The sequence below is a fragment of the Tamandua tetradactyla genome, chromosome 5 (assembly GCF_023851605.1).
Source record: "Tamandua tetradactyla isolate mTamTet1 chromosome 5, mTamTet1.pri, whole genome shotgun sequence".
Lineage (NCBI taxonomy): Eukaryota > Metazoa > Chordata > Mammalia > Pilosa > Myrmecophagidae > Tamandua > Tamandua tetradactyla.
In genome coordinates this window covers 1,354,086-1,876,257 of record NC_135331.1, presented here as the reverse complement: position 1 = coordinate 1,876,257, position 522,172 = coordinate 1,354,086, and the positions used below count along the sequence as shown (strand labels likewise).

Here is a 522,172-nt window from a genome sequence, read left to right as displayed (position 1 = left end):
TCCAGGCCACAGAAATAGTCATTTTGCAGTTCCCGGCGGCACAGGTCAAAAGAGAAGATGCCACCTCTGCACTGGTGGGTTTTACTTGAAACACCAAAATGAAGTCTTGCTGGCTCATTCCTGGTCCAAAGTTGAGATCAGTGCTTTCATCCTCATAGTAGAAAGTTCTTCTGTGTCTCTAACTTAAATCCCTATGCTGCTAACATCATATTTCATTTTAACTTCTGCCACGCCACCAAATCAAAAACTGAAATTTATCATTTGTTTTTCTTTTTTTAAAGTAATATCCTCCCCTGAGCCCACTTCTCTTGGTGGGAAACACAGGGCCTGGTGCTGGCAGCAGTTGCAGGTAACAGATGGGGTGGGAGGGCACCTGGGGGGCCTGGGGAGGAGGTGCCATGTACCCTCCCCACCCCACCCCCTGCAGGCAGCCCTCCCCAGGGAGGTCCCTGCTTGCTTTTCTGCTCCTCAGCCTATCGGCCCTCCCTCCGCCAGGGTCCTCCCAGCCCCAAGTGACCCCGCTGCCACGTGGTAGGGGGAATCTCCAGGCCTGGCACAGGGCCAGGAGGTACAGGTATTTTAAATTTGGAGAATAAAAAACTGCCTTCTAGAAGTAGCATACTTTCAGACATTTTTATTATGTTTGCCAGATCAGAAAACTGCGGGTTCTTCCATTTTAACTTAACATAGGGCAGGGTGGGACAGCGTCTCTTTATTAAGCACCTCAGGGTCCACCCCCCACCTTGGCCTGCTGAGAGCCGGCTTGGGGCTGCGTGAATGCTGAACTCTGAGCTCGCTGCAGGGTCAGGAACTTGGCCCTTCCTCTCTTGTTTCTTCTGTTGATACTTTTGTCCCAGCTTATCACTTCTCATTGACTTTGTTTATAGTTGTTTCTGACGTTGAAAATTTATTTCTGTGGCCGTCATTCGGTTTTATTGTGGATTTTGTATCCTGTTTAGGCTGGACTTGTGTATTGTGAAATAGATTAATTCCTTCTTTCTCCCTCATTTATTTTTATGCTTTTGCTACATGCAGTGCCACCACTTGCTGTCCCGTTCTTTCCATGTTGAGGAACTGGGGTTCCAAGCGGAAATAAGGGTCCAGATGAGGAACGATAAGTATTTGGGACCGATGCTGAGCAGAATGATACTTTGTTGCATGCCTGTCTATTCTTGGGCCTATCCACTGGCTCCTGCAACCAAAAGGCAGCAAGTGTTCCATGAGGAGGGCAGCCCAGCGGGTTACTTCACGGGGCCGCTCTCGGAATGACATGTGCAAAGTTCTTTGGGGAGTCCACTGGGTACTGTGTAGTGTGACGTTCTTGTTCAAAGCGAAAACGCCAGGATGCTGGTGATGTGGGCATTGTCCAGGAGGATGGCCGGGTGCTCTCCAGGCCGTCCAAAGCCCCTGCACCCTGAGAAAACCACGTTGTGGGTTTGTGTTTGGGGGTCACAAAGCCTTCATAACCAGCATGCTTGTGACAGGAGACGAGGACGCCCTAGGCCACTGCCTCTCAGGCTGCACTGAGCCCTAGCGCCCTACAGATGGGAGCAGGCTTGGGGGGCAGGGAGGTGCCTGGTGCTGGAAGGTGACCGTCTTCAGAACAGCCCTCTCCTGTACCGCCCCCACATCCCAGCAGCACCTGCTTCTCACAGCCCCTGTCGTATGCCGGCCTGACACCGCCACTGACCACCATGTGCCCACAGCTACCTGTGTCTGTTGGGGATGTGCGCAGGATACCCAGGGTGGTTTCCAGGGCGACGTGCCGCTCCCACCGTCTTGGCTGATGCTGCCTTGTAGGTTTTGTCCAAGATGCCCCATTCCCTGTAAAGATCCTTTCCACGTGATGAATGCGCAGTCGTTTGGGTCATTCCTAAAGCTCTTAAAATGTGCTCATAAAATTGTTCTCCAAAACCATGTTCACCAGTTTTAGCAATACTGGCTGCTTGTCAGAAATCATTAGCTTTGCTGTCATTTTGGTGCCTGTGAATGATGTGTGGCTCAGGCTGGCCTGGCCTGTGACCTGTGTCCAGACTGTCCAGCTCCCCATGGCCTGACGAGCTGAGGGGCCCCACTGCTTTTCAGGCCATGGTCAGGCCAGGTCTCTCCACGGCCTGCAGAGAGGCAGGGAGGGCAGGGTGGCATGCTGGTGCTGGGAGGTGCCACCCCAAACAAGGGGAGTGTCTGGAAATAAAGCATTGGGTGCTGTCCCCGTCTTGCTAAGAACAGATTGAAAACTCCAACCCAAGGGCCAACTCCAGTGGATACCCAGGACGAACTTTGGGTATTTACTTGATCCAAATAAGTAATTCATTCGCCTTTAAATATTTGTCTTCTGTAAATATCATGAATACTTTCAAGTCTCTTTTTCAAAAACAAGCAAATACAAAAATACATTCCTACCCCCAACACATGCACACTTTCTCTTACACACAGAGTGGCTGCTGTGGGCCTGCTTACACTGCTGATTCAGACACCGCTTGTCTCGGAGTTGTTTCCCCATCTGTCCATAGAGAGCTCCCTTATTTTTTTTTTTTCCTTTTTTTTAATTAATTTTAAATTTAAAAAATATGACAAAGAAACACAAACATTAATATATAATCATTCCGTTGTACATATATAATCAGTAATTCACAACATCATCACATAGTTGCATACCTTATTCTCTTTTTTATAGATCTTCTTATTTACAGAAAAATTACACGGGGTGCGGAGAACTCCTAGGTGTCCCACCCAGCCCCCCACGTGGATGTCCTGCGTTAGTGGGCCCAGCTTTACCCCAGTGCCCCTACCTGCCCTGCGTCCCCCTCCTGTCCTTGGGCCCTGTGCAGGATGCCCTGGGCTTGGCAGTGCCAGCCTCTCCTCGTCCCCTTGGCAGTTGGGACAAGGTGGGTCAGGATCTCTCAGCTGGGCCTGGCGGATGATTTTCTCATGGGTCCAGGGTCCCAGAGGTCAAGTTCAGGGGCTATGCAGGTGGCAGGGTGGGTGGCTGGGGGCGGGTGCCTGGCCAGTGTCAGGCTGCTCCAGTGCAGGTGCCTCTGCCCCTTGCCATGCCATCCTCTGTGGAGAAAGGCACTCTGCACGCACCCACGAGTGGGGAGTTATCTCCACCTCCTTTTGAGGGGCTTTGTATAATTTGGGGGGGATTCTCCTGCACAGGAAATTGGTCTCTTTGCCATTTATTTCTTTATTCAATCATGGAGACTCGTGGGCATTTATCTTGTACTTTGGGTTATACATCTGCGTCCCTTCGCCCTGTCCGTGTCACTGGGTTTTCAGAGAATTTCTTGACTTCCTGAAACTACAAGATGCTCCAGGCTTAGCTCATATATTTCTCGTCCCATTCTGAGAATCAACCATTTCTCCAAGTGGCCCTGGTTCCTTCCAGTGGATACTGGTGCTAGAAGCCAGTTTCGGGGTGCTCAGGGTGCTGGTGTCTGCTGGGGTACTCCTAGGCCCGCTGAGCAGACAGAGCCAGAGTTCAGGCTGCTCAGACCTGTGCGTCTGCACCGTCAGCAGATGCCCCCGTAGTGACCACCGGGTATAAGGTAAGTGAACTCGGCTGTGTTCACACTGGTGTCTTCAGCTCCAATCCATCGCTCAGGGCTGTCTTGGGGCTCACCCGCACTCACCTGCAACCCTGGGCATCAGTTTTTAGTTCGTTACTGCTGGACTTCACATCTGAGGTCTGTTCCTTAAGCTTGTGTCCAGCTAGTGTTGTGGCAGCTTTCCTTAAATGCCAGGAGCTCTTTGCAGTGTGACTGTGTGATTGTGAAAATCTTCTATGGTATGGACAGATAAATAAAAAATATGGATAAAAGATAAATAATAGGGGGAACAAATGTTAAAATGCAATGAGTAGATTGAAATACTAATGATCAATGAAAGGGAGTAGTAAGGGGTTATTGGGTAGATGGAAATAGTAGTGGTCAGTAAGAGGGAGGGGTAAGGGGTATGGTATGTGTGAGTTTTTTCTTTTTATTTCTTTTTCTGGGGTGCTGCAAATGTTCTAAGAAGAAATGTTCATGGTAATGAATATACAACTATGTGATGATATTGTGAGCCACTGATTATACACAAACTATGAAATGTTCCTATGTTAAGAATGTTTGTGTTTAAATATTGTTTTGTCAGTTAAAGAAAAAAAAATTGCCAGGAGCTCAATTTTTTTTTTAAGGAGAAAGTGAGGAAGAAAACACCTGTGCCTGTGTTGGCAAGTACTCTCGTTCAGGGCTGAGCCTTAGAATGAGTTTAGAGAAGCGTTCCAGGTCAGGGTAGGGGCCTCCTGGGTCTTTCCTCTTACCTTGTGCCTGCCCAGGTGGCCCTAGGAATTCCCCCATTTACGGGGGTAGCCATGGCCCCTCCCCCAGGAAGCAGTGTCCTCCTGTCCTGGCATGCACTGGTCCCACAGCCAGACCCCCCTTGGCCCAGGCAGCACGACCTGCCTCTCTCTCCCAGTGATGGGTAGAGAGCTCAGTGAGCCGCCTTGTACACGCAGGGCAGGTTCTGGGAGAGCGAGTCCCTCAGGCCACCCCAGAGAGGCTGGGCCAGATGTGGGAGCTCCCATGTGTGCAGCCCCTCTGCTGCCTCCGGACCGGGACCCACACTGGGGGTGCAGACTGGCTCCCGGCCAAGTGGGGGGTTGGGGGAGGGCACAGCGGGAGATTCCAGTCCTTTTTCTGGATTCAGTGCTTGTCCTGTTACTTGAGACCTTTCCCTGTTTCCTGGAGCTTTGGGAACGCCAGGTTGTTCAAAGCTGCGGTTGGGGGCAGAGCGTTGGGCACCTAACCCTGTGCTGGTTCCTCTCTTGTCCTCTAAGGCCCCTCGGCAGCCCTCTGCTTGGCCTCTGCCAGGTGCCCCCAGACTCCCCGGGTTGCTGGGAATGTCCCCTTCCTTGCCCGCCCCAAGCCCCCCAGTACACTGGGTGACGTGCGGAGGTGGGCGGGCTCGTGGGGAACTGGGCGGGGCGGTGGGGAGCTGGGCGGGGTCTTGCGGAGCGGGACAGGGCGGTGGAGAGCTGCCCACGCCCGCGCGGGCCCCCAGGCCCTCCCGCCAGGTGGCCCTGAGAGCAGAGCCCTGAGAGCAGAGCCGCCGCCCTTGGGGAGTGCGGTCCTGGGGGACCGAGGCGGACGAGCCCGCGATCGGAAGCGCGCTTCAGCATCTGCGCACTTCCCACGGCGCGCCCTGGACGCGCTGGCTCGCGGGCCCAAGGGGATGGCAGTGCTGGGCCGTCTGCGTGCACCCGGGGCGCCCCCAAAGCGCCGCCTAAAGCCTCCGCCCTCCGTCTGGCCGCGCAGCCCTAATGGCCCCGTTGAGTAATTACCGAGGCCAAATTAAAGCAGCTTCGCACGTGTCTGAAGCCAGTCGGGTCGTCTGGTGATGGTGATGGAAAGCCAGGGCCATCGGTGCAGTCCGGGGGGGCGCGGCCTTCTAGGAGGGGGCAGGGGTATGGGAGGGGCATGGCCCACCACCCCTTCGCGGGGAAACCCTACCTCCAGCCGCCCTGGGCCTCAGGCCACTATCCTGCCTTAAGCCCTGGCACGTGACCGAGAGCCCCCCTCAAATGGGGACCCCGGCCCCACAGGGCAAAGATGGAGGGGGTGGGGAGCGTCTACTCGCACGCTTGGCAGGTGTGCAGTGGTGATTCCTGCCTGGGGGTCCCACTTTCCCCAGCCCAGCTCCAGGCTTCCACCTAAGTCGGCCAGAGCAGGCGAGTTGCTGGCCAATGCCTTATTGACTCCAGTAGCAGAGGGAGCAGCAGCTAGGGCTGTGCGGTGCAGACCTGCATAATGCTCCAGTCAGCTCCTGACAAGTAGGGAAACTGAGGCCCAGAGGTGGGAAGAGGTTTGAGCCAGGTGAAAAGAGTTTTTGAGACCTCAACCTCAGGTAAGACTGTTCCCCTCCTGGCTCACTTCCCATTTGCAGGGACTTGAGTCCCATTCGCAGGGGGTAGGAGGTAGAGGATGGCTACGTTTCTGAAACCTAAACCACCCTAAGGACCACTCCAGGCAATGTGTGTGAGGTGCCTGGATGAAAGGGACATCACACAGAGCTGCTACCCCTAATATGTAAAAAGCTTCTAGAAATCAGTAAGAAAAAGACTGATAATTCAATAGAAGGATGAAAACAATGTATAGAATGTTTCTTAAAATTTCAGTTTTTTAAATAACAACTTTGGGGTGTAATTCATATACCATACAATTCAAAGTGCGCATTTCAAGTGTTCTTAGTATATTCATAGAATTGTGCAACCATCACTATAATCTATTTTAGGACATTTTCCTCACCCAAAGAGAAGCCCTGGGTGCATTAGCAGTCGCTCCTCATTTCCTCCCAGTTTCCCCAGCCCAAGGCAAACACTGGTCCTTCTGTCTCTGTGGATCAGCCTACACCAGACATTCTGTATAAATGGAGACCTACAATATGTGGTTCTGTTTCTGGCTTCTTTAAATTAGCATAATGTTTTTAGGGCCCCTCCATGTTGTAGCCTGTGTCATCACTGTATTCTTTCATTGCCTAATAATATTTCATTGTGTTCACATGGGTTATCGTGAATAACTTTGCTATGAACATTCATGCACCAGTCTTATTGTGGACATGTATTTCCATTTCTCTTGGGTTTATGCTGACGTGTGGAATTGCTGGGTCATGTAGTAATTAACTTTTGAGGAACTTGAAACTTTTTCCAAAGTGAGAGCACCATTTCCAGTGCCCCGTGTCCTCCCCCGCACTTGCTGTGAGCTGTCTCCTAGCCACCTGGGGGTGGGGGGCCCATGGGCCAGTGGCATTTCCCTAATGGCTAATGGTGTTGAGCGCCTTTCCGTGTGCTTATTGGTCCTTTGTGCATCTTCTTTGGAGAAGGGCCTGGCTGTGTCTTTGTCTACTTTAAACCAGGTGTTTATCTTTCTATTATTGAGCTGTTGGAGTTCTTTGTACATTCTGGGTATTAAATCCTTATCAGATAGACAGTTTCCAACTATTTCCTCCCATTTTGTGGTTGTCTTTTCACTTTCTCGATAACGTTCTCTTTTTTAAATATTTTTGTTAAAATCTTCATACACATACATTCCACGCATGGTGTACAGTCAGTGGCTCACAGTATCGCCGCCTGCAGGGATCCATCCCGGGCCCGGGCCTGGGACCTGGGTGACCTGCGGGCCTCAGCCGCCCACGCCCTGCACACGTCCCCCACCCCATTTCACTGCCTCCCCTCCTCCCGCCTCGACCCCTGGGAGCGCAGGATCCAGAGAGGTACTGTCTGTCTGTCTGTCTGTCTGTCCGTCCCCTGCTACACCGCAGTGCCCAGATCTGGACATCAACTTATACCAGGGAACGGAGACACGCTGAGGAGGGGAGGCCCGGACCCCTCCTGCCCGCCCTATCGGTCTTGGGCTGGGTCTGCAGGAGAGGGGGCAGGCTCCCAGGGAGATTCTCACCAGCCCCGGGACGGCGTCCTGGAGGAAGAGTGGGTCACCGCCCAGCAGGGCTCAGATGCGCCCCTCAGGTGGTATCTCGAGGCTGCCTAGGGGCAGAGGGAGCCAGTGTGTGCACGAGGGTCGAGGCCAGGCTCCTAAAGGTCAGGGGGTCCCAGAGGATGCTGCGAGTGTGGACCGGGGCCCCCACATGCTGCTACCCTGAGACCAGCCCCGCGTCAGTGAGGGGTGTTTCCTCCAGGCCTTCTCTGCCTCTACAGACACACACATGCACACTTGCACACCCATATGCATGTCCACACAATGCTCACACGCACACACACCCACAGGCACTCACACATGCATGCGCGTGGCCCTGCAAAGAAAGCTGCAAGCTGGAGAGAGCCTGTCTTCCTAACAGCTCAAGCCAAAGGCCCAAGGCTGCCTCTGAACAGGTGTGTGGGTCCTGTGTCTGTCCCTGAACCCATCTTGTGGCTGGGGATGGGGGGCGGGGGGGGGAATAAGCTGACTGGCCCAGTCAAGGGGGCAGGGGCAGCCTCCAAGTCCACCTGGGCTGACGGTAGGGAAGGGGGATCTTCTAAGGGAAATTGGATCTTCTAAGGGAAATTGGAGGAGCTGGCACCAGACTAGGGAGAGTGGATGGCAGGCAAGGCTGGATCAAGGAGCTCAGACAGCAGATGTTTATAGTGGAAATGGAACTACCTAGCGACTGTTTAGTGGGGTTCTTTTCTCCTGCCTTTTATTTCTCATAACTTTTTTTTTTCAGTCAACTTGTCTAAGCACCTCATTGGCAAGGGTGGGTCTAATGCATTCTGCCTTCTCTACAATGTTTCATCTTTAGGGCATATCCCAGTGGTCCAGAGCAGCTACCAGCTCACATGGCTCCTTTGCAGGTCTTTGAAAGGGGCCTGTCCTCCAGCACAAGGTGGCCCTGCTGTGGGGCACACAGCTCAGGCACATGCAGCTGGTGCGTCCAGCCCCCACTGCCCCGGCCGCATGTGCACCTGGCCGCACCGGCCTCTAGGAATTAGGTGGTTTCTGGCTTTTTGCTATTACAGATCCTGCTGCAACAAGCATCCTTGCACAGGGACCCTTCTTATTCCAGATAAGTGTTTCCTAGGGTCAACACCGAGAATACTGGACGATAGAAAATATACTTGAAAACTCCCAGATTAAAAAATAGGCAAAGCAAAGTCCCCTCGGACTAGTAAGAAAGGAGGAAAATTCAACTTCCCCAAGTGGAGGATTTGTGGCAGACAACCAAAGCAATAGGCTGATCCCCCAATCTTGGGGTTTGTTCATATGAAACTTAAACCCACAAAGGATAGGTCAAGCCTACTTAAAATTAGGCCTAAGAGTGGGCCACAGTGGCTCAGCAGGTAGGAATGCTTCCCTGCGATGCCAGAGGACCCGGGTTCGATTCCCAGTGCCTGCCCATGTTAAAAAAAAAAAATTAGGCCTAAGAGTCACCCCCAAGAGAACCTCTTTTGTTGCTCAGATGTGGCCTCTCTCTCCAGCCAACATGACAAGGAAACTCACTGCTCTCCCCCTCTCTATGTGGGACATGACTCCCAGGGGCGTGGACCTTCCTGGCAACATGGGACAGAAATCCTAGAATGAGCTGGGACTCAGCATCAAGGGATTGAGAAAGCCTTCTTGACCAAAAGGGGGAAGAGTGAAATGAGACAAAATAAAGTGTCAATGGCTGAGATTCCAAACAGAGTCGAGAGGTTATCCTGGAGGTTATTCTTACGCATTAAGTAGATGTCACCTTGTTAGTCAGTAATGGAGAGGCTGGACGGAACTGCCTGAAAATGTAGAGCTGTGTTCCAGCAGCCATGTTTCTTGAAGATGATTGTATAATGATACAGCTTTCACAATGTGACTGTGTGATTGTGAAAACCTTGTGTCTGATGCTCCTTTTATCTACCTTATCAACAGACGAGTAAAACATATGGAATAAGAATAAATAATAGGGGGAACAAATGTTAAAATAAATTTAGTACATTGAAATGCTAGTGATCAATGAAAGGGAGGGGTAAGGGGTATGGTATGTATGAATTTTTTTCTGTTGTCTTTTTATTTCTTTTTCTGAATTGATGCAAATGTTCTAAGAAATTATGATGATGAATATGCAACTATGTGATGATATTGTGAATTACTGATTGTATTTGTAGAATGGAATGATCATATGTTACGAATGACTGTGTTTGTTGTTATATATTTTTTTAATTAAAAAATTAATTTAAAAAAAATGGGCAAAGGACTTGAATAGACTTTTCAGCAAAGAAGACCAACAGATGGCCAGTATGTACGAGGAAACATGCCTCACATCATTAGCCATCAGGGAAATGCAAGTCAAAAGCGCAATGAGCTACCCCTTCACACCACACGGATGGCTGTTATCTTTTTAAAATGGAGAATAAAATGTTGGCAAGGATGCAGAGAAAAAGGAACCCTGCACATCGCTGCTGGGGAGGTAAATGGTGCAGCTGCAGTAGAAAATGGTCTGGGATGCTCGGGAAGCTGGAGACAGAATTCCCATGCAGCCCGGCAACCGCAATCTAGGTGTTTCCTCAGAAGAATGGAAACCGGGGGCTGGAGTAGACACTTGTGCAGCAGTGTTCATCGGGCTGATTCACAGGCTGATTTTCGCAAGAGAACATGGCCAAGTGCCATCGACAGCCGAGTGGGTAGCAACGTGCGATGTACGCGTACGACGGCTGTAAAAAAGAATGGGGTTTGGTCTGTGCTACAATGTGGATGACATGTTGAGGGAAGGATGCCAGGCAGGAAAGGACACATGTCCTGCGACCTCACTTACGTGAGCTGTCTAGAGTAAGCAGATTCCCAGGACAAAGTGGGTGGATACCCAGGGCTGGGTGGTGCCGTGGCTGCTCAGCGGGGCAGAGCTTGGGGTTTTGGTGACGGACAACTGTGATGGCACCACTTCGTGAAGCTTGTAAACACCACGGAATTACCCAGGTGCACATGGTTAAAATGGTAATGTCTCTGTTGTACATTCGTTACCACAATTTAAAAGATATCCAACAGTGTAATAATAGCCGCCACCCCGAGGCCATACAGGGGGCTGCACCAGGTGCTACCCACCAGCTGCGCCAGGTCCCCTGCACTCTTGCTGTCCTCCGGGCATGATGTCGCCACACTGGTAGATGCTGCCAATCTGATGGTGGGGGTGGGGATTGGGGTCTTGCTGCTGCTTGAATTTGGGGGGGGGGGGCAGGTGTGAAGGGAACATGGTGGCCGTGGCGCTCACAGCCCCCGCCATGGAGCCATGTGTCTCCTAACACTCCCTGCTAATGCAGCCCCCTTGCAGGTCCCTGCCCTGGCCACCTGCCTCAGCTAACCAGTTGGGTCATAATCGAGGCCTGTTCATAAGGCCCTTTCCTATGCACACCTGTGCGAGTTTGAAACTATTATGTACCTCCATGGAGATGTGACACACCCAGCTGTGGATGTGACCTTCTGACTAGATGGAGATGTGACACCATCCATTGTAGGTGAGTCTTGATTAGTTTACTGAAGTCCCATAAAAGGAAACATTTTTCGAGAGAGGAGAGCTAACAGGAACTTAAGAGCAGAGCTGACACAGAAGCCAACACTTGGAGAACAGAGACACAGATGTTTGAGATGCTTGGAGCCCAGCAGACATTGCCATGAGATGCTAAGCAAGCCAGAACCTGGAGAGAGCCAAGGGAAGCCAAGAGAGGAAAGCCAGCCCTGGAGAAGCAAATGAGGAACCCCCACAGGGACAGAGGCTGAAAGCAGTGGATCCCTGGAGCAAGGGACCAGCAGATGCCAGCCACGGGACTGGCCAGTTGACAGAGCATTCCTGACCCATCAGCCTTCCTTGAATTAAGGTATCTCTGCCTGGATGCTGTAGACTGGACATTTTTATAGGCTTAGGACTGTAAACTTGCAACTTATTAAATTCTCTTTAGAAAAGGTATTCCAATTCTGACATGCTGCATTCCGGCAGCTTGCAAGTTAACACAGCACCCTGCCACTGCAGCCAAGGCTTGGCAAACCATTCTCCCGGAAAGTCACTTGCCAGCCCCAGGCTGGTACTGGCTCCACAGCATCTGCTGCAGCCCTCAGTCAGTGTTCCTTTCTCCGTCCTCAAATGCAGTCAGGCTACACAAAGGGGGTGCCTGCCGCATCACACCTTCTGAGCCCCCTGATACAGCCTCGCCTGTCATCCACCCACTTGCCCTTACTCTGATGGCAACTCCTTTAACTTCCTTTAGAAAACCCGCCCCCTCTTCCACCATCAGCCCATGGAATTTGGCTTATGTCCACCCTCCTGGCCACATGACTGGCTCAAGGGTGACATGTGGCCCAGGACATCCAGAGGGAGACTCCGAGTCTCTGGGCCAGGTTTGCAATCTGGAAGGAGTCAGCTGTAACTGCACTGGGCTCCCTTTGCTGCCATTGGGAGAAATCCTGCCTGAGGATGAAGCCCTTGCTTCGTGGATGGACAGAGAGAATCTGCGTCCTGATCGTACTGTGTACGATAACTTAACCCAGCCTTGCCTGAAGCCAGTGAACTTGGGGACATTCTAGCCTAATTAGCTAAGATATTTCCTTTCCTGGGTTGTGACCAATTTGTCCCGCAGCACTTGATTGAGACGGGGTATGAGCCAGCCTTGGGTCTCTCTGTGCCAGGGTCCTCAGGGCGGGCCGTGTCCTTTGCTGCATACCTGATCCTAGGAAGCAGGAGCTATATTACTTTTCCTTTTTCTTTAAATGCAATTTCATTGAGATATATTCACATTCCAAATAATCCGTCCAAAGTACATGATCAGGGGCTCACAGTATCATCGTGTAGTTGTGTGCCCGTCACCACAATCAATTTTAGAACATTTTCATTACTCCAAGAATGTTCTATAAAAATTTAAAAGAAAGCAGGCAACGGTGGCTCAGTGGTAGAATTCTCACCTGCTGTGCCAGAGACCTGGGTTCGATGCCCGGTGCCTGGCCATGCAAAAAAAAAAAAACATTTAAAAGAACACCCAAAACATCCGATGCCCTTTAACCTCATTATTTATTTATTTTTGTCTTTACTTTCTTACTCATCTGTCCATACACTGGATAAAGGCAGTGTCAGCCACAAGGTTTTCACAATCACGTGGTCTCACACCTTAAAAGCTCTGTAGTTAGACAACCATCTTCAAGGATCCAGCCTACTGGATTACAGTTCAACAGTTTCAGATGTTTTCTTCTAACATTTCTAGTACACTAGAAGTAGAAAAGGGACATCTATGTAATGCATAAGAATAACCTCCAGGATAACATCTGGACTTCATTTGAAATCTCTCGGCCACTGAATCTTTATTTTGTCTCCTCTCTCTATTCCCCTTTTGGTCAAAAACAGGCTTTCTCAATCCCTTGGTGCCAAGTCACAGCAAATCCTGGAAGTCCTGCCCCACACTGCCAGGGAGATTTACACCCCTGGGAGTCATGTCCCACGTAGGGGCGAGGGCGCTGGGTTCACCTGCCAAGTTGGCTTAGAGAGAGGCCACATCTGAGCAACAAGAGAGGGTCTCTGGGGGTGACTCTCAGGCATCATTTTAAGTAGGCTTAGCCTGTGCTTTGCAGGAATAGGCTTCATAGGGGTGAACCCCAAGATCGAGGGCTCAGTGCAGTATTACTTGATGTTCCAGAAGCATCCACGGATGCCTGGAGAGTAACACGCCAGGACCGAAGGGGCCGCAGTTGGGGGTAGAAAGTGGGGAAGGGGCTCTGCACAGGGCCTCGTAGGCGCCTCAGGGTCATGCTCCCCTGGGAGGGCATGGAAGTGCTGGGCCCCCTTTACCCTGTCTATGCAGGGGGCCCCCAACCCTCTGAAAGCCACCGGGACCCCGGGAGTGAGGGGGCTGAGAAGAAGGGGCCCGACCCCAACAGAGAGAAATCACATAGGGGTGGGGGAGGTGGAGGGCTTGCCTTTGAAGCCTCTCCCCTGAGACGCTTCGACCCCGCCTCCAGCTGAATCCACCAGCACCTCAGGGCTAGAGTTCCGGAGGAGTTTCATTGCAACCTCAGTTTCCCCGTCCCAAAAGGCGCAAGAATTAGGTGAGATCAGGTACGCGACACGCTGAGCGCTCGCCGGGCGCTGCAGGCGTCCGCTGTTCACATCCCCCTCCCCAAACCTACAGCCCCGGCCCCTCGGACCCCCACTGCCTGCCCCGTGCTCGGCGCCCCACCACAGCCCCCAGTTCCCACAGGCCCTCCCCGGCCCTCCTTCTCCCTCCGCCGCCCTCCCCCGCCGGCCCCCGCCCGCCCCCACGCTCCCCCACCGCGGCCTTCGGGCTCCTCCTAGCGTCGGCCGGGCGCCCTGCAGGCTGCCAGGTCCAGGGGCCCCAGCAGCGACCGGGAATGCGGACCTCCGGCGCCAGGAGCCCGCCGATGGACGCGTGCGGCCGGGAGTCCGGCGTCCGCTCCCGCGGCCTGCCCGCCCCTTTGCCGCCCGCGCAGCCCGTCGGCCACGCGACAACCGCGCGGGCACTTTAAGAGGCGGGCCCGCCCGGGCTTCATTAGCATACATTAGCGTGGCCCCACCCCCGGCACTGGGAGGCGAGCGCGGCGCGCGCGGGGTTCAGTCCGCGGGGAGCGGCGGGGGCTGCGGGCCTGGCGGCGGTGCCCACCGTATCCTCCGGGGCTCGAGGCGCGTGGGGGGCTCGGGGCGTAGGGGGCGCGCGAACCCTGCGAGACAGCGCCGGGACGGGCCGGCGGGCGGGCGGCGCGGCAGCGGAGAGCGGGATGGGGCCGGGCCCGCCGCCCCCGCCGCCCCCGCCGCGCCCCGGGCCCCCGCTCCCGCCGCTGCTGCTCCTACTCGCACTGGCGGCCCGGGGAGGTTGCGCTGCGCCCACACCCCGCGCCGAGGACCTCAGCCTGGGAGTGGTGAGTGCGGAGCCGAGGCGCGCGAGGGGTCAAGAGCGAGCCCCCACCCGGGGAGGACCCGGGGGTGGGTGCCCGCGGGCCGAGCCGACCGTACCAGTGCGTGTCGGCGTCGTGCGCTCCGCGGTCGCGCGGGCCTAGTGAGCCCGGTGGTCCTGGCCCCATTTCCGCGGCAGGAAGACTGAGGCCGGGAAGGCGGGCCAAGTGGTGGGCGCCGGCGTCCCCGGGTCTGGGAATGGGGCGCCGGGGACCTCCCGGGTTCCGTGTGCTCGGAACGCGCCACAGCCGCGGGAGCCCGCGAGGCGGGTGGCAGGGAGAGAGGGCAGCTGGCGCCCGTCACCGGCCTGGAGCAGCCTGGAAGGAAGAACCGCTGGCGGCCGAGGACAGCCGTCGCCGCGAGCCCCTAGTGCGCTCCTGGTGGGAGTGGCGGGAGTCGCACCGGAACCTAGGACCGGGGTGCGGAGTGCAATGGGTCCCCAAAAGCCGGTGGCGCCCGAGTCTGCTCCGTTCACGGCGCTGGGGATCTAGCGTGCCGGGTCCCAGTCTCCCGTCGGGCGCGGGTCTCTGCCCAGATGTGAGCCAGCGGCGACCCCCGTCCAGGACTCGAGCGCGCCCCGCCGACTGCCCCCGCGCCCCCCAACCCGCGCGCTCCCACCCAGTGACCCGCTGTCCCACAGGCTTGGAAACCCTGGTAGGGGGCAGCGCAGTGGCCTCTCCACTCCCCTCCTCCCTGCAGCTCCCAGGCTTGGGACCCTCTCCTCTGGACCCGAGATTTAGATCTGACCGTATGAGAGGCCCGGCGGGGGTGCCGAGGGGCCGCTGGAGGAGGTCGCGTCCTTATGGGGCTCTGCCCCTCCTGCTTCCCCTCGCTCCAGGGGTCGGCCACGGGCCCCACATCCCGGGAAGCTCCAGGCACGCCCCCTCCCAGTGCCTTTGGCATTTGGAGGCCACCAGTCCTCCAGGTCCAAGTGAGTTGTGTGGCCGTGGAATTTCAGGCGGGGGAAGGGCAGGTATTGGGGGGAGGTCTCCCCGGGACACCCGCCACCGCCTGCCGAGGCTCGCAGCCTCCGGGAGGGGCGGACACGACCCGCCCGCCGCCCGCATCAGCTGGTGCCGCTCCCTGCCCCCCCTTTCTCCCAGCCACGCTGCCTCTGCGCCTCCGCCGCGCCCCCTGGGGGTGGGGTGTCCTGGGTCACGTGTTGGTGCGCACGCGCTGGGCATGGGGTGTGCCCACAGAAGGGTCCAGGCCCCTTTCCGCTCCAAGGGTGCCAGCCAAGGCGCCCAGGCTGGAAGCGCGAGTGGGAGTCCTGCAGGCAACCGGGAGATGGAGCCGTGGGCCTGGACCCCTCCCATCTCCAGCCCTGGCCGCTTTCGGGCGCTGAGTCCTTTCCAAGTTCCTCGCGCGCCGCGGGGGGTGGAGAGCGGGCAGCCCCCGGCGCACACCTGCGGACTCTCCCTCCCCCGGGGTACTGGGCGCCGGGGCACTGGGGGGCGCTGGGGGCACGCACCGAGTAGTGAACTTGGCCCGGCCGGGTCGGGTGGGCAGCGCCCGGGAACCTCCCGGTAGGGGGGTGGGCGGGGACCTCCGCTTGGTGGGGTCTGTCCGCGCGCTCCACTGGTGGGCGAAGGGCGGCCTCTGGTGGCCGCGGCGGGGAATGGCGCTTCAGGGCGGCCGGCCTAGAAGGACAAGAAGGGTCTGCGACAGTCTTGCATTTGGGAGGCATGGGGGAGCTCCTTCACCAGTCCCCCAAGCCACTCCTCTGGGGTCCCACTGGCCCTGTGCATACGTAGAAAGCCCACCCAGCGTCTTCCCGTGCCGCCTGTGGGGAGGGGGTGGGGGTGATAGTGACCGGTCGGGAGAAGGGCGCTTGTTCCCCCCGGGTTGGAGGCTGAGCCCTGGACGCACATCCTCCAGGGCCTGCATGTTCAGCGGTTGAACCCATGGCAGATGGCGGCCCGGAGGGCCAGGGTCCCCCCACCCTACCCCCCACTGCCCCCCCCAGCCCCACCCCTGTGCTACCGGAGGCCCCTCTAGAGCCCCTGTGGCCTGCAGGGGCCCCGCGTCCCTTAGGCTTACGAGGAAGCCGCCTTGGCACCCCACGCTGCACCCACGCCCCGTGTTGTGGGCGTCCCACGTCCGGACACCCGGCCCTCTTCAGCCCTGTCCCCTCGCTGTCCCCTCGCCCGTCTCTGGCCCGGGCCAGGCGGTAGGTCCCTGGGGTTCTGCTGCCCCAGCAGCACTGCCGGAGCCACCTAGGGGGGAGGGCACTGGGCAGGAGCGGGTGGCGCAGGTGGACGGCCACTGCCCAAGTGTCCTCTGAGGTTTCTGCTGCTGCCACAAAGTGCACTGCTCGCCCTCGCCTCCCCCCCAATGTGTGGCCGCCCTGCTGGCCCTGGCACCCTGTCCAGGGAAGGGCTGGGCCCTGGCACAGGGCCGGTGTCTTTTTGTGGGTGGCGGGGGCGGGCAGGGCTCAGGGGCTGACCAGGAGGCTCAGAGGAGCCGGGTGGTGCAGGGGAGTGTTCACGGGCAGCAGGGTGACATGCCCTCAGCTACAGGCTCGGGTCCACCCCACCATGTCCCACACCCAGTGTGGAGCTGGAAGTATCCCTCCACCCGAATGTCCTGGATACTCCACCCGAAACCAGAGCAGGGAGCCCAGTCCTGGGGCAGGGGCGCCCCAAGCGGGTTCCAGGAAGTGGCAGGGTCTGGGTGTCCTGGTCGTGGAGGGACGCCGGTCTCCTCAAACGAGGCCCCTTGACGCTAAGCAGGAGTCTGGGCCACCGTGTCTCAGCCCCTGTCCAACCTGACGCCCCTCGAGCCTCAGTCTCCTCGCCTGTAAGACGGGCACACAGGGCCGAGGCGCACATCTGCTGGTCCAGCAGACAGCAAGACAGACGGACGGTAAGCCAGATGTCCTGTAAGCTGCTGGCCTGGCCCCGTTCCGAGGTGGGATGGATCCTCGGACTCAGCAAGTGATCTCAGGGCGGTGCTTCCTCAGGAATTTCCAGGTGCTTCTTGAGCGTTGGTGATTTTTGCCTTTTCCTGACCCATGGGTTAAAGCTGGTGGTGAGACACTGCCGGCCCTGGGTGGGGTCCGTGCCGGCCAGATCAGCGCTCTGTCCGTTAGCCTGGCGCCTGCTGTGGGTCGAGCTGGTGTGTGTGTGGGGGGGGGGTGTCAGGGTTCCTGCAGCTCTTGGAAGGGTCAGGTTGTCTGCTCCAGGGGGGCAAGGGGCAGGGCTGGCCCGGGCACTCGCACCTCGAGTCCTGTCCCAGCCCTTAGCAGGGCGCAGGGGCTGCACACGCCCCCCCCCACCCACCCACCACCAACCCCATCGCTTCCTTTCTGCTTGCTACACACGTTTGTTCCTGCCCCAGGGCCTTTGCACTGCGGGACCCACAGCCAGGAGCGCTCTCCGCATGGGTTGTCACTTGCTGCTCCTTCTCATTGTTCAAGTCTCAGCCCAAACGTGACCCCCAAGGACGACTTCCCTGACCGTTTAAGGAGCTCCTCCCTCCCTCTGTGTCTGTCCACAGCAGGCGCAGGCTGGCCCTGCCCCTCATGGCTGAGAGGTGTCCCAGCCTCTCCGTGTTCTCCTGTGTAGAATTGTCGGCAGAGGGGGTGCTGCACTTGCCCCCTTCCCCAGGCCAGAGCCCCCAGCCCAAGGCCACGGGGGCCATGAGGATGGCAGGAGGGCGGAAGGGGCTCCACCGGCATGAGCTGCCGAGTCACTTAAGCCATCCCTGTGTGCACGCACCCTTCCCGATGCTTGTCCTCTGCCTCCCCCATGACGGCTGTCCCTCCCTGACAGGACTGGGGGGGCGGTGTCTCCCCGGGCTCGGGGTCTCCCCAGTGCACTCACGGAGATTTGTTGGATGGATTGACAGCAGGACAGACACATAGGCTGTCCGGGACCTGGGAGCCTCCCCTGGGGAAGATGCTGGAGTGTGGGGATCACCCAGCTGTGGGTGCACCCCGATAAAGACGGGCAGGAGGCCCCGCCCCAGCCCACTTCCCACTTCAGGGTGTCTGGGGGCCGTGGGGGAGCTGTCAAGGATGGACCTGGGTGGGTCCCAGAATGTCAGGGTCCAGCTGGGCTGACTGGGACCGACGAGGGGGTGGGGGCGGTAGCACCTGTGCAGAACCTCCCCTGGCCGGGGGCGGGAGCCCGGGAGCAGCACAGCCTGGACTCCGCGGGCCTCTGGCCCCGGGTACAAGCGCCGCAGCCTCCTCCGGGAACGGGGCGCCCGGGCCCTGCTCTCCAACCCCCAGGGCTGGCCGAGGGTCAGGACGCGGGTGGGAGCAGGGGCAGAGGGTGCCGCCGGGGGCCCCCCATCCCTTCAGCGCGTCCCACCCGGCCGCGCTGTGCAGCTGCCGGGGCGGCAGGAGGAGCCGCACAGTGAGTGCGCGCGGCCCGCCTTCTGGAAGGCTCCACACGGGGGCCGGGCACTGCGCTGCCCGGAGCGGCCCAAACGCCGCTGACTTGAACTTCCTGGTCTGTAAATGATACCTCGTTAGCGCCGCGACACAACAACTGTGCATCCCACGGGATGCTGCTGAAGTGTGCAGAGAACCAGCCGGGGCCAGGCTGGAGCGCGGGGCGCTGCGGGCGAGGGGCGAGAGGGGCCCCGCGGTCAGCACCCCGCCCTGGGCCTCGGTTTCCCCGGCGCTCCCGGCAGCATAAACGCGAGCGGCGCTGGCACCTGCTCGGCCTGGGGGGCGCCTCTCCCTCGCGCCCCCTCCCCAGTGGCCTTCTGGAAGGTTCGCCCGTCGCCGCGCTGCCGCAGCGCCCGCCCTCCGCGCCCGCCGCAGCCTCCGTTGCCCTGGAGACGGCGGTCGCCGTGACGACGCGGAGGGGCCGGGCTGCGGGGGGCGCAGGCGGATCAGGACCGGGGACGCAGCGAAAGATAAACTTGGGGGGCTCCGGGCGCCCACAGACCCCGAAGGGGAGCTCCCAGCAGCCCCCGGACCCGCCAGGGCTTTGCGCGGTGCCCGCACCGCACCCCGGATTTCTCCCTGGCAAGCCGGAGCGTCGCTCCCCTGCCCCAGGACCCCCCAGAAGCCCTCAGCCTCTGGCGGGGAAGCCCGGCCGGGAGGGGCGCCGGGGGTCACGGGAAGTGGCCCGGGAGGTGGGTCTGCCGCGCGGCTGGGAACCCCGGGCCAGGCAGGGGGCCCCCCCACCACCGAAGGGGTCCGCTGGGGGTCACGGGGCGGCGTGGCGGCCGCGGGTCCCCCTCAGTCCCGCCTCTGCAGCCTCCCGCGGGCGCTCGGCCTCGGCGGCGTGGAATGTCCCTTGGGGGTCCCGGGCACTGGTAGCAGAGGGGCTGCGGGGTGCCAGCACCTGTACAGACCCTCCCCTGGTGGGGGCGAGGGAGGGCAGCATCCTGCATCGTGCAGGGCCTGAGGTAACCCTGGCAGGCTTCCTGGAGGCAGGGACCCCGTGGTGCTGGACTCAAGGTTGTTGGATGCGGAAGCAGCAGGGCCATGTAGCGCAGCCAGCAACCTTAACCAAGGCCTGTCCTATGTGTGTGTTAGAAAAGAAAACAGGGAAATAAAAAATGTGAAGAGATTGCAAACTTTTCAAAACAGTGTGTGTGGCCAAAAAGACACGGATCTGGGGAGAGGGGGGAAAGTGGGGGGTGCCAGTGCTTGGGCTTAGGCAGTGCCTGGAACAGCCTTGGGAAGCGCTTGTCCAGTTCTTTTTTTTTTTTTTTTGCTTTTTTTTTTATTATTAATTAAAGAAAAAAAAAGAAATTAACCCAACATTAGAAATCATTCCATTCTACATATGCAATCAGTAATTCTTAACATCATCACATAGATGCATGATCATTGTTTCTTAATACCTTTGCATCGGTTTAGAAGAACTAGCAACACAACAGAAAAAGATATAGAATGTTAATATAGAGAAAAAAATAAAAGTAATAATAGTAAGGACAAAACAAAACAAAACAAAAACCTATAGCTCGGATGCAGCTTCATTCAGTGTTTTAACATGATTACTTTACAATTAGGTATTATTGTGCTGTCCATTTTTGAGTTTTTGTATCTCGTCCTGTTGCACAGTCTGTATCCCTTCAGGTCCAATTACCCATTGTCTTACCCTGTTTCTACCTCCTGCTGGACTCTGTTACCAATGACATATTCCAAGTTTATTCTCGAATGTCGGTTTGTCCAGTTCTTGTTGCAGATTGATGTGGGGGGTCCTTCGAAGGAGGGGGCCGGGGGCGGGGCCCAGAGGGGGGTGGAGCTGCCCAGTTGTGCCAGACCCCCTGGGAAGGAGCGGCCCCTGTCCTGCCTGGCCACTTGGGATGGGTCACAGCTGTGCACCCAGGAGCATATTTTCTCCAGCCCAGGAGGCACCCCTAGACCTGAGCAGCCGGCCAGGGCTCCCCAGTTCCACACACAGGCTCCTGGGGGACCCCTGTCTGGGCTGGTGGAGGGTCCAGGCCAGTAGGGGTGTGGGGGCAGTCTGAAGAAATAGGGGGGGAACCCCAGGAAGGACTCAGTGTTACTTGGGAAAGGGGGAGAGGTTTGGCTGTTTCTCCACAGGTTTATGTAAACCACCGCAGCCCTGGGGGGTTCTGGGACAGCAGGGCCCCTTCCCCTGCAGGGTGCCTGTGGGAGGTGCCCCCAGGTGGGAGGGGCTCACAGAAAATGCTCAGCAGGGGCTGCAAACTCAGCAGCTCATGGGGGGCAGGGCAGGGAATGTAAATGAATCCAGAGAGCTTATAAATGCCCACCAAAAAACTCGGTCTGTACGTTGGGCCCCGCAGGCACCCTGGGTAGAAGCCTCTCTTTGGAGCTGCTCTGGGATGGGGAGGGGACTCCAGCCCCAAGACGCTGCCCTCCACCACCCTTTGGGCTTCTGGGGCTGGCGAATGTGAGCCCTTGTGAGCTGACAGAGCTGTCCTAGTAGGGAGCTCGGGACTGACAGCAGGGATCCCCCTGGGACCAAGGGCCACCCCTGAGGATGGTTCAGGGACTGTGGCTTGGTGGCAGGGAACACCATCTATATCGAGGGTAAATTGTCACCCTCCATTCCTGCTTGCTGCTTGGGGCAGGGGAGGTGTGCCCCTGCCCCTGGGGTCCTTTTCCTCAGCTGTCCCGTGGAGATGCCACCTGGGCCCGCTCCCATCTTGCCAGCCACCCCATGAAGTAAGTGCATGTATTCATTTAGCCGCTGAGGACACAGCCCAGAGAGGTTGGGTGAGTTGCCCCAAGTTACACAGGAAGGAGGCGGCAGAGCAGGATTTGAACCCAGGTTGCCAAGCTCCAGAGTCTGTTCTGTGATTTACCACATGACACTGCCCTTCGGGAGCTGCTTGTGGCCCGAGTCCTAGAACTGGGGTCCGAGCCCACCACCCTCCTCGGTCCCTGAGACCCACGGGCTGTGCTTTCAAAGGGACACCCAAGTCTGCTCCTCCCACGGCAGCTCAGGAGCACTCAGCTCTGCCACGTTTCAGGACCTTTTTCATGTTTTCACTTCCTTCCTTCAGCGTCCCGTGGGCATTGCTGCCGTGGGGACAGTGAGAGGGGCAGGAGGGGGCAGTGGGGACGGGGCACACCCCCTGAGCGGTGGTGCAGGCTGTGCACTGCCCAAGCTCGGTCTGGCCAGGAGCCCCAGGTCCCTCTGCCAGCACTGGCTGTGGAGTGCCGTGGGCAACAGGGACGGGAGACCTGCTCCCCGTCGCAGGCCCCTCTGGCAGCCCAAGCACCCCACAGCCCCTCACTCTGCTCTCTGCCCCCAGGAGTGGCTGAGCAAGTTTGGCTACCTGCCCCCAGCAGACCCCGCGGCAGGGCAGCTGCAGACGCAAGAGGAGCTGGCCAAGGCCATCACTGCCATGCAGCGTTTCGGGGGCCTGGAGGCCACCGGGGTCCTGGGTCAGTTCTTAGGGGGACGGCGGGGAAAGGCTGCTGCCAGTCACCCAGCCCCGGCTCTGTTCCCCTCTCCAGGCTGGCAGGGAGGGTGGGTGGGCCAGCCGCCCCTGGGGTCCCATCAGCCCCTCCTCAGCTCTGGGCACAGCAGCTGGCCAGGCCCTCTGTGTCCCACTTGAGAGCAGGGTCTCAAATTCGGGTGTCCCCGGGGGCCAGTGGGGAGACGGCCCCTCTGAGGGGCGCCCTGCTGGGGCAGCCTCGTGCTTCCAGAGCCTTCACCTTTCGAGGGAAACCAGCAGCCTGGGCCTCACCTCACACTCCCTGCTGGTAAAATGCCGAACTCGGGCTGCAGTGTGGTAAAGACCCCTGCAGGGCTGGGCGCGCGGGGGGGTGCCGAGCCAGGTAAGGCTGGCCCGTGGGGGTGCTGCCCGCAGTGGGCCCCGCCCACCCCTCCGACCCGCCCCCTGACCCGCCCGGCCCCGCCCGCAGACGAGGCGACGCTGGCGCTCATGAAGACCCCGCGTTGCTCCCTCCCGGACCTCCCCGCGGCGGCTCGAAGGCGGCGCCAGGCCCCAGCCCCGGCCAAATGGACCAAGAGGAACTTGTCCTGGAGGTGAGTGGGCCGCGCCCAGTGGCCCCGCACCCTCCATCCCCGCGCCCGGTCGCAGGGGGTCCCCAGGGAGGCGCGCCATCCCAGCGGGAGGGGGAGCAGGTGGGGCCGGGTGCGCCCGCAGGCCAACGCGGCGTCACCCCCGGGGCCCGCATCGGTGTTCCCGGCCTGGAGCTGTCCCTGGTGACCGGGCCGGGTCCCGCCCCCTGCCACAGGGTCAGGACGTTCCCGCGGGACTCGCCGCTCGGCCGCGACACGGTGCGCGCGCTCATGCACTATGCCCTGCGCGTGTGGAGTGACATCGCCCCGCTGAACTTCCACGAGGTGGCAGCCAGCCCCGCCGACATCCAGATCGACTTCTCCAGGGCGCAGCACAACGACCGCTACCCCTTCGACGGCCCCGGTGGTACCGTGGCCCACGCCTTCTTCCCCGGGAACCACCACACTGCTGGGGACACCCACTTCGACGACGACGAGGCCTGGACCTTTCGCTCCTCGGGTATGTCTGGGGCCGACGCTGGGCCTGGGGGACTAGGGACGCCTGCAGACCCCGCGGTGTACAGGCAGCCACACCAACCCCTCAAGGACCAAGGCAGCCCCCTGCACCGCAGACCACAGCCACAGGCTTCCAGCCCCGCCACGTGGCCGGCTCACCACCTGAGGGTCACTCAGTGCCTCTCACTTAGGCTGTCCCCCTGCATCTGTGGTCAGCTGCGGTGCGCCCTGGCTGGGCTCTCTTGCTGTCCGTGACCAGCTGTGGCTGGCTGTGGCCCGTGGCCGGCTGTGGCCCGTGGCTGGCTGTGGCCCGTGGCCGGCTGTGGCCCGTGGCCGGCTGTGGTCTGTGTCAGTGTCTGGGACGACAGGGTGCTTCAACTCTGTACCACGTGTCATCGTCCAACAGGTCAGGACTTGCCCTTATCGTGGTCTTAGGGTCCAGAAGAGTGAGCGGAAGCTTTCCCGGCCTCCAGAGGCCTTGAGGCATCGTCATTTCTGATGCCCCTTGTTGACTAAAGCAGGGCACGGGCCCCCCTGGTCCAAGGGCCTGGGTGGGGGGAGTTACAAAGTCACAGGCACAGACCATGGGTACAGGGAAGGGACACAGACTCTTCTGGCTCCATCAAGGCTCTGCTGCCCAGGGCCCTGCAGCCCTCAGGGTGCCCATGTCACCCTGGACAGCCCACCCCAGGCCGTAGAGGTCACATGACGTCTAGGTGCCCCATAGTTCCCCACACTGAAGGGACCCCAGGCCTGTCCTACGGAAGTGTCTGAGGGTCCAGGCAAACACCCTGGGGTTGGGAATCCCGCATAGATCCTGTTGGGGTCCCCTATGCCAGTAGAGCCTCCATATTTACTAGCTGGGCCTGTAGCAAAAAAGCCATCATCCCCCTAAGTATTATCTGTGCCAGGGGAGCGTGCCAGGGCCGAGCACCCCTTCCAGATCCCAGACAGACTCCCAGGCACCTCCCAGCTCACTCAACCGCCTGGCCAGGACCGGCGCGTCTCTGGCCGCAGCCCAGAGGCACAGCACCGGCCACACCGTGTCCCCTGGCCTCACCACCTCCCTGCACACCCTGTCCACCCTCCCCCGGCTTATCCACACCCCTCACAGCCAGGACCCCAGAATGGGTGGGGTCACCAGCCAGGGCTCACACCGGCCCTTCTGCCCCCAGATGCCCAGGGAATGGACCTGTTCGCAGTGGCCGTCCATGAGTTTGGTCATGCCATCGGGCTGAGCCATGTCGCGGCCCCACAGTCCATCATGCAGCCGTACTACCAGGGCCCGGTGGATGACCCGCTGCGCTATGGGCTCCCCTACGAGGACAGGGTGCGCGTCTGGCAGCTGTACGGTGAGTCACGGATCCCCGAGGAAGGGCCCAGAGCCCCAGGTCCCCCAGGGCCGTCAGCCCCATGCACGACACACACGGCTCAGCCGACGGGCCCTGGTTCCAGTTGGGGGTTCCATGTGGGCCGGGCGGCGCCTTGGGGCTCGATGCCATGCTCTTCGCCCCCACAGGCGTGCGGGAGTCCGTGTCCCCCACCGCCCAGCCCGAGGACCCGCCTCTCCTGCCAGATCCCCCGGACAACCGATCCAGCATCCAGTAAGCCAAGTGCCCCATGTCCCCACACGGCCTGTCCAGGCAAACATTTGCCCCAGACAGTGGCTCTGTCCTGGGAGTTTCATTAAACTCCTCCAAACAGTAGGGCTGATAGCAGCCAGGCAGACAATGCAGAGACGAGCGGGCTGCTGGCTTGACCTTCTCTCACCCCTTGTCACAGTCACCTCTTGCTGCGTAACAAGCGCCCCAGCCCGGTGGCACAAAACCGCCACTGTTTGATTAAGCTCAAGGGTTCTGTGGGTCAGAAACTCAGACTGGGGCCCCCGGGGATGGCTGGCTGGCTCCATGGGGGTGGGGGTGTGTCTGCAAGGCATGGCCCAAAAGGCTGGGGCTGGATGGGCCACCAGAACCACTGCCCACAGCCTGTCCCTGGGGGCTCTGTGTTGTCCAGCACAGCTGCTGGACTCTGAGAGGAGTGTCCCAGGAGCTGGCATCTCCAGGACCGCTCGGTGCTGCCCAGCCCCTCTGGCCCTCCTCGGGAGCCCACACGCTACTGCAGCCGGCCCAGCTTCCAGGGAGGGACCCAGACCCTTCCCACTGGAGGAATTTGCAGCCCTAGTGTTTTTTGGGGGGGGGTTTCTGGCATGGGAAGGCTCTGGGAACTGAACCCCTGTCTCCAGCATGGCAGGCAAGAACTCTGCCACTGAGCCACCGTTGCCTGCCCTGCAGCCCTATTTTTAAACCGAGGTCCCCTGTCTGTTGCCCCACCCCCACACCTGGCATTGACGACCTGGGGCGTGTCCCTGCCACCTTTCGGGCACACGCAAACACACGTGCACATATTCAAGGCGAAGTTTTTGTTTGTTTCAGCAGTAGGTTGGATATGTGCTTTTTTGCTTTGCTATGTGCCTTATGAATTTATATTGAAGTCAAAAGATAGTGCTGTTAATTTTACTTCTTACCTGAACAGGTAACCCATGCCAGTGGCACAAAATTCAAAAGGTGCAAAAAGCACGTGCAGTAGCCTTTAGCTCTGGTCTGCACGGACCCAGCACCCAGCTCCCCATGGGTGGGGACCTGTGCCCGCCCTGTTTCCAGGGAGTGGCACCGCCGTAACCCGCCCTGACCCTGCTTCTGGCACTTACTTGGGCATTGGGACAGCGCCCTCTGGCCCTGTGTGAGAGCCCCGTGGCAGTGTCCTGTACTCTGGGAGGTCCCTACTGGCAGACATTTAGCTGTTGCAGACCATTTGCCGTGGCAGACCACATGGCGGTGGACGTGCCGTCTGCACGGTGGGCTTCTAGAATCGGAATCGGGGCCCCCAGCATGTGCTCTGAGCATTTGCAACAGACGGTGCCTGCTGGCCTTCTTAGCTGTTACCCCAGTTTCCGTTCTCACCAGCAGCCTACAGGGTCACCCCTGACGCTGGGCTTATACATCTGTGTCGTGGGGCGCCCGTTTTCATTTGCCTCCTCTTTGTGCGCCTCACACCGTGGCATCCCTGAATCCACCCCTCACTGCCTGTTGCACATCCCAGAGCCTGCAGCGGCGACGTGGGGGCCCACCGCAGAGGGGTGTTGCTGTGGCTTGGCCTCCGGCTCAGCTGCCGGCAGCAAGGGCGGGGTGGGGCCCTCCCTGCCTGCAGCCCCCACCCGGCTCTCTCCGCAGGGGCCCGGCCGTGCCTCATAGGTGCGATGCACACTTCGACGCCGTGGCCCAGATCCGCGGGGAAGCCTTCTTCTTCAAAGGTGAGGCCCAACTGCCCACGCTGGGGGCGCTGGGGGTGGGCTGGGGGCACCGGGGGCCCTGCCTGCAGCCCGGCCCGGCCCTCTGTCCCCCAGGCAAGTACTTCTGGCGGCTGACCCGGGACCGCCACCTGGTGTCGCTGCAGCCAGCGCACGTGCACCGCTTCTGGCGCGGCCTTCCACCGCACCTGGACAGCGTGGATGCCGTGTACGAGCGCCCCAGCGACCACAAGATCGTCTTCTTCAAAGGTGGGCGGTGCCACCCTGCCGGCCTCCACCCACCCGGCTCCCCGGGCCCGCTGATACTTGCTGCCCGTGCCAGCGCGGCCCCCTGGCGCACCCAGGCCTGTCCTACACAGCCGCTACCCGCTCATGCCTTGGCCACCCAGACCGGGTGCCTGCTCGGGGCTGGTGCCCCCATGGCTACGCGTTGGCACAGCCAAGGACAACCTGCCCTCGTCCTGGGGCGGGGGAAGGCGGCCTGCCCCCGGGCAACCGGGAGGCTGACTCCAGGCTGGTGGTGGGCTGCTGGGCGCACATGCCACCAGCGTGGGGGCTGAAGGCAGCAGGAGTGTCCCCCAGTGCCCGGCCAGACCCAAAGCCAGGGCGCCTCCTCCCGCCCCCAGCCCTGCCCCTTGCTGGAGTCCACACTGCCCACCCCATAGCGGGATGCTGGGCATCGGGCAGGAGCCCAGGCTCATCGAGATGGACCCAGCTCCCCAAATTCCCTCTGCAGTGCCTCTGTTCACATCCTCGGGCTCTGGGGGCACTCTTCACCCCAGTACTGCAGGTGTTTCCACAAAACCAGGCCATGCTCCCCTGAGTCGAGTATTCCCATCAGTCCATACGCGCCACTCCGCCCTCGGTCCCAATGTGACACCATCCGAGCCCTTGTGACCCAGGTAACGCCAGCAGGTGACTGCTCTGCTCTGAAGCTGCATATGCAGCCCGTGGAAGCTGCCACGCCGGCCCCGGCAGGTCCTCGTGCCTCAGTTTCCCCCTGCAGGCCCAGCTCCAGGAGAGGCATGGCTTGCATTCTTCCAGTGACTTAGCAGAAGGGGGGTGTGTAACCCCGCGGGGGAACTGCCCCCCGCCCCAGGCGTCTGTGCTGGGCGCCTGCTGCAGCTTCGCCCCAGCTGCAGCCCCGCGTGGGCCTTTTTGTGCTTGGTGGAGTCGTTTCCTGTCACTGCCAAGAGCCTCCTCGACTCCAGCCTGTCACCATGAAAACTGTCTCATTTGCTGAGAAATCCGGGGTGCCCTGGCCTCCTCCCCGCTGCGGGGACCCCCGTGCTGGCACCCCAGCGCAGCCGGGATGGCCCCCCTCGCCGGCCCTCCCTGGTCTCAGACGTTCACCAGCCTCGGGGCCGCCTTGGAGACCGCCCGGCGCTGCACACCACCCTCTGAAGTTTGTCAGGAGCGTCGCAGGCAGATGCCACACCCATCAGGGACCTGTGCCAATTAGGGGCTCCCGGGACGAGGGAGCTGGCTTGGCCCGCCGAAGTGCTCGCAGGCGCCCAGGACGAAAACCAAAGCGGGTCGCCGCGTCTGTCCCGGGATGGCCCCTGCCCACCTGGTGGCCTGCGCGCCCCTGTGCCGTGTCCCTGCCGCGCGTCTCAGTGGCCTCCGCCCCTGTCAACCACTGGCGGACGTGCCGACCCGCTTCCCCGCCGTCTTGAGTAGGGGACTTGCTCTTCCCTTACTTAGTGTTGCGGCAGCACCTCCACCTGTCCCCCGGGGCCGTGCGTCCTGAAGGCAGACGGGCTCCCCTGTCCCCGGCCCGTCCAGGGCCTCTGTTCACCAGGCCCCTCCCTAATGGGATCTTCTGGACGCCATGTCCCAGACGGTGCCTGCGGTCCACGTGTCTCTCTGAGGGTCACCCCTGAACCCCCAGCAGGGACCCGGCTCGGAAGCTGGCGGGTGCGCGGCGCCGTAACTGCGCGGTCGTCACCCTGTCACCCCAGACGGTGCCCTCGCTGCCCGATAATCTGTCGGGCTTAAGAGTCTGGGCTCACGTCAGAGTCTTGGTTCACGCAGCTCCGCCAGCAGCCCGGCGGGGGCGGGGCGGGCCGCGGGGATGGGGCGGGGACGGGGGAGCGGCCACAGGCGGCTGAGCGCAGCCCCCTCCCGCTCCCAGGGGACAGGTACTGGGTGTTCCGAGACAACAACGTGGAGGAGGGGTACCCGCGGCCCATCTCGGACTTCAGCCTCCCGCCGGGCGGGGTGGACGCCGCCTTCTCCTGGGCTCATGACGACAAGACGTACTTTTTCAAGGAGCGGCTGTACTGGCGCTACGACGACCGCACGCGGCGCATGGACCCCGGCTACCCTGCCCAGAGCCCCCTGTGGAGGGGCGTCCCCAGCACCCTGGACGACGCCATGTGCTGGGCCGACGGTGGGTGCCGGGCGGGCCTGGGTCTCCTCCGCGGGGGGGCGGCCCTCGGCGCGCACAGGTGGGGAAAATGCGGGCCACGCCCCTTCCCATCGCCCCACCCCCTTAGCGTGGCCCCGCCTCTCCCCTCCCCTCTCTGCCGTGGGCCCGGGCCTCAGCCCCTCCCCTCCCCTCCCCTCCCCCCAGGGGCCTCCTATTTCTTCCGCGGCGCCGAGTACTGGAAGGTGCTGGACAGCGAGCTGGAAGCGGCGCCCGGGTACCCGCAGCCCACGGCGCGGGACTGGCTGGTGTGCGGGGACGGCCCCGCGGGGACGGGCGCGGACACCGAGGACGGGGCTCAGGCCCAGGCGGGCGGGCGCGGCTACGAGGTGTGCTCCTGCACGGCGCTCGCCGCCCCTGCGCCCCGCGCCCCCGGCCCGCTGATGGCCGCCATGCGGCTGCTGCCGCCTGGCTTCCTGTGGATAGCGGCCCGGAGCCTGGCACCCTGACCGCCGGGGTCACGCAGGGCGAGGACACGGCCCCCAGCGCCCTCCGGGCCGCTCTGATACTCGCGGGGAGAAGCGCCGCCTGCGCCCGGGCAGCTGCACCCCGCGCCTCCCTCCCCACCGCGGGCGGCTCGGGTTGCGGGGATGCCCGGGCCGGGGCGCCTCGAGCCGTGTCCTGCGTGGCGGCGGCCGGGTCCCTGGGGCCCTCCGGAGGGGCAGAGGGCGCGGTGCGGTGCGGACATTAAAGACGGCCTTCATGCCCTCCCCGCGTCTCGCCTGCTGCCCCCCGCCCACCCGGGGCTGTGTCCTGTCCCCAGGGGTCCTGGCTGCCCGCCCGGGGCAGCCCCCACGCACTCGGGCCCCCCGAGGAGAGCCACAGCTGGCAGACCCGTGACGCCGGCCAGATCCACTGCACCTCCTCTTCTTCCTGCTCCTCTCCCCATCCCCTCGTCCCCTCCTCCTACGTCTCTGGAGGACTCCATCTCCGGGGCGCCCCTCGTGCCCCCCACACTGTCCTCGAACCTGCAGCGTGTCTCGGGTTGCCGTGGGGAGCCAGGTTGTGGGGGCGGCTCGCTGGAACCCCGCCTCCCTCACCCTGTGGAAGTCCTGCTGCCGTGGGCGGGTGGGGCCATGCCCTGGCAGGCCTCCATGTGCTGCTCCCCCTCCACCCGGGGAGGTAGGAAGTGGGGGTGTCCCTGCCGCCCTCCTCCCAGAAGCCCCTGAGCCGCCTCCCACCACCTGGTCGCCGATGAGAGAGGGACTCCTGTGTGCCCGGGGTCGTGGGGCAGAGGCCTTCCCCTGGAGGGTGACCCGGGCGTTGGGGTGTGCCCACAACTCCGGCCCTGCCCCCCCAAGTCGTAGGCATGTGCAGTCCACCTGGGTGGGCACCCTCACTTAGACCAGTCGGCAGCTCTCCCGGGAAATAGGGCTCAGGCCAAGGAGAGCGCCAGGCACCGAGTGAGGAAACTCTGGGCTTCCAGCAAATTCTGGATGCACTGTGAGGTGGGTGGGACGGGGCTGCCTGCGGACAGGGCTCTTGAAAGTTGTTGAGGGTCCTGCTGGCACCAGTCCCCCGAGACCCGTGTTGACCCCACTGCCACTTTCTGGGGCTGCTCCAGGAAGGCTTCTGGGGGGCGGCGGAAGGAGGGGTACAAAGGGAGAGGCCCCTGCCAGGGGCTCCTCAGGATTGGCCAGGGCTGGGCAGGGTCTGCAGGCTCTGGGGTGCTGGACGCCTGAGGGAAGGTGACCAGCTCACATGGTGGAGGGGTGAGTGCCCCTGAACCTCTAGAGCCACCAGGAAAAGTCAAGTGCAATGTGGAGGGCGGAGAACCTCACTGTGAGGACGTGAAGGGCAGTGTCAGGGAGTGGGCAGGGCTTGTGGCTCCATCCCTGTGGCCTCTTCCTGGGGTCCTGGGCTTGCAGATCCTCTCCGTCCCTGCCTCCGCCGCCCGCTGGCCCTGCCCTGCACATCTGTGTGAGCAGCTGGGCATTGGGTCAGGACCACTGTCCTGTCCTTTTAGCGTATCATATTTGCCAGGGCCCCATTTCCAAGGATGGTCCCAGTCTGAGGTCCCAGATGATTCTGGGGGATACCGCTCACCCTGATATTAGCTTTGTGAGGTCAACCTTTAAGCTCCCCTCTGACACCTGGGGGTAGCGCACAGAGGGGAGGAGGGGCTGTCTCGTGGCTTCCAAACGAGGACTGCCGTGGGGTGCACTCCAGCTGTGCCTTGGGCAGGGTCCCCTGCGGGCACGGAGGTGGAGCCACGGCTGCCCTCCTTGTGTGCAACGGAAGGGACTGAGGGGCGGGAGCCACTCCCCCAAGTTGGTGTCCCCAGGGCAGCGTGCACCGGGGCCCAGAAGCCCGGACAAGCCCATATGGTGTCCTGTGTGACCTGCCCTGGTTCCCGGCCACGTGAGCCTCTCAAGTGCGGACTAGCCTCGTGTCTGCAGCCAAGGCGCATTGGTAGAGAGCCTGGGGCCCGAGTGGACAGCAGGCAGGGACCTGGGCTGCCCACCGCATGCGGTCTGGGAGTGACCCCGCCCTCACCCCCAGCCCCAGCTGCCATCTTCTCTCCGGAACATCCCAGCAGCCTGGCATAGGTCTCCCGGCTCCCTCTCTCCCGATCATCTGCTCCCAGCACAGCAGCCGGAGCCCCCCTGCTCCGACCCCCGGACGGCCCCGGTAAGAACTTTCCTTCCCACAACGCCCCCTCGCACCCCCACTCCTGCCCCAGTGCCTTTGCACACACGGGTCCCCTCAGACCTGCCCTCTCGGTGGCACCGCCCTGACCCCCGCCTAAAATTACAGCCCCTCCCCAGGAGCATCCCGGCCGCCGGCCCTGCCTGGGCTCCCGGCTTGCGCTGCAGCCTGAACTTGCGGACGTTCAGCTTTCGCGTTGTGTTCTCTCCCCGCCCTGGGGCATCGCCCGGCAGGTGAGGGGCTTGTCGTGGCCTGTTTGGCGTCGTGGTCCTGGTCTCTGTCAGTTCTCGTCGAGTGAACAAACGCGTGACGGAGGGACACAGCCCTCAGCCGGGCTCAGGCAGAGGCCTTCTGCCCCGGGCCGTGTCTTCCACCTTACCCGAGAGCCAGCCACGGGGAGGCTGCCGTGTGGCGTGGGAAGAGCAGGGCGCTCTTGAGAAGGGAAGGAGGCATTCCTGCTCTGTTCCCCGAGCCTGCGGGTGTCGGGGGGGCCTCCCCACAGACCTGCTCAGATGGGCCCCCAGCTCCAGGCGGAATCAGCTGGACCCCCCACCTGTGTCTTCCTGTCTCCTGGGCACCTCTCAGGAGTCCCGGTGCCCGGGCCCCAGCCCAGAGATTCTGACCTGGTGCCTCTCGCTGGGCTTGGGCATCAACATTGAACTCTGGTCACAAGGCTGAGGGTGGATGTTGAGAACCCATGTGCTTGGCATGAGCAGCTGGGAGTGGCTGGGAGTAGCTAGGAGTAGCCAGGAGTGGACTGGAGCAGCTGAGAGCAGCCAGGCGTAGCTGGGGTGGCTGGGAGTAGCTGGGGTGGCTGGGAGTAGCTGGGATGGCTGGGAGCAGCTGGGCCTGAAGTTCCCAGGGCCAGGCCTAAAAGGCCCAGTTCGGAGGAGCGCGGTCGGGGCCAGCAGATTTTGTGATCCATCGGCTGCTTGCGCCAGGCCAGTCTGGCTCTGTGCTATGTACAGAGGCGCGACCAGGTGGCCGCGAAGGGAAGGTGCTTGCCATTGGGCCTGTGTAGATAGTGTTTGGGCCTGGGGTGGACACGGGTCCATCTGCTTATCATGGCACCCGTTCTGCAAACACTCGGAAACACAAAGGTATCCTCAGGGTGGGGAATGGCGTGGGGTGCCAGGAGCTACAGCAGGCGAGCAGGGGAGGCAAGCAGCTGGCACGGCCGTGGCCACTGCGCTGACCCACGCGTGAGGAGAGGGTGGTGAGCTCCAACCTCGGTCCGGCCGGCCATGGAGAGCAGGACCGAGCCCCGGGGTCCACGCTGAGCAGGTGGGTGGGAGCTGGCCGGGGACTGTCCAGGGCCCACGCCGCGGCCAGGAGCACGTGAGCTGCCCTTGGGCAGGTTGCATCAGCCCAGCAGGCCGGCAGGGAGCCCTGGGCCACCAGCGTGGACCTGACGCGATCCCCTTGGGCCTGCAGCACTGCTCCAGCTGCGCGGGCGTTGGAAGAGCCTCGAGGCAAAGGGCAGGAGGTGCCTCGGCAGCCAGAGCCCGCAATACGGGGCGCCTGGAACCCACCCAGCACAGGCCCTAGGTGCACCCTGGCACGGAGCCCCTGGGTCCCAGCTGCCCAGAAGCGGGGCTTGCCTGTGATGCGTGGGGGATGGGGGTGGAGGGCAGCAGCCTCCGTAGGGAGAAGTGTTTGGTGGCGAGTATTGTGGTGGGTGAGTACAAGGCAGGGTGGGGCTCTGGTGAGGCAGTCAGGTCAGGCTTCTAGGAGGAGGTGGCATTCCAGGTGAGACCTGCAGGATGCACGAGAAGGAAGGCTTGGGCAGAATGTTTCAGGCTGAGGGAACAGCCCGTGCAGAGGCGGTGCTGGGAGACAAGGAGGCTAGGGTCACAGGGCTGCAGGAGGCGGGGCTGCGGCTCCCCCCAGGTTCAGGGAAGGGGCTTCTCACTGGGCCTCGCTGCCTTACAGGCAGAGGTGATGGGGGGCCCGCAGGAGGACGATGGGAGAGTGCTGGGGGGCAGCTCTAGCTGGAGAAGGGTACGGGAGACACAGCCGCCCCTTAGACAGACCCTCAGCTGCCCTGGGGAGGCACTGGGACGGAGACCAAGCAGCGTCCGACTGTGGGGTGGGGGCGAGGGTGCTGCGGCCTGCGGCGGGGGCCCTCCCTGGGCATCTGCGGTCAGCGGGACATAACACCCATTGACACTATGGGGTGAGTGCCAATCCTGAGAGAGCTCAGGGACTGTTTCCCTTTTACTTTGTATTTCACCTCTTGGTTTTAAAAGATTTTCTTCCATCTTATGATTTTATTTTGTTTTTTTTTATTGTGGTGAAATATGCATAACACGAGATTTACCCTTCGGAATGTTGTACGGCCACCCCCTCTGCCTAGTTCCAGAACATTCTCTACGCTGCAGAAGAGGGCCCCGGCCTCCCCCCTCGGCCTGTGTGCTCACCTGTTGTGGGCGTGTATATAAACGGAGGTGTCGGCTTTGCGGGATGAGCCCCTCTGGCCATGGTGGCATCGGGCGCGCACTTGTGGCAGCAGGGCTCTGCACTGCCCTCCCGCTGCGTGCCTCGGTCCCCGGGAGTGGTACCGCTGGGGACCCGCCTCGGGGAGCGGCTGTGCGGCCCGTTTCGAGCCTTCGAGAACAGGCCTGGGGTGCGGCTGCAGGTTGGTGGCCCGTGTGTGTGAGGGGCCCCGTCACCTGCCCAGCCTTGGGGACACGGGGGTGGGGCTCCACTGTGGTGCGATGGCTGGGCGTGGGCTGTGGTGGAGTGACTGGCCTGCCGACGGGACCCCGTCTCACCCGGACTTGCCCAGCGTCCGTCAGGCCCACCTGCCCTGTGGGAGGTCTCGGGGCTGGGGACGTGTTTGGGTCGCCCAGGCTGCCGGAGCCAGTGCCCCAGAAATGGAGCGGACTTCATGCCTGGATTTATCCGGTTAGAGGTGACTGGCGTAAGGCACGACAGGGGATCCCTTCCCGGAGGAACAGCCACTGGCTCTGTGTTCGCGCCACGTGGGAAGTCACCGCGGCTGCCGCTCTCTGGGTCCAGCCGGGCCGCAGCCCCTGCAGTCACTGTGGGCACCCAGGGGCCCCAGCCCCGCCTCCTGCAGCCCTATGACCCTAGCCTCCTTGTCCCTCAGTGCCAGGGGTGCCAGTGTCCTCTCCAGATGCCTCCTCCGAAAGGACCCCGGGGGTGGATTAAAGCCCCCCTGAATGGGTGGGGTCACATCTCATGGAAACCAACCACCGCAATGGTTCCTGCGTGATGTTGGGTTAGGAGTGGCTTTTCCGGGTCCAGGACGGATTCGAACCAGCACAGGACTCCAGGCCCAAAGGACAGGGTGACAGGACGTGACGCGCAGCAAGGTGGGCCCCCGCGTCCATGGCCAGGCCCCCGGGGGCGAGGGGGTGGCCACGCCTGGCCCTGCCTGGCCCTGCCCTGTGAACAGGACGTGTGCCGACTCGCTTCCCCAAGGCCCCCTCCCCACACAGCCGCAGAGGAGCTGCCGGAGCACCCTGGACAGTGCCCGGCTCGTAGCAGCCGCTTCCCCGGCACCGCGGGCCGCTCCAGCGCAGGAGGCGGCAGAGGGTGGCACTGCCCAGCACGGCCGGGGCATCACTGGGAAAAGCCAGGCACAGAGACAGGAACGACCGCCCGGATTCTCAGCCCTGCAGAGGGGCCAGGGAGCAGCGTCAGGTGCTCATTCTGCCTGCTAATAGCGGGGGGCCCAGGCAGGCGGGACACGGCGTCCAGAAGCAAACGCCCGAAGTGACCGTGTAGAGGGACTCTGGGGTCCCGATGCCTGCCGCCTCTCCCGCAGCCTCCTTTCCTATGGAAACACGAGAACTGTCCCTACACAATCACCCCATTGTTTATAAAGCTCAGAAGCAAGCAGAACTGCAGAAGGTGATGTGTCGTAAGTGCGTGTTTGCTGAGAGTGTTTGACAAAAGCCCCGAGTGCACTGGTTACACATCGGTCACGAGCAATCGAGCCATACTTAAGATTAGCACACTTCACTGCGTGTAAGTTTAAAAGTTAAAAATAAAGAAAAAAAAAAGGATAAACAGGAATTCCAGGTGCCAGTGGCCTCCAACGAGGCAGGCAGGTGGCAGGCCGGGGAGGGGCGTGGGGGCTGGCGCTCGTGGGGCTCTCCCAGCTGTTCTGTGCTCCCTGGTGTTTCGAGGCTGGTCCTAATTTTATGAGGCTTCGGGTAGGCGCTGCACGTATTACTTTCTGTGTATCAAATACTTAATGGAGAAAAAGGGTCCAAAGATAATTACGCAGACATGTAAGAATTTCCAACAGTAGGTGCTCTTTTTCTTTTATTCTCTCATATGGCAGTTCTTTGACTATTTTCATGAGCTTTTTCAAGCGTAGCGAAGTAAAGAAAATGGCCTAATGAGCAGCCATAGATCTGATGGTTGCTGATGTTTTGCCATGCAGCTTCATTCATTTTTGTCTCCTCCAGAGTAAGTGTAAGGCAGCGCGCAGGCCCCGTGATGCTGTGACCCTACACTGCAGCCTCGGAGAGCGAGAGGGCAGTTCTCCGTGGTGGCAGCATGGCCACCACACTTAGCAAAGACAATAGCAGCTCCCTAACGGCATCTTGTACCCGATCTGTACTGAAACGTGTCCACTTGTCCTCCCTGGATGTCCTCACAGTGAATTGGCTGAAGCAAGGATCAACCAGAACCACGCATCCCTTTTAACCTACGGTGTTCCCTCTGCTTCTCCCGCAACTGTGGTTTAGTCCCATGCTTGGTACTTCTAAATGGAGTAAAGCAGGCCGAGACCACGGGGAGCTGGGGTGGTCACGGCGTGCCTCTCCAAGGGGGGGATCGGGGTGAGTCCTGCATGACAGATGGAGCCAGCCACGAGGGCTCTAGGTGGGGGAGTGTCCCCACCAGGCAGGTGTGTGTGGGAGGAGGGGTGGCGGGGCAGTGAGCAAGCGGAAGTGCTGCGGGGAGCTGAGGCAGGGCAGCGAGCCAGATGGTGAGTGAGCGAAGGAAGGAATGGGCAGATGCAGCCGCGCGTTCCAGCCGAGTGACTCCAGGTACCCGCATCTGTGAGTCATCCTTGGAGCGCTTGCTACGTGCCGCCTGCCATCCCGAGCACGCTCAGCTGTCAGCTCGTGGGAGGTGCACGGCAGCCCCTTGGTTTCCATCCCTCAGCGTGGGCCAGGGGATGCTGCAGTAACAAAGACCCCCAAGACCTCAGGCCTTGAACAGCCCAGGCTTCTTTCTTGCAGGTGCTACCTGCCTGTCTTGGGGTTGCTGGGGGCTCTGCTGAGTCTTCTCTTGGGGTCAGGTGTGACAGGCCAGGAGTCCAGGCGGGGCCTAGGGGGTCACCCGGGGCATCTGCAGGCACCTGCCGACACTCACTGCCCCAAATGCCCTGCGTAGCCCTCACCAGCGGGGACAGGAAGGCCAGCCCTTCCTGTCCTGTCCTGTTCCATGGCCCCATCTGCTGACCAGGAAGCCACTGAAACAGAAGGAGGGTCAGTTTCCCAACCCTCCCCCGGGGGCACCATGCTTTGAGGACAGAGGCCCTGGCCGGCTGTGGACAGGTGCGGTTGGGAAACTGTAGGGAAACAGGTGGGGTGGGTGGGGCTCCCCGGGCCAGGGGCTCAGGAGACGGGAGCCTGCAGGGGATGCTGGGCCCTGGCCTGGGGAGGGTATGCCCCACAACCCCATCTTCTTCCGGAGAGGTGGGCTGCCCCCTCCACCCCCTGGCCCCCATGCTCTTCCCACTGTAGCCTGGGGTGCGGGGGCCCTCAGAGGCTCTGCTGGGGCCGCCTGGGGCACTGGGCAGCCCCCTCCTGCGGGGCAGAGCCCCCTCCCAGGCTCCAGCCCCAACAGGCCCCTGTGCTGCCCGCAGCTCGGCCCCTCTCCCCTTCATTTCGGTCCTGTGGGGCCACCCTATAGCCTGGAATTGTGTTTCCCTGGTGGGCTGGCTGCCACGGGGGGGCGGGGTTTTGGGGGGTGGATAAAGCCAAGGGCGCAGGGAGCAGGCAGGTGGCCAGCGTGTCCTGAGCGTGTCCCGTGCCAGGGTCTGGGGACTTGGTGGGGAACAAAGCAGCAAAGCCCCAGGTGGGGCTCACATCCCAGTGCAGAGACACTGGCCCAAGCTCAAGGGGTGCAGATGGGGAGCCGTGCTCCCGAGAGAAGGCAGGCAGGCGGGGTCCCCAGGCACTAAGCGGACATGGCAGCAGCTCTGCCCCCAGCTCCCGGGAGGCAGCGTTGTCACCTCAGGGTCAGCCCCTCTCCCAGGGAGGCTGCTCTGATCATAAAGCACGCTGCCTTTCCTTATCACCACCCAACTTGTCTGACTCAGTTAAGTTTTTGAAGTTTTACCAAGGGACAATTTACGTGCCATACAATCTGACAAAGCGTGCCACTCGATGACACTTAGCAAATGTGTAAGGTTGTGCAACCGTGGCCGCAGCCAGTGTGGGGAGAGGCTCCGCGGTGACCTCCCGCCCGCCCCTGCTCCCTGCCTGGCAGCCACCGCCTGCCTCCTCCCCATGGGTCCTGCTGGAGGTCCCGGGAACGGGGGCCACAGCCTGGCGCCTTCTGCCCTTGTGCCTGGCTTCTTCTTTTCCTCTCAGGTCCGTTTTTAGGTAGCTCTAATCCACCGTAGGCGAAGTGGACTGTTCAGTCTCAGTTCACGGTCCGCTCTCCTCGTGGGCCCCTGCCTGGGTTACCCTATTACAATATGATGGAAATCTGCCCTCCAAGTTGAGAAGGAGAATATTCACCCTGCCTCAGCTCCCGGGCCCTGTGCCGCCAGGGTGACCGCTCTCCTGAGTTTTGTGTGTCGTCCCCTTGCCTTTGTCACACTATAGTTCTGTCACATGGAGAGAAAACCACGCATGTTTATCTGACATGCATCGTGTGTACCGTTTTCAGACTTTGTGCAAAGGGCATCACCATCTACACTGCCGTTGGGGTCCTTTTCTCCCCACTCGGTGTTGTGTTCCTCAGAATCGTCCTTGTCGTCTCAGGGAGTCGTGGGCCTTTCTTTTTCACTGCCGTCTAGAATTCCATGGTGGAAACTATTATGACTGAGCTTTGGGTTGTTCCCGCTTTTTTACTCTTATAAACTTGCTGTTGTGAACATCATAAATTATTCTCTGTGAGTGTAATGTGTGTGTACACACATTTTGATAATTCTGTCACTCTTTATATAGAAAATTGTGCAAAAGCTGCTTCTTTTTCTCTAATATCCATTTTCCAGTTCCCGCTTTCATCTGACTGTGTGACTACCCAGCATCAAAACTACATTTCCCAGCCTCTCTTGCATCTGGAACATGACTAAGTTCTAGTCAATGGGGTAAAAGCAAGTGACAGACGCAGCTTTGGGGAGGTGAGCTTAAAGGAAGGGGAGTGCCCTTTGCCGTCACATTCATCCTTCTCTTGGCTGGAATGCAGACATGATGGTCGGAACTGGGACAGCCACTGTGAGCACTGAGGTGGAAACCACATGTTATGGGTGGAGGAGCAACACCATACAAAGATCCTGGGTTCCTCATGACCCTGGAGCCTTTACCTGCCCTGCAGGGGTTGGGTAGCCGGGCCTCAGTCATCTGTAGGGTCTCTCCCAGTCCCTGAAACAGGGAGGCAGGGGCCTCCCAGGGGCTTCAACAGGAAATAGAGAATGAGTTCTCCAGAGCAAGAGGTTCCAAGGCACCTCAAGGTGGAAGGCGGGAGTCTAGACAGGCCAGCACAGACCTGCTGATTCATTCACTCATTCATTCATTCAGCTATGATGGATTGAGGCTCTGTTAAGCATCAGGTGCTATTTTAGGTAAATAATGATCTGAAATTCCCAGGCTCAGGAGGCTTACACAGTTGTGGAGAGAGCTGGAAAGGAAATCAGCAGACAAGGACAGCGTCAACAGTAAGTTGTGAAGAAGTGAGAACTAGGGCATGTGCTGCTGAGTGGCTCTTAACCTTTGGGGGTCACTGGAGAGGCTTAATTGAAGGAAATGGAAACGCCCGTTGGAGGTGGCTGAAAGGAAACATGCCATTGCTTCCTCATCCAAGGTCACAGAGCCTCTGGGTGCTTTCCTAGTCCGCGGACTCGTTGGAGAGCGGCTGGGAGAGGGAGGGTCTGCTTTAGGTGGGACATGGCAGGCGGGACGGAAGCCAGCGTGTCCACCTGGGCATAGTCGTGCGAGCACCTGTGGCTGCGGTGGGGACAACGGACAAGGAAGACACAGGTGGACCCTTTGTGACGGCACCACGGGCACAAGCAGTGAAGACACAAATAGACAAATCGCACTTTGTCAGAGTTAAAATCTTGTGCAAGCGGGGTGGGGGATGGGGTGTTGATGCTTAAGCGGCCCTGAGTTTCTGCTGGGGGGACTGGGCGGTCTAGTGAGGGGGGCACAGTGTGAATGTAATTAACACGCTGAGCCCCATGCTGGAAAGCAGTGAAAATAGGAAACTTCAGGTTGTATGTATAATCATTGCAATGAAAAATTTTTTAAAAATCTGGTGTGAGGGCACTCTCCAGATTGTGCAAAGGTGACGCGGTGCGCGGCGGGGGCAGCCCCTTGCACACCTGGCGACGCTGTGCCACGCAGCCTGGGGGCTGCTCCTGGCCTCCGCCCACAGGGATGGGACTCCCCGACCTCCGGGACAGGCTGAGGGTCCCCCAGGGGCCCCGCCGAAGCCCGTGGGGCCAGGGCAGCCACGTGCGCAGGATTGTTGCCCTTTGGAGAGCAGTGCCCAGGGCCTACAGGGTGGGCCTGGTGCTGGGTCCAAGAGCGCGGAGATCACATAGGCTCAGGAAGGAGTTAGGGCCACTGCCAGGGGCAGGCTGAGAGTAAAGAAGGAGCCAGGAGGAAGGGTGAGGAGTCCTCCCTTGTTTGGGGCCGTGGGGGCGCTGATACACTTATTTTCTTTTTTCAGTTTGGATTTTTGCGCACAGGCTGCCCAGGCCAGAGGGTGGGGGCGGGGTGGGGGAGGAGGAGGGAGCGGTGGGGGGACTCGCGGGGTGGGGGTGGGGCGGGGGCGCGGCGGGCAGGCACGGTCCCCCGCTGCAGGCTCCGCGCCCGGGACCAGCTCGTCCGTGCGCAGGCCCACCGTGAGTCACTTTAAAGTGGCGTCTGGTCACTCGCAAGGTTGCGCCACCGCCGCAGACGCTGTCGGCGCTCGGAGAGCCGCGCCCCGCGCTCGGGGCCTCTGGCGTCCCGCCCCCCCTGCCCGAGGTGTCGTGGCTGCGGCGTGTTGACGGCGACCCGGCAGCAGAACGCCGAGACGCCCGCAACCTCGCGTAGCCCCTGCGCGCGGCCCAGGCCGAGCCCCGCTTGCCCGTCCCCGTGCTGGGGTGCAGGCGCAGGGGCGCGGCCGGGGCCCCCAGGAGGACGGGCCCCGCGGGGCGAGGGAGGGTCCTGCCGCCTGGGAACGCCACCCCCGACCCCCGGGGTCCCGGGCCCTGCCCACCCCGCCCTCCTCCTGCGCCTCGGGACACCCCCCAGCCCGCGGCGTCCCCAGAGGGACGGGGACCCCTCCCTCCCGCCCCCGCCCGTTCTGTTCTAACAGATCCGGGAAGCTGCTGATCCCCGCCGAGAGGCTCTGCCCGGTCCCGGGAGCAGATGAGGGGCGGGGACAGCCGCAGCTGCCCCAACGGTGGGAGCGAGGGGTCGGCGCCTCGTGGGGGGAATTAGGCTGTTGTCCGGCCCCCGACAGGGCTGGGCGGGTGGGGGGTGCTCCCCTTCCCGGGAGGGGGGTCCTGGAAGCAGCCCCACCCTGACCCGGACTGAGGGGTCGCAGGGAGGAGCCACGACAGCACCCATGTCCATGGCCGCTGTTGGGAAAACTACCCAAAACGTGAATTTCTGGGTGTGCCTGATTCCATGGTGGGTGGACGCGAACGTGCCCCCCACCGATGACGTCATCCCCGGGGGCGGCGGGGGCAGACTTTGTGCAGACGGTGAGACGGTAGATATTGATGGTTCCCTGTCGCAGCCCCTCAGCTCTCTGGAGCTGGGCAAGCCCAGCAGCCGATGAGTATGGCTGGGTTCCCATAAAACCTTATTTACAGAAACAGGAGGAGGGTCGGACTCCCCCGGGCAAGGAGCTTGCTCCTTATCTTATCTTATCTCGGGTCCACACCTGTATTGGTCTCTCTGCTGACTATTGACCTATAGATCCTCCAAGCTAATGTCTAGAGTTTCTGTCTAATGTTTATGGTGGCAACACAGATGCAACCTAAAATTTCCCCCCTAGCCACTTTCAAACCTGCGTTTCAGTGAGGCTAGTTACATCTGCAGTATTGTGCCACCTTCTCCCGTCCACCAGCAAAACAGCAACTCTGTGCCAATTAACCATCCACCCCGGCCCCCGGCCCCTGGACACCTGTGTTCTAGTTTCTGCCCCTGAGGCTGCCTATCCCAGCTATTTCGCATCACTGGCCCCTTACACTGTATTCTGTGTCTCTCACTCGGCATGATGTCTTCAGGGTCAGTCCATGTGGCCACAAGCGTCAGAACTTTGTTCCTTTTCTCGGCTGAGTGACATTCCATTGTGTGTGTATACCTCACTCTGTCTGCTGTGGGCACCAGCGTCCACATGTCTGTGCAAGTCCCTGCTTTCCATTCTAGAAGTGGGGTGACTGGCACAAACGGCAAGGCGACGTCTAGCTTTCTGGGGAGCTGCCCTGCTGCTTCCCCAGCGGCTGCACAATTAGAGGTGCCCACCCAGACAACCTGGGTGCCGCCTGTAGGGCCCGGGTGCTGCCCGCACGGCCTGGGTGCCGCTTGCCCTGCCAAGCCCCCGCTGGCAGACCTGCCATTTCCTGGGGAACCATCGGGTTCCCTCGTGAGTGAGCCAGGTCAACCTCTGGCCATGTCCTTTCCATGCTCATGTGACAGCTCTGCTTTTAACCCCTCGGAAGTTAGGTGTTGACACATTTAGGTCCTGGAGTGTGAGAATGTGTGAGGCCCAGCAGGGTCCCTGTGGCGTCTACGGCAGGCAGAGTGGCAGAGTGCCAGGTCTCAGCCCAGGGCACCTGAGCGGCCCGGCCCCGTGGGACAGGTCACTGCCCCCCATGCTCCCTGGGGAGGGAGGAGCCTCAGGAAGGTGGGGGGACTTCTGTGCAAAGGGGAGGGCTGGGGGCAGGATGCTTCTCCTCACCCGACTCCTTCCAGCAGGGCCTTGGGCCAAGTGTGGGGGTTGGGGGTCCAGGAGGCGGGGTGTCCTGGAGACAGCAGGTGCTCAGGGCAGAGGCCAGGCCTGAACCCAGAGCTGCACTTCTCAGCTGCCAGAGGCCCTCGACAAGTCCCTCGTCTCTCGGGTCCCAGCATCTTCCTCTCAGAGGCCATCGGAGCCCAGCTCCTGGGTGGACGTGGGCAGAGGTGTCACTCCCCCCACCACCACATAGGAACAGGCCTGGGCACGCCCGGCCCCTGCCCCTTCCTCCCTCTGTGAGCAGTGGCCTGTCAGCCGACCCCGCCCATGGCCTCCTGTCTTCCCGAGCTGAGGAGGAACCGGGACCCAGTCCCTGCCGCCCTGCTCCCCTGGTGGCCCCTACTCTTCTCAGCACCTTCCTCAGTTGTGACGCCATGACTGATTAAGCAGTGAGTGTCCATCCAGCTGCCCCTGCCCCTGACCATAACCCCCGGGGCAGGCAGGGAGGGGCTGTCCCCTTTCTCATGGCGTGACTCCCGTCCCAGCTCTGGGGAGCAGGCACTCAGGGGGCCTTATCACATGCATGCTCAGGGAACACATGGGCAGGGGAGTGTGGTGGACATCTGTCCCTTGCGGTTGCTGTGCCCTCTTTCCCCAGTCCGGGGGAGGGGAGCCAGGGCAGGGCTGTGTGGGGTTCCCCTCAGGGCAGCCAAAGTTCCCCTGTGGACAGTGTGCAGGGCCTGCCCTGTGGGGTCAGAGCTGCGTATTCCCTGCAGGAGGGCACAATGCTCCAGGATGCCCGCTGAAGGCCGGGTGGGGAGGGCGAGGATGGTTTAGAATCAGGGGGTTGGAAAGCAATACTCACACGGTAAAAGCAACTCAGGCTGCCACACTGGGCTGTGCATGGAGCAGGGGCCAGTCCCATCCTTCCTCTCCCTGAGTAACCTTTGTGCATACTTTCTTGTCTCTGGTAATTTGCCACTTACGCTTGCTGCTGTGTGACTTTGGGCATGTTCCCTAACTTCTCTGAGCCTCAATGTTCCCATCTGCAGTATGGGAATACACAAGCACTTACTTCCTATGTAGGGAACACTGCGTGGCATATGGTGAGCAGTGGGTTAGCTGCTATTATGATTGTGAATTATCACTGATGCCTGCAGGTACCCTGTGCACGCAGACCCTTTGTAAAATTACAAGCAGTAGCACAGAACAAACACTCTCCTAAATCTTGCTTGCACTTAAATTATAAACCTTGGAGAACTTTACAGCTGAGCACGTCTGTATGTCACTCAGCATGAAATATGTGGTATAACAGCTGTGTATTATTGCTTGTGCACCATCACTGATTTAACTTTCCTGAGTAAAAGTTATGGGCTGTTTCTTGGGTTTTATCTTTAAGGCGGGCAACTTGGCATTAGGGATCGCGTTTCAAATGGACAGCCTGTCAGGCCACCTCCTTTTCCCAGGAATTAATTCCATATAGTCCCGGCCCTCGGGGCCTGCTTAGATGAGGACACAAGGCAGGTCTGCCGCGGGAGAAGGCCCCGGGGCTGGGGAGGGGTGTGCACGCGCTAGGGCTCACGCTCTGCCCGCGCCCCGGCCTGCGCCCGGGGGGTGTGCCCGCCTCTGTCCCCGCCCTTCGCGGCCCGCCCCGGAGGACTCCGCCCACCACGGCCCCGCCCCCCGCCAGGCCTCGTCGGCCTTATCCGCTCTCGCCAGGCGCGCCCCTATCAGGCCCCTCCCCGCCAGGCGCCGCAGGCCGCCTCCCCCCCTCGGGCCCCGCCCCTCAGGCCCCGCCCGCGGGGGTCGGGCGCGCAGTGCGGCTGCGCGGGCGTCTGGGGCTCCGAGGCCGTGGCGCCGCGGCTCTTTTGTTTCCCGGCCGTGGTCCGAGTCGGAGTCGGAGTTGCAGTCGCGTCCGCACCCGACCACGAGCTGAGTCGGGACCAGCCGCGCCGGGCCAAGGGCCCCGGAGCCGGACGCGACACCGCGAGCCCAGGCCAGGCCGCGCGGCCCCCTCCGCCGACCCCGGCGCGGTGGTCGCGGCCCCCGGTCCCCCGTCCCCGGGACCCCGCGGCTTCCGGACCCCACCGACGTCCCGCCGGGGCCCGACGCCCGGCCTGGGCCTGCCCCATGGGACGCGGCCCACCACGGCCGCCCCGCTAGCAGGCCCGGGCCGGGGCCCCGACGATGCGCGCGGCCCGCGCCTGAACCCCGCCGCCCCGGGCTCGGCCCGCGCCCCGGACCCCGACCGTGGCGGCATGGAGGCCGTGGGCAAGTTCGAGTTCTCCCGCAAGGACCTGATCGGGCACGGCGCCTTCGCCGTGGTCTTCAAGGGGCGCCACCGAGAGGTGAGGCCGGGCCGCTGCCCGGGGTGCGGTGCGGTGCGGGGCGCGCGGCGCGGCCCTGAGCGCCGTCCGCGTTTGGCTTTCAGAAGCACGACCTGGAGGTCGCAGTGAAGTGCATTAACAAGAAGAACCTCGCCAAGTCGCAGACGCTGCTGGGGAAGGAAATCAAAATCCTCAAGGTGAGCCGGGGTCGGCGGGGCGCGAGGCGAGGCCCGCGGAGCCCCGCACCCCGCACCGAGCCCTCACCGCGCGGCCCTCTGTGCAGGAGCTGAAGCACGAGAACATCGTGGCGCTCTACGACTTCCAGGTGAGGCCCCGGCGCGGGCTTGCTGTCCCAGAGCCCCGGGGGTGGTGGTCCTAGGCCGGCGGCCACCCCCGTGGGTGGTGGGCTGCCTGGGGGAGGAGGTCGGCGGCCCGGCATGTCGACGGGGCTGTCCGCGCCCGCTCGGTTCCCAGGCCCAACCCCCAAGACCCCATCCAAGAAGCACTTTTGTGCCAGGGTTTGGCTCCCACTTGTTTTCAGAGTTTTCCCTCCCCTGCTGGGTCCGGCTGGCGGGTCACCCGGCTGTGGTGATCGAGGCAGCCGCGGGCCTCCCCCCACAAAGGAGAGGGAGATGGTGACTGACCCAGTGGCCCTGACCGGCAGCCCGTGTCCTCAGCATAGGCCCTGAGCGGCCTGCCGGCCTGGCCCACCTGTCTGGGCAGGCCGTTTGTTTGTTGACAGGGCCGCTGCCGCCGGCATTGGCCACCGTCCCCCTGCGTCAGCCTGGGGGGAGGGGCCACCGGAGGTTCCTTCTGGCTTGAGCGGGGGCCAGGCCTGCCGCCCAGGCCAGGGTCAGGGGCTGCTGGGGAGGCCACCTCGACCGGGCTGGCCCCCTGCTGCTCCCCGGACCCTGAGCCCACCGGCATGGCTCCACCTGGCCAGGGCTTGGGGACCCCAGTTCCAGCTTGGGGACTGGCATCTGAGGTGGCAGATCTGCGGGCTGAAGTGCTGACTAATGGTTTTGCAACCTGTTTATTGAGGCCACGGGACCAACCCTGGCGGAGGGGAAGCTCCTGCCGGCCGGGCTGTCTGTGTTTTGGTGGCCTCTTGCCTCCTCCCCTTCTTCCTGCAACTCGCTCCCACAAGGGGCTTTGCGGGGGCCTTGGAGGCTGTGGCGTGGCATGGCAGAAGGTGATGTGCCGTGTCTGGAGGGTGTGGGGGCCCCAGGCCAGTGTGACAGCAGGTACCTGGAAACCCGGGCAGGGAGACAAGGTGTTCCTTCCGCTCCCGCTCTTCCTCTTCCCTCCCCCCTTGCCGTCCCCTGTTTTTCCTGATTTTGACACTTATTGCTGAGACTGCCCTGGGTACCCTGGTTCTGTCCTCAGCTTCCTGCAGCCTGCATGTCAGGCATGCACTGCGTTGTGGCCTCTCCCAGGTTGGGGACCAGGAACAAGCACACGGTGGGGCCGTCACACACCTCGGAGCTGTGGCCCCGTCTGCCCCCACAAAGGGGACATGCCTGGCCTCTCCCCCAGTCCCTCATCCCAGCCGGCCCTGGGTCGCGCGTCCTTGCCCACTTCCTCCAGCAGTGGCAGCTCTGTGGCTTCCTTCTCTTAGGGCTCCGCTTAGGAGTGGCGGCCGGGAGCTGGGCTCACCCCTCCCGTTTGTCCGAGACGCGGGCACGAGCTGGTGTGAAGTGACTTCCCCACAGCGAGGCGCGGGTGCGGTGGGGGTTGGCCTCTACCGGCTGCCCCTGTCCCCCTTCGTTCAGAGGCACCCAAGGTGGTGATTTCTGGATCTTTCCGGGTGTGTGTTTTTTACAAGACATGTATAGCCCCCGCCCTGTCGTTTGTGTGCACAGTCTACACATTTCGTTTTCATCACGGGGGCACACCTTGGAGAAGGCTCTGTGTTAGTACACCTCTGTCTCTCCATGGGAGGAGAACTGCAGCTCTTCCTTCCGGAAATACTGACTTTGCTGGCTCCTTAGAGGTGACCAACCCAGAGCCCCCCGTTCCGAGCCCAGGCCTGGTGCTGGTTACCTCAGGCCCAGCCCTGGCTCCCCCCGCCTGACTGGCTGAGTGTCCTTGGTGCCACCCGGGACTCCATGTCTACTGCCGCGGGCTGGTTGTGAGGACCGAGGAGGAGAAGCTCGGGGCCTGGGTGCAGAAAGCGCCATGAGCTGACTGTGGCCTGCCCGTGGCCTGCCCGTGGCCTGCCTGTGGCCTGCCTGTGGCCTGCCCGTGGCCTGCCCATGGCCTGCCCGTGGCCTGCTCGCGGACTGCTGCCCGGCGTTCCCAGGCCCGGAGGCCGGGAGCGGGCCTGGCGTGGGCTTGGGGAAGGCTGCCCTTGGATGTGGCTGCGCTGCGGGCCGGTGCGTGGCTGAGGGCTGCGGGCCTGCGCCTGGGCTAGCTGCCGTCACGGGGTCCCCGGGAGCACCGTCCTCACGGAGGTGCCAGCGGTGAGGGAGACGTGGCGTTGTGTGGGACTGGGAAGGGGTCTCCTGTTGTGGGCGCGCCTTCCTAGGGGGTGCTGGGCCTCGTCCCACTCAGCATGTGAGTGACCGGGTCCCACACGGCTCTGGCGTGTGACCGGGTCCCACACGCGTGTCACGGGGAAATGGCGGTCCTGGGCAGCCTGTGTCACGGGCTGCCAAGCCGACGGCTGAGTTGTAGGCGCAGGTGTGTCCCGTGGGCAGCCCTGGGCGGTGCCCTGCTCTCTGTGCAGAGCAGAGCAGCTCTGCTGGTCCTAGGTTTCTGAGGTTCCCCCCACATGCTGTCCTTTCTGCCCGGGTTGTCCCTGTGTGGGTGCCAGTGGGAAAGCCCGGGGGCTGGGCCTGTGGGTCCTCTTTTCTTAGCCCGTCAGGCCCGTGGGAAGGTCTCCCAGAGGGCACGGGGAAAGGCTCTGGTCTCCCTGTGTGTGCTGTGGGGTGCCTGGGCTTGTTGGCACCCTGGGAGGGCAGATTCCCAGGAGTCAGGTACCGGGCACCCTGGGAGGAGGGTGTGATGTCCCCAAGCCTTGGTGACGGACCCCTCCCGAGGCCAGCACGCCGTCCGGCCGGTTCCCTGGAGCTGGACACCTCTCTGGGCCCCGACGTGACCCCGCCCGAGGACTGCTGGCAGCCCCAGGTTCCCTGTGAGCTCAGGCTGGCGGAGACCCAGGGCGGGAGCGTTTCCTGCCCCAGCCCTTGGGAGCCACTGAAGACGCTGCCAGCCCGGCTTTGCCTGTACAGCCCCACGAGATGGGGAGACCTCACTGGCCTGGGACGGACTTATTGGGACTGCAGTAGAGTGGCCTGCGGCCAGCTCTGAAGCCCATGGGTACCAGGCTCTCTGTCCGGGTCCACAGTGGCTGCCTTGGTCTCAGGCATTGTGGAAGTTGCTGCCAAGTCCGTGGGTGTCTCCTTGGTTCTTATTTTCTTTACTTTTCAGTCTGGAATGTGATAATCATGCCCGAAGGGTAAAGCATAGGTTTCCAAATGCTTGTGACAGGGCCCTCTGGCTTTGATTGGCCCATCTCCCCTTTGCCCTTCTCTCAGGGGTCCCCAGCGAGGCTGGTCCCGAGGGCTGCAGTGTGGATACTTGTGTTCGAGCTGTGGGAAAGGGGCCTGTCCACGCCTGTGGCACTCGAATCAGTGCCTCTTGGTGGCAGTGTCGTGTCCTGTATGTGGGGGGGCGACGCCTTCCCATTGGTAGTTGCAGCGCACACAGCCCCTCGGGGCAGCCCTGCCAAGCGATGGGGGGTCTCAGTTGTGACCAGAGTTCTCAGTGTGCGTATCTGTCCATTTGTCCAAGTGTCCACCCACCATACTGTGGGGGTGTCCACGGTTTCACAGAATTATTGGGTCAGGCTCATCCCTCAGCTGGTTGGTGGTGCCGGGTTTGTGGCCTCATCCCCTTGCAGCCCCCAGACCAGGCCAGGCCCTGCTTTCCTGCTGTGGGCAGAGGGGACTGGAGAGGGCAGGCTGCTGAGGGAGGAGCGTGGGCCCTGGGTTCCCTTCCTGGATCTCTGGGGGCCTGCAGAAGAGCCCTGCCTCTGGGGCACGGTCAGTGCCTGCTCCTGTGGGTGGCCCATCCAGCAGGGTCGGCTAGGGCCGAGCCTAGGCCCAGGACCAGCAGCCTGGGCTGGTGGAGGGCGGGTGCGGGGAGGTGGCCTGGGCAGGGCGGGGCGGCCTCCTACGTGCCAGGGCACAGTGGCCCCTAACACCGCCAGCTGGGCGTGGGGGCTGACCCTGGTCACCCTGCTGCTGGTCCCCTGGGGCGTGCTGCTGAGGTCGTTGGGTTTTATTTTCCTTTTTTAGGTTCTTGTTCTGTCATCTGCATCTTCAGGGTCTGGGCTGGGTTAGAGCTGGGTTAGGCCCTGCTCTGTGGCGGCTAGCTCATGCTGCCCGTACGGGGTGCAACCCTGCGTCCAGAGCACACAGCTGTGGCAAATGGCTTTTGAAGTTACCCTGCCTTATGGAGTGGGGGCGCCCTGGGGTCTCTGCATGTATGGTCTGCCCCATGCACACTAGGGGTTCCTGCATGCCCCCTCTGCTACCTCACACAGCCTGGAGAGTCAGGACCCGTAGGCACAGAGGCTGTGGCTCCCGGTGTAGCAGGGGCTGCTGCGTGGGGGTGAGCCACACAGGGCCCTGCTCAGCAGCCTTCTTGTCCCCTACTCCTGGCTGCCCTGGGGCCAGCCTGCCACACCCAGCTTGTTTGTCCAGCTAAGTTCTGTAGGGGCCTAGCTAAGGGACAGACAGGTGGCATCCTGGGGCCTGTGTCCCAATAGATGGGTGGTAGGTGAGATTCTCAGGCTGCTGGGCAGTATTGTGGTGTGTGTCCATTCCTAGGAGGGAGCTGGGAACTGCTCCTGGTCCACCTGCTGCTGAGCTGGCATGAGAGCTGACACCCCTGTGGGCACGGGTGGGCCCTTCCCCCGATAGTGGGATGGGTGGTCTCCACTTCCCAGCAGGGCAGAGAGGGGAGCCCGCGGTAGGGCAGCAGGGCAGAGAGGGGAGCCCGCGGTAGGGCATCGGGAGGACCCTGGCAGCTGCATCGATGTCCCAGCAGGGCAGAGAGGGGAACCCGCGGTAGGGCATCGGGAGGACCCTGGCAGCTGCATTGATGTCCCAGCAGGGCAGAGAGGGGAGCCCGCGGTAGGGCATCGGGAGGACCCTGGCAGCCGCGTAGATGTCCCAGGCAGGGACGGTCGGGCAGGGTGCAGACGTCACTGCGTGGGATGGAGCCACCCTCTGGCCTCATTTTACTGAGAAAAAGCATTCAGTGGGGTGCTCAGGAGGCCTTACGTGTGTTCCGTGGCTGGAGTGTTGAGGTGGGGTAGGGGTGCCACAGGCCACCAGCTGTTCCCGTGTTACACGGGGATGGTAGTGGGGATGCAATGGGCTGAGCATGGGAGCAGGCCTGGCTGGGCGGGAGCAGGTGTTCGGAGGCCCTGGGACCTTCCACTCGCCCCACCTGTGGTCTGTCCACTACCGTCCCCTGGGACCATGCGCCTTCACTTGGGGACCGGCTCCTGGGGCCGTGTATCCAGCTTTCTTGGGGCTTGGACCGGGTGCTGCCACCTGCTGAATCACCCGCAGCTGGCTGACAGCTCAGCCCAGGCTGTGATGGAGACCTAGGCGGTGAGTTCCCCCGGGTCCCCTAGACCCAGCCATGCTCCCCCCAGGGGACCCTTCTGGCCTGTGGCTGCTGGTCCTTGGGCTGCAGCTTCCTGTCTGTCAGCTCACTGGCTCATCTGGAGGACAAAGGGACGTCGAGGTGGGGAGCCGGGTGGAAGCCCACCACTTCTCTGACCATCTCTCGTGTCTTTCAGGAAATGGCCAATTCCGTGTACCTGGTAATGGAGGTGAGTGCTGTGCGGGTGGGCAGGGCCAGGACCAGCACAGCAGGAGGCCTCTTGGGTGCCACCCAGCCCCGGGGCTTGTGTCTACCCACCGGGCGGCCTGGGCACTCATCTGCTGTACTTCGTACCCGCTGTCCGTCTGCTTGGGGTGAGGTGGGCCTGGGCCCGGGCCGGCTCTCCCTCACAGGCTTGTCTGTGCTCTCTTGCAGTACTGCAATGGGGGGGACCTGGCCGACTACCTGCACAGTGAGTGGACACGCCTGCCTGGGTGGGGCCTGCAGGAACTGGTACCTGTTCCCAGGGCTTCTGGGGAGCGTCCACCTACTCCCAGGACGCCCCCATCGCCTGCTCCCAGGGCTTCTGGCTTGGCCATGCTCCTTCGCGCCTGTTTGTGAACACTGGGTCTCTGCTGGCCCTGGTGCCTCTCAGGGTGGAGAGACGCGGGCTGTCGGGTGCTACGCGTCTGTCCCGCACCCACAGCTGTTCCTGAGTCTCTCTGTGCTGAGGCTGGAGCTGGCGTCAGGCCGGCTGGGCCTCTGCCCCATTGTGTATCTTCTGGTCAGCGAGGGGCCCCCCAGAAGGACAGGGGGCTGCAGATCCCCACAAACGGGGCTGGGCATGGGGGCACGGCTGCTTCTTGTAGTGGGGCAGGTGGGCTTTCTCGGGAAGGAGGCTGTGTGCCCCGCAGGCTGCCAACATGGGGATATGGCACCCCAGGCCAGGGCAGAGCTGGGAGGTCAGGGAGCCAGTGACATTAAAAGGTGGAGGGGAGAGACTGGAGGGCAGCGGGGAGGTGGAGAATCACGTGTTTGCCACATCCATGGGCCTCTCTCTGAGGGTTCTGGGCCCCCGACGTGTTCCAGTGCAGGGGCAGAGGCGTGGCTGGGGCTCTGGGGGTTCAGGGGTGACTGTCGGGCCATCAGGGAGAGCAGTCAGGACTTTCCCGGGGTGTTTGCGTGTCCACCTGTGTAGGGTCTCAGGCATTTTGTGGGGTTTTCCCTTGGGGTGTGGGGGGCAGTGTCCACCTGCCCCAGGATCTGTGACGGACCCTGCAGTGGGGGTGTCACCCATCTCTGAGGAGAACCTTGGCCCCCTGCCACCGTCTGGGGTCTGAGTGCGGGAAGCATCTCATCTTGCCTGTCCGTGAGCTGGTGGGGGTGGGGGTGGAGGTGCGAGCACTGCCCCTGGGGTTGGGGGCAACTGCCTCGGGTCTGGCTGGCCTCTGGTGGGCTCCGGGGTGACTCCAGGCTCCATGGGGAGTTGTGTGTCCCCTGCATGCATGTTGTGTGCACCTGTGTCTGCGTGGCTGGGGACCTTCCCTCCCAGGGCTCCCTTCACAGGGCCCTGGGCCCCCAGCAGGTCCTTCAGGGGTTGTCTCTTCTGTCCTTCCATTTTCCATTCGGTGGGCTCCCCATGGCCCGGGCCTCTCCCCAGGTGGGACCTGCCTTAGGGAAGAAACAGGTCATCTTGAGTTCACACACTCTTCTTTGGTCTTTCCATGGATCTGAGCATTGAGCTGCACTGCAGAGCAGACTTCTGCACCTGGGACTCTGACTGAGCACAGCTGTGGCATTGCCCTCGCCCTCGCCTTGAGGGACACAGTCTGGGGGCCGGAGAGGCCCCTGCCAGGGGTTGGAGGCTGCCTGAGCCAAGGCCCAAGGGGCAGCCCTGGGGGCCTGGGCACAGAGCTGCTGGTGGGCTCGTGGGTGCCATGCTCTGGGTAGAGGGCACCTGGGGGCCGCGCCCCGTGCTGAGCCCTGAGTGTGCTCCCCACGTCCCTGCAGCCATGCGCACACTGAGCGAAGACACCATCCGGCTCTTCCTGCGGCAGATGGCGGGGGCCATGCGGCTTCTGCACAGCAAGGGCGTCATCCACCGCGACCTCAAGCCCCAGAACATCCTGCTAACCAGCCCCGGTGGCCGCCGTGCCAGCCCCAACACCATCCGTGTCAAGATTGGTGAGGCGGGAGCCTGGGAGGCTGTGTGCAGTCCGGCCCCTTGGGGGTGCCAGGCCTCCCACTCCTGACAGCCCCTCTCCTCGCAGCCGACTTCGGATTCGCTCGCTACCTGCAGAGCAACACGATGGCAGCCACGCTGTGCGGCTCCCCCATGTACATGGTGCGTTTTGGGGACCCCGGTGGGCTGGGCCTGACCCCTCCAGGTGCAGGTGCCCCCTCCCCATCCTCAGCTTCCCAGAGCTCCCGAATATAGTCCCCTGTCCGTGGCCTGCCCTGGGTGGCTATTACCAGTGGCACAGTTGGGTGGTTGTGTGCTTTTCTCTGTGCCCATGTCAGTGGGTGGTGCCTGGCTGGCGTCTGCCCCCAATGGCTGGTGCTCAATGGGTCGCTGCGCCCAGTCGGTGCTGTGCTGTCCTGCTGTGCTGACGGGCTCCCCTGACCCTCAGGCCCCTGAGGTCATCATGTCGCAGCACTACGACGGGAAGGCGGACCTGTGGAGCGTCGGCACCATCGTGTACCAGTGCCTGACGGGGAAGGCTCCCTTCCAGGTGAGCTCCAGCAGCTGTCCTGGGTGGGAGCAGGTCTGGGTGACGGGACAGGGAGCCCCGATCAGGGTGCCCTGCAGCCAGTATGCACATGTGCTTCACTGAACAGGGCATGGAAGCTGGGCTAATGTTCTGGAGAGGGCGGGTGGGGGCCAGGCTCCACAGTGGGTGCAGGCTTGTCCAGTTGTCCCAGAGCAGCACAGGGACGCGGGCATGGCACTAGCTGTGGACACTGAGGCCGTTGTCCCCTCAGGCCAGCAGCCCCCAGGACCTCCGCCTGTACTACGAGAAGAACAAGACGCTGGTCCCCACGTAAGGCCCCCGTGCGCCTGGCTGCCCCCATCCCACCCCGTACCTGTTCGGGGCCAGGGGCAGACCTGGGAACTGCTTCTGCCAAGCTCTGTCCCCTGGGCCCTGGGGTCAGGCCAGGCCCCCCGTAAGCCTTGTCATGCTCACCCCCTTTCTCCCCAGCATTCCCCGGGAGACCTCGGCCCCGCTGAGGCAGCTGCTCCTTTCCCTGCTCCAGCGGAACCCCAAGGATCGCATGGACTTCGGTGAGCCTCCTGGCAGGGGGTTCGGAAGGGGCCCTTGTTTGAGTGGCGCCCCCTAGCTGTCTGCCCCGGAGGGTGTGGGCTCGCTCTGGGCCAAGTGCTCGCCATTGTCCCTGCCCCCGGCCTCCCCAGCTGGGAGCTGCTCACCCAGGTCACCTGCCAGCCCCATTGCTGCTGTCCCAGGCAGGGGGTGCCCCAGCAGCTCAGGTTGCAGAGCCCCAGCTGTGCACTGGGAACGCAGGCCTGCTCGGGACGGGCTCAGGACCACCGTCACCAGGGCCTGGGCGGGCCCAAGGGCATCACTCTTCCCTGGGGGCTCTGTCCCTGGCCTGACTGATGGGGGCTGAGAGAGATGCCCAAGCTGGAGCCCAGTCCCTGGGGAAATCTGGAGGAGCCTGTCCTTCACCCCAGAACCTCCTCATCTCCCCAACCTATGGGGTTGGACCCTCGGCTCTTCCTGACGCCCCCTCCTTCCCTTGCAGATGAGTTTTTCCGCCACCCATTCCTTGACGCCAGCTCCTCAGTCAAGAAGTGTGAGTTCTTGGGGTCAGGGACCAGGTCGGGCCCTTGTGTTGGGTGTTGCCGGAGGGCATTCTCTAGCCTCCGTCCCAGGAGGTGGTGGTGCTTGGTGCCACCCTGTGGCCAGGGGGTATCGGGGAATATGTGCTTCCCAGGGATAGAGGTGACCCTGGGGCAGGCAGGTGCTATCACCACGGTGACAGGTCTCGGTCCGGGACTCCCAGGGCTCTCCAGGCAGTGCTGGGCTGGTGTCTCCCTTCCTGCCCCTGGATTGGCTCGGTCTTGGACGAGTGTCCCAAGCCAGTTGGTCCCCAGCACACACTTTTGGGGACGGACAGAGTCTGGGAGGCGTGCAGACTAACCATGCCCCTCGTGCCAGCCCCCCCAGTGCCCGTGCCCTCCTACCCGAGCTCGGGATCCGGCAGCAGCTCCAGCAGCAGCTCCACGTCACACCTGGCCTCCCCGCCGGTGAGCTCCTGGGGGACCCGGGTCTGGAGCGCATGGGCTCAGCGCTGGGGACTCTGGGTGGGAGCGCGGCCGTGGCTGCAGATGCCCGGGTCCCCATGCCCTTTCCTTCTTCCTCTTTTACCACACAACCCACGTGCAGACACCTCCTGGGCACCAGGAGCAGACGAAAGCCCCTTCTGGCAGCTTTGTCCCCTGCTGCTCCGCCTCCCTGGAGCTTCTGGAACAGCGGCCAGAGTCCTGTCCACACCGTTGGGTCCCCAGTGCAGATTTAGGGGGTGTGGGGTGCAGGTGGCTGGCACTGCTGTCACCAGTGTCTGCCCCCTACTCAGGGGCACTTGTTGGGCGGTGATGCCTGGGGCCCTGCCCTAGACATGCCCTCTGCCCTTGGACCCCATTGGCAGACGTGCATGCAGCAGCTCCCCTCGCATGGGGTGGGGGACACAGCCTCTAGGTGCAGCCAGAGCACATGGCCACCCCGTGTGCACCTGCCAATCCTGGGTGCCAGGACATTCCGAAAAGTGAGATGGAGTGATTTGGGAGTGTGGAAGCAAACGGCTGCTCTCCCCAGTGGCTTTGGGTAGGATGTGCTAGACCACGTGCTCCCGGCCAGGCCGGGACCAGTGACTTTGGTTGTAGCGTTCTAGAGCGTAGAGAGGAAAGAGTGTTGCATGGGAAGTCACATACTGAGCTGCCTTTTTGTGCAATGCCTGCCAGACTTCCCTGGGCCTTGGGGGTTGCGTTTTATGGAGTGTCTGGGAAAAAGCTGACTGCCCTCCTGGTTGGGCCTGCAGTGGGGCCTGTGACCCGAGCACAGTTTAGCAGTGCCCTTGCCCTGGCTTACCTGCCAGTTCTTCCGCCCCCAGTCTCTGGGGGAGATGCCGCAGCAGCTACAGAAAACGCTGACCTGTCCGGCCGACACGGTGGGCTTCCTGCATGGCTCCAGGGACTCCGGCGGCAGCAGCAAGGACTCATCCTGTGACACTGATGATTTTGTCATGGTCCCGGCCCAGTTTCCAGGTGGGGGTCGAGGGGCAGTGGAGGGGCCTTGGTGGCGGGGCATGGTGGTCAGTTTGGGCTCCTGGGAGCTTCCGAGGCCAGCTCAGCTTGAGGCCACAGGACCTTCCGTGCCACCCCTCACTGGGCTCCCATCCTTGCCCAGGCTCAGCCAGCCCCCGGTGCTCTGGGCGGGTGCTGCGGGCACCTCTCCCTGCTGGGTTCCCTGGTGCTTATGGGTTGGCAGGGTGAAAGCTTCCTGACCTGATCAGTGCACCGAAGGCTCCCAGCGAAGTCCCCGTGGCCAGGGAGCGTGCAGGAGCCCCAGGCTGGCTCAGGGCCATGGCTTACTCCGTGTCTTTCTAGCAGAAGCTCCCATTTGGGGCAGGGTCATCCAGTCGGGGACCTCGGGGACTCGCCCGGACCTTGCTGTGTCCTGCCCCAGGCCTCTGGAAATGGCGAGGACTCATGTGCGACCCCTGGGAGTTTACAAGAGGCTCAGTCCTGGGTGTGGGGGAGGCCAGGCCATGTCACCTGGTGGTGGGGGAGCCTGGGGTCCCTGGAAAGCATTTGAGTCCCTCTTGAGCCATGCACACCTGAGCAAGCTACTTCTCCAGGGCCTTCAGTGGGGGTGCAGGGGGCGTTTGCCCAAGAAGAGTGCCTGAGAGAGACCTTGCAGTCTCTCTGGGGGGCTGGGGAAATGGGCCTGGCTCAGGGATGCCACAGCCTGGGCCCTTAGGTTACTCCCTGCCCTAGGGTGACAGCCAGGGCTGGGCGGGTGCTCCATGGACAACAGTGCCCGAGCTGTGGGGCCCTGTCCTGGCGCCAGGCCCTCTCCCCACTCTCACAAGGTGCCACTTGCTGCCGTGAGAGCCCTGCACGGAGCCCCCACCCTGCCCTTCTGAGGCAGGGGTCTGTGTGGAGGGGATTCCACAGCCCAGCCTCCCCTGTCTGCACTGCAGGTGACCTGGTGGCCGAGGCAGCCGGGGCCAAGCCCCCGCCCGACAGCCTAATGTGCAGTGGGTAAGGCCCTGCCCATGACGCGGGGGGAGGTTTGGTCTGCACGTCTTGGTCTCAGTTTCACTCCTGTGCCCACCTCAGGATGGGACTCTGGGCCTGGAGGTTTCGGGGGTTAGTGTCTGCCACACAAGACCTTAGCAGGGTGCCGTGCCTGTCCCCTTTCCTCCAGGAGCTCCCTGGTGGCCTCCATGGGTCTGGAGAGCCGCGGCCGAACCCCTTCTCCATCCCCGCCCTGTAGCAGCTCCCCCAGCCCCTCCAGGTGAGCTGGGGCCCACAGAGCAGGACGTGGGCTTCTCCCGCTTTTTTGCACGTACCTCCCACCCTCTGGGCAAGTTGGGCTCTGCAGGGAGTAGCTGTGGGCAGAGATCCCTGTGTTTGGGTGGACACCAAACTCCAGCTGGGGGTCTAGCAGGTGATGTTAAATAACTAACAGGTGGAAGTGGAGAAGAACTATGCCAAGGCTGCTCCCTATCTTGGGCCCCCACCCTGGCCTGTCTTCCAACCCAAAGGCCGCAGTGTGCAGGGCTGGACAGGCTGGGCCTGGTTGGGGGCCTGGCACCGTGCCAGTATGTGAGTGAGGGCTGGAGGGCCGCTTGGGCCCAGAGCTCTCTGCTGTGTGCCTGGGTACAGCGGTGCCAAGTGGACCCTGCCACTCTCCTCCCGCAGCAGGTACGGCGGGTCCGCCCCCATCCCCGTCCCCACACAGGTACACAACTACCAGCGCATTGAGCAGAATCTCCAGGCACCCAGCTCGTGCCAGGCCCCGCGGTGAGTGCAGCCCCGGGGGCGTCCTCGGGCCATGATGAGAGTGGGCTCCGCGCGGTGCTCTGGCTGCCCTGTCATATCACTGGGGCCCCATCTCTACTTCATCACTGCACAGGGCGGGTGAGGGTGCCAGGGCTGCCTGCCCCCGGTGCTTGGTTCTGCTCCCGTGAGGGCTGCCTGGGCCTCACTCCCGCACTCACTGTCCCCACAGGTCCACTGTCGTCCGCCGGTCGGGCAGCTGCAGCCCCTTGGGCCTGGCACGGGCCAGCATATCCCCCCCGTCCCCTGCCGATCACGGAACCCTGGCCAGGAAGTTCTCCCTGGGTGGGGGCCGGCCATACACACCGTGCCCACAAGGTGAGCCCGCACTCCGGGGGGCCAGGATTGGGCTCGGGGGCCAGTCTCCAGCCCTGCCTCTGACCTTGCTGGCCCCTTTGCTCCCCTAAGTTGGAACCATCCCTGAGAGGCCAGGCTGCAGCGGGTTGCCCTCCCCCCAAGGTGCCGAGATGCGGGGCGGCGGTGGTGGCAAGTTCCCTCGTCCAGGTAGGTGCTCCCTGGCCCCTCGGCGTGGCCTGCGTGCAGCGCAGGCAGTGAGTCCTCCTGTGTTCCATGCCACCGCCTCCATGAGGACGCAAAGCTCTGAGGTCCCACGGGATGGTTTTGTAAAGCTCAAGTCCAGGCCGCTTGGCCAGCTGCAGCACTCATCCTGCCTCAGTGCACCGGGTAGCTTTCCTCTCCCTCGTGGATGGCCGCTGGGGGCTAGGGGGGCAGTGTGGGGAAGAGGGCGGCCTGTGCACTGGGGGTTGCTGTCCTGGCTGCCGGCCGTGTTTGTGGGTGGGGGGACCTGTGCCCTCACGTGCTGCGGGCATGTGACGAGGCACCCCCGTCTCAGGCTCCTCTGTGCCCGAGCACTCGCCCCGCGCTGCTGCCCTGGGCTGCCGCCTGCACAGCGCCCCCAACCTCTCCGACCTGCACGTCGTCCACCCCCAGCTGCCCAAGCCCCCCACGGACCCCCTGGGAGCCACGTTTGGCCCCCTGCAGGCCACACCCCCGCAGCCGGCCGCGGGCCTGCCATCCTGCCGGCCCCTGCGCGGCTCGCCCAAGCTGCCTGACCTCCTCCAGCGCAAGCCCCTGCCCCCCATCCTGGGCTCCCCCACCAAGGTAAGGATCTATGGCCAGGGACCGCGGACCGTGGGTACCGTCCCACCCTGACGCGGTTTTGGGGGAGGCTTGGGGTTGGCTCAGCGGAGGTGAGGTGGGCAAGAAGGGTGCTGGCCGCTTCTGCTGTCGGGTTTCTGTGGGGCTGGCGCAGGCCAGGGTGGCCAGGGTGTCCACAGCACTGGCCCTGCTCTTTCCAGGCCATCCCCGCCTTCGACTTCCCCAAGACCCCCAGCTCCCAGAACCTGCTGGCCCTCTTGGCCCGGCAGGGCGTGGTGGTGACACCGCCTCGGAACCGGACACTGCCGGACCTCACGGAAATGGCACCCTTTCAGGCGCCACAGCTGAGGCCCAGCCTGAGGCCCACTGAGGAGGCCAAGGGGCCCTTCGGCAGGTGAGTGGGCCGATCAGGTGGTAGGGCCACTGCCTTGGGGCAGCTCAGCCCCTGCCCCATTCTCTGCCCCTTCACCCCACTTTGCCACCCCAGTCCTCCCTCCTTCCCTCCTATAGCTCTCCCGTCAGTTCTCTCCTGAATCCTGAATCCTGAATCCTGAATCCTGAATCCCTTTCCCCAGCCTGGCCCCCAGCTCTCCCTCCCCCAACTCTCCTCGCTACTTCACCCCCACTCCCCCCCCCAGGTCTGCTTCAAGCTCTTGCCTCACCCTGCTTTGTCTCCCCAGCTCCCCTTCCCCCAGCTCCCCCTCCCCTTCAGCTCTCCCTCCCCCAGCTCCTCCTCCCTTCAGCGCCCCCCCAGCTCCTCCTCCCCAGCTGTGCCCCTCTTCCCGCAGGTCCCTCAGCACTGGCCGCCTCACTGACCTACTCCTCAAGGCTGCATTTGGGCCCCAGGCCCCTGACTCCGGCAGCACGGACAGCCTGCAGGAGAGGCCCATGGAGATTGGTGCGGGGGCATTGGGGACACAGGGTGGACTGTCTGGGGCTGCTTGGGAAGGCCCTCAGAGCTCACTTAGCTCCACCTCTTGCCCCCAGCACCCTCTGCTGGCTTCGGAGGAACCCTGCACCCTGGAGCCCACGCTGGGGGGTCCGGCAGCCCCTCCCCCGTGGTGTTCACTGTGGGCTCCCCGCCCAGCGGGACCACACCTCCTCAGGGCCCCCGCACCAGGATGTTCTCAGGTGAGGCTGCCTCGTGCTCTCAGCTGCCAGCGCCGTCCCCGGGCAGAGCAAGTCTGTCCCACAACCCAGAGGTCACCAACAGCACCCGCCAGCCCCAGGGACCAGCCTGGGAGAGGAACTGGTGGCCCTTGGGAAGCAGTGCTGTCTTTCTCTGTGGCACAGGCGACTTGCATGTGCCCCTCCTGGGTGGCGTATGGCCATGGCCCCTGACCTCTTCCCTCCCGAAGGCCGTGCCACGTTGGGGCTGTGCCTGATGCTGGACCCTGGCCAGGACGCCAGCTCTGTGCACATCTGCCGGGGAAGGGCTTAGTGCCTGACTTGGGGGGCCCCAGTTTGGGGTCCCCAGGCCAGGCACCTGGTCCTCAGGACTGCTCCAGTGTAGGGAGGGGTAGGCTAGGAGGTCTCGAGGTACATGGTCCCCTTTGTGGGGGGCAGTATGAGGGTCCAGCCTGCCTGGGGTGGCTGCTGCCACACTTTCTCCCACCTTTGGCCCCTCCCCCTGCCCAGTGCCACCCCCCCTCTCCCTGTGTGCCCCTGGCCCCCATCCCACCCACCGTCCCGTTCCCTTGCTCCTCTGTCTTGGCTCCCTTGCCGCCTGTGAGAGCGCACTTTTGGGAGCAACTTGTCCTCACAGGCTCCTGCTACCTACCCGTCCTTCCCTTGTACCCCAGCACAGCCTGCGAGTGCCAGTGGCCAATCAGCCACCCCTACTCTGGCCTCAAGCCCTGCCATCAGGAGGGCAGATAGGGTGTTGTGTGTCCCAGAGGAACTTGTGCCCAGCGGCCATGCTCTGCCCACATCGGGCTGGAGGTGTGGGTGTGGAGGTGCTGCTGTCAGGGCCGAGTGGGGGTCCGGGGGATCTGAGCCCTGAGTGTGCGCTCGGGCTGAGGGTAGGGCCTGCTGTCCTTATGGAGTGCCATGTGGGGAGGAGGCCGCTCACCCTGACCCCCGCAAGGGCCTGGCTGGCCGCCTCTGACCAGCCTGTCTCCACAGTGGGCTCCGCCAGCTCCCTGGGCTCGGCCGGCTCCTCCTCCGGCCGCCACCTGATGCTTGGGACCTGCAGTGAGGGCACCCCTGCCGAGCTCTCGGCCCCAGGACACTGTTGCAGCTTGGCCGACCCCACAGTCGCCAATCTGGAGGGGGCTGTGACCTTCGAGGCCCCTGACCTCCCTGAGGAGACCCTCATGGAGGTGAGGAGGCAGCCGGCTGCTGAGGCTGGTCCTCGGCTGGTCCTTGCAGGGCTCTTGCCCAGCTGCAGTGGGCAGGGAGGGAGGGCAGAGGAGCCTCTAGGCGCACGGCAGACCCCTGCGCCCAGCCTGACCCCTCAACCTGCAGCAAGAGCACACGGACATCCTGCACAGCCTCCGCTTCACGCTGGTCTTCGTCCAGCACGTCCTGGAGATTGCAGCCCTGAAGGGCCGCGCCAGCGAGACAGCGAGCGCCGGCAGCCCCGAGTACCCGCTACAGGAGAGCGTGGTGGCTGATCAGATCAGCCAGCTGAGCCGCGAATGGAGGTGCTGGCCGGGGCGGGGCCTTGTTGGGGGGCAGGGTCCAGAGCGGGGAGAGTGAGAGGTGGGCAGAGGTGAAGAGCCTGGGTCCTTGGCTGGTCCTGCCAATGCTCTGCTGCCCCTGCTGTCTAGCTTCGCAGAGCAGCTGGTGCTGTACCTCAAGGTGGCGGAGCTGCTCTCCGCAGGCCTGCAGACGGCCATCGGCCAGATTCGTGCCGGCAAGCTCTGCTTGTCTTCCACTGTGAAGCAGGGTGAGTGCGTGCAGCTGCCCACGCACCTGCCGGGAGGACAGGGGCAGAGGCTGTGGGGCAGAGAGGGGCCAGTATGAGGCTGGCACAGAGGGGCCAGGCGAGAACAGCAGCTGGGGGCTGGGGAAGGGCCAGTGTGCTCCCCCCTGCCAGTGGGCCCTGGGAGATGAGGCTCTGAGCTGAGGGACCCTTAATGTGTCCGCCAGAGCCTCAGCACTCACTCCACTCTGAGCTCAGCATGTAGGAGTGCATCCCCACCCGCTGCAGCCAGGTCCTGGCACCCACTTCCCCACTCCCAACCTCTGTGGGCAGCAGGGCTCTGGCCCCTCGTGACCTCTCTCCCTTGCCCCCACCCCCGCTGCAGTGGTGCGGAAGCTGAATGAGCTGTACAAGGCGAGCGTGGTGTCCTGCCAGGGCCTGAGCGTGCGGCTGCAGAGGTTCTTCGTGGACAAGCAGCGGCTCATGGACCGCATCCACAGCGTCACGGCCGAGAAGCTCATCTTCAACCACGCAGTGCAGATGGTGCGCAGCGGGCGCGGGCCGGCTCCTGGGCGCGGACAAGAGGGTCCCTTCCCAGGCTGCTCCTGCAGATGTTGGGAGCTGGGTGGCGCCTGCCAGCACGGGCCGTAGCCTATGGCCTCCTTGGCCTCCCCCTCCCTGAGCCTCAGACTTTTGTACTGCTGAGCCAGGCATCTGGTTTCCAAGTTGCTTTATGAAGCGGGCCAGCCTCCACGTGAGCCCTTCTGAGGCGGGAAGCTAGCAGGGGGTTGGTGCCTGGAGCTCGATTCAGAGCCGGCTGCACACCCCAGAGCTGGGAGCTGGCAGTACAGGGTGGCCGTGGGCTTCCTGCTCGGTGATCTCTTTCCACTGCTTCATCGGCGGGGCAGGTGAAGATGCCCATGTCCCAAGAGTCCGGGGTGTTCAGGGAAGGGTCCCGGGCGCATGAGCCCAGCTCCGCCCTTGTGCAGGTGCAGTCGGCCGCCCTGGATGAGATGTTCCGCCACCGGGAGGACTGCGTGCAGCGCTACCACCGGGCCCTGCTGCTCCTGGAGGGCCTGCAGCAGGTCCTGGCGGACCAGGCGGACGTGGAGAACATCGCCAGATGTGAGGGTGGCCTCGCGGGCGGCGGGCGGGCAGGTGGCGGCTGCTGTCCAAGCTAGGGCACCTGGCTCATGGCTGACCCTGTCGCCTCCGCAGGCAGGCTGTGCATCGAGCGGAGACTCTCAGCCCTGCTGACGGGCATCTGTGCGTGACGCTCAGGCCCCTGGCATTGGGCCAGACCCTCCTGCCGCACCCGTTGGGTCGTGTCAGCTGGACCTGTCTGCAGGAGCCTGCATCCTTGGCGCTGGCCACTGGTGCTGAGTGCCCTCACCCGCCCAGGTGCCCGGCGGGGTGCAGACCCTCTTCTCTCCTCCGGGGATGGACATGGGGTGCACCGTTAGAGCCCGTGGCCACAGCGGGAGAACCTCTCTCCTGGCCTGTCCCTTCAGGCCTCGCTGACAGCCTCCTGGGACCTCTGAACACCTCCCCTCTGGCTGCCTCCTTGGCAGGTGCGGGGCTGCCCTGTGGGGCCTCCTGACCACGTTGCTCACTCAAAGCCAAAGGGTGTTTTCTCAGTGGCCAGCTCTGGGAAGCCCGCTTCCTCCTGGCACCCACCTTTCTCAAGGAGCCCTCCCTCGCTGCCAGCCCTGGCCCGGGCATTGGAGGGGCCCTTTATGCAGACAGACCACAGGGTCCTGGGCTGCTGGCCATGCTGCCTTCCCTCCTGGTCATTGCACTACGAGGTGTGTGTACATATCCCTGTCCAGGTGTGTATAGGCGCATATGTATGTATATACCAGCCCTGTGAGCGTGTGCGAGTGTGAGCTGGACGTGTCTTGCGCTGTGATGCTTGGAAGGAGAGCAGCCCCTGGGGCCAGCAGGGTCCCTGCCAGCTGGGCCCTCTCTCCAAGAGGAAGGACACAGCTATTATTTAAATGTTCCTTTCAGGATGGAGAGAAAGTGTAAAGCAGCTTGCTTTTAAATCCCACAGCAGACGTTGCTGGCTTTCACACCGAGTGCGATGCGTGTCTGGTTTTCTGTGGCCCTCTCTTGCTCCTTAGAGGAAGACATGCAGGGGTCCGGGAGCACTGGCTGGTGTGTGGCTGGGGGTGTATGGGCTGGCAGCTGCATGGGTTTCTGTCTGTCTGTCTCCCCCTCACCCCCGGTGGCGTCAGCAGGATGGGGAGGGCCAGCAGGTCTCCTGAACACAGGGTGAGTCTGTTCATTTTGGGCAACTGAAAAGAAAATAGGCAAAACCCTCCCCATCCAGCTTTTCAGTCCATTTGCTCTAAAGCTGCACCGGTGGAGGCCTCGGTGGGGGCGCGGGGAGTGCAGGGCCCGGGCAGGACAGTTTCTCCCGGCTCCAGTGCTGCCTGCGTCTCCCGGAGGGGGTACCCAGGGGCCCATGGGCAGCTCCGAAGCCCCCCAGCAGGCCCCATGCTTGTTCTTAATACTTGAAGCGTTGCCACTGGGCTTGGAACTGTCAGAAGCTGGAACCCACGACTGGTTTTTCCTGGTCGTCGTGCTGTTGACTGTTTTTACTTTACTGCATGTCACGTGTTAAAGGAAAAGCAGCTTCCGCAGACCCCTGTATTTATTGCTTCGCGGGGGGCGTCCCTCTGCTCCACATCAGGAATGCTGCCGCCCTCGTCCTCAACCTGGCTCACGGCCCTGGGCTCTTTTAAAACGGATTTTGTGTGATTTCCCCTATTTTGCTTTAAATTGTGTAATACCAATTTAAGGAAATAAACTTTTGGAATTGTTGAGCTGTTGTTCCTGGCAGTTGGGGCCCTCCCCCGGCGCCTGTGGCCCTCACCCTGGGCAGGGCCTTGGCGCCGCTTGCCTCACGCCAGCGAGTCCCTCCCTTTGGGGCACCTGCCTTGGGTTTCTCCGGGTGCACCTGGGAGTGGGGGCGCGGGCAGGTGATTCTGTTTCGCCCTCTGCCTTCTGTAGCTGCCGCACCCACAGGGCCATTTCCGTCCCGGCCCACCCCATCCTCCGGCCTGGTCGTGGCAGGTCAGCGCCAGGGTGGCCTCACGCTTCCCTCGTGCCAGCACTGCTGCCCCTCTGCGAAGAGGCGTCTTCCCGCCTCCTGGTCCCCTTTCAGTCTGGTGGTCCATGTTGTTGGGTTTGTGGGGCTTGCGTTATTTAAACTGTTGTTTTTAACTTCAAAAGTGAACAGCTCATTAAATTAAAAAGGAAAAAAAAAGGCACCAGACTCTGTTAATAAAGGAAAGTTCATAGAAAGTTGCCTTTTGCAGGAAGTGGAAGGGACCTTGAAAGTTTGAGTGCCAGAAGGGGCCCTTTCTAAATTTAGCCTTCTGCAGTTGGGGAGAGGTTGCTTCCCTCCGGACGGGAAGCACCCAGCTCGCTGCCATGGGGGGCTGGGCCATGGCGCCTGTGTCCCGCACTGAGTGGCCTGGCAGGGAGTGGGGACCTGTCTGCCCACCGCGGCCAGAGGGACAGTGCCAGCCCAGAGAGGCTCTGGCCCTTCTTTTGTGTGACTTTCCATGTATGAAAATAAGGGCCAAAATAGGGGTCCGACAGTTAGGGCGTTTCAGAGTGCAGGGTTGTAAGTATGCTGTAAACAGTGTGGTCAGCTTGGCAGGTAGAGAGAAGGCACTTCCATGAGGCCGGACGCCGTCTGCTCTGCCCACTGCCTGTCCCCCGAGCCGAGCAGGGGACAGTGCTGAGGCCCGGGACACAGCCGCCCAGCAGGTGGCACGCTGGGCAACGCTGGTAATTTTTAATAGTCTTTTAGAGCAGTTCTGGGTTTACCAGAAAGAATTGCACAGAAAGCAGAGTGTGCCCCCAGCCCCAGCCCCATGGTGACGTGTTGTGCAGCTGCTGAGTCGGCACTGCCCCCGGCAGCCTGCCTCGGGACCTGTGCCTTGTGCGGGGCTGCGGCTTTGACAGGTGCCTGTCGGGGTCTCTCGCCGTCCTGCAGGGCGTTGCTCTGCCTGAACGTGCCTTGGGCCCACGGGTGAGGCCCCGCGTGGCTGGTCTCCTCACAGGACATGGGTGTGTGACCCCCTGCACAGCTGCACGCCCTGCCCCCCCCACACACATACTCCCACCTGTGCCCGCAGCGTGTCTCTAGTCTGTCCTTGCAGAAGTGTTATTTCTCCAGCTGCTGCTGGGGCAGGGCTGCTGGAGGCGGGTTCTCCATGGGCCAGGTGCCTGCTGTCCAGCCCGTCACCTTCCCTGGTGGCTCCGGGTCCTAGCCGTTAAACACACGGCCGCTGCCTACATCTGGGTGCAGGGCTTGTGTGAACCTGGGTTCTCACTTCTCCCGGATAAGTACCAAAGAGGGTAATTGCAGGGTTGCGTGGTGGTCGCGGGTCTGGTTTTATAAGCAAGGGGGCATCTTCCGCGTGGCTGCTCTAGTTGACATTTGGTGTTTTCAGGGTTTATGTTAAGCAGTTCATCCTGCAATAAACGTCTTTATCCTTCAGTGCTGTCATTCATGCGTTCACGCACCGCACAAATGCACACTGAGCACTTCCTGTGCACTGGGGTTGCTCCAGGTACCCGGTGGAGCAACACACATGAGTCCTGTGGGGCTGGCATCCTGCGTCCGGCCAGGGCAAATGGCCTGGTGACCGTCCCCATAGAAGCCACCCCGGGGACGCTGTGCCAGCCTGTGCACACACGGGGAAAGAACGTGGGGAAGAGGACACGGGCCTGCTCAACTTGGGGGCATTTGCCCCCAGCGGCCTGCAGCGTTGGCCCACCCTGCGCCCTCCGCAGCTGCTCTCGGCCCGGTCAGAAGGGCGGCTTGTCCTGCCGCCACCGCCCGCCCGGCTGCCCCGCTGCCCTGGGAAGCTGAGACCCTTCTCCCCTTTACGCCTCCCACGCCCCTCCCCTCCCAGACCCCCAGGGCGTGCCGAGTGACTCATGCCTGTCTCGGGTTCAGCTCTTGGTGGTTGGCGTGTGTTCTCGTGGAGAGAGGTTGTGAGCCGTGTGCCACTCGCTCCGCGGCCACCCTGCACGCCCGGACCTGGCGACTCCAGACGCTTCTGCCGCCCCTGCCCCCGGTCGCCACGCCCGGGACCCTCCCCTCAGGATGGGCTGGGGGCTGCCAGGACTGGCACAGCGGGCAGGCCGCCCATCCCGACATGGCTAGACGCGCTGTGGCTTCTCCCGCGTCCTCGTCAGTTGTGCTCTGTCCCACTCAGACACCCGCGGGGCGGGGACTGGGGACTTCCCTGCCAGCAGCCAACTAGGAGCCGAGACCCTCAGTCCGCGCAGGGCAGGCGGGCAGGAGGCAGCCGGCCCGAGGCCCAGGTCCCGCGGCAGCCGGGTGGAGAAGCGTGGCTTCCAGGTGGAGGGACTCCGCCTGCACATGGACCTTTGGGGCCGCAGGAGCTGGGGGGGACCTCCCTGCGGGGTGTGGGGACCCCAGGAGGCCCTGCCCACTGTGGGGACCAGGGGCCACACGGCCGTTTCTCGGGGAGCAGAAGCCCGGGCCCTGTGCCATGGGCCAAGGCTGTGCCCGGGGGACGCCGTGTTCCTGGGACCCCACGGGGTGTGCGCCTGCCGCTCCTGCCCGCAGCCCTCTTCTTCCTCCTCCTCTTCCCCCTCCTCCTCCTCTTCCTCCTCCTCCCCTTCCTCCTCCTCCTCCTCCTCCCCTTCCACCTCCTCCTCTTCCTCCTCCTCCTCCCCCTCCTCCTCCTCTTCCACCTCCTCCTCCTCCTCCTCCCCCTCCCCTTCCACCTCCTCCTCCTCCTCCTCCCCCTCCTTCTCCTCTTCCTCCTCCCCCTCCTTCTCCTCTTCCTCCTCCTCCTCCTTCTCCCCTTCCACCTCCTCCTCCTCCTTCTCCCCTTCCACCTCCTCCTCCTCCCCCTCCTTCTCCTCTTCCTCCTCCTTCTCCCCTTCCACCTCCTCCTCCTCCTTCTCCCCTTCCACCTCCTCCTCCTCCTCCTCCCCCTCCTTCTCCTCTTCCTCCTCCTTCTCCCCTTCCACCTCCTCCTCTTCCTCCTCCTCCTCTTCCTCCTCCTCCTCCCCCTCCTTCTCCTCCTCCTCCTCCCCTGTGTCTTTTCCTGGGGCGGGACCATCCCCTTCTGCCCGCCTGGCCTGTGCGGCCCTGGCCTGCGCCCCTGCAGCCCGCCCTGATGCATGCATCCACTATGGGGCCTGGCTGGGGGGAGGGCCAGGCCACGGGGCTGCAGGGTCAGCAGCCAACGGCGGATGGCCCTGCTGGCCTCAGCACACAGCCGCGACTAGCCCAGGTGGTGGAACCTTCTGGACAGCACGGGGTCCCAGTCAGCCCAGCGTGTCGTCCGTGCTCAGGTACGGCCCAGGTGGTGGTGACGGGGCGGCCGGCCTCCAGGCCCTGGTCCCAGTGGGCAAGGGGGAGGCGGGGGCAGGGAGGGGAGAGCATGACAGAAGGCGGCGGGGAGACTGTCCCTAGGGCACAAACTGAGGTCCCGGAACCAGAGCTGGAAGCCAGCTGGGGGGTCCCTGCAAGTGCGGCCTGAGCCCCGGAAGGCCGCCTGCCCCACGTGGCCTTTCCTCACTCCCACAACTGGCGTCCCCGGGGTCCGTGCACCCCCTTCCTGCTCCACACCCTCCAGGGCACCGAACCCCTCAGTCCAGAAAAGGCCCTTTCTATACTGAGCTAGAAAGACAGAGGTGGATGGTGGATGGGTGATAGAAAGAGAAAAGAAAAACAATTATATGGCTATTGTAAGCTTAAAATTATGTCAAAATAAAGTTATTTTGTTAAAAAACAAAGAAAGTAAAAGCCCTTTCCATGCCCGCCAGGCCCATCTGACCCCTGGTCTCCTGCCATGGCCCCCCCTGGGGACACGGTGGGCAGCTCCCCCCACACCCTCAACCCAAACACGCACGCACTTGACGCCTGGAGCCCGGCAGTGTGCCCCTCACATGGCACAGCGACCTCGAGGGGGAGCCCGTCGGGGCTAGCTGGGAGCCCAGTGTCCTCACGGGGTCCGCAGAAGAGGGCGCGAGGCCAGGGAAGGAGGGGAAGTGGGGAGCAGAGCCCAGCAGGCGGCGAAGGCTCTCCCCAGGGCCCGCGGTCTCTGAGGGCGGGCGCAGGCCCACCCAGTCTGCAGGCCCCTTACAAACCGTCCTCGGGATCCACGGCACGGGAGGCCGGGCCCGCACACCCCAGCCGGCAGGCACCTCCAGGCTCGGCAGAGGCAAAAGTAGTAGCTGCTGGGGTGTGCAAGGGTGGCTCAGTGGTACAATTCTCGCTTGCCATGCAGGAGACCCAGGTTCGATCCCCTGCCTGCACTTCCCCACAAAACAAACAAGCAAACGAAGATTCAATAAATGCTGTTGCAGTAATAGGATACTCACATGGAAAAATAAGGAAATGTGACCCGACCATACAGCATACTAAAAAAGTATCGGCTGTTTGCGAGGGGCAGGGGCACAGCTTGGATGTGCGGGCTGTGTCCCTACCCGACCCTGTCTGTGGGGACACCTGCGGGCGTGGGATGGGGCCCTGTCAGGAGGAGGGGCCTCAGCTGCAAATTGGGCACCAGGTGCCACCTCTCCCCTCCTGCCACCTGTCTTGGATCTCCAAGGAGCCTGCGGATTCTAAAGGAATGCCTTTCCAACACTAATGAAAGTATATTCATCAAGGGAAGAGGACTGACTGTATTTTATTTACAGTTTGCTAGCGTGATTTATACCTTTAAGCATTTGGGTGCTGGGACATGGAGTTCGACTTGTACCCTCTCCCTGGCCTCACCAGGGCGAGGCAGACCTGGCCCCAGCCTGGTGGACGCCTGTCCCCCACCCCAGTTCCACTCCTCCGCCTGCTTTGTTTCATGTGTGGCAGTTCTTTCACCAATTTATTAACTGTCTCTTCTCCTTCAAAGTAAGCCCCTGAAAGGCAGGGGGCTTTGTCCATTTTGCTTTCTGCTCTACTCCAAGCTTTGGGAAGGAGATGGAATGTCCCCAGTGCTCAAGGAATCTCTGCTGCATGGGTGAAGCGTGTCTAGGGAGCCCACAGCTGGCGCCGGCCTGGCTTCCACAGGCCCCTTGCCACTCTCCCCTGGCTTCCAGAGCCTCCTGCCCACTGCCCTGCCAGGTCCTCGCCTGTGGCCTGTGGTGCCACCGCGCATGTGGCAGCCTTCCAGTGTGGCCCGCAGGCCTGGGGCCGGCCTTTGTAAATGGAACTGGCTCCCAGATAGGACATAACAGACAACGGGGCAGACACGTGCAGACTGGCAAATGCCACTCGAGCAGAGGGGATGCTGTCCTCAACCAACGGATGCTGTCCCTGTCCTGCAGAAAGCCCTGGGCAGCGATCAGGACCCGCCTGCAAGTCTGAGGCTGGGAAGCGGACAGACACCAGCCCCTGCTCCTTCCAACACCACTGTCTCCATGGACACACAATGCCCCAACCCAGGTGGGCACGGGCAAGTGATAGGGGTTGGACTCTGCCCCCCAGGAATACATATCCAGGTCCCGAGCCCAGTCCTGTGAACGTGCCACAGTCTGGAAATGGGGTCTTCGAGGGTGTGCTGAGCTGAGATGAGGCTGCGCTGAGCCCAGGTGATGGGTGTCCTGATGAGGAGTCCTCTGGAGGTCCTGACGCTGCCCAGGGAGCGAGGCCGCGTAAAGACGCAGGATGCAGGGGGTGTGGCTACAGGCCCCAGAGTGGGGACCCCACCAGGCACCCCCAAAGCTGGGAGAGGCAGGAAGGCTGCACACCTCAGCCCCGTACCTCCAGCTTGAGTTCGGCTTCTGGCTGCCAGAACTGGGAGAGACGAGGCCTGTGGTGTTTTTTTTTTTTTTTTTTTTTTTTACATGGGCAGGCACCAGGAAGCAAACCCGGGTCCTTGGGCATGGCAGGCAAGCATTCTTACCTGCTGAGCCACTATGGCCCGCCCCCTGTGGTGTTTTAAGCCCCCCTGCTTTGTGGTTCTTGGATATGACGGTCCCAGGAAATGAAGACACAGCGTCCCCGATCCGCGTGGGACCCCAAGTCAGGTTCTCTGGACGCGCCCTGCCGAGGAGCGGGCCGTGTGTGCTGTGTGCGGCTGGCCCACTGGGTTCCTTTTGTCTCTGTAACCAGTGCGAGTTAGAGCCGGGCTGCAGCCCGGGGGGCATGGGCTGAAGGTGGCGGTCAGAGAAAAAGGAGGGCCCACCAGAGAGGAGCAGCTGCCACGGGGGCTGGCCCGGGGGCATGGCCAGCAGTGAAAGGTTTTCCCTGGTCTTGGGCAAAATGAGAAAAACAACAACAATCTAATGACATTTTCATGAGATAAAAAGCAGTCAGCTTAAAGGCCTGTCTTTTGGTTTTGCAAGTAGGGGCAGGGTTTGCTGTCTGGTTTGTTTTTCATACTATCCTTGCTTGAACGAATAAGAAGTTGACCAGAGGAGGTGAGCTGTGGCTTTCCGAGGAAAGCCTGGAGGAGCTGGGCAGCCCACCTGGGTTTGGGCGCAGCCTCTTCTGTTCCCCCACTGTGCTACCCTGTGTTAGTCACTAAGCCTCTCTGTGCTGCAGCTTCATCACTTACAAGATAGGGACGCTAAAGGTACCTTATTGAAGGCCCAATGAGGAGCAAGTTAGTTAAAATGTGTCCAGCGATGACAGCAGCACCTGCACATAGCAAGGACATTGGAAGTGTTCCAGCCTTATGGCCACTAGTTGGTGAAATAAAGCCCGAGGAGGCACAGCGCTCCACGCTGCCAAGCCAGGCCCTGGGGAGCGCAGAGACAGGCTGTGCGTTCCAAATACCCAGGCTGCGCGTTCCAAATACCCAGGCTGCGTGCTGTGTGGCTTACAGCAAGTGCCTTCACCTCTCTGTTCCTGTTTTCTCTTCGGGTATCCGGGGAAATGACGGAACTCGCTTCTTGGAGTGGGTGAAGTAGCAGCCATATGAATCCTCCCGGTTAGTTACTATTTGCTGGAAGGTTTCGCATAGACTGCGCTCACAGCCTAAATGTTCTGCGCGAGGTCTCGCTTTCTAACACCGGGGTGCCGGAGCCCGCTCTCTGCCCCAGCCGAGGCGCCCAGCTGGGCCCCAAGGGGCGCCCCTCTCTCTCCACCCCTGCCCCCGCCCCTCCTGCGCCTCCCGAGGAGGTTTGTCCCCGCCGGGCCGCCGTCCCACCGTCGCTCCGCTTCCGCCTTGGCCCACGTGGTCGCCGGCTCCGTCCGCGGTGCCGTGAGTGGGGTCGAGCGGGGGCCGGGGGGGGGGAGCAGGGCGCGGGGTCAGAGGTCAGCCGAGGGAGGGCGCGGGCTCGGCCTGGTGCTGCGGGTCCCCGGGAGGTGGGGGTCGAGCGCCCCGCGCCGCGCCTCTGCCTCTTGGCGTCCGGCGTGCCCCGGCCGTGCATGGGCGTCCTGCGGCTGGCGGCCCGGGCCCTGTGGGGAGCCTGCGGACCCCGGAGCCTGCGCCTGGGACCGCGCGGCCTCTGGTAATGACCCGCCGCGGCGCGGCTGCAGGGGGCAGGGCCGGCGCGGCGAGCCCGAGGCCCAGGGGCCCGTCCGGCGCCGCCTCACGCGTGCCCCCGCCCTTTCAGCTCGGCCCCCATGGCGGAGAGCCTGCAGGGCCCCTCACCTGGGAGGGCCGACGAGGGGCCGGCCGGGAAGGCCCGGGCAGCCTGGCAGGGTCGGGCCAGGATCTGGGAGCAGAGCGAGCCTCAGGGGAAGAAGCTCAAGTGCAGTGAGGAGAAGGAGCAGAGCCCCAAGCTGCCCAAGAGGAAGATTGTGCTGCTGCTGGCCTACTCCGGGAAGGGCTACCACGGGATGCAGGTGAGCGAGGCCACGGCCTGCACCTGGTGCCCGGCCTGGCCCCCGGAAGCCGGTCTCTGGGTCGGCTCTGACTTCCCTGGTGGCAGCCGTGTGGCCTCGGGCAGAGACCTGAGAGCGCCGGGCTTTCACAGGCCACCGGGAAACAGCAGCTCGGAACCGCAGAAGCTAGAGGATTTGTTCTCCAAGCGCTCTGACGGCACCACTGCCACGGTTGGGGGACAGGGAGGGGCACCCCATCCCCAGAGCCCGCGGCTGCACCAGGGATTAATAAACGATCTGAGGGTGATCCCGCGACCCTGTCACTGTCCTGTTCCACCCAAAGATTCAAAGGTTTTAGCACCCATTGGCGAGACCTGACTGTAACTGTTTTGTCCGCCTACTAGGTGACTTTGTAATTGTGTCATTCCTCCTCCACTGATAAGTGTGAAGACGTCCCCTGCACCCCCCACCCACCCTTTGTTCCCTGACATCACTTATCTTTGAAGGTGGTTTTTATTCAGAGTGTGATAATTCAATCCCGTCATGATTTTTCAGAGCCTCACGCCCTGTATCTGCCTGGTGGCAGACCCTTGGCGTGTCCCTGGCCTTTGTGTGCTCTCTTGTGTTCTAGCAAAGCAAGGGGTCATCTCTGCCTTAGCCCTGGATCTGGCCACTCTCCAAGGCCCTTCCCTCCTGGTCTAGAGTGGCGTCGAGGAGTCCAGGTCCGCGTGCCAGCTGTGTTCTCGGGCGGTGGATGTTACCTTCCGTGTGAGGTTGCGTCCAGGTGGCACCCCCATTCCTCACTGCTGCTGCCCCAAGGCCTCTCAGTCCCACACCCTCCTCCTACTGTGGGGCCTCAACACCCAACTAGCTTGTTTAATTTTGGCATTCTAAACTACTTACGACTTTGGTCCGCTGTCAGCACCGTTGTTTGTATCGAACAGGGGCAGATTGAGAGCTGGGGTTTCATCCCAGTCAGCCTGAGGCCAAGGCCTGCACCCCTCACCCTGCGCTGTGGTGCCTGCGGTTTTCTTTTGTACAGTTAGAGATGGTTCTAGAACCTGACGATGACAGGTGACTTACCTTGGGGTGCATTCATCCTAAGAGGCTGTGCAGGCTGGCCCCTGGGACAGAAGGATCCACAGAAAGCCTGGGATGCTGCCCCCAGCCCAGCCTGTGTGGGGTGCGGGTTCCTCCTTGGTGGAACTGAGGGTGGTCTGATGCGGTGAGGAGCTGCCCTGGCAGCCTTGCAGCTATGGATGCAGCAGGGTCCCGAGCTGGCTGTGTTGTTCTGATCTCGTGGTCCAGACCATCTGCTGCGTCCTGGCGTGCAAGTGGGGCACCTCCGGGTGCTGTGGCCTTACCTCGGGCGACTCTAGCAGGCCCATGCCCCAGCTGGAAGGATCACAGACTACTGGGGTGACAGGGTGGTGCCGTGCAGCCCGGGGCCCTCCTTTGTGGGCGGTGACCGAGGGGAAAGAGCTCTTCTCTCTTTTCAGAGGAACGTGGGGTCCTCGCAATTCAAGACAATTGAAGATGATTTAGTGTCTGCCCTTGTTCGGTCTGGCTGTATTCCCGAAAACCACGGCGAAGACATGAAAAAGATGTCCTTCCAGCGGTGTGCACGGACAGACAAGGTAGGCAGGCGGCCTCAGCCCTCCTGTGGGTGCTGGCTGCTGCTCCCCCAGCAGGCGCCCTGCCCCATTGCCCACTGTCAGGACAGGTGGGTCCGTAGGCAGTGAAACAGGGGAGAACTTACGGCTTCGGGTAACTGAGAGGTCCTGTGCATGGCCAGCTCAGGCATGGTCCCCGTGCTGAGCCTCTGCGGACTCTGTGCTGCTTGGCCTTTTCCTTTCCCCTCTGGTGGCTCTGCCTTGGGCCAACTCTACCGTCCCTCGGTCGTCCTCAGGCTTTGCCAACAGAAACCCGACTGTGTGGTCTTGTGAGTTTGCACAGTATTCCAGTAGCCACATTAAAAAGGGGGACGGAAACCCGTCAAATCAGTTCTGTTAGCTTTGGCACCCCAAGGTAGTATTAGCTCAACACGTAGTCAGTATTGAAAATTTTTACAGTGAGCTGTAGTTTGCATTTCTTTTATTTCTTGGTGCCCAGTCTTTGAACTTCAGGGAACATGCCACACGGCCTGCCCCTGGGCAAGCGTGCCCCGTGTCCTGTGTGTGTGGGCTGTGTGGCAGGAGAGCATCCACCCCCAGTTGGTGCTGGGCCCTTGGCTTTGCCCCTTCCCCCTCGTCCTGTGGTGGTACCCGCTGGCTGACCACGTGCCGTGTCCTGGGCCAGGGTCCATTGGGCTGGGGCGCTGGGAGCTGGTGTCAACAGCGGCGGGTCGGGGTGTGGGGGTTCCAGAAGCATCCGCAGGTCCCAGGCCCAAAGCCCTGGGTCCTCAGCCCAGCTGCCCTCTGGGTGGCTCAGCCCCCGCATCCCAGGGTGCTGGATAAAGAGACAGTTCTGCTGCTGCTAGCTTACAGCTTCATCTGCTTTTACTTCACCCATTTACACTTCTGGCCCCTGGTTTTCTATGCCGTAAGAAAAGCTGAAGTTTGCCTGAGGTAGGGAAGAGAGCATTTCGAAATGTGGTTCTTGGATTGATTTTCTTTCTATTGCCACTGTTATTTTTTCTTTCTTTATTATAAAAAATAACATATATACAAAAAAAGCAATAAATTTCCAAGTACATTTTAACAAGTAGTTATAGAACAGATTTTGAAGTTTGGTATGAGTTACAGTCCCACAATTTTTCATTTTTTCTTCTAGCTGCTCCGAGACACTGGAGACCAAAAGGAGTACCAATATAATGACTCAGCAGTCATGCTCATTTGTTAAATCCTATCTTCTCTGTTATACTCCTTCTCTTTAAATAACATACACACATAAAAGCAATAAATTTCAACGTACTTTGCAACAATTACTTGCAGAACAGATTTCAGAGTTTGGTATGTGTTACTATTCCACAATTTTAGGTTTTTACTTCTAGCTGCTCTAAGGTACTTGAGACTAAAAGAAATAGCATAATGATTCAGCAATCATACTCATCTGTTAAATCCTACCTTCTCTGTATAACTCCACTGTCACCTTTGATCTTTCTCCCACTCTTTAGGGGTGTTTGGGCTATGCCCATTCTGACTTTTTCGTGTTGGAAGGGGCTGTCAATAATATGGGATGGGGGGATGGAACTGTCTGATGTTCTGGAGAGGCTGGGCCCTCTGCATTTCAGGACTTAATCTGGACAAGGGACCCATCTGGAGATTGTAGTTTCTGGAAAGTTACCCTAGTGCATGGAACCCTTGTGGAATCTTATACATTGCCCTAGGTGTTCTTTAGGATTGGCAGGAATGGTCTTGGTTGGGGGTTGGTAAGTTATGATAGTAGCAATGTTTAGCTGAAGCTTGTGTAACCGTGACCTCCAGTATGGCCTCTTGACTCTATTTGAACTTTCTCAGCCACTGATACCTTATTTGTTATACTTCTTTCCCCCCTTTTGGTTAAGATGGAATTGTTGATCTCATGGTGCCAGGTCTGGATTCATCCCTGGGAGTCCTCTCCCACGGTGCCAGGGAGACTTTCACCCCTGGATGTCATGTCCCACGTAGGGGGTAGGGCAGTGATTTCACTTGCAGAGTTGGGCTTGGAGAGACTGAGGCCACGTCTGCGCGACAACAGAGGTCCTCCAGAAGTAACTCTTAGGCATGCCTATAGGTAGGCTAAGCTTCTCCGCTACCTGCATAAGCTTCACCAGAGCAAGCCTCGAGATCAAGGGTTTGACCTGTTGACTTGGGTGTCCCTAATGTTGGACACAGTATCAGGGATTTCCCTGGTGATAAAGTTTAATAGCCCTGCATTTTTGCTACCATCCCTCAAGGAACTTTGCCAATTCTTTTTGATTATCTGCTTAATACACTCTGGGATATACCCAGGCATTACGTTAAGCTATATTAAAGGCCCTCATTCTTACTCTGGACTCCCTGTGTTTGGATTGTTTAAATGAGCTATCCAGACAGGTTGAGTTAGATTAAGTGCTACAGAAAATTTAGGTTCTGGACAAAATAAAACTTTTTTCCTTTGGTCTCAAAGAGCAGGTCAAGTTCTAAAATACAATGTCTTCTTTTACCCTGTATTGTGAATTACCTTAATCCCAATCTGATTGCTTCATTCTTATCTCTGGATACCAGGTTATACCTTTATCGAAAGCCTCTCAAAATCCTGGAAATAACAATTACTGCTCTGGACTAAATGTGATGGCTATAAGAGCTTACAATCTAGGTCCCAGCTTTCTTATATCCCAGTTTTCTTATGCTACTGTTATTTGAGATGTTCCATTCTACTCTGTTTTCTTTTTTACAATTTGGGAAATTTAAAGAATCAGAAAATACCTGAGACTGATGTCAGCATACCCGTGCAGCCAGCCCTTCAGGTGAACAGGCATCATGTTTTGTACTCCTCCCCCCCAGATTTTGTTGTAATCGTAAAAGATATCCTACATGCCTTGAAGTCCCATTTGCTGCGAGTGCAGTTGCCCTCTAGCCTGTCCCAGGGCTGGTGCCAGGAGCTGCGTCCTTGCGGCAGCCTCCAGGACTGCCCTGCGCGTTTTTTGTTTACTTACATTTAGATGTTTTTAATTAGAGAAGTTGTAGGTCTGCAGGAACAGAACTCAGAAGCTGGGGGCCCACAGGAGCCTCTGCTCCTGGGCCTGAGAACCGCCGGGCCTCGTGGCGGCTCCAGCTGCACGTGTGACGTTGGGCCTCGCTTTGCATCTACAGTCCCGTGTGCTTGTTGTTTTTAGATTTTTATTCTAGTAAGTACATCCAGCCTAAGGTTTCCCTTTTAACCACATTCACATGCATGCTTCGGTGCTGTCAGTTGTGTCCCAGTGTGTGGCTGTCACCCGCGACCAGGACCAAAACTGTGTGCCTTGACGGTTTTGACCATTGAGATAAAAGGTGTCTTAAGGACACATCTTCCCCAGTTCCTGCTTCAGGTAGAAATTGTTTTGACATTTTCCACGTTGGTTTCTGTCCACCTCAGTCTCTTTAACTCTGACAGCAGCACACCAGTTTGATTTTCCTGCACCTTGTCGATGGGTGTGCACCCGGGGGCTCCCGACTTTTTATCGTAACCACACTGCTGGCATGAAAGCCTTGTTCTGTCTCCGTGTGCAATCTGGAGGTTTGTCTGGACCAGCGCTTTGCTGGCATGAAGCTCTGTGCTGTCTCCCATGTGCAATTTGGAGGTTTGTCTAGACCAGCGCTTTCCAGGACAGATATACCTCCAGCCAGAGGTATAATTTTTAACTTTCCAGTAACCACGGTGAAGAAAAATAAACAGACGAAATTAATTTCAAGAGTATATTTTATTTAACTTGATATATCCAAGAGATTCTTATTTCAGTATGTGATCAATGTGAAGGACTTGGTAATGAGGTAGTTTTTACTTTCTCTTTGTACTGAGTCTTTGAACTTGGCGTGAATTTTCCACCACGGCCTCCCTCAGTTTCAGTCCCTCTGCCCTGTGTGCCATTGCCTTGTGGGTAGATGCAGGTCTGGGGAGTCAGTGGAATTAGCTTGTGGAATGGTTCACCAACTTATCGTTTGTATATATATATTTTAAACAAATCCCTCCAGTTTCTTATTTTGAAAAATTGCAGATCTTCAGAAAGTATCACATAATGCAGTGAACACACATAGACGCTCTGCGGGAGTCCCCAGGGCTAACTTTTTGCCATGTTTTCTTTCTCTTTATTTATTTACCTTTCTTTGGGGAACTACAGGAGAATAAGTTGCAGAGCTCATCCCCTTTCACCCCAAAACGTTTCAGAAGCGCCCCGAGAGGAAATTCAGCGCCATTGTGGCCTGTGCCAGTGTGCTGGCTACACCGTGAGGCTGTTCTCTGCAGTAACGCAGTGTCCGAGCCAGCATTACAGTGGCATTTAGTTCTCGTGCCTCTTGAGTTTCTTTAATCGGAAACAGTCTTGCCTCCTCCTCGCCTTCCATGACGTTGACATGTGGGGCGCCTGGGCAGCAGTTTTGTGTGAGACCCTCCGTCAGGGTTTGCCGGGTTCTCTTGCACGACTGGCTTCAGCAGAATGCTACGGGCCACACACCAGTCCCTTTTCTTTGAATATATTTCCTAAGCCTTTGTAAAGATCGTGAATGTGATATGCAGAAAGGTGCATGCCACATAACGGTGAGGCGGGACTGGTGATTCTCCAGCGAGCACCCAGGTCATCTCCACTCAACCCAGAAGCCCCCTCGCCTACTGCATGTCCTCTTCCTCCCCAGAAATTACTACCATCTTGACTGGTATTGAGCTTTGCTTTAAAGAAGGAAAGGTAGACGGTATGGACAGTGAAATGTGCTACTTATAAGTGTACAGCTGGGTACATGGTTACCTCAGGTGGACCTGTGCTGCCAGCTCCCCCATCCCAAAAGCTCCTTCCTGGCCCACCCATTTTGCTACCCCTCTCTCTCCCAAAAGGGAACCACCACTGGGACCAGGTGGCAGTCTCTGCCTCGCTCTGCAGGCGTCCTCTGTGAGTAGCACCTGTTTCCCGTGTGCGTGTGCCCTGTTATCTGTGGTCCCTGGCCGCTTTCAGTGCTGCTGCAGTCCCTCCTGCGTGAGAGATGGTGGCGTTGCAGGGGTTCCTTCTGTCGGCAGTGCAGCGTTCTCACGGAGAGCGAGGACCCCCTTGCACATCCCTCTGCCCCATGCTGCTTTCTTCACAGGGCGTGTCTGCGGCTGGCCAGGTAGTGTCCCTGAAGGTGTGGCTAATTGACGACATTCTAGAAAAGATCAACAGCCACCTCCCGTCTCACATTCGGATCTTAGGTAAGCCTCTAAGTGCCTGTGGCCTGGAACCTGGCTGCACTCAGTCTTGCAGAGAGAGGAAAGTTGCACAATGCCTCTACCTGCTTTTAAGATGTGTCTTTCCGAGGAGATTAAGAGAACACCTCAGCTGGTTGGCAGTAGGTGGGTGTGGCTCTGAACCACCCTCTCATAAATAGTCCAGCTGCCTTTGAAACCCAAACAGTTGCAGTTAATAGAATTTAAAAGCTGCTGCCCAGTTATAGTGCCTTTTGCTACTTTGCTGCTCTGTTTTAAGCAGTCATTGGATATGAAAACCAAATTTTGATCACATTAAAACAGGCAGTTAATCATTTTTACAAAAGGGCTGATAAATGACTTTTTTAAAAGATAGGTCTTTTTTTTTTTTAATCTGGTCCATCTCTGCCTTTTAACTGACATGTGTAGGCCATTTATATTTAATGAGAATACTGACAGGGGTGGATATTTGTTTTCTCTTTGTTCTGTCTTTGTTCCCTTTTCGCACCTTGTAGATGAACGGATTTTTTTTTTCTTAAAAGTTTTAATATTTAGTGCTAGGGTAGTTCAATTTTCTAAATACTCTTTATATTTAGTTTTGTTTTTCTTTTACTTTTTTAAATTAATTTTTAAAAAAAATTACAGGAAAGAAACACAAACATTCTTAATATGTGATCATTCCATTCTACATATATAATCAGTAATTCACAATATCATCACATAGTTGCATATTGGATTTTTTTTTTATGAAACCATTTTATCACCTGATTGCTTACCAGCTGTATTTGTTGCGTTTTTTTAGTGCTTGCTTTGGGATTTTAAGCAAAGTTCAACTGCAAAGGCCCTACTGGTAAACATTGTAGGCTTTGTGAGCCACATATGGTCTCTGTACCACATTCTTTTTTGGTGTTTTTTTTTGTGCCTCTATTTTTTTAGATTTTTATTTTTATTTTAAATAAAGCCCTTAAATATGTAAAAGCTCATCTTAGCTCACAGGCCGCACACCTAGTGACCGTGGTTTTTTACTCTAGTTTGCCAATCCCTGGTGAAAGTGTACACTTCTGGTGGGATGCCCCACCTGATGTGCAAGCGCTGTAGCACTGCACACCATTTCCCCCCGGCCTGCGCCGTTGTCCTCTAGTTCACTGGTGCACGTGCTATATCCTCATAGTACCTTGTTCCTATAGTTGCTTGAAGCATCCTGTTTTTTTAAAATTTTTTTTGCATGAGCAGGCACTGGGAATTGAACCCGGGTCTCCAGCATGGCAGGTGAGAACTCTGCCACTGAGCCACAGCCGGTTCTTTTTTAAAACACTTTTTTATTGATAATTGACATGCAGTAGCTGCCTGTTGAAGCAGACAGAAAGTTCTGGGCTTTGTATCTGCCTGTGAGTCTGTCATCATGGTGCAGCTAGTGGCCTGGGCTGGGCACCCCCACCACCTTCCTAGGCAGCCCCTGAGCTGCTCCCATCACTACAGACTTTACTTGCTGTTTTTAGAGTTTTATGTAAATGGAATTTAAACATGTCCTCTTTTTTGTCTGCCTTATTTCACTCAGTGTCATTTTAAGACCTGTCCGTGTCGTAGTGTCTGTGCCGACAGTTTGTCCCCTTCTCTTGGTTGGGCATCCCCCAAGGGCTGGGACCACTGTTTATCCAGTTCTCTGTGGATGGACCTTGGGTGGTATCTACTTTCGGGCCATTATGGCTAAAGCTGCTTTGAATGGTCACGTACAGTCATAAATGGGGGTCTCAATGCAAAGTCACTGATCCTTACTGAGTATTTCGCCCGTCATTAAATTTACTTTTAATTCAGGATATTTTTATTATACAATGGTCGTCTCCACCTTTTGAGGCTAATCCCCTCAAAGTAAATCTTCTACATGTCATTGGTTCCTCTTATCATTCATTTCCCCAGGAAAAATGTTCATTCATTCCGTAAATTAATCTCCAGTTATGCCAAAACAATGCCATATCCCAAATGAATGGCAGAGTCTCTGTTGTCATTCTTACTATACTGTGATGCAGTGAGGCAGTTTCCCTAATTCAGAGCCCCGTAACAGCCTCGTCTGCTAGCACTTCGCAGCCTTTTCATGGCTGGTATGTCCCCGATGGCTGGGATTACGGCCACAGAGCCTGCAGATGACGCTGAGTATTTGTGAGTGATCCGAGGCCTAAAACAAACCCAAACCACCCAGAAATGAAACAGGACAGTAGAGACAAAAGTACAGAGCGTGTGCAGGAGGCCCTTGCAGCTGTGGACTAGTGGGCAGGTGGGTGGGCAGGTGGGGTGGGAGTTTGGCCACACTGTGTTCTTCATCCTGGCGTTGCATCTCTTGGTCAGAGGGTCAGGGAATTGGGCTGGAGCCTGGTGACCGGAAAACAGGGCTGGTTTCAGTCCCCCGCCTTCCGAAGCCAAGTTGTTAGCGCACAGCCCCTCTCGCCTGCACGCCCTGCAGGGAACTCGCCCAGCCTGTGGTGTCTCCAGGGCGGGAAGCTCTCAGCCGGTGGGGTCGCAGCTGTTCATAGTTGCTTTTTCTTTGGGGCGTTTTCTAGGCAGGCAGACATGCACGCAGGTCCAGCTTTGTTCTCTGCAGATGGAATGCGTTTCCATATAGCGCTCCACGTGGCCTGTCTATTTCTAACTTGTTCCTGCCGCAGCGTGGTGCCCTGTGCCCCCAGCGCCCCGATGTGCTGTCCGGAGCAGCAGGCCTTCCCCCGCTGCTGCCCTTGGGGTGGTTTCTGGCACTATTGCAGTTACAACCAGCCCTGCCCTCGTGGCTGCCCGGCCTGACCCTGGGTGCCGGACAGTCTCCTCCCGCCCTGAGCCGTCTCAGCAAGTCCGTGAGCCTGGTTGCCTGGGAAGTGCTGAGTTGTGAGATTCAGGGCCTCCTGGATTCGGAGTTGGATGCACAGAAGTCAGATGGGCGGGGCTTGGCTTGCTTCGGGAGAGCTTCCCCGAGGCTTCTGCCCACCTGCCCCTCCCCCCAGGGCTGAAGAGGGTCACGGGCGGCTTCAACTCCAAGAACAAGTGCGACGCCAGGACGTACTCCTACATGCTGCCCACGTTCGCCTTCGCGCACAAGGACCGGGACGTGCAGGACGAGACCTACCGCCTGAGCGAGGAGACGCTGCAGCGCGTGAACCAGCTCCTGGCCTGCTACAGGGGCAGCCACAACTTCCACAACTTCACCTCGCAGAAGGGGCCGCAGGAGCCGAGCGCGCGGCGCTACGTGCTGGACGCGCACTGCGAGCGGCCCTTCGTGCGGGGCGGCCTGGAGTTCGCCCTGATCAAGGTCACGGGTCAGAGCTTCATGACGCACCAGATCCGGAAGATGGTGGGCCTAGTGGTGGCCATCGCCAAGGGCTACGCGCCCGAGAATGCGCTGCAGCGCAGCTGGGGCCTCGAGAAGCTGGACGTGCCCAAGGCGCCGGGGCTGGGGCTGGTCCTGGAGCGTGTGCACTTTGAGAAGTACAACCAGCGCTTCGGGGGCGACGGGCTGCATGAGCCGCTGGACTGGTCTGAGGAGGAGGGCAAGATCGCAGCGTTCAAGGAGCGGCACATCTACCCCACCATCGTCAGCACTGAGCGGGACGAGCGCTCCATGGCGCAATGGCTCAGCACCCTGCCCGTCCACGACTTCAGCGCCACGGCTGGCGCCGACAACACGGTAGGGCCCCCGGGGACGTGGAGGTGGGTGGGGTAGCCAGTGGGGACGGGTGGAGACGGGGCGGGCAGGAGCGCGGGCACCCCTTCCCTGTGGAGGTGGCTGGCTCCCAGAGCCCACGGCAGGCCAGGTGGCACTCACACTCAGGCCTGACCCCGCCCAGGTCTCCCCCAGCCTGGCGCCCACCCAGTTGGGGCTCTGCCTGCTCACCTCCCTTGGATAGTGCTGGGGGTATGCACGGTAAGCCACGGGTTTGCCCTCCGAACCCGGGGCTGCCTGTAGGGTGAGGAGGAACTCAGGTCATGCCCCACCTGCCTCCTGGCCTGGCCTCCCCCGCGGAGTCTCGTTCTCCTGCAGTCGAGGGAGGCAGGTGAGGCCGGGCCCCCATGTTGAGGTCCCGCTCCGAGCCTCTTGTGGCAGCTCCAGGCAGCACATGAACTGACGCCCCAGGAGCGGCCGCCTGGTCAGACTGCAGGCTAGGAAAGCCAGACATCCACAGCGGGGACCGCTCCCTAGGAAGGGGACTGCCAGGCCTGGGGAAGGCCCCGTCCCCAACCTCTGTTTTCCTGTTTGCTTCTGTCCTGCAGGTCCCCAGCCCCCCAGAAGGCCGTGAGGAGGGGGAGGAGACACCGTGAGAGGCCAGGAGGCTCCTGCCCCAGGGTGCCCTGGGGCCAGCCCCAGAGTTGGTAGAAGCTGGGGTGCTACGGCAGCTGGTCCGCCCCCTGTGATGCGAGAGCCCAGGGCGCTGGGGACCGGCAGCCCCACGTGGGCCGGCTTTGCAACCTCAGGGTCTCGAGACTTGGTGTTATTTTGGGTTTTACCCCAGGAGCAATCTGCCTTAGATCTGTTCAGCTCATGCATTGGGCCCATACACCTCAGCACGGAAAAACAACCCTATTTTTTTAAAGAAGTAATTTTCTTATTAAAGAAGTATAAATTTTGTTTGCTTGATCCTCCTTTAACCTTTTCCTTGGCCTTTAGGCTTTGTTGATCTCTCCAATTCAGGAAGTGGAGGCGTAGGCCCTGGAGAAGGACGCAGCGCTCTCCCTCCCCTGCGGGCCTGCATGCACCGCAAGCTGTCGGGGCCCAGGCAGAGCTGCGCGCAGCCCACGGGGCCCTTAGTGGCCGAGGGTGGAAGCTAGAACTATGGGCAGCGTGCAGGGCGGCTCCCCAAGGTAATGTACAAAGCTCACAAGTGGCACAGACGCAGGAAGTTCTTTTTTTTTTTAAACTTTTTTTATTAATTAAAAAAAAATTAACAAAGAAAACATTTAGATATTCCATTCTACAACTACAATCAGTAATTCTTAATATCATCACATAGTTGCATATTCAGCATTTCTTAGTATATTTGCATCGATTTTAGAAAAAGAAATAAAAGGACAACAGAAAAAGAAATAAAATGATAAGAGAAAAAAAAACTATACGTACCATACCCCTTACCCCTCGCTTTCATTTACCACTATTTCAAACTGAATTTATTTTAACATTTGTTCCCCCTATTATTTATTTTTATTCCATATGTTCTACTCTTCTGTTGATAAAGTAGCTAAAAGGAGCATAAGACACAAAGTTTTCACATTCACAGAGTCTCATTGTGAAAGCTATATCATTGTTCAATCATCATCAAGAAACATGACTACTGGAACACAGCACTACATTTTCAGGCAGTTCCCTCCAGCCTCTCCATTACATCTTGAACAACAAGGTGATATCTACTTAATGCGTAAGAATAACCTCCAGGATAACCTCTCGACTCTGTTTGGAATCTCTCAGCCATTGACACTTTGTCTCATTTTACTCTTCCCCCTTTTGGTCGAGAAGGTTTTCTCGATCCCTGGATGTTAATTCTCAGCTCATTCTAGGGTTTTTCTCAGTCCTTTGATGCTGAGTCTCAGCTCATTCCAGGATCTTTGTCCCACGTTGCCAGGAAGGTCCACACCCCTGGGAGTCATGTCCCACGCAGAGAGGGGGAAGGTGGTGAGACTGCTCGTCATGTTGGCTGGAGAGAGAGGCCACATCTGAGCAACAAAAGAGGCTCTCTTGGGGGTGACTCTTAGGCCTAAATTTTAAGTCAACTTGACCTATCCTCTGTGGGGTTAAGTTTCATGTGAACAAACCCCAAGACTGGGGGCTCAGCCTATAGCTTTGGTTGTCCACACTGCTTGTGAGAATATCAAGAATTCAACTTGGGGAAGTTGAGTTTCTCCCCACTGTCACCATTCCCTGAAGGGGGCTTGCAAATACTTTTCCACTCACTGATCAAATCACTCTGGGATTCATCAGGGCATCACTCTGGACAAACCAACAAAATCTCATGTCCTACCTGAGATTCCAAGTACTTATGACATTCAATCAAACTATCTACATGAGTTATATTAGGAAATGCTCTAGTCAAAATCTAAATTTTGTAACACATAAACATTTTTTGCTTTAGTCTCACACATAAGGTGACATTTTAAAGTATTATCATCTATTTTCAGCACCCTGCAATAATGACATTCCTTTGTTCTTCCTCATGCCAAAACATTTTTAAAATTTGTACATTATACATTTCACTATTATTATACACTCTAGGCATTCCTAGATTATACCATCTCGATCTTTAACATTTATCTTTCTTTCTGATTTCATTTATGTCCCCAAAGGAAGTTCTTTTTAAACCTAACAGCAGAGGGTGGCAGTTCAGGGCTGGAAGGGTGACCCTGTACCGAGCTAGGTTGTGGCCTCTCCCTCCACGCTGCCTTTTCATCCTGGGTTTTGGCACCCCATGGTTACAGGGTGGCAGCCTCACCTCCTGCATTGTACCCACATTCTGGGCGGGAAGAAGGAAGCATCTGAATAGGCCCCTTTAGCAAGCGTTCCTGGAAGCGCCACCCAGCAGCTGCCAGAGCTGTCACATGGCCACCTCCAACTGCAAGGCCCGCTGGGAAATGTCTTCTAAAGCCTCAGTGCCCAGTGTCTCCCCGTCCTGTTAGCAAGGAAGAGGGGGACTGGGTAGTGGGTCGGTGGTGGGCAGGAGCTGTGGGGGTTCAGTGTGTGTGTGCAGTGTGTGTGCCTGTGCAGTGTGTGTGCCTGTGCAGTGTGTGCGTGCAAGCCTATGCAGTGTGTGTGTGCCTGTGCAGTGTGTGTGTGCCTGTTCAGTGTGTGTGCAGTGTGTGCATGTGCAGTGTGTGTGTGCGTGCGTGTGCGCATGTGTCAGCACTGTGGTTCGGCTGTGTGGACAACAGAGTGGGAGGGAATAAGGAGAACCAGGGAGATCAGAGACTGCTGGGGTAGGGGGCACTGTGGGGCTGGGGGCAGCCGGGCTGGGGGGAGGCAGGAGGGAGGCCAGCCCCTCGGGCCTCCAGGAGAGGCTGAACTGGGTCTCCGTGCTGGGAGCTCAGCTCACGAGGAGAGCTGTCAAGGCTTAAGCGTGTTGATTTTACCTCTGGCAGACGTTGCTTTTCAAATCACTTCCGGGCAGAAAGCACCCTGGGCGGCTGCTGGGGTGGTAGCTTCTCCCTGTGAAAGGCCTCACGGAGGGCAGGATTGTCTCCCGGTCGTGGTGTGAGGGTGCCAGGCACCCCAACTACATGATCACCCTCATGCACCCGACGTCATTACTTAAAAATAAGTAACGTGTACTTGGAGAAAAATAAAGTTCAAAAAAAAAGCAGCTGCCTTCCCCCCTCGCAGTGTGTCCAGAGGCCTCCACTCCTGCCCCACTCTTGGTGCTTCTTACGGAGTTCTGTGTGTCCGGAAGCATAGCTGCTGCCCTCTCAGACGCAGCCCTCGGCATTCCAGCCCCAGGTGCGGGAGGGCGAACCGGCCTCGACGCCGAGCCTGGGGGGCCGCCCACTGTGTGCAGCCGGGACAGGGGCCTCGGCTTCCCGGGCCTCGGACTGTGTGGTGCAGTGACTGCCCCATATCCGGCCCTGTTCCTGCGTGTGAGTGCTCGTGGGGTGTGGGCCCGGTGGCTCTAACGGCCCCCCCGGTTTTGAAGGCTGTGGTCCTCTATGGAGGTGGTTTGGGGAGTTTTCCTGCTAGTGGTTAATAAAGGTGCCCACATCCCTGCTCAGGCCGGGTCCTCTGGGGTGCCCAGAGTGGGGCAGGCAGCGGTCGAGGTGGGGTCTTAGTGTAAGTGTCCGCCCTGACGGTGGCCGCTGGCACAGGGAAGGCGTGTGTGGGACGTGGGGTCCCGGCCCGGGAAGCGTGGCACCTGGCGCACGCCACCTGCGCAGCCCTCCTGCTGCCCGCTCGCCTGCCTGCTCCCAGCCACCCCTGCCCGCCTGGGTCCTGGGTTGGCCAGCTTGCAAGGTGTGCGCCCAGACAATGAAGGTTTAGGGAAAAATGAACGAGTTTGCAGCTGCGTGCGCTGGAACCAAAGGAAGCAGGTCTCAACGGAAAACCGGTTCTGGAAACCACCCCCCTGGGTCTGCAATCACTCTAGGGGGAATTGGGGGCTCATAATATGGGCGGAGGCTGAAGGGCTGGTTCTGGCCAGGCCTCCTGGAAGGACTCCCAAAAGGATCCAGAACTGGCCGTGCACAGCCACGGCGCTTCCGGTGGCACCCCCATTCCTGGAGCTGGGTGGCAGCTGTCCTGAGCGTGGTGCTGCCTCGGCTGCAGGAAGGGGTGCGGCACTCAGGCCGGCAGGGACGCAGGGCGCCCGCAGGTACCAGCTCACTGCAGGCAGGTGGGGGCTCCTGCTTCTCAGAGGAGGCAGAGGAGCCTGTCCTGGCCGAGGCATGTCAGCCGGGGAAGAAGGTTTTAACACTGATGGTGCAGCCGCCGGCTAGCTAATTCCAGATGGACCCTAGACCTTTGCATGGGAGCAGACACTATGAACCGCTTCATGCAATCCCAGGAGAATATGGTCACACCCCCAGGGTAGGCAAAGACTTCTGAGGACACAGACATTGCTAAGTTACCTTCCTTCAGGATGAAAAGAAATCTCATCCAAAGAATTGAATCAACCTGTTCCCTCAGCATGTAGACCTCTGTGCGAGAGTGAAACCAGACGCTACCATATTGCTGTCATCCCTCGTCAGGACCAGCTGGGATGAGAGATGCCCATCTGTGCCAGAGTGTCCTGCCCGAGGGGACAGTGCTGCAGCCGCGGCTTTGCCCTGCACCCAGGGTCACGGCCTCTCACCCACTGACCCTACTTCCTGTCTCCTGGCTGCTTCGCCCTTACCTCCAGCTTCCATCCCGCGGGCCAGCCCCGCAAGGTGCAGCCATTAATCCCCACTGGCCCCCCCCCCCAACACACACACCCACTGCCCAGCGTGTTCTTCCCACCATGACACCTCGGCTCCCTCCTGGGGCCAGGGACCCACTTTCCATGCTCTCGCAGATGGCTGGGCCCCTGCTTTAGGGGGCAGAGGATCCCCCTACCGGACTTCCTGTGCCCGGCCCCCAGCTGCTCCTCCAGCTCTGCCCCGTCCCAGCGCTGCCAGCCCACCTGCCTGCCCCTGGGGCATGCACTCACGGGGTCCCTCTCTCAACTCTGATCTCCCTCTGCGGCCTCCTTCCCAGGCTTAAACATGCGAAATACCACCGTCTTTTACCCCTCCCCCAGCTGCCCCCTCTCTCCCCACTTTGTAGCCAGATGTTGTCTTTCCTCCCTCCTCCCCTTCTTTCCTTTACACACATTCTCGCTGTGCCGAGTGTGAGGGTATTTGCACCAACACTGCTGAGGAGCTGAACACGGGACTTCACAGTCTGCATCTTTTTGCCTTCCTTTTCTTGATGGAATTTTTTATTGATATACTTTATATAAAATCGACCAGTTTAAAAGGGTAAAATTCAGAAAATTGTGCAGCCATCACCATCATCTAATTCCAGAACATTTTCATTACTTCTAAAAGACACCCCATACCCACTAGCAGCTGCTTCCCAAGCCCCTCACCCCAGCCCCTGCTGCTGATGTACTTTCCTCTCTCTCTATGGCTCTGCCTATTTCGGCATTTCTTATAAATGGAATCACACACTAGATGGTCTCTTGTTTCTTGTGCTTAGCAAGCACATGCTGTGGTGTGCATCACAGCTTCATTCCTTTTCTATGGCCGAACAGCGTCTGAGTGTTTGGGTGTGTCACATGGTGTTAACTGTTCACATATCGATGGGGACGTTTTCACCCCTTGGTTACTGGTGGTTAAATGCTGCGAAATTCATGTGCAAATATCTGAACATCTGTTTTCAGTTCTTTTGAGTATATACTTAGGAGTAGAATTGCTGGGTCATGTGGTAACTCTGTTTAGTTTTTTGAGGAACTGTCAAACTGTTTTCCAAAGTGTCGGCACCATTTAAAAGTCAATACCTGTTATCTAACTTTTTTATTATAGTGGTCCTAATGGTGGGAAGTGGTGTCTGTGGTTTTGATTGGCATTTCCCTTTTCCCTAATGACTAATGACACTGAGCATCTTTTCATGTGCTTCTTGGACATTCGTGTATCTTTGAAGAAATGCCCATTCAAATCCATTGCTCATTTTATAACTGAATTTTTTAAAAAAATTATTGAGTTGTGTCCTTTATGTACACTGGACACTGTCCCTTATCAGATATGTGATTTGAAAATATTTTCTCCCAGTCTGTGTTGTCTTTTAATTTTGGTGATGCTGTTCTGTGAAGTACAGTTTTAAATCTCCATGGTGTCCAGTGTACATAACTTTTCCTTTGTTGCTTGTACTTTTGGTTTCATAGCTGGGCAACACTGCCTAATCCAAAGTCGTGAAGACTGACCACTCACTGTGCTTTCTTCTGAGAGTTTTATGGTTTTGGTTCTTATATTTAGGTATCTGACCCATTTTGAGTTCGTTTCTGTATGTGGTGTGAGGTTAGGAACCAACTTCATTCTTTTACGTGAGCTATCCAGTTCTCAGCACCGTGTGTTGAAAAGCCAAGTTGCTTTTGAAAGGTGTGGCTGGGTCTGCTTGCCTCCCCACCTCTTCATCTCTTCTTTGTTCCTCAACCCTCAGCCGTGAGCATCAGCCCCGCCACTTTGCTCACATGGCTTTGCAGGTCTGAAGCTTCCCAGATCCCGCAGACACTGGAAGAATACGTGTGCCCTCCTTCACGAGCCCTCTTGTCCTTTGATGTCCGTGAGCATCTCACAGGCCGTGCCAACCTCTAAATGTTGTAACACTTCACACCTTCACCGTACGCCTTCTTTCCTCCAAACATTTTTCCTAAGCAGCCATGGCACCTGATCCCACCTGTATGTCAAGCCTCACACATTATGTCCAGTGCCTCAGACTCTTTCCAATGGCCTATTTGATATCCCTTCTGGAATTTCAAACAGGCATGTCTAGCTCACATTTCTGAGACTGAACCCATACTTCTTCTTCGAAACCTCTGTATTTTTCCAGTTTTCCTCATTGGCCTTGTTGCTCAAAGCTGGAAACCTTGGGAGTGTTTCCTAACATGTCCTGCTGTTTCTAATAAACTCTCTTTCAAGTCCTCTTCTTTCTCTCCAGATCCCCAGAGGGCATTCCCATCTAAGCTCCCCATTTTCGTGGGTGTTAATGTGTTTGCTTGTGTTTTGCTGTCTCCTCCCCCAGAAGGTAAGCTCCTTGGGCCAGGGAACTTGTCACCCTTGCTCCCTTCTGAATCCCCTGTGCCCTGTACACCTCCAGGCATTTATTTGGCGGTCAGTAAATGCTTGAGGAATGAATGAATGGCCATCGCCACCTGTCTCAGTCTCCCGGGGCTGCTGTAACAGGTTCACAAAACAGCAGAAGCTTAATGCCTCCCAGCCCCGGAGGCCGGTGCGGGCAAGGCGGTGCCCCCTGCGAGACCCCCGTCGCGGGGCCTGCTGCCCCTGCCAGCTCTGCTGGCCCCGCGCGCTGGCGCTCCGGGCTCGCCGCTGCCTGCCTCCACCTCTGCCTCCGCCTTCACCGGGCCGTCCCCCCTCTCGCAAGGACACAGGCCACAGTGGGTTAAAAGCTCACCCTCGTACAGTACGACCGCATCTCAACTAAGTCCACCTGCAAAGACCCTACTTCCAAGTGAGGTGGCGCTCTGAGTACTGGGGAACCACCCGCCCGCAACAGCACCCCTGTACCCCAAGCGCCTGCGGGGTCCCCAGCTCACCTCTGCTTCTCGGGCCGGCGGGTCAACCTCGTTCCCCGGCCGACCCTCTCTCCCCTCCCGGGCCTCTCTACTCCTCTCACCCCCCGGCGCCCCCGCGGGGCGAGGCGCGGCACTGCAGCCCCGGAGCGCCAGCCGGAAAGCGAAGCGCCCGGCCGGCGGCGCGCGTCCCTTCCGGCTTGCCGTAGCCGCGCCGCCGCTCCGTCCCCGCCCTTCGGTCCCTGAAGGCGCCGAGCGGCTGCGGCGGCCGCTGCCTCCCTCCCTCCAGCCGGACGCGGCGAGCGCGGCCCCGAGGCCCCGGTAAGTGCGGGAGGCGGCGCGGGCCGGGCGTGCGGGGGCGCGGGGCCGGCGGTGCGCGCGGAGACCCCGTCAACCGCCCGCGTCCCCGGCCTGGCCGCCGCCCGCCCGCCCGCCTCGCGCGTCGCGCCGAGACTAGGCCGCGGCCGCCGCTTTGTGCTGCGCGCCCGGCGCGGGGGGCGGAGGCCCCGGGGACGGCCCGGGCCGGGCGGGCCGCGGCTTCTGGGAGGTCGGGCCGCGGAGCGGCAGCCGCGCCGCCCCCGCGCGGGGGCTTGGCCGTGCGCTGCGCCGAGCTCCCCGGGCGGGCAGCGGTGTGCCTCCCCGGCCCAGCGGTGGGGCGAAGGAACACTGCGCTCGCGCCGTCAGCGGGCTTGGTTTTGAATCGTGGCAGCTCCCGAGACACGGAGAAACGACGTGCGAGTCGCTCTTGTAGGTGTTGTGGTGACACACATGCTGCGGACGTTGGTTTTGCCCTCCGGGGAGGGTGGCAGGACGGGGCCGCGCGGGGCCGGGGGCTCGTCCACTGGCCCGAGGCTCGTCCCCACCTCCGGGGCCGTTTAAACGGCGCGGCCGCCTCTCCGCGAGCACGGCGGGCGGATGACAGCTCGCGCGGCTCTCTCGGCCTCTGCCCCCCGCTTCCGTGTCTTTGCAGCCAGACACTAGTGTGAAAAAAGGGCATTTTTTCCTCATCTAGTGTAACTAAAGGCAGCTGATCATATGGTGCTTTATTTTGATTCTCTGGGATTTTCTCTTGATGCCTCGACCAACCATTTCACAAAATGGAAATCACCATCGCTCTTGATTCTCTGTCGGAGGCGCCTTGTGGTTTTCCTGCTTTTGCAGATGTGCACACTCAGGGGCAAGCGGTGCCCAAAGCCGTTGGCCTGATGAGTGACAGCTGGGATGAGTCCAGATCCACATCTGTTCGATTCACACCGACTGCTCTTCACAGCTCCCTGCAGCAGGGATTTGAATTTGTGACACAGTTAGAATCACTTTTCTGTCCTTCCGGACCTGCCTTAGGCCTGTCTAGCCTAAGCCTTCTCTCACCCCTCGCACCCCCTCCTCCCTTGGCGCATGTTCCCTCTGCCTGGAACACTTTGCCCCCAGACATCAGGTCTCTGTTCAGAAGTCACCATATCAGTGAGGAAAAAATAACATAAAAATATTAATAGTGCTAATTCCTGGGATTATGGAGGAGTCGTATCCTTTTTTGTTTGTTTGTTTTCTAAGATCATTACAAAATATGTCCTATAAAATGATTTTTGTAATTTTTTTAGTGCAACTCCCTCAAAATATATGCTCTCCAAAAAGCTGGAAAAACATAAAAAGTGTATTTAAAAATCCCAAATGATCCACAGTTGTACCACCTAGCGATAAGCACAATTAATAATTTCCCTATGGCCCCTTGTTCTAGCATGTAATTTTTTTTATAATGGGGATTAGATGATGTAATTTTATATATTTTAAAAATATATTAATTTGCCATTAAAACTTTGATAGTAATGTTTGTTGTAGTTGCTGTCTCTGAACAGTTAGCCACTTGTAGTGGATCCCAGCCCTTCATGCCTACTCAAGGCCAGAACTTTTTTTTTTAGACATAATTTTATTGAGATATAGTCATACACCATGCAATCCATCCAAAGTATACCATCAGGATTCCCAGTATTGTCACATGGTTTTGCATTCATCACCATGATCAATCAATTACTCCAGTAAAAGGAATAAAAAGAAAACCCCAAACATCCCATACCTCTTGTGTTGGTTTGTAAGCTGCTGAAATGGAATGGCTTTTAAAAAGCAGAATTTAATAAGTTACAAGTTTATAGCCCCAAGCCTATAAAAATGTCCAAACTAAGGCACCCAGGGAAAGACACCTTAATTCAAGAATGTTGATGGGTCAGGAATACCTCTATGTGTCATATATGCGGACGCATGGCCGGCATCTGCTGGTCCCTTGCTCCTGGACTCCTTTGCTTTCAGCCTCTTTTCCTGTGGAGATTCCTGACTTTGCTTCTCCAGGGAGGGCTTTCATCTTTTGGCTTCCCTTGGCTCTCTCCAGGTTCTGGCTTGCATAACAACTCATGGTGACATCTGGGCTCAGAGCATTTCCACACACCCATGTCTCTGTTCTCTGAAGCATCTGTGTCAACTAGCTCTGCTCTGAAATTTCTGTTGGCTCTGTTGTTTTCTGACTTTGTCCGAAATGTTTCCACTTTTAAAGCACTCTGGTAAACTAATCAAAACCCACCTTGAATGGGCAGTCACATCTCCATCTAATCTAAAGGTCATTCCCACAATTGTGCTGCCACATCTCCGTGGAGATAATATAATCACAAGTTTCTGCCCTACAGTATTGGATCAGGATTAAAAGAAAAGGTTGTGCTCATAAGATTGGATCAGGGTTAAAACATAGCTTTTCTGGGGTACATAATACTTCCCAATCAGCACACACCCTTATCTCCTACCCTCCCCCTTATTGACCCATAGTATTGCATTCTACCTGATTTAAAGACAAATGATACATGTAAGTTAACTAAGACAGGGTGACTCTTCGGTATAGTTATAAGTAGGTTTAGCTTCACCATTGCAGAAATATTTCATAAGGGCAAGCCTCAAGATAGAGGAGCCTCAGAAGTCTTTTTCCTCCTTCAGTTTATCTTTGCTTGAATTGTTCTCATCAACAGGCAAACCCTCCCTTGACCTTGTGTTCTCCTCCAGCCACCCTCTCTAGGCGTTAACTTCCCTTTGTACTAGAACTGGACAGTGTTGTCTGTACTCCCTGCCACCATTACCTCTCTTCCATTTGTCTTGAACCAACTTCACTTAAGTTTTTGGGACCTACCAACTCCATTGATAAACCTCCCCTGGGGGTCACTAGGACTTCTAATCGCCAGAACCCCATCAGCAGCCATTGGCATGGCAGTGACTGCTTCCTTAGAACGCATTCTTCTCATGTCACTGAGATACCTTCTCATGTACTCTCTTGGTTTTCCTTTAATTTATATATTTACTTAGCCTTACTGGCAGGGCCCTCAGTCTCCTTGCTGTCTCTCACCTCCCTTACCCACAAATACCAGAGTGGCTCAGGGTGGGCTGCAGACCTTTCTTCTGGTCTATAGGCCATAGGTGATCTCCCCTCCTCAGGGTTGAACTCGTGTTCGTACATGTTGATGTGCAGCCTCCATTTGGGTCACCATCGGCCCTTTAACTGCTCTCCCTACTTCAGTCCTGATTCCTCTACACCGCAGCCGGGGTGAGACTTTTAAAACAAATCCCATCATGCCCGTCTCTGCTCAAAACCTTCCGTAATTTCTCATCATTCTCAGGAAAAAAGCCCAAGGCCTTCATGCAATTTATGAAGCCCGTTGTTGGCCAATTTCTGCCTGCCTCTCTCGTACCTGATATACATTTCAGTCTGAGGACTCATGACTTTTTTCCCTTCTTTTCAGTTCACATCTACTTTTTCTATTCGCTGCGTCCTTTCCTCTGAAATCACTTTTGAATGTCTCTCAGAGCTTCTTAGTTTTTCTCCACATCTATTAATTTTTTCTGTTGTATTTGCCATTTCTCTCTCTACAGTGAGCTGAGTAATTTACTCAGGTCTTTCTTCTCTCTTCACTAATTGTCTCTAACTGTGTCCCATTTAATTTAAAAAGAAAAACGTTTTTACCTTTTAAACATTTCTCATTGGTTGTTTCATAGTCCACGAGTCTTGATTTATTACCACATGTACTTCTTTCCTTTATCACTTTAAGAATTTTACTAATGTTTGTTTCAAAAATCCTTTCAGTATTTCTGTTTCCTTCATGTAAATTTTCCTGGTTTATAGCCATCTCCTCACAAGCTATGTTTCAGGATAGATAGATGATGTAAGTATTGTGAGATTTATTATGGGAATTGGCTCACGTGACTGTGGGGATAGGCAGGTCTGGTTTCTGTAGAGCAGGCCACAAGCTGGGAACTCCAATAAAGGTTTTCTATGAATTTCTCAGGAGAAGCTGGCTGACTGAAATAGACAGGGCAGTTCTTCCTTTTGACTGCTGAAATCGTCAGTTCTCGCCATAAGAGCTTCAACTGATTGGATGAGACTTCGCTCATTGTTAAAGGCGATCCTCATAGTTGATTGTAGATGTAATTAGGTGTAGATGCAATCAACTGATGTGATTTAAAACCACAAAATATCTTCACAGTAATAATCAAACCATAACCTAGCCAAATTGATACAAGAACTTAGCCATCACAGTACTACCCCTTGCCAACTTGGCACCCATACACAGCTCCTTAAATCATACTTAATATCTAGATAAAGCCAGTCACACCCATATTTTGCCTAACAGTGTTCTCTTCATTTCCTTTTCCCTAATGCAGAGTCACTCAGATAAAAGGCCCTAGAACCCTTTGGGGAAGGCTGGGAGGAAGATTAACTGTGCATTTTTGGCAGTGTAGCAGGGGCCTTCCCTTCATTCATAGGACTCTGGGTCTGTAGACTGTCTCAGGTATGGGAATTGATTGGATGGCCTTGATTCCCTGTGTTCGTGACATAGGTTAGTCTTCTGTTCACTGGGCTTATACAGATGGTAAGAATTTCGTAGACTGTCCATCTGTTTCACTCATAGGTACCCTAGGATCAACTAGCCTTGCCTTAGATCTCTGGTAGAGTGTTTTCATTACTGCTTGAAGAAATTTCAGTCTGTCATGGTGGCCATGCTCACCCTGTCTGTGGTGATTAAGTGCTGCCATTTGGTTCCTGCTAACCCAGCGTCTGATCATCCCTGTTGTATTTAAGGATCGGAGTTCAGTGGCAGCAGTTCCTACAGTAATACCTACAGGGAGAAGGGACCACAGAGCTCTTCAGGGATGAGAGAACTGCTCTCCCAGATATGTTCCTCACACTCCTGGTGAAAGGTGTGTGCTCTGGGGGCTCGTGGGCCGCATGAGCAGTTCTTATCTGAGGAATCCACTCTGACATACCAAGCTCTCTGAGATCTCGGATCTCCTCATCCCCATTATAGCAGGGCAGGTCTGGCATTTTGACCTCAGGCAGTGTTGGCCACCTTTTGAACCATGTTTCACCCAATCACCCAAAACAAGTTAAAGCTCTCCTAACCCCTCAAGCCATGTCCTAGGCTCCAGAATCTCTGCGTAGTGGGCTGATGTCAATAAATTGAACCTGATCCAACCTTATGTCCCTTCCACACCCTTAGTATCCATTCCCACACATATGCCCCTGATTTCTGTCTATAAATTGGAAAAATCTTTCATTTCTCTTGCAGTATAGCATATCTCCTCGTGATCACACTTTGTGCCTCACCTTTTGGGGCCTGTTGGGGCTTCATTCTAGTTATAATCCTGGAAGAACAGAGGGTGGTGGTGCGGGTTATCAGAAGAATTAGCAGGTCTTGCAAGCCATCTACCTCAGGGTTTCTATTGCAGTTTCATCTGTTGAAACAGAATTAATCTCCTCAGACAGAGCTTTTTTTTTTTTTTTTTAATTTTTTAACTTTTTTAATACCAAAAAACACCAAACACAAACATTCTTAACTTTTGATCATTCCATTCTACATATATAATCAGTAATTCACGATATCATCACATAGTTGCATATTTATTGTCATGATCATTTCAGACAGATTTGAGGGCTATTTCTTTAAAGGAGGCAGTTACAGGTTTATACGACATAGCAAGGTTAATTTCTTCAGTTCAAGGGAGGATGACTGGTTCCTCAAAGCAGGCTGGAGGTGTGGTGGCAGATTCCTCAGGGCAAACTGTTGCAGGTTTATCTGGCAAAGAAGACTCAGCAGAATCTAGGGTTTTAATGTCCCCACCATCATTATCAGACCGTATGCCCTTGTTCCAATTTTCAGTATCCTTTTCCTTTCACTCAGCACCCTTACTTTAACTGCAGACACCCTGAAAGGTTGGGAATTCAATTTAAATAATAATTTTGAACTGCTAGCCTGATAAAACTCTGTGTCTGGTTTTCAGAAATTTCACGTCTGCGGCTGCAGGAAATAAGAGGATTTTTTTTTTTTTTTTTTTTTAGGGCACATATAGAACTTTCATGTGGTGCTTAAACTGTGAGTTTGGAGGTCTTGAGCTCATCCCTTTAATGACTGTGTCCAGCCAACATCCTTATGCTTTTTAAATCCGCAAAACCCTTGAGGTATCAAATACACCCTCACCCAGAGTTCTGCCTCTTATAAGCATTTGAACAGTGGTATCCAGCAGTGATGTTTTGCTTATCTGTATCTCTGTTGCCTATCAGTGCCATCTTGATCATTGGAAACAGAGCTATTAATGACTTTGAATCTAATTGGATTAGAGAATCAATTCCCAAAATCCCAGAATCAACTTGAAAATCTCATCCTTAAGATTCTGTTTCTCGGGAACTACTCCCTTTACCAAAGCTGTATTAGTCAGGGTTGTCCAGGGAAACAGAACCAACAGGTTGCATACATCATGAAGTTTGTTATAAGAATTGGCTCATACAGCTGTGGGGATGGGCACATTGGAAGTCCATCGGCAGGTTTGCAAGCTGGGAACTCAGATGAAGGTTTTTGTTTTTTTTTTATTTAATTTTTTTAAATACCAAAAAAACACCAAGCAAATGGAAACATTACTATTTTGATGATTCCATTCTACATATATAATGAGTAATTTACAATATCATTACATAGTTGCATATTCATCATCATGATCATTTCTTGGAACATTTGCATCAGATGAAGGTTTTTGATGAATTCCCAAGGAGAAGCTGGCTGGCCAAAGTAGAGATGGAGCTTCTTCTTTCTGACTGCTGAAATGATCGCTTCTCTTTTTGAGGCCTTCGTCTGAGTGGTTGAGACTTTTCTGATTGTTGATGGCAATCTTCTTAGTTGATTGTAGAAGTAACCAGTGATAGGTGCAGGCCTCAGACTGATGATTTGTCACTAAATATCCTCATAGTAACAATCAGGCCAGTGCTTACTTGACCAAACAGCTGGATGGCATGACTAGCCAAGTTGACACATGAACCTAACCGTCACATAGTACCTGGTAGTGAGTCTTTTCTTTCTCTGCCAGGGAGTTTATGGTTGACCCAGCTCATCCTCCCAGGGCCCACAACTGGAAACAGATGTTGTTATTCCTCCTGGGTTTCACAATCCAATCCAGTGTCAGTGATACTGTCCATTTGGTTCTCAGTTGCATAGGGTATGTTTGCTTCCTCCCTCCGCAACGTAAGGAGACAAGTGGCTAACTGCTGGCTGCAACCTGTGGTAGGCAGGTGACACTTTTTCAGCCTTTGTACAGGTGAGGGGTCAAGTCCCAGCCCTTGACTTTATGCTGGGTGCCTGACTCTGGCTGTAGCTTTGAGGAATTGAAATTCCGATCGTTACTTTTTTCTTCTGTACCTTTTTGCCTGTAATCTTCACTCCTCCTCCTCTACTGCTGCAAGTTTCCACTTTGTTTCTAGTTAATGCAACGTTATTATGTTGTAAAAATGAAATTTTAAAGTCATTTATGTTCAGAGTAAAAGAGAAAGTCTTTACATATCTTCACTTTCCCATCTCATTTATCTATTTTCTTTCTTTTTGTTTTTGTTTTTTTTGATAATATATATGCACTTCTGTGAATTTTGAAAAAAATGCCTAGAGGCAATTTCTACTATGATCTAAACAGTCCTTGATCCCCCAAATTCCCCCAAGCTGTCACTCTGTATTCGTATCTTCCCCCCACCACTCCAAAACTGATCTGTCCTCTGTCTCTATAGTTCTGCCTTTTCTAGAATGTCATATAAAGAAAGGCAGAGGGAATGGAGCCTTTTTTTTTTTTGGAATGGAGCCTTTTGAGACTGACTTCTTTCACTTAGCAAAATGCATTTGAAATTCATCCATGTTGTTGAGTGTATCAGTACTTGGTTCTTTTTATGGCTGAGCAGTAAGCCCACTGTGTGGATAGACCACAGTTTGTTTATTCATTCACCTGTTGAAGAACATTTGGGTTGTTTCCACTTTTTTCTTTGTTTCTTTCCCAATTTTTTTCATTCATAGGTAGTGCATGAATAATTCACCCTGAATGATACCCAGATGACATAGAAGTTCCTCTTTGTCCTCTCTCTCTGTTTGTGACACTCCCCCCCCCCTTGCTGAACTCACCAATTTGATATTCTTTTTTCCATATGTTCTCAATAAGGATCATATCTCCTTTCCATTAGGGGGTGAAAATTGGATCTTGTTAGCGGGGTTAAAAAAAATCTCACATATTGCAATGGTTTATGGTCTCCCAAAGGGTCGCAGCGCACAAACGTATATACAGAGTGTTTGTGGTATTACTCGGTAGGGCACGATTATGAGAAGAATATCTGAAAAGATTCCATTGAGGGGGCAATGAAAAAAAAAGGTTGAAGAACAGCAATAGAGTACTGAATTGGGTTTTTTTTTTTTTTTTTTTATTAATTAAAAAAAGAATTAACAAAACAATTAGAAATCATTCCAATCTACATGTACAATCAGTAATTCTTAATAACATCACATAGTTGCATATTCATCATTTCTTAGTACATTTGCATCAATTTAGAAAAAGAAATAAAAAGACAACAGAATAAGAATTAAAACAATAATAGAAAGAAAAAAAAACAAAAAAAACAAAAACAAAAAACCTATACCTCACATGCAGCTTCATTCAGTGTTTTAACATAATTGCATTACAATTGGGTAGTATTGTGCTGTCCATTTCTGAGTTTTTATATCCAGTCCCGTTGTACAGTCTGTATCCCTTCATCTCCAATTATCCCTTCTCTTTTTTTTTTTTTTTTAATTAACGGAAAAAAAGAAATTAACCCAACATTTAGAGATCATACCATTCTACACATGCAATCATTAATTCTTAACATCATCACATAGATGCATGATCATCATTTCTTAGTACATTTACATTGGTTTAGAAGAACTAGCAACATAACCGAAAAAGATATAGAATGTTAATATAGAAAAAAAAATAAAAGTAATAATAGTAAAATCAAAACAAAACAAAACAAAACAAAAACCTATAGCTCAGATGCAGCTTCATTCAGTGTTTTAACATGATTACTTTACAATTAGGTATTATTGTGCTGTCCATTTTTGAGTTTTTGTATCTAGTCCTGTTGCACAGTCTGTATCCCTTCAGCTTCAATTACCCATTGTCTTACCCTGTTTCTAACTCCTGTTGAACTCTGTTACCAATGACATATTTCAAGTTTATTCTCGAATGTCCGTTCACATCAGTGGGACCATACAGTATTTGTCCTTTAGTTTTTGGCTGGATTCACTCAGCATAATATTCTCTGAATTGGGGTTTTGTAACTTTATTACTTGCTGTTTGATGAAGAACTTCCTTCTGTTTGTCTTAAACATCTCTTTCAAGCTGAAGTAGATCCCAGTGGTGTACTTGAGGGGACTTGGTTACAGAGGTTAAAGATGCTGTCAGTGCCGTGAGCCCGAGACACGTGAGCTTTAGAGACATGAGCAGTTTACTGGGCGAGTAGAATTACCTGTGTACCCACCACAGCGCCCGGCAGGTCAGTTGTCTGTAATAACACATGGTGCGTGCATTAAATCCTAGACTGTTCTAAAACTCTTGTCAGCCAAGTTTGTATGATTTGGAATTATATATTTCAGGAACTGGTATGGAACCTTAATAATGTGCCCTGAGGTGGGACAATAATTGAATTAAGTTTTATTAGCATATAGGATTTTTGTTAGACCTCTTTGTTAACGTGGTGTTTGATGTTATCTTATATAGAATATGTTTTTCCCTTAACATTTTATGATGAAAATTTTATAAATATAGACAATTTGAAAGAGTTTTACAGTGAACACCCATGTAGCCTCTACCTAGAGTCTATTATTGACATTTTACTGGTCCTACTTATCACACTTGTATTCCTACATCCATCTAATTTTTGTAATGAATTTTAAGGTAAATGACAACATTGTTTTCCATATGTTTGCAGTGCTTTTTTGACTTCCTTAGGCAGAGTGGGTTTTTCCATTGTTGGGGGGCTTTTAGCAGCTTATTTAGGGGAGTGCAAAGAAGGCTTGTGAGGCCCAGGAATGCAGTTTGCTGGGCGAGTAGACTGCAGAGAGCCAACGGAGGGAACTGTCGGTGTTCTAAGGGATGGTGGCTCTTTTTGGGAAAAGGGCAGAGGGTTTGTGCTGATAGACACGGGGTGCTTATGGGTGACAGAGTGGGTGCGTGGGACCAGCTCATGCAGGTCCTCATGGTCTGCCTGGCACCTCCACACTCCTGGTGCTCTGTGCCAGTTCCAGACGAGGCTTTCCTGGTCTGCAGTTTCATAAAACCAAACACATCTGCGGCACACATGTTTCTCAGACATCTCATGCCCCAGTGGCTAGAGCTGAGTGCCTCATCTCAGTGACGCCCAGGCTCCACTGCATGGATTGGTGGAGCATGGTTCACACAGTCACCTAAGCTGGGAACATGCGTGTCCTCCTCGTTCCTACCATCTTAACCCACAGATAGCCGTTTTCTGGCCCTTTTTTTAAAACCTCTTTTCTACTTTAGAAGTGTGTGAATGTGTGTGTGTGTATATGCGTTTGTGTGTGCATAGCTGTAGAGTGTGGAAGGCTGAAGTTACGATTTTAGTTTGAAATTCAAATAATGTTAAATGAAGGCATGACTTTTTATTTTTTCAAAGGTGGAGAAGGTTAAAATGTCTTGTGCCACTGTTGTAAATATTTCTTAAAATGTTTTCTTTCTTTCCATCTTTCCTCACTGTCCCTTTTAAGGCCAGTTTCATTGCTCACTTGTACTCTGTAGCTCTTGCTCACTGCTTTATCTTTAGTTTTGCTGTGCCACAAGTCTGTCTTTTGGTTATTATAGGATGATCTTCTAAAAAAAATTCTGGCCATTTATCTTAAGTCGTTCTTGCTGTAAACAGTTTTCCACACTTGCCCGCAGCTGTGATTGCAAACTCAAAATGCCTACAGTGACAAAATATTAGCAAATCAAATCCAGGAGCATATTGAAAGGATTATATACCGTGATGAAGTGGGATTTAAAATCCCAGGAATGCAGGTGTAGTTAAGAAAATCAATCCATAAAATCAGTCATTGTAATATTTCACACTAATGGAATGAACGAAAAAAAAGTGAACATCTCAGTTGACACAGTAAAGGCATGTGACAAAATCCAGCTCCCTTTCTTGTTAAAAACGCTGATAAATCTAGGAATAGAAGGAAACTTCCTCAACATCATTTCTTCTTTGACTTGTTGATTGCTTACGAGTATGTTGTTTACCTTCAGTCTATTTGTGGATATTCTGTTTCTCTGTCTTTTATTAATTTCTAGCTTTATTTCATTGTGGAATCACAGAAAATGAGTTGTATAATATCAGTCATTTTAAATTTATTGAGACTTGTTTCATGATTTAACATGCAGTCTGTTCTGGAGAGTGATCCAGGTGTACTTGAGAGGAATGTGTATCCTGCAGTTTTGGGGTGCAATGTTCCGTATGTGTCTGTTAGGTCCAGTTCACTTGTCATATTGTTCACGTTCCTTTATTTCCTTATTGTTGTTTGTCTAGATGTTCTGTCCCTTGATGAAAGTGGCATAATGAAGTCTCCCACTATTATTTTAGAGATGTCTATTTCTGCCTTCATTGCTTCATGTATTTTGGGGTACTGTGTTTAGGTGCATAGATATTTATGATTATTTCTTCTTGGTGGTTGACCCTTTTATTAATATATTGTAATCTTCTTTGTCTCTTGTAATAACTTTTGACATAAAGCCTATTTTGTCTGATATTAGTATAACTTCCCCAGCTTTTTGGGATACTGCTTGTGTTGGATTATCTTTTTCCAGCCCTTCACTTTCAACGTATTTGTGATTTTGGGTCTAAGGTGAGTCTCTTGTAAACAACATACAGTTGGGTTTTGCTTTTTTTTTACCCATCCTGCCAACCATGTCTTTTGACTGGGGAGTTTAATCTATTAACATTCAGTGTTATTACTCATAAAGCAGGTCTTCAACCATTTTGTCCTTTGCTTTTTGTGTCATATCTTTTTTGCAGCCTTCTTTTGTGTTTAGTTGATTTTTGTGATGTAACTGATGGAGAGCCCTTTCCCATTTGTGTTTCTGTATATTCTATACATACTTTCTTTGTGATTACCCTGGCATTGTGCTTAACAACCTAAGTCCATAACCTACTAGTTTTGACATATACCAGTGTGACTTCAACAGCATACATGTTCTCTGTTCCCATATCCCTCCGTTTCTCCTCTTTATGTTGTTTCTTGTCACACATCACATCTTTCTATTTTGCACATCTGTTACAAGGAAATAGGATTATTTCTCACTGAATTGCATTCTAGCTCTTATAGGAGATAAAGAGTAGAGTTGTATACTGAGGACACAGGGCTATTGGGTTTTGCTTTTACTCATTAAGTTACTTCACTAAGGATCTTCACTTCTTTTGACTGCCAAGCCACTCTTCTCTCTTTTCCTTTTGACCTGAAGAACTCCCTTTTGTGTTTCTTTTTTTAAAATTTATTAATTAAAAATTAAGAACAAACAAAAACATTAATGTATCATTCCGTTCTATATATATAATCAATGATTCTCAATATCATCACATAGTTGCATATTCATCATTTCTTAGAACATTTGCATCAATTCAGAAAAAGAAATAAAAAGACAACTGAAAAAGAAATAAAACGATAACAGAAAAAAAAAAGATTATACATACCATACCCCTTACCCTTTCACGTTTCTTGTAGGACAGGTCTGTTTTTGACAAACTCTCTGTTTCTGTTTGTCTATGAATGTTTTAAATTCTCCTTCATTTTTGAATGATGATTTTTCCAGATAAAGAAATTTGGCCGACAGGTTTTCTCCTTCAGTACCTTAACTGGATCATGCCACTGCCTTCTTGCCTCCGTGGTCTTAGTCTTATCAAAGATCCCTTGTTGTGAGATGAATCAATTTTCTCTTACCGCTTTCAGAATTTTCTCTTTATCTTTGACATTTGATATTCTGATTAATATGTGTCTCAGAGTAAGTCTGTTAGGGTTTATTCTGTTTGGAGTATATTGTGCTTCTTGGACATGTATATTTATGTCTTTCTTAAGAGTTGGGAAATTTGGGTCATTATTTCCTCCCATACTCTTTCCTCCCCTTTTCCCTTCTCTTTCTCAGACCCCATGACGTGTATATGGGTATGCTCCATGCTGTCCTGGACTTTGTTCAGCTTTTTTTATGTTTTGATTCTTTACTCTGTGTGTTCTTCCAACTGTATGATTTTGAGTGTCCTGTTTTCTAGTTGCTGATTCTTTTTTTCTGCCTGTTTAAATATGCTGTTTGCCTCTAGTGGGTTTTTAATCTCCATTGTTTTTCACCCCCATAATTTCTGTAATGTTCCCTTTTTTTTTGAATTTATAAATTGATCTTTTTATAATTACAAAATTTTTTACACCTTTATGATACTCCTTGACTTGAAGTCTGTATTGTCTGATTATAATAAAGACAGTTCATGTAAAACAGTTGACCATTCCATGTGATAAAGGCAGTCTCAGCAATTTCCAAGTAATCAACATCCTTTAACTATGATCCCTAAATTCAGAGCATAAATAAAGTAATGAGAGAACTAGCTACATACCTTTTTCACTCATGTCAAATTCTGGAAAATAAACAATCTCTTATGACTAGCTATAAAACCGTATTTTAAATTAAATGACAGGGTTAGCAGTGCATGAATTTTTGTTCACATATTGTTTTAATATCCTTTAGCTTTAGATTCACATTTAGTTTGTTTCTACCCGTTTTCCTTCAACTCCTTGATGTGATTTAGAAGATCTGCTTGAACTTCTTTAATTACTTGTTTCTATATCTGTGTTTCCTTTAAAGTTTTAATTTGTTCCATTGAATGAGTTGTACCTTCCTGTTTCTTAGTATGGCTTGTCATTTTTTGCTGATGTCTGGGCATTTGATTATTTTAATGTGCTAATCCTGAAAGTCAGTTTCTCCTTCTTGCCTAGGGTTTTAGCAAATATTGACTCTTGGTCCAGCTTTTAACTGCCCATGTTTAACAGTCAGGATTTTATCAGGTCTTCTGTAGTTGTCTCTGCCATGGACATGGAGTGCAACTTTTAATTTTGCTCTTTTATGTGTAATTGTTTCACCTCCTTGTGAAGATTATTTCTCCTTGGTGCCTTTTCTAGGACCCGTGTTTGTTTTTGTGCAATTTTTTCTCCTTGCTGCCTATGATTTGTTCAGCTGCTCTCCAACACTCATTACCATTTTTTCCCTAAGGCTTTCAGTCCTGGGATGTGCCCAGACTTACAGCAGTTCCATTTTCCCTTTTCTCCTTGTGGCTTTTCTGCCTCTGGTAACTTCTGTGTTAGGGTAACCTACCCCAAGGAGCCAGAAGCAGTCAATGGTCAAAAATGGTGCTTTTTTTCATAGGGTGCGCCAGCAATTAGAGACTGGGTTCGGTGTGCGCACTACTTGCCAACAATTCCACTGTGGGAATTTCTTGTTTCCTACAGCTTCTTTGTACGTGCCTGCTCACTGACTGCTAGGGCTGCTCCCTATGTCTGTGTGCTCTTGGGCCTTTGCCTGGATGTGTGTGGGGTTCTAAGGCACTGCTGCGAGTGGCTCAGTGGTCCAAAACCTTGGTAGGAGGTGTCCAAGCCAGAAGGTTGCTGTTGAGTGACTCTTAAGCCATGCAGAACCAAGCAGGGGGAGGGACGCTCCAGAATGGCAGGTTCAAGTTGCAGATCTACCTCATTTTTGTGGTTTTAAATTTTCTTTGATCCAGGATTTGTGGAGTCTTTTTCCAGTCTCTGTCATCCTCCAGAGTTCCAAGCAAGTGAGGTTAACCTTTTGTTTGTTTCTGAGGGAACATCTTGATGACATCACTTCTTCAGCATGATAAAAAGCATATATGGAAAATCTGCATTTTTATGTGAAATATCCCAATTTAAATATATTGATTAAAATAGACCCGAACGACAAAAATAAAGATCAAACAAAATATGTCTGCAGTCCGGTTATAGTGGTGTTAGGGAGACCTTTGGCCTGCAGGGTGGCAGGTAAAGACTTGCATGGGTGCAGTGAGCCCTCTGTGCCTTGCCTTTGTGCACCCCGATCCTCTAGTAGTGTACTCCTCTCCTGCTTTCCTCTCGTTCATTTATTTCACAAAGAGTTACTGGCTCTCTCACAGGCCCTGCTCTGGACCCAACTGCTGTAGCAGTGGACACAACAGTTAGAAACTCCTGCCTTTGGGCTGCTGACATCCAGTTTTTGTTTGGCCAAAGCCTTTTCTTTTTCCTTCTGATATATAGAGAGACTTGCATGTACACGGTTGTACTGAGTTTTTGAGAACATTAATTGTAACATACTATGCATATGTTCCTATATATGTGTACATATACATGCTATACATATGTTTAACTTTATTAAGATACGTAGTTTTAGTACATACACATTTTCTCATTCCTTTCAGTGGCTGCCTAATGTTTTATGGAGTGGCTATACCAAAGTTTAATTAAACAGCTCCCTGTGGGTAAGCATTTGTATGGTTACCAGTTTTTATGTTGTAATATTGTAATGAATGCCCTTGGGAAGATGTATATTTCCATAGGCTAAATTCCTAGAAGTGAAATTACTTGATCAATATACATTGACATTTTGATAAGTAATGCCAAATTGCCCTCGGTAAAGTCTAAAGCTGGCTTTACCTCCTTCTCCCCTTTATGGGATTGCCCATTTTCTAACGGCCTTGCCAATTCTAAAGTATATTGGTCTCTTTGATTTTGCCTAATCTGCTAAACAACATTTAGTTGCCTTGCTTTATTTTTTATTTCTTTATTAATGAGATTTTGAGCATTTTTTGATGTTTAGCTGTCATGTTTCATCTTGGGTTGTTTGGCTCTTTCTAATTTGTGAGAATTCTTGATATATTAGGGTTGGCTGTGAGAATCCTTGGTATATTAGGGATGGCTAACCTTTTCTCTTATATGCTATAAATAAATATATATATATGTAAATTTTATTGTGTGTTTATATATCCATAAAAAACACAAAGCAAGGTCTGCATCAGGTGGGTTAGCTCAGGGCCATTTACTTTAGCCAATCCTTCACATCAGGAGTTTAATAAGTTGTAACTTTTTCTAATAAACATTCAAATTAGAAACACAACTATTGAAAGTTTTAAGGAGTAGTTCTGCCATTGGTTGTAGCTTTGCTCTCCTGTACCATCCATTTGGGAAACACTATTTTAGATTAATAATTTCATTCATTGTGATTGATTGTGTTTAATATCTATCACTTGACTCACTGAGGTCAGAAATCTTTTTTTTTTAATGGATATAATTTATAGGTAGAAAAATTCATGCTTTGAACTGTACAGTTCTGTGAATTTTGACAAACATCTTCCATTCTAGAATACCTGTCACAAATCAAGATAGGAAACATTTCCGTAGACTGCCAAATTCCCCCATTTCCCACCCTCCGCCCTCCTCAAGTGTGTTCTGTTTTCTGTCCTGTAGTTTTGCTCATTTCTGAAGGTCATATGAGCAGATCACTTGCCAGTACTGCATTTGAGATTCGTCACTTGGGACTAGTGTATCAGGGTTTCTTCCTTGTGTTGCGGGGAGTGTTCCATTGTTTGACTATACCACAGTTTGTTGATCTATTTATTCACCAGCAGTTGATCATTATTATTATTATGTTGGTATGTTTCAGTGATTAGTTTTTTACAGATTTATTTAGCATAGTACTGATTATGCTATACAGTTGTGTCGTGCTTTTTCTACTTAATATGGCTAAGCATTTTTATTACGTATTCCCCATCTAGAGCTTGAGCTCTGGATGTTTCTGATTATACTTCATTTTGCTTTTAGTGTATTAATCTGCACTGAGTATTTTAATGCACAGAGATTTTTTATTTTTAATTTGTAGGTTAATTTCTTTAAGGCAGATTTTCGGAAGTAGAATTACTGTGTCAAATGGGTTTCTCCCCACTTCCCCAGTACTTTCTGTAGTCAGTTGCGCTAAGCATCTTGGGGTCTGTGAGCCTGTTGGAAATCTTTGCTGTGTCTTCACATCTTGCTTCCCAAATTCCTTTTTGTCTTGTTTAATATCTTGGGTAAGTGGGTGTTTTAGTTTGCTAGCTGCTAGAATGCAATATACCAGAAACTCAACAGCTTTTAAAAAGGAGAATTTAAGAAGTTGCTAGATAACAGTTTTTAGGCTGTGGAAATGTCCCAGTTAAAGAAAGTCTATAGAAATGTTCAATCTAAGGCATCCAGGTTAAGATACCTTGATTCAAGAAGGCTAATGAAGTTCAGGGTCTCTGTCTCAGCTGGAAGGGTGCATGATGAACACTGTCATCTACTGGCTTTCTCTCCACCTCCCTGGAAGACAAGAAACACAGTTCTACATTTTCAGGCAGTTTCCTCCAGCCTCTCCATTACATCTTGCCTAACAAGGTGATTATCTATTTAATGCGTAAAAATAACCTCCAGGATAACCTCTTGACTATGAAATCTCTTAGCCGTTTACACTTTATTTTGTCTCATTTCGGTTTTCCCCCTTTTGGTCAAGAAGGTTTTCTCAATCTCTTGATGCGGAGTCCCAGCTCATTCTAGGGTTTCTGTCCCACGTTGCCAGGAAGGTCTGCACCCCTGGGAGTCATGTCCCACGTAGACGGGGGAGGGCGGTGAGTTTGCTTGTTGTGTTGGTTGGAGAGAGAAGACCCAGTGTTTTTGAACTGAATTCATGGAGAGTGTTTTTTGCAATGAATATAGCCTACAAGTTTAGCAGAACTTGCTGGCTAGTGAGGGATTTAAGTATTGTGTTTTGTTGATGCAGTAATTGTGCCATATGACCCATTCCTGCATGCATTCATTCAGTTGTAGTATCTGCTGAATACTTACTGGGCACCATATGCTGGTGCAGAGAGCTTGCCTGTCTGCGAGGGGAGACAGGTAGGTGAGCATCTGTCCTGCTGATTAGAAATCTAAGGTGGGTACTGAAGGAACTTGTACCCAGGAAGTAACCTTTGACCCACCTCAGGAAGGTTAGAGAAAAGCTTCTAGGGAGAATTGATTGGGAGCGTGAGTGTTGTCTGGTTGCCGAGTTCCAATTCTTGCTCTTCTGCTTACCAGCTGCTTGGCTTTGAGCAACTTAAGGAGTTTATTTCTCCTTTAGGGGATTGATAATAGGAACCTCATGGGTCATTGTGGGTGCATGGTAGCCCATGCCAAGGGCTTCACGAGAAGTTTTTGGTGCAAGGGATGTTAGTGGCACACATCAGGGCCTGCTAGGGCACCGAAATGCTCCTGTGCGCCACATCCTGCCTGTGGGAAGAAGTGGAGGACGAGGGCCCACTCCTGCCCTGTCTTGAGGCAGAGGCTTAGCGTGTCATCTCAGGGCAGTTATTCAGATATGGATTGATAATGTGCCATGACTTTTTGACCATATGCCAGTAGAAATACACTTTCCAAGTATCTTTTCAGTGCTGGTAGATGGTAATCTTAGCAACGGTGATCAAACGATATTTGCCTTTAAATAACTTGACTTTAATTTTGATTTTTTAGGATAACATTAAATTGGATAAAAAAGGGGGGCGATAATGCACCATGGCAGCGGCTCTCAGAATGTCCAGCATCAGCTGCAGCGGTCCAGGTCCTTCACGGGCAGCGAAGGCGAGGAGCCGCCACAGTCCCACTCAAATCTGCCCCAGTCCCCCGCCACGCCCTTCGCCGCATCCGCAAGCCCATCGGCGCCCCAGTCCCCCGGGTACCAGATCCAGCAGCTGATGAACAGGAGCCCCGCGGCGGGGCCGAACGTGAGCATCACGCTGCAGAACGTTGGCCCCGTGGTCGCAGGAAACCAGCAGATCACGCTGGCCCCTTTGCCGCTCCCCAGTCCAACCTCGCCAGGCTTTCCCTTCGGCGCTCAGCAGAGGCGCTTTGAGCACGGCTCACCATCCTACATTCAAGTCACTTCTCCGCTGTCCCAGCAGGTCCAGACACAAAGCCCCACGCAGCCTGGCCCTGGGCCGGGACAGGCCCTGCAGAACGTGCGGGCGGGCGCCTCGGGCCCCGGACTGGGCCTCTGCAGCACGAGTCCCAGTGGGGGGTTTGTGGATGCCAGCGTGCTGGTGAGGCAGATCAGCTTGAGCCCGTCCAGTGGCGGGCACTTTGTGTTTCAGGAGGGGTCGGGAATTGCCCAGATTGCTCCGGGGGCTCAGGTGCAACTTCAGCATGCAGGAGCTCCCCTCCCGGCCAGAGAACGGAGGCTCTCTCAGCCCCACACGCCGTCAGGAGGGACCATCCACCACCTGGGACCCCAGAGCCCCGCGGCGGGCGGTGCGAGCGTGCAGCCTCTGGCCAGCCCCGGCCACATCACCACGGCCAGCTTGCCCCCCCAGATCAGTAGCATCATCCAGGGACAGTTGATCCAGCAGCAGCAAGTGCTTCAGGGACAGCCGCTGAACAGGCCCCTGGGCTTTGAGAGAGCCTCGGGCGTGCTCCTCCCAGGGGTCGGCGGGTCGGCAACCTTTGGTCTGACCACCCCACCCCCACCCACGAGCCCTTCCAGGACCACGATGCCCCCAGGTCTCTCCAGTCTCCCTCTGGCTTCTGCAGCGAGTCCAGGTGTGAAGAAGGCACCCAGGAAGTTAGAGGAGATTCCCCCGGCGACCCAAGAAATGGCTCAAATGAGGAAGCAGTGCTTAGAATATCACTACAAAGAAATGGAAGCTCTAAAGGAAATCTTTAAGGAATATCTGATTGAACTCTTTTTCTTGCAACATTTTCAAGGGAATATGATGGATTTCTTAGCTTTTAAGAAGAAGCATTATGCCCCGTTACAAGCATATCTTCGGCAGAATGATTTGGACATTGAAGAGGAAGAGGAAGAGGAGGAAGAGGAAGAGAAATCTGAGGTTATCAATGATGAGGTAAGAAATCAGTAGTTTCATAACCTAAAGGACTTGTGCTAAGCAAACGAGAGTCTGTGTAATAGTAAATGAAAACATAACTTACATATGCCTGGCTTTTTTGGTGTCATAAAGATTTAATGTGTTAGTAGATTGCCGAGTATATTTTGCTTCTCCATGGGAAGGAAGAGTTCTTTTTAGTGCTGTAGCGTGTTAGGGGTAGGGTGGGCAGATAAATAATGGGGCTGTCGTTAACAGTTATTCAAAACTCAGAAAATTGGGGTGGGGGTAGCAAAGAAAAAAAAAAACAGAAAATTTTCATCTGGAGCCAAGGGTTCACTTAGGTTCAAACAGCTGATCTGGTGTGATCCAGTATTTTTCCCCTTCAGCCTAGATATTTGGTTATCGGCTGAAATGGTTTGACAGCTGTTGCAAGGCCTGCTACAGTCGGCCTGTGTAAGGGGATGCGGTGCAGAGAAGGTTTTCTGGAAACCAGGTGCTTGAAGCTTCAGTGCCTTCTGACTGATTTTCCCAGTTTTACCTTTCATTTCTCTAGGTCCACCCATAAAAAAATAGTCAACATTATTTTTAAACAAGGGCTTTAATCACCAGCTTTTTGTAGTATACTATCTATAATTACAAGTCAATAGATATATTAATATCTTATTAAAATAGTTATGTAACTTAAATTTAGCAAAAATTATGTTTGAGAATTTTTTCAATTTTTACATATAGCCTTAGGTTTTAGGTCATATTTTAAGACCACACTTTTGCAAGTACTATTTAAGAAAATCTTTTTTGATACTATAACTTTTGGTTGCTTGAGATAGATACTTAATAAATTCCCTAATTGAGATTTTTCAATACCATAGTGACTTGAAAAGACCCAACTCACTGCAGCAGGTCAGGGATGAGTTGTGCTGTGACACATGGTGGCATGTGCCCAGTTTCCTGTGTTGGGCACTGGTCTGGGGGACCTTAGGTAGTTCAATGAGATAAAAGCTTAAAAGGGTTTGAATCGCTGTCATCTGTTACCCAGCAAAGAAATCAGCCTTTGGTGAACAAAAGCTCATCTCTTTGCTTAAGCCGTCTTCCCTGGTATTTATGAATGTGTCTGTGTGGGTTTGCCATTTTGTGTTTTCCTTAACACCCTTTTCAGGAAGGACCATTTTATTTCCAGAGATTTATGATTTTTGAGGATTTCACCCATGAAAGAGTAAAATCCGAGTCTCTTTGTGTTTGTACACCATGTTGTCTGTAAACCCAGTCCTCTTTTACTCGTGCCTATAGTGAAGAAGAAAGCCCCTTTCTGTAACTTCCGCTGAAACAGGCCTTTGCCGTGCTGACCCTACACAGAGAAGACGGCAGAGGGACTTGTATACGAATTCCTGTGAAGCTGTTAGGGCTTTTGTTCCTTGAAGTCGACATAAAGTCGACTAGAACGGCCGTTCCAGTTTTTAAAATTTGAAGTTACAGAATTTAAGGATATTTTTCTTGTGACTTAAATTGGAGTTGCTGCAAGGTTTGCTGTTGAATTAGGTGGTTATGACTGTGTCATTTCTGTGTCCTTTTACAGGATTTGATGCAAAAATCTTTCAGTTATAAGCACAAACATCAGTGAGCTGTCAGCAATAAAATTCTAACAAAATTTTGAGCAGTCTTAAAAATTATGTTGCCTTTTTTTCTCAAAATATTTCCTCCCAGGTAAAGGTTGTGACAGGAAAGGATGGGCAGACTGGTACTCCCGTTGCTATAGCAACCCAGCTTCCTCCAAATGTTTCTGCTGCTTTTTCATCCCAGCAGCAACCACTTCAGGTACTTTTTGATGGTTCTAAGAATGTAGTCTCATCCCAAACTTTTCCTTCATCCAGATATTTTAACCGTCAATTTACTATTTGCTCTTCAGCATTTTTTTTTCCAGAGCCCATTCCTTATTTTTAAAAAATTAAAAAAAAACCTTCCTGCTTATAAAATAATAAAATTAAATTGCATGAATAAATGCGAACACAGACCTTAATGCATTATTTTTTCTTTGTTGACCTGTAATGCAATAGTAGCTTCTAGCATGCATGTCATCTAATACTTTTAAGTCCTTTCACTGTTTGCTCAGGATGCCTTGTGTGCTGTGTTTTAAATGTTGGTTCTTTCCTATATCTTTTACCTATATTTTCGAGAACAGCGTAAAACAGAACAAGAGAAAAGATGTAACTGGATAATAATGTGGTATTTTCTGTAGATAGAAGAAATGCGGAAGTGAAACCCACCCAAAATTCTCAGGACTATAGGCATCTGAGTGGATGGTAGTTGAGAGCAAACTGATTATTTTTAATTTTTAGAAAACCATCCAGTATTTCATAGTAATGTCAAGAACTTAAAAGTGAAGGTCAAATTCTAATACTTCTGGCATAGAGTGTGCTGGGTTCTGAAAGTAGTTTCATCTTTGTGGTGACATATTTTTTTTTAATTTATTTATTAAAAAAATAAAGAAACAAACAAAATAAAACAACATACATAATCAGTAATTCACAATATCATCACTTAGTTGCATATTCATCATTTCTTAGAACATTTACATCGATTTAGAAAAAGAAATGAAAAGATAACAGAAAAAGAAATAAAACGATAACAGAGAAAAAAAAGTTATACATACCATACCCCTTACCCCTCGCTGTCATTGATCACTAGCATTTAAACTAAATTTATTTTAGCATTTGTTCCCCCTATTATTTATTTTTATTCCATATGTTCTACTCCTTTGTTGACAAGGTAGATAAAAGGAGCATCAGAACCAAGGTTTTCACAATCACACAGTCACATTGTGACAGCTGTATCATTATTCAATCATCCTCAAGAAACATGGCTGCTGGAACACAGCTCTACATTTTCAGGCAGTTCCCTCCAGCCTCTCCATAACATCTTGAATAACAAGTTGATATCTACTTGATGCATAAGAGTAACCTCCAGGATAACCTCTCAATTCTGTTTGAAATCTCTCGGCCGTTGACACTTTGTCTCATTTCCCTCTTCCCCCTTTTGGTCGAGAAGGTTTTCTCAATCCCTTGATGCTAAGTCTCAGCTCATACTAGGGTTTTCCTCAAGCCCTTGATGCTGAGTCTCCGTTCATTCCAAGATCTCTGTCCCACGTTGCCAGGAAGGTCCACACCCCTGGGAATCATGTGTGGTGACATGTTTTATGTAAATATTTTGATATAATTTCGGACTTCTGCAAGTTTGCAAGAATGGTACAGAGAAACTCCCCTTATTCCTTTTACCCAAGTTTTCTACTTGTTAACTTTTTACCCCATTTGCATTATTCTCATTCAGTCCCCCTCTCACTCATAGACAGTTCTATATATGTATGCTGCCCCCTTCCCCAAACCACTAAGAGGAGGTGCAGACATCTTCTCATGCAGTTATCCCTAAATATCAGCCTGTGTTAGGTAAGGACATTCTTTTACCTAACTGGAGTACGATGATCAAAATTAGGAAAACTTATGCTAATAAAGACTTTTATCTACTCTACAGTTCATATCCAAATTTCATCTGTTGTCCCAGTTATGTTCTCCATGGCTGTTTTCCCCTGTCTAGGATCACCCATTGTGTTTAGTTGTCTTGCCTCTTTGTCCTTTTATCTGTCTGTCATGATATTTTTTAAGAGTACAGAGCAGTTATTTGTAGCACTTCTTTCAATATGGGTCGTCTGGTTTTCCCCATGTTAGATTTTTGTTGTGTATTTTTGAGAAGAATACCCCAGAAATGGTGATGTATCCAGCTCAGTAGAGGCCATGGTGTCCATTTGTTCTCACCCTACTGTTGTTAAATTTGACTGCGTGGTTAAGGTGGTGTGCACCAGGCTTTTCACTGTGTTGTTGTGATTTTTCTATTTATAAATGGTAAGTAATTTTAGGAGATAATCTTGAGACTATAAATACCCTGTATCTCAGTAAACTTTCACCCTCTAATTTTGATATCTGTGGAGTCTTACCTGAATCAATACTTAAAAAACTGCAAAATAGATTTTCTAACCCCATTGTTCCTTCTATTATTAGTTTGCATCTACTATAATGAAGAACTTTCCCTTTGACTCTATTTATGTCTTCATTCGTATATGAATTCTTACTTTAATTAGTGGGTTATATAGCATATCACTATTGGGATTTAATTTCATTTATTTACATTTATTTAATTTACAGTCAATAAAATTCACTCTGGTAGCTTTGCATCCTCCCTGGCACTTGGTATCATCAGTTATTTTTTAGCCGTACTAGTAGGTACGCGCTTGTTTTAATTTGTGTATTCCTGAAGACTGATGATGTTGAACATCTTTTCATGTGTTTATTTTTCATTTGTGTATCTTCTTTGGTGACATATTTGTTCATGTCTTTTGTCTATTTTTTCATTAGGTTGTTTGTTTATTTCTTGCATTTTAAGAATTATTTATATAATCTGCATGCAAGCCCTTTATCAGATATGTGCTTTGCAAGTATTTTCTCCCAGTGTGTGGCTTATCTTACTCTAATAACACACTCTCAGAGCAAAAGTTTTAAATATTGATGAAGTCCATTTTATTAGTTTTTTTCTTTTATGGATTGTAGTTTTGATTTCATATCTTAACTCTTTTCTTTAACTTGAGGCCACAAAGATTTTCTCTCATGTTTTCTTCTAGCAGTTTTATAGTTCCATGTTTTACATTTAGATCTATGATCTGTTTTGAGTAAATTTTTATGTAATGGGAGAGATATAAGTAGAGTTTCATTTCTTTGCATATAGGTATCCATTTGTTCCAGCACTATTTCTTGAAAAGGCTAATCTTTTTCTGTTGAATTGACATTGCATCTTTGTGAAAAATCAGTTGATCATGTTTGTGTAGGTCTAATTCTAAGTTATTTATTCTCTTCCATTGATTCATGTATCTTTTTGCCAATTCCACACTGTCTTGTTTATAGTAGCTTAATAATAAGTCTTGAAGTTAGGTGATGTGAGTTCACCAACTTTGTTCTTTTTCAAAATTGCTTTGGTCATTCTAGTTCCTTTATCTTTTCATAAAATTTTAGAATCAACTTGCTGATATCTATAAAACATCCTACTGGGATTTTGATTGGGATTGCATCAAATATATCGACCAGTTTGGGAGAATTAACATAGTGAAAATATTGCTTTTTAGACCATGAATATAGTACATCTTTCCATTTATTTAGGTCTTCTTTGATTTCTTTCGTAAGTGTTTAATAGTTTTTAGCATAACATTCCTGTATGTATTTTGTTAGACCTGTTCTTAAGTATTCTAATTTTGGTGTTGTAAATGGTGCTTTTTAAAAAAACGTTTTGATTTTGAATTGTTCATTGCAAGTATATAGAAATAGAATTGATTATTTGAACTTGTATTCTGCAACCTTGCTAAACTCATTTATTAGTTTTAGGAGTAAAAAATCTATGAGTTTTTTTTACATAGATAGTCTGTTATCTACAAATAGAGCAGGATTTATTTATTATTTTTTTATTTTTTTATTTTTCCTTTCTCATCTGTATGTCTCTTACTTTCTTTTTCTTGCCTTGTTCCATTAGCAAGGACTTACACTATGAAAGTTGAGTAGGAATAGTCAGAGCTGACATCCTTGCCTTGTTCCTGATCTGGGGGGGAAACTTTCAGTTTTTTATTGTTAAGTGTGATGTTAGCCGCAGGTTTTATAGATCTCTTTTATCAGGTTGAGGAAGTTCCTTTTTATTCCTAGACTGTGGAGAATATTTATCATGAATGGATGTTGAATTTTGTCGAATGCTGTATCTGTTATTTCTTGAGATGATCATGTGATTTTTCTTCATTAATTTGTTAATTGGTGAATTACAATTTACATACAGGGAAATGCATAGATTTTTTTTTAATACATAGATCTTTTTTTAAGGTTATTGAAGTTTTTTTTTTTAATTAAAAAAATTTTTTTTTAATATCAAAAAACACCAAACAGAAACAAACATTCTTAACTTTTGGTCATTCTGTTCTACATATATAATCAGTAATTCACAATATCATCACATAGCTGCATATTCATCATCATGATCATTTCTTGGAACATTTGCATCTATTCAGAAAAAGAAATAAAAAGACAACAGAAAAACATTCATACATGCCATACCCCTTACCCCTCCCTTTCATTGATCACTAGCATTTCGATCTACTAAATTTATTTTAACATTTGTTCCTCCTATTATTTATTTTTATTCCATATGTTTTACTTGTCTGTTGACAAGGTAGATAAAAGGAGCATAAGACATAAGGTTTTCATAATCACACAGTCACATTGTGAAAGTTATATCATTGTATAGTCATCTTCAAGAAACATGACTGTTGGAGCACAGGTCTACATTTTCAGGCAGTTCCCTCCAGCCTCCCCATTACACCTTAACTAAAAAAGGTGATATCTATATAATGCATAAGAATAACCTCCAGGATAACCTCTTGACTCTGGAATCTCTCAGCCATTGACACTTTATTTTGTCTCATTTCACTCTTCCCCCTTTTCGTCGAGAAGGTTTTCTTAGTCTTTTGATGCTGAGTCTCAGCTCATTCTAGGAGAAAATACATAGATCGTAAGTGTTACAGTTAGCTGAGTTTTGACAAAGGTATACATTCATTACATTCATGTAACTGCTATGCCTACATTTTTATTATCCCCCAAAGTTTCCTTTTTCTCCTTGCCAGTCAGCTGCCATGCCCTCCCAGCCTTGCCCTTTCTGTGTTTATTTTGTTGCTTAAATATCTGTGATTTGACCAGTAAAAGCTAGCCCTGGTATACTCATGACATATCCCTATCACTCTCTGAGTTCTTCCTACCCCCCCCCTTTTTTTTTTATTGTGGTAACATGTATATGAAATTTGCCATTTTAACATTTCCCTGCTTTCTGGCACAAAATATTCATCTTGTATATATATTTTTTTTTGGAGAGGTGTAAGACAATAGTGCATTTATAGGCCACATTGATCAATATTTGCACAAGGACAGAACTTCTGGTAGATGCAGGACAATAGAAGGCAACGAGTACCTGTAAACGTATGAAAAAGATGCCCAGTCTCACAGTGGTGCTAATGAAACCAGCTTGTCAGAAATTAAATTGGATGGAATCTGTTGATAGACCAATGGGAATGCTCTTCTACTTTTATAGCTAGAATTTGATCTAGCTATTAGGAAACGTTTTGCTTTTTCTGGAAGAGGTGCACATGTGCATAGCCTGTGGCCAGCAGTATGTTCTGGAGATGGTTTGGTGTCTGTGCTCCGGAACACATGTGACAGCATTCCTCTTGCAGGCTTGGTGTAGCAGTTACAAAGTGGGAAGAACGAAAGTGCCCAGTGGCTGCAGAATGAACGAGTGGACGGTGTGAATCTGTACAAAGGAATACTTAGCCGTAGTGAGAATAAGTGAACCGTTTCAACAACATGCATCAACATGGATGAATTGCAGTAACATACAGTTGAACCAAGGAAGTAAGTCACAGAAGAATGCAAACAGTAGAGTTCCCTTGATGTAAAGTTCAGTAGTAAGCAAACTGAACAAAATATTGCTTAGAAATAAGTCTGTAGGTGATAACAGTACAAAGACAAGCAAGGAAATATTTAACACAAAATTCAGAGAGCAATTACCTTGGTGAGTGTCTTCATCTGCCGAGGCTGCTGTAATAAAGCACCACAACTGAATGGCTTAGAACCGCAGTGCTTTATTGCCTGACAGTAGTGGAGACCAGAAGCCTGAGTCAAGGGATGGGCAGGGTTCTGACGGTGCCTGTTCTTGCAGGCAGGCCATGGCGTAGCTCCACCTCTGCCCCCAACACAAGTCCGACCTCTCTCTGTCTCCTCCTGGCTGCGACCATGTGTTCCCCCTTTATGAGGACGCAGGTCCTGTTGGACTAGGCATCCCCCGCCCCCATCCATTTTGGCCTCATCTTAACCCATCACATCTTCAGAGGTCCTGTTTCCAAACGGCCACGTTCACGGGAATGGCGACTTGAACATGCCTTTTTGAGGGACACATTTCTGTTTGTAGCAGTGGGGAAGGGGCATGCTTTTAATATGTGGGTATTTCATTTCTCCAGCTGCAAGATGAGTGTGGGGGTGGGTCCTTTACGTGGCAAAGTGTGCGTATATATTTTTCTAGGTTTCTTTACAACATTTTATTATAAAAAATTTTATACAGAAGGTTGAACAAATTGCTTGGGTAAACACATATGCCCACTATTTAGATTCTACACTAAATTTTGCTATAGTTTTTAATATATTTGTCTTGTAATCTTTTTTTGTATGTATGTTATGTTTTATAATAAAATGTATTTAAAGGTATAAAAGCCAGAAAACTAAGTATTCTCCATTTTGAGTTGTACGTCTTTGAGGTGAATACCAAGCTTTCATTCAATAAAAATCTAAGGAAATAAAAAAATAGGAAGTCTGTCAGAAAAGGCTTGAAATGAAAAAAATGTCCTTCCTTTTCTTTGGGGGAAAAAAACTCAGTATGAGTTTTATTATTTATAGTCAGTTGTAGAACTTTTATACCAGCCAATCTATTGGTAATGAAACTCTAGAAATAAATTCAGAATTCTCTGTACTATATATGTATAATTTCTGTCTACTTCTAAAAGTTTAATTAATGTTTAGTACTACATCTGCACGATGTAGGCATCATGCAGAAAGTACAGATTTCCCATTAGCCACTCCCCCCGAGGTAGTATTAATGAGTGCAGAGATGTCACGTAGTCACGCATAAAATAATGTTGATATACACACACACATTTATGTATGTATGTAATTATATAAAGAATCAACCTAAGTAGGAGTATTTCACTGGCTTTTCTGTTAGAGAAGATGAGTAATTATCTAAAATCCCATCACTCCAACACAACTACTTACATTATGTTACATGTATACCAGTTTCAACATATATATTTACACTGTTTTGTTTTGTTATTTAATAAATACTCATGTTTTATTTACTTTTGATACTTATTATTTTAACAACTGCTAATTCTCCATTGTTTTGAGTAATGGTTTTCCTCAGCCCATTAAACCATTTTCTAATGTTGAACTTTTAGGTTATATTTCTTCTGTTTAGGAAAAAAAATCTCACATGTGACATCAGCGTATCAAGAGAGTATAGTATCTTTATGATGCTTGGTATATATTGCCACTTTGTTTTTAGCTAAACAGTGCTGCTAGAAATAGTAAGTGGCCCTAGTTTTGTTAAAGCCTTGACTATGCTGGTAAGCATTCTAAAAAGGGCTTAAGACATATTCTCAGGATAAATTTTGTTATTTGCAACCAAGTGTAGAATTATTTATATAAACTAATTTGATGTTAATTAAGCTCTAGAAATAAATCTGGTGTTCTCAGTATTGTACGTATATTCTTTTTTGTCTCCTTCCAAAGGATTTTTTTTTTTTAATATTTTTTTTTGGGAAATCTTCACACACAGATAGTCTGTAAATGGTATACATTCATTGGCTCACAGTGTCATCACATACTTGTGTATTCATCACCATGATCATTTTTAGAACATTTGCATCAATCCAGAAAAAGAAATAAAAAGAAAAAAACTCATACATCTCATAGCCCTTACCCCTCCCTCTCATTGACCATTGGAATTTTAATCCTACTCAATTTTTTACACTTTATCCTCCTCCCCCTATTATTTATTTATTTTTTCTTTATTTATTTACTCATCTGTCCATACCCTGGATAAAAGGAGCATCAGACACAAGGTTTTCACAGTCACACAGTCACAATGTAAAAGCTCTGTGGTTACACAATCATCTTCAAGAATCAAGGCTACTGGGACACAGCTCAATAGTTTCAGGTACTTCCCTCTAGCAATGCACCATAAACTAAAAAGGGATATCTATGTAATGCATAAGAATAACCTCTAGGATAACCTCTCAGGTCTGTTTGAAATCTCTCAGCCACTGACACTTTATTTTGTCTCATTTCTCTCTTCCCCGTTTTGGTCAAGAAGACTTCTCAATCCCATGATCCAGGTCCCAGCTTATCCCAGGATCCTATCGCATGTTGCCAGGGAGATTTATACCCCTGGGAGTCATGTCCCACATAGGGGGGGGGCAGTAAGTTTACCTGCCGACTTGGCTTAGAGAGAGGCCACATCTGAGCAACAAAAGAGGTTCTCTGGGGGTGACTTTTAGGCCCAATTATAAGTAGCCTTAACTTCTCCTTTGTAGTAATAAGTTTCATAGGGGTGAACCCCAAGATTGAGGGCTCGACCTACTGAATTGGTTGTCCCCACTGCTTGCGAGAATATCAGGAATTCCCCAGATGGGAAAGTTGAATATTTCTTCCTTTCTCCCCAGTCACCCAAGGGGACTTCCCTTTCAAAAGATTTTGAAGTGATATTATTGAGTACATTTATTGTATACAAAATAATACTGGTAATATTAGTTATTTAAGCTAAATAAGCCATTCTAATTGCAGATTACTTTTCAGTGATTCTGATGTTAGAGAAAATGAATAATTACTTATAATTCTTTAACTCCTGCTCAACTATTATTGTTTTTATATTATCTTGCATATGTGTTCATATTTTTATGTGTATAATTCAAATATATGTATTAGGTATGAAGTGGTATCTCATCTTGTTTTTAATGTACGTACATTTAAAAAGAAAACCTGAAATGTTTTTCTGCTTTTATTTTTAGGCCTTCTTTCAGTTATCTTTACCCAAGGTTACCTTATGTTCTAGTTTGCTAGCTGTTGGAATGTGGTATACCAGAAATAGAATGGCTTTTAAAAAGAAGACTTTATTGAGTTGCTAGTTTATAGTGCTAAGGCTGTGAAAATGTCCCAATTAAAACAAGTCTATAAAAATGTCCAAATTAAGGTACCAACAAGAGGTTACCTTCACTCAAGAAAGGCTGATGAAGGTCAGGGTTTCTCTCTCAGCTGGAAAGGCACATGATGAACATGGTAATGCCTGCTAGTTTTCTCTCCAGGCTTTTTCTTTCATGAAGTTCCCCCAGAGACATTATCTTTCTTTATCTCCAGAGGTCTCTGGCTGCATGGTCTCTCCTGGTTCTCATGGCTCTGAAGCTTTTTCCAAAATGTTTCCTCTTTTAAAGGATTCCAGTAAACTAATCAAAACCCACCTGGAATGGGTAGAGTTACATCTCCCTCTAATCAAAGGTTAATACCCACAATTGGGGACGTCCCATCTCCGTGGAGATAATCTAATCAAGTCTTCCACCTACAGTGCTGAATAGCAAATAAAATAAATGGCTGCTTCCACAAATGAATCAGAATTAAAACATGGCTTTTCTAGGGTACATAATCCTTTCAGGCTGGCACACTGGGAGATTTTTTTTTTTTTTATTAATTAAAAAAAATTAACAAAACATTTAGAAATCATTCCATTCTACATGTACAATCAGTAATTCTTAATATCATCATATAGTTGCATATTCATCATTTCTTAGTACATTTGCATCGATTCAGAAAAAGAAATAAAAAGACAACAGAATAAGAATTAAAACGATAATAGAGAGAAAAAAAAAACTTATACCTCACATGCAGCTTCATTCAATGTTTTAACATAATTGCATTACAATTAGGTAGTATTGTGCTGTCCATTTCTGAGTTTTTATATCCAGTCCTGTTGCACAGTCTGTATCCCTTCAGCTCCAATTACCCCTTCTCTCTCTTTTTTTTTTAATTAAAGGAAAAAATGAAATTAACCCAACATTTAGAAATCATACCATTCTATATATGCAATCAGTAATTCTTAACATCATCACATAGATGCATGATCATCGTTTCTTAGTACATTTGCATCGGTTTAGAAGAACTAGCAACACAACCGAAAAAGATATAGAATGTTAATATAGAGAAAAAAATAAAAGTAATAATGGTCAAAACAAAACAAAACAAAACAAAATCCTATAGCTCAGATGCAGCTTCATTCAGTGTTTTAACATGATTACTTTACAATTAGGTATTATTATGCTGTCCATTTTTGAGTTTTTGTATCTAGTCCTATTGCACAGTCTGTATCCCTTCAGCTCCAATTGCCCATCATCTTACCCTGTTTCTACTTCCTGCTGGACTCTGTTACCAATGACATATTCCAAATTTATTCTTTTTTTTTTTTTTATTAATTAAAAAAAGAATTAACAAAACAATTAGAAATCATTCCAATCTACATGTACAATCAGTAATTCTTAATAACATCACATAGTTGCATATTCATCATTTCTTAGTACATTTGCATCGATTTAGAAAAAGAAATAAAAAGACAACAGAATAAGAATTAAAACAATAATAGAAAGAAAAAAAAACAAAAAAAACAAAAACAAAAAACCTATACCTCACATGCAGCTTCATTCAGTGTTTTAACATAATTGCATTACAATTGGGTAGTATTGTGCTGTCCATTTCTGAGTTTTTATATCCAGTCCCGTTGTACAGTCTGTATCCCTTCATCTCCAATTATCCCTTCTTTTTTTTTTTTTTTTTAATTAATGGAAAAAAGGAAATTAACCCAACATTTAGAGATCATACCATTCTACACATGCAATCATTAATTCTTAACATCATCACATAGATGCATGATCATTTCTTAGTACATTTGCATTGGTTTAGAAGAACTAGCAACATAACTGAAAAAGATATAGAATGTTAATATAGAGAAAAAAATAAAAGTAATAATAGTAAAATCAAAACAAAACAAAACAAAACAAAACAAAAACTTATAGCTCAGATGCAGCTTCATTCAGTGTTTTAACATGATTACTTTACAATTAGGTATTATTGTGCTGTCCATTTTTGAGTTTTTGAATCTAGTCCTGTTGCACAGTCTGTATCCCTTCAGCTTCAATTACCCATTGTCTTACCCTGTTTCTAACTCCTGCTGAACTCTGTTACCAATGACATATTTCAAGTTTATTCTCGAATGTCCGTTCACATCAGTGGGACCATACAGTATTTGTCCTTTAGTTTTTGGCTAGACTCACTCAGCATAATGTTCTCTAGGTCCATCCATGTTATTACATGCTTCATAAGTTTATCCTGTCTTAAAGCTGCATAGTATTCCATCGTATGTATATACCACAGTTTGTTTAGCCACTCTTCTGTTGATGGAGATTTTGGCTGTTTCCATCTCTTTGCAATTGTAAATAACGCTGCTGTAAACATTGGAGTGCAAATGTCTGTTTGTGTCTTTGCCCTTAAGTCCTTTGAGTAGATTCCCAGCAATGGTACTGCTAGGTCGTATGGCAATTCTATATTCAGCTTTTTGAGGAACCGCCAAACTGCCTTCCACAGTGGTTGCACCATTTGACATTCCCACCAACAGTGGATAAGTGTGCCTCTTTCTCCGCATCCTCTCCAGCACTTGTCATTTTCTGTTTTGTTGATAATGGCCATTCTGGTGGGTGTGAGATGATATCTCATTGTGGTTTTGATTTGTATTTCTCTAATGGCCAGGGACATTGAGCATCTCTTCATGTGCCTTTTGGCCATTTGTATTTCCTCTTCTGATAGGTGTCTGTTCAAGTCTTTTTCCCATTTTGTAATTGGGTTGGCTGTCTTTTTGTTGTTGAGTTGAACAATCTCTTTATAAATTCTGGATACTAGACCTGGGAGATTTTTTTTATAAACTTTTTTTATTAATTAAAAGAAAAAAAATTAAACAAAACATTTAGATATCATTCCATTCTACATATACAATCAGTAATTCTTAATATCATCACATGGTTGCATATTCATCATTTCTTAGTACATTTGCATCGATTTAGAAAAAGAAATAAAAGGACAACAGAAAAAGAAATGAAATGATAATAGAGAAAAAAAAAACTATACATACCATACTCCTTACCCCTCGCTTTCATTTACCACTATTTCAAACTGAATTTATTTTAACATTTGTTCCCATTATTTATTTTTATTCCATATGTTCTATTCTTCTGTTGATATAGTAGCTAAAAGGAGCATCAGACACAAGGTTTTCACATTCACAGAGTCTCATTGTGAAAGCTATATCATTGTTCAGTCATCATCAAGAAACATGGCTACTGGAACACAGCTCTACATTTTCAGGCACTTCCCTCCAGCCTCTCCACTACATCTTGAATAACAAGGTGATATCTACTTAATGCGTAAGAATAACCTCCAGGATAACCTCTCGACTCTGTTTGGAATCTCTCAGCCATTGACACTTTGTCTCATTTCCCTCTTCCCCCTTTTGGTCGAGAAGGTTCTCTCAATCCCTGGATGTTAATTCTCAGCTCATTCTAGGGTTTTTCTCAGTCCTTTGATGCTGAGTCTCAGCTCATTCCAGGATCTTTGTCCCACGTTGCCAGGAAGGTCCACACCCCTGGGAGTCATGTCCCACGCAGAGAGGGGGAGGGTGGTGAGACTGCTCGTCATGTTGGCTGGAGAGAGAGGCCACATCTGAGCAACAAAAGAGGCTCTCTTGGGGGTGACTCTTAGGCCTAAATTTTAAGTCAACTTGACCTATCCTCTGTGGGGTTAAGTTTCATATGAACAAACCCCAAGACTGGGGGCTCAGCCTATAGCTTTGGTTGTCCACACTGCTTGTGAGAATATCAAGAATTCAACTTGGGGAAGTTGAATTTCTCCCCACTGTCTCCATTCCCCGAAGGGGGCTTGCAAATACTTTTCCAGTCACTGATCTAATCATTCTGGGATTCATCAGGGCATCACTGTGGACAAACCAACAAAATCTCATGTGCTACCTGAGATTCCAAGTACTTATGACATTCAGTCAAACTTTTTTAGAATCTTGAATTTAAAAAGGCCTTAGGTGATCTAGTCCAAAGTCCTGTTCACTTAGAAGCAAGTCCTCTTAAGGGTCTCAGAAAGGCAGTCGTCTCACTCTTTCTTGACTCTTTCTCTTCTTTCAGCCACAGCACCTAGTCTTAAAAATGGCATTTTCATTGTTAGACAGTTCTAATTATTTTAAAAATTTAAAATTTATTTGCTTCTTTAAACTGGGCAGCAATTTACCTCCGAGTAGCTGCCTCCTGCTACTGGTCTTAATTCTTTCCCTCAGAATAACATAAGTCTGTTTCTCTTTTATGTGACAAATTTCCTAAGTTGTCTTTTCTGTGCACTTTATGTCTCTTATTTCTTTCAGTTCTTCCTTTTTTGGGGGGTGTAGTTTCTAAACTTCTAATAAATTGTCTTCTGTGACAAGTCTAGACAAGTTTCTAGACTTCTAATAAATTATCGTCTCTTAAAATGGACATCAAGAATTAAATTCCCATCAGGGTATTATCTCTTTTCTCTGTGAGAATGTTTTTTTCCTCAAGAGTTCTAATAATGGTTTTTTTTTTTCTTCTTCTTCTTCTGTTTTTTTTGCCATGGCCAGGCACTGGGAATTGAGCCTCGGTCTTCAGCATGGTTAGGTGAGAATTCTGCCACTAACCACTACCCCACCGCCCTCTAATGATGGTTTTTAATTAAAATCAAGTTTGTCTTTTAAAAACGACAGATCTTTCCCAGTGAAACACTCAGGAAGACAATATAAGATAAAGCTCAGAACCATTCTAAACACCGGGAATGTCAGCCACTGCCGAGGTTCTTGGAGGAGCCTCTCTGCGTCCTCCCCAGAGCAGAAGCCAGATCAGGAAACACAGTTATGGCTATGAGCTGTGTATCCCGAGTGCTCTGTGAGAACAACCCCAGTGTTAGCCGCAGTCGGGAAGTTAATACAAAGACTTTGGTCTTCTCTCTCAGCGTCCTTTGATGAGCAGAAGTTTATTTTAAAGAAGTCCAGTTTATCAGTTTTTTCGTATGGTATCCAGTTTTCCTGCACCATATGTTGAAAAAGCTTTCCATTTTCTTTCTGGAAAATCAGATGATCGTATAAATTTGGGCCTTTCTCTGCTTGGCTCCTTTGAGCCATTTTTTGGTCAACAGTGTCCTGCTGACTGTTGCTTTAGAGTGAGCCTTGGAGTCAAGTTCACTAACTTGGTTTTTTTTTTCAAGAGCATGTTTTATTAAGTTCACTGATTCTTCAGCATCTCCAATTTGCTCTTAATACTATCCAAATAATTTATTTCAGAAATTGTGTTTTTCAGTTCTAGAATCTCCAATTGGTCCTTTTCCTTTATAATTTCTATTTTTCTGCTGAGAGTTCCTCTTTTCTTTCACTATAGACATATTTTTCTGTATGTCCTTGGTCATAATTATTAAAGCTGCTTTAAAGTCTTTGTCTGCTAAATCCAATGTCTGAGTCGTCTCAGGGTTGGTGTCCATTGATGTTTTTTGAGTGTGGGTCATGCTTTCTTATTTCTTTGTCATTTTGAATTGTTTTTTTTTCTTTTCCTTTTTGGCATGGGCAGGCTCTGGGAATCAGACTTGGGTCTCGGGAATGGCAGACAAGAATTCTGCCACTGAGCCCCTGTTGCACCACCCTGAATTGGATTTCGTATGTCATGAATAATACATTGTGGAGATTTTGGATTCTGTTGTATTCTTCTGAAGAGTATTGATTGTTTTGCTTTAGCAGTAGGTTAACTCAGTCGAACTATGATTGCACGCTGTCTCCCCGAGGTAGGTGGCGACTGAAATCTCAGTTTAGTTTTTTAACCTTTGCTTGGTGTCTCTCCCATTAGTATGTGGTTTAAGAGTTAGCCAGAGATTTGGGCAGAGATTACAGAGAGGATTTGGAGCCTCCCCCCACCCTCTCCATCTGTCTCCTCTTTGCCATTTCCCCCTTACTCTCCAGTTGCTGAGATCACCTGCTGTTGTCCTACTGTTCTGCAAGCCGTGGGGACTCGGCGTTTCTCTGAGTTTTGATTGTTCCGCACAGCACAGAATGGGGCCTGACCTAATGCCAAATGCCGTAGAAAATGGGACTCTTACCTGGTTCCATTCCCTTCTTGCAGATATCAATTCCTTTCCTCTATTTGCGTATCGTTTAATATTTATATTTCATCTAGAGTTTATTGTTATCAGTAGTATTTTTGGTCTAATAGTATGTTTGGCCATTACTGAAAGCAGACTCTTTTATCCATTTTATAAATAATATTCATTATAGGGCATTTGGAGAATTCAGAAAAGTACACATTCACAAAAGAGAATTGTCCATTTCCTGTAGTCCTGTTCCCGGAGATGACCACTGTTAATACAAGGGCGTCTGCTCTTTGAGTCATTCTTTTCTTCCCTTGCTCCCATTCTTTCTTCATCCTCTCCTCCCCCCATCTTTCTTTTTTTTACATGGGCAGGCACCGGGAATCAAACCCGGGTCCTCGGGCATGGCATCCCCATCTTTCTTAAATGTAAATTGGAGTGCTGTCATGCCCAAGATACTACATATAGCTAATTTCTTTCCTTTTAAATACCTCTTGAAACCTTTCCCTGTGTGAGTAAATACTCCATAGCCTGATTTATAATGGCCACATAGTAATTCCTTCATGTGTTTAGGCATCTGCAACTATTGCATTTAAAATGCCTCACTGAGGTAGTGGATGTAATTGAATCATTAAAAATAGTTTATCAAGTGGCAATTGTCAAGAAGCACCATCCTTAGTATTTACTCTCATTGGGAGGATGGTGTACAGCTCTAAAAGTTATTAGATACAGTTTAAGTCTGTGCTGACCCAGTGGTGGTTAGTTTGTTTCTTTTAAAAATAGCATGCCAATTTAAACATTTTAAGTAACCGGTAACTACACACACACTTGATTTGTGCATCCACTAGAGGGTTAGCTGCAAAGGTAACATCATTTTGAAGATCCCCGCTGGACTGTTAATAGTTGGGGCTTTAGTGTCATCTTCCATGGAAATGCGGTTTAGCCTTTGTATTCAGTTTTGTTTTTGCTTGTTTGTTTTTGGTGTGAAGACATGCCAGGATATGTGGCTTCTTGGTGGGTTGAGTCTGTAGTCAGAGTGGGAAGCCTGATATTTCATGACATGAGCCCTATGCTGTTATTTCACTGCAAAGCCAGTTCCTTTCTGAAGGATTCAATGGATTTTAATTGATTTGAAATTCCATTTAAGACCAGAATGATATATCCTTCTTCAGTCCTTTTTTTTCCCCTCCAGAGGTGGTAAGTTAGAGCCTTAAACCATTTACTATATATAAATGCATACTATATAAGTATGTTAAACTCTACATGCTTCAGAGAGCATTGTTCTTTTTAAAAAAGGAATGAGGTCAGTGTTTGGGATACTAGGATGCTTTTAGCTTATCTTCATTATTCTAACACTGAGTGTTCACAGCCTCACTCTTTTACTTTTTTTCAGCAGCAAGCCCTGGCAGGAACGCTGGGGTCAGGGGCTGGAAGCGGTCTAGAAGGGGACCCTCTTAAGAGGCAGCAGCCGTTACCCCCAACAGGTAGGTTCCAGGGTGTAGGCCAGAGGCTGCTCTTAACACTGGGTCACGGCATAGCTGACACCGTTTCCGAAAGGTGAATGTGAAGGACATTATTGTTTATTACTTTCTTTTGACTTTGAAAGTTAATATTTCTTTTTATGTCTAACAGCTAAACACAGTCTTTATGTGATTGTTTATGTGAGTTGAAGTCAGAGATTTATCCTTCAGTGGAGTAGATACATTCCATTTTGAATTTTCCATGCATTTCCAGTCTCCTTAGTTAATATTATAGGATTGAATGTGAAATTATTGACATTTTGATGTCATTTTTTTCAAGATAAATTTTTTTCTTCAAATTATAAACTTACTATATTTTTCTGTAAAAGATTCAGAAAATTTAGATGCATATGACCGAAGTCCATCTCTGGGTCTGTGTCCCCACAAAGATAGTCACCGTCAACATTTTGTATATTCTTACAGACATTTATCTGTGCACAGACAGCATTGCTGTATATAAATTATTATTTTTTTTAAATCGAATGTAATTAGAAATACACTGTTAAGTGTGTTTTTTGTTTTGGACTTTGTGGATTGTCTACCATCTTTACAAGTCAGCATGCCTACTGTTTTTTTTTTAATGCTGTGCAATGGGGATCGCATTTCATTGTTTTCCATGTGACTATCCGTAATTGCAGCAGCATTTGTTGAGCGTTTGTTTGGTTGTTTTTGTTTGCTTTTGGAGTGCGTGGGCTGGGATTGAACCTAGTCTCCTGCCTGGCAGGCGGGAATTCCACCACGGACCCACCTGTGCACCCCTCACCTGCTGCTTTTAGATACATAGCATCCGCCTGTGCTGGTGCTTCGTTATTCCTGAGCCAGGCAGGCCCTGGTAACCCCACTTGTTATGACCGTTTTTTCTCTGTTTCAGTCAATACAGGGTTGAATATCCAGGCTCATCTACTTTCCTACACGTTTGTAAATAAATCTAAGGAGAAATCTGTAGAAAAGAAGTGGCTAGGTTTAAGGGTATGTGCAATTAAGTATTGGTATTGCTAAATTGTCCTGTAAGAGGGTAGGGCCAGTTTTCACTCCAATCAGCAATTTCTGGTCCTCTCACGTTTTTGCTGTTTTATTTAGTACATGTTCAATCTTTTAATCTTTGTTGTTCTAATGGGTGATAGTTTGATTTGGATTTCTTTCATTTTAAGTAAGGTTGCACAGTACTTTTTCATGTTTATTAGCTATTTGTGATCTTTTCCTCTGAACCCAGTGTTCCAATTCTTTCCCCATTTTTTCTACTTGGGCGTTGGTACTTTCCATATTAGTTTGTAAGAACTTTCTGAATGTTGGCAGCGCAGCCTTTTGTTTGTGGTGTGTGTTACCAGTGCTGTGTCTACAGTTGTTGCTTGTCCTGTGCCTTTTCATGATACTTTTAAAAATGTGTGCAAGTTTTTAATTAAAAGAAATCATATTTATCAGTCACCTTTATGGCTTCTGGATTTTAGTTCATGCATGGAAAGGATTCCCTGTTCAAAGATTATAAAAAAATCTTACACATGTTTTTTTCTACTACTTTTGTGGTTTTATTTTTACATCAAACTGCACCTTTTTTGAAAATTATTCTAGAGCAGTCTAAGAGACCTCGACTTGAAGTGGGTCATCAAGGGGTAGTTTTCCAGCACCCAGGGGTGAATACAGGAGTCCCTCTTCAGCAGTTAATGCCGACAGCACAAGGTAAGACCTAGTTTTAGAGCCAGATCTTTTAGCTGGTAAAGAGGGAGTTGATAGATACCTTAAACTGACACTCTTACAGTCGAGGTAGTATATGTAAAGTAGAATTTCTGAAATTGAGATGATTCTCCAAGTCCCAATTAATGCAATATGGAAAAGCCCTTGGAGACAGCATCGTCTGTGTCTCCTTGTCTCCATGTCTCTCATAGGCTTGCTCCTATGTTCCTTAGTTGCTGCTGCTTTGGGGGATACCCTCTGGTTATTTGATACTTGTCTTCCTTGATACTGACTTGCAGAAGTCAGGTGCCTTTCTTTCCTTTTTTTGTGTGCTCATTTATAACATTAGATCTAATATAATACTAATTTCCCACCAATTCTATTTCCTGTTTTGAGTGTATGAATTGGTTCTTAAGTGATGGGTCTGTGACAAAGCATTGGGATTTAAAAATGTGTTTCTTTCTTAGTTGGTAGAGTGCTTCCAAACTCCAAAGTCAGTGTTGTTGGTTTTTTTATTTTTATTTTGCAGGAGGAATGCCTCCCACCCCTCAGGCCGTTCAACTCACTGGGCAGAAGCCAAGTCAGCATCAGTATGACTCTTCCACAGGGCCTCCTGTACAGAATGCTGCCAGCTTGCACACACCTCCGCCACAGCTCCCCGGGAGGCTGCCCCCCACCAGCGTCCCCACTGCACCCCTCCCGTCTGCACTGCAATTTCCACAGCAGCCACAAATGGTAGAGACTCAGACACAGCTCCAAATTCCAGTGAAGACTCAACAACCAAATGTCCCTGTCCCCCTACCCAGTCAGCTCCCTCCTCCTCTTCCACTGCCTGCACAGACCGCTCTCCAGGCTCCAGTGCCCGGGAAGGCCCAGATGCAGGTCTCTCAGCTTTCATCCCAGCCACAGGTACTCTACAGATATGTGTCCGTTTTGCTAGTTAGAAAGGAGAACAAAGAAAACTGTCTTGCTGAGATGAATTGCCATCTGTTTATTGAAAAGATGTTATATATTACAATAATTTGTAAATTTTCTGTTAAAATTTCTTTCCCACTTTAGAAAAATTAGTTAAGTAGTTGCAACATACTTTTGTTTGGCTCTGTATGTACTCCCTACTACTGTCTATAGTGTAGGGAGCATCCACCCACTTAGCCACAGAGCCCATGAAGGGCACCATGTGTTAGTGCTCAGAGGAAGAGACTCTGACCCATTTTACTCATGCAGGGGCTCCCACTGAGAAACTGGGTGGTTTGCTTAGAGTACAGGTGTTGAGCATTTAATCGGCTCCTTCCTAACCTTTCTACCTCTTCCCTCCAAGGGGCACTTTTCTGGGGGAGGGATACCACAGACTCTACAAATGTGAGTGTTATCAGGCTTGATGGACATGTTAGGTATTTAAAATGTCTCCCCACCACCCCCTGTGGATTTTGTCTTATATACATTTCAAGTATTTAAAATGCCCTCTCTAATTGATTTCACCCAGATGTGGTTTTTACATTACTACATTGAACTGTTTTCAAACCCTCAAGGGTAGTAAAATGTTAAAGCACAAGCATGAGCTGTTTATGGAGCACTGAGGGGGATGGTGGGTAGGGTTTTTCAAAGAACTATATGACCCATCTTTGTTCTTAATAACTTGATTCATTTCTGGGTGTGGTAAAGCCCACTTAAGACAATCTCCCCTTCCTCTTGCTCTCTCCCTCATTAAGAGGGCCCATATCTCACACCCTATACAAAAATTAACTCAAAATGGATCAAAGACCTAAACATTAGATCTAAGACCATAAAATGTTAGAAGAAAATGTAGGGAAATATCTCATAAATCTTATTCTAGAGGTGATTTCCTAGACCTTACACCCAAACATGAGCACTGAAGAAAGAAAGAAATAAATGGAAACTCCTCAAAATTAAACACTTTTACACTTCAGAGAACTTCTGCACGAAAGTAAAACGACAGCCTATGCAATGGGAAACAGTGTATGGAAATGATATATGAGAATTTATGAATTCTGAAATCCAGAATTTATAAAGAGATTGTTCAACTCAACAACAAAAAGACAGACAACCCAATTACAAAATGGGAAAAACACTTGAACAGACACTTCTCAGAAGAGGAAATACAAATGACCAAAAGGTGCATGAAGAGATGCTCAACGTCCCTGGCCATTAGAGAAATGCAAATCAAAACCACAATGAGATATCATCTCACACCCACCAGAATGGCCGTTATCAATAAAACAGAAAATGGCAAGAGCTGGAGAGGATGTGGAGAAAGAGGCACACTTATTCACTGTTGGTGGGAATGTCAAATGGTATAACCGCTGTGGAAGGCAGTTTGGCAGTTCCTCAAAAAGCTAAATATAGAACTGCCATATGACCTGGCAATACTATTGCTAGGTGTCTACTCAGAGGACGTGAGGGCAAAGACACAATCAGACATTTGCACACCAGTGTTTATAGCAGCAATATTTATAATTGCAAAAAGATGAAAACAGCCAAAATGTCCATCAACAGGCGAGTGGCTAAACAAACTGTGGTATATGCATACAATGGAGTATTATGCAGCCGTAAGACAGAATAAAGTGATGAGGTATGTAACAACATGGATGGACCTTGAGGATATTATGCTGAGTGAGATTAGCCAGAAACAAAAGGACAAATACTGTATGGTCTCACTGATATGAACTGACATTAGTGAATAAACTTGGAGAATTTCCTTGGTAACAGAGACCATCAGGAGATAGAAATAGAATAAGATACTGGGTAAATTGAAGCTGAAGGGATACAGATTGTGCAACGGGACTGAATATAAAAACTCAGAAATGGATAGCACGATACTACCTAACTGTAATACAGTTATGTTAAAACACTGAATGAAGCTGCATGTAAGAATGATAGAGGGAGAAGGGCTGGGGGCACAAATGAAATCAGAAAGAAAGATAGACGATAAAGACTAAGGTGGTATAATCTAGGCATGCCTAGAGTGTATAATGATAGTGACTAAAGGTACAAATTAAAAAAATGTTTTTGCATGAGGAAGAACACAGGAATGTCATTACTGCAGGGTGCTGAAAAAAAAAGTATATTTTCCAGATGAGCTTTGAGTTCATGTTCTTTATGAGTATTTGAAATTTATGGCAAAGTTTGATGAAGTATATAGTAATGGAATAATAGAGACAATCCATGGTAGCTGCTGTGTATTTGTCACCTGCAAGGTGTCAGTCTGTGTGAGGAGACCTTCATAAGCGTGACTTGTTTATTCTTGCAGTGATCCTGTGAGGCAGAATCATCATCCCTATTTCACGATGAGAAGCACCCAAACCAGACAGGGAGAAAACTTGGTGGGGTCATGTGGCTAGTAGGGGTGGACTGAGAGTGGAAGCCAGGTTCACAGCCTTATAGTTGCCTACTTTGAGAAGGAGAGCACTTTTCTCTAGGGCATCTGAGCAGTTTGAGGGCAGCCTCTCTTTAGTTTGTGGAAATGAATCTCTGTTTTGAACACCCTCTCTCATTGAGCCATGTACTGATGGAAAGCAGCGCTGTCATATTTCTGTTACTAGTTTACCTGCCTGTATTACTCCCGGGGGAAGCTGTTTTTTTGTTTGTCTGTTTGTTTGTGTTTTGGTTTTTTGTTTGTTTAACAGTTTCAGGTGACCCAGTGCTTCTTTATATATATACATATATATATTTTTTCAAAATATTTCTGCTGGCATTTTTTTTTATTAATTAAAAAAAAGATTAACACAATATTTAGAAATCATTCCATTCTACATAGGCAATCAGTACTTCTTAATATCACATAGATGTATGATCATCATTTCTTAGTACATTTGCATCGATTTAGAAAAAGAAATAGCAAGACAACAGAAAAAGAAATAAAATGATAATATAGAGAAAAAAATAAAAATGAAAAATACAAAACATATATATAAAAGAACACACAAACAAACAAAAAAAACTATAGCTCAGATGCAGCTTCCGTTCAGTGTTTTAACATAATTACATTATAATTAGGTAGCATTGTGCTGTCCATTTTTGAGTTTTTGTATCTAGTCCTGTTGCACAGTCTGTATCCCTTCAGCTCCAATTACCCATTATCTTACCCTGTTTCTAACTCCTGATGGTCTCTGTTACCAATGACATAACCAAGTTTATTCTCTAATGTTGGTTCACATCAGTGGGACCATACAGTATTTGTCCTTTAGTTTTTGGCTAGTCTCACTCAGCATAATGTTCTCTAGGTCCATCCATGTTATTACATGCTTCATAAGTTTATTCTGCCTTAAAGCTGCAAAATGTTCCATCGTATGTATATACCACAGTTTGTTTAGCCACTCGTCTGTTGATGGACATTTTGGCTGTTTCCATCTCTTTGCAATTGTAAATAATGCTGCTATAAACATTGGTGTGCAAATGTCCATTTGTGTCTTTGCCCTTAAGTCCTCTGAGTAGATACCTAGCAATGGTATTGCTGGGTCGTATGGCAATTCTATATTCAGCTTTTTGAGGAACCGCCAAACTGCCTTCACAGTGGTTGCACCATTTGACATTCCCACCAACAGTGGATAAGTGTGCCTCTTTCTCCGCATCCTCTCCAGCACTTGTCATTTTCTGTTTTGTTGATAATGGCCATTCTGGTGGGTGTGAGATGATATCTCATTGTGGTTTTGATTTGCATTTCTTTAATGGCCAGGGACATTGAGCATCTCTTCATGTGCCTTTTGGCCATTTGTATTTCCTCTTCTGATAGGTGTCTGTTCAAGTCTTTTTCCCATTTTGTAATTGGGTTGGCTGTCTTTTTGTTGTTGAGTTGAACAATCTCTTTATAAATTCTGGATACTAGACCTTTATCTGATAGGTCATTTCCAAATATTGTCTCCCATTGTGTAGGCTGTCTTTCTACTTTGTTGATGAAGTTCTTTGATGCACAAAAGTGTTTAATTTTGAGGAGTTCCCATTTATTTATTTATTTCTTCAGTGCTCTTGCTTTAGGTTTAAGGTCCATAAAACCGCCTCCAATTGTAAGTTTCATTAGATATCTCCCTACATTTTCCTCTAACTGTTTTATGGTCTTAGACCTAATGTTTAGATCTTTGATCCATTTTGAGTTAACTTTTGGTAGGGTGTGAGATACGGGTCCTCTTTCATTCTTTTGCATATGGATATCCAGTTCTCTAGGCACCATTTATTGAAGAGACTGTTCTGTCCCAGGTGAGTTGGCTTGACTGCCTTATCAAAGATCAAATGTCCATAGATGAGAGGGTCTATATCTGAGCACTCTATTCGATTCCATTGGTCGATATATCTATCTTTATGCCAATATCATGCTGTTTTGACCACTGTGGCTTCGTAATATGCCTTAAAGTCCGGCATCTCGAGACCTCCAGCTTCGTTTTTTTTCCTCAAGATACTTTTAGCAATTCGGGGCACCCTGCCCTTCCAGATAAATTTGCTTATTGGTTTTTCTATTTCTGAAAAAAAAGTTGTTGGGATTTTGATTGGTATTGCATTGAATCTGTAAATCAATTTAGGTAGGATTGACATCTTAACTATATTTAGTCTTCCAATCCATGAACACGGTATGCCCTTCCATCTATTTAGGTCTTCTGTGATTTCTTTTAACAGTTTTTTGTAGTTTTCTTTGTATAAGTTTTTTGTCTCTTTAGTTAAATTTATTCGTAGGTATTTTATTCTTTTAGTTGCAATTGTAAATGAAATTCGTTTCTTGATTTTCCCCACAGCTTGTTCATTGCTGGTGTATAGAAATGCTACAAATTTTTGAATGTTGATCTTGTAACCTGCTACTTTGCTGTACTCATTTATTAGCTCTAGTAGTTTTGTTGTGGATTTTTCCGGGTTTTCGACGTATAGTATCATATCGTCTGCAAACAGTGATAGTTTTACTTCTTCCTTTCCAATTTTGATGCCTTGTATTTCTTTTTCTTGTCTAATTGCTCTGGCTAGAACCTCCAACACGATGTTGAATAATAGTGCTGATAATGGACATCCTTGTCTTGTTCCTGATCTTAGGGGGAAACTTTTCAATTTTTCCCCATTGAGGATGATATTAGCTGTGGGTTTTTCATATATTCCCTCTATTATTTTAAGGAAGTTCCCTTGTATTCCTATCTTTTGAAGTGTTTTCAACAGGAAAGGATGTTCAATCTTCTCAGATGCCTTCTCTGCATCAATTGAGATGATCATGTGATTTTTCTGCTTTGATCTGTTGATATGGTGTATTACATTAATTGATTTTCTTATGTTGAACCATCCTTGCATACCTGGGATGAATCCTACTTGGTCATGATGTATAATTCTTTTAATGTGTTGTTGGATACGATTTGCTAGAATTTTGTTGAGGATTTTTGCATCTATATTCATTAGGGAGATTGGTCTGTAGTTTTCTTTTTTTGTAATATCTTTGCCTGGTTTTGGTATGAGGGTGATGTTGGCTTCATCGAATGAATTAGGTAGCTTTCCCTCCACTTCAATTTTTTTGAAGAGTTTGAGGAGAGTTGGTACTAATTCTTTCTGGAATGTTTGGTAGAATTCACATGTGAAGCCGTCTGGCCCTGGACTTTTCTTTTTATGAAGCTTTTGAATGACAGATTCAATTTCTTTACTTGTGATTGGTTTGTTGAGGTCATCTATTTCTTCTTGAGTCAAAGTTGGTTGTTCATGTCTTTCCAGGAACCCGTCCATTTCATCTAAATTGTTGTATTTATTAGCGTAAAGTTGCTCATAGTATGCTGTTATTACCTCCTTTATTTCTGTGAGGTCAGTGGTTATGTCTCCTCTTCCATTTCTGATCTTATTTATTTGCATCCTCTCTCTTCTTCTTTTTGTCAATCTTGCTCTGGGCCCATCAATCTTATTGATTTTCTCATAGAACCAACTTCTGGTCTTATTGATTTTCTGTATTCTTTTCATGTTTTCAATTTCATTTATTTCTGCTCTAATCTTTGTTATTTCTTTCCTTTTGCTTGCTTTGGGGTTAGTTTGCTGTTCTTTCTCCAGTTCTTCCAAGTGGACAGTTAATTCCTGAATTTTTGCCTTTTCTTCTTTTCTGATATAGGCATTTAGGGCAATAAATTTCCCTCTTAGCACTGCCTTTGCTGCGTCCCATAGGTTTTGATATGTTGTGTTTTCATTTTCATTCGCCTCGAGGTATTTACTAATTTCTCTTGTAATTTCTTCCTTGACCCACTCGTTATTTAAGAGTGTGTTGTTGAGCCTCCACATATTTGTGAATTTTCTGGCACTCCGCCTATTATTGATTTCCAACTTCATTCCTTTATGATCCGAGAAAGTGTTGTGTATGATTTCAATCTTTTTAAATTTGTTAAGACTTGCTTTGTGACCCAGAATATGGTCTATCTTTGAGAATGATCCATGAGCACTTGAGAAAAAGGTGTATCCTGCTGTTGTGGGATGTAATGTCCTATAAATGTCTGTTAAGTCTAGCTCATTTATAGTAATATTCAGATTCTCTATTTCTTTATTGATCCTCTGTCTAGATGTTCTGTCCATTGATGAGATTGGTGAGTTGAAGTCTCCAACTATTATGGTATATGTGTCTATTTCCCTTTTCAGTGTTTGCAGTGTATTCCTCACGTATTTTGGGGCATTCCGGTTCGGTGCATAAATATTTATGATTGTTATGTCTTCTTGTTTAATTGTTCCTTTTATTAGTAGATAGAGTCCTTCTTTGTCTCTTTTAACTGTTTTACATTTGAAGTCTAATTTGTTGGATATTAGTATAGCTACTCCTGCTCTTTTCTGGTTGTTATTTGCATGAAATATCTTTTCCCAACCTTTCACTTTCAACCTATGTTTATCTTTGGGTCTAAGATGTGTTTCCTGTAGACAGCATATAGAAGGATCCTGTTTTTTAATCCATTCTGCCAGTCTATGTCTTTTGATTGGGGAATTCAGTCCATTAACATTTAGTGTTATTACTGTTTGGATAATATTTTCCTCTGCCATTTTGCCTTTTGTATTATATATATCATATCTGATTTTCCTTCTTTCTACACTCTTCTCCATACCTCTCTCTTCTGTCTTTTCGTATCTGACTCTAGTGCTCCCTTTAGTATTTCTTGCAGAGCTGGTCCCTTGGTCACAAATTCTCTCAGTGACTTTTTGTCTGAAGATGTTTTAATTTCTACCTCATTTTTGAAGGACAATTTTGCTGGATATAAAAGTCTTGGTTGGCAGTTTTTCTCTTTTAGTAATTTAAATATATCATCCCACTGTCTTCTAGCTTCCATGGTTTCTGCTGAGAAATCTACACATAGTCTTATTGGGTTTCCCTTGTATGTGATGGATTGTTTTTCTCTTGCTGCTTTCAAGATCCTCTCTTTCTCTTTGACCTCTGACATTCTAACTAGTAAGTGTCTTGGAGAACGCCTATTTGGGTCTATTCTCTTTGGGGTGCACTGCAGTTCTTGGATCTGTAATTTTAGGTCTTTCATAATAGCTGGGAAATTTTCAGTGATAATTTCTTCCATTAGTTTTTCTCCTCCTTTTACCTTCTCTTCTCCTTCTGGGACACTCCCACAACACGTATATTTGTGCGCTTCATATTGTCATTCAGTTCCCTGATCTCCTGTTCAAATTTTTCCATTCTTTTCCCTATAGTTTCTGTTTCTTTTTGGATTTCAGATGTTCCATCCTCCAGTTCACTAATTCTATCCTCTGTCTCTTTAAATCTACCATTGTAGGTTTCCATTGTTTTTTTCTTCTCTTCTACTGTGTCTTTCAATCCCATAAGTTCTGTGATTTGTTTTTTCAGACTTTCCATTTCTTCTTTTTGTTGATCGCATACCTTCTTCACGTCCTCCCTCAATTTATTGATTTGGTTTTTGAAGTGGTTTTCCATTTCTGTTCGTATATTCAGAATTAGTTGTCTCAGCTCCTGTATCTCATTTGAGCTATTGGTTTGTTCCTTTGACTGGGCCATATCTTCAATTTTCCTGGTGTGATTCGTTATTTTTTGCTGGCGTCTGGGCATTTAATCAGATTTCCCTGAGTGTGGGTTCCAGCAGGTTGAAAGACTTTCCTGTGAAGTCTCTGGAATCTGTTTTTCTTTTCCTTCCCAGTATGTGGTACTTGTCTGTGTGCGGGTCCCACCAGCAAAAGATGTTGTGGCTCCTTTAACTTTGGAAGACTCTCGCTGCTGGGTGTGTGGTGGAGACAGAGGAAAGGTTGTAGGTTGGTTTTAATGGCTTCAAATTGTGACGTCCTGGGATCTGAGTTCCTTGAGAGAGGGATTCCACCTGAGTTGTGCTTCACCCCTCCCGTGGGGAAGGTTCAGGTGGTAGAGAGCCCTGAAAGCAGCCTGTTTCTGCATTTGGGGCAGTTGTAACCTATGTAATCCCAGTGCTGAGCCCAGAGGCAACGAAGCCTCTGTAGAAACAGCCGCAGAAGGCTCTGTTTCACCCCCTTTCCTCTTTTTCAGTTAGCCCAATCGGCGATTTCCGCCTTGATCAGTTTCACCTGAGCTGAGGGCCTATTTTTAGTAGTCAGAAGTTGTTCATTAATGCCAGTATTGGTGTTAGATTGGGCTCAGTCTCTACTACTGTTGAAGACTGTTTCCTTTCCCTCCGGGAAGTCGCCTTTCGGGGAGGGGCACCAGCTGCCGCGGCTTGGGGAGCCGCTGTTCAGATTCTCCCATCCGGCCCGGGAAGCCGCGTGTTTGGAAGTGGCTGCGGTTACCGGCCACCTCGGGTTGGGGGACTGCTTTTCGGAGGCTCCCATCCGGCCCGGAAAGCGGCGCGTGGGGGAGGGGCACCGGCTGCCGCGTCTTGGGAAACCAACTGATCCAAATCTCCCAGCCGGCCCGGGAAGCCGCGTGTGTGGAAGGGGCTCTGGTCGCCGGCCCTCGCGGGTTGGGGGACCGCCGCTCCGAGGCTCCTAGCTGTTCCGGGAAGCCGCGTGTGGGGAGGGGCACTGGTCGCCGCGGCTTGGGGAACCCGATCCAAAACTCCCAGCTGGCCCGGGAAGGAGGGAGGGAGCTCTGGCCGCCAGCCACCTTGGCCCGGGGAAGCGCGCGCCTCTCGGGGACCTCACCGCAGCGGAGACTATTAGCCGGTCCAGCCAGTCCAGAATGGGGTACGCTGTGTGTCTGGTCTCTGTCGTGGCTCCAGGAGCTGTTTTGTACTGTTCCTAGTTCTTTAGTAGTTGTTCTGGAGGAGGAACTAAGACCCGCGCGCCTTACTAAGCCGTCATCTTCTCCGGAAGTCTATACGTATATTTTTATTGGTAAAACTTAACATATAAACATTCTCAACATACAAATAGTCCATACATGGTGTACAATCAGTGGCTCACAGCATCGTCACATAGTTGTGTATTCATTACCATGATCATTTTTTTTAATATTTGCATCACTCCAGAAAAAGAAATAAAAAAGAAGACTCGTAAAAACCCATACATACCATACCCCTTACCCCTCCTACTCATTGACCACTAATATTTCCACCTACCGAATTTATTTTATCCTTTGTCCCCCTTATTGTTTATTTTTTATCCGTATTTTTGATAAATCTTTCCTTACCCTAGATAAAAGGAGCATCAGACACAAGGTTTTCACAATCACACAGTCACATTGTAAAAGTTATATCATTATACAGTCTTCTTCAAGAAACATGGCTATTGGAACACAGCGCTACAGTTTCAGGCACTTCCCTCTAGCCATTCCAGTACACCATCAGGGGACGTTGTTGAAAATTATTTTAAGGAGTTCCTTATAACCATAAAATCCTATTTCTTTTAGGTAGGCAGGGCAGGGGTTGGTCAAGTGGTAAATATTTTAGGCTCTGCAGGTCGTTCGGTTTCTCTAGCAGCTAATCCGCTCCGTTGTTGTAGTGTGAAAGCAGCCAGGGACAGCACATAAATGAATGGACATGACTATTTTTTGTTTGTTTTTTTTTTTGGATGGTGGGGGTGGATGTACAGCAATGCATGGGCTAGAAACCAAACCCAATGGTTGGGTTTTTTTTTTTTTTTTTAAATACCAAAAAACACATAACAAATACAAACATTCCTGTTTTGATCATTCTGTTCTAGGTATATAATCAGTAATTCACAATATTACCACATTGTTGCATATTCACCATCATGATCATTTCTTGGAATATTTGCATCTATTCAGAAAAATAAAGCGGAAACAGCAAAAAAAATTGTACATACCATACCCCTTACCCCTCCCTTTCATTGATCACTGGCATTTCAAACTAAATTTATTTTAGCATTTGTTCCCCCTATTATTTATTTTTATTCCATATGTTTTACTTGCTGTTGACAAGGTGGATAAAAGGAGCATCAGACACAAGATTTTCACAATCACACAGTCAGATTGTGAAAGCTATATCATTATTCAATCATCTTCAGGAAACATGGCTACTGGAACACAGCTCCACATTTTCAGGCAGTTCCCTCCAGCCTCTCCACTACGTCTTGAATAACAAGGTGATATCTACTTAACGTGTAAGAATAACTTCCACGATAACCTCTTGATTCTGTTTGGAATCTCTCAGCCATTGATGCTTTGTCTCGTTTCACTCTTCCCCCTTTTGGTTGAGAAGGTTTTCTCAATCCCTTGATGCTGAGGCTCAGCTCATTCTAGAGTTTTTCTCAATCCCTTGATGCTGAATCTCAGCTCATTCTAGGATTTCTGTTCCACATTGCCAGGAAGGTCCACCCCCCTGGGAGTCATGTCCCACGTAGACGAGGAGGGTGGTGAGTTTGTTTGTTGTGTTGACTGGAGAGAGAGGCCACATCTGAGCAACAAAAGAGGTTCTCTTGGGGGTGACTCTTAGGCCTAATTTTAAGTAGGCTTGACCTGTCCTTTGTGGTGTTAAGTTTCATATGAACGAATCCCGAGACTGGGGGCTCAGCCTATACCTTTGGTTGTCCACACTCTTTGTGAGAATATCAAAAATTCAACTTGGGGAAGTTGAATTTCCCCCCATTCTCACCATTCCCTGAAGGGGACTTTGCAAATACTTTTCCACTCACTGATCAAATCACTCTGGGATTCATCGGGGCATCACTCTGGACAATTCAAGAAAATCTCATTTCCTACCCAAGGTTCCATGTACTTATGGTGTTCAACCAAGCTATCTACATAAGTTATATTTGGAAATGCACTAGTCAAAATATAAATTTTGTACCAAATAAACATTTTTTACTTTGATGGTTGGATTTTGATACAACTTTATTTCCAAGTAAAGTTGTGGCCTGCCATAGTTTGCTGAGTAGGAGAAAACGAGAGATGGAGAAGGAATCCTCACACCAGGAAAGGTTGGATAGAGAAAGTGTTTTATTACTGTCTTTTCATTCTGGGTTATAAACGTACTGTCTTTTGTGTCTGCCTCTTACGGTTCTTAGTTTGAATAGTTACTGGGTTCCCTGTCCCCGTGATGGAAACTCTGTAAGAATTTAATATAGTCTTCAGTTTTAGTAGCTGCAGTGTCAGGAGAGCCCAAAGGAGGATCCCCAGCCCTTACAGCCCACCACAGAAGGAACATACGAAATTGTATTTGCCCTTCAGGAAAAAAGTGTGAGATGAGTATTGGGCATTTTTCAATTAACAAAAAAGCTTACACGAGATGCAAGACCATGCAAAGGCACAGTTTATAATGAGAGCTTTTGTTTTCGTTTTTTGGAAGTAAAGCAATTTATTTTATTTTATCTTTGTGGATTGTTGAGTACGTTTTTAGTTATTGTGGTTTCTGGGTTTGATTTGTTTTGCTCACTTACCCTGTCATGGAAAGGTAGGAATGGGCTCTTCTGTCTCTGTCGATGCTGCTGTTGCTTGGACACTGTGTACCAGACTGAGCTCTTGTCTCTCCTCTGCCCATTAGACTGTGGCACTGACGAGACCACCCACAGACCCTGTCCAGCCCTGCCAGCGGGCTCTGCCCCCTTCCTCCTCTGCCTCGTCCAGCACACCCATGGGCGGTGCAGGCCCTGGCCCCTCACCTGCACGGTCCTCTCCAGTGAATAGACCCTCCTCGGCAGCGAACAAGTCGTCGTCTCCGCTCACTTCCCGGTCCCCGGGGGCAGCTGGGCCAGCCCCCCCCAAGCCCCAGAGCCCAGCTCAGAATGCCACCTCGTCCCAAGATAGTTCTCAGGATACACTGGCAGAACAGATAACACTGGTAAGTGTGCTTAAAACAGTTTTAGGTACTTAAAAAAAATTGTGAGATGTGTGTATGATTTTAATTTTTTAGAATGTGATAGTTTAAAACTGGACATCGGATGTTAAGGTCAGTTCCAGCCACTAGCTGTTAAATTTGAACAAGCAGTTTCCCCCACTTCAGGTGCCCCTGTGCCCTCCTTCGCTGGCCCGTTTTCCCTCTGTTGATGGAGATGTGGAAGAGAATGCACCCCATGAGGCTGGGGTGAGGACTGAATGAATTAATTCAGGTAAAGGATTCAGAGTGTAGCCAGTACAACATATGTGCTACTTATGTTCTCCTGGCTACAGTCTCAGTGTACATATGTTGTACATATGGTGCACTTAAGCAAGATTAAAACCAAGTCATTTTCAACTTTTCTTGTGGAAGTAGGCAACAAAGACAAAATGTTTCTTGTGATAAAATTGGCCGTTGTAGGTTGTTATCACAAGAGGCAGGGCAAGGCAGGTGTGTCTAAAGGTCGTGTTGGTGGCTTCCGTGTTGGCCAGGAGGACACACAGGTTTGGAAGTGGAGAGCACTGGGTGCTCCGACAGCTTCCTGGCCGCTGCTGCTGGCCGTCCCAAAGGCCTCTAGCCCTGTGGTCACTCTCAGCCTCCTCTTCCCACTGCTTAGCACAGAGCTAGCGCTTAGTTTATTGGAAAAGAATTTTTTGTTTGTTTATTTAGCTTTATTGTGGTAATAAAAAGCCATTTATCAAAATGCAAAGATAATTCTAGTAAACCTAATGTTACCTGTTATCTAGTTTAAACACAGTTATCCATACATGGGCAGTCTTATTTTGTGAGTTACCCTCTTATTGATGACTCAGAAATGAATTCCAGGCAGTGTATTGTTTCCTTCAGAAATATTTTGAAATAAATAATGGCTCTTTCATTCTTATTTTATTTTGATATGTGGGTAGGATGGTTATTTTTGTGAGTGTTCCTCCTTATACAATCATTTGGTGACATTTTAGAGGGTTTTAATTGACTAGTTTTCACTGGACAGTTTACAAGTATTTCAATTGCTTCTACTGTGTAAATAATTAAAACCTGCTCAGGTTACATATTACACATTTAGACTGTATTTATATAAATAATAGTTGACAAGTCAGTGTTTACTGAGCACATGTGTTGTACTGGCTACAGTCTGAATCTTTTACCTGTATTAATTCATTCAGTCCTCATCCCAGCCTCACGGAGTGCATTCTGTTCTGCATCTCCATCCAAAAAGGGAAAATGGGCCAGCGAAGGTGGGTGTAGGGGCACCTGAAGTGGGGAAGCTGCTTGTTCACATTTAACAGCTAGTGGCTGCAGAGCTGGGACTGTACCTCCCATGTGATGTGAGGTGTTGTGCTGTAGCTTTGCTCTGGGGCCTCAGTGAAGGTGGAGAAGAGGAGGTTCAAGTTCAGGAGGGGTTTGGATTTGCAATGAAGATCAGAGATTGTAGCTTCTTGAGTAGTAAAGTGGTCTGCCATGAAGGTCTTCGCAGAAGGTGGGTCTTGCTGTTAAACCTAGGAAAAGTTGAACTGAGGAGACCGGGAAGTTGAGTGTGAGTCCTTTGTAGCAGTGAGATGGCAGGGCCCAGGCTAGGGAGGGAGCCGCGAGGGAAGCCTTGGTGACCTCTGAGCTGTCGGAAGGAGAGCATCTATAGGGATTTGTAACTCTGGTGGTGATGGATGGGAAGGGAAGAAGTCAGAAGTGACTTATATTTTCCAACCTGAAAAATGAAGGAGGAGCTGGGGTGGTAGACACTGGCCGGAAGATTGGGTGGGTGCTCAGTTTCCATCTAGGGTGAGCCCTTGGGGTGGAAGATCAGCTCTCTGGGGACCTTTGAGGTTAGTGCTCATAGCACATTAGCACGACCAGGCTTTCCAGTTAAAAAGCATTTCCTCATAAGAATGTTTGAGTGATTTTCTTTTGTGAGTGGCGTAGAATCCAAATTCTCTAACGTTCAAAATGCCACTTAATCTGGTTGTATTTACCAGGCCTCTTGCTATTTCCCAGTGTCATCCCTATCAGTAGAAATGCACTGAGCACCTCTAATTCTTGGGGGTTTGGGCTAACTCCTGGGGCTTCAAAAAAGAGCAGAATAGTTCCGCCAGGGCTGGGCTGTGGGGTGCTGAGTATAGAGGTGTGGGCTCCAAGTCGACAGATGCTACTTTCCTCCGCAGATGTGCATTTCTTTCCATCTAGCTACCTAGATCTGTGCCTTCCCCACACTGTCCCCACTCCGCAAAATACCCAACACCCTTATCTTGGTCTCTAAATACTTTCCATTCTTCAGAACTTAGTTCAGGGCTCACCTCTTTGTGGAACCTTCCAAGAAAAGGCTTTTATTTGAAATTAAAAAAAAAAAAAAAAGCAGACTATATACTTACCTCCACCCTGGATTACCGTGTAAAATTAGGAAGAGCTCATGGGCAGGGATCGGAGGGGAATGTGAAAAAATGAAATGAGTGTCGATGTTTTGTTGAGGTCATGATAGTGTAAGGTTGTTTTTACTCTTTGGTTGCTGACATTGTTGTTCTGATATTTGTACATTTAAAAAACACAACACTATGAGTCCTCTTTTGGGGATCCCCCCGCTTTAGGTACTTCCCTTTTAGAGGCCCTCCTTCCCCTTTGGAGACCCCCTTTAGTGACTCTGCTTCAGTGAGTCTCTGACTCCTTGTATCCCCCCCACCATGTCTTGAAGCATGGGTTCGTGCTTTGGGCCTTTCTGGACCTCCTCCCACTTTGTCTCTGCTTGTCATCTCTTCTCCCCTTGGAAAATCCGTGCTTGACACTCCTTTCCTGGATTTCCCATCCTTCTGAGCTCAGTTCAGATGTGACCCTCTGTTCACCTTTCTCTCAGATTCTTCAGGGAGAAGTGCTTGGCCTTACCTTTGAACTTTTCTAGAATTTTTTTTTGTTTTTGTTTTAGCGTGGGCAGGGTCAGGAATTGAACCCAGGTCTCTAGCATGGCAGGTGAGAATTCTGCCTCTGAACCACCATTGCACCACCCTAGAAATTTGTTTTTGATTGCACTGCGTTTGACTGTGGGTCTAACCCTGACTCCCTTGAGGTTTCTTTATCTTGTTCAGTAGCCTCTCACATAGCAGTTTTCAACTAGGTGATGTCTGAATTAGAACACAATTATGTACTTCTTGCTACTCTGCCCCCTCCATTTCTGGCAGGAAAACCAAATTCATCAGCGAATCGCAGAGTTAAGGAAAGAAGGTCTGTGGTCTGTGAGACGGCTGCCAAAGCTGCAGGAAGCTCCGCGACCGAAATCTCACTGGGACTATTTGCTGGAGGAAATGCAGTGGATGGCCACGGACTTTGCCCAGGAGAGAAGGTGGAAGATGGCAGCTGCTAAGAAGGTACGTTTGAAATACGGGCTGCCACTGTTGTTGAGTACTGACTGGGTGGTCTTTGGAATTTAAAAGGCATTTTTATAATAGTAGGGATATGCATGCATGTCTTGTTTTATTGTGCTTCGCTTAAATGCAGATCCCGTGTTTATCTTCGAATTGAAGGTTTGTGGCCACCCAGCTTGAAACAAGTCTATTGAAACCATTTTTTTAACAGTGTGTACTCATTTCATGTCTGTGTCACATATTGTTAATTCTCACAGTATTTCACACTTTTTCAGTTTTATTATATCTTTCACAGTAATCTGTGATCAGTGATCTTTGATGTTACTATTGTAAATGTTTTGGGATGCTTGTACCACACCCATTTAAGACAGTGAGTTTAATTTTTAAATGTTGTATGCATTTTGATTGCTGCACCAACCAGCTATTCCCCATCTCTCTCCGTCTCCTTGGGCCTTCCTTTTCCCTGAGATGTAAGGCCAGTTGGTAACTCCACAGTGGTATCAGAGTGTTCAAGTGAAAGAAAGAGTCGCATGTCTCTCAGGTTTTTTTGTTATTGTTGTTCATTTGTTTTTTTGGGTACGTGGTCGGGGAATTGAACCCGGGTCTCCTGCATGGAAGGTGAGAATTCTACCACTGAACCCCCCGTGCACCCTGTCTCTTACTTTAAGTCTAGAGCTAGAAAAGATGAGACTTGGTGGGAAAAGCAGGTCAGTAGTCAGGATAGACCCACAACTAGGCCTCCTGTGCCGGTTAGCCAAACATGAGTGCAGAGGAAAAGTTCTTGAGCGAGATAAAAAGTGCTGCTCCAGTGAACATGCGAATGATGAGAAGGCAAAGCAGCCTTGTTGCTGATATGGAGAAAGTTTTGGTGGTTTGGCTAGAAGCCTAATCCAGAGCTAGGCCCTAACTCTTCAATTTCATGAAGGCTGAGAGAGATTAGGAAGCTTCAGAAAAGTTGAAGCTAGCAGAGCTTGGTTCTTGAGGTTAAAGGAAAGAAGCTGTCTCCATAATATAAATGTGCAAGGTGAAGCAGCAGGCACTGATGTAGAAGCTGCAGCAAGTTATCCAGCTAAGATCATTGATGAAGGTGACTATACCAAACAGATTTTCAGTGTAGACGAAACAGCCTTATATGCCTGGCTTCAAAGCTTCAGAGGACAGGCAGATTCACTTTTTTAATTGTTTTTTTTAACTTTTTTTTGTTGTATGGTATAACATATACAAAACAAAGAAATAAAAAAGCAATGGTTTTCAAAGTACTCTTCAAAAAGTAGTTATAGGACCGATCGGGCTGATTCACTTTTAGGGTCAGTGTAGCTGGTGACATTCAGTTAAAGCTTGTGCTCACTTACCATTCCAAAAATCTTGGGGCCCTTAAGAATTACACTAAATTGACTGCCTGTGCTCTTTATATGGAACAGCATAGCCTGGATGTCAGCACATCTGTTTACAGCATGCTTTACTGAATATTTTAAGCCCACTGTTTAGACTTCCAGCTCAGAAAAATATATTCTCTTCAAAATATGACTGCTCCTTAATAATGTACCTGGTTCCCCAGGAGCTATGATGGAAATATATATTGAGATTAACATCATTTTCATGCCTGCTAACACAATCCATTCTGCAGCCCATGTGATTAAGGAGCAATTTCTACTTTCAAGTCTTATTATTTAAGAAATAAATTTCATAAGGCTATAGCTGACATGGATAGTAATTCCTTTGGTGGATCTGGCTAAAGAAAATTGGAAAACTTCTGGAAAGGATTCTCATTCTAGATGCTGTTAAGAACATTCATAATTCATGGGAGGAGGTCAAAATATCAGCATTCACAGGAGTTTGGAAGAAGTGGATTCCAGCTATCATGGATGACTGCAGTGGAGGAAGTAACTACAGATGTGGTCAAAATAGCAAGAGAACCAGATTTAGAAGTAGTGCCTGAAGATTTGACTGAATTTCTGTAATCTCTGGATAAAACTTTAACAAATGAGGAGATGGTTCTTTTATTTATTTATTTGTTTTTAGTTTTTTTTATTTTATTATTTTAAAAATTTTTTTAAAATACCAAAAACACCAAACAAATGCAAATGTTCGTAACTTTTGATCATTCCGTTCTACATGCATAATCACTAATTCACATATCATCACATAGTTGCATGTTCGTCATCATGATCATTTCTTGGAACATTTGCATCTATTCAGAAAAAGAAATAAAAAGACAACAAAAAATTTGTACACACCATACCCCCCACCCCTCCCCCTCACCGAACACCAGCATTTCACTCTAAATTTATTTTGATGTTTGTTACCCCTATTATTTATTTTTATTCCATATGTTTTACTCATCTGGTTGATAAGGTAGATAAAAGGAGCATCAGACACAAGGTTTTCACAATCACACTGTCACACTGTGAAAGCTATATCATTACACAATCATCTTCAAGAAACATGGCTACTGGAACACAGCTCCACATTTTCAGGTAGTTCCCTCCAGCCTCTCCACTACAGCTTTTTTTTTTTTTTTAACATGGGCAGGCACCAGGAATCAAACCCAGGTCCTCTGGCATGGCAGGCAAGCGTCCTTACCTGCTGAGCCACCGTGGCCCGCCCTCCATTACATCTTGACTAACAAGGTGATAGGAGATGGTTCTTTTTTTTAGTATTTTTTTTTGTGTGTGAAAAATAATGTATATTTTAAAAAGTAATAAATTTCAAAGCATATCACAACAGTTAGTGGTAGAGCAAATTTCAGAGTTTGGTATGGGTTACAAGTCTACAATTTTACTTCTAGCTGCTCTAAGATACTGGAAACTAAAAGAAATACCAGTATAATGATTCAGCAGTCATACTCATTTGTTAAACCCTACCTTCTCTGTGTAACTCCACCATCACTTTTGATCTTTCTCTCCCACTCTTTAGGGGTATTTGGGCTATGCACATTCTAACTTTTTCATGTTGGAAGGGGCTGTTGATGATATGGGATGGGGGTGGAACTAGTTGATGTTCTGGAGAGGCTGGACTTGTTGCACTTCAGGACTTAACCTGGTCTAGGGACCCATCTGGAAGTTGTAAGTTCCTGGAAAATTACAAGGTGCTTCTTACAGATGAGCAAAGAAAGTGGTTTCATGAGATGAATTCTACCCCTGGTGAAAGTGCTATTAACATTGTTGAAATGACCACAAAGGTTTGAGAATATTACATAAACTTAGCTGATAAAGTAGTGAGTGGCAGGGTTAAAGAGGATTGACTCCAATTTTGAAAGAAATTCTACTGTGGTTAAAATGCCATAAAACAGCATCTCATGCTACAGAGAAGTTTTTCTTGAAAGGAGGTGTCAGTCAGTGTGGCAGACTTCACTGTTGTCTTATTTTAAGAAATTACCATGACCGGCCCAGTCTTTAGCAGCTACCGCCCTGATCAGTCAGCAGCTGTCAGCATCAAGGAGACACCCTCTACCAATATGATTCAGTAAAGTCTCGGATGATATTAGCATTTTTAAGCAATAAAGTAATTTTAATTAAGGCATGTACATTTTTTTTTTTTTTAGACATAATGCTACTGCACCCAACCCTACAGTATAGTGTAAACATAACTTTTATATACCGGGAAATAAAAAATTCTTTGACTCACTTCATCATGATATTTGCTATGTTGTGATCTGAAGTCAAACTCACAATATCTCTGAGGTGTGCCTGTAAAGGGAGGGTGGGCTTCCCAGACCAAGTCTCAAAAGACTTTCTGACTCATAATGTACATAGTATGTTTTATGTACATTTTCCTGTAGAAAATAACTATTGCGTAACTCATTTTTGAAGGGTGGTGGGTTGAGTGTGAATGGTTGGGATAAATATATCTTCCCTGCTGCATTTCTGGGAGTGGCAGTAGGGTTCCTTTTCTTACCTGTCTTGCCAGGCAGTGGGAATTAGGGTCCTGTAGCACCCCAGAGCCACACTGGTGCCCAGGGTCAGCAGGGGCAGAGGAGGCTAAGGCAAGAAGGGGTGTGGCAGAGGTAGTCACGTGGGGACAGTGAGGTACCTGTGCCACAGTCCCCACGCCCACTGACTGGCCTCTGCTCACAACCACCTGGTCTTCTGGTCTAGCTTGCCTTCTGTTTCTGGCTAATAATTTATTTCCTTACTCCTGTTCCCAAAGCAGGCACACAGTGCTTGGGAAAAATTTTAGGAGGTGCTACTGCTAGTTCTGGAAAAGTCGAAAGAAGCAATAGGTTTCCAGAAACCATAGATCTCAGTGTGAAGGAGCTCTCCTTTTCCCCATATGAATAGCTCTGCACCCTGCTTCTCCCTCTCAGTCACGATGTAATTATCTTTCAGGGTCCTGTATTCTCTCTTCATATTTAAAAAATATGTATTTTTATTGAGATACCTTCACGTACATACAGTCCATACAGAGTATACAATTGTTGGCTCACAGTAGCATCACACACATAGTTGTGTATTCATCACCATGATCATTTTAGGACATTTGCATCACTCCAGAAAAAATAAAAGGACAGAAGAAAAAACTCATACATTGTATACCCCTTACCCCTTCCTCTCATTGACCATGGTATTTCAGTCTGTCCAATTTTTCTTTTTTTCCCTCATTAAACTTTGTTTTAATGGGTCTCAAAATTCTGTGACAGATTTTTGTCATTGTTTCCATTTAAAAAGTACTGATTTTAAAAACTAATAACTTAAAACTGCCACACAAAAACAAATGGTCCACAAAACATTCTTTTCCTTCTGAAGGTTTTACGATGCATTGCTATCATTAACCAGTCTTTTACTGTTAAACTTAAATGGCCAATTGAGACAGACAGTTCTGAGACCGTTCTTCCACCACTGAGTAAGGCTGGAGAGACAGGTGTTATGGGTAATACTCATTTAGCTTTCTGGGCAGACTTGGTGACCTTGCCAGCTCCAGCAGCCTTTTTTTCCACTCCTTGATGACACCCACAGCAACTGTCTGTCTCATATTACAACAGCAAAACAACCTGGAGGAGGATAGTCAGAGAAACTCTCAATACACATGAGCTTGTCAGGAACCATATCAACGATGGCAGCATCACCAGACTTCAGGAATTTGGGGCCTTCTTCCAACTTCTTGCCAGAACGGCAACCAATCTCCTCCTTCAGCTCGGCAAACTTGCAAGCAGTGTGAGCTGTGTGACAATCCAGCACAGGTGCACAGCCAGCACTGATTTGACCTGGATGGCTCAGAATAATCACCTCAGCAGTGAAGCCAGCTGCTTCCATCGGTGGGTTGTTTTTGCTGTCACCAGTCACATTGCCATGACGAACATCTTTTACAGACACATTCTTGACATTAAAGCTCACATTGTCCCCAGGAAGAGCTTCACTCAAAGCTTCATGGTGCATTTCAGCAGACTTGACTTCAGTTGTAATGTTTACGGGTGCAAAGGTGACCACCATGCCTGGTTTGAGAACACCAGTCTGCACTCGGCCCACAGGCACAGTGCCAATACCACCAGTTTTGTAGACATCCTGAGGAGGCAGACACAAGGGCTTGTCACTTGGACGAATAGGTGGCAGAATGCAATCCAGAGCTTCAAGCAGCGTGGTTCCACTGGCATTACCATCCTTTCGGGTGACTTTCTATCCCTTGAACCAAGGCATATTAGCACTTGGCTCTAGCATATTGTCACCGTTCCAACCAGAAATTGGCATAAATGCTACTGTGTCAGGGTTGTAGCCAATATTCTTAATGTAGGTTGCTGACTTCTTTAATGATTTCCTCATATCTCTTCTGACTGTAAGGTGGTTCGATGGAATCCATTTTGTTAACACCAACTATTAGTTGTTTCACACCCAGTGTGTAAGCCAGAAGGGCACGCTCTTGGGTCTGCCCATTCTTAGATATACCAGCTTCAAATTCACCAACACCAGCAGCAACAATCAGGACTGTATAGTCAGCCTGAAATGTGCCTGCGATCGTGTTTTTTTTTTTTTTAATTAATTAAAAAAAATTAACTAGCACAACATTTAGAAATCATTCCATTCTACATATGCAATCAGTAATTCTTAATATCATAGCATAGATGTATGATCATCATTTCTTAGTACATTTGCATCGATTTAGGAAAAGAACTAGCAAAACAACAGAAAAAGATATAGAATGATAATATAGAGAAAAAATAAAAATAATAATAAAAATAAAAAAATATAAAAAAAGGAAAAAGAAAAAAAACAAAAGAACACAAACAAAAAACCACTATAGCTCAGATGCAGCTTCATTCAGTGTTTTAACATAATTACATTACAATTAGATAGTATTGTGCTGTCCATTTTTGAGTTTTTGTATCTAGTTCTGTTGCACAGTCTGTATCCCTTCAGCTCCAATTACCCATTATCTTACCCTGTTTCTAACTCCTGATGGTCTCTGTTACCAATGACATATTCCAAGTTTATTCTCTAATGTTGGTTCACATCAGTGAGACCATACAGTATTTGTCCTTTAGTTTTTGGCTAGTCTCACTCAGCATAATGTTCTCTAGGTCCATCCATGTTATTACATGCTTCATAAGTTTATCCTGTCTTAACGCTGCATAATATTCCATCGTATGTATATACCACAGTTTGTTTAGCCACTCGTCTGTTGATGGACATTTTGGCTGTTTCCATCTCTTTGCAATTGTAAATAACGCTGCTATAAACATTGGAGTGCAAATGTCCGTTTGTGTCTTTGCCCTTAAGTCCTTTGAGTAGATACCTAGCAATGGTATTGCTGGGTCGTATGGCAGTTCTATATTCAGTTTTTTGAGGAACTGCCAAACGGCCTTCCACAGTGGTTGCACCATTTGACATTCCCACCAACAGTGGATAAGTGTGCCTCTTTCTCCACATCCTCTCCAGCACTTGTCATTTTTTGTTTTGTTGATAATGGCCATTCTGGTGGGTGTGAGATGATATCTCATTGTGATCATGTTTTTAATAAAGTCTCTGTGTCCTTGGGCATCAGCTATGGTCACATAATACTTGCTGGTCTCAAATTTCCACAGGGAGATATCGATGGTGATGCCACGCTCCTGTTCAGCTTTTAGTTTATCCAAGACCCGGGCATACTTGAAGGACCCCTTTCCCATCTCAGTAGCCTCCTTCTCAAATTTTTCAATGGTTCTTTTGTTGATTCCACCTCATTTGTAGATCAGATGGCCAGTTATGGTGAACTTGCCCGAATCTATGTGTCCAATAATGACAATGTTGATATGAGTCTTTTCCTTTCCCATTTTGGCTTAAGATGTAGTGATGGTTTTCACAACACCTGTGTTCTGGAGGCAAACCCATTGCAAAAACCTTTTTTTTTTTTTTACTCTTCCCCCTATTCTTTATTTATTCATTGTCCTTATTTTTTTTACTCATTTGTCCATACCCCGGAGAAAGAGTGTGTGAGCCACATAGTTTTCACCATCACATGGTCATATTGTGAAAGTTATACAATCATCTTCAAGAATCAAGGGTAATGGAATACAGTTCCAACAGTTTTAGGTACTTTCCTTCAGCCACTCCAAATACATCATAAACTAAAAAGGAATATCTGTGTAATGCATAAGAATAATCTCCAGGATAACCTCTCAACTCTATTTGAAATCTATTAGCCACTGAAACTTAATTTTGTCTCGTTTCTCTCTTCCTCCTTTTGGTCAGGAAGTCTCTCTCAGTGCCATGATGCTGGGTCCTACTCATCCCTGGGAGTCATGTCCCATGTTGCCAGGGAAATTTACACCTGTGGAAGTCATGTCCCACTTGGGGGTAGGGGGATGGTGGGCAGTGAGTTCACCTCCTGAGTTGGCTTAGAGAAAGGCCACATCTGAGCAACAAAAGAGGTTCTCTGGGGGTGATTCTTGGGTATAATTTTAAGTAGGCTTATCCTATCCTTTGCAGGAATAAGTTTCATAGGGTAAATCCCCAAGATCGAGGACTTGGCCCATTGATCTGATCGTCCCCATGGCTTGTGAGAATATCAGAAATTCTCCAAATTGGGAAGATGAGTATTTCCTCCTTTCTCCCCAGTCCCCCAAGGGGACTTTGTAAATACTTCTTTATTCACTGCCTAAATTACTCTGGGATATATCGGGGCATCACACTAACCTGGACAAACCAAGAAGATCTCACGCCCTGTTCAAGATTCCATGTACTTATAGTGTTCAACTAAACTGACCATACGAGTTAAATTAGGTAATGCGCTACCCAAAGTATACATGTTACATCAAATAATCATCTCTCCCTTTGGTCTCACATAGAAGTTGAAGCTCATAAATATGGGCAATATCATCCTTTACCCTGTGTTCTAATCTGCCTTACTCCTGTCCAGATCATCTTCTTTCATGTCTCTATGAAGAAGTATGATTCCTTCTTCAACTTTTCAAACATGTCCTGTATGCAGTACTGCTGATTTTCATAGCTTCAGAGCTCTAACTCTGAGTCTCAGATACCGTATAAATACCCAAAGTTTCTGGGAATGACCAGGTTATATACAAACAGCTCAGTATCTCAGAATTTAGAAATAACAGTTACAACTCATGAATATATGTGATTGCTGTAACAGCTTACAATCTTGGACCCTTTACAATAGGCTCTAGCCTGATAACCCATGCTCTCAACTTCCGTTCTCTGAGTTTTTATATTATAGTTAGTCCATATGAGTGAGGCATGATAGTATTTGTCTTTTTGTTTCTGACATTTCATTCAACATACGTTCCTTAAGGTTCTTTCACCTAGTTGCATGCCTCACAATTTCATTGCTTCTTGCAATGTAGTCCATTTTACGTATACATCACAGTTCCCCCTTCGATTCCTCCATTGTCATACCCTCAGGCCGCTTCTGTCCATTGTGAATCACCAACATTCACTAAAAAATACCAGTGTGAAAGTGTGCATTCGTGTACCCACTCTCAGTTTCTCCAGGTATGTGCTTAGCAGCAGGGTTGCAGGATCATATGGCAGCCCCACCCCTAGCCTCCTGTGAAACCCACCATACTGTCCTCCAGAGGGGCTACATCTCTCAGCTTCTCTGCCAACAGTAAATAGGTATATCTTTTTCTCCACATTATCTCCAGCACTCATTTCTCTGTTCATGTGTTCTTGGGGGTACATGGTCTGGGAATCGGACCTGGGTCTTCTGCATGGAAGGTGAGCATTCTACCACTGAACCACCCATGCACCCTTACTGTTCATTTATAAGCAGTTTTATTCATGTATCATACAGTCTAACCTAAGTATAAAATCAGAAGTTCTTGGTTTAATCACAGACCCATGCCTTCACTATCACGATCTATATGAAGACATTTCCTTTACTTCTGCAAAGTATTCCATACCACTCCTTCATATCCCCCACTAGTTGACATTTAATTTTGGCATAATGCCTTTGTTACATTCACTGGAAGCATATTACAATGTTATTGTTGGCTGTAGACCATAGGTTGCATTGATTGTATTTTTTTCCTGTATATCATCCAGTTTGAAAGTATTGATTATGTACCCTAGAAAAGCCATATTTCAATTCTGACCCAATCCTGTGGGAGCAGCCTTTTAATTCTGACTTGATAATATAGGTTGGAATCTTTATTAGATTATCTCAGTGGAGACGTGACACATCCAATTGTGGATATTAACTTTTGATTAGATGGAGATGTGACTCCACCCATTCCAGGTGGCTCTTGATGACCTTTAAAAGGAAACATTTTGGAATAACCTCAGAAATGACAGAGCTGAGAGAAAGAACAGAAACCTCATAGCTGACAGAAACTTCACAGCAAAGCTGACACAGAGACACATGTTTGGAGATGCTCGGAGCCCAGCAGAGCTCACCATGAGATGTTAAGCAACCCAGAACCTGGAGAGAGCTAAGGGATGCCAAGAGATGAAAGCTAGCCCGGGAGAAGCAAAGTGAAGAACCTTAAAAGGAACAGAAACTGAAAGCAATGGAGCCCAGGAGCAAGGGACCAGAAGATGCTGCCATGTGACTTTCCAGCTGATAGAAGTGTTGCAGACCAAACTACCTTCCTTGAGGGAAGGTAACCTGTTGGTGCCTTAGTTTGGGCACTTTCACTTCCTTAGAATGTAAACTTGTAACTTATTAAATTCTCCTTTTAAAAGGAAAATTTAAAATGTTCTGGTATATCACATTCCGGCAGCTTGCAAACTAACACACATCCCATTTTCAACACCTTGCAGTGTTGACATTCATTTGTGACTCCCTCATACAAAAACATTTTTTTATTTTTACATTTAATTACCATCACTGTCCATTTTAGGCATTCAAAGTTACACTGTCTCAGTCTTTATCCTCTGTTTTCTGACACATGCCTCCAGGCCTTCTGCTTCAACTGTATTCACAGTTAGCTTCATTCAGTGTTCTTATATTATTGTGCTACCGTTAGATAGCATTGTGCTGTCCTGAATTTTTACGGTCAGACCTGTTGCACATTCTGAATTCCTTCAGCACCAAATGTCCAATCTCTACCCTATTTCTATCTCCTGATAACCAGTGTTCTTAACTTTAATTTGCGAAGTTCACTCATTAATGTTAGTTCATATTAGTGAGAGCAACTCGTCCATTGATGGACATTGGGCTGTTTCCATTTCTTGGCAGTCATAAGTAGTGCTGCTATAAGCATTGCTGTGCAAATGTCCGTTTGTGTCGTTGCCTTCAGTTCCTCTGCACATACACCTAGTCACGGGATTGCTGGATCATCTGGTAGTTCTATACTTAGCTTCCTGAGGAACCATCAAACTGCCTTCCTGAGTGGTTGTACCATTTTATATTCTCACCAGCGGTGGATAAACATGGCTTTTTCTCCACATCCTCTTTAGCATTTATAATTTTTTTTTGTTTTTTTGGGATAATGGCATTCTAGTGAGTGTGACATGATATCTCAATCTGGTTTTGATTTGAATTTCCCTAATAGCCAGTGAAGTTGAGTATCTTTTCATATGCCTTTTAGTCATTGGTATTTCTCCTGAAAAGTGTCTGTTCATGTCTTTTGCCCATTTTTCAATTGGGTTGTTTGTCTTTTTGTTATTGAGTTTTAGAACTTCTTTCATATTCACAATCCCATTCCTTATCCTAGGCAGGCCACGGCGGCTCAGCAGGCAGAGTTCTCGCCTGCCATGCTGGAGACCTGGGTTCCATTCCTGGTGCCTGCCCATGTAAGCAACAAAACAAAACAAAACCCTTATCTGATATGTGGTTTCCAAATATTGTCTCCCATTGCATAGGCTGCCTTTTTACTTTCTTGACAAAGTTCTTTGCTGCAGAAAAGTGGTTAATTTTGAGGAGTTCCCATTTATCTATTTCTTTTTTTCATTACTCATGCTTTGGATGTAAGGTCTAGGAAACCACCTCCTTTCACAAAATGTATAAGATATTTCTGTATATTTTCTTCTGAAAGTTTTATGGTTTTAACTCTTTGCTCCATTTTGAGTTAAATTTTTAATAGGGTATGCAATATGGATCCTCTTTAATTCTTTTGCATATGGGTATCAGTTCTCCAAATGCCATTTATTGAAGAGACTGCTCTGTCCCAGTTGTGTTGGCTTGACTGCCTTATCAAAGATCAGTTGTTCATAGATGAGAGGGTCTATTTCTGAGCACTCAATTTGATTCCATTGATCATGGAGTACCATGCTGTTTGGTCACTGTAGCTTTGTAAGATGCTTTTAGTGTGAGACCTCCTACTTCATTTTTCTTTCTCAAGATATTTTAGCTATTTGGGGCACCTTGCCCTTCCAAATAAATTTGGCTATTGGTTCTTCTATTTCTGCAAAGTAAGTTGTTGGGATTTTAATTGATATTGCATTTAATCTATAAATAAATTTGGGTGGAGTTAACATCTTACCTGTATTTAGTCTTCCAGTTCAATAACATGGTATGCCCTTCGATTTATTTATTTATTTATTTATTTATTTATTTATTTTTTTTTTTTTTTAAAGAAAGACAGAGAAGGAAGGAAGGATGGAAGGAAGGAAGGGAGGAAGAAAGGGAAACATCTTTAAACATTTTCTTATTTTATTATATTTTGTTTGTTTTTTTTGTTTGTTTTTTACATGGGCTGGGGCCGGGAATCGAACCGGGGTCCTCCGGCATGGCAGGCAAGCACTCTTGCCCGCTGAGCCACCGCGGCCCGCCCCCCTTCGATTTATTTTGATCTTCCATGATTTCTTTTAGCAATTTCTTACAGTTTTCTGTGTATGAGTGTTTTGTGTACTTAGTTAAATTATTTCCTAAATATTTGATTCCTTAGGTTGCTATCGTAAATGGAAGTTTTTTCTTGATTTTCTCCTCAGATTGTTCATTACTAGTGTATAGTAATAGTACTGATTTTTGAGTGTTGCTCTTGTAACCTGCCACTTTGCTGTACTCATTTATTAGCTCTAGTAGTTTGCTATAGATTTTTTGAGATTTTCAACAGACAGCATCACATCATTTGCAAATAGTGAGAGTTTTACTTCTTCCTTTCCAATTTGGGTGCCTTTTATTTCTTTTTCTTGTCTGTTTGCTCTGACTAGAACTTTCCACACAATGTTGAATAACAGTGGTGACAGTGGACCTCCTTGTCTTGTTCCTGATCTTAGAGGGAAAGCTTTCAGTCTTTCCCCATTGAGATGATGTTAGCTGTAGTTTTTCATATATTCCCTTTATGATGTTGAGGAAGCTCCCTTCTATTCCTATCCTTTGAAGGTTTTTTGTCAAGAAAGGTTGTTAAATTTTATCATGTGTTTTCTGCGTCAATTGAGATGATCAGGTGGTTTTTCTGCTCTGATTTGTTGATATGGTGGTCTTTCTGCTTTGATTAATTGATATGGTGTATTATATTACCTGATTTTCTTGTGTTGAACCAGCCTTGCATACCTGGAATAAATCTCACTTGGTTGTGGTATATAATTTTTTAATATGCTGCTGGATTTGATTTGCAAGTATATTTTGTTGAGGATTTTTACATCTTTATTCATTAAAGAGATTGGTCTGTAATTTTCTTTTCTTTTATCTTTGTCTGGGTTGGTACTAGGGTGATGATGGCTTCATAGAATGAGTTAGGTAGTGTCTTAGTTTGGAAGTTGCCGGAATACAATATACCAGAAGTGGAATGACTTTTATAAAGGAAACTTAATAAGTTACAAGTTTATAGTTCTAAGGAAGTAAAATTGCCCAAATTAAAGCACCAGCAAGAGTTTACCTTCACTCAAGAGAGGCCAATGTGTCAGGAGCACCTCTGTCAGCTGGGTAGTCATGTGGCTGGCATCTGTTGGTCCCTTGTCCCTGGGCTCCATTGCTTTCATCCTTTTTTCCTGTGGGGGTTCCTCACTTTGCTTCTCGAGGCCTGGCTTTCATCTCTTGGCTTCCTTTGGCTCTCTATCCAGGTTCTGACTTGCTTAATATCTCATGGCAACATCTGCTAGACTCCAGGCATGTTCAGACATCTGTGTCAACTCTCTCTCTTTTGGTGCTGTCCTTTCTGGCTCTCTCCAAAATATTCCCTGCTTTAAAAGATGCGGGTAAACTAATCAAGACACACCTGGGGTGGGTGGAGTCACATCTCCACGTAAGCAAAGGCCACACCCATAGTTGGGTGTGTCACGGATCCCTCCATGGCAATAATCTAATAAAAAATTTCCAACCTGCAACATTGAATCAGGATTAAAAAACAAAAACATGGCTTTTTTGGTGGTATATATTTTCGAAGGAGCACAGATCGCTTTCCCTCCTCTTCAGTTTTTTTGATGCTTGTTCTTTCTTGAATGCTTGGTAGAATTCATAGGTGAAACCATCTGGTCCTGAACTTTTCTTTTTTGGGAGCTTCTTGATGACAAATTCAATCCATTCACTTATTCTTGGATAAGCTTGTCTCTTTCTTCTACAGTCAGTGTTGTTTATGCTTTTCTAGGAAGTTGTCCATTTCACCTGTGTTGTCTAGTTTATTAGCGTATGTTGCTCATAGTATCCTGTCATTACTTCCGTTATTTTTGCAGGGTCGATGATTATGTCCCCTCTTCTATTTCTGATTTTATTTATTTACACCCTCTCTCACCTTTTTGTTTTTGACAGCCTAACTAGGCACATCAGTTTCACTGATTTTTCTCAAAGAACCAACTTGTGGTTTTGTTGATTTTTCTCTAGTGTTTTCATAGTCTCATATTTATTTATTTCTGCTCTGCTCTTTGTTATTTCTTTCCTTTTATTTGGGCAATAAATTTTCCTCTCAGTACCACCTTTCCTGCATCCCATAAATTTTGATACGGTATGTTATCATTTTCATTTGCCCCAGTATATTTACTGATTTCTCTTATACATTATTCCTTGACCCACTGACTGTTTGAGAGTGTGTTATTTAGCCTCCATATATCTGTGAATTTTCTGGCTCTCTACCTGTTAATGATTTCCAACTTCATTCCATTATGATCTAAGGAACTATTTTGTATAATTTCAATCTTTTAAAATTTATTGAAACTTGTTTTGTGGCCCAGCATACAGTCTGTCTTTGAGAATGATCCATGAACACTTGAGAAAAATGTGTATCCTGCTGATGTGGGGTGTAAAAAAAATGTTCTGTAAATATCTGTTAAGTCTAGTTCATTTATTGTATTATTCAAAATCTCCGTTTCCTCATTGAGCCTTTGGCTAGATGGTCTATCCTTTGATGAGAGTGGAGAATTGAAGTCTCCAACTATTATGGTAGAGGTGTTTATTTCTCCCTTTAGTGTTGTCAGTGTTTGCCTCATGTATTTTGGAGCACTCTGGCTTGGTGCATAAATATTTATGATTGTTATGTCTTCTTGTTGTATTGTTCCTTTTATTAATACAGAGTGCCCTTTTTTGTCTCTTAATTGTTTTACATTTGAAGTATCATTTGTTGGATATTTTTATAGCTACCCCTGCTCTTTTCTGGTTGTTGTTTACATGAAATACCTTTTCCCAACCTTTCTCTTTCAATTTCTTTTTGTCCTTGGGTCTAAAGTGAGTCTCTGGTAGATAGCATATTGATGGGTCCATTTTGTCAGTCTGTGCCTTTTGATTTAGGAGTTTAACCTTTTAACATTTAGCATTATTACTATAAAGCCAGTACTTTCTTCTACCATTTTGTCTTTTGAATTTTATATGTCCTATCTTATTCTTTTTCTTTTTCTTTTTTTTTTTTTTTTTTTTTACCTTTACCAGTAATCGTCATTTCTACACTCTTCTCCAGACCTCTCTCTTGTCTTTTCCTATCTTCCTATCGTGCTCCCTTTAGTATTTCTTGTAGAGCTGGTCTCTTAGTCATAAACTCTCTTGCTGGCTATTTGTCTGAAAATATTTTAAACTCACCGTCATTCCTAAAAGACAGTTTTGTGTGGTGTTCTAGTTTGCTAGCTGCTGGAATGCAATATACCAGAAATGGAAAGCTTTTGAAAAGGGGAATTTAATAAGTTGCACATTTACAGTTCTAAGCCTGCAAAAATGTCCAGATTAAAGCTAGGCTATAAAAATGTCCAATCTAAGGCATCAGGGAAGATTCAGTAAGGCTGATGATGTTCAGGGTTTCTCTCTTTATTGGAAGGGCACATGACAAACATGGTGACATCTGCTACCTTTCTCTCTTTGCTCCTTGTTTTATGGAGCTCCCCCCAGGGGCGTTTTCCTTCTTCATCTCCAAAGGTCTCTGGCTCCATAGGCTCTCGTGGTTCTTGTCACTCTTTGGTGGCTCTCATCATTCTGAATTTTACTCCAAAATTCTTCCTGTTTTAAAGGATTCCAGAAAACTAATCAAGACCTACCTGGAATGGTTGAAGTCACATTTTCCTGTAATCCAAGATTTATACCCACAATTGGGCAAGCCACATCTCTGTGGAGATGATCTAATCAACTTTCCAACCTATATTGCTGAATAGGGATTCAAAGAAATGGCTGCCCCCACAAGATTGGATTAGGATTAAAACATACCTTTTCTAGGGTACACTATCCTTTCAAATAAGCATACGTGGGTATTGAACTCTTGTTTGGCAGTTTTTCTCTTTCAGAATCTTAAATATATCATACTGCTGCTTTCTCGCCCCCATGGTTTCTGCTGAGAAATCTGCATATAGTGTTATCAAATTTCCCTCGTATGTGATGGATTGCTTTTTTCTTGCTGCTTTTAGAATTCTCCCATTGTCTTTGATACCTGACAGTCTGATTAGTAAATGTCTTGGTGTAGGTCTGTTTAGAACTTTTCTGTTTAGGATACTTTACACTTTTTGGATTTGTAATCTTTCATAAGATGGGAAATTTTCAGTGATTTTTTTTCCTCCATTAGTTTTTCTGCCCCTTTTCCCGTCTCTTCTCCTTCTAGGACACCCACAACATGCATATTCGTGGGTTTCATGTTGTCATTCAATTCCTGAGACCTTGCTCGTACTTTTCCCTTCTTTTCTCTATCTGTTCTTTTGTGTTTAGGATTTCAGATGTCCTTACCTTTAGTTCACTAATTCTTTATTCCGCCTCTTCACATCTGCTGCTGTAGGTCTTAATTTTTTAATTTAAGCTCTTCTATTGAGCCTGTCCTTCCCATAAGTTCTGCCATTTGTTTTTGCAAACTTTTGAGTTCTTCTTTATGTTCTCCCAGCGTCTTCTTTATATCCTTCCTCACCTTATTGATTTGATTTTTAATGTGATTTTGCATGCTTATTTGAACATCTTTAAGCAGCTGTTTCAACTCCTGTATCTCATTTGAAATGTTGGTTTGTTCGTTTGGCTGGGTCATATCTTTGATTTTCATAGTATGACTCGTTATTTTTTGCTGGGTATAGCATTGATTTTCTTAATTAGTTTATTCTGGGGGTCGGTTTTGCTCTTTCACCTAGGGTTTCCTTATTGGTTGGCTTAGTTCTCTATCTGTTCTCTGGCATTTAGTTCAACTAAACCTTCTGTTTAATGGATGAGCATTTTTCAGCTCTTGTTTTTCTGTTTCTTACTCTGCCTATATCGAGCCTGTTTTTTTGAGGGTCTCCTCTGTTATTATAGATTCCACTGTATTTTTTCAGACCAGATAGGCCCACATCTCAGTAGGGAAGAGTCACCAACATCAGTTTTCCCAGAGGGGGGGACCCAGTTGGTTGTCAGACTTTCCTAAGAAACCTCTAGACTGTGCTTTTCCTGTCCTGCCTTGCAGTGTAGTGCTTGTCTGCCCATGGCTTCCCAACAGGGTAAAGTGATACAGTGCCTTTAATTCCAGCAGACTCTCCCTGCCGGGGATGTGTGGTTGAGACTGAGGCTGAAGGGGAAGATATGCTTAGGTTGCTGCTGTTTTCCAGCCCCTTGGGGCCCCAATTCCCTGGAGGAGGGATTCCACTTGAGCTGGGCCTCGCCCACCTTTTCTTGGGGAAGGTGCACTCTTTAGGGGGTAGTCTACCTGACTATTTTGTCTCTCAGACATGCCTTAATTTTGCTCTTGCCTGGGGCAGTGCTGAAGCCTGAGAGTACTTCCAATTCTATCTAATGAGCTGTTAAGAAGAAGAAGAAAAAAAAAAGTAAAAAAAAAGCCTTTTCAGTGTGAGACCCCAGCTCCCCGGGTTTGCCAGTCAAGAGCTGGAGTTGGGACATGGCTCTTTGTGTTCCTAGGCTCTGTGTACCCTCTTTTTGGGGGGTCCAGCCCTTTTTCCAGTATTTTGTGCTGTCCAACTCAAAAACCTCAGTTTTTGTTTTTGTTTCCCGTCAGCCCCACTGCCTCTCTCCCAGGGAGAGAACTCTGAGTTCTTTTAGTGCGTACTCCAGGTTTATCTGTGTTCAGGGCCTATTTTCAGCAGTCTGAATTTGTTACTTCTGTAATTGGAGCTTGGTTGAGCTAAGTCCTTGCCACTAGTAGAGTCAGTTTCCTTTCCCCCAGGGAAACCAGCTTGCTGTCCCCGTGGGGAAGGGGCGCTGGCCTCCCTGGCTTGGGAGACTTACAGTTCTGTGCGGGGTCTCAGCCATTCCACCAATTCAAACTCATCTACAATGTGTGTCCAGTTACTGATGTCCATTAGCAGTTGTTCCATATAGTTCTGACTACTTACCAGCCGCTCTGAAAGACGACCTAAATCTGCCTCTCTCTACGCTGCCATTTTGACCCGTCTCTCCCTCTTAAGTTTGTAAGGTTGGGGATTGATCCCATGTCCCCTGCCCTGTTCACGTCCCTCTAGTGAATTTTCCCTGTTCCTTTTCTTCTTTAGGATAGGTAGAGAAAAGCTGAGGCCTCATGGGTGAAAATGGTGGGGTTTTGAGAACAAAGCTCTCAGTCCAGATCCGTAGGCATTTCAGACAAACGCCCGGATTGTTTCATAATCGTTTCTGTTTCCACCATGAAAGATTGTCCTGATCGTCTGGACACTTGGTTGGACAGGGTGGGGTGCCAGGAGATGTGGGATATGGAGTGGAATGGGGTGAATTGTAAGGGAAGAGCAGGAGAGGCCTGAGGGGTATACAGGGCAGGGACTGTGAACCATGGCAGGATGCGGTGGGGGCAAGAGGTGGGGACTGGGGAGTTCCTGCTGCAGGGGTCATGTACTACAGGGGGAAGGTGCCACAGCGGCGCTGTGCTGCGGGGGGGATGCTGCAAGGGGAAGGTGCTCTCGGGGCCAGGCTGCAGGGGGCTGCTCCTGCTCATTCCTCCCACCCCCGACCCCCTTGTGAGAGAGGCAGAGAAACCTGCTCCAGGGCCTCCTGGTGACTGGGCTGCTTGTACTGAGCACATCAGCACAGTTTCTCCTCCGTGTGCTCCGCGCTCTGAATGTGTTCTCATTGGTGACTTCCTTCTCAGTGCCTTTCGGGGGCACTGCTTGTGAGTACATAAAGGGTATAAACTTAGGGAAAGCAGATTTGCAATTTAAAGAAAAAGTCTTAAAAATGTGAGTTCTCTTTCCCCTGGCAATTTTCATACCTAGGAATTCAGTAAATTTGCAGTGTTCATACAGTTGAATAATATGCAACCTATTAAAAATGATGTTGATTAATGTTAATAAAATGGAGAGATGTTAATAATATTTTAAATAGGGAAAGAAGATTGTAGCATAGTGGGTATTCCATTCTTTTAAAACTTAGTATTTTGAAATACTTTCAATCTTACAGGAGAGTTACAAAAGTAATATAAGCCATATACAGAGAGCTCCAACATACCCCTACCCCCCAGATGCCCATGCCCACCAATTTTAACATTTTACTGCATTTGTCCTTTCTTTTCTCTCTCTCTTCCTTATCCCCCTCCTCTCCCCTCCCTCCATCTGTTTTCTGGACTCTTGAGCATAGGTTGGTATATATCATACTCCTTGAACACTGAATACTGCCAAGAATTCCTTGCGTTCTAAGAGCAAGGTTATTCACGTGTGGAACCCCCTTAAGTGCAGTTATCAAGTTTAGGAAATTTGAAATTGATATAAAGGTGACAGTCTATGTTCCATTTTTTTTTTTATATATCCCAATAATGTTCTTTTGAGCCTTTTCCCCTTGCTTGTTAGATTCCATCCAGGATCATGTGTTGCTTTTAATTGCTATTGTCTCTTTAGTTGCTCTTTCTTTTTTCTTAAAATTGTGTTACTATATATATATATATACATATATATATATATATATAAACAAACATGAAAATCCCCATCTTAACCACATTCATGCACACCTTAATCACATTCACAGGATTTTTCTACCCTCACAACCTTCTATTACTCAGCTTTGCATCTGCCAGAACTGAAACTCTGCCTGTTGTGCATTGACCCCTCTTCCTCCTGGGCCTGCCTTTGCAGTGCGTTAGTCTAATTTTTGTCTGTAGGAGCTTGTATGTTCTCTTACATTCTCTTTGTAGTACCATGGGGCTTTAATTTAGCATCCCAAATCTGTAAGAGTTTCATTGCTTTTATATCAATTTAACTTCAGTAGTATACACAAACTATGTCCCTATACTCCTCCATACCCCCACCTTTATGTAGTTCATGTCACAAATTACATGTTTATATTAACCTAAAACCCCTGATTTATCATTACATTTTATGCATTTCCTTGTAGATCCTTTAGGCAGTAAAAAATGCAGTTAGAAATGAAAAATACGATGGTACTGGCATTTATATTTACCCATGTTATTACCCTCTCTAGAGATCTTTATTTCTTCAGGCAGCTTCAGTCTACTGTCTAGTGAATTTTCCTTTCAACTTTCAGATCTCTCCTTACCATCTTTTGTAGAGCTGGTCTAATGATGACTTACTCTGTCAGCTTTTGTTTTTCTGGTAATGTCTTAATCTCTCTCTCATTTTTAAAAGACAGTTTGCCAGAATTCTTGGTTGCAAATATTTTGCTTTCAGCACATTAAGTATGCCTTCTCACTGCTTTTTTCCCCTTTCAGGGTTTCTGATGAGAAATCAGCATTTTTTGTTATGAACGCTTCCTTGTGTGTGACACATTGCTTCTTTCTTGTAGCTTCCAGAGTACTCTCTTTATCTTTGGTATTTGACAGTTTGATTATGATATGCTGTGGTGTGGTTCTATTTGGATTTATCCTGTTTGTAGTTTGTCAAGTGTATTAGAGATGTGTATTTGTATCTTTCATTCACTTTAGGAAGTTTTCAGCTATTATTTCTTTGAGTATTCCCTCTGCCCCTTTCTCTCTTCTCCTTCTGGGGCTCCCACAATGTGTATCTTGGTACACTTGATGGTGTCCCACAGGCTCTTAGTTTCTCTTCCCCTTTTCTCCATTCTTCTTTCTGCTTCAATCAATCGTCTTATCTTCAAGTTCACTAATTCTTTCTTCTGCCAGCAACAATCTGCTATCGAACCCATATAGAGAATTTTAAATTCTGTTCCTGTGGTCTTCAGCCCTTTTCATAATTTTCAGCTTGATTCCTTTTCATGATTTTCAGCTGTGTATTGATAATCTCTTTATGTTCGTGTATTGTTTTCCTTTAGCTCTTACAGCATATTTAGGATTACTTTTTATATCTTTGTCTGGACTATTCTAATCTGGGCCCTCCTCATTGATGATTTCTAATGCTTTATTTAATCTTTTCCTTTGCCTGGGCCATCACTTCCTACTTCACTGTATGTTTTATAACCTTTTGCTGAAATTTGGACGTTATGATATTTTAACATGTTATTGCTGGAATTGAGATTCTGAGGGTCTGTTCCTTAAGCTTTTTTTTTTTTTAGCATTTCAAACTAAATTTATTTTAGCATTTGTTCCCGCTATTATTTATTTTTATTCCTTATGTTCTACTCGTTTGTTGACAAGGTAGATAAAAGGAGCATCAGACACAAGGTTTTCACAATCACACAGTCACATTGTGAAAGCTGTATCATTATTCAATCATCCTCGTCCTTAAGCTTTTATCCAGCTACTAGTAATGATAGAGCTTCCCTTGAATGCCTTGAGCTAACAAAAATAAGCATCTTTCACAGTCTTTGCAGATTGCAAGTGCTCTCCTTCAGGGCTTATCCATACAGTGAGTTTAGAGAATGACTCTAGGCCAAAGCATAGTGGCCTCTTGTCTTGTACATGCCCACTGTGGCCCTGGGAATTCCCCTGTTTACGAGGTTCTGAATATTCCCTCTTCCCTAGGAAACGGTTCTTGTGGTCCTGGCACTGCCCTGTATATCCCACAGCCAGTCCCCTTTGGCCCAGGCAGCACGACCTGCCTTTCTCCCCCAGTGCTGTGTAGAGAGCTCAGTGAGCCGCCTTGTACACGCAGGGCAGGTTCTGGGAGAGCGAGTCCCTCAGGCCACCCCAGAGAGGCTGGGCCAGATGTGGGAGCTCCTGTGTGTGCAGCTCTTCTGCTGCCTCCTGTTCCCACCCTGAGAGCACACTGGCTCCTGGCCAATTTGGGGGGTGGGGGTTGTGGAGGGGCAGCCAGGGCAACACAAAATCCCACTGGATTTTTTTTTTTTTTTTTTTTTTTGCATATAGATATCCAGTTCTCCCAGCACCATTTTTTTTAGGAGAATATTCTCCTAATTAAGTGCACTTGGTAGCCTTTTCAAAAATCAGTTGCTATAGGTGTTTTTTTTGGGGGGGGGTGGTGGTGCATGGCAGGCTCCAGGAATCAAAGCCGGGTCTCTGGCATGGCAGACAAAAAGTCTGCCACTGAGCCACCGTCGCCCACCCTATAGGTGTTTTTTAAGTGGACTTTTTCTTGATTCAGCACTGCCCTTTTACTACAATCCTTTAAATATTTCTGAAGCTTTGTGAAAGTTTCTGCTGTTTTTTACTCATTGTTAAAGCTTTGGTGTGGGGATGGGGCCTTATTTTGCCACCTTGACTGGGGCAGGGCTAGTGTCCATTTAAATGTGCACTTAGTATAAAGGCTCCACACAAGTTCAGTGGTGTTGGTGGTACTTATGCTGGTGAACACATCAGTGTCTTTCCTGGCGCTTCCCAGGAGCTTATATGGGGGTGAATCTGATAACAAATTAGATGTGCTCTCTGTCTAAGCTGGGCTTTAAAAAAACTTTGTTTATCCTTTTTTCTTTTTTTTGGATAGCCTGACACAAAGTATAACATAACATTCTCAAACTTTTATTTTAATAGCTTGTCAGAACTGTAGCGCGCCATCATGAAGAAAAGAAACTTCGTGAAGAAAGGGGAAAGAAAGAAGAACAAAATCGATTAAGACGTATTGCTGCTTCAACTGCAAGAGAAATAGAATATTTTTGGTCAAATATTGAGCAGGTAAAATTCTGAAATTTTAATGGAATCATAAAAATCATAGATTATCTTCAAACTGGCACAGCTGGCTTTTGAACACTGTCCTGGGTAAGTATTCCCTTTGATAGAGAACATGCATGCTGTCTTCATCAGAAAAGCGAGCAGATCTGAGGAACTGAGCCTCTTTTGTCCTCTTCTGGGCTGTTTGCTCATTGGAAGGTTACAGAGAAGGCTGCCCTTGCCGCCACATTTCTGTTTGTGCATGGAGACACGTGTGCAGGGGGGCCCGGTACCCGGCTGAAGTGTTGGGGGCCGCCTTGACGGCCCTGCCGGATTTTTCTCACTGTCACTAAGAGCCCCTGGGACAGCTTATTCCCAGAATGTCTGCTCTTTCTCTTTTTTAAAACATTTGCTCTCATATCACCTCCTGATAGAATTTGCACAGGATACAGTTAGTTAAAAAACAAATGGGAAAGCATCAAGCTTTACGTTTCTATTTGAAGTAATTTGAAACAAGGTTCAGACAACTTTATCTTTGTATCTATGATGTTTAATGCTGTTTTTATGTTCAGAATGTGTATGATTCATGTCCTCAATAACATGCTTGTTTAACTCTCTGTATTTAGGTTGTGGAAATAAAACTGCAAGTAGAATTAGAAGAAAAAAGGAAAAAGGCCTTAAATTTACAGAGTTTTTCCAGGAGAGGTATGATACTTAAAAAAAAAAATGCCCTAACATTTTTCAGATTTTACAAATATGTCTACATTGTAAATATATGAAACTGAAAATACTGAACAGTGTTCAAAAAAGGAAAATTTCCCATGATATCCCCTCTTTGAGAGAACTAGTATTGAAACTTTGATATTTATATTCTTCTAGTTTTTCCTACACCTGGCACTCTAAAAACCAAAGTTTTTAAACTTAATTCATTGTTGTTTTTCAGTCCTGTGTTTTTTGCTTAATGTGTCGTCTGTGTTTTCCATGTCTGTCACTGCCCATCTGTGGCATTCCTTTAGTAGCCTCCATTGTAGAATTTAAGATTGGCATCTTTGCTGTCAGCTTGGCTGAGTTTGAATTCTGGCTCTTACTGCCTTCTTGTGTGGACACGGAAAAGGCCTTTCCTTGCTGTGGGATCCTTCTTCCCACATGGAGGGTAGTAAGTATAATTGTCCAAAGGGACTGCAGAAAGATCATGTGAAATGATGCATGTAAAAGAAAGCATGGAAAACAGACCCTGGGGTCAGTGCAGGCTGAGGTCAGTATGTACTAGGGTCAGCATCATCATTGTTGTAAAGAGGCCATGATTGGTTTAACCAGCCCCCTACTGTTACCATTTACGTTATTTTTGTGGTGCCTTTAAACAGTTCTTTTTCGTACATTGCAAATAGATATTGCTTGTGAGGCGGAAAGCTCCAGAAAGCAGACGTCCTGTGAGCCCTACAACATGGCTTTTCACGAGAGTCCTTTTCTCTCCATCTTTCCATTTGGAAATTCATAATAGAAGAGAGTACAATGGGGTCTACCAGTCAATGTGAAAAGTGTGTACACAGAAAATTGTGGGCAGGGCCTAGGGGGAGGGCAGCCTAAAGAACCTTACCAGCCAGATGAGGGATTCCAGTATGAGTATCGTTTGTAATTTACATTAATTCTTTGTGTGTTGGACTTTAAATGAGATTAAGCAACTTGTGAAATATATTACAAATGAAGAAATACTCGCAAGAAGAGAAAGAATGCACACTTGAAAATATTTGCTATTTAGGCCTTTGGCTCTTTCTGACAGTACTTCTCCTTGCCTCTTCTTTTTCCCTCCTTGTGGGAAGGGTTTCATTGTATTACTGTAGTCAAGTTCTGTTTACCGACATTATTCTCACACTTTGTCAGATTCATTCTTTCATTTCTTAATATGTAGTAGTTCTATTTTTTTCTTGCCCTCCCCATTTTATAGTTGTAAAAACTGCATTCTAGGAGGCTTACAAATTATTGTTTATTTTTAAAGTGTTGTAAATAACTATAAGCAGTAAGTTTTGTTCTCCTAGAATTCCAAAGTTTGAGAAAGGAAGGAAATAATACTGTCTTCTGCGCATTAAACTGAAATGTAATGAGAGTTGGCTAGAGGCGACATTTGTTAAGTTATATCACAGGGAAAGAGACTGTTAAGATAGAACCTGAAGTAAGATGAGTGTACCCAGGGACTCATGTGCCCATTGGGAGGGCAGTGGCCAGCCGTGAGCACGGGTGTTCATGTCACCACTGCAGGCCCAGTGGGGCACAGGCCTCCCGGCAGGCCGAGAAGAGTGATGGAGGGCTCGTGTTGGGCTGCGTGCCTGGGTTTTGAGGAACTCCCCGTTGCCCCCAGACATTTGCACTCCTCTGTTCAGCTCCTCTGCTCACCAGGCAGTCTGAGCAAGGGGGCCGTTTGCTCAGCACATGGCGAGCATCTGTTCTGCCTGCTTGCTCTGTTTCTCACTGTAAACAAATATGGCGTCTTTGCAGTTTGTATTTGGTTCCTTGGAGATTTACTCGTATGAGTTAGATGCCAGCCTTGATTAGTCCTGTGACACTCTCAGATTTGGGGCCCTGGGCCCTGTCTTCTGGATGCAAGCTGGGCTCCCCAAGGCACTGGCGTTGGTTCGGGCTCTATGGGTAGCTGCCTGGCTCAGGGCCTCTTGCTTCACTCTTTCTTTCCTTTAGCCATTCAGGAGGAGCTGCCAGCACACATCATGCACTGATGGGGCAGAATTCCTCATCTCGTTTGATTCTCAGAACAGTTCCAGGAGGATGGGTGTGATGAGCCTCCCTTTACCGATGAGGGGACGTTCTGAAGGGTGGATCTGCTGAAAGTCATAGGGCTGTGAGATAATAAGTACTTTAAACGAGAGACCTTTCCCATTCAGCTACCTGACTCTCCTGAGAGGAACCTTCTGGGCTCCTTCCGACCCTCCCTGGGAGCACTTTGGCATCTGTTGCAGAGCACCAGCGCTGAATGCAGAGCGTTGTCACCACACTGCGTGTGTCCACAGTCCTGGCCTTGTGCTGTCTTCCTTTCTTGGGTCATTTAGAAAAAAAGAAGCAAAAATTGCTCATACTTGCTTTCTGTGTGTGCGTGGATGTCATCTCTTTCTCAGCCTTATTTGGAAAGTAATCTTGCTGTTTCTCTCTTTAGGAAAAGAGTTCAGACCTAAGAGACTGGATGCTCTACCAGAAACTTTTCTGGTAGGTTCGAGACTACCAGCACTATGTAAGAATAAGTGGAGGCAAAATGACCAAAATACAGTTCTCTGTTAAAACGGGTTGTTAACTTTTATTGGGAGAAACAGTATCTTTCCCTTTCGTTACAAAATTGGTCTACTTTGAAAAGAAAAACTGATGCTTCTTAATGCTTTAGGATTAAGTAGAATGTTAATTGGGAATTTGGGGCAATGTGGTTGAACCCAGGTTCCATTTTTACTCTTCTGCTGCTGCCCAGCACCCTCACCAGGACTGGAAAAGAACCTTCCATGAGGCTGATGGTAGCCATGGCTGGTTTGTTATGGGCTCTCTCAGCTGTCCTTAGAGGTGCACTTTAAAAGATGTTTTTGCCTTGATTTCTGATTTTGTGTCTTACGATTTAATGTTTGTGATGCTTTTTTTCTGTCTTTCAGGATTCGGGAATACCTGGGAGAAGAAGAAGAGTTAGCACATCTTTAACTGATGATGAAGGTCTGTCCCCCACTCTGTACCATTCTGACCACCCAGAGGCTCTCTTATAGCACAGAAAAATGCTTTATGCTTATACAGTGTTGCCCATGAAATGAAACTGTTCTTACTTTGGTTTTGTTTTGGTTATATTAAACAAGCTAGAAAATTCATGCATACGTCTGTCAATGTGGAGAGCATTTCTTAGTGTCTTGGTGTTTTCTTCAGCTATGGGATAGTATCTGCTTTTGTGAAGTTTGGAGACTCCATAGCGTCTTGAAGGATGTCAGGGCCAGATGCACAGGTTACTGTGGGCCAGGCAGGCCCTGCCCATGGGAGAACTGTCCCTGTACCTCAGAGCTTAGCCATGTCAGGCTGGAGAGCACGTGCAGCTCTCGCCAATTGCTGCAGGCAGGGCTGTAACCAGGGATGCTGGGTTTGCGTCTCTGGGATTTTTATACTGGCAGCTTACTCAGAGAAGAGAAAAAGACACCACTGATGTGGGTGAACCAGATGCAGCTTAGGGCTGTTAGCTTCTGCCCGGTGACATTCTTAGAACTGGATTTTAATCTGACAGCAGAGGAAGGGAGCAGGGGCACCAGGTGTGAGGAGATGGTCAGTTTAACAATCTGATGATTCCCATCCAGACTCAAAATAAGGTCTGCTTCTTCCCTGAGGGCACTTCAATTGGTTTATCAGTTTGATTTAGCAAAGTTTATGAAGTTTTCCAAATTTTGAAAGGTTGGCATTTTTTGGTATTGCTTGAATCTTTATTGGGGAGCCAGCAAGGAAAGTTTGGCCAGAAGATTGGCAGTGTAAACTGTGCCAGGTAGGATTAAGTTCTGCATGTGACAGGAAAAAACAAGTCTCCTTAGCTCAAGGAAGCAGCCTGGAGGCATCTCCGACTGCCTGTTCCTCCTTCCCAACTTCGAGCCTCCTCTTGACACACACGTACCTAGGTCCCCAGCATGCTCATGTTGTGGGGCCACCGGTCCTGTGATCACAGCAGGAGGCAGGAACATGTCAACCCTCAGAGGCCCCTTCATCTTTGTGTTTCCCTCCCACAGGCGCCTGACCCATGCTGACCAGCCCCTATGCAGGGCTGTCAGGGAGGCTAGGAAATGTGTCCATTTCTGCAGGTATCATGACCCATGTAGAATGCAAAGCCTCTTATTGAGGAAGGAGTGGAGACTGCATGCTTTGAGCAGCTGGTCATCTTAGCCATGTACATTGATTTGGAAGGAATTTTTTCAGGTGTTTGGTGAAGAAGGTTGTAATGGAGGTATGAATGAGTCTGGTGGATTGGTGGGGCTTGACAGGAAGTCTGTCACATGTGCACAGGGGCTGTGTGTTAGCGATGACTTTGTCTTGAGAAGAATTCTGTCCCTTTCCTAACACTCTTTGATGTAGATTCAGTTTATCTGTAGGTTTATAAATTCCAGAATAGTTTATAACTTTATGCTCTGTAGCTGGGCCAATATTCTCCCTTCTCCAGCCTCTCCCCCAAATCACATATCATTCCAGTAAAGAGTGGGCAATGTTTTCTTTCTTTCTTTGTTGTTGTTGTTGACAAAACAACATACAAACATGAATAGTCTTAACATATGAACTTTGCATACTTGGTGCACAATCAGTGGCTCACAATATCATCACATAGTTGTATATTCATCACCATGATCATTTCTTAGAACATTTGCATCTCCAGAAAAAAGAAATAAATAGGAAAATCTCACATGTACCATACCCCTTACCCCTCCCTCCCATTGACTATATATTTTAACCTTTGTTCCCCTATTTTTCTTTCTATACCATTACCACTCCGTTTCATTGATCACTAGTATTTCAGTCTACTCAATTTATTTTAACATTTCTTCCCCCTATTATTTATTTATTTTTAATCCATATTTTTTACTATCTGTCCATACTGTAGATAAAAGGAGCCTCAGACACAAAGTTTTCACAATCACACAGTCACATTGTGAAAGCTGTATCATTATTTAATCATCTTCAAGAAACATGGCAACTGGAACACAGCTCTATAGTTTCTGACACTTCCCTCTAGCCTCTCTAATATACCTTAAACTAAAAAGGGAATATCTATGTAATATATAAGAATAACCTCCAGGATAACCTCTTGACTCTGTTTGAAATCTCTCAGCCACTGACACTTTATTTTGTCTTATTTTTCCCTTCCCCCTTTTGGTCGAGAAGGCTTTCTCAGTCCCTTGATGTCCCAGCTCATTCTAGGATTTCTGTCCCATATTGCCAGGGAGGTTTACAACCCTGGGAGTCATGTCCTACATAGAGAGGGGGAGGGCAGTGAGTTTGCTTGCCGTGTTGGCACATTTGAGCAACAAGAGCGGCTATCTGGATCCTTTGTGGGGATAAGTTTCATATAAACAAACCCCAAGATTGGGGACTCAGCATATTGATTAGTTGTCCCCACTGCTTATGAGGATATCAAGAATTCTCCAAATGAGGAAGTTGAATTCCCCCCTTTTTAAAAATGTTTCTTAAAAATTTATTTCTTCTTATTTTTTAGAGCAGTTGTAGGGTTGCAGAAAAATCATGAAGAAAGTACAGAATTCCTATATACCTCCTCCCCCCACAGTTTTCCTCATTATTAACATTTTATAATACCTTTGTTGGAGTTGACAGCTCATATTATTACAGTTATGTTTGACATTATTCAGTCTGTGCTTTACCTTAGGGTCTGCTTCATATTGTACATTTCCATGTTTTTTTTGTATGTTGTACAGTGGGGTCACATTTCATTATTTTCCCATGCAAGTATCCCATTACCACAGCACATTAGTTGACTTTTTTGTTTTGCTTGTTTGTTTTTCCTCTGGGAAGTGCATGGACTGGAAATTGAATCCGGATCTCCTGCATGCAGGCGAGAATTCTTCCACTGAACTACCCTTGCACCCCCCGGCTTTTTCTTTTTAAGGTTTTTATTGTGGGAACAGATATACAACCTAAAATTTCCCCTTTTAACTACATTCATATGTGTAATTCAGTGCTATTAATTATGTTCACCAGCATCCATTATCAAAACTTTTCTGGTATTCAAACAGCAACTCTGTACCAATTAATCATTAATTCCCCTTTCCCTTTTCCTTCCCCTACTCTGGCCCCTGATAACCTGTAATATGTTATTTGTCTCTCTAAATTTGCATATTCTATTTTATATAAATTAACTTATGCAATATTTGTCCTTTGATGGCTGATTTATTTCATTCAGCATGTCTTTAAGGTTCGTCCACGTTGTGGCATGTAACGTACAGCCAGTAATACTCAGTCGTGTGGCTAGACCTCATTTTGTTTGTGGGTGGGCACCAGGGTGTTTTCCATCTCCTGACTGTGTGGATAGTGTCGCTGTGAACACTGGTGTGCAGAGAGCTGTTTTGGTCCCTGCTTTTAATTCTTTTGGGTACGTACCTAGAAGGGGGTTTCTAGGTCAGACTTTTGTTTGACTGCATTTTGTTTCAAAGCCTAATGATATCTTAGTGTAAGTCAGAGAAAACCAAATTAACCACTCCTGTTCCTTCCTTGCTAGCCTTTCAACAAAACCCTCCACCCCCTTCTTTGCCCAGAGTGGAATCTCTCCATGTTAATATATCAACACATTTCCATCCATACATATTAGATACATGTTCAGAAACACACACAAGGAAAGGCTTCTAGGCAAGGCTGCTGTCTCAGTTATTCCCTTCATGTGTTCATTCACTTATTGTTTAGTGATCATGCATGGAGCATCTGCTGCATCAGTGCCAAGGCCAGCAGTGCCTCTTGCCTTATGGGACTTAGAGTAGAATGGAAAATACAGACTTTCAAGCAAGTGTCTAATTGGAACTGTGTGGGTATTTTTGCTGAGGACTATAAGAGGAGTATAAGATAGGAAGGTCTTGGAGGAGTCTGGAAAACTCCCATGGGGAGCTGCTTCAGCTGAGACTTATAGTTCAGCTGGAAGGAGGTGGGGCTGAGGGTATGCGATGGGACACAAGGAAGTCCACATGGCCTGTGTGGCATGTGATGAGGGTCGGAGGTAAAGGTAGGGACGTAGCCCACATCTGCTGGTCTAGGTGCCTCTATGAGAAGTATGGACCAAAAGCAAAGGCTTCACATCGTCTCCCAGGCTTGTGTTTAACAAGGTTATTCTGGCTGATGCATGAAGAATGGATAGGAGCAGGCAGGGCAGACACGGGAAACTCTATGCTGCCTTAATAGTCAGGGGTGAAGGGATGGTGGTCCATCTGGCGCCCTGGGGTAGAGAGCACCAGGCAGTGCTGAGGGGGTGGGGCAGGTGGGACAGCAGTGCTCCGGGTGGATACACTGACCATATGACCATTTCTCACCAGTTCCTTCCTCTATGAAACTAGCCACTCACCTCCCTCTTTCCATCCTTTGCTTCACACCTCACTCTCATTAGAGAGGGGTGCATTGAGGGAGGAAGCACCGAGGAGGAGCATCTGGAGGAGTTTAGAAAAAGGAGGAGGTCAATTTTGTAAATGCCAACTCTGGGGACCCTGTAAGCTCTTAAAGGAAAAGAAGAATTGAAGAGGGTTTGCATCTGAGCTTGGAGGAAGGGAAGGACTGATTCTGAGTTGTGAGATACATGTCTGTGGAGGACCACGGGGTGGATGAGGTAACCTGAGGAGGGAGGGACAAGGGCTGAGCCCTGAAGTCCAGCCAACATGAAGGGTGAGGGAGGGAGGCAGAGCTGGCCACAGAGCTAAGCAGGAAGGAGAAATGGCAGGGCACATTTCAAAGAGTAACAATGGTCAAGCAGGTCAGGGCTGCCAAGGGGTCAGGTCAGGCCAGGGCACGAAGCATCCACGACCCAGAAACTTTCTCATCATTGAGAACGGTGCCATGGGTGACCCTGGTGGGTGGTGCGGGTTTTCTGTAAAGAAATGAGAGCCTGACTTGTAGAGTGGCTCAGGAAGAGGTGTCGGCCTGTTTGCCAATGCTTTGTTTTCATGGGAAGAGAGGCAGGGGCCTGTATGGGTGTCACTGGGAAGACATGGCCAGGAGGGGCAGGCTAATACTGGAGGAGAGAAGGAAAGTGTACCCAGCAAGGCTCTCAAGAGAGTGAGGGCTTGTGCTCAGTCAGAGACGAGGCCCATAGATAGAGGGGAGTTTTGCTGTCAGGATGCTCGTAGATTCTCCACTCTCTGTCAAGAGCCAAGATCTCTAATGAGAGTGAGGTGTGAAGCAAAGGATGGAAAGAGGGAGGTGAGTGGCTAGTTTCTGCAGAGAAAGGAGCTGGTGAGAAATGGTCATATGAGACAGGAGAAGGAGCACAGGAACCAGCTAGATGGGCAGTGCTAGGCCTCTCCCCTGTGGGTGATGGCAGATTCGTTGGTCCCTCAGAGTAGGACTGACCAACTGTTCTGAGCAGGGCTGCCGTGTATTGTAAACCAGGACTATATTTCAGCCTGAAGTGGAAAAGAAAATAGGGTCCCCGGTTTCCTGCTCAATTAGTAAATTGTCATTTCCAAATTTTATCTGCAAAAGTAAGAATTTTAGTTTTAATTTCTTTAATAGTTATGCAAAAAAATTTTGAGGACTTGTAGTGTTTAATATGAAGTAGGTGAAAAGAAGATACAGTGAAGTCTGTTACCTCACTGACATTTGATGATAATCATTTTAGTGGAAGATGAAGAGGAGACGATTGAAGAGGAAGAAGCAAATGAAGGGATTGTAGACCACCAAACAGAACTATCTAATTTAGCTAAAGAAGGTAGGCTTTCATTTTCATATTAAAATTGCTTATTATCTTATTAAAATTGCTTTTATTAAAAACTGAACAATTAAAGAACATTTATGAATACATATAAGATGTGCAAAATAACAATACATTCAGTACTCTCCAAACACCTGCTGCCCATTCTAAGAAAAAGAATCTGAAGTCCCCTTCCTGCTCCTGGGAGGTCCATCCTGGGAGGTCACTGCTACCCTGGGTTTTATGTCTGTCGTTCACTTGAGTTTCTTTAAATTTTTTTTCCAATTTTTTTTAATTGTGAAAAATGATGTATATACAAAAAAGCAATAAATTTCAAAGCACATCACAGCAATTAGATGTAGAACAGATTTCAGAGTTTGATATGTGTTAACAATTCCACAATTTAGGTTTTTACTTCTAGCTACTCCAGTTCATTGGAGACTAAAAGAAGTATCAGTATAATGATTCAGCATTCATAATCATTTGTTAAATCCTATCATCTCTGTTGAACTCCACCTTCTCCTTTTTTGATCTTTCTCCCAGTCGTTAGGGGTATTTTGGCTATGTCCATTCTAAATTCTTCTTGTTGGAAAGGGCTGTCGATAATATGGAATGGGGGATGGAACTAGTTGATGTTCTGGAGAGGTTGGCTCCTCTGGGTTTCAGGCCTTATCTGACCTAGGAACCCAATTGGATGGAGGCTGTAGGTTTCTGGAAAGTATTCATAGTGCATGAAACCTTTGTAGACTCTCAGATCAAGCCCTAGGTATTCTTTAGGGTTGGCAGGAGTGGTTTTAGTTGGGGTTTGGCAAACAATGTCTAGCTGAATAAGTAGCAATGTCTAGCTGAAGCTTGCATAAAAATAGCCTCCTGAGTTGCCTCTTGACTCTATTTGAACTCTCTCAGCCACTGATACCTTATTTGTTACAATTCTTTTCCCACTTTTGGTCAGGAAGGCATTGCTGATCCCAGGGTACCAGAGCCAGTCTCATCCCTGGGAGTCCTCTCCCACGCTACCCAGGAGACATTCATCCCTGGTTGTCATGTCCCGCATAGCGGAAAGGGTAATGATTTTCCTTGCAGAGTTGGGCTTAGAGTGGGACAGACCACATCTGAACAACAAAAGAGGTCCTCTGGAAGTTAACTCTTAAGCATACCTATGAGTAGACTAAAATTCTCCACTACATAAATAAGCTTCACAAGAGCAAGCCTCACGATCAAGGGCTTGGCCTATTGACTTGGGAGTCTCTAATGTTTGAAACAGTATCAGGAATTTCCCCTGTGATAAAGTTTAATAATCCCATATTTTTTCTTCCATCCCTCTGGGGACTGGCTAATACTTTTTAATTATTTGCTCAGCATACTCTGGGGTGTATCCAGGCATTACATTAAGCTATTGCAGGATTATTACCAGTGCTCATTTCCATTCTGGACTCCCTGTGTTTGGGTTATTTAAGTGTTAGATTATATCCTACAGAAAATTTAGTTTCCAGACAAAATAAACCTCTCTCTTTTTATCTCATAGAATAGGCAAAATTCTAAAATACAGACAATGTCTTCCTTACCCCTGTATTTTGACTTACCTTAGTCTTGACCCAGTTGGCTCATTCTTGTCTCTAATTGTAGCCTGAAGTCTGTTTCGGTTTCTGTAACAGTTGTATCTGTGGCAGTGCTGACCTCTAGAGCTGCAGAACTGCTGTGAGTCTTAGGTGTACACAGGTGCCCACAGTTACAGGGAAATACCAGGTTATACACATCTAGCACAGCCTCTCAATATCTAGAAAGAGTTTCTTTAATTTTTTTACTACCTATTTATATATTCCTGAACATGCTCTTTAGTTTACACTTCGTTGGGCTTTAGATACATGGAATCATACTGTCTGTGGTTTGTGGACTTGCTTTTTTCATTCAGCAATTATGTTCCTGAATTTCATCCACATTATTGTATGTTGCTCTACGTTAATTAATTTTCACTGTGAAGCAGTTATATACAAAGGCATATAACAAATTGAGAAGTATATATAATACTTTCAAGAAAAAGTGCTGAATTTGGAGGAGAACTGTGGGAACCTAGAATGGCCTTACTGGAGCTGTTGCTCCTTCCCTCCTAGGTTCATTTGGTGCAGTGGTTCTCCCAGGGTGGGGCTGCAAAAGCTGGCAGCCTTGCTGCCTCGTGAGCCTCACTTGCTTTGGTGTGGAGGTAGAAACCTCACCTCCAGCCGTCAGCAGGAAGAGCCTGCAGTTCTCCTAGCCTGTGGTGGTGATCTGTTTTGGGATGAGTGGCCAGACACCCTGGAAACTAGAGGTCTGTTGAGTGACTGGATAGCATTCCACATGTTCACAACTGTCTGACAGTCTTTGTACACAGGCAGTGGGACCCAGTGCATATCGGGGGCACTTTTTGAGCCCAGGAGGTTTACCCGCAGAGGGTGGAAGCCTTATAGCCATGAAGTATTGGAGCATAATCTCTGATAGATCATCACTGGCTGGCCAATAACCTGTGCAGACCTGGGGGCAACCCTAGGAAGTCAGGCTAAAGCAATTAGAATAAGAATTTTAAAAAGTGAGTAGAGACATTGGTAGCTGCACACTGTAGGAATAACAGATTCCACACATCAAGTCCTGGTAAGTTACTGAAAAAAAAAAAAACAAAGAATAAACTAACAGAACAACTCCCCAGCAACAGCAAAAACCCTCAGAGGAAAAGGAAAAAAGTAAAATCAGAATCGGAGTTGTTGTATTATCTAAAATAACCATTTTAAATAAAAAGTTCGAAACATGCAAAAAATCAGGGAAGTATAGTTCATACTCAAGAAAAGCAGTCAACAAAACTCTTGATGGGCCCCAGATCTTGGGGCCCTGAGAGGCATTTTCCTTCTTCATCTCCAAAGGTCGCTGGCTTGTGGGTTCTCTGCTTCTCTTGGCTGTGTCCTTCTCTGCTCTCTTTGAATCTCTCATTCTCTAAAATGTTTCCTCTTTTATAGGACTTCAGAAACTAATCAAGACCCACCCGAATGGGTGGAGACATGTCGTCACCTAACCAGCTCAACAACCACTCTTGATTAAATCATATCACCAGGAAGATGATCTAATTACAGTTTCAAATATGCAGTGCTGAATAGAGATTAGAAGAAACGGCTGCCTTTACAAAATGGATTAGGATTAAAACATGGCTTTTTTAGGGTACATACATCCTTTCAAACCAGCACACCCAGCGTGGTTTCCAGGTTCATCCACGTTGTAACATTTTTCAGAACTTCATTATTTTTTGTGTCTGGACAGTATTCCATTGTATGTATATAACACATTTTGTTTATCCATTCACCTTTTGATAAACACATGGGTTGCTTCATCCTTTTGGCTTTTATGAATTATACTGCTATGAACATTGCTGTGCTGTACAATCCCTGCTTTCATTTTTACGGGGCATATACCTAAGAGTAGGATTGCTGGGTCACATGGTACTTCTGTGTCTAACTTTCTGAGGAACTGCCTTAGTGGCATTACCATTTTACATTCCCACCAGCAGTGCATGAGAGTTCCACTTTCTCCACATCCTTACCCGTACTTGTTATTTTTCTTTTTAATAATAGCTATCCTAGTGGGTATTGAAGTGATATATCATGTGGTTTTATTTGTTTCTGTTTTTTGTTTTTGGCACGGGCAGGCACTGGAAATCGAACCCAAGTCTCTGGCATGGCAGGCGAGAACTCTGCCTGCTGAGCTTCCGTGGCCTGCCCTTCTCATGTGGTTTTAATTTGAATTTCCCTAATGGCTAATGATGTTGTGCATCCTTTCAGATGCTTACTGGCCATTTGTTTATCTTTTTTTGAGAAATTTCCATTAAAATCCTTTGCTTTTTAAAAACTGGATTGTCTTTTGTTAAAATTGGGGGTTTTTTTGTCCCTCCTGATGTTCTTGTTGTTGAATTGTAAGAGGTGTTATTGTTATTTTTTAATATCTTCTGCACATTAAAGCCTTATCATAAATATGATTTCTAATGTCCTGTTGAAGTAGGGGAAACTCTGTCACCCAAGAAAGCACCTGAGCCTCTGAGAAGTGGTCAGGCAGACTCTTTGATCATTGTCTGAGCCCCGAGTATTCTTTGTTTTTAGATGACGTAGGCTAGTGAGCAAGGCGGAAGTTACTAAGGGAACAGGTGGTAAACACTGGAAAAGTAGAGAGACAGAACTTGCAGGGTAGGATTGCTATCTGGCCCTTAGCTGAACTCTTTTGTACAAGATAAGGGCAGCTCCTGGATGTGACAAGAAAAAGGCCTGACAGTCTCTTTCTGCACACGAATATCTTCAGACATGCTTGAGTAAGCCTGGACATGATTTACAGCTCGGCAGACATTCTGCTTTTCTTCCTTTGAGAAAGCTTACATTTATATACCTTTATGAACACATCAGTTTATAGTGATGCACACAAATGTACAGAGTAATACGCATTAATGCATTAAGTGATACATATAGATTCATAGTTATACAGCAATAATACTGAGGTGATACACATAAATTCATAAAGTTATACGATAATACTGAGGTTAAACTTGTGAACTACCTCACTATGGTGCACAGAAGTTTTTAGTTCTGAGGGTTTAATTTATCTGATTTTTTCTTTTGTTGCTCGTGCTTTTGGCGTAGAGCCTAGGGGTCCATTGCCTGATGTAAGGTCCTGAGTGTTCTCCATTTTCTCGTAAGAGTTTTATGGTTTTAGAGCCTAGGAGTCCATTGCCTGATGTAAGGTCCTGAATGTTCTCCGTTTTCTCGTAAGAGTTTTATGGTTTTAGAGCCTAGGAGTCCATTGCCTGATATAAGGTCCTGAGTGTTCTCCATTTTCTCGTAAGAGTTTTATGGTTGTAGGTGTTGTTAGGTTGTTGATCCATTTTGAGTCATTTGTATATGGTGTGAGGTAAAACCATTTTTAATGTTTAGATAAAATCAGTTTGGTTTTAGAAAATAGATGCTTTTCCAAGTAATTATCTCAAATGAGGAAAAAGGCTATATATTTGAAAAGGAGACCTTTTTCTTTTTCCTTTGGCTTTCCTGGCTTCTTTTTTCTTCCTAATTCATTGACAACTATTGTTGTTGTAAAACAATTACCTCTGTTCTTGGAATCCGTTCTAGCTGAATTGCCCCTAATTGATTTGATGAAGTTGTATGAAGGTGCCTTCCTGCCAAATTTTCAGTGGCCCCAGCCTAAACCTGATAATGAAGAGACAAGTGAAGAAGAAGGTATGTTTCTAGTATCTTTAAAGAATTCAGTTTTGCTTTTTTAAAAATTTTTTTTAAACATAACCACATACAAACACGAACCTTCTTACCATATGATCATTCCATTCTTGGTATATAATCAGTAACTCTCAATATCATCACGTAGTTGTATATTCATCATCATGATCATTTCTTAAACATCTGCATCATATTTTAAAACTTTAACTTATGTGTGAGACTAAAGCAAAAAATGTTTATTTGGTACAAAACTTTTATTTTGATTAGTGCATTTCCTAAGGATTCAGTTTTAAAAACGGGTAGCCGAAAGACTTACAGAGGAAAGAGGCATGAAATAAGATTTTAAGTATTACTTTCATTTTGTTTGGATTTGATGAAGGAACAAACTGGAAATGTATTTAGTATGCAGTTTTATATTGACTAGATTGCTTTATTAAATACAGTTTTTTAATTTAACTTCATTTATAAACTTCGTACAGTTATCAGATCACTTGATCAAGGTTTGAAGACCATAGATGTATTTTCCTCCAAATTTATAAAAGTCATTGTTCCATGGACCTATAATTTTATCATATTTGTTCATACTATGCTGCTTGTTTAAACATACCAGTTTTGAGGAGTTTATTTTAATTTCTATTATCCATTATAAACAGATAGACTGAATACACAAAAAGTATTTGAGAGAAACAAACTGTGTAGCCTAACTTTCCTTTTTTTGTTCACACTGTACTGACTCTTAGGAATATATGCCCACGGGTGGGGTCAGGGAGGGTCGGGCAGGAGGAAAGGCCAGAGACAGGTGAGCGCGTCCCAGAGGGGCTCCCAGGTGAGGCCAGGCCGTTTCCAGATCCCAGTGTGGCCTCTGCGGTGGTGAAGGGCTCGACTCTGGTAACTGTTTGTTTATCCTGCATGATTCTAGTTTCCAGTCACTGGAGAAACACTTTCCAATTTCTAGGAAATCCATTTCCATATGATATTTTGAGGGCTTTCCAAAATGGTCCTTAGTTTTTGTATACTTGTCCAGATAGCATTGGTAGGTGTAGAGCACAGATTGAAGTGGAACAGAAAAATTACTGCTTAGTTGTACCTTGAAGTATTCCGATTCTGTAAACAACTTCTTCTGTTGTTTTTGATGACGAGTAGGCTCATGAAACTATTCTAGCATCCTTAATTCTATTCATTTCATTGTACTTCATAGATACAGAAGGCTGCCCAAGTGCCAGGGACAGTCGGAAGGATGTGGTTCTCATAGATTCTGTTTTCATTATGGATCAGTTCAAAGCTGCAGAGAGAATGGCGATGGGAAAACCAAACACAAAGGACATTGCCGAAGTAACTGCTGTGGCAGAAGCCATTTTGCCAAAAGGCAGCGCTCGGATCACGACTGCGGTGAGGCACTGGGCTTTACTTTTTTGTTATTAGAGTGGAATCTGTAAAATGAACGTTGTAGCAGGAACAGCTCCATGGCACTTGGCTCGTTCACAGTGCAGTGTGTCCAGAAACAATGAGACATTTCCCTCACCCCAGAGGGGCCCTGTGCCTTTAAGCAGCTGCCTCCTTCCCTACTTCTACCCTTGGCAGCCCCCTGTCTGTGTCTGGTCTCTGTGGACTTACCCGTTTGGGACATTTCAAAGAAATGGAATCACGTAAATGGTGATCTTTTGTATCTGACTTCTTTCATTCACCATCATGTCGTCAGGGTTCACCCATGTGGTAGCATGTGTCAGGACACCAGTTCTTTTTGCAACTGGACAATAGATAATACTCAATTTTGTGACTGTGTCACAGTTTGTTTATCCATTCCTTCTTTGAGGGACACTTGGGTAATTTCTGCCTTTTGGCTGTTGTGATGAGCGCTCCTACAAACATGTGTGTGCTGGCATTAGTTCAAGTCCCTGTTTTCAGTTCTTTTGGATGTATCTCCAAGATTGGAATGCTAGGTTCTTTGGGAATTCTGTTTAACTCTTGAGAAACCGTCAGACTGTTTTCCACAGTGACTGCTGCATTTCGCATCTCTCCCAGCAGTGTACAGGGGTTCCAGTTTATCCACATCCATGTCAACACTATTTCCCCTTTTTTTTATTATATCCATTCTCATGGGTGTGAATTGGAATTGTATTGTGATTTTTTTAGACAGTAGGTTTTCAGAGAGAGAAATGAGTATATATTTTTTTTTAATTTTTTTTTTATTAATTAAAAAAAGAATTAACAAAACAATTAGAAATCATTCCAATCTACATGTACAATCAGTAATTCTTAATAACATCACATAGTTGCATATTCATCATTTCTTAGTACATTTGCATCGATTTAGAAAAAGAAATAAAGAGACAACAGAATAAGAACTAAAACAATAATAGAAAGAGAAAAAAAAACAAAAAAAAACAAAAACAAAAAACCTATACCTCACATGCAGCTTCATTCAGTGTTTTAACATAATTGCATTACAATTGGGTAGTATTGTGCTGTCCATTTCTGAGTTTTTATATCCAGTCCCGTTGTACAGTTTGTATCCCTTCATCTCCAATTATCCCTTCTCTTTTTTTTTTTTTTTTAATTAACGGAAAAAAAGAAATTAACCCAACATTTAGAGATCATACCATTCTACACATGCAATCATTAATTCTTAACATCATCACATAGCTGCATGATCATCATTTCTTAGTACATTTGCATTGGTTTAGAAGAACTAGCAACATAACCGAAAAAGATATAGAATGTTAATATAGAGAAAAAAATAAAAGTTATAATAGTAAAATCAAAACAAAACAAAACAAAAACCTATAGCTCAGATGCAGCTTCATTCAGTGTTTTAACATGATTACTTTACAATTAGGTATTATTGTGCTGTCCATTTTTGAGTTTTTGTATCTAGTCCTGTTGCACAGTCTGTATCCCTTCAGCTTCAATTACCCATTGTCTTACCCTGTTTCTAACTCCTGCTGAACTCTGTTACCAATGACATATTTCAAGTTTATTCTCAAATGTCCGTTCACATCAGTGGGACCATACAGTATTTGTCCTTTAGTTTTTGGCTGGATCCACTCAGCATAATATTCTCTAGGTCCATCCATGTTATTACATGGTTCATAAGTTTATCTTGTCTTAAAGCTGCATAATATTCCATCGTATGTATATACCACAGTTTGTTTAGCCACTCTTCTGTTGATGGAGATTTTGGCTGTTTCCATCTCTTTGCAATTGTAAATAATGCTGCTATAAACATTGGTGTGCAAATGTCCGTTTGTGTCTTTGCCCTTAAGTCCTTTGAGTAGATACCTAGCAATGGTATTGCTGGGTCGTATGGCAATTCTATATTCAGCTTTTTGAGGAACCGCCAAACTGCCTTCCACAGTGGTTGCACCCTTTGACATTCCCACCAGCAGTGGATAAGTGTGCCTCTTTCTCCGCATCCTCTCCAGCACTTGTCATTTTCTGTTTTGTTGATAATGGCCATTCTGGTGGGTGTGAGATGATATCTCATTGTGGTTTTGATTTGCATTTCTCTAATGGCCAGGGACATTGAGCATCTCTTCATGTGCCTCTTGGCCATCCGTATTTCCTCTTCTGAGAGGTGTCTGTTCAAGTCTTTTTCCCATTTTGTAATTGGGTTGGCTGTCTTTTTGTTGTTGAGATGAACAATCTCTTTATAAATTCTGGATACTAGACCTTTATCTGATATATCATTTCCAAATATTGTCTCCCATTGTGAAGGCTGTCTTTCTACTTTGTTGATGAAGTTCTTTGATGCACAAAAGTGTTTAATTTTGAGGAGTTCCCATTTATTTATTTCCTTCTTCAGTGCTCTTGCTTTAGGTTTAAGGTCCATAAAACCGCCTCCAGTTGTAAGATCCATAAGATATCTCCCAACATTTTCCTCTAACTGTTTTATGGTCTTAGACCTAATGTTTAGATCTTTGATCCATTTTGAGTTAACTTTTGTATAGGGTGTGAGAGATGGGTCTTCTTTCATTCTTTTGCATATGGATATCCAGTTCTCTAGGCACCATTTATTGAAGAGACTGCTCTGTCCCAGGTGAGTTGGCTTGACTGCCTTATCAAAGATCAAATGTCCATAGATGAGAGGGTCTATATCTGAGCACTCTATTCGATTCCATTGGTCGATATATCTATCTTTATGCCAATACCATGCTGTTTTGACCACTGTGGCTTCATAATATGCCTTAAAGTCAGGCAGCGCGAGACCTCCAGCTTCGTTTTTTTTCCTCAAGATGTTTTTAGCAATTCGGGGCACCCTGCCCTTCCAGATAAATTTGCTTATTGGTTTTTCTATTTCTGAAAAATAAGTTGTTGGGATTTTGATTGGTATTGCATTGAATCTGTAAATCAATTTAGGTAGGATTGACATCTTAACTATATTTAGTCTTCCAATCCATGAACACGGTATGCCCTTCCATCTATTTAGGTCTTCTGTGATTTCTTTTAGCAGTTTTTTGTAGTTTTCTTTATATAGGTTTTTTGTCTCTTTAGTTAAATTTATTCCTAGGTATTTTATTCTTTTAGTTGCAATTGTAAATGGGATTCGTTTCTTGATTTCCCCCTCAGCTTGTTCCTTACTAGTGTATAGAAATGCTACAGATTTTTGAATGTTGATCTTGTAACCTGCTACTTTGCTGTACTCATTTATTAGCTCTAGTAGTTTTGTGGTGGATTTTTCCGGGTTTTCAACGTATAGTATCATATCGTCTGCAAACAGTGATAGTTTTACTTTTTCCTTTCCAATTTTGATGCCTTGTATTTCTTTTTCTTGTCTAATTGCTCTGGCTAGAACCTCCAACACAATGTTGAATAATAGTGGTGATAGTGGACATCCTTGTCTTGTTCCTGATCTTAGGGGGAAAGTTTTCAATTTTTCCCCATTGAGGATGATATTAGCTGTGGGTTTTTCATATATTCCCTCTATCATTTTAAGGAAGTTCCCTTGTATTCCTATCTTTTGAAGTGTTTTCAACAGGAAAGGATGTTGAATCTTGTCGAATGCCTTCTCTGCATCAATTGAGATGATCATGTGATTTTTCTGCTTTGATTTGTTGATATGGTGTATTACATTAATTGATTTTCTTATGTTGAACCATCCTTGCATACCTGGGATGAATCCTACTTGGTCATGATGTATAATTCTTTTAATTTGTTGTTGGATACGATTTACTAGAATTTTATTGAGGATTTTTGCATCTGTATTCATTAGAGAGATTGGTCTGTAGTTTTCTTTTTTTGTAATATCTTTGTCTGGTTTTGGTATGAGGGTGATGTTGGCTTCATAGAATGAATTAGGTAGTTTTCCCTCCACTTCGATTTTTTTGAAGAGTTTGAAGAGAATTGGTACTAATTCTTTCTGGAACGTTTGGTAGAATTCACATGTGAAGCCATCTGGTCCTGGACTTTTCTTTTTAGGAAGCTTTTGAATGACAGATTCAATTTCTTTACTTGTGATTGGTTTGTTGAGGTCATCTATGTCTTCTTGAGTCAAAGTTGGTTGTTCATGTCTTTCCAGGAACCCGTCCATTTCCTCTAAATTGTTGTATTTATTAGCGTAAAGTTGTTCATAGTATCCTGTTATTACCTCCTTTATTTCTGTGAGGTCAGTAGTTATGTCTCCTCTTCCATTTCTGATCTTATTTATTTGCATCCTCTCTCTTCTTCTTTTTGTCAATCTTGCTAAGGGCCCATCAATCTTATTGATTTTCTCATAGAACCAACTTCTGGCCTTATTGATTTTCTCTATTGTTTTCATGTTTTCAATTTCATTTATTTGTGCTCTAATCTTTGTTATTTCTTTCCTTTTGCTTGCTTTGGGGTTAGCTTGCTGTTCTTTCTCCAGTTCTTCCAAATGGATAGTTAATTCCTGAATTTTTGCCTTTTCTTCTTTTCTGATATAGGCATTTAGAGCAATAAATTTCCCTCTTAGCACTGCCTTTGCTGCGTCCCATAAGTTTTGATATGTTGTGTTTTCATTTTCATTCGCCTCGAGGTATTTGCTAATTTCTCTTGCAATTTCTTCTTTGACCCAGTCGTTGTTTAGGAGTGTGTTGTTGAGCCTCCACGTATTTGTGAATTTTCTGGCACTCTGCCTATTATTGATTTCCAACATCATTCCTTTATGGTCCAAGAAAGTGTTGTGTAAGATTTCAATCTTTTTAAATTTGTTAAGACTTGCTTTGTGACCCAGCATATGGTCTATCTTTGAGAATGATCCATGAGCACTTGAGAAAAAGGTGTATCCTGCTGTTGTGGGATGTAATGTCCTATAAATGTCTATTAAGTCTAGTTCATTTATAGTAATATTCAGATTCTCTATTTCTTTGTTGATCCTCTGTCTAGATGTTCTGTCCCTTGATGAGAGTGGTGAGTTGAAGTCTCCAACTATTATGGTATATGAGTCTATTTCCCTTTTCAGTGTTTGCAGTATATTCCTCACGTATTTTGGGGCATTCTGATTCGGTGCGTAAATATTTATGATTGTTATGTCTTCTTGTTTAATTGTTCCTTTTATTAGTATATAGTGTCCTTCTTTGTCTCTTTTAACTGTTTTACATTTGAAGTCTAATTTGTTGGATATTAGTATAGCCACTCCTGCTCTTTTCTGGTTGTTATTTGCTTGAAATATCTTTTCCCAACCTTTCACTTTCAACCTATGTTTATCTTTGGGTCTAAGATGTGTTTCCTGTAGACAGCATATAGAAGGATCCTGTTTTTTAATCCATTCTGCCAATCTATGTCTTTTGATTGGGGAATTCAGTCCATTGACATTTAGTGTTATTACTGTTTGGATAATATTTTCCTCTACCATTTTGCCTTTTGTATTATATATATCATATCTGATTTTCCTTCTTTCTACACTCTTTTCCATATCTCTCTCTTCTGTCTTTTTGTATCTGACTCTAGTGCTCCCTTTAGTATTTCTTGCAGAGCTGGTCTCTTGGTCACAAATTCTTTCAGTGACTTTTTGTCTGAGAATGTTTTAATTTCTCCCTCATTTTTGAAGGATAATTTTGCTGGATATAGGAGTCTTGGTTGGCAGTTTTTCTCTTTCAGTATTTTAAATATATCATCCCACTGTCTTCTAGCTTCCATGGTTTCTGCTGAGAAATCTACACAAAGTCTTATTGGGTTTCCCTTGTATGTAATGGATTGTTTTTCTCTTGCTGCTTTCAAGATCTTCTCTTTCTCTTTGACCTCTGACATTCTAACTAGTAAGTGTCTTGGAGAACGCCTATTTGGGTCTAATCTCTTTGGGGTGCGCTGCACTTCTTGGATCTGTAATTTTAGGTCTTTCATAAGAGTTGGGAAATTTTCAGTGAAAATTTCTTCCATTAGTTTTTCTCCTCCTTTTCCCTTCTCTTCTCCTTCTGGGACACCCACAACACGTATATTTGTGCGGTTCATATTGTCCTTGAGTTCCCTGATACCCTGTTCAAATTTTTCCATTCTTTTCCCGATAGTTTCTGTTTCTTTTTGGAATTCAGATGTTCCATCCTCCAAATCACTAATTCTATCTTCTGTCTCTTTAAATCTATCATTGTAGCTATCCATTATTTTTTCTATGTTTGCTACTTTATCCTTCACTTCCATAAGTTCTGCGATTTGTTTTTTCAGTTTTTCTATTTCTTCTTTATGTTCAGCCCATGTCCTCTTCATGTCCTCCCTCAATTTATTGATTTCATTTTTGAAGAGGTTTTCCATTTCTGTTCGTATATTCAGCATTAGTTGTCTCAGCTCTTGTGTCTCATTTGAGCTATTGGTTTGTTCCTTTGACTGAGCCATATTCTCAATCTTTTGAGCATGGACAGTTATCTTCTGCTGCTGGCGTCTGGGCATTTATTCAGATTTCTCTTGGTGTTGGACCCAGCAAGGTTGTAATATTTTTCTGTGAAATCTCTGGGTTCTGTTTTTCTTATCCTGCCCAGTAGGTGGCGCTCGTGGCACACGTTTGTCTGCGGGTCCCACCAGTAAAAGGTGCTGTGGGACCTTAAACTTTGGAAAACTCTCGCCGTCCTGGGGGTTCGCTAGCCGAAGCGGCTTGAGCCGGCCCTCGGTCCGAACGCAGGGAGGGTTGCTGGTCGCCGCAGCCAGGGAAAGAGCCCGTCCGAATTTCCTAGTCGGCCCTGGGCAACAAGCGTGGCGGGAGGGCGCCAGCGGCAGCGGCCCGCCCGAGAGAGTGCACGTTCCCTGGGAGTCACGGGTTTGGAAGGGGCCTCCCGCACCCGTCACCGTTCTCCGCGGCCTGGGGGTTTCCGATCCAATTCTCTCAGTTGGTCCGGGGGCTGCGCGTGGTGTGGGCGCCAGTCGCCTTGGTTTCAGGGGACCACCTCTCCAATTCTCCCAGCCGGCCCGGGAAGGGGGAAGGGAGTAACTCCGGCCGCTTCCCGCCCCGCCCGGTAAGGCCCGCGCGCCTCGGCGATCTCACCCGAGCTGCTTCTCTCAGCCAGCCAGCCGTTCCAGGATGGGGTACGCTGTCTTTTTTATCTCTGTTGTGGCTTTGGGCGCTTTCTGTATCGTTTCTAGAAATGAGTATATTTTTAAGTCTTGAATAAAGGTTTCTGTATTTTCAAATAAATTTTTCCATGACTATAAAAGTTGTCAGAAAAAATAATTATTTTTTTTAAAATAATTTTATTGTTTGGTAAAAGGTTGTAATGACTGACTTGACTCATTTTTAAGAATAAAACTTTTAATGATTATTTAAAAAACACATTATTATTTGGCTTGATCATTATTGCAGGTAAAATTTAATACTCCATCTTTATTGTATGGAGTTCTCAGAGATTACCAGAAGATTGGGCTAGACTGGCTGGCTAAGCTCTACCGGAAGAACCTCAATGGCATATTGGCAGACGAAGCTGGGCTTGGTAAAACAGTACAGATTATTGCCTTTTTTGCCCATCTAGCATGTAATGAAGGTAAGAATCTGTTGACATTGGTTTGAACAGTACACATTTGCTAAGGCTCAGTACTTTCTTGCTGACTTCTTTGGTCTGCCTGAGCAGTGGATGGTTGTGTGAAGAAATAAAGCATACACATTTAAAATCTAACATAAATGCTGAGACCCAGCAGGCCCTGCGACTGCACCCTTGTGCTATTGGGTGTCGCACTATTGTGTATGTAGCTAGCGGAGCAGGCTATTAGACACGTTGTGCTTTTTCTGCTCTTGTCTCCTGTAGAATTTTGCCTTCTCCAGGCAGTGTTCTTGACGTGCTGCTCGGGTTGCTTTAGGCTGTGGGGGTATGGGGGCATGGGTTTAGAAGTCAGGCTGCAGCTGAGTAACTGCTGCCCCCACCACCCGCTGCCCACTCCTGTCCTATAGACTTTTCTCCGAGTTTTCTCACCTTGCGTGGAGTCTGCTCAGGCCTTCAGGCTGCAATGCTGGGATGTTTAGCGTTCATCTCCCCCCCACAGGCTTTTGGGTCACCACCCTGTCCACTCACCTGCCATTGAGTGGATTTTGTGGTACCAGAGATGGCTGGTCAGAGGGGGTGTTCCTTGTTTGTAATGTAGGACAGGGATCGTATCAGCCTTCTTTTCACAAAAGAAGTGATGAGCAAGGGGGAACGTATCCAGATTCTAAGTGATTACTGTTTGTCTACCTTAATATTTGTGTCATTCATTCATCCATTTTCCTTTTGACTAATACTTATTAACCTTCTGTGGTCGAGCCTAGGTACCTGTATTTGGCAGAAGATTTTAGTTAAGCTGGCAAGTTCTGTATCTTTGTTCCTTCATAGGTAATTGGGGCCCCCATCTTGTTGTTGTGAGAAGCTGTAACATACTCAAGTGGGAACTTGAACTGAAGCGTTGGTGTCCTGGCCTAAAAACTCTCTTATATGTTGGCAACCATAGAGAACTCAAAGCAAAGAGACAGGTATTTTTTTTTAAACATAAACAATATAGAAAATTATCTTAATTTTTATAGAAGAAAATTTCAAAATGTCGGGATGTGACTCCTAGTGTAATTGTTATGCATCACTTGTTTGTGAGATTCCAAGCCTTTAGGTTGTCCCCAAACTTTAAGCCTCTTGGACCTCAGATGACCTCTGAGAACCACGCCAGTATCTACAAGGAGAGTGTGTGGCACGTGCAGAGAGTGAGGAGATTTCCTTCCAGAATAAAATGTCTGGAGAGGCCCATTGCTTACTGCAAGCATGAGAGAGGACTTCATCTGCCTCTTGATTTGGGGCTTGGGCTCCCCGACAGTCAGTTGTTTAGAGTCACTCTAATCCGCAAAACCTTGTCAGGCCCTCAGTGTAGCGGCACCTCTGGATTAAACAGATTTATGAGCTAACATCTGAATCCAGTGTCTGATTTTAAAATAGTTTCCCTGGAAATGTTTATTAGGAACATTTGTAGAATACGAAGGAGCTTCTAAAACACCTTTGAGCTTTTTTTTCTTTCCCTGCTTTCTGGGTCAAGGTCCTAAGTAAATGTATATTGATCGTAATTTTTCGTTGATGATAAAATTTTGACTTATTAGACTTTTTTAAAGTAGTATTTATTGAAAAAGTGAGTATCTTGAGATGTATTCTCTTTTTTACTATCTCTAGTAATTAACTTGATTTTTAAACGTTTATAATACAGTCGATTGCAGCATAGGTATTATAATCACATTTCCTATCATTTTCTGTACACATTTTCTTCCTTTGCACAGATGTTGTGATTTAGAAGCTAGGCACACTTCAGTATCCTTTATGATAATCACTTTATTTTCCAAATAACGGTTGTTAATGATTCCATAGCAGCTTCTTAATTTGTTAACAAAAGTACTTAGCAAAAATCAAAACTCAGCCATTTTCTATGAGAGTAGTAAGCAAGTTAAGAAAAATGAATGAAATTTCTCTATGTAAAAACAGTTTAAGTGGTGAAAACCCTCAGAAATATTCTGAAGCTTATTTATTTTGACAAGTACAGGAATAAGAAGACTCTTGGTGCTTTATTTCTTGTGCTGCAGGGATGGACTGAACCCAATAGCGTCAATATCTGCATCACGTCTTATAAGCAGTTCTTTAAGGGCTACCGTTCCTTCACCAGAGTGGGCTGGAAGTGCCTGGTCGTGGCTGAGATGCAGCGCGTGAAGAGTCTTACTGAGAAGCACTGGGAAGCCGTCCTCAGCCTGCAGAGGTCTGACACACTGCTCACGTATTGTTTGCTTCAGAATCTCTGTGCTACCCATCATAATTAGGTGTTTTTTTAAGTCATTGTTGACATAAAGGAATCTTATGAAGAAATTTAGGTAATTGCGTGCACAGAAAAACTTGCCTTTCAGGTACAATTACCCTTCACCATTATCACAGCATGTAGGTCCAAAGAAGCCTAAAGGATTCATTTAATTTGGTCCATTTCTTCAAGGCTTGTGAATATTTACTTTAGCTCCATAAAATCTTTGTCTTCCCCTTTCTTAAATGTCTTCAAAGAAAAAGATTCTGCAACCAGCTTTCAGTGCTTTGGAATTTCAGCATCATTTCTCTTGTTGTATTACAGTCAGCAGCGTTTACTTCTCATTGACGCTCCTCTGCACAACACCTTCCTGGAACTGTGGACCATGGTGCACTTTCTCATCCCTGGGATTTCCAGACCCTACCTGCACCTTCCTCTGAAAGCCCCTACTGATGAGAGCCAGGACTACTACCACAAAGTGGTCATACGGCTGCACAGGGTACGGGAGCTGTGACCTCAGTCAGTTAAAACGTGCATAGACGTGCTGTGAGCGGGCACTGCTGCTACTTTTTGGAAAAGGAAACAATAGATAGTTTTTTTTGTTTTTTTGTTTTCAGGTGACACAGCCATTTATTTTGAGGAGAACAAAAAGAGATGTGGAAAAGCAACTGACAAAGAAATATGAGCATGTTTTGAAGTGTCGTCTTTCTAGCCGACAGAAAGCCCTGTACGAGGACGTCATTCTACAGCCTGGGTAAGTGTTACGCCTTTGCCCAGCTTCCTCTGCTTTGATGAGCAGAGACCTCTCCGTGACCTTGGTGTTGGAGTGGCTTTCCGTGAGTAGGGACTCAATACCCTGCCTCTCTAGTGCTCCTTGGGTAGAGCTGAAGTGACCGCAGTTTGTCACCAGTTCTCTTCTGTGCTTCCCTCCACTTGCCTGGGAGCCTCATGAATTCTGGGCCATGTCTCCTTCATCAGCCTGTGCTCTGCCCAGAAGAGTAGGCAGCCAGTCATTCCCTGGCGAAGGATGGAAGGGATGGGTTCTCTCAGCTGATTGCTACAAGCCTTTAGCTTGTGCCTTAAATACTGCCCTTTCCTTGGCCCTCATGCTCGGTCAGGTATTCTCATCCTAAGCTGTTGAGCTGCCCTCTGCTTGTCTTTCATAGCACTCTTCCAAGTTATGATCAAACTGTAGCCAGCATCTTCTTCAAGCCTCCCCTTCTGCACTGGAAGGGGAAGCACTGGAGCAAGGGCCACGTGTCAGCACCTCCTTCCAGTTCTCTGGGGTTGCGCCTTCTGTGCTGGGAGCAGTGGGAGAAGCAGTGAATATAGAAAAGATCTCTAGGGGAGTTTGGACTGGAATGGCCTGACATAATTAACCTGAAGTAGTTACTGTGTTTCTGAAATTTGAAAATAGATCATGAAGAGCCAGTCTGGTAAGGTTTATAAAGAAGTGGAGGTATTTCCTATTGTTTTCTTGAATGAGCAGAACACAGGAGGCTCTAAAGAGTGGGCATTTCATCAACGTCCTGAACATCCTGGTGAAGCTCCAGCGGATCTGCAATCACCCTGGCCTGATAGAGCCCAGGCTCCCGGACTCTTCGTATACTGCAGAATCTCTGCGCTATCGATCAGCTTCTCTGATTCTAAAGGCAATGGAGAGAGATTTCTGGAAGGTACGTAGAAAATTCATCAGTGTCAATCGCTGTTGTCTTCCCTAGGTGCAGTAGGGGTACAGCATTTCTTAGAAATCGTTTTCTAACTGTTATCCTGCATTTTGAAATTGCCTGTTACTGGAAAAAATTTAACAAAATTTATGATATGCTTGACGCTTAACATAGAATTCCGTTTCTGGAAATTAACCCTAGGATGACACCTCATAGTAGGAAGATACACAGACATTCCTCAAAGCATTATATATAATGTTGGCCAGTGAGAAACATCTTAAGTGTCCAGGAGTGTGTCAAGTGTATGCATCTTCATCAGGAAATGTGTTGGTACCTGCTTATCCACATGGAGAGGTGTCATGTGTTGAAGTCACACTTGTGTATTTGTGTGTTTATGGTGCAGTAGCTGCGTGCTGAATCCAGTGCTTCAAGGGATTCAGCCTACACACCCACTTGCCCACTTCCCTGCATACCTGCTTACACACCCACCCACCTGAATACCCACCTGCTTGCTTGTACACCTGCTGCACACCCACCCTCCTTCACATCCACCCTCCCGCTTGCCTGCACATCTGTTTGAATACCCACCCACCTGCTTGCCTGCACTTTTACCCGCCCACACAACCACACACCTGCCCACACACCTGCAGGCACACCTGCCCACACACAGTCAGCTGGGTGGCTTTGGGCAAGATGGCCTCTAGGTCTGCGTTTCTGCACTTGTAAGTGGGGCTAAAAGTGTGTGCCCATTGCTGTGTGCGTTAAATAGGTAATTCGTGAAAGGACTTTGCCTCGTATCTGGCACCTAGAGCTAATTACTTATTAATTTTTGTTGTTTCCTTTAATCCATTCAGCACATATCTATTGAGTGAGGTGCCAGGCATTTTTCCAGGCACTGGGAATAATACAGCAGTGAGCAAGATGGCTAAAAATTCCTGCTTTTCTGGAGTTACCATATCTTCCTCTCCCCATCTTTCCTCCTTCCCTTCTTCCCTCTCTTCCTGTTTATCATCTGTCTATCATATCTGTCTGTCTGTCATCTGTATCTGTTATCTCTGTCATTTATATCTGTCATCTGTATCTATCATCTATTTCATCTGTCATATCTGTCATCTGTCTTGTTTCTATCTTTATAATTTTAAATGCGTGGACTTCTAGGTGCTGAAAATTTGGCCATTTTTAACACCTGTATACTTTCCTGTAATTAATTTTTTTGGTAATAAAATGTATCTTTACAAAATCAAAATATTTTTAAAAGAAAGAAATTAGGTCAAGTTGACTTTTCTTGATCCCAGATATCCAGTGTTCAGTGAGTTCTAAATAGCTTGCTTGCAGGCATCTACCTTGTTAGAGGTAGGACTGAAATTTGACTCCCTTTCCACCTTATCCCTTGTGAGCCTGCTCCTCCTCGCGTGCCACCTCTCTTTGGGTACGGGCTCTGGCCTGCAGCCGACTGGGGAGACAGCAGCATAGCAAGGAAGCAGTGCCTGGTGTAGAGACAGGACTGTGAGTCCCTTGATTGGCAGGGCTCTGCGTGTGTGCTGTAGCAGCAGTGGGCATGGCTGGGAGCGTGGTCTGCTGGGGCAGGCCAGTCGCTCTCACTTTTCTCACAGCAGGAGATAATCAGGAACATCTCTGGGGGTGGGGAGGACTCAGTGATAGTGGGAAACAAAGTGGTAATCAGGGTGTGAGTGCTCGGTAAGTAAGTAATCATCCTCTGCGGGGGCTGCGTCTGCATCTACTGCCGCCGCTGCTGCAGTAGTGTGGTCTTTCTTTAGTCAAAGAGCAGCTCAGGCCAGGTGGGCGTGCAGACAGATTAGAGACGGACGGCCTCCACGGTGGTAAAGGAGAGACGGGAGATAGCAGTTTCACACTGTGCTTTCATTTTTTTCACACAAGTTTATTGAGATATGATTCACATTCTATACAATAACTTTTCAAAAACAACAGCTTTATTGAGACAATTTACATACCATAAGTTTCACCTTTTAAAGTGTACATATAGTTCTGTGGTTTTTAGTGTATTTGCAGAGTTGTGCAGCCATCACTCCTGTGTAATTTCATCATTCCCGAAAGAAACGCAGTGCCCTTCAGCAGTCACTCCCCATCTCCCTCCCCCCAGACTAGGCCACCACCAGTCAGTGTCTGTCTCTGGAGATTTCCCTTCCCTGAACATTTCATATAAATGCAATCAGACAGTATTTGACCTTCTGTGACTGGCTTCTTTCATACAGGTGATGTTTTCAAGGTTCATTCATGCTGTAACATGTATCAACACTTTATTTGTTTTATAGCCAAACAATATTGCATTATATGGAAATACTACATTTTATTTATCCATTCATCACTGGATGGGCATTTGAGGTGTTTCTGTCTTTTGGCTATTATGAACAGTGTTGATATGAATATTTGTGTAGTTTTCATGTGGGCATATGTTTTCATTTCTCTTGGGTACGTAACTAGGAGTGGTGTTGCTGGGTCATGTGGTAGCTCTGTGTTTAGTTGTTTAAGCAGCTGACTCACTCTTTGCCACAGTGGCTGCCCTGGTGCATCCCCACCAGTGGTGCACAAGGGTTCCAGTCCCTCAGCATTCTCCCCAGCGCTCATCACTGGCCTGTTTGAGTCTTGTCATACAGATGGGCACGTGGTTGTGCTTTCATCAGCACATTTCTCATAGAAGCACAGGTGGTGGTGCTGGGGACTGAGGGCATTGCTTCCTGCTTGTTCCCTAGGACTCTCTTTTGGCCCTCTTCTACCTTCTCTTCCCTGCCCCTGTCTGGCCATCTGTTCGTTGATGCTGAAGGCTGCTTCACACCACCATTGGAGCGCAGCCTTGCATGACTCATAGAGGGCCAGGGTCCGCCACTGGACCTCAGGCCACTCATGCTTTGGTCCTGTGTGTGGTCTAACACACTTGGGTTCCCCTCCTAACGCCTCCCTCCTCAGAGGGGTCAAACATCTGGCATGTCTGAGTAGGCCACATACTTTCTAGTCCCTTCCTTTTCTCATTCTGCCAAACCTAGTTTATGTTGAGTGTCTTCTCCATTCCCACTGCCACGGCAGTGGCCAAGTACCGAAACTCTGCCCACTTTAAGGATGGGGAGACGGGGCCACTGAGGGCCAAGGATCTTGCCCCAGCTGCTCCAGGGTGAGCATACCAGGTCTCAAGGTGCCTCTCAGGAAATGCAGACCCTCCTCTGTCATTTGCTGCGATTCTTGATCAAGTGCTTTTCAAGTAGCAAGATTTTTTCCTTTTCTCCTTAGGAAACAGACCTTTCTATATTTGATCTTATTGGGTTAGAAAATAAAATTACTCGCTACGAGGCCGAATTGCTGTCAAAGAAAAAGGTAACACGAAAACTTATTGAAGAAATCTTCACCTCACCCCCGCCGCCAGCCAGACCTGTTGCTGTGAAGCTTAAGCCAAGCAGGTATGTGATGTAGCAAATTGGAGGCGTGAGCAAACACTGTCTGGCTCCTGCCTTGTTGCCCAGTCATTGGGGCAGCTCCCAGGGGAGGCCAGTCCTTTGTTCTCTGCCAAGGAAGGTGCTTGTTACATGGTTCCCAGAGGCCATGGGATTGGAAGGAAAACTTCCTTGGCTGAAAGGTAGCAGCCCCTAGGGACAGGAGATGGCTAACTCCCTTTTACCATGTCGGAAAGACCTGGGACCATAGCACATTAAGAATTTGATGGAAGAACCTGGGGGTTATAAATTATATAAAGGCCGACTTGTAATTTAATTTGGTTGTCTGTTTCTCCTGGAAATGTCCCAAATGTCCTTGATTTACATGAGAGAAGTTGATGACAGGCAGCCAGGCTGAGCACACCCCCACCTCCTGTGCAGGACAGTGGAGCCCCCAGTGTGCTTTAGCCTTACGAGTGGCCCTTTTTCTTCTGAAAGGTTTTCTTCTGCTTGGCACTGGGATTGGGAGGGTCAGGGCTGAATTCACCCTGGGGCTGTGATGTTGGCGCCTGTCCTGGCCAGGCACTGGTGTAGGGAGGGCACAGGATGAGCTGTAGGGCAGTGACCCCTCTGTTGTCTTAGAGCAAGAGGGCAGGAGGTGGGCTCCATGCTGATGGTGGTGTAGTCGTTATTCTTAGAAAGGGTGCTGCTGATTCTGTCGCTGCCACAAAGATGGGAAGGCAGAAGGTGTCTGGTGGTGAGGTGGAAGCACAAATGACTCTCGGTGGGCTAAATAGGGAAATATGCAAAATCCTGTGCTAAGATTGAAAAAGCAAGAATAATGAAAACTGGCCGTTAGAACTGTTTTTCTGTCTTGTGGGCTGGGGTGGTGGGGGAGAGGAGCAGATTAAGGAATAAGATATAAAAGTGCTCAGGAGCTTTTAGTTAATTATAAATTAAAATTGAGTATTTTGATAACCTCAGAACAATCTAATAGGATCTTAACCATTAAGAGAACACATAGACCCAAAGCCTGAGATTTGATAGCTGCATTCATTTGTGAGGACTCCTTCATTCACAACTGTCAGAAACCCCTGTTCTGATGGCTTAAAGCAGACAAAGAGTTCTGATTTAGGTAGCTGAAAAGCCCAGCGGTGTGCTTTCATTCCCCCTGGGCCCAGGGGCTCGAATAATGCCACAGAGATTCAGTCTTCTCTTTTTGCTTTCTTTACCTCTTGACTTGGCACTCATCCCTGCTGGCTGCACTGCCAGGAGGCCTCTCTTCAAGCAGTGCCCTCAGCAGCCTGAGATCCCACTGACCCTACAGATGGAGCTCTTGGCCAAAGAAATAGAGCCTCGAGCCTCTTTTTTTCCTCCCAGACCTCCCTGGGCTTAGGTCTCTCTGGCTTGGCTTGGGTTCCTCAGCCAAAACCAAATGCTGTGGTTAGTCCTGGGTCTCATGGCCCACCTCTGGGATAGGAGTGAGGGGACTCCCACTGCGCCATCTGAACTGGTCTTTGGGGCCAGGTATTCCCCCAAAGGAGAACCGGGGTGCTGCTTCTACTCAGGAGAGTGGATGGGGGACCAATCTCAAGTGCATTCTCCTTAGCTCCTCCTTGCTCAAGTCTGGCTGGCAGTGAGAGGTCTGCTGTGAGTAGTTAGGTTGGAGAGATGGCAGCTGCCTGCAGAAGTGCATCCTACCGTGTTGGCATGCCTGAGATGAGGGACAGCTTCCTGTACTCCAGGCCAGAGATTCTGGGTCTGAGCAGGCCCCAGATGTCCTCTGAGGCCATCTGCAGCACAGGCTCATGTCCCTGGTGACGATAGTCGTGTGAAGAAGCAGATGTTTTCATTTAGGCAGGAAGCTGGTAAGGTGTGGGATGCATCCTCCAAATGTTTCTTGTAGGCAAAAGAGAATTTTACTCTTAGGTGAGCTACGTGTTTCATTTCCCTTTTATCCCAGATAAATGACTCACGGTCACATGTAAGGCATATTCTATAGCACCATTCTAGTTTCTGAGCGAAACCTGAAGTGATAGGGATATTTTGTAATCTCTCTGATCCAAGCCTAAGAGTGAAAGTATTGATTGAAAATCTTCAGAGTAGATTTAGTGGTCTGGATTTAGAGTATGTGGATAACGCTGCTGTTGACTAAAAGGTTTTACCCACAGCTTTTTGACACTTAGAGTCCCCAGCACCCAGGTGAGCTGGAACAGTGTTAGCTCTAGGCGACGGAGTGGCGTGGGGGGTAAAAGCAGCTGCTGCCTGAGAAGGACTTTAGTAGCTACTGCTGCTGCTGCTGCTACTGCTGCTGCTGCTGCTGCTGCTGGTAGCTCTTTGCTTGATTTAATGTAGGTGAAAGTTGTTAGCTAAGCAAATTATTGCTACAGCTAAGATTTTAGGGGACTTATTTGGCTAGTCCATAAAAGTTTTCCCATGAAAACATTAATTATGTCAATAAGTTCTGACCTAGAAGACTGTTTACGTAGCGCCTCAAAGGCTCAGTTGCCAGTTCATTCAGTACTTAGCAAGAGGTCTCTTGACTTCTTTGGGGATTCGGAGTGAAGCATTTCACCTTGGTCAGCATCCACAGCCTCCTGCCTTCCCTGGGAGTTGCACTGCCAGCTGCGGCCCTTCCAGAGCCTGTGACACTCACTCACTGGATACAGGCCTGGGCGATAGCTCCACACCACTGCTTGATTGCTGGCGTGTGCTTCCTCTCACGGCTCAGCTGACCAAGTCTAGCCGTTACTTTATATGCAGGGGTTTTAACTTGTTTTAAAAATACAGATTTCCAGCTGTTTACAGTTTTCTAAGTAAAGGAAATATAAAGAGACTACATTCCACTGTGATAAATTTCAAGGAGGGTGGGGATGGGGTGAACCCATGTTGGGTAGACCCCCAGAAGGCAGGGACAGGGTGACCTCTGTCAGGCAGGCCCCCCTAGGGAGGCAGCGAGGGTACGACCCTTGCCAGGTGGGTCCTGTGCATGTTTGCCAGGACTTCACAGCCCTACTGTTTCCGTGTGCCCTGCACTACCTGAAAGGTGACTCTTACTCTAAACGAGAGCATCACAGACTATGATAGGTGTGTGCTTTTCCTGATTAACTGAAATAATGTCCATCCTGTGCCACCCCCAGATCAGGAGTCTGTGTCTCCTATTGGGTGCTTAGTCTTGTCTGGAACTCCCGCAGGACTCCTGGTGGGCCACCTCCGTCAGTGTTTAGAATTGTTTCCCTCATCCTTCTTTGAAACTGCAGACCTGGAGCATGGGACTCCTCAGCTGGCCCTGCCCAGGTGTCCCCGTGCTCCCACAAGGCTCGGCTGAGCAGCTGTGCTCGCCGCGTCTCAGTAGTGCTCTGTGTGTCTCTTGCCTGGACCCCGGCGTCTAGGCTGTTTCAGCCCGTGCAGTATGGCCAGAAGCCTGAGGGTCGCACCATGGCCTTCCCCAGCGCCCACCCGCCCCGGACAGCCACCCCTGCTGCAGCCACCGTCCCGCCACAGGTTCGAGGACGGCCCGCGATTGCCACGTTCTCTGCAAATCCGGATGCGAAAGGTAGGCTGGCCTGCGTGTGCTGCCCCTCAGCTTTCTGACAGGCGTCTGTGCAGGGCAGCCAGGCCCCTGTCCTCGCCCCCAGCGTTGCTGTCCCCTGGCTCTGGAGGGATCACACGTTTCTCATAGCAGTTTTAGACGTTTTAAAATTTCTTTAAGCTTGATTTTTTTTTTTTCTCATACAAAAATTTTCTTGCTTGGTTGAGTAATTGTTTACCTGGTGATGAAGATGTACTTTGGCAGAACCGATCTCTTTCACAGTGAATGGATGTTCTAGTTGTTTAGAGATCTTCTGAAAAAGTATATCCTTATTACATTTGTACCATCTTTCTAACTTCGTTATTATTTCGAAGAGGGGTAAGAGTAAATGGCAGAACGGTAATAAAAATGGCGTTTTAACTTCTAAACAAAGGAGTCCTCAGTAGTATTCCATTAGGTTTACCTAAGGCGGTAGCAAGTGCTGATTACTGCCTTGCTGCAGTTCTTTGTCAGGTGTGACGGCAAGCTCTGTTTCTGTTTTTCTCTGTTTAGAAAATAAGTAGTTCTAAATTGATGTTGTTTAGATGGGGCTGATTTCTGATCTTGTTCTGTTTACTCTGAGAAATGTACTGTTTTGTGCACTGATGAACTCAAAATGAAAATAATTAGCAAAAGCCGTAAATTATATTTATCTCATCCTGTAAACTACAGTGGTTCTTTTCTTTCTTTTGTAAGAGAGGGCGTCTCACTTGAAAATGGTATGAAATGATGTTCTTTTTATCTTGGTGAAATTCGGGGTAAAGTACTACGTTTTGTTGAGAAGCTCTAACCGCTTTGCACAAACCCACCTTATCGATTGCAGCGGCAGCAGCCCAGCCTCAGGCACCTCAGGCTCCCTCCAGCACTGCGAGACTCCAGCCCGCCCCGGCCTCCGCCGCCGCAGCTAGCCCAGCCCAGCCTGCGAAGCCGCGGGCCCCGGCCCCAGCCCCCGGCCCGCCCCCGCCCCCGCCCCCGGCCCCCTCGCACCCTGCCCAGCAGAGTCTGCTGCCCCAGAGGCTGGTGCTCACCTCCCAGGCCCAGGCCCGGCTGCCTAGTAAGTGGCCTCGCCGTCTTTTCCCCCAGAGCACTTGCACTGCCCACACTGGAATGTCTCAGGGCCTCTGCTCTCAGCTCCTGTGCCTCCCCCTAACGCCGCGCCCTCGGTGCTGCCTGTAGCCAGGGCTCTCGTTTCCACCCACCACGTACAGCTCGGGCAGGACAGGGCCTCTCTGAGGTCAGCGTCCAGGGCCCTTCTTTCCTTTTTCTTTCTGTTGGTCTTTCTCCTGATCCCCCAATGTCAACTCTGCTTTCCTCATGGCGCCCCACCCCCACCCCCTACTTTGGTGTGCTGTTCGTACATTTACTCCCAGGGTTAGCCAGGACTGGGGGTGCCAGCTGCACGTTGGAATAAAATGAAGCCAAGGCTTGTGGAAAGGTAGCCTCTGGGCCAACTATGTGAACTGGCTTTAGGTCTCTAAAAACCATTAGTTGTTTAAGCCTCTTACTTATTACCAAGCTTAAACTTGGAATGAATTATTACTCAGCTGAGAAACTTTGTAATAATTTAGGAACTAAAGTATATCAGTCTTACTAATTTTTTTTTTTAAATAGCAGAACTTTTTACTGTGGCCAGTACAGTTGGTATGTTTCCAAATCTTATATGTACCCTTAATCAGTCTGTTGTGGAAAGCTTCCTAACTTAAAATTTTATGGATAGTATCATTTCTTAAATGCCACCTCAAGCACTTTATTTCTTGGAATAACCAAATGGTGTTGAAACCTTTTGGGAACAATGGAAGAGAGAGCCATGGTGTGGGGAAATCCCATTATAGACTCATTTTCTTTCATTATAATTCTCTTCCACTCCAGCAGATAAAAGCGATTGTCCTAATTAGTTGCCCTCAGGAAGAAAGGCACTTGCACATTTGACATTTTAATAGAGATAGGCATTGTGTGCTTGGCCTGAGGGTTAGTTTAGGTATGACTGTGCCCAGGGGGAGCTGTCCTTTGATTCGGAGAGTCTATAAAGGGAGCAAGGTGGCTTTTCACCTTGATTTGCTCTCACTTCCTGTGACCTAAGAGGGACTAACAGTTTAAATTTCTCTGCACAAATCTGTCTCCCTTTTTCTTTTTTCCTTCCTTGTTCATGGTCACTCTGTGCTCCCAGCATCTTTAGACCAGTCTTTTCCAGCCTTGTACTAACCACTCTCTATAGTGTCGCTCTTGGTTCTCCTTGGATTATCTGGGATGAACATTTAGACTCGAAAATCAACCACTGGGTTAAAACCCTTTTAAACCCATCATTCACTGATAACCTAGCACATATGACTGTATCAGAGTTGTTTTCTTAAAATATGTTTTAAGGAATAAGTTTCACATTTCTTCACTGTAAATTTTATAGATTGACTCCTACTATGTAATTTAATTTTGTGTGAAACATTAAATCTTAAAACTACATTTGTGTGATTTATTTATATATTTAAATACATTCCCAAATTTTGAAGAGGTATTGGGTGTAATTGACAGTAGTTACTCATTTTGCCTCCATCTCTGGTGATAGAACCTTATTAATAAACCTCTGTGTGATGAGGTGGACATGTCACATCTGTCCCACTCTGGGAGATGTCTGCTGTTGAGAGGTCAGCTGCTGTTCCTGGGGTGTGCCTCTCCCTTATGCAGCACTCTAGGGCTTGGTTAAGTTAGTTTCAGAGCCTTCAGGTCCCCATCAATTAGGGTTAAATGAATTCGCCATAAAATCTGGTAAGAATTTTTAATTATTTTCTCTTTTCTTTGCAAGTAATTATTTTCTAAATGAGGTAGAGAGCAGTACCTAATGAATATTTACTGTAGGTGGTCATTATATACAACAAACAGTCATCAGTGTAGCACTCTAACTTCCCACAAAACGCTTGTAATTCACCTTCTACATGTTGACAGGTGGAGAGGTAGTGAAAATCGCTCAGTTGGCTTCCATAGCAGGGACACAAAACCGAGTTGCTCAGCCAGAGACCCCTGTGACGCTGCAGTTCCAAGGGAATAAATTCACCTTGTCACATAATCAGCTGCGACAGCTCACGGCGGGCCACCCTCTGCAGCTCCAAGGTAAGCACGAAGCAGATTCCAGCAGTATCAGTTGTGAGACACAGCTGTTGGCACCTCCCGGTAGAGGCCCCACCCCTGCCAAGTGGCTGCCCCGTCTGAGCCCTGGATGCTTTGCTTCACAGCTCCATGACTTTGGGTGAGTTATTGAACCAGTCCAGGCTCCTGTTTGTTCATCTGTGAATGGCTTTGATGCTTTTTACTCTATAGGGGCTTTTAGAGGATAAATGAGGTAACATTTGTAAATCACTTGATCATCTGACTCTTAATATATCAATTTCTGACCTTTGCGAAGAGTTCCCTATCTTTTAAATCAAAATAGGCCTATTTGGTGCTTTCTAATTTTAGTGTGAGGCTTATTCTGACAATGTCAAAGGATTAGCAGTGTATGTAAGAGAAATTATCGTTTTTACTTGTAGCCTTTTTCACTTTAGCTCCCAGACCTTTGGCTAAGAGCAGTATGCTTACCTAGTAACTGCTTTTTGAAGAAAATGAGAGGATGAAATTGGAGTAGTTTACCAAAAAATAATCTTAAATGCCCGCATGGCAGCATTTTAGTCATTTCGATCCCTCTTCAGTTACAGATAATCATGGGTTTCTCATGTGTTAGGTTAGGATCCAAAAGTTGTGTCCCTAATAGCATTGGCCAAACTGTCTTCCCCTGAGAACTACCCCCTCCCGTCACCCCCCGTCCCCTGGAGGTGTTAATGGCTTGAGTGCAGACCTGTCTTCAGCTGCATCTGGGCAGGGCCATGCCCTGCAGCCTCGTGCAGGGGTTACAGGCCTCAGAGACCCTGCAGTGGCCAGACTCATGGACTTTCTCCAGATCTGTGGAATTTTGTTTAATTCTTTATATCCCAAAATTTCACCCCTAGGGTTCCTTTTGCAGGGACTGTCCATTCCTGCCACTGTGTGGACACTAAGTTTTATTGAGCCCACTTTGGGAAGATTCCTCTAGAGGAAGAGGTTGGGAAGATTTCATCACATGGAAGACTGAACCTGGAAAGCTCTTTAAAAAGTGGTAGTCCAGCTGCAGGCAGCTGGGCTGAGTTGTCTTTTCCCTTTATTCCTACACGACAGTTTTCCGAAAGCACCAGTGTGGTGAGCCCTACTCCTGGAGCTGGCATGTGCCTTGCACCAACAGAACAGACCTCTACCTTGAATTAGGCCTTGCAAAGAACAGATGTGATTTTTCTTAACATTGAGTAATACATGCTCGTTCTCCTTGATTTCTCATTCATCGTGATGAGAAATTTCCATTTTTCTCAAAGTAACTAAACTTAAAATCTGTTTGTCTCTGCTACTGTGGGTAAATTTGATTTTACATTTTCTACTTATCGACTTGTTTATTTTTCTACCATTTGGGAGTGATTATGCCTTTTGGATATAGCCCCCATGGTTGCTGTGACTGATGCTTCCTGGTGGAACTGTGATTGCAGGCAGTGTCCTTCAGATCGTGTCCGCCCCTGGGCAGCCGTACCTGCGACCGCCAGGCCCCGTGGTGATGCAGACTGTGTCCCAGACAGGGACTGTGCACGGCACTCCAAGTGCCCTGGGAAGCAAGCCCCCAGCCGGTGCCCCCAGCCCCGCACCTGTGACCCCACCAGGTAGTGTGCTCTGAACAGGGAAGAGGTACTTAGCTCTCAAAGCTTCTCTCTGATCCTCTACACTCCTAAGGCAACTGACAAGAGTGTGTGTGTGTGAGTCTCTGCATGGGCCGGGAGGGCCTCTGATTCTCACAGCTGTGTGGGTCTCATCTTGGTTGGTTTTCTCTTTAGCTTTCGAAGGCATTGGTTGAATATAACCAGTCTCTACTGTATTTAGGTTTTTATTTTTCCCCCCTTACTATGTCTCAAATGCATTTAGCAACTGATTAGAATTTTCCCCAGGCACAGATAGAGACAGATTTAGACCCTCTTTCGTCTGACCTAAGCCCTAGTGCCCTTTCCTGTCCAGCCTCTGATCCTACCTCACTGCTTGCTCTAAGATCTTGTCCTGCTTATGCCATGGCCCCAGCTCTCCCTAGCCATGCTTGATTCCTGGCATGGCATGTGTGGGAGTGTGTTTTAGTTTCCTGGCTGCTAGAACAAATACCATAAACTGAGTGAGTTTAACAACAGAATTCATTGGCCACAGTTTCAGAGGCTAGAAGGTTTATTTCCTCCAAGGGTTGGTATCTTCTGGTTAGCTGGCAGTTTGGTGGGATCCTTGGCTTTTCCATCACATGGTAATGCACATGACAGTGTCTTCTTTCCCGTCTGGGTTTCGTTGACTTAGCTTCTGGCTGCCCCCTTTGGCTTCCTCTATGCACCCTCCAGTAAGACCCACTCTGATTTACTTGACCACAACTTAACTGAAGTCACCTCTTCAGAAGATCCTCTCTACAGGGATGGGTGAAGTTGGAGAGTGCTTTTCTGGAGTTCACTGCTCCCAGCCATCATGGAGCATAAGAGTGGGGTTGTGTGGTGGGTGGGAGTGAGGCTTGGGTGCAGCGGTGGACTGGGTTGCTGAGACCCCTAACCCTGGGTCAGTGGGTAGTGATGACGAAGCTATTGTCATATGGCTTCAGACCCCTCCTGTGCAGTCTGCAGCGAGGGGCTGGGGCTGGGACTCTGCAAGCCCTGTTTCTCCTTGCCAGCTACTCCCTGCCAGAGGAACCTGTGAGGCTAGACGAGGGAGGGGACGCAGCTTTGCCCATACTTTCTGTCAGCATCACCCCAGCTCTCCTTCCTCATCCCAGCAGTGGCATTTGCTTCCAAGAGCAGCCACTTCCATTTCCTAGGTTTTTACCACACTCCCAGGACCAGCTTCATGTTACCCTCAGGGATCCCAGAACCAGCCTCCTGGCACCACCTTTCCCAAGCTGCTAGGTTCTAGTAGCCACAGCCTCTTCCCTTCAGGCCCCTGTCCCTAAGGGTGGTAGCTGCTTCCTAGAGCTATCGTCCTCCCCTAGGGTCCCCTTTATGTTCTTGGAATTCAGCCTGAAGCGCTTCCTCCTGTGAAGGGTCCTGTTTTCTCTGAGTGGACCTTGAGGGGCCAAGCATCAGGAATGGTTCTAGGAAGTAGTCCCTCAGAGGCAAGCTTCTGGGGTTGTCTGTCTGTCTGGGTCTCGAGTGCAGTGGGAAGTGGGACACTTGTGGACAGAAGGGCATTGCCGAGAGTCCAGTTTTCCTTGGGCTTGATGTGGTGATGTGCTGACAGAAGCAGGGAGCCTCGGGGCCCAGGGGCTCCGATCCTGCGTGGCCACAGCAGCAGTGATCACACTACAGTCTATGGGGCAGCGGGTTCTTCTGTGCCCAGGAGCATGTCTGGAGGGAGAGCACTCCTGAAGTCATCGAGACTGGAGGCTGTGGGGGCCGTTCTAACTCGTCTCCTGAAGATCAGGCAGAGAATTTAATCGTACAGGTTTCGGAATTGAGTTCACAGCCATGCCCAGGCTGTTGTGGAAGTTGGGAATTTAACCTGAAGAAATGGAGCCACAAAGCAGGAGGAGTGATGTTTCGGGGGACAGGGGCGAAGCTGAGACCCTGGAGTTGCTCTGAACCTCCCCGGCCGCAACAGTGGCTGCCTGTTCTCTCCTGAAGATCCTATAACAGCCCACCTGGGCAGCCTCTTTCTCAGGACCCACTGTGGGAACCAGATCACAACCAGCTTTGTGGGCAGAGCCAGAACCTCGAGGATGAAGAGTCCTTCAAAAGGATTGCCAGACTTCACTGGCTCAAATGGGCAGAAGGAAACCTGAGGATTGTGTGTGGGAGTGCATTCTAGGCTGTTAGACCAAGGAGGATGGGCTGTATGCTGGGTCCAGCCAGTCACCAGAGATGCTGGGTGGAATGTATCAGCTTGGTGGGTTTGAACGGGGCTTTAGCTTTCTTTAAATTGTTGACCAGAATTTGAACTCAGCAGGGATTTCACTCAGTGAGGTTGACGGAAGGTAGAGTAAGAAATCCAGAGGTCTATGGAAATAAGGATGTTAGATGGACGTGTTATGTATGGCTTGCAACCCCTTTGCCCACCCCACTATAGCACCTGGGAGGGTCCTGGCACCCCTCCTTCCCTTGGACTCTGAGGAGGGCAGGCTGCAGGAATAGTGCCTTCTTTGAGAAGCTCTGTGCTGGCTGTTTCCCTCAGTTTTCTTATCTGTTTGACTCTCTATAGAAAGCAGCATCTGATTTTTCCTTTGAGCTCTTCCTGTGTTATGAATCACCCTGAGAGGCTCTCCCATTATTCGTTCCAGCACTTACTTGCTCGGGTTCTTCCATCTCCACGCCCAGTTTATCAGCGAGTGTCACGTATGGTAGATTGATTCGGCTTTTCCTCATTTCCACTCCCCCCAACAGCCAGGCTAGGACCTTCTCCTGGGCTCTGGAAGAGCCTCCTGCCAGCTCTCCCTGCTTCACACCCTGCATCTGTGCAGCCAGTTCTTCACACAGCAGAGGGCGGTGCTTCTCAACTGCATGCGCCCTAACATTCCTTCTCTCTGCTGCGGCTCGGCCTGAGAGGCCTGCGTGGCTGCTGCCCGTGTGCTGCCACCAACTTGTCACCACTGCTGTGCCCTCAAGCTCGGCCTCCAGGCCCTGGGGGCTTCCTCTCAGGTCCTCAGCATGCACAGTGCTGTATGGGTTGGCACCTCTGAGGGCCACTGCTGCAGATGGCGGTGGGGCCAGCACTGCCTCTCCATCTCACCTGCCTGTGCCTGCCTGAGTGCAGGGCTCAGCTTAGACATTCCTTCTGCAGGGTCTCCTCTTTGAAACTAGGTCTAGATTGGGGTGCTTTCTGTCTCAAGTGCTTCTTGCAGTTTTAATTATGTTTAGTTGTGTGATTATCTGTTTGATGTTTGTACTCTCAGTAGGAAGCCTGAGGAGTATGTACGCTCTCAGTAATAGGCATTTTTGAATGAATTGTCTTTCCTACATAGAGCTGTTCCAATTATTCCTCAGTAAGCCCTTACATGGTTATGTTAATTTTCTTGTACATGCTGCTGTATCCGATTTTATAATCCTGTGATATTTTTGCATTTATTTCCATTTTTGCACAGAGAGGTCAGGTTTGGACTAGCTATATCCCTGTGTAACGGGACGCTCTCTTTTACACTGTTTCTTTCCGAATTAGAGTATAGGATGATGTGGCATAAAATGTGTGACTGAGCTAACACTAGAATTTTTGAAAAAATCGTCACTGAACAGTTACTTTAGAGAACGATATCCTCATAGTTGATAGATTTTTTTCACTCACTGATCTTTTAAAAGAAATCAAGGCCCTTTGCAGAAATGGCGTATTCCAGGTTGATGGCAGGGAAGGTACAAGATGTATCTGGAGTATCTCGAAGACCAGAAATTACAGAAATGCTGAAAAGGAAGATGACGGGGGGTGGGTTGGAGTGGGGTGAGGGCTCCTTAAGGAGCCAGCTTAGGGGTCTCTCGTTGGCTAGATTTGTAACACTTTCAGCGCCCAAATAACTAAGAACTAATAATATATTATTAACAATTACAAACAAAAAAGGAACCCAAGATTTTATCCCAGTAATAGGCAGTCACATCAGTAGGGAAGGGGAAGGCTCTTGTCACAGTTAAATGCTAAGTGTCCAGCAGGAGGCTGGAGGGCTGGGTTGGACAGTGGTGATTTTGCAGTTATCACAGTCGAGACTGCTAGAGACAGGAGTCGTTGGTGATACGAACTCTAGGGGTCAGGGTAGATGGGAGGCAGGACGTTTGCATGGTCTTAAAATATTTCCAGGCGGGCCGCGGTGGCTCAGCGGGCAAAGTGCTTGCCTGCTATGCCGGAGGACCTCGGTTCGATTCCCGGCCCCAGCCCATGTAACAAAAAACGGAAAAACAAAATACAATAAAACAAGAAGATGTTTCCCTTTCTTCCTTCCTTCCTTCCTTCTATCCTTCCTTCCTTCTCTCTGTCTTTCCTTTAAAAAAAAAAAAAAAATATTTCCACACAAATTGCTCACTAAAGGCAAGGGGAAAAAAGAGCTATACAGTTGAGGAGTCAGACAGCATCTCGACCAGGGGACCAAGCACGCCGGTAATGGCCCACCCACGCGGCATTTTGATGGGCGGACCTGGGTCAGAATGTTGGAATGCCCCCAGATGAGGAGCACTCTCTTCACTCTCTTCTTCAGATCTGTCCCTTTTTCTGAAAAGATAAATTGAATTCTTTCCTCTAGAATGTTGTTTAGCAATTGAGAAAAGGAAATACAAGTTTTTGCTAGAAGTCTAAATAAACAAAAACAGTAGATACTGAATTTAGTGTTAGGATAAATGTTTTGTAGATCTAGTGGTGAGTTTGCAAATGTGAGAATGAATGGGTTGTGAGAATGGAAGAGCTTCCATTTCAGCTTCTCAGCAGAATAAACCATGTGGGTTGTCAGCTCTCCTTTCATCTCCTTGTTTTTGCCTTGTAGTTGGGGTTCCGGGTCGCATGGCAATTCATACCATGGCTACAGGAGATCCCAGCACAGCCTCTAAACCGGCCTCTCCCATGGGAGGGCCTAGCCAGGTATAGTACACGCCCCCCAAACAGCACATCCACTCGCAGGCCAGGTGCTCCTCCAAGCCTCTCAGGGGATGGGTCATGGTCCTTTCAGGCTCTTTGTGAGTTCTCAAGCCATGTGGTTTCAAAAGTACACTTCCTTTCTAAACTGTGGAATTTTAATTGTAAAAACATATATTTTGGTAGTGCAAGGGTAGTTCTCTGGTAGAATTCTCACCTCCCATGCGGGATGCCTGGGTTCAATTCATGGCCCACGCACCCCCCCCACCAAAAAATTGAACAAATGGTACTGCAATAATGGGATACTCACATGGAAAAAGAACAAAATGTGACCCCCCCACCATATAGCATACAAATAACAATTACATTTCCTAATAAAAGAAATAATTGGATTTTATGAGTGCAAAAATCTTTTTCACATTTTTTATTATTCTCAAAATCCATCTAGGTGTTAGAAATGTGCCCCATATCTTGAAAAATGCTTTTGTTTTTTGCCCTGGCAAGGATTCAACACTTATTTTCTCTACTTTATCTACAGCATTATTTTCTATAGAACATTTTAGGTGAACTCTGCAAAAGATTGCCGTGCTGAGAGACCCCAGGTTGTTTTGTGAACACAGTGACTTGGCGTGCTGTTTTACATGTGACCTTTTTCTCATCACTGTCTTTGGTAAAGGAGGAGAAGGACAGGCTGTTGAAGGAGCGATTGGACCAGATCTATGTCGTCAATGAGCGGCGCTGTTCCCGAGTTCCAGTCTACGGCAGAGATTTGCTGGGGTTTTTTTCTCTGGTTGGTGGAGAAAGCAGAGCTCGGCCCGGGTTTTTCCATAGTTGTGACGGGAAGGGGGCTGGGCCAGCGGACTCTTATGCTTCACCCTCAAAAAGCAAGAGTGGTCTGATTCTGACACTGTCTCGGTGTGAGGAATCCTTCCAGGATGTTATTGACAGGTGAGTTAGTCTGTCTCTGCATCTACATCCTTTTTACCTGGGTTTGCTTTCTCACTGTGTTGTGCCCCAGTCATTTTCATTCTTATGTGTGGATGGATGTTTGTCTTACTCCCATAAGCTTCTCCAGGAGTTGCCACTTGAGCTTTTTTTTTGCATGGGCAGGCACCGGGAATCGAACCCAGGTCCCTGGCACAGCAGGCGAGAACTCTACCTGCTGAGCCACCGTGGCCTGCCCAGTATGTTTGCTTTTTATTTTTTTTTATTTAAATTTTTGTTGTTGTTGTTTTTTACTTGTAGTACGTTTGTTTTTGAGGTCAATTCCAGGCTTTTCTTCTTTGGTCTCAGGTGTATCTTGTTACCTGGGACCCGCTGACATGCCCACTGCCCTGGAGGCCTGCAGTATTCCAGAGGTCTGGGTGGCTGCCTTCCCACTGATATTGGCAAAGATAAATAATTATGCTGTTGACTATTTTGTCCATTTTTCTCTTTAAAAAAAAAAACGTGTTATTAAAATAATGGCATTGGGCCGGCCACAGTGGCTCAGCAGGTAGAGTTCTTGCCTGCTGTGCTGGAGACCCAGGTTCTATTCCTGGTGCCTGCCAATGCAAAAAAAAAAAAAAATATATATATATATATATGTAAAATAACAGCATGAATTGCTTTTTATTTTACATGATGAATAAATGTATGATGCATAGTTAAACTAAGGAAATGAAATTCCAGGCCCCATTGATGCATGGCAGTTGCCATGCATTGCCGTGGTGCCGCATTGGAGGGTTTGCCTTCTGCCCCTCCTGTTTAGGGACCACCATATGCATTGGCAATTTCATCCACTACTTTTGTACCATATTTAAGATTAGCCCCTCCTTGTTACTGCCTGCCATGCCGCCTGTTCTTGGCTCACCTGTTATCTATTTAGTGTTCTCTTAGATCAGAACAGAAATAATGGAGAATCATAAAACGGAATCTTCTTCCAAGTCTCTGCAAGCTAGCCTCCAACTCTCAACTCTGATTATTTTCTTCCATTATGTATCTATATGTTTTAATGTTAGTAACCTCTTTTACTTGTGGACTCATCTTTCTTTTAAACTTTAATTAGTCTTTTTTTCCTGCTTCTTACTCTAATATTATAGATGTTTCTTTTAATTTGAAAATATGGTTGATAGGGCATAATAGAAAAACTGATGTCCCCTGACTTGCCTGTAAGAGGTTCACTGGCACAGGCGACTCATGTGTAGAGGTGGAGCAGGTCCAGGTTGGCTGGAGGCGGTGGCTCTGCTCACCGTCACTGTCCTGCTGTCGGCAGGCCATCCTCTCCCATGCCCACTTTCCCTCCTGGTGTACGAGGGAGGTAGCAGCTTGAGGGTTCACATTCTCCTGCTGGACTCTCCAGGAAGGGGAGAATGACTGGGTCCCAAAGTTCTCAGTAAAAGACACAAAATTCAAGCATAATGGGCCATCTCTGAACCAGGCCGTGTAGTCAGGATAACGCCCATACCGATTGGTTTAGTCTGGGACTGCATGTTGGCTGTTAGTCACTGCTTATAGAGTGGGAGAGTCTCACCCTGATTGACTGCAAGATCCCACTCCCATCCCCCCGACGTGGATCCCTCCCACCTGTGGTTGCTGAGCTGTGAAGGGCAGTGGGGTCTGAAAGTAGGTGGCCACCCACGCCATCTGCTGCAGCAGCATATTTCACGGTGTCTTAGATGTTCACAAGGGTTTGCCTCCTTCCTTCTCAACCTGCACCATCTGTTTAGGCAGAATGCTGCTGTGACCTGGTATACCACATGATGGCAGCCTGTGTTTTGTTTCTCAGGGTGGCATGTGTGATCCCAGCTGTGGTGGCAGCTCCCCCATCCCTGTGGGTGGCCAGACCACCCCCCTTGTACAGCCACAGGATGCAGATGTTTCGGCACGACCTGAGGAAGCACGCGGCTCCCTATTTCCAGCAGCTGCAGCGGATGACAGCGCTGCGCTCTTTGCAGTTTCCCGAGCTGAGATTGGTACAGTTTGATTCAGGTATGAGAGGAATTTTGTTCACATGCTTTATTATACAAGAGTCCTTTCTTTGTATTATGGGATACTTAAAAAAAATTTTTTTTAAGACTATTTTCTAAAGCAGTAGTAGGTTTACAGAAAACTTACTCAAGAAGTACATAGTTCCCGTATACCTCTCACAACCCCCATAGTTTCTCTATTATTAACATTTTGCATTAGTGTGATACTTTTGTTCACTTGATGAAACCTTATTATAATTAAACTATTAATTAAAGGGTTAGGGTTTACATTAAGGTTCATTCTTTGGTTTGTACAGTTCTGTTTTTTTTTTTCCAAAAAATTTTGTTGTGGTGACATATATGCCATATAAAGTTTCTTATTTTAAGCACTTTACAGTGTACAGTTTGGTGGTCTTAATTATATTCACAATGTTGTGGAACCATCACCACCATCTCCTACCAGTTTACTTCTATCATTGAAAGGAGAAACTCCAAACCCTTTTATGAGATACTTTATTTATCTTATAGGAAAGCTAGAAGCTCTAGCAATCTTACTTCAAAAGTTAAAATCTGAAGGACGTCGGGTGCTGATTTTGTCACAGATGGTTCTTATGTTAGACATTTTAGAAGTGTTCTTGAACTTCCATTATCTCACCTATATAAGAATCGATGAAAATGCCAACAGTGAACAGCGGCAGGTAAGAAATAATTGTTTACCTCTTTATCTTGTACAATTCGGACTGTATTGGTATTGGCACTGTATTAGTTAGGGTTCTCTAGAGAAACAGAATCAACAGGGAACACTTGCAAATATAAAATTTATGAAAGTGTCTCACGTGACCGTAGGAATGCAGAGTCCAAAATCCACAGGGCAGGCTGCGAAGCTGATGACTCCAGTGGATGGCCTGGATGAACTCCACAGGAGAGGCTCACCAGCCAAAGCAGGAATGCAACCTGTCTCCTCTGAGTCCTCCTTAAAAGGCTTCCCATGATTGGATTTAGTATCACTAATTGCAGAAGACACTCCCCTTTGGCTGATTACAAATGGAATCAGCTGTGGATGTAGCTGACGTGATCATGACCTAATCCTATGAAATGTCCTCATTGCAACAGACAGGCCAGCGCTTGCCCAATCAGATGAACAGGTACCACAACTTGGCCAAGTTGACACCTGTCCCTAACCATGACAGTCCACCCCTTGTCAACTTGGCACATATATATATATATATATATATCACCTTAGACCATACTTAATTTCCAAATGAAAACAAATAAGTACACATTTTTTCTTTTACCTGACAATACTCAACTGTCCTGCATATAACTGGAAACACATTAAATCTCTCCAGAATAGCATGCAAATCCTTGGGCAACATTCATTCTTAAACTTGATATCTTACAACTTAAATAGTATAACACAAACAAAACAGCATTACAGTCCTCGTTTCTGTAACTGATCACATGGTCGAAGTTCATATTTATCACTACCTTCTTCCACTACCCATTCCATGTTCCCTTTCCCCTCAGCAAGCACTTCAGCTGGCCGTGGTTCTTTGCCTGGTGGGGTGACCCAAACCTTCATTCCTGAAGTCTCAGAGCCATTAGTGGTCCTGCCTGGATTGTGTTGTTGCAGTTTTCCATTGATTTTGATCACAGGGCATGGTAGTACTAATAGACGCCCCAGGGGATCTCCTATATTCCAAGAAAACTCTTCTTTACCTCCATTATGTAGTTGCAGTCCTACTTCCTTCTGATAGTCAGGGTCAATTACCCCAGACAATAGTGTAATCCCCTTCTTGGTGTGTTGATCCAGAGGCATAAGTAGCCCAAAGTGGCCAGGTGGTAATCTTAACTTCCAGTTCAGTGGTATCACTGTTGTTTCTCCTGGAGAAAGCACACCCCGTTTTGGAACTAAAACCTGTAGACCAGCAGAACTCAGGGTAGCAGGGACAGGAAGCAAAAATTTTCCTAGTGGATCACTAGGAGTAATAGTGAGTGGCACCACACCCATTTCCACCCCTTGGTTCCTGGACCCATGGATCCTGGCTATGGGAGAAACAGCACCATACAGCGGACGCTGATTCAGAGCATACACAGCTTCCTGGAGAACATTACCCCAGCCTTTCAAGTTTTTGCCACCTAGTTGGCACCGTAATTGAGTTTTCAAAAGGCCATTCCACCGTTCTATCAATCCAGCAGCTTCTGGATGATGGGGAACATGGTAAGACCAGAGAATTCCATGAGCATGTGCCCATTCCCGCACTTCATTTGCTGTGAAGTGTGTTCCTTGATCCGAAGCAATGCTATGTGGAATACCATGACGATGGATAAGGCATTTTGTAAGCCCACGGATAGTAGTTTTGGCAGAAGCATTGCGTGCAGGGAAAGCAAACCCATATCCAGAGTATGTGTCTATTCCAGTTAGAACAAATCGCTGCCCCTTCCATGAAGGGAGTGGTCCAATGTAATCAACCTGCCACCATGTAGCTGGCTGGTCACCTCGGGGAATGGTGCCATATCGGGGGCTGAGTGTGGGTCTCTGCTGCTGGCAGATTGGGCACTCAGCAGTGGCTGTAGCCAGGTCAGCCTTGGTGAGTGGAAGTCCATGTTGCTGAGCCCATGCATAACCTCCATCCCTACCACCATGACCACTTTGTTCATGAGCCCATTGGGCAATAACAGGAGTTGCTGGGGAAAGAGGCTGACTGGTATCCATAGAACGGGTCATCTTAGCCACTTGATTATTAAAATCTTCCTCTGCTGAAGTCACCCTCTGGTGTGCATTCACATGGGACACAAATATCTTCATGTTTTTAGCCCACTCAGAAAGATCTATCCACATACTTCTTCCCCAGACCTCTTTGTCACCAATTTTCCAATTATGGTCTTTCCAAGTCCCTGACCATCCAGCCAAGCCATTAGCAACAGCCCATGAGTCAGTATACAAACGCATCTCTAGCCAGTTTTCCTTCCAAGCAAAGTGAACAACCAGGTGCACTGCTCGAAGTTCTGCCCACTGGGAGGATTTCCCCTCACCACTGTCCTTCAAGGACACCGCAGAAAGGGGTTGTAATGCTGCAGCTGTCCACTTTCAGGTGGTACCTGCATATCGTGCTGAACCATCTGTAAACCAGGCCCGAGTTTTCTCTTCCTCAGTCAATTCACTGTAAGGAACACCCCAAGAGGCCATAGCTCTGGTCTGGGAAAGAGAAGGTAATGTGGCAGCAGGAGTGGAAACCATGGGCATTTGTGCCACTTCTTCATGTAACTTACTTGTGCCTTCAGGACCTGCTCTGGCTCTATCTCGTATATACCATTTCCACTTTACAGTAGAGTGCTGCTGTGCACGCCCAACTTTATGGCTTGGTGGGTCAGACAACACCCAACTCATGATAGGCAACTCAGGTCTCATGGTAACTTGGTGGCCCATGGTTAAGCGTTCAGTCTCTACTAAGGCCCAGTAGCAGGCCAAAAGCTGTTTCTCAAAAGGAGAGTAGTTATCTGCAGCAGATGGTAAGGCTTTGCTCCAAAATCCTAAGGGTCTGCGTTGTGATTCTCCTATAGGGGCCTGCCAAAGGCTCCAGACAGCATCTCTATTTGCCACTGACACTTCCAGCACCATTGGATCTGCTGGATCATATGGCCCAAGTGGCAGAGCAGCTTGCACAGCAGCCTGGACCTGTCGCAGAGCCTCCTCTTGTTCAGGTCCCCACTCAAAATTAGCAGCCTTTCTGGTCACTCGATAAATGGGCCGGAGTAGCACACCCAAATGAGGAATATGTTGTCGCCAAAATCCAAAAAGACCAACTAGGCGTTGTGCCTCTTTTTTGGATGTGGGAGGGGCCAGATGCAGCAATTTATCCTTCACCTTAGAAGGGATATCTCGACATGCCCCACACCACTGGACACCTAAAAATTTTACTGAGGTGGAAGGCCTCTGTATTTTTGTTGGATTTATCTCCCATCCTCTGACACGCAAATGCCTTACCAGTAAATCTAGAGTAGTTGCTACTTCTTGCTCACTAGGTCCAATCAACATGATATCATCAATATAATGGACCAGTGTGATGTCTTGTGGGAGGGAGAAACGATCAAGGTCTCTGCAAACAAGATTATGACATAGGGCTGGAGAGTTGATATACCCCTGAGGTAGGACAGTGAAAGTATATTGCTGACCTTGCCAACTAAAAGCAAACTGTTTCTGGTGGTCCTTACTAATAGCTATTGAGAAAAAAGCATTTGCCAGATCAATAGCTGCATACCAGGTACCAGGGGATGTATTGATTTGCTCAAGCAATGATACTACATCTGGAACAGCAGCTGCAATTGGAGTTACCACCTGGTTGAGTTTACGATAATCCACTGTCATTCTCCAAGACCCATCTGTTTTCTGCACAGGCCAAATAGGAGAGTTGAACGGGGATGTGGTGGGAATCACCACCCCTGCATCTTTCAAGTCCTTAAGAGTGGCAGTAATCTCTGCAATCCCTCCAGGAATCTGGTATTGCTTTTGATTTACTATTTTGCTTGCTAGGGGCAGTTCTAGTGGCTTCCACTTGGCCTTTCCTACCATAATAGCCCTCACTGCACGAGTTAGAGAACCAACGTGGGGATTCTGCCAGTTGCTCAGTATGTCTATGCCAATTATACATTCCGGAACTGGGGAAATAACTACAGGATGGGTCCGGGGGCCCACTGGACCCACTGTGAGACGGACCTGAGCTAAAACTCCATTGATCACCTGGCCTCCATAAGCCCCCACTCTGACTGGTGGTCCAGAGTGACGTTTTGGGTCCCCTGGAATTAATGTCACTTCTGAACCAGTGTCTAATAATCCCCGAAATATCTGATCATTTCCTTTTCCCCAGTGCACAGTTACCCTGGTAAAAGGCCGTCGGTCTCCTTGGGGAAGACTTAGAGGAAGGTTAACAGTATAAATTTGTGGCAGTATAACAGGTTTCTTCCCCATAGGGACCTGGCCTCCCCTTCATTCAAGGGGCTTAGGGTCTATAAACTGTTTCAAGTCTGGAAATTGGTTAAGGGGCCGTGACTCTGTGTTTTTGTAATTCAGGTTAGACTTCTGTTCCCTTGACCTAGAACTCTTTTGTTTATACAGCTCCAACAAGAATTTAGTAGACTGCCCTTCTATTGTATTTCTAGGCACCCCATGATTTACTAGCCAATGCCACAAATCTCTGCGTGTCATATAATTTTGATGCCTCCTTTGAGTTTGTTGTCTATTATAATACCCACGTCTACCCTGTCTTTGGTGATTAAGTGCTGCCACCTGGCTTCTGCCAACTCGGGATCCTGTCATCCCCATTGTGTTTAAGGATTCCAGTTCAGTGACAGCAGTTCCTACAGTAATATCTGACCTACAGAGAAGTGCAACCACAGAGCTCTTGAGGGATGATGGTGCTAGTCTCACAAATTTATTTCTCACTGTTCTGGTAAAAGGTGCATCCTCTGGACATTCCTGGGGTGTAAGAGCAGGCTTTGCATGATAAATCCACTCTAACATCCCAATCTCTCTAAGCCTCTGGATCCCCTCATCTACATTATACCAGGGCAGTTCTGGCATTTCAACCTCAGGTAATGTTGGCCACCTTTTGATCCATGTTTCAACCAACCACCCAAACAAGCTGTTAACACCTTTTCTAACTGCTCTAGCTATAACATTGAATGCAGAATCTCTGCTTAGTGGGCCCATATCAATAAATTCAGCCTGATCCAGCCTTATATTCCTCCCACCATTATCCCACACTCTTAAAATCCATTGCCACACATATTCCCCTGATTTCTGTCTATATAAATTGGAAAACTCACACAGTTCTTTTGGAGTATAACGTACCTCCTCATATGTGATACTTTGTACCTCACCTTTAGGGGCCTGTTGGGACTTTAGTCTAGTTATAGGTCTAGAAGAAATGAGGGGTGGTGGGGGTGGGTCATGAAAAGAATTAGAAATATCTTCCAAGCCATTTGCTTCAGGGCTTTCATTTGCAGTTTCATCTGGTGAAACAGGATTAATAACTCTAGGGCTAATCCCTTCAGGAGGAGGTTGGGTGACCAATTCCTCAAGGCAGGCTGGAGGTGGGGCGGCTATGTCCTCAGGGCAGACTATTACAGGGTTATCTAAAGAAGGCTCAGCATGGTCTAGGGTTTCAACCTCACCCCCAACATCATTATCAATCCATATGTCACCATCCCATTTTTCAGGGTCCCACTCTTTTCCAATCAATGCCCTCACTTTAACAGCAGACACCATGCAAGACTGAGATTTCAGTTTACGTTGTAAAGTTGCTACTCTAACAATAAGATTCTGAGTCTGATTTTCAGAGATCTCAAGTCTACGGCTACAGGAAATAAAATTTTCCTTCAGGATACTCATAGAAACCTCTACATCTTTCAGACGGCACTTAAGCTTCTTGTTTGAAGCCTTAAGCCCATCCCTTTCACCCTTTAATGTAGACAGTGTATCTAACAACAGCCAACCAACATCTCTATAACTCTTATTTCTACAAAACTCTGTAAAGGTGTCAAAAACGTTATACCCCAGAGTCTGGCTTCGTACAAGCGAAGCATTAGGAGAATCGAATGATGATATTTTGACTATCTCCTTTGCCAACTCAGTCCATGGATTGGGAGTGCCATTCTGATTATGGGAATCAGAGTCCTTAGTGTCTCTGAGCCCAGTTAGAGTAGAAAACCATTCATAAAAACCCATTTTTAAGATTCTGTTCCTTAAGAACCACTCCTGGTACCAAGATGTATTAGTTAGGGTTCTCTAGAGAAACAGAATCAACAGGGAACACTTGCAAATATAAAATTTATGAAAGTGTCTCACGTGACCGTAGGAATGCAGAGTCCAAAATCCACAGGGCAGGCTGCGAAGCCGATGACTCCGATGGATGGCCTGGATGAACTCCACAGGAGAGGCTCACCAGTCAAAGCAGGAATGCAACCTGTCTCCTCTGAGTCCTCCTTAAAAGGCTTCCCATGATTGGATTTAGCATCACTAATTGCAGAAGACACTCCCCTTTGGCTGATTACAAATGGAATCAGCTGTGGATGTAGCTGATGTGATCATGACCTAATTCTGTGAAATGTCCTCATTGCAACAGACAGGCCAGCGCTTGCCTAATCAGATGAACAGGTACCACAACTTGGCCAAGTTGACACCTGTCCCTAACCATGACAGGCACCAATTTTTTAATGCAATTTTTTTGGAATGTGTTATATACTCACATACCGTATAATCATTCAAAGTGCACAGTCATTATATTGTACACGGTATAGTCATATAGTTGTGTATGTATCACCACATGAATTTTTGAATGTTTTCATTACTCCAAAAATAAATAAATAAAAAGAATAAAAACAAAGCAGAACACCCAAAGCATCCCACACCCCTTATCCCCCTGCCTGTTATTTATTTGTTATATGTCTTTACTTTCTTACTCATCTGTCCATATACTGGATAAAGGGAATGTCAGTCACAAGGTTTTTACAACCACAAAGTCACCCCATGAAAGCTATATAGTTATACAGTCATCTTCAAGAAGCAAGGCTACTGGAACACAGTTCAACAGTTTCAGGTGTTTCTTGCTAACTACTCCAATACACCAAAACTTGAAAAGGGTATCTGTATACAGCATGAGAATAACCTCCAGGGTAGCCTCCTGACTGTTTGAAATCTCTCAGCCACTGAAACTTTATTTTGTTTCATTTCTCTTCCCCCTTTTGGTCATGAAGTCTTTCTCAGTCCCATGATGCTGGGTCCCAGTTCATCCCTGGGGGTCATGTCCTATGTTGCCAGGGACAATTACACCCCTGAGAGTCATGTCCAACGTCGGGGGTGCCGGGGGTGGGCAGTGATTTCACCTGCCCAGTTGGCTTAGAGAGAAGCCACATCTGAGCCACAAAAAGAGGTTCTCTGGGGGTGACTCTTAGGCATAATCATAAGTAGACTTAGCTTCTTTGCAAGAATAAATTTCATAGGGGTGGACCCCAAAATTGAGGGCTTAGCCTATTAAATTGGTTGTCCCTGGTGCTTGAGAGAATTTCAGGAATTTCCCAGGTGGGGAAGTTAAATGTTTCCACTTTTTTCCCAGTCCTTCAAGGGGCTTTGCAGATACTTCTTTATTTTCTGCCCATATTACTCTGGGATGTATCAGTACATCACACTAACCTGTCCAAACCAACGAGATCTCAGCCCCTATTCAAGGATCCATCTAATTATGGAGCCATCAGTTTTTAAGAAATCTAACTTGTAAGAGCTGTCTGAATTCAGTTATGTCATAACCCTTACAGACAAAGGGGAAGAACTTTTTAATCTGTTTGGATTTTAAATACATCTTTAGCTCCATCCTTTGATATTTTTTATCATAGAATTTTTTTCTTTTTTTAACATGGGCAGGCACCAGGAATCGAACCCGGGTCCTCTGGCATGGCAGGCAAGCATCCTTGCCTGCTGAGCCACCGTGGCCCGCCCTATCATAGAATTTTTTGAAGGAAAAATCTCATGGTCTTTTTGGCACTGAAATAATTATAGAAGAAGAGCATCCAGGCTGAATCTTCTCAGCTCTTGGTCTTCAGGGAGGTTAGAGGAATTTTCTTCCTGGTTTTGGTTTTCCTATTTCCTCAGCCTTACTCCAGGGGCTTTTGTCTGTAGAGTGCCCTGGCATTGCCTGAGGATAGAGGAGAAAGCACACATCCCTCCCCAGTAAGAATCTGCTTTCTGTTGGGGTCTACAAATTGAGCTGACAGTAAACAGGAGACAGACTCGAACATCTTCACTTTTGTGATAATGACGTTTGTGTCATTTGAATCCGGTGTGGAGGAGCTTGTGATCGGGGTGCAAAGAGGGCCAGAACTGACCACAAAGACTCCCATCAGGCTGCGGCGGGGTAACACATCCTATGAGACACAGAGCAAACGGTTTTGTTGTGGCATAATTTTAATTAATAGTGAAAGGTTTCCCACGAGAGTGTTCTCTTCATTTTAGGAACTCATGAAGAGTTTCAACAGAGACAGGCGGGTCTTCTGTGCCCTCCTTTCTACCCACAGTCGGTGTACAGGGGTGAGCCTTGTGGAGGCCGACACGGTGGTGTTCTATGACAGCGACCTCAACCCCGTGATGGATGCCAAGGCGCAGGAGTGGTGCGACAGGATCGGGAGGTGCAAGGATGTCCACATCTACAGGTGAGGGGCATGCTGCGGGGCCGGTGGGCAGGTGTTGATGCCCAGATGAAACACACCCCTGAAGAAAAGATGCTTTGACTTAAAAATTTTAGATGTTTCAACTACATCTTTTTATTTTTCCTTCAGACAAATGGATATTCCTGCTGTTTTAGCCACTCCTTATTTATACTTGACATTTACTTGAAATGCGGTTTAGTTATGTTCCTTAGACATGCCATCTTTTTGTCTTTTAAATATTTGTTGTGCCTCTTGTAGAGTACCTAAACCTTAAAAGGACTGTTTATATTTTCAGCTGTTTCAAATATTATAAAATATAAAACATCTGCTAGTAAAATAGTTGCTGAAAGACATTAAGCCTGCTATCATGATCTTCCAGCACAAAAGTGACAATTACCCAAATAAATGAAGAAAGCTCCACTACGTATTTCCAGACTTTTAAAAGTATTTATATTCCAGTGTAATGACAGTAGATTGAAGTCTTGCTGCTTGTGTATTTTGACTCTGGTTGTGTGTGCTAGGCTCTCGACTAGCTCTGTCTCGTGTGATCTCCCATCTCTGAGCTGTGGGCACAGCCGTCAGTCCCCAGACAAGGACCTATGGAAAGAGTGGTGTGGCCATCGGCTGACGTCTTGAAGTTCCAGGCCGACCTGGACATGAACCCTGGTCTTTACCTTTCACTGCAGCTTGGAGCAAAGCCACTGGCCATACAGTGATCCAAGCACTGTGATAGGAATCATTTCCACTAAATGGCTGTGTTATTTTTTTCTGATTATAAATGTATTATATGTTTACGGGAAAAAAATTTTTTTAAGTGCATAAAGAAAAATAAGGATCCTGCAGAGATACAATGATTAGCATTGTGTATGCATCTTTCCAGGTATTTTTCTAATTTTTACGTGGCTCATACCATCAATCTGATTTTGTAGTCCCTTTTTCTTTAAACAATATGCTTAGAGTGCATTTCCATGCCAATCACTATAGGTTTGGTACATCCTTTACTTTGTCTGAAGACGATTTTGTCATGTAACTCCCTTTCTTGTGGTTGTCCCTGTAGCAATTACCAGCTAGACCTAGGGATACCTTTTTTGCCCACTAGCCCTGAAATCTGTGCAGTACCTTGGTTATGAAGGTGCAAGATGCCTGTGTAAAGCATAGCCTAAAAGTGAACTAAATGACAAGACACTAGATGTGATGAATGGAATGTCCTTACATTGGAAGACTGACTTCATGAAAACCTGATGTCTACCCGAAAGAATGTAAAAATTCAACATGATTTAAAAAAAAAAACGCTAATTTGGGTATTAGCGTTTGTGTGTGCATACAGACACACAGACAATTAGATAAAATGACTTTTAAAGTATGTTTGGAATACAGATATCTGATAACGGCAGACAAACATAACAGGAAAGGACAGGGGCAGGGGGCACAGCTCAGTGTGCCACGGGGCAGGGGACCTGGAGCGAGAGCCTTTTGGTGGGGTTCATATGTTATAAGGGGCAGTTTCCTAACTATTCCTAACTCTTCCTGGTACACCTTCCTTTCCAAGTGGAAGAGGAAAGGCTTGGAGTGCAGTTCTTCACTTTAAAAATGGATGCAGTCCAGCTAGATCAAGGACTTAAATGTAACAAGTAAAACAAAAATTATACACAGTGTTTTAAGAGGCAATATGTATAGCATAGGGTTTGAAGAGATAGTGGAGAGATACGGAAAGCTAAACATATTTGATGGAGTAAAATAAAAACTTAGGTATTGCCGAAAAGATACTATTCTAGTTTGCTAGCTGCCGGAATGCAATATACCAGAAACAGAATGGCTTTTAAAAAGAGGAATTTAGTAAGTTGCTAGTTTACAGTTCTAAGGTTGAGAAAATGTCCCAATTAAAACAAGTCTATAGAAATGTCCAACCTAAGGTATCCAGGGAAAGATACCTTGGTTCAAGAAGGCCGATGAAGTTCAGGGTTTCTCTCTCAAGTGAGAAGACACATGGTAAACACAGTCAGGACTTTTCTCTCGCTGAAAGGGCACATGGTGAACATGGTGTCATCTGCTAGCTTTCTCTCCTGGCTTCCAGTTTCATGAAGCTCCCCGGGAGGTGTTTTCCTTCTTCATCTCCAAAGGCCACTGGCTCGTGGACTCTCTGCTTTGTGATGCTGCAGCATTCTCTGCTCTCTCCGAATCTCTATTCTCCAAAATGTTTCCTCTTTTATAGGACTCCAATAAACCAATCAAGACCCACCCAAATGGGTGGAGACACGCCTCCACCTAATCCAGTTTAACAACCACTCCTGATTAAATCACATCTCTAGGAAGATAATCTAATTAGACTTTCGAACATACAATACTAAATAGGGATTAGAAAAAAATGCCTGCTTTTACAAAATGGGATTAGAATGAAAACATGGCTTTTCTAGGGTACATACGTCATTTCAAACCATTAGCAAGATTAATAGGCAGACAACCAAGAGGACAGTTATTTGCAATCTCATAACAGATAAAGAAATAAATAGCTCTTATAGATTGACAAGGAAGATCTATTATCCCTTTGTTTTATAAAGGGTGATAAGGAACCTGAGAAGATAAATAGGCAGTTCCAAGTGTCCAAAAAACATATGAGAAGTTGCTCAAACTCAGTGGTTAGGTCAAAGTACAAACTTAATTAAAGATGAGTTCTCACTCTGTAGGCCTCAGACAGGTTTCGTAGTGGAGGGTAGTGGCATCTGTAGGCAGGGCGATGTGTGAGGGGCTGTGATTCACCACAGGAAGTCGGGGTCACCTCAGCCTTTGTAAGGGCTATGAAGCAAGGTCCCTTGAAATTACATATCCACAGGCCTTTTGCCCCAGCAGCACCCCTCCAAAACACTCAGTCCTGTCATGTGAGAATGTTTCTTGCAGCATTGTTCAGATGGTAAAAACAGGTGCCTGTGGGTGCTGTCATCGGTGCACCCATGCCCCAGGGTTTGGAGCTCCCACAAAAGCTGCCATCAGGGTGTACCCACACCCCAGGGTTTGGGGCAGCCATTCATAAAACGTGTTGGGCTGCACCCCGTCATTTGGAGAGATTTCTGTAACATCCTATTAACTGAAAAAGCAGGAGGCAGATATGTATGTAGTACTATAATCCTGTTTCTGTAGAGGAAATAACGCACACCACTGTGTACCAGTGTGCTACTTCCAGCAGGTAGCAGGCGCCCTGGAGGTCCACCTGCCAGGCTGTGAGCATGGGCTGCCGGGAGAGGGGTCGGAGAGGCAAGCAGTCCCCTACCGCCCCCTCCCCAAACAACAATGAGAATATGTCTATTTTTTTTTTTAAAGTTTTTTTCTTGTATAATATGACATATACACAAAGCGAAGAAAGAGAAAAGCAATCATTTTCAAAGCACACTTCAAAGAGTAGAGAACAAGTCCCACAGTTTGTCATGGGCTACCATTCCATCATCTCAGATTTTTCCTTCAAGCTACTCCAGAATACTGGAGGCTAGAAGGAGTGTTAATATTGTGATAAATATGTCTGTTTTTAAAAGTTACTTCTTATTTGTCTGTTATCTCTCTATCTTTTTTGTTTATATTATGCAATAAAAAGATGGACGTAGTCACCAAGATTTTAATGATTATCTCAGGGTAATCAAATCCAGGTAGATTTTTGTTTCTTCTTTATATGTTCATTTAATCCATTTTTTTACAGTGAACCTGTATCGGCAATATAATCAAGAAAAATTAGATTTTTATTGTAAGCATTCATCATGGTTTTCACTGGGTGTCCTCTTGTGTACCCGGCAATAGGTGGGGTGCAAAGATGAGGCGTGTCCTCGGAGCCTCAATACACAGCAGCCCATGACACAAAGGTGGCTCAGCTCTGCTTATCAGAGCCAAAGAAAGCGCCACCGGAGACAGATGCTGGGGGTGAGCCTAGAAGGACAGAGTAGGATGGTTCCATGTTGAGACTGGTGGGGAGAGAGGAAAAACCCAGCAGGCAGGAGGGACAGCGAGAGCTGGGACAGCAGGGCATGAGCAGACAGTGTGTGATGTGCCCTAAGCTGACTGCCGTCTGTGTGGCAGCCAGATCTGGATCAGAGGTGGGGTGGCCCGTGCGTGGGGGTGGGGGGAGGCTTTGGCCCACCTGAGGAATGTGTCCTGTCTGGCAAGCCCTGTGGAAACCATGGAGACTAGACCAGTGCAAGGCAGGAGTGTTGCTGTATTAATTGCTGCCTGTAAACCTTTGCCTTCTGGTCATGCTCTGGTTGTGTTTTCAGGTGCTTTCATTATCATCTTGTTTGTGTGTGTGTGTGTGTGTGCGCTTTGTCTGTAGGCTTGTGAGTGGCAACTCCGTTGAAGAGAAGTTGTTGAAGAATGGCACTAAAGACTTGATCCGAGAAGTGGCGGCCCAGGGAAACGACTACTCCATGGCCTTCCTGACACAGGTGCCCTTCCTTTCCTAGGGATCCCTGGGACCGGTTACCTGAATGGGGTTGTTGTAACGTGCATGAGTGTGGAGTGATCATCTGACATTTGACTCTGGCATTTAGTCTCAAGTTCAGGCCAGGCATAAAATTGTTTCCTTCATTACTGAAGAATAGTATGCGTTTCTGAATTCAGCGAACCATCCAGGAGCTGTTTGAGGTTTATTCTCCCTTGGATGATGCTGGCTTCCCAGTGAAAGCAGAGGAGTTTGTTGTCCTTTCTCAGGAACCTTCTGCCACAGAAACCATTGCACCCAAAATCGCAAGACCTTTCATAGAGGTAAGAAGCAGACCTGGTCTGACTGCAGCCTTTTGGTCAGAACTGCCCTGATGGGATCTTGACCCATCACCCCTGCCCCCTGCCCTCCTCGTATGGCCTCCTTTTTTTTTTTCTGCGTGAAATGAGAACTTTCAATCGCAAAAAAGTAAAGAGCAGAGTAGAGAATAGTGTGGCCTCCGTGGCCCCCTGGTGCAGTTTCAGCAGTCATTACCACTCCGTTAGCCTGCACATGTGCTCGTGACACCCCAGGCTGGCTCACTGGTGCCCTAGATGACACCTCACCAGTGGCCTCCATTGCATCCCCTGTGCTCAGCCCAGGCAGCTGTCTCAGCCCTTCTCCCCGGTAGCACCACTGTCCTAGGACACAGCTCTGGCTCAGCTCTGAGCAGAGCAGCCATCGAGCTCACTTGATTGGGGATGTGCTGAAAGTGCAAAATACATGTCAGGCTTTGAAGACCAGTACAGAAAAGAATGCAAACGTTTCATTAGTATTTTTTTATGTTGATTACTTGTTGAAATGGTAATATTTTGGATATATTGGGTTAAATAAACTATTCCTGTTTTTCACATATGGGTACTTGAACATTTTAAATTGCGGCTCACGTAGTAGTTCTTTCAGGCAGTGCTTCTCGGTGGACACCTTAGGGATTTGCTTCTCAGGGCCATGTCTCGTCTACGGCCCGTTCTGCCCACTTCCCCATCCTCTGTGTTTGCAGGCCTTCTCACTCACCTCCTGACCGCCCCCTCCCACCCTCCTCCTGGAGACAGGGGCCTCTAGCCGCAGGGCTTGCCTTTGTCTTGTCTTTACCTTCTGTTTCTCTTCCTCTTTACATTGCCCAGCCTCAGGAGCAGAGGCTTTCTCTTCTGCAGGTCTCATGCCCTGGGCCCTGGCCTGGTGCTGCCTGAGCCCGGAAGGGCCCTGATGTATCTTTCTCCCGTCACATGTGGGCACCTCCATTGACAACTGCGCAGACTTCTCCAGTCTTTCTTCCACTGTGACAATGCCTTTCGCAGTGCACATCACTCCACAGCAGTTGTTGAGGCTCGTGTGTCGGCAGCTCCTCCCATCGTACTGTGGAAGGCCTCGCGTCTGGAGCCCCTTCCCAGTTCTCAGCCTTGTGCTCCCTGCTGGCTCTGGGGCACTGGGGATTGCTACTGGCTCATCCTGTGCTGCTTTTCAAACATTTTTGAGTGTTCAGTTATTGAAAAAGTAACCAGTGCCTGTGGTAAAATATATAAGAACTTATAATGGAAAGTCACTTTCTCACAACAGACCTTCTCTTGCTTGCTTAGAGACAGCTACTCTTAGCTTGTTAGCCATTTGTCATTTTCTTATAGAAGTATTGTATGTTTTTATGTTTTATGTTTTTGCACAGAGGTATCATACAGATTGTTCTATATCAGCAGCTACAGATGGATTGTCCTTATTCTTTTTTAAAAATAGGTAATATATGTGTGAAATTAAAAAGGAATTCTAGCAGTCCAAGAGGGTAGTAGGAAAACAGATTGACATGCACCTTTGAAGAGAAGCATAAGGTGGGAGGACTTGGACGCGTGTGGGTGGAGGACCACTGTTCCTTCCATGCTTTGCTGCTTGTTCTTACAGTATAGCTCAGGCATATAATTTTGGTATTATCACAGTGATATCTACTTTGCTGTTTTCAAAGCTGCAAGGCATTCTAGCATATAGATTTATTGAGTGTCGGTCACTGCCCTGGGCAGTAGGGATATAGCATTGAAGAAATACAAACGTCTCTGTCTTCACAAAGCTTGCATTCTAGTGGTATGATATGAAAGGTGGTTTGAAGTGCTGAGACACACTTGAGTCAGTTTGAATGGAGCAGCTCCTGCAAAACCGTGATGTTGGAACTACCCCAGACGGTATGGCTAAAGGCGGACAGGGTGAGGTGAGACAGGGTGTGATGAAAGACACGTCCTGGCCGTACAGGGACTTGGCTTGTGCTTCGTGTGTGTGAGGAAGCCTTGGAAGGACTGGAGTGGATCTGGGATGTGGTCCACCTTGTTCTTTTGAGCAGTTGTTCTGGCTCCCGTGTGGGGAAGGGACAGGCAGGGAGACAAGGTCGAGGCAGAGGACAGTGGTGTGTGTGGTGCTGGCCCTGGGGCACTTCCGCAGGTGCACCAGTGGGAGCTGTTGATGGGTGTGCGAGCAAGAGGATGTTTTTTAGTCTCTTGTTATTATAATTAATTCTTCAGTAAACATCCTGTACATCTTTTTGTGTGTTGATGTAGCTGTATGATTTTTCTAGCAGGGGCAATATGCATCAAAGGATATGTGTGATTAAAATGGTTTTAAATAAAATTTTTGTTGAAGCGTGAATACATGCAGAAAAATCTGCACATCATAAAGATTGCACTAGATGCATTTTCACAACTGAAATCATGTGTGTAGCCAGCACCCAGTTCAAGAGATGGAGCGCTCCCTGCAGCAGGAACGTCCCCTGCCCCTCTCAGCCCCCTTCCTTTCCCTTTTCTGACTTCTTGTGGCACTGTTGTTGACATTGTGTGAACGAGGTCCTGCCCGTTTAGGCCTGCTCATTCCGTGCTGCTGTGGGACTGCCCTTCCCATTGCTGTGCCGTGTTCTGCTGTGCGCTCAGGTGCTGGGGGTCGATCTGGTCAGTGAGTGGATTGGATGGAATTGCCGCTGGGAATTGTGCTACTGTGACTCACACACGTGTGCATTTCTGTGAGGCATCTACGGGGATCGAGGGGCTGGGTTGCCAAGGATCGACGTTTGCCTTTAATAGATGCTGCCAAGACTGTCCCAGCGTCACAAGACCCGTTTATCCTCACTTCAGCTGCAGTGGCGTGGCCTCACCAAGATGTGGAGTTGTCATCCTCTTTCACTCTGCTCTCCCAGTGGCTGTGAAATGGGCTCACATTGTGGTTTTGAGTTTTTCTGTTGGCTAGTGAATTTGAACACCATCTTCTGTGATTGTTGGCAATTTGGATTCTTTTATATGAAGTGCCTGCTTAAGTCTTTCCCCTCCTTTTTGTTTAAATTGGGTTGTCTCTCTTTTTCCTAGTAGCTTGTTGGAGTTCTTTATATATTTTGGGTAAATGCCTGTGAGACATCTTCTCCCACTCTGTGGTTTGCTTTTTGTCCTCTCTGAATGGTATTTTGATGACTGGGAATCTTGGCTCATGCCCACTGTGCAGATGGGTAGCTCTTCCTCCTTAAAGTCAGAAAGAGACTCTAAACGCTGCCCTTAGGTGGTCCTGTGGTCTCCTTTGCTTCCCTCCAGCTGTGCCACTGTTCTATGCTTTGTGTGTAGATGTTCCGTCTGTAACCTCTGTGTGGGGTGGGGCTAGATGATAGACTTTGGCAGATTTGGCTACAGTGCCCTAAAAGAGGTTGTACAAATTTTTGCTTTATTTATCCTAACCAGAAACTAGTATTTCAGATGTGGAGCTGTCTGCTCACACCTACCAGTGACTCCACGGTGGTTTGCTCTGGGGATTTGATAGGAGCATTTCTACACATAAGTGAAGTTGAGCAACTGCCTGTGTTTCATTCCCTGTGAGCCCCCTTTGGCTGTTACGCTGCTGGGTTGCTCTTTGTCCATTGCGTCGAGGACGCTGGCCGTTGTCCTTCACACGGTCAGTACCTGTGGTCAGGCTGTGCGTGTGGAGGGACATGAAGCAGCTCAGTTCTTTCCCGCTCTTGCTCTGTGAAGTGACTGCCCTTTTGGGTTCCTGTCCTTCACTTTTGCTTTTTATCGTATTTTGCCTGTGTTGTCCTTAGTTTTTCCATGGGGCTTGCGTGTCCACCTTGATAATAATTTCTGCGTTGTTTCCATTTATAAATCCCTATAGTGCCTAATGTTTTGTGCAGTTCATTCATTTTCTAGGAATGAATGATTTACCTTTGGGGAGGCTTCTTGATTGTTTATAATATAATATGGGTATCTAAGTTAAATTTATGGAGTATAGCTCTTTTTCAAAACTCCTTAATTTTGAAAACATATCACAGGATGCAAAGGTAGTTCAGTGGTAGAATTCTTGCCTGCTGTGTGGGAGACCTGAGTTTGATTCCTAGCCCATGCACTACCCCCCCAAAAAACAAAACAAACAATAAAAACAATAAAAAATTCAACTAATGGTGCTGCAATAGCAGGATACTCACATGGAAAAAGAATGAAATGTGACCCTGCCATACAGCATACAAAAAAGAAAAACGTATCAAATATTTAACTGTGTGCTTTCTGCAGGCCCTCAGGAGCATTGAGTATCTGGAGGAAGACGCACAGGTGTGTACCGCAGAACCAGTGGCTGGATCGAGTGTGGATGTTTTATCATCAGACTTGGACAAGTCCCGACGTAGTGAAGAGCCCTCACAGTTAGAGGAGTTAGCTGACTTTATGGAACAGGTTTCGATATTTTCTCTTTTGTACTTAAATGTACTTTTTAAAAAACATTTGACCCTTTTATAAAGTGTTTCTTGTTTACTTTGACTAAGGATAGTCACTTCTGATTCAGAAGTTGGTGAGGGGCTTGAGTAGGGAGCTGAACCTTTCTTGATTTGCTGTTAACACTGTGAAAAACATGTTTTTGAAACAGCTTACACCAATTGAAAAATATGCTTTGAATTACCTGGAATTATTCCATACTTCCATTGAACAAGAAAAAGAGAGAAACAGTGAGGTAAGAGAATCAACTCTTTATCATTTCATCATGTGAAGAATCTCAAATTCTTCAGTGTTAAATTTGACTTGTATAGAAGTAAAGAAAAAATAACAACCCACCAGTATAGAAACTAAAATGAAATGAGTTTTGGAGAACTCTGTGTAGACTACAATTATCCTTTTTAAATGTTTACCTTGATATTTTTCATTTGATTTGAGGCAGCTTGGTGTTTGATAGAGAGTTGTATATTTGGTGGGGGGAGGGGGTGTAGGAATGTGTGACAGTAAGCATTTTGTGGCAGAGAGGCTCAGGTTTTTCATCTGTTTTGAATGGTAAGTGATTGAGGGCAGAAGAGAAGGAAGAAGATAGAAATAAGTAAGATTTTAAATAGGCAAGGGAACACGATCAAAATCTACTGCCTGCAACAGTGAACGTCCTTCTTTCCCTGCTGCCCTCCTGCCAGGACGGGATCCTGAGGTCAGTGAAGGAATGGGAGTCCCGGCATGCCCAGGGCCTGCGGGAGCGGGAGACCCACACGCTCGCCGAGGAGGAGGGGCTCCTCACCTACACCCGAGACGACGCCTACAGCATGGTACTGTACCTTTAGCGGGGCGGCCTTCCCCCTCCAGAGGGCTTGCTCAGGGTCTCTGCCTTCCTTTCCACTCCTCCATCCACACCCTCTCGTCCGTGCTCTGAAAACACAACGCATATCATAATAGGCACTTGTTTAACGCTGTTTTGTGAGATCCTTAGCTTTTCTGTGGGTTGTATTCCTTGCTGTGATTAAAGAACAAGAGTCTTACAGAGAGTGATGCTGATCATAAGTTATTTTGAAGAAATAACTTCATATAATAAGTATGAGGATTAATAATTTGTAACTTCTAGCATAAAACCAAGGTTTTGTTAAATTTTAAGATTCTCCCGTGTTCCCTATAGGAATATGTCTACGAAGATGCAGATGGACAGACAGAAATTATGCCAGTAAGTAACTTCATTTGATTTTATGTCTGAACCAACCTGCTTTCCGTGTGTCACGTCTGTTGACATTTTCTTTCTCTCCATAGCTGTGGACCCCACCCACGCCCCCTCAGGACGACAACGACATCTATATCGACTCAGTCATGTGTCTCATGTATGAGACCACTCCTATTCCTGAGTCTAAACTGCCGCCCGTGTACGTGAGGAAGGAGCGTAAGCGACACAAGACAGACCCCTCAGGTACCTGACTGCTGTGACGCTGTGTGATTTGTGGGGTGCCCCTGCCTGTGCCTCCTGGGGGAGACTGCTGCTCCGAGTGCACCTGGCCAGGGTGGCTGCTGACCACGTGGCTGTGGCTTACAGTCTTGTACATGCTGATGCGGTCATATCTTTGTTTCCTTTGTTTTGTTTTTACTAATCTGGTGACATAGCAGCAGTTAGGAAACTATGTTCACCTTTCTAACTGACGAGAATAGCAGAAACGTGTTTTTTCTTCATCGAATGCTGTTAAAAGGCTCCTCTGTACTCCTCTCCCTTTGCCCTTCTTGGTCCTATGGACTTTGCTTGTGGAAACAGCATCCTCTTGCTCGCTGTCCTGCTGAAGGTGGCCTCTCTGTTTAGCTGCAGGTCGGAAAAAGAAGCAGCGTCATGGGGAGGCCGTCATTCCTCCTCGGTCGCTGTTTGACCGAGCGACTCCAGGTATGTTGAAAATCCGAAGAGAAGGGAAGGAGCAGAAGAAGAATATTCTGTTGAAGCAACAAACTCAGTTTGCCAAACCTTTGCCAACTTTTGCCAAACCAGCAGCTGAGTCTGGTCAGGATAACCCTGAGTGGCTCATCAGTGAAGACTGGACGCTCCTGCAGGTGAGTGGAGGTCTCTCAGTGGGGCTTGAGTGTTAATTCGAACGTGATTCTCCTCCCCTGCCTGCCAGAGGGTAACTGCGCTGTTGCCTCTGTAGAGGATGGCTTTACAGGGAGGGAGACCCACGGATCCACAGAGTGCTGACATGCTTATCTAAAACATCTTCCCCTAGGCTGTAAAACAGTTACTGGAGCTTCCTCTGAACCTCACAATCGTGTCACCTGCTCACACACCTAATTGGGACCTTGTCAGTGATGTTGTTAACTCCTGCAGCCGAATTTACCGCTCTTCCAAACAATGCCGAAATCGCTATGAGAATGTAATCATTCCCAGGGAAGAGGGAAAGGTGAGTCAGGGTGAGTGTGAGCAGGCCGAGGTCCCGAGCCTGATGCCCTGGTTTCTGCTGTCTGTGGGCAGGCACATGCGTCTCTGGGGGGCTTTTCCTGGGGTTGTTCTGAGGAGTGAGGTGTTAGCTGTGTGGAGCCTGGCGTGAGCGTGAGGGATGGTGGGCGTGTTGATTTTGTAGCTGCTGCTGCTAGCGCTAGTGTGAGCAGTTGTCCTGATGTCAAACTTCTGTGCTGTCCTTGCCCATGGGAAATACTGTGTGGCATTTATTGGGTCTGAGGGTCCTCCAAGTACTTGATTGTAGCTTCTTTTTTTAAAAAAAAGTACAGTATTGAATGAATAAAAGAGAAGGTAAAGTTTGCTTTGTCTTCATTATGAGCATTGTTTGAAGGAAGTTGTAATAGCATACCCAGTGGTTTTGTTGCTTTGATTTCGCTGAATTGCTAGGTTTGCTGCTGTGCTTTGACAAACCCTGTTTACTGGCTGTTTGAGGACTAATTTAGAGTATTGAAGATGCTTATTTACTCATTAGGGTAGCTTTTGATTTCCGAAACCAGCTGTAGTATATAGCCTGACCCGGAAGAACCTGGCGAGTGTCAGGCAGGTTCAGGGATTACTTTTCCTGCTAAGCCAAGTTTGTCTCTTCCTGTTTCTTCTTTCCTCCTTCCACCTGCCAAGCTGCTTGCCTTTTCTCGGGAGAGCACAGAGTGCCTGTGCCTGTGTGCCCATGCTGGCATGCACGGTTGCAAGTGGGCCCTCCCCTCATGTGTCCTGCCCCCCTTTTGGGGTTATTTGCCTCAGTTTCAGGAAGAGATATAGCAGACACACCTCCCTGGCTGCACCGTGACTCTTCGCTCCCATTAGGGCTTGGCTGCATCCCACAGCAGGTGAAACCCTCTGTTAGTGACAAGGCTTAACTTCTTTTAATAACCACTCTTTGAATCTTCTTAGTTTTTATTTTTCTAAAAGCACTTGTGTCAAAATAAAGCTTTTGTTTAAAAGAAAAAGGCTTTCCTCCTAATACCATTTTTTGATACTTTTCACAGACAAGACTTCCTGAAATTTTGCTTTAGATGTATTATGTTTTGGAAGCATTAATATAGCCATTAGCTTAATATGGAAAAAAATAAAGCTAAAATTTTTTCTTCTTATAGCTGATTTATGAAGCTAATCCAGAGAAAAAGGCAAAAACTATTTAGAAGGTATGAAGGTGATGTTGTGAATAAATTGGAAAACCAGTGCAAAGGCTTTTATAACGAGGTTGAGAGTGAGCCTGCGTTTCAGTAAACAGCAGTTACTAATGCAGGTGGGCTCTATGCCTTTGTTTCCTCCACTTGCAGGACTGGCTTCTTTGCGTGGGAGCACCGCCTGTCTGCTTGCTGAGCCCCTCCTCTGTTGCTGGTATCTGGGGCGCACAGTGGCAGCAGAGCAGGTGCACTGTGCTGCCAAGGCCATGCCTTTGACCCCTGGGTCTGACCTTGTACCATCTGCATGGCCCCAAGGGGTTGGAATGGGATGAGTCCCACTCAGTCAGACAGGAACAGGAGTTTCCACCCTCCACAGGTGGTGCCTCCTCCCTTTGACCTTGGTTTAGTTTGACTCTGGTGTTGTGTGTAATGTCCCTGGTCTCACTCTTACTTCCCTTTTCTCCCCAGTTTCTGTTTTTTTTTATTTATTACAAGATGGGAATGCTTACATAGATGGCACAGCAGACATGGAATGGCGCAATATACTCAGTCTTACATGTTGGCTTTCTAGTTCTAATCTAATTTTCCTTGGTTATTGCCCTCTTTAATTTAAGGCATTTGTTTAGCAATAGACTTCCCACAATCATAAGTATATGTGGATGTATGCACACATGTTAGTCTCTTAATATATCAGTATTAGATTCTTGGTTTTTATCTCAGCAGACTGTACTTGATTCCCAAGTATAGAACCATTCGAGTTTAGAGAGGTGAGGAAGAGAGGGAACTCGGCTAGGGATTAGGGGTCTGCGTTGAGCTCATCTCGACCCTGTCACCATTTGATCTTGTGGCCTTGCACAGATTGCCTGCCTGGACTGTTATTTCCTCCACATTCAAGGGGGCAGCGCCAAAATTCGTGGTGTGTTTTGGCAGCACCAAAATTCTTCAGCATGGTAGGATGTCTTGGGAGCAAGGAGGCTATCATTAAGCATAGACTGGTTTAGCTGTAGGGTTTATAAAGGAAAGATTAGCCAAGTACAAATAATGCTAAACTTCTCCCAAGAATCTGCACGTGGAGGTCCTTGCAAGTGTGTTGCCTTGACAGTCCACTGGACAGAGTGGGTAGCCACGGTAGTTGGCAGGATGGCACCAGCGAGGGCAGGGCTGACACTCCGCTTCCAGGGCAAGGACTTGTGTGCACAGGGCTCCACACTCAGCTCTGCTGCCCCTCCCTGTGGGCCTGGGCCTTTCTGCCCCCGGGGCTGACAGTGGGGTTTCATCTCTCCGCCTGTGGTGTGGCTTCCCTGTGATAATGGCACAGATTGAAGAATGTGGTCAGCAGGCAGCAAACGAGGGCTGCTGCTGTGTGGCTGTGTTAGGTCTCAGAACTGAGCTATTAGGAAGAGGGAAAGTTTCCGTGGAAACTCGGATCAAGGAGGGTTTAACTCCAGGCTTCACAAGTCCGCAAACCTGTCTCCAGGGCAACTGTCCCTCTGTGCTCATAGTCCGATTCTCATATTCTGTCATCAATTCTGTTTCAGAGTAAAAACAGCCGCCCTCTCCGTACCAGCCAGATCTATGCTCAGGATGAAAATGCCACGCACACCCAGCTGTACACAAACCACTTTGAGTTAATGAAAATGACTGCAGGAAAGAGAAGCCCCCCAATAAAACCTCTGTATGTTTCTTAAGTAATTTTATGCTAATTGTGATGAGTAAAACTGTTTGAAGCTTAATTTTTAGTATTTGTTTTATCGTCTCCTTCATTCTATTTTTCCTTTGTTTGGTAATTATTGTCTCATTTTCTGTACTGCAGGCTTGGCATGAATCCCTTTCAGAAAAACCCCAAGCATGCCTCCGTGTTGGCAGAAAGGTATTTCTGTATTCGTGATGCGTTTTTTTACTCTCTGAGATGATTTCACTTCACTGTTCACTTAAATTTGCTAAGTGTCGTGGAAGATTGTGCAGATAGGCTGTTCCAGGCACCGGTTAGAGGGTAACATTGGAGGTCAGGCATGAGGGCAGGGTCAGCTCTGCCTTACCCAGTGGGCGCTGTGACAGGCGATTCCAACCAGGTGACCTGCCTCGGTTGGGGGGAGGGCTGGACTAGCCAGCCTTGGGGAGTGCTCCCCCCGTGTGGCTGTGCGCAGCATACATGGAGGAATGCTCAAGGGTAGTGTATGGATTTGAAGGTCGATCTTGTCCCTGTTTAGGATCTGGTGGAAAAGAGGTGAAACAGCACAGCGAGTGCAATGGAGGAGTGTGCAGGGCTCTGGGAGCTACCAGGGGAGCTTTACCCTCCCTTTGTCACTCTCTACTCCAACATGTCAAAAACTCTTTTGGCTTGGCCCCAAAATATATTCAGTTCAGGGTTAAGCATTCTCGCTTTGAAATGCATCAGAGGAAAAATAAAAGATGAGTTGATGGATGGGTAGAGAGTTGGGTAGATATGATGAAGCAAAATATCAATTTATAATATAAGTGGTGGCTATATGGGTGTTTGCTACATAGTTCCTCCCAGTTTTGTATGTTTGGCTTTTTTTTAATAATAGAAGATTGGGGAAAAGTATGTATTCAGAGTATAGTCACCACCTCTGGTTTAAGCCATTATCTCTCAAATCGTGTGGTTGCTTCCTTACTAGCTCCCTGCTTTCCTCCTTGAGCCTCTGCAGTCTCTTTGCATTCTCGCCGCCAGAGGGATCCTTTTCAACATGAGCCTGACCATATCGCTTCTCACTGCCTACCTCACTCTGGGTAGGAGCCCAGGCCCTGGGGCTGGGCAGAGCTCTAGGGATTGGGCCTCTCTGGCCTCTCTACAGCCTCCCTTCTGGCCCCTCCTTCTTAGCCATCCTGGAGGCTCCTGGAGGGTGACAGCAGCCCTTGCTCAAGGCTTTGCTTTGGCTGGTCACTCTGTTTGCAGTGGTCTCCCCTAGACATCTGCATGGCTCATCCTTCACCACCACCCCGTGCCCCCACGGCCTTCACTCAGGTGTGAGGCTTTCCATTGCTGCCCTGTTTGAAATCGCAACCCTGCACTGCTCTGTTTTTCTTGATGGCATGCAGTGTCTTTACTGGATTTGTTTATTGTGCCCCCAACCCCCTGCCTCCCCTAGAGCCTGGAGCCTCAGAGCAGGTGTGGAATAAACACCTGCCAGTCGGGGCCTTGGACTGTCTTGCCCCCTAATATTGGTGACAAGCCGCATGCCTGGCACCCTGCTGGGTCTGGGGAACTCAGTATGGACGGGCACAGTTCCTGTCCTCTTCTCTACCTAGTGGGAGAGACACACATGAAGACAATACTTATGGAACAATAGACAGTTTTCCAAAGTACATTAGAGGTAAACGTAAGGCAGTTCTGGGGGTTCGTGACAGAGGGATTTCCCATGCTCGGGGATGAGGCAAGAGAAACTTCTTCAGCCAAGTAGTACAGGGTAGTAGTAAGAGAAGGGGGTCTGGAGGAGGGCTTGGTGCTGAGGCAATGCTGCTTGGTGCATTGGTGGTAGAGAGACCTGACTATGTGTGGGTGCTGGTGCAGGGGCCTGGTCTTCCAGGACCCTGCACCAGCTCCGTTTAGGCACATGTGAATCGGGTCTGAGTATGAAGCTCACAGCGAAGTAGGGGTCGTCCTGCCCATAGAAGTGGGAGACTGGGCCCTCCGCTGAGTGGGGGAAGGTGGTTGAGAGGTGTGCATTAGTGATGTTGACTCGGGACTGAGCTGCCAGGACCCTGTTGGGGTGCAGGGCTGTGGCTTCCCCGGCCCCAGGCAGGCAGCCCACACAGAGCCATGGTTGGCCTTACTTTGCTGTGCGATTGTGCCCGAGAGATGCTGGGACTGAGGAAAGTGAGGGCTTTTAAAGGGTGGTTCTTGATGGAACCAGCCTAGATTCCAGCAGGATGAGGGAGGGAAGGAGGGGCTGGTGCACATGAGGGCTGAATGGATTGGACATTTGCTGAGCTCAGAGATGGGTGGGATGATCATACCAGAAGCAGGCAAGCTGGTGAGCTGGGGTAAGTGTGCTGGCGGGGGTGGAACCGGGCCTCAATCGCGTGGTGATGCAGGAGGGTGGGGAGGAATTATGAAGGTTGGTAGGGAGCAGTTACGAGGAAACGTGGTGGGCCTGGATGGAGGTGCTCAGGCCCGGAGCAGGGGCTCAGTAGCAGGGAAAAGGCAGATGGAGCGGTGCTGGGCCTGAGGGACCCACATCCTTCCCGATTCGGAGAGGCTGCAGGCTGGGACAAGGCAGCTGCCCTCAGCAGTCAGCCGTGGGAGAGTGGGGATCAGGGCGAGAATGCATCTGCAGGTCAGACGTGCTGGGTAGAAGGGTCTGGTCATCAGCTGTAAGTTGAGTGTGCCCATGCGCTGTGCTGAACGACTTTCGTGCCAGTACCATTCTGGGGCACCTCATGTTCCCAGCACGCCCTAGTGCTGCTGCAGTGTGCAAGCTCCAGGCCCCACCTGCTTTCCTGCCAGGCATGTACTCGCAGAAGGGAGGGCATGGGGGGGATGGCCTTGGACTGACCACTTGCAGCCTTCACTCCGCTTTCTTCTCGGCTCCCATCCTGGAGCCAGCCTGGAGACACCACCGTCATGCCAAGGCTGCCCTTGCCTTTGGCGGTGATGAAATGCTGCACCCAACGCCTAGCAGCTTGGGGAAGGAGGGCTTGGATTTCTAGACTCTTGGTCTGCTTTGAGGCTTGCATATTTATTTTTCCTGTTTTGCTTTTGTCTTTCAGTGGAATTAACTACGACAAGCCCCTGCCTCCTATTCAGGTTGCATCTCTTCGTGCAGAACGAATTGCAAAGGAGAAAAAGGTGTGAAATCTTGGGCATCTTGGCCTTTTTGTTTGTGGTGGAAAAACTTTAAACGTTAGTCGGTTGCAGCTCATCTCTTGAGTAAGGCTGCATTTAAGTGTACACAAGGTTGGGGGTGTCTCACACCTCACCGCCATGTCCTTTCTTCCTTTCTGATGGTGCTAGGCTTTGGCTGACCAGCAGAAGGCCCAGCAGCCCGCGGTGGCCCCACCTCCCCAGCAGCAGCAGCAGCCACCACAACAGCCGCCGCCACCACCACCGCTCCCGCAGCCCCAGCCGGCAGCCAGCCAGCAGCCAGCTGGGCAGCCAGCCGCAGCACCACAGGCCCAGGTCCAGGCCCAACCTGTGCCCCAGCCCCAGGCCCAGGCCCAGGCCCAGGCCCAGCCCGTCCAGCCCCAGCCGAAGGTGCAGCCTGCAATAACGACAGTGGGCAGCGCGGCCGTGCTGGTGAGAAGGGGTTTCTGCCCCCGGAAGTGGGGAGCGTATCTCGAGGCAGTCACCAGTGTAGAACCATCACAGTGGCATGCGGGTGAAATGCATTTTGTTAAACTGTTACCTGTTGGAATTTCTATCGTCTTTCCAGCCTCCAAACTCCCCCCTTTGAGGAAACATGACAAAGGCTGAATTTTTTCCCTAGCAAAACTGTGTTTTTACCCATACCCTGCCATCTCTGTCCCCCAGACCTTTTGTGGGCTTAATTATTTTTGCGAATAATTTGGGAGATTAATTGCACTTGTTAGTGGAGGTTGATTGGGAAGTTTGAAATTAGAAAGACATAATTTTATAAAACTTAACTATGAGGACGTCACCTTCTTTTTTTCCTTCAAACTTAGAGAGCAGATACTTTGTGATGATATGCAAACAAGTGCTAAAATAAGCATTCTTCTCCTGACTCTGATCTCCTTTTCCTTAAAATATGTTCACGTGTGCTTATGCACATGCCTTAAGTCTACTCCATGTCCATTATAGAAAGTTGTAAAATACATGAAAAATGTAAGGAAAAGAAAGGCAGAATTATGGCCTTCCAAACCCCGTGGTCTCTCCACCCCCATTTGGTATACTCTTTTGCTGTGTCCACTTGTGTAGATGTTCTTTTCTATTAGACACTAATTGAAGTCATTTGAGAATCTCATATGATATCTTATGAGAAGTTCAGCTGGTGAAGCTATTACTTTGGACCATTAGCCAAGCACAAAAGTAATTATTATGCAGAACCATTTCCTCAGCTGTGTTTTTGTAAAAATTGAGTTTTCTATAGTGGGGTCCTCATTCATTCAAAAGTTGTATTTTGAATTGGCGCAAGGGTGCAAGGAAGATGGTTATGGTGTTGCTCCCCTTGAGCTGGCATTCCCGTGTCAGCAAGCAGCTGGTGAAGCCTGGTCATCTGGATGTCAACAGAAGAAAACACGGTGTTGAGGCAGGGCTGTGTGCGTAGGAGGGGCCTTTCAGAGGGCGTTTAGCTCAGGCCTGACAAGCTGTTCATAATGAGAGAATGGCGAACGGCCACTGTGGGGTTCCGAAAGCCCACCGTGGCTGGGGCTGCAGAATGGCAAGGCAGAGTGGTCTGGCATGAGGCTTGGGGTGGCCTTGGAACCACAGTCAAGAGGTGGGGTAGGATTCTCAGTGAAGTGGAAAGCCTGTCAAGGGTGTGAGCAGGGAGATCTTGACAAACACCCCTCACACGAATTTTCTTTCTGAACAGGCAGGAGCCATTAAGACCTCAGTTACTGGGACAAGCCTTCCAGCAGGTAAGAAGAGTACACGAATGCTCAAATAAGAAACTCGTTTTGTTCCTGGCCCTCTTACCTGACAGATGTCTTTTCTCTGCAGGCAGCGTGAGTGGCAATGTCATAGTGAATACCATGGCGGGTGTCCCTGCTGCCACCTTCCAGTCTATTAACAAGCGTCTTGCTTCGCCAGTGGCACCTGGGGCTTTGACTGTGAGTTCCATAAATTATTGCTCTTGGGGAAATTATTTGCATGTTTAATACTCTATTGGTGAAAAAATAACTACTAATCTAGTTTGAACTTGATGAAATAATTAAGTAGCTCATCAGTATGGTAGTTTCAGAAATATTCAGGTGTTTGGAGGATGTTTCTGTTTTGTACTTTTTGATAAAGTGAAAAAATGAGTTTCTGGTGTATTTATCTTGAAAAACTTCCCCTAAGGAACAACTTTCAGAGTAGAGTTAGGTGGGATGAGAGGATGCATCACTGATTCATTTGTTAGAGGTGCGCACGATGTGCTCCTGCCTATGTGTGGGGCCAGAGAGGACGGAGAGCAGTTGCTCGTGTGGGTGGGGGTGGGGGATCGTGTTGGAGGAGGTTTAGCATCATGCGAGTGTGGTGACATGCTTTCTTGCACTTTGCTGGGGTGTGTGCGGCGGGTGGGGTGTCACAGGAGATGGAGTAGCCGGGTTCTCTGTAAGGTCTAGACTCTACCTGTGCAAAGCAGGTGAGGGGCCACACCTGGGTAAAGGGAAAGAACTTGAGCAGACATGTGGAGATATGCAGCCCCCGAGCACAGGATCAAAATGGGAAACTGGGGAGGTAATCAGAAGATATATTAAAGCATCAGGCCACCTGCTTTTCCTCAATATTTCACAATAAAAATAAACTTTGACATTAATTTTTTTAATAAAGTTTTGAGTTTTGAATATATTTTCCAATTTTCAATTTAGGTACAGACCTAAAGGGATTGTACTCTGAGTGACAGTAAACATTGTTTTAAAATCAGAATTGCCCCAAACCATAATGAGATGCCACTTCACACCCAGTAGGAGAGCTATTTAAAAAAAAAAGGAAAATAACAACTGTTGGCCAAAATGTGAAGAAATTGGAACCCTCATGCATTGCTGGTGGAATGTGAAATAGTGCAGCCACTGTGAAACAGTTTTGTGGTTCCGTAAAAGTTAAACTTAGGAGTACTTAGAAGTACTACATGACTCAGTGAACTGAGGTATTCAGAGAAATACATGGACACACATGTTCACAGCACAAGAGCCAAAAGGCAGACACAGCCCAAGTGTCCGTTGGCAGATGAGCAGATAGATGAGCAAGTCGTGGTCCCTCCGTGCAGTGGATTGTTACTCAGCCATCCAAAAAGATGGAGTTCTCATACACGCTTCAGTGTGGACGAACGTCGGAAACATCACACTCAGTGAAAGAAGCCAGAGAATGTGCACGTATGGTGTGGTTCCACTGAAGCGAAATACCCAGGATGGTGAAGTCTGTTGAGTGGGATGCAGACGTGTGGTTCTGCAGGGCTGGGGGAAGGAAGGAATGGGGGCAACTGCTTGCTGAGTATGGGATTTCCTTTTGGGGTGATGAAAATGTTTTGGAAAGTTAGATAGATTTGATAGTTGCACAACACCATAAATGTACAAAGTGCCATTGACTTGTTCACTTTAAAATCATTAATTTTATATTATGTGAATATCATCTCAATAAAAATAAAATCAGTAGTGCCTTGACAAGTATACCGACGTCTTAGGTTTTGAGAATTGTCTTTCCTATGAAAATGTTCCTGCTGTGGTAAGCCAGACAGTGTGGTAAGGAGTGTCCAGAAATAAATCTGCATATAAATGGCCAATTGATTTTCCTTAAAGGTGCCAAGAAAATTCTGGGGAAGGAGGGAGAGTCTTTTCAACACGTAGTGCTGGGACAATTGGATGGCCGTGTGAAAAACAGTAAACCTCGACTCATTACTCAATACCATTTATAGAAAGTCACTCAAAGTGGACCGCAGACATAAATATAAAATCTGAAATTATAAAACTTCTAGAAGAAAACATAGGGGAAAATCTGTTGACTTTTTAGGACGCAAAAAGCATGTGAATTACAAAAGAAAACATAAACTAGAGGTCATCAAAATTAAGCTCTTTAAAAATATTAAAAAAATGAAAACAGCAGAGACTCGGAGAAAATATTTGCAATACTCATCAGATAAAGGACTCGTATTCAGAATGTATAAAGATCTGTAACTCAATAAGAAGACAACTTTAAAAATGGGGAAAAGTTTTGTAAAGTCACTTCACTGAAGAAGCTGTATGGATGGCAAATAAAGACACGAAAGGCTCGCTGATGTTAGGAGCTGTTTGCAGGAGCCACGGGGACACACGGCGATGTCAGGGCCTGGAGCACGCCTCTGGTTTTGAAGGCAAAAATCTCACAGCTGCTTTAGAAAGTGGTTTAGGTGTTTCTTAGGAAATTGAGCATATATTTGCGATCCAGTCATAGATATTTATTTCCCCAAGAGAAATGAAAACCTATGCCTACACAATAATTTGTACAAGAATGTTCATAGTGACTTTAGTTGTATTTGCCAGAAATGGAAACAACCCCGTGACCTTCAGCTGGTGAATGGTAAACAGACTGTGGCACAACCATACGATGGAACACAATCAGACAATGCAAAAGGATAACCTGGTACATGCAGTCGTGGAAGTGAATCTCAGATGCATTCTGCTAACTAAAATAAGGGAGTTTTAAAGGCTTCATAAACTGTTTGATTCCATTTAAAGGACTTCATGAAAAAGGCAAAATTAAAGGTCCAGAAAACATATAGTTGGTTGCAAGTGCTTAAAGGTGCTGAAGGATTTGACTACAGAGAGACACTTGAGAACTTCTATGGACAATGGAATCTTCTATATCTTGATTGTGGTGATGGTTACATGACTATATGTATTTGTCAAAATTCATTCAACTATCTGTCTTGAAATGGTGGATTTTTTTCTCTCTGTATTATGCCTTAATAAATCTCACTTTAAAAAATGACACACTCTTGTAAGCAATAGAGTATATATAAAAGCAGTTTTTACTATGTGACTTAGAGTTGTCTCATTTATTTTCCTTTATTCCTTGCAATAAACCACTGTAGGCTAGGTGGTTTCACTGAGTAGCAGCAGTTTTTGTCTGGGCTTGTGGTACCGGATGACATTCTATAGGACTAATGTTCATGTGAGGGTAGGAATCCAGAATCAATGTGCTTAATGTTTTAGTTTGAGAAGGACCTAATTCATTGTGCTATATATTTTTTAAACTTTTTTATTGTATAGTATAACATATACAAAGCAAAGAAATAAAAAGTAATTGTTTTCAAAGCACTCTTCAACATTTAGTTACAGGACAGATCCCAGAGTTTGTCATGGGCTACTGTACAATCCTCTTGTATTTTTCTTTCTAGCTGCTCCAGAATATAGGAGGCTAGAGTGCTTAAATATTTTTTTAAGAGGGCTTAAATATTTTTTTATCATCACAATCAACTTTTTTCCCTTTTTTTTGGTGAAAAATAGCATATACAAAAAAGCTATACATTTCAAAGCACAGCACCACAATTAGTTGTTGAACATATTTCAGAGTTTGATATGGGTTGTAATTCTACAATTTTAGGTTTTTACTTCTAGCTGCTCTAAGATACTGGAGACTAAAAGAGATATCAATTTAATGATTCAGCATTCATATTCATTTGTAAATGAATATGTATAATTCTCTGTATAATTCCACCATCACCTTTGGTCTTTGTGTACCTCTCTTTAGGGGTGTTTGGGCTATGACAATTCTAAATTTTTCATATTGGAAGGGTCTGTCACTCATATGGGGTAGGGAGATGAAACTCTCTGATGTCCTGGAGAGGCTGTCTAGGTTTCAGGACTTAATCTGGACAAGGGACCCATCTGGAGGTTATAAGTTTCTGGAAAGTTATTCTAGTGCATGGAACCCTTGTAGAATCATATATTGTCCTGGGTGTTTTTTTAGGATTGGCTGGCATGGTCCTGATTAGGAGTTGGCAGGTTATGATAGGTAGCAAGGTCTAATTGAGGGTTGTAAGAGCAACCTACTTCTCTGTGCCACTGATACTTAAATAATTACACTTTTTATCCCCCTTTTGGTCAGGATGGAATTGTTGATCCCACGTTGCCAGGTCTGGATTCATCCCTGGGAGTCATCTCCCACGGTGCCAGAGAATTTTTCACCCCTGAATGTCATGTCCCATGTAGGGGGGAAGGCAGTGATTTCACTTGCAGAGTTGGGCTTAGAGAGACTGAGGCCCCATCTGAGTGATAGCAGAGGTCCTTGAGATAGATGTAGCTCTTAGGCACAACTATAGGTAGGCTAAGCTTCTCCGCTACCTACGTAAGCTCCACAAGAGTAAACCTCATGCTCGAGGGTGTGGCCTATGGATTTGGGTGTCCCTAAAGTTTGACACGGTATCAGGGGATTCCCTGATAGTAAGGTTTAAAGCTTCCGTATTCTTTCTTCCCTCCCTTAGAGGACTTTGCCAATACTTTTTTCTTATCTGCTTAATATGCCTAGGATGTATATAGGCATTACAGTATTCTATACAGGATTAGAGGACCTCTTTCTGGGCTCCCTGTGTTTCATTTGTTCAAATGAGCTATACATGCAGGTTGAATTAGATTATGCACTACAGAAAATTTCAGTTCTAGACCAAATAAACCTTTCTTCCATTGGTCTCCAAGAGTATGTGTGGTTCTAAAATATAAACACTGTCTTCCTTACCCTTATGTTCTGAATTACTTTAAACCCCAACCTTTTCAGCTTAATTCTTATCTCTAAATATCAGGTTATGTATATAAAACAACCTCTCAGAATCCAGAAATAATAATCACCATTCCAGACTTAGTGTGTCTGCTCTAAAAGCTTACAATCTAGGCCCCTGTTTTCTTATAAGCATTTTCTAGAGGTGACCATTCCATTCTTGTTCTTTTGTTTCTGGCTTATTTTGTCTCATCGAAAGTCCTACCATGTTCATTCACATTGTTGCATGCCTCATGACGTTCCTTTTTGTAGCAGCACAACCTTCGTTCATAAGTATGCACCATCGTTCACCTGTCTACATTTCTGTCAGTACATCCTTCAGCCACCTGCATTCATCGGGCATCATGTATGGAGCCCAAAGTCCACAGTCCATCAACACTCTCAATTTTAGATAATTTCATTGTTCCCAAGAGAAAGAAAACCAATAAACAGACCTTCACCAAAATGGAAAATCTACACCTCCTCTTAACTTTTGTCCCTCTGCCCATTATTTACCTTTGCTGTTGCTGTGGTAGTGCTGATGGTTTCCTTTTGAACATAGCTCCTAGCATGCAATAGCAGTTTTCCCCCTGTACCCTAAACTTAAACATTCTTTGTATAAAAACCGTATCTTTGAAGTAGTTTTTGCGAGAACTAATTTGTATTTCTAGTGTTAATCACTGGGACCCGTAGGTCTAAACAACCCGTTTCAATCTTGTTCATATTCAATGTGGTAATATTACTTACAGACCCACTAGAGAACCACCTTCACTCCTGTCTATTCCCTTACATTGAAATTCAACCTCATTAGCTAACGGTTCACCCATCTCTAGCGTCTATGTATCTCTAAGTCCCCTATATTCTGTATTATAGGCCTCTGATTATACCTTTATGCTGGTCATAAAATTGGAATAATACAGTATCTATCCTTTGTGTCTGGCCAATTTCACTCAGCATTATGTCTTCAAGACTCATCCGTCTTGTCCTGTGCTTCGGACATCATTTTGTCTTACTGCTGCATAATATTCCATCCTGTGTATATACTGCATTTTGTTGTTCCACTCGTCTGTTGATGGGCACTTGGTTTGTTTCCATCTTTTGGCAATTGTGAATAATGCTGCTGTGAACATCAGTGTGCAAATGTTTATTTGTGTCCTTGGTTTCAGCTCTTCTGAGTATATACCAAGAAGTGCTATTGCTGGGTCATAGGGCAACTCGATATTTAGTTTCCTAAGGAACCGCTGAACAATCTTCCATAGTGGCTGCACCATTATACATTCCTACCAGCAGTGCATAAGTGTCCCAGTTTCTCCCCATCCCTTCCAACATTTAGTTTCCTGTTTGTTTAATAGCAGCCATTCTTGTAGGTGTGAGGTAGTATCTCATTGTAGTCTTGATCTGCATTTCCCTTATAGCCAGTGAAAATGAGCGTCTCTTCATGTGCTTTTGAGCCATCTGTATTTGATCCTCAGAAAAATGCCTATAGATATCTTTAGCCTACATTATAATTGGGTTGTTTGTTCTTTTGTTGTTGAGTTGTATGATTTCTTTGTATATACAGGAAATCAAACCTTTGTCCGATATGTAATTTCCAAATATTTTCTCCCATTGAGTTGGCTGCTTCCTCACCTTTTTGAAGAAGTCTTTTGAGGTGCATAAACATTTGATTTTGAGAACTCCCCATTTATCTATTTTTTCTTTTGTTGCTTGTGCTTTGGGTGTAAAATTTGGGAAGCTACCTCCTATTACTAGGTCTTGAAGATATTTCCTTACATTTTCTTCTAGAAGCTTTATGGTGCTAGTTCTTTTATTTAAGTGTTTGATCCACTTTGAGTTAATTTTTAAGTAGGGTATAAGATAGGGGCCCTCTTTCATTCTTTTGGTTATTGATATCCAGTTCTTCCATGCCCAATTATTGAAAAGACTGTTTTGTCTCAGTCCAGAGGATTTGGGGGCTTTGTAAAAAATCAGTTGACCTTAGATTTGGTGGTTCTGCACTCTTGATTGATTCCATTGGTCAGTGGTTCTCTTTGTGCCAGTACCATGTTGTTTTGACCACTGTGACTTTACAGTAGGTTTTTAAATCAGGGAGTGTTAATCCTCCCACTTCGTTGTACATATCATCTGCAAATAATGAATTTTACTCCTCCCTTTCCAGTTAAATGCCTTTCCTTTCTTTGTCCTGTCTCATGGCTCTAGCTAGAACTTCTAGCACAATGGTGAATAATAGTGGTGGCTGTGGGCATCCTTGTCTTGTCCCTGATGTTAGAGGGAGAGCTTTCTTAGTGTCTCTCCGTGAGTACGATACTGACTATTGGTTTTTCATATATACCCTTTATCATATTGAGGTAGTTACCTTTGTTTACTAACTTTTGGAGTGTTTTCATCAGAAAAGGATGCTGAATTTTGTCAAATGCTTTTTCAGCATTGAAATGATCATGGGATTTTTCCCTTTCTGTTTATTAATGTGCTGCATTACATTAATTGATTTTCTTGCATTGAACAATCCTTGCATTCCTGGTATAAACCCTGCTTGGTCACATTGTGTAATTCTTTTAATGTGTCGTTGGATTCGATTTGCTGATATGTCATTGAGAATTTTTGCATCTGTTTTCATTAGGAAGATTGGCTTGTAGTTTTCCTTTCGTGTAGCATCTTTGTCCGGTTTTGGTATTAAAATGATATTGTCTTCATAAAATGAGTTAGGTAGAGTTCCTTTTTCCTCAGTTTTTTTGGAAAAGTTTGAGCCGGATCGTTGTTAGTTCTTTTTGGAATGTTTGATAAAATTCCCCTGTGAAGCCATCTGATCCTGGGCTTTTCTTTGTAGGAAGATTTTTGATGACTAATTGAATCTCTTTACTTGTGATTGGTTTGTTGAGATTTTCTGTTTCTTCCTGAGTCAGTGTAGCTTGTTTGTGTGTCTCCAGGAATTTGTCCATTTTCATCTAAGTTGTCTAGTTTGTTGGCATATAGTTGTTCATAGTATCCTCTTATGATTTCTTTTATTTCTTCAGGGTCTGTGATAACGCACCCCTTCTCATTTCTGATTTTATTTATTTGCATCCTCTCTTTTTTCATTGTCAGTCTTGCTAGTGGCCCATCAATTTTATTGATTTTCTCAAAGAACTAACTTTTGGTTTGTTGATTCTTTCTGTTGTTCTTTTGTTCTCCCATTAATTTATCTCTGCTTTAATCTTTGTTATTTCTTGTCTGTTCGCTTTGGGGTTATTTGCTGTTCTTTCTCAGGTTCCTCCAGGTGTGCTGTTCAGTCTTGATTTTTGCTCTTTCTTGTTTTTCAATATAGGCATTTAGGGCAATAAATTTCCCTCTCAGCACACAGCCTTTGCCACATCAAATAAGTTCTGATAAGTTGTATTCTCATTTTCATTCATCTCCGGATAGCTACTGATTTCTCTAGCAATTTCTTCTTTGACCCACTGGTTGTTTAAGAGTGTTATTTAATCTCCATGTATTTGAGTATGTTCTCGTTCTTTGGTGGTTATTGAGATCCAGCTTCAACCCATTGTGATCAGAGAAAGTGCTTTGAATAATTTCAGTGTTTTTAAATTTATAAAGGCCTGTTTTGTACCCTAGCATATGATCTATCCTGGACAGGGTTCCATGAGCACTGGAGAAGAATGTATATCCTTGTGCTTTGGGGTGCAGTGACCTGTGTATGTCTGTTAGGTCTAATTCATTTATTAAGTTATTTAACTTCTCTGTTTCCTTGTTGGTCTTCTGTCTGGTTGTTTTATCTATAGCGGAGAGTGGTATATTGAAGTCTTCTTCTATTATTATTGAAACATCTTTTGCTCCCTTCAGTTTTGCCAATGTCTGTCTCGTATACTTTGGAGCTCTTTGATTGGGAGCATAAACATTAATGATTGTTGTATCTTCTTGGTGAATTGACCCTTTAATTAGTATATAGTGTCCTTCTTTGTCTCTTATGATATCTTTACATTTAAAGTCTATTTTGTCCAGTATTAGTATAGCTACTCTTGCTTTCTTTTGGTTAAAACTTGCATGGAAAATCTTTTTCCATCCTTTCACTTTCAGTCTATTTGTATCCTTGTGTCTAAGAAGAGTCTCCTGTAAGAGGCATATAGCTGGATTATGTTTCTTAATCATTTCTGGCAGTCTGTATCTTTTAATTGGTGAGTTTAGTCCGTTAACAAAGTTACTACTGAAAATGTGTTTCTTGATTCCACTCTTATTTTTTAATTTTATTTTTCAGATCTATATATTCTTTTCCATCTTTCTTTTTGTAGTCTTTAAATTACCCTTAGTGGTTCTCGTCAATTCTGTGCCTTCCTCCACACCTCCGTCTCCTATCTTTTGTTTTTTTTTTTCAGCCAGCAGAACTCCTTTTAGCATATCTTGTAGGGCCAGTCTCTTATTGAAAGTTCTTTCCGGACTTGATTGTGAAAACCTTAATCTCTCTCCAATTTTGAAGGACAGTTTGGCTGGGTACAGAATTCTTGGCTAGAAGACTTTCTCTTTCAGGATCTTGAATATACCATACCACTACCTTCTTACCTCCAGGTTGCTAGTTGAGTAGTCTGAACTCAATCTCATGTGGTTTCCCTTGTATATAGTAAATTGTTTTTCTCTTGCCACTTTCAGGATTTTCTGCTTCTCTTCAACATTTGAAGACTGATTAGTATGTGCCTTGAGGAAGGCCTATTTGGATTTATTCTGTTTGGAGTTCATTTGGCTTCTTCGACTTGTTTATTTATGTCCTTTATGGGGGTTGGGAAGTTTTTCCCCATTATATGCTCAACTACTCTTCCTAGTCCTTTACTCCTCTCTTCTCCTTCTGGGACACCAGTGATTCTTGTATGTGTACACTTTGTTTTGTCTGTCATTTCCTTGAGATCTGATTCAAATTTTCTGTCTTTTTTGCCATTTGTGTTTTGAGTCTTTGCAGTCAGTTATCCTGCCCTCTATATCACTTATTTTTTCTTCTGTCTCTTCCAGTCTGGTGTTGTGTGCCTCTAGTATGTTCTTTATTTAGTCAGTAGAGTCTTTAATCTCTGTGATATCTGCTGTTTTTCCATTTATTCTTTCAGATTCCTCTTTGTGCTCTTCTACTGTCTTCTTGATCTCCTTTATGACATTTGCTGTCCCACTTACTTTGTTAAGTAGAGTTGTATGATCATCTTTGATTAGTTGGTCCAACGTCTCTCGTGTTTTAATTTGGTCATTAGGCAGGGCTGTATCTGTCTCATTGTGATTTGCTTAGTGATCTTCTGCTGTCTTCATTGCATGTAAATATCTTGATTGATTTACTTTGGGAGTTGATTTCTTTCAGTAGTCTGAGGCCTTGTGTTTGCAGGATGGTTGTACAGTAGGGAGCAGGGCACGGGATGGGGCACTCAGTGCGGTGATTTGTTTCAGGGCAGGTGTAGGTACAGGTTGGGGATGTTACGTGCATGCGTATGAACGTGGGCACCCAACGGCCAGGGAGGATGTAGATGTGCCGGTGCACCGATCTGAGGGCGTAACCCTGGTATGTGCTGGTCTAAGGCATAGGGCCCTTTGTGCGCGTTCATAGAGCTGTGGCAGCAGGTCGGCACTATGCCTTCATAGATTGGAGACAGATGTGACCCAGCTGCACAGGTCAGCACTTTCTCAGAGTTGGGAAGTGTGGTTAAGGGCCGTGTGCATGTGTGGTTCTAGGGCATTCAGTTCCCAGAGCTGAATGATGTGATTGGAGGCCCATGTGCATACATGGGCCTAGGAGAGCTGTAAACTGACACACAGAGCTCAGAGGGGGAGCAGGATGAGTCTGTGCGATACTGTGGGTGGTAGGTGAGGGTAGCCTAGATCAAGGAGGTTAGTGCCCACAACCTTTATGCACTGGTAACAGCGTACAGGGAACAGGGAGGGGTGCAGGAGAGGTGAGTTGGGCTGCACTTGGGGTGGGGGTGGGGGGCAGGTATGTGGACTGGGGGCTGGTGGGGTGGGGGCACCTGGAGTGCGGGGAATGGGAGCAGGTGACAGGGTTTGGGTGCGTGGAGTATGGGGTGAGTCGCTGATCACGGGACTGCACTGGTGAGGGTAGGACACCCAAGGAACGCATCCTGACTTACTTACTAGTCCTGCATTCCCATCTGTTCACTCCTGTGGCTCGGTGCCTCTGCACCAGGCTCCAGCATTCTGCCTCTCTGTCCCTTGGCCTCTGCAACCAGGGCTGCCCCATGTGGGGTAGAAGGCACTCCCAGGTCAGCCGCACTCCTGTCCCTTCTCTAACTTTTCTGTGGAGCAGCTCTAATTGGGGCTCCTCTTTTTGGCCATTTTCCTAGAAGTCGACCTGGCCATCTTCCTGGAGGTTGACCTATATTTTTAAAAATAAAGTAACTCATTCACCACAGGTTTTTTTTGGCGGTTCCTATGGACAAGATGCACTTCTGGGTGCTCTTGGGATGGGAATAGGAATAGGGTACTAGGGTTGCACTTATAGGTCTCGTGAGGTTCTGTAGCTAACACATGAACATACATTAAAGGGGCACAGACAGCACGCTGTGGCTGTGCGGATTTGGAGGTTTGCTTGGACAAATCATGGGAGGCTTTCTGGAGAAAGTAGTACTGGTTTTTGAAAGGAGGGGGATTATGTCATTGTGCTGGTTTGAAATGATTTATGTACCCTAGAAAACTATGTTTTAATCCTAATCCCATTTTGTAAAGGCAGCTGTTTCTTCTAATCCCTATTCAGTATTGTATGTTTGAAAGTGTAATCATCTCCCTGGAGATGTGACTCAATCAAGAGTGATTGTTAAACTGGATTAGGTGGAGACACCCACTTGGGTGGGTCTTGATTAGTTTACTGTAATCCTATAAAAGAGAAAACATTTTGGAGAAAAGAAGAGATTCTAATTGAGGCCAAGATGGTGGCTTAGCAAGGTGATGGATTTAGTTCATCCTCCAGAACAGCTACTAAATAACCAGGAACAGTACAGAACAACTCCTGGGGCCACGTCAGTGACAGGACACACAGCGTACCCCAGTCTGGACCAACTGGACCGGCTGCGAGTCCCCCAAGAACCGTGAATTCCTCGAGCCTTGGTGGCCAGTGCCCCTGCCCCGCAGGCTGCTTCTCAGAGGGGAAGGAAAGAGTTCCACAGCAGGGGCTGAGCGGAACTAAGCTTCAAGTGTGGAATTAATTCACAAGTTCTGACTACTAAAAATAGGCCCCCGGCTCAGGTGAACCTCGTCAAAGTGGAGGTTGCTAATTTTTGCCATGGTGCAGAGGGGTCAGGGATGAGGAAAAAAAGAAACAGAGGTTTTTGTGGCTCTGTTTCTATGGAGGCTTGACTGCCTTTGGATACAGCAGCAGGGCTTCTCAGACTGCAACTGCCCCAAGCATAGGCAAAAACAAGCTCATTTGAGGGCTTGTCTGGAGCCTGTGCCTTCCCCAAGGGAGGGGTGAGGCCCAACTCAGGTGGACTTCCTCCCTCAAGGAATTCAGACCACAGGGCTTGGTAATTGGAAGCCATTAAAACCAGCCTACAACCTCTGCTCTGTCTCCACCATGCCCCAGCAGGGAGGGTCTGCCAAAGTTAAAGGTATCGCATCACCTTATGCTGGTGGGACCTGCAGGCAGACAAGTGTCACATACTGGGCAGGATAAGAGAAACAGAACCCAGAGACTTCACAGGAAAGTCTCTCAACCTGCTTGCTGGGTCTCACCCTCAGGGAAAACTGACACAGGAGACTCTTTCCTCCTGACAGGAGGCCAATTTGGTCTGGGAAAATCTAGCTGGGGTCTGTAACACCTAAGTAGACTCTCCTAAGGGTGGAGGAAAAAAGGCACCATACAGACAGGGCAAGAAACAAGAAAACAAGAACTGAAAAATGCTGCTCGGTTAAACAAAACATAAGCTAGTGATCCAGAATAAGCTGAACTGAATGTCAAAGAACGGACAGACACCATATTCATCCAGCAAGTAAATCCTAGGTAAAAGAAGTGAAAACAATCTCTAGATTAAGGTAATTAAATGCCTAGATGCCAGCAACAAATAACAAATCACACTAGGAAAATTGAAGATATGGAACAAAGGAACAAACCAATACTTCAAGTGAGATACAGAAGTTGAGACAATTAATTCAGAATGTTTGAACAGACATGGAAAACCATCAAAAATCAAATCAGTGAATTGAGGGAGGATATAAAGAAGGCAAGAAAAGAACAAAAAGAAGAAATCAAAAGTCTGAAAAAACACAGAACTTACGGGAATGTAAGGCACAGTAGAAGAGATGAAAAAAATGGAAACCTACAGTGTTAGATTTCAAGAGGCAGAAGATAGAATTAGTGAACTGGAGGATGGAACATCTGAAATCCGACAAGCAAAAGAAAATATAGGGAAAAGAATGGAAAAATATGAGAGGGACTCAGGGAATTGAATGATAATATGAAGCGCACAAATATATGTGTTGTGAGTGTCCCAGAAGGAGAAGAGAAGGGAAAAGGAGGAGAAAAACTAATGGAGGAAATTATCACTGAAAATTTCCCAACTCTTATGAAAGACTTAAAATTAAAGATCCAAGAAGTGCAACGTACCCCAAAGAGAATAGATCCAAGTAGATGTATTCCAAGACACTTACTAATCAGAATTTCAGAGGTCAAAGAGAAAGAGAGAATCTTGAAAGCAGCAAGAGCAAAGCAATCCATCACATACAGGGGAAGCCCAATAAGACTATGTGTAGATTTCTCAGCAGAAACCATGAAGGCGAGAAGACAGTGGGATGATATATTTAAATTACTAAAAGAGAAAAACTGCCAACCAAGAATTCTATATCCAGCAAAATTGTCCTTCAAAAATGAGTGAGAAATTAAAATATTTTCAAGCAAAAAAATCAGAGAATTTGTGACCAAGAGACCAGCTTTGCAAGAAATACTAAAGGGAGCACTAGGGGCAGATATGAAAAGACAGGACAGAGAGATGTGGAGAAGAGTGTAGAAATGAAGACTTTCAGTAAAGGTAAAAAGAAGAAAAATTAGATGTGACATATAAAACCCAAAAGGCAAAATGGTAGAAGAAAGTACTACCGGTACAGGAATAACACTAAATGTTAATATATTAAACTCCCCAATCGAAAGACATAGACTGGCAGAATGGATTAAAAAGCAGGACCCATCTATATGCTGTCTACAGGAGACGCATCTTAGACCCAAGGATAAACATAGGTTGGAAGCGAAAGGTTGGGAAAAGATATTTCATGAAGATAACAATCAGAAAAGAGCAGGAGTAGCTATACTAATATCCAACAAATTAGACTTCAAATGTAAAACAGTTAAAAGAGACAAAGAAGGACTCTATGTATTAATAAACAGAACAATTCAACAATCATAAATATTTATGCAGCGAGCCAGAATGCTCCAAATACATGAGGCAAACACTGAAAAGAGAAATTGACACATTTACCATAATAGTTGGAGACTTCAATTCCCCACTCTCATCAGTGCACAGAACATCTAGATAGAGGATCAATAAAGAAACAGAATTTGAATAATACAATAAATGAGCTAGACTTAACAGACACTTATAGAACATTACACCCCACCACAGCAGGATACACCTTTTCCTCAAGTGCTCATGGATCATACTCAAGTATAGAGCATATGCTGGGTCACAAAGCAAGTCTCAATAAATTTTAAAAGATTGAAATCATACAGAACACTCTCTCAGATCACAAAGGAATGAAGTTGGAAATCAATAATAGGCAGAGTACCAAATATGTGGAGGCTCAACAACACAACATGCTCTTAAACAACCAGTGGGTTCAGGAAGAAATTACAAGAGAAATCAGTAAATATCTCGAGGCAAATGAAAATGAATACACAACATATCAAAACTTATGGGGTGCAGCAAAGGCAGTGCTAAGAGGAAAATTCATTGCCCTAAAATGCCTATATCAAAAAAGAAGAAAGGGCAAAAATCGAGAAATTAACTGTCCACTTGGAAAAACTAGAGAAAGAACAGCAAACTAACCCCAAAGCAAGCAAAAGGAAAGAAATAATAAAGATTAGAGCAGAAATGAATGAAATTGAAAACATGAAAACAATTGAGAAAATCAACAAAACCAGAAGTTGGTTCTATAAGAAAATCAGTAAGATTGAGGGAACCTTAGCAAGATTGACAAAAAGAGGAAGAGAGAGGATGCAAATAAATAAGATCAGGAATGGAAGAGGAGATATAACCACTGACCCCATAGAAATAAAGTAAGCAATGACAGGATACTATGAACAACTTTATGCTAATAAATATGACAGTGTAGATGAAATGGACAACTTTCTAGAAAGGCATGAACAACCAACATTGACTCAAGAAGAAATAGACAACCCCAACAAACCAATCACAAGGAAAGAAATTGAATCAGTCATTAAGGAGCTCCCCAAAAAGAAAAGTCCAGGACCAGATGGCTTCACATGTGAATTCTACCAAACATTACAGAAAGAGTTAGTACCAATCCTCCTCAGACTGTTCAAAAATATTGAAGAGGAGGGAAAGCTACCTAACTCATTTTACAAAGCCTACATCACCCTTATACCAAAGCCAGACAAAGATATTACAAAAAAAGAAAACTACAGACCAATCTCGCTGATGAATATAGATGCAGAAATCCTCAACAAAATTCTAGCAAATCAAATCCAGAAACACATTAAAAGAATTATACACCACCACCAGGTAGGATTCATCCCAGGTATGCAAGGATGGTTCAACATCAGAAAATCAATTAATTCAATACACGATATCAACAAATCAAAGCAGAAGTACCACATGATCATCTCGATTGATGCAGAGAAGGCATTTGACAAGATTCAACATCCTTTCCTGTTGAAAACACTTCAAAGGATAGGAATAGAAGGGAACTTCCTCAAAATGATAAAGGGAAATGTATGAAAAACCCACAGCTAGCATCATCCTCAATAGGGAAAGTCTGTAACCTTTCCCCCTAAGATCAGGAACAAGACAAGGGTGTCCACTATCACCACAGTTATTCAACATTGTGTTGGAAATTCTAGTCAGAGTAATTAGACAAGAAAAAGGAATACGAGGCAGCAGAATTGGAAAAGAAGAAGTAAAACTCTCACTGTTAGCAGATGATGTGATACTATAGTCGACAACCCTGAAAAATCCACAGCAAAACTACTAGAGCTAATAAATGAGTACAGCAAAGTGGCAGGTTACAAGATTAACACTCAAAAATATGTAATGTTTCTATACACTAGTAATAAACAATCTGAGGGGGAAATAAAGAAAAAAGTTCCATTTACATTTGCAACCAAAAAAATCAAATATTTAGGAATAAATTTAACTAAAGAGACAAAAGACCTATACAAAGAAAACCACAAGGAATTGCTAAAAGAAATCACAGAAGACCTAAATAGATGGAAGGGCATACCGTGTACATGGATTGAAAGACTAAATATAGTTAAGATGTCAATTCTACCTAAATTGATTTACAGATTCAATGCAATACCAATTAAAATCCCAAAAACTTACTTTTCAGAAATAGAAAAACCAATAGCCAAATTTATCTGGAAGGGCAGGGTGCCCCAAACAGCTAAAAGTATCCTGAGGAAAAAAAATGAAGTCTGAGGTCTCACACTACCTGACTTTAAGGTGTATTATGAAGCCACAGTGGTCAAAACAGCATAGTAGTGGCATAAAGATAATTATACTGACCAATGGAATAGAATCGAGTATTCAGATATAGACCCTCTCATCTATATACAGTTGATCTTTGATAAGCCAGTCAAGCAGCTCACCTGGGGCAGAACAGTTTCTTCAATAAATGGTGCCTGGAGAACTTGATATCCATATGCAAAAGAATGAAAGAGGATCCATATGTCACACCCTATACAAAAATTAACTCAAAATGGATCAAAGACCTAAACATTAGATCTAAGACCATAAAAAACTTTTAGAAGAAAATGTGGGGAAATATCTTATAAATCTTATACTAGGAGGTGGTTTCCTAGCCCTTACACCCAAAGCAAAAGCATTGAAGAAATAAATAAATAAATGGGAACTCTTCAAAATTAAACACTTTTGCACTTCAGAGAACTTCTGCAAGAAAGTTAAAAGACAGCCTACACAATGGGAGGCAATATTTGGAAAAGATATGTCAGATAAAGTTCTAGTATCCAGAATTTATAAATAGATTGTTCAACTCAACAACAAAAAAGATAGCCAACATAATTACAAAATGGGCAAAAGACTTGAACAGACACCTCTCAGAAGAGGAAATACAAATGGCCAAAAGGCACATGAAGAGATGCTCAACTTCCCTGGCTATTAGAGAAATGCAAATCAAAACCAGAATGAGATATCATCTCATACCCACCAGAATGGCCATTATCAATAAAACAGAAAATGACAAGTGCTAGAGAGGCTGTGGAGAAAGAGGCACACTTATCCACTGTTGGTGGGAATGTCAAATGGCGCAACCGCTGTAGCAGGCAGTTTGGCGGTTCCTCAAAAAGCTAAATATAGAATTGCCATATGACCCGGTAATACCAGCTAGGTATCTAGTCAGAGGACACGAGGACAAGGACACAAACAGACATTTGCACACCAATATTTTTTTGCAGCATTATTTACAATTGCAAAGAGATGGAAACAGCCAGAATGTCCATCAATAGACGAGTGGCTAAACAAACTGTGGTATATACATACGATGGAATATTATGCAGCTGTAAGACAGAATAAAGTGATGAAGTATGTAACAACATGGATGGACCTAGAGAACATTATGCTGAGTGAGATTAACCAGAAACAAAAGGACAAATACTGTACGGTCTCACTGATATGAACTGACATTAATGAATAAACTTGGAGAATGTCATTGGTAACAGAAACTATCAGGAGATAGAAATAGGGTAAGATATTGGATAATTGGAGCTGAAGGGATACAGATTGTGCAACAGGACTGATTGTAAATAGTCAGAAATGGATAGCGCGGTAATACCTAAGTGTAATACAATTATGTTAAAACACTGAATGAAGCTGAATGTGAGAATCATAGAGGGAGGAGGGCTGGGGGCACAAATGAAATCAGAAAGAAAGATAGACGATAAAGACTGAGATGGTATAATCCAGGAATACCTGGAGTTTATAATGATAGTGACTAAATATACAAACTAAAAAAATGTTTTTGCATGAGGAAGAACAAAGGAATGTCATTACTGCAGGGTTTTAAAAATAGATGGTAATTAGTATTTTAAAATTGTAACTTATGTGTGAAACTAAAGCAAAAAATGTTTATTTGGTACAAAAAAAAAAAAAGGAGAGATTCTGAGAGAGCAGTGAATGACATAGCCACAAGAACCAGAGAGTCCAGCAGCCAAGCAACTTTAGGAGATGAAGAAGGAAAATGCCACCCAGGGAGCTTCATGAAACAGGAAGCCAGGAGAGAAAGCTGGCAAATGATCCCTTATTCGCCACCTGCCTTTCCAGCCGAGAGAGAAACTCTGACCATTTTCACCATGTGCCTTCTCACTTGAGAGAGAAACCCTGAACTTTATCGGCCTTCTTGAACCAAGGTATCTTTCTCTGGATGCCTTAGATTGGACATGTCTTTAGACTTGTTTTAATTGAGATATTTTCTCCACCTTAGAACTATAAACTAGCAACTTACTAAATTCCCCCTTTTAAAAGCCATTCCGTTTTGGTATTATTGCATTCCGGTAGCTAGCCAACTCATTTGAAGACACCCTCAAAAATGGCTCATTTGTAGACAGAGCGCATAATATGAGCCAAGGTCAAGAGGTGGGAAAGTGCATGGCAGAAACAGAAAAGAGCATGTCCATTTCTCCAGGGAATTGGTGGTAAATGGTCCTCCCCTCAGTCTCTAAGGGGCTGTTGCTGCATGGCTGCAGCATACTGGGCGCTGGATGGCAACTGAGGCCAGGTGTGGGTGAGGTGTGAACGTTGTGCTGGGGAACATGGAGTTTACTCAGGAGGCATTGGGGTGCCCTTGAATGTCTGTGAGCAGCGGTGTGTTCTTGGAAAGTTGATTTGACGTTATATGTGTAGACCTGAGCAGAGTGGAAAGGGCCAGGGAGACAACTATTCCTGTATTGTAGGGAAGGACTACTGTATCTAGAAATGAGGTGAGTTATGTTATCCACACCACACTTTTAATGAAAAGATCTAGAACTGCTGGATAACCATTTAAAAGGTTTTAAAAACTTCTAGGAGCTGTCAAAAGAATAAATAACTATCAGCCTAAAGTATAAGGGAAAGAAGAAGCCCAAAGACATACAGGCTGTACTGAAACTGCTTTTGCTTTGAAAGTAAATTTCATCTCCTAGGAAAAGAGGGGGCACGAGTTCAGGCATTAGGCTTGCCGAAGTCAACGAGTCAGGAAAGAAGCTGTTGGCCCCAAATGGTTGCACCCTTAGAACGGGAGTGCACGGGAAGTAAAACCCAGCTGCATCCCCTCTCTTCAGGGGACAGAAGGGCAGTTGCCTTTGCGTTAGAAGTGTGGTGAGGGCACCCAGACCTGAGGAGCACAGCACAGGTCAGCTCTTCTAGCAGTTTGTAGCTCCAGCCGATATTACCTTAAAAGGGTCCCAAACCTCACCTGAGTGGTACTGTTCATGGCTAACTGACAGAAGCATCTGCAGATTTTCTCTGGAGGACTGTATCTTCATCCTGGACTTCTTAGAATCCCCACGAATGATTTTCAAGCAGAAAGAGCAGCATGTTGTCAAAAATAACCAAGTACACCAAGAAACAAGGCATTGCGGCAGAATCCCCAGAGAAGACAGACCCTGAAGACTTGAGATGTTAGAATTATCTGGCATAGGTTATAAAATTATTATACTTTCTATTTTAAGGAAATGAAAGAGAAACTGAGCTTATCTGTATAAAATCGGGAGACTATATTTACAAAGAACACAGAGAAATTTTCAAAATGAAAAATATCACCAAATTTAAAAAACCTGATGGATGGGCTTAACGTGTTAGAACCAAAAGAAAGAATTAGAAAACTGGGAGGTGTTAGAAGAAATTACCTGCAAGTGGCATGGGAGACAAGAAGATGGAAATCCAAAACCAAATGTAAGAGCCGTGGACGCTGGTTTGAGTGGACTTAGCATGTGATTGGTCGGAGTTCCAGAAAAAACAGAGTGAGACATATCAAGAGTGAATATATGAAAGCTTGCCAGAATGATGAATGTCACTGGTTCATACGTACAAGAAACTGCAACTAATCCCGATCAGGAATAATAAAAACAAAGGAATCCTAAAAGCAGCCTGGAGGGAAAAGACAGACTGCCTTCAGAGAGGCACAGCATCTTAACTTTTCGGTGGCAATAACTGAAGCCAAGAGCCACTGGTATGATGCTCCTACCTTCGCTAATGAATGAAAGAAAGAAACTGCCAGTCCTGGAGTGTGCTCTGAAATATCCTGAAGAACAAGATCAAATAAAGACATTTTCAAACAAAGACCAAGAGAATTACCCACAGCACTTAAAGCACAACATTTATTGAAGGTCTGCTGTGGGTAATTCTCTTGGCTTGTGTTTGAAAATGTCTTTATTTGATCTTGTTCTTCAGGATATTTTCAAAGCACACTCCAGGACTGGCAGTTATTTTCTTTGTTCATTAGTGAAGGTGGAAGCATCATACCAAAATGTTGTGCTTTAAGTAGGAGGAAGATAGAACAGAAGGGGAGAAGAACCAGAAGAGAAATAGAACAAGAAAGAGGATAAATATTGTGAGTTAATATAGACGGAAATTGACTTTTCAAACAATAATAAGTTACTGTGGGATTAAAAAAAAGACAAACACAACAATAATAGTGTAAAAGCTGAAAAATAGCAAAAGGAGTAAAGGCATTGGTGTGTTTTAAGGTCTCTGTATTATCCAGGAAGAGTATAAAGCTACTGAATAACTTTAGATTTTGGTAAGTATTCATGTTGTAGTTTCTGGATGAGTTGCCAAAAGAGGACTGCCATTCCATAAAAATGGAATATATAAATTCTAAGCTAGAGTGGGAAGGGGACATAAGGGAATGAGAAAGAAAAAAAAATCTGAAAGAAGGCAAGAAAGCAGAATAAAAGAAACATGATAACTGGGTCAAATAGAAAGCACAGAATAAAATACTAGATTTAAATCTAAACATACCCATAATGAAATATAAAAAGACCCCAAACCATCGAAATAGCAGTGAATGTCTGAACCAGAGGCTGACAGAGACGAGCAATGTATCAGAGGGGCTGCCAGAGGCTGGGTCTTCTGGATTTGTTGTTGGGCTTGGGAGGGGGTGGGGGTGACAGGATGCCACTGAGGTCCTGAGCTCCTGCCACGCTGGCGGGGTCTCCCCCTGCTCAGGGTCAGAGCACCTCAGTGTTAGGCCAGATGAAGCGAAGAGGCTACAAGACCTGGAGGAGAGAGCCTGTAGGACTGCAGCCTCTGCACGTGATTGGGGATAATAGTGGAGACTTGGGACGGTGCTCTCAGTGTTTTGGGGACAGGCACAAATATCTAAAGGGAAGTTCAGAGTTCATCATCTTTTTGTGCCCACTAGAGAGGGCCAGGGAAGCTTGCTCAGAAAGTGAGCATCTGAAACTGAGCTCTCTCTTCCTGGCTTCCCCTGCTCAGTCTTTTCGGCAGGAGGATAGCCTTCATTGCTCTGTAGCTCAAGGCGCATGCCACTGAGCTGTGCTTTCCGGCGTACGCCAAAACAGAAATTCTTAGTGGTTTCAGTTTTGTTAAAAGGTCTCCGTTTATGATGTGTTAAACTTCCCAGCACTTTAGAACCTGCTGGACTTTTCTTTCCTATTAGGGTATAAAATGCCTTGGAGTATAGTAAAGCTGACCTGTGATTTCCCCCATTGGTCTTTACTAGACATCTGGAGGTTCCGCTCCTGCTCAGGTGGTTCACACCCAGCCGCGAGCAGTTGGCTCCCCAGCCACCGCTTCTCCTGACCTGGTGTCCATGGCAACGACTCAGGGTGTTCGGGCAGCCACATCTGTGACAGCCTCAGCGGTGGTCACCACCAACCTGACACCAGTGCAGGCTCCGGCACGGTCTTTGGTGACGCAGGTGTCTCAAGGTGAAGGCAGATTTCATTTTCTCCTCTGTAACCAACCCACTGTGCCAGTAAAGCTTCTGCTTATTATCTGAGCACAAACTGAAGCATCTGAAGGAGGGGAAGGAGCTGTGGCAGTATCCAGATCTAATCAAACAAACTTCTTTACAGCCACAGGTGTCCAGCTTCCGGGAAAAACAATCACACCTGCCCATTTCCAGCTCCTCAGGCAGCAGCAGCAGCAGCAGCAACAGCAGCAGCAACAGCAGCAGCAGCAGCAGCAGCAGCAGCAGAGCTCTCAGGTGCAGGGTCCACAGATCCAGGGACAGGCCCAGCCTCCGGCACAGATCAAAGCTGTCGGAAAGCTTACCCCGGTGAGCATTTTCCAGAAGACCATAAACTTGTGCATCTTAGAAGGGTCAGCACAGTGTTTTTAACAGATTGCACTATTAAGTAATGTAATTCAGTGTGTATTTTGAAAAGGATTTACTGTTGTTACCTTTATGCATGAAATGTTTTTGTCGTCTTTGAGTAAAGCTTACAAACATTAATTTTATGATCATACTTTTAAAAAACTGTTTACAGCTTCTATATATCATTCTGGAGATCTTAATTCCAGGTTTCTAAACTTATCTCCTTAACATTCTCGTGCTGTGCGTGCAGTTTAGGCTCCAGAGAAGACCAGAAGACCGGAAGTAATATACACTTAACAGTGAAATGCACTACCTTTATTTTCTTTCATAGGACAAGGAGTAGTATAATCTTGGCTTTCCTGCCAAAATTTTCCTATAGCATTTGAAATTCTACAAGTGCTCTTAGTATAAATTAGCATTTTTATGCATTTGAATAACTGGAGATTGGTTATTTATGTATTGTTCAGACATACTTTGAAAATAAAATATGGAGATGAAAAAAAATCTTCTTCATATGGAATATTCACAGATTGACTTTCTATAAGGTTTATTAAATAATATACAAATAGCTACCATTATGCTGAAATGTCATAGTAAATACATTAATAATAGCATAGAAGTAAAATTTGGGAAACCATCTTTATGACCTTCTTACTATTTTTTCCAACTAACACTTTTATTTTTTTTAACTGAAAGAGAGTTCCCTTTCTAAAAGAATATAAAAGTAGCAAACGAAATAAGAAAACTTTTATGGATAGAATTTTGAAGGAAAAAGTAATAAACATTAGATGAAATACTGTATATTATCTTCCAGGATGTGCTTTGTTTCACTACACCAAACATCCTGTGAAAATTAGGTAGAATGAGTTTATTAAGTACAAACCACTGAAAAGTGTAACTAAATACTAAAATTTTAGTTAACTTAAACATATTTAAGCACCAATGCATTTTTATAACTTTCAGACTGATTTTCAAATCTATCATTTTTATTTTTTATTATTTTGCATGGACAGGCACTGGGAATCGAACCTGGGTCTCCGGCATGGCAGGCGAGAATTCTGTCTGCTGAGCCACCATGGCCTGCCCACTATCATTTTTTTTTTTAAAGTTTTCTTTACAGTTTATTGGAAAGCAAAGAAAGCTCTTCAGCAAAGTTACTAGCAGCAGATGTTCAGGTATCCTAAAATGGATACTGAATATGATTAGGATGTCTCTACTTTAACTGTGAAACTCCTTAAAGCTTTTTATGACAAAATACCAAAACAATCAGAATCAATTAGACATTTCTTAATCTTATGGCCCAGATCAAATAATTTTTGAAAATGTGCATTTCTATCAAATCTATCCTTTTGAATTTATAAAAAGAGTGTTTAGTTGAGCCAGGCACACTTCTTTTAGGCAGGCCTGCCTTTTGTACTATTCATCTGGGCACAGGGTAGGTGTTACTCACTTATATATAAATGGGCTCATCTCTGTACTAGAGCCTTTGGTACAAAACACAGCTTCAAAATTAAGTTGCACATAAACCAGAACTCAGACTACACTATTAATATTTCTCACAATTAAACATAGTCCAGAAATTAATTGAAAAAATACAGTAATAGTTGGCTTGTTGGAAACATTTAGGCTTTCTTTATCAGCAGCACTGACTATAGTTTTTGGATTATTAGAATCATCAAAATGTCAGAAGGTTGGAGTGATACCTTAAAATTTTTAATGCCTTCTTTATCTCTTGATCAATATTTTGTCTGTTTCACACAATTTGCATACTGCAATTAAAACAAGCAGACCCCAAAGAGCACAAGAGCCCCTGGAATGTGAAATAATTGCGAAGGTGCCTCTGGGATTGGCAAGTCAGATCCGTCATTCCTCCACTTAGGCAGTCATCCTACAAATGAGCAAGTCTCAAAAAACCAAGTGCCCCATCACCAGGCCTCTGAAATTATTTAGGAGTCTTTTTCCCAACGTTAATTGGACGTTGCCATGGCCACGCTCACCATGAGCCTGGGCTTCATCTTCAAGGTGAGGTGTACACGAAAGCGTGCCCTCCCTCTCTCTGTTCATCAGTGTCATGCTATGCTGGGAGCCTCCTGCCAGGAGGCCCCCTGGGAGGAATCCCCTCATTCCCTCTGGGCAGCAGCAAATCGGAGCCACCTTTGTAACTGGTGTAGCCACTAGCCAAGCGACCTTTCAGAATTAAATTTAAAGTAATTAAAGGAAAACAAAATCAGACATTCGGTTCAACATGTCACACCAGCCACATTTCAGGGACTGAATAGTCACATGTGGCTGTGGCTAGTTTACTGGGCAGTGCAGATCTGAACAGTCCTTTGTCCAGGAAAATTCTGATGGGCAGGGCTCAGTTAGAGAATGTGTGCCAAGGACCCAGGCCCAGCAGAGGCAGAATTGTCAAGTAGACAAAGCGCATCTCTGACACCCCCACCCCCGTGCACACGCGTGTACACATACACAGATGCACGTGCACACATGCACTGTACTGAGCTGCCTTTCCTTCTCCCCGTCACTATTCAGTTATAGGCCACCCCCACTCCAAGATAGCAGTGCCTTCCCATGTCATTTCTCACCTCATTCCAGCTGCAGGAGCTCCAGTTACCCGCTCCTCTCCTTATTTGCTTGATTCCTTTATTCCCACCTCATCCTCTAATAGGCCAATTTAGAAGTCATTGCCAGCATGTCAGGAGAGGTCTGATGGTCATGAACAACTGAATATAAATCCTCTGAAAAAAAAATTAAGAACATTATTTTCTGAATTAGTGTCTTAATATCTTGATGTTTTGATCGCTTTTAGAGATATAAGATTTATTTATTAATTAAGTCTTCATTTGGAAATTGTTAGAGTAAAAAATTGGAAGATGATGTCCATCTTACGATAACTTTTAGAGTTTTAGAACGGACCATGATTTGGAGACATGGAGAGTTTGATGACACTGCAGGTTTAAACCGACTTGGGAGGGAGAGAGGAGAGCCTGGACACTTCGCTGTGGATTCGCTGATCCCTCCGAGTCACAGTTCTGGTTTTTGATGTGTCAGTTTTTAATACATGAATGTTTCAGAAATGTTGAAAAGGGCCTTGAGGGTGTAGGCATGCTACAATTTAGCACCTGTTTACTTTGCATTTAATGGGGGATAGTAAAATAATAACTTAAAACCACTATATTTTATAAATAATGGAATACAATTAATGTGATCAGAAGAGATTTCATTTGTGTTTTAGGAACACCTTATCAAAATGCAGAAGCAGAAACTGCAGCTGCCTCAGCAGCCCCCCCCACCGCAGGCTCAGCCAGGACCCCCCGCCACCGACGCCCCAAGTACAGGTGCAGCCCCCCCAGCCCCCCCAGCAGCAGAGCCCCCAGCTCACCACGGTCACGGCCCCCAGGCCCGGAGCCCTGCTCACAGGCACCACCGTTGCCAACCTCCAGGTGGCCCGGCTCGTAAGTCCCAGTTCATACATTTGTTTTTCAAAAGCAGCATCATTTTAGCATTTGTTCAGGACTATGTTAGGTATTATAACCGACTTACAAGTAAAGTACAATAAAATGTAACCCATGTGACTTAAATATGATTATTTAGATAATTCTACACTCTTCAGTTTAGTAAGTGAAACAGCTTTTTATGGACAGCTTTTTAATGGTTCAGGGAGGTTCTTGGAGGGAAGTGGAGAGTGGGCAAGACCATGAAGGAGGGTGAGATTCACACTGGGCTGCCTCACCAGGACAGAGACGGCACCCAGGAGCCCCTGGGTTGCAAGGTGGGGGTGCAGAGGGTTGCCGTCTCGTCCGGCAATGGCTGGTGGGACTGGAGTCTGGGCATGTGAAGGAGGCTTGTGCAGCCTAGAAAGGCAGGTTCTGAGATGCTGGTGGGGGCCTCTGGGGCTCGTTGAAGCAGGAGTTGTGACAAGGCCAGGTGGGGTTGGGGAGACTGATTCTAGACAACACGCCAGTAGAGGCTCTTCTGTGCGCCTTGCACTGTCACGCCAGGGACTCTGCCTTCTCTCTCTCCCTGGAGCTGGTGCCCGCGTAGCTCCCCTGAGCAGGTATAGGTGTAGGTGAGGGCACTAAGGCCTGCAGGTGAAGTGGCGTACCCCAGTCCTTCCACTGTGCACTGGGGAGTGGGGACTGAGGCTGTACGGCACAGGTGGCCTGGGCTGGGGTTGGCCTGTCCTAGACGAAGAAAGGGATGGAAGTTAAAAACTTGCTGAGAAAGAGTACTTTCATCAGTGTTCCCAGAAATGCAGTGACAGTCGGAGCAGTGAGACACTTTGGAAAGGTGTTGTCTTCGTGTGTGTTTTGTCCCACAGTTGTGGGTTACCTTTTGTGGAGGGAATTTGGATAATTAAGCTAAAAAAATGTTTAACACTCTCTAACCCAGCAATCCGATTTCTGGTATATCCTAAAGAAATAGCAGAACAATTACAAAGTAATGAACGTACAAACTTTCGTTGCAAGAATGTGAATGTTAGAGGAAACTTAAATGCCGTTTCTAAGACACTTTCTCAGTGAATCATAGAGCATCCCAACAGTGGAGCATGAAGCTGCTTTGAGAAATGTTGCAGTTCTGTACTTCTTTACAGATTATTGTAAAGGGAAGAGAAGCAAATTATGAATACCTATAATTTCATCCAATTTTTACATACTTTCACCGCATCCCACATAGACACAGACAAGTCTTGAAGGATAAACATCAATTTTAACATTTATATGTGGATTGTTTTAGGATTATAGGTGATGTTTTACGTTCTTATTTATATTGTCTGAGGTTTTTTGGGGTTATCTGAGTTTTTATACCTACAAAAACAGAGCTGTTTCCTTTTTGCCTTTTTAAAAATGTAAATTAAAAAAAAAACGTACTTGGTAGCGGTGTGGTGAGTTGGAGGAGGACTTTTGGTGGGAGGTCCTGACCGTCTTCTTGGGGTTGGGGGGCCAGCTGATCTCCACTGGTAGCCGAGGAATAGGAAATAAGAGATCCGTCAAAAAATATGGCATGATTTGGGTATTAGCGAGGTACAGTAGATGGACAGTGGCAGGGAAGGAGGTAACGGCAGAGATTGAGTTGTGTGAGCCGATTAAAATCTGATCTATGGCCGTGGCCTGGTGGGCTCATGGGTCCCAGGCTTTGTAAGCGATGGTTTAAGAAATGGATCAGCATACGTGTGTGTGAATCAGTAAACTTTCTTTTAACTCAGTTGCCACTTGCCAGCTTTGGTAACCTTGGTGAATGTTTTCACAGCCTGGCCTCTTGCAAGGGCACCTTTGGAAAGACACAAGATATTCTGACTTTCTCTGACTGACCCACTTCTGTTGCTCTTTAGACCCGGGTCCCCACCTCCCAGCTGCAAGCGCCGGGCCAGATGCAAGCCCAGACGCCCCAGGCTGCTCAGGTGGCCCTGGCGAAGCCACCTGTGGTGTCCGTCCCTGCGGCCGTGGTCTCCTCGCCTGGAGTCACGACCCTGCCCATGAATGTTGCCGGCATCAGCGTAGCCATTGGGCAGCCGCAGAAGGCTCCAGGTGCGTGCTGGGCACTCTCCCACCTCTGCAGCACCTGCTACGTCCTGTGATGTTTAATCTGCCCTTTGTGATAGAAGTGGTTAGCTCTGCTGTTTCCTTTACTTAAAATGCATTACAGGGATGCTGCATTATATTTTAGCATAAGGGTCTCTCAAAAATTTTTAGGTACAGGTTTTGGTCCATCAGTTAAATCACTGAACATTCTGAATTTCCTGTATCTTTATTTAAGTGTCATTTATGAGCCTAGCAGCATTTTATATGTATTTAAGGGATGGTTTAATCTGTCTCAGCCTTGTTTCACTATATCATTTTTCTTTTTCTTTCTTTCTTTTTTTGCATGGGCAGGCACCGGGAATCAAACCCGGGTCTGCGGCATGGCAGGCGAGAACGCTGCCTGCTGAGCCACCGCAGCCCGCCCATCACTATATCATTTTTGCATGTGTACAGAAGTCCATCAACTTGATCAATTCAGTAATTCATGGAAATAGTAGAGAATTTCATGTGAGCCTTGCATTCACTTTCACATCCTTAGCTTTGATGATGAAACAATGTAATTGCTGTTTGTAGGACAGACTGTGGTAGCCCAGCCTGTGCACGTCCAGCAGCTGCTGAAGCTCAAACAGCAAGCCGTCCAGCAACAGAAAGCCATTCAGCCTCAGGTCGCCCAAGGCCAGGCAGCCGTCCAGCAAAAGGTACTCGGAACTTTTCTCACATCATTTTTCTGTGTTTTGGGCCAGGGGCCTGGCCGTCAGGCACATGCCTGAGAGGACAAAGTGTTTTTAGTGAAACCTTGGCTGGAATTCATGGATTGGAGAACCCCCATCATTATGTAAGTTTCACAGAGGATAGGTGGTAGAATTACTAGTGTGGTGGTGATTTTTTGTTCTTTCCCTCTTTGGCCCTTCTACAAATGAATGCTGCCTGTGATCTGACAGTGGTCTCTGGGTGAGAGGCTGGCAGTTTCTTGAGGATGTTGGCTGTGAGCTTGGAAGCCTGGCTCCCGGGAGGGCTGCGTGGCTGTGAGGGATCGAGGCAGGACTGGAACGCTGGGCAGAGCAGCTGGAGCCTACAGGCCAGGTCCTGCCCGGTCTCCTGGTGCACAGACGGGATGGATTGGGGGCAGGGGGATCTCCAAGTCTGGTGAGGAACATGACTTCTCCTTGAAGCCAAAGGGGTGTCTGGATCCCAGGTGAAAAGCATGTCCTTGGTTTGTACACTCATTGGAGGGTGGGCCGGAGGTGCCAGCCGTGGGAAAGCAGGGTGGCACATGGCGTCAGGGTGAGCAGAACTGACTCAAGGAGAAGTGTGAGCAGTGTCCAGTTAAACTTGAGCTTCTCCGTAGCTTATGCGTTTCCTGACGCAGCATTCCTGCAGCTCCTCAGTCAGCCCTCATGTGAGTGTCTGTGAAGGTGAGAAGAGGGAGACAGTCTGTCTTCAGGGAGCTCACACACTGGTTACTTTTTGGCAGCATAAAGCCTGATGTTCCCTTGATGTGGGGAACAGATGGTTTTGGTGCTGAACTGTGTGTTAGGATTCACACCATTTTCTGAATTTAGCGAGGCCGCCTGCCATGTGCTCTGCAGCAGCAGTCGTGTGGACACTTAAACAGCTGTCCTCTTCTTGTACACAAAGAGCTGCACTGAGTGCTCTGCATGCGCCATCCTCAGAACAGGGCTGGCGGGATGGAGAAGACAGAGGGAGGCCCAGAGGGAATGAGTGCCAGGCCCACGGTCCGGAGCTGATGAAAAGTGAGGCTGGTGTGCTGACATTTGGCCTCCAGCATAGCTGCCAAGTGCACGCCCTCCCCTTGAGGTCTGGCACACTTCTGTTCTGTGCTCCCACCTGTAGAAGAGCTAGTTTGGTGCTGAAATAGTGCAGAATCCTGGTAGTGCAGCTTACAGGATGGCAGAACAGAAAACTGGAAGCCAGAACTCTCCTAGAAAATGTGGATGGGCTGATGTCAGCCCTAATAGCATTTGATATGAGAAGGTATAGGCTTGAAGAGACAAAAATGGTCAGGGTCTCCAGAGTGTGTGCCATTTGTCTGGGGGCACGTTTGACAGGAAATCGGGGTCCTGTTAGGAAAGTCCTTGGTCAGTGCAGGTTCTCGGTGGGAACTGGTTGTGTTGCCTGGACTCCAATGAGCAGCCTCTCCTTTTCTTCAGATAACTGCACAGCAGCTTGCTGCTCAAGGCCAGCAGCAGAAGGTCACCTATGCCACACAGCCGGCTCTTAAAACGCAGTTCCTCACCACCCCTATCTCCCAAGCCCAGAAGCTGGCAGGGACACCGCAAGTGCAGACCCAGATCCAAGTGAGTATGACCTGCTTTCAGCAGGAGCTGATGCCGACGTTCGCATCACAGCCTAGCACGTGTACCGGACAACGAATCAGTTGTGTGTGTGCGTGTGGCTAAAGAATGAGAATAAGGGGAGCACCTGCCCCCACCTCCCAGGTGAAGAAACAGGGCCATGGTGCTACTGGGGACCCCTTTGTGCCCCCCATTGCTTCTGCCAGAGGCAGCGAAGGGCCTGGCATTTGTAGCCCATTTCTCTTTACAGTGTCACCATCTGTGTGTGTCCCTGAAGAGTGTACTGCTTGACCCATCATGGCTTAGAATGTTAGTGACGTCTTCCGTCTCGTGAAAGACTTGTCTCTTCACGTACCGTTGATGAGAATCTGCCAGGTGTCTGCGTGTGTTGTTCTGTTTCATGATGAAGGCACAGCTGTCGGCACTCGGGATCTGGTTTGGACTATTGCAGTCCTGCACAGCGTTGACCAGACTCGAGACACACACCTGTGGGGTGTGGGGCGTGCACACTCAGCCAGCTCACGAGGGGCGGCCCCGCCAGTCTTAGGGTCCTGGAGCTGTGCGTCTTTGTCCTTAAATGGTTTACCTTGCGCCAGCCTGGTGTTTGGGAAATGGAGTCTCACTCTGGTTTTAAGTGGTGTTTCTGTAGTAGCAATGAGGTTCCCTTTTTTATGTATTTATTGATTCTTTAGTCTCCTCTTTGGGAAGTACCTCTTCAGGTGTTTTACCCAATTTTGTCTATCCGTTCTGGAGAGATCGGTCTGCAGTTTTATATACCGAGGCTTACTTTTCCCAGCAAGTGGCTAATCTTTTCACTTACACAATGGCATCTTTTAATGATCAGAGTTCTTAATTTCAATGTACTGGAATTTATCACTCTTTTCATTTCCAAATGGTGCTTTTGTGTCTTCCTTAAGAAATCCTTTCCAAAGAACATGAAGATATTTTCCTAGATCATCTTCTACAACCTTAATACATTTGATTTCACATTTAGGTCTTTGATCCCGGAGTTGATATTTGTTTATGATAGTACAATTTAATTTTTTTTCCTATACATAACCTGTTTCTTTCAACGCCGTTTACTGAAAAGTCCATTCTTTCCCCATTCATCTTGCTGTGCTAATTTTGTCATAAATTTTGCCAGGTCCTGTTTTTGAGCTTTTTTATTTGGTTTTGCTGTCTCTTTGTTTATTTCTCATGTTTTAATTACTCTGATATCAGCTGATCTTCCTCAGGAATACCTTGCGCTCCGCGTGAGCTTTCGTGTGCTTGTCAGGCTTCTATTAGAATTGCATGGAGTGGGGAGGGGTGATAATCTTTACAGTCTTGACACTTCAGACCAATGGATGTGGCATATGTTTTAGTATTTAAGTCTTCTTGGATGCCTTTTAATTAAATACATTTTCAAATTTACCTTTGTAAAGGTTGTATATCTTTTCTTAGCTTTATTCCTAAATAATCAGCCCTTTCTGAGGCTTTTGTAAGCAGCATTTTTTTAAATTTCCATTTTCTGTCTGTGGCTATTGTACATTGAGTTGGGTCTGGCATTATTTGAATCGTCTATCTGTAGCTTTCTCTGCATTTTCTTTGCATGTATTCACTCACCTTCCTTCTCATCCCCTATGCCCTTCTCCTTGCCTTGTACAGCCGGGCAGTGGCAGATAGCAGCCGTGATGGCGGCAGCCTTGCCCAGGAGTCAGTGCAATGCGGGCGGGTGCCATGCCAAGTAGGGGCTTTGCTTGAAGCGGGTTTCTTTTTCTATCACTGTTTATTAGAGTAGGAAAATTTCTTTCTTTTTCTTGTTTGCTAGAAATGTTTGCATTTCTTTTTATTGTGAGTTTGGTGTTTTTGTTTGTTTTTTGCTTGTGTGGTCTTTTAAGAAAAAGCACTCAGTCTGCTTTCATTCCCTTAGTGATTGCCTACCTTGTCTCTTTTTTTTTTTTTTAACTATTTTTATAGTATAGTATAACATATATACAAAGCAAAGAAATAAAAAAGCAATAATTTTCAAAGCACTCTTCAACAAGTGGATACAGGACAGATCCTAGAGTTTGTCGTGGGCAACCGTACGATCCTCTCAGATTTTTCCTTCTAGCTCCTCCAGAATACAGGAGACTAGAGGGCTTAAATATTTTTTTTATCATCACAATCGATTTTTTTCCTTCTTTTTTTTTGTGAAAAATAACATATATACAAAAAAGCTATAAATTTCAAAGCACAGCACCACAATTAGTTGTAGAACATATTTCAGAGTTTGACATGGGTTACAATTCCACAATTGTAGGTTTTTATTTCTAGCTGCTCTAAAATACTGGAGACTAAAAGAGATATCAATTTAATGATTCAGCATTCATATTCATTTGTTAATCCTGTCTTCTCTGCATAACTCCACCATCACCTTTGATCTTTCCATCCCTCTCTTTTAGTCCACCCTGTCTCTTTAAATCCCTCTCTATGCCGTGGCTGCCCAGACTCCCTGTCTAGCCAGCTGGCCTTTTAAATGTCTGACCTAATAGCCTCTGGCGTAGCGTGCACAACCCAAACTGCTCCCTCTAGAGGTGTCATCTGCTCCCATATGGTGGCTCAGACCCACTAGGCCCCTTGGCCTTCCTTGGACCAAATCCTTGCAATCATTCTTCCCTTTTTTCTCTGTCTCAGACTCCAGAAGTGATCCATTAGCAATTCTGTAGACTCCACTCCTAAAAGATCTAGAGTGTGACTGCTTTCCCCCCACCTCTGCGGTCAGCACCCTGTGTAGACCCCATCTCTCCCACCCAGATTGTCACCTGCATTACTGCGATTGTCCCCCTGCCTCCCTTCCGTCTGCTGTCAGCACCACAGTGGAGCAGTCTCCTTTCGTCTCCTTAAGCTCTCCAGGGGCTTTTCCTCTCACTCGGAGCCAGGCCACACACTCCTTAGAGCCCCGGAAGCCCATGGCCTCCTGCTTGATCCCAGATAGCTTCTTGCTGTCCTGGGCTTGGGCACTACCTCTCAAGTAGGGTCTTTGCACTCCCTGTCAATTTTACATTCCCACCTCATCTCCAACACTCATTTTCCACATTTTAAATGATAACCATCCATTCTAGATGGTGTGAAATGGTTTCTCATTGTAGCTCTGATTTCCATTTTCCTTATGGCTAGTGATGTATTGAGCATCTTTTTATGTGCGTATTGGCTATTTGAATATCTCCTTTGGAGAAATGTTTGTTCAAGTCTTTTGTCCGTTTTTTGATCAGGTTTTTTGCCTTTTTGGCTGATGAGTTGTATTCTGGATATTAAGCCCTTATATGATTTCCAAGTATTTTCTCCTATATTGTAGGTTGACTTTTCACTTTCTTGCTAATATCCTTTGATGGACCAAATTTTTTAATTTGGATGAAATGTAATTCATCTAGTTTTTCTTTTGTTACTTGTGCTTTTGATGCTAACTCTAAGAATCCATTGCTTGACAGAAGGTCCTGAGGATTTTCTTCATGTTTTCTTCTAAGAGTTTCATGGTTTAGATCTTATATTTAGTTCTATGATCCATTTTGAGATAATTTTTATATGTGGTATGAGTCAGGGGACAACTTTGATTCTTTTGCGTATCAACATCCAGTCTTCCCAGCCCCATTTATTGAAGAGACTCATCTTTCCTTCTTGAGTGGACTTGGTGCCCTTGTAGGAAATCACCTGGTCTCAAAGATGAAGATGGAGTCTTGCTGCCTCTGGGATCTCAGGGCTGTGTCACCCTTTGTGGCTGGCATTTTCATTGGAAGTTTTTGGTCCCCCTTTTATTGACACTGTCTCCCTTCAGGATCACAGCTGTGAGGTGTGTGTGTGTGTGTGTGTGTGTGTGTGTGTGTGTGTGCGCGTCTCCTGCTAATCTCCTTACCTGGAGTGGGGTGTGTGCCCTACATCCCATGAGACCATGAAAACTAAGGCATGAACCCTTTTGGGTCAGTAAGTGCCCTTGGGACACAGGTGGCTTTCGTGCTTTCACTCACTTCTTAGGGCCCCACCTTTGCCTAGGTTTCTTGGACTGAGTACCTGAGTCCTCCCACGTGTGGTGCAGAAGGGAGGCCTGTTTCTGTGCTTCAGACCTACAGAGCGTATGATCCACGGCACATCTTATTTCATGGAAACATGTTTATATGTTTCGGGGTTTTTTTTCTCTTTTTGGCTTGGGCAGGAACTGGGAATCAAACCCAGGTCTCTGGCATGGCAGGCAAGAACTTTGCGCCCTGTGTTTTTTTATACTAAATTACAATGAGCCAGTAAACACTTTCAGATTAATTTTAATTTCATATGAGTGCCAACATTTATTTGGAGCTTTGTCCTTTACAAGTATATCATATATAATTTCCCATTCAATTTTCCCCAGAATTATTTGCACAGGACTCATTTTCATCCCCAGTCTGTGAGTAAAGGAAGTGAGTGGGGAGCCAAGGCCCACGAGGGTTTTCCCCAGGGTGTCTGCTCGTGAGCCCATTCTGCTTCTGTGGGGTAGCATCCCTGACTGCACTTAGAAACAACTGGTCTGATCCATTTTACTGTATTGAGAGAGCAAGATACACATTCAGTGAAACGTTTACAAAAAGTGAAGTGAATACAGGGTAAAAAGTTGTGTTTTGCATATAGAGAGATCTCAAACATGATTTTAAAGAAAACATAGAAAAATGATACAAATATCCACCATTAACATTTTGGTACATCTCTGGACTTGGGCTGAACTTGGGCATTCTGGTCTCCACACCTGTGATTCAGCGTGTCAGCTTTGGCTTGCTGTCTCTGTCATCCCTCACAGCTGTAGCCTTCTGCTGCGGAGCTGGAGGAGCTTGTTGAGGCAGCCGATCCCTAAAAGGCCAGTTGCACCCTTGTAGGAACTCATTTAATCCTGTCCTTGATGTAATTCTCTCATATAAACTTGGAACAGTTTTTACTAAAAAAAAGCATCTGACTGTCTATAATATGAGGCCAAGGTTAGAAAAATAAGCTTCCGTTATGCAAGATATTGGATGATGAGGCGGGGTAGTTATTTGGGGTTGGGTGACATACCTCATTCTGTCACGGCTCCATGGGAGCACACTTTGAATTGCTCTGCTCATTGTTTGACTGCATAAAGAGTCGAGAAGGAAAGAAACGGAGAAAAAGCTCTCTTTTTCTTTTGAATTCTCAATTTTGCTCTTTCTTTTGTCAAAGGTTGCAAAACTCCCTCAAGTTGTCCAACAGCAGGCAGCTGTGGCCGGTGTCCAGCAGGTGGTCTCTGCCTCTCAGCAGGTGGGTCCGGGGAGCACACCATAATCAGAAAGGTCTGCTTCTGTTCCTCATATGGGGACCTTATATTCATAGTCACATATCCCATTTTAAGAGAATTTTTGGGTTTTAATCCGTAGGAAATAGAATTTTAATTAGAGAATCACTTTTTTTAATTAATTAAAAAAATTAACTAACACAACATTTAGAAATTATTCCATTCTACATATGCAATCAGTAATTCTTAATATCATCACATACATGTATGATCATCATTTCTTAGTACATTTGCATCGATTTAGAAAAAGAAATAGCAAGATAATAGAAAAAGAAATAAAATGATAATATAGAGAAAAAATAAAAATTAAAAAATACAAAAAATATATATAAAAAATAACAAACAAACAAAAAACTATAGTTCAGATGCAGCTTCATTCAGTGTTTTAACATAATTACATTACAATTAGGTAGTATTGTGCTGTCCATTTTTGAGTTTTTGTATCCAGTCCTGTTGCACAGTCTGTATCCCTTCAGCTCCAATTACCCATTATCTTACCCTGTTTCTAACTCCTGATGGTCTCTGTTACCAATGACATATTCCAAGTTTATTTAGAGAATCACTTTTGATTTTCATAAATACAGAAAAAAAACTTTCAGGGAAAGATGTGATAGTGTCAGGGCAGTTTGGAATACTGTAAGCGTACTTGGGTTCAAACCGATGATCAGTTGTAAGTCAGGACCCTTCCTTCTGCTCGTTTCTCTCGGTCTTTCATCCGGCCAGTGACCTTGTTGTGTCCCGCAAGCCTGTGGCACCGTGCTGTCACCTTTTGGGGTATGCCCGTGCTGCCATGGACCTTGCATTCCAGAGGCATGAGTGCTGTTTGGGTCAGCGATGACCCGATCCTCTTAACACAGAAACATGTTAGGCTTTCTTGTGGGCTTTATTTACTGCTATAAAACATGGCCATATAAAGGGCATGCTTTAAAAAATTTTATTTTATTGAAAGTCACACTGGCATAGAGATTTCAAGAAACCAAATGGTAGTTTAAACTTTCTAGCACCCACAAAATCAGGCCCCTGAGCCAATCCTTACTTTTTCCCAGAGGCATTCACTTTTTGCTGAAGAGTGGCCATCTGTTAATTTTCTATATTTATTTGGTTTGATACCAGAATTCATATTTTGGTAGGCCAGGTAGGTGTTACATTTTATAAAAGCAAACTTGCTATTAAAGTTTTGGAAAGGATCCCCTCCCCCACCCCCGACTGTTTTATCAGCCATGTCACTGATACACGCATTTTCTGATTTGCTTCAGGCTTCCCCTCAGACAGTGACGCTCACGCAGGCCGCCCCAGCAGGCCAGCAGGTGCAGGTCATCCCTGCCGTCACGGCCACGGCTCAGGTGGTTCAGCAGAAGCTCATCCAGCAGCAGGTGGTGACAACGGCATCTGCCCAGCTCCAGGCACCTGGCATCCCTAACCCAACCCAGGTGCCAGCCAGCTCCGACAGCCCGAATCAGCAGCCGAAACTGCAAATGCGAGTACCTGCCGTCAGGTTAAAGACACCTACCAAGCCTCCTTGCCAGTAGTCACCAGAGCGCCGGCATTCCAGCATAGCCACCTTCTTCACCGTTCATGGTCTTAAGGCAAAAATCTACCTTCCGCACAGAAAAAAAATTATTTATTTTTACACCTTGGGACAATGTCATATAAGGTATTCAGCATTTGGAGATCTATATTTGAGACAAAGTCATATAATAATCTCATCAGTGTCCATCCTATACTGCAGGAAGAAGTGATCTCTGTCGAACGCCCCTTTTCTGTATTACATGTGACCAGTGAAAAAATTGACAGTGGCATGTTTTTAAAAAATCATCCTAACTTTTAGTTTCTTCCCCAGAGCAAAATAATACTTTATTTGAAAGCCATTTAGAATTTCTCTTGATTTATAGTATTTTGCATATTAAAGTAGCCAAATTTGAATGTACAGTGAGTCACAAATTAGACATTCTAAAGGGAAAACCTGGTCTTTGATGGTACTGCCACATGTTTGTCCTTGATACCTAACTCAAAAATGCGTCATGGCGTCATGGTCCTTGCTGAGGAGAGAAACCATCACAGTAAGTCATCTGAGATTGGGCTTTCATTCCAAAGACAGACAATAGGTTTTCTCATTCTCACCTAACATGTGACTTGTTATCATTTTTAAAGGAAATATTTGGGACTCATACCTATCTAATCACACTCATGGCATAGTCCCAGCTTGAACCTTCATTCCAGAGAGCAGCCAGTGTAACTAGGCTCTCTCACCCCCGCCCCCACGTGATTTATGCTCACTTAAAGGAAATGTTTGGGCTGGATGCCTATCTAAGCACATTCCTGAAATATTTTGGATAGCTTTTGGATAATACTCTCATTTGGACTTCGTGTACTAAAGCAGCTCCAAGGGCCCTTGGTGAATGTGCTAGACTGGTTTACACTGAGACTGCCGTGCAAATGTTATGTTGCTGATGTCACTCTGCTGAATGAAAGGTAAATGGGAGGTAGTTTTCATGAGAGGTGTGGTCGGCACAGGTCCAGGCTTGTCTGCAGAGTGGGGAACCTATTTGTGTAACCTATTTTACTTAGGAATGTAGAAGTATAAACCACAGAAATGGGCCTAAAACTCTTAATTATGGACCTGTAACAAGATTTAACACATGCATAAACAAAAATTCAGGCATTTTAAGGCAAGTGGACTGGAAATCATCAGATTTTATTTTACTGGGGTCTTAAATGTGAATAAACATGTACACTCATGGTTCTGTTAGTTAAGACGGAGAGCTGTTTGTGGAAAGTGGAAGGGAAAAAGGAAGCCCAATATTTGTTTCTTTTTTTTTATAACTACAGCAAGATAACAAATGCGATTTTAAGTGAGCTTGATTGGCTGATGATTTGCCTTCTTACCTTGAAGTTTTCTCAAGAGCGAAAAGTTAAATGTGTGGGAATACCCTCTATGCTGTGACTAATTTTTTTTGACTATTTTATATTAGTTGGTCCAGGAAATGAGGTTATGCTTGGTTTTGGTGTACTAAGAACAGATGTGGTACTTAAGGGTTTTTGAATTTTTGTAAGAGTTTTGTTTCCTCCCTGTGTGTTCCCTTCCTGCTGCTCAGGGGAGCATCCTTGCCTGCGGATTGCCTTTTCCCGGTGTGGTACAGGCATGTGTGGACAGTAACATGGCAACATTCAGCAAAACCAACTGGGGAGACCATTTTTTGAGCTCTTGATGAGAAATTTGGAAAAAGGGAGAAGTCAGGTGATGAAAAATGGGATTTAATATTTTAGTTCATTGGAAATATTAGAAGAGTAGTGTGGTCTCTTCTTAAACGAGCTCATTCTGGCCCACCAGGGCACTGGGTGTGAGCAGCTCTGCGCACTTGTGCTCTGGTCACGGGGTGGGGGTGGGGCATCTCTACACATTTCCTTCCTCAGATTTAGTGCAGACCTAAAATATACGGGAATCCTCTTGTTTTACCTTATTTTAATTGGCATACCCTGTTCACTTTCCTCTCACCCTTCATGAAGTGCTGGTAGTCTGTTTTTAAATGATAAATTTTTGAGTGCACTAAGTTTAAAATAGTCTAGACATAATGCCTTAAGTGAAAGTCCTCTGTGAATCTAGAACAGTAGGAGAAAATTGATAAACATCTCTCAGAGCTTCCTGTGGAGATCCAAGCTGCAGTTGCGTGGGATTGCCACCCCAGCCTTGACTCTGAAGCCGAAAGCCTTGACTGCGTTTGAAATGCATTTTCTTCAGCGATTCCCTCACATGAAATTTAGAAGAGAAAGTGTTTCTGTTTATGTCACTTGATTTAGAAACATCTAGATGTGAACACTGACCTGAGTCCCTCACAGTCCTGTAAGTAAAACATTCTCCTTCTAGCATATCGCTTTTCTTGGACTTACATTTTAAAGGTTAAATTTTCCATGTTAAAGAATTAAATATGAGTTTAGGAAGCTAGGCCTTCTCAGACCATTACTGTTAGCAAAATAATGCATTACCTTGCTAACCAGGATTCCATACTAATAGGAAATGATTCCAAGAAACATTCAAAGCAAAAAGTGTGTAAACCCAGCAACAGAGCAGTCTACTCTAGCTGTCCACTGCAGAAGACAGCTACCCAGTGATTGTTTACAACAGAGACGCTGATTTCACTTCAGATCAGAGTGATTTTCTGATGCTTAGGGGGGAAACAGGGGCACTTTGATTCCAGGCATTCGCTCAGGTTTGGTGCCTGCTGAGGCAGAGGTTTTCCTTATTATTGTTAACTGTTGTAACCGCATAGCTGTGTTGAGAGTATAGAGGAGGAGCAGATTCCGGATGTAAATAATTTGTAAACATGAGCATTTGTACTTGAGAGGATTTTCAAGGGCACTGACATCCAACCAAAAAAGGGTGTAATAAAATGACTTTTTTATATTCTTGTTGTCTTTCATAGAATGCTAGTATTTAAGTTAAAGTAAGATGCTCGATATGTTTATTACATCTGTCTGAAGAAAAACCCGAAAGTAAAGGCTCCTTCCGCCAGTCACGCGGAAGGAGCCTTTTCCCCCCCTAACCCCTTCTCCCCAGATCCAGAAGGCCTGAGAATGAGCCAGGGGTGTCATTGGTGATCACTGGTGGAGGACAAGTCAGAGGGTGGGGCTGCTGTCAGGGCCAGCTGCGTCCTGGAGCCATTTGTGGAGAGAAGCAGGGCTGCCTCTACCCAGGGTGGGTCCCAGCCCAGGGTCCCACTGCTCTGGGGGGTGGAGCAATCGAACGCCCTTAGGTACCCTCTGTTCAAAACCCTTTGACCTGGGGAGTGGGCAGGTCATTCCTTTTTCATTTCTTTTGCTTTTAGACTTCTTTTCCTTTAGTAAAAAAAATTCTGACCACAAAAAAATTATTTTTATTAAAAATGCACGTTATGAAAAGTAACGAGTGTCCTCCTCACTTCCCAAGGCTGTGTTTGATCTTGGAACCTCTCCTTCTGTCTCTCTACCCTTCCAGCCCTCAGAAACAGTCGTATTGCCTCCTGGGAGCACGCAGTCCTCCCAGGGGCCACGATCCTCCCGGGAGATGCGGTCCTCCGGGCAGCACCCGGCCCTCAGGACATGCCCAGCGCGACTGGGAGGCCGGTGGCTGAACCGCGGGTCCCTGTTTGTGCAGCTGTTGTAGCGGCCGTGAGGACGCCACCGCCGTGAAGCTCTTGAGCGGACATCTGCCCTCAGCCGTCCTGGTCCGGCGGGGACTGAGCCAGAGGTCCACCGCCACCTCCAGGGTGGGCGTATAAAAACTCAGATGCCGATAAAGCGTCCGGGTGGGCCAGCCCGGGGCCGCTCCGGCCTGCTGCTCCGTCGCCGCCTGTGTCAGCCCATCTGCACCCCGACGCCACAGCCGTCTCCCAAAGGCTCCTTGGCCGGGCAGCCGTGAGCACCAAGCCAGGGGCGCCGCGGTTCCCGACCCGGAGCAGTCGCGGGCCCGCGCCGCCAGCTGGATGGAGGTCTGGGTTACCCGACCGGACACAGCTGGCTGGGACCCGCCGCTTCCTCCCACTCCCCTGCGCGGGGCGGGCCTCGCCCGCCAATTGGCCCGCGCCGCGCCTGCGCAACGTTTCTCCGGAAGGGGGGGGACGCCCGCGCTTGCGCAGAAGGCACACGCCGGCCGCCGGTTTGGTTTAGTAGGTGGGTGGCGGGCGTGTGCCTGGCGTGCACGGCCGTCCCGACCTGGTGTGCACGGCCGTCGCGGGCCGGGGACAGGCGGGAGCTCGCTCGGGGCGCCGCGGTGAGTGACGGCGTCACGCCCCACCTCCCACCTCCCGCCGTCGGCTGCTGGGGTCGCCGGTGAGCTCCGCCGCGCCCAGCACGCCCCTCAACCCCTCGCGCGGCCGCCCGGCGCGCTCCCGCACGCCTGCAGCGCGCCCCCCAGCCCTCCGCCCGCGCGCGGCCCCCTCCCACCCCACGCCGCGCTCCCCACGCCCCGCTCCCCACGCCCCGCGCCTCTCCACCTGCTCGCCCAGCCTCCTGCTCCGCCCCGCTGGTGCTGTCCTCGGTGCTGAGGGCTGCCTTCCCTCCTCCTGCCTGCGGGAGGTCCGCAAGCCGTGCAGGAAGCGCGTACCGGGAAGCAGAGCTCTGGTCGGGGTCTCAACAGCGCTGTCTTCGCGCTCCCACGCCCTCCTGCCCCCCACTCTTTTCACCTGCGCCCTCCTGCCCCCCGCTGCTTTCTCCTGCTCCCTCCTGCTCCCCGCTGCTTTCTCCTGCGCCCTCCTGCCCCCCGCTGCTTTCTCCTGCTCCCTCCTGCCCCCCCACTACTTTCTCCTGCGCTCACTTACATGTCCCTGTGCCCTCCTGCCCCTACTCCTTTCTCCTACCCCTTCCAGCCCCCCACTGCTTTCTCCTGCGCCCTCCTGCCCCCCACTTTTTTTAAAAAATTTTTTATTAATTAAAAAAAATTACAAGAAACAAACATTGCCAACACATACACTCAGCAATTCACAATATCATCACATAGTTGCTTATTCATCATCCTGATCATTTCCCAGAACATTAGCATCAATTCAGAAAAAGAAATAAAAAAGACAGCAGAAAAATATAACTAACAGAAAAAAAAAATTTTACAGGCCATACCCCTTACTGATCCCTTCCATTGGTCACTAGCATTTCAAACTAAATCTATTTTAACATTTGTTCCCCCTATTATTTATTTTTATTCCATATGTTCCTCTCTTCTGTTGACAAGGTAGATAAAAGGAGCATCAGACACAAGGTTTTCACAATCACAGTCACATTGTGAAAGCTATGTCATTACACAATCATCATCAAGAAACATGGCTACTGGAACACAGCTCTACATTTTCAGACAGTTCCCTCCAGCCTCTCCATTACATCTTGGATAACAAGGTGATATCTACTTAATGCATAAGAATAACCTCCAGGATAACCTCTCGACTCTGTTTGGAATCTCTCAACCATTGACACTTTGTGTCATTTCACTCTTCCCCCTTTTGGTCGCGAAGGTTTTCTCAATCCCTTGATGCTGGGTCTCAGCTCATTCTAGAGTTTTTCTCAATCCCTTGATGCTGAATCTCAGCTCATGCTGGGATTTCTGTCCCACGCTGCCAGGAAGATCCACACCCCTGGGAGTCATGTCCCTCGTAGACAGGGGGAGGGTGATGAGTTTGCTTGCTGTGTTGGCTGGAGAGAGAGGCCACATCTGAGCAACAAAAGAGGTTCTCTTGGGGGTGACTCTTAGGCCTAATTTTAAGTAGGCTTGACCTATCCCCTGTGGGGTTAAGTTTCATATGAACAAACCCCAAGACTGGGGGTTCAGCCTACAGCTTTGGTTGTCCACACTGCTTGTGAGAATATCAAAAATTCAACTTGGGGAAGTTGAGTTTTCCCCCGTTCTCACCATTCCCCGAAGGGGACTTTGCAAATACTTTTCCACTCACTGATCAAATCACTCTGGGATTCATCAGGGCATCAGCTGGACAAACCAACAAAATCTCATGTCCTATACAAAGTTCCATGTACTTAAGGTGTTCAATCAACTGTCTACATAAGTTATATTAGGAGATGCACTAGTCAAAGTATAGATTTGTACCAAATAAACATTTTTCGCTTTAGTCTCACACATTAGTTGAAATTTTAAAATATTAAGTACCATCTATTTTCAGCGCACTGCAGTAATGACATTCTTTTGTTCTTCCTCATGCAAAAATATTTTTTAAATTTGTACATTTAGTCACTATCATTATATACTCTAGGCATTCCTAGATTACACCATCTCAATCTTTATCGTCTATCTTTCTTTGTGATTTCATTTATGCTCCAGCCCTCCTCCCTCTGTCATTCTCATATGCAGCTTCATTCAGTGTTTTAACATAGTTGTATTACAGTTAGGTAATATTGTGCTGTCCATTTGTGAGTTTTTATATTCAGTTCTGTTGCACAATCTGTATCCCTTCAGCTCCAATTACCCAATATCTTACCCTATTTCTATCTCCTGATGGTCTCTGTTACCAAGGAAATATTCCACGTTTATTCACTAATGTCAGTTCATATCAGTGAGACCATACAGTACTTGTCCTTTTGTTTCTGGCTAATCACACTCAGCATAATGTCCTTAAGGTTCATTCATGTTGTTACATACTTCATAACTTTATTCTGTCTTACAGCTGCATAATATTCCATCTTATGTAAATGTCACAGTTTGTTTAGCCAACTGTCTGTTGATGGATATTTTGGCTGTTTCCATCTCTCGGTAATTGTTAATAATGCTGCTATAAACATTGGTGTGTAAATGTCCATTTGTGTCCTTGCTGTCATGTCCTTTGAGTAGAGATAGCATATAGATGGGTCCTGTTTTTTAATCCATTCTGCCAGACTATGTCTTTTGATTGGAGAGTTTAATCTATTAACATTCAGTGTTATTACTGCATGGGTAGTACTTTCTTCTACTATTTTGCCTTCTGGATTTTATATGTCATATCTAATTTTCCTTCTTTTTACCTTTACTCATAGTCTTCTTTTCTACACTCTTCTCAACAACTGTCTCTTGGTCTTCGTATCTGTCTCTAGTGTTCCCTTAGGTATTTCTTGCAGAGCTGGTCTCTTGGTCACAAATTCTCTCAGTGATTTTTTTGTCTGAAAATGTTTAAATTTCTCCTTCATTTTTGAAGGACAATTTTGCTGGAATAGAATTCTTGGTTGGCAGTTTTTCTCTTTTAATAATTTAAATATATTATCCCACTGTCTTCTCGCCTCCATGGTTTCTGCTGAGAGATCTGCACATAGTCTTATTGGGCTTCCCTTGTATGTGATGGATTGCTTTACTCTTGCTGCTTTCAAGATCCTCTCTTTCTCTTTGACCTCTGACATTGTGATTAGTAAATGTCTTGGAGTACATCTATTTGGATCTATTCTCTTTGGGGTACGCTGCACTTCTTGGATCTGTAATTTTAAGTCTTTCATAAGAGTTGGGAAATTTTCAGTGATAATTTCCTACATTAGTTTTTCTCCTCCTTTTCCCTTCTCTTCTCCTTCTGGGACACCCACAACACGTATATTTGTGTGCTTCATATTGTCTTTCAATTCCCTGAGTCCCTGCTCATATTTTTCCTTTTTTTTCCCTATAGTTTCTGTTTCTTGTCGGATTTCAGATGTTCCATCCTCCAGTTCAGAAATCCTATGTTCTGTCTCTCAAAATCTACTGTTGTAGGTTTCCATTGTTTTTTTTTCATCTCTTCTACTGTGTCTTTCATTCCCATAAGTTCTGTGATTTGTTTTTTCAGACTTTCAGTTTCTTCTTTTTGTTCTTTCCTTGCCTTCTTTATATCCTCCCTCAATTCATTGAATTCGTTTTTGATGAGGTTTTCCATGTCTGTTCGTATATTCTGAATTGATTGTTTCAGCTCCTGCATCTCATTTGAATTGTTGGTTTGTTCCTTTGACTGGGCCATATCTTCAATTTTCCTAGTGTGATTTGTTATTTTTTGCTGGCGTCTAGGCATTTAATTACCTTAATTAGTTTATTCTGGAGATTGCTTTCACTTCTTTTATCTAGGTTTTTCTTGCTGGATGAATTTGTTTTCTGTCTGTTCTTTGACATTCCATTTAGCTTTATCTGGACCTTTAGCTTAAGTTTTGTTTAACAGAGGAGAATTTTTCAGTTCTTGTTTTCTTGTTTCTGCCCTGCTTGTATAGTGCCTTTTCCCTCTGTCCCTTAGGAGGGTCTACTTAGGTATTATAGACCCCAGCCGGATTTTCCCAGACCAAACTGGCCTCCTATCAGGAGGAAAGAGTCCCCTGCATCAGTTTTCCCTGAGGGTGAGACCCAGCAGGTTGAAAGACTTTCCTGTGAAGTCTCTGGGCTCTGTTTTTCTTATCCTGCCCAGTATGTGGCTTTGTCTGCCTGCGGGTCCCACCAGCATAAGATGATGCGGTACCTTTAACTTTGGCAGACTCTCCCTGCTGGGGGCGTGGTGGAGACAGAGGAGAAGTTGTAGGCTGGTTTTAATGGCTTTAATTACCAAGCCCTGGTGTCTGAATTCGTTGATGGAGGGATTTCACCTGGGTGGGGCTTCACCCCTCCCCTGGGGAATGCACAAGCTCCAGATAAGCCCCCAAAAGAGCTAACTTCTGCCTATGCCTGGGGCAGTTGCAGTCTGAAAAGTCCTGCCGCTGTATCCAGAGTCAGTGAAGCCTTTGTAGATACACAGCCGCAAAAACCTCTGTTTCCTTCTCCCCCCCCCCCCCTTTTTCTGTCAGTCCTGCCCCCTTGGCGCTGGGGCAAAAATGAGCAACCTCCACTTTGATCAGGTTCACCTAAGCTGGGGGCCTATTTTTAGTAGTCAGAATTTGTTAGTTAGTTCCACAATTGGTGTTTGGTTGGGCTCAGCCCCTGCTGCTGGTAAAGTCCTTTCCTTTCCCCTCTGGGAAGCGGCTTGTTGGGGAGGGGCGCTGGCCGCCACAGCTTTGGGAACTCAAGGTTCTGGGGGGGCTAGCAGCAGGTCCAGCGGGTCCAGACTGGGGTACACTGTGTGTGCGGTCACTGACGTGGCCCCAGGAGCTGTTCTGTACTGTTTCTGGTTATTTAGTAGTTGTTCTGGAGGACAAACTAAAATGCGCACGTTGTTAAGCTGCCATCTTGACCCTGAAGTCATGGTTTTTATTTTCAATCCAGGATTCAAAGAGTGGGCACTCTGTACATGGTTACACGCTGCTAGTGTTCCTTTCATGTAGTACAGTTCTCCTACCTTTTCTTTTTCTTTTTCTCTTATGACTCCAACCCTTTGAGAAGTTGAGGCCAGTTGTTTAGCATTGGAGACCACAGTCTGTATGTCCCTGACTGTTCCCTCCTCATCAGGTCCAGGTTAGACATTTTTGGCAGGAATCCTGTGTAGGTGATGCTGTGCATGTGTTATTTTGAAAACCAGACCCTGGTGGATGGCTGAGAAGAAACAGAGTTGGAACCTGAGGGTGGAGGTGGCGTGACTGTCTGGATAATGCTGGCATGTCACTAGGATTGTGTTTTCTGAGCATGACATCCTGTTATCCTTTGTTTCACCTTGCACTGGATTGGGCCTGTGTGTTTTTGTCTGGGATACTTCAGGACAATATACGCTCTTTATTACTAGCTGGGGCTTGAGCCCTAAGTCCAAGGGCTGGTAATTATGCAATCCTTGCTCCCTCTTTCAAGAATTCCTTTTCCTAGGAGAATCTGTTTCCCATCAGCCCACATCAGAGCACTCTTCAGGGGCTGAGGAGGGGCAGCCATGGGAATCAGAGCGAAGGGGCTGGGCTTTCACGAACGATGGAGGGTGTGAGCCTGAGACAGCATGGGCTCTGCCCCCTGTGCCGTCCCTGTCCAGCCGGGTCGCAGCCAGCCTGGGGCCCGCCAAGGAGAGTTTGGTCCACCTAGCTTATTCAACAGACTAGCTAAGTGACACAGTGACACATTGAAACATTTCCACTGGACTTGTAAAAATTCAAATTTCATTTAATACTTTAAATCAGTCAGAGAAACACAGATATTTAACTTTGTTGGCAAAGGGTGTTTTTTTTTTTTTTTTTTTTTAAGTACTTTTCTCCAGCTTTTTGGTATTTCTGAAAGTCAGGCTGCTGCCTCTCTGACATGCCCCCTGGTTATCAGTATAAACCTGCCATTAATCTCCCTTTTCATGGTCTCGGAAACTCACAGTTCATGCAAGGATGGTGCGCCTGTGGGGATACTGGGGTCTTGAAACGAACATTCTTGCTTCGTGTGAATAACATCTGAGGAGCAGTACATTCACATTTGCAGCTCAGAAATGGTTGTGAGTGCATTTATGGACGTGGCGGCGCTGGTGACACAGGCTCACCTTTCGTGTGCGGCCAGCTGAGGCCAGTGGGGGTGGGTGGGGCACACCTCAGGACAGGGCCCCCCAGGCAAGGCGGCCTCAGGCATCACCACTTGGCGGGCCCTAGGCTGGCTGCCACCCGGCTGGACAGGGACGGCACAGGGGGCAGAGCCCATGCTGTCTCAGGCTCACACCCTCCATCGTTCGTGAAAGCCCAGCCCCTTCGCTCCGATTCCCATGGCTGCCCCTCCTCGGCCCCCGAATAGTGCTCTGATGTGGGCTGATGGGAAACAGTGCCGAAACAGTGCAGCAAACATGTTCAGTATGCTTCAGGTCCTCCCGTGTCTCACCGCTCTGTAAGGTTCTATGTGGTTTTGTCTTTATATGATAAGGATTTTCATGTATGGCAGACTTCATAAAATTCAGAGCTCTTGACTCAGTAAACTTTTAGGTTTTGTACGTTTTCTTTTCAAATTGTTGACTAATTACTAAGATTTAGTTTGCATCTGAAGAGGTGCTTGCTTTTGCTTTCAAATCCACCCAAGATTTCTTTTAAATTCTCTGTTAAAGGTATATGACGGCTTTTATAGTTTTATATTTCCCCATACAGTTTCAGCATTATCGTCTTTTACTTTATACAACTGTTTTGTAAGTGCTAGACTTAGTTTTAACATTAATATGTTTGACTGATGCTTTAATTCTAATTTCCGCTTTTTATTAGTTGTGATAACTTACATTTCTTATCCACCTATTGCTTCTGGAGGCTGTTTCTCTTTAGCAAATGATAAACAGAAAAGGAGGAAACAAATAACAATAGATTTTTTTCCTTGCCATCAAGTTCAAAGGCTAATATATAGCATTTTAGGGGAAATTTAAGAACATTGGCTGACAGCTCTGAACTGCAGTATTTTGTCCTTCGTTACAGAAATTGAAGAGATTGTGGAGAGATGCTTCTTTTAACATCAGTGTAAAGCAATGTGGACAACCAAAGCTACAAGCTGAGCCCCCAGTCTTGGGGTTCGTTCAAATGAAACTTAACCCCACAAAGGACAGGTCAAGTCTACTTAAAATTAGGCCTAAGAGTCACCCCCAAGAGAGCCTCTTTTGTTGCTCAGATGTGGCCTGTCTCTCTCCAGCCAACACAACAAGCAAACTCACCACCCTCCCCCTGTCTACGTGGGACATGACTCCCAGGGGTGTGGACCTTCCTGGCAACGTGGGACAGAAATCCGAGAATGAGCTGGGACTCAGCATCAAGGGATTGAGAAAACCTTCGCGACCGAAAGGGGGAAAAGTGAAATGAAACAGAGTGTCAATGGCTGAGAGATTCCAAACAGAGTCGAGAGGTTATCCTGGAGGTTATTCTTACGCATTAAGTAGATATCACCTTGTTATTCAAAATTTAATGGAGAGGCTGGAGGGAACTGCCTGCAAATGTAGAGCTGTGTTCCAGTAGCCATGTTTCTTGATGATGATTGAATAATGATACAGCTTTCACAATGTGACTGTGTGATTGTGAAAACCTTGTGTCTGATGCTCCTTTTATCTACCTTATCAACAGATGAGTAGAACATATGGAATAAAAATAAATAATAGGGAGAACAAATGTTAAAATAAATTTAGTTTGAAATGCTAGTGATCAATGAAAGGGAGGGGTAAGGGGTATGATATGTAAAATTTTTTTTTCTGTTTTTGTTTCATTTTTCTGTTGTCTTTTTATTTCTTTTTCGGAATTGATGCAAATGTTCTAAGAAATGATCATAATGATGAATATGCAACTATGTGATGATATTGTGAATTACTGATTATATATGTAGAACGGAATGATCATATATTAAGAATGTTTGTGTTTCTTGTAATTTTTTTTTAATTTAAAAATTAATAAAAAAAATTTTTTTAATCAGTGTAAACTGCATCAGTGCACATTTATAATTCTGTCATTTTTGTCTTCAAATAGCAAATACACACAGGGACGGCAGTGCCTGGAAGTGTGAACACCATAGAAATGCAGACATTTAAGAGACATGGACGCTGACACCAGCAGGTGTGTTGCCGTAAACCAGCATTAAACACGCAGACAAATACAACTTACAGACACCCAGAGTCTTAGAGATCCTGACATTTTCTTTTTCTTCTGTGAGTCAGTCAACAGGTAGGTAATCAAGAGGGTTCTGTGAATCACAGAAGCTAGTTTAGTGATGATCACATCCTTTCTTTACTAGTTGAGAATGAAGGAGTTTGATGGCTACCGAGTCACGTGGCAGGTTTGTGTGCACTGTGGCCGGAGCTGTGAGAACCTTATGCCGGAGGAGGCTGCGTGCTGGCCCTGAAGCAGCTGTCAGGCTCGGGTCTGGCCCACAGCCCCGCCAGCTCAGACGTGGGGTCTTGTCAGTGCACCCCGCTGCTCAGTGCTCCCAGGGGAGTTTATGCTCATCAGGCACCTCCAAAGGCCATGATGAACCAGAAGCTATCATTTCTTCCCAGCAGTCATGTGTCATCTCCGCTAACATCAGGAAGCCCACGGTTTTGGGTTATCTGCAGGAGCCATGGAGTCTGAAGATTTAATGTGTCCTAGCCAGGAGAAGTCTGCAAGCCTTCCCTGCCTTGTAACTGAGGTTTCCTCTTTAGGGATTATCATATATATGTGTTGGTTCTGTTTGCTTTTAAACTTTGAATTTGGTCCCATTCCAGTATCCTGCACGTATGATAAAAGCATGCATAACGTGTCGTGAACTCTAAAAATGGAGCCTGACTCATTGTCTTGTGCTGTGAATGGTATTTGCATGTCACAGATTCTCCCAAGAGACCTCGAATAGAAGTGGGCCACCATGGGTTGGTTTTCCAGTACCCAGAGACCACGTCAAGAGTTCCTCTTCAGCAGCTCATGCCAATAGCACAGGGTATCTGTTTGCAAAACCCCCTGGTGGGTACCCACCAAGAAGACTAGCGCTGGCAGGAAGGTTCTCACTTAAACTTTTAAGCCATTTCAGACTTTGCCATGTATAAATTGTTTTTCTCTTTTTGAAAATTGCATCTGTTTTGTTTACTCAGCCTTGTGTGGCAAACTGCTAGTGATTGTAAGGCTAAGAATTCATTCTACAGTTGGCTTTAAACCAAACTATCAAGAATCTTTCATGTAATTTTCCTATTTTTTCCAAGTAGAAGCATCTTCAGTGTCTAAATTATTCCTATGCCATTTCTATTCAGTTTTGCTTGCTTTTTTTTAACTTTCAATTTTGAAATATTTTCAAACTTACAAGACAGTTACAAAAACAATATAAACCCCATAAATAGAATCCAGCATGCCCCAATCCCTGCAGATACCAAGGTCTGCCAGGATTAACGTTTGGGTGGTGTTCTGTCAGTCCATTCGTCTACCTAGCCATCCCCGTCTGTCCATCTGTCTGTCTATCTGCTTATCAGTCCATTTTCTGATCAGCTGAGTGTAGCTTGTGTTTTCGTCATGCTCCTTGAGCATGCCCTACTTCCATGTGCGCTTCCTAAGCGCAGGGATATCCGCATATATAACCACCTGAGTGCCGCCATCAGGCTCGAGATACTGAACATTGACTTAAAGCTGTCCGTCTGGGTTCTGTTTTCTCCTTATGTGCCAGTGTTGCCCCTTTGAGTCTTTTCTCCTCTTCTGTAATCCCATCCAGGCTCGTTTTTGCTTGTAATTATCTCTTTCATGTCCTTTGTTTGTTTGTTTTACTTGTGGGAATATATAGAAAACATGAACTTTCCCTTCTCACCCCCTCTGCAGCGCACCGTTCAGTGGGATAGATCTCATTCCTGGTGTTGCAGGACCCTCCCCCTTCTGCGTGCTCTCCTCTGTCCCCCTGCCCCTGGCAACCCGTACTCTGCTTACTATCTCTGTGAGCTTTGCTTAGTCTCTGATATTTTCTTTGTAGTTACCAACCTAAATCTACAGTTTCCTTTCCTCTGATACTGCCGTAACTTCAGCAGTCTGCCCAGACTGTGTCCCTAAACCCCGCAGTCCCCCCACCTTTATGTAGCTCTTATCACAAAGTACATGTTGATACATGACAAGTCCCAAGCCACTGATTGATCATCACATTTTATACATTGGCCTTTTAGGACCTGTGGGAAGTAAAAAGTGCAGTTACAAACCAAAAGTACAGCAGCCCTGGCGTCTGTGTTTACCCTGCCACTACTCTCAGTGGAGATCTTTTTTTTTTTTTTTTAACATCTTTTTGTGAGATGTGATACATATATATACAAAAAAAGCAATAAATTTTTAAGTGCACTTTAACAAGTAGTTATAGAACAGATTTCAGAGTTTGGAATAGGCTACAATTCCACAATTTTAGGTGTCTCCTTCTAGCTGCCCCAAGACCCTGGAATCTAAAAGAAATATCAGTGTAGCGATTGAGCAGCCACACTCGTGTGTTTAACCCCGTCTTCTCTGCTCCCCCTCTCCTCTGACCCTCCTCCCAGCCTCTAGGGACACTTGGGTTACACCCGCTCTGACTTTCTCCTGTGAAAGGTTGTCACCAATATGGGAAGGGCTGGAACTGATTTATGTCTTTGGAGAGGCTGGCACCTCTGGGTTTCAGGACTTGTCTGCTCTCGGAACCATGTAGGGGCTGTAGGCTTTTGAAACGTGAACTTCATGCAGGAAACCTTTTGAAGATTCTCAGATGGAGCCTTAGGTGTCCCTCAGGGTTAACAGCGGAGGTGTTGGTTGGGGTTTGGCAGACCATTTGCTGAAGGTTTTTATTTCTTCTTGGCTTCAGTCTCCTGGCTGCTAGGCTTTCCTTTCAACCTGCAGAACTCTCTTTAGCATCTCTCGTGGGGCCGGTTTGTTGGTGACGCACTCCCTCAGCCTTTGTTGATCTGGGAACTCTCCACCTCTCCCAGGTATTCGTTTAGGGTTAGACTTGGCCTGTGCAGCAGTGCCATTTGGAGACAGCATGGGCGGTGGCTCAGGCGGCTAGATGGTGGGCACCTCACAACCCGACTCTAAACACCCAAAACCTGACAGCCCTGCTGGAAACTTTTGTATGTTATTAAACATATACACAGTTTTTTTTAATCTGTCACAAAGAACATCACAAAAATTCAGCTATTTTAAATAAGGCTGAAACTTGGAAAATTCATAAGATAGCCATTCATGGTTCTGAAATTGTATTAAAAATTTTTTTTTATCATTATCACTATTTTATAGATAGGAAAACTAAGGCATTTGACAACAGTCAAAGATTTTGAAATGGAAGGAATCCTACTCATCATTTCCCACCGTTAATCAACAAACATTATTCCTCTTTACAAATGGTGAAAAAAATTACCCATATTAGACATACTTAAAATAAACATCATTAAACACCATTAAATGATTAGCCCTACATTTCTGTAAAATCTTTGCTTTAATTAATTAGCACTTCAGAGTAAAGATAATTATGGTTTTTGTAAAATTGATAAGTAGCTTCATATTTCTTTAAAATATATTTCATACAAGGGAACTTCCTTAAAATGATAGAGGGAATATATGAAAAACCCACAGCTAATATCATCCTCAATGGGGAAAAATTGAAAACTTTCCCCCTAAGATCAGGAACAAGACAAGGATGTCCACTATCACCACTATTATTCAACATTGTGTTGGAAGTTCTAGCCAGAGCAATTAGGCAAGAAAAAGAAATACAAGGCATCAAAATTGGAAAGGAAGAAGTAAAACTATCACTGTTTGCAGACGATATGATACTATATGTAGAAAACCCAGAAAAATCCACAACAAAATTACTAGAGCTAATAAATGAGTACAGCAAAGTAGCAGGCTACAAGATCAACATTCAAAAATCTGTAGCTTTTCTATACACTAGTAATGAACAAGCTGAGGCGGAAATCAAGAAACGAATCCCATTTACAATCGCAACTAAAAGAATAAAATACCTAGGAATAAATTTAACCAAAGAGACAAAAAACCTATATAAAGAAAACTACAAAAAACTGTTAAAAGAAATCACAGAAGACCTAAATAGATGGAAGGGCATGCCGTGTTCATGGATTGGAAGACTAAATATAGTCAAGATGTCAATCCTACCTAAATTGATTTACAGATTCAATGCAATACCAATCAAAATCCCAACAACTTATTTTTCAGAAATAGAAAAACCAATAAGCTAATTTATCTGGAAGGGCAGGGTGCCCCAAATTGCTAAAAACATCTTGAGGAAAAAAAACGAAGCTGGAGGTCTCACGCTGCCTGACTTTAAGGCATATTATGAAGCCACAGTGGTCAAAACAGCATGGTATTGGCATAAAGATAGATATATTGACCAATGGAATCGAATAGAGTGCTCAGATATAGACCCTCTCATCTATGGACATTTGATCTTTGATAAGGCAGTCAAGCCAACTCACCTGGGACAGAACAGTCTCTTCAATAAATGGTGCCTAGAGAACTGGATATCCATATGCAAAAGAATGAAAGAAGACCCATCTCTCACACCCTATACAAAAGTTAACTCAAAATGGATCAAAGATCTAAACATTAGGTCTAAGACCATAAAACAGTTAGAGGAAAATGTTGGGAGATATCTTATGGATCTTACAACTGGAGGTGGTTTTATGGGCCTTAAACCTAAAGCAAGAACACTGAAGAAGGAAATAAATAAATGGGAGCTCCTCAAAATTAAACACTTTTGTGCATCAAAGAACTTCATCAAGAAAGTAGAAAGACAGCCTTCACAATGGGAGACAATATTTGGAAATGACATATCAGATAAAGGTCTAGTATCCAGAATTTATAAAGAGATTGTTCAACTCAACAACAAAAAGACAGCCAACCCAATTACAAAATGGGAAAAAGACTTAAACAGACACCTACCAGAAGAAGAAATACGGATGGCCAAGAGGCACATGAAGAGATGCTCAATGTCCCTGGCCATTAGAGAAATGCAAATCAAAACCACAATGAGATATCATCTCACACCCACCAGAATGGCCATTATCAACAAAACAGAAAATGACAAGTGCTGGAGAGGATGCGGAGAAAGAGGCACACTTATCCACTGTTGGTGGGAATGTCAAATGGTGCAACCACTGTGGAAGGCAGTTTGGCGGTTCCTCAAAAAGCTGAATATAGAATTGCCATACGACCCAGCAATACCATTGCTAGGTATCTACTCAAAGGACTTAAGGGCAAAGACACAAACGGACATTTGCACACCAATGTTTATAGCAGCGTTATTTACAATTGCAAAGAGATGGAAACAGCCAAAATGTCCATCAACAGAAGAATGGCTAAACAAACTGTGGTATATACATACGATGGAATATTATGCAGCTTTAAGACAAGATAAACTTATGAACCATGTAATAACATGGATGGACCTAGAGAATGTTATGCTGAGTGAATCCAGCCAAAAACTAAAGGACAAATACTGTATGGTCCCACTGATGTGAACGGACATTCGAGAATAAACTTGAAATATGTCATTGGTAACAGAGTTCAGCAGGAGTTAGAAACAGAGTAAGACAATGGGTAATTGAAGCTGAAGGGATACAGACTGTGCAACAGGACTAGATATAAAAACTCAAAAATGGACAGCACAATAATACCTAATTGTAAAGTAATCATGTTAAAACACTGAATGAAGCTGCATCTGAGCTATAGGGTTTTTTTTGTTTTTGTTTGCTTGTTGGTTTGTTTGTTGTTTTTTTTTTACTATTATTACTACTTTTATTTCTTTTCTTTATATTAACATTTTATATCTTTTTCTGTTGTGTTGCTAGTTCCTCTAAACCGATGCAAATGTACTAAGAAACAGTGATCATGCATCTATGTGATGATGTTAAGAATTACTGAGTGCATATGTAGAATGGTATGATTTCTAAATGTTGTGTTAATTTCGTTTTTTTTTCTTTCCGTTAATAAAAAAATAAAAAAATAAAAAAAATAAAAAAAAATAAAAAATAAAATATATTTCAATCTGAGGAACAGATAATGCCATTTGGTTTTAAACAGAATTGTATTTTAACCATCCAAGCTGAAGATATAGCAAGAAAATGACATTATCACTTAAAGGTTGTCTCGAGTGTATTTTACCACTTAATCATGATGTCCTTATGCTGGTTCCCGTAGAAAGTCTGCAGAACGCAGGGACCAACCTGCCGAGCGCGTCAGGGAAAGTGCCGATACCCTGCATGGTTAGAAAAACAAAGACAGCAGGACATCTTATTTGAACTATTGAGATAATAAAACAACATAGAAGTGAAAACCGCTGAATTTTTTTCTCATGCTGCTAACAAGAACATTAATACTTTATATTGGTAGCGTACTGTAAAGTTTCAAGTATAAAACAAGCAGGAAGTCTCGGCTGTGTTATAATTTTATAGGCATTAAGTTCCTTCAGTTTCAGACAAGTCTGGTTAACCCTCCTTATTCATCAGTACACTTCAGAATCGCCAGCTTGCAAACGGGCAGCCCCTGCGTACGGCTCTTGGCTGTGACATGACTTGGGGTAAAATGTTTACACTTCGAACAGTCACAAAAAGACTATAAACATGGCAGTCACGCATCACTAGTCAGTAAAATCTCTTGCCTTCTTTCATGATTTCTTCAATCGTTTTTTTAGTAGATAAGTGTTTTTCTAAATAGTCCAAATCTTCCAAATTAAGCTCATCACCTGGAAAAAGCTGGAGCATCCCATCCGCAGTTATCCATGTGATTGGCACCCACGTTTCCCTCCCTTCTATTGCATGATCCAAACAAACTCTGTGGACATTGGAGAGAGATGCAAAGTTCCCGAGTCTTCTTATTTCATCAAACTGTGGGGGTGCCATCCAGATTTGTTTTGATATGAAATTTTCAGTCGCCTCTGTTGGAGATAATACCTGGCCATCCACCAGCTCTGTCTTGTTTGGGCTGATGGACAGTGCCTCAAGCAGGCAGCACAGGAAAAAGGCTGTGTCAAGGTGGTGGCCACCGGGTCGCAGGAAGGGCGCGAGCCAGCCGCTCCAGGCGTGCAGCGCCCAGATGTCAGGCGTGCAGCCCAGGTGCATGCACAGGGCCAGGACATGGCAAGGGTCGCTGCAGATATGGGCAGACACTGGCATGCCAGTTGGCCAGGACTGGAGGCGGCTTGAGCACGCGTCCAGGCTCTGGCTGGGACCTGGAGGCCAACAGGGCGCCACGGGGCTGCAGCATGTATTAAAAAATTTTTTAGAGAAGTTGTAGGTTTACAGAAAGATTGTACAAAAATGATAGCATTCCCATGTACCCCCTTGTGATTGTTAGGTTCAGGTGTCAGCGTGGCCAGGTGAATGTGCCTAGTTCTGTTGCTGTGGACATGAGCCAATGGTACCTGAACCTTATCTGTCGCTGATTACATCTGCGGTCGGCTAGGAGGCATGCCTGCTGCAATGAATGATGTTTGAGTTAATTGGCTGGTGCTTAAATGAGAGAGCGCAACATAGCACAGCCCAAGCAGCTCAGCATACCTCATCTCGGCACTCACAGCTCAGCCCAGGCCTTTGGAGATGCAAAAAGGAATCACCCCAGGGAAAGTTGTTGGAACCCAGAGGCCTGGAGAGAAGGCCAGCAGAGATCACCCTGAGCCTTCCCACATAAGAAAGAACCTCAGTTGAAAGTTAACTGCCTTCCTCTGAAGAACTATAAGTTTTTAACTAAATAGATCCTCCTTTCTTAAAAGCCAATCCATCTCTGGTGTGCTGCATTCTGGCAGCTTTAGCAAACTAGAACAGATTTGGTACCAGAGAAGTGGAGTGCTGCTGCGGTTTGCTGTCACTGGACATGTTGGAACAGTTTTGTGTATGGATAAGGGAAGATTCTGGAGGAACAGTGAGGAGCTTGATGGAGAAGGCCTGGAGTGCTTGAAGAGACTGTTGGTGTGAATGGAACCACTGCCAGTTTGGAGAAAGGGGGACAGAAAAGGGGCGGATTGGAGTTTGCAGGGTGAGAGCCATGGAACCTCAGGTCTGAGGCAAGAAGCCTCAGCTGGGAGAATGGACCCCCCCATGCACGTGGAGAGGGTGAGTTTGCACAAAGGCAGAGGATGGGCCTTCCACCTCCTGGGAGTCGTGCAGCCTCAGGCCCTGGAGAAGGTACAGCACACTCCTTGGGGAGTGGGGAGAACCTGGCTGCACCACAGGGAGGGGCTGAGCCTGTGCTCTGGAATGGCAGAGAGCCTGGGTGTCGCCCCAATGCTTGGAGAGGGTGGAGCCGAGATAAAGGTGGTCTCAGTGTCCCTCAGAGTTGTATTCGGAGAAAGGTGGGGCCCTGCATAGGCCCTTGGAAAGGGTGGGACTGCTACATTCTAAAGCCGAAGGATAAAAGACTTTCAGACTTTGAAATCCAGTGCCGTTTGCCCTGTGGATTTTCAAACCGTTTGGGTCTTGTGACTCCTGTTTTCAGTTTCTCCCTGTGGAAATGAAAACCTGTATCCTGTGCCTGTCCCTCCTTTGCTTATTGGCACCAGATAACATGTGTTGAGATTCATAGGTCCAGAAAGAGAATTTTTTGCCATTTTAATATTGCTTAAGGTGATGTGTATAGTTGCCAAATTGACAAGGGGTGGACATGTGGTAGTTAGGTTCAGGTGTCAATTTAGCCCGGTAAAGGTGCCCAGGTCTGTTGCTGTGGACATGAGCCAATGGCATGTGAACCTCATCTGTAACTGATTACATATGCACTCGGCTAGGAGGCGTGCCTGCTGCAATGAATGATGTTTGAGTTAAGTGGCTGGTGCTTAAATGAGAGAGACTCAACGTAGCACAGCCCGAGCAGCTCAGCATTCCTCATCTCAGCAATCGCAGCTCAGCCCAGGCCTTTGGAGATGCAGAAAGAAATCACCCTGGGGGAAAGTTGTTGGAACCCAGAGGCCTGGAGAGAAGGCCAGCAGAGATCACCCTGTGCCTTCCTATGTAAGAAAGAACCTCAGTTGAAAGCTGCCTTTCCTCTGAAGAACCATAAGTTTTTAACTAAATAAATCCCCCTTTATTAAAAGCCAGTCCGTAAAAAAAGAACCAGTCCATCTCTGGTGTGTTGCATTCTGGCAGCTTCAGCAAACTAGAGCACACCTATTATTAGCAGTTTGCTTTAGTGTAGAACTTTGTTATAGCTGATGAAAGAATATTATAATCGTACTATTAAATGTAGTTGGTAGTGTACATTAGGGTGTATTTTTTATCCATATACCACCCTATTATTGACACCTTGTGTTATTCTGATACATTTATTATAATTCATGAAAGAATGTTTTTATAATTGTACTACTGATTATAGTCCCTTATTTACAATAGGGATCGCTGTTGTACAGCCCTATGTTCTGTCTTTTAATTTTTATTCTAGTATCAGTGACCTAAGATTTCACCTTTTAACCACAGTCATGCATGTAATTTGGTGTTGTTGATTACCTCACAACGTTGTGCGACCATCACCAGCACCCATTTCCAAAACTACAGTCACCCCAAGTAGAACTTCTGTATGACTTAACTGCTGCCTCCCCATCCCCTACCCCCAACCAGCTTTGCTTTTATTGCTCCTCTACCCATACCCTGGATATGGCAGAGTGCCAGCACAAGTTTTTACAATCACCAGGTCACAAGATAAAAGCTATATAGCCCTTTTATAGTCATCATCAAAGACCAGGGCTACTGGATTGCAGTTCAGCAATTTCAGGTGTTTCCTTCTGTCTGTTCTAATGCACTGGAAACTAAAAAGAAATGTCTGTATGCTAAACCAGTAGTCACAATCGTGTGTTAAATCCTAATTTCTCAGTTACGCCTCCTCCCTCTCGTGTGATCATTGTCAGTTTCAGGGGTGTCTGGGCTGTGACCATTCTGACTTCTTTGTGCTGAAAAGGGGTGTTGACAGTACGGGGTGGACAAATTGAAACTGGTTTGTTCGTAAAGAACTCATAGCTCGGAGTTTCCGGTCTTGTCTGACATAGGAGCAATCTGGAGGTTTTAAGTTTTGAAGAAGTAAAGTTAATAAGTAAAACTTCTGTGGAGTGTTGATAGAGCCCAGGGTATCCCATAGGGTTTCCAGGAATACTGTTGGTTGGGGCTTGGCTACTGCGGCACTTTGCAGTACCTGGCTACGTAAGAGTAACACCCAGGTTAACCTCTTGACTCTATTTGAAATTTCTCATCCACTGAAACTTTATTTTGTTTCGTTTCTTTTCCCCCTTTTGGTCCAGAAGTCTTTCTCAGTCCCACAGCGCCAGGGCCAGGCTCATCCCTGGGAGTCATGTCGCATGTTGCCAGGGAGACTCAGAACCCTGGGAGTCAAGTCTTACGTAGCGGGGACGATAGTGAGTTTATTTTGCGGGGTTTGTCTTATAGAGGACGTACCTGAGCAACAAAAATGGTTCTCTGTAGGTGACTCCCAGGCATGATTTTAAATAGGTTTAGCTTCACTGTTACAGAAATGTTTCATAAGGGAAACGTTTGGATTGAGGGCCTGGCTTATTCAATTGGGAGTCCCTAATGCTTGAGATAGTATCAGGAATTTCCTGATAGAGAATTTTTTTTTTATTAATTAACGGAAAAAAAGAAATTAACCCAACATTTAGAAATCATTCCATTCTACATATGCAATCAGTAATTCTTAACATCATCACATAGATGCATGATCATTGTTTCTTAGTACATTTGCATCGGTTTAGAAGAACTAGCAACACAACAGAAAAAGATATAGAATGTTAATATAGAGAAAAAAATAAAAGTAATAATAATAGTTAAAAAAAAAAAGACAAACAACCAGACAGACAAAAAAACAAAAACAAACAAAAAAACCTATAGCTCAGATGCAGCTTCATTCAGTGTTTTAACATGATTACTTTACAATTAGGTATTATTGTGCTGTCCATTTTTGAGTTTTTTTTTTTTATCACTTTTTTTATTAATTAAAAAAAGAATTAACAAAACAATTAGAAATCATTCCAATCTACATGTACAATCAGTAATTCTTAATAACATCACATAGTTGCATATTCATCATTTCTTAGTACATTTGCATCGATTTAGAAAAACAAATAAAAAGACAACAGAATAAGAATTAAAACAATAATAGAAAGAAAAAAAAACAAAAAAAACAAAAACAAAAAAACTATACCTCACATGCAGCTTCATTCAGTGTTTTAACATAATTGCATTACAATTGGGTAGTATTGTGCTGTCCATTTCTGAGTTTTTATATCCAGTCCCGTTGTACAGTCTGTATCCCTTCAGCTCCAATTATCCCTTCTCTTTTTTTTTTTTTAATTAACGGAAAAAAAGAAATTAACCCAACATTTACAGATCATACCGTTCTACATATGCAATCATTAATTCTTAACATCATCACATAGATGCATGATCATCATTTCTTAGTACATTTGCATTGGTTTAGAAGAACTAGCAACATAACCGAAAAAGATATAGAATGTTAATATAGAGAGAAAAATAAAAGTAATAATAGTAAAATCAAAACAAAACAAAACAAAACCAAACAAAAACCTATAGCTCAGATGCAGCTTCATTCAGTGTTTTAACATGATTACTTTACAATTAGGTATTATTGTGCTGTCCATTTTTGAGTTTTTGTATCTAGTCCTGTTGCACAGTCTGTATCCCTTCAGCTTCAATTACCCATTGTCTTACCCTGTTTCTAACTCCTGCTGGACTCTGTTACCAATGACATATTTCAAGTTTATTCTCGAATGTCCGTTCACATCAGTGGGACCATACAGTATTTGTCCTTTAGTTTTTGGCTGGACTCACTCAGCATAATATTCTCTAGGTCCATCCATGTTATTACATGGTTCATAAGTTTATCTTGTCTTAAAGCTGCATAATATTCCATCGTATGTATATACCACAGTTTGTTTAGCCATTCTTCTGTTGATGGACATTTTGACTGTTTCCATCTCTTTGCAATTGTAAATAACGCTGCTATAAACATTGGTGTGCAAATGTCCGTTTGTGTCTTTGCCCTTAAGTCCTTTGAGTAGATACCTAGCAATGGTATTGCTGGGTCGTATGGCAATTCTATATTCAGCTTTTTGAGGAACCGCCAAACTGCCTTCCACAGTGGTTGCACCATTTGACATTCCCACCAACAGTGGATAAGTGTGCCTCTTTCTCCGCATCCTCTCCAGCACTTGTCATTTTCTGTTTTGTTGATAATGGCCATTTGGTGGGTGTGAGATGGTATCTCATTGTGGTTTTGATTTGCATTTCTCTAATGGCCGGGGACATTGAGCATCTCTTCATGTGCCTTTTGGCCATTTGTATTTCCTCTTCTGAGAGGTGTCTGTTCAAGTCTTTTTCCCATTTTGTAATTGGGTTGGCTGTCTTTTTGTTGTTGAGTTGAACAATCTCTTTATAAATTCTGGATACTAGACCTTTATCTGATATGTCATTTCCAAATATTGTCTCCCATTGTGTAGGCTGTCTTTCTACTTTCTTGATGAAGTTCTTTGATGCACAAAAGTGTTTAATTTTGAGGAGCTCCCATTTATTTATTTCCTTCTTCAGTGCTCTTGCTTTAGGTTTAAGGTCCATAAAACCACCTCCAATTGTAAGTTACTTAAGATATCTCCCTACATTTTCCTATAACTGTTTTATGGTCTTAGACGTAATGTTTAGATCTTTGATCCATTTTGAGTTAACTTTTGTATAGGGTGTGAGATATGGGTCTTCTTTCATTCTTTTGCATATGAATATCCAGTTCTCTAGGCACCATTTATTGAAAAGATTGTTCTGTCTCAGGTGAGTTGGTTTGACTGCCTTATCAAAGATCAAATGTCCATAGATGAGAGGGTCTATATCTGAGGACTCTATTCGATTCCATTGGTCGATATATCTATCTTTATGCCAATACCATGCTGTTTTGACCACTGTGGCTTCATAATATGCCTTAAAGTCAGGCAGTGCGAGGCCTCCAGCTTCGTTTTTTTTCCTCAAGATGTTTTTAGCAATTCGGGGCACCCTGCCCTTCCAGATAAATTAGCTTATTGGTTTTTCTATTTCTGAAAAATAAGTTGTTGGGATTTTGATTGGTATTGCATTGAATCTGTAAATCAATTTAGGTAGGATTGACATCTTAACTATATTTAGTCTTCCAATCCATGAACACGGCATGCCCTTCCATCTATTTAGGTCTTCTGTGATTTCTTTTAACAGTTTTTTGTAGTTTTCTTTATATAGGTTTTTTGTCTCTTTAGTTAAATTTATTCCTAGGCATTTTATTCTTTTAGTTGCAATTGTAAATGGGATTCGTTTCTTGATTTCCCCCTCAGCTTGTTCATTACTAGTGTATAGAACTGCTACAGATTTTTGAATGTTGATCTTGTAACCTGCTACTTTGCTGTACTCATTTATTAGCTCTAGTAGTTTTGTTGTGGATTTTTTCGGGGTTTCGACGTATAGTATCATATCGTCTGCAAACAGTGATAGTTTTACTTCTTCCTTTCCAATTTTGATGCCTTATATTTCTTTTTCTTGTCTAATTGCTCTGGCTCGAACCTCCAGCACAATGTTGAATAATAGTGGTGATAATGGACATCCTTACTTGTTCCTGATCTTAGGGGGAAAGTTTTCAATTTTTCCCCATTGAGGATGATATTGGCTGTGGGTTTTTCATATATTCCCTCTATCATTTTAAGGAAGTTCCCTTGTATTCCTATCTTTTGAAGTGTTTTCAACAGGAAAGGATGTTGAATCTTGTCAAATGCCTTCTCTGCATCAATTGAGATGATCATGTGATTTTTTTCTGCTTTGATTTGTTGATATGGTGTATTACATTAATTGATTTTCTTATGTTGAACCATCCTTGCATACCTGGGATGAATCCTATTTGGTCATGATGTATAATTCTTTTAATGTGTTGTTGGATACGATTTGCTAGAATTTTATTGAGGATTTTTGCATCTATATTCATTAGAGAGATTGGTCTGTAGTTTTCTTTTTTTGTAATATCTTTGCCTGGTTTTGGTATGAGGGTGATGTTGGCTTCATAGAATGAATTAGGTAGTTTTCCCTCCACTTCAATTTTTTTGAAGAGTTTGAGGAGAGTTGGTACTAATTCTTTCTGGAATGTTTGATAGAATTCACATGTGAAGTCGTCTGGTCCTGGACTTTTCTCTTTATGAAGCTTTTGAATGACAGATTCAATTTCTTTACTTGTGATTGGTTTGTTGAGGTCATCTATTTCTTCTTGAGTCAAAGTTGGTTGTTCATGTCTTTCCAGGAACCCGTCCATTTCGTCTAAATTGTTGTATTTATTAGTGTAAAGTTGTTCATAGTATCCTGTTATTACCTCCTTTATTTCTGTGAGGTCAGTAGTTATGTCTCCTCTTCCATTTCTGACCTTATTTATTTGCATTCTCTCTCTTCTTCTTTTTGTCAATCTTGCTAAGGGCCCATCAATCTTATTGATTTTCTCATAGAACCAACTTCTGGCCTTATTGATTTTCTCTATTGTTTTCATGTTTTCAATTTCATTTATTTCTGCTCTAATCTTTGTTATTTCTTTCCTTTTGCTTCCTTTGGGATTAGTTTGCTGTTCTTTCTCCAGTTCTTCCAAGTGGACAGTTAATTCCTGCATTTTTGCCTTTTCTTCTTTTCTGATATAGGCATTTAGGGCAATAAATTTCTCTCTTAGCACTGCCTTTGCTGTGTCCCATAGGTTTTGATATGTTGTGTTTTCGTTTTCATTCACCTCGAGGTATTTACTAATTTCTCTTGCAATTTCTTCTTTGACCCACTCGTTGTTTAAGAGTGTGTTGTTGAGCCTCCACGTATTTGTGAATTTTCTGGCACTCCGCCTATTATTGATTTCCAACTTCATTCCTTTATGATCCAAGAAAGTGTTGTGTATGATTTCAATCTTTTTAAATTTGTTAAGACTTGCTTTGTGACCCAGCATATGGTCTATCTTTGAGAATGATCCATGAGTACTTGAGAAAAAGGTGTATCCTGCTGTTGTGGGATGTAATGTCCTATAAATGTCTGTTAAGTCTAGCTCATTTATAGTAATATTCAGATTCTCTATTTCTTTATTGATCCTCTGTCTATATGTTCTGTCCATTGATGAGAGTGTTGAATTGAAGTCTCCAACTATTATGATATATGTGTCTATTTCCCTTTTCAGTGTTTGCAGTGTATTCCTCACGTATTTAGGGGCATTCCAGTTCGGTGCATAAATATTTATGATTGTTATGTCTCCTTGTTTAATTGTTCCTTTTATTAGTAGATATTGTCCTTCTTTGTCTCTTTTAACTGTTTTACATTTGAAGTCTAATTTGTTGGATATTAGTATAGCCACTCCTGCTCTTTTCTTGTTGTTATTTGCATGAAATATCTTTTCCCAACCTTTCACTTTCAACCTATGTTTATCTTTGGGTCTAAGATGTGTTTCCTGTAGACAGCATATAGAAGGATCCTGTTTTTTAATCCATTCTGCCAGTCTGTGTCTTTTGATTGGGGAATTTAGTCCATTAACATTTAGTGTTATTCCTGTTTGGATAATATTTTCCTCTACCATTTTGTCTTTTGTATTATGTACATCATATCTGATTTTCCTTCTTTCTACACTCTTTTCCATACCTCTCTCTTCTTTCTTTTCGTATCTGACTCTAGTGCTTCCTTTAGTATTTCTTGCAGAGCTGGTCTCTTGGTCACAAATTCTCTCAGTGACTTTTTGTCTGAGAATGTTTAATTTCTCCCTCATTTTTGAAGGACAGTTTTGCTGGATATAGAAGTCTTGGTTGGCAGTTTTTCTCTTTTAGTAGTTTAAATATATCGTCCCACTGTCTTCTAGCTTCCGTGGTTTCTGCTGAGAAATCTACACATATTCTTATTGGGTTTCCCTTGTATGTGATGGATTGTTTTTCTCTTGCTGCTTTCAAGATCCTCTCTTTCTCTTTGACCTCTGACATTCTAACTAGTAAGTGTCTTGGAGAACGCCTATTTGGGTCTATTCTCTTTGGGGTGCGCTACACTTCTTGGATCTGTAATTTTAGGTCTTTCACAAGAGTTGGGAAATTTTCAGTGATAATTTCTTCCATTAGTTTTTCTCCTCCTTTTCCCTTCTCTTCTCCTTCTGGGACACCCAAACACGTATATTTGTGCGCTTCATATTGTCCTTCAGTTCCCTGATCCCCTGTTCGAATTTTTCCATTCTTTTCCCTATAGTTTCTGTTTCTTTTTGGAATTCAGATGTTCCATCCTCCAAATCACTAATTCTATCTTCTGTCTCTTTAAATCTATCATTGTAGGTATCCATAGTTTTTTCCATCTTTTCTACTTTATCCTTCACTTCCATAAGTTCTGTGATTTGTTTTTTCAGTTTTTCTATTTCTTCTTTTTGTTCAGCCCATGTCTTCTTCATGTCCTCCCTCAATTTATCGATTTCATTTTTGAAGAAATTTTCCATTTCTGTTCGTATATTCAGCATTAGTTGTCTCAGCTCCTGTATCTCCTTTGAACTATTGGTTTGTTCCTTTGACTGGGCCATATTTTCAATTTTCTGAGCGTGATCCGTTATCTTCTGCTGGCGTCTGGGCATTTAGTCATATTTCCCTGGGTGTTGGACCCAACAGGTTGAAAGATTTTTCTGTGAAATCTCTGGGTTCTGTTTTTCTTATCCTGCCCAGTAGGTGGTGCTCGTGACACTCGTTTTTTGTCTGTGGGTCCCACCAGTAAAAGGTGCTGTGGGTCCTTTAACTTTGGAAAACTCTCGCCGTGGGGGAGGTTTGCCAGCCGAAGCGGCTTGGAAGAGTGCCAGCCGGCCTGGGGATCCGAACGCGGGGAGGGTCGCCGGCCACCGCAGCTCGGGAGAGTGCCCGTCCGAATCTCCTAGCCGGCCCGGGGCGCCAAGTGTGGCGGGAGGGCGCCAGCCACCGTAGCCTGGGAGAGTGCACCGTTCCCAGTCAGACCGGGAAGCCACGTGTTTGGAAGGGACCCCAGTCACCGTTCTCTGCGGCCTGGGGATCTCCGATCCAATTCTCCCAGTTGGTCCGGGGGGCCACGCGTGGGGGGGGCGCCAGCCGCCGCGGCTTGAGGGGGCCGCCTGTCCAATTCTCCCAGCTGGCCCAGGAAGGAAGAAGGGAGGGACTCCGGCTGCTTGCCACCCCTGCCCGGGGAAGCCCGCGCCCCTCGGCGATCTCACCGGAGCGGGTTCTCCCAGCCAGTCAGCCGTTCCAGAATGGGGTACACTGCTTTCTTGATCTCTGTCATGGCTCCGGGAGCTGTTCTGTATCGTTTCTACTCCCCTAGTAGCTGTTCTGGACGAGAAACTAAGACCCGCGCGTCTTACTAAGCCGCCATCTTCTCCAGAAGTCCCTAGAATTTTTTTTTTTAACTGCCAGAGGTATAATCAAACTTTGTTTTATATGATATAAAACATATGTAATGCCAAAGCTTGTACTTTAAACCTGAATAGGAAAAAAGATATAGTTTAAAAATAGAGATGATTATTTAAAATTTCATAATTTACTATTCCTCAGACTTGAAATTAGAAACTGATACCTTTTTCCTTATGGCCCAAGGCATCAATCAGTGTTAGTTTGTGGATCTTATGAAGCAATATACAGTGCAGAATTAATCTCTGAGTCCTTTAACTGTGGTGGGCAGTTTCCAAGTTTTATTTTTAGAGTCATAACAGAAAACAGCTGCTCATACATGTACGTGCTTGCAAACGTGAACAGAATCTTTGTACATGACTTTTACATTTAGGGTAACCATATCCAAGGTATTTATAGAATTCTGATATTCCAATATCATCGAATTTAGTTTTCAGGAGAGTGTTACAGAGCAACTCAATAACTTTCGTTTGTAGCTCTTCATTCACATTATTAATATTAATTGAAAAAGGCGTATGGAACAATTCAAATTCATTTTCATAAAGGCTGTAACCAGAGAACCTGCTTTGAAATTCTGTCTTCAGTTCTCTAATTTTTGAAATAGTGTTTGGGCTATCACGTTCATTTTCTCAAACTAATTTCAGTGTAGGGAAGTGGGCCAGATTGTTCCTTGCCAAATGAATTTCCCAGAGACACAGTTTTGGTAGAAATGAGCTAGTGGAATCCTCAGTTTGTGTAACTACTTGTGAACACCCCTGTGGAGAAATAGCTGACACATTTAGATGGGTTGTAATGTCAACCAAAAAGGCTGTCCTTGATCTAACCTTTGTTTGTAAATTGAGGTACAGGTTTTCCTTTAGAGGACATGAAAAGGTCAATGTCTTCCAACAGTTAAAAAAAAAAACCCCAAAAACCTGCTGTAGCACGATGCCATGACTCAGCCCTTACTTTCCATGTTGTAGGACAGATTTCCATATTGTGCACCTAATTAACTGAACAAAGGACTGAACTTTGTGGTTCAAGCCATGGGAACGTATCCGGGTTATGGTGTAACTTACTGTGTCCATGACGTGGTCCATTTTTAACTTTTTAGCACAAAGTGTCTCCTGTAAAATGAGGCCATGCACAGACTTAAGTTCTGTGTCTTTGCAAAGCCCTGACACCTTTGGTTTAAGGTTTGTAACAGGCTGTTTACACCAGCCATTGCAGAATTACCATCTGTGATTACACGCGGTAGTTTTGACCAATCTACATAAAGTGCTTAAAGATTTTTCTCAACACACAAAAATAAGACATTTCCGGATGTTGTGCCTGTCATAGGTTCCCATGTCCAACAGTTCTTTGGTCTTGTCACAAGTTTCATTGACACCATGAATAAATGCAGCTAATTGGGTGGCATTGTTTAGTCACTCTTCTCCTGGGCTGCAATAGAGAACGCCACAAGAGACTGAAGTAGTTCTTGCAGCTTGTGCTGTGAATTCTCAGCTCTACCGTCTCCGTGCTGAGCACTCATGTTACCAATCAGTCTTTATCTTTGCAAGGCTTGCATCTGCTCAGGGCACGTCATTTCGGCTGTGCTCAGTAGACAGTCATTTATAAACTTACCATCCCTAAGAGGTTTAGATGCCTCAGCGATTTTTTCAGTTAACATATAACTGCATTTCACAACAGCATCACTTATTTTACTTGCATTGAAAATCAAATCTTATTGAAATTTCAGTCTTTTTCTCAGTTCTTTAAGTTTTTTATCACGTTTCTTTTCTGTATATCCATTGTGGTTCTTACTATGGCTTGTTTCATTAATGGCATCTTAAATTATATTCCTCCAACACAGACAGACTTTGAATATTAGACATGTTGCAGTATTCTTTACCACCACAAAAAAGTAAGCTCTGTACCATTTTTATTGAAATGCATGGCTTTCCTGTTGCATCTTCAGTTTTTCCTCTTTCCGGGGGCAGCTCTTTGCACCTCTGTTTCCTGGGCCTTGACTCTCCTCTCCAGTGTGGTCTGGAATGCTGGCAGGCCATGGGTCTCTGCCCTTGCTTCTCTCCCAAGGCTCTTTCTGCATCAGCTTGTGACGTGGATTCAGTATTAGCAATCTTTTTACTCATCCCATCCTTATTCACGGATCTGATTTGAAGAGGATCCTCAAACACTTCTTTTAATTCATGCTGAGTGACTTTGTCAGGCAGGTTCGTTCTTTTTTTAAAAAATATTTTTATTGACGCAAACGTTCTTAACATACGAACATTCCATACTTGGTATACCATCAGTGGCTCACAGTACCATCACATAGTTGTATATTCATCACCATGATCATTTCTTAGAACATTTGCATCACTCCAGAAAAAGAAATAAAAAGAAAAAAGAAAAATCTTATATATACCATACCCATTTCCCCTCCCTCTCATTGACCACTAATATTTCCATCTATGTATTTTAACCTTTGTTCCCCCTATTTTTTTTCTATACCCCTTACCACTCCCTTTCATTGATCACTAGTATTTCAGTCTCCTCAATTTTTTTTGACATTTGTTCCCCCATTCTTTATTTTCATTGATATTTTTTACTCATTTGTCCATACCATAGATAAAAGGAGCATCAGACACAAGGTTTTCACAGTTACACAATCACATTGCAAAAGCTATATCATTATACAATCATCTTCAAGAAACATGGCTACTGAAACACAGCTCTACAGTTGTCAGGCAGTTCCCACCAGCCTCTCATGCGCCATAAACTATAGTTATCTATATTATGCATAAGAATAACCTAGGATAACCTTTCGACTCTGTTTGGAATCTCTCAGCCAGTGACACTTTATTTTGTCTCATTTCACTCTTCCCCCTTTTGGTCAAGAAGGTTTTCTCAATCCCTTGATGCTGAGTCTCAGCTCATTCTAGGGTTTCTGTCCCATGTTGCCAGGAAGGTCCACACCCCTGGGAGTCATGTCCCATGTAGACAGGGGGAGGGTGGTGAGTTTCCTTGTTCTGTTGGCTGGAGAGAGAGGCCATATCTGAGCAACAAGAGAGATTCTGTGGGGGTGAATGGGGAAGTTGAATTTCCCCCTTTCTCACCATTCCCCCAAGGGCATTTTGCAAATGCTTTTTTATTCATTGTTCAAATCACTCTGGGATTTATTGGGGCATTACACTGGACAAACCTACAAAATTTCATGCCCTACTCAAGGTTCCCTGTACTTACAGTGTTCAGTTAAACTGTCCATTTAAGTTCTATTAGGAAATGCACTGGTCGAAATATAAATTTTGTTCCAAATAAACAATTTTTGCTTTAGTCTCACACAGAAGTTGAAGTTTTAAAATATGAAAGACCATCTATTTTCAGCACCCCACAGTATTGACATTCCTTTGTTCTTCCTCATGCAAAAACATTTTTTAAATTTGTACATTTAGTCACTATCATTATACACTCTAGGCATTCCTAGATTATACCATTTCAGTCTTTATCATCTATATTTCCTTCTGGTTTCACAGATGCCCCCAGCCCTCCTCCATCATTCTCACTTTCAGCTTCATTCAGTGTTCTGACATTATTATATTCCAGTTAGGTAGTATTGTACTGTCCATTTCTGAATTTTTACAATCAGTCCTGTTGCACAATCTCTTTCCCTACAGTTCCAGTTACCCAATATCTACCCTATTTCTATCTCCTGATGACCTCTGTCCTCCACTGAAATTCTCCAAGTTCATTCATTAATGTTAGTTCGTATCAGTGAGACCATACAGTATTTGTCCTTTTGTTTCTGGCTAATCTCACTCAGCATGATGTCCTCACGGTCCGTCCGCGTTATTGCATGCTTCATGTCAAGCAGGTTCTTGATTAAAGGTGTTTTGGCATCATCATCTTTCTTTGTTTCCTTTCTCTTTGGTTTCTTTGATTTCATAGCCAGGGACCTTTGTATCATTAAGATCCAGGCCTTGTGATGCCCCGATGAATCCCAGAGTGACTCGATCAGTGAGTGGAAAAGTATTTGCAAAGTCCCCTTCGGGGAATGATGACAGTGGGGAGAAATTAAACCTCCCCAAGTTGAATTCTTGATATTCTCACAAGCAGTGTGGATAACCAAAGCTATAGGCTGAGCCCCCAGTCTAGGGGTTTGTTCATATGAAACTTAACCCCACAAAGGATAGGTCAAGCCTACTTAAAATTAGGCCTAAGAGTCACCCCCAAGAGAACCTCTTTTGTTGCTCAGATGTGGCCTCTCTCTCCAGCCAACACAACAAGCAAACTCACCGCCCTCCCCCTGTCTACGTGGGACATGACTCCCAGGGGTGTGGATCTTCCTGGCAGCGTGGGACAGAAATCCCAGAATGAGCTGAGATTCAGCATCAAGGGATTGAGAAAAACTCTAGAATGAGCTGAGACCCAGCATCAAGGGATTGAGAAAACCTTCTCGACCAAAAGGGGGAAGAGTGAAATGACACAAAGTGTCAATGGTTGAGAGATTCCAAACAGAGTCGAGAGGTTATCCTGGAGGTTATTCTTATGCATTAAGTAGATATCACCTTGTTATCCAAGATGTAATGGAGAGGCTGGAGGGAACTGCCTGAAAATGTAGGTCTGTGTTCCAGTAGCCATGTTTCTTGATGATGATTGTATAATGATATAGCTTTCACAATGTGACTGTGTGATTGTGAAAACCTTGTGTCTGACACTCCTTTTATCTACCTTGTTGACAGATGAGTAAAACATATGGAATAAAAATAAATAATAGGGGGACAAATGTTAAAATGAATTTAGTTTGAAATGCTAGTGATCAGTGAAAGGGAGGGGTAAGGGGTATGGTATGTATACATTTTTTTTCTGTTTTCATTTTATTTATTTTTCTGAATAGATGCAAATGTTCCAAGAAATGATTATGATGATGAATATGCAACTGTGTGATGATATTGTGAATTACTGATTATGTAGAACGGAATGATCAAAATAGGAAAGTTTGCATTTGCTTTGTGTTTTTTGGTATTTTAAAAAAATAAAAATAAATTAAAAAATAATATATCCAGGCCTTTTCCTGGTCATCGACAGATCTGAAATCCACATAACCAAATTTCCTGGGCAAGCCAGCTCTGCCACCAACAACTGCAAGATCATTTTATCAAAAAATTCACTGAGACCAGTTTTTTTAGTTCAGGAGCAGTTTTGTTGAAATTCAGGTTTCTAACAAACAGCCTGAAATTTGCAGTTGGTCAGCTTCCCATTTCTGGTTTTTGGTTTCATGGTAAGCTTTTTCTTTGTCCATTCCTTCCTCTGTGTACCAGGAGTTGTGTTGATGGCTCTTCCTCCTCGGCAGCCTCTCACGGTCTCTGCTTTGGCATTTCCCTCGTCTCTGCTGCCGTTGTCCCTGTCTCGTGGCAGCTCATCTTTCCCATCTTCTCTCTCCTTTGGGGTAAGACTCATTTTCTTCAGTTCAACTTTTTATTTTTTCTGAGGCTCACTGGTACAGTGTACACCCTCTCCGAGCGGGCCAAGGGCCAGGGGTGCACCCTGGTGGGCCCCCATGCACGGCAGTGCTGGACAGGGCGCTCGGGGGAGGCAGGGGCACCTTGCAGGTACCCCTAGGCCCGAGGCATGCTCTTAGCAGCTGCCCATTTCTCCAGGCCTGCAGGGAGCCAGAGTTGGTACTGATTCTTCTTGGAATGCTTGGTAGCCCCTGGCCTTAGCCTTTTCCTTGTTGGGAGGGTTTGATGACGGATTCAGTCTCTTTACCTGTGATGGCTGTTGAGTTCTGTTCCTCCTTTAGTCAGTGTGTAGGTTGTCCACCTGTTTCTAGAAGATTGTCCGTTTCGTCTGCGTTGTCTGTTTAATCGGTGTATCATTGTTCATAATAACCTTTTAGGATGTTTTTATTTCTTCAGGTTCATGGTGATGACCCCCCCCACTCATTTCTGATTTTTTTTATTTGCATATTCTTTCTTTGCCAGTTTAGCTAAGGGTTTATCGATTGTATTGATCTTTTCAGAGAACCATCTTTTGGTTTGTTAATGTTCTCTGGTGCTTTTTTTGGTTTTCAGTTTCTTTTGTTTCTGTACTAATCATTCTTTCTTTCTCTTTGCTTTGGGTTTCGTTTGGTATTCTTTTTCTAGTTTCTCCAGGGTGTGTTTAGGTCTTTGATTTTAGCTCTCTTTTCTTTTTTAATGTAAGCATTTAGGGCTATAATTTTCCTCTCAGCCGTGCCTTCACTGCATACCATAAGTGTTCTCGTTTTCATTTATCTCGAGATATATGATTTCCCTTATTTCCTCTTTGATTCACTAATTGTTTAAGAAGGTATTATATTATAACTTCCATATGTTTATGGATTTTCCAGTCTTCTGCCTGCTACATATTCCCAGCTTCATGCCATTATGGTCAGAGAAGATGCTTTGTATGTTTCAAACTTCCTAAATTTGTTGAAGCTTGTTTTGTCATCCCACACGTGGTCTGTTTCCCTGGAGAACTACCCATGAGCATCTGAGAAGGAGGTACATCTCCCGCTCTTCGAGGGGCAGAGTTCTGCATATGTCTATTAGGTCTGTTCCATTTTTCACATTATTCAAGTCCTCTGTTTCCTTGCTGACCTTCCTCACAGGTGTTCTGTCTACTGATGAGTGTGCGGTGTGTAAGCCTGAGCTGTTACTGTAGAGGCGTCGCTTTCTCCCTTCACTTCCGCCAGTGTTTGCCCCTGTGTGCTGGGACTCCATGCTCAGGTGCAGAAACACACTGCTTGGTGGGGCGCTCCTTCTCTTAATATACGGTGCCCCCTTCGTCTCTCATAACAGCTTTTGACGTGTAACGTCTACTTTGTTTGATGTTGGTATAACTACCCTAGCTCTTTTTTGGTTGCTGTTTGCATGGAATAGGAATATCTTTTTCCGTCTTTTCACATTGCACCTGTTTGTGTCTTTGGGGCTAAGGTGAGTCTCTTGTAAACAGCATGTAGTTGGATCCTTCTTTTTTATCCAGTCTGCCAACCTGTGTCCTCTGGTTGAGGGTTCATCTGTTAACATTCGCTGTTATTACTGTCGAGGTAGTACACTCTTCAGCCGTTTTGTCCTCTTCATACCGTTTTTGTCTATATTTTACTGGATTGTGACCTCCTTTTCTGTAGAGTCTATCTCCTGTGATGTAGCTGGTCCCTTTCTCATTTCCGTTTTTCTGTGTATGTTTAGCTACTTTCCTGGCGGTTACTCTGGGGTTTGGGTTACATGATCCATGTCTGTAGGCTACTGATTTGAAAAGACACCAGCCTACCTTCAGTAGCATCCGCGTTCTCTTCTCCCATTTTCCCTCTGGTTCCCTCTGTATGATTTTTTTTTTGGTCCCATTTTGCCTTTTTAAATTTTGCAGGTTCATTATCAGGAACTCTGCATTTTCATGTTTTGTGGGAAGTAAGGAGCAGAGTTGTATAACTGAAGATACAGTGCTATTACTGGGTTTTGCGTTTGCGGTTTTAGTTACCATTACTGACATTCTTTACCTCTTCTCACTGTCCCCAGCCACTCTTCTGTTTTTTCCCTTCAGCTTGAAGAACTCCCTTTAGCAGTTCTTATAGGGCACGTCTTTTATCCACAAGCTCTGTCAATTTCTGTTTATCTGTGAATATTTTAAACTCTCCCTCATATTTGAAGAACAGTTTTGCTGGATAAAGAATTCATCTTTGGTGCTTGCAGTTCTAATCAGTGTCTCCAACTGGTCTGTCATATTGTGTGATATGAATATAGCTACTGCACTGCCTGTTGATTTGTTTTAACATAGAACACTTCTTCCCTTTTAACTTTTTAAAAGTTTTTATCATAAAATATAAATGTAAAGCAAAGAAAGAAAGAACAGTAATTTTCAAAGCACACTTCAACAAGTAGTTACAGAACAGATCCCAGCGTTTGTCATGGGTCACCATTCCACCATCTCAGGTTTTTCCCTGTAGCTGCTTCAAAAGACTGGAGGCTGGAAGGAATATGAATTCGTGATTCAGCAGTTGTACTCATCTGTTAAATCCTGTTTTCTCTGTTATACCTCCTGCTTCTCCTTTAGTCCTTCTCCCAAGCTGTAGGACTCTTTAGGCGGTGCTCATTCAGACTCTATCATGTTGAGAAGGGTGTCCGCACTAAAGGACAGGGGGATGTGATCAGTTCACAATCCTGGAGAGGCTGGCCCCTCTCGGTTTAGGATTCATCTGGCCCAGGAACCCTCGGGAATTAGGAGTTCCAGGAAGGCAAACCTAGTGCGTGAAACCTTCACAGAGTCTCAGTTCCTGCCCTGGGCATTCTGAAGAGTCAGCAGGAGGGATGCAGGTTGGGCTTTAGCAGACCGTGGCAACAAGCATGTCTAACTGAAGCTGGCATAAGCGCAGCCTCCAGCATAGCTCAAAGCACACTTCAACAAGTAGTTACATTTGATCTCGACTCCATTTGATCGCTCTTGGGCACTGAAGCCTGTTTTATGACACTTCTTTCCCCCTTTTTGTCTGGAACATGTTGTCAGTTTGCAGGGCCAGACTCATGCCCGGGAGCCACACACTGCATTGTCAGGGAGACTCTCATCCCTGAGTGTCGTGTCCCACGTAGGGGGAGGAAATGATTTTCCCTGCAGAACTGGGCTTAGAGAGAGAGAGTCACATCTGAGCACAGGGAGGTTTCCTGGAAGCAACCCCTAGGCCTCGTTAAGGGCTTGGCCTATTCTCTCTCTCTCTCTCTCTCTCATTTACAATTGGGTGAGTCACTTCTCCATGGAGATAATCTAATCACGTTTCCGGCTACCGGGCTGATGGATCAGGATTAAAGTATGGTTTTTCTAGGGCACATAATCCTTTCAAACCAGCACAGTGATGTTCCTTTTTCCTCAGTTTTTTGGAAGTTTGAGCAGGATTGGTGTTACTGCTTTTTGGAACATTTGATAAAATTCTCCTGGTTCTGGGCTTTGTTTGTGGGAAGATTTTTGATGACTGATTGAATCTCCACTTGTAATTGCTTTGTTGAGATCTTCTATTTCTTCTCGAGTCAATGTAGTTAGTTTTTGTGTTTTTTAGGTTTTTGTCCATTTCATCTAAGTTGTCTAGATCTTGTTCATGTAGCTGTTCATAGTATTTTCTTTTGATTTTTAAAATTTCTTCAGAATCCATGGTAACAGCTACCCTTTCATTTCTGTTTTTGCTTTTGTTTTTTTTTTTTTGCATCCTCTCTTTTTTTTTGTTAGTCTAGCAGGGATCCATCAATTTTATTGATTTTTTTTTTCAAAGAAACAAGTTTTGGTTTGGTTGATTCTTTCTATTGTTTTATCATTTTCCAGTTTGTTTATTCCTGCTTTAATCTTTGTTATTTCTCTTTTTTTTATTTGCTTTGGTAATAGTTTGCTGTCTTTCTCTAAATTCTCCAGGTGAGCAGTTAAGTTCTCTATTATTGCTCATTCTTGGTTTCAGTATAGGTATTTAGGGCAATAAATTTCCCTCTCGGCACTGCCTTTGCCACATCCCCTAAATCCTGATATGTTGTATTCTCATTATCATTTGTCTCCACATATTTACTGATTTCTCTAGTAATTTCTTCTTTGATCCACTTATTATCTAAGTGTGTTGTTTAATCTCTTTATATATGTGAAAACTCTGGTTCTTTAGTGATTATTAATTTCCAGCTTCATTCCATTGTTGTCAGGGAAAGTAAAGTGCTTTGGATAATTTCAACCATACTAAATTTATAAAGTCTCATTTTGTGTTTCAGCATATAATCTGTGCTGTAGAATGTTCCATGTGCTCTAGAGAAAAATGTATATCCTGGTGTTTTGGGGTGCAGTGACCTGTATGTATACATATCTATTAGGTCTGATTCATTTACCGCATTGTTTAGGCTCTCTGTGTCCTTGTTGATGCTGTATCGGTTTGTTCCATCTGTAGTGGAGAGTGGGGTATTCAAATCTCCCATAATTGTCGCTGAAATGTCTGTACCTCCCTTCGGTTTTGCCATCATTTGCCTCATGTACTTTGGAGCGCTTTGATTGGGAACATAAACATTTATAGTTGTTATTTCCTCTCAGAGAATTGTCTCTTTTATTAATATGTAGTGTCCTTCTTTATCTCTTATAGCATCTTTACATTTAAAGTTTCTTTTGTCTAATAATGAGTTTTTGTTTCCCGGGACTGCCCATGCAAAAAAAAAAAAGAAAGAAAGAAAGAAAAAAATAGTGAGTTGTTTGATTTCCTCATATTTGTAAATTTTCCATTTTTCCTTCTATTATCGATTTCTATTTTTATTCTGTTGTGGTCCAAGAAGATACTTTGTATGATTTCAAGACTTTTAAATTCGTTAGGATCTGATGTGTGGCTTAACGTGTGGTCTGTCCTGGAAGCTGTTGCGTGACCTTGGGCTGAAGGTGTTTTCTGGTTTTGGAGGGAGTGTCCTATGTATGTGTCTTAGGTCTGATTGGATAATAGTGTCGTTAAAACCGTCTGCTTCCTTATCACTCTCCTGTTTAGATGTGTCAGTTATGGAAAGTTGTGTAAATTGACACTTGATGGTGTCCCACAGGTCCCTGGGGCTCTGTTCCTCCTTCTTTATTAGTTTTTCTTTTGCTCCTCATATTAGATCATTTCAGTTGTCTCGTCTTCAAGTTTGCTGGTCCTGTCTTCTGCCTTTTCAGATCTACTCTTACTGAAAAGCTCATCCAATGAGCTTTTCATTTCAGTTACCATATTTTGCCCTCCAGAATTTCTTTTTGTTAAAATTCCTTTTTGTAATTTCCATCTCTCTTTTTTGTTCAGACTGCATTTTCCTAATGTCCTTTAGTTCTTTGTGTACAGATTGTTTTAGCTCGTTGAACATACTTAAGACAGTTGATTTGAAGTCTTTGGTTAATAGTTCCATTGTATGAGCTTCCTCGTTGGTTTATGTACAATTCCCTTTTACCTGTGACTCGGCCATACTTTCCTGTTTCTCTTTTTTATAATAATTTTTTTTGGTTAGACATTCTGAATATTAACTTCTTTTATCTCTTGAACTCTATCTCTCCCAGCCCCTGGGGTTGCTCAGTCTGTTGTTTTTCTTGTGGAGGGCTGGTGCCATCAATTTTTGACATGTCCAAGCTTTTTTTCCTCCCAAATGGGGAATAGAAAGGGAAAAAGAGAAGAAAAATCATGAGTCCTGCCTTTTTCAGACTCCTCTGCTGCTTTTCCCAGGGTGAGGGTGGAGGGGCAGGGGCGCTGAACCGTGGCTGCCCCCACACGTGGTCCCCAGTGATTGCAAGTAGTTGATCCAAAGCAGTGATCAGCTATCAGGCCACCCCCTTCACCCCCACACCCCGGGCTTTGGGGGACGAGGTCCTTACAGCCTGCCCTGGCACAGTAAGCTGCGCTAGGAGTCCCCACTGCAGTCTGCTTTGCCGCTGGGGGGTGGAGGATGGTGGCCCCTGCACGGAGGGTGAAATTCGCTGAATCGACTACAGTTTATCAGTCTCTTCCTCCTGCTCTTTCCTGGAAGCTCAAGTGTCCACTAAATTTCAGAGTTCCAAAATAGTTGATTCAGACAGTTCTTGCTGGTCCATCATCATTTTGGTAGGGGGATTGATTCCTGGAGCCCCTGCCTGCCGTCTTCCCCACATCCTCCAGATTCTACCCCTTTGTGCTGTCTTTTTCTTGATTCAGTGCTTGCCCTGTCACTACATTCCTTTAGCTGTTTTCTGGAGCGCTGCGAAAGATATTTCTGCTGGTTCTTGCTGCTGTTCGAAGCTTCTGAAGGGGGGTAGAGCCCTGAAGCTCCTCTCTCTGCCGTCTTCATTGGGATGGGGCCCAGGTTTTGGTTCTTAATCAATAACAGAACACCTTTGCCTGATACTGCTCATTGTTTCTGTGGGCAGGGGCTGTCCTGTCTCAGAATGTGAGCTGTGGAATGGGCCGCCCCACCACTTGCTGGCTTAGCACAGGTTGTTCCAGTGCAGGCCTCAGTGCCCTCGTCTGTGAAATGGGACCACAGTACCCGCTTCTTAAGTTTGTTGTGACAGCTATGTGACATCGCAGCTGTGAAATGGTAGCACAGTACTGTATTAAAGTTTGTGCTGATGCTAGTTATTTTTATTGTTTCAGTTCTTTGTTGCCAGAGCAGATACTGTGGACTGGATTGGCTTACACGATTGTAATTTATTGGCTCAGTTCTGAGGGCTAGAAGTCCCAAATGGAGGCTTCAGCAAGGTGGTGCTTCGTCCTAGAACGCTGTGGCATCCTGCGCCGGCTGCCGGCAACCGTGGCCCCAGGCTCCCCTGTCACGTGTCAGGGCTCTGCCGGCCTCTCCCTTCTCTTCTGGGCTCTGCTTCTGGGTACACCTCTGTGGCTCTCTCTCCCCCACCCCCTCTCTCTATCTCTCCTCCCCCCCCCCCCCAAATGGGCAGCTGTGAGTGGAGCTCTCAGGAGCTGGGACACTACAGGTAGAGGGAGAAAACAGGCCAGGCTCAGGAAAACCGTGCTTAGTTTGAGTTGAGTGTGAAGTGGGAGTTCAGGCTGGAAGAAGGACAGGGCAAGATCGTGGAGGAAGGTGAATGTCGAGCTGCAAGCGGTGAGGAGTTACCAGATGCTCCTGAAGTATGTAGGGCTGACCTAGGAAAGTGAAGTCTGGGCTGACGGTGACCCCAGGAGGGCTCGCGTCTTGGAAGCAGGGACGGCTGGATGAAGGCCAAGAAGCCTGAAAAGCACAGGTAGGTTTAGTCACTGCCTGGATTCTAGACATCGTTTTTTGGTTGCAGAAGGTGAGATAAAATATTTTAAATGGCTACTTGTAAGAGCTGCTGTAGAAGTGACTTAAAAACATGCATTAGCCCAGCGCGTGTTCCCGCCGAAGGCCTTCTGTTTTCAGAGGCACTGCACCCAAATCCTTCTGTGAACTTCCAGTGTGCTTTGGAATGTTAAAACTATTTGGCTTTTATTTTTATTTTGCAGGAGGAATGCCTCCCACCCCTCAGGCCGTTCAGCTCACTGGGCAGAAGCCAAGTCAGCATCAGTATGACTCTTCCACAGGGCCTCCTGTGCAGAATGCTGCCAGCTTGCACACACCTCCGCCACAGCTCCCCGGGAGGCTGCCCCCCACCAGCGTCCCCACTGCACCCCTCCCGTCTGCACTGCAATTTCCACAGCCGCTGTTACAACCCCAGGAGCCGGTGTTGGAGCCACAAGCACAGCCCCAAATCCAAGTCAGGACCCAGCAGCCAGCCTTGCCCCTCCCTGCCCTTCGGCCCGGCCAGCTTTCCATATCTCTGCAGCCACCTGTGCAGCCAGTACCCCACCTTTAGATCCAGGGACAGAGATCTCCAGACCGCCCCAGCGCAGCCCCTGGCACAGCCGCAGATATCAGAGGAGCTGTCCAAAACATGCACACACCACGTCTCGCCAGACAACTCCTGCAAGGGCCACTGTGGTGTCCTGCCGGAAGAGGCCTGACGTTGTGTGCTTTCTAAGGGTTTATGCACGTTTTATAGATATATATATTTTTTTTTTCAGTAAATTTAAAGGATAGGCCCTTTGCTGTACGGTTTTCACCTAATAAGCACTTCACTTTACCTGGTTAGTGCAACAGGTCAAAATACCGGACAAGGCTTCTGAGGCAATAGACAGGGCAGTGACGTATTTAATCAGTAAGGTCGTGGAACTTGCAGGTAGCCCCTTGTCTCCTGGACAGGTGGTGGCAGTGTTGCGGCCACCCACCGACCCTGCGCATGCCGGCGTCTGCTTTCTGGCCTCGTGTCCCCCACTGCCAGCACCTGTGGGCACAGCCACCCTGTCCGTGTGTCCCGCGCAGACGAGTGGAACTTACCTGGCCAGCTGCCACTCATTAAAATACTGTCTTCTGGGCAACTGTTGGTCCCTTACTGGTCCTCTTGCTCCTTTTCCGTTCAGTACCGAGAGAACAGTGTCGCAGTCGGTTTCCCCTTCCAGTCCTCAGTTTTTGCTTGAAGCATGTAAAGGCTCCATCAGGTGCCTGCTCAAGATTACGCCCTCTTGGGAACTGACGCTTTTATCGCTGTGGGTAATAGTCCTTGATCTGAAGTTTGTTTTGATAATAATATTGCCATTCTGGCTTTCTTTTATTTTTAACATATATTAGGTCTTTATATTAAAGGCCGGTTTCTTGTACAGCAGGAAGTTGAGTTCTACAATTTTTCATCCAGACTGACGTGTCTTTTAATTGGTTGTGTTTAGACCATTTACATTTAATTAGTGATTTCTATTGGATTTGGAGCTGCCATTTTATTGTTTTTTTCTATTTGTCTCCTCTATTTTTTGTTCCTCTCTTCCCTCTTTCCTGCCTTCTTTTGGATTATTTGAATATTTCCTACAATTCTAGTTTAACCTACCTGTTAGCTTTATTGTATAACTCTGTATTTATTTGTGTGTTTTTTTGTGTTTATTTTTTTAGTGGTTACATTGTGTATCTAGCCTTACACAGTCTCCCTGGGGTCAGTGTTTCACCAATTCAGGAGAAACCTGGGTGCCTTAGAGCCCCTGGAGCCTCTCCCCTTCCCCACTGAGCTGTGGGCTACAGTTGTCATCGAAAACCCCACCAGGCAATATATTCATTTTTGTCATCTCTATCTGTTGTTCAGTCAATCCAGTAAATTTTTATATCAGATGTTGTATTTTCAGTTCTAAGATTTTCATACTTTTAAAACTCTGTTTCTCTGCTGAGCCTAGGTCTTTCTCTTCAAGTGTGCTTGTCTTTACGTTGTGGAGCTGGTTAGAACAGCTGCTTTAGAGTATTTTTCTGATCTTTCCAACATCTAGCACATCTCACAGTTGGCATCGTTGACTATCTTTTTCTTGATGATTGGTCTTATTTTCCCAGTTCTTTATGTGCCAAGTAATTTTGGATTGCATTGGAATCTAGCATATGGTGTGTCAACCCTCAGGTCTGTCTTAATCCTTTGGAGAGTATTGATTTCTTTTGACTTAGCAGTCTGTCAACCTTTTAGGTTCAGGGTGTGGGTTCTGTATTGCCTTCTGTGGGCACTTGTTCCAGCCTTGGTCCAGCTCTCAGAGCCTCCGAGATGGCCCAGGATTTCTTGTCTCTGCGTTCATCACAGTCTCAGTCCCTCCGCACGAGGGATGGTCTGTGTGAGCATCAGAAAGGATCTGGTAGAAGTGGCAGCTGGGCACTTCCAAGGTTGGTCCTAGAAGCCACTTGCAACCCTGAGGGGTTGGTCTGAGCCTCAGGTGCTGGTTTAAATTTTGGTTCAGTTCTCACAGCCTTTGCACTGCTGCTTTGTACACTTTCCCGGTGTACGTGCAGCTCAGGCATGATCCCAGGGCTTGTGTAGATTCATGCACGAAATGCTTCACCTGCTTAGAAGGTGCCCCCGTCTCACTCTCTTCTCCCTGTCCCTTCCCACACTCTCTGGCTTATAGGGACTCTGCCATTCTTCTCTCTAGAAAGATGGGTTTGTCGTCATTTTAGCTGCCCACAGCCCTGCCACTATGCAACGCCACTTCTGGCACCCACACTGGGGGCAAAGCTGCAGAAGAAAATAGGAAAAGAAAACTTGGAAGCTCCCCTGTGTGTAGTTCACTTTCCTAGTTTTGACTTTCATCCACAGTTCTTTTGCTTTTGTTTACTTTTTAGGGTCTCAGATATTGGCTTTTTGTGTTTTGACCAGCATGTTTAGTTGTAATCAGTGAGTGAGAGAAACTGTATCAGGCTGATTGCATCTAGGCTCTCCTTAATGTGAAATCTTAGATTAGAGTACACTTTATTTTACTGCACTTCTAAGAATTAGAATTGAATTAGAAATGGATTATATTCTAAAGTCTGGGCAGGTTAAAAATCATTGGTTTAAGTTATCAGTATTGGACCGCAGGCTCTGATGGTAGGTGTGCATCTCCTCAGCTGGGAGTCGAGACAGCTGAGTATTTCCTTTAGCTTTTTGCCAACTAGTGATGAGACCTTGGTCTCCTCTGGCTGTTCTCTGTGAGGTTCTCTTCTTGGTGGCATGGGGACAGTAACGCCCGCCTTGGGGCCGGGAAGCGAGTGTGGTGGTGAGGCTGCAGCGCCTCGGCGCCCCGGGTTGGGACCTTGAACAGTGCCTGTGGAGTTCTTTTTGGTTGGACGTGCTCGGGGGAGACTTCCCACGGGGGCTCAGGCAGCGAGACGCAGCAGGTGTGGTGCGTGCTCCCCTCCGCCCTGGTTTAACTAGCTGTCCTCCTGGAGGAAGTCAGAGCCCTGAGCTCTGACCTGCACTCGCTGTGTCTGCACGGTGACGGGCTGCGCTGAAACATGGCCTTGTGATCCCGTAACATGTGGCTGACCCCGGGAGAACCAGATCCAACAGTGAATCGCAGAGTTGAGGAAAGAAGGTCTGTGGTCTGTGAGACGGCTGCCAAAGCTGCAGGAAGCTCCGCGACCGAAATCTCACTGGGACTATTTGCTGGAGGAAATGCAGTGGATGGCCACGGACTTGGCCCAGGAGAGAAGGTGGAAGGTGGCAGCTGCTAAGAAGGTGCCTTTGCACAGCAAAGCTTGTGGAAGTCACAATATTTACGGGAACTAAAGAATTAATTATATTGGGAAGGAGAAGTTGTTTTTGGTTTTTATGCATATACAAAGCAAAGAAAGAAAAAAGCTGTAGTTTTCAAAGCACTCTTCAACAAGTGGTTACAGGAAAGATCCCAGAGTGTGTCATGGGCTACCATACCATCCTCTCAGATTTTTCCTTCTAGCTGCTCCAGAACATAGGAGGCTAGAAGGACTAAATACTTTTTTTATCACCACAATCAACTTTTTTTGTGAAAAATAACATATATACAAAAAAGCAATACATTTCAAAGCACTGCACAATAATTAGTTGTAGAATATCAGATTTCAGAGTTTGACATGGGTTAAAATTCCACTATTTTAGGTTTTTGCTTCTAGCTGCTCTAAGATACTGGAGACCAAAAGAAATATCTATTTAATGATTCAACAGTCATATTCATTTATTAAACCCTACCTTCTCTGTATAACTTCTTCATCACTTTTGATCTTTCTTTCCTACTCTTTAGGGGTGTCTGGGCTATGGCCATTCTAACTCTTTCGTGTTGGTAGGGTCTGTCAGTAATATGGGGTAGGGAGATGGAACTAGCTGATGTTCTGGAGAGGCTGGACTCTCTAGGTTTCAGGACTTATCTGGTCCAGGGACCCATTTGGAGGTTTTAGGTTTCTGGAAAGCTACCCTAGTGCCTGGAACCTTTGTAGAATCTAATGTATTGCTGTGGTAGTTAGATTCAGTTGTCAGCTTGGCCAGGTGAAGGCACCTAGTTCTGTTGCTGTTTACTTGAGCCAATGCTACGTGAACCTCATCTGTTGCCTATTTACATCTGCAGTCAGCTAGGAGGCGTGTCTGCTGCAATGAAGGACATTTGACTTAATTGGCCGGTGCTTAAGTGAGAGACTGCAACGTAGCACAGCCCAAGCAGCTCAGTATATCCCATCTCAGCACTCACAGCTCAGCCCAGGCCTTTGGAGATGCAGAAAGGAATCACCCTGGGGAAAGTTGTTGGAACCCAGGGGCCTGGAGAGAAGGCCAGCAGGGATCACCCTGTGCGTTCCCACTTAAGGAAGAACCTCAGTGGAAAGTTAGCTGCCTTTCGTCTGAAGAACTAACAAAATAAATCCCCTTTTATTAAAAGCCAGTCCGTCTCTGGTGTGATGCATTCCGGCAGCTAGCAAACTAGAACACCTGCCCTAGGTGTTCTTTAGGATTGGCTGGAATGGTCTTGGTAAGTTATGATAGGCAGCAAAGTCTAACTGAAGCTTGTGTAAGAGTGACCTCCAGAGTAGACCCTTGACTCTGAACTCTCTCAGACACTCATACCTTGTTAGTTACACTTCTTTTCCCCCTTTTGGTCAGGTTGACATTGTTGATCCCACGGTGCCAGGTCTTGATTCATCCCTGGGAGTCATCTTCCATGTTGCCAGGGAGACTTTCACCCCTGAATGTCATGTCCCATGGAGTGGAGAGGGCAGTAGTTTTATTACTTACCAGAAGAGTGACATTCCTGAGCTGATACTTAGAGAGCTTTGTGAGGAGAGGGAGAAGATTTCTAAATTAAATATTGATAATTTAATCTTTGATTTTTCATTACTAACTTTAAAGCTGTACTAGCTACAAAAACTATTATAAATATTGTATATTTATACGTAAACTGTAAATTATAGATGAATTTTATTTACTCAACCCATGCTTACTTGGTGCCTACCAGGTGTGGGATGTGTGCCCGGAGACGTGCGGGGATGGCCGGGCACGGTGAGAGGTGCCCTTGTTTCTCAGGTGGCTTAAAGCTCATCAGGGAAGACAGGGTGTACACAGACAGCAGAAAGACAGCTCCAGTGCACACCTGCACAGGAGACACAAACAAGTAGCAGACAGGTGGCACCTGAGAGAGCGAAGGAGGGATTCAAGGGTAACTTTTGACTTGGGTTTTAAAGAATTTCTAGGAGGAAAATAGTAGAACATTTCATATGGTACAGAACAGTATAAGTGGCCTGTTTTCCAAAATCCCAGAATATGTTTGAGGGCTGTGAACGCCCATACTTTGGGAGAACCACGGACCGTGAGAAGGTGAGGCTGGACGAGTAGATTGGGTCAGGACATGGAGGCACTTGGGTGTCTGGTGAAAGGAGCATGGGTTTCATTTGCTGATTAGTAGAGAGCACTTGAAGACATGCTTGCCAGGAGAGTGACATTTCTGCACTGAGCCTTGGAGGAATTGCCTGGACTGTAGTAAGTCATGACCTGGGGTGCTCAGAGACGTATCTTGGCAAAGACCCATGAACCTCCAGTAGGGGCGGTGGGAATGAGAGCAGTAGGATTTGGGAAGGATCCTCCTCAGAGGGCTGAAAGGTTATGCTGGGGCAGACTGAATAGGAGGCACTCAGGGCTGTGTGTGGTAACCTGGAGAGCGTGCCTGTGCAGGTTAAAGGTTGGCTGACATTGATTGTGCGCATGTATGGAATGTTTGCATGTTAAGATTTATCAACGAAAATAAAAAATAAGAGGTTGGATGACCGTCTTACTGTCAAATGCACATTGTAAAGTGGTCCGTGTTTAGGAGAGAGCGGTTAGTGGGGGCGGAACATCGGGCCCTGTAGATCCAGAGTCACCCTGGGGGTGTGTGTTGATCTTGAGGGACAGCTCAGCACCCAGGGAGGCAGCACGAGGAGTGTGAGAAGAAGGGGAACCCTGGGACGCCCCAGTACAGGAACAGCTGATTCAGCCCTGGCTACCAAATGGTATTTCACATTTAGCCATGATGTGATCTCAATTTAGAGGGGTTATCTTTGAATTATTTTTGAATAGAAGTTTCCATGATAGTTGTTTCATTTTTACTTTATTTTCCATTAGAGCACGTATCTTCAGCTGATAATGAAGGGATGCGTTCTAGGAGACTGTCACTTCATATTTTGAGTATCATTTGAATTTGTTGATTTGAGTAGTGTAAGAAATGAATACTAAAAATGGAAATAATAGACTTTCTGTGGAATTCTGCCCAATGAACTAGGTGTATCGGGTGAAATGCCTTTAAATTTTGCTATGACTGTGCCTTTGAGAGCCTTGGTGCCGGGGAGAAAGGCAGCGCAGGGAAATGAGTACCAGGAAGGAGGAGCACAGCAAGCTAAGATGCATCGCTGCCTCAGTTGCCAGAGAAACAGAGTATTTCTGGTCTAATATTGAACAGGTAAATACTCTTTTCCTCCAGAATTTGTTCTCAAGTTTCAGCTTGGGCACTGGTGATTTCGCATTTGAATTTGTGGTTTTCTTTTAGGTAGTAGAAATTAAACTGCAGATTGAATTTCAAGAGAAACAAAAAAAGGCATTAAATTTGCATAAACATTCAAAAAGTTGTAATCACTTAAGTTAATTGAATATTGTGTACATAAAAAACAGTTTTCATGAGTTTTGGATAGTTAGTGGCCACTGCTTTAAAGGTAGGATTGTTAGAGATGCCTGTGGTGGTGCAGGTAAGTAAACTGTTCTGTGCTTTAAGATTTAACCACACTGTAGGTAAGGACTCAAGGGAGCTTGCAGTGGGTGCCCCAGTGGAAACTGGAAGTGACCTGGTGAGTACTTTGATTGTGCAGTTGGAGTCCTGTACTCTGATGCGGCTTTAGTGGCAGAGTTGTTCTCTTTTGGGGGCAGTTCTGATAACTGGACTCCCTGTGTTTCATTTTCTGTTCTGTTCCCCAGATCCAGCTCTTATCTCTGGAACAACCCAGGGAGAGAGTCCATCTGAAAATAAGTTTTCTTAGAGTTATTTAAAATCAAGACAAACATTATATATTAAAATCTACATTCATAAACAGAAGCTAGTTGGAGACTGAAAAGTATTAGAAAATTAACAATGATTCCAATCCAGTGGTTTGTTTTGAGGTGAGTCTTCTGCAGCCGTGTGGATACCTGGGAGTGTGCATGGACGCACAGGAGTCTGCTCTCTGCCGTGGGGCTGCGTGGGAGCGTGCACGGATGCACGGGAGTCTGCTCTCTGCCGTGGGGCTGCGTGGGAGTGTGCACAGACGCACGGGAGTCTGCTCTCTGCCGTGAGGCTGTGTGGGAGCATGCACGGATGCATGGGAGTCCACTCTCTGCCTCGGGGCCCTGGAGTGTGCACGGACACACGAAAGTCTGCTCTCTGCCGTGGGGCTACATGGGAGTGTACACGGACACACGGGAGTCCACTCTGTGCCATGGGGCTGCGTGGGAGCGTGCACGGATGCACGGGAGTCTGCTCTCTGCCTCAGGGCCCTGGAGTGTGCACGGACACACGGGAGTCCACTCTCTGCCATGGGGCTGCGTGGGAGCGTGCACGGATGCACGGGAGTCTGCTCTCTGCCTCAGGGCCCTGGAGTGTGCACGGACACATGGGAGTCCGCTCTCTGCTGTGGGGCTGCGTGGGAGCATGCACAGACGCACGGGAGTCCGCTCTCTGCCTCAGGGCCCTGGAGTGTGCACAGACGCACGGGAGTCCGCTCTCTGCCTCGGGGCTCTGGAGTGTGCACAGACGCACGGGAGTCCGCTCTCTGCCTCAGGGCCCTGGAGTGTGCACAGACGCACGGGAGTCCGCTCTCTGCCTCGGGGCCCTGGAGTGTGCACAGACGCACGGGAGTCCACTCTCTGCCATGGGGCTACATGGGAGTGTGCACGGACACACGGGAGTTTGCTCTCTGCCTCGGGGCCCTGGAGTGTGCACGGACGCACAGGAGTGCGCTCTCTGCCGTGGGGCTACATGGGAGTGTGCACGGACGCACGGGAGTGCGCTCTCTGCCGTAGAGCTACATGGGAGTGTGCACAGACGCACAGGAGTGCGCTCTCTGCCGTGGGGCTACATGGGAGTGTGCACGGACACACAGGAGTTTGCTCTCTGCCGTGGGGCTACATGGGAGTGTGCACGGACACACAGGAGTTTGCTCTCTGCCTCGGGGCCCTGGAGTGTACACGGATACACAGGAGTGCGTTCTCTGCCGTGGGGCTACGTGGGAGTGTGCACGGATACACGGGAGTCTGCTCTCTGCCGTGGGACTACGTGGGAGTGTACATGGACGCACGGGAGTCCGCTCTCTGCCTTGGGGCCCTGGAGTGTGCACAGACTCATGGATGTCCACTCTGCGCCTCAGGGCCCTGGCCGCCTCCCATGCGCGCAGTTGATCCATGCACCATCCTCTCTATGCCCGCGCTCGCGTGTGCTCAGTGGCCACATGCCTGGGTGGGTTGCTGCTGAGCCCGAGCTGTGCCGTGCCATTGGTTCCGGCTGACAAACCCATAGCTGACAACTTTGACAACCCCAAAGCTCTGAAAAAGACAGTTTTTGTCAGAAGTTTGGCCCACACTCATTTTGTGTGCAAGACCTGAGCTGCCCTGTCACAAGGCTGGTTTTTATTTATTCCACTTAGCGGCTGTTATTTACCTGTTTGTGGTTGAAACTTCATTATGTTTGATTACGGATGCTTCCCAGACTCCAGTGGGTATTTTAGTTAAATTTAAAATGTGCATTTTATGATGTTCCTGAATTCTGAAACAGTTAGAATTCAAAACCCTGTCTGGCCCCAAGGATCTTGGGTAAGGGGTTGTGTGCCCACAATTTAAATACACTATGCCCCCCATATTTCTAACTGTTCCAGTAGCCACTTTCAAATACGGGTATGTACCCTGCAGTTAATCAGATCTCCTTATGGTGCTTCACATTTTCAAATTCTATATAAAAGTACATCTGGTGTTACAACAGTCATGTTGCCGGAAGGTTAATGATTACTGAGAAAGCAGTTAATTGTACACAAAGCAGTATATGTACACAAATAGTTAAGAACTTTCTGATATTTAAGGAAGGAAATAGATGAACAATTAGTCTGAACAGGGAGAGAGACTGCAGAGTAGAACTCTTTAGGGAAGAACAGCCTGTTTTTTTTTTGAACCAATACATGTTTTTAAGTGTTTGAAAGAGAACTCAGAGTGTAGCAATACAAACGAGAGTGTTTGCTGGGCTCACTTGGTGTGCTAGCAGTCACAGCATTTAAAACCCTTACGGTCAGTGCCTAATTCTATTCATGGGCCATAGCCTGCCGGATGGCTCTGCCAGGTTCCCACAGGGGCGACCCGAACAGCAGCCTTCAGCCAAACCATTTGGGGGGTCTGCAGTCAACGCCAGGATGTCACCGTGCCGTGCCGTCCAGAGCGCCGGTGAGGGTAGTGGTCCTTCCCCGCCCCCGTGCCCGCCCCAGCCTGCCCTCCCATGCACACCCTCTACCCTGGGCCCCTCCCAGCACATATCTAATTTTTCTTCTTTTTACCTTTGCTGATAGTCTTCATTTCTACACTCTTCTCCACATCTCTCTCTCCTGTCTTTTCTTATCTGTCTCTAGTGCTCCCTGTAGTATTTCACACAGAGCCAATCTCTTGGTCACACATTCTCTCAGTGATTTTTTTTGTCTGAAAAGGTTTTATTTTCCCCTTCATTTTTGAAAGGTAGTTTTGCTGGGTATAGAATTCCTAGTTGACAGTTTTTGTCTTTTAGTATCTTAAATATGTCATACCAGTCTCCTTGCTTCCATGGTTTCTGCTGATAAATCTGCGCATAGTCTTATTGGGTTTCCCTGTATGTGATGGATTGCTTTTCTCTTGCTGCTTTCAAGATTCTCTCTTTCTCTTTGACCTCTGGCAGTCTGATTAGTAAGTGTCTTGGAGTACGTCTGTTTGGATCTATTCTGTTTGGGGTATGCTGCACTTCTCGTATATGTATATATATATATATATATATGTGAAATGTGTCTTTTTACAACTGCATCAGAATTTCAACAAAGCTTATTTTTGAACAGACGGAAATGTGTAAACTGCATTGATTAACTTTTAAGGACAGTATTTAATTCTATTTGAAAGTATACATTTTAAATTTAGCCATTAAATATGTAACATAAAGGGCAGAAAATGGATTTTTGAAGTCCTTAAAAGTAGCATGTATTCACATTATAGAGTTACACCAGATTCACACTTTGGCTGAGTAGCTGAGTTAAAATCTGTAATCAGAAGAGCCAACATCACCATAAACACCGTAAACTTCGGGAAAAATTAATATTACCTTGTAGGAACAAAATCATTCCTTAATAATTCCCAAAATGGATGTTTTCTTGAGTTTTTATCGTAACACTGGGGCCTGCACCATGCACCCCACACAAAAACCTGTTCCAGTCTCCGATGGCGCCCCGTGGGTGTGCGAAGACACCCGTGTTAGTGAAGGTGGGGACCCACTGGTGAACAGGATCTCTCAGGCCCTTTTCTAGATGAGGCCAAATGGAGCTGGGGGGTCTTCATTTGCATGACTAGAGTCCTATGAAGAGAAGAAATTCAGGGCCAGTCAGCAGAAGTCAGAAACCAGAGAGGAGAGAGATGGGGGTGCTGGGGATCTGACATATAAAATCCAAAAGACAAAATGGTAGAGGAAAGTACTGTCCTTACAGTAATAACACTAAATGTTAATGGATTAAACTCGCCAATCAAAAGACATAGCCTGGCAGAATGGATTGAAAAACAGGACCCATCTATATGCTGTCTACAGGAGATGCATCTTAGACCCAAGGATAAACATAGGTTCAAAGTGAAAAGTTGGAAAAAGATATTTCATGCAAACAGCAATCAGAAAAGAGCAGGAGTAGCTATACTAATATCCAACAAATTAGGCTTCACATGTAAAACAAAAGAGACAAAGAAGGACACTATTCAATTCAACAGAAAGACATAATAATCATAAATATTTATGCACTGAGCCAGAGTGCTCCAAAATGCATGGGACAAACACTGAAAAGAGAAAAAGACACCTCTACCATAATAGTTGGAGACTTCATTTCCCCACTCTCATCAATGGACAGATCATCTAGACAGAGTCAATAAAGAAACAGAATTTGAATAATATAATAAACAAACTAGATGTAACAGACATTTACAGAACATTACACCCCACGACAGCAGGATACACCTTTTTCTCAAGTGCTCATGGATCCTTCTCAAGGATAGACCACATGCTGGGTCACAAAGTAAGTCTCAATAAATTTAAAAAGATTGAAATCATACAAGACACTTTCTCAGATCATAAAGGAATGAAGTTGGAAATTAATAATAGGCAGAGTGCCAGAAAATTCACAAATATGTGGAGGCTCAGCAACACACTCCTAAACAACTAGGGGGTCAAGGAAGAAGTTACAAGAGAAATGAGTAAATATCTCGAGGCAAATGAAAAAAGAACATAGCCTTTTCTGGGGTATATAACAGCTTCAAACTAGCACATGTGGTGTCCAAACGTTTTCTCCCATTGAGTTGGCTACCTTTTCACCCATTTAACAAAGTCCTTTGAAGCACAGAAGTATTCAAGTTTGAAGAGGTCCCATTTATCTAGTTTTTCTTTCATTGCTTGTGCTTAGGGTGTAAGGTCTAGGAAACTACTTTTATTAGTATATCTTGAAGGTGTTTCCCTGTGTTCTCTTCAAGGACTTTTATGACACTGGCTCTTATATTTAGGTCTTGGACCATTTTGAGTTTATTTTTATATAGGATGTGAGATAGGGGGTCCTCTTTCAATCTTCTGGATATGGATATCTATTTCTCCCAGCACCATATATTGAAAATACTATACTTCCTTAGTTGAGTGGTATTCTAGTTTGCTAGCTGCCAGAATACAATATACCAGAAATGGAATGGCCTTTAAAAAGGAAAATTTAGTAAGTTTCTAATTTATGGTTCTAAGATTGAGAAAATGTCCCAATTAAAACAAATCTATAGAGATGTCCAATCTAAGGCATCCAGGGAAAGATACCTTGGTTCAAGAAGGCCGATAAAGTTCAGGGTTTCTCTCTCAAGTCAGAAGGCATATGGTGAACACAGAGTTTCTCTCTCAAGTGGAAAGGTACATGGTGAACACGGTCAGGGTTCCTCTATCAGCTGGAAGGGCACATGGCGAACATGGCATCATCTGCTAGCTTCTTCTCCTGGCTTCCTGTTTCACGAAGCTCCCCGGGAGACATTTGTCCAAAGGTCGCTGGCTGGTGGACTCTGCTTCTCATGGCTATGTCATTCTGCTCTGCTCTCTCTGAATCTCCTTCATTCTCCAAAATGTTTCCTCTTTTATAGGACTCCAGAAACTTATCAAGACCCACCCAAATGGTGGAGACGTGTGTTCACCTAATCCAGTTTAACAACCACTCTTGAATAAATCACATCTCCAGGGAGATGATCTGATTACAGTTTCAAACATACAGTATTGAATAGGGATTATTCTACCTTTATGAAATGAGATTTTGATTCAAACATGGCTTTTCTAGGATCCATACATCCTTTCAAACCAGCACAGATGGGATATATTAAAAGTCCACACTCAATGGTGAGACAATGGTTTCCCTCTTCACTGGATTGAAACTGTTGTGTATCCCAGAAAAGTCATGTTCTTTAATCCCGATTCAATATTGTTGAGTGGCTTATTTTTGATTAACTTGTTTCCATGGAGATGTGACCCACCCACTTGTGGGTGGAGCTTGTGGCTAGGCAGTTTCCTTAGAGATGTGTCCCCACCCAATCAAGGTGGGTCCCTTACTGGAGCCCTTTAAGAGGGAACCATTTTGGAAAAAGTTTAGACCTTACAGAGAGACTTTTGGAGATGAAGAAAGAAAATGTCCCCAGGGAAGCTGTTTCAAAGGAGAGCCAGGAGAGGAAGCTAGTACGCACTGCCATGTGCCTTCCCACCTGAGGGAGAAACCTGAATGTCATCAGCCCTTTCTTAAGTCGCGGTATCTTTCTCTGGATGCCTTAGTTTGGGTATTTTTATGGCCTTAGAACTGTAGACTTGTAACTTAATAAATTCCCGTTATAAAACCTGTTTCATTTCTGGTATACTGCATTCTGGCAGCTTTGACAAATTAATATACACTCTAACCTCGGGAAAGAGGAATGGCTGTGTCACTTTGTAAAAATATACCTTTTGTTATAATATATTTATACAGTGGTTGAAAAGTAACATCTGGAAATAACTTTCAGTAATAATTCTTTTTGCATGTGGCTAACGTATTTCCTTGGACTTGTTTCTGTGCATTGCTGGTTTTTGTCAAGTAGCCTTGCACATGTGCTCATTTCAGGGTCATCACACATGCTCTTTCCTCTGCCTCAGATCCTCTGAAGCCACAGACAGAGTGATAGCCTCAACCACCGGTGCCTGCCCGTGAGACCCTCCCTCGCCTGCTGTGGCTTGTCCAGGTCTGGTGCAGGTAGGTCTGCTACTTGCGCTCTCTCCTCTGTCCCCAGACCTGAGTACAGTGTGGCACTGACTAAGAGTTCAGTGAGCACTTGTGGAACTAATGAATAAGGAGATGACATGCTCTTCTTGTCACAGGGTTAATAGCAAGTTCATTTCTTTTTTAAAGGACTGGATGGGGCCCAACAGGTTTAACATATGTGTCACCTCCTATAAGCAGTTCTGTAAGGGCCCCCCGGGCCTCCACCAGCGTGTGATGGCAGCCCCTGGTTGCCGATGAGACGCAGCAGATGCAGAGCATGGCAGACGAGACCGGGAAGCACTTTTTATTCTCCACAATCTGAAACATGCAGTGTGCGTTTTCCCGATGCGTTCATTAGACCATAACTACAGAAACTACAGAAACTTATGGTTGAAGGTCCTCATAAAATACACATTTGTGAGCGTGTGTGTGTGTGTACACCATCCACACACACATTTTACATGAAACCTATGAAGAGGGCTGTAATGTAAACTGAGTGATTTGCTTATACATTACAAGCATTCTTTCACCGTTCTTTTCATTGTAAAAAGATATTTACAAGATTGCTTTAGCGCACTCAATTATTTGTATTTAATTCTTAGTTCATCATTCAGGGCTATCCCGGCTGAGCATTCATTAAATGGCATTTTGGTAAAGAGACAGTAAACTCATCTGGAGAGTGGAGAGTGCTTGAAATAGGAGAGAACGGTGAGTCACGTAATGGAAGCACGTGGCCCGGAGAAAGCGCTTGATGAGTGTGGCCGCAGGGGTCCTCTGTGGTGGGCGTCAGACCCCTCGCTTGGCCGCACAAGGGCCCTTCTCAGGCTGGGTTGGAGCAGTAGGTCAGGCGGCTCTGAACGCACTAGAAGTGCTCGTGTCACACACACTCGTGACAGGATTTGTTGTCCCATGATTGACACGCACTATTAAAGGTTCTTAAAATTTAATTGAAGAAGCAAATTTGAGAAAATGTTTGAAATAAGGAAATTGTTCTGTGTATTAGGATGAAGGAAGGTGTAAATAAGAAAGTAGACGGAATCAGAAAACACCTTTTAGGTGAGTGATAGGTTTGGTTAAGCCCAAGGGGAATTCTTTTTTTTTTCCCATGCTCTATAATTTTCATTCTTTATTTTAAATTGTAACCAAATTATCTATGCTTAGCCTGCAAAGCAATTTATAGTGTTGTGGCAAGAAGAAACATCCTGTCTGTATCCCCTCCTAACCTCCACTACTCCTTCCCCAGAATTATCCAGTTCCAGTATCATTGACTGGTCTTTTTTTTCCTTTACTTGAGAAATCTTCACACACGTACAGTCCATCCACAATATATACTCAGTGGCTCACAGTGTCATCACATAGTTGTGTGTTCATCACCATGATCCTTTTTAGAACATTTGCATCATTCCAGAAGAGAAATCAAAGCAGTAAAGAAAAAACTCACACGTCCTGTACCCCGTACCCCTCCCTCTCATCGACCACTAGTATTTCAAACTACCTAAGGGGAATTCTTTCAAGACTTAGTGTTTTTTAAATATCCGGTAGCATATGTGATATCAGTATTTCTACTTTTGTGAATTTATGGTCCTGAAATTTGGGTGCTAGCAGGTAGAAGTAAGGGGTTTTGTTGGTGATTGTTTTGACAGACATGCTTTTAGGGAGCTCTTCTTCTGAGTGCCGAGTGCTTGACTGTTAGTCCTGAGACGCTTCTTACCTGGAGGGCAGCAGTCCAGAGGACGCACGTGTTTCCGAGGGACCATTGCATGGCGTTGGACACGCCGCTTACCGATTTTGTAGTCGTTCCAGTGAACGCAGGTGCAGGGCTGCCCCGGGAGGCCGGGAGCCGAGGAGGAGGTGAGCACTCTCTCTCGTCTCTCCCCAGGCAGCACTGCCTGCCGCTGATGGGCAGCCCCCGGACTTCCCAGTGAGGACCACCTGGACCACTGCTGGAGACCCGTCCTCCGCCGCAGACTGGGCCCGCCGTGCCCTTCATGAGTCGCCGTCTCCCGAGGGCTGGCCACACCCGAAACCACCGAGACCCTCCAAGGACACGTCCACGTGCAGCAGCGACTTGCGCTTATTTTGCACAACCTGAGTAGCACTTACGGAGTTTATCCCTGCATTAACTATTCGGTTGTAGAGGCAGTGGGTGTAGGAGAAACAAGGGACTGCTCCCCTCTCTGTGTACGTCTTCCGTGCAGACCCTTCGGGCCGCCACAGGCGCCCTGGGATGTGTGCCATCCTGGAGAATTAGAGAAAAGATGCCGTCTGCCTGAAGGAGCGGACGATGTACAAAACCACACTCACCTTCAGCTCACACACACAGGGGGTGCATATGTGGAAAACCTCAGCTCTGATGGTTGGGTGTCTTTACCTCTTTACCTTCTGAGAAAATGTGATGGAAAGAGAAGAGGGTTACACAAGAGAAACGGTGAGAGCTGTTGACAGCACTGGGGGTAGCTGTCCTGGCCTGGGGGAGAGTCACAGCGAAGCCCCGACGGCCTGGGGCAGGCGGAGGTGCTTGGTGAGGGGCCCACGTGCAGCCAGAGAAGTCACGGACAGAGAAAATGGATAACAGTGAAGTAATTATCGGGAACTGACATTAATAAGTGTATTTTCTGCTTACGTCGCTCAATATCTCTAACCCTGTATATTCTGGGGTAAATTTAAGAATTTTGCTTCTCTTAGATCACATATAACTTTTAAAAAAATGAAATCAATGAATGTTTTCTTATATTACCTGAAATATAACAGATGTCACATTAATTATAATGAACGTTTTGCCATCTTTACGTGATACAGCCATTTATTTTACGGGGATCCCAACGAGATGTTGAAAAGCAGCTGATGAAGAAATATGAACACACATTGAAATGTTGCCTTTCTCATCACCAGAAGGCATCATATGAAGATGTTAAAGTACAGCCACGGTAAGGCTGTGAGATCTCACACTGAAACAGTGTGCTGACACCCCTCATTTCTCAATTTGGAAAGTGCTCGTCTATCCACTCATCTATCAGTGTTCAGTAACCCTGAATGCTGTCCGTTGTGATTGCATTGCAGGCCCGCTCCTGGCTGCATTCAAATTAGAGGTCCTTTATGGGATATTTATCATCTAGTAAGTAGATTATTTTTAAAATGAAGAATATAAAATATATACAATATATAATATGTAAAATACTTTATATATGAAATATAGAAATAGGGTGGTACAATGGTGGCTCAGTGGCAGAATTCTCGCCTGCCATGCTAGAGACCCAAGTTCAATTCCTGGAGCAGACTCAGAAAAAAAAAAATAGAAACATGAAATACCTCCAGATGAGCCACCTAACTCAATATCTCTTTTTAAAGAGCCGTAGTGACAGGAGTTCTGTAGGTAATGTGATTATCAGGGCACATCCATATTCCTGTCTGACGCTTATTTGTGTCAAGAGTGTGTTTTGTTTATCGTTTATCTAGTATCTTAATATTCTGTCAGCAGTTATTAGCTATAAATGAATATTGGAAAGTGAGTAATGTGAAACCCGGGTAGCGAGCCCCCACCTCGCGGTGTAAAACCAGGGAACCAGCACCAGTTTGGCAGTGATGCCCGGAGCGGGTGAGCTGGGCACGTGTCTAAGGTGTGCTCTGGCCCCAGCTTCCCTGGGGGTGTCCTCGAGGAAGTGGGGGGGGGTCACAGAGGAGCCCGTAGGCTGTCTGGGAAGTTGGGCTGCCCCCACCTCTCGGGGGAGGGGCTGCTCCGCGTGCATCCGCCCTTCAGCCCCGGTGGGGAGGGCAGTGCCCGGCAGAGCCCAGGCTGGCTCGCCACCCTTTCTGCCCTCAGCCCAAAGAGAAGGTGCGACGGAGGCAGGCGTCGTGCTGATGGCGGCTGCCGTGTCTCTCTCGAGTCCCGCTGCTCTAGGCAGGACCGGCTACCCGGTCCCTGTCCCCTGGACGGACCCTGGCCCCACCGCTCCTCTCCTGGGCGGATCGCCTGCTTCCCGGGCCCCGTGGCTTCCTTTTGCTGTTGTTTGTGATTATTTTTGTTTATTCTCTTAATAAACTGCAGCTTCGTAAAAAAGGGTGTATGTGAGATACATTTTCTTGAACGCACATCTGTAAAAACATCTTTATTCTAGCTTCACACCTGATAACCTGGCAGGGTATAGGATTCTGGTTTGGAGATCATTTTCCTTCTGAACTTTGAAGGCTCTTCTTTAATGTTTTCTAGGTTGGTCATTTCCGCTGAGAAGTCTAAGAGGTTCTCATCTCTTTTCTCTCTTTCGAAGCTTGTAAAAGCTTCTATTTTGACCTGGTGTTTGAAGTGGTACAGTGACGTGCCTTGGTTTGTGTCAGTTTTCAACTCGGACTGGATGAGAAATATTGTTTAAGGTCTGGCAGATTATCCTGAGTTAACAATCTCTCGAATGATTTCTTTTCCTTAGTTCTCTCTGCTCTGTCTGTCTTTGAAACTCCATTTATTCAGATAACAGACCTCTAGGGCAACTTGCCTTTTATTCTTTTTTTTTTAATTGACAAATCTTCACACACATGCATTCCATACGTGGTGTACAGTAACTCACAATATCATCACATCTTCTATATCCATCACCACGATCAGTTTTTAGAACATTTGCCTCACTCCAGATAAAGAAATAAAAAGAAAAAAAAATTCATGCATGATATACTTTACCCCCCCCATTGACCACTAGTATTTCCATCTACCCAATTTATTTTACCCTTTGCCCCCCCTTTATTTATTTTATCCATATTTGCCTTTTGTTCTTATTGCTTCTCTTTTATTCTCCTTCATTTATTATTTTAATGCATCTTCAGGGAGTCTCCCTCAATTTCATTTTTGAACTCTTCTCACATGACTGTAAAAAAATTTTTTAACGTTGTTTTCTTTTTAGTAGTACCCTGTTTTTGTTTCCTGGGTATGTTTTCTTTTATCTCTTTGAGGATGTTGATAATTAAAAAAAAAAATTATCTTCCAGCATTGTCTTTTATTCCCACTGTTTTGTTTTTGTACTAGAGGCTTTTTGTACATAGTCCTCGATTGTCTGCTCGCGTTTTAAACAGAGGATGAAAACACCCATGGCTGTTCTGTACGTGGCTACCCACTGTGTGCGTCTGCAGCAGGCATTCACGTGGGACGGCTCCCGGCAGACTCTCGTGGTGTCTCACCTGCAGCCCGTGTGCTTCTCTCGAAGAGGCATCTACTTCGGAATAAAACCCTGGTGCCTGCATTCTGCAGCTCGCGTCAGGGGAGAGGACGGCGGGCGCGTCTCAGCACTGGTTCTGCCTCTGCTCGCTCAGTACCCAGTGTCTATGGTTCAGCTCCTCAGATTCAGCCTCCAGGGTCTGCAAGGCGGGGGAGGGCCCCTCACAGGGGCAGGGAGTCGGGGTGTGGGGACACAGCTGCTTCCCGTGGGGGCTGCCGCAAGGTCTGCTCGGTTCAGCACATCTACCCCCCGCTTCTCTGAGTATCTGGCTTGGCTTTGTCAGCTCCTCATCCGCTTGCAAATCCTGTGATTTCAGGAAGGCTAGTTCTTCACTTTCTCCATCACCGTCTCAGGATTTGGTCCTTTTAGAGCTGCCTAAGCCAGGACCATTGATCAGATTCACCTTAGATCCATCTGCCTTCCAGCCTGACATCCCGTCCCTGGTGTCTGCATTCCCACTTCCTGTCTTTGCAGGTTTCTGCCTTAAGAAGTCCCTTTCTGAAGTTTTAGTTGGGTTTGGGGAGGGGCTACAGTTGATTCATTTGTTCACCATGTCATTTTTACCTGGAAACCCCTGTCGCTTGTTAAATGAGTGACTGAAAGAATGAAAGCGTTTTATACTTTTCGAGTGAGCTCAGGAAGCTTTGAAGAGTGGACAGTTTGTCAGTGTCCTTCATTCTGTCAGGCCATCCCTCCCTCTGCCCTCCCAGTACGCATTTCTCATCTCTGGTTATATATCTGATGCTCACACACCCTCTTTATGGCATCCCAGTGTTTGGTGATGTACTAGACACCGAAATAGACTCCATTTAAGTGTTGGTTCATCATTCTACTGTCATGAATTATCTCCAGCCATGATAAGATTTCAGTGGATTTTTCTGTCAAGTTCGCCTCCTGTATACTTAACGTAGAAGCGTTTGTATTTATAGAAGCTTTATTTTCTGAAACCTGTTGTTGGTAGAGTGGGGTGAGCTCAGTCATTAGTTCTCTTTCTGACTTCAGATGGCTTTTTGTGTAACAAGTTAGAGTATGTCAGCTTTTTCACCCTGAGAAGTTCTCTAAGTTATTTAGCCTTCCAGGATATGGGTTGAGATTCTAGGAAAGCCTCATTGTTTAAGATACTGATTTTTATTTTAAAACCAGGATACCGACCTGTCCATTTTTGGTCTGATTGGGGTAGAAAATAAAATGACGCATTATAAAGCACAGGTCCTACCCAAACAAAAGGTGGCAAGGAAGCTAATTGAAGACACCTGCAGTTTGCCCCTTCCTCAGTCAAGACCTAACCCAGTGAAAATCAAACCACACAGGCATGCTTCGTAGGGAAGGAAAGAGATGCGTTTGTCTGCTCAGTATCGAGGTTTGATGGGGTGAATGTAGTTTAATGAAAATGTGAAGAGTTTTATGAATAGACTGTTGGTTTAAGAAAGTTTAGGAAGCAGAGGTGAGGACCTGGGATTGGTCGCAGAGATTGAGTGTGGCCACCCAATCACTGCCAGCGAGCCCTGTCTGCTTGGCCCCGGGATGCCGGGTGCCATCACTGACCGCACGTCCTTCTCCTGGGCTGGGGTCCCTGCGGCCGTCATAGCATCCCCAGTAAGGCACTCTTTGCAAGGTGAGGAATGAAGGGGTCATTTCTGGAGGTGCAGCTCTTACAAGCCTCTGTGGCTTCTGCTGAAAGCATCTCCCCCACTTTGCCCTCCCCCCATTTCTTCACCTGAACGTTTCTTACTCATTCTTCATAGGTCCAGGTTGTCAACCTATGTGTACCTTTCTCAGCGAAGCTGTTTCCAGCTCCTCTCTTTGCCCCTCCCTCGCTCCCTCCGTGTGAGTGAGGGTTCTGCCTCCCTTAGGTAAGAAAAGGACGTCTACCGGGCATCTCAGCTCCAGAGAAAGTGCTCGCCAAGCAGGGGTCGGGGCAGGCCCCTGGGTGCCCAAGCGCTGCGTGGAGGTGGCGGCATGCCACCCACCTCTGTCTTTAGGGGGCTCTGCCCTGGGCCCAGGCTCCTGGGCGTCACGGGGTCTGGTAAGTCCCTTTAATCAGGTTATGAGTCTGACGGCCTCGAAGCAGAATTTAATTTCCTTGTTATTTGATGTGTTGAGATTCATGACAGTTAGGTCTTCTTTGAAGCTTATGCGCTTGATTCCAGTGGAGCCTCGCATATCTCTCCTCTTGATTTTTTTTATTAATTAAAAAAAATTAACTAACACAACATTTAGAAATCATTCCATTCTACATATGCAATCAGTAATTCTTAATATCACCACATAGATGTATGATCATCATTTCTTAGTACATTTGCATCGATTTAGAAAAAGAACTAGCAAGACAACAGAAAAAGAAATAAAATGATAATATAGAGAAAAAAATAAAAATAAAAAATACAAAAAATATATAAAAAATAAAAAACAAAACAAGACAAAAAAAAACTATAGCTCAGATGCAGCTTCGTTCAGTGTTTTAACATAATTACATTACAATTAGGTAGTATTGTGCTGTCCATTTTTGAGTTTTTGTATCCAGTCCTGTTGCACAGTCTGTATCCCTTCAGCTCCAATTACCCATTATCTTACCCTGTTTCTAACTCCTGATGGTCTCTGTTACCAATGACATATTCCAAGTTTATTCTCTACTGTCAGTTCCATCAGTGGGACCATACAGTATTTGTCCTTTAGTTTTTGGCTAATCTCACTCAGCATAATGTTCTCTAGGTCCATCCATGTTATTACATGCTTCATAAGTTTATTCTGTCTTAAAGCTGCATAATGTTCCATCGTATGTATATACCACAGTTTGTTTAGCCACTCGTCTGTTGATGGACATTTTGGCTGTTTCCATCTCTTTGCAATTGTAAATAATGCTGCTATAAACATTGGTGTACAAATGTCCGTTTGTGTCTTTGCCCTTATGTCCTCTGAGTAGATACCTAGCAATGGTATTGCTGGGTCATATGGCAATTCTATATTCAGCTTTTTGAGGAACCGCCAAACTGCCTTCCACAGTGGTTGCACCATTTGACATTCCCACCAACAGTGGATAAGTGTGCCTCTTTCTCCACATCCTCTCCAGCACTTGTCATTTTTTGTTTTGTTGATAATGGCCATTCTGGTGGGTGTGAGATGATATCTCATTGTGGTTTTGATTTGATTGCTCTAATGGCCGGGGACATTCAGCATCTCTTCATGTGCCTTTTGGCCATTTGTATTTCCTCTTCTGAGAGATGTCTGTTCAAGTCTTTTTCCCATTTTGTAATTGGGTTGGCTGTCTTTTTGTTGTTGAGTTGAACCATCTCTTTATAAATTCTGGATACTAGACCTTTATCTGATATGTCGTTTCCAAATATTGTCTCCCATTGTGTAGGCTGTCTTTCTACTTTCTTGATGAAGTTCTTTGATGCACAAAAGTGTTTAATTTTGAGGAGTTGCCATTTATTTATTTATTTCTTCAGTGCTCTTGCTTTAGGTTTAAGGTCCATAAAACCGCCTCCAATTGTAAGATTCATAAGATATCTCCCTACATTTTCCTCTAACTGTTTTATGGTCTTAGACCTAATGTTTAGATCTTTGATCCATTTTGAGTTAACTTTTGTATAGGGTGTGAAATACGGGTCCTCTTTCATTCTTTTGCATATGGATATCCAGTTCTCTAGGCACCATTTATTGAAGAGACTGCTCTGCCCCAGGTGAGTTGGCTTGACTGCCTTATCAAAGATCAAATGTCCATAGATGAGAGGGTCTATATCTGAGCACTCTATTCGATTCCATTGGTCGATATATCTATCTTTATGCCAGTACCATGCTGTTTTGACCACTGTGGCTTCATAATATGCCTTAAAGTCCGGCAGCGTGAGACCTCCAGCTTGGTTTTTTTTTCCTCAAGATACTTTTAGCAATTCGGGGCACCCTGCTCTTCCAGATAAATTTGCTTATTGGTTTTTATATTTCTGAAAAATAAGTTGTTGGGATTTTGATTGGTATTGCATTGCATCTGTAAATCAATTTAGGTAGAATTGACATCTTAACTATATTTAGTCTTCCAATCCATGAACACGGTATGCCCTTCCATCTATTTAGGTCTTCTGTGATTTCTTTTTTTTTTTTTTTATTAATTAAAAAAAGAATTAACAAAACAATAAGAAATCATTCCATTCTACATGTACAATCACTAATTCTTAATAACATCACATAGTTGCATATTCATCATTTCTTAGTACATTTGCATCGATTTAGAAAAAGAAATAAAAAGACAACAGAATAAGAATTAAAACATTAATAGAAAGAAAAAAAAACAAAAAATCTATACCTCACATGCAGCTTCATTCAGTGTTTTAACATAATTGCATTACAATTGGGTAGTATTGTGCTGTCCATTTCTGAGTTTTTATATCCAGTCCCGTTGTACAGTCTGTATCCCTTCAGCTCCAATTACCCCTTCTCTTTTTTTTTTTTTAATTAACGGAAGAAAAGAAATTAACCCAACATTTAGAAATCATACCATTCTACATATGTAATCAGTAATTCTTAACATCATTACATAGATGCATGATCATAATTTCTTAGTACATTTGCATCGGGTTAGAAAAACTAGCAACATATCCGAAAAAGATATAGAGTGTTAATATAGAGACAAAAATAAAAGTAATAATAGTAAAGTCAAAACAAAACAAAACAAAACAAAAACCTATAGCTCAGATGCAGCTTCATTCAGTGTTTTAACAAGATTACTTTACAATTAGGTATTATTGTGTTGTCCATTTTTGAGTTTTTGTATCTAGTCCTGTTGCACAGTCTGTATCCCTTCAACTCCAATTGCCCATTATCTTACCCTGTTTCTACCTCCTGCTGGACTCTGTTACCAATGACATATTCCAAATTTATTCTCGAATGTCTGTTCACATCAGTGGGACCATACAGTATTTGTCCTTTAGTTTTTGGCTAGACTCACTCAGCATAATGTTCTCTAGGTCCATCCATGTTATTACATGCTTCATAAGTTTATCCTGTCTTAAAGCTGCATAGTATTCCATCGTATGTATATACCACAGTTTGTTTAGCCACTCTTCTGTTGATGGAGATTTCGGCTGTTTCCATCTCTTTGCAATTGTAAATAACGCTGCTATAAACATTGGTGTGCAAATGTCCGTTTGTGTCTTTGCCCTCAAGTCCTTTGAGTAGATACCTAGCAATGGTATTGCTGGTCATATGGCAATTCTATATTCAGCTTTTTGAGGAATCGCCAAACTGCCTTCCACAGTGGTTGCACCATTTGACATTCCCACCAACAGTGGATAAGTGTGCCTCTTTCACCGCATCCTCTCCAGCACTTGTCATTTTCTGTTTTGTTGATAATGGCCATTCTGGTGGGTGTGAGATGATATCTCATTGTGGTTTTGATTTGCATTTCTCTAATGGCCAGGGACATTGAGCATCTCTTCAGTGCCTTTTGGCCATTTGTATTTCCTCTTCTGATAGGTGTCTGTTCAAGTCTTTTTCCCATTTTGTAATTGGGTTGGCTGTCTTTTTGTTGTTGAGATGAACAATCTCTTTATAAATTCTGGATACTAGACCTTTATCTGATATATCATTTCCAAATATTGTCTCCCATTGTGTAGGCTGTCTTTCTACTCTCTTGATGAAGTTCTTTGATGCACAAAAGTGTTTAATTTTGAGGAGCTCCCATTTATTTATTTCCTTCTTCAGTGTTCTTGCTTTAGGTTTAAGGTCCATAAAACCGCCTCCAATTGTAAGTTTCATAAGATATCTCCCTACATTTTCCTCTAACTGTTTTATGGTCTTAGACCTAATGTTTAGATCTTTGATCCATTTTGAGTTAACTTTTGTATAGGGTGTGAGAGATGGGTCTTCTTTCCTTCTTTTGCATATGGATATCCAGTTCTCTAGGCACCATTTATTGAAGAGACTGTTCTGTCCCAGGTGAGTTGGCTTGACTGCCTTATCAAAGATCAAATGTCCATAGATGAGAGGGTCTATATCTGAGCACTCTATTCGATTCCATTGGTCGATATATCTATCTTTATGCCAATACCATGCTGTTTTGACCACTGTGGCTTCATAATATGCCTTAAAGTCCGGCATCGCTAGACCTCCAGCTTCGTTTTTTTTCCTCAAGATGTTTTCAGCAATTCGGGGTACCCTGCCCTTCCAGATAAATTTGCTTATTGGTTTTTCTATTTCTGAAAAATAAGTTGTAGGGATTTTGATTGGTATTGCATTGAATCTGTAAATCACTTTAGGTAGGATTGACATCTTAACTATATTTAGTCTTCCAATCCATGAACACGGTATGCCCTTCCATCTATTTAGGTCTTCTGTGATTTCTTTTAACAGTTTTTTGTAGTTTTCTTTGTATAGGTCTTTTGTCTCTTTAGTTAAATTTATTCCTAAGTATTTTATTCTTTTAGTTGCAACTGTAAATGGAATTCGTTTCTTGATTTCCCCCTCAGCTTGTTCATTGCTAGTGTATAGAAACACTACAGAGTTTTGAATGTTGAACTTGTAACCTGCTACTTTGCTGTACTCATTTATTAGCTCTAGTAGTTTTGTCATGTTTTTTTCCGGGTTTTCTATGTATAGTATCATATCATCTGCAGACAGTGATAGTTTTACTTCTTCCTTTCCAATTTTGATGCCTTGTATTTCTTTTTCTTGTCTAATTGCTCTGGCTGAAACCTCCAACACGATGTTGAATAACAGTGGTGATAATGGACATCCTTGTCTTGTTCCTGATCTTAGGGGGAAAGTTTTCAGTTTTTCCCCATTGAGGATGATATTAGCTGTGGGTTTTTCATATATTCCCTCTATCATTTTAAGGAAGTTCCCTCGTATTCCTATCCTTTGAAGTGTTTTCAACAGGAAAGAATGTTGAGTCTTGTCAAATGCCTTCTCTGCATCAATTGAGATGATCATGTGATTTTTCTGCTTTGATTTGTTGATATGGTGTATTACATTAATTGATTTTCTTATGTTGAACCATCCTTGCATACCTGGGATGAATCCTATTTGGTCATGATGTATAATTCTTTTAATGTGTTGCTGGATTCGATTTGCTAGAATTTTATTGAGGATTTTTGCATCTATATTCATTAGAGAGATTGGTCTGTAGTTTTCTTTTTTTGTAATATCTTTGCCTGGTTTTGGTATGAGGGAGATGTTGGCTTCATCAAATGAATTAGGTAGCTTTCCCTCCACTTCAATTTTTTTGAAGAGTTTGAGCAGAGTTGGTACTAATTCTTTCTGGAATGTTTGGTAGAATTCACATGTGAAGCCGTCTGGTCCTGGAGTTTTCTTTTTGGGAAGCTTCTTAATGACTGATTCAATTTCTTTACTTGTGATTGGTTTGTTGAGGTCATCTATTTCTTCTTGAGTCAAAGTTGGTTGTTCATGCCTTTCTAGGAACTTGTCCATTTCATCTACATTGTTGTATTTATTAGCATAAAGTTGTTCATAGTATCCTGTTATTACCTCCTTTATTTCTGTGAGGTCAGTGGTTATGTCTCCTCTTCTATTTCTGATCTTATTTATTTGCATCCTCTTTCTTCTTCTTTTTGTCAATCTTGCTAAGGGCCCATCAATCTTGTTGATTTTCTCATAGAAGCAACTTCTGGTCTTATTGATTTTCTCTATTGTTTTCATGTTCTTAATTTCATTTATTTCTGCTCTAATCTTTGTTATTTCTTTCCTTTTGCTTGCTTTGGGGTTAGTTTGCTGTTCTTTCTCCAGTTCTTCCAAGTGGACAGTTAATTCCCGAATTTTTGCCCTTTCTTCTTTTCTGATATAGGCATTTAGGGCAATAAATTTCCCTCTAAGCACTGCCTTTGCTGCGTCCCATAGGTTTTGCTATGTTGTGTTTGCATTTTCATGCGCCTCGACATATTTACTAATTTCTCTTGTACTTTCTTCCTTGACCCACTGGTTGTTTAAGAGTGTGTTGTTGAGCCTCCACGTATATGTGAATTTTCTGGCACTCTGCCTATTATTGATTTCCAACTTCATTCCTTTATGATCCGAGAAAGTGGTGTGTATGATTTCAATCTTTTAAAATTTGTTAAGACTTGCTTTGTGACCCAGCATATGGTCTATCTTTGAGAATGATCCATGAGCACTTGAGAAAAAGGTGTATCCTGTTGTTGTGGGGTATAATGTCCTATAAATGTTTGTTAAGTCTAGCTCATTTGTTGTAATATTCAAATTCTCTGTTTCTTTATTGATCCTCTGTCTAGATGTTCTGTCCATTGATGAGAGTGGGGAATTGAAGTCTCCAACTATTATGGTAGATGTGTCTATTTCCCTTTTCAGTAATTGCAGTGTATTCCTCATGTATTTTGGGGCATTCTGATTCGGTGCTTAAATATTTATGATTGTTATGTCTTCTTGTTTAATTGTTTCTTTTATTAGTAGATAGTATCCTTCTTTGTCTCTTTTAACTGTTTTACATTTGAAGTCTAATTTGTTGGATATTAGTATAGCTACTCCTGCTCTTTTCTGGTTGTTATTTGCATGAAATATCTTTTCCCAACCTTTCACTTTCAACCTATGCTTATCTTTGGGTCTAAGATGTGTTTCCTGTAGACAGCATATAGAAGGATCCTGTTTTTTAATCCATTCTGCCAGTCTATGTCTTTTGATTGGAGAATTCAGTCCATAACATTTAGTGTTATTACTGTTTGGGTAATACTTTCCTCTACCATTTTGCCTTTTGTATTATATATATCATATCTGATTTTCCTTCTTTCTACACTCTTCTCCATACCTCTCTCTTCTTTCTTTTCGTATCTGACTCTAGTGCTCCCTTTAGTATTTCTTGCAGAGCTGGTCTCTTGGTCACAAATTCTCTCAGTGACTTTTTGTCTGAAAATGTTTTCATTTCTCCCTCATTTTTGAAGGACAATTTTGCTGGATATAGAAGTTTTGGTTGGCAGTTTTTCTCTTTTAGTAATTTAAATATCTCATCCCACTGTCTTCTGGCCTCCATGGTTTCTGCTGAGAAATCTACACATATTCTTATTGGGTTTCCCTTGTATGTGATGGATTGTTTTTCTCTTGCTGCTTTCAAGATCCTCTCTTTCTCTTTGACCTCTGACATTCTAACTAGTAAGTGTCTTGGAGAACGCCTATTTGGTTCTATTCTCTTTGGGGTGCGCTGCACTTCTTGGATCTGTAATTTTAGGTCTTTCATAAGAGTTGGGAAATTTTCAGTGATAATTTCTTCCATTAGTTTTTCTCCTCCTTTTCCCTTCTCTTCTCCTTCTGGGACACCCACAACACATATATTTGTGCGCTTCATATTATCATTCAATTCCCTGAACCCCTGCTCAGATTTTTCCATTCTTTTCCCTATAGTTTCTGTTTCTTTTTGGATTTCAGATGTTCCATCCTCCAGATCACTAATCCTAACCTCTGTCTCTTGAAATCTACCATTGTAGGTTTCCATTGTTTTTTTCATCTCTTCTACTGTATCTTTCATTCCCATAAGTTCTGTGATTTGTTTTTTAAGACTTTCCATTTCTTCTTTTGGTTGATCCCATGCCTTCTTCATGTCCTCCCTCAATTTATTGATTTGGTTTTTGAAGAGGTTTTTCATTTCTGTTCGTATATTCAGAATTAGTTGTCTCAGCTCCTGTATCTCATTTGAGCTATTGGTTTGTTCCTTTGACTGGGCCATATCTTCAATTTTCCTGGTGTGATTTGTTATTTTTTGCTGGCATCTGGGCATTTAATCAGATTTCCCTGAGTGTGGGACCCAGCAGGTTGAAAGACTTTTCTGTGAAGTCTCTGGGGTCTGTTTTTCTTATCCTGCCCAGTATGTGGTGCTTGTCTGTCTGCGGGTCCCACCAGCAAAAGATGTTGTGGCTCCTTTAACTTTGGAAGACTCTTGGTGCTGGGTGTGTGGTGGAGACAGGGGAAAGGTTGTAGGTTGGTTTTAATGGCTTCAAATTGTGAAGTCCTGGGATCTGAATTCCTTGAGAGAGGGATTCCACCTGAGTTGCGTTTCACCCCTACCGTGGGGAAGGTTCAGGTGGTAGAGAGCCCTGAAAGCAGCCTGTTTCTGCATTTGGGGCAGTTGCAATCTGTGTAATCCCAGCGCTGAGCCCAGAGGCACCAAGCCTCCGTAGAAACAGCCGCAGAAGGCTCTGTTTCGCCCCCTTTCCTCTTTTTCAGTTAGCCCAATCGGCGACTTCCACTTTGATCAGTTTCACCTGAGCTGAGGTCCTATTTTTAGTAGTCAGAAGTTGTTCATTAATGCCACTATTGGTGTTAGGTTGGCCTCAGTCTCTACTACTGTTGGAGACTCTTTCCTTTCCCTCCGGGAAGTCACCTGTTGGGGAGGGGCACCGGCCGCCACGGCTTGGGGAACCGCCGATCCGAAGCTCCCAGCCGGCCTGGGAAGCCGCCCATGAGGGAGGGGCACCGGCTGCCAGCTGCCGTGACTCGGAGAACTCGTCTCTCTGAGTCTCTCAGCCAGACCGGGAAGGAGAGAGGGAGGGGCGCCGGACTCCAGCCGCCGCGGCCTGGGGAAGCGCGTGCCGCTCGGGGACCTCACTGCAGTGGAGTCTCATAGCCAGTCCAGACCGGGGTACACTGTGTGTCTGGTCTCTGTCATGGCTCCGGGAGCTGTTCTGTACTGTTTCTAGTTATTTAGTAGTTATTCTGGAGGAGGAACTAAGATGCGCGCACCTTACTAAGCCGCCATCTTCTCCGGAAGTCTCGTCTCCTCTTGATTTTTGCCTGGCTGACACAGATCTAAAGCACTTCATGTTCTAAAACTGATTTTCAGATTATTCCAACCCGTGCCTTGTGGACAAAAGCCGGAGGGCCGGCCAGTGTTTTTCCCAAGCGGCCCAGCACCACATCCCGTGAACGCAGCCGCAGCAGCGCAGCGGGGACCCGCACCGGGAAGGCCACCCATCTCTGGGGCTGGACGTGGCCTGGGGTGTACCAGGTCACCACGCGTGGCTGTCCCAAAGCCCCATGCGCGCAGCTCGTCCTGTCAGCCGCGTGTGGGCAGAGCCATGCCTCGGGCCGTCAGCCTCTTACTCTTCTAGAGGAGACGCTTCCGGAGGGAAAATACCAGGGACCGTGATGGCCAGAGCACACGCTCAGAAGGCGCCTTTCAAACTGAGACTGCTTAAAGTACTTAAAACGTGTCACCCTTGTGAGCCGTCTGCACACACCTGCGCCCCGCCCCCATCCCTCATCCCTCACACCCTGCCCAGCAGCCCGCAGGCTGCCCACCTCCCCTCTCGCCCCCAGCCTGGCTGCAAGTGTGCCGTCCCCTCCGTCCCCAGGCTACAGCGTGCACCATCCTGGCCAGCTCTGCTTGTTCTGCCGCTTCGCTTCTCAGAAGAGTCAAGTTCAAACAGGAAAAACAGACTTGCCGTAAAAGCCCCTCGAGCTCATCACCCATTTCTGCGCGTCCTCTGTCATCCGGACGGTCTTCACGAAGGCTTAGCTCTTTCTGTCCAATAGTTTTACACGAACTGCTTCAGCTGCAAATGTTAGAACGAGAGAGATGCGGGGCACAGGTCCAGGGGCCCGCAGGGAAGGGGACGTCGTGTGTTTCAGTGGCACAGAGAGCAGAAAGGGCGGACTTGTTCCCATGCGTGCTTTTAGTAGCCCTGCTCAGCTTGGTGTGCATTTCATGGTGTAAATGTTATTTTGCTGGTGAATACTAATATTTAGTCATGTATTTGAATGATTTCTTTTTTAATTCCACAATACCAGAATAATTTCTTTTCTCTCTATGGTATAAAGTGTCATGTGGACTTGCAGACTTATTTTTCTAAATGAAATTAAGGGATAATTGTCCTCTAAAGCTTTTGCATTCTTCATTTTTCCAAGTGATATGATAGAGCACAGCCAGCCCAGAACCTCCCTCTGACACCGTTCAGGAACCTGGCATCACATGTGGGCGTGTGCGAGCCCCCTTGCCAGCTCGCCACCGAGAAGCACGGTTCATATCCCGTCGTTTGCAACACCAGTGGAGACATGGTAGCAGGAGCCCAGCCGGCTTCTGTGGTTTCTGTGGCAGGGTCACAAAGTCGGATATCTCAGCCAGAGACACCAGTGACGCTGCAGTCCCAGGGAAGCCGACTCACCTTGTCACATAATCGGCTGCGACAGCCCACGGTGGGCCTCCCCCTGCAGCTCCAAGGTGCTGGCCGACTGGGACACTGCCGTGTGCCGGGCCTCGAGAGGCTAGTGACGGAAGTGCTGGAAGCAAAGCCCTATAAACCTTTGGAGCATGATTTTAATGCACCAACGTCGTGATTCTCAGGGGTCCAGACACTCTCTGGACTCCGACGTTGAGTCTTCCAGAAAGTTCCACAGGTTACAGGATCTTTCAGTTTGCCGTCTCCGTGTTTGAGGATTTTGTGGTGGTTTGAGTGGTTTCTTATCTTTGATGAAAGCATTTGGTTGTAGGCAGTATTTTATTTTTTTATATATTTTTTAAAACTTTTTTATTGTATATAGTATAGCATATATACAAAGCAAAGGAATAAAAAAGCGATAGTTTTCAAAGCACTCTTCAACAAGTGGTTACAGGACAGATCCCAGAGTTTGTCATGGGCTACCATACGATCCTCTCACATTTTTCCTTCTAGCTGATCTAGAGCGTAGGAGGCTAGCGGGCTTAAATACATTTTTGTCATCACAATCGACTTTTTTTCTTTTTTTGTGAACAATAACATATTTACAAAAAAGCTATAAATTTCCAAGCACAGCACCACAATTAGTTGTAGAACATATTTCAGAGTTTGGATGGGTTACAATTCTACAATTTTAGGTTTTTACTTCTAGCTGCTCCAAGATACTGGAGACTAAGAGAGATAACATTTTAATGATTCAGCATTCATGTTCATTTGTTAAATCCTGCCTTCTATGTATAATTCCATCATCACCTTTGATCTTTCCATACTTCTCTTTGGGGTTGTTTGGGCTATGGCCATTCTAAATTTTTGATATTGGAAGGGTCTGTCAATAATATGGGGTAGGGAGGTGGAACTATCTGATGTTCTGGATAGGCTGGGCCCTCTAGGTTTCAGGACTTATCTGGTCCAGGGACCCATCTGGAGGTTGTAGGTTTCTGGAAAGTTACCCTAGTGCCTGGAACCCTTGTGGAATCTTACATATTGCCCTAGGTGTTCTTTAGGATTGGCTGGAATGGTCCTGGTTGGGGGTTGGCAGGCGATGACAGGTAACAAGGTCTACCTGAAGCTTGTGTAAGAGCAACCTCCAGAGTAGCCTCTCGACTCTATTTGAACTGTCTGCTACTGATACTTTATTAATCACACTTCTTTACCCCCATTTGATCAGGATGGAATTGTTGATCCCACAGTGCCAGGTCTGGATTCATTCCTCGGAGTCATCTCCCATGTCGCCAGGGAGACTTTCACCCCTGGATGTCATGTCCCACATAGTGGGGAGGGCAGTGGTTTCACTTGCAGAGTTGGGCTTAGAGAGACTGAGGCCCCATCTGAGCAACAACAGAGGTCCTCCAGAAGTAACTCTCAGGCACGTGTAGGCAGTGTTTTAATTTGAAGAGAATAGTAATTACCTTAGTAATTACCCAAGGCATTGTAGAGTTGTTCACAACCACGGTTTGGGAGAACAGATGGCCCTCGTGACTCGTGGCAGGGGCTGTGCAAAGGCCATCGAGCGAGGTGAGGTGCACGTGTGTGAGGGGAGCATGTGTGCAAGCGCACATGATGTCTGTTAAGGATGTGTGGGTCGGCAGGCTCACTGTGTACCCCTCTGTGCCGCTTCTGTGTCTCCCACCGAGGCCAGGGGGGTCTGGGGTGGCACCTGCATCTCCTGTCTCCCCTCATACCTTTTGATTCACCTTGACCCTGTAAATAAACTGCCTAAAGTGACACATGTGTGGATTGCAAATAAAACTCAACTTTTGGTTTCAGGTATCTGATAGGATCATGATAATGTTTTTTTTTGGCGGGGGGGGGGAATTGGTGCAGGGTCCCAGAAACGAACCCGGGTCTCCTGCGGGGAAGGTGGGCACCGTGCCACCAAACCCCGTGCACCCCTGGATCATGACAACTGAATGTCGATGATTTCCTAACGATTTTGAATACATTTTTATATGCTCAGCATAGATTTTGGGGAAGAACTGTGAAAAATCATTAGCGACGATTTCTTCTGTGAACACAGACAGCATTATGCAGGTGTGATTTGGCATCATGTAGTTTTTCTTCCTTATTTTAATCATACTTAGTTTGTGATTGCTAACTAAGGTTAATTTGAAATTTTACTTTGTATTCAGATGGAGACTTTTAAAAGTCACCTTTTTTGAGTTACAGCTTAAATATAATAAAGTGTAACATTTACAGTATCAATTTCAGTGAGTTTTGACACATCCACACAACCTCTGGCCACCGCCGCCGGGGACAGCCATTCCCATCCCCTGCAGGTGCCTGCCTGCACCTCTTCCAGCCTCATTCCTCACCCACGTGCCGTCCGCCTGCTTTAGTTAACTGTCGCTTGCACTCACGTTTCTAGAATTTCACTGGAACCGGATCGTATTAAAGTCATCTTTAGTCGGTGTGTCCTTAAGTGGGCCTGATGGGTGATGCTTTCAATTGTAAACATTACTGTCAGACCCTTCAGAACCAAATCATGTCTTTTCAACCCTCGGAAGTGTCCTTCAGATGGTCTCTGCCGCAGGCCCGTGGTATCTGTGTCCCCAAGGACCAGTCGGGATGCGGCGGATAGTGCCGTAGACATGCTGGGAAGCCAGCCTCAGGGACGCTGCCCGGCGCCGCGGCCGCCTCTCAGCAAGGTGGGATGCCGGACTTTTGAGGTCTTTCTGGTGCTCTCTGGCCCGAGCCCCGTCCCGAGTAGAGCAGAGGGTGGCTGAGCTGGCGCCTGCTCCTGGAATCTCACATGATTCACGCCTGGGTCCTCACAACACCCCGAGGAGGGTGCGCCATCCTCATCCTCATTTATAGCACAGGAAACTGGGGCACGCGGAGCTTATGGCAGGCGCCCAGTGTTCACAGTGTGAGTGGCTGAGCGCTCACAAGCTCAGGGAGTTTGGTCCAAGGCCGTCTTCCCTCCTCACTTGCCTCTGCTGCCCAGTTCCAGGCCGATGTACTGTCTGGTAGGAGCTGGGGTGTAACGAGTGCTTCTCAGACGCCAGGCTGAGCCTGAGGACTCAACCCTGCATTTCGCCGGTGGATTCCAGCCTCATCTGTTATGGATTTAAGGAGAAGATTTTTAAAGCCCATCAGCACAGTCTGGGATTAGAAGTGAAACTAGTGATGTGTAATATTTGCAGTTCCACTCTGAGAGTGCCGGGGAGCAGGTGGCACCCCCCTTCAGGAAGGCAGACGGAGGCCCCGAGGGTGATGCAATGCAGTTTAGGTCTCTTCTCCAGGCAGTTTGGGAGTCGGAACCACAGCCCCGGGCCCCCCAGCATGAGAATAAGCAGCCTCGTCCTTTCTGCAGCCGCAGCCCTTACCTGTCATCGCACGTCCTCTCCCCACCGCTCCTTGAGGCAGGGAAGTCTTCACCGCAGGTCCTGGGCCCCCAGCGCTTGTCCGCCAGGTGCAAAAACAAATCCAGGGCAGCGTGGTCCCTGTTATTTTTTGAAAGTCAAGGCTCCCCTTGCTTCAGCCATCATGCGTTCCCCTCTCCCCCGTTTCAGTGTTATCACCAGGTGGTGAGTCCCTCAAGGACAGACGTGGTGCTCCCCCAGGCCCTGAGCGCCCGCAGGACTTGTAAAGTGTCTGGAATTGTTTTGCTCCTCAGTTGGCATGGTGAGCGGTATCAGGTGCCAGCCTAGCACCTGGTAAGCAGGGAGTGCCGCCCAGATCCACAGGGGGCCCGCACAGGTGACTATCCCGCCGCAAAGACAATAGGTAACAGGGTTGAGGGCGTCAGCTGGTAGGCCGGTGGCTGAACGTCCGGGCGCGCCGGGGCTGTCTGACTCCGTGTTAGATAACACTTTGGCATGAGGTTGTTTGTAGGTCTTCGCATGTCACTTTAAAACACAAAGCCGCCTGCCTGCTTTGTCATCATAGCATCCTGCCCTGTCTTCTCTCCCTGACTCTGACTTTGGGTTATGGAGGGAATCGTTTGGAGGAAAGGACGAGACTTTTGAAGGAGTGTTCGGATAGAATGTTTTCAGGCAGTGAGCGCCCAGAGCCCCGGTACGTGGCGGAGATTTAAATGTTGGGACTTTGCTCGTCTGGGGGAGGAAAGGTCCCCCCGCTTTTCTTCTCTGGAGGTGAGGGGAGGCGGACGGGCTCCTTGCGTGGCTGCTCCTACTTGGACGCACCAAGGATGTCAGCGGACCCGCTCGGGCTCGAGACGTGGATGGCAGCTCCGCGGAGAGGTGAGAGGTCGCCTTTCCCCTGCTGCCCAGCATCAGGAAAGACTTACCCAGAGTGGCTGTGTTTTCAGTTGATTTAAAATTGTATTTTGGCTTTAAGAACAGTGTTCTTATTTCTAGAAATAGGCATTAATTTCTTTCCTTGTTTGTTTTTGGAGATTTTTAAAAACGATTCCAGCATTTATTGGCCTTTAGTATAGTTTTACAGCCTTGTGTGTTTTAACTAAGTTGTTGAAAACAGTTTCTAGAAGTTACCTTTTCTAGCTTTAGGACTTTTTTCTTTGATTCTATTCAAAACATAACCATTATGTACTTTTTGTGGTGTTATTCCTTTCTAAAATAAGAATCCCAATACATAAAAGAGTTCGAATTAGTTTTGCAAAGAGATATTGCTCTCATTAGCCTAGATAATTTGAATTTAGATTTTTTAGCTGGTTTGAAATCACAGACTGCATTTTAAACTATATATAGTTCATGAATAATATATAGTAAATAAGTAAATATTAATTATTTTAATTATATAGTTGTATAAATTATACATTTATAATACTTTTTAATTGAGAAATTTATTGATATTTTTCATGAAATAAGCAGAATTAAAATAAAGAAAAAACATACAGCTTAAAACAGTTGAAATGACCCTAACATTTTTTACAATTGTACATTTACGACACAAAGAAAATGAGTGGTTTTTTTTTTTTTTTAACATGGGCAGGCACCGGGAATTGAACCCAGGTCCTCCGGCATGGCAGGCGAGCATTCCTGCCTGCTGAGCCACTGTGGCCCGGAATGAATGGTTTTTAATAATTAAGTCACTTAAAATTTTTGATAGGCTTTCATCGGAAATTAAACTGAAACAAGGATAACTGGGAATCTGGGCATATTGTAAAATGAAATAATGCTACTTTATAATACTTATTTTTTAAGCTTTCTCCTTTGTAATCAGAAAATCATAGAATAAGATGGTAGAAATTGTTTAGAAAACAATAGACGCACCTCCGCTCCACGTGAGGCTTCTGAAGAAGTGCTGTTGCGGTTTCCTTAGACGGTCTGCTGTATCCCTTGCATATACTTGACCATTCAAGTCTTATGTGTAGCATCTGCGTCTCCAGAGACTGTCAGAGGTCTCTCCGGGCTCCGTCTTGGTGCCTGAGGTGGTGGCAGAGCAGGCTCCTCCCCCCGCCCTGCTGTCCTAAATGTCCTGCTCTCAGGGAGGGAGCATGACCTCTGGGCACCTGTTGAGTCTAATGTCACACAGTACATGAAAACAACATTTTATTGTTGTTTCTTTATCATCTGAATATGACACCAAAAAGTCATCTGAATAATACATGAATATGTTCTCGTTATAAAAGAAAAAATTCAAGAATATGGAATTGTGCTGGTTTGAAAGCACAATTTTGTATGTCCCCTAGAAAAGCCATGTTTAATCTAATCCCATTTCATAAAGGTAGAATAATCCCTATTTGATACTGTGTGTTTGAAACTCTAGTCAGATCATCTCCCTGGAGATGTGATGTCATCAAGACTGGTTGTTAAGCTGGATTAGGTGACGACATGTCTTTACCCACTGTTTCAGTGTGCTAGCTGCCGGAATGCAACACAGCAGAGACATACTGGCTTTTAATAAAAGGGGATTTATTTTGTTGGTTCTTCAGAGGAAAGGCAGCTAACTTTCCACTGAGGTTCTTTCTTACGTGGAAGGCACAAGATGGTCTCTGCTGGTCTTCTCTCCAGGCCCCTGGGTTCCAACAACTTTCCCCGGGGTGATTCCTTTCTGCATCTCCAAAGGCCTGGGCTGAGCTGTGAGTGCTGAGATGAGGAATGCCGAGCTACTTGGTCTGTGCTACCTTGCGATCTCTCATTTAAGCACCAGCCAGTTAAGTCAAACGTCACTCATTGCAGCAGACACGCCTCCTAGCCGACTGCAGATGTAATTGGCAACAGATGAGGTTCACGTACCATTGGCTTATGTCCACAGCAACAAGACTAGGTACATTCATCTGGCCAAGTTGACAACTGAATCTAACTATCACACCCACTCAGGTGAGTCCTATAAAAGAGGAAACGTTTTGGAGAATAAGAGATTCAGAGAGAGCAGAGAATGCTGCAGCACCACGAAGCGGAGAGTCCACAAGCCAGCGACCTTTGGAGATGAAGATGGAAAACGCCTCCCGGGGAGCTTCATGAAACTGGACAGGAGAGAAAGCTAGCAGATGATTCCGTGTTCGCCATGTGCCCTTCCAGATGAGAGAAACTCTGACTGTGTTCGCCATGTGCCTTCTCACTTGAGAGAGAAACTCTGAAGTTTATTGGCCTTCTTGAACCAAGGTATCTTTCTCTGGATGCCTTTGATTGGACATTTCTAGAGACTTGTTATAATTGGGACATTTTCTCGGCCTTAGAATTGTAAACTAGCAACTTATTAAATTCCCCTTTTTAAAAGCCTTCCTGTTTCTGGTGTGTTACATTCTGGCTGCTTGCAGACTAGGACAGAATACATAGAGCAGAAAGTAAAAGACCCCTGAAATAGGGGAATCCTTCTGGGTGTTCAGCAAGTACACCCGCTCCTAACAGGCCAGGTCAGCCAGGTGACTGAGCTGGACAGGTCGGCGCTGGAGAGCAGCCTCGCGTGTCAGGTGAGGCCGTGAAGAGCTCTGCCGAGGAGGTGTGGGCAGGAGGGAGCAGCAGGTGCTGAAGCTGGGGCTGGAGAGCAAAGGCCACGGGGATTTTGTGCCGAATTTGATGTGGAGGGAAAAGAAGGGAGGGCCTCAGGGTGTGCTTGGAGGTGAGGGCTGGGCTCAGGGAGCCGAGAATCAGCCAGAGCTCCCAGGGAGCCTGAGCCCATTGCCCATGGCAGCAGCGGTTCTGGTCCACTTTTATTAAGGATTGTCCATGAGGGGGCTGGCCTGCGTTGCTTGGAAACCTCATGAACCAGTCACGCGGGGAGCCCTGGAGAAGCTGCACCGAGTGCCAGCAAGAGACCCCTGGGCACAGCTCAGGGCCGCTGCCGATGGGGCTTTGGGTTGGGACTGCTCTTGGCCGCCGGTGTCTGCTCTTGTCCCGGCAACGGCTCATTGAGCAGCCGCCACAGTCCTTGGGTTGGTCCTAGTCAAGACCTCCCAGCACCCTCCAGAGTGGGTCTTGTTCTGCCTCCGGCAGCTGTCAGAGAGACCAGCGTTCCAGTGAGATGAGGAAACGGCACGGACCCAGAGCCTGTCACTGCAGGGTGGCGTGCAGGTTTCTGCTGAGCGCGTAACCTCCAGAGGCCGTGTGTCTGCAGGTGACCTGGCGGCAGCCGCCTCATCGATGGGTGGGGTTATGGGGGTCTGTAAGGTCACTTTCAAATTAAAAAGTGTGATGATCACACTGTAGGCCAAATACAAGTTCACACCTGGACTCAACGGACAAAATACTGCATATTGTGAAAGTTCCGAAAGCCCCAAACAGGAGGCACAGCCGGTTCCTTGCCTTGGGTGAGCTGTGGTCCCCGTGTGGAGGGGTGTGTCCTGGTGCAGGCTGCTGTGCTCCCACGGTGCCTCCCAGCCTGTACGCCTCGAACCCGCCTCCATCGTACAGCCACGGGGTGAAGGCCTTCCAGCGGCCTCGGGGAGGAGCTGGCCGCGTACCGAAGGCAGCTGCTGCCCTTCCCCGCCCGAGACTGCTGCAGTACGATTCAGGTGACAGGGAGGAGAAGCCGTAGGCCGGGGCTGGGCTCCTGCTTCATGGACCACTGCACACTCACTTGTGCATGTTTTATTTAAAACAGGCAAGTTAGAAGCCCTGGCTGTCTTGTTGCAGAAACTGAAGTCTGAAGGCCAGCGAGTGCCGATTTTATCTCAGATGATTTTAACGTTAGACATCTTGGAGCTATTCCTGAACTTCCACTTTCTGACGTTCATCAGGGTTGAGGAACGTGCCAACTCCGCACCGCGCCAGGTAAGCTGAACTTCACACTGAAGCGATTGAGGGAAGATTAAACGAGATGCTGTCCAAAAAGTGTTACCGTTTGTGAATAACTACAGGTCTGATTTGTTCTTCCAAGGGCTGTGGATACCTGTTAAACTGGGAAGTGTTTGGATAAATTTAAGAATTGTATCTGACCAAAATATTAAATTAAAAATGTTCCACGGAGGGTGCCCGGGTGTTTCAGTGGTTAGAATGTCCGCCTCTCATGCAGGAGACCTGGGCTCAATTCCCGGACCATGCACCCAGAAAAAAAAAATGTTCCAAGTGTTTTATGCTTCTCTGTTCAGCAGTTAGGAAGGACTCATCAGCATGCGACAGAAGGGTCCTCTTTCCCACGCGTCCATTTTGGGTTTTGACGTCAGTAAACATTGCACTTAGGAAAAATCACTAAACGTATTGCTAATTCTTTCATATTGTCAAATACAACTTAAAACTCATCCACAACTCTTCTGTCAACCTTTATCTTATGAAGTAAATTGTCTAAACAGTGTTTCAAAAGCAGTTGAAATGATACCTGTCTACTCTCACTTGGTACATACAGGTTTGCGACTTGTATGTAATATTCAGGAATTTCCCCTTTCCTCATTATATGCTGACCTTTATCCATAAATTATACCTTGTGTAATGCTGACACTGCCACCTCTGCTTTTTTCCAGTTTACCTTTGCCCATAATCTCTTTGCCAGTGCTACCTTTCTTTACTTAGATTTAAGGGAGTTTCTTGTGGATATTATGTCACAGATATTAAAAGGTAATTGTGAAAACTGAAATCAGGACTGTCATACAACTCTAAAATGAACATATGTCAAAGATTTCACTTAACTGAGTAATTAATGTGGGAACCAATAAAGTATTAAACTGGTCCGAGGGAAGATGTGAAAACACACAAGTCAATAGGCAGTTGGGGATGCTGAGCTGGGCCTCCCAGTCGTGGCAAAGCTGGTCAGAAAACCAGAGGCCGATGTCATGTGTGGAAGCGCCTTCTCTACGTGTATTTATCTGTAGACAGGTCAGGTATCCTCCATCAGATGACGGCACCTCTGCCACCGAAGGGCGTCTGCCCCCCGAAGGGTCAGGATCTTGCTGTGATTGTAGAATGCTCAGTCGGGACCAGGGGAGGGGCTCGGTCCCTGTAGTCAGATAATGCAGGGGGTCCACCCGTGAGCCCCACTGACCCACTGGAAGAGCAGTCAGAGCTCTTCTGCCCATTTCAGAGTCGTTTTTTCCTAAGCAACTTTATTGAGGTACGATTTACGCATCATAAATGAACTATTTTAAAGTATATAATTCAGTGGTTGGTTGTTTGTGTTTGTTTTGTTTTGTTCTTTTAGTATATTTACAGAGTTGTGCCACCATTACCCTTATCTAATTGTAGAACATTTTCGCTAACCCAGAAATCAGTCCCAGACCCCAGTTTCCGTTCCTCAGTCTGGGAGCCCATAAGCTGCCTTGTGTCCCGTGGATTTGCCTGTTCTGGGCATTTCGTGTAAATGGACTCCTCAGGGTGTGGTTTCTCATGGCTGCTTCCACTCGGTGTCGTGTCTCAAGGCAGCAAGTGCCAGCATCTCTCTCCTTTCTGTGGCTTAACAATAAATATTCCATTGTGTGGACAGAGCCCTTTTCTCCCTCTCTTCAACAGTCGATGGGTGTGGTAGTTAGGGTCAGGTGTCAGCTTGGCCAGGTGAAGATACCTAGTTCTGTTGCTGTGGACATGAACTTCCTCTGTCACTGATTACATCTGCGGTCGGCTAGGAGGCGTGCCTGCTGCAGTGAATTATGTGTGATTAACTGGCTGGTGCTGAAATGAGAGACCACAACGTAGCGCAGCCCAAGCAGCTCAGCATTCCTCATCTCAGCACTCTCAGCTCAGCCCAGGCCTTGGGAGATGCAGAAAGAAATCACCCCGGGGAAAGCTGTGGGAACCCAGAGACCTGAGGGGAAGGCCAGCAGGGATCACCCTGTGCCTTCCCACGTAAGAAAGAACCTCAGTGGAAAGTTAGCTGCCTTTCCTCTGAAGAACCAACAAAATAAATCCCCTTTTATTAAAAGCCAGTCCACCTCTGGTGTGCTGCATTCCGGCAGCTAGCAAACTAGAACAGCGGACATTTGGGTTCCTTTCACCTCTGGATCTCTCTGAGTGAAGCTGCTGGGCGTGTGCATGTGCGAGTTTCCGTGTGGACGTGTGCTCTGCTTGTCCCGGTGTGGTCTTAGGAAGGGATTGCCGGGCCCTGGGTGTGCAGGACGTGCACTTCTGTGGTTCACGCTTTGAGGAGCTGCAGACCGTTTTCTGAGACAGCTGTGTTGTTTCCCGTTCCCACAAGCAGCGTAAAGGGCTCCAGTTTCTCCACATTCTTACCAACGCTGGTTGCTGTCTCTTTTATGTGTGTGTGTGTGTGTGGTAACACACACACCATATATATAACAAAATTTGCCATTTTAACCGATTTTCAGTGGACAGTTCAGTGGCATTGTTATGCTACCATCAGCACCACCCGCCACCACAAGATCTTTTCCTCGCCCAGGACAGAAGCTCTGCCCCCGTCAGGCTGACTGCCCGCCCCCCAGCACCCCAGCCCCCGGACCCGCTAATCTGCCTTCTGTCTCTGTGCGTTTGAGTCTTCTGGTTATTTCATTGCAGTGAGAGCGTACACTGTGTCTGTCCTTTCGTGTCTGGCTCACTTCACAAGGCAAAACGATGTCAAGTGTGGATGTCCGTGGTGTAGAATTCAGAACTTCGATCGTTTTGCGGCTGAAGGACGCCGACCAGCACCGCGTGCCCGTGCGGCCGTGGAGAGGCTCCCTGACGGGCCGAGCCGAGAGTGGGCGAGGGGGCTCAGCAGCAGGGCCCCACGCCTGTGGCCGCCTGACTTCTGTCAGACGTACCGTGATGACTGTGAGGAAGTAAAGTGTGTTTTAAACAAATGCTGCGGGAATAAACTAGATATCCATTTGGGAAAAAAGTTAACCTTGAACTTGCCTCTTATGCACAAAAATGGTCTCAAAATCGTTCATTTTATATAAGGTGTATGTAAATGCTAAAATAATGAGACTTCCAGAAGAGAAAACCTTTACGCCCTTGGAATAAGCGAAGAGTGAGCTGAAAAGCCCAAACCATAATAAACATGTAAGTCGGGCTTTATGGAATTGAAAACCCCCTGTTCTTTGAAAGATTACGGTTAAGGAAGTGAAGACGACGACCTGGGCTGGGCGAGCACGGCCCCAGCAGGGGCACCTGGCAGGGCCCCCCAGCCCCGGTGTGGGAGGAGTTCCCACTGCTCCTGTGAGAAGACACAGCCCGGCCGGGACGCGAAAGCCGGGGAGACGTAGGGTAACAGATGCCGGGACAGGGGGCGCTGCCACGAGTGACGGGAAGCCTGGGCAGCGTCTCTTGTGTTCTTTTCCACAGCGTTGGTTCTTCCCGGGCCCTGGCGTGCCCCGGCGGCCTGTAGAATCAGCTTGTCCACTTCCACAGAGAGGCCTGCCCTTGTGCGGGCCTGTGTCGAGTCTCTCGAGCCCCTCTGGGGCGAGCGCACATCTCGGCCGTGGTGGGGCGCGCCGGGTGTTGGTGGAAAGGGCAGCCCGGACCCCGTGTCTGGTGTGCCTGCGTGTCTGCAAAGCTGCGTGAGCGCATCTGTGCGGTTGTGGCCATGGAGAGGCGTCCGTGGAGGCGGCTTCCAATTGTGTGTGGTCCGTGCAACTCGGTGTGGTTTTTACTTTGCACGTTTGCTTTTTTATCTGTGTGTGTTTCATTTTTAAATAGTGTCTCATTATCACCAAAATAATTAAGTCAGTTTCAAAAGAAACAAAGTAGATTAAAATCCACTAAATTGTTGAGGTGGCATTTTGGGGTGTAGGGCATAGGAAGGTAATCTTGAAAGGAATCTTTTTTTCTCAGTATTTATGCGGCAGGAGTTTCCCATTTGTTTAATAGCAGCCGTTCTTATAGGTGTGAGGTGGTATCTCACTGTCGTCTTGATCTGCATTTCCCTGATAGCCAGTGAAAATGAGCGTCTCTTCATGTGCTTTTGAGCCATCTGTATTTGATCCTCAGAAAAATGCCTATAGATATCTTTAGCCCATTTTATAAGTGGGTTGTTTGTTCTTTTGTTGTTGATGATTTCTTTATGTACACAGAATATCAAACCTTTGTCTGATATCTGATTTCCAAATATTTTCTCCCATTGACTTGGCTGCCTCTTCACCTTTTAGACAAAGTCTTTTGAGGTGCAGAAGCATTTTATTTTGAGTAGTTCCCATTTACCTATTTTTTCTTTTGTTGCTTGTGCTCTGGAGAGGTGCAGGAGAGGTGGGTGGGGCTGCATTTGGGGGGGCGGGGCTGTGGGGCAGGTACGTGCACTGGGGGCTGGTGGGGTGGGGGTGCCTGGAGCACGAGGAGTGGGAGCAGGTGACAGGGTTCGGGTGTGCGGGGTGAGTTGCGGGTCACAGGGCTGCACTAGTAAGTGCAGTGCACCCAGGGAACGCGGCGTGGCTTACTTCCCAGTTCTGTGCTCCCACCCGTGCACTCCCGTGGGCTCCACACTTCCGTGTTAGGCTCCAGTTCTCTGCCTCTCAGTGCCTCGGCCTCTGCGACCAGGGCTGCCCCATGTGGGGCCGAAGGCTCTCCCACGCTGGCCACACTCTTGAATCGCCGTCTCCGTCGCCCTCCTGTCCCTTCTCTAACTTTCCCGTGGAGCAGGACTGAACACAACCTACTTAATCCGGCCATCTTCCCCAAACTCTGGCTCATGCGTTTTTACCTATCCTGCCTACCTGAGTGGAGAGTTTAATCCCTTCACACTTCAGGCAGGCATTTAGTGAGCTTTTCTGAATCTCTTCTCACTTCTTTCTGTGGTTACCACAGAGTGCACATCGGCCATCGTTTAACAATCTGTAGCCATCTCGGTTGAATCGATACCAACTTAGCATGGAGAGCCTGCCCCTCCCTGCCCCTCCCCGCTCTGTAACCCGCCGTGGCCTCTTTTATATATCGTGTGCCTCAAAAGATTGACTTGTTATTTTTATACATTTGTATTCAACGCATGTAAGTAATAAGTGGAACTACAAACCGAAAGTACCATGCAGTTTGCTTTAGGCGGGTCTTTATTTCCCTGCTGGCCTGGCGTTGCTGTCCAGTTTTGTTCTATCCAGGGTTCCCTCAGTCACCCGGGCTTGTTGGCACCCTCACACCCTCCGTCCTCCAGCTTGGGGAGTTCTTGTCACAAGTTAAATGCTTCTACAGTATGAACCCAAAACCACTGATTTCTCCTCACCTTTCATGTGTTTGTTTTTCAGGTCCTGTGGGAAGTGAAAAGGCAGTTACAAACCCAATGACCAGCGTGCTGCCGTTTACATGTACCACGCCATCACCCCGGGGCGCCCCGGCTCTGCTCCCGTCCTTCCTCCTTCCTCTCCTCAGGCTGGACGACTTGTCTCGCCTTCACACTCGCCGATTCTTCTGTCAGGCCCAATCTGCTGTCCATCAGCTTCAGCGGTCTTCGGCTCTGCTGGGTTCCTTTCATAATTTCCCTCTCTATACTGGTATTTTCTCTGTTCATCTTGTTTTCTTTTACTACTCTGTACATGTTTTCCTTTAGCCCTCTCAGCGTATTTAGGAATGTTTTTTAAAAGTCTTTCTCTGGAATGTCCTAGGTCTGACCTTCACTGACGGTTTCTAACGTTTACTCTTCTCCTTCGCCCAGGCCGTCACTTCCTGTTTCCTTGTGTATTTTGTAACCTTTCTCTGAAACCAGGACATTTTGATATTTTCATATGTTATCACTGGAGTTCAGAGATATCTGTTCCTTAAGCCAGAGTAGACAGAGCTTCCTAGGTAGGAAGCTACCTGCATCCGGTAGACAGAGCTTTCCTTCGGTGTGGGAGGGGGATGCCCAGAGCAGCTTTCCCAGTCTTTGCAGCGCTCTCCTTCACACTTACCCACACGGTGAGTTTAGACAAGAGCCGCAGGTCAGAACGAAGGGCCGTGGCCCTTTCTGACTCCGGCCTCTTGTCATGCACATGCCTGCATGGCCCCAGGCATTACCGCAATAACACAGATATGACTGTCTCCCCCCTCCCCCAGGAAGCAGTGTCCTCCTGTCCTGGCATGCACTGGTCCCACAGCCAGCCCCCCCTTGGCCCGGGCAGCACAACCTGCCTCTCTCCCCCAGTGCTGTGTAGAGAGCTCAGTGAGCCGCCTTGTACACGCAGGGCAGGTTCTGGGAGAGCGAGTCCCTCAGGCCACCCCAGAGAGGCTGGGCCAGATGTGGGAGCTCCCATGTGTGCAGCCCCTCTGCTGCCTCCGGACCGGGACCCACACTGGGGGTGCAGACTGGCTCCCGGCCAAGTGGGGGGATTGGGGGTGGGCAGCCAGGGACCCTTTCCCTGATTTGGTTGTGCCCTATTGCTGTGTTCCTTAACTGCTTCCTGGGGCTTTGGGGCTTTGAGAACAGCTTCTGCCAGTTCTCTCCTGGGTGGGGGTGGGAGCCCTGGGCCTCTCGCCTGCTCTCTGCATTTGACCAGGGCTCTTTCCTGCTGTTGTGAAGTTTCCTGTTTGATTTTAGGTTTGCTTGGTTGCTGTAAACCTTTGGCTGTTTTCCAGTTTTGATAGTGCTTTCTAGTGTGATATTTTAATTTCTTTTACTTTTTTCCAAGTTATTTTGTTACTGTTCCTCTAAAGTTTACAATACACACCTTAATATGGGAATCTACTTATATTTGCTTGATGTGCTTGGGGAAATGTCCAGTGACTTGTAAATTGTTGTCTCCTAAAGATTGTTTTGCTAGTTGTGTTTTGTGAGGGAGCAGGCCCATGGGCACAGGCAGAGTTGGGTTTCTTTGATAACTCAGGGTCCGTTGCTTACGGAGCTTACTGATCTGTACGGCACTTACTGTCATCACCGCGCCCTCTAATTTTGGGGAGACTGGTCTTAGCCCTGTGACTCCCCCTGTGCCCTCAGGAAGATGAGAGCAGGGTGTCAGACCCTGTTAAACAGCCTCTCTCTCCTCTCAAACCATCTGGTGCACACACGGCTCCAGCCGTGTCAGAGCACGGGCGGCCCACAGCTGGAGCACCAGCAGCTCAGCAGAAGCTGATACAGCAGCAACTCGTGACTATCTTGGCCCAGCCGCAGGCCTCAGGCAGACCCAGCCACTTGTAACATCCAAAGGCAGCCACTGCAGGTCCTGATCTGGGAACCCCCGTCAGGCTGAAGACCCACCCAGTCCAGCTGAGGTGGGGGTGGGCGTGGGGGGAGAGGGGCTGGCGGCAGGAGTGCTAAGTCTTGGCATCACAGCTTCCTGCCAGGCTAGCCGTTGTGCGCAGCCAGGTCACAGAAGTACAGCTGACCAGCCTGGGTTGCAGGCTTTCTGGACAACTGGAAAAACATGCTCTTCTCCAAGCGCAGTAGGGGGTGTTGGCCCCCAGCAGTCTGTCCATCGTAACAGTCGCGTGCCCCATCTCTTGAGAGCTCTAGCGCTGTGCATCAGCCTTCAGGCCCCCTCCCTCTGTGCTCACAGCGGTTCCTGCACGGCCTTGTCCTGTGTGTGGCTCTGAACTAGATGCCTGCTTGTTTTCTAAAGAGAATGGAGCATTTCTATATGCCTAAGACACCCTGTCAGTTTAGGTTAGCCTTATTCTAGTTTGGGTACTCTCACCATAAATGTTTCAGTTCGCTCTTGTGATGTGTTCATTAGATTGGCCCAGCCCACACTGCGGAAGCAGTGACAGGAAACTCATGTAATACAAAGGCTGAGAATATGTGTTTCCATCTCGTATTTTGCCTGGAGTGAGTGATGTATCTTTCTGCAGAGATAAAGAACCACAGTTTGTTCCTATTTTTTTTAAAAAGTTTAATATCATATAAATTTTTTGAAAACAAAGTCTTTTTACAGAAGTGGTTCAGGGTCTATAGAGCTTGTGTTCGTTCCCGTTTCATGATGAAGGTCCTGCTGAGCTGCGGGTTTGTTTACACCTGGGAGCAGGGGTGAATGACAACAGTGAGAGCCCCGGGTCCGTGGAAACCTTTCAAATCCAACGCCACAAACTGGTTAGTGTTTCTGGAAGAGCTAAACTTCTAAAAGCAGCTCAAAGCCAAGTCCCTGCCGAAACTGAGACAGACACTGCCCCATCTGCTCTGGGGCAGTCTCCAGAAAACATCATGCTGCTGCAGCTTCCTGGCATCTCTTCAGGCCTCGCGCAGTGACTGACAGGCGTACCACTTCCCGTGTTTGGGAAGGAAAATGGGTGTTTCCTTAGAAACCCGCAATAAGTCCAGTCTTTGATTCACACAGCATCTGGGACTCGGGGAGTTTTCTGGAAAGTGGTTGAAGATGGCACTGGTTTCTCTAGTGAGAGGGACAGAAATGCCCCTGCACTTGAGGGTCTCGTCCAAGCCGAGCTCACTCTAAGTCCACATCTCACCCCTAGGCCGCCTTCTGCTTCCGCTCCGCCTGTGGAAAGGGAAGGGTCAGAGGTCAGCTCCCAGAGCCCCCGCCAGCCCTCAGCTCTGGGTTACCCTGTCCCTCCACCCGGCAGGTCACAGCAGCAATCAGTTCCTCCTGCTTGGTTCTACTTGTTTCTATTTCAGCAACATGAGCAGCTGTCCCTAGAGCTACGCTGGATTGGCCGGAGGAACACAGCTGCAGGCGCCCCTGGCCAGCCGGCCTCACCTTGATGGCCTTCTCCAGCTGTGCCAAGGCCTCCTCGTAGCGCGGCACCAGCAGCTGCAGGCTCTCGGCAGGAACCTCGTGCCGCGCCAGCTGTGGCCCTCCCACTCCTGTCACCATCCGGAGGAATTTATGCTCCTGCGGAAGCACAGCAGGGTCTGTCCTCAGGGCCTGGGGCCCGCCGCCCTGTCCCTCCCGCTAGGGGCCCTGCCTGCCTCACCTGGACCTTCAGAAGCAGAGTGAATGCCTGGCCGGCTCGCCCAGCTCGCGCTGTTCTTCCAACCCTGCGGGCAGGCGCATCCAGAGCAGGGCCTCACCCCCTCGGGGGCTCCAAGGAAGCCACCCCAACCCAGAGCCACACACACCCACGGTGCCCTCCGCTGCCCAGGGCCCCCTCTCACCGGTGCACGTAGGTCCGCAGGTACTGGGGGGCGTCGTAGTTGACCACCAGCTGCACCCCCCGCACGTCGATGCCCCGGGCCATGGCGTCCGTGCTCACGAGGCTGTGCACACAGAGGGGGTGCTGCTGGCCCAGCCTGTGGCTCCCTCCTTGGGTCGATGGGAGTGACCCCCTTCCCTGTGCCCCAACGGACAGGACTCAGCTGCTCTCTGATACTCACAGCTGAATCTTTCCCTGTTCAAACTGCTTCAGAATGTTCTTCCTCTGGCCGGGCCCATAACGGGAGGAGAACTCGGCCACATTCACGCCCCCAAAGGCCTGGATGAGCAGGAAGAGCCTGGCAGGAGAGAGGTCAGGAGCAGGGGGGCAGGGAAGAACCTCCCAGAGCCGCGTGTGCCCACCTGCGCCACCCGCCTGCCCTGGCCTCACCTGTGGGAGTTCTCACGGGAGTTGGTAAAGCAGAGGACTCTGGAGAAGTTCGTCTCTGCGAGCAGGTGCAGGATGACCAGCGGCTTGGAGCTGAGGCTGCAGGGCACGTAGGAATGCTGCAGGGGTGGTACAGGGTTGGCTGGAGCTCCTAGGCTGGGGCTGGCTACCCCACTGCCCAGGCACCCTGCTCACCAAGAGCCCGGTGGGGAAGGCGTACTTCCCGCCCGTGCTCCCAGCCTTGTCACCCTCGGTGCCCTCGGGGTCTCTGTACGCTGGGCCCCACGAAAAGAGCTGGGGCTGGTAGAGGCCCAGCTGCTGCAGCTTCTCAGGGCTCTGGGTCAGAGTGGCTGAGAAGAGCAGCTTCTGCAGGGGCATCTGGGGGCAGCAGGTGCTGAAAGAGAAAGACATTGTGTGGAGACCCTCTTCCCACCCCCACCACGGCCCTCCCCTCCCGAGAACGTGCTCTCCAAGGCCGGCCAGAGCCTGGCGCAAACCCAAGGGCAGGCCAGCCGAGAGAGGCGACGGAGACCAGCAGCACAGCAGGGGCCACGGAGGCCCAGGTCAGGAGGGAGCAGCGCTGAGTACCTGGCGGCGGTCACTGCTGGGGGCTGCCGCCTCTGCAGTGGCACCCAGGGGCCTGTGGGGCCCTCGCTCCGGAAGGCAGCAGCCACCACACGTGGCAGCCAGGCCTGGTGCATGGTATCAATCATGCGGTCAGCCTCATCGATGACCTGAGGAGAGCAGGAATCTGGTGCTCTGGGGGCCCCAGCTGACTCTCCACAACCAGCCCTGCCCTGGGGTCCAGCTGACATACCAGGAAGCGGAGCTGCTGGAGGCTGAAGCCCGGGGTCTGGTCAATGTGGTCCACCAGACGGCCAGGGGTGGCCACCACGATGTCCGCCAAGCAGCGGTAGCCGTCTGCCCTGCACACCAGAGTAGGGGCTCAGCACGTGGCACAGCCAGCACACGGCAGAACCCAAGACCCAGCGGGACCCACGTTTTCTGGACGAGGCTCTCCTGCTCCTTGGCCAAGGACTTCTGCCCGGTGATCAAGGCAACACGCAGAGGCGTGGCGTCCGTGTACACACTGAATACTTTGCTCACCTAAGTGGAGAGTTAGGGTCAGCGACCTGAGTGCCGGGCCTCCCCACACCCGAGGGAAAGCCCAAGAGCGGCGGTGCCCCCTCTGCCTGGGGTTGCGTACCTGCTGGGCCAGCTCCTTGGTGGGCAGGACAGCCAGAGCCCGCACGTGGCACACCACCCGGTGCATAAGAGCCTGCGGGGTGAGGGGCCACGTGTGTCAGGGCATCTGGCCCTGCCCTCCAGGCCCTGCCCAGGTCCCCGGCACACTCACCTGCACCACAGGAATGACAAAAGCCAGAGTCTTGCCACTGCCCGTTGGAGCAGAAACACAGAGGTCACTGGGCCGATAGCCACCCCTCCCTACCAGGAAGCCGCTGGCCGCACTCTGCAGGAGGGCAGGAATCACCACTGCCTGGACTGAAGGAAGGGGTGGGTCAAGGACACGGGCATGGCGCAGCCAGCACCCCTGCCTTGGGGACGGGCATCAAGGCCATGCCAGTCCAAGGGGAAGCAGCACAGCCACACCACATGCTCTGGTTGTGCCCAGGCTGCCGTGTGGGCACCAGGCAGACCCGTGTGGAGCAGGCCCATGGCACCTGGGAAGTAGGATGCAATGCCTTGTGCCTGCAGCTTCCTGCGCAGCTCAGGGTGGACCTCAGGGAGGTCCTGGATGGGGACCAGGTCTTGATTCCGTCCCACACAGCTCGGCTCGGCCATCCACGCGGGCAGGAATGGCTGGACCTGTGAGGAGAGGGGGGAAGCAGGCAGCTGACCCCTCCAGAGCCAACAGGACATAAGGACTCAGCACTGGGGTCAGGAGGCCAAGGGAGGCCAGAGCAGCCTTCCCCTGAGTCTGCTGCCCACACTCCCAGCCCCAAGAACCGTGGAGCCTGCATGGGGCTCTCAGAAACATGCAACAGGAGATGGCACAATCCGTGGTCAAGACGACTCACAAGGGAAACTAGAAGGTATCTGGAGGAGAAAGAAAACAAAAGCACAACAGACCAAAACGTATGGGATGCAGCAAAGGCAGTGCTGAGAGGCAAAGAAAGACTTCAAATCAGAGACCCAACCTCAGAACTGTAAGACGTAGAAAAAAAGGAGCAAACTAAAACCGAAGGGAGCAGAAGGAAGAAAACGGCAAAGATTAGAGCAGAGACAAATGAGAATAAAATAGAGGACCAACAAAACCAAAGCTGTCGTTTGAAAAGATTAAAAAGAACTGACAAGCCTTTAAGCTAGACTGACAAAGAATAAAACAGAGGATTCAGATAATGAAAATCAGAAATGAAAAGGGGAATGTAACCACAGATCCTGCTGGAAAAAAAAGGAATTTAAGTATACTATGAACAACTGTATGCCAGTTAGAAAAGATGAAACTCACAAATTCCTGGAAATACACAAACCACCAGAAGGCTAAGGAGAAGAAATACAAGATCTCAACAAATAACAAGAGATAGAAAAGCCCAGACAGAATCAGATGGCTTCAAAAGGAATTCTACCAAATATTCCAAGAAGACTTAATTCCAACTCTGCTCAAACTCTTCCAAAAAACTGAACAAGAAGGAATACTCCCTAATTCATACTACAAGGCCAACACCACCTTCTTACCAAAGCCAGACAAAGTTACAAGAAAACTACAAACCAACACCTCCTATGAATACAGATGCAAAACAAAATACAATAAAGCTACTCCACCAGCATATAACTAGTAACTAGTAACTAGTAAATGAACTCAGCAAAGCTGCAGGATACAAGATAAACATGTTAAAATCTGCTGGGTTACCATACATCAGTAATGAACCATCTCAAAAGGAAACAACTCCTTTCCATTACCATCTAAAAGAGCAAAATCATAGGGATAACTTCAGGAAAGGGGGTGAAAGACTTGTACACTGAAAAACTACAAAACTGCTGGAAAGAGAGAGATTCGGTGTTCATGGACTGGAACGCAAAATATTATTAGATGTCAAATTTCCCCAAAGTGATTTACAGATTTAATGCAATCCCAATAAAAACTCCAACAAGCCCCCCACCACTGGGCGCCCACGCTGTTGCTGGCACCGCGTCCGCACCCTGCACCCCACACCCTGCCCCATCCATCCGGCAAATGCAAAGCTCCAGGTGACGGAAGGAAGTCCATTTCCAAAGCAAACCAATCAAGGTGTTTACACTGCGGGGAGACTGAAGATCACGGACCAGATCACAATGCAGACGGACACAGCCCAGCCTAACGACCAGAGGAGAGACACCAGAGGAGACAGAGACGTTGGAACAACTGATCAAAGCTGCTCATGTAACTCTACTAAACAAAATAAATGGGATGGCTAACGACATAAAGGAGATGAAGAGGACACTAGAAGAGCATAAAGAGGAATTTAAAAGAATAAATAGGGAAACAGTGGATACCACAAAGATTAAAGATGCTGTAGACCAAATAAAAAACATACCAGAGGCACACAACAGCAGATTTGAAGAGGCAGAAGAAAGAATAAGTGAACTAGAGGACAGGACGATTGATTTCAAACACTCAAAGCAGCAAATGCCAAAAAAGATGGAAAAACTGGAATTGGATCTCAGGGAAATGGTGCACAAAACAAAGGACACAAATCTAAGAATCACTGGTGTCCCAGGAGGAGAAGAACAAAGGGCTAGAAAGAGTAGCTGAGCATATAATGGGGGGAAACTTCCCAACCCCCATAAAGGACAGAAATACAGACGTAAAAGAAACCCAAAGAACTCCAAACAGAATAAATCCAAACAGGCCTTCCCCAAGGCACACACTGATCAGTCTGTCAAATGTTGAAAAGAAACAGAAAATCCTGAAAGCGGCAAGAGAAAAACAATCTACAGCATACACGGGAAACCACATCTGACTGAATTCACACTACTCAACTGGCACCATGGAGGGGAGAGGTCAGCGGTATGATGTATTTAAGATTCTAAAAGAGAAAGACTTCCAGCCAAGAATTCTCTACTCAGCCAAATAGTCCTTCAAAACTGAAGGGAGAAGGAGCCAAGATGGTGGCTTAGTGAGGTGTGGGATTTAGTTCATCCTCAGAGCAGCTACTAAATAGCCAGGAACAGGACAGAACAACTGCTGGGGGCCACGTCAGTGACCGGACACACAGCGTACCCCAGTCTGGACCAGCTGGACCGGCTTCGAGCCCCCCAGAACCGTGACTGCCCCAAACCTTGGCAGCCGGCACCCTCTCCCACAGGCTGCTTCCCAGAGGGGAAGAAAAGAGACTTTACCAGCAGCAGGGGCTGAGCGCAACTAAGCTTCAAGTGTGGAATTAATTCACAAATTCTGACTACTGAAAATAGGCCCTCAGCTCGCTGAACCTAGAACAAAAGCTGAGGTTGCAAAAATCGATGGAAGGAGGAGGGGCCAAGATGGCGGCTTAGCAACGTGCGCATTTTAGTTCGTCCTCCAGAACAACTACTAAACAACCAGAAACAGTACAGAACAGCTACCGGAGCCACGTCAGTGACCGGACACACAGCCTACCCCAGTCTGGACGAGCTGGACCGGCTGCAAGCACCCCCAGAACCATGAGTTCCCCAAGCTGCAGCGCCTGGTGCCCAGCATCCCTCCCTCACAGGAGGCTTCCCAGAGGGAAAGGAAAGAGATTCTAACAGCAGCAGGGACTGAGTCCAACCAAACACCAATTGTGGCATTAATTAACAAATTCCAACTACTAAAAATAGGCCCCCAGCTCAGGCGAACCTGGTCAAGGCGGAGGTCGCTTATTGGGCTCACGGAAAAAGAGGAAAGGGGAGGAAACGGAGGTTTTTGTGGCTGTCTCTGCAGTGGCTTGGCTGCCTCTGGATTCAGAGGCAGGACTTCTTGGGCTGCAACTGCCCCAGGCATAGGCAGAAACGGACTGCTTCCAGGGCTGTCTCCCGCCTGTGCCTTCACCAGGGAAGAGGTGAAGCCCAACTCAGGTGGACTCCCTCTCTCAAGGAATTCAGACCCCAGGGCTCGGCAATTTGAAGCCATTAAAGCCAGCCTACAACCTCTCCTCTGTCTCCACCAAGTTAAAGGTGCCACAACATCTTTTGCTGGTGGGACCCGCAGGCAAACAAGCGCCACATACAGGGCAGGATAAGAAAAACAGAGCCCAGAGACTTCACAGGAAAGTCTTTTAACCTGCTGGGTCTCAACCTCAGGGAAAACTGACGCAGGTGACTCCTTTCCCCTGATAGGAGTCCAGTTTAGTCCGGGAAAACCTGGCTGGAGTCTATAATACCTACGTAGACCCTCCTAAGGGTGGGGAGGGAAAAGGCACCTTACAAGCAGGGCAAGACACAAGAAAACAAGAACTGAAAAATTATCCTCTGTTAAACAAAGCCTAAGCTAGAAGTCCAGAAAAAGCTGAACTGAATGTCAAAGAACAGACAGACAAACTCATCTAGCAAGAAAACCCTAGGTAAGATAAGTGAAAGCAATCTCCAGAATAAACTAATTAAAGTAATTAAATGTCTAGACCCCAGCAAAAAATAACAAATCACACCAGGAAAATTGAAGATATGGCCCAGTCAAAGGAACAAACCAATAGTTCAAATGAGATACAGGAGCTGAAACAATTAATTCAGAATATACGAACAGACATAGAAAACCTCATCAAAAACCAAATCAATGAATTGAGGGAAGATATGAAGAAGGCAAGGAATGAACAAAAAGAAGAAATGGAAAATCTGAAAAAAAAAATCACAAAACTTATGGGAATGAAAGGTACAGTAGAAGAGATGAAAAAAACAATGGAAACCTACAATGGTAGACTGCAAGAGACAGGTTAGGTTTAGTGATCTGGAGGATGGAATATCTGAAATCCAAAAAGAAACAGAAACTATAGGGAAAAGAATGGAAAAATATGAGCAGGGACTCAGGAAACTGAATGATAATATGAAACACACAAATATACGTGTTGTGGGTGTCCCAGGAGAAGAGAAGGGAAAAAGAAGAGAAAAACTAATGGAAGAAATTATCACTGAAAATTTCCCAACTCTTATGAAAGACCTAAAATTACAGATCCAAGAATTGCAGCGCACCCCAAAGAGAATAGATCCAAATAGACATTCTCCAAGACACTTACTAGTCAAAATGTCAGAGGTCAAAGAGAAAGAGAGGATCTTGAAAGCAGCAAAAGAAAAGCAATCCATCACATACAAGGGAAACCCAATAAGACTATGTGTAGATTTCTCAGCAGAAACCATGGAGGCCAGAAGACAGTGGGATGAGATATTTAAATTACTAAAAGAGAAAAACTGCCAACCAAGACTCCTATATCCAGCAAAATTGTCCTTCAAAAATGAGGGAGAAATTAAAACATTTTCAGACAAAAAATCACTGAGAGAATTTGTGACCAAGAGACCAGCTCTGCAAGAAATACTAAAGGGAGAGCTAAAGACAGATATGAAAAGACAGAAGAGAGAGGTGTGGAGAAGAGTGTAGAAAGAAGGAAAATTAGATATGACATATAAAATACAAAAGGCAAAACGGTAGAAGAGAGTACTACCTGTACAGTAATAACACTAAATGTTAATGGACTGAACTCCCCAATCAAAAGACATAGACTGGTAGAATGGATTAAAAAACAGGATCCTTCTATATGCTGTCTATAGGAAACACATCTTAGACCCAAAGATAAACATAGGTTGAAAGTGAAAGGTTGGGAAAAGATATTTCATGCAAATAACAACCAGAAAAGAGCAGGAGTAGCTATACTAATATCCAACAGATTAGACTTCAAATGTAAAACAGTTAAAAGAGACAAAGAAGGATACTATGTACTAAGAAAAGGAACAATTCAACAAGAAGACATAATCATAAATATTTATGCACCAAACCAGAATGCCCCAAAATACATGAGGCAAACACTGCAAACAATGAAAAAGGAAATAGACACATCTACCATGATAGTTGGAGACTTCAATTCCCCACTCTCATCAATGGACAGAACATCTAGACAGAGGATCAATAAAGAAACTAGAATTTGAATATTACAATAAATGAGCTAGACTTAACAGACATTTATAGGACATTACACTCCACAACAGGAGGATACACCTTTTTCTCAAGTGCTCATGGATCATTCTTAAAGATAAATCATATGTTGGGTCACAAAGCAAGTCTCAACAAATTTAAAAAGATTGAAATCATACACAACACTTTCTCAGATCATAAAGGAATGAAGTTGGAAATCAATACTAGGCAGAGCGCCAGAAAATTCACAAATATGTGGAGGGTCAACAACACACTCTTAAACAACCAGTGGGTCAAGGAAGAAATTACAAGAGAAATCAGTAAATATCTCGAGATGAATGAAAATGAAAACACAACATATCAAAACTTATGGGATGCAGCAAAGGCAGTGCTAAGAGGGAAATTTATTGCCCTAAATGCCTATATCAAAAAAGAAGAAAGGGCAAAAATTCAAGAATTAACTATTCATTTGGAAAAACTGGAGAAAGAACAGCAAACTAACCCCAAAGCAAGCAAAAGGAAAGAAATAACAAAGATTAGAGCAGAAATAAATGAAATTGAGAAAATCAACAAAACCAGAAGTTGGTTCTATGAGAAAATCAATAAGATTGATGGGCCCTTAGCAAGATTGACAAAAAGAAGAAGAGAGAGGACACAAATAAATAAGATCAGAAATGGAAGAGGAGACATAACCACTGACCCCATAGAAATAAAGGAGATAATAACAGGATACTATGAACAATTTTATGCTACTAAATACAACAATGTAGATGAAATGGACAACTTCCTAGAAAGGCAAGAACAACCAACTTTGACTCAAGAAGAAATAGATGACCTCAACAAACCAATCACAAGTAAAGAAATTGAATCGGTCATTAAAAAGCTTCCCAAAAAGAAAACTCCAGGACCAGACGGCTGCACATGTGAATTCTACCAAACATTCCAGAAAGAATTAGTACCAACCCTGCTCAAACTCTTCAAAAAAATTGAGGTGGAGGGAAAGCTACCTAATTCATTCTATGAAGCCAACATCACCCTCATACCAAAACCAGGCAAAGATATTACAAAAAAAGAAAACTACAGACCAATCTCTCTAATGAATATAGATGCAAAAATCCTCAACAAAATTCTAGCAAATTGAATCCAGCAACACATTAAAAGAATTATACATCATGACCAAGTAGGATTCATCCCAGGTATGCAAGGATGGTTCAACATAAGAAAATCAATTAATGTAATACACTATATCAACAAATCAAAGCAGAAAAATAACATGATCATCTCAATTGATGCAGAGAAGGCATTTGACAAGATTCAGCATCCTTTCCTGTTGAAAACACTTCAAAGGATAGGAATACAAGGGAAGTTCCTTAAAATGATAAAGGGAATATATGAAAAACCCACAGCTAATATCATCCTCAATGGGGAAAAACTGAAAACTTTCCCCGTAAGATCAGGAACAAGACAAGGATGTCCACTATCGCCACTGTTATTCAACATTGTGTTGGAAGTTCTAGCCAGAGCAATTAGACAAGAAAAAGAAATACAAGGCATCAACATTGGAAAGGAAGAAATAAAACTCTCACTGTTTGCAGATGATATGATACTGTATGTCGAAAACCCTGGAAAATCCACAGCAAAACTACTAGAGCTAATAAACGAGTACAGCAAAGTAGCAGGTTACAAGATCAACATTCAAAACTCTGTAGTGTTTCTATACACTAGTAATGAACAACCTGAGGGGGAAATCAAGAAACGAATTCCATTTACAATTGCAACTAAAAGAATAAAATACTTAGGAAGAAATTTAACTAAAGAGACAAAAGACCTATACAAAGAAAGCTACAAGAAACTGTTAAAAGAAATCACAGAAGACCTAAATAGATGGAAGGGCATACCGTGTTCATGGATTGGAAGACTAAATATAGTTAAGATGTCAATTCTACCTAAACTGATTTACAGATTCAATGTAATACTAATCAAAAGCCCAACAACTTACTTTTCAGAAACAGAAAAACCAATAAGCAAATTTATCTGGAAGGGCAGGGTGCCCCGAATTGCTAAAAGTATCTTGAGGAAAAAAAACAAAGCTGGAGGTCTCACGCTGCCTGACTTTAAGGCATATTATGAAGCTACAGTTGTCAAAACAGCATGGTATTGGCATAAAGATAGATATATTGACCAATGGAATCGAATAGAGTGCTCAGATACAGACCCTCTCATCTATGGACATTTGATCTTTGATAAGGCAGTCAAGCCAACTCACCTGGGACAGAACAGTCTCTTCAATAAATGATGCCTAGAGAACTGGATATCCATATGCAAAAGAATGAAAGAGGACCCATATCGCACACCCTATACAAAAGTTAACTCAAAATGGATCAAAGACCTAAACATTAGGTCTAAGACCATAAAACAGAGGAAAATGTAGGGAAATATATTATAAATCTTATAATTGGAGGCGGTTTTATAGACCTTACACCCAAAGCAAGAGCACTGAAGAAAGAAAGAAAGAAATGGGAAATCCTCAAAATTAAACACTTTTGTGCATCAAAGAATTTCATCAAGAAAGTAAAAAGACAGCCTACACAATGGGAGACAATATTTGGAAACGACATATCAGATAAAGGTCTAGTATCCAAAATTTATAAAGAGATTGTTCAACTCGACAACAAAAAAGACAGCCATTGTCATTGGTAACAGAGACCATCAGGAGTTAGAAATAGGGTAAGATAATGGGTAATTGAAGCTGAAGGGATACAGACTGTGCAACAGGACTGGATACAAAAACTCAAAAATGGACAGCACAATACTACCTAATTGTAAAGTAATTATGTTAAAACACTGAATGAAGCTGCATCTGAGCTATAGTTTTTTTATATATATATTTTTTGTATTTTTATTTTTATTTTTTTCTCTATATTATCATTTTATTTCTTTTCCTGTTGTCTTGCTATTTCTTTTTCTAAATCGATGCAAATGTACTAAGAAATGATGATCATTCATCTATGTGATGATATTAAGAATTAATGATTGCATATGTAGAATGGAATGATTTCTAAATGTTGTTAGTTAATTTTTTTAATTAAAAAAAAAGACAGCCAATCCAATTACAAAATGGGAAAAAGACTTGAACAGACACTTCTCAGAAGAGAAAATACAAATGGCAAAAAAAGCACATGAAGAGATGCTCAACGTCCCTGGCCATTAGAGAAATGAAAATCAAAACCACCATGAGATATCATCTCATACCCACCAGAATGGCCATTATCAACAAAACAGAAAATGACAAGTGCTGGAGAGGATGTGGAGAAAGAGGCACACTTATTCACTGTCGGTGGGAATGTCAAATGGTGCAACCACTGTGGAAGGCCGTTTGGCGGTTTCTCAAAAAGCTGAATTTAGAATTGCCATATGACCCAGCAATACCACTGCTAGGTATCTACTCAGAGGACTTAAGGGCAAAGACACAAACGAACATTTGCACACCAATGTTTATAGCAGCATTATTTATAATCGCAAAGAGATGGAAACAGCCAAAATGTCCATCAACAAACAAGTGGCTAAACAAACTGTGGTATATACATACAATGGAATATTATGCAGCTGTAAGACAGAATAAAGCTATGAAGTATGTAACAACATGGATGGACCTAGAGAACATTACGCTGAGTGAGACCAGCCAAAAACTAAAGGACAAATACTGTATGGTCTCACTGATATGAACCGACCATCAGGAGATAGAAATAGGGTAAGATATTGGGTAATTGGAGCTGAAGGGATACAGACTGTGCAACAGGACTGGATATAAAAACTCAGAAATGCACAGCACAATACTACCTAAGTGTAATACAATTATGTTAAAACACTGAATGAAGCTGCATGTGAGAATGATAGAGGGAGGAGGACTGGGGACATAAATGAAATCAGAAAGATAGATGTTAAAGATTGAGATGGTATAATCTAGGAATGCCTAGAGTGTATAATAATAGTGACTAAAGGTACAAATTTTAAAAATGTTTTTGCATGAGGAAGAACAAAGGAATGTCATTATTGCAGGGTGCTGAAAATAGATGGTAATTAATATTTTAAAATGTCACCTTACATGTGAGACTAAAGCAAAAAATGTTTGTTACAAAATTTATATTTTGACTAGTGCATTTCCTAATATAACTTATGTAGATAGTTTGATTGGGCTAGTGCATTTCCTAATATAACTTATGTAGATAGTCTGATTGAACGCCATAAGTACTTGGAATCTCAGGTAGGACATGAGATTTTGTTGTTTTGTCCAGAGTGATGCCCCGATGAATCCCAGAGTGATTCGATCAGTGAGTGGAAAAGTATTTGCAAAGCCCCCTGCGGGGAATGGTGAGAGCAGGGAGAAATTCAACCTCCCCAAGTTGAATTCTTGATATTCTCACAAGCAGTGTGGATAACCAAAGTTATAGGCTGAGCCCCCAGTCTTGGGGTTTGTTCATACAAAACTTAACCCCACATAGGATAGGCCAAGTCTACTTAAAATTTAGGCCTAAGAGTCACCCACAAGAGAGCCTCTTTTGTTGCTCAGATGTGGCCTCTCTCTCCAGCCAACACGACAAGCTGTCTCACCACCCCTCCCCGTCTATGTGGGACATGACTCCCAGGGGTGTGGACCTTCCTGGCAACGTGGGACAGAAATCCCAGAAAGAGCTGAGATTTAGCATCAAGGGATTGAGAAAACCTTCTCGACCAAAAGGGGGAAGAATGAGATGAGACAAAGTGTCAATGGCTGAGAGATTCCAAACAGAGTCAAGAGGTTATCCTGGAGGTTATTCTTATGCATTAAGTAGATATCATCTTGTTATTTCAAGATGTAATGGAGAGGCTGGAGGGAACTGCCTGAAAATGTAGAGCTGTGTTCCAGTAGCCACGTTTCTTGATGATGATTGTATAATGATATAGTTTTCACAATGTGATTGTGTGATTGTTAAAACCTTGTGTCTGATGCTTCTTTTATCTACCTTGTCAACAGATGAGAAGAACATATGGAATAAAAATAATACGGGGAACAAAGACAAGTATCAGCCAATAGACTAGAATCAAGAATGCAGAGATAGACCACCAAATTTATGGGCCCCCAGATCCACTGAACTGAGACAGTATAGTCTTTCCAATAAGTGAGCATGGGAAAATTGGATATCAATAGCTAAAATAAGAAAAGAAAACCGCTACCTTACATCCTATACAAAAATTAATTCAAAATGGTTAAAAACTTAAATGTAAGAACCAGTACTATAAAACTGCTAGAAGAAAATGCAGGGAAACCTCTTCAAGATCTAGTGATAAGTGCTAGCTTCTTAAACTTTACACCTAAAGCACAAGCTGCAAAAGAAAAAATAGACAAATGGGAACTCCTTAAGTTCAAGAGCTCCTATGCCTCAAAGGACTTTGTCAAAAAGGTGAAGAGGCAGCCAACCCTATAGGAGAAAATATTTGGAAACCACATATTGGATAACAGCTTGATATCCTGTGTACATAAAGAAACTGTACAACTCAAAGACAAAAGATCTAACAACCCAATTTTAAAATGGGCAGAGGATATGAACAGACACTTTTCTAAAGAGCAAGTACAGATGGCTATAAAGCACATGAAAAGATGCTCATCTTCATTAGCTATAATGGAAATGCAGATCAAGACAACAACGAGATACTACCTCACACCTATAAGAATGGCTGCTATTAAACAAACAGAAAACTACAAATGCTGGACAGGACGTGGAGAAATAGGAACACTTGTCACTGGTGGTGAGAATGTGCAACGGTGCAGTCACTGTGGGAGACAGTTGGGCGATTCCTCAGAAAACTAAATACTGAGTTGCCCTATGCCAGCAATATCAATACTTGGTATATATATACCTAGAAGAGTCGAGGGCAGTGACACGAGCAGACAAGTGCTCACTGATGTTCATAGTGGCATTATTCACGATTGCCAAGAGAGGGAAACAATCCAAGTGCCCATCCACAGACGAGTGTACAAACAAAATGTGGTATATACATACAATGGAATATTATGCAGCAGTAAGATGAAATGATGTCCTGAAGCACATGACAACGTGGATGAACCTCGAGGAAATAATGCTAAGTGAAATAAGTCAGTCACAAAAGACTGATACTGATGATTTCATTATTATGAATCTAGTAAAGGTAATCTCAGAATATAGTAGAACTAGACGTATACAAAAGCTCAAGGGGGGAAAGGGACCCAGTGAGGTTGAATCTAAATGCAAGGGAACCGAGAGAAGTGATGATAACTAATTAGCAGGTTTATAAGTGACATTGCCATAGTGTAGGTGAATATGATTGAAAGGCAATAAATAATGCCACGTATTCCAATGATTAAATTTACAATTATAAATAAATCCTCACATGAAGTATTTCAATAGTTCCATAGTGGACAAAAAATCAAGATTAGAGGGATAAAGGGGAGAAACTACAAATGCATGCTATGCCCAATAATTAACAGGAAGACATCAATAGTACCAGAGTAATACCAGGGCAACTCACTGGGGTGGGGAGGCGTGGGGACAAGAGGTAAGGGTTAGTTTTGATTCGACAGTTGGTGACGTTATGTTTGCCAGTTCTTTTTCATTATGGACCAATGACAACTGTTTAAAATTGAAAGTGCTGCTGATTACACAACCAAATGAAGATACTGTAAGATACGGTTTATTTATTTTGAACATTATCCATGATACCCAAAAGATGGCAAAGGCTCCACTGACTGAGGAAGCACAGTGGTGGATGGTGGGTGATACATCTGTCTATATGATGGAATTTGGCGCGGCTACAAAAAGGAGGGACATTGGGGCACACGGTGAGCTGAATAAACCTTGGGGACAACGTGCTTTGCAAAATAAACCAAACAAAAGAACAAATAAGCTGAAGTCTCTCTCAGAAAAAATTAAAAAGAAAAAAGAATTCCAAATTGGGGAATTCCCTCAGAAGTTCACAGTGACCAAGTCATCTATTTTATAGGACAAATTATGAAAACAATATGCAAAATATGACCTATTTCACAACATCCTCATTGTACCTATCAACCACAATCCTAAGGCTTAAACAGAAAGAACCAAAGGTGTAATTAAAACTCAATGAGCTGAATTCATGGAAATCTTCAATCTACCATGGCCAAAAGCTTTACCTATAGTTTTACTACATCTAAGATCCACTTCTTTTGGAAAACATAAGCTATCCCCATTTAAAATTATAACAGGAGACCTAAGAAAATAAATTCTGGAATATATGAGCCTTGCCTCATAAAAGGAAATATGCTAACCTGGTTGTCAAGAACTAACCAAAACCTTAAAGAAAAACGAAACCCTAGTCAAACTATCTTTTACAGCATGCTGAAAAAGATGTTCAAAACTGTAATCATCAGCCTGGTGACTTCACATATAGGAAAAGATACCTCCAGATGTCTCTTAAAGACGCACTCCAACCTTGCTGGATGGGGCCCTGTCAGGTACTTTAACTAACCCATGTGTAGCTTAAATTAGACGGCACTGATTGTTGGATTCATACTTCTCATTTACAGAAAACCTCCCAGCCCTGCCTGAAATCCATTCCTACTAGGGACCTAAAGCTTGAAATGACCAAGGATGAGAAGCTGATGGTATCTAATGCAGACAGCTATCCCAAGGCCTGGGACCAGGACTGTGTAATTAATACTTTATCAGTGATCTCAGACTTAAGTTACCCAGAAGTACAACACATCTGTTATGATCCGCTAGCCCAGGAACCAGGACCGGACCTCATGTTCATCAGATTGAACGAACTCGATGATGCTACTATACCCTCCTATTAGCCTAGTAGCTCTCTTCTTTGCATTTCTATTCCTCCCCTCTCCCCACCTTCTTTGTACCCCAGTCCATATCTGTCTCTCCCGCAATGAATCCTACCCCTTGAAACTTCTCATTCTCACCCTCTTCTTTCCTGTTCATTGCCATTCATCCTTTTATCCCAGCCATATTAAGTGCTGCTGACCTAGCGATCCTATCAAATTGCTGGGACTATGCTAACTTAGAGTCCACAGAAGGGCCTCAGTTATTAGCCACACTCACAGTCACTTATTTAACTGGCCAAATCTTAGATCTCGAGGAAATTAGGTATGTAACATATTTTAAACCCTGTAATCTGTTTTATTTTATAGTCGTTATGATGTCTCATTCACCATCTCATCTCTAACAACCACCTCCTGAGTTATGCTAATCAGTAAAAGCTTTGAGCGTAAAGCTTCCTTACTTATAAAACTTATTTCTGTAATGATAAGACTAAGCCTAGTTCTAACTAATGCCTAAGAGTCACCCCCTGACAACTTCCTTGTTGCGCAAATGTGCCCCACCCCCACCCCCCACTCATACACAAGCCAAACTGCAAACAAACTCACTACCTTCCTTCCACTTCGGGGGGACACGACTCCCAAGGATGAGCTTCCTCGGCGCTGAGGGATTAATACCAAATGTTGATTGGCGATGCTTTTAGAGAAAGATGCTGATCAAAAAGGAGAAATATTAAAAGAAATAAACCAAAATAGAGTTTCCATGGCTAAGGGATTTAAAATGGAGCCAAGAGATCATTCTAGAAGTTACTCTTATGCAGGTCTCAGCCAGAGGTCACAAACTACCAAAGTATGCAATGCCTCAAGCAACAGTGTTCCTCAAAACCCCAAGGACAACTGAACCATAAACTAAATCACAATATAAAAAACTCCATTAAGTATCACACCTGAAGGACAACCAGAGTACCCCAAATATCCACCAACCACAAACAACTTGTGTAACCTTTTTCTTAAAAAACCCTTGCCTAAAAATGTCAAGACAGACACAATTTGGGTTGCTACCTGAATCTGTGCTCCCCGAATTCCAATTCTAAGACCCTTAATAAATGCCATTGTTGTCTTGCAGCTTAGTTTGACATTTTTTAGACAAATGCATGCATTCCTCCTTTCCTGAAACTCTCAAGGGGTAAAGCCACCCTTATGAAAGTGCAACTGTCATTGTGAAGCAAGCAGAAGCACACGTATCAAGTAAACAGAACTATTAAAATTTAGGAAGATCTCTGCAACTGAAGTGTAGGCTGCAGCTAATTTGACAGGACGGTTGGAGAAGGAAAACCTTAAAAGGTAAGACAGAAAAGGCTGGGCACAGATTCCGAAGCACTAGGGAGATAAGCACTTGGTATTATGGGCAGTTCAGTCGCAACTCCCTAACCTGTAAAGCTTTCAAGTGAGAGACACTTAAGGAACGGCGTGCGCAGGTGCCGTTCTCCCAGCTGCTCGTTTACCATCAGAACGCCTCGGCCCCTGCAGCTTTCCCAATCGCGCCCAGGTGGAAGCGCACGCGGTGGCGGCGGCGGCGGCCCAGCGGCCTTCCCCGCCCGCCCGCCGGTGCGCACCGTCGGAGCCGCTCACCTTCGTCGCCTTCCTCTTCCCGAAGCCCCCAAGCACCAGGGCATGGGCTGGCGGCCCAGATGCCTCACCCGGGGGGCCTCCGCCTCGGGCCTCCGCCGCCACCGGTGCCTCCGTAGGACTCTCCTCTGGCGTCCCGTCACTATACGCTGCGCGACAGAGAAGGGGCCAGGCCCGAGGGTCAAGCCGTTCCGGACTCGGGCCTCCCAGGGGTCGGTCCTGCTCCAGAGGCGACCTGCCCCGCCGCCGGCCCGGTCTCACCTGCGTCGGCGTCCTCGGCGTCCGCTCTCTGCCGCTTCTTTCGCGGCGCGTCTGCGGTCCCCGTCCCCACGCTGCTCACTCGCCGCCGCCGCCGCCGCGGCCTCCGCCGCCGCTTCCCCGCCGCGGCCTCCGCTGCCTGCGCCGCCGCCTCGGGAGGCGGACTTTCCTGCCTCTGCTGCCGCTGCTGCCGTTCGCGGGCCCGACACTGCAGCCGCTCCAACAGCGCGCGGGCCCGGCCCACCGACTCTGCCGGCGCGGGCCACGCTGCCTCGGGCCCCACATACCGGGCGACGTGAAAGAGGGCCATGGCCGGCCGGGTGCCCGGGACTCCGCACCGAACCTGACGTCACGTGCGCGCCGGGCGGCTTCTGTGGCGGCGGCGACCGGGAGCCGGCAGAGGCACACGGCGGTGACGTCACGCGCGCGCCGGCGGGGAGCCGACAGAGGCACACGGCGTTGACGTCACGCGCGCGCCGGCGGGGAGCCGGCAGAGGCACACGGCGGTGACGTCACGCGCGCGCCGGCGGCGAGGCTGTCGGGACGGTGACGTCTCGCGTGCGGCGTGGTCCCGGAGACTCCTCTTGGGTTGGCGGCGGCGGCATGGAGCGGGATCCCGGCACCGGGTCCGTGGGCCGGGCTCTGGGCCGCCTGCTGGAGGCGGTGCTGGCGAGCCGCGGCGAGGCCAACGCGGTGTTCGACATCTTGGCCGCGCTGCAGGTGCGTCGGGTTGGAGGCGGGCGCGGCGGGCGGGCGACCCGGACGGCCAGGAGTCGTGGGGTCTGGCGGCTCCGGTGTCTGGGCCCGCGATCGGGACGCATGCACTCCTGTGCGGGGTCCACATTGGGGCTGGGGCTGCGGGGGTTCTGAGGCCTGGACTGGGCGGGGTGCCAGAGTGGGGGACCCCTCGGGTTCCCGCGAGCGGTTGCGGCGTCAGGTTCCGGGCAAGGTCGGGTAGGGGGCAGTTCTAAAGTGCGGCTTGGGGATCAGAGAATCCCCCGGAGATTTGAGAGGCTGGGCTGTGGGATGTGTCCGGGAAGCTTGGGAGGATGGGCCCGATGTGAGTGGCGGCTCAGTGGGGCCGGGGTAGGGTCTAGCCAGGCGCCTTGTGACTGTGTCTCCCTGTAGTCCAAGGACCAGGAGGACGTCCAGGAAGCAGTGCGCACGTGCAGCCGTCTCTTCGGGGCCTTGCTGGAGCGGGGAGAGCTGTTTGTGGGCAGGCTGCCCTCTGAGGAGCTGGTCATGGCAGGTACCCCAGGCACTCTCGGGGGTAGGGGGTGACTTTGTCCATGAGGGGTGAGTGCCCCAAATTCCCTTTGTAGGGCCAGCAGGCTTGTGGGAAGGGGCTGGTTCTGTCATCCTCCGGTGGGGGGGGGGGGGGGGGGTGTAACACAGATACTTCCATAGCCAGGTTTGAGTATTGAAAACGTTTGCCTTATTCCTTGCGTTTTGTACACTCGTGTGATTTGAGGCTGTGTAACACTGACGTTCCGATCCTTGAAAATCTAGGTTTGGGGGTAAAAGGAAGGGATGAGATACCGTGCCTTTGGGGGCTTGCCTGGGTACAGTGCCAGGGCAGGAGCTGCTCTCCCTGTTTGCAGGGCTGAGGCAGCCTCTGGGGAGAGTCAGGCCCAGTCAGCCTAGTGCCAAAGGTCTAGCCTGTCTCCAGGTTTGGGGGCCCTGCTGACTTGTTTTACTGATCCGGCTGATCCTGTAGATGGCACCAGCTACATTGGGGGTGCCAGATGAAGGGTGGTTTGGGCCTGGGCTGGGCCCAGCCTGGCACATGTGGCCATAGTATGGCTGACCACACTGCCTCATCTGCAGGGTCTCAGGGAGCCACACGCAAGTACAAGATGTGGATGAGGCACCGCTATCACAGCTGCTGCAACCGCCTGGGGGAGCTCCTGGCCCACCCCTCCTTTCAGGTCAAGGTGAGTCTTGGATCTTTGGGCCCATCCTGCATCCCACCCCCACACCGAAGCAGAGGCTTGGAACCCTGCAGAGGCCACAGAGGTGACACAACTTGCTCATGAACACATGACTGGTGGAGTAAGGGTTTGCATCCATCTTCTCTCACTCACGCCCTGGCCCAGTCATGGGGGCTCCGTGGCTGGACCGGCTGTTTGGGGCCTGGTCTGTGGGTGGGAGGGGGCTCCCTGGCTGACAGGCACTCCTTCCTCCCAGGAGCTCGCCCTTGGAACGCTCATGAAATTTGTGCAGCTGGAAGGAAAGCACCCCTTGGAGAAACCCAAGTGGGAGGGCCAGTACCTGTTCCCCCGAGAGGTCTTCAAGGTGAGGGGCTGGGCAGGAGCAAGCCACAAGCTGCTCGGGTCAGTCCCTGGCTGGCCTTGAACCGAGCAAATGGTTGTTGGATGGGATGGTTCTGCCTTGGCCAGGACCCCTATGTGGGGTCTCCTCAGGCAGTATCTTAGTGGTGAGGTGGGATTTTCCTGCCCAGGGCTCTGACCGCGCTCCCAAATTGTCCTCTGAGCCCTCGCCCTGTTCTGCTCCCTGGGCTGGGGCCCATGCACGGTGGGGAGAGTGCTCACCTGCTGTGCCCTGTACCCAGCTGGTGGTGGAAGGCCTGCTCCCCCCCGGGGAGGACAGTGCCCTGCTGCTCTCCCAGTTCCGGGAGTTCCTGGAATACGACGACATACGCTACCACACAATGCAGGCGGCTGTGGACACCATGGCCAGGGTCGCTGACAGGCACCCCGAGGTCAGTGGGCTGAGTTTGATCTCCCGGTGTGGGGAATGGGGGGGTAAACGAGGAGGGGTGCAGCCTCCCAGTGCTCAGGCCAGTCGTCCCCTGCAGGTGCCCCTCCCTTTCTGGAACAATGCCTTTGCACTGCTGTCTGCCGTGAGCCTGCCTCTCCAGGAGAGCCGCACCTGCAGTTTCTACGTGAAGCACGTAGGTAAGTGTCCAGGCAGTGCAGGGAGCCTGGCCTGGGCCTAACCCTGCAGGAGAGGCTGGGGACCACTACCACACCCCGTCAGCCCTGCTGGGGCCCAAGTGGTGATCCCCTCCCACCCTCCATGCAGGCAGTAATCCTTCTCACCCCCTTTCACGCAGAGCCCTCGGACAAGTGGAAAGTGACCCATCTGAAGGTGAGCAGTTCTGGAGGGGCCAGCAGCCTCTGCCTGCCTGGACAAGATCTCCAGCCCAGGCTGAGTCATGCTGGCTTGCAGGAGGACTGCCACCTCCTGCCCCTGCACAGAAAACTCCCAGGCAGGGGCCACGGTTGGAGTTACCAGCAGGGCCCCCAGGAAGATGTGGGGGGGGCCAATGGCAGTCACCTGCGGTCCTGGGCATCTGCAGGAGTGGCCCCGAGGGAACTGCTTCCCTCACGGCTGTAAACCCACTGTGCCACCTCACCTGCTGCAGCCCCTGTAGGGTGGGGTCTCCTTGACTTCCTGAGGTAGGGAGTGGGGCCTAGACTTCCAAAGTCAAATGTGGAATTCTTCCAGTTCAAAGGGCCCGAGAAGCTCCTCCCTAAGCCTGGGAAGGAAGGGGAGGGGTACCAGGTGCAGTGGAAGGGGTGCTGCTGCTGTCCCCCCACTGGGGCTCGGCTCCACCACCCCCTTACCAGCTCTGTGTGGCCCGGGTGCCAGGCGTGGGGTGGGGGCGGCCACGACGCTGCCGCCTTTATATTGTAGGAGCACAGGAAGGCTTTCCAGGTCATGTGGCTCAGCTTCCTCCAGCGCCAGGTACAGGCCTCACAGGGGTGGGGCAGGGCATGGGGGACGGGTGGGTGGCCAGCACCCTGACCTGCCTGCATTCCCCCAGCTGCCACTCAGCCTCTACAAGAGGGTGCTCGTCATCATGCATGAGGCCATCCTCCCACACCTGGCCCAGCCCACCCTCATGATTGACTTCCTCACCAGCGCCTACGACGTGGGTGAGCACATGGGGCTGGTGCTGCTGCAGGGGTGTATCTGTCAGCAGACAGCCACTGCTGGCAGTAACAAAGAGGCCTGGAGATGAAGCAGCTCACGGGCACATCACAGGGCAGGAGGCTCCCAACTCGAGAGTCCAGGGTGGCTGCACGTGTGGGTGCAGTTTCCTAGCTGGCACAGAGGGGAAGCGGGTGGGGGGCCTGAGGCCAGCTCTGACTTGGCTCTGGGGATGCTGGACTGTTGTCTCGGGGACTGGAGCTCAGGCAGTGCTTTGGAGCAAGGAAGGGAGGCCGGGGTCAGCAGCCCCCTTGTCCCAGGCCCAAGGGCTCACCCAGGGGGTCCCTACCTGTCTGCCTTTACAGGGGGTGCCGTCAGCCTCCTGGCCCTGAACGGACTTTTTATCCTCATCCATCAGCACAACCTGTGAGTGGGCCACGGAGGTGGACTGGGGGGCAGGAGGGGAGGGAGGAGCTGTGCCTGGAGGCAGGGTTCCCTGCGCCCTGCCTCGTCGCATCTCCATGCCCTCCCACCCCGGCCCACATCCAGGGAATACCCCGACTTCTACCGGAAGCTCTACAGCCTCCTGGACCCCTCCATCTTCCACGTCAAGTACCGCGCCCGCTTCTTCCACTTGGCAGACCTGTTCCTGTCGTCCTCGTGAGTGCTGGGAGCCCCAGGCCCTGGAGGGATGGTGGCCTCAGCCCTGGTGGGCATCCCTGGGCCACTGCAGCAGGGGCCAGGGGTGCGAGGTGTGGGCTCTGACACCCCTGCCCTGCCCAGGCACCTCCCCGCCTACCTGGTGGCCGCCTTCGCCAAGCGCCTGGCTCGCCTCGCCCTGACGGCGCCCCCCGAGGCCCTGCTGCTTGTCCTGCCCTTCATCTGCAACCTGCTGCGCAGACACCCGGCCTGCCGCGCCCTGGTGCACCGCCCCCACGGCCCCGGTGCGCCCTCCCCGCGCGGGCCGCTGTGCAGGGGCGTGGGGACCCGCCGGGGCGGCAGGCACGGTGAGCATCTGGGTCTTGTTCCTAGAGCTGGACGCTGACCCCTACGACCCCGAAGAGGAAGACCCAGCCCAGAGCCGGGCCCTGGAGAGCTCCTTGTGGGAGCTGCAGGTGAGGGGCTCGGCCTGGCCCCCGCGTCTGCCTGTCCCCGCACACCCACCCTTGAGAACGCTCCCCCCACCCTTGGTGCCATGCCCCCCACCTTCCCTTCTGGCCCTGAGGTCTCAAGGCATGCTTGGCCCTGCCGTAGCAGGTGTGGTCTCCGGGTGGTCACCGCGCCCAGGGAGTTCCCCTCCAGCCCTGCAAGAGCCACCTGCCCCCTCGTAGGGGGAGCACATCCCAAGGGGGTGGGCGTGAGGGTGCCGGGTGCTGTGCTGACCAAGGTTGCCTGGCCTTGCAGACCCTCCAGCAGCACTACCACCCCGAGGTGGCCAGGGCGGCCAGTGCCATCAACCAGCAGCTGTCAGCTCCCGAGGCCAGCATCGCGCCCCTCCTGGAGCTCACAGCCTACGAGGTGAAGGCCGCAGGCAGGGCTGTGGGGCTGGGCTGCGGGGCTGGGGGGCCGCTGCCGCCGAGTGCCAACCCGAGGGCCCTGTACCACGCCCTACAGGTATTCGAGAGGGATCTGAGGAAGGGGCCCGAGGCGGCACCCCTGGAGTTCATCCCCGTCCAGGGCCTGCTGGGTCGGCAAGAGGATGCCTGTGCTCAGTTCTTCACGTTCGGCTGACCTCCACAACCCACTGGAAGGAGCAGCCCTCACTGTGCCCCTAGCTCACCTGAGAGGGGGGCCCGAGCACCCCACACCACCCAGGCCTTGGGCCTTGACCCCTGGGAGAAATACTGTTGGGGGGCTCCTGAAGCAGTACCACTGAGCGCATGTCCATAAATCCAGCCAAACCTTGACCGGCCTCTGTTCTGGGTGGGCGCTGCAGACCAGGGGCTCTCATCCCCAGCTGGGCCCCTGGGACCACGAATGGAGCGCACACTGGGAGCCCCCAGACTGTGACCCTGAGCCTCGGGTTTCCTCCTGGGAGGTCCCAGCCCCGACCACCTCTGGGAAAGTGGGGTGCAGCGTCCCTGTCCCAGTGGATCCACCTCCCTCCCGCGTATCCAGAGGTGCTGGCTGCTCTGGGCTCACCCATTCCACCTGACTGGGGGGCTGTCCCCGAGGTGCCACTGGCTGGTGCATGTTCCTGCTGTCGTGGGGGGCTCCATGCTTGCCCCTGTACCCCTCCCATGACCCGCTCTCCTGCAAGACCCGGGCAGAGCCACAGAGCTGCCCCCATGGGGGCTCGGCTGGGGGCCGCAGGGGCCAGGCTGTTGTGTGGACCAAGAGCTGGAGGCCAGGCGCAGGGAGCGAGGCTTGCGGAGGGGCAGTCCAGCTGGGCTGGGGTCAGGCGCCTCGGGAAAGGGGCACGTGCTCAGGGCAGCTGGACGGGGAGGCCTCCCCTGCACCTGGGTACCCGGGGCCCTAGCTTCCTTCCTGGGTTCCCAATCTGAGTCTGGCCATGTCCCGGCAGTTAGCCAGCAGCACAGCCTTGGGCCCACCGTGGGGTGTGGCTACCTGGTTCCGGTCCCCTGCACTGCTCACTGTGGCCACATGACTGTCCAAGCGAGGAGAGTGCCCCGGACTCTCAGCCCAGGAAGCTGCATCCCACTCCTGGGCCAGGACAGTCCCTTCAGGCCTCCGGTGCTGGGCAGGGGAGAGGGTGCCGGCTGCGCCCTGCTCACAGCTAAGGCTGAGGTCACCAGACAGCTGACCCCGCTGCTGCCTTGTCCCTGCCCGGAGGTCCATGGCACACTGTGGCCCTGGGTGGCCCGGGGCACCGGACCCAGATGGCCACATGTCAATGGTGGTTGCTCCCCAGGAGGCAAAGTGCAGGGGGCAGTGCTCGCATGGGGGGGGGGGGCAACCGGCCCCTCACCGTGGTCCCCCTAGTGTCGGCTAGGGTGGGTCTCGATTAGTTTACTGGAGTCCTATAAAAGGGAGATTCTGAGAGAGCAGAATGACATAGCCACAAAAAGCAGAGTCTACCAGCCTGCGACCTTTGGAGATGAAGAAGGAAAATGCCTCCTGGGGAGCTTTATGAAACAGGAAGCCAGGAGAAGAAGCTAGCAGATGACGCCGTGTTCACCATGTGCCCTTCCAGATGAGAGAGAAACCTGACTCTTCACCAGGTGCCTTCTCACTTGAGAGAGAAACCCTGAGCTTCATCAGCCTTCTTGAACCAAGGTATCGTTCCCTGGATGCCTTTGATTGGACATTTCTATAAACTTGCTCTGACTGGGACATTTTCTCAGCCTTGGAACTGTAAATGGACAACTTACTAGATTCCCCTTCTAAAAGCCATTCCACGTCTGGCATACTGCGTTCCGGCAGCTAGCAGACTAGAACACAGGCCCACCCCAAGACACACGCTACCCAAACTGTCAGGTGCTGAAGAGAATCTCTGTTTCTCTGAAGGCAGCCCGAGAAAAGCAATCCACTACCACCAGGAAAACACAAGAGACCGACTAGGGACTACTCAAGCACCGTGGAAGCAAGAAGGCGTGGTGTGATGCATTCAAGATCCTGAAGGAGAAAGGCTTCCAGCCAAGAATCCTTCATCCAGCCAAGGTGTCCTTCAAAATTGAAGGAGAGATTAAAATCTTCAAAGACAAAGATTGAGAGAACTAGTCCACAGGAGACCTGCCCTACCAGAAATACTAAAGGCAGTCCTGTCAGCTGAAAAAAAAAAGAAAAAAGATAGGAGAGGGAGGTCTGGAGGAGGGCACAAAATTAAAGAATACAAGTAATGGTAATTGTTTTAGTTTGTTAAAGCTGCTGGGATGCCATATACCAGGAATGAAACAGCTTTGAAAAAGAGAATTTATTAAGTTGAAGTTTACAGTTATAAGGCCATGAAAATGTCCAAATTAAGGCACCAACAAGAGATCACCTTCACTCACGAAAGGCCGATACGTCCGGAACAGCTCTCTCCTGGGAAGGCACATGGTGACGTCTGCTAGCTTTCTCTCCTCAGTCCACAAGGCCTCCCTGGGGGCATTTCCTTCTACATCTCTAAAGGTCTCTGGTTGTGTGGACTCTCTTGGCTCTTTCCAAAATGTTTCCCTTTTAAAGGGCTCCAGTAAGCAGCCCCACCTTGAACAGTCAGAGACACACCTCCATGGAAACCATCTAATCAGAAGTCCTGCCCACAACTGGGTGGGTCACATCTCCACGGAAACAATAAAAAAGATCCCAGCCAGCAATACTGAGTGAGGATTAAAGAGAATGGCTTTTCTAGAGAACATGACAGTTTCAAACCCACACGGTAATGTACAGGATAAAAAGAAAAGGAAGAGAATACAGATCTGAGAAAAACTAAAGGAAAAGAAGGTAAAGAGTTGCTATTTTCACATGGAGTCAAGAGGCTGCTCTGGAGGCTGCTCTTACGCCAGCTTCAGTTAGGGAGTGCTGATTCCACGGTCTGCTAACCCCCAACCAGCGTCCCTCCTGCTGACGTTTCAGAATGCCCAGGGCTGCAACTGAGACCCTGTGAAGGTTTCATGCACTAGGTTTGCCTTCCTGGAACCGGTAATTCCCACAGGGTTCCTGGGCCAGGTAAATCCTAAGCCCAGAGGGACCAGCCTCTCCAGGATTGTGAATTAACCGCATCCTCCTGCCCTTTAGTGTGGGCACCCCCTCTCCACAAGAGTCACAACAGGCACTGCCCAAAGATCTGCCTGGTCTGGGAGAGGGACTGGAGGAGGTAGAAAAGGAACTGGGGTTTAGCCAACGCGTGTGGCTGCCGCGACACTGTGCTAACAGCCGCCCAAGAGGAGCCCTGAGAGGTGGGACGCGGCCCCAACCCCCTGTGGATCTGTTCTGGAGCTACCGGTTGAAATGTGCTTTGAACATTATTGCTTTTTTTCTTTCTCTGCTTTGTATATATGTTATATTTTACTATAAAAAGTATTTTTAAAAAACCAGTGGTTATGCAGTCCTGTGGCCCAGCATCCCCGCCAGCCTGTGCTGCCCACCCGCACTGAGCTGTCATCCAGCCTTGCCAAGGAGACTGCAGGGACCCGCGAGGACCCGGCCACCCACCTCTGCTCCTGCACCGTGGCGTCCCCGCGTGGGGCCCCATTCCTGCCTTTCCATGCCCAGCCTCCTGCGCTCAGCTCGGCCGGAGCCTTCGGGGTCCCCTGAGGTGCACCCACTCTCCTGAGACGCGAAGGCACCATCGCGATGGGTACTTCGAGCAGCTGGAAGGGCCTGAGGTGGCGGGACGGCGGCCCACAGCCAGCCTCCCTGTCCCTGCGGCCCCGCGCCCACCCCCCTTTCCTCCACAAGGCCGCCGGCCACAGCACGGGGACCCCTCGGCCACTTTGGCCTGTGCCCCGCGAGCCCCATCCCCCGAGGCCCGGCTCATCCCGCGGCACCACCACGGCCGCCGGCTCTGCAGCCCCCATGATTACAGGGACCTCGATGTGGGATGTGGGGGTCCATGGGGAGCCCCTCAACCCCACAAGAGGCCACTCTCCAGCCAGGAGGCCCGACAGCACCCGACCCTCAGGGGGCCTTGTCCTTGCAGCTGGGAGGTCCGGGCGGGGCAGTTGGTGCCGCCTCGGGGTGCCTCATCCGCGACGCCCCACGCCCACCCCTGTGCTCTCCCCCACGCCCCGCCCACCTCCTTCTGGGCCCTGGTTCTGCACACACAGAGTGGACTCTCGGGACAACCCCACGTCCAGTGTCCCCGTGGCCCCCGCCTCCATGGGGGCTGCAGCACCCATGCTGTGGGCAAGGGGGCTCCCCATAAGGGACCCAGCCCGCGACAGGGAGCAGCACGGATGGGGGGCAGGGGGCAGGGGCACTGCCGGGGGGCCCCCACCACTCAAAAGGGGCTGCGCTTGGCCTGCAGGGCGGCGGGCAGAGGCGGTGGTCCCGCATGCAGGGCCGGGGGCCACTCCCTCACCCACACCCCCCCTCCACGCAGCCCTTGTCACAGGTCCCCCTGCCGACCCTGCGGCCGGTTCCTGGGGCAGCCCCTGGGGGTCCCAGTGGCCTGGGTGCAGGGACAAACCGTTTCTCCTTCTCTGGGTGATGGGGGGGGCAGCTGTGGGGACAGAAAGCCCCCCCGCCGGCTCGGCTCCACCACAGCACGCACCCCAGAGCTGAGTCCCAGGGGGAGGAGGGCGGGAGGGTGTCACGTCTGTGTGCCTGTATGTGCTCAGGCGGCACCTGAGTGCACACGCACGTCTGCACGTCTGCATGCACGTGTGTACATGTGTGCACACGTGAGTGCCCCCTCCTCCTCTAGGCACAGGAAGAGGGGTGCGGATTTGCGTTAATTCTTCCTTCAACACTTGGGTGAATGCTCCAGGGAGCACGTCTGGCCTGAAGGTTTCTTTTGTGGGAGTTTTAATATTATGAACCAGCCCGATTTCCTTAATAGTTAAAGGAAAATATAAAAGTGGTCTCTTTCCCGCCGCGTGAGGTGATGCAGCTTCTGCCCTTCGAGGCATAGGTGCAGCGTGGAAGACGTGAGGTGCCTGCACAGCCACCATCCTTCCACATCGGCGGGCCCAGTGCTCTCCTCTGCCCCACTCCTGACACGGGCATTTGCGTCTTCTCTCTTTTTCACCATCAGTCTTACGAGACGGCTGCCAACTGGATGGATCCTTCCGAAGAGCAGCTCTTAGCCTGGCTGATTTTCTGCACGTTTTCTGGTTTCCGATCTCAGGGAGGTGGGGTCTGTACCACGTGGTCCCCCGCTTGCTCTGGGCTGGGGGGTGGAGCATGGGTGCTCGTCAAGGCCGTCCTGCGTCCTGCATCCTCCGTCCACCTGTCCTGTGTCCTCTGTCTGCCTGTCCGCTGTCCGTCCCCTCTGTCCTCCGTCCGCCTGTCCGCTGCCCTTGTCTGCAGCAACGTCTACACCATATCCCCAGGATGCTGGGCCGTCAGCGTGACCCTTCAACCCTTTCTCCATTTCAGACTTTGTCCCTTCTCCTAGCTTTGGACAGCTTTCCTGTTCTACTTTTGGGGATTTTCAGATCCCAGCTATCCCGTGACAACGTGGCTTTGTGTGTGTTCCGAGGAACTGGCCGCCCTTCTCCTGACGCGGAGTGAGGCGCCTCACCCCTCCACGGCCGCCCCAGGCCACCTCCCCGGGCCGCACGCCTCTGCTGTGGCTCTTCCTGCCGTCTGCGCCCTGCGGTTTCCTCACCGGGGTTCTGTCGACTTTGTGCTGAAGCTTTATAGAGCTGTTCTGAGCCTCATTTTGGTTGACTCTGTGACTGTTCTTTCTTCTCATTCTTTAGTTTGTCATTTAATTTGAGTTATTACTCAAAAAGTTTCATTTCACAAGTTATTCTAACGCGAGAAGCGCCTGCAGCAGGTGCCTCCTGCCCTCTGCACTGCTTTCCTCTTGCCCGAGAATTATCCCTCCCCCACACCCTCCTTCCTCCGGCTCCTTCCTTCTCCCCCACCTCTCCCTCCCCCGTCCGGGCTGGAGTCCTGGAAGAGCCCCCTGGGGGGAGCCTGCGCCCTCCTGCACGGCCCGGCCTGTGGCCGGGAGTGGACGCCTGGCCGCTTCTGCCCAGCCCGAGCAGCAGCTGCAGGCAGCAAGGGGGGCACAGCAGGGCCTGGGCAGGCCCACGGGGAGCCGGACCCCTGCAGGCCTGGGGGGCACAAACGTTTCCAGGGGGGCTGGCACACAGAAGCCATCTATTCAATTCAAAATTACTGTCTGGTGCTTAAAAGAGCAAGAAAAGTAACGAACACTGCTTCTCCTTCGTCTCCAGCAGTGACAGGAGTGAGTCAGGAGCAGCGGGGGGCAGCTGTGGCCGCAGGAAGGCCTGGGGGCACTGGGGCCTCCAGGCATGGGGGCTCCCGCCTCCACCGTGCCCACTTGGTCCCGCCTCCCGAAGCTGCCTCATCCCCTCCTCCAGCTGTCATCTCTTTTCACCTCTGCGCTGAGACCCCACCCCGTGTGCCCCACCCAGGCGCCCACACTGACCCCACACAGCCAGCGGGACCTCAGGCCACAGGACCAGCTGCTGGCCGCACCTGCCTTGGCTCCGAGGACCTGCCCCCGAGCATGAAGTTCTCTCCGTCCTAGAAGGCTTGACTCGGCCAGTCAGGGGCCCCGGCCACCTTGTCCCAGGTCCGCCGGGTGTGCAGCCCCCGCCTGAGCCCCGTGGACACCCCCCACTTATGCAGCGGCTGGACCTGCACTCTCGTACCCGCGCCAGTCTGTGCACCCCACAACTACACCCCCCCAGCTACAGCAGCGGGGGCCGCCGTGCCCAGTGTCCTTGGCCTGCCCGTCCTCCAGTGCAGCTGACTTCAATGACCACATCTGGGGGGGCAGCTGGAGTGCCGCTAGGCCCCACCCTCCTCCCGCATGCCTCGGAACAAACTCCCAAAGTCTGGGGTGCCCGGAGCCCCGCGGTGGGCAGCAGTACCGGCCCCAGCCCCCTCCCCGCCCCACCCGTGGCCTGGGCACCCTCCAAGCCCAGGGGTGGGGCCCCTGCACGGCCAGCACAGGGGTTCGGCTCTGCCCCTCAATGCCTGCCTCTGACAGATCCTCACAGCCCCCAGGGCCTTTGGTCATGGTGGGGCCGGCACAGGGCGATTGGCCTTTTTCCACAAGAACAAACTTGTGCACGTGAGAGGCACCTTACAAACGAGAAAAGGGGGTCCAAGGCCAAAGGATGACTGCCTCTCAGTGCCTCCCTTTAAGGTCCATCAGAAAAGAAAAACCAGAAACAGCACAAGGGGGAAGCACCCCAGAGCCGGCCAGGCCCCGGCTTCTGCAGTCCCCGTGAGAGGAAGAGCTCCCCGACCTGGCCCGGCCTAAGCCGGAACGCAGGGCTCCCCAGAGCCTGGTGCCCGGGGCGCAGGGTCCGCTGTCTCAGCTCGCCCATCTGCCGGCCACTGCCCCAGGGCCGAAGGCCTGAGCCAAGAGCTACTTGGGGTGAAAGGGCCACAGGAGCCCCTACCAGGGAAGATCCAGGGTAACTGGCCGGGAAAAAAGCCCCAAGGCCCGCTCCACGGCTCTGCAGGGAGCGCCCTCCCTCTCGCTGTGGAAAGACCCAACACGGCCTCAGTCAAGACAACAATTCTGAAAAAACACAAGCTGAGCAAGGCGCAAAGGCCAGCTGTTTTATGGAAGCTGGTGACTTTTGTATTTCTGTGTTTCTATGTTGGACCTACGGCCCAAATTTTTTAACTGAAGCTAGGTCAAAAATAAATAAGCACTTCATATAAATCAATACTCCTCATGTCCCAGAAATGAAGGAAACCAAATTTCTGATACTTCCAATGGAAAAACAGGTGTTCTAGTGTGCAAGCTGCCAAAATGTAACATACCAGAAACAGAAGGGCTTTTAAAAGGAGGAATTTAAGAAGTCTACGGTTTTAAGGCTGTGAAAATGTCCCAACTAAAGCAAGTGTATAGAAATGTCCAATCTAAGGCATCCAGGGAAAGACACCTTGGCTCAAGAAGGCTAATGATGGGCAGGGTTCCTCTCTCAGCTGGAAAGGCACATGGCGAACATGGCAACGTCTGCTGGCTTTCTCTTCAGTTAAATTGGAGAACCGAATATTGTTTCACACCAATCCATGTTCCTATTTAACATAATTTTCAAACCTGACAACTTTTTGACATTTTGTCTTCCCGAAGGCAAAACCTGAAAAGGGTCTAAATTGATCTCAAACTGTTTTAGGGATTCCGTAGAGAGCCCCTGGAAAACTTCAAAAGATTTGTTCTTTCACCCTGTAAAAAGAGAGGTGCTAGAAGCAGGTTCATTTTACATGTCGTGAGTTGCACAGGAAGTGCTCTCACCTGAAAAGGGATTTTCTAACCTTCTGCAGGTTAAATTTGCATTTAGAGATGATATGAAATTTCTAGAGATCTGACGATGTCCTCAGTGTCCGTGACATATCCTGACACCGAGCTGCACACAAGGCAATAGCACAGTGTTATTGGTCATAATTTTAGCTATTTTTAGAAATCCACAACCACAAAACCACCGAGGCTCCTTGGGAGCATCACTGCTTTACACGGATGCTGCTCGGAAGGTGCCTGCAGTCGGCCCCTGGTCTGAGCTCCGGCTTCGGCAAAAGGGCCCGAGAAGGAGATGGGATGGCAATGACACCCCTCCTGCCGGCTGAGGCCGCCCTGGTGACCGCGGGCCTCTGGCCGCTTTGGGGGACACTGTGCCGCCCCCTGTGTACGGTGTGCCCATGTTTCCATTGGTTTTCCGACGAGGAGAGGCTTTTCCTGTCCTCACAGGGGCTAAAACCCATGACACTTCCCTGCCTGGGGTTTCCGAGGAGGGACGGTGTGCCGCTGCCCCATGCTCAGGGTTCCGGCCCCTAGGGGTGGGCAGGGGTCATTTCCGGGCTGCGGGCAAGGACACAGGAGCAGGGAAGCACCACTCTGCCTCCTGAGTCAGAAGGGTTTGGGGTTTTTATGGGATTTTGACGAAGGGAGCAGAGCCGGTGACACTGGCCGATACGCCAGCCCAGCTGGATGGGTGTGCACGGTCGAGGGTGGACAGGGGCTGGGCAGGGGTCGTGCAGAGCTCAAGTGACACAAGGGAACCAGTAGGGAGGCCACGCTCAGCCAACGGCCCGCGGCCTGGATGGGACACGTCCGTGCAACTGGCTGCCGCGGTGGTGGACATGCCCGGGCATGGCAGTCAGCCCACGTCGCTGTCACAGTTCAAGTCCTGCAGCGGTGGTGCTGACCCTCAGGGAAGCGGGGCCTCCTCCCAGGGCTGCGGCGGGGGCCCCGCGGGGAGACGGCTGCTGTGCCCCCTGCACCACGTGGCCGTGTGGAGCAGCAGAGGCTCCTGCACGGCCCTGCCCCCCTCAGCTGCAGGGAGGTGGAGAGGACAGGCTGCGGCTGTGCTCTGTGGACTCGGGCCCGGGCAGACCCGACAGACCAGACCTGGCGTCTGTGAACAACCGTCACGTGGAGGTGGGACACGGCTCCTGCATCAGACTCGCTGGGGCTCCTCTTGGCTGGATCACCGACGTCCTGACAGGGCCACCCGCTCGGGGGTACGTCCAGCTGACCCCCGGTCACTGTGTGGGGGCAAACATGACGGGGGGGGCGCGACAAGTGACACAACTGCTGGCACAAAGCCGGCGTAGGGGTGGTGGGAACCTCATACTCAGCCCCTGTGAGGCGGGCGGTGGCGCGACGGAGGCCAGCACCGCTGTGTCCTGGAGGGAGTGGACGCAGCACCCCAGGGCCCACGCCCCCCGGGGCCCCTCGCCTTCAGATGCTGGGACTCCCCGGCGGGCGGCCGCCGACTCCCCACCTGCCCCAGGCCTCCTCCGACACAGGGCCCGGCCACCCTCCCCCGCCTGTGTCCCGAAGGCCCTGCACCCCTGAAGCCCGAGGCCGCCCCCCACCCCTGCCGCTGCTCCAGCCCACCCGGCCCCGCTGCTCACCTGGGGACCACCCAGGGGGCCCAGGCCGCGCGCCGCCCCCCACCCAGCCTGTGCGGACGCTCCCGTGACCCGCGCCCTGGGGCCGGCGCTGACACTCACCGTGCCGCCCTGGGGTCGCATCGCCGGAGCCCCGGGGCAGCGGAGACAGGGTCCGGACAAGTCCGCACGTGGCTCCCGGGCTGGGCGGGGCCTCGGGATGCAGCCCCTCCCCCGGGCGGGGCGGAGCCTGCGGCGCGCTGGGGCGGGGCGGGGGCGGGGCCCCGGGCCTTGCCCTTCAGCCTGGGGGTCCTGCAGCCGGAGCGCCCCTCAGCTGGGGGAACCCCGAGGTGGTCACGGCCTCTGTCCACCACCCCCACGGGGTCCCTGCCCCCTGGGCCCATCGCCTCCACCGGGTCCACTGCCCCCAAGGTCCGTCCACCCCACCCCCCACACTGCAGCTTCCATCGCAGGCCCAGGGCCCCCTTATGTCTCCTGCGGTGGAAGGCGGCCCAGGACCCGCGGGGGCGGTGAGGGGAAGCTGCTCACCCCCAACAAGAGGTGGCCGAGCCCCGGGTGCCCCAGGGGCCTGGAGCACAGAAGGGGCTGCAGCACACAGGGCCTCTGTCTGGCCTGCAGGTCCAGCCCTGGGGGACCTCCGCTTCTCTGGACGCCAAGAGGTGCCACGTCAGGCTGCCCAGGGCCTAGCTCCTGCACCCCATGATCTTTCAGCCCCTCCACGCTGGGCCCAGGCCACAGCTAGCCTGCACCAGGGCGGCGAGTCTGTGCACCCAGGCTGGAGAGTCACACTAGGGGCCAAGCTCCCTCGGGCTCGCTCTCTGGGCTGGGCTACACATACACACACATGCATGCACACGTGCCCACATAACACACACTGTCCACAGTGCAGGCACACATGGACATGTGCACACGCACACACACACATGCACACACACGCATGCACACTGCCCACAGTGCAGGCACACACTGCTAGACACGTGCACATGTGCGCACAAAAACGTGCACACACACACACGCATGCACACTGCCTACAGTGCAGGTACACAGTGCCAGACACGTGCACATGTGCACACTGTCCACAGTGCAGGGATATGCTGCAACAGACGTGCACATGCGTGCATATATACATGCACACATACACACACATGCATGCTGCCCACAATGCAAGCACACAATGCCACGGACACGTGCACATGTGCGCACACACACATGCACACACATGCACACTGCCCACAATGCAGGCGCACACACATGCATACACAGGCAGTATGAGCACAGATATAGACATGCACATGCATGCATATACTGCAGCACACATGCACACACACATGCGTGCCCACACCTGCACACATGCCATCACTAGGCTTACTGGGTACCAGGTAGGGCTCTAAAGAGCAGCATTGTGCCTGATATTCAGCAGTGCCTCATATGTAGTTGTTTAAGGACTTAAAAGCGACAGCCCCGGGATATGGTGCTGTCGTTCTTATCTCATTTCACAGATGAAGAAACAGAGGCTCCAAAACAGCAGCAGCTTATTCAGCCCCCACAGCTTATCCAGTTGCACAGCATATCCAACCAGCACAGCTTATCCAACCTACACAGCTTATCCAACCAGCACAGCTTATCCAGACTACACAGCTTATCCAGACTACACAGTTTATCCAGCCAGCACAGCTTATCCAGCTGACACAAATTATACAGCTTATCCATCCAGCACAGCTTATCCAATCAGCACAGCTTATCCAGCCTGCACAGCTTATCCAGCCCGCACAGCTTATCCAGCCCGCACAGCTTATCCAGGCAGCACAGCTTATCCAACCAGCACAGCTTATCCAGCCGGCAGTGTCCTGTGTGTGGGTATCCTGGAGCTTATCCAGCCGGCACAGCTGGACACACCTTCAGGTCACCCACATGCGTGCGGCTCTGCTCCTACTTCCACTCTTTTCAGCCTGGTTTCTGGGTGGAGGCTCCTTGGACTGAGCAGAAGCTGAGGATTCCTGGGAAATCTGTCTTGGAAAATGGCAGGCCCTAAGAGAAAGGGGCTTGCTGACCAGGCAGGTAAAAGTGAAGGAAAAGATTAGAAAAATGAGTGCGTGCCAGGGTCCTGGGCTGGTGGGGGTGACAGGCCAGAGGGAGGATCTATAGCGGAGAGGCCACACAGCCCGCGGGGGTGGTCCACACAGCCCGCGGGGGGAGGGTCCACACAGCCCAGCGGGGGTGGTCCACACAGCCCAGCGGGGGTGGTCCACACAGCTCAGGAGGGGGGTGCGTTAGGGCACGCGGAGCCCAGGTGGCCCCACAGAGACCCGAGCCGCCGGGTGGGATTTGGAGGGGTGGAGTTGGGCGCTTATACTTCCGGTGGAGCGGGTGGCCTGTCGGGACCCTGAGGTCATTTTCTCGCGGTCCCAGGGGGCTTCAGTGCGGCCGTCACAGGCCTGCTGTGGATCCGCGCTGTGGACCGTAACGCTGAGTCGGAGGCTTGAACCGCGGTTCCCACCCTGGGTGTTGGTGGGTGGCGGTGGTGCCAGCTCGCCGCAGCGTCTCGCCTGCATGGGCATCTCAGCGCACGGAAAGGGGTGGGGCAGCAAGGCTCTGCCATTGGACTGGGGCGGGGGGAGCTCTCCGCCGAGAACGGGGGCGGTGGGCTCCCCAGAAGTGGGCTTGGGGTCCCGGAGAACGAGAGGGGGAGAGGGGGCCGCAGCAGGGCGGGAGGTGCGGGGGTTGGGAGGGGTGGGGGGCAGGAGGGGTGGGGGGCAGGAGGCGTGGGAGGCGGGAGGGGTGGGGGGCAGGAGGGGGGCACGGGGCGTGGGGGTCGGGAGGGGTGGGGGGCAGGAAGCATTGGAGGTAGGAGGCATGGGGGCAGGAAGCATGGGGGTCAGGAGGGGTGGGGGTCAGGAGGGGGGGCAGGGGTGTGGGGGGTCAGGAGGGGTGGGGGGCAGGAGGGGGGGCAGGGGTGTGGGGGGTCGGGAGGGGTGGGGGGCAGGAGGCCGGGGCAGGAGGCGTCGGGGTGGCTGCGCCTGGGACAGGCAGCGGGGAGCGCTGCGGCTGGCGAGGACAGACCCGCCCTGGCCCCTGCTGGCGCGGCGGCACGCACGCCCCACCCTGCGGCCTGTCCCCCCAGGCTCTCCTGCTGTGGTGCTGACGTCCCCTGTGGAGTTTCTGGACAGTGGCGAGACTCGAGGTGGGTGTCACTTCCCAGGCAGGGCCCGGTCTCAGGGCCTGCAGGCAGCGTTCCCACTGTGGGGACAGGCGGGGGACAGCTGAGCCCCCCGGGACCCGTGGCTTCTGCCCCTGGGGAGCCTGGCACAGAAGGACGGCTGATATGGTAGGTGGGCTCGCGCCCCCTCTGCCCCCCAACCCCTCCGCGTGTGGGCACGGGCTCTCTCCTTCCAGGCCGGTGCCCTCCGGGGTCCCACCCCCATGAAGTAGAAGCCGTTGAGGGGGGATACAGCCCAGTGCCACAGGCCCCGGCACCCTGTGCCATCCAGCAGGTGTTCGGCTGCACCCTGTGGCGCCCACAGCCCCGACACGGCCCCGCCAGCCGCCGGCCCTTCCACCCAGCCCGGAGCTCGCCCCCAGCAGCCCCTGGCCACAGCTACGGGCTCGGGCCCCTCCCGGCCTGGACCCCATGGCGCTTGGTCGTGGGGATAAGGACAACCCATCTCCCAGGGCCAAGGCCAGAGCGCGGCCTCACACACACGGCACGGACACGGGCGCCGGGCCAGCGGACCTTTATTCACAGGAGTGGGCACTGCGCGTGCCTGGGTGCCCCCCGTCCTCGGTCCAGGCTGCAGCAACCTGGGACTCGGGGGGCACGGCGGGCCCCTCCCCCGGTCACAGGGCGGCTCCGGCTCGGAGACCCCAGCACGGCCGAGTGCGGCCCCCAGCTCAGCGGGACGGCTCAGCACTGGGGGCACGTGGGGCGGGCACGAGGCCAGGTGCCAGGAGGGCGGGCGCAGGGGCCCGCGGGTCAGTGCCGCCCCGGCCGCAGCCAGTTTCTGATCATCCACTTCTGGCCCGAGCACCTCTGCACCACCAGGCGCAGCCCGAAATGCGCGTCTTTGGTCACCTCCACCTCCAGGCAGCGGCCCGTGGCCCGGCTGACGATGGGGCCACCCTGGGGGCAAGGGGCACGTCAGGGGCGGGCGCGGGGTGGCCCAGCCGCCTCCGGCAAGGCGCTCGGCCCGTCTCTGCCCCCCACAGCCACCACCCACCCCTCCCTCCAGGCCCCCACGTCCGGCTTTCCCCAGGGACCCTTCCTGAGGACCTGGCACCCCGATTCTCCCGCCAGCCACTCTGCAGCCCCCACGCTGGGGTGGCTCAGCTGAAGCTGGATGACCGTGACGCGGCTCCAGCAGGTTGTCCCAGCACTGCTGGCCCTCGCTGCCCTGCGCGGACTGTGGCCTTCGCGGGGACCCTGGGTTTATCTGCCCAGCACAACCCAACAGCAGCCTCTTCTGTAGCCCGAAGCCCCCTGACCGTGGCTGAAGATGGACTGAAGCCCCTGGCGGCCTGGGTCTGCAGTCATGTTCCAGCGTCTGCACACGCGGGACCCAGGGGACAGGTCCATGCAGAGTCCCCAGGGAGGGAAAAGGGCCAGGGGGTGGTGGTCAAGGGGGCCACACCAGGAAGGGAGCTCGAAGGCATCACGCTGCCCCTGACCATGGGAGCAGGTGCTGCCGGGTGGGGAGAGGCTCGGGGCTCGGGGCGTGGGCTGGGGTGGGGGTGGGGCCCACAGGGCGGGGCTGGGGCTTTACAGCAGGAAGTGCCGGGCTGGGCTGCGGGCTGAGAGGCGGCGTTGGTGGGCTATCTCCCAGAGAGAGTGTGCAAGGCTGAGGCCCGGACCTGGGAACAGGCCCAGTGGGACAGCAGGGGGCTGCAGCCTGGGCGGCCAGTTCCGATGTGGGTGGACAGACGGGAGGGGTGTGTGGGGAGGGCCGGTGCTGAGCATTGGCCTGGGGGTGGGCAGCTGGCTCCACCAGGCAGGAGCAGCTTCGGGGGCAGCTTTGGGGTGGCAGGCGGGGCCGGCAGGGCAGCGGCAGTGTGGCGGAGAGAGTGCGAGGTCACCCACCTGTCTGTGCAGTGGGGGGTGTTTCTGCCCCGGGGAGAGGGCTGTGGGCTCCGTGGCCACTGCCGCCTGCCCGGTGCGGGCCCCCCCTGCCAGCAGTGACCTGCAGCCCAGAGCCCTCCCTGCATGAAGCGCTCGGCCTGCTGCTCCTGACACCTGCGCTCCCGGGGCGCTGCAGCCCGTCCCCGCCCCACTGACCTGAGTGAAGTCCCACAGCCTCTGAGCCGGCCTGGCCACCTCCTCGCACGTCTTCAGGCTGGGGGTGCGGCCCCCGCCGTCGTCCACCAGGCACCTGGAGTCGGGCAGGAAGGCGGTGGAGCCCAGGGGTCCCAGCTGCAGGAGCCCCCCAGCGCTGTGCCGTACCAGCTGGGGGAGAGTGGACAGCGGTCAGCACCCAGTGCCCTGCCGAGCGTCTCCCCAGCTGGAGATGCCCTGGAGACCAGGGCGGGGCAGCGGGCAGGGGTTGGGGCAGAGGCCGGGGCTCCACGACCACAGGAGACAGTGCCTGGCGCAGGTCGGTGTCCTTGCCTGGCACTGCCACCCCGCCATGTGCCCACGCAGTGAGCCGGGACTGCCTGGGGCTGGGGGGGGCAAGACATCAGAGCTGCCCCGCCTTCAGGGGAGCGGCCACCGTGCACGTCTGCCGGCTCCAGGCTGCCCCGGCCGGGCTGCAGCCATGCCCGGCATCATCGGTTCCAAAAGCACGCGGGGCCACCCCTTGCTGGGGTGGTACCTTATCGCCATCCCGGCACGGCCCACAGGCTCTGGGCTCCAGAGGGCCTCAGCATCAACCTCGGGGGGCACAGGCGGCCCTGGGCTCTGGATGCTTCTCCAGACCCCTACCCCGTGGTTCTGGGGCAAGGCTATGGCCCGCGACCTGCCCTGGCGCCATCCCACCCTGGGGGACAGACCCCATGCAGCCCAGGGCGTGTCTCCCTGCCCGGATTCCCCGGCCTCGGGCTGACGCGGCCAGCGGGGTTGGTGCTGCGCAAGCCCCCGGGGACCCCACAGCGCAAACAAGGCTTCCCCTGCAGGGCTGCCTGCAACAACATCCACGGGGGCGGTGGGATCACGAGAGGCCCCGGCCCCTCCGGGCACCCCCCTCCGGCCCACAGCTGGCCCCACTCATCCCACGCGCAACAGCCCGCCCCACCAGAGCCCTCGTCTCGCCACCATCGGGCAGGGGCAGGGGCCGTGGCCAGGGCCTTGAACGCCAGGCGTCAGGGCCCTACCTGCGAGGACATCCCATGGCATGGGTACAGGATGGCCCGGTCGTCGTCCTCGGCTCCCTGGTCCAGACAGTAGCCGCTGGCTTTGCTGTTTCTCACCTGCACAGAGCCAGGAGGGGCGCGGTGGCCACGCAGGTCCCCAGGGCCCACAGGGCAGAGGGCGACCAAGGACGGGCGTGCAGGACGGAGAGCCTGCCACCAGCGCTGCTCCCCAGGCGAGACGCCCCAAGGCTGCCCTGACGGGAAGGGGCCATGGAGGGGCTGCTGGGCCTGGGACAGGAGAGGAGGGGAGGGAGGAAGGCAGGAAGGGGGGAGGAGGAAGGAGGAGGAAGAAAGGACGGAGGGCTGCTGGGCCTGGGACAGGAGAGGAGGGGAGGGAGGAAGGCAGGAAGGGGGGAGGAGGAAGGAGGAGGACGAAGGAGGACGGAGGGCTGCTGGGCCTGGGACAGGGACAGGGGCCGTGGGAGGCACTTGTGGGATGCTGTGAAGAGGGCGAGCATCTGGGGACGGTGGGCGCCTGGGTTCCCCTGGTCAGACCCAGAGTGGATAGGGGGTCTGCAGTCCCTCGTGGGGAGATTTTCCTGGGGGTCGCAGTGGCACAGATGGGGTGGGAGGGTGAGGGCAGTGCCAGCGGCCGGCTATAAAGAGAACTGTGTGTGTGGCTGGGAGAGCAAGGGGAGACACGTGGGTCTTTGCAGAGCAGGTGTGCCTGAGCTCACATGTGTGTGTGCCTCTGTGCTATACACACGTGTGCACATCGCAGCATACATACCTGACCTGTGCAGATGTAAGTAGGCATTTTGGTGCCTGGACGAAGCTGTGTCTGCACACGTACGTGTGAGCCCTTTACTGGGTATGTGCATAGTCAAGTGCATTACCTGTTGCCGCGGGTCTTCTGTATGCTTGTGCGCGTGTGCACTTCTGTGTGTGCACACAAGTACACGTGGTGTCCCTGTAGGCTTGCGTGTGTGAGGATGTAAATGTGGACCCACATCCCCATGGGATGGGAGTGTTGTGTGTGTGCGCATGGCTTGCTGTGCACACTGCTCCTATACTGCACTCATGTAAACACAGGTGTGGCAGCCGCAGTGTGAGCTGACCTCCCTCCCAGGGCCTATGGGGGAGGGACGTGGCCAAAACCTCCCACCGCTGAGCCTTTGGGTATCCCACTGAGGCTGTGCTCCCGCCGTGCCTACTCCGGGCTCCCCGAGGGAGCAGCACCGTCCACGGCACCTCCTGCCTGCTGCTTCCTCCCCGGCTCCTCTCAGCTATCCCTTGACAGGGACCCCAGCACATGTCTCCCTGCCTCCCCCCAGAGGCCCCTGACATCTGCTTCTGCCTCCCCAGGCTTGTGCACGTGTCCCTGTGTCTGCGCATGTGTGCACACGCACGTGCATGCGTGTGTGTTAGTGTGGGCTCAGACCACCTGTGTGCCCTGCACCTGGGAAGGCACCACATTCTTCACACTCATCAACGTGAGGGTGCTGGGGTGTGGGGCACGGGGTGTGGGGGCAGTGGGGATGGGTTATTGGGGTGGGGGGCCGTGGGGTGGGGGTACGAGGGAGCGGGGAGGGCAGGGGGGCGGTGGTACCTCTCCGTACGCGAGGGTGTCGTTGTAGACCCGCATCTCGGGGTACACGTTGCCCAGGTACCACTTGAAGCTGCGGCACTTGAGCCTCCGGCGCAGCGCCACGCGCTCGCTCACATCCCCGAAGTCGACCCCTGGGTTCTGCGTGGCAGGACGAGCAGGCAGACCCTCTCGGTGACCACCCAGGGCGCGAGTCTCCCCTGGTGCCGTCCTACCTAGCCCGAGGCCCGGCTGGGGTACAGCCTCCGGGCCCCCAGACCCCAGGGCTCAGGGCCGCCAGGCCAGGTGGGCTCCTGGGCACGCCTGCAGGACAGGGGGCCTCACCCTGCACCCCAAGGCCTCAGGATGGCTCTCAGGCCCGGGAGGCCCGCAGCGGGCATCCTCCCAGCCAGGCTGACCTGCGGGACCCGGGGCCTCAGGCTGTCAGCGGGACCCTGGGGGCTGGGGCTGGGGTCAGCCAAATCCACCCGGCCCTGGCACAATAGAAACCCAGGACAGCGGGGCTCAGGGGCGCCCCTGGCTGGCGCTTCCCCACACCGCTGCTGCCACGGGGGTCACCCAGGGGCTCTGCTGGGGAGCGCGCAGGCCCAGGTAACGACTCCCGGGGGAGCTGACCCACTGGCCCGGAGACTCGCCCTGGAGTCCCCGCGGGTGCCCTGGCTCCTGGTGCAGACCTGTGCGGCCAGCCCAGGGCCGTCGGCTGCCGCGCAGCCCCTCCCTGCAGGGGGCACTCCCGCCCCATGCCCCCATCCTGAAGCCCCGCCCCATCCCGATGTCACGCCCCCTCTTACGGTCATGGGGATGTTCCAGGCCATGTACACGTGGGACTTGAAGTCGTCCATCCACACCTCAGCCGCGCGCAGCGCGTTGCGCCGGGCGTAGTAGTCGATGTCGTTGTTGTAGGGTTTCCTCGTGCGCTCGATGTGCGCCACGCGGGAGCAGGGCAGCACCTCCATGCTGCCGCCGCACTGCCACACCTGTGGGCACAGGCCTGAGCCGCCTCCCGGGACCTCCCTGACCTTCCCCCCGGGACCCTCCCCCAGGGACCCTCCCCCGACCCTCCCCCTCAGACCCTCCCCCCGGGACCCTCCCCCTTGGACCCTGCCCCCGGGACCCTCCCCCTCAGACCGTCCCCAGACCCTCCCCAGGACCACCCATGGACCGGAGGAGATGGCAATGACTCAGGGACATCTCTGCGGCCTCCTCCTGTGAGCCAGGGCAGCCCCTCACCCCTGCATGCCTGCCTGGCTGCCCCCAGGGAGCACGTCCCCGTGGCCCTGCTCTGGCACCGAGTCTGGTGGGGTCTCTAGACGCTGCGGCCACCCAGGCAGCCAAGCCACAGACTTGGGTGATTCCCACCCGAACTTGGGCACAAGGCGGCCCTCCGTGTGGGTTTCCCAGCAGTGTTTATTCACCTTGCAACGGCAGGTCTACAACCCGGGGCCTTTTCCCCAAAGCTTCCCCTTCGCCCTGACCCCCACACTGGATGGCTGTTTCCATTCCCTGTCGCCCCGCTGGGCGCCGGGTCTCTGCTGGGGCCTGGGAGGGAAGAGGAGGACCCACCTCCCAGCACCCCGAACGGAGCCACAGCCTACATGTGTGCGCTCGGCGACGCCACCCAGACGCGGCCAAGAAGGCGCAGCCACCACGGAGGGGCACGCTCACACCGCGCCACGCCAGAAAGACACGCGCGGCAGTTCTAAGCACTAACTTCCTCCCCAAAGGAAGCGCCGAGCAAACGTCAAGTAAACATTCTGAACCCAGAAAACAAATGAACTTTCAGTGTGGTCTCTTCACCTCTACTTCGGGATGTATGAAACCGATGAGCCCCAATTTCCGTTAGTATCCGCTCCTTCCCCTCCCCGCACCCACCCCCCCGCCCCCGACACCGGACAGAGCCCGCGGGCCTGGTGAACGTGGAACCAGCCCCTCCCAGTCAGATCGCTGCCCCCAAACTGCCCGAATCCATACATTTTGGGGTGACATCAATTTGTAGGTGATGAGAGACAGTTTCTTGTCTCATGTCGCTCACCCCCGCACTGCAAGGTCAGAGAGGTTAAGCCACCTGCACAAGGTCACACAGCAGGGATGAGGCAGAGCTGGCATCCAGCCCAGGCCTGTAGGCCCCCAGGCCCTTGACGTCCCGCAGCCCCTGCACTTGGGGAGGCAGCGTCCCCATGTGGAGTCAGCGACAGCAGCACCAGAACGGGGAAAGCACGGCCACCTGACTGGGGGAGGGGCACGCAGCTCTGCACAGGGTGTGGGGGGCACAGGGCAACGATGGGCAAGGACGGGCTGAGAATGCAGAGGAGCTGCGGAAGTGGGAATCTGTCACCTTTTATTGCCGGGAGGAAGGGCCCCAACCCTTTAATGATCGCGCAGCGATGTGACTCGATTTCCCTCTTCCTGTGTTGAAAGCAGCGCTGCAGCGCACAGCCGGGACTTTCCTCGAGAGGCGCGTGCGCGGCGACTTCGAGGCGCTGAGTTTTGTACCGGGATCCCGTTGGCTGCCGGAACAGTGGCTCCCTGCTCATGGGTGGGCTTGCCCCCTGCGGCCCCCTGGCGTGTCCGGTGCCCCCGCAGCCGCTGGCCCCGAGCGGGGACCGGTGTCGTGAGTGCTCCGAGGCTGCGGCCCCCGGCCCATCTGTAGCCATCCTGCCAGCCGCTGCACTGAGGGCAGTCCCTGGGGCTGGTGTGTCCCGGGGTGCACAGGTGTGGGGTGCTGGCATGTCCCAGGGTGCACAGGGGGCTGGCGTGTCCCGGGGTGCACAGGTGTGGGGGGCTGGTTGTCCCGGGGTGCCCGGGGGGCTGGCGTGTCCCGGGGTGCACAGGTGTGGGGGGCTGGTTGTCCCGGGGTGCCCGGGGGGCTGGCGTGTCCCAGCAGCACAAGTGTGGGGGGCTGACACAGCACCCCATGGGCCACTGTGCGGCATCTGGAGAGACTCCAGCCCAGACAGAAGAGCCGGGGGCCGCCAGGGGCACTGGCTGCTTGTATCTCCCACACCTTGCGGGCCGGAGGTTTCGGAGCTCAGTCCTCTCTCCGCTTCGCGCCTACATCCTCATTTTACTTTTCTCCTTTGGTTTATCTGCAACTTATTTTACTCTGTGGGATTTTGTGTTTCCTTGTGAGCTCCCTTCCAGTGTGTCAGAGAAAACAGAACACACATTTCCCTATGTCCATACACGCAGGCCAGTCCTCAGTGCCTGTGGGTCACACCTGTGGTCACACCTGTGGGTCACACCTGCACGTTCACGTACTCGGGAGCACCAGCAGCAGCGCCTGCGGCGTCTATGCTCATCCGCCGGCACGCACAGAGGGGCCACCCGCCCGGCCGCCTCTCAGCTCAGCTGCACAGCCCCCGGCCCCACCCGCTCCCCGTCCTTCCCGGCACCTGCACGCCTCCAGCCTCACCCCCAGCACCCCCAAGCAGCGCGAGCCCCAGACCTCCCCTGCAGGGTCCCTTCCTCGCCCCTTCTTCAAACGCTCGCGGAGGAGGAGCCTTTTTCCTCCTCTCCCCGCAGCTCCTCCCCAGTCTCTCCGGGCACTAGGATCAGCCTCCTGCGTGCCCCGCGCCAGCCTCCGGGGACAGCGCGGCGGCCGCCCGTGCGTGTTGTGCAGAGACCCCGCGCCCCCGCGGACGCAAACCCGTGTCTGGGCCTGAGCCCCTCCCCGCCGGGCCGGTGAGCCCCGTGCCCTGCCCACGCCCCGCCCGCTCCGACAGTTCCCCCCTCGGGTGGGCGCCCCGGGCGCCTCCACTGCACCCTCCCCAACCCTGCCCAGGTCTGGGATACCCTCCCTGCCCCGGGGCCGCCCCACGTCTGCTGGGCCGGACACCCCACCCCTGCTGCAGCGAGCACAAGCGCCTGGAGGGCTCCACCGCTGCCCCCCCCCCCCACCTCCGGGTGCGGTCAGCAGCGAGGCCGCAGGAAGGGGAGGCTCGACAAGGCGAGGTGGGGAAAGAGGCGCCAAGGGGCCGGGAGCCCAGGTCCGCGAAGCCGGGGCCGCCTGACGTCCACCTGGGGACCGGGCCTGAGCCAGAAACCTCGGCAACCGGAGCCACTGGGGGTCGGGGTCTCCTGCACCCCCGCCCCTGTGGCCAACTCGCGCCGTGTCCACCCCGGGGAGGGGGGGGGTTCGGTGACCAAGGGACGCTGGCACATGGAGGGATCCGCGGTTCACCACCGGAATCCATTTAAAATGTGTAATTGAGGCATGGATCCTAAATTTGTGATTTAAAATTGGACAGAGTGAGAAGGAATACATCTGCAACAATCCTGAAACATTTAAGAGAATTTGAAATTTGGTTTAAGCTTAATTTAATAGCAATATTAGAATTTTTCAAGCCCTTGTGGGATTTCTGCTAGATATCAGGCATTAAAGGATTTAAAAAGAAAAGAAAGTATGTTACATTTAAAACTATCAGGTTCGAGGGAATTTAATTAACTCCGTGCAAATGCTCAGGAATTGTTAAATGGCATTTAATCTGTTCACCTTGACTTAATCAAAATTAATCAAAGAAAAAGGGAAGGTGATTGTTCCTACTTTATGACATTGATAACCAAAACAACATGATTTCTAATTTTAACTTAAAGGCTTAAGTCAAATAGGCTTTGAAATGGGTAACTTTCTTGGCCTGTGTATACAGTTTAAAAAACTGGCCTTCCATGCGCCCGACGCTCTGCTAGGAAGGGATCAGGGCAGCAGACCCCACCCTCAGCAGAGTTGCCGTGGGGAGACCTAGTGTCCCCCGAAAGAACACGAGACCTGAAGGCCGAGCAGGGGCTCGCTTGGCCGGAGGAGGCAGAGGGGACCTGGAATCCACACGCCACCCCGTCAGAGTAGCCTCCGGCCGGGAGGATCAGGGGGTGCAGGGGTATGTGGGGAGTCGCTGTGGACGCCGGGGAGCAGTTCTGGTTTACGCGCAGTGACTGCGTGGTGTGGGTGTGCATCTGAGACCCTGGGAGCTGAGGGTTCTGCCTGCACTGTCTGACCTGCCGCTCTCTCAGCGTGTTCCCTTGTTACTGCTGTCACCTCCCTGCCTTTCCGCTCCGCTCTTCACACCTCCACCAACCTGCAGGCCCCCCTGCTCAAATGCCAGGCCTGTGTGCCCAGGGTGGTGCACGCTGGCTTCCGGGTCCGTGCTGGGCAACGCGGACACCAGAGCCCAATCCCCATGCGCAGGGGCCGTGTGGGCAGTGCCGGCACACCCACTGCCCGGAGCCTTTGGGGGCCTAGGGCATCAGCCCTCAACGGCCCCGAAGGGTCTGCTGGACCCCAGGTGAGGACACAGGTCCAGGCGTGGATCACAAGTGTGGCCCCCAGGCGTGGACACGGGCCCAGGTATGGACCCCAGGTCTGGACACAAGCACAGTCGCAGGCAAGGTCCCCAGGCGTGGTCCAGGCATGTCTAGCATCAGCCCAGATTCGTCATGGCTCCAGGACTGGCCTCTGCCCACCCTGGGTGTCCCCTGCCCACCCCCCGACCAGACACTGGGGGTCTCTGGGGCTTCCAGTTCCTCCAGGAACTTGAGTCGCCTCTGGGGCAGTGAGTGGAAACAGCCCACCTCGCAGCATCTCGCCTGGAAACTTCTCAGAGGGTGGCACCCCGCGTCCATCTCGCCCGGTGACTGTGACACCCTAACCCCGTCCGGGAGCCCACTGGGCTTAAGAGGCAGCACTGCGCATTGGTTAGGGTCTCGAGCTCGTCGGGCCTCAGGCTCCAGCCTCCGCGAAGCCACTTCCCTTTTCCAGACCCTGTGCTCGAGCGTAAAACAGGGGTCCCCTTTACCCAGGGTCCTCACTGAGGCAGCGAAACACTGGTGCACAGCTCCTGGGGTGTGGCAGGAGCTCAGCGGGCGCGCGCCGCCCTCACGGCTCCCAGGCTGCGGAAATCATGCCCCCCTGCCTCCTGAGCCCTGCGGGTCCACGCTGCTGTCCCAAGCCCGGCCTGGCCTCCATGGCTGAGTGTCCGTGGCAGGGTGGCCTGGGTGGGGCATCCTTGGGACCCTCAGCCCCCCGCACTCTGCCCAGCTTCCCGGGGGGGGGAGGGAGCCGTGCGTGGACGGGGAATGCCCAGGCCCCCCAACTGGGCCCTGCTGCTCCTCCCTGCCCGCCCGCCAGGGACACTTAGGCCACGAGAGAAAGCAGCCCACACCCCCGCCGTCCCCCCAGCTCAGCTCTCGGGCACCCCATGCCCTCTCGGCCTGCAGACGCCGTGGGGACATGTCTGGCTGCCTGCCCCTCCGACGGCGTGAATTTGGGGAGTTGAGACCTGCCCCCCTTCCCAAGGAGCCGGCCCCCTGCAGCGGGAGCAGCCTGCGGGACGTGCTACCATCCCCACGCAACAGTGACCACAAATGACGGCCACGCAGAGGGTGAGCCCCGTCAGTCCTTCGATCCGCAGGCACCAGGCGCCCAGCGGGCCTGCTGGGAAAGCGCCGTACACGGAGCGGGGTCGGCCTCACCCTCCGCGGGTCGGTGTCCCACGACCCCTGCAGAGGCATGTGGAGCACGGGCGGCCCCCACGGCCCCCACCCAGCAGGGCACGCGCCCACTCACCCTCATGCCCAGCTCAATGTTCTCCCCGCCGTACACCTCCATGCCGGGGTCCAGCAGGCCAATGTCCCCGAAATACTCGCGGTCCACCACGAAGGAGCAGCCGATCATGGCAGGGGTCCTGGTGGGGGCAGAAAAGGCTGAGAGTGCCACCGGACCCCTGGGGCGCCATGCCCAGGGTGGCCTCCAGGGACCAGGCGCCCCTCAGAGCCTGGAGCAGCACCAACCGGCGTGCAGACGCTTTGGCGTAACCACAGGGACCGGCACCACACTCTGTTTGGGCGACTGAGTGCCGGGACTGAAGTCCGGTCGGCGTGCCGTGGGCCGCCCCATGGTCCCCAGCCTCCTCACCCCCCTGGGCCCATTAGCCTTCCTGCGCCACTATTTTGTCCTGACCGAGCACCAGGAGTCAGGGTGCAGTTCCTTGACAAGCTCAGCGTGGAGTCAGGGTGCAGCGGGCAGAGGCGCAGGTGGCCCTGTGCGCGTCCGAGGACCCGCGTTCCTGGGGGCCTCTCTGCACAGGTGCACGACCCCTGCAGCTGCGTGTGGACAACGGCGCCGATGCTTCTGCAACATCTCTCCTTAACGGTACACCTGTTACTGTGTATGCTGCATGGCGGCGTCAGGGTTCATTCTTTTTCCACTGGGTATCCCGTTATTGCAGCACCATGTGTTGAACTGTTTGTGGGGTTTGTTTGTCTCTGGTTTTGTGGCTTTCTCTATTTGGGACATGCATGAGCTGGGAACCAGACCCAGGTCTCCCGCCTGGCAGGTGAGATTCTACCACTGCACCAAGTGTCAGTAAGCTCAGCCTTGTCCCCACGTGTGAACTCGTGCGCTGGTGGGCTAGTGAGGGGAGGAAGTCATGAGTTGGGCCTGGCCCAGGACGCCGGTTCAGAGGCAGAGGTGGTGAAAGCCGGGGCTGCTGACACAGCAGCAGAGGGCCAGTGGGCGTCAGCACCGCTCACCTGTATGTGGGACCGCAGCGCTCAGTCACTCATTCGTTCACTCATTCATTAACTCAGTCAGGAATTTCTGACACACCGAGTGCTTACGGGGTGCTGGGGGTGGAAAAGGGAACCTGTCTGTGCAAGCATGTGAGTCCCTCCTCTGGTTCTCCTGGGTGGGCACTGAGGAGCAGAGATGCTGGGATTCCACGCTGAGCTTGTCAAGGAACTGCCAAACCGTTTCCCAAAGCAGCTGCCCCATCTCACACCCCCTGCCACGCACGCGAGTCCCCAGGGAGACCTGGATGGGTGCCAGGCCAGCCCACCCCCCAGGCTGGTCGCACCGAGGCTCCCCCAGCTCCCCACCATCTCTCGCCTGATGTGGGGTCTCAGGCCCCTCAGCTGCGGGCCCCATGCGAGGGGACGCCATGGCCAGGGTTGTCTGAGGCCCGAGGGTCACAGCTATGGGGCACTGTGTCCTGATGTGGCCCTAAGAGCCGTCCCTGATGACCTCGCGTCCTCGCCACGTCCTGGCAGGGACTCGGGGCTGCAGCTCCTGAAGGCCAGGTCAAGGCCTGTCCCCGCCTCGGTGGCTCTCTCCCCACAGAGCCTCTGAGTGGGGCCATGGCTGCTAGGGCTCTCTGGACACGGGAGCTGGCAGCGACCAGGCCTGCACCTGCTGCCCCCCCTCCCGTCTGCGCCTGACACGGGAAGGGGCTCCATCATGCACAGAGACCGAGGCACCATGTCCCACCCACCCTCTCCAGGTGAGTGGGCAGCCCCCCAGGTGGAGCTCTGCACTGGGCCTGCCGTAGGGTCCAGCCCCGGCCAGAGGGAGCGCTGTCCGCCAGTCCAGTGTACGTCCTGTGCGCCCCGCGCCCCGCGCCCAGGGCTTCCATGCAGGCTGTGAGCAGACCCACCTCCCTCTCGGGCAGCTGCAGCCTGCTCAGAGCCCCCAGCCCGCTTCCAATTCAAAGGGAGCTCGCTGCCAGCACGTCCAGGACCGGGCAGCATCTTCAGGAGACTCTGAGCCTCTGGCCGCCTCAGGGGACGGCCGTGGTCCCCCGGCCCCCCGGCCCCCAGGACCTGACCCGGGCACACACCCAGCCTTGGCGAGCCTGAAGCATAGGGTGCCCCAGACCCACCCTGAGCACAGCCGCCAGGAAGCTGGCCTGCCGTCCCCGGAGCGCGAGTGCGTGAGGGGACCCCGCGGGGCATTTGTGGGGCAGCCAGGAAACCAGGCTGTGAGAGAGTGGCGACTTTCCCAGGGCAGTGTTGCAGGGCCTGTCAGAGGCCTGTGCGGGTACAGTTTCCTCAGGGAGGGGTGTCCCAGCCGGAGCCCCTAAAATCCACCCTCCTGGAGGAGCAGGGGTCTCAGGGCTTCAGGGAGTTCTGGGGAAGGAGTGGGGAGCTCAGACGGCTGCAGGAGCTCAGCAGGCGCAGTGCAAAGCCGGGGGCGTAAGGAAACAGTCCACAGAACCACAAGGGCCAAGTGAGTGGACGGGGGCGGTGGGGACGCACCGAGGCCTCACGCCCTGCTTAGGGGCCCTTCTCGCCCCCGCTGGCTGCTCTCTTGTGAGAGTGTGCCCGTTACTAGACCTTCTGCATCTGCCAAAGACGCTGGATTATGTTTTAAAAATGCAAAATCTGCATTGTATGTTTGGGGAGCGAAGTCAAAATAAGATTTAGAAAACCTGTGGGGTCAGAAGAAGCGGCTGGGTGGGGTTCTGACGCGCCCCTCACCTGCACATGTCCCTGCCCCACGTCGCGCCCCCGCGGCGTGCCCACCCCCGGCCCCTCCCCTTGTGCCTGCCTCCCTTCGCCACCTCCTGTCCCTCCTCCCCTGCACTTCTCCATCAGGGCACTCGCCTCTCTGACAGGTTTGTCGCTTCGTCTCTTGGTTTCTCTCCCTGTCTCTGTCTCCCTTCTGTCTGTCTAACTGTCTCTCATTCTCCATTATCTCGTCCTTTACTTCAGTCACACACCTGCACCCACCCTGCCTGCTGCAATGTCTGGGGCCTTGTCCGTTTATCCTGACTGCTGCTGTGCCTGGAGCCAGGTCTGTCTGTCCTGCTGCCTGCGCTTGGGGTGGGTCCATGAGTCCCGCCGCCTGCCCTGGGAGCCTGGTCCGTCTGTCCTGCCGCCCATGCTTGGGGTGTGTTCATCTGTCCTGCCGTCTTACTGGGAGCCCAGTCGGTCTGTCCTGTTGCTGCACCTGGGAGCGTGGTCTGTCTTTCCTGGCAGCTGTGCTCGGGGTGGGTCTGTGTGTCCCGCCTCCCACCCTGGGAGTCCAGTCCGTCTGTCCCAGCAGCTGTGCTTGGGGTGGGTCCGTGTGTCCCGTCGCCTGCCCCAGGAGCGTGGTCGGTCCGTCCTGGTGGCTGTGCTCGGGGTGGGTCCGTTTGTCTCGCCTCCCGCCCTGGGAGCCCAGTCCATCTGTCCTGGCGGCTGTGCTCGGGGTGGGTCCGTGTGTCTCGCCTCCTGCCCTGGGAGCCCAGTGCGTCTGTCTAGGCGGCGGTGCTCAGGGTGGGTCCGTGTGTCCCCTGGTCTGCCCTGGAAGCGTGGTGGGTCCATCCCTGCGGCCGTGGCCCGGCTCCCCGCCTCACCTGATGGGCGCGGCCTCGTCACCGCGGTCCAGCCAGTCCTGCGGCGGGACGATGTACATGCACCACAGGCCCCAGTTGTAGCCGTGGGCGGCGCTGGCGTACTGCTGTACCTCGAACGTGCTGTGCTTGATGTTGTCGATGGCGGGCAGCACCACGCGCCGCCGGTCCTCGCGGATGCGCGCCAGGGCCGGCTCTGCCCTGCGGAGGCAGCGTCAGGGGCGGGAGGCGCCCGGCCAGCGCAGAGACCCCCGCCCCGACCTGCGGCCCCGCCCCGACCTGCCCCCTCACCGATCAGCGCCCCTCCCAGCTGCGGCCCCTGCACGTCTCCCCGCCTGAGCCCAGCAGGCCGAGCACCGGCCAGGGGTCCGCACGCTCCTCCCAACCAGCGCCTCGGGACAGCCTCTGGTGCCTGAAGGTCAAGGTGCCCCTGCCCCCCCGCTGCCTCAGACCCCAGCTCAGCTGCGTTCTGAAAAACCCCCCAGGTGCCAGGAAACCAGACAAGTTGGCCCCTCCAGTCTGTCCAGCTGTAGTCCCTTCGGCCTCTGCAACCCTCTGTCCTCCCCAGAATCCACCTCGTGCTCTGGGAAGCGGGTCAGCCCCTTCCTGACCAGCTGGGACAGAAGCTTCTCCCGGCCCCTGCAAGGGCTCGGGGACCCCCGCTGCCGGAGACCCTCCCCGCTGCCAGTCCCCGGCCCTGCCCGCAGCCCACAACTGACTGCCACGGGGACGTGCACCGGGACGTTCTGCCCCACCCTGCCCTCCTCCTCCACCTCTGTAGGGACGCCCACAGCAAGCGCTGACCTGCTGCTAGGCCACGGGAAGAGGGTCGAGCCCAGGCCTCCCACGGGAGCAGGGGTGCCCGCCTGGCCCCACCCTCATCACAGGTGAGTGAGGGCGCAATACACCATGGGGTGGAAGAGCCAGGTCTGGGCAGCGTGCTAGACTTAGCCAAGGTGCCCCCTGCAACACCCCTGAGGTGGGCTGGGAGGGTGGTGGGCAGGGGGAGAGGACATGGGGTCAGGCGGCATGGCAGGGATGTGCTCCAAGGGAGCCAGACCGCCTCTGTGACCCCCAGGAGCACTGGAGACCCCCAGGAGCACTGAAGATCCCCCGGGAGCACTTGGAGACCCCTGGGAGCACTGGAGACCCCCGGGAGCACCTGGAGACCCCTGGGAGCACCGGAGACCCCCGGGAGCACTGGAGACCCCCGGGAGCACCTGGAGACTCCTAGGAGCACTGGAGACCCCCGGGAGCATTGGAGACCCCCGGGAGCACCTGGAGACCCCCAGGAGCACTGGAGACCCCCGGGAGCACTGGAGACCCCCTGGAGCACCTGGAGACCCCCCGGGAGCACTTAGAGACCCCCAGGAGCACTGGAGACCCCCAGGAGCATTGGAGACCCCCGGGAGCACTGGATACCCCCGGGAGCACCTGGAGACCCCTAGGAGCACTGGAGACCCCCGGGAGCACTGGAGACCCCCGGGAGCACCTGGAGACCCCCGGGAGCACTGGAGACCCCTGGGAGCACTGGAGACCCCCGGGAGCACTTAGAGACCCCCAGGAGCACTGGAGACCCCCGGGAGCACCTGGAGACCTCCGGGAGCACTGGAGACCCTCGGGAGCACTTGGAGACCCCTAGGAGCAGCCTCAGCCAGGTGCTCCCTGCCCACTGCAGGGCCAGAGGCCACCAAGGAGAGATTGGCCTGGGGCCGGGAGCAGCAGGTGACACTGCAGTGAGGGTTGGGGAAGGTCCTGCGCCCCACAAACAGGGTTGGGGCACATCCCAGCGGCCTCCAGAGTGGGGGTGCAGCTGCTACTTTACTGTTAGCACAGCGCTCCCTGGGGGGCAGCTGTGGGCACCGCCTCGTCTGCTGAGGAGGCCACGCTGTTGGCCGCTGGCTCGCTCGGTGCTTGTCCGTGAAAATTACAGTGACACCGTTTAAAGCTGCATTGTGACATGCCAACCCCGTGGCTCTCCCAAGCGCCTGCCCTGCCTGAGGGAGTTTGTGGGGGGAGGGCAACCCCCCGACAGTCGTGCGGTACGCAGCCGGGACAGCTGCATGCAGAGGCCGGGGCAGGGGCAGGCAGCTCTGGATGTGTAAACTGCATGATGTCCGAGGTAGGGAAGCATCGCCTCTGAGGTAGGGAAGCATCGCCTACATTGAGGTGGGGGATGAGGTTTTAGTGCATTTCTCAGCCCAGCCGTCACAGGATGTGGTACGGTGAACTGGGAAACTTCACAGACAACCTGCGTCTCAGCTTCTCTTGACAGTGGGTCGAGCCGTGCGCGGGGCTCCCGCCTCCATCCGTGCAGCCCCCCGCCCTACCGGCCCCCGGAATGGGCCTTCCTCGCCCCGCCTCACAGAGAAGGGCCCATGCGTGAGCTGAAGGCCCTCGGCGGCCCCCTGCTCACCCTGCTGCACCCCAAACCCAGCGGCACGTGGCCACGGAGCAGGTGGGGCAGCCACGGCACCCCTGGGCCCCCCGGTCCCCTGCGAACTTGTCCTGCCTCGTGATGGCTGGAGCCAGGCCCAGGGCGCCCCTCAGACAAGCTGAGCCCCACTCCTGGGCACAGACGCGCCAGGGCTGCAGGGAGGAGGCCATCCCGAGGGGGCGTCCGGCCCCAGGCCCCGCCTGGCTGTGGACACTGTGGGATGCCCTGCCCCGTGGTTGGCGCCTCCTCCTGACCGAGCGCCGGGATGGCCCCCCGTCTCCCCGGCCGCGTGACCACGGGCACACCACTTCCCAGCGGCAGCGGTGCGCTGTACCCCTGAGGTGGGGAGGGCGGCCCCCCCGTGTGGCCCCCACAGCTCTGGAGGCTCCGCTCACAGCCTCCCTGGACACTGGCTCCAGACCCCACGCCTGTCCACATGCCTCCAGTGCCACGTGCGCTCTCCTATCTGTCTGTCTGTCTGGGCCTGAGTTCCTCTTCTTACAAGGTCGCTGGTCACCCTGGCTCTAGGCCCAACCGGTTACCTTAACTGGACACGTGTGCAAGGACCCTATTTCCCAATAAGGACGCCATTCACCCCGAACGAGGGTCCCCAGGAGCTCAGCAGCACCTATCCCGGTCCCCCTGGGGATGCCTTCCCACTGAGGCTGGGGTGCCGAGGCTGGATCCACCCAGGCTCTGTCCCTTAGCACAGCTCGCCGCGGGCATCCTGCCCCTCCCCAACCTCGCCCCGCGGCACCATGTCCTGTCTCACGAAGCCCACCTGCTGCCCCGTAGAGGCCTCCCCTCCAAAGCAGGGCGGTGGGTAGAGGATCTAGAATCTTCCCTAAGAGCGAGAAGTCACCTCTTGGGAGCTCGGGACCCACGTGCTGTAATGGGCCCAGGCCTGTACCCAGCTGTCCATCCAGCGCCACACTCCAGCCCGGGTCAGCCCCGGGGTGCAGGGCCCTCGCGCAAGGTGCCCGCCCTGGACCCATGTCCCAGGTGCCCAGCCCCCAGCCCCCCAGCCACAGCCCCAGCCTCTGTCTCCTGGGAGCAGGCATGGGTAGCCAGGTGCTGGGCCCCAACGGTGCCCTGGCTCTCGGGGTCCCCCGGTCCTGGAGCCCCCCAAGGCCCCTAAAAGAGCCTAAGCCCGAGTCCCCCACTATCCAGCGCTCACGGGTGGGCAGCGGGGGCAGGGCAGCCGGGTGCGCCCCGACTTACCAGCCGGTGCTGAACTCCACGTGGGCGTCGAAGAAGCCAACGACAGGGGCGCTGGCCGCCCTCCAGCCCCGCAGGCGCGCGCGGGTCAGGCCTTCCCGCCGGCTGTTGCGGACGATCTTCACGAGGCCCGGGTAGCGCTGGTGCACGTACTGGTCCAGGCTGAACTTGAGCTCCGCTGCAGGGACAGCAGGCCGTCGGGGCTCGCCACGGCCGGTGGGGGGGACTGCCCGCTTCCCATTGGCGCTAGGCACCGCTGGGAGACCCCAACGGGGAGGCGGTGCGGCAAACACAGGGGCGGGCGTGGGGACGCTGGGGGCTTCTTTAGGGGGTGGGTGGGCTGGGGGCCACCTGGCGGGCTGCCGTCCCGCGACCCCACGCCTCCCGGTCCTCCATGCGCACACCCAGCCCGCGGCTCTGAGTAAAGGACGCTGCGTTCCACGCGCAGCCTCAGCCCACTGGGGCCCTGAGCAGGAGCCTGGGGTCCCTGGACGGCTCCCACGTCTGCAGCGCCAGCCCTGCAGAGCTGAGTCGCCCACCGCACCATGATGTCGCATGGAGCCTGCCCTCCCCCAGGGCCTCGGCCCTACCGTCTGCCTCGATAGCACAAGCCACACCGTGGAGTGAGTCCCATAGCTGCATACCCACACGTGTATTTATGTGCGCGTGTGTGCACACCACTGTGTAGAGCGCGAGGCACCGACACCCGCAGCCCGTGTGCGGCTTGAGCCGGACTGGAGGGTCCCTCCTGGGCAGCCCACCCCCCGGGCCGTCCTCCAGTTTCTGGGAACCCTGGAAAGGGTCAGCTCGGGGCTTTTGGCTTGGGGCGTCCAAGAGGGCAGGTGTGTGCCGTCTCCTGTCCTGCTGGCAGGGTCTGCAGGGGCTTCCTGGGCTTTGTCTGTCCCTCACTCCCGAGATGAGGGGGCTGCTCTGGGGCTGGGGGTGGGAGTGTGCAGACCCACAAGACCCGGCCTGCTGGGCGCGCCCTGGGCCCGACGAGGGTGGGAGGCACCCCGGAGCCAGTTTGGGGTCTTGAGCCCAAGGCTGACCTGTGGTCAGCCCTAGGAAGCGGCCGGGCCCCACCGCCAGCACAGCGGCTCTGGGACCCCAGGTCTACCCGCACACAGCCTTCCTGGGGCTCGCCCATCCTGGGGGAGCGTGGCCCCCAAAAGACACGTCCAAGTGCTGCTCCGGGGCCACGCACTTACTTGGAGATGGGGCTTTGGGGATGCGAGGAGGGACGAGGAGGCCGTAGGGGCGAGGGTGGCCCTAAAGCCGAGGTCAGCGTCCTTAGCGTGGAGGGAGGCACGGCCGCCCTGCACCCCCGCACCCCACCCAGGCCCTGCCGGGCCTGCCGTGCCCTGCTCACCATTGTCGCTGTTGTCGTCCACTAGAACGACCTCCTTGAGCAGCCGGGACGGGGTGTGGTTGACCGCGCTGTGGACGGAGCGCAGGATGACGGACAGGGCCTCGTTGGCGAAGATGAAGACCACCGAGATCTGGGGCAGGTCCGCGGGGTAGGTCATGTGTGCACACCTGTGGGCAGATGGCCAGGCTGCGGTGCAGGGCACACTGGGCGCAGGGACAGGGGAGGACTCCGGGCTAAAGTGGCGAGGACTCTGAGGTGCGGGGAGGAGGACTCCAGGGTGCAGGGGATGACTCCAGGGTGCGGGGGGGGGACAACTCCAGGGTGTGGGTGGGGAGGACTCCAGGGTGTTGGGGGGGGACAACTCCAGGGTGCGGGTGGGGAGGACTCCAGGTTGCAGGTGGGGAGGACTCCAGAGTACGGGTGGGGAGGACTCCGGGGTGTGAGGGGAGGATTTCAGGGAGTGAGGGGGAGACTCTGGGCTGTGGTGGGAGAGGATTCCAGGGTGCAGGGTGAGGAGGACTCAGGGCTGTGGTAGGGGAGGACTCAGGGCTGGGGAAAGACTCTGACACCCCCATAAGGGGGACTTGGGCAAGTTTTGAACCCTATGACCAGTGGAAGAGTGGCAGCCTTCACTGTAAACAGAAGATGGACACAAAGTAGTTGGAGGAAAAACTGCAATGCAATTCATTTTAGAAACCATGGCCGTCCACACACTAAGCCTGAACCCTGCTATCTCCTTGCTTGCTCCCCAAGCCTTTTCCCTCGATGCATCCAGCAGCTCAGGTATGAGGTGCAAAGGGGGTGCCCCCCCATGGCCCGTGGTAGGGGCTGAGTGGACGCCACCCCTTGTCCCCCAGTACCATCTGGGCACACACAGGCTCAGAGCCTAGAGACAGGCACAGTGTCCAGTACCCAGGCACACACTGACCCGAAAGATGAACTCAAGTGGACAGCGATGGGCTGCCCAGAGACGCAACAGGATTACTGAAGCAGAAGATGTAATCTGAATTATGTAGGGGAAACCTTGGGCTGGAATCCAAGGCTGTCTGATGGCTCAGCAAGTCCATGAGCTGAGCAGACAGGGAGGGGGAGGAGGACAGGGAGTGTGGGGGTGGGGGTGTGAGGGGGGAGAGAAGGGGGCAGGCAAAGGGCAGTTTCTAGCTGGAATATGGGACAGGGAGGCAGAGAGGGAATGGAGGGTCCGGTTGGGTAAAGGCCAAAGTGGGACGAATGAGTGATAATTAAGAAATGTGGTGTTTGCTTATGAGTCTGAGGAAGGCAAAATAATTACTAAGGTGATCGATTACATTAACAGGCAGAGGGAAATGAACAGCAATTTATAAAAACACCAAAAATAAATAAATGGAAAAAAGAAGAAACCAAAGGATAAAGTAAATAATTATAATAAAATATAAGGAATCCAATCAAGTATCTCAGTTGTTGCAGTAAATGTAAATGAATCAAATTTTCCCTTAAAATAGCTGAGGCTTTTCAATTAAGTGTGCACACACACACAAACACACACACATCTCTGCTAGCTGAGGTTTACAAAAAGCACAGGCAAAATAAAGTGATTAAAAATGTCTGAAAATACTGAACTTCGAAAAGACACACCAGGCAAATTCCACGGCCACAACCAGAAATAGGAGTTCAGATAAATCTCCCAAAAGGCGGGTTTTATGTAAAAAACTCCAAACACAGTGAAGAAAAAAATAGTTATCAACCTTTGTGCACAAAGAGATTTGACAACTAAGCAAACCAAGGGAAAACTCAGAAATGTAAGGGGATTTGAGGAAAACAAGCACACATCATTTTTGGCACTGGGTGCCTCCTGTGCAGGAAGGCAAGGCCCCACCCCCCCACCCCAGGGCACGCCCAGGCCCTGTCCACTCCCGACACAGGCTGCTCCAGCCTGGGGCCTCCACGGATCCAGTCCTAGGCCCCCCAGTCTTACCGCATCGGGGTGCAGGGGCCCAGCCTTGGCTCGATGGCTTTGGTCCTTGGGCCTCCCAACATGGTGCTGGGAACAGCCCCTCCCCAGCCCTGGTGGCGCCAGCCTGGTAATAAGCCCTGGTGCAGGATCTGGGGTCTGTCCCCAGGGGATGGGGGTTTGTCTTCCCAGCTCCCAGCCTGTGCAGAGGCAACAGTTTTGACTGAAGACCTCAGCCCTCCTCAACCTTCTCCTTCCTTGGAGTCTTGTCTGTGCTTGCCCAGGGCTGGGACACCTGCTGCTGCCCGGCTGAGCCCCTCTCCTTCTCCCCATAACATGTGGGGTGCTCTAAGTAGTTTGGGTGAATTCCAGCCCCTGGCTGAAGGTCTGGCGTGACAAGGTCTAAGTCAATCAGCATATTCCAGCCACCCGGCCCCGTGATAAGTCGGACCCGCGTCCCAGCCTGAGCCAGTGAGCTTGGCCAGGGCTTCTGGAGAGGGGGTGCGAGGCTGGAGCTCCTATAACCCTTTTGCCAACAGGTGGAGGTGCAGCTGCAGCCAAGAAGGCCAACTGCAGTCAAGGGACAGCAGAAGCCAGGTCTCAATGACATCTCAGGAGCCCCCAAACCAACCAACCTGAGGCCAGCCCTTCCTCTGACTGTGCAGTCACAGGGATAATTCTCTGCTGCCCTCCCTTCTGTCTCTCTCTCTCTCCCTGCCCCTGCTTTTTCTCTCTCTGGTTCTCCCACTTTTTTTTCCCCTCTCTCTCTCTCTGGTTCTCCCTCTCTCCCTCTCCCTCCCTCCCTCTCCCTCCCTCCTCTCTCTCTCTCCCTCCTCTCTCTCTCTCCCTCCTCTCTTTCTCCCTCCCTACTGACTCTCTCAGTTTGAGAGTTTTTCTGTTTCTTGTCTTTCAGGAGTCCTGACCCAGCACAGGTGAATTTCCTGGGCAAATGCAATCCCACTGTGTGGCACACGCCCCTGAACACGGACGCCCGTCCCAGGAGTCCTGCTGGGTCAGCGCTCTCCGTGAGCATCGCCCAGCAGAGAGGGGAGCCTGGGGCCTAGTGGGGGCAGACCCCACCGCAGCTCGTCTTTTGATGTCCAGGCCTCTTTGGACATCGGATATCATCTCACCATCGCCATCCAGAGAGGCTGGGGCTCATCCCTGCAGCACTCACGGGATGTCACAGCAGCTCTTCCACCCCAACTCTGTCCTCTTCCAGCCTCACTGGGAGAAGGGGAGCCAACTCCCCCAGGCTAAACCTCAGCAAACCCCAGTCTGCGCGCCTGCAGAACCGGGAGGAGTAGGAGGTTTAAGCAAAGCAAACACCACAGGGCTCTGAGTAGCAGCCTCATGTCATAGCTCCCAGCAAGGCAGACATGGCGGTGAGCGGCAAAGGAGGACAGCACTTGGCAGCTCTGTACCACCACCCCCGGCTCTGCACCCCCACTCTGCTCCCCAGCTCTGTGCCTCCTTGTGGCTCTGTTCCCTGGCTCTGTGCCCCCCTGGCTCTGTGCCCCCACCCCCACTTTGTGCCCCCCAGGTCTGCGCCCCCCACCAGCTCTGTGCACTCCCCACAGCAGCCCCAGGGCCATGTTCCATGCTTGCTCACTCCTTCCACATGCACTGAGCCCTCACCTGATGCAGGGACCAAATCATACTCTGGTTTATGTCATTGCTGGTGACTCAAAGTCTTTTAACAAGACTGAAATCTCCCTGAGATGTCTTTAAAATGCAGTTTTAATTTGGGGGTAGTTTTAGGGTTACAGCGAAGGCTCAGGGACATCCCTTCCCCAGAAGTCCCACATGCATTGCCCGCTCCTGGCATCTCACATTGGTGTGGCACCTTTGTCCCGGATGACGTGCTAGGACCGATGGCATCATCAACTGGGGTCCAGAATTAGAGTCTCCTTAGTATTTACTTAGTGTGCCTTCCTGTCCCAGGACCCACCAAGAGGCCACAGGACATCTAGTGGTCACGGCTCCTTGGGCCCCCCTTGGCCTGAGGTCTCGGACCCCCTGGTTTGGGTTGACCTGACAGAACTGAGAATCCCGGGCCAGGGGTCCTGTAGCATGTCCTCAACTGGGATTTGCTGCTGAGGCTGGGTTTTCTGGAGGAAGGTCACAGAGAAAAGATGTGCTGTCTTCAAAGGAAGGTCACCTTCTTTACATTTTAACCCTCTTTTATATACCAAAGTAGTACAACACAAGCCCTACTCATCCACCTACCCACCCACCCATCCATCCATCTACCCATCTGTCCATCCATCTGTTTATCCATCCATCCATCTACCCATCCACCCATCCACCCACCCATCAATCCATCTACCCATCCATCTATTTGTCCATCCATCCATCCATCTATCCACCCACCCACCCATCCATCTAACCATCTGTCCATCTATCCACCCACCCACCCATCCACCTACCCATCTGTCCATCTATCCATCTATCCATCCACTCACCCACCCATCTACCCATCCATCCATCTATCCACACACCCACCCATCTACCCACCCATCCATCCATCTGTCCATCCATCCATCCATCTACCCATCTGTCCATCCATCCATCCACACACCCACCCATCTACCCATCCATCCATCTGTCCATCCATCCGTCCATCTATCTACCCACTTTCCCGTGTGTCTGCCCATCCATCCATCCATCCATCCATCCACACATCCACCCATCCATCCATCTGTCCATCCATCCATCCATCTGCCCATCCATCCGTCCATCTACTTACCCACTCACCCGTGTGTTTGTCCATCCATCTATCCATCCATCCATCCATCCATCCATCCATCCATCCGTGCATTGGTGTGTACATCTCTCCATCCATTCCTCTCTCCCATGGATGCAGTCAATGCAGATGAGCCTCACTCTGCACCCAGCAATCCCAACACGGCTTCACAGAAACACACAGACAGGGACGCCAATGGTGCCAATCCTGGAAGACAGACTCACTCGTGGAGGCATGACACACCCCAGCCACGTGTCTGCAGAGATGCGGCCACACAACATGAGAACACAGATGTGCAAGCACTCACACGCAGACCCATGCAGACTCTCGGTTCATGCACGCTCTCAGCTGCAACAGGCAGCTGGGGAACAACTTCACTTGTGCTAATGTCACCAGAAGACTCCCTGGACCATCCTAAGGGTCGGTACTTCAGTGGGAATACCCCGAGGACACAGGCCCCAGAGGCACAACCTCCCCAGCGCACGCACGAGGGCTCCAGGCGGGGCTGGTGGGGAAGGCGACACTGGGTCAGGAAGTGGCTTTCTGCAGGAGGCTCCCCACGGGGCAGAGGAAGGCTCCAGCTACCTGTCTCCGTGGGAGAAGCCACGGGACGTGTCACGGGCCCATGAGCATGGCCTGGTTTCCCGCCCTCATTGTCCGAGATAGCCGCCTCCATGCCCAGACACAGGAAGACGTCGATGGAGGGCCGACGTCGGGGGCTGAGCCTGGCACGAGGCACCTGCTCCCACTGCCCACACTCACCATCTAGGACAGCCACGCTCATTAAAGCTGACAGCCAAGCTGTTCGCCGCTTAAACAATTAATATGCATGAAGACTTTGCAAACATGTAACAGGGAAATTATTGCTTTGGAATGTAGGCCAGGTTCTCAGATAAGGTCATTCATTTTTATGATCCTGTTTAATTTGGATTTGCCAGGCTTCCTCTCAGCATCCCACGGGCCAGTCTTAATAACCAGGATCTATGTTATGTGCTTGTGGCACAATTAAAACCGCTGCTTAATTAGGAAAGCTATCTACCTCCAGACTGGGGGAAATCAATAACAGACCTCGCGGGAGAGGAGAGTGAGAACTTTCATTTGAGAGTGGATGGGCTCGCTCCTCGGTGCCAGCACACACACACAGGCACACGCGCGCGCACACACACCCTGGGTGGGTTTCTGGCGGCTGGACCTGCAGCAGCCATCAGTAAGACAGGCTCTGATTGGGGGCAGGGCCCACGAGGAGAGCAGGCATTTAGTGAGTCAGAATTCGGCATTTCCTAGTGGGCACAGCCTGAGCTTTAGTCACCCACAGACATTTGCTGAGGGCCTACTAGGCGCCACACGCTGCCACCAGGGAACACGGCGCTGGTGCTGCTGCTGTTCGCAGGGCGGAGACTCCTACAAATGCCCCCATCTTCCTCGCTCACGGCGCCGCATTTCATGATGCCCCAACTGCCAAGGCTATGGGAAGTTGCCACCCTGCAACCGTTCCTAAAGAAGCATCAGGGAAAGTGCACGTACCATGGCAATGGATGCCTGGCCAGACTCCCTACGGCGCCCCCAGCTCCAGCAATGCAGGGGACAGGTTCTGAGGTCCACACTCCCTGTGAAGACTGACGACGACTGAGCACCCACCTCAGTCCTGTGTGACAAGGCTGCCACTGCACCCAGTCATATACCATGGGCCATCCCACCTGGCGCCGGCTCGGAAGTGCCAGGGCAGAGCTGGAGGGCAGGAGAGGGCCCAGGAGGCCGCTTTCCTGTTTGTGATTTACTGTCTGTGTCATGTGTGTGTCACTCATCACGGCCTCCCGGAGGTGAGATGTAAGTGTATTCACACGTGCCCAAACAAAATCCACATTCTCCACTTCAGGGAGGCAGAGAGCTGTGCCCCTTCAAGGCAGATTATCTGTAAATCAGGTCTCTGATTAAATCAAGCCCTATTTTAAATGTCAGTTATTTAAAATTTGTTCTGATGCCTTCGTGGGTAACCCAATAATGACAACCAGGATTGATCTATTTTGTCAGGGTTTTTTTTTCTGGCAAATTAGAGTTTCTTAAAGGGGCCCACCTGCAATGGAAGGGGAGAGAAAGGACGGGCTGTACCCCAAAAAGGAAATCTAGGGGGGCTGTGGCTGCACAGGCAGCACCCAGGCCCATTACCACTCAGGAGGGGAAGGCACACCTAGTTAAGAAGCCACGGGGCCACTCCAGGTGAGCCAGCAGGGCTTTCTCTGCCAGGAGAGCCAGAAAACCCAATCCAAATTTGCTTAAGCTAAAAATATATGCGCATGTGCATTGTATGTGTGTGTGTATATATGATGGATACAACACATATGTATAGTCAATCCTCCTTCCTTGCAAATTCCATGTTTGCAAATTCGCCTATTTGCTAAGATTTATCTATAACCCCCGAATCAATACCCACAGCACTTTCACAGTAATCTGGGGACATGCCAGAGCAGCAAAAAATTTGAGCTGCCAACACACGTTCCCCAACGAGGTGAGACAAAGTGACACGGCCCTCTTGTTTCAACCCAGACGATGCAGACAAGTATTGTCATCACAGTAGGTTCAGTGCTCCGCTGTTTGCATCTTTTGGTGCTTTTTCTTGGCAATTTGGCTGTTTAAAACAGCCCTAATGCTGGTGCTGAAGTGCTGTCTAGTGTTGCTAAGCGCCAGGAGGCTGGGATGCACCTTGCAGAGAGGATCCGTGTCAGGTAAGCTTCCTTCAGGCCTGAGTTGGCCGTGTGTTCAGCACTAATAAATCAACACATGTCTTTAGACAGAAGCACACAAAGAACAAGTTTCGATATTGGCTGACTGGTGAGAATGTGACCAGAGGCTCACGGGAACCCAGCCCTGGGTCTCTCCTAGGAGCAAGGGCTCGGTACCAGCTAACTCCCCCTCTGTGGGGACAGCACAGGGGGACTGACTGTGATGGTTACTGTGAAGCCCAGAGCCGGTAGCTTCAGGAAGAGCTGGATCCAGGTGCTCAGAGTCTGCCCCAACTGCAGCTCTGCCATCATGCTTCTTTTCTAGGATCCACAGGGACCCTGGAGGCTCGGAGGCCCCCATCCTTGCAGACTCACAATGTGGGAAGGGGGAAGACGCTGGTTTTATCCTCTAGTGACTGCAGGGAAACTTCCAGGTTCACCCTGATTGGACAGCTTCGCTCACATGACCATCCCTGAGCCAATCACTGTGCTGGTGGGCAGACAGTCGGATTAGCTTAGAGCTGGGCCACGTGGTCTTGCTGCCGCCCTGTGCGGGTTCACCGGGGCAGGCCCGTAGTGCTGGCCCCGCTTGGGCCCGCGGCCTCCAGGGCCTCCTGGTCACGGCCCCGGGGAGCCCCTGTCTCACGGGCCAAGGCCGAGCTGCAGCCGTGCAGAGTGACCGGAGGGCCCCACAGAGATGCTCCGGGGCGGCTGTCCCGGGACCCAGGGCCCTGCCCCGGCCACTGCGGCCCTGAGGGGCAGCATCCACCCGGGGGCCTGGGCCTCGGGCCACTGGCTGGACCCCGGGGGGCTGCAGACGGAGGTCAGCTGTGTCTGCAGGGCCGGCACAGACCCTGTGCTCAGAGCACAGGGCAGCCCCTCGCTGGCACAGGTGCTGCAGGCACAGGGCGCCTGCCTGAGCCCCCACGGGCCCGTGTGCCTACATTCTCATACACATGCGTACCTGTGCACATACTCACACCTTCACACTCACACACACACACACACAGCTGTACACACATGCACATTCACACACACAGATGCATACACATGTGCCCACCTGTACATACATTCACACTGCCTTCACTCGCACACACACTCACACCTTCATACACACTTATACACACATGCCCATATGAGCAAGCACACTTGTACACACTTGCACTCACACTCCTTCACACATGTGCACACTCACACTGCACAGACTCAGTGAGTGCACAGTGAAGCACTCCCACCCCAGATCCACCCAAGCCCTGTTGCCATGACAGCGCTCACACCAACATGCCACTGCATTGTTAGTTGCTTAGCATTTTCCTTTAAATTGACCTGTTTTAGGCTTACATACATTTCTTACTGTAAAGATCTCTATTTCCTCACTGCAAGTGGAAAATTGCTATCGTTTGTCATAAATAGATGGTAGCCATGAAAACAGACTGACGGTACTACCCACTAGAGGTGGGTGGCGCCTCTGCACATGAGGCCTGGTCTCCTAAAGAGGACTCAGGGAGAGAAGAGAGTTTCTCTCGGGCAGATGAGAAGCAGGTTGGGGAGCCGGGAGGTGGCCCTGACATCATGTACGTCCACACTCCCTGGGGCAGCATCACTCCCGCCTAAAATCAGTTCCCTGTCAGTCATGAAAACCGCTGTACCCAGCACACTCTACCCAGGTGGGAGCCCAGAATGGGCACCCCAAGATGCTGGCCTCGCCCTCAGCCACCAGCCCTAGCGACAGCCCAGGGTCGTTCTGGCACCTCCTTGCTCTCGGCCGATACCTGTGTGGGCAGAGGGGCAGGGGTGGATGCCCTGGGAAGGAGCGCCCTGCCATGACAGACAGGGACTCAGACGCAAAGTGTCCCTGCCTGCTCTCAGCTGGGGTAACTCTGGTGCTTGTTCCAGAGATGTGGGGTGAACTGTGCTCCCCCCAAAATATGCTCAGGTCCTAACTACCAGGACTTGTGAATGTACCTTATTTGGAAACAGGGTCTCTGCAGGTGGAGTGAGTTAAGATGTGGTCGTACTGGACAAGCAACCCCTCACCCAACAACTGGGGTCGTTAGAAGGGGCTGCAGGGCTGCAGTTGTGAGCTGGGGGAGGCAGGGGAGCCAGGGAGGCATGCCCCAGGGGAGCTGGGGAGCCCCCTGCATACTGCACAAGCGTCCACCCTCTCACACCTGGCCTCTGGCCTTCAGCACCTGAGGCGAGAGGGTCCTCTGCTCCACTCCCTACGCCTCTGTGTTTCTGGAGACCACCTCCCAAATACACTCCTTGCACGAGCATCCTCGTCTCAGGCCCACTTGCAGGGTGGGTGACGACAGACAAGACAGGACCCCACCCACCCACCTTTCCTGCGAGATTGCCCCAGGAGGCTTGCAAACGTGGACAGAAGCGGCCCCTCTGCCCCAACTGACAGCCCTGCCTCTGGCCCCGTGGTCGCCCACCCCCATGCTCCTGCCCCGTGTGTGCCAGGACCCCTGCGTGCGCAGGGAGCAGCCGGGCTGGGTCACCGCGCCCTGCGAGGACTGGATACTGTGCTTGGCCGCACTTCACTAAAGGACGCTCCACCCGCTCTGAGGCCGCGCATTCGGGTCGCATTTCACTCAAGAGCGTGACAGGCCCTGACCCACAACGTGATTATCTGACAGCAAGAATCGGCCCCAAGGGATGACAAGGCCATGGCGGTGCCAGCAATGCGGGGCTCGACCCTTCTGGGCCTCGACTCCCAGGGCTGTGGGCTGAATGCCGAGACGGGGCCAGGCCCCGGGGAGGGATGGGCCTTCAAACGGGGGTCCCCAGGGTGCACTGCTGCAGGGGAGGCGAGGGGACCAGCCCGCCCGGCACTCACGCTGGAAGGCACCGGCTTCAGCCAAGGTGCACCCCACGTCCCCAGACACCCCAAACTCTATGTCTAAAGAGAGGGCGGCGGGAAGCCCTCGGTGAGTGTGGGGACACCGGCGAGAAGGGGCACATGCCCGGGCCTGCCCCGCGCCTTGCTGGGTGCGGCCAGGGCCCAGGGTGACTGGAGGGGCTGGCGGGGGCGGCCCTGGGCCGTACTCACTTTTTGGGCCGGTAGTCAGGGATGGCCCTGTCCAGCGAGATGCGGTCGCTGAGCTGGGCGTTGTACCCGAACTCTTCGTACTGGCCCTCAGGCTCCCGGCTATCGTCTCGGAGGGCGGCGGCTACGCCCCCCTGGCCCAGGCCCCCAGGGCCCTCCACCAGGCCGATGGGCTTGGCGAGGCCTGCGGGAAGCGAGAGAAGAGGGCGGTCAGGCAGGACCAGGAGCCACGGAGCCCATTCCCCTCCCTGCCCATGGGCCTGGGGCTCCTCCCTCCGGGCCCAGCCTGCTCAGCCCGCTTCACAAGGAGCAAAGCAAAGTGGCGGCTCCGCTTCCTCCCCACGCTGGGCTCGCCGGCCTCCGCCAGGGCAGCTGAGGGCACACTCGCGCATGAAAGGTACCAGCACCCCACGCTCGGTGCACCAGCACCCCATGCTCAGTTAATGAGCACCCCACACTCAGTGCACCAGCACCCCGTGCTCAGTTAACGAGCACCCCACGCTCAATGCACCAGCACCCCACGCTCAGTTAACGAGCATCCCACAGTCAGTGTGCCAGCACTCCACTCGCAGCGCACGAGCACCCCATGTTCAGTCTAACAGCAGCCCACACTCAATTAACGAGCACCCCACACTCGGTGTACCAGCACTCCCTGCTCAGTGCGCGAGTGCCACACTCTCAGTTAATGAGCACTCCACACTCGGTGCACCAGCACCTCCCGCTCAGCTGGGGGCTGGGGGGGGGTTGCGGACAGGGGTTGTTGGGGCGGGGCGGCTGCAGCAGGCTGGGCCGAGGGCTTCTCTGCTTAGCTCATGGCACCAGGAGAGCAGCTTTGGAGGTTTTGCTCCCAGAGTGGTCTGGGAATGGAGCAGTGTCGGCACATTGGGTTCTGTCTGAGATGGAACGTTCTGGAAGGCCTACTGGCTTTGGGGGTGAGGCTGCAGGGAGCAGAGGGTTTCGGCATGGTGTTCCGTGTGGAAGGGCCTGCAGGGGCTGGTCCACGCGGAGCCGGCTGCGGCACATCAATCCAACGATGCCGAAAGCTGTGGTATGAGGGTGAGAAGCTGCGGGGAGACCTCGCCCCCCGGCTCTGCACTGCCCACACCCCCTTTCCTCAGTTCCTCGGGGCTGTTATTATTTTAGGGACTCTGTGACTACCTTCTGGGACTTTAAAGAAATCGCTAAGGCTCCTCCTCTGGTGTGGGGGGAGTCGCTGGGCGCCGGGTCTGTCCACCAGGCTCCACAGGAGACTCCAAGACGAGAGGCGCCTCCCTGGGCCGGGCTGGGCCCGGGGAACATCGTCCCGGAGCCGCGGGAGAAAATGTGGTCCCCTCACTCCCGCTGGCCGCCCCGCGGAGGGCTTTCACAGGTTCACGCAGCACCAACGGCTCTTCCAGGAAGTCCCCCAGCTTCTAGGATGACGCCCCCTCTGGTCTGCTGTAATGGGGAACCTGGCTTGCCAGTGGCTTTTCGGGTGGACACTCGGTCACAGGCTTTGGAGGAACACAAGCCTGTGACCCGCAGCCCTGCCACAGGACTTCTGCGCGCACATCTCACCCCTCCGTCCTCTCTGCCCAGCATGGACCCACACCTCCTCCCCACAGAAGCCCTCCTCAAGGGGCAGGCCCGCTTCACCCTATGGGGAACGAGGGAGGGCAGGGAGCCGGCCGCCGTCGGGGAGCCTCGCCTGGGGACTGCTGGGTCTTGTCCTGCTGGACACCCGCTCCTTCCCCGGGGTCACCCTGGCCCCCTGGCCGAGCGGGAGAGCCTAGCAGCGGGGCTGGGGCACTGCCCGCTGCTCAGCCGTGGGGGAAGCCAGCCGGGCCCCTGGACGGTGTCCTGGAGCGGCAGCTTCTGGGCCCACCACGCCCTTGGGCACCCAGCCCAGCCCCCGGCGGGAGCACCGAGCCCACTGCAGGACACGTGTGCCCTGGCCAGCGGGACACGCCCACCCAGGGAAGGGGCAGAGCAGGCCGCGCGGGCCAGCGCCCCTCCAGCCCTGCCAAGCCTGTGGGTGCCTGGGGGCCACAGAGGGCTTCAGCAGCTGGCTGCTGGGCTGGCCTCGGCTCTTTCACACCTCGGGGCTCATCCACAAGGCACAATGGCTGCCCGCTCGACAGACGGGGAAACTGAGGCTCGGCAAGTCCTCCCTCCTGGCCTCGTGCAGTAGATTCAGACGCCCCAAGGGAGAGTTTTAGGGGGACCAAGAATAGCCCCTGGCTGTGTCCCTCCATGCGAGGAGCTGTTTGATGAGCAGCTGCCCCGGCCCTTGCCCATGGCCTAAAGCAGGAACCCTGCCCGTGAAAGCAGGGCCACCAGGGCCTGCCATGGCCCCCAGCCCCAAAGCCTCAGCACGGACTCTACCCGGAAGAGGCCGTCAACGACGCGGCCAGTTAAGGCGAGCACCTGCTGAATAAGCACAACAGGGTCGGACAGACACTCAGATGCCACAGGAAGGCCCTGGGATGGCGGAGGCAGAGGCTGGGGTGTGGCACCCACAGGCCAAGGAAGCACGGGTGCTGGGAATCCAGAAGCAGAAGCAGCCAGGAGTGGCCCTGAGCCCTGGGAGGGGCGGCCCTGCCCATGCCTGGCCTTCAGGAGGAGAATGCACCCCATTTCCTACGTCCCCCGTCCGTGATGCTGTGTCCCGCGGCCCAGGACACCGAGGCAGCTGCATTCCCCGTCATCCATCCCAGCCCCAAGGCTGCCCGGAGGTTCCGGGGCTGGGGACTGCATTCAAGGCACAGGAGCTGTGTCCGCCGTGCGGGGCCGGGCATCACATGGTGTCCCCGGGAAAGGCGCAGCAGCCCGGCGGGCGGCCCGCCCCACGACCTGCGCACACGCCCTTGGCACGCATCGAGGAGCACGCGGAGCAGGCCCGCCCCACTCCCACGGCGTGCACGCTGCGGCTGCTGCCTGGACAGCCCCGTGGACACAGCCCAGGGAAGGGCCGCGGTTCAGAGGGCACAGCAGCTCTGTGGACTCACTAACGAGCTCGCACCGCGCTTGGGGACGGGCTGCGGCTGACCACGGCCACGCTCTCAGGCCCCTGCTGTCTGTGTGGTCACGGGCTGTGGGCTGCCCTCACGGGGTCGGAGGCAGGGGCACTGGCGGCACCTGCACGGCCTGCACAGCCTGAGGACCCGCCATCGGACTGGAGGGCACGTCCCCCTGTCAGAGCCACGCTGGGCCATCCACCGGCTGGGGGTCCAGGCGCCCTGGCATGCCCCCAGGAGCCTCGCGTCTCGCAGGAGAGCGGCTACCAGTGGGGGAGGGGCCTGCTCAGTCCCCCGCCTGCCTCCCTCGGACACACCGCAGGGCGGCCTGGGGCCTGGGTTCCATTCTCGGGGTGAGAGTCTGTATTTCGCTCTTTGCCCCCACTGGAGATTATCAGTAGTGTATCCCATGTTATCATCTGAGCACTGATCTATCAAACTACACACAACACTCTACCAAATGGTGACATAAACCTTTGCTCACTGTTCCCAGAACGTGTTCAGGCGTTAGGTTTTCTTCATCTATTCGAGGATAATTTACTTCTTTGGGAAATGGAATCACGGGGTCAAAGCAGAAGGGCTTCCAGGACACCAGATTACTTTCCCAAAAGTTTAGCGTCCTCTAGCTTGCCACCAGCAGCACGTGTTTGTAATTCTTCAATCAGAAAGAGCATTTTGTCGAACTCTTTAGATGCTCTAAACATTTTCACCGGTGGAATAAGTCACCTCTGCACAGGCGACCGCACGTTCCACGGCCACAGCCTGAGCCGCGGCGGTGCCCACCCCTCACTGCGCAGCTGGGCGCTTTCCTGCGTTGCTACGAGTGCTTTATAAACGTCACATTTGAGTGCTGCAAACATAAATTTCCATCCTGTGGCTGGACAATTTATTCCTCCACCGTTCGTCAGAACTTACCGAGTGTCTACGAAACTCCACGCACCGGGAGCTGAGCTCGCCTGGTGCATCGCTGTTACGGCCCTCGCAGGGCCACTGGGCAGGGGCCCCTCCACGGGGGCCTGGGGCCCGGGGCACGTCCCGTGGGCTGCCCGGGGGTTAGAGGACAGGGCACGGGCCCCAGCTTGGGCAGGGCTCAGCAAAGCCTCCTGGAGGGCGCAGCCAGGCTGGCAGATGGACACACAGAGGCCACTGCTCAGGGTGGCCAGGGGCAAAGCCCTGGAAGGGCACGAGGGTGACCATGTGACCAACCCCACGGGCAGGTCAGGGCTGTGGAGGGAGTGAGGAAGCTGGCGGGAGGGGCTTTCGGGCCAGGCCAGGGCTTGTCTGCGCAGCCGGACAGGAGGCCTGCTGAGGGGCTCTGGCTGCAGAGGGCAGGCAGGGAGGGTTTACATTTAGGTGATGGGTTCTAGCGCCCACCTGGCAGAGGGTTTGAGGGGAGCAGCCCCTGCGGGGTCAGAGGGCAGCCCAGCCCAGTGGGAAGTGAAGTGGGCACCATGTGGTGGGGATGGCCTGGTGGACAGTGGAGGGGGCGGCCTGGCGGACAGAGGTGGTCTGCCGACTCGATGTCAGCCTCTCCCCCTCGCCAACGGGATCCCCTCTGCGCCGCGCCCACCCTGCGGCTGGCAGTCAGGCCCCTCATTCCCTGGAAGGAAATGGCGACTGGCAGAGGGTCTCTCTTACTTCCATCTGGAGCACTGAGGGTCACACGTGGTGGGAGCTCCCCAAGAACAGCCGACAGTAGCAGGGAGTGGAGCGGCGAGGACTGGTGCAGCCCTGCCTGACGCCTGCACCCAGCCCTGCCCCGGGAGCCCCAGCGGCCCGGGCAGCACCCCGGGTTCTGACGACGCGCACTGCAGAGCCCCAAGTGTGGCTTGAAGAGGGGTGCGCTGGGGTGACCGGGGCGGGGCGGCGGGTCAGCGGGCCAGGTGAAGGGTGGGCGGGCTGCGGAGCGTCTGGGTGTCAGGGGACGGGGGCGCCCACGTGAAGAGAGCTGGGGGTGGGCAGGTGGAATCACGCCCGGCAGGACGTGTCCAGGTCCTAAGGCTGGTCCGGCGTGTGGGTCTCGGGTGTCAACGGGTCTTGGGCGCCCCGCTGGACGAGGTGGAAGTGGGTCGGGTGGGCCCTCACCCCGCAGGACGACACTTACGAGCAGGGGAGCGCGGGCTCGGGGGCAAGGGGCAGCAGAGCAGCAGAAGCAGACGGCCGCGGGGCGAGGCAGCACTGCTAACAACAATCGCCCCAGGGAGCTGGGCAGCTGGGAGATGGCTGGAGACCCCGAGGCGGACCCTGCAGCCCGGGACCATGGGGCGCAGCTCAGTAGCCCTGCAGGCGGGTGGGCAGGCGCTCGTTTCCCCAGGGGTCCGTGGGACGCGGCAGAGGGTGGCTCGAACCACAGACGACAGGACCGAGCAGGTGCAGACAGGAGTGGGCAGGGAGCACCAGTGATGCAGTAGGCAGAGAAGGGAGCTGGGCGGGCAGCATCCCTGAGCCGGGAAGAATGTCAGCAGGGATGAGTGAGGGCCAGGGCTCTTCCTGGGTGCTGCTTGGAGGCACTGGGGCACTTTGTGAGAGCAAGGGGCTCAAGCCCCAGCTCACCCTGCTGAGCCAGGTGCCCAGGGGCACCCAGGTGCCCAGGGTTGTTCCAGATGCCCGGGTTGTTTCAGGTGCTCAGGGGTGCCAAGGTGCCCAGGGGTGGCCCATGTGCCCAGGTAGCCCAGGTGTCTTCTCTTGTGTCTCCAGCCGCCCCACTGCTCAGCCCTGCCTGATGGCACCATGTGCACCCACCAGGCAGAGGCCAATATTTATGGCCATCTGTTCAACCCCCAGCACTCAGCAGGCACCTCCTGTGGGACGCATGGGCACATGCCCGTTGGGGCTCTGTGCATGGCTGCCCTGGCGCCCGCAGGTGCATCTTGATGCCACACACAGACAGAGCCTCCGGCGCCTGGAAACGAGTGGGTCATGCCCAGCGTTGGATGGAGCCCCATACTCACCGGCCAGGCCTGCCCCCATTAGGCCCCCATGCCGGACCTGCCCCTCCCTCTGGCTGCTTCCACGTGACCGGAGCCTCTGCCTCCCCCTGACTGCCCCAACCCCACAATGCTGCAAAGCCTTAAGGCATTTCAGTGACAACACAAGTGCCTACAAAATCAGCTACAGCACAAGAGCCCATCAGAGTCAGCTACAGACGTGGTCTGCTCTGAAATAATTCTCTCTGGCTACTGACCTGTGAAACTCAGAGCACATGATCTGCTGCAAATACGTAAAGGAGAAACAGACATAGGACACATGTTCTCATAGCCATAGGAGAAATCGAAAGGAAAAAAGGGGTCACTGGACCCAAGAGTTCCAAAAACCCACAGGGCAATCTCCACTGAATAACATAACAGCTTCCTGCAGGCACAAGGGGCCTCAGGAAAGTAACATAAGAGGGAAGAAGAAAGGACAGGAAAAGGGACAATAGCCAACACGGCTGGACGCTTGGCCAACATCAGTTTCCCCATCTTCTTTGTTAGCAGAACCACAACTTGTTTGGGAAGGAAATGAGTTCAGCTAAAGCGATGCATCTGTGGGCTCCCTTGCAGCCACGGGTGTCAGTAAGACTTAAGGGGAATTAACTGCAGGGAGGTTTCTGGGAAATGACGCCTAAAAGCACAGATTCAGACGGCGTAAGTGTCTTTTGCCTTGATCCATACTCCTTCCCTCCTTCTCCTACGCAGATCTAGGGCTCAGAGCCTGGGGTGGAGCAGCCATCATGTGACCCTGAGGTTGAATGCCACACAGTACAAACAGGGACTCAGGCTCATCAGGTCTCCTACCAGCTCTCTGGTTTCACATCACAGGACACACAGCAGGCACTATGCGGCTAAGCCGTTTGGTTCAGTTTCTGAAACCTGCAGCTGACTCTGGTCTTCGCCAATACAGGACGGAATCGCGTGGAGCCCAGCCCCTCAGGGACTCTCAGTTCTCTAACCTGGAGAAGCACAGGGTCAGTGGAAGAACGAGAGGCCACTGCCCAGGGAGGTCAGAGGCTCCCCATCAGCTCCTACGGCCAAAAACCCGACAGGAAGCAGCCGGCACTGCCAGCCGTCGAGAAGGGCCTCCTAAATTTCTCTGCACCCCCAGAGTCATCTCACACTTGGCCAAGACCCTCTTCTAGCTCACAATACCTGGGGTGTGTGGGCGGCTGCGATTCTTCAACTTGGAAGGAAGCAAGGCTTTCAGGCTCGCTTTGAGTCAGTGATTTCCATCTGTCACAGCAACTTAGGCCAATATTCAGAGAGAAGAAATGTCTGAACGGGCAGGATGCTGGGTGCGAGCCAATCTGAGAGGAAGAGGCAAAGCAGAGGAGCCGCCGGTAGGAGGAAGGGGGCTGGACTCACAGCAAGGTCGAGTGGGGACAAGGGACGCAGTGGGAGGGTTGGCCTGGGAACAGCCAGGAACAGCTTAACCCACAACGTAAAGTTCCAGCCTAGCCGAGCGCCAGCCATTCAGGACACACATCCTCCTGGACAGTCAGACACACGCCCTCCCAGACACGGTCTCCAGGTCACACGTCCTCCCAGACACAGTCTCCAGGTCACACGCCCTCCCAGACACGGTCTCCAGGTCACACGCCCTCCCAGACACGGTCTCCAGGTCACACGTCCTCCCAGACACTGTCTCCAGGTCACACGCCCTCCCAGACACGGTCTCCAGGTCACACACCCTCCCGGATACTGTCTCCAGGTCACACACCCTCCTGGGACACCGTCTCCAGGTCACACGCCCTCCAGGTCACAGTCTCCAGGTCACACATCCTTCCAGACACTGTTTCCAGGTCACACGCCCTCCCGGATACTGTCTCCAGGTCACACACCCTCCTGGGACACCGTCTCCAGGTCACACGCCCTCCAGGTCACAGTCTCCAGGTCACACATCCTTCTGGACACTGTCTGCAGGTCACACGTCCTCCCAGACACTGTCTGCAGGTCACACGTCCTCCCGGACACTGTCTCCAGGTCACACGCCCTCCCGGACATGGTCTCCAGGTCACATGCCCTCCCGGACATGGTCTCCAGGTCACACGCCCTCCCGGACATGGTCTCCAGGTCACATGCCCTCCCGGACATGGTCTCCAGGTCACACGACCTCCCGGATACTGTCTCCAGGTCACACGCCCTCCAGGTCATAGTCTCCAGGTCACACGTCCTTCCAGACACTGTTTCCAGGTCACACGCCCTCCCGGATACTGTCTCCAGGTCACACGCCCTCCTGGGACACCGTCTCCAGGTCACACGCCCTCCAGGTCACAGTCTCCAGGTCACACATCCTTCTGGACACTGTCTCCAGGTCACACAACCTCCCAGATACTGTCTCCAGGTCACACGCCCTCCAGGTCACACGTCCTTCCAGACACTGTCTCCCGGTCACACGCCCTCCTGGATACTGTCTCCAGGTCACACGCCCTCCAGGTCACAGTCTCCAGGTCACACGACCTTCCGGACACTGTCTCCAGATCACACGTCCTCCCGGACACTGTCTCCAGGTCACACGTTCTCATAGACACTGTCTCCAGGTCACAGTCTCCAGGTCGCACGTCCTCCCAGATACTGTCTGCAGGTCACACGTCCTCCCAGACACTGTCTGCAGGTCACACGTCCTCCCGGACACTGTCTCCAGGTCACACGCCCTCCCGGACATGGTCTCCAGGTCACATGCCCTCCCGGACATGGTCTCCAGGTCACACGACCTCCCGGATACTGTCTCCAGGTCACACGCCCTCCAGGTCATAGTCTCCAGGTCACACGTCCTTCCAGACACTGTTTCCAGGTCACACGCCCTCCCGGATACTGTCTCCAGGTCACACGCCCTCCTGGGACACCGTCTCCAGGTCACACGCCCTCCAGGTCACAGTCTCCAGGTCACACATCCTTCTGGACACTGTCTGCAGGTCACACGTCCTCCCAGACACTGTCTGCAGGTCACACGTCCTCCCGGACACTGTCTCCAGGTCACACGCCCTCCTGGGACACCGTCTCCAGGTCACACGCCCTCCAGGTCACAGTCTCCAGGTCACACATCCTTCTGGACACTGTCTGCAGGTCACACGTCCTCCCAGACACTGTCTGCAGGTCACACACCCTCCCAGACACTGTCTCCAGGTCACACAACCTCCCAGATACTGTCTCCAGGTCACACGCCCTCCAGGTCACACGTCCTTCCAGACACTGTCTCCCGGTCACACGCCCTCCTGGATACTGTCTCCAGGTCACACGCCCTCGCGGGGCACCGTCTCCAGGTCACACGCCCTCCAGGTCACAGTCTCCAGGTCACACGACCTTCTGGACACTGTCTCCAGATCACACGTCCTCCCGGACACTGTCTCCAGGTCACACGTTCTCATAGACACTGTCTCCAGGTCACAGTCTCCAGGTCGCACGCCTCCCAGATACTGTCTCCAGGTCACACGCCCTCACGGACACCAATTCCAGGTCACACGCACTCCCAGACACTGTCTCCAGATCACACGCCCTCCCGGTCACAGTCTCCAGGTCACACGTCTTTCCAGACACTGTCTCCAGGTCACACACTCTCCAGGTCACAGTCTACAGGTCACATGTCCTTCCGGACACTGTCTCCAGGTCACACGCCCTCCCGGACACAGTCTCCAGGTCACATGTCCTCATAGACACTGTCTCCAGGTCACAAGTCCTCCCAGACACCGACTTCAGGTCACACGCGTACCCAGACACCATCTCCAGGTCACACGCCCTCCCGAACACCGTCTCCAGGTCACATGCCCTACTGGACACCGTCTCCAGATCACATGTCCACCCAGACACCGTCTCCAGGTCACACGCCCTCCCGGACACAGTTTCCAGGTCACAGTATCCAGGTCACACGTCCTCCCAGACACTGTCTCCAGGTCACACGTCCTCCCGGACACTGTCTCCAGGTCACACGCCCTCCGGGGGCACCGTCTCCAGGTCTCACGTCCTCCCAGACACTGTCTCCAGGTCACACGCCCTCCCGGGGCACCGTCTCCATGTCACACGCCCTCCCGGGGCACCGTCTCCAGGTCTCACGTCCTCCCAGACACTGTCTGCAGGTCACACGCCCTTCCGGGCACAGTCTCCAGGTCACATGCCCTCCCAGACACCGTCTCCAGGTCACACACCCTCCTTGACACCGTCTCCAGGTCACACACACTCCCAGATACCGTCTCCAGGTCACACGCCCTCCTAGACACTGTCTCCAGGTCACACACCCTCCAGGACACGGTTTCCAGGTCACACGCCCTCCCAGACACTGTCTCCAGGTCTCACGTCCTCCCAGACACCGTCTCCAGGTCACACGCACTCCCGGACACCGTCTCCAGGTCACACACCCTCCTGGACACCGTCTCCAGGTCACACACACTCCCAGACACCGTCTCCAGGTCACACGCCCTCCTGGACACTGTCTCCAGGTCACACGCCCTCCAGGACACGGTTTCCAGGTCACACGCCCTCCCAGACACTGTCTCCAGGTCACACACCCTCCCAGGGCACCGTCCCCAGGTCTCACGTCCTCCCGGACACGGTCTCCATGTCATACGCCCTCCCGGGGCACTGTCTCCAGGTCTCACGTCCTCCCAGACACTGTCTGCAGGTCACACGCCCTCCCGGACACTGTCTCCATGTCACACGCCCTCCCAGGGCACTGTCTCCAGGTCACACGCCCTCCCAGACACTGTCTCCAGGTCACACACCCTCCCAGGGCACCGTCTCCAGGTCTCACGTCCTCCCGGACACTGTCTCCATGTCACACGCCCTCCCAGGGCACTGTCTCCAGGTCACACACCCTCCCGGACACTGTCTCCAGATCACACGCCCTCCCAGTCACAGTCTCCAGGTCACATGTCCTCCCAGACACTGTCTCCAGGTCACATGCCCTCCTGGGGCACTGTCTCACAGGACAGCCCTACACCCTGGTGACATGCCCCTGGTATCCATGCAGAGGGGTCAGCCACAGCATAGGCTGCATTAGTCAGAGCTCCCCAGCACCCGCTGAAAACAACAAGAACGTTCAATTAAACCACATCAACTTAGAGAAAGCAATAAATAACTACAATGGCAGGTAACTGGGAGGATTAAAGTGAGGGGAAAATGGGATTCCAGAAACAGAGAGCATTCAAATTGCTTTTTCCCCAGGGGGCATTCTCTCTGCCACAGATTTGAAATTTCAAACGCAGAGCAAATAAATCAAAGAAGCCAACTAGGAATCATTCCTTCCAAAAGTGGGGGCTCCAAAGGGGTGCGTCCTCAGGAAGTGGGAACCCCTGGGCCACACGTGTGTGTTCGTGCCATCCTGGCCTGCCCGAGTCACCCTCCAGCCTTGCACGTGGATTCACTCGGACTCCACTGACAAGACCCAGCCTGCGAGAAGCCAATGCGAGTCCTCTCAGGAAAGTATTTCATCCTGAGCCTTGAATTACGCCCACAAGCTAGTGACAATGACAATGACCAGCACACAGTCGAAGATACCACAAACAGACGAGGCCCAGGGAACGAGAACCAACAGAAACACAGCAGGGCTGGCAGCTGGGTGCTGCTGTAGGGGGGTGTGCGCTCCCTGTGCCTGGATATCAAGCTCTCCTCGGTCTCCCATCACTGCCTTCTTGGCAGGCGGGACTCACTCCACCTGCAGCAGAGAAGCACTCCAGCATGGTGTCCCCATGTGCCATGACCTTGGCTTTCCCCATCACGAGGCGAACAGGCCAGATGGAACCATGGACATAGCATCAAGCTGCCACGAGCTTCCGCATCTCTTTCTTTATAAAAATTTAGACAAATTTAACATGTCTGTCCATTAATTTTAATGGTTACAAAGTGGAGATAAAAATAAGAGGCCCTGACTCCCCTTTGTACATAATATCTCTCTCTTCCCACTTCAGTTTTAACCACTTTCTCCAAATACAACAGCTAATTGCACTGCAGACAGGTTTTGTAAGAATCCTGAGGGACCAGAGCTAATACCATGTTGTCAATAGTGAAAAGAAGGACCCCCCTTCTGAAGGTGGGAAGTCATGAATATCTGTCGGCCATGGCAATACCTGTAAAATATATTCTCACTGAAACTAATATAGTGCTTGATAAATCTGCACACATAATCACTGTCCACTGTGTTCAACTGCTATGAAAGTGCTGGGGCCAACGCCAGGGAGATAACGCATGACTGGAAATATCTGGTGAAACACATTTCCCGCTCCTTTCTCTCACTTTGTAAAATGAACGTGGGCTGTGGGCTGTCATGCAGCCTGCTCCTTGCAGCAGTAAATGCCAACCTGCCCCAGATTTGGGTCTAACTATTGCTGGGGAGCACGGATGGGTCATGTGGGAGCCCCGTCCACTGCCATGGGGCCTGTCCATCCCCAGCTCTGTCCTCTGATGCAGGACCTCCCTGGTTCCACTAGGTTCAGCTGTCTGCTCAGAGGCAGACTCTGGACTCTCCTGGGAAGTGCTTGTCCTGGGGGAGCACTGGCCTATTCATAGACTAGCAGCACTGAGCTTTTTCAATCCCCAAGGTGAAAGGGCTCAGCTCAGCCCCGGAACTCACGGAAGTCCTATACCTTGGGAAGAGAAGTGGGGACGTGGGCCCTGTCATCAGGGAGCCCACAGTGGGTGGGGTCCAATGACCGGCCCTCCCTTCGGGTGCTTGCTAGGGTCACTGTTGAAGTCCTGGTGATAATTAATAATCGGTGCCCAATCATTGCTCATTGGATGGATGAATGCGTGAACTAACGGGGAGCCCCGACCTCCTAGAGAAGGAATGAGGTTAACGGTAGTGTTCCCCAGAGCCCCCCAAAGTGTGCGTATCGTTACAAGCCCACCATCAACTCCCTCTGCCTAGGGTGGGACCAGGGGGGGAGCTGCAGGTGCGGGTGGGCAGGCGCCTGCCAGGCTCCACCCCCCTGACCCAGCGCAGCCAGGCTGGAGCAAGGTAGCTGAGGCCAGCAGCGCCCACTCAGCACACCCATGGGCAGCGGCCATGGGCTCTTCACCCCTCACCCAGGGGCGCCCCTGAGGAAACCACGGGCCCCCCACCTCCATGGGAGCTTCCCTTGAGTGCCCAGACCCCTTCTGCGGTGGGTTTGGGAGCTGCAGGGCTGCTCCTCAGCCTTGCGGGCCTGAGGGGTGAGGAGAGTATGTGAGCATCACTGACAGGCCTCCCAGTCGGGATTGACCCGGAACAGGTGCCAATGGGGTCCCTGCTTCTCGGGTCCTGAGCCCAAAGTGCCCTGGCATGGAACTGGATTCTGGGCCATCCCAGAGGTGGGAGGGCCCTCGGGAGAAGGAAACGCGGAGAGCCTGGAGCTCAGGCACTTGCCCTGTCTTTTCTCCTGATCTCTGGACAGCTGCTCTAGGTCTCCACCCAACAGCTGCCAGGGAGACAGAAAGGAACCTGATGAGCTCTGCAGCCCAGGAGGGAGGGCGTGCCCCACAGCTGTCTTCTCAAGGGCAGCGTCTGTGTCTCATGCCTCTGATGCCAAGTGGCTGCCCTTCAGCCGGGCCCCTAAACCAGGATGAGGCCCACAGCCCCATCCATGCCAGATGGCTGGGGGAAGGTCTGCTGGTGCCCACCTCCACGTGTGGCACTGGGCCCCATCTGGCTTCCAAGCCTTATCTCCTATCCAGACATTCCCGATCCATCTTCCTTTGCTCAGTGGTTTGCTTTGCTCACTTTATCTTGGCTGGCATTAACTGCCTCCCATATTCATCCATAGAACCATCCACCCAACCATTCATCCACCCATAAACCCGTCCACCCATCCACCCACCCACCCACCCACCCATCCACCCATCCACTCACCCAACACTCATCCATCCGCCCACCCACCCGCCCACCCACCCATCCATCCATCCACCCATCCATCCACACATAAACCCGCCCACCCGTCCACTCACCCAACACTCATCCATCCATCCAACACACCCACCCACCCATCCACCACACCCACCCACCCATACATACACACCCATCCATCCATCCACACATCAATCCAGCCACCCATCCACTCACCCAACACTCATCCATCCGCCCACCCACCCACCCACCCACCCATCCATCCATCCACCCATCCATCCACACATCAACCCACCCACCCATCCGCCCACCCACCCACTCACCCATCCATCCACCCATCCATAAACCACCCCCACCTATCCACCCATCCATACATACACACACATATGTCCGTCTACCAGTCCATCCATCCATTCGTCCATCCCTCCATAAACCCATCCATCCATCCACCCACCCACTCATCCACCCACCAGCCCACCCACCCATCCATATAGCTGACAGATACTTATTGCATCTCTACTATGTGACAAGCATCATGCTATCTGTTCAAATCACACCCCTTTGCAACTCTTTTCTTTCCTTCTGTCTTTGCTAGCATTTCTGAGGACCAACTGTGTGTTGGGCCAGGGACTGCCCACGCATGATCTTGTTTCATCTCAACAACCCTATCGTGGGAAGACAGCCATTCTTCACACATCACAGCCATGGAACCAGGGCTCACAGAGGTGCAGTGATGTGCCCAAGGTCACCTGGTGGGGACGTGGAGTCTCATCTGTCTTCTGTGCAGCTCAAACTCCTCTTCTTCCCTGAAGCCCTCCTGACCTGCCAATTGAAGCAGTCGTCCCCCTGTGCTCTTCTGAGTTTCCTGCATCACAGGTGGCGGGCTGCCTTCAGTGGCAGATCATCCTGGGTGGCTGCCCCCGCCGGACCATGAGCTCTCAGAGGAGTGGGTCTCCACACAGCACAGAGGCCCTTCTAGAATAAGCTGTGCATCGGAATCTGCCATCTCCTGGTCACCCCCAGCCCCGCCGTCCCACGGCAGCCTGCAGTCCACACACTCGTCTCATTTCCCGCAGGGCTGGGCAGGTGGACCGCGGATGGCAGGGAGGAAGACCAGCACGGAAGGAAACAGGAGCGGAGGCGTCTCGGGGTCAGCCCGGGCACTGTGTCTGCACGCACCTGTGCCAGGCATTGCTCCAAGCGCCACCTGCTCCTCATCGAACGCTCACCACAAGCTGGGAGGCAAGTGCGATTATCTCCTTTTCAGGGAGGCCGAGACTGAGGCAGGAGGCGAGTGAAGCGAGCACAGCGACCCCGGAAGGGGTGGCTGGGCTCAGGCCTGGCCTTTCTCCAGAACGTGCTTCTCCTGCCACTGCGAGGGGCTCGCCCATGTCCCCAGGGGCCACCAGCAAAGACCAGCACATGAACGCTTAACAGGCATTTTCATGGTTTTCTCAAAATACTGTGAAAATAGTCCTTCGCTAAACCTGGCCTCTTTCTGTGGTTTTCTTACTCGGAGATAAGATCGAGGCTTGCTGGTTTTCAGATTGGAGCTACACGCAGAGCAGATCTGGCTGAAATATTCGGTCCTTTTCACTGTCAGAGATGGGAGAGAGAGCGACCTGACCCCTGCCTGGAGATGCCCGGGTGCAATCCCAGCTGTGCCCTGGCCTGACAGGCCTCACCCTGCCCTGGCCCTGGCTGGTAAAACGAGGCTGCTGTGGGGACTGGCGCATCCCCGCCACAGGGCAATCTGCTCTGGGGCATGCACCGCGAGGCTGGGCGGGCAGGGCTGGAGACACGTGCTGACGGCGGCGAGGGCAGGCGCCTTCCCCGGGTGCCTGTGCCCCACACCCCACCCGCAATGCGCCCCAAGTCCCCCACGCTTTCCGCCTGCTGCGCCTGGTGTGCATGTCAGCCTCCTTCCTCAGCGCCCCTCCCCCTCCTCGGGCCCAGCCCCCCCAGCCGCCGGCCCTCCCCACGCGGCTCCCAGGCTCTGCACCCCTCCCCAGCCCCCAGGCCCACTGTGGAGGGGGTGGGTCAGGGCCCTGAACACTGACCGGCCGCGACTCATTTTACAGCACACATTCGGAAACAGCCCCATTCTGGAAAGAAACACGGATGGCCCGTAGCCACACCTATGATTTCTTAAGGTCCGCAAAACGGGGAGTAAAAAGAAAGCCAAGTGCCATCCTCCGTTCCAGGGACGGTCGGTTTCCTGCTCCCCTGAGGAAGTGGACGACAGGACAGGACATTCCAGGATGTTCCAGGACGTTCTGTCCCCCTCACCCCTTCAGCACACAGCCCGAAGCCGCGGGGCGCTGTCCACGGTGCTGACCCCCTCCCTCCTCTCCTTCCTCTCCCCACTCCCCGCTCCGCACGCCCGCCGCCTACGAACTCGCCGCCCTTTTCCCATCTTACAAGTAACACCCTCTCCTACCCCACCACCCACCACTGACCCTCCTTTCAATGTCCCCCTGACCACTTTTAGTTGGTCGTAACTAGTACCAAGAGGTGGAGGCCACAGACACTGCTAAAACCCTACAATGCACAGGCCAGGGGAGTTGTCCAGCCCAAATGTCCCATCCTGCTTTACAGCAGAGCTCCTGCAAGGAACTGCCTGGCCGGTGGTCTCTCTTCTCTTGGCCCCAAGCCCTCTTCCTAGACAATGCCACACTGTGGTAGCCAACGCCAGACCCAGCCCTCAACGGACCAGACCCACCAGAGGCTGTGAGCAGGGCAGGCCGCTGGTCTCCCTGTTCCTACAGAAGGGCCCAGGACCCTGTCCTTTCTGTGACCACTCACTCTCCAGGCCAGGTAGTGCCACAAAGCCTCGGGACTCCCAGCAGCCAGCGTGAGTCAGCAACTGCTGAATGGACACAATTCCCAAATGGACACAATTCCCAAATGGACACAAGACCCAAATGGACACAATTCCCAAATGGATACAATTCCCAAATGGATACAAGACCCAAATGGACACAATTCCCAAATGGATACAAGACCCAAATGGACACAATTCCCGAATGGACACAAGACCCAAATGGACATAATTCCCAAATGGACACAATTCCCAAATGGATACAAGACCCAAATGGACATAATTCCCGAATGGACACAAGACCCAAATGGACATAATTCCCGAATGGACACAACTCCCGAACAGACACAACTCCTGGATGGATGGAACACCCTAATGGACAGAACCCCCGAACAGACGCAACTCCTGGATGGATGGAACACCCTAATGGACAGAACCCCCGAACAGACGCAACTCCCGGATGGATGGAACCCCCAAACGGAAGCAATTCCCAAAGGACAAAACTCCTCGACACAACTCCCGAGTGGACGCAGCTCTTGAACTCCCGAATGGATGGAGCTCCCAAATGGATGGGGGTCCTGGATGGATGGACTTGTGAATGGACGGAGCTCCTGAAAGGACGTGTCCAGCAGAATCCCAGGCCCAGGCTGCACCCCGGCCGCTGGCTCCTCACACTGTCAGGCTGGGGGTGGGGGAGGACCCTTGTCCCTCCAGCTCAGACCAAGCCCCAAGACCGCCCCCCCCAGGATCCTTTTGTCACACTCCACGTCTGGTCATCACGACTCTGGCCGCTTTGTCTTCACAGCACCTGACCACGTCCAGCACCCCGGCCAGCCCTGGCCCCTGCCTGTGCCGCTCTTTTTCTGGATTACGGCCTCCATGGAGGAGGCGAGTTGAGCAGGGGCCTCACCCAGAGGCACTCTGAAAGGTCCCCGAAGCTCACTGATGAAGGAGAACAGTCTCTCAGTGCAATGTTTAGAAAATGAAATCAAGGCAAAAAGTCCACAATGAACAAGTATCGAAACTGCGAGGGGGGACGGGATCCAGGAGCTTTGAGAGGCGCCGCCCTGGGCCGGGAGGAGGCAGCCGCGCCCCTCGGGGGGCTCGCTGAGCAGGCACTTGTGATTCTTTAATAGCTATTCCTTCTAGAACAATAAGGCAGCCCAAAAATATTCAAACTCAGGCACACTAAAGCTCAAACGTTATTTTAATTTTAAATATTTTATTTATCCCCCAAAGAGAGTTTATTCTAATTTTGCTTTCTAGGCTTTGATAGAAGCAAATTCATATTTCTTTCCACTACTTTAATGTTCCAGAAAAAAATTAACCATTAATAAGTAGCTAAAAACACCCACTTTCTGTCCTGCCTGGGCCCGCGCAGGCGGCCCCCTGCCCAGTGCCTGACCCTCCTGCTGCTCCTGCCAGGGCCGGGGGGGTCCACGTCACGCGTCCGGCCCGCATGCTGCCCGGCCCCGTGGCTTCCACCCTGTCCACGCAGCCCCCCAGGCCTGCGGCCTCCACCCTGTCCACGCAGCCCCCCAGGCCTGCGGCCTCCACCCTGTCCACGCAGCCCCCCCAGGCCCGCACCCTCCCTGGCTTTAGGTCTCTCCTTCCTGCCGCCTCTCGGGCCCTCGGCAGAGGGTGGGCACCTCCAGTGACACTGTCTCCTGACCCACTGTCTTCTGTGGCTGTCATCGTCAGATACTCTGTGTCTTTTGCTTATTGCAGCCGGCAGAATAACGCCCGAGACACCCACGCCCCAGGGCCTGTGAGCATATGGCCTCATGGGGCAAAAGGGCTGCGGCTGCTCCGCCGACTCAGGAGACAGAGGAGACCCTGGGCAGGTGCGTCAGGGAAGACGTGCATGTGGAGATGGTACAGAGGAAGCAGGCCTGCTGTGGGAAGAGGTGGGGGCCCGGGCAGAGGCAGGCAGGTGGCCTCCACACCCTCCCCAGAGCCCCAGGTGGAGCTACCCTTGGACCGTGTCCGGGCCCCGTGAGCCCTGGAAGGAGGAGCCTCCAGGGTCGCCAGATGGAGGTGTGTCTGCGGCGTGGGCAACTCATGAACACAGCAGCCGCCAGCTCTTCATGCACCCTGAACACAATGCCTCATGGGTTTCCCAAGACTGCTACAAAGATGAATTTTCGACAAATCCAGTTTGTTTTAAAACAGCAAAGAAAACTTCCTTTGCCTTGCAAAGGCAAAGGGTTTGAGTGCAGAGCCTGTCCTCACAGGCTGCCCCACGAGAAAGTCACGCGGTGCCCCACATCGCGTGCCAGCACTGGCCCCGCAGTGCTCACAGCCTCCTCTCAGGGCTGACGCCAGGCTCGGGGTTACGCCCGTGTCTCTAGCGATACCCCCACCAGGGGCCTCCAAGGAGGGGTAACGGGGCCACTGGCCGAGCCGCACTCTGAGCCCCTGGACATCACCTCCGGACGCCTGCCCGGAACACCAGCATTTCCACACCTTCCACGAACCCTGGAGGGGCAGGAGGCAACCAGCCAGGTGACCGGAGAGTGCCCAGGGCTGGGGGCAGCAGGGGGAGGGGTCTCTGTAGAACTGCCCCCTCCTGGGGCGCTTTCTTTGCCTGGCATGAGGCCCGCGCCCAGGACAGCATTTTTAAAGAACTATTGTATGCGGCTTATTTATGTGAGAACAAGATGCTGACAGTTCAGCCGCTAAGTGGGGCCATCTGCACAGCCCCGAGGGTCCCTCCCTCCAGGTCAGGTGGCAGCTGGTGCACGGGGCTGGCCAGAGGCAGGGGACCTGGCCCAGAAGAGAGGCAAGGGGGGCAGATGGGGCTTCAGCCTGTTCTCAGAGCTGGGGGCAAGGCCCAGGGAGACCCCCCCACTCTCTCCTGGTCCAGCCCTGACCTCAGACCATCAAGGATGTGAGCTGGATACCGACGTGCAGCAGCCGCACCCTGCCCACACATGAACGGGTCTCCAGATGACCAGCTTGAGGCCGTGCCGGTGGAGCCTGGCCGCGTGAGGATTTCAGGCTCACCCAACCTCCGGGCTGGCCTGGGGGGCCGAGGCCAGTCACCCCTCAAGACTGCATGCGAGTGGCTCAGGGCAGCCACCCCCAATTCTGTCCAGACATCCCCAGTGACCGTGCAGCTGTGGGGCAGGCCCCTGTCCAGCCCCCTGCGATGGGCAGGCCTCCTTCCAACGTGCCTGGCACCTCTGAAGTGACCCTGGCCCTCCCTGGCTCGTACGGGAGCAGACGGCAGAGCCAATGGGGCCGCAAACCTCAGGAGCTGCCCGTCTGGGCTTCTGGCCTGAGACCTGCTGTCTGTCACCGAAGCCAGCTGGGCAAACTTTCTTGGTTTTGTTTACTTTTCTGCCAGACTCTGTGATCTGCAGCCACACACCCCATCGCCCAGCACCGCGCCCCTGCCACGCGGGATCCGTGGCCCCTGGAGAACAGGACGCGGCCCCAAGGCCCACGCTCCATTTCCCCGTGTCCTCAGAAGACCTTCTGTGCTCCAGTCCCAGCACCTTGTCCTCGCTTGGGGGTGAAAATGGAGACTGGGGAGACAGGCAGGCAACCTGGGGCAGGAGGACTCTCCGACGACGCAGCGGCACGGGCCCAGGGCTCCTCCTGCAGGCCCGATGGCAGCGCAAAGCTGAAAACCGAGGGTGTGGCTGAAACGGGGGCGGCAGGCCTGCTCCTGCCCAAGGCCGCCTGGAGAAGCCGCGCCAAGCCGCCCCGAGCAGGCCGCCTCACTGCTGCGCTGTTCTCTCCGTGTCATCAGACGGAGCGCACTGCCCTGCGCGGAGAGAGCCCAGACCATCCTCCGCGGATTCCTTGAGCCCACGGGCAGCAGGTCACGAACCCTGATCCTCAGCAGCTCCCTTTAAATGGACTCACTTTCAAAATGAAACTCCGTAGGTACTGGTGTGGGAGAAGAGGTGCAGTCTGCAGACGCGTGGGCGGCACAGGCGAGGGGGGCCCCGGGGAGGGGCCGCGGGGAGGGGCGTAGGGAAGGGCGCGGGAAGGAGAGCGGGAGAGGCCGCAGGGAAGGGCCGAGGGGAGGGGCATGGGGATGGGGCATGGGGAAGGGCCGCGGGGAGGGGCGTAGGGAAGGGCGTGGGGAGGAGAGCCGGAGAGGCCGCAGGGAAGGGCCGAGGGGAGGGGCATGGGGATGGGGCATGGGGAAGGGCCGCGGGGAGGGGCGTAGGGAAGGGCGTGGGGAGGAGAGCGGGAGAGGCCGCGGGGAAGGGCCGAGGGGAGGGGCGTGGGGAGGGGCGCAGGGCCGGGCCCTCACCCACCTAAAGGTAGGTCGAGGGCAGTGCTGAGGGCACGTGGGCGTCAGTCAGGACTTTCTTCTTGGAATCACCGGAAAGACAGCAGGAAGCAGCCCCGGGCGCCATCCACCGTGCTTGGCCTGCGCACCCCTAGCAGTCTCGCGTCCTGCAGCCATGCCGGGGCAGGCGTTCCAAATGCACCCTGCGCCCCACGCACCAGGCCTGGACCCTCATCACCCTCGCCAACCCCTTCCACCGTCACAAGAACCCTCAGAGCTCCGTCCGCCCGTCCCTGCTCTATGGATGAGGAAACCGAGGCTCAGAGAGGACCTGGGCCTCGCCAGGGCCTCTGGTGCGTGCTGGGGCCAAGCTGGGACAGCAGCCGCGCTCCTGGCACCCAGGGGGCAGGGCCAGCGATGCAGCCAAACCCCGCCACCACGCTGCACGTGCTCAGAGCAAAGGGTCAGCAGCCCGCGCTGGGTTGAGGCTGGGAGGGTTGGGCCCTGGCGTCGCTCAGCTTATTGGCTTCTCCCCTCATTAGCCGTCGTCTGGAACAGGAGACCCAAGTGGAACTGCAGGTGCGACGTAAGGACTGACCAGCCAGGGAGAAAACACCTGACTATTCCTATGGAAAGGTGGTTGAGGAGGTCCTGGGTGACGCCCTTCCCGCACCTGCCCCCACCCTGCCTGCCTGGAGACGTCCTTTGCCCCCACACCCTACCCAGGCCTGCCCGCTCATGCCTGGGCCTGCGACCTCGTGGCCACTGCACTCATGCTGGGGCTCCCCGTCCTGCCTGGGCCCTTGTCCCCCCATCCTCTTGGGGCCTGATCCTCCTGCACGTCCAGCCTGGGGGAGGCTCCTTGTCTGACTTGGGGCCATCAAGCCCTTGGCACAGACGCAGGGACCTCGGGAGTGGCCCCACGGGATGCGACACGGCTTGAGGGACAGGCAAACCCCTCCCCAGTGAGCCCGCGGGAAACGGACGCGGAGTTCACGTCGCGTGCAGTGGCCTGGGGGTACCAGGCTGCCCGGGCCACACTGTGAGGCCCGGTCCAGCCACAATGCAGACAGGAGCGTCTGCTTCCTGCAGACGGCAGCTGGGGGGACGTGTCAGCCGTGCCCACATGCTACTCCCCAGGTCCAGGGGCTGAACAGACTCAGCCCTGGGGCAAAGCCGGTCGCGTTGGGGCCCGGGACAGGCTGGCTGCAGGGGCTACCCCTCCGCCCAAGACCTGCCCAGGCTCCCTCCCCACCTGCCCGGGCCCTCCCCACCTGCCCGGGCCCCCCTCCTACCTGCCCGGACCCTCCCCACCTGCCCGGGCCCCCCTCCTACCTGCCTGGACCCTCCCCACCTGCCCGGGTCTCCCTCTTACCTGCCCGGACCCTCCCCACTTGCCCGGGCCCTTCCCACCTACCCGGGCCCTTCCCACTTGCCCGGGCCCCCCTCCTACCTGCCTGGACCCTCCCCACCTGCCCGGGCCCTCCCCACCTGCCCGGGCCCCCCTCCTACCTGCCTGGGCCCTCCCCACCTGCCCGGGCCCCCCTCCTACCTGCCTGGGCCCTCCCCACCTGCCCGGGACCCCTCCTACCTGCCTGGGCCCTCCCCACCTGCCCGGGTCCCCCTCTTACCTGCCTGGACCCTCTCCACCTGCCTGGGCCCTCCCCACCTGCCCGGGCCCCCCTCCTACCTGACTGGACCCTCCCCAACTGCCCAGGCCCTCCCCACCTGCCTGGGTCCCCCTCTTACCTGACTGGACCCTCCCCACCTGCCCAGGCCCTTCCCACCTGCCCAGGCCCCCCTCCTACCTGCCCGGACCCTCCCCACCTGCCCGGGCCCCCTCCTGGGGGTGGAGCCTAGAAGGTGGCTCGGCCAATCGCCTGGAGCCACCCTGGAGGCCTGCGGAGGGACTGCTGAGGTAGAAATTTAGAGAGACTTATTTTGTCAAGTTTCCAGCCAATGAAGGGTAAACTGTCCTTTCAGCTGAGCTGGACGTGCAATCACTCGCCTGCACGCTGTGCCTCGGCGCGTGCAGCAGTCGTTCCTAGAAGTGCAGGCCAGCACTGCAGCAGGTGTGGAGCTGCCCAGTGTGGGCGGCTGTGGCCGCTCCCCACCCGGGTCTGCGTGCTGGCCTGAGTCCAGGCAGTGCCCACCGCCCTGCAGGCCCATGGACGGCGGGCACAGGGGAGGAGGGACACGCAGGCCCAGGGGCCGCCCACAGGCTCTGGGCGAGTGACGGGGCAGCCACGTGCGCCTGGCCCGGGGCCGAGGGTGTGGGGACCATGCAAGCAGCGCACACCGGGACTTGTCTCTGGCCACGGCCACTTTGACCGCACAGAAGGGACGGTGTCGCTCAGAGGGCTGAGGGCGGAGGAGCTGAAGCAGCAGCGCCTCGGAACCAGGGGCCAGCTTGAAATGTGATTGTACTGCGCTTGCGGGCGGCAGTCACGTCACTGACAAGGAGGCCTTAGGGATCACCTGCCTAGAAGCCCCTCCTCAGGGAGCCCTCCTGGGTGCGTCGGGGAGACCCGAAGGAGCGCACTGGGACAGGGCGGGCGCGATGGACAGCTGGACGCCTTTCCGGCCCTGAGAACCTCAGGCCCTCCGCTGTCCCCATGGCCGAGACGGCTGTCCCCATGGGGGAGCTGCCAGGGGCTGCAGAGCACTCTGGTGGGCTTTGACCTCCCGGCCGGCTCTCCGCTGTGATGTCCGCCTCCCACCGGGCAAACAGCCTCACCTAGGCCCATTGGTGGGGGGTCCTGGACACCCCCCCCATAGCCAGAGGGACGAAGCACAGTAGGGGCACGCCCTGGCATCCTTGCTGCTTTCCTCCCATCTCCATCTTCTGGCCGTGCCACCCGGGACGGGCCAAGGTCTTTGTAACCCGGGGCCGAGACCGCGGCTTGCATCCTGTGTCCGGCGAGAGCCCCGGGGTGCCCAGGTGGGGGAAGGCCCAGGAGCGCAGCCCTGCCCGCCGCGTGACCGTCCCTCCACCCCTCCCTCAGGGCCCCCACACAGCCTCAGAGCCTGGGCAGGCCTGTGTCCCAGCAGAGCAGAGGCTGGGGTGGCCCCAGAGGGCGCTGTCCACTCAGGCTGCAGGAGCCCTCGGGCTCCTGACCCCAGGGGAAGGTAGGAGGTAGCGCTGGCGTGGGGCCCTCTCAGCCGCCTCCCTTCGGGAGCGAGGAAGGAGCAGGCCTCGGGCTCAGAGCTTTCCGGTGAAATTTAATAAGGATCACTTTGTCTTCCCGGCGCTTACCTGTATGGTCACCTTCGATTTGTGGGTGCCGTGGTGACATACAGCCTTCCTTTAAAATGCATTTATTTAAGCAAAAACAACGCATTTTTACAGAAAAATCCACTTCACCCATGTCACAAACATGCACGGAACGCTACGCATGCCCCAGGCTCGGGACAGAGACACACTCCCCACCCTCAGAGTCGCGACAGCACCAGCCTCGTGCACAACCAGGAATCATCACGTTACGCAAACTTCTGAAGTGCTCAGAGCCGGCCGTCCCTGGGGAGGGGACCCCACCACTGCACCTTCTTAGACGTGAGGCTTCGACACGCATAGCCACGGTGTACCCCAGACACGCGTCGTGTCCACTGTCCTCTGTCCTCCATCCTCCGTCCTCCGTCCTCTGTCCTCTGTCCTCCATCCCCTGTCCTCTGTCCTCTGTCCCCTGTCCTCCGTCCTCTGTCCTCCATCCCCTGTCCTCCGTCCTCTGTCCTCCGTCCTCTGTCCTCCGCCCCCTGTCCTCCGTCTTCCGTCCTCTGTCCTCCGTCCTCTGTCCTCCGTCCCCTGTCCTCCGTCTTCCGTCCTCCGTCCCCTGTCCTCCGTCCTCCGTCCTCCGTCCCCTGTTCTCCGTCCTCCGTCCTCCATCCCCTGTCCTCCGTCCTCTGTCCTCCGTCCCCTGTCCCCTGTCCTCCGTCCTCCGTCCTCCGTCCTCCGTCCCCTGTCCTCCGTCCTCCGTCCTCCGTCCTCCATCCCCTGTCCTCTGTCCTCCATCTTCTGTCCTCTGTCTGCCATCCTTTGAGCACGTGTGCTGCCCACTGCCCACTCTCCGCTGTCCGCTGTCCACTGCTGCCACCACTAACCTCACTCAGGCCTCGCGGGCTCCCACCGCCCACCGTGGGCCTGCTGGGGGTCAGCAGGGTTCTGCCCTCGGGTCTTCCTCGGGGATCCGGGCTCCCAGGGCTTCGCCTGGGAGGGGATGGGACTTAGCGGCAGCCCGGCGGCTCTGAAGCAGCTCTAGGGGCCTGGCCGCAGCGAGGAGACGCGGCCAGCAGTTGCTGAACTGGACAGAGGGAAAGGCCTCGGCGGCGGGGCACAGCGGGCTCCTGTAGCCGCTTCCCCAACACGGGGCCCTCGGGAGTCTTCCTAAGGCAGAAGCTTGGCTGCCCGGTCGCCTGCGTGGAGATGCTTCTTTTCTCTCTCTGAATCAGGCTTAGAGGTTCTCGAACTTAGGGCTTCTAAATAAGACTGTGCCAGCCGCATGGACAAAGCTATGCATGTTGCATTTGTGCAATTTAAGAGATTTTCAGAAGGAAGAGTTTCTCTGCGAACACTGTTTTTGCCTTGACCACTGAGTTGAGGAGCTAACGCTCAGGGCCTAGAGGATGTGCCGAAGATGAGAGTCCTGAGAACATTCACTCTAGGCTCCTTTCCCCCGGGTCCCGGGTTTGAGCCCACAATATACACACACACTTAGGACTTCTTTGCCAAGGGGACAGACGTCCCCAGTGAAGGTCCTGCTGCAGGCGGGATGTGGGGAAAGGGTCCTGCTTCGGGCCCTGCTCCCCTCCCAGGGGACGCCGGGCCTCTCTCCCAGGACAACCCCTCCCCCCCGCCAGGCTCCTTCAAAGCAGAATAATCCGATATTTCCAGGAAACAGTCACGGCAGAGAAAACCCAGTGACAAATCGATGTAGTTTCAGACTTCTCCCTCTTCTTTCTTAACTCAGTTGGATTTGTATCTGGAGGAGGCTCCCAGGAATCAATTCCACATTTCTTGGGTCTAAGACAGACCGTGATGAAAGTAGCAGCTTCCAGGCTCTTCTGGCAGAGACGCCATAGCAAACTCGGGAGGGGTGAGGTTTCAGGGGCTCCACGTGAACTAACCACCAGAGCCCCGCGCCCTCCTGGGACAGCCTGGGGTGACCCTTAGAAACCTGTTCCTCTTGTCACTTCCAGGAACAAACACTGAATGGTCACTGGGGTTCAGACACTGCCTAAGGCACGGGTCCCATGGGAAGGGATGGCACAGGGGAGCACCTCATCAGAAGAGGGCAAAGGAGAGGGAGAGACACAGAGAGAGAGGATGGGGGGGGGGACAGGAAGGACAGAGAGAGAGGACAGACAGATGGTATAGAGAGATGAGATGCAAAGATACCAGGAAAGATGGGGGCAGCAGCTGGAGGAAGAGACAGGAACGAGGGTGAATGGGGGAGGAGGGTGTTGGTGGGGGGCAGGGAAACAGGAAAGCAGAGCAGAGGAAAGGGAGAGGGGAAGGGGCAGAGAAGAGGAGAATGGAGAGAGGAGGATGACACCGCGAGAAAGGGGAGGAGAGAAGAGCGAGGGAAGGTGGGGGAGGCCAGCAGTGGGATGGGTCCCCTTTCCCGAAGCCCCCCACGTCTCCCCCCCAGTTCTGGGAAGGTGCGCCAACTCCTGGCCTTCAGGCACCAGAGGTCGGTGCTGCCCACCCCGGGGTGAGGAGGGACAGGGCTCAGGGGCGCTGCCTGCCTCCGTGCCGCCGCCAAACGCATGGCCACGAGTGTTTGTGCCAGGACGGGGCAGGTGCCGGCTGCAGGGGACGCAACTCCAGAATGGCCAAGGGCCTGCGTGAACGAACTTTACTCCCCTCCTAGCTTCAGCTGGATAGAAAGGATCAGAAAAGCCGTGAAGCTCAGCAGAACGTCTCCGAGGAGAGTGGGAATGCCGTGGGCGATCACAAGGTGCTTGGGCACCCGGTGACGGCCTCTGACAGTGAGCAAGGCTGCAGATGGCCAGTGCCCAGAGCAGCCCAGCCACGGGTCACTTGGCCTCCCGGGCGAGGGGGCGGCTGTGGGCCCTCACCTGCAGGCACCCCACACCCACAGGCCCCACCAGTTGGCACTTCACACCTGCAGGTACTCCACACCTGCAAGCACTTCTCACCTGTAGGCACCCAACACCTGCAGGCACCCCCACAACTGCAGACACCTCCATACCTGTGGGCACCCACACCTGCGGGCACCTACACCTGAGGGCACCCTCACCTGCAGGCACCTCACACCTGCCGGCACCTACACCTGCAGGCACCTCCACACCTGCAGGCACCCCACACCTGCGGGCACCCTATAACTGCAGGCACCCCACACCTGCGGGCACCCTATACCTGCAGGCACCCTACACCTGCGGGCACCTCCACACCTGAGGGCACCCACACCTGCGGGCACTCTCACCTGCAGGCACCTCCACACCTGCAGACACTCTCACCTGCAGGCACCTCCACACCTGCAGGCACCCCACACCTGCGGGCACCCTATACCTGCAGGCACCCTACACCTGCGGGCACCTCCACACCTGAGGGCACCCACACCTGCGGGCACTCTCACCTGCAGGTACCTCCACACCTGCGGGCACCTCCACACCTGCAGACACTCTCACCTGCAGGCACCTCCACACCTGCGGGCACCTCCACACCTGCTGGCACCCACACCTGCAGGCACCCACACCTACGGGCACCCAAACACACACACCAGGCAGGCAAGATGCAGATGGGCGGCCTGTGTGGTCCCGCTCGCAGACGTCTCCTCCTGGGCCTGTGACTGACCCTCCCTGCGGAGGTGAGCGGTGCTGCTGGTGCAGAGCAGAAGAAAAGCCCACTCGTGGGGACATGCAAAGTTTTCTCTCTCCGTGGAGCCAGCCTAGGAAGTGGCTACTTACTCTGTCTTGCCGCATCCCGAGGTGTGAAAGCACCCATTCCCGCCAGCCGCGCCCTGGCCCTGCCCTGCTGCGACACGGATTCTGGCCCTCACCAGCTCGGACGAAGCAAAGCCCTCCCCACGTGGAGCTGGGCTTTCTGCAGGTACTTTTGGGGACACCAAGGCTCCTCAGCACCACCACCCGAGAGCCCATCTGGGGAGCACCTGCCGAGCACCTGTCTGCCTCCTCCACTGCATTTGACGTACATCACTGGCAGCTTCAAGCTTCTCCATGCCAGAACTTCCTGAAGCAAGCCCTGAGATTCCCTGGGGCAGGGATCTGCCCAGGCCACGAGAAGTCAAGGATGCTGCCCGGGGACCTTCGAAGGGCTGCAAACTCCCCTTCCTCTTCCATTTCTCCGAGGACAGAGAGGAAGAGGAAGGCATCATGTCCTACCGAGCTGGAAACCTTGGCTTGCCTCCCTCACTCTCAGACCTGGGCATGGACTGCTCCTCAGAAGTTCTCTCAAGGGTTTTCCGGGGGTAATTCTGGATCATCGTGTGTGTTTGGGGACAGGGGCAAGTGTCCACTGGCGAGTGGACGATTGAATGGTCACCCTGGCCAGAGCCCTCAGCTAAAAGGAGCTCCCCAAAAGCTCCTCTCTTGTCTACCTATCCCCTGCTCCATTTCCTCCCAAAGTAACACAGAGCAAGCCTCCAGCCCAGCCCAAGTGGGCCCACCATGCCCCCGGGACACACGGCGTCCAGCCGAAGGGCGGGCTGCGCTGCCCAGCGCCCTCCTCTGTGGCCCCTCTGTCCCCAGCAGGTCGCTTCTGGCCTCACCATTCAGCTGGTTGTAGACCACCTCCTCCAGGTGGTCCAGGCGCCGCAGGATGGCGTCGCGGTCCACCAGCGCGCCCACCTTGGCGTGGCGGCTGCGCGCGCGGCGGTCAGCGCTGCGCAGCATCTGCACCAGTTCCTGGGAGCGGTCGTGCAGGCGGCAGTAGGCGGAGAAGAGGATGATACCCACGAACACCAGGATGTTGACGGTCAGCAAAGTTTTGATCTTCCTGGCCAGCGCCATGAACGCGGCTGGGAGCGGGGCTGCCTCACCCGCGGGGCCTGCCGTGCGCCCGGGGACTGCAGGAGCCTCGGCCGGTGCGGCCTGGCGGCGGGAGCGGTGGGGCGGGGAGCCGGGGGAGCTGTCCCCTTCAGCACCAGCCCGCGCGCCGCGCGCCCTCAGCGCGCCCCGCCGCCGCCGCCGCCGCCGCCTCTGCCCGCGCGCGGGGGTGCCCGGGGCTGCGGGTGCAGGGGGCGGCCGGCATCCTCCGCAGAGGCGGGGGGCGCCGCCACGCAGCTCTCGGGGAGCCGGCGAGCGTGGGTCTGCCGGAGCCGGGAGCGCGCGGCGCCTCGGAAACGGCAAGGGAGGTGCCGGGCTGCGGGCCGGGGCTCCGCTGCCGCTGCCCGCTCCAGCCCGCCCCGCAGCCACGGCGCCGGTGCGGAGTGACGCGGCCTCCAAACTCATCAGCATGCACACGGCGGCCACCTTCGCGCCCCCGCCCCCGGGGCCGCCCCGCCGCGCAGCCCCGCCCCGCCCCGCCCTCGGGGGCGCGGGGCTCGCGGGGCGCTGGCTCCCAGGTGGCCCCCCGCGGGGCCGGGGGCGGGCCGGGGCGGGGCCGCGGCGGGGAAAACCTGCGCGGGCGCGCCGGGCCGAGCCAAGACCAAGGACGCGTGGACGCGGCTGGGTCCCAGCGCCAGCCGGCCCTCCGCTGGCCCCTGCCCTGACCGCGGGCGCGGGAGCTCCCAGGAGGGCCAGGCCCGTCCGAGTAGAGCCAGACGTCGCCGGAGGGAAGAGGGGCCTCTGGGGAATGGCTGGTCAAGGCTGTGCTGTTGGTGCCAACTGGGCAGGGGGTCAGGAGTTGCAGGGCCAAGTCGGGTCACCTGGTGGTCTCCTGCCCCTGCCTTCCTTCAGCCAAACTGTCAACTCCCAGCCTCCCACTCTTCTTTCTCACTGGAAAAAGCGGGGTCCAGGGCCAGGTGGGATGGATTTGGGGGTTCAACCCAACCTTAGGGCTCCGTCAGGCCGAGCTGGAAAGACCCAGCTGGAGAGGGAGAGGCTTGCAAGGCAGGGTTCTCCAAACCACCGATTCTCAGACCTTTGTGAGATGTAAGGCTTAAAAATCCCTGGCTGCACCCCTAGGCTCTCATCTCCCCCAAAAAGGCATGTCACAGGGAGACTACTGGTGGTCAGGCAGGGACAGGGCTGCTCCAAGGTCCCACGGCTGCAACCATGGGTGTCCATGCCAGGAAGAGAGGAGTCTCTGTCTAGAGCATTCCTGTGGTCCAGTGTCAGAAACACCCACCGCTCCGCTGATGCCTCTTACACAGTCTGAATGAATAAGTGAGCCCTTACTGAGCACTCACTCTGTACCAGGTCTTCAATATTCAGAGACGAGTTAGATGAGGCTTCTTGGGCTTCAAGGAGCACTGGACTGAGGGTGTTTGGCTGCAGGGGACTGGGGTGGCCTGGATCCCAGACCAGGACTCTTATCCAAACCTGCTTTTCTTGACCGCAGGGCACACCTATCCAGGCTGGAGGTCCTCGGCCTCCCGGCAGATGCCCCCGAGAGTTGGAAGACGCAGTCCTCTTCACCCACTTCCTTGTTAAGTCTTTCTTTTCTTCCACAGGAATTTGTCTCAAGAAGTTCCGAGAACCCCCCCCCCCAGGAGGGATCCAGCCATGGGGACTGCAGGCCAGCTGTCTACAGGGAGCTTTGCTGTAAGAACTGCTTGTTCTGGGTCAGGGCTGGAAACACCACTTGTAATCCTCGCTTTGGGTGATTCTCGGGATGCAGCAAGGCTGGCAGACACTGGTCTATTTTTGATGAAGAAACAGCCATTCCCATGTCTCTCCTTAGGAAGGATTGTATTTTTTCTGTTTATAAAATGACTGGTTATAAGATGCTTACATGTACAATGTAAATTGTACAGGATTGCTTTAAAATGGTAACACAAATGGCTGACACACATGCCGTGTGCATCTTCCAAGCTCTGCTCCATGCCCTGTGGTGAGGGATGGGCTATGTCTTCCCAATTTTACGTCTGCAGAAACTGAGGCACACAGAGGGCGAGTGCCGTACTCAGGGTCACCAGATGAGAAGGCCTGGGTCTGGGATTCAAGCCCAGACAATTTGGCTCCACAATCAAATTTATTAGCCACTGTTTTTCAAGGGGGAAAAAAAACAAGCACTTTTCATTATATGTTTATTGAAAGTGATGTGAAAATGGCTTTGCAGCAGAAAACCTTATTTTGTTCATGTAAATACAATGTACTGCATTCTAAAATCCAGTAGGAAATGATACATCCTAATTATATGCATCAGTGTTTGGCTAGATTTCATTTGAAATATAAGCACATTGGACATGGGGAGATTTGGGGACACTTTCAGGGGAGGGAAAGGCATCTGATAATGCAGCCAGCTTGCACTGACTTGATGTTTACAATACACCGAATGCTCGGTTCTGAGTTGCTCTATGTGCTAAAATAATGTGGGACACGAGACCGCACCCATGGGCGGAGCAGCCCTACTGGGATAGCAGGTTTGGGAACAGCTGTACAAACACGCGCCTGCCCGCCATGCTGCCCACGACCCCCCTGGGGGTGCCCACTCTGCCTAGAGAGGGCGTAAATAAAGCCCCGGCCTCAGTGCTCCACAGCCAGGCTCTCCTTCAGGAAGGTGGGCCAGACGGTGGTCCAGGGCACCGATCTGCTGGCGAGTGCAAGAGCCCTGCCAGTATGGCGGGCACCACCTGGGAGGCACGGGGACGTCCTGGTGCGGCCACAGGGTCACTCACGGAAGCCTGAGCTGGGCAGGGCTCTTGGATGGCTGCAGGCTGCAGGGGACAGAGCAGCAGTCATACAAAACAATGCCCGTTATGGTGAAGCTTTTCCATGTCAATGAAGTCAAACTCTGGTGGGAGCTCTGCCTTGACACGGCACAGATCTGAGTGGGGCTGTTCTTTGTTCCTGAACCGCAAATTGAAACTACAGAGTCACTGAAATAGTCTTTTCTCCATCGTGAAAAGACATTTCTTATCCACAATTCAGCTTGGTCATATGGTATGCCATGTTCCAGCTTCTATGTGTATCAGTCAGGATAGGCTAGTGTATGCTGTGGTAACAAGCAGCCCCAGATCTCAGGGCTTAAACCACACAGGGTTATTCCTTACAGATGCTGCATGTCCACGGAGTGTCACCTTGGGACCCAGCCTCATCAGCAGCCCTGACTTGAGCACTGTGGATTGCTATGCTAGGAAAAGAGCACTCAGAGGCTCTCACGCTGGCCGTGAGTGCTGGCCCGGAAAGGACCCTTACTATTTCCACCCATTACTTATTGCAGAAAAAGTGACACAGATACCAATCACAACAGGGATAGGAAACAACGCACCGCCGTGAGCTGGGGAGAGGGGAGGCTCGAAGTATTTGAGGGATCAGCACTCACGGGTGCCACAAAACTTCAGCAAGTCAGGATTTTATTCCAGCTCACCCCACAGCCCCACGTACCGTGCCTCCCAAGGCAGCAAGGCATGATGCCTAGTAATTTGTTTTAATTTTATTAAGTTCTAGGATTAAATTTTTTTAGTGAGGAGCACTTCACATCGCATCAAACTAACCATTTCACTGTGGTCAGTTCAGTGGCATTTAGTGCATTCAAACGCTGTGCAGCCACCACTGCACCCTGTACCCAACACTGGCTTCGCCGAAAGGAAACCCAGGGCCCGAGCAGTGCCCCGGCCCCTGCCAGCCACCGCCTGCACTCCGTGTGGACGCACCTGTTCTGGACGGGTCGTGAAGTCGGATCACAGAGTGTGTGCCCTTTGGTGAGCCCGCAGGTCCAGCCCCAGGGAATGCAGAAAGAGCTGTGATCTGCCCCTAGAGCGGAATGTTTCCACTCAGGGACATGCCACCAGTGGGCGCCCGTCAGCATGGGCAGGAGACGCCGACACGAAAGCCGGCCTGATATGCTCCACACTAGAATTTAACGCATGTTGCAGCAGAGAAGACTACAGGGAAAATGACGAAGAGGCAAATTCTGGATTAGACAGAATGCAACGATGAGTCTGGGCCTCAGGCACTTGCTTCACTCCATGGAGCTGAGACCCCTGAGGATTCAAGCGTGAGCCTTCCCCAGCTGGAGGAGCAGAGCCAAGGGCGTGGACAGCGCACCGTGTCAGCTGAGGCTGAGTCACGGAACCCCCAAGCAGCTCCCGCTCCTGCAGGAGACCCCGGCACTCCAGCCCCAACCCACCATCCTCTAACTCACCCGCACGTGGGAAAGGGGCCTTTGAAGAGGCAGCGATTTATCCTTCAGCCAGATTCACCCCATGGGGCCCCCCAAGTGGCAGTTGGTGGTGCCGAGCCCAGTAGCTGTGCAGACGAGCACGTCCCCTGAGGCAGAAGAGGGCTGCGCAGAACGCGGGAGGCAGGGAGGCTGTGCTCCAGGAGCTGCAGGCCAAGGCGGCCCCTGTCCCAGCCAGGCAGCGGACGGTGGGGCTGGGGAGGGATGAGGGTGTGGGTGGGAGATGGAGGGAGAAGGAAAAACAGAGAAGGGGAGAGAGAATCTGGTGGGGTGGGGTTCAGGAAGTGTTAATTAAAATGGAAGACTTTGGGTAACGTTTTCTGCTGACTTTTCTCCCCAAAACCTTCTCAAGTGGTCACGGAATTAGTCTCCTTGTGGCCCAGCTGCAAATGTCACTCGGGTCCTGGGGTGGGCCCCGCTGTGTAGCTGCGATGGGTCTGGGTTGAACGGTAGCCCCTCAAATCTGTGCCCCTGGAACCCCGGGATGCGTCCTTGTTTGGAAATAGGGACTTCGTAGATGGAGCCAAGTTAAGATGAAGCCACTCTGGGTCTTCGTGAAGCAAAGGCGGGGCTGGGCCTCGGGAGGCAGCCACGTAGTGCCTGATACATGATGCCACAGGACACAGTGAGACACCGTGAGTGTGATGCTGTGATGCATGATGCTATGTGATGCAGTGACAGTGACACGGTGTGACACTGTGATGCGTGTGATACCACAAGATGCAGTGTGGCACTGCTGCATGATGCTGCATGATGCCACATGACACCATGTGATGCCATTCGACACCATGTGACAACACATGGCACAGTATGACAGTGATGCTGTGTGACACTGTGATGCCGTGTGATGCTGTATGATGCCACATAACACCATGTGACACCATGTGATGCCGTGTGACACTGTGGTGCCACGTGACGCCATGTGACGCCATGCGATGCAGTGTGACACTGCTGTGGATGCTGTGCGATGCTGCTTGACGCCATGTGATACCACGTGACTCTGTGTGGCGCAGAGGCAGAGACCACAGTGACGTGGCCCTCGCTGAGGACCGCCTGGAAGAGCCTCAGTGCGAGTACGTCCTGCCCCGATGCTGGGGCCCCTGCCTCCGGCCTGCGGACAGCAGGTGTCCATGTTCCTGACCCCATCTGGGCCCTATGTTGGGGACTCTGGAGATGCTGAGGCCCCCATGTCACCACCAGCCCTGTAAGAGCCCGGCAGGTGTGCAGCCGCTCAGGGCTGGCCTCAGGGTGGCTTTGCCTTGACCTCTGAGCTACTCACCAATGCCTGGCGGTGTGACCCAGTGCCCAGGGCCGGCCAAGCACTTCACAGCCATATGCCCGGCCCCTGATGCCATGAGGGCGAGGGAACGTCACGCAGCCCACCAGAGCACCGCGGGGGATGGCGCTGGGGCTCCCCACCGGGCCCCGCGTTCAGTTCCACTCCCCGCTGCCCAGCCACACAACATGCAGCTGCTTTCATCATGCCCAAGACCAAGTCTGCTTCCTGCCGGCACAGCAGCAGACCGCTAACTCACAGCGCGCCATTCCCGCTGGACAGGCCCCGCCGTGCCCCCGGGCCTCAAAAAGTGTCACTCACCTGCGCATCCGCGGGCGACATCAGAAACCAGCACGCAGCCAGGTCCCAAGAACACGAGCCCCGGGCAGTACCGGGGCGTCGCCTCTCTGGCCTGGGTGCTGATAGCACGTGTGCTTTAACGTGCTGCCCCCGGCCCGGAGCAGCTGAGTCTTACCCAGAAAACCCAATCAGTCCCAATGCAGCAGATACCGTCACGTGCCACCTGACAGCGTTCCCTTTCCTGGTTCGTCCAGATGGCAACAGATGGTCCTTGACCAGGCAGAAAATCTTGGGTCTAAGCATGGCCATAGTGTCCAGCTGTGGTCAACAGGTTCTGAGCAGAAGGTGGTAGGATGGGCTTATGGAAGACATTTTCCTCCCTGATACAGGGCTGATGCCACTGATCTGGCCATGTTTCCCTTTGCTCTTTCCCTCTGTCCTTCTGGAACTCAGATGTGATGCCTGGAGTTCTGCAGCCATTTGGTAGCCATGAAGCCATAGCATGAGGATGGAAGTCAACGAGTTAAGAAAAGGAGGTAAGGCAGGCAGCAGGGAAAAGTCCCTGCAGCCTTGCCAAGTGGGTCCCAGCCCTGGGCTGCTGCCTCTGCAGTCGTGTTAGGTGAGACAAATGAACTGCTCTGGGTTTGAGCTGCAGTTAACCAGGTTTCTGTGCTGTATTCCTAATTGATACACCAAGCAAGCTGTTCCACGGTGAGGGCCAGGCTGAGCCACGCAATCATCTGACACAGCATGGCTTCCAGTCCCTTGGACTTGTTTAGCTGCACTGAGCTCCACCATCCTAGCTACTTCCTGCCCATGGGGGCTGACAAGAGGCTTTTAGTGACTGTCACTAAAAAACCGCTGCTGGTCCGACATGAGTCCCGCACTTATGCGTGGGTCCGGCAGGGAGCCTTCACGGGCCTCTCCTCACTGGGCAGCTCAGCCAGCAACAGCCCCACAGGCCGGCGCCCAGGGGAGCGGGGCTGCAAAGGCAGGTGGCCTCACGACAGGGAGGGGTAGAGAGGGACATCCCTGAGCGGCCGTCGTTCCCGCACAATGCGCTGCTTGGCTGAGGGGTCTGCGCACCCGCGTGGAAGGATGCTCTGGACTTCACAGGCCCTACCCTAGACCACCCCAGGCAAGGCAGCACACGCTCCCGAGGCGTGCCCCAGGCCAACCCCTCCACCCCCGCCTGCTGCGCTGTCAGCCTGGTCAGACCAAACCATCTCTCTCCACCCGGCCCCTCCCGCCGGCTCCCACGCCTAGCATGGCAGAGACCCTGGGCTGGCCCTACATGGGGTCCGGCCTTCCTCAGCTGCTGCTGGGGTGGTGCAGGACGCTCCTGTCTGCCCTCCCCCTGGCCCTTTACGGGTCAGCTTCCGGAGACAGCTGTCTTCACGCACTGACTCCAACCCCCATCCCTGACTCAGGGTGCTGCAATCACTGGCACTTTTCTGCCAAAACCATTCCCAGAAGACCATCTCCTGGCTGCCAATGCAATGGCTCTGCTCACACCTCAGGCCTCTCCACTGGGCACTGGCCAAGGGTCAACAACCGGCTCCCCAAGGGAAAAAACTGTTTGTAGGCTTTGGTGATTGCTGCCGTGTAACTGCTCCCATCATAGCTGGTGTCGCGCTGACAACGGGACCGACAAGAACGCGAGCTGGAGGAGTGCGTCCAAAGGCCTCAGAGCCAGGGGGAGCATGCCCGAAGGCCTCAGAGCCGGGGGGAGCACACCCAAAGGCCTCAGAGCCAGGGGGAGCACGCCCAAAGGCCTCAGAGCCAGGGGGAGCATGTCCAAAGGCCTCAGAGCTGGGGGGAGCATGCCCAAAGGCTTCAGAGCCAGGGGGAGCAAGCCCGAAGTCCTCAGAGCTGGGGGGAGCACACCCAAAGGCCTCAGAGCCAGGGGGAGCACGCCCGAAGGCCTCAGAGCCGGGGGGAGCATGCCCAAAGGCCTCAGAGCCAGGGGGAGCACGCCCGAAGACCTCAGAGCTGGGGGGAGCACACCCAAAGGTCTCAGAGCCAGGGAGAGCATGCCCGAAGGCCTCAGAGCCAGGGGGAGCAAGCCCGAAGACCTCAGAGCTGGGGGGAGCACACCCAAAGGCGTCAGAGCCAGGGGGAGCACGCCCGAAGGCCTCAGAGCCGGGGGGAGCACGCCCAAAGGCCTCAGAGCCAGGGGGAGCACGCCCAAAGGCCTCAGAGCCAGGGAGAGCATGTCCAAAGGCCTCAGAGCTGGGGGGAGCATGCCCAAAGGCTTCAGAGCCAGGGGGAGCATGCCCAAAGGCCTCGGAGCCAGGGGGGGAGCAAGCCCGAAGACCTCAGAGCCGGGGGGAGCACTCCCTAAGGTCTTGAGCTGGGGGGAGCACGCCCTAAGGCCTCGGAGCCGGGGGGAGCACATCAGAAGGCCTTGGAGCTGGGGGGAGCACGCCCTAAGGCCTCGGAGCCGGGGGGAGCATGTCCAAAGGCCTCAGAGCTGGGGGGAGCATACCCTAAGGTCTCAGAGCCAGGGGGAGCACATCAGAAGGCTTTGGAGCTGGGGGGAGCATGCCCTAAGGTCTCGGAGCTGGGGGGAGCATGTCCCACGGCCCTGCCCCGAGCCCTGTCTGCAGCACCGACACCTTGGAGCTCTCTTTCTGGGGGAATCTCTCTGTTCCAGCTTTTGCGTGGCCAGCCTCCCTGGGCTTTCCTCCCAACTCCCTGCCCAGACGTCCTGTCTTACTCTCTTCCTTCAAGGCCCTCTGGCCTGTCTGCACCCACGCCCAGCATGACCCAGATCAGTTCCAGCTTTCTGTCTAGGATTGCTAAGGCCTGGGTTGACAGGACAAAGATCAGCGGGACAGAAGATAACGACGGTCTCTAAGTGCTCTGGGCACAAGGGCAAGGTTGCAGAGCTGACCCCATAATGGTCAGGTCTGACCCCAGCCATGTCAGGGCTTTGCTGGTCTCGCTCCGTGACCTACATGTCGGACGTGGAGATGGAAACGAGAGCTCTCCCTGCACTGAGCACAAGCTGCAGCCAGCAGCGGGGAGCCATGTGGGGGAGGCCATGCTGCCCTTTTAGAGATGTGACCAAAAACTGGATATTTCACCTCCGTTTCACATCCTGCTGGACAGACAGGTTCCGTGGCAGCCTGGACATAAGGAAATCGGGAAACTGTGGGCTTTAGCTGGACTGCCATGTGTCAAGTGAAAGGTCTGCTGCCAGTGGGAAGGAGGGTGGCTTCTCCTTTGCTAGGCTCGTCCAGCTGGACCTTTGCTGTTGGGCCTGGCTCAGGGACACTCCCCCACCATGCCCAGGGTCCGGCTGTTTCTTAACTCCCAGGACGATCTCAGGGTGGGCCACTTGTGACCTGCACTCTTCCTGTCAACTGGGGATGGTCCGAGGGGCAGGGAGCGACCTGAGCAGGGGACTCAGGGCCCACCACGGCATGTAGGGATGGCCCTCGGTGGGAGAGCACCTGGCCCTGACTGGTCCTTAGGGCACCAAATCCCTGGCCGCTGGAGAGAGCCTGAGGCAGTCACGGGCGGCGACAGCCCAATTGGGCATGCCCTGGCCTTCTGCCCGAGGCCACCTCCTGCGGGCGTTCCACGAGCCACCAACGAAGTCCTGTCGCCCTGTAAGCTGGGTCGCGTCAGGTTTTGTCACTCGCGCCTGGAAGAGTCTCCACATCTCCACTTGGCGTCCCCGTCCTGCGCCAGGACAGACGCATCATCCTGGGGAACCCCCACCTGTGCTGGTTTCCTGGGCCGCACGGCAGGGAGCCACTGCACACGGGGAGCCAGGAGTCTAGACCCGAGCTGTCGCCGCGGCCGCGCTCCCTCTGGTGTGTGCAGGCCCCCCCACGACCCCCGCGCTGCTGGTGGCCCGCCCCACTGCCTGCCCTGCCGCATCTCACAGCCCCTGGTCTGCCTGTTCTCATCAGGAACCAGTTAGCACAGGCACCTCCCCACTCCAACAGACTCGAGCTGCCTGAGTCCTTCCGTGACCCCGTATTTCCAGGTCAGGTCACGTGCACAGGAATGGGGCTCAGCACTTCTGCTGCCTTTAGTGGGGACACAATCAACCCATGACCTCCCTTTCCTATCTGGCAGCTGCTGATGGAGCTTCACCGCGGCCGCGCATCCCCTCACTCACCTTGCACCCCCAGGGCCATCTCCTGCAGCCCACCTGGTCCCCATGACCGTCAGGGAAGGGCGAGCTTAGTTGTTTCCTAAACATCCGACCCTCCTCCAGGAACTGGCAGCACAGGGATCCCAGTCTTGCCGACAGCACGGACGTGGGGGTGTGGAGTCGTCAGCCAGGCCACGCGGCCCGTGAGCGTGCAGGAGGTCTGCAGCACTGAGCGTTCTACCCCTGCCGATGGCTCTGCCAGCTCCCACGCACACCTCAGATCCCAGGATACCTGCTGCCCGGGGCCTGTCCACACCAGCCTGGGGTGCAGCAGGCTCAGAGGGCCCACATGGGTGCCGGGAAGGGGGCTCGGCTGGGCCTGGTGCCGGGGAGGACCAGGATGAGGGTGCGTGGTCGGACCGGGCAGGACGAGGCCAGAGGACACCAGATGTCTGTGCGGGAGAAGGGCGACCAGGACCCTGTGGGGAGAGGCTTGGTGTCCCCTTCCGCTGGAAGGGATCAGCCCAAACTCGCGGGGACAAGCTGCTTCTGGACGCGCTTTCTCCCATCACAGGGGCAGCCAGGGACATCTTCTCCACTCCCTTGAGGGCCAGGCCTGGGACGCCTTCAGAGCCAGCCTCGCTGCCCTCACCCGGCTGCCTGGAGGCCCCACAGCCTGGCGAGCTTTGCCAACGGCCTCCCCATGGATGGATCGCTCGCTCCCTGCGGTCCCTGACCAAGGGAGAACACGGCACCTTGGGGGAAGCCAGATGAGGCCACTGTGAGGGGGCAGGAACGAAGCCCCAGGACCCCACCCCACACCCCGTGAGTCCCGCCCTGACCCGGTTGGAGCCCGTGAGTGCTGGTGTCTGCAGCGCCCAAGTCGGGGGTGGATGGGGGCCCCACCACACTACCCCAGGCCGGAGGTTTAAACCTGGGTGGCTGCAGGTGCGCTGAGCTCTAGGCACAGGAATGCACGCTGGGCGGCAGCCGAACACGGGCCACAGGCCACAGAGAGCCAGCAGCCTGGGGGAACACGGGATGTCCTGAAAGGGACACAGCTCGAGGGGAACATCCTGCCGGAACGAGCTGGGCAGCCGGGAGTGCACATGGCAGGTGCCGGGACACAGGGCTGAGCTGGGAAACAGGTGCAGGGAGCGAGGCCAGCTGCTGGTTCACACACACGGGGGTGCCCGCTGACCGCACGCCCACCGGCTCTGCCCTCTGGCCGCCCGTCTCCCTCTCCCTGCTTTCCCTCCTGGCACCACTCCCACCTCCGGTCGGGCAATCAGAGCGCCACTGCATGGCTGCTGGGATGGCTGAGCCAAGCCAATCAAAGCTGACGAAAGCTAACTGCTTGAGGGACTGGAGAGAGGTGTGGGCCTCAGCAGCCACCCTGGGCCCTGCTTAGGACCGGCCGGCCCAGCAGACGAGGACCTCAGCGGGGGCTGCTCACAGGCAGGTGCCTGGACCAACCCTGCCCTGAAGCTGTGCACACACCGTGTTAGTTCAGTGCCATAACGGGGTCGGATGTGCAAGAGTTAATCAGGGAAATCCTGCAAAGGGCCCAGGGGTGGGCAGGGGTGAAAGAGGGAGGGCAGGGGGCAGGGGGCAAGCGGAGGAGGGCAGGGGGGCAGAGGAGGGCAGGTGGCCCTCCGCCACAGCACAAGGTGGGCCCTGTGAATGGAAAGGGGTGGAGCATTGGACAGTGGCCAGCCAGGGGCCCTGGAGCCAAAGCTGAGCAGGGACTCACTCCCTTGTCCTGCAGGAATGGGCAGCTCCAGAAGTGGCGACTTACAAAAGGAGCAATGCACATGGCCAACACATGATAAGAAATGATGAATCTCCCTGGCAGCCAAGGAGATCCGGGAGAAAACACGAATCAGCCTCGTTTGCACCCCTGGTGGAGCAGGATGAAAGGCTGAAGAGAAGCCCGGGTGAGGGGCCCGGGCCCGGGTGCACGTGGGCAGATTGCAGGGGGCCCTGCGCGTCCCAGCTGGCGATTTACCCGCCCGAAGCAGCGGAAGGAAGCCAGGTGGCGAGGGGGCACATTCACGTGTGTTGCGCTGCAGGCCACCCGAGGAGCCCCCGATGTGTCTGGCCAGGAGTGGACAGCACTGCTGCGAGTGATGCTGTGCCACGGAAGCCGCGAGACAGTAGGCAGCCATGCCCAGGCGGTGGGCAGCAGCTGCAGGAAGTGTGCTTGTTTCTGGGGTGGCCACGTGAGGAAAGCATCCTCGGGAGGGAAGGAGGGACCCCTGCCTAGGCCACGGGAAGGGGGAGGCACAAGGGCAGATGCCCAGGGCGGTGGGGAGCTCCCAGCCTCATGCCCAGAGCCTCGTGCCCTCCTCCCCACTCAGGCCCAGATCCACGGAGGGCGAGGCCTGCGGCCCCTGCCTACCCCACAGCACCCCCAGGCCCTGGTGAGGGTGGACGGGTCACTGCATGCCCCAGAGACACCCGCTGTCAGGGCAAGGGATGCGGGAGATGGCATGTGCCCAGAGTCCCAGGCCCCAGGCCCTGCCCAGAGCCTGGCTGTCCCCGCAGCTCCCAGCAGCTGTCCAGCACCGCCCACCCGCTGACCTGGCCGAGCTGCAGGGTCTCGACCCCAGAGACGAGGGCACGGGCCGGCAGCCCTGGGGAGGGCCCCAGGAAGCGCACTGGGGCAGGTGAGGGAGAAGGGAGCAGCCCAGAGGTGCGCAGCCAGCGCTTCCGGGGCCGCGGGGGCCAGGCCTGCAGGGATGCCCTGGGGCCACGCAAACGCCTCAGAACCGCCGCTGGGGGGCCGAAGCCGGGCTCCTTTTCCACCGACCGCCCCCTCCCGGATGAAGGTGGGCCCAGGGCAGCCCCCCGGCACATCCAGGGATGGGCAGGAGGCAGGGGACCTCGAGCGCGAGCTGAGATCCCGCCGGAGCAGGACGTGCTTGCCACAGGTGCCCCCACGCAGCTGCCCTGAGCCAGGTGGGGGCGAGCGGCAGCCCCGGGCCCCAGAAGGGGTGGAGGCCCTGGGAGGGCCGGGCCCCTCACGGCCATGGAGCACCAGGTAGACGTGTCCAGTCACTGCACCCGGAAGACAACCTTGGTCAGGGTGTCCCCCTCTGGCCGGAAGCAGGGCTGGACGGGTGGGTTTCTGGGACAGGGGAGGGGTGAGGGTCACCCACTGATGGCTCAGTAGAGAGGACTTGGGGGAGCTTTCGGCACTGGACTAGGGCTCGGGCCCCTGCACCCTCTGGTCACACCTGCGCAGGCACGCCTGGGCCTGGACTCGGCGGCCACTGATGGGGCAGGGCCCCACCTCCCGGACCTCACGGGCCCCAGTGGGCAGTCAGATGACAAAGAAACCGAAGCTCGGTGCATGGGGCGTCAGAGCTTTCGAGGCGGGTGTTCTAGTCTGCTAGCTCCCGGAATGCAATATACCAGAAACGGAATGGCTTTTAAAAAGGGGAATTTAGTAAGTTGCTAATTTACAGTTCTAAGGCTGAGAAAATGTCCCAATTAAAACAAATCTATAGAAATGTCCAACCTAAGGTATCCAGGGAAAGATACCTTGGTTCAAGAAGGCCGATGAAGTTCAGGGTTTCTCTCTCAAGTGAAAAGGCACATGGCGAACACAGTCAGGGTTTCTCTCTCATCTGGAAGGGCACATGGCGAACACGGCATCATCTGCTAGCTTTTCTCCTGGCTTCCTGTTTCATGAAGCTCCCTGGGAGACATTTTCCATCTTCATCTCCAAAGGTTGCTGGCTTGTGGGCTCTGCTTCTCGAGGCTATGTTGTTCTGCTCTGCTCTCTCTGAATCTCTCATTCTCCAAAATGTTTCCTCTTTTATAGGACTCCAGAAACTAATCAGTACCCACCCAAATGGGCAGAGACACATCTCCCCCAGTCCAGCTTAACAAACACTCTTGATTGTGTTACATCTCCAGGCGGGTGATCTGATTACAGATTCAAACATACAGTGTTGAATAGGGATTATTCTGCCTTTACAAAATGGGATTTAGATTAAAACATGGCTTTTCTAGGGGACACACATCCTTTCAAACCAGCACAGTGGGTCAGTGGGATTCGCCGGGGCTGGACGTGAGCAGTGGGGGCCTGCTTGCCCCAAGGGTGACCCTGACAGGAGCAGGGCAGAGACGGCAGCTTTTGCTTTTTGATGGGGAGGAGGTCGGGCGTCCAGCTGAAACAAGTCAATGTAAGATGCCATCAGAGGCCCGGGACTCCGCTGCCCGGTACATCCCCCAAGGACTGCGCAGGGGCTCGAGCAGATGGCGTGCCCGTGTTCTCAGCGGCACTGTTCAGTCGCCTAAAACTGGAAGCAGCTGCATGCCGCTCGCCCGGGAATGGTAACCGGAGAAGTGCTCAGCGAGGGGAGGAGCAGGGTCAATGCACCCGCGACAATGCAGGGGACCGGAAAACAGGCCAGACCGAAGGACAGGTGCCAGAGGGTTCCGTGAGTAGGAAATATCTGCAAAGAGCAACTCATGGAGAGAGACAGAGGGTGCCAGGGCTGGGGAGGGGGCAGGGGACTCCTGCTGCCTGGGGAAAGAGTTTCTGCTTGGGGCGATGAGGTTTGGAAACACGGTGATGGTCGCACTGCGCTGCAAATGTAACTGATGCCATCGAATGGGCACATTGGAATGGTTCGATGTTAGGCTGGATGCGCTTCACCTCAATTTTTAAAAGTGCCTAAAAGGAAGAACTCAGAGAAAAGCCTGGAGCTCACTGTGTGGAGGGCGAACCGGGGGGCAGGGGAGAAGCAGGGAGGGCGCCGAGGCTGGACTCGTCCAGGGAGTGACCAGGGCAGGACCGGGCGGGGTGAGAAGTGGACACTGCATACAGAGCCGCAGCATCTGCAGCCAGGCTGAAGTGAGAGCCAAGTTTATCACCCAGCAGCAGCAGGACAGAGCTGTCATTCCCTGACAGGGCCGAGCTGAGCAAGGAGGCCTGGCCGGGGGTCAGAGCTACATTTGGGCTGTGTGAGACCCGCGTGGCTGCCCTCCCACAAGGAGACGGGACGCGCCTGCCGTCCTGGACCCACCCCCACTCCCCTTCCCTTGACGTCCAGCACTGCCCGTTCCTCGCCCACCTCCAGCCCACGTGTCTCCAGCAGCCGAGACTGCCCTCCTCCTGGGAGCTGGGGCCCTGAGAGGCCAAGATCCGAGCCTGAGGCCCTGGCAGCAGTTCTGGAGACAGCCTGCCTGACCCCACGCCCACCCAGAGGAAGGGAGGCCTGAAGAAAGGAGGGGAGGGGGAGATGGAAACGACCAAGAGAGGGAGAGGAGGAGGGCGGGGGCAGGGGACGGAGGGGTAATGACATCATCGAGGACCCTGGATCCAGCACTGCCTGAAGCCCTTGTTTCGTCTCCCAACTCCCAGTTCTGTACGGCAGGATATTTCCCATTTGTTGAAGTATTTGGGGTTGGGATCTGTTAATTTTCTTAACAATGTGACAAAATTTTCCTTACTGACATAAGTGCAAACCGACCAGGATGCCAGGGGTGATCTCTTTGTTCTAAGAAGGGGTCTTTCCGAGGACTTTTGTAGCCTGCAGCCTCAGGGGGTACCAGGGAGGCAGAGTGCTCCAGAGCTGTTCATCACGGCCGGCTGTCTCCACGTCCTCTCCACCAAGCAGCAGCCCCCAGACCCCACAAGCCCCGGTCCTCTTTCTCTGTGAATCGGCCACGCTGGACGCGTCTCGTAACTCACACACCCTGTTCCCTTGCATCTGCCTTATTTCACAAGGATGACGGCAGGTGGTGACAGTCCCTCCAGGACACAGGGGACCTCCCCCCCCCCCAGACCCACGGCAGCACAGCCACTGACCGCGTGGGACCCTCGACGGTAAAGGAGAGCCTGGACAGGGCAGTCAGGCCGGTCTGCAAGGGCACATACGGCACCCTTTGCTCAAATCATGGTCCCAAAATGACATCTGCGGGCCTGGGGACAGACCCGAGGAGGACGGGGGCACCACACAGGGGCAGGGTGGGGTCTGGGGCTGTGACCACACCCCTCCCTGCAGGCATCCCCCATCCCTCTGGGGTTCCTCAGAGCTGTCACCTGCACACTGTTTAAAACAAGCCATCTGCAGGAACCTGCCACCACCTCACTAAAAACAAAAAACCCTGTGCGCCGGCTTCAGGGCTTCCGGCGCAGAGAGTGTGGGCTTTTCAATTCTGCAAGCCCTGGCCTGGTCCTTTGCCAACACTCACCGCTATGTAATTTAATCTAATTGATCAATTAAATCGAAATAATTTTTAAACAAGCTGTAATAACAGATATATAATTTCAGTACTACGTATAATTTTCTTAACAATGCTATCACAGGAAACTGCTCATGAGGATTTGCCGTCTGCCTCTTGGAAACCATAACGTCGGCCGCTGAGACCAACGAGGCTCACGGACACCTGCCCTCAGAGACTCCCGGCTGGGCACGGGTGCCACGTGGGAGGAGGCAGCTTCCCACAGCCTGACCTCACTGGCCCCTGAGCCACACCTTTCAGTGTGGGTCTTACCTGGCCTCGTGGGGGTTGCACTTCTTTATCTCTTATTTGGTTCAACTATAAAATGACAACCTGAACAGGTCAAATTATGTATCAGTTACTTTTTGCCACAGCTGTGCCAGCTAAGAAGCAACCACACAAAGCTTCTGGGGCATGCAATCAGCATTTGCTTTTGCTCCTGGTCAGCTGTGCCAGCTGCTCTGGCTGGGGCTGGGCCCACCCTTGAGTCTGGGGGCCACTTGGCCCCAGTGGCCAGCTCAGCTGGGATGGCCAGCTCCCCACCAGCAGGCTGGCTGGCCACGTGGAGGACAAGGGAGCTGGGAAAACGGCCACACACTGATTCAAACCTCTGCTGCACTAGGCGGTGTCCTCTGGCCAAAGGAAGTGGCGGCGTCGGCATGGAGGGAGCTGTGAATGGCCAGGGCGAGGGGTGCAGAGGGCGGTGGGCCACGAATGCACTCCCTCTGCCAGCAGCTGACTCACAGTAAATAAATTCCCAATAAATAAAAATCCCCAAATAAATCCCTTTCCAACTTCGGCTGGAAAGGGATTTACTGGAAGACAAGGAGCAAATGGGAAGAGGAAAGGAAGAAGGAGCTTGGGGAACCAGCTGGTAAGGAAAATGGCATCGGCTGGGACGGGGGTCTCATGGCGGCACCCCCTGGCTGGGCGAACAGCAGCCCCTAGGGCTCTGCTCACTCTGCTCAGAACCCAGATGCCAAGGCGAGAGAGTACCTGGCTTCTTCCCGAGAGCAGGGCGTCTTCTCCGAGTCTGCACAATGAGGGAGCAGAGAGCCCCAAAGGAAATGGGGGTGCAGCTACCAGGGAGGGCGAGGCAGCACACGGCTTGCAGGCAGCCCTGTGCCCGCAGCCAGGCCAGGCTCCGCGGGAAGCTCTGGCTCTGGCCACGGGGAGTCCCCTCCCCGGCATGCTGGTGTCACCACGGCGGGCAGCTCGTTCCACCCTCACACCTGCTCCGACGCACTGCGCGCATCCTTTACTCCCGCAGCACAGGGAGAGGCCGGAGGGGCAGAGAGGGGACCAGTGTGGCGGGGCAACACAGCTGGGGTGCCCTGTGGGCTGCTCTCAGCCCTGCGCCGACTGCCCACCTTCCCACAGCAGGTGGGCTGAGTGGCTGCAGGAAACCCTCCTGGCGGCTGTGCCGGGCCCCAGCCACGGTCTCGGCACGCAGGAGCCCTGGGAAGGCCGGGCCAGGCCGCCAGGTGGGGTGTGGGGCAGGCCAGGGCCCGGCTCTCCTTCCAGAGCAGGGGGCTCTTCCCGACGAGGGGCTGGAGCTGGTGACCAAGCGAGGGCCAGGGCGAGGCGCCAAGCCGCTGTGCAGACATGTGTGACCAGAGCAGGTGGGCGCGTGGGCAAGCGCAGGGCGGGCGCCGGGGACTGTGAACCCTTGCCCACCTCCCAGGGTGGGGCTCGGGGACCAGGGACAGTGAACCCCTGCCCACCTCCCAGGGTGGGGCTCGGGGACCGGGGACGGTGAGCCCCTGCCCGCCTACCATGGTGGGGCTCGGGGACCGGGGACGGTGAGCCCCTGCCCGCCTACCATGGTGGGACTTGGGGACCAGCGGGCCCCCGAGGCAGGAGCGATGCTCAGAGTGGGACCACCAGAGCAAGGGCGCGTGAGGGGCACAGGAGACTCCTGTGTCCTCACCTCCTGTGCCTCGAACTCGACCCTCCTCCCCCTAGGGGAGGATGGAGGCCCCACCTCGTGGGGCTGATGCAGCAGTCGGTGCCGGGGCTAGGTGAGGCTCGCCGAGAGGAACCCCAACCGGGCCAAGCCCCTGAGCCCATAGGATGGCCTGGTGGTGTGGCCCTCGTCCCCACTGCAATGGGGGCAGCGAAGACCCAACGCTGCCTGTGGGACAGCGCCTCTACCTGAGAGCTTTCACCTCGGCAAGTCATGGGCTCTGGGCCTCCCTTTCACAATGCAAACACCGGGACTGCTGTCTACCTGTTCATGTGAGGAACAAGGCGAGGGGACGGCCGGCACAGGGCCACACGGACTCAGCGAGGGGAGGGGACGGCTGGCACAGGGCCACACACAGACTTGGCGAGGGGAGGGGAGGGGATGGCCAGCACGGGGCCACCACAGGGACATGGTGAGAGGACGGCCGGCACGGGGCCACCGCAGGGACTTGGTGAGGGTACAGCTGGCATGGAGCCACCACAGGGACTTGGTGAGGGGACAGCCGGCATGGGGCCACCACAGGGACTTGGTGACACTCGCGAGGGCTCCCCAGCAGGACCGTGGTGCCCCTTGCAGCTCCTGCTCTCTCCAGCCCCTCCTGGCCCCACGTCCTTGCCCGAGAGGGGCTCTTCCCGCTCCAGGCCCAGCAGTGGGGAGCATCCTCTCAGGTCTGACTCCTGGATGCCCATGGAGAGTGGGGTGGGCTCAGACCCGTCAGGACAGCCCAAGGTCTCCCCTGACACGCAGGGAGAATGCGTCCATTGTTCTCTGTAAGCACAGATGTTCCCATCTCCCATTACCGGCTTCTGCGGGACGCGTTTTCCCAAATGAACCTGTTTCCATTTGACTATGGAGCGCTTTCTCCAGCAGGGCCCCCTCCCCAGCTGGGCCTGCACCCAGGCCTCTGGACCCTGCGCTCCTCCCCCAGCCCGCTCCCGCCTGCCTTCCTAAGCGGACCAGCTGTCTGCTGCGTCAGGAGCACGTCCGGCCTTGGAAACAAGCGGAGGTGATGTGGGGGGCGGGAAGGTCCCTGGGGGAAGGAGTGTCACCGTGGTGCAGGAGCTGGGGTGTGAGGGGCAGGCCCTGCGCCAGGGGCTTTCCACTCTGTCTCCACCTCCCTTTACGAGAGAGTTCTTGGCATTTCCCAGCAGATGTGCTCTACTCGGCCTACCCACACTTCTTCAAAAACATGACTCATTTGCCAACCTTTATAAATCGGGATGTTTTACATGTGTCATGAGATATTGGGGAATGGGCTCCATAGAGCTCCTGTGTTCTTTTTTTTTTTTTTTTTTTTTAAAGACAGAGAGAAGGAAGGAAGGATAGAAGGAAGGAAGGGAGGAAGAAAGGGAAACATCTTTAAACATTTTCTTGTTTTATTATATTTTGTTTTGTTTGTTTGTTTTTACATGGGCTGGGGCCGGGAATCGAACCGGGGTCCTCCGGCATGGCAGGCAAGCACTCTTGCCCGCTGAGCCACCGCGGCCCGCCCAAGCTCCTGTGTTCTTGCCGTGAGAATGGACGCGCCCTTGGAGCCCAGGTGGTCACCGTCACCACCAGCCCTGTCCTCTACCCCAGGTGGACGGTAAGTGCGAGTCCACTTGGAAAGAGCACCCTGACCCCTCCAGTCTGCTACTCCAACAGAACACCACCATGTCCGCCACCCTCACCCCAGCCTCACCCCCACCCCCACCCCCTCCACCCCCATCTCCACCACCCCACCCCACCCTCACCACCCCCACCCCCTCCACCCCATCACCCCCACCCCACCCCACCCCACCCCACCCCCACCCCCTCCACCCCATCACCCCCACCTCCACCCTCACTGCACCCTACCCCACCCCCACTCCCACCCCCACCACCGCCCATATTACCCGCCATCACCACTATCTCCATTGGGTGGGTTTACAAGCTGCCAAAATGTGATACACCGGAACTGGAATGGCTTTTTTTTTTGGTTATTTTTTTTTATTATTAATACAACAATGTACAAGCACATACATTCTTAACATACGAACATTCCATGCTTGGTGGACAAGCAATGGCTCACAATATCATCACATACTGTGTTTTCATACCCATGATCATGTTTTAGAACATTTGCATCACTCCAGAAAAAGAAATAAAAAGAAAAAAATCATACATACCAACCCCTTACCCCTCCCTCTCATTGACCACTAGTATTTCTATCTGTCCAATATATATATTTTTAAATTTTAACATTTGTTCCCCGTTATTTATTTATTTTTAATCCATATGTTTTACTCATCTGTCCATGTTGTAGATAAAAGAAGCATCAAACACAAGATTTTTACAATCACACAGTCACATTGCAAAAGCTTTATCATTGTACAATCATTTTTAAGAAACATGGCTACTGGAATGCAGCTCTACATTTTCAGGCACTTCCCTCTAGCCTAATATATTTTAACTTAAAAAGGTGATATCTATATAATGTGTAAGAATAACCTCCAGGATAACCTCTTGACTCTGTTTGAAATCTCTCAGCCAGTGACACTTTATTTTGTCTCATTTCATGCTTCCCCCTTTTGGCCAAGAAGGTTTTCTCAATCCCTTGATGCTGGGTCTCAGCTCATTCTATGATTTCTGTCCCACATTGCCAGGAAGGTCCACACCCCTGGGAGTCATGTTCCATGTAGACAGGGGGAGGCCAGTGAGTTTGCTTGTGTTGGCTGAGAGAGAGGCCATGTGTTAGTTAGATTCAGTTGTCAACTTGGCCAGGTGAGCATACCTAGTTCTGTTGCTGCAGACACAAGCCAATGGTACGTGAACCTCATCTGTTGTTAATTACATCTGCAGCCGGCTAGGAGGCGTGTCTGCTGCAATGAGTGACGTTTTACTTAACTGGCTGGTGCTTAAATGAGAGAGCGCAATGTTGCACAGCGAAGCAGCTCGGCATTCCTCATCTCAGCACTAGCAGCTCAGCCCAGGCCTTTGGAGATGCAGAAAGAAGTCACCCCGGGGAAAGTTGTTGGAACCCAGGAGCCTGGAGAGAAGACCAGCAGAGACCATCTTGTGCCTTCCACGTAAGAAAGAACCTCAGTGGAAAGTTCGCTGCCTTTCCTCTGAAGAACCAACAAAATAAATCCCCTTTTATTAAAAGCCAATCCATTTCTGGTGTGTTGCATTCTGGCAGCTAGCAAACTAGAACAGGCCACATCTGAGCAACAAAAGAGGTTCTCTGGGGGTGACTCTTAGGCTTAATTTCAAGGCTTAGCCTATCCTTCGTGGGGAAAACTTTCATAGGAACAAACCCCAAGATTAAGGGCTCAGCCTATTGATTTGGTTGTCCCCACTGCTTGCGAGAATATCAGGAGTTCTCCAAATTGGGAAGTTGAATTTCCCCCTTTCTCGCCATTCCCCCAAGGGGACTTTGCAAATACTTTTTTATTCACTGTTCAAATCACTATGGGATTATCAGGACATCACTCTGGGATTTATGCAGGCATCCTTCTGGACAAACCTACAAAATCTCATGCCTTATTCAAGGTTCCATGTACTTATGGTGTTCAATTAAACTGCCCATATAAATTATATTAGGAGATGCACTAGTCAAAATATAAATTCTGTACGAAATAAACATTTTTTGCTTTAGTCTCACACATTAATTGAAGTTATAAAATATGAATTACCATCTATTTTCAACACCCTGCAATATTGACATTCCTTTGTTCTTCCTCATGCAAAATATTTTTTAATTTGTACATTCAGTCATTATCATTGTACACTCTAGGCATTCCTAGATTACACCATCTCAGTCTTTATCGTCTATCTTTCCTTCTGGTTTCATTTGTGCTCCCCAGCCCTCCTCCCTCTATCATTCTCACATTCAGCTTCATTCAGTGTTCTAACATTACTGTATTACAACTAGGTAGTATTGTACTATCCATTTCTGAATTTTTACACTCAGTCCCGTTGCACAATCTGTATTCCTTCAGCCCAATTACCCAATATCTACCCTATTTCTCTCTCCTGATCGTCTCTGTTCTTAACTGAAATTCTCCACGTTCATTCACTAATGTTAGTTCATATCAGTGAGACCATACAGTATTTGTCCTTTTGTTTCTGGCTAATCTCACTCAGCATGATGTCCTTAAGGTCCATCCATGTTGTTACATACTTCATAACTTTATTCTGTCTTACAGCTGCATAATATTCCATGTTATGTATAACCACAGCTTGTTTAGCTACTCATCTGTTGATGGACATTTTGGCTCTTTCCATCTCTTGGCAATTGTAAATAATGCTGCTATAAACATTAGTGTGCAAATATCCATTTGTGTCCTTGCCCCCATGACCTCTGAAGTAGATACCTAGCAATGGTATTGCTGGGTCATATGGCAATTCTATACTTAGCTTCCTGAGGACCCGCCAAACTGCCTTCCACAGTGGTTGCACCATTTGACATTCCCACCAACAGTGGATAAGTGTCCCTCTTTCTCCGCATCCTCTCCAGCACTTGTAGTTTTCTGTTTCATTGATAATGACCATTCTGGTGGGTGTGAGATGATATCTCATTGTGGTTTTGATTTCCATTTCCCTAATAGCCAGGGAAGCTGAGCATTTTTTCATGTGCCTTTTAGCCATTTGTATTTCCTCTGTTGAGAAGTGTATGTTCATGTCTTTTGCCCATCTTGTAATTGGGTTGTTTGTCTTTTTTGTTATTGAGTTGAATAATTTCTTTAAATTTTCTGGATACTAGGCCCTCATCTGACATATTGTTTCCAAATATTGACTCCCATTGTGTGGGCTCTTTTTATTTTCTTGACAAAATTCTTTGATGCACAACAGTGTTTAATTTTGAGGAGCTCCCATTTATCTATTTCTTTCTTTAGTGCTCATGCTTTGGGTGTAAGATCTAGGAAACCGCCTCCTATTAAATATCCTATAAGATATTTCCCTACATTTTCTTCTAAAAATTCTATGGTCTTAGATCTAATGTTTAGGTCTTTGATCTATTTAGAGTTAATTTTGGTATAGAGTGTTATATATGGATCCTTTTTCCTTCTTTTGCATATGGATATCCAGTTCTCCAAGTGCCATTTATTGAAGAGACTGTTCTGTCCCAGGTGAGCTGGCTTGACTGCCTTATCAAAGATCAATTGTCCAGGGTGGGCCACAGTGACTCAGCAGGCAAGAACACTTGCCTGCCATGCCAGAGGACCCGGGTTCAATCCCCGGTGCCTGACCATGTTAAAAAAGAAAAAAAGATCAATTGTCCATAGATGAGAGGGTCTATATCTGAGCACTCTATTCGATTCCATTGGTCAATATATCTATCTTTATGCCAGTACCATGCTGTTTTGACCACTGTAGCTTCATAATACGCCTTAAAGTCAGGTAGCATGAGACCTCCAACTTCATTTTTCTTTCTCAGGATATTTCTAGCTATCTGAAGCACCATGCCCTTCCAGATAAATTTGGTTATTGGTTTTTCTATTTCAAAAAGTAAGTTTTTGATGTTTTTGTATGAGGAAGAACAAAGGAATGTCACTACTGCAGGATGTTGAAAATAGATGGTAATTAATATTTTAAAATTTTAACTTGTGTGAGACTAAAGCAAAAAATGTTTATTTGGTGCAAAATTCATATTTTGGCTAGTGCAGTTCCTAATATAACTTATGCGGGCAGCTTAATTGAACACCGTAAGTACATGGAAGCTTGAGTAGAGCATAAGATTTTGTAGGTTTGTTCAGAGTGATGCCCTGAGAAATCCCAAAGTGGTTTGAACAATGAATAAAAAAAGATTTGCAAAGAATAGTGAGAAAGGGGGGAAATTTAACTTCCCCAAGTGGAGAATTCTTGATATTCCCACAAGCAGTGGGGACAACCAAAGCAATAGGCTAAGCCCCCAATCTTGGGGGTTGTTCATATGAAACTTAAAGGATAGGCTAGGCCTACTTAAAATTAGGCCTAAGAGTCACCCCCAAGAAAACCTCTTTTGTTGCTCAGATGTGTCCTCTCTCTCTCAGCCAACATGACAAGCAAGCTCACCCTCTCTATGTGGGACATGACTCCCAGGGGTGTGGACCATCCTGGCAATGTGGGACAGAAATCCTAGAATGAGCTGAGACTCAGCATCAAGGGATTGAGAAAGCCTTCTCAACTGAAAGGGGGAAGAGAGAAATGAGACAAAATAAAGTGTCAATGCCTAAGAGATTCCAAACAGAGTGGAGAGGTTATCCTGGAGGTTATTCTTATGCATTAAGTAGATAGTACCTTGTTATTCAAGATGTAATGGAGAACATCAAGAGACTGCGAGAAACTTCTCAACCAAAAGGGGGAAGAGTAAAATGAGACAAAGTGTCAATGGCTGAGAGATTCCAAACAGAGTCAAGAGGTTATCCTGGAGGTTATTCTTACGCATTAAGTAGATATCACCTTGTTGTTCAAGATGTAATGGAGAGGCTGGAGGGAACTGCCTGAAAATGTAGTGCTGTGTTCCAGTAGCCATGTTTCTTGAAGATGATTGAACAATGATATAGTTTTCACAATGAGACTCTGTGAATGTGAAAACCTTATGTCTGATGCTCCTTTTTTTTTTTTTAGATGCATGATCATCATTTCTTAGTACATTTGCATCGGTTTAGAAGAACTAGCAACACAACAGAAAAAGATATAGAATATTAATATAGAGAAAAAATAAAAGTAATAATAATAGTAAAAAAAAAAAACCTATAGCTCAGATGCAGCTTCATTCAGTGTTTTAACATGATTACTTTACAATTAGGTATTATTGTGCTGTCCATTTTTGAGTTTTTGTATCTAGTCCTGTTGCACAGTCTGTATCCCTTCAGCTCCAATTACCCATTATCTTACCCTGTTTCTAACTCCTGCTGGACTCTGTTACTAATGACATATTCCAAGTTTATTCTCGAATGTCGGTTCACGTCAGTGGGACCATACAGTATTTGTCCTTTAGTTTTTGGCTAGACTCACTCAGCATAATGTTCTCTAGGTCCATCCATGTTATTACATGCTTCATAAGTTTATCCTGTCTTAAAGCTGCATAATATTCCATCGTATGTATATACCACAGTTGTGTAGCCACTCTTCTGTTGATGGACATTTTGGTTGTTTCCATCTCTTTGCAATTGTAAATAACGCTGCTATAAACATTGGTGTACAAATGTCCGTTTGTGTCTTTGCCCTTAAGTCCTTTGAGTAGATACCCAGCAATGGTATTTCTATATTCAGCTTTTTGAGGAACCGCCAAACTGCCTTCCACAGTGGTTGCACCATTTGACATTCCCACCGACAGTGGATAAGCGTGCCTCTTCCTCCGCATCCTCTCCAGTACCTGTCATGTTCCGTTTTGTTGATAATGGCCATTCTGGTGGGCGTGAGATGACATCCCACTGTGGTCCCGATTTGCATTTCTCTAATGGCCAGGGACACTGAGCATCTCTTCATGTGCCTTTTGGCCATTTGTATTTCCTCTTCTGGTAAGTGTCTGTTCAAGTCTTTTTCCCACTTTGTAATTGGGTTGGCTGTCTTTTTTATGTTGAGTTGAACAATCTCTTTATAAAATCTGGATACTAGACCTTTATCTGATATGTCATTTCCAAATATTGTCTCCCATTGTGTAGGCTGTCTTTCTACTTTCTTGATGAAGTTCTTTGATGCGCAAAAGTGTTTAATTTTGAGGAGCTCCGATTTATTTATTTCCTTCTTCAGTGCTCTTGCTTTACATTTAAGGTCCATAAAACCGCCTCCAATTGTAAGTTTCATAAGATATCTCCCTACATTTTCCTCTAACTGTTTTATGGTCTTAGACCTAATGTTTAGATCTTTGATCCATTTTGAGTTAACTTTTGTATAGGGTGTGAGAGATGGGTCTTCTTTCATTCTTTTGCATATGGATATCCAATTCTCTAGGCACCATTTATTGAAGAGACTGTTCTGTCCCAGGTGAGTTGGCTTGACTGCCTTATCAAGGATCAAATGTCCATAGATGAGAGGGTCTATATCTGAGCACTCTATTCGATTCCATTGGTCAATATATCTATCTTTATGCCAATACCATGCTGTTTTGACCACTGTGGCTTCATAATATGCCTTAAAGTCAGGCAGCGCGAGACCTCCAGCTTCGTTTTTTTTCCTCAAGATGTTTTTAGCAATTCGGGGCACCCTGCCCTTCCAGATAAATTTGCTTATTGGTTTTTCTATTTCTGAAAAATAAGTTGTTGGGATTTTGATTGGAATTGCATTGCATCTGTAAATCAGTTTAGGTAGGATTGACATCTTAACTACATTTAGTCTTCCAATCCATGAACACGGTATGCCTTTCCATCTATTTAGGTCTTCTGTGATTTCTTTTAACAGTTTTTTGTAGTTTTCTTTATATAGGTTTTTTGTCTCTTTAGTTAAATTTATTCCTAGGTATTTTATTCTTTTAGTTGCAATTGTAAATGGGATTCGTTTCTTGATTTCCCCCTCAGCTTATTCATTACTAGTGTATAGAAATGCTACAGATTTTTGAATGTTGATCTTGTAACCTGCTACTTTGCTGTACTCATTTATTAGCTCTAGTAGTTTTGTTGTGGATTTTTCCGGGTTTTCGATGTATAGTATCATATCGTCTGCAAACAGTGATAGTTTTACTTCTTCCTTTCCAATTTTGATGCCTTGTATTTCTTTTTCTTGTCTAATTGCTCTGGCTAGAACCTCCAACGCAATGTTGAATAATAGTAGTGATAATGGACATCCTTGTCTTGTTCCTGATCTTAGGGGGAAAGTTTTCAATTTTTCCCCATTGAGGATGATATTAGCTGTGGGTTTTTCATATATTCCCTCTATCATTTTAAGGAAGTTCCCTTGTATTCCTATGTTTTGAAGTGTTTTCAACAGGAATGGATGTTGAATCTTGTCAAATGCCTTCTCAGCATCAATTGAGATGATCATGTGATTTTTCTGCTTTGATTTGTTGATATGGTGTATTACATTAATTGATTTTCTTATGTTGAACCATCCTTGCATACCTGGGATGAATCCTACTTGGTCATGATGTATAATTCTTTTAATGTGTTGTTGGATACGATTTGCTAGAATTTTATTGAGGATTTTTGCATCTATATTTATTAGAGAGATTGGTCTGTAGTTTTCTTTTTTTGTAATATCTTTGCCTGGTTTTGGTATGAGGGTGATGTTGGCTTCATAGAATGAATTAGATAGTTTTCCCTCCACTTCGATTTTTTTGAAGAGTTTGAGGAGAGTTGGTACTAATTCTTTCTGGAATGTTTGGTAGAATTCACATGTGAAGCCGTCTGGTCCTGGACTTTTCTTTTTAGGAAGCTTTTGGATGACTAATTCAATTTCTTTACTTGTGATTGGTTTGTTGAGGTCATCTATTTCTTCTTGAGTCAAAGTTGGTTGTTCATGTCTTTCCAGGAACCCGTCCATTTCATCTAAATTGTTGTATTTATTAGTGTAAAGTTGTTCATAGTATCCTGTTATTACCTCCTTTATTTCTGTGAGGTCAGTAGTTATGTCTCCTCTTCCATTTCTGATCTTATTTATTTGCATCCTCTCTCTTCTTCTTTTTGTCAATCCTGCTAAGGGCCCACAAATCTTATTGATTTTCTCATAGAACCAACTTCTGGTCTTACTGATTTTCTCTATTGTTTTCATGTTTTCAATTTCATTTATTTCTGCTCTAATCTTTGTTATTTCTTTCCTTTTGCTTGCTTTGGGATTAGTTTGCTGTTCTTTCTCCAGTTCTTCCAATTGAACAGTTAATTCCTGCATTTTTGCCTTTTCTTCTTTTCTGATATAGGCATTTAGGGCAATAAATTTCCCTCTTAGCACTGCCTTTGCTGCGTCCCATAAGTTTTGATATTTTGTGTTTTCATTTTCATTCACCTCGAGGTATTTACTAATTTCTCTCGCAATTTCTTCTTTGACCCACTTGTTGTTTAAGAGAGTGTTGTTGAGCCTCCACGTATTTATGAATTTTCTGGCACTCCACTTATTATTGATTTCCAACTTCATTCCTTTATGATCCAAGAAAGTGTTGTGTATGATTTCAATCTTTTTAAATTTGTTAAGATTTGCTTTGTGACCCAGCATATGGTCTATCTTTGAGAATGATCCATGAGCACTTGAGAAAAGGTGTATCCTGCTGTTGTGGGATGTAATGTCCTATAAATGTCTTGTTAAGTCTAGCTCATTTATCGTAATATTCAGATTCTCTATTTCTGTATTGATCCTCTGTCTAGATGTTCTGTCCATTGATGAGAGTGGTGAATTGAGGTCTCCAACTATTATGGTATATGTGTCTATTTCCCTTTTCAGTGTTTGCAGTGTATTCCTCACATATTTTGGGGCATTCTGGTTCGGTGCGTAAATATTTATGATTGTTATGTCTTCTTGTTTAATTTTTCCTTTTATTAGTAGATAGTGTCCTTCTTTGTCTCTTTTAACTGTTTTACATTTGAAGTCTAATTTGTTGGATATTAGTATAGCCACTCCTGCTCTTTACATTTGAAGTCTAATTTGTTGGATATTAGTATAGCCACTCCTGCTCTTTTCTGGTTGTTATTTGCATGAAATATCTTTTCCCAACCTTTCACTTTCAACCTATGTTTATCTTTGGATCTAAGATGTGTTTCCTGTAGACAGCATATAGAAGGATCCTGTTTTTTAATCCATTCTGCCAGTCTATGTCTTTTGATTGGGGAATTCAGTCCATTAACATTTAGTGTTATTACTGTTTGGGTAATACTTTCCTCTACCATTTTGCCTTTTGTATTATATATATCATATCTGACTTTCCTTCTTTCTACACTCTTCTCCATACCTCTCTCTTCTGTCTTTTCGTATCTGACTCTAGTGCTCCCTTTAGTATTTGTTGCAGAGCTGGTCTCTTGGTCACAAATTCTCTCAGTGATTTTTTGTCTGAAAATGTTTTAATTTCTCCCTCATTTTTGAAGGACAATTTTGCTGGATATAGGAGTCTTGGTTGGCAGTTTTTCTCTTTTAGTAATTTAAATATATCATCCCACTGTCTTCTAGCTTCCATGGTTTCTGCTGAGAAATCTACACATAGTCTTATTGGGTTTCCCTTGTATGTGATGGATTGTTTTTCTCTTGCTTCTTTCAAGATCCTCTCTTTCTCTTTGACCTCTGACATTCTAACTAGTAAGTGTCTTGGAGCACCTATTTGGGTCTAATCTCTTTGGGGTGTGCTGCACTTCTTGGATCTGTAATTTTAGGTCTTTCATAAGAGTTGGGAAATTTTCAGTGATAATTTCTTCCATTAGTTTTTCTCCTCCTTTTCCCTTCTCTTCTCCTTCTGGGACACCCACAGCACGTATATTTGTGCGGTTCAGATTGTCCTTGAGTTCCCTGATACCCTGTTCAAATTTTTCCATTCTTTTCCCGATAGTTTCTGTTTCTTTTTGGAATTCAGATGTTCCATCCTCCAAACACTAATTCTATTGATGCTCCTTTTAGCTACTATATCAACAGAAGAGTAGAACATATGGAATAAAAATAAATAATAGGGGGAACAAATGTTAAAATAAATTCAGTTTGAAATAGTGGTAAATGAAAGCGAGGGGTAAGGGGTATGGTACGTATGTTGTTTTTTTTTTTCTCTATTATCATTTTATTTCTTTTTCTGTTGTCTTTTTATTTCTTTTTCTAAATCGATGCAAATGTACTAAGAAATGATGAATATGCAACTATGTGATGATATTAAGAATTACTGATTATATATGTAGAATGGAATGATTTCTAAATGTTTTGTTTAATTTTTTTTAAATAATAAAAAAAGTTAAAAAAAAAAAAAAAGATGTAATGGAGAAACTGGAGGGAACTGCCTGAAAATGTGGAGCTGTGTTCCAGTAGCCATGTTTCTTGAAGATGATTGTATAATGATACAGCTTTCACAATGTGACAGTGTGATTGTGAAAACCTTGTGTCTAATGCTCCTTTTATCTACATTGTCAACAGACAAGTAGAACATATGGAATAAAAATAAATAATGGGGGGACAAATGTTAAAATAAATTTAGTTTGAAATGCTAGTGATCAATGAAAGGGAGGGGTAAGGGGTACGGTATGTATAAATTTTTTTCTGTTTTCATTTTATTTCTTTTTCTGAGTAGATGCAAATGTTCCAAGAAATGATCATGATGATGAATGTGCAACTATGTGACGATATTTTGAATTACTGATTATATATGTAGAACAGAACGATCAAAATAGGAATGTTTGTGTTTGTTTGGTGTTTTTGGTATTTAAAAAAATAAAATTTAAAAATTAAAAATAAAAAGATGTAATGGAGAGGCTGGAGGGAAGTGCCTGAAAATGTAGAGCTATGTTCCAGTAGCCATGTTTGTTGAAGATGATTGTACAATGATACAGCTTTCACAATGTGACTGTGTGATTGTAAAAACCTTGTGTCTGATGCTCCTTTTATCTACCTCATCGACAGATGAGTAAAACATATGGAATAAAAATAAATAATAGGGGGAACAAATGTTAAAATAAATTTAGTAGATTGAAATGCTAAGAATCAATGAAAGGGAGGAGTAAGGAAGATGGTATGTATGCATTTTTTTCTGTTTTCTTTTTATTTCTTTTTCTGAATTGATGCAAATGTTCTAAGAAATTATCATGATGATGAATATATAACTATGTAACAATTTTGTGAATTATTGATTATGTAGAACAGAATGATCATACGTTAAGAATATTTGTGTTTGTGTTATATTTTTTAAAAATTAAAAAAATTAATTTAAAAAAGTAAGTTTTGGGGGTTTTAATTGGTATTGAATTGAATCTATAAATCAATTTAGGTAGAACTGACATCTTAACTATATTTAGTTTTCCAATCCATGAACATGGTATACCCTTCTATTTATTTAGGTCTTCTGTGATTTCTTTTAGCAATTTCTTATAGTTTTCTTTGTATGGGTCTTTTGTATCCTAGTTAAATTTATTCCTAAATATTTTATTCCTTTGGATGCATTTGTAAATGGAATTTTTTTCTTGATTTCCCCTTCAGATTGCTCATTACTAGTGTATAGAGACACTACAGATTTTTGAGTCTTGATCTTGTAACCTGCCACTTTGCTGTACTCATTTATTAGCTCTAGTAGTTTTGCTGTGCATTTTTCGGGGTTTTCAACATATAGTATTATATCATCTGCAAACAGAGTTTTGCTTCTTCCTTTCCAGTTTTGATGCCTTGTATTTCTTTTTCTTGTCTAATGGCTCTGGCTAGATCTTCTAACACAATGTTGAATAACAATGGTAATAGTGGACATCCTTGTCTTGTTCCTGATCTTAGGGGTAAAGTTTTCAGTTTTTCCCTATTGAGGATGATGTTATCTGTGGGTTTTTCATATCTTCCCTTTATCATGTTGAGGAAGTTCCCCTTTATTCTTATCCTTTGAAGTGTTTTGAACAAAAATGATGTTTAATTTTGTCAAATGTCTTTTCTGCATTGATCAAGATGATCATGTGGTTTTTCTGCTCTGATTTGTCAATATGGTGCATTACATTAATTCATTTTCTAATGTTGAACCATCCTTGCATACCTGGGATGAACCCTACTTGGTCATGGTGTATAATTCTTTCAATGTGCTGCTGGATTCGATTTGCCAAGAATTTTATTAGAGATTTCTGCATCTATATTCATTAGAGAGAATAGTCTGTAGTTTTCTTGTAGTATTTTTGTCTAGCTTTGGTATAAGGGTGATGTTGGCTTCATAGAATGAGTTAGGTAGCCTTCCCTCTTCCTCAATTTTTTCGACGACGTTGTACAGGATTATTACTAATTCTTTCTTGAATGTTTGGTAGAATTCACATGTGATGCCATCTTGTCCTGGACTTTTCTTTTTGGTGAACTTCTTAATAAGTAATTCAATTTCTTTACTTGTGATTGGTTTGTTGAGGTCTTCAATTTCTTCTCAAATCAGTATTGGTTGTTCATGCCTTTCTAGGAAGTTGTCCACTTTGTTGTCTAGTTTATTAACATAAAGTTGTTTCATAGTATCCTTTCATTACCTCCTTTATTTCTGCAGGGTCAAAAGTTATGTCTCCTCTTTCATTTCTGATTTTATTTATTTGCATCCTCTCTCTTCTCTTTGTCAGCCTTGCAAAGGGTCCATCAACCTTACTGATTTTCTCATAGGAGCAACTTCTAATTTTATAGATTTTCTCCATTGTTTTCATGTTCTCAACTTCATTTATTTCTGCTCTGATCTTTATTATTTCTTTCTTTTTGCTTGCTTTGGGGTTAGCTTGCTGTTCTTTCTCCAGTTCTTCCAAGTGAACAGTTAATTCCTCGATTTTTGCTCTTTCTTCTAGTTGTTTTTTTTTTTTTTTTTTTTGCATGGGCAGGCACCAGGAATCGAACCCAGGTCTCTGGCATGACAGGCGAGAACTCTGACTGCTGAGCCACCATGGCCCACCCTCTTTCTTCTTCTTTGACACAGGCATTTAGGGCAATAAATTTCCCTTTTAGCACTGTCTTTGCTGCATCCCATAAATTTTGATGTGTCATGTTTTCATTTTCATTTGCCTCGAGATATTTACTGATTTGTCTTGTAATTTCTTCCTTAACCCACTGGTTGTTTAAGAGTGTGTTGTTGGGCCATGGTTGCTCAGTGGCAGAGTTCTCACCTGCCATGCCAGAGACCTGGGTTCACTTCCTGGTGCCTGCCCATGCGAAAAAAAAAAGAGAGAGTGTGTCGTTGAGCCTCCATATATTTGTGAATTTTCTGGCACTCTGCCTATTATTTATTAATTTCCCACCTCATTCCTTTATGTTCTGAGAAAGTGTTTTGTATGATTTCAATCTTCTTATATTTATTGAGACTTGCTTTGTGACCCAGCACGTGGTCTATCCTTGAGAATGATCCATGAGCACTTTAGAAAAAGGTGTATCCTGCTGTTGTGGGGTGTAATGTTCTATAAATGTCTGTTATGTCTAGTTTTTTATTGTATTATTCAAATTCTCTGTTTCTTTATTGATCCTCTGTCTAGATGGTCTGTCCATTGATGAAAGTGGGGAATTAAAGTCTCCAACTATTATGGTAGATGTGTCTTTCTCTCTTTTCAGTGTTTTCAGTGTTTGTTTCATGTATTTTGGAGCACTCTGGCTTGGTGCATAAATATTTATGATTATTATGTCTTCCTGTTGAATTGAATAATTCTTTGTCTCTTTTAATTGTTTTACATGTGATGTCTAACTTGTTGGATATTAGTATAGCTATTCCTGCTCTTTTCTGATTGTTGTTTGCATGAAATATCTTTTCCCAATCTTTCACTTTCAACCTATGTTCACTCTTGGGTCTAAGATGCATCTCGTGTAGACAGCATATAGATGGGTACTGTTTTTTAATCCATTCTGCCAGTCTATGTCTTTTGATTGGGGATTTTAATCCATTAACATTTAGTGTTATTACTTTAAGGGCAGTACTTTCTTCTACCATTTTGCCTTTTGGGTTTTACATGTCATATCTAATTTTTCTTCTTTTTACCTTTACTGATAGTCTTCATTTCTACACTCTTCTCCATACCTCTCTCTCCCATCTTTTCCTATCTGTCTCTAGTGCTCCCTTTAGTATTTCTTGCAGAGCTGGTCTCTTGGTCACAAATTCTCTTAGTGAGTGATTTTTTGCCTGAAAATGTTTTAATTTTCCCCTTATTTTTGAAGGACAATTTTGCTGGTTATAGAATTATTGGTTGGCAGTTTGTCTCTTTTAGAATCTTAAATATATCATACCAGTGTCATCTTGCCTTCATGGTTTCTACTGAGAAATCTATACATGGTCTTATTGGGTTGCCCTTGTATGTGATGGATTGCTTTTCTCTTGCTGCTTTCAAAATTCTCTTTGATATCTGAAATTCTGATTAGTAAGTGTCTTGGAGTACGTCTATTTGGATCTATTCTGTTTGGGGTATGTTGCACTTCTTCAATCTGTAATTTTAAATCTTTCATAAAAGTTGGGAAATTTTCAGTGATAATTTCCTCCATTAATTTTTCTCCTCCTTTTCCCTTCTCTTCTCCTTCTGGACACCCACAACATGTATATTCATGTGCTTCATGTTGTTATTCAATTCCCTGAGTCCTTGCTCATATTTTTCCATTCTTTTCTCCATATTTTCTTTTGCTTGTCAGATTTCAGATGTTCTGTCCTGCAGTTCACTAATCCTATCTTCCACTTCTTGAAATCTAACACTGTAGGTTTCTGTTCTAGTTTTCTAGCTGCCAAAATGCAATATACCAGAAACGGAATAGCTTTTAAAAAGGGGAATTTAATAAGTTGCTAGTTTACAGTTCTGAGGCTGAGAAAATATCCCAACTACAACAAGTCTATAGAAATTTCCAATCAAAGGCATCCAGGAAAAGATATCTTGGTTCAAGAAGGCCAATGAAGTTCAGGGTTTCTTTCTCAAGTGAGAAGGCACATGGCAAACACAGTCACAGTTTCTCTCTTGGCTGGAAGGACACATGGTGAGCAAGGCATCATCTGCTAGCTCTCTTCTCCTGGCTTCCTGTATCATGAAGCTCCTTGGGAGGCATTTTCTTTCTTCATCTCCAAAGGTCGCTGGCTGGTGGACTCTCTGCTTTGTGGTACTGCAGCATTCTCTGCTCTCTCTGAATCTCTTTCATTCTCCAAAATGTTTCCTCTTTTATAGGACTCCAGAAACTTATCAAGACCCGCTCAAATGGGTGGAGACATGTTGTCACCTAATCCAGCTTAACAACCACTCTGGATTAAATCACATCTCCAGGGAGATGATCTAATTACAGTTTCAAACATATAGTATTGAATAGGGATTATTCTACCTTTATGAAATGGGATTAGATTGAAACATGGCTTTTCTAGGGGACATACATCCTTTCAAACCAGCACAGTTTCCACTGTTTTCCTCATCTCTTCTACTGTGCCTTTCATTCCCATAAATTCTCTGATATATTTTTTCAGACTTTCATTTTCTTCTTTTTGTTCATCCCTTGCTTTCTTTATATCCTTCATCAATTCATTGATTTGATTTTTGATGAAATTTTCCATGTCTGTTCAAAAATTCTGAATTAATTGTTTTAACTTCCGTATCTCATTTGAATTGTTGGTTTGTTCCTTTGACTTAGCCATATCTTCAATTTTCCTAGTACGATTCATTATTTTTTGCTGGCATCTAGACATTCAATTTCCTTAATTAGTTTATTCTGGAGATTTGTTTTCACTTTTTTACCTAGGATTTTCTTGCTGGATGACTTTGTTGTCTATCTGTTCTTTGACATTCAGTTCAGCTTATTGTAAACTTCTAGCATAGGTTTTGTTTAACAGAGCAGAACTTTTCAGTTCTTGTTTTCTTGTTTCTTGACCTGCCTGTATGGTGCCGTTTTTTTTTTTTCATCCTTGGAAGGGTCTTCTTAGATATTATAGTCCCTAGTCATATTTTCCCAGACCAGACTGGCCTCCTCTCAGGAGGAAAGACTCAAATGCGTCAGTTTTCCCTAAGGGTGAGACCCAGCAGGTTAAAAGACTTTTCTGTGAAGCCTCTGGACTCTGCGCTTTTCCTGTCCTGCCCAGTACGTGGCTTTGTCTGTCTGCAGGTTCCACCAGCATAAGGTGATACGATACCTTTAACTTCAGCAGACTCTCCCTGCTGGGGCATGATGGAGACAGAGGAGAGCTTATAGGCTGGCTTTAATTGCTTCAGTTTTCCAGTCCCTGGGGTCTGAATTCCTTGAGGGAGGGAATCCACCTGTGCCTTCCCCACCCCTCTCCTAGGGAAGGCACAGGCTCCAGGGAACTACCTCCTTTTACCTGACCAGCCTCTTTGTCTCTCAGAAAGCTTAATCCCACCCTTGCCTGGGGCAGCTGGAGCCTAAGAAGCCTTACAGCTGTATCCAAAGAGTAGCCAAGCCATAGAAACAGCCACACACACACACAAAATCCTTTTCAGAGCAGGACCCCTGTTCCTTGGGTTTACCAATCAAGTTTAAGTTGGTATGTTGCTTTGTGTCTCTCAAGGTCCTATGTGTCCCCTCTTTTCCTTCAGGGCCCAGACCCTTTCAAGTATCTTGTGCTGTCTGAGCCAAAAAAAAATCTGTGATTTTTTTTCTTTTTCCACCATCCCTGTCCCCTCTGCACCAGAGCAAAAACCAGCAACCTCAGGTTTTACTCAAGGCTCAGCAGAGCTGGAGGTCTCTTTTTAGTAGTCAGAATTTGTTAATTAATTCCACAATTGGAGCTTGGTTGAGCTCAGCCCCTTGCTGCTGGTAAAGCTCCTTTCCTTTCCCCTCCAGGAACCAGCCTGTGGGGGAGGGGCACCGGCCACTGGGGCTTGGGGAACTCATGTTTCTGGGTGGGATCACAGCTGGTCCAGCTTGTCCAGACTGGTGGGAGCCCACGTGGGCAGCTGGTCCCACGTGTGTCTGGCCGTGTGTCTGGTCACTGATGTGGCCCCAGCAGTTGTTCTGTACTGTTCCCGGCTATTCACTCACTGCTCTGGAGGATGAACTAAATCCCATGCCTCACTAAGCTGCCATCTTGGACCAAGACTGGAATGGCTTTTTTTTTTTTTTTTTGCATTGGCAGGCACCAGGAAACTGAGCCACCATGGCCAATCCTGGAATGGCTTTTAGAAGGGGGAATTTAATAAGTTACAGGTTTACAGCCCTAAGGAAGTAGAAGTGTTCAAATAAAAGCACCAAGAAAGGCCAATGGGTCAGGAGCACCTCTGTCAGCTGGGCAGTCCCATGGCTGGCATCTGCTGGTCCCCTGCTCCTGGGCTCCGTTGCTTTCAGTCTCTCTTCCTGTGGGGTTCCACATTTTACTTCTCCAGGGCTGGCTTTCATCTCTTGGCTTCCCTTGGCTCTCTCCAGGTTCTGGCTTGATTAACATCTCATGGTGATGTCTGCTGGGCTCCAAGCATCTCTAAATATCCATGTCTGTGTTCTCTGAAGCAACTGTTTTGTCTGTCCTCTCTGTCAGTTCTGAGGCTACTGTCATTTCTATCATTTCTCCAAAACGTTTCCCCTTTTAAACACTCTAGTAATCTAATCAAGGCCAACCTACAATCTCCATCTAATCAAAAGATTACACCCACAATTGGGTACATCACATGCCTGTGGGATAATCTAATCAAGTTTCTGCCCTGCAGTGTTGAATCAGGAAGAGAAGAAACAGCTGCCTGCACAAGACTGAGTCAGAAGTAAAACATGCCTTTTCTGGGGCACATGATACTTTCAAACAGGCATGTCCACCACCCCCTCCCCCATCATCATCGCCCACATCACTGCCTCAGCACCACCTCTGCACCCCCTCCCCCATCATCATCGCCCACACCACTGCCTCAGCACCACCTCTGCACCCCCTCCACCATCATCATCGCCCACATCACTGCCTCAGCACCACCTCTGCACCCCCTCCACCATCATCATCGCCCACATCACTGCCTCAGCACCACCTCTGCACCCCCTCCACCATCATCATCGCCCACATCACTGCCTCAGCACCACCTCTGCACCCCCTCCACCATCATCATCGCCCACATCACTGCCTCAGCACCACCTCTGCACCCCCTCCCCCATCATCATCGCCCACATCACTGCCTCAGCACCACCTCTGCACCACCTCCCCCATCATTACCACATACACACAGACCCTTCCCCTCACACACACACACCCACACACACACTCCCACAAATCTCCCCTCCTGTCTTGCTTCCCTTCATGTTTTTCAGAGATCTGTGGCTCAGGGAGAAGCTGCAGCAGGCAGGTGGGAAAGCCAGCGGACATAAACGAGCACAGAAGTCAGTGGGATGGGGAGAAACCACAGCAACCGACTTAAACAGATACATAAGCTTTCTTGCCCCCCAGTCAATCTCCTGCATCTGATAACTCCCTGTACTCTACAAATGCTGCATCCTGGGGGATTTACCATTCCAGGGAAAGCTGGAGACAGGTGGGGCATGCTTCTGACTGTCTGCTGTGCACAGCACAAGGCAGGAGGATCTGCCTAAGGAGGCAGGGAGAGGGTGGTGTTAACTCGGGTGTCAGCCGCCATCACACCTCTCGCCCAAGGGAATATCGCCAAAGCAAAGCTGGGCTGATGGGTGAGGGCTCCAGCCCCTGCTTGGTCTCGGCAGCTGGGAAGGGCAGCGCAGGCTCTGCGTGGCGAGCTGCAACACCTGCCCACCCACCTCTCACCAGTTCTCTTGTGCACTTGTGACCCTGTAGGGGCTCTCAAAGCTCCCGGAGTTGCTAGTCTGTTCAAGCTCAAGATGGTGCAACTGGCCCAAAGCTGGGGAGGGGTCTTGAGGGAGAGGGGGAGGCGCTATGCTGAGATGACCCACCTTGTGTGGTCCTGGAGGAAATGAGCCCACGCGGGCAGCTGGTCCCACGTCTAGTTGAGGAAGGGTCCTCGTGCTTCTTGTTTTTACAGATTCCATTACTTGACTCGGCCAACACCCAACTTTTCCCTCCTGTAACTGCTCTCCAAGCCTTGTGTTGTTTCTTCGAGGTACACCTGTACTAGACACCAACCTCCGGACTGCGGACCCCTCTCAGCTCCAGAGGTGGGGAAAGACGCATCTGCTCAACCAGCCTCTTCGAGGCTCTCATCCTCATGTACTGGTTCTGGAGGAGGCACGTGCCCAGGCCAGGCCAAGGTGGCAATTCCTGGGCTTTTGGGGGGAAGGCTGGAAAATGCTCTCGTGGGGTCTGCACATCTCTCTGGATGCGAGTCAGGAGCTGTGGGAGTGAGTTTACAGACATCTGGGGAGCCAGAACGAGACCAAAGAGCTCAGCAAAGGGAGTGGAGCCAAGATTACAGATGGTGTGAGCTCCTGGGGCGGGGGGGGTCATTTGAACCCCTGTATCCAGTTTTGCCTGAATCCAGTTACATGAACCAGTCAATTCACACATCTTGCTGTGCCATTTTGAGCTGGGTTTCTGCCGCTTATAATCAAAATGGCGTTGGCATGCTCGTTTTCTTTCCAGGACTGCTTCTCGGGAAATGTTTCAGCCTGGCCTGGCTTCTACAGAGCTCAAGGACTTCACTTTATCCTCTCAGCTTCAATTTCCTTCTCCAAGAGACGAGCTAAGCACACCCACCTCACGGGATGATGAACCTGCTGCTGACCTCTGAGATTCCTCCTTCTCAAGCCTGAGAAGTGGACGCTCAGGGCTCGGGGCTCTGCTCTGCTGCAGCCCCTGCCCTCTGCTGTGCTTCCCTGGTTGGGGTCTCAGGCAGCAGCAGGGAGGCCCCTGCCCTCTCCTGGCTGTTCTGAGATGACTCAGCTATGCTCCTCAGATCCCAGACAGGCTGGGAATGGGCACTGGCTCCTTGAGAGCGGAGGCTGTGGAGTGGGCGGCCTCCCCACGATCCTGGCTCAGCCCTGAAGCAGACAGGGCACTGCCATGGGACTGTCCCTGCCCCTCTGCCCTGGAGAGTCCTATGCAAACTCAGAGGCTGCTGGACCTGGCTGCAGAAGGCCTCGAGTGGCTGAGGGTCAGGGCTTCCGGGGGCTGGTGCTCCCAGCCCACCCCCTTTCCCTCTGCCAAGGAGCTCTCCCTGATCACGTTTCTCCCATAAATCGCCAACTTATCATCTCAAGATGGTCTTAGTCTCCCGTGCATTGCTCTGACTATTGCTTCAAAATGCCTGTCCCAGATCTATCACTCGCTGGCTGGGTCACCTTGGACAGGATGCAGAGATGGAGAGAGGTGAAAGGGAGGAGAGAGGGAGGGAAAAGGAGACGGAAAAAGGAACAGAGACGAGAAGAGGAGGAGGAGGAAGACAGGAGAGAGACAGGGAGTGGAAGAGGGAGGGAGGCTTTGGGGTGGGCTGCACCCCACGACGAGGACAGGGATGCACACATTTCCACAGAGTCAAATGGATTTCTGGGGACCTGGACCTGGCAGTGGGGCAGGTCCCGGGAAGCCAGGGCTGGACAGAGCTGCCATAAGCAGTCAGGGGCACTGCACCCCTGAAGGCACTTCCATGGGGGCCACCAGCAGTGTCTGAGAGAGACCACCAAACCTCCGTGACTCCCTGGGGGCCCAGGTCGGCCCGACTCACCCCGCTCCCTGGTGTTGACCTTGGAGAGGTCAGAAGTGCAGCTTCTGAGTGGAGCAGGCTCTGGCAGGGCAGAGAGGAGAGGGCAGCCACCTCTTTCTGGACGCAGGCAACATGGCACAGCCAGCAAGGGGAGACGCTCAGAACGGATAAAAGCTGAGAGCTTCACTTCTTACGCTGGCCTGGCCATTTTAATTTCAGATTAAAGGCCATTCTTGTGGCTAAAGGAACTGGAACAGCTGTCGGGCTGCTCAGACCTTCAGGAGGGAAAGCAGAAGCCGGGGACCTGAGGATGGTGGAGGGGCCACGGCACTTTGACTTCTCCTCCCCCACCCCAGGTGCCCTCTCAGGAGCCCTGACCCTGACCCCTGGTCACAGCACCGCCTCCATCTCCTTGGAGCTGGCTCCCCTGCAGAGGTCCCGACCGAGCAGCCCTTCTCTCAGTACCAAGGGCTTCCAGGAGACGGAACTACTGCTCTAGCCCTCCCCATATGGCTTTCTCCAGCCCTCCACTCTGGCCTCCCACGTGCCCCTTTCCCACCCCAGGGCAGCACACACCTCATAAACCCACCTGCTCCTGCCCACCCGATGCCCCCAGCCCCTGCCCCATATACCCTTACCCGCCTACCCTGAGTCCACTGCCCACCCCAGGGCCCTCCTCACGCCACTGCGGGGGCACAGAGATGGAAGGAGGACAGAGGCGTGCATCACACTCACACCCTACAGTGTTACACGCTCAGAGACACTCACACACTCCCATACAATGTCACACACACACACTCATACACTCACCATCACACACGCGTACACACACAGCCACACAGACAGTCAGGCCTGGTCTCTACTGGAACGCCCAACCATCTTCTGGGCAAGCTGGACTCAGCAGCAATCCCCAAAACTAAAGCCGGGCTGCATCTCTGAGCCCTCGGCATGCGGGACGAAGCTGCTTCTCGTAACCGGCAGGAATCACTCCTAGGGCTGGAACACAGGCTTGCGCCATATGCAGTTTCTCCCCCCTGGGAAACCCAGAGGCCCCTTTCCCTTTTGCTGGGTCAGTTCAGACTCGCCAAGCGCCACCCTGGAGTAGGCTCTGGGCTGTGTGGCCACACCCTGCCCCAGCCCTGCCCTAAGGCAACCCATGTGGCCACTGTGCCACCCGGGGCCCCAACCTTCCCACTTCACCTCACCCCACCCCACCCCACCGTGCTGGCTATAGGTTCGAGCTACACAAAAGCCACAGCAACACGGGCTCTGTGTGTGCGGCGGGCTCAGGCAGGCTTCCTGCACTTCCTGCTGCCTCTGACGCCCTGGGTGCTCTGGAAGGGGGTCGCAGAGGCTCACAGGTGGGCTGGCTCCCCCAGGGGTCCACACCGTTAACATAGGCGTGGGGAAGAGCCCCCAGCCTGGGCCACCCACGGGCATCGCTGCTATCTAGGCCCTGCCCACCGTCCACAGGGCCCAGGCCCGGGGCTGTCCATCCTGCCTTCCTCTCCCTTTCCATTTCACCCACGGGCACCCACAGGCCCGGCCCTCCATCCTTCCGTCCTCTCCCCATCCATTTCACCCACGGGCGCCCTGCAGGCCCGGCCCTCCATCCTGCCTTCCTCTCCCCGTCCATTTCACCCACGGGCACCCACAGGCCCGGGGCTGTCCATCCTGCCTTCCTCTCCCCGTCCATTTCACCCATGGGCACCCACAGGCCCGGCCCTCCATCCTGCCTTCCTCTCCCCATCCATTTCACCCACGGGCGCCCTGCAGGCCCGGCTCTCCATCCTGCCTTCCTCTCCCCGTCCATTTCACCCACGGGCACCCACAGGCCCGGCCCTCCATCCTGCCTTCCTCTCCCCGTCCATTTCACCCACGGGCACCCACAGGCCCGGGGCTGTCCATCCTGCCTTCCTCTCCCTGTCCATTTCACCCACGGGCGCCCACAGGCCCGGCCCTCCATCCTGCCTTCCTCTCCCCGTCCATTTCACCTATGGGCACCCTGCAGGCCCGGCTCTCCATCCTGCCTTCCTCTCCCCGTCCATTTCACCCACGGGCGCCCACAGGCCCGGCCCTCCATCCTGCCTTCCTCTCCCCGTCCATTTCACCTATGGGCACCCTGCAGGCCCGGCTCTCCATCCTGCCTTCCTCTCCCCGTCCATTTCACCCACGGGCACCCACAGGCCCGGCCCTCCATCCTGCCGTCCTCTCCCCATCCATTTCACCCACGGGTACCCACAGGCCCGGCTCTCCATCCTGCCTTCCTCTCCCCGTCCATTTCACCTATGGGCGCCCTGCAGGCCCGGCTCTCCATCCTGCCTTCCTCTCCCCGTCCATTTCACCCATGGGCACCTGCAAGCCTGGCCCTCCATCCTGTACCCTGTTCCCCGCCTGCCTCCTGTGCACGCCCCCACCAACTGCGGCATTCCTGGCAGGGACACATGCTAGGCAGGAGCGGGCTGTGCTGACTGAACAAGAACCATATGCTCCCCCCAGGGAAGCTGCTTCTCCAGGGGGTGAATTTAACTCCCCCCTTCCTGCCAACGCTCAGACACGTCACACTTTCAGGGCCGCAGGCCCCACACTTCCTTTCCTGCCTCCTGCCTCTCCCCCGAACACAGGAAGGAAGAAAGAGCAAGGGCAGAAATAGAAAGAAAAGAAGAGGGAGAAGAAACCAGGACCACAGAGTTGGGGCAGCATCTCCCGTTCCCTCCGATTTCATCCTTTCACGTGCCAAGATGAGTCTGGGAAGGGAAGGACAGCTGAGAACGGGCTGTGGGCCAGCTTCCCTGAGAAGGCCTGCGGCTCTGCTGGATAAGCAGGACCAAAAAGTTTATCCTGCACTGCCATCGGGCAGCAGCCACCCTCAGGAAGTACTGCTTGCTGAGCTCCCATCCCGGCTCCAGTGCAGCCACCACTGCCCCAGACGAGGTCAAGGGGACTGCCCCTGCTTTGCGCTTACACACCTGGTCTGCACGCTTTCTGGGGGGCGGGCTGTCCTCCGGAGAGCGCAGCAGGAGGTCTCTCAGAGCCTACGCCCTGCCCCATCCTCCTGGGGGGTCTCGGCATACCGAGGGGAGGGCTGGCCTGCCAGCTCAGACCCAGGGAGGAGAGGAGGCCGGCAGGGGAGGGGGAGGGGTCCCACTGGAGGCACTTTCCACCTCCACCTTAGACCCACGAGATTGTGCGGGGCAGCCTCTCTGCTACCTGGGGACACACCGGGGCTACGTTTCCCAGACTCCCTTGCTGCTAGGTGTAGCCACTCACCTCTGAGTTCTGACCAGCGGGCAGACGTCCAGGCGTCCCCACTAGGAAAGATCACAACAAGCTTCCCCACCTGGCCCCCTCTCTGTGTCCGCAGCTGCCAGCAGAGCCACGAGCTGGGACGAGGAGCCTGGGCCACCGAGGGGCTGCCTGGACCGGGCTCAGGCCCCCAGCCCTGGCCGCCCCACTGAGGCAGGCACCGCAGTACCACGTGGGCTTTTCAATACAGACCAGAACGCTTTTTTACGTAACGGCACTGAGATTCGGGAGTTGTGTCTGTGCCAGCAGCTGGCATGTTTTACATTAGCTGACATAATACTCCATGCCTGTATCAGGTGGCTCGGCAGGACTTTTTCTGTGAAAAGGGCACAAGTTTCAAAGGACTTGAGCAGAAAACATGGACGCACAGGCCTGGAGCTGGGAAGGCCCAGCCTGGGCCAGGGCTCCAGAAACATCCGCAGGAGCCCACTGGTCTGTCCTGCTGGGCTGGCTGAGGTGGGACGGGAAGGGCGGGCCCAGCCAGCCAGGGGTGGCAGCTCCCCGCGAACGCACAGAAAGGTAGATGGCCGCCACAGGCCCTGGGGCGTCAGGTCCCCAGGGGCTCGGGGTGAGGGGTCAGCCTGGGGCCCAGGCCCCCTCCACACTGCTGCAAGTCAGAGAGCAGTGACGCCAGCTGGGGTGTACAGCTGCACACTCGCTCACACAAGGCTGCGGAGATCCTGCCGGCCTGAGCCAAGGCCAGCTGCTCTTCTGGCGGGCAGTGGCTTTGGGGTGATGCAAGAAGGGCCCAGGACTCGAGGGGTCGTGAGGCAGGGCCCAAACTGCTCACGAGCACACACCTCCCTGTGTGTCCCGCCCCAGCCACTGAGGCCACTCAAGACCCCGCAGCCTCCGGACCCTCCTGTCGGACCCAACCCCCCTTTTCTGATATTCTCCAGGAAGGGCCGAGCAACAAGCTCACAGTGTACGGGTGGCCAAGGCGCATGAGCCATCCTCCTGCCTGCAGAAGCCAGGGCAGCCGCCCCTGGACAGCCTTGCCTCCTCCTCCGAGTGACCTCCCCAGCCCTCCCCAGCGCCCCAGGGAGAAACGCTGGGCCTGTGTGGGCTCCCACTCCCCCACATCGCTGGACTCCAGGAAACAGCGGAGACCAGGACGGAGTACAGAGGTGAGTGGCCGGGCCTCTGAGCTGGCTCTAGCTGTCGAGGCTGCCATCCGGGGGCCTGGGCAGCACCATCTCTGGGTCCCGAGGCGGGGTCAGCTGAGTATGGAAACGCGGGCTCCTTCCATACATGCCAGGGACACAGTAGCTTGCATGAGGTCCTCTAAAACACACAGACTAAAAAAAGAAAGGAAAAAGTCCTTGCCAAGCCCTCCCTCCCTCCCGAGAAGTCCCTGGAGGTTCTGGCAGAAGAGAAGGTGCTACGTGAGGCCACAGGCGGGAGTGGTCTCAAGGATGCTGGGCTGCTGTAGAGACAGTGGCAGCTGCAGGCACACACGAGAGACAGGACCACACTAGAGCCGCTGCCTGCTCCTCGGGCCCCTGAGGCCAGAGGAGTGTGGCATGGCGGGTTGGGTGACAGGGGGGTGAAGGCAGGCCGGGCAGCAGCATGCCAGGTGACAGGTGGTGGTGGGCCAGGTGATGGCAGGCCAAGTGGCAAGAGCTGGGTGGTGGGGGCCGGGTGACGAGGGGATGGGCATCAGGGGTCAGGTTACAGGGGGCCGGGTGATGGGGTGGTGGGGTCCAGGTGGCAGGAGCCAGGTGATGGAGGCTCAGATGACGGGGGGCCAGGTGCAAGGGGCTCGGTGGGAGGGGCTGGGTGATGGGGGTCAGGGTGATGGGCTGGGGGGGGCAGGTGGCAGGAGCCAGGTGGTGGGGGCTGGGTGATGAGGGGCTGGGTTACAGGTGGTGGGGGCCAGGGGATGCAGGTTGGGTGGCAGTGGCCAGGTAATGGGGGCCGGGCGTCAGGGGCCGGGTGATGGGGTCTGGGTGACAGGTAGCAGTGGCCGGGTGATGGGGGCCGGGTGTCAGGGGCTGGGTGATGGGGGCTGGGTGATGAGGGCTGGGTGACAGATGGCAGTGGCCGGGTGATGGGGACCGGGTGTCAGGGGCCAGGAGATGGGGGCTGGGTGATGGGGGCTCGGTGACAGGGCCCAGGTAATGGGGGGCTGGGTGACGGGGTGGTGGGGGCCGGGTGGCGGGTACTGAGTGACGGGGGTCGGGTGACAGGGTGGCGGGGGGCCGGGTGGCAAGAGCCAGGTGGCGCGGGCTGGGCGACGGTGACCGGGTAGCACGGCGGGCAGAACGACCCTTAGTGCTGCATGGAAAACGGGCTCCTGGCTCCCTGTGTGAGCAGGGGGTGTGGGGGCTCCTGGCCAAGGCTCTGGGCGGTAAGAACCACCGAGAACTGGCTTAACCAAAAGAAGGCATCAATCAGCTTGTACAATCAAACTGTGGGCGGGTTATAGGGGAGCAGAGTCTCGGGGTGATGGCAGCCAGAGGCAGGGCCCCGCCACAGCCTGCCCCAGCTCGCATCGCACGTCCCTGTCCCCAGCATCCTTCTCTCCGTGCCAGGTGACAGGAACATGGCTGCAGGGGCCGGCTAGACCCACCCCCGGGCCAATTCCCAAGCGGTCCAGGGGTCCCCTCCAGTAACTGTCCCCTCACCCTCCCAAACGGGCCCGACCGGGCACACAGCTGTCCAGAAGGAGACGCACTTCCCAGCCACGCTCTGGGCATCTCGGGAGCACACCGGTTTAGAGAAAATCACGGATGTGATTCCATGGTGGTCTGTCCTTCCCGCCGAGCCCACTGCTGTGTCTCGGGAACAAAGGAGGGAGTGAAGGCAAGGGGACATGCCCAGACCAGCCCCAGTGACGTCCACTGCCTCTGGGGCTTCCCCAGCAAACGGTCGCGGCCTCCCGTACACGCCTCTCCATGACTGCACAGGGCACGCAAGTATTTCAATGCAATCCAAACACCCACGTGGACGAGCCAGGGAGCTCGGCTTCCTGGGAGGACCCTCCAGTAGGCAGCCTTTGTGGCACCAGGGCCAGGCACTGTAATTGTCTCCATTCTCTCTGCTTTTATTATCCTGACTACGTAATTAAGACCCGGCGCCTTCAGGAATTCACTGTCAGCCTCAGCACAGCCAAGAGCCCAGCTGCCAAGAAGGAGAGACACCATGTCCTTCCATGCCCCGCCTTCCGTTCTCACTGCTTCCCTCCCGGGTGGCAGGAGGCCAGGACTCAGGGGGAGCACAGGGCTTCGGGGGGCAGTGCAGGCCCGAGCCCCTGGTGCCGCGTGCAGCACTTAGCTCACCTGACACACAGAGAGCCTGGCCCCGGCCCCAGCTGGCCGGGGTGGAAAGAAGAGTCAGCTTGCAGGGTCTCGGCCACCTGGTATCTGCTCGTGGAGGTGAGAAATCCCTTCTCTGTCCAAACACAGGTTGGGGGTCATGGCGGCCATCAGCAGCACAGCCACCTGGTCGTCACACACCTGCCCTCCTCCAGCTGGGTGAGCGCTGGCCACACCCTGAACTCATTAAGAGGCCGACTCAGAATTCAGGGCCCTTCAGCTCCGGGAGCACCCCAACTTCCCCTGGGGGCATGTCTCAGCTTGCCCACAGCACTGGCAAACACCACCCTGGCTGGCTGGACGGCGGGAGCGCTTTGGCTTATGGCTGGCAGCTCTGCCCTGGCATGGACTACCCACCTCCCTGGCTTTCCCTGGCAGACGGCGTCTGAATGTCCTTCATGTGTATGGTTCTCGTCCTCTGGATCTGACCACCTGAAGGGACCGGTCAAGAGCCTGGGCACAACGAGTCACACCAACTAACAGTCACACAAATTAACACCCACAAAGGCTGCTACAGACACCGTGCTTCATCACGGCTCGGCTTCAGCCGGCCTTCTGGGGACACGAGCCACCCCCCAGCAGGGCATCTCCGGCTCTGGGTGTGGCCCGCCCGGCCAGCATGCTCCACCCCCACCCCCAGCCCAGCACCTAGCACATGGGAACATGGTCATGACCTGGCCAGGCCAGACCACAGCCGGTCGGGGACAGCTGTGCCCCTGCTGGGAGAGCGGAAAGGCCAGCCCCAGGAGCAGAGCGGGGGACGGAGAAAGGAGAGCCTGCCAACAGGGCTCGCACACCTGCAGAAAGCTGCACTGGAGCTCTGCCGACCCTTGACTCTTCAGGCACACGAGTCCACACTGGATTAGGCCAGTCTGAACTGCATTTGTCGACTGTCATGAAAGAGGGTTCACTATGGCTGCAGAAAGCCCAGTTCATGCCTCTGGAACCTCTCCCACCCAATCGGACACCACCGTGGGGCAGAAGGCTGGGAGCACCCAAAGGAGCAGTCCCGTTTCTAAAGGCCAGACAGACAGACGGCCAAGCACCGTGGTTTCCGCTGGGGCCGCAGGGTGACACGTGCCCGCAGCTTGTCTGCAGCCCGAGGAGGCCAGGAGGTGCCGATGGGCCTGTCCCGGGCTGAGTGGTGGCCTCAAAAGGTATGTCCATGTCCTGGTCTCCAGGACCTGCGAAGGCCACCTTATCTGGGAAAAGCGTCTTGCATGTGGAATGGAGTTGAGGGTCTCAAGAGGAGGTCATCCTGGGTCACCGAGTGGACCCTGGACCCAAGGGGAAGTGTCCTGAGAGGCCCGGGAGGAGAAGGCTGCGTGGCGGCAGCGGGGGATGTGTTGGGTGCCCGAGAACCCCCAGAAGCGGGGAGGGGCGAGGACACTGTCCCCCCAGACTGCGCAGAGAGAACGGCCCTGCCAACACCTAAATTCCTGGCTCTGGTCTCCAGGCCTGAGAGACAACGTGTCATTTTCAGGCACCCATCTGGGGCGCTCTGCCACGTCGGCCCCAAGAGACCGAAACAGGCTCTGAGTTGCCATCTTTTCACTTCCACTCTCGCCCGCCACTCGGCCCCAAGCCACGGCACCCCGCTAGTTCTGAAGGAAGCGGAGATGCCCTCCCCAGCCACCCACTGGCTGCGAAGAGCCCCCTCCCCTGGTATCCGAGTTTCAGATCACTGCCCCAGTGTCCTCCCTGCAGCTGAGCTCCTGGGAACTTGCTATCACTTACTCGGGACCCTCCAAATTCACCAGAGAGGCTGCGTTAGTTGTCTCCTGCTACATAACAAACCACCCCAAGCACCAACACTCCTTTATACTGTTCACAAATCAGCTATCTGGGCCTGGCCCGGTGGTAGGGACAGGGTCTCTTCTCCCCACGGGGCCGGCCTGGGCTGGAGGAAGTGGCCTGCAGGAGCCCACTCCCACAGCTGTGAGCTGGTGCTGGGAGCGCGTTCCAAGGCCCCCCCAGTGGGACCCTCCTCGGGCTGCCGGGCTTCCTCGCAGCATGGTGGCTGGGTTCCCAGGCCAAGCCCCGCACAGGGATCCCGGAGACACCTCCTCCACGCTTGAGGCTTAGGCACCACCGTGACCTCTCAGCACTTCCACATCACCACAAAACACTGGGACTCAGAGGCAGCAGAGGAGGGCAGAGAACGCTGGGAGAGGCGTGCACGGGACGGGAGACACACACAGCCATCTTCCGGAACGCCTTCTGCCACAGGCTGCCTCTCAAGACACACGGAGACTCCGTGAGATGGTGGCCCGGAGGCAACAGGGTGGTGTGCCCCCTCAGAATCTTTGAACAACCAACACAAACTGGCAGGTCGTTTTTCCCAGAACTCTGGAAAATACTGGGCCAGGGCCGGATCAAGAGCGCAGCTTTAAGAACAGTCAAGGAGGGGCCCTTGGCACTCTTGCTGACCCTCCCCTGCCCCAGGCATCCCATCCCAGGGCTCGCACCCCACCCTGGCCCAGCTGGGTCTGGAGGGAGCACACACGGGCACCAGTACATCGGGGCCAGGCCTGGTGGTGGCAGCCTGAAGGAGAGAACCAGGACTTGTCCTGCAGGCAGAAGCAGCTACAGACCCTAAATCAGTGTAAGAAACAATTAAGACAAAGGGGCCTGGGGCAAAGGATCCCTGACTTTCAGATACACAATGGCGCCCCCTGGAAGGGGGAAGTCTACCTTGTAGGTAGTGGGGGGCATTTGGGTTCCTGCAGGAGGGGGATTCCTAAGGCCCAGTACGAGCCCCAGCCAGGACGGGAGGCAGGCTCAGAAAACACAAAGGGCACAGCACTGAGTTTTTGCATTGGAGGGATAAACCATGAAGGAAAGCACCAGCCAGCCCACCTGTGAAAGGCTGTGTTCCCTAGTGCATAAGTTAGGGTTCTCTAAAGAAACAGAATCAACAGGAAACATTCATAAATATAAAATTTATAAAAGTGTCTCACATAACTGTGGGAACGCAGAGTCCAAAATTGATAGGGCAGGCTGTGAAGCTGATGATTCAGATGGAGGGTCTGGACGAACTCCACAGGAGAGGGTCGCCAGCTGAAGCAGGAAGAGAGCCTGTCTCTTCTGAATCCTCCTTAAAAGTCTTCCCATGATTAGATTAAGCATCACTCATTGCAGAAGATACTCCCTTTGGCTGATTACACATGGAATCAGCTGTGGATGCAGCTGATGTGATCATGATCTAATTCTATGAAATGTCCTCATCATAAGAGACAGGCCAGCACTTGCCCGACCAGACAGACAGGTCCCACCACCTGGCCAAGTTGATACATGAACCTGACCATGACAGTCGATTCCTTGCCTTGCCAACTTGGTAGTATACACTTCACCTTAAACCATACCTAATTTCTAAACAAAATACAATAAAACACACATTTTTCCTTTCACCTAACAATACTCAACTGTCCTACATATAACTGGAAACGCATTAAATCTCTCCAGAATAGGGTGCAAGTCCTTAGGTAATATTCACTCTTAAACTTGGTATCTTACAACGTAAATAGTATAACATGAACAAAACAGCATTACACTTCTCATTTCTGTAACTGATCACGTGGTCGTAGTTCATATTTATCACTACCTTCTTCCATTACCCATTCCATGTTTCCTTTACCCTCAGCAAGCACTTCAGCTGGCCGTGGTTCTTTGCCAGGTGGGGTGACCCAAACCTTCATTCCTGAAGTTTCAGAGCCATTAGTAGTCCTGCCTGGATTGTGTTGTTGCAGTTTTCCATTGATTTTAATCACAGGGCATGGTAGTCCTAACAGACGCCCCAGGGGATCTCCTATATTCCAGGAAAAGTCTTCTTTACCTCCATTATGTAGTTGCAGTCCTATTTCTCCCTGATAGTCAGGGTCAATCACCCCAGCCGGTAGTGTAATCCCCTTCTTGGCTTGTTGATCCAGAGGCATGAGTAGTCCAAAGTGACCAGGTGACAGTCTCAGATTCCAGTTCAATGGAATCAATGTTGTTTCTCTGGGTGGAAGCACTCCCCCTTTGGGAACTAAAACCTGTAGACCAGCAGAGCTCAGGGTTGCAGGGTCAGGGAGCAGAAATTTTCCTAATAGATCACTAGGGGTAATAGTGAGTGGTACCACACCCATTTCCACCCCTTGGTTCCTGGACCCATGGATCCTGGCTATGGGAGAAACAGCACCATACAGCGGACGCTGATTCAGAGCATACACAGCTTCCTGGAGAACATTACCCCAGTCCTTCAAAGTATTGCCACCTAGTTGGCACCATAACTGAGTTTTCAAAAGGCCATTCCACCGTTCTATCAATCCAGCTGCTTCTGGATGATGGGGAACATGGTAAGACCAGAGAATTCCATGAGCATGTGCCCATTCCCACACTTCATTTGCTGTGAAGTGTGTTCCTTGATCAGAAGCAATGCTTTATGGAATACCATGACGATGGATAAGGCATTCTATAAGCACACGGATAGTAGTTTTGGCAGAAGCATTGTGTTCAGAGAAGACAAACCCATATCCACAGTATGTGTCTGTTCCAGTTAGAACAAATCGCTGCCCCTTCCATGAAGGGAGTGGTCCAATGTAATCAACCTGCCACCATGTAGCTGGCTGGTCACCTCGGGGAATGGTGCCATATCGGGGGCTGAGTGTGGGTCTCTGCTGCTGGCAGATTGGGCACTCAGCAGTGGCTGTAGCCAGGTCAGCCTTGGTGAGTGGCAGTCCATGTTGCTGAGCCCATGCATAACCTCCATCCCTACCACCATAGCCACTTTGTTCATGAGCCCATTGGGCAATGACAGGAGTTTCTGGGGAAAGAGGCTGAGTGGTATCCACAGAACAGGTCATCTTATCCACTTGATTATTAAAACCTTCCTCTGCTGAAGTCACCCGTTGGTGTGCATTCACATGGGACACAAATGTCTTCATGTTTTTAGCCCACTCAGAAAGGTCTATCCACATACTTCTTCCCCAGACCTCTTTGTCACCAATTTTCCAATTATGGTCTTTCCAAGTCCCTGACCATCCAGCCAAACTATTAGCAATGGCCCATGAGTCAGTATACAAATGGACCTCTGGCCAGTTCTCCTTCCAAGCAAAATAAACAACCAGGTGCACTGCTCAAAGTTCTGCCCACAGGGAGGATTTCCTCTCACCACTGTCCTTCAAGGACACCCCAGAAAGGGGTTGTAATACTGCTGCTATCCACTTTCGGGTGGTACCTGCATATCATGCTAAACCATCTGTAAACCAGGCCTGAGTTTTTTCTTCCTCAGTCAATTCACTGTAAGGAATTCCCCAAGAGGCCATAGCTCTGGTCTGGGAAAGAGAAGGTAATGTGGCAGGAGTGGAGACCATGGGCATTTGGGCCACTTCCTCATGTAACTTACTTGTGCCTTCAGGACCTGCTCTGGCTCTATCTTGTATATACCATTTCCATTTTACAATAGAGTGCTGCTGTGCACACCCAACTTTATGGCTTGGTGGGTCAGACAACACCCAAGTCATGATAGGCAACTCAGGTCTCATGGTAACTTGGTGGCCCATGGTTAAGTGTTCAGTCTCTACTAAGGCCCAGTAGCAGGCAAAAACTGTTTCTCAAAAGGAGAGTAGTCAAGAGTTCCGGGGAAAGATGGCGGCTTAACAACATGCGCATTTTAGTTCGTCCTCCAGAACAACTACTAAATAACCAGAAACAGTACAGAACAGCTCCCGGAGCCACGATAGTGACCGGACACAGAACGTACCCCAGTCTGAACCAGCTGGACTAGCTGCAAGCACCCCCCAGAACCGTGAGTTCCCGAAACTGCGGCGGCCAGCACCCCTCCCCCACAGGCTGCTTCCCAGAGGGGAAAGGAAAGGACTTTACCAGCAGCAGGGACTGGGCACAATCAAATACCAATTGTGAAACTAATTAACAAATTTTGACTACTAAAAATAGGCCCCCAGCTTAGATGAACCTGATCAAAGCGGAGGTTGCTCATTTTTGCCCCGGCACCAAGGGGGCAGGACTGACAGAAAAAGGGGGGAAAAAAAAAGGAGTTTTTGTGGCTGTGTATCTACAAAGGCTTGACTGCCTCTGGACACAGCGGTAGGACTTTTCAGGCTGCAACTGCCCCAGGCATAGGCAGAAGTGAGCTCTTTGGGGGGCTTATCTGGAGCTTGTGCTTTCCCCAGGAGAGGGGTGAAGCCCCACCCAGGTGGAATCCCTCCATCAAGGAATTCAGACACCAGGGCTTGGTAATTTGAAGCCATTAAAACCAGCCTACAACCTCTCCTCTGTCTCCACCACCCCCCAGCAGGGAGAGTCTGCCACAGTTAAAGGTACCACATCATCTTATGCTGGTAGGACTTGCAGTCAGACAAGCGCCACATACTGGGCAGGATAAGAAAAACAGTCCAGAGACTTCACAGGAAAGTCTTTCAACCTGCTGGGTCTCACCCTCAGGGAAAACCAACG

General features: G+C 49.9%; 7 protein-coding genes, 1 long non-coding RNA gene, 1 other non-coding gene and 2 pseudogenes across 15 annotated transcripts; 7 read left to right on the top strand and 4 right to left on the bottom strand.

The window, feature by feature from the left end:
- The first annotated feature begins 14,264 nt into the window (after positions 1–14,264).
- On the top strand, positions 14,265–29,517 carry MMP17 (matrix metallopeptidase 17). Its single transcript, XM_077159297.1, has 10 exons — positions 14,265–14,354; positions 22,102–22,234; positions 22,718–22,841; positions 23,054–23,337; positions 24,509–24,685; positions 24,853–24,937; positions 26,564–26,643; positions 26,737–26,889; positions 28,775–29,032; positions 29,216–29,517. The coding sequence occupies exons 2-10, from the start codon at positions 22,195–22,197 to the stop codon at positions 29,515–29,517; spliced, it is 1,503 nt and encodes a 500-aa protein (XP_077015412.1). The 5' UTR covers positions 14,265–14,354; positions 22,102–22,194.
- Positions 29,518–45,040: 15,523 nt separating this feature from the next.
- ULK1 (unc-51 like autophagy activating kinase 1) lies at positions 45,041–64,670 on the top strand. Of its 3 annotated transcripts, none has more exons than XM_077159527.1 (28): positions 45,041–45,174; positions 45,258–45,350; positions 45,437–45,478; positions 50,972–51,004; positions 51,211–51,247; positions 52,786–52,959; positions 53,046–53,119; positions 53,406–53,507; positions 53,758–53,816; positions 53,976–54,058; positions 54,538–54,588; positions 54,954–55,042; positions 55,906–56,059; positions 56,998–57,058; positions 57,225–57,314; positions 57,722–57,823; positions 58,032–58,177; positions 58,268–58,363; positions 58,713–58,981; positions 59,179–59,372; positions 59,767–59,876; positions 59,966–60,109; positions 61,103–61,299; positions 61,445–61,623; positions 61,750–61,868; positions 62,230–62,387; positions 62,834–62,969; positions 63,067–64,670. In XM_077159527.1, the coding sequence occupies exons 1-28, from the start codon at positions 45,085–45,087 to the stop codon at positions 63,099–63,101; spliced, it is 3,117 nt and encodes a 1,038-aa protein (XP_077015642.1). In that variant the 5' UTR covers positions 45,041–45,084; the 3' UTR covers positions 63,102–64,670. The 3 variants fall into 3 exon arrangements, with proteins under 3 accessions (XP_077015642.1, XP_077015641.1, XP_077015643.1); XM_077159526.1 differs by having other exon boundaries at positions 63,063–64,670; XM_077159528.1 differs by having other exon boundaries at positions 57,686–57,823; positions 63,063–64,670.
- A 7,334-nt stretch (positions 64,671–72,004) lies between these two features.
- PUS1 (pseudouridine synthase 1) lies at positions 72,005–84,061 on the top strand. Its single transcript, XM_077159525.1, has 6 exons — positions 72,005–72,052; positions 72,408–72,639; positions 74,118–74,255; positions 79,356–79,458; positions 82,443–83,122; positions 83,707–84,061. Exons 2-6 carry the CDS (start codon positions 72,418–72,420, stop codon positions 83,752–83,754), a joined length of 1,191 nt encoding a protein of 396 aa, XP_077015640.1. The 5' UTR covers positions 72,005–72,052; positions 72,408–72,417; the 3' UTR covers positions 83,755–84,061.
- A 7,725-nt stretch (positions 84,062–91,786) lies between these two features.
- EP400 (E1A binding protein p400) lies at positions 91,787–285,938 on the top strand. Its single transcript, XM_077159524.1, is given in 55 exon segments — positions 91,787–91,919; positions 110,075–111,441; positions 113,125–113,235; positions 129,673–129,763; positions 131,369–131,476; positions 132,000–132,379; positions 144,340–144,636; positions 147,834–148,019; positions 170,527–170,667; positions 171,270–171,348; positions 173,807–173,856; positions 174,285–174,342; positions 179,975–180,064; positions 185,176–185,283; positions 186,479–186,669; positions 194,024–194,201; positions 195,024–195,160; positions 196,244–196,413; positions 196,774–196,948; positions 197,067–197,203; positions 197,939–198,125; positions 201,381–201,547; positions 204,913–205,076; positions 205,915–206,145; positions 208,029–208,193; positions 209,630–209,797; positions 214,603–214,697; positions 215,368–215,639; positions 217,459–217,661; positions 218,168–218,337; positions 226,647–226,843; positions 231,150–231,261; positions 231,437–231,580; positions 235,811–235,969; positions 236,160–236,243; positions 236,689–236,817; positions 237,162–237,206; positions 237,290–237,443; positions 237,825–238,066; positions 238,237–238,410; positions 241,135–241,271; positions 241,410–241,466; positions 244,328–244,406; positions 244,572–244,853; positions 246,109–246,154; positions 246,237–246,346; positions 267,810–268,017; positions 268,165–268,367; positions 271,642–271,716; positions 271,718–271,861; positions 273,739–273,934; positions 274,502–274,626; positions 276,100–276,246; positions 281,425–281,502; positions 282,793–285,938. Coding segments are annotated over 54 exon segments (9,441 nt in total). The 5' UTR covers positions 91,787–91,919; positions 110,075–110,109; the 3' UTR covers positions 283,066–285,938.
- On the bottom strand, positions 152,893–155,299 carry LOC143683467 (elongation factor 1-alpha 1-like; annotated as a pseudogene).
- Positions 226,278–226,409, top strand: LOC143685448 (small nucleolar RNA SNORA49). The gene has a single exon (XR_013176672.1). It is a non-coding gene; the product is annotated as a small nucleolar RNA SNORA49 (small nucleolar RNA).
- A 1,233-nt stretch (positions 285,939–287,171) lies between the features above and the next one.
- Positions 287,172–373,373, top strand: LOC143683465 (uncharacterized). 2 transcript variants are annotated; one of them, XR_013175439.1, is made up of 3 exons: positions 287,172–287,282; positions 295,295–295,489; positions 370,246–373,373. It is a non-coding gene; the product is annotated as an uncharacterized LOC143683465 (long non-coding RNA). The 2 variants fall into 2 exon arrangements; XR_013175438.1 differs by lacking the exon at positions 370,246–373,373 and adding an exon at positions 325,588–326,666.
- On the bottom strand, positions 301,759–302,509 carry LOC143682118 (acyl-coenzyme A diphosphatase NUDT19 pseudogene; annotated as a pseudogene).
- On the bottom strand, positions 372,759–391,622 carry DDX51 (DEAD-box helicase 51). 4 transcript variants are annotated; one of them, XM_077159520.1, is made up of 15 exons: positions 391,228–391,622; positions 390,970–391,115; positions 376,126–376,270; positions 375,801–375,946; positions 375,651–375,722; positions 375,444–375,550; positions 375,261–375,369; positions 375,032–375,177; positions 374,639–374,837; positions 374,447–374,562; positions 374,238–374,354; positions 374,019–374,120; positions 373,838–373,901; positions 373,621–373,755; positions 372,759–373,401 (listed from the first exon to the last, which is right to left on the bottom strand). In XM_077159520.1, the coding sequence occupies exons 1-15, from the start codon at positions 391,532–391,534 to the stop codon at positions 373,375–373,377; spliced, it is 1,938 nt and encodes a 645-aa protein (XP_077015635.1). In that variant the 5' UTR covers positions 391,535–391,622; the 3' UTR covers positions 372,759–373,374. The 4 variants fall into 4 exon arrangements, with proteins under 4 accessions (XP_077015635.1, XP_077015636.1, XP_077015638.1 ...); XM_077159521.1 differs by lacking the exon at positions 376,126–376,270 and having other exon boundaries at positions 375,801–375,941; XM_077159523.1 differs by lacking the exons at positions 390,970–391,115; positions 391,228–391,622 and having other exon boundaries at positions 372,760–373,401; positions 375,801–375,941; positions 376,126–390,882.
- Positions 391,623–391,757: 135 nt separating this feature from the next.
- Positions 391,758–397,026, top strand: NOC4L (nucleolar complex associated 4 homolog). The gene is made up of 15 exons (XM_077159519.1): positions 391,758–391,944; positions 392,353–392,473; positions 393,052–393,158; positions 393,412–393,519; positions 393,797–393,946; positions 394,043–394,142; positions 394,301–394,335; positions 394,885–394,935; positions 395,015–395,126; positions 395,487–395,547; positions 395,671–395,781; positions 395,905–396,065; positions 396,154–396,236; positions 396,526–396,639; positions 396,736–397,026. Exons 1-15 carry the CDS (start codon positions 391,828–391,830, stop codon positions 396,850–396,852), a joined length of 1,548 nt encoding a protein of 515 aa, XP_077015634.1. The 5' UTR covers positions 391,758–391,827; the 3' UTR covers positions 396,853–397,026.
- Positions 397,027–410,542: 13,516 nt separating this feature from the next.
- Positions 410,543–468,872, bottom strand: GALNT9 (polypeptide N-acetylgalactosaminyltransferase 9). The gene is made up of 11 exons (XM_077159091.1): positions 468,632–468,872; positions 440,036–440,216; positions 429,585–429,751; positions 428,219–428,393; positions 424,564–424,761; positions 421,017–421,134; positions 415,249–415,434; positions 414,461–414,598; positions 412,873–412,968; positions 411,839–412,006; positions 410,543–410,689 (listed from the first exon to the last, which is right to left on the bottom strand). The coding sequence occupies exons 1-11, from the start codon at positions 468,870–468,872 to the stop codon at positions 410,543–410,545; spliced, it is 1,815 nt and encodes a 604-aa protein (XP_077015206.1).
- Positions 468,873–522,172: the final 53,300 nt, after the last annotated feature.

Coding starts and splice junctions, on each gene's coding strand:
- MMP17 (XM_077159297.1), top strand. CDS start 22,195: ATGCAGCGTTTCGGGGGCCTGGAGGCCACCGGGGTCCTGG. Junction 26,644..26,736: donor GGAAGCCTTCTTCTTCAAAG/GTGAGGCCCAAC, acceptor TCTGTCCCCCAG/GCAAGTACTTCTGGCGGCTG. Junction 29,033..29,215: donor CGCCATGTGCTGGGCCGACG/GTGGGTGCCGGG, acceptor CCCTCCCCCCAG/GGGCCTCCTATTTCTTCCGC.
- ULK1 (XM_077159528.1), top strand. CDS start 45,085: ATGGAGGCCGTGGGCAAGTTCGAGTTCTCCCGCAAGGACCTGATCGGG. Junction 59,373..59,766: donor GCCAAGGGGCCCTTCGGCAG/GTGAGTGGGCCG, acceptor CTCTTCCCGCAG/GTCCCTCAGCACTGGCCGCC. Junction 62,388..62,833: donor TCAACCACGCAGTGCAGATG/GTGCGCAGCGGG, acceptor GCCCTTGTGCAG/GTGCAGTCGGCCGCCCTGGA.
- PUS1 (XM_077159525.1), top strand. CDS start 72,418: ATGGCGGAGAGCCTGCAGGGCCCCTCACCTGGGAGGGCCGACGAGGGG. Junction 72,640..74,117: donor AGGGCTACCACGGGATGCAG/GTGAGCGAGGCC, acceptor CTCTCTTTTCAG/AGGAACGTGGGGTCCTCGCA. Junction 74,256..79,355: donor GGTGTGCACGGACAGACAAG/GTAGGCAGGCGG, acceptor CTTTCTTCACAG/GGCGTGTCTGCGGCTGGCCA.
- DDX51 (XM_077159520.1), bottom strand. CDS start 391,534: ATGGCCCTCTTTCACGTCGCCCGGTATGTGGGGCCCGAGGCAGCGTGG. Junction 375,723..375,800: donor TTGTCATTCCTGTGGTGCAG/GTGAGTGTGCCG, acceptor CTCACCCCGCAG/GCTCTTATGCACCGGGTGGT. Junction 374,121..374,237: donor GAACAGGGAAAGATTCAGCT/GTGAGTATCAGA, acceptor CTGTGTGCACAG/CCTCGTGAGCACGGACGCCA.
- NOC4L (XM_077159519.1), top strand. CDS start 391,828: ATGGAGCGGGATCCCGGCACCGGGTCCGTGGGCCGGGCTCTGGGCCGC. Junction 394,936..395,014: donor TCAGCTTCCTCCAGCGCCAG/GTACAGGCCTCA, acceptor GCATTCCCCCAG/CTGCCACTCAGCCTCTACAA. Junction 396,640..396,735: donor TGGAGCTCACAGCCTACGAG/GTGAAGGCCGCA, acceptor CACGCCCTACAG/GTATTCGAGAGGGATCTGAG.
- GALNT9 (XM_077159091.1), bottom strand. CDS start 468,872: ATGGCGCTGGCCAGGAAGATCAAAACTTTGCTGACCGTCAACATCCTG. Junction 424,762..428,218: donor GTGGAGTTCAGCACCGGCTG/GTAAGTCGGGGC, acceptor CTGCCTCCGCAG/GGCAGAGCCGGCCCTGGCGC. Junction 421,135..424,563: donor GACGAGGCCGCGCCCATCAG/GTGAGGCGGGGA, acceptor TGCCCCCACCAG/GACCCCTGCCATGATCGGCT.